This window comes from Rhinolophus ferrumequinum, chromosome 21, assembly GCF_004115265.2.
Source record: "Rhinolophus ferrumequinum isolate MPI-CBG mRhiFer1 chromosome 21, mRhiFer1_v1.p, whole genome shotgun sequence".
NCBI classification, from domain to species: Eukaryota; Metazoa; Chordata; class Mammalia; order Chiroptera; family Rhinolophidae; genus Rhinolophus; species Rhinolophus ferrumequinum.
Window position 1 is genome coordinate 35,863,537 of NC_046304.1, and position 414,037 is coordinate 36,277,573.

Below are 414,037 nucleotides of genomic sequence, written 5' to 3' on the forward strand. Positions count from 1 at the left end.
TGCCTTTGAGATTTGAACTTGTGAAAGTGTTTTGAAAGCTGTAAAGCCCTATACAGGGATCCTTTTATTATGAGTGAGAGTAGAGGCGGCAGAGGGAGTCCCGTGTATGCCAAACTGATGCGGAGCTATGTTTTACTCTGGTGTAGGAAATACAAGGGGTGCAAGAGACCTGCACTCGTGTAGGTTCCTGTAATTGCTAGTTGTCAAATCTGCACAGTTGCCTGAAAGGAAGGAACTCAGATGGAAATAATAGAAACCACAGTGATGGATATTTCTTTAACCATACAATCCAAGCAGAAGAACTGGGAGAAACACTGGAGAAGCCCGTGGGAGCTTTTCTGCTTCTCAAAGGGCCTTTTTGGCAAGTCTTCATAAACAAATGAAAGAAGTTCCTTTGTAGCCTTTAGGTGCTTGTTTCTAATCCAACCTGGGCCACTGATCCCATGCCTCCTAGTCTCCCATGTTTATGTTGCAGAAAGCGATTTCCCCCCAGAAACTGAGAATCTGGATTATGAAGACTGGACCAGGAAGGGATTTGTTCCAGAAATGGTCGCAGTGCTTCTGGCACTTCGTTGTTTTCTTTTTTTTTTTTTTTCATTTTGTGTCCTTTGTGCAGTGGCCTGCCTATGAGTCATATATTTGGGTGTTGAGGACAGAGAGTTAATTTGTGATTTTTCGCCCAATAACCAGAAGCCAGCAGACCCAGCCCGGGGGCTTGCATGAGTGGAAATGCTTCCATGTCCCATGATCCATTGTCCCACTTCGGGGGGCTGCTGGGACATCAGCCTTCTCTTATGAAGGAGAGGACGCAGGCAAGGGGGGAAATGAGGAGTCTAAATTTGTGATTTCTGGTTATTCCATGGCCCTAAGGATTAGAGGTTCGCTCTTCAGCCAGGCATGAAGGCTTATCGTGCCCTCCCTGGGGCCTGTTCACCCACAGACCACCTACGCACATGAGAGCCACACGGGGACTTGTCTTGGCCTCACGTACCTTTGAAAGAGCACAAAGGCTTTTCACCTTTTTTCTTTCCATCAAAATATTCGTGAGAGGAGTTTCTCAGGTGACGAAAAGAAGAGTTTGTTTGGGTTAAGAGGCACACCTTTGTTCTACATTCATCTTTTCTATAAATATGCCAAATGCCTGCTGTTTTTCTTATTTTATTTTTTTTTTTAAGGAATTACAACAATTAATCTAATTTAGGCTTAAAAGGAACTAGGAAAGTAAACCCAGTGCCTCATTTAGTCTACGAGTATTTACAAAACAGCCTTAGGTACTGAGACCCTCCTTCAAAATTAATCTGGAAACTGAGGGAAGTTTCCAGGGTTTGATTTCTACAAGCTGAATTCTGCACTACCCTTTTATATTCCATTTATCCCCCCTAAAGAACATGAAAATGAGTTAGTGTTTCAAAGATAAATATAGAAAGCTAAGATTGAAGAGGGATGAGTCGTTATGGTGCCTATTTTCTTCAGAGTAATGAGAGCCGCCTACCCCGCTCCACCCCGCCCCAGGGATGTCCTTTGGTGACTATTCCCATCCTGGCCTGAGTGGAAGACTTTCTAGGAGAAGATGCTAACTGCCTGTTGAGCAGAGCAGGTCACCCAGTAGAGCGCCTCCTCCTGGTGGAAACGATGTCCAACCGTAAAGGCAGCGGAGAATGCAAGAAAATCCATTTATTACCCTGAATAATAGGTTGTTTCGATTCAGTAATTAACAAGTAAAAAAGAAGCCAAGACTTGTGGAGCACTTACTGAGTGCTAGACTTGGCTCCAGACACTGGAATGTTTAATCCTCACCAAGCTTGATGAGGCAGGTGTTATTATTTTCATCACTTCCATTTAACTGATGCCAGAAGGGAGCAGGGATGTTGAGTAACTTGTGTAAGGTCACGGAGGTGGTGTGTGGCATCACCAGCATGTGACTCAGGCCTGATGGCATTAGAGCCCACGTGCTTACCCTCCACCCACACATGCTGGCCCTGAGAACTTGGGCTCTCCTGATTTCTGTGTGGGCAAGTCAACCGTGGCCTTCATGGACATCAGTTTTCCCCTCTCTAAAACTAAGGGGTTGGGGGACTGGACAAGAGAGCCCTCCGTGTAGACTGGGCTCACTAGATGAGGAAAAAAACATCGGGTAACAGCCCCTAAGATGTGTGGCCCAAAGAGCATCTCATCAGGGTTCATTCCTCCATGGAAGCCTCACTTCCAGCCAGGAAGCAGAACTGGGTGGGAAGAAGCACCATTTCCTCAGTTTCAAGTGGGAGTTTTAAATCTCTGAGGCCCCACAGATGGGCATGACCCCCAGGTCAGTAGGCACTAGCCCTCTAGAAAGGGATCCCCACGGACTTTGACAGAGGGCTGGTCAGATGTTGAGGGCAGGACAGTGGGCAAGCCCCGGCCTCAGGAACCATATCAAAGGCCAGTTGACTCCTAGTTCCCTTTGCTGAGTTCTAGTTCCCTTGTCTGAGTAACCCAGCTGGTGACCTTGAGCAAATTCCCTGGTGCTCTGCGCCTCAGTAGCCTCTGGAAGGTAGAGATAATAGCACCTACTCCATAAGTGATGATACAAATAAATCTCATAAAATAGTGCCTGGAACAGAGTCAGCATTTAGTAAACGTGAACCACCACCACCACCACGGCCATCGTCATCGTCGCAGAGGACAGAAGTAAACAGACCAGGGCCTCTGTAAGTAAGCGTTGCTACGGCGTCATTTTGTTAGTTTTGTTTCCTCCTTCCCAGTTGTCATGCAGGGTCTCAGTTCCTGCTCCCCGCACAAGAACACAGGATATGGGAGGCCCAAAAGGAACACCAACTCAGCCATAGATAGGGGAGTCACATACCACTATGTTCTCGCTGGCTGCTGGGTTGGAGACACAGGAAGTAGGAGCCGCAATCCGCCATCCGCTTCTCTGCCTGCCTGCCTGCCTGCCTCCCTGCCTGCCTGCCTGCCTGCCTGCCTACCAACCAATCAACCCCACTTGCATAGCTACGGCAGTTATATTAGTGGCTAATGGCTAACCGGTAACAGCTGATGGCCACAGCAGATGGCCATCTGATTACAGCTGATGGCCATCTAATAACTGAGCCAGCACCTTTCCACGTGAGGCCGAGAGACTGGAAACTGCTCTCTGGGACTCTGTCCCCACACCGGTGAAGAAGGCTGAGTGCTTGTCTCTGGAGGCAAAAGGAAGAGTGAGTCTAGTTGAAAAGATTTTGCTTAGTCCATGGAAGGCTTGGGGGAAAAGAGCCTCAAGGAACAAGAGGAGTGTCAGCAGCTCTGGAGAAAGAAGAGGGTGGGCCCAGGGGCAGGCTGCCTTCTTGGCCTTGAGGAGGGGCTCTTGGATTTACTGTACTGTTCCTTGACAGAGGGGAGTCAAAGTAGGGGGCCCTCGACCCACCTCATATGAGTTTATGAGACCAGCCATATTTGTGAATTCAAAATGGCATCTAAACTGAAGGGACTGGAGGGCGGATCAATGGAGGAGAAATCATATCTGTTCTTTTTTGAGGATTTCCAGACTTTTCTCAGCGGGATGGTGGTGCCAGAATCAAACAACTTTGAAGAGGAAAGACTGAAGCTGGAAGGGAAGGTTCTAACCCAAGACTGGGACTGTATGATGAAATGTTATTGGCCTATATCATGTTTCTGTTTTCAGTGCCTTTACCTTTGTTGGACACTGTGGAAATGATTTAGCTATCTCTAGGCACTAAATGCAAAAATGTTTTATGAACATCAGAAAAACTGTCCCCCAAAGAATGTCTCTTTCGTTTTGGCCATTCAAGTAAGGATTCTCTCTTCCCTTCCCACTTCCCTTCTCTCCAGCCCCCTCGTGGCCAATGAAGTAAGCAGTTGTCCTCCATTCAAGAAGATAAACAGCACGCAGGCAAGGCCTTGGTGTTCTCTAAAACCTTACGGAGACTGCTTCCAAATCCTCATGTGGGAAGGTCACTGGAGTGGTGGAAAGGGGATGAGAAGGTGCCAGCGATGAGGACATTTTCAAGCTCTTGGGGTGTGTAAATGAACAGAGGATAAGCTCACAGTTTCATGAGCCAACAGTGTGTATCTGAAGTTGTCACTGTGCATCTCTTTGAGGCTCTCTGCAGGTGTGGGGGGGGCCTCTGTTTAATTTACAGTCTGCTTCCATATTAAACTGTGGTCACGTCATTCTGCACCTCCCCATGATACACAGGGAACAATAGCAGATGGAAATCGAAGACCTGGGTTTGGGGATTGTCTCGACTACTGTTCTTACTACTGTGTGGCTTTGGGCAAGTCACTTAATGGTGCCTGCCTGGCATACTATAGGTGCTTAATGAGTATGGATCAAATGAACAAACAAGTAAACCACATGTCTGAGCCTCAGTTTCCTCATCTGGGAAACGGGGAATGATGCCTCCCCACCAGGCTGTGATCATGTGGGTAAAACTGTTTCTTAGACGTGTTTCTCAAACACGCTTGTGTTTCACCTGAGTCACCTGGGGAGCTGCTCAATGCAGATTCTGACTCAGGAGGTCTAGGGTAGGTGGGCCTGAGTTCTGCATTTCCAACTAACCACCAAGGGATGCTTAGCTGTGCCGCAGTTTGAATCGCTAGGTCCAAGACACTAAAGTCCTTGAAATTATTAACATCATCTCTTTCGTCGATGGGGTCGGGATAGACTCCAAGGACCAATTGTCCCAGTGTTCTGCAATTTTGGGTTTCCTGGGACACAGACTCTCAGTGCTAGAACTGGGAAAGTCCCAGGCCAACTAGACAAGTTGATCACCCTATCAGGATAATGGAAAAGAAAGGGATGCTTTGGTCTGAACTCAAAACAAAACATAAAACAAACAACAACAAAACACAACAGGTGAAGCTGTTTGCTGAGGAGAGGAGTATATTCCCACCTTAGATTAATTAGTTCCCCCACCGCTTTATTTCACAGAGGCCCAGAGACATTGGGTGACTTAGCTCATATCACACAGCTCTTCAGGGTCAGCGCTGGGGCTACAGCTCCCACCTTCTGACTCCCTGCATAACTGGACTCTTTCTCCACCAGCCTACATTGCCTTCTCTAACACATTCCTCTTATTTTTGGCAAACACAGCATGTTTATTTATAAACTGGCTTGTTTAGAGCCTGAAATTTGGCATAGCTGATTTTGGCTGTGAGGAGTTCATATTTTTTCTCTCTTTGTTTTGGTTTGCTTAACCATGTTTTGTGAGCAAAAAACGCAAAGTAATGAAAACACAATGAGGCTGCTAAAATGGTTCAAATGCAAAGCTTCCAGAAATGTGGCAGCATTAATTTGTACAGATTTATTTTGTAACTTTAGATAGTAGATTAGAAACCCATGAAGTTTACTTCTAGGGATTTACAAACCCCAAATCAATAAATAGGTGGGTCTCTTTCCAGGCTGTTTCTCCTGGAGGTGGGACAGGAGGTTGGGAAAACACCCCTGCTGGGCAGATTAATGGAGGCTGTTCCTGTGCTCCTCTGTGAAGGTCCTTACAGAAGGTGTCAGTCATCTAGATTAAGGTATATGTGGTGATTTGCGGAATGTCACTCAAAGTCCTTTGCACTTTTTTTTGCACACAGCAGAAGTCGTAAAAGAATGTTACCTTTTATTATTAACTCTGAGAATCCAGGCAGAGAATTCACACTAAATCCATGAGTATATTGCATGTAGGACAGCTAGGATGCCCTCAATCCCCATACTACTTCTAATTGTGCTGTAAATTCAGGTAGGTTTTTGTTGGGGAGTGGAGAAGAAGTGAGGATGGAGAGAGAGAGAGAGATAAAATGGTTGCATTTTATCTGTGACTCTACCTGGTGTCTCTTCTCAAGGCCAGGGAGCCTGGGTGCAGCTGCTGATTTGTTACTTGTTTCAGGGCCTGGAGAAGAGTCTTAGCCCTGCCCACAACCAGATGAGTGATCAGCTCAAGCGGTGAACACCATGCTTTTCAAATAGTGTGGTTGGCTGGCAGCCTTTGCCACTGTCTTAATTTAACAAATTGAGCTACAGGCTGAGCACAGCTGTAGCTTCATCCAACGTTTTTAGCAATAAAATGCACATGTGTACATGCATGTGTATTCATATATGTATATGCCTATATATATATATACACACACACAGGAATACATTACACAGGGGATCCCTGGTGAAACACATTGAATTTTAAAAATTGCTTTCATAGGTCCACTGAGAGCCTCTAATAGTGACAAAAGGACATTTTCAACCTCAGGCTGTAGGCTGAGACCTGAAGAAGTGGTTTCCAGAGTCAGGGGCCTGCTGGGCCAAGCAGGTAATAATTGATTTATGGCGGGAGGGAGGTAGCCAGTCAGTCAAGCTTGGAAACCCCATCTGCTACCTGGGGCATTCCTAGGTGCTGGGGTTGAGGGCTGGTCTCATATGCACTCACAGTCTAGAATCATAATCCCCTGGGACCTTACTGGACATGTCCGAAAATCTAGGAGTGACTAAAGAAGAATGAGGTTGTGCTCACAGCCTGATCCAGGGCCCCTCTCACCCTCAGCCTCCTCATTTCCTTTCTTATTCCCATGTTCCGTTGGCTCTCTAAAGAGTCCTGGTGTAAAACTGAGCCTCCCTGAGACCTACCTATTTCTGGGTAAAAGGCAGACAGCTCCCCAGAGCCCTCTTGCACAGGGTTAGAGCTTCCTGTCCCAGTGGGATCCCTGTGAGCTGCCCAGAGCCACCACGGAGGGAAAGGAACAGTCAACCACCTGCTTTCCTTGGAGACTGTATATGCTTGTGGGGTTGACGGGCCTGGAAGTCTATACCCTCTCTGTGGGTGCACAGTACCTGAGATGCTTCTTTGCCTTCCTGGACTGTCAGCCATATGCGGAGGGCTGACCATGAGACCCCGATGTCTCTTTCTCGTCACTCTCCCCAGCTACTGGGCTAACATGCTGTAAACCTTAGAGTAAAACTCTAGGGTCTGTCTAAGAAACACAAGAGTTCCTAAGGATCGATGGGACCCAGCATTAACTCTGTGAGTGCCTGGCTCTGTTTCTTGGGAGCACCGGGCTACATGTTTTGGCTTGAGGAATCCGAGGCTGTTAATGTCTAGAAGCCTCTCTTAGTGACACATCTTTAGTCCTTTCTGCTGTAAACAAACCAGGCTACCTGTTGCCAGACCTCTCCACTGCCCTCCCCACTGTCATCCCAGGGGTCAGCCAGGCTTCTTGACTAGGCCAGCAGAGGCACCGCGGAGTCTTTCCCCACCTGCAACGGTTAAGGCAGAGGCCGAAGTGCGTCACCGCCCCTTTCTTCACTCCCGGTATTCCTTCCGTTTGGGAATCCAGCATGGCTGGCGGAGCTCCCCCTGGGAAGAAGCGCGTTGGGTTTGGGAGTAGGACAACTAGTGGTGTGCATTGCATTGGCCACAACAAAAGCTGCCCCACTGGCCATTTTAGACACATAAAGTTCATAGATGCTTTGCTGGTCAGGCAAGAACAAAAATTGCCCTCCTGCTGGCCAGGAGCGCTGGGAGCCCAGATCACTTCAGTGCCTGGCTGCGCTTCTCTCGTTAAGAGAGCTGTTACACACCTTCCTGTCCCTCCGAAGCTTGAAAAGAAGCCTGTTCTCTCTGCTGCATTGTATTTTTTCTTCCTCAATTCTGACCCTCCCCACAGCTCTTCCTTGTCGGGTTTATAAAATATATCTATAGATAGCCGAGGTCCAGCACGTTTCTTACTCTGATTACTACTGGTGTCCTCATCGAGGATAAACCAGGGAGCATCTGGAAAAGCACCCGTGGAGTGTTTACATGTGTCTGGTTACTTGTGGACTCCCTACCTCCACTTCAGCAGGCTGTACATTTAGACTAACTTCTTTCTTTTGCAGGGTCCTGATGATATGCATAAAAGGGCATGACTAAGGAAAGACTGTGATTTAATATTTATTGACTGCTGATACGTTTTACTTTGACTGAGGATGAGTTATGGATTTTCATTTTAAATCCTCTTCAGAGGCAGCCCTGACTCCTCTCTGAGACAGAATTCCCTTAAAACGAGGTTTAAGTTTGAGAGCCTAAACTCTCTGTCCCAAAAACTTCCAGCAGAACTGGGAGATGGAAGCAGCTTTCCAGGTCAAGGTTTTACGTAGAAAGTCCCTCCTTCCCATGTCAATAGTCCTCTGTTCCAACCGACAGCTTCTCAGCAGATTCCGACTGAAGTTCCCTGCTGGGTATGTCTCAATAAACCACCCTGTTCCTCTCTAATAGCTATCAAAGTCCAGTTCGGAAGAGGAAAAATCATGATCAGGGAAACTCTGCCCTTGGAGGTACTTACTGGCACTGACAGGAGGTCAGTGAATACTCGTGCAATGGATACCAAACGTGCCGTTGGAATAAAGAGCGCCGCGTGGCTCGCCAGGCTGAGTCTGGGCACAGCCAGGGTAAAGCCCGTGACGCGGGCTGCACACACGTTGAAGCAGAAGTACTGGTTCTCAGCAGAAAGGGCAAGTTGAGGGAGCAAAGCCTAAAGATGCAATTTTCCTCACAAGTTCTTTTCTCTCCTGTCCTTTGGCTTTCCTCGGATGATAGAATGCCGTTCGGTGGCTTGACGAAGGGCTGAGAGCGGCTGTACTAGTTTAACAGACGGCGAGAACTCCTCCAGATTTCCAGAGCCCAGAAGCGGGGGCTGAATGTGCCGAATCCATAGTCATGAGGACCAGCTCTTGAGTCTATGGACCCTGGAATGTGGCAGCCCCGATCGAGAGTTCGCTTCTCTTGTGTCCTATGCAGGCATCTGGCCATCTTCAGGTGGGAGGGGCCTCTGGGGCCGCTACAGGGTAGACCATTGAAAGCCCCTTGCATGAAAACAGGATGAAATCAGGTCATGGTTCCTTAAAAACTCAGTGTGGTCGCTTTTCTGCCCCCTGCTTCAATATCTGGGGTGTGATGGCCAAACTGTAGGTCTAGCACCACAAACCACTGTCCCATCTTCCCAACCAGGATATGTTCAGAGGAGAATAAGAAAAATCGCTTCTCTGCTTTGTTTGACTCGTTTTTATTGGGGCCTCTGGGGTCTTCCATCCTACCCTTCCAAGACGCTCTCAGCACTGCTCGGCCTCCACGAAGCCCTCCTTCTCATGGCCTGAGGGCTCCACCTCCGTGTAGGTGGAATGGTTGGGGTGGTTGCGGAACTTAATGGTCGGCCAGTGATGAGGTCTCCGCTGTGGGGGCACAGACCAGAGTCAGCAGGCATGACCTCACCCACCGGGGACCACCACCCCAGGGACAGTGCAGAGCAGTAAGAGTCTTTTCAAGGGCAGTGGGGGCCTATAGAAAGCCGAGTGAAGTTCAGGGACCCTCTCTCCAGAGGGCTCCCTGCTGTGATCCCTCAGCCACTGGGAAACTTGCTGAGGTGTGTGGGCTATAGGACACAAGGTGAAAGCTTTAGCAACATACGGAGTAGAGCCCTGAGACTATGGCAAGTGTGGAAGTGGGTGAGATACAGAATGATCTGGGAGGTTCTAGAAATGCCAAGGTAACACTCCAGACAGTACAGGTACGACATCAGAGTCAGTTGGGGAACTTATGAAAATGCAGATTCCTGGGCCTGCCTAGATCTGCCCCCTCAGCATCCCTGTGGCTGGGGGTCTGTAGTTCCTCAGATGATATTAAGTAGGCTCAGACTTAAGAATGACTGGTTAGGACTCACGAGAAACATGGGGTACCTAAACAAAGAGGAGGGAACCACTTGGACCTCTGGGCAATGTCAGTGGGCTCCTGAACCCTGTGGAGGAGACTGTGGTCACAGAGGTGCCACCACTGTGCCATGTGGAGAGACGATGAGAAGCGGAGGGCTGGGGTAAGGGCTGATGAGCTCTGGGGCCCAGAGGGAAGGGGACTGGGCCTCACTTCCCATGCTGCACCTTGGGCTGGCTCTTCCGAATTCTGAGATATGTAAAACTGTAGCATCCTCCATGAAAGTTCCCAGAGAGAGCAACTTTTATTATTATTATTATTATTATTATTATTATTATTATTATTGTTTGTCGATTCTAATTAAAAAAACCCACACAGCAGCCAAAGTGGCCGACACCTCAGCTCCGTGATGGCTTTGAATAAGCACCGGGCCTGAAATTTGGCCATGAGAGACCATAAATCATTAGCGACTGGCTGGTTGCACAGTCACTAAATGGGCATGTGTGGCACCTTTGGTCTTCTTTCTTCCCCCCTGGGGCCTCTTCTGATTTCACAAGTGGGAGAGCAAAAGCAGACAGGACAGGAGGGCTGGAGGAGTTCTGAGGGGCAGAACCCTGGAAGCTGGGGACTAAAAGGGCCTTCGCCAAATTGAGATGTGCCAAGATGGGATCGAGGAAGGTTCCTTAAGTGGGAAGTGGAGCCAGGCAGGTGGCAGGTAAGGAAGGAGATGGGGGAGGCAGGTACTGAACAGCTGGGACAACGCTGATACAGAAGAAGGCGGCAGGGCTGGGCCCACATTCTACACTGACCTCGATGAAGAAGAGAGCAGCATTGGAGGTGGGGTGGCCGCTGATGTAGATCCCTGCCAGGATGATGGCCATCACGAGGACGACTGCCAGCACGATGCCCACAGTGGTGCCCAGGTGCACAGGGGGGCCCTTTGTCTTAGGGGGCAGGTTGTTCTGAAGGCCTGTGGAGAGACCGTTAGGGCAGGGCAGCTGCAGTGGAGCAGAGAAGGGGGGACCATGGAGTCCTGGGTTCTGAGAAAGTCCCAGAGGTGAAAGCCAACAGAACCTTCGGGCCTATTTACCAAATACATGAAAAGGTGGGGCTGCAGTGGGTGGAATCACGAGCATGGTTCAGGTGGTTTTCCAAAATCGTTTAAAGCTGTGCAAATGTCTAATAAGAATCATAAAAGAAGTCCTCTCTGCTACTCATGCCACATAAGCACTCTTAAAGAAATTCACAATGGGTATGTGATGGTAGAATTTGGGAACTGGAATCTGGCTGCCTGGGTTCCAATGCAGGCTCTGGCACTTACTAGCTGTGTGAACTTGCAAATTATTTCACCTCTTTGTGCCTCAGTTATCACATCTGTAAAACAAGGATAATAATAACCACCTGCTGGGGTTAAAATGAGAGAATTCATATCAAGTACCAAGGACCATGGCTGGTATCTTGGATGACCTCAGGGAATGTCAGGTATTATGATAGCAAAATGACCATATTTTTATCTGTCACTGTCCACTGTCAGACTGTGACCTCTTGGAGGGCGTAGACAGTGTCATTTATTTCTGTGTCCTCAGCTTTTAGAAAAAATGGCCAACCCATTGTAGGAGTTCAGTAAAAGAAATGAGCTAGGTCCTCTGAGGGCTAATATAGCAGCAGGCACTCTCTGAGAACATCCCAAGCATTTGAAATAGATTCCAAGGAGGAGACTGAGTATTTCCATAGACTATCCAGCTGGAAGCTCATCCAGTCTCACCCTTCCTGTACGGCTGAGGTAATGGAAATACAGAGAGGTCAAGTGATTTGCCCAAGGACACAGTCAGGGCCAGCCACTAAGAGGCCTAACTTCCTGATACTACCTGGGGCGGCTATTTGCTTCTTCTTCCTACCCTAAAGGGATGTGGAGATAATACAATAGAGACAGATGAGCCTATAAACAACAGGAATGTCTAACCTTATTTACATAGCTAGTGGACGGGATGGGAGTCAACAGGGGATGTGGCAGGCATCCAAAATCATTGCCCTCCCCAACCCCACTTTTCTGCAAGCAGAGGAAACCCAGGAGAGGAATTACCCCTGGGCACGCCAGTGCAGGGTTAGTGCCTCTATCTGCTAATAGGTGGGAGCGTTGAGGTGACAGGCCCCCAAGCTGGCCTCCCCTGACCTGGCGATCAGCCAGCCCACAGCTTACAGTGACCCTGATGACATGATGGTCAGGGCTTGTGGTGATGAGTACCTGGTACAGAGCGAGGGGAACGTGGCCCGGTTGCCCCACACCCCCACATCCCCACCTGGCTCCCACACCGACTCACACACACTCACACCCGCTACCCACAGAGGTGTAACGGCTCCATCTCCCACAGGAGACCAGATTAAACTGTGCTGCGTTAATAGCCCCTCCTGTCCTGCTGGAACCCCAGACCTCCCAGGCCCTGGAGTTGGAAGGCATTTCTATTTCCCCCTTACAGTGGTTGCAGCAAGGGCCTGAGCCAGCTTTGGGAGAAGGGCAGGGAGGTGGGGCCACTTCAAACCATCAGAGAGGAAATTACTCTCCCAGGTAATCCAGGGGCAGGGGACCTCACCTTCTGGCACCCTATAAAAATTGTGGCAGACAACTTTTGTGTACTCTCTGCCAACCCAGGTTGGGAATCAAAGGAAGGTTAATGTGAGAGAAGCTGCTCTCCAGCCCTCACCCTTGCCCATGGGGGCAAGGGGCCGAGGGCCACAGGCCCCCACACCGCCATGCCTACCCATGCAGCCCTTCCATCCTCCTCTCACTCCTTTTAGGCTGGTGAATATTTAAGAGCAAAGAGGCCTGGAGAAGAAGTACAAGAGGTTCCTGACTGAGAAGGGACATGTCTAGATGTAGACACATAGGGGGCCGCTGCCCAGAAGTCCCCTGCCTTCCCACCCAGCAGACCTCTCTGCGAAGCTCAGGCTGCTGTTTTTCTCCCCACCCCCACTAGGAACAAAAGCAAAGAGGCAAAGTGACTGCTGCACCCTCTTTGGGGGTGGGTCCAAAAGGCAACGGGTCTGATGAAGAGGGGGCAAGCAGCCCTGTACTCACCATCTTCTCCTGCGTAGGGATTCAACTTGGTGTCATCTTCCAAAAGAAAGGAGGGAAGGCACAAGATTAGTGGAATTGTTATGGTCTTTGTCACTCTAGGTCTGGGTGGGACTTTAGGGAGGTTTAGTCCAACCCTTCATTTCAGAGGCAAGAAAACTGAAGCACAGAGAGGGGAGGTGACTTGCTCAAAGTCACACAGCAATGTAATGCTAGAAGGCCCTGAACAAGCCAACTTTTCCTAGTCTCATGTTCATTAGTTCAACAAATACTTACTGACTATCAACTATGAGTTGACCAGTGGGAGCAGGTGCTGAGGATTGACATGGTTTGTGCCCTCAGGGAGTTAACAGGTGGCGGGGGTGGGCGGTGGAGGGACAATTAAAGTCCAACACAATGACGTTCTGACTGGCGGGTCTCACCAGACAAAGGGAGCATGAAGGAGGGGTGAACCATGGGGCTGAGAAGAGGTTTCAGACAGAGGAAAGAGCCCACATGGGTAAAGGCTCAGAGTCAGGAAGAACTTGGCCAGTTGAGAAATTAAAAGCAGTTCCGTATAGCTGGAGGGTGAAGAGGATGAGGGGGCTGGGGGAATGGCTGCTAGGAAACCAAGGTGAGGATTTGTCATTCTCTCCTAAGGGGCAATGGGAAACTGAGGAAGGATTGGAGGAGGGGGTGAATATGTCACAAGATCAGATTTGCCTGGAGACCACCCGCAGGGTATAACGTGGGGGACAGGTTTCCACAAGAACACTCTCTCTCCACCTCAAGGGGTGTTCTGCAGCTTCCTAAATAAGTTCCAGTGATTGATCCTTCCTGTGGTTCTTCCCGCAGTCATGTGGGGGAAAGGAAAGCATGAGTTCCGAGTCAGGAGAATGTTCTAGATGACCGAAGGTGACTGCTTTAAGCACCAAAACTTTAAACAAATTGAACCAGTCCACAGGTTAGGGCCAGCAACATGCATCTCGTTCCTCATCCCCCTCTAGCACCTTCACCCTCCACATCACCTTAAAGGGTTTATTGGCTCCCCTCTATTCACAGGTGTTCAAGGTCCTTGTAATCTGTCCCTAATCTTTCCTCCTGTCACTCGCCACAACTCAAGAGCTCAGGAGTGGCTGTAACAAGCTGCCAAGGCCTTGGCTTGCATGTCTCTGAGATACCTGCATATTCTGTTCCTCCTGCAGGGAATACCCTTCTTCCACTTCACTATTCCTCTTTCAGAAGTGTCAGCCCTGAACTGCCCTCTGCAGTAGGGGTTAGGGCTGGGATTAGGGTGAGACAAGTAAAGCAGGGTCTGATTCTGTCTTTACTTAAATTTTGATACTTTATTCATCATGGAATTTTTAGCATTAATTTTGATTTTTACACATATTGCATTAAAATATTATTTATCCTGATTATTGCCTGTTTTTTTTTTGTTTTTGCTTTTGTTTTTCTTTTGGTGCCTCCTGAAATTTTATATCTGTGTTGAGTGCCTCACTTACCTCACCCCAGTCCTGGTCCTGTCACTTCCCGGAGGACACATGGTACCAAATGCAACTGTACTGTCCCATTGCTTTTGGTACCTGTTTCTGCTGCATGTCAGGTCCCATTGTTTCCCTAGACTGTTATCTCCTCAACACCCAGCCTCGTTACACTGCCTGGGCCTGGACGTGGCATCCTGCTCTGCTATTCATTTCCAGAAATTCTTGAAATACCAAAAAATCACACTAGACAATGGAAGAATAAACTATAAAAAAATTTTTAAATGGCTCCCTATAGGGGAAAGAGGGAACAGGGTAGAGGAGAGAAAACTAGAAACTGAACTTCTTTGGATACGCTGCTTTTGTAGATTTGAATTTGGAACCATGTAAATCATCATTTAACTATAACGTAATTATAAAGAAATCAAAAAGCACCCCTAAATTTGAAAGCAAAACAAAACAGGGAGTTATAGACATAATAGAAAGCTATGCTTTTTTCAGGAATATTTAAACACACCTCCGAGCCTGTTTTGCTACTGCAAGTTGAAAACAATGAATTGGTTCATCAAAAATGACCCTAAACATCACTGGAAAAAATTAACTTGATTCAAATCAACTTATTTCGAATCTAGACCATTGAAAATCCACTGTAGCCCAGACAACATCTACCCCTGGCAGATGAAAGGACACGGTGCCACCTACAGACAGTCCCTCCTACAAAGCGACTGCAGGTGACCACTCTGTGCCCACAACAGCTTTCCTCCCACTCACCAAGGGCTGGTTCCCAGCTGCCATCTTGTTGGGGGGTCCATGGAATGCAAATTGGCTCCCTAAGTAATGGATTGTGGTAGAGGCCCGTGAAAACTCACATAGTGAAGAAATAAGTGTGATGTTTGTTGAATGAGTGGTCATTTTTCTGTATTGTTAGTTGTCACCTTTTGCTGCTGTCAACGTGTTCTGTTCAGCTGCTCATCTGATGAGCCCTTCTATTGCGGTTTTTCCGGGGGAGGGCCTATCTCTCCTTGTAATAAAATGCATGGGCTTTGTGGCAGCTGCTTGCCACTCAGAGGTCACTCTGGTTCACTTAATTGGGTGGTATTCGATTGCAAGTGAACAACCCTTAAAATCCAGCCCCCATGCCTCCTGCTTCCTGGGCCTCCCTGCTCCTCTGCCCGGCTGGTGCCAGAGGGGTCTGCACACCCACCAGCAGCCTGCTGCCACTGACTACTCTGTCCTGCTCAGGGGGTCCCTCTGGCTGCACTTCTGTATGCCTTTCACTCACAGCATCTCCCGGGACCTGAGATAGACGTCCCTCACCTGCCTCCGCTAGCCTCCCTATGCAGTCTATAATCACACAGGGTTAACTCAGGGGTGACTTAAACCACCAAGATGCCCTGAGAAGTGGGGGTGAGGCAAGTCATCATCAAAACGCTTTTTTCTTATAAACATAACTTGATCATCTTTGCCGTCTCTTCCAGGACTGGAAAGACATAGAGCCATAATCATCCTCACTCTAATTAACGTTTTCTGTTTGGGATGATTACATACAGAAATGAGACACATTTCTGGCTGGCAGGATACACACACATAGTAAAACTGGTCAATAGACTGTATGTACTGCCTCTGTGTGGGGACAGCCCACCCCGGCAGTAACCGGGGAGAGATGGACTGTCAGGGGCTGACTAAGTCAGGATTTGAACCCGGTCCCCAGATGTCATATGCTGGGCTCTGCACACCCAGCACAGCCACCTTCTGGGCTCTGACACTCGGTGGCTCACTAAACCCCTGAGCACTGGGTTCTGAGCATGCCCTCGATAAGCACATAGAGTTAACTCAGGGGTGACTGGCCAAGTGGTTCTTCATTGTAAGTGGAATTTCCTTTCATTGGAAGGTTACCCTGGACTGGATTATTAACTCCCTGGAGGGCAAGGTCTCCTCCTGCTCCTTTTTCATTTAATTTATTTAATCCTCCACAGCACCAGCAGGAGCTCCGCTCTCAATACCCAGGCTTTAACCAGCTCCTTGCTATTCCTGGGCAACTTTAGAGTAACGGGAACCATCTGAAGCTGCCTTGCTTGTTCACTTTTGCTATTTTTCCCTGTTCCCTGAATCCATGAAGACCCTTTTCAGCACCAAGAAGACGGGCAAGATAACTGCTTTTGGAGCCAGATGAAACCTAACTCCACCTCTTCCTGGCTGTGTGACCTTGGGCAAGTCATTAACCTCTCTGAGCCTTAGTGTCTCCTCTATAAAATGGGGATAAAAGAGCATCAACATACAGGATTGTTAGGAGAACTAAGTGAGTATTAATGCACACATGTTAGCACCCTCCCTGACACATGGTCAGTGCCCCCCAAACGTTAGCTGTTTCTGTCATTTGTTCATGTTCTTCTATGACTCCCCTATGGCCTGACCCATGGGTTCCTGCTCTAGGTCTCCTTCTCTATGCTGCATTTAGAAAGGCAGGGCCTCCATGGAAAGGACATTCTACAACTTGTCCCTCAGGTGACCCTGAGTTACCTACCTTGCCCCTACGACCCCATTTCCATATCTACAAAATGGGACGGCGGCTGAATAAGGCTTTACAATATTAACTTCTTTCTTTGCTCCTTTCCTCCTTTCTGTTTGTCCCCGTCAAGCAGGTATTTGACTCATGGGAGGTGGTAAGAGCCCATAAGTCTCTCAGTCTTAGCCTAGATTCAAAGTATTGACCCAAAGCCTCAGGATGGCAGAAAAGCCCCCGGGGACAGCCAGGCCTGAAAAGGCAGGGATGGATCAGCAGCAACCAGGATGGTCACAGCTGCCCCACTCAGACCCTCTGCCACACAAGGTCCCAGGGGCAGGGAGCCCAGGCCCAGAAGGGCTGCGGTGGGATTCCTCATACTCCAGCTGAGTGAGGGCTGAGAGCCAGGATTGAAGTATAGGAAAATGAGGCAATCCTTCTCTCACCTCTGAGTGTGTGGACTGACAGGGAGAAGGCCTCACAGGTTCGGTGAGGAGCGCCAGGAAGTTTAGCTAAAAGAGTACATAAAACACCGGGCCCTGGGTTGGACGATACGTTTTCCCCCCGCCACAGTGAATTAATTCCATCCCACAGCCCTGACGTGGGCCAGTAGAGCGGTTAGAGCCTGGGCGTGGAGTCCACTCATTCTAAACTTGGTTCTGCTCTCACCAGCAAGGGATCTCCGCTCTCTGAGCCTCAGGTCCCTCACCTGTGAAAGGACGGGGCGATTCTTATTGCCCGAGGTAATCCCCGTCAGAGACAGTGATGCTCCAGGGCGACAAACCCTTCTCCCTGGCGTCTCTGCCCTTCTCCTCCCCACCCGTACCTTCTGTGGTGAGGCTGTCCATGGACAGGGAGGAGGAGGTGGTGCTGAGGTCTCCATCAAAGGGGCCGCAGGAGCTGTTGGGGGAGGACGAGTCGTGATCCTCATCCTGGAAATCCTCACAGGTCCTGCCCTCTGCCTGGAAGAGAGACGAAGGGCTGTCCTGGACAGAGCCTCACCGGCGGCCATGCCACACCAATGAAGACGGTGGGGGCACTTCCATCCCTCAGCGGCCAGAAACTTTACGATTCCACTGCATGGTCAAAGCATGGTAGTCTACCCAAAGCTGGGCCCTACATGCCGATAAGCCTTCCGTTTTATCCTGAAAGTAAGCATCTTGTTTTACAGGGCAATTTATCTGTCTGCTGCTTCGAATCCTTCCTCAAGGAAGGACCGGAGATGCCAATTTTAAATAAATACAGCAAATCTGTGCATTCACCAACAGCCAACATCAGAAGTGGGCTGCTGGACAAGATTTTTTTTTAAGGCCAGAAAAAGACAGCTCACCCAGCCTTCCTAATAAAACAGATGGTGATGAGTACCTGGCAGTGGGGTCTGGGGGTTTACATTTAAATGCTGGCCCTGGCACCTTCACCGTCTCACCAGTTGTGAGATGCAGGCCAAGTCACTAAACCTCTCTGAGCCTCACTTTCCTGCTCTGATCAGTGGGAACACTGGCCCCCGGCTCCTGGGGTCACATTAAGATGAAATCAGAGCAAGTGGAGGGCGGCGTGCAATGAAGTGATGGGCACACACAATGTGCTTGCATTGCAAGAAGAGATGGAAAGAAAAAGAACGCACAGACGAATGGGTCTGCCTGTGTTAATGTAAGGTGTGCGAATAGGACTCTCCCCACCAGAATCAAAGTGTGGGCCATTCTGGAAAAGTCCAGCAGTGAGAAGGAACCTTTATGGGATTCTAAATGGGAGGAGCCTGGAACAACCCTCCTCAATCCCAGAAACTGCCTCCCTCAAAAGCCTCAAGGCTGGAGCCGCAGCAGTCATTTCACCAGGGCAGAGCCTCCCAGAGGCTCCAAGTCCCAGGTGGAGAGAAGAACTTCACCAAGAGCTAAGGACACTACAAGAGGAGCTCCCAGGCAAGGGGCCTGCTCACAGCCCTACAGCACCCACAGCCTGGCTCACTTAAGCCTCTCACCTCCTGGACACAGCCGTAGGCCAGCCACTCCTGGCGGTAGCGGTCAATGCCACTGGAGCATCTGCAGGGGGAACCAAAAGTCAGAGGTGTGGGGAGGATTGACAGAGAAGCCCTCCCTTTCATTTCTCCCTATAGCGCTCCCATGGTAGTGAGGAGGGGGCTAGCCTCCCAGTGCTGGTCAAGCTCCCCAAGACCACTGGGCAGCTGTGGGATCAGGAGTGAGACCCTCCAGGCTTCTCTATTCCTTCTCCAGCAGGAGGGCAAGATGTTTATGGAGTGCCCACCTTCTTTCTGACCCAGCTCCCAAGAATCAAGGCCACGTCTGCCTGGACAGGTGTGTGTATGGGGCTAGATGGACAGCATGACCTCTAATGACCTTTCAGGTCCCCTTGACTCTGAGCAGCCGTGAAATTGCTAAGAATTCAAAGAAGTCACACACACACACACACGCACACGCGCACATGCGTTCTCATCTGGGGAAGTCTTGTTCATTCACTGAGACCCCTCTTTTATGGAAGGGCCTGAAGTTGGCGAGGAGAGGCTGGGAGAAGACGGGCATCAGCAGGCTTAGCCAACATCTTCCTGTGTGACCATTAAAGGGCAAAAATGAGGGTCCTGCCACAGGCTGGGAGAGATTGACAACTGGCTGACCAGGGTCCCCTGAGAGGACACCATGCAGCTCCGCTGGGCTGAAAGACGCCAAGCGCTTCCCTAGGGAAGGAGTGGGGGGCATGACGATGAACCAGAGAGTGTTCTCCATGGTATCACACTGATATTTTCCATCGTCACTCTCTGGTGCCAGGGGAATCCACCAAGCTCTACGCAAGTGTAGGGACATCTATCTGTATGGAAAGGATAACATCATGCGCCACCCGTGCTGAGAAAGAATTCATAGCTAGTTAACTTTCTGTCTCAGCAACTGCCTGCCCACCTGCCCGAGTCCTGGGAGGCTGAGGGCTGAGGCTTTCCAGGCACTGTCAGCCTTTCCTTCCGAAGCTGCCTCTGAGCTGGTCCTCCTGCAGCAGGCCCGGCTGAACTGAGCCAGCCACACTCCCCTCTCAGGTCCTTCATGCCCACTACTGCGGAGGATGGGAACTAAAGTTTCTTTTAGGCCACAGTGATTCTTTCAAGGACTGAGCCTTTGATGTAGGTCTAAGAGCATCACATTCTAAGCCCTGAGACAACCAACCCAGATTCAGAGAAGAAGGGCATGAGAAATGGCCATTTATGGGGTGCCTCCTGTTGCCCCAGCCATTTGCTGCCCCTGCACCACCTCATGGGACCCTCACAATGGCACAGGAAGGCAAGGATTATGTCCCTCATTTCCTGAGCCAAATCCTGGAGCTAAGGTCACCCTTAGACGCCAAAATGGGCCATGGGGGGACGGGAGGCAATGTGGGATGAAAGAAAGACACCTGCCATGGTAAGTGAAATTGTCTAAATCAGATCTGGGTCCAGGGCAGGGAGGGGAAGCCCTGGGAGGCTGCAGAGAGCAGAGTGGGTGGGAGGGAAAGGGTAGTAGAGCTCCCACATGGTGAGTGCCAGTAGCTGTTGGTTGGAGAGGCCATGATGGCCAGCCCCAATGCACCAGCCCTGCCTTCTGGCATTTTAGGGACCTGGAGTCAGCTCTTAGTTGGAGCTGAGGCTCCAGAGAACTGGCAAAGAGGAGCGCACATTGGGGTGAGCCAAGGTCCATGGGTATCTGTGGACTGGAGGTTTCCAGAACCACGTCAGCCTTGCACGCTCTCATGAAGCATCTCTGTCCTGCAGCTGACATAACCACAGCATAGGCAGTGTCTACACCCAATGCCCTGCCCTCCCTCAACCTGACCAACCTCATTCAACTGTCATGGTCTCTGGGGCTGGGCATATGCGTTAAATGGGGCTGTGTCAGTGCGAGGGTTTGCTTCCATCTGACCCATTTTGCAGTTCTCATGGCTCAGCTCTTATTAGACGCTGAGTCATATGGTGGCAGCCAGCCTCAGGATTCCAGGGCTCATCTGAGGTCATCTGGATTCTCTCCCCACACTGAGATGGTGGCTCTCAAACTTGAAAGAGCACAAGATGGACCATGCTGTAGGCACTACTCCAGGAAGAAACCACTTGGGGTCTAACCTGTGTATTCTCTCTCAGGCTCTGTGCCTTTCATGGGAAGGTCCCTGAAAACTTTGCAAAAATGCTGTTTGGTATTTGAGTAGTTAAAACAACAGCGTGTTCCTCACCCACGTCTCTCCAAACCATATAACTCCAATCTATTTGACAGGGAAAACAAACTGAGGCCAGAAGAGAGTGAATAAGAGCTGTGGGAGGAACACCTGGGAGGCCTGATGAGGGCCCCCATGTCCTCCCAGCTCAGAGCTGTGTCCTGTGTGTGAGGCGACCATCCATACACGCAGTGGCTTCTATTTCTACAGCAAGATTTTGGAAAGGAGCAAAGGAAACCCTGACAGATGCATGACAGCTGCAAGGAACTCAGGGACTCGATAAAGTTGCAATTTTCAAGAGTTCGCAGGGCTTCCCACTCACACGAGAGCTCTTATCCCCAAAGAAATTCCTCTTTTTTTCCTCCTGCCATTTACTTATCTTGGGCAGGAGAACAGAGCTCAACTTCTGAGTCTAATTTGTGAGGAAATGATCTCAGAACAAGGAGTGGAAGATGAGCTGGATTTAAGAAATGTATCCCTTAACCTGCATCTCATCCAGAATTTTCTGTGCTCCTAAAACTAAGCAAACACAGCTTTGTAACTTGCCTAACTGTCCACAGAGGCCTAACATTTCCACACCTCTAGTTTTCAGGAAACCCTGTTGCAGCCTGAAAAAGATCTTGAGGTGGTGTCCTGGGGTCATGGAGCTCTCCCCCAACAGCAATGTGTCTTTGGATCACCCCGTCTGAGGAGCCGGCAGATTTCACGCGTGTGTGCTGTTGAAATGCAGCCTCCTGGGCTTCCTGATGCAGGGGCCGGGGCGCGTCCCAGGGATCTGCATGTTCACGTGATCCTAGCTGATTTTAGAATGCCTGCAACTGTGGACCACTCTGAGAAGCCCTGCCCTCGGATGAACCAACCCTTCCCAGGTATGAGGAGGGAGCTGCAGTAGCTGGAATCTCTGAACGGTCTTTCAAGAGCTTCGTGTGAGCACAAGAACCCTGCCATACAGTCACCTTGATCAGCCAAAACCCTAAGGAGAAACTCACTTCTGTGATGTTCTTGTCCTATGGCCAGAGTGGACCGGCCAGACATGCCCTCGTGTTGGCATGAGGCCTGAGGAAAGGAGTGGAGCTGTGCTACCCTCTGCCCCTCCTCCACACTCTGCTGGCAGGAACCCGAGGGTCAGTGTGGGCACAAACCTCTGGAGGACATGGCACCAGCTGCAGTTGAAGGTCAGGTCCGAGGACATGCAGGTGTCACAGCTCTGATGCTGCAGGCAGGCTGCAAGAGAGAAGGCAATGACCGCTCCGCACCAGGCCCCTCACAGGCCTCCAAAAGGGCACCTTTCCTGAATGCAGGGTCCTTACAGAACTGTGGGGTCTGACTCTCAGGGACCTAGACGTCATCAACACCACCGTCACTTGAGTCCAGCCCTGATTCCTCCGTCTCTCCCTTCCTTCCTTCTTTCTGTCACCTTCTTTCTGTCACCAGGCTGTCAGGCCCTGAGCTGGTGGGGATTCAGCGTTTAGACCTGGTTCCTGCCTTCTTGGGCCTTATAGTTATCTGGGGAGATGGACATCAAACAAATAATCACAAGAAGATAACCATGTAATTATTATTTTGATGAGGTTTATGAAGGAGGCTGCCCTAAGCGTGTACAAAGGGGTCTCTCCTAGTCTGGGAAGTGTGGAAAGGATTTTTTAAATTGAGACACATTGATGTAAGTTTCAGGTGTACAACGTATCTATTTGATACATTTATATTGCAATATGATTGCCATTGCAGTAACACCTCTATCATGTCCCATAACCATCATTTCTTCTTGTGGTGGGAACAATTAAGATCTAGTCTCTTAGCAAGTGTAATATTTATAATACAGTTTTGTGTCTATAATCACTGAAAAGAATTTTTTAAGATGTTCCCGGTTTGATCCCCATCCAGAGCTGGCGGGGAGAACTCACTTCCCGCCTCTGACTCAGTCCAGGTGGAGGGATTGTCTCAGTGCCCGCTCCTGGCCTCTCTTCACCTCCTCACTCGCCTCCTCACAGGGACATCTGAGTTTGTGAGGGTAAAACAAGCGTATGTAATTCCATTCCTTCTTCCTCTCCTCTGGGAAATGGGCCACCCCTGGGGGTGTGCTGGCACCTCTGCTCATCCAGGCTCAAAGCTTACGTGGGAAGTTACTTAACCTCTCGGTGCTTCAGTTCCTCATTTATAAAAGAAGGATCGTGATGCTATCGCTTGGTAGAGTGTGAGGATGACATGAGATACAGACTAGAGGGTTTAGAATAGTGCCGGCCCCATGGTGAGCCCAGTGAATGCTACCTGCTGTTAGTGACTGTGGTCTTATTCATTTCTGTCAATATCCCTATCAGGCACTCATTTACTCATTCATCCAGCCCGTCATTCTTCCAGCAAATATTTATTGAGTGCCTGACAGGAACCAGGCACTGTCCCAGGTGCTGGTGATACAACAACGTACAAGAAAAGACAGCCCACGGTCTAGTGGAGGAGACAGGCAACATGTACACAGACAAATAGATCTATCTGGGGTTTCCGGTGCTGAGAAGGGCTGTGAGAGAGTCGAGGAGAACAGGGAGCTGCAATGACCATGGGGGGTGTGTTCTATCTCGAGAGGTTGTGGAAGGCCTCTGAGGGGACGACTCTTGGGCAAAGACCAAGAGAAGGGAGGAAACGAACCGGCAGCTCTCCTGGGGGAGAAGTCCAAGCGGACGGCCCTATCTATGCAGAGGCCCGGGAGGAGCACCCCCCAGGCGTGTTCCCAGCAGCAGCCAGCGCACTGACAGGCTGGGCAGACTGGAGAGGCGGAAGGTGGTAGAAATGACGATGAGGGACATGTGGGACCCCCCGGGCAGGGCAGAGTCAGTGGGCAGAGAAGTCAGTGGCAGCAGGCTGCTGGTGGGTGTGCAGACCCCTCTGGCACCAGCCGGGCAGAGGAGCAGGGAGGCCCAGGAAGCAGGAGGCATGGGGGCTGGATTTTAAGGGTTGTTCACTTGCAATCGAATACCACCCAATTAAGTGAACCAGAGTGACCTCTGAGTGGCAAGCAGCTGCCACAAAGCCCATGCATTTTATTACAAGGAGAGATAGGCCCTCCCCCGGAAAAACCGCAATAGAAGGGCTCATCAGATGAGCAGCTGAACAGAACACGTTGACAGCAGCAAAAGGTGACAACTAACAATACAGAAAAATGACCACTCATTCAACAAACATCACACTCATTTCTTCACTATGTGAGTTTTCAGGGGCCTCTACCACAATCCATTACTTAGGGAGCCAATTTGCATTCCATGGACCCCCCCCCAACAAGATGGCAGCTGGGAACCAGCCCTTGGTGAGTGGGAGGAAAGCTGTTGTGGGCACAGCGTGGTCACCTGCAGTCTGTAGGAGGGACTGTCTGTAGGTGGCCCCGTGTCCTTTCGCCTGCCAGGGCTTTACAGGCCCTGGAAGGGTGAATAGAAGACCACAGGCAGGAAATAAGCAGAGATCGGCCTGGCCTGAGAAAGAGCTCTGGCTATTTTGTCCCCTTGTATATCCAGAAGGCCGAGAGCAGTGCCTGGCATGTGGTAGGCAGTTTACATGTTTCTAGAATCGATATATAGACGCTATTGTTACCCCATTTTACAGAGGAGGGGACTGAAGCTTGGAGAGAGTCATGGAGCTAAGAGGGGTAGGTCTGGTTGTGAACTGAGATCTGTCTGAGCCGAGAGCTTCAGCTCTTAGCCTCTGTGGGGTACCCCTACCCCAGTACCCACCCACACCCCACACCACCTTTTCGTGAGCCTCTTCTAGAAGAGGGACCCGCCACAGAGTGCAATGGCTTGGAGATGGCTCACACCTCTGGAAGAATCTTGACTAAGTCCTCTCTGACCCAAAGGTAAGGGAGAGAACCTGGGCTGGGGGACGCAGAGTTTTCTGAGGGCAAAGCTAACCGGCCTCCCAGGGCCTTCAGTCATAATGTTGGTAGCACTGTCCCCTGCCCACTAGCGCACCCACATGGGAGCCCATGGCCTGGTCATTCTTCGTGACACTGGAGGCCCCTTAAATGGCTCCAGTTAAGCTGAGAACAAATCCTGGGAGCCTTGTGGGGTGTTCATAAAACCCACTGACCTTTATTTCTCTTCTGCATTTCAGGTGTCCTGCGTGCTAGTAAATGTTCACAAAATTTCCTGGAGGTGTGGGAAGTGGCTTACATGTACAAACAGTGGCCCAGAAAGCATTCCCAGGACGGCTCACTTTTTCCGCCCGGGGAAGTTAGCCCTGTCCTTGGATGTCCTTGTTCCCACATGAAGTTTTATTCAAGTCCTAGGACTTGAGGTTTCCTCCCACCAGTCCCTGAGGAACCGCTGGTTCTCAGGCCCCAGGCCTCTCTGGACTAGAGGGAGGGTGGCTGGGGTGGGGGTGGGGCTGTGACCCTACACCGTGTTCCAGCCCTGTGACCCCATGGTGTCTGGGTCCTTCCTCTTTTCCAAGGAAGGACACATGCTGAGCCCCGACTGAGACAGCAGCGGAGCATTGGAGAAGAAACCTCCTCCTCTTCTTTCTGCACTCCCTGCTCCGTGAGCCCCCTGGGAAGAGGAAAGGAGGGAGAGAGGCAAGGGAGAGGCCGTGGCTTCAGAAGCCGGAGGGACCGTGAGACAGGAGAGGAAATTAAAACGTTCTTTAAAAATGTAAGAATGGGAGCGTGGTGCTTCTTCCCCTCACTCTCCCCAGGGGTTCCGACCAGATCCTGGAGAACGTCCAACCCTGATCCTGCGGGATCCACAGCAGCAACTGGGGCCATGGCTGTGGGGGGCCTTCAACTATAGGTGAGGGGGCACCAAGGGGAGAGAGGGCCGAGGCCCCCTGGTGCTGGGAGAACTGCTGGTGAAATCCTTCTATGGCCTTCTGCCTGGACTCCAGCGTCACCTCTCCTCTCAGGACAATAAAATGATAAACTTACGGATCAATTCAGTTCCCGGATTATTTTTCCTGGGTGCTCAGTTTAAGTTCTCAGAGGTACATCTTTCCTGGGTTTCAATTATGTGTTAATAACAATAGGTGTATCTGTCAAGCACAAACCACACCCCAGGCCTGAGATGTGCCAGTTAGTGTCAGAGCCGCCATTTACGTCCTCAACTCTCCCTACTGTGGTTCTAACCCTGACCAAGGGTGTTGGTGTCAGGCCCATGTGACAGACGAGAAATGAAGGTCCTAAGATGTTAGGTGGCTGTACCCACACAGGGGTCAGTGGAAGGCACTCTGTTTGACTCCAGAGCTCTTTCCAGCACTGCAGAATGCCTCCTCCTGTCCTTGGGAACCACCCCTACTTACTTGGCAATGGGGTGAACTCCACGGCCGACGTGCTGGTGACTGTGCTGGGATCCAGCTCCACACGGTGGTATTCAAAGATGGCCCTTCGCCGAGATTCTGAAACAGAGGCAGAGCCTGTTGTTAGGAGCATCTCATGGGCTGTACCTGGGAGCCTGACAGATGGGCAAGAAAGAGGTTGTAGCAAGTGGAACTGAGGGCAAAAAAAGACACCCATCAACCTAGGATAATGACGTTGGTGCTGCAAGGACACAAGAGGACAGGAGGTGACCTTGAGAAGAGAGCTTTGTGGTCAGGACATAGGAGAGCCCACACTCCTGTATGCCTCTGTGGCTTCACAGCTACTGCTCCCTTGACCCATAATGCATTTCCACCCCTTCTCTCCCTGTCCAGCTCATCCTTCTAGAACCAGCTCAGGGGCCACTTCCTCTGAGCAGGCCCTCTTGACCATTCCCTTCTCTTCCCCACTCAGGCCAGGTGCCCTCCTCCCACTGCACTCACCACCTCGTGTGGACATTAGGTTTTATTTGAAGGGCGGGAGCATTAGACTGTGAACGTCTGGTCCTGAACCTGACCTACAGTGAACACCTGTACATGTCTGCGGATGGACAGGCTGAACTAGAAGAAATTCTCCCCTCCCGGATGGAGGCCAGGGTGAGGTTCAGGGCCTGGATCCAGGCTTATGTCCTGCCTCGGTCCCTGCAGAAACTTCTTACAGGATCTCAGAGCCAGGAGACCCGAGTTCTGATTTGAGTTCTGCTCCTGACGTGCTGGATAAGCTTAGGGCCCGGTTTCTTGTCTGTGAGGTGGAAAGACAGAAACACCTGCCACAACACCTTTGGGAGGAAAAAACCTGGAAATGAAGATGAAAAGACTTTTCCTAAAATGGCAATCAGAGATGCTGATATTTCACATCACATCCCCATTCCCACCCAAGAACTATGACTTGGGCGGGTTTCCTCTGTCTCTGAAAGGCAGGCAGCCAGCCACTAAGCTTTGTGAATGAGTTCTCCATGAGGGGAAGAGGCCGCTTAGTGTTTGGTCACCCCAGCACCCCTTCTTCCTTCTGGACTGCTTCTCTAATTCCCTTTGGGGGAACTGCCCTCAGCCCCTTCCTACATGTGGTCTGCAGGAACTGCCATCTTCCTCCATGACCCTGTGTCTGGCAACATTGTGATCGGTCCAGGGCTGGCCATCTGAAGGAAGCCGGACCAATCAGAGACCTTTCCTGGAACTTTTCAACTGTAACCAAGAGACCCTTTGCCCTCTAGTAATGAAGCTGAGAAGATGCAAGCTAGGAATGGCCACAGTTCCAGTCTCATGCGGAAGGCCAAAGAATGAAGCCACTTCATGGAGAGAAGCAGGTCATACTGGTGACATTCCAGGCTCTGGAGTTCCAGGACCTGCCCTGGTCCCTGTCTTACCAGTTGTCACCTCTTCCTCTGGCTCTGTGGGCTACTTCAATATCCCCAATGTACCCCCTTTTCCCAGCTAGTTTGAGTTGGGTTTGTGTCACCAGAAGCCCAGAGTAGGTGAGGATATAATTTTCTCAGTCAGCTGAAGGTGGTTTGGAGGAAAGTTTCCCAAGGTGGCAGAAGAACTCAGTAGGGGCATCCATCAAAGAGAGGGCACCCTGTGCAGCTGATGGGTGTCCCATCCCTCTGCTCCCCTGCCAATATAAAGAATATGGGGGAGTGTCCACTGCTTCAAAAATATCTGGCTCATCTACGTTTCTTTCGTTTACTTATTCCCCAATCTGGAATTGTTTCCTCCCACTCAAACCATGACTGACCCCCCCAGCCGGTCTGCCACCCAAGTGTGCTCTCTCCCCAGCACACCACACTGCCCCACTGAAGAATAACGGGGAACACCTCAGCCCCTGAAATACCTGAAACCACAGACACATCCTTGAATGTGTATTCATGCAAAGAAAAGGAAACTGCTTTGGCACTGATGCCAGCAAAGCTCTCCTGGAACTAAACAAGAATCTGCAGCCCCACCTCAGAGGCGTGCGCCTAAAATGCGGGCACTACTTACCTCCATGTCACCAGGAAGATCTGTCTGTTACCCACGGGTTAAGGTCTGCTCTGGGCAGAGTGGGAAGGGGAAAGAATGTGGAGAGACCGACAGGAACATGCAGGAAGAGAAGCTCTACATCGGGAGAGACCACACAGGGAGGGGAGGGTTAGGCTCTGTCCTTACCACTTGTGTCCCTTTGGACAAGGGACTTAAGCTCAGTGGGACTCATCCAAAAATGAAACTAGTTATATTATACTTATGGGGTTATTCTGAGAATTAAAGTATGTAACTGATGTACAGCAAGTACCTGGCCCAGAGAAGCCACTTAAAATATGTGAGTTCCTCTATCTTCTCACCACCCCCTCCTTCTGTGTGTTTGGTTTTCTTGTGGCTGAGACTAGAGCATATTCAGCCTCTCCCAACCCCTCAAACTCTACCCTCGCTAAAGAATATGAGAAAAAAGGATGGTTCATTTTTTCCCTCCCTCCTCCCACCCCCCATAGCATAGTTTTTGTCAGGGAGTGATTCTTAAGTGGGTTCCTCAGCTCCTCAGGAACTCCTGAGAGGCTGCGGATGGAGTGAGGACACCCAAGAGGCAGCCTGGCCACAGGGCTGTGCCAGCAGTCTGGACATCCTGGTCCCCCAGCTTCACAACTCCCAGACTCAGGTGCTACCCCCCACTGCCCACTGTGGGCCTCTCCCTTTCCCCCTGTTGGCTGCCAGGGTCCAGGCTGCTCGCTTCTCTTCCCGTGAGTGCTGCCCCCTACCCTTGTTTTCCTGGTCCAGATTGGATGATGTTTCTTGCTTTTTCACCCCTCCCCCCGCCCAGAGTGAACTAACAGGAGAAGTGGGGGAAGGTCAATGCCAAGGTGGTGAACGGGCCTGGTGGAACTTCCCACACCACCTTTGTGGGCTCTTCAGAGAGTACTTTTATCTCAGAGTCCCTCCCCCACCCCCAACCTACTGGCTGCCATGCAGAGGGGCAGGAGGAGGCCTTTGGACTTGGCCTTCCAGGGAGGATGAGCACTCCAGCCCCAAGGCACCCTCCGTCCACCCCTGAATTGGAGCTAGACAGTTTGTAATGAAATCCAGGCCTCCTCCTGCTTTTTCTCTGCTCTTCCTTCTTTCTCGGGCAGATCAAGGGACTTTCTGCTTCTAAGGAAAACAGCTGGAAAGGGTGGGGTCCAGGCAGTCCTGAAGGGTGCCCAGCAGGAGATCACCACCCCTGTGTGGGCTTTATGAGTGAAGAGATGGGCCACAGGCTTCAGAGATTCAGACATATCAGGTTGAGAGCTGCGATAAGTTGTTTTGCCCTTCATTTCACAAGTGGGAAACTGAGGCCCAGGCAGATTAACCCATGAACTGATGAAACTTTGCGTAAGACTTTATAATTTACCAGGCCTATCCACAGCCTTAAAGGGAAAAGAACTATTTAATGAAAAAGCTCATATAAAAGCTCAGCACCACCACACACCATATTCATTCACTTGTTCAACACACAGATATGGCACCTGCTCTGTCCAGGGGCTGTGCTAAGCCCCGAGCCCTCAGTGACATGCAGGACAGAGGTGGCCGTGCCCCCACAGGGCTCACATCATTGGAGGGTACCTGGATCTGACTCCTCCCACTTGCTCTCATAACTTTCTGAGGCGTCCAGACAGACATCACTGTTCTCCCCATTTCACAAAGGAGGACAGTGAGATCAAAGAGGGAACTCATTTGCCCAAAGCCACACAGCTTTTTGTTTTTTCCCCAGAGGCCAGACTTAAAACTCAAGCCTGATGTCAGTGCAGTTCCAGAAATTCAGCAAAGCCATGTGTGTAGAAAAACGTTTAACCACTGGCTCTTGGCGTGGGGAGGGGTAGGAGCAGGGAGGGACCCTCACTTGTAGCATTGGCTGATTTTTGTGGCAAAATGACTGATTTCAAGCTCCCAATTGGGAGTCACTGAGCACAGAACTGGGAAGAAAACTGGCCAATTTGCTCTTCTGAATCTATACAAGTGTCTCCAGCACACCTCTGCTTACAGTTTCTTTAGTTGTATTTCTAAAAGACTCCAAGGGAAATATTTACAATTAAAAAAAATATCACCAAACCAATGTCCCAAAGATCTAGTAATGGTGTGTTGATTTTTCTCCTAAACAAGTCTGAGAGAGAAGAGGCCCAGGAGGCAAACCTCCTACATATCAGGCAGTAACCGCCAGATGTTCACAGGATTACCAGGGTCCTAGGTAGGAGAGGACTCTCCACCAAAAGCAGAAGGAGCGAGGTTCACAGAGCCCTGTGTAGCCATGTACACACACACACACACACACACACACACACACACACACACACACACACATTTTTTTCACAACTTTTTTTTAATACAAGAAAGTCCCCTTACAAAGCAGGAGTGGGGTCTGAAATTGGGGTGAGGAAAGGCATCTTTCTGTAATTCATCTGCCCAGAGGAGGCACCAATTTTTAATTTTCACAAAGGCCCAGGCTGATTTGTGTGGAAGGGCCCTCCCTGTGTGACACTAACTGCTATGTGAAGGTGGCCTGGGCTTTGATTGAGGCTGGGGGATGCAGGACATCTAAGCAGAGGATGGGGCAGGTCCAGGCAGCCTCTCACAGCTCCATCCCATCCATTACCTGCAGGAACCATCTCTCCTTCTGAAAATCATCCCTTTTAGCACCGATATGTAATAGGATAAAAAATAAACGTGAAACGCCAGGTCTTCCAAGGTACATGTGGCCAGCGGGTCTATGTAAACCTTTCTTCCTTTATCTGCCCCATCCTTCAGGGCTCAGCTCAAAGGATATGCCCTCCTTGAAGACTTCCCCCACCCTTGGGCGCAGTTAGTGGCCCCTCCTGAGCTCCGCTGCCCCCTGTGCAATGTCTGGTGTCACCTGTTACACTGCTCCATCAGTATTTACTTTGCTGGCCACCCGCGCCACCAGACTGCAAGCTCCCCAAGGGCACAGACTGCAACTTAATTGTCTCTGTCTCCCACCTCTAGCACAAGCCCTGCACATAACAGGGCCTCAAGAAATGCCTGTGAATGAATGAATGGGTTCATTCATGAAATAGTCATGAAAACCTCAGCACTATTATAACTTCAGCCCACAGCCCAAAGGAAGAACACACTTCCTCCCCTGCCCACCACAGATTATGGCCTTTCTTCAAAGGGCCACCCCTAGTGGGCCAGAGAAAGCCAGATATGCTGCTTCTTAAGTTAGAGCTGAAAGTAGGAGAGCTGGATTGCAGGACTTCTCCACCTACGAGAAGGTAGGGGACAGTGGCCCTTGGTCAGAAGGAAAGTGAAACAGGAGGGTCAAAGAGTCAGGGTTGGGGCACAAATGGAGACATAAATTTGTCAAAGGGGCCAGTTTCAGGGACAGAGACACACAAGCAGCAGCCTGGGAAAGCGGGGCTCCCAGCAAACCTTACACCAGAATCTAGGGACAGGTCTCTCCACTGGCTGGGCTCAGCAGAGTGGGGGGTGTGCCTCAAGTGAGGGTGCAACCAGAGGTGGTCAGATGTCCTCCAAAACCCACCACAGCCCTACCAGCAGGGCAGGGGGTTGAGGGGGGGTGTGCAGAAACACATCTCTGATTAAAAATATTTGCTCACTTCAACAGCCAACTTGTGCTTGTTTGAGTGTATGGCTTTGGTAATATTTTTATTTCTCTATAAACAGAACCTTTAATATCCCTGCCTGAGTTATTTGTTTTTGGATTATCTTGCCCGCATCTGGGGTTCGCCCAAGGACGATGACGTCTGTCTGCGTGACCAGCGAATACCTTCTGGAACAAAGACAGAGGCCACGCCAAACCCACATTTTTGGCAGTTGGACACGTTCTGTTTTATCTCTGCTTCTACTCATCGAAGATTCGGAAATACTAAGGTCCATACATAGAAAGCCTTGCCGCCCAATCAGGAAATGTTAGTGGTTCAAAAGAGAGGTTTACACACCCTGTTTTGTTTCAACACAGACACCAATGGGGGAGAGCTGGATTGGTCAGAAGAAATCAGACTGATAGGTCCTGCTACAAACTTCCCTCCAAAATGAGTGGATCTAACATTAAAAAATATAAAATCGTGGCTCAGGAAAAAGTGTTCATTTACTCATTCTTGTATTCCTTTGCTCAACTTGGTTATTCATTCAATAATTATGAATGGAGCCTCAGCAGGGGACCCCAGAAGTAAACACAATGAGGGTCCTCACTCCAGGAAGATTCTCCCTCAGCATTAAAGCAAAGTAGAAAAGGGGCCGAGAGAGGAGAGGAGGCAAGAAATGACAAGACTTGGGGAACAGAGTAGAGAGAAAAACAGAAGAGAAAAGTGAAAAGAGGGGAGGAAGGGCTCCCAGATGGATAAAAACTCCATTGGAGAGCACTGTAAAGGACCCTTTATCCAGAGTGGCCAGAAGGCAAAACGGGCCAGATGTGGTGATGACATGTCTCCACCCACCACTCCCTCCCTTGGCTAGTCCTTCTCACTCTTCTGTAGCCAGTTCCGGGGCCTCCCACCCAGCAACCCATCACAGAGGTACAGCACAGGCCTCTGACACATTTCTGGACTCACATCTGCCTTTGAAAGGAAAGGAAAGTTCTGGTAAAGGAGATGGCCCAAGTGTTAGGGCCGTCTGAGGCCATCCTGGGGCTAGCCAAGGGGCAGTCTTTAATAACGAAGGCTTATTAACTGATTCCACAAACTCAGAATCTGTCCATTTTGACATCGGCTACACTAAAGTTGCTTTTATACTGTCCATGAAAGAAAGCGTTTCTTAAACAAGTGAATAGAGGAAATTATATTGACTTCTGGGGGCCTCTCCAGCCAAATAAAAAGTGTATAAGCTATTCTGTGTGTTTTGTGTGCCTCTGCAAAAAGATGCTGCCAATTGCTCATGAATCTTTTCTCTGCATCGAAACACACTCTGCAGACCCCTGCTCCAAAACCTGTATAATAGTTTATATAAGGAAGTAATGGTAAGAAAAATTGTCCTCCTCTCAAACCCAGGAGTGAGACTATGCAGAATTCCCTCTGCCCTCAGGCTTGGCGGGGAGGCATGTGTTTGGAGGCTGGGAAAGGAGAGTCCCGCAACAGGGTTCAGTGGCAGGGGGATTCTTGAATAGTGGGGAACAAAACTCGACCTCATAGTACCCCAGGCAGGAAGGAGCCCCGCTTGGGGACAAGGGCAGTGACGCCACTCATTCTGTAGGACCAACTGGGCTTGGACAACAGGAATATCCATGGTGATAGGTTTGCAGACGAGAGCACTCTCCCTGGACTTGTCTCATTTCAGCTCTGGTCATTTGGGATTTACTGTTTGTTATTTGCAGCTCAACCTAATCCAAACGAGTTCCCTATTTCCTGGGTTGAATATCAGACCCAGAGGAACCTGACCTCTTAGCCACATAAAAGCCATCACTCCCCAAAGCATTTAACACCCAATGAAGGCCATGGGGACTGTCCCAGAAAAATGCAGGCATGTGAATATGCTCCATCTAGGGCACCTCAATTTTCTTCCCAAAGTCTATGCCTGGACCCCCAAGCTAAAAATCTTGACAAAAAGAGATAACAAATACCAAACCACTCAACCCCAAACCTAAGTGGTGTCAGGCCCAGTTCCCACTTGGGGTCAGCAGAGAGCAGGTGACAGGGGATCTTTGGCAGCACACACTCCTGGGCTGTTACCATGGCACTGGGCTAAGTCTGGGGCCACAGTGAGCCCCTAGGGAGCTCACAGCTAACTGGGGAGAAAGTGGATAAGCAGGGCAGAGTGAAGAGATCAATATTAAAGGTATCAACAAAGTGCTACGGGGGTGGAGGAGGAAACCATCAAGTCTGCTGCATGGAAGAGGTGACATGTGAGCTGCATGGAGGAGGCGACATCTGAGCTTTGCCAACTGGCAAAAGGGTTGGTTGGCCTGGGGGATATTTTAGACAGGGACTGTGTCACAGACATACGGATAGTCCTTGGCATGTTTGGGGAACACAGAACACACAGACCAGAGCTTCCTGGACAGAGTGGTGCGTGACAGGAGGGTTTGGAGGTGAGCCTATAAAGTCAGGCTGTGTGCAGCTGCCCAGGGCCTTGAATGCCACTCTAAGGATTGTAATTTGATGCTACAGGCAACAAAGAGCCAGACAGAGAACATCATGATCAGATCTGTCTGGCAGTGACAAGAAGCAATGGAGGACAGATAGAAGGGAGAGTGGAGGCTGGGAGCTGCTGGGCAGTGACTGAGGGTCAGGCCCAGGCTTTCACCTGGCTGGTGGACATGATACCTTGGCAAACAGCCCCTGGAGTCCCCGAAGCAGCAGCTCCCACAACAGACCCCTTGCGCCTCATCCGGGTCTCTCAGAACAGGCGCGGCTGTCCTGCTGTTTTTTCAGGTGCACTGTACTTCCTCCCCCACCCCTTACCCAGTCTCCCCACATCTCCCTGGCTGGCTCTAAAACAGCTTTTTATTCCAGAAGCACAGAGGAGCCTCAGATGCAGACACTCCCAGGGGATCTGACTTCCTCTAATTCACCCTTATTCAACAGCTGGATCCAACACACATTTCCTGAGGCTCTGCTGTGCACAAAGCCCTCTGAGGGAGGCACAGATGAAACAGACCAGATCCTGCCCCAGTGCTTCAGTGATACATGGGGAGGTTGGAGCGTGCATCACTGTCCTTCCTGCAAAACAGGAAGTGTGTGCAGATAAGGCTGTGGGTGTTTGGGGGGACTGAGGAGGAAAGGATTCACCCCTCTGGATGCAATGGAAGTGGGTCCGGTTTAGAAAGTCTCCATGGTGGACCAGGGAGTTTAAAAACCCCAGAACATCTGGTTTTCAGTTCTCCCTTTCATTGCTATGTGACACAAGCAAGTCACTCCACCTCTCTGAACCTTTGTGTCCTCATTTAGAAAGTGACAAACATACAGTAGTCTTCCCTTATCTGCAGGGAATATGTTCTAAGACCCTCTGGTGGATGCCTGAAACTGTGGACAGTGCTGAACCCTATATACATACCTATGATGAAGTTTAATTTATAAATTAGGCAGAGTAAGAGATTAACAATAACTAATAAAATAGAACAATTATAACAATATCCTGTAATAAAAGTTATATGAATGTGGTCTCTCTCAAAATATCTTATTGTCCTGTCCTCCCCCTTCTTCTTGTGATGATGTGAGATGATAAAAGGCCTACATGATGAGATGAGGGGAGGTGAATGATATAGGCAGTGTGATGTAGCGTTATGCTATTATAGACCTTCTGATGAGACAGTCAATAAGTGACTAACGGGCAGGGAGCATATACAGCATGGATATGCTGGACAAAGGGTTGATTCACGTTCTGGGCAGAATGAAACAGAAGGGCAGAAGATTTCATTATGCTACTCAGAATGATGTGCAATTTAAAACATGAATTGTTTATTTCCGGATTTTTCCATTTAATATTTTTGGACTATGGTTGACCATGAGTAACTGAAACCACAGAAAGTGAAACCACGGATAAGAGGGGACTACTGAACATTCACTTACAATGTTGGGAGGATGATCCAATAAGATACTCTAAAGCTCAGTGCCTGAGGACAGGATTATAATCAGTGTGGTAAGTAGTCTCTAAAATGGCCCCTGTTAACAAATGGAAACTTTTCTTTAATTAAAAAAAAAAAATCAATACTAAAGGAGATCCAAGATGGTGGAGTAGATAAACACTGTGCCTCTTCCTCCCGTGAACACATAAAAATTACATCTAAGTTATAGAACACTCAGTCCAGAGAACCATCTGAAATCTGGCTGAACAGAAGTTTTATAACTAAGGATATAAAGAAGATGCCATGTTGAGACTGGTAGGAGGGGCAGAGACACAAACTGGGCTGGTCCCAAACCTCCATATAGTGGTTAAAAATAGGAAGGGATACCTCAGCCTCGAAGGTTCCCCTCAGAGGAGTGAAGGACCCCAGCCCCACTCCAGGAAGAGGAGCCCCCACAACATCTGGCTGGGAAAACAGTGGGGATTCCAACCATCTGTGTGGGACAGAAGGCTGCGGGAAACCCAGACATCCTCTTAAATGGCCCACGCATAGACTCACTCACTCAGAAGCACTCACTTTGGGCTCCAGTGGAGAAATGGTGACTTGGGGGGCGTCAGAGGCATACGGGGAACAGATTGAAGTGTGTGGCTTCAAGGCCAGGGCTGGAGGACAGTTGCTATTTTCCCTGTGTGGGGTCCTTCTCCCATGCAGCCAGGCAGGTGGCAGGCATCTTTAATATGTTGAGCCCGCCCCCTACACTTCTGGCCAAATCTGAATCTGATTGGTCTGATGAGCTCCAGGGCTCTGCCCTACAGACTCACTGGGATCCCACCCCACCCAGTGGCTGCAAGCAGCAAGCCCCATCCACACTGCACTCTTTCTTGGAAAACTATTGGAGTCCATGGGCCCCAGGAGGAAGACGACTGGCTCTGGTGAGCTCTGAGACTTTTTCCGAGTAGCTCCAGGCTCAGCACTGACACCAAACCAGAATCTACATTAAGCTGGTGACCATAATTCTTCCCACTCTAGTGACTCTTTGAGACCCTGCCTCACCCAACTTGAATACTGCATGAAGCTTTGTCAGCAGCTGAACTTTAAGGGAGCTGGCATATGGCAGCAGCCCTTGGAGTGTCCTGGCTTTTTGCAGAGCTACCCCAGGCCCAGTACTGGTGGCAGCCATCCTCGGTTCACAGCATGGCCTCTCCCATGTACCTATTAACTTACAAGGGAGCTCCCTTAAGATTGTCAGCTGATTTCTCAACAGAAATTTTGCAAGCCAGAAGGGATTGGAAGGAAATATTCAAAGTGATGTAAAATGAGGACTTACAACCAAGACTCCTGTACTTAGCAAAGCTATCATTTAAAATCAAAGGACAGATAAAGAGCTTCCCAGAAAAGAAAAAGCTAAAGGAGTTCATTAAAAGGAATGTTAAAGGGAATTCTTTAAGATGGAAAAAAAATATATCAAAATTATGAATAATAAAATGGCAATAGACATATCTATCAACAATTACTTTCAATGTAAATGGATTAAACGCTCCACTCAAAAGACATAGGAGGGCTGAATGGATAAGAAAACAAAACCCTTTCATATGCTGCCTACAAGAGACTCACTTCAGATTGAAAGACACCCAGACAGAAAGTAAAAAGATGGAAAAAGACATTTCATGAAAATGAAAAAAATGAAAAGAAAAAACAAAAGGCTGGGGTAGCCATACTTATTATACCAGACAAAATAGACTTTAAAACAAAGGCTATAACAAGAGACAAAGAAGGACCCAATTCTACTTCTGGGTATTTATCTAAAGAAACTCAAAACGCTACTTCAAGGGGTATATGCACCCATATGTTCATTGCAGCATTGTTTAAAATGGCCAATATGTGGAGGTAGCCTGGGTGTCTGTCGATGAAAGAATGGATAATGAAGAGGTGGTACATATATACAATGGGATGTTGCCTGGCCATGGAAGAGAATGGGTTCTTGCCCTCTGTGGCGGTATGGATGGGCCTAGAGGATATTGTGCTAAGGGGAGTATGTCAGACAGAGAAAGACAGATGCAGTGTGATTGCGCTTATATGTAGAATCTAAAGAACAAAATAAATGAACAAACAAATCAGAAATAAACTCATAGATACAGAGAACATTTTGATGGTTGCCAGATGGGAGGGGGTTTGGGGATGTGGGTCAAAAAAGGGGAAGGGATTAAGAAGTACAAATTGGTTGTTACACAGTAATCACAGCCAGCCAGGGAGATGTGGGGAGACTGGGTAAGGGGTAGGGGAGGAAGTACAGTGCACCTGAAAAAACAGCAGGGCAGCGGCACCTGTTCTGAGAGACCCGGAGAAGGTGCAAGGGGTCTGTTGTGGGAGCTGCTGCTTCGGGGACTCCAGGGGCTATTTGCCAAGGTATCATGTCCACCAGCCAAGTGAAAGCCTGGGCCTGACCCTCAGTCACTGCCCAGCCTCCACTCTCCCTTCTATCTGCCCCCCATTGCTTCTTGTCACTGCCAGAGAGATCTGATCATGATGTTCTCTGTCTGGCTCTTTGCTGTCTGCAGCATCAAGTCAAAATTCTTAGAGTGGGGATGTAGGGTATAGCACAAGGAACATAGTCAATAATATTGTGATAACTGTGTGTGGTGTCAGATGGGTACTAGGTTTGTTGGGGTGATAGATGGGAGGGGGTGGAAGGGCAGAGTGAAAAAGGTGAAGGCATTAAGAAGTATAAACTGGTAGTTACAAAATCATCTTGGGAATGTAAAGTACAGCATAGGGACTATAGTCAATAATATGGCAATACCTATGTATAGTGCCAGGTGGATACTAGACTAGTCACAGGGATCACTTCTTAAATTATATAAATGTCTAACCACTATGCTGTACCCCTGAAATTAACATAAAATAATATTGAATGTCAACTATAATTGAAAATTTAAAAGGGGGGGAAGGTGGAGAGCAATAAGTGGTCCAAATTTCCAGGTATAAAACAAATAAGTCATGGGAATGTGATGTACAGCATGGGGAATAGAGTCAATAATATTGTGGAGTCAGATGGTTGCTGGACTTATCATGGTGGTCACTTCTTTAGGTCTATAAATGTTGAACAATTATGGTGTGTCCCTGAAGCTCATATAATATTGTATGTTAGCTATATGTATATATATATATTTTTTTAATTAAAATTTATTGGGGTGACAATTGTTAGTAAAGTTACATAGATTTCAGGTGTACATTTCTGTAATACATCATCTATATATCACATTGTGTGTTCACCACCCAGAGTCAGTTCTCTTTCTATCACCATATATTGATGTTAGCTATATTTTTAATAAAAATCTTAAAAATAATAAAAGATTTCCATCTTGCTAGTCACACGCTGTATAACCCTGTCCTGAATGTGGGTTGGACCCCGTGACTTGCTTCCAACCAGTAGAATGGAAGTGACAGGATGGCACTTCTAAGATTAGGTTACGAAAAGACTCTGGCCTCCCTCTTACTCACACTCCACTGCTGTCTTCCTTGCCTGCTCTAATGGAAGCCAGCTGCCAGGTTGGGAGCTGTGCTATGGGGAGGTCCACAAGGCAGGAACTGGGTGGGGAGCTGAATCCTACCACCAGTGTTGTGAAAGCTCTCGGAGGTGGATCTCACCCACCCCCCCCCCGCCACCACACACATACACACCATCAGTTGTTGGGATAACTAATCCTGGCAAACACCTTGAGGGCAGCCTGTGAAAGACCCTGAATCAGAGGAACCAACTAAGTCGTGTGTTTTGCTTTCTGATCCACAGATCAGGAAGAGATGATGTGTTCGTTGTTTCAAGCTAGTAAGTTTCAGTGTAATTTGCTATGCAGAAGTAGCTGACTAATACAGTCAGGGTGATTCTGAGGTTATTCAGCAACCAGCTCAGCACAGACGTTAACCAACCAGGTAGAGCAGAAGCTGACAGCAGCAATGGAACAGGGTCTTGAGGTCCTTGCCGAGCCACTTGCTAGAGCACTGGGAATTTGGGAAGGGTGTCCAGGGAGGGGGCAGGTGAAGTGGTGGGAATTTATCTTATGGAAATACTCACACGGAGGCATAAAAGTACCTGCTTGCAAGCATAGCCACTGCAGCATTATTTGTTGTAGCAAAAGATTGGAAACAACTGAGAAGTCTGTGCCCAGGGGACTGGTTAAACGAAGGCCATCTGTACAATGGGCTGGCGTGCAGCCAAAACGGAACAAGGTATGTGCTGTATGGAATGGTGGGCAGGGTATAGTTTGTTCCGGAGCAGAAGAGTGGCATCGTATGCCATCCTGTGTGTTAAATAGACTACAGATACTTACCTGATGGCTTGTAACTCTAGAAATAACCTGGCATCCCTAGGTGCCTCAGAAAGGGGAAGTGGGAGAGTGGGGGTCAGGGATGGGAGAGAAACCCAATATTTCTGTCTCCTGGAGCGCCTGTGGTGCTCCTTCTACCACCTGATAGGGAGATAATTATGGCTGTGCCTGGGAGGACTCACAAACCCTAATTTAGCATCTGGAAATGTTCTAAATGGAGGGGTTGCTGAGTGGAAGGGCCCTGGCCCTCTTTTCCCTCAACAGCTGGTGCAGTGCCTCCCACTGGAGATTTCATTGGGAAAAAACGGTTCCTCTCCTTTAAGGGAGAAAGGTTGGAACTCCTATGCCCCTTTCTTCCCGCTCAACCCTCCACCATCCGCGCCGCCCCCGCCACTGCCATCCCACCACCAGCCTGGGTCAGTCTGAGATGAGTCCAACCCAACCAGGTCTCTATGGGATCCCCGGGGACTCACCTGGTATATCCGGGGATGAGTTGAGAATCATGAAGGCATCTGACAGGCCGGCTTTGACAGGGTGCTGGGAAGAACTGATTTCCAGGATGGACATAGGGATCTGCAGCAGGGGAGAAGAGGCTCCATCTTCGCCCTACACACTCTTGTACCAGCTTAGACTTCCCCTCTGAGCTCCAGACCCATCTGTGCTCAGTCGCCTCTTGGAGGATGTGAAGACATCTCACACCCAAGGGCCCCATCCAAATTTCAAGTCCTCCCCACACCACCTCCAAGCACATTTCCTATTCTTTACTCCATCTTTGTGAATGGTAACCTCCATGCACACCAGATACCTAGGAGTCAACCACGGCCCCTCCCTTTTCTTCGTTTCCCCCTCCTCCATCTGATACATCGCTAAATCCTATTAATTAGCTGGCTAACTGGCTATCAAATCTATCCAGTTCTCACCCATCACCCTCCCAGACACACACCAGACTCCTAGCTGGTATCACCTCTCTCCTAAATCTTCTCCCAGCGTTCCCTCTGAGCCTCCAACAATCTATTTTCTACTGTGAAGCCAGAATGACCTTGGTCAAAGACAAATCTGGTGTTTCCCTGCTGTGTCTTGCCCCTCTTACTCTCTCCCCTCCGGCCATGTTGCCTTCTTTCAGCGTTTTGTACCAGCCACGCTCTGTCCTGTCACAGGACCTTTGCACATGCTTTTCTTTCTCCTGGAACCTACTGTACTCTCCTCTTTGTTTCCTTAACTCCTATGCATCCTGCAGATTTTGATTCTTTTCCTTAGGGAAGCCTTCCCTGACCCCTGCTGATGTAAAGAGCCCCACAGAAGGCTCTCCTGGCACCAGGCACCTTGACTTAGGAGGACTTGTCACAGTGGCAATTCTACATTTGTCCCTGCAATGATTGTCTCTCTCCTCAACAAGCCTTAAGCTCTACAAGGGCAAGGCCCACAGCCATCTCATTAACTGCTGTATCCCCAGCACCAAGCCCTACGCCTGACACATTGCAGGTTCTCTACAAATATTTGCTGAATGAAGAAAAGGCTCCACAAGACCCAGCCATCTCTGCAGCAGGGCTCACTCACCTCTTTGTAGCCGAATACAATGCGGCCGTCTCGGTGCAGAGCTGCCTGGAAGGTGAAGCTGCCTCTGTCTTCCCATCCTTGCAGGTAGACGTGGTCCCACTGAACCACAAAGACTGTCCCTGTGGAGAAGAGCAGAGACCTGGCTGGATGGAAAGGTAGTTCAGGGAGTAGCGCATTGCAGAAATGGTGGCCAAAGAGGATCGGTCACAGGTCGGGTCCCTCAGGGATGATGGAGGCAGTTTGCAGATTTTACTGGAGGCAGGAGCTGGGCAACCCACAAATATCAACCTGACTTCCAAGTTGGAGAGGAACCAGAAGAGCCTACTTCAGCCCGCAGATACAGTGCTTGATCATCTGTCACCCCAAGCATGCCCCTTCCTTCTTGCCTAGCCTGACACTTGAGATGAAAATGAAAAGGAGGAGAAATAGGAGAAATGCTTGTTCTCCTGCGGTAGGAGGGTGGGTGCTCAAGGGACAACCTGGTGAGAGTAAGAAACAGTAAAGGTCTCTAGTATTTATTTCACCTCTACTAAGAGCCAAGCACTTTCATGTTGTTATCTCTTCGGATCCTGCTGAGTAGCAGGCATCTTGTCGCCATCTCACAGATAAGGAAAGCTGGGGTGGCTGCCTTGCTGTGTGACTGTGGGCAAGTCCCTTGCCCTCTCTGGGCCTTGGGCGCCTCTGAAGGGGCTGGATCAGGGGTGCCCCGGTGCTGGGTGACAAACTCTGAGAGCTGGTCTCACCATTGTCAAAGTAAGCAACTGTTGAATTGTCGGAGTAGCCAGGGTTGAAGTTGGCCATCAGAGGGGCCACATACTGAGTAGCTGTGAGCATCCGATGGATCACGTCACCAGTGAAGATGAAGCCTGGGATGGGGAGAAGGGCAGACGAATCACCAGAGAGGGCCCAGAGCAGTTGCTTCCTTGAGTTTTCCCCCCAAGGGCAGGAAGGGGTAGTGCAGACATAGCTAGAAGCAAGCCTCGGGTCTCTGCCCCCATCCCCAACTGCTGGGCTCAGGTCAGGCGTACATGGAGCAAAAGAGTCCCCGACCAGAGAAGGCTCTCCCTGACTCTCAGGTGGGCACAAATTCCCACCTCTCCCTCCCCCTGGGGAAGTACACAGGAATCAAAGATGGGTTCCTAATATCAACAGGGAGCCTGGTCCCGGGAACAAAGCTCTCAATGCAGTCTCCCTTTCCTTCTCATTCATAGACTCAAAAACAAAGGGACCACACGAACTGCCCACACTGGCCTGAGCTGGCCCAGAGGGACACACACACACACACACACACGAACCAGTCAGCTAATATGAAGGAGGTGTTTCGTCACACTCACTGATCTCCCTCCTGAAAGTGGACTACCAAGAGCCAGATGTGGGTCCCTCCCCAGTCCATCCACACAAGCCTATCTCTAACCCTATCTCCACTGAACCGCCTCAGGTAGCTCCCCGAAGTTCTGGCTGAGATCTCCAAACCCTCCCCCAAACCCATGGACACAGCCTTACCTCCAGTTGCTATGGTGATCTGTCGCAGAGGATGCCCGTAGAAAGGGAAATCAAAGGACAAGACCACTCTCTGCAGGGGACGGGAGAGAGTCAGTACGGGACAAGCTGCAGGCCAGGGGGCTGGGCACCAACATTGCCCCATGCTTGTCGGAACAGGGTGAGGGGCAGGCATATCCAAGGCTGACAGGACTACTGGCAGAGGTGGGCACCCCAACTCTAGCCAAGCCACCCGTGATTCCCTGGAAGGCACCTCCCAGATCACAGATCTTAGGCCACAGCCATGCGCACTGACCAGGTGGTGTGGGCTGGCCCCCAGCCTCCCAGCCCAGGGTAGTGCTGCCAGGAACTGGGGCACTCACCGAAGCCTGCCGGTGGGTGTTAGACAGGATTCTGTGGACCTTCACTTGGCTCTGGTTGGCCTCGGCCACATCCACCCAGAGCTCCCGGCTGCGGGGCTCGCTGGGGCCGTACAGACGTGACACATAGTAGCTGTGGTTGTCCTCCTGTCGCCACAGAAGACAGAGGCATGAGGCATGAGGCATGCCAAGAACCACCCTCTGTACCTCCCCCTACACCCAGGCTTCTAGATACAAGAAGTCATGGCTCTCCCAGGGACCTGGGCCTGTGGCCCAGAAGGCTGGCTTAGGCCTGGGAGCCCCTGGGTTTCCCTTGGCTGCAGACAGCTCAGCACCTCACCCCAGTCATGCCCCTACAGCTCTGGCCCAGCCTAATCCACACTTGCTATACCCCTGCTCAGCCCTGCCATTTCCAGACAGGCCAGGAGGCTTTTCCTGCAGACCCTGTGTCCCCGTGGAGCATGCCCAAGGCAGAGCTTGGCTTGGGGTACCAGAGAGAAACAGACAGGGAAGCCCCAAACAGAGCCCTTGTCTTCGGGGAGCTCCCAGACTGAGAGGGAGACATAGTTCCTGCTCTGGGGAGTACCCTATTTAAGGAAAAAGAAAAAACTTAGGAGCTTAGAAGCTTCCAGTCTAAAGATGGAGGCAGACCCTTGATCTTGGGGAGTTGCTAGTCTGATGCAGGAGGTGGGACTTATGCAAGCAGAATGCACAGATGCAGACCTTCAAGCAGAGATGATACAGGGCCCATATACAGTCACTAGAGGGTTGAGAAAGGGGGGAGAAGCAGCAAAGATTCCTTCAAGATATATTTCTAACCTCTACTATGTGCCCAATGGGGATAAAATAAAGAACAAGCCAGAACACAGCAGGCTGGGTGTTAATTCTGTGAAACCTCTCCTGCACAGGAGCATTTAGGGCCAGGATATAAAGAAGGCCAGAAAATGGTTGGCAGAAAGGGTAGAAGAGCCAGGAGAGGAGGCGATGTCATAGCATCTCAGCCCGTCCAGGGGGCGCCAGCTGTAGGAGGAATGGAGCAAAGTGGGCAGGTTCACTTGGCCGCTGCTGCCGAGACAGTGCTGCTGACCCGTGAGGAGCGCTGGGCGTCGTAGGTCATCAATCAAGCTGTCCAGCAGCCGAGGCTGCAGACACAGCAGAGCAGACCATGTTCTCCCTGCCAACCTGCCAGCTGCCCAGCCAGCCCTTGCCCTGGGCCCAGCATGAGCGGGGACAAGATGCCTGCTCTCCCCACCTGCCAGGAGGCAGACTCTGTTCTTCTGACAAGTGACACAGTCTGAGAATCTGGGCAGAGCTGGGAGAAGATGAGCAGAAGAAACATGTTGGACGGGAGTAGAGTGCATACCGCTCCTCCTGCCTGGTTTCACGTCCATCACACAGAGCTAACACACGTCCAAGACCACATCGTTTGGCTCACAAAGACCTGGGGCTCCCACTGCCCTCGTGACAAAGCCCAAACAGCCTGGCATGCGAGGTCCCCTCCTCACGAGCCAGTTCTCCCTTCTCCAGTTTCACTTCTCTTGCCTTCTCTATGTCCCCTGTGCATGCTTGTGTCTCCACCCACCACACCAGATGTCTCAGGCCCCCCGTGGTCACTCACACCTTTGCACATGCTGACCCTCCCGCCTGGAATGACTTTCCTTGTCTTCTCCCGTTGGCGGATTCCTACTCCTCCAATGCTCAGCTGAAACTTCACCTTCTTTTTGATCTTTTCCCCCTACTTGCCCGTGGAGGACCTCCACCCCTTGCAATGGCCCCCACCCTCCATGGGAGCCCTCAAGGGGTGTGTGTACCATTTGTGAAACTTACATGAGCCCACCCTTGCTGGATTTCTGGTTTTACTCAGGAAGCTACCTGAGGGGGCCATGCCGATGCTACCCCACCAGTGGTGAAGGCAAGTGCCCACAACAAGGATGCTGTCTGCCATTGCTGCCACCGTCACCCACCCTGGGGTCCCAGAAGGTGCCCAGAGGAGGAAACACTGCTCCCCACTCTGCTCGTGGAACGAAAGCAGCTGTGCTGATGTCCAGAGTTTACAGCCTCCATCAAGGAAGCAGCCCCTTCTGCTTCTGCCTCTCACCAGACTCCCCAGGGGATCAGATGCCATGTCATTTCCTCCTGGGTCTCCATCTCTCCTATAAGTTCCCCACAGGTAAGGTCAGCCTTTATCTATGGTGTTTAAGCCAGAGTATGTGCTTAGTTGGAGAATTCGTTCATGAATGAATGCTCTTGCAGAGTCTGAAAGCCTAGTTTTTGAAGGCCTGCCCATCCTTTGTCTGATTGCTACCCCCATGCATCCTGCTGTTACCAAACACAGCAGTACAGCAACTAACAGGGAACAGGAGCTGTTGGGGACGGTGGGAGTCAACTGAATACAGCTCCCCCCCTAGGAACCTGAGCAGGCCTGTGTTTAAAATAGCTGCTTGCAAAAACAAAAATAATAAATAAAAATAAAAATAAAATGGCTGCTTGCAGGCTGGGAGAAAGGTCAGGTTTCCATCACCTGCTTCTTGGGACTCACCTGGTGAGAGTGTTCTCCAAACCCTCACGCATTGGAAATGAGGGCCCTGGACAGAAGCCATGCTCCACAGTTATGAAACCCAAACATGCTGACATGTCTCTTGCTGCCTCACCAAGACTCAAAGGGTGGGGTGAGTGGGGACGCGTATCACCAGCCCGTTGCTCTGAGTCCTCTGCTTCCCATAAAAGAAACCAGACCACCGGCCCAGCCAGAGCTGCTCCCCTGAGGAAGGCGGGCTGGGTGCCTCCTCCCAGCATTGGGGGATCCGTGGGCAGAATCATCTCACTCTTGGAGTTCCCTAGAAACGCTCCCGTGGCACCTCTTAACTGACAAAAAGTCTTCAGCTATGCTGACTCAGGATAATCCGAAACTAAAGGAGGTGCTGCTGTAACTCCTAGGCAGAGATTCTCTCCAGTGAGTCAGCAGATCCCTAGGAGAGCGGGGGCCTTGGCACATGTGGACCCCTGCTCAGGCCAGGTGAGCGAGGCCGAGGCTCTGCTTCAGGCCTTAAAAGTGCCAAGTGCAGCCCGCCTGCCAGGGGAACTGCCTGAGGGGGTAACACCATGAAGAATCTACCACAAGTCCCAAACAAGCCCCAACAGACCACCTCTCCTGGGTGCAAGGTGACTTTGGTTATCCCCAAGACAGCAAGGCCAGGAGCTATATCTATTAGAGCCCTGGCCTGAAGAGGCTCCGTGGTGATGAGTGAGGCCAAACTGCAGCCTGGAGAGGAAGGGACAACTTGGAGCTGGGGCCACTCCTGGGCAGAGCCAAGAACAAAGTCTGTAAGAGTTGGGGGGAGAGGCCCGGGAGAATGGGAGGAAAGAGAAGGACAGCCGGCATTGGCAGAGCTGTGACATTTGCACTAGGCCTTTCAAATGCATCACTATAGGACAACCCTGGGAGGTGAGGACTAAAATTAGACCCATTTTATAAGTGAGGAAACTGAGGCCCACATCTGAAACCAGGTCAGTCTCACTCAAAGACAGTGACTTTTCCTCTGTCCACTGTTTCCCAGGTCTTTAAGTAACTGCCCCACTGGAGGGCAACTTGGGCCACTTATCAGTCATTGGTTAAAATCAGAAGAACCAGCGTGGGTCCTTTATGGAGCACAGAGCTCAGGGACCGGGTCACATTCATCTCCTCAGCCCTAGCACCCACCTAGCGCAGGGCTTGGCGCCTGGCATATGGAAGGTGTTAGGGATCTGCTTGCTGAATTAGTTCAATCACAAGGATGCTTCAGCTGATAGAGCCAGAGGCTATGCTGAGAATGTGCAGTGTCACTCCAGCAAGGACAGTACCCACCCCCATCAGTGATGGCAAGTGACACAAAAGCCAGTTGCAAAGGACTTAACTGCCTCTTCTGGGAATCCAAGTCCAAGGCAAGCATTCCCATGGCTGGGACACCCTGCACACAGGAAGTTATTTCCTGATTTCTCAAGCTTTTCTCTGAGAAAGTGAAGCTAACAAGAGAAATACTTTCAGGGCAAGGAAGACAAACCTGGCTCCACCCAGCTTAAACACGGACGGAGTGTATTATTAGATCAAGTGGCTGGAAGCCGCTCAGCAAGTGTGGAACATGAGTGACTCTGAGGTCATCAGGGCATAGTCCTAAGTGTGACTTGCAGTCCATAGAAAGGAGAAGGAAAACCTTGCATGCACCTGGCTTCAAAAAATATATACTGGGTAAACAAAAATGAGAGAAGAATTGAGGTGTACCTCGAGCGACAGAAAGCAGTCCTGGTTCCCAAGAGCTTTCCAGGTCCCTGGGGTCATGCTGTCCTTGGTTGCCAGCCTTTGGATCCCATAATAGGTCTCTGTGCCCTCACTATAAATCCTTCCCCTGAGACAGCTCAAATGGCTCCTTGGGACCAAAGGATCCTAGCTAGGGCAGTCTTGCTCATGAGGTACCCCAGAAGAGAGAAGTGAGAAACCAAATTTCTAGGAGAACTTTTCTGTGGCAATACACAGGCCACCATGTGGTTTTTTTTTTTTACAAAGTCAATCCCTGCTGGCTTCTTGACTGACCACCAGGAAAAGAATCATACGGCTTGGAATTCTCCAAACTTGGGGTTGTTTCCCATCCAGTACTGCGGGTCCCTGACCATGCTGCCATTGGCACCAGCAGTTTTGATTGTAGAAGTCCACCCATGACAGAGACTGATAAATGCCTTCCAATGACCATTCTCCCCTTCTTTCTTTAGTAGCAGAATCCCCCAATTTTAGTTAAGCACATCACCACCCAGCTAGACTATGTTTCCCAGCCCTCCTTTCAGCTGGGTGAGGCTACACGACTACGTCTGCCCAATGGAAGACGAGCAAAATGATTGCCCTCGGTAGGAATGAGCAGCCCTCACCTTTCTTAGTTTCCATTGGCTGGGATGCAGATGGGATGCTGGGAGCTGACACAGCTATCTTGGACCACAACATGGAAGGCACATGCTATAGGAGGAACCTGGGTCCCCGGTGCCATGGAGACACTACATCAACCCCTGCCTAGTTATGCTCACGCTATTACATATGAGAGAAGAATAAACTTCTCTCAGGTCTAACTGCCTCATCAGCCGGGCATTTGTTACAATAGCTGACTCTGTATCCTAATTAATACAAGGTCCTAAGCGGCCGCCTCAGGCCAGTCAGTCTGAGGGCTTTTTCACAATAATCCATATAGATATATCTTATCTCTGAAAAAGGATTTAGAGGCCGTGCTTGCCTGTCAACTTCTCTGAGAAATTCACTCAGTTCTCAGCCTGTCACTGCATCTGACCTGCTATTTGTGGAACAGTCACATTACCCCAGAGGGCAGTCCTCCAGGCACTGTGCACTGGAGGCTAGGAGCTGTGATGGGGTGTCATGACATTACAGAGGGTCAGAAAATGTAGCACAAGCCAGACCACTTGGCAAATCCACCAAAGGGAACCATATTTCCTCGAAATGCATGCAAGAAACCCTACTCAATAAACCCCATTCATTTGGGGAGGCAGCATGATGTAGATTTCAAATATTTTTGGCCATGAAATCCTTTCTTCCAATTAATCTCCATGGAAGCTCAACATGTAAATCACATCAAAGTAAGGCCACTCTGGGGGAAGGAAAGAGAAGGGTCTAGAGCCCAGCCTGCTGTGCTACTTCCTTCTCCACGCCTTCCGTCTCACAGCAGTCCGGGAAGCATCTGTGGGAAACCTTAGGGTTCCCGTGGAGTGCAATCTGAAAACCATCGCTCTAGGATCAAGTGCACGGGCTGTAGCATTAGATAGACCCAAGTTCAAAACCTGGCTCCACTACATCAGAGTTGGTGCCAAGCATCACTCTCCTCTCTGAGTGTCCGTTCCATCAATAACCTTTTTCTCAGGGTTTGTGAAAGGATTAGACAAAACATATCAATGGAAAGCTCTTAGCTGAGTGCTGGGTCCACAGTAGGTGTTTGATAAGTGCGAGCTATGATGCTGATTTTGTTGGACCTTTCCAGGAAAAGGTCTTAATTGTGGAGGCTGCCTGCTCAAAGCCATCCCCAGCTCCATCCTAAACGTCTGCTATTACAATGTCTCTTCTGCCTCAATTATTCATGCCTGGAGCCTGCCAGCACTTCATTTCTGACAGCGGGGTAGCATTTACCTTGGCTGAGCTCAAGACGTTTCTGGACAGGAACTCCGGCTAAGCTGTCACCATCGGCCCATCACCTGCCAGCTAACTGGCAGGTGGAAATGCCAGGGCAGGCAACCAAGGGCACCCTGTAGGGCCTGCTGGAAAGGCCTAGCTGGCCAGGCATGTCAGGATGGCGCTCCAGGCAGCTGGGTCCAACCCAGGAGTGCTGACGGGATTCCTGGGGTGGGAGCATCCCATCCCCTGCCTCCACCATTCCATGAGGCCTTACAGGACCAATAGGAATGTTTTCTACATCCTGGCTACTCAAAGTGTACCCCAGGAGCATCTGCGACACCTGGGAGCCTGTGAGAAGTGCAGAACCCTGGGCCTAACCCCAAACCTTCTGGATCAAAATTGCATGTGAACAAGCTCTCTAGGGGATTCTCTTGCACAGTGAACTTGGTAAAGTGCTGGTCTAAAAGCACCCTTTGTCTGGACCAACATGTCACTCAGTTTTGTCCACGAGGACACAGTGGTTAAACGCTCAGACTCCAAAGACAGAAAGACCTAAGTTCTCGTGCTGGCTTTGCCACTCACTAGCTGTGTGACCTTGGGTAAGCACTTTATCTCTCTGTTCCAAGGTAGTATTAGAAATACCTGCCTCCTGGGGTAGTTGGGCGAGTTAAATGCAAGGCCACAGAATGAGGCCTACACTCAGGAAGGGCTCCTTTAACGTTACCTGTTGTTATTATTACTTTCTTTGCGCATGTGTCCACACAATAACCTCCATCTGCCCTCTGGAAGGATTCGAGCATCAGATTGAAACAAACCCACACTGAATACTTGTCATCACAGAGGTACAGAAAGCAGGTCTCACCCCGGAAAGGGAGGAACCCAGGCTAGACAAAGGGGTACTTGCATGGGCACCGAGGGTTTGGGGTAAAGAGGTATCAGGGTGGATGAGGCTGACCTAAGAAGGCCCTGGAAGTGGGGGTTGGACCAGGCTTGGAAACAGAGTGTGTAGACTGGCTTTCTGGACAAAGCATTTCTCCATGCCCCCAACACTTCATGGAAATGGAAGAATCATTTTGTCCTGGCATTGATTCAACATGTGGGCTTTTGGAGGCACATCAGCCAATCAGAGCTTTTGATAGCGTCAATATACATCATATAACCACAGAGAATCAGGACAAGGAAAAGCGAAAACAAAAGCAGGCCTCCCGCATCCTTTACCTGGTCCCATTTGGCTTATTTCTTTCTAGTCTTTTTCATACGTATATAATTTCCCATGATTATTATTCTGCTGGTCATGCGGGTATGAGAGCTGCGTTGGTCACGTTTCATGATATCTAAAGCAGTGTTTGATGTTGAACATGTCTTGTAACCATCATTTGTTATGGCTTCGTGGCTCTCTACTCAGAAGAAAACCCGCAATTTTCTTAACTATTTCCCTAATTTTGGGCCTTTAGGTAGCTTCCAATTTTTATGCTCTCACAAATAGTGCTGTGATGAATTTATGGATGCATTTTCATATCCTGGATTATTTCTCCTGCTTCAAAGCCTTTGGCATAAAGCAGTACTTCTCACACTTTAATGTGGACACAAACCACTTGGGAATCAGATTCTGATTCTGCAGGTCTGAGGGGCCTGACCTGTGCCTTTCTAACACTCCCAGTACGGCCAGTACTGCTGGTTTCCCACCAAACTCTGAGGAGCAGTGAGGCTAGGAAGAGTCACACCTAAGGCTTCAAGGCCAGGAAATCCTTTTTTGTGGCTGGAATCCTATTTTTGTACTTCCAGGTACGATCTGGGGGTGGGGGGAACACCCATCCCTTTTTTCTCAGACCTTTCTGAGAAACCACTTTCTGTCAACCAATTAGCTTGACTGATTTTTATAACAACTCTGTGAGGCATTCTCAGTTCCACCTTACAGAGGAGGAAATTGAGGTTTAGAGTGCTGATGTGGCAAGGATATAAACAGTCTACCATACCTGGGGCCATAGTAGGGTGGCCAGCTGTCCTGGTCTGCCTCGTACTGGGATTTCCCAGGATGCTGAACATTTAATGCTAAAACTAGGACCACCCTGCAAACACTGAGATGGTTGGTCACCCTAGACCAGACCTAATTCAGAGGCAGCTAATGTTTATCATTCCTACTCTGCGCCAGGCCCTTCCTTTATATAGATTCCTATGGAAGACCTTTGCAGGGACACTTAGACAATAGCATCCCCATTTAATAATGAAGAAATGGGCTCAGAGGGATTAAGAAATTTGCCAAGACAAAAAGACAAACAACCCAATTTTAAAAATGGGCAATGGAAAAAAAGAAAACAAACAAAAAAAGTGGGCAATGGAAAAAATGGGCAACGGACTTAGACAGTTCTCCAAAGAAGATATACAAATGGTCAAGAAGCACATGAAAAGACGCTCAACATAAGTCGTTAGGGAAATGCTAAGCAAAACCACAATGAGATACCATTTCATACCCACTAGGATGCTATAATTTAACAAAAAAATGGAAAATAACCAGTGCTAGCAAGGAGGTGGAGAATGTGGAACCCTCACACACTGCTGATGGGGATGTAAGATGATTCTGCTGCTGTGGAAAACAGTTTGGCGGTTCTCAGAAAGTGAAACATAGATTACCATACGGCCAGCAATTCCACTCCTAGGTATGTATCCCAAATAGCTGAAAACAGGTATTCAAACAAATACATGTACACGTGTTCATAGCAGCATTAGTCACAATAGCTAAAAGGTGGAAACAACCCAAATGTCTATCAAATAATAGACATTTGTTTATCCAACAAATAATTGGATAAACAAATTACGGTATATCTATACAACGGAATATTATTCAGCCATAAAATGAATGAGCATCAAAAACATTATGCTAGGGGCCAGCCTGGTGGCTCAGGTGGTTGGAGCTCCGTGCTCCTAACTCCGAAGGCTGCCGGTTCAAATCCCACATGGGCCAGTGGGCTCTCAACCACAAGGTTGCCAGTTCGATTCCTTGATCCCGCAAGGGATGGTGGGCTCTGCCCCCTGCAACTAAGATTGAACACGGCCTCTTGAGCTGAGCTGTCGCTGAGCTCCCGGATGGCTCAGTTGGTTGGAGCGCGTCCTCTCAACCACAAGGTTGCTGGTTCGACTCCTGCAAGGGATGGTGGACTGTGTCCCCTGCAACTAGCAACGGCAACTGGACCTGGAGCTGAGCTGTGCCCTCCACAACTAAGACTGAAAGGACAACTTGAAGCTGAACGGCATCCTCCACAACTAAGATTGAAAGTCAACAACTTGACTTGGAAAAAAGTCCTGGAAGTACACACTGCTCCCCAATAAAGTCCTGTTCCCCTTCCCCAATAAAATCTTAAAAGAAACAACAACAACATTATGCTAGGTGAAAAAAATCAGATACAAAAGGTCACATATTGTATGATTTCATTTACATATGAAACATTTAGAATAGGTGAAATAAGAACATAGAAACAGAACACAGATTGGTCGCCGCCAGGGGCTGAAGAGAGGAAAATGGGGAGGAATTGCATAAGTATTTCCTTTTGGGGTGATGAAAATGTTTTGGAACTAGACAGAGATCATGGTTGCACAACATGGTGTCTTAAATACACTTCACTTTAAAATGGTTAATTTTATGTCGTGTGACCCTCACCTCAACAAGAAGGAAGGAAGGAAGGAAGGAAGGAAGGAAGGAAGGGAGGGAGGGAGGGAGGGAGGGAGGGAGGGAGGGAGGGAGGGAGGAAGGAAGGAAAGAAGGGAGAGGGAGGGAGGTAAAGAAGAAGGGAGGAAGGGAAGAAGGGAGGAAGGGAGGAAGGGAGGAAGAGAGAAAGAAAGAAACCTGCCCAAGGGAAAGGGTCAACAAGATGGACCTATGTGGGAGATGGACTTATGAGCGCTGAGCACCCAGCAGAGGCAGGAACTGAGAACCCATCAGGTCCCTTTAATTTTGCTCTTAAATCTCAACCCTGTGAGATCACTATTTACCACCCCATTTGGGAAATTTGAAGCTAGCGGGGGCCTGAGGAAACTTGCCATGTCAGGTGCATTAACTGAGGGGTTAGGTGTCTAGCCCAAGGTCATGCAGCTGGTGTATGCCAGGGCCAAGTTCAGGGGTCAGGACCACCAGACTCTTTCCACAGCGCTGGAGACTCGACATCTGGACTCCACCTCCTACCTCCTTTCTTCTCACAAAATCTCTCATCCTCTCTCTCGTCAAAATTTGACTCACAACTTGCCTCTCCCTCCACCCACTCACACTCTACGCCCAGAAGTCTCCCCGTGCGGCCTCCTCACCTCATCCCTTCCCTGGAGGGCACTGGCGTGGTGGGGTTCTTCGATGCTCAGTGCTTGCTCTTCGTGTGTCTGTGCTATGAGTCTATCCGTACTGTCTCCCATAGGCCCTTAGATTTGGGGAGGGGGCCTTCTGGAGGTCTCCTTTTGGGAACTACCTCCTTTGAGAGGTTGTAGAAACAAGGCAGGAATTGTACTCACTTGTTCCTCTCACTGCTCCACCATCTGGGATGACACGGGGTCTGCCCCAGTGCAGGTCCCTCTGCATTCCTGGGCCTGCCACGGTGGTGAACGAGGAGAGGACTTCATGCAAGCAGGGCCGGGGAAGACGGGGATGGCAAAGTGAACCTATTCTATTACAGGGGAACCTCCAAATCTGAATGTCCTTAAACTTGGCTCCTCCCAACCCCTAGCTCCAGATCTGAACCACAGAACCAAGAAAACCTTGGACTAGGATCTGGAAATTCCCAGGCTGGAAGAGAGCCTTTGTCCAAGGCCTCCCGCTTCCAGCCGGTCAGAGAAGAAAACTAGCACATCCCAGGGCCTCTGACTTAGCATTATGGTTTCTCCCAACCCACATCCCACTCCCTCCACAAAAATTCCCAGGGTTCCAAGGCCTTGGGGTTGGTCTTGGTGGGAAACCTCTGGAAAGCTTGAGTTCAGACAAGAGTCCTATTCCTACTGGGATGTGCTTTTAGAGTGGGCATAAGAATCAACCCCAAGGAGCTCACTCCGGCCAGGGGCCTTGGAGCTGCCAGCTCACCCCGGGAGTGCAGACTCGATGCTTCAAGGTCTCAGAGCAAGCGAGTCTGAGCTGGAAGAAGCACTGAGGTGAGGAGCTAAGCAGGGGTGCTGGGATGAAGGGGCTGGGCAGGGGGGCTGAGTTTAGAGAGCTGGGCCACATGGACTGAGCCCAGAAAGGGAGCCTTGGCCAAAAGGGTGTGCTGAGGAACAATGAAGGAAGAGATGAGGGGGCACTGGGGTGGATATGAGGGAGACAAAGAGAATGAAAGCCCACCTGCCAGGCTCTTGGCCCTTGAAATGGCCCCAGAGCACAGGCACGGACCAGGCTGTAATATGGAAATGTTCCCCTATTGAGACCCAAGAAAGCTTGTGAAAACAGACTGATTTAAACTTGCTGACATGTCTCCTTCCTGCCACTTCCCTCTTGCTCAGCTCTTTGTCACCAGGCTATTGTCTAGGTGGGGTTTCCTTCAGCCAAAGAGAACACAGCTCTCAGAAATGCTTGACCAGATAAGAAGCAGGTTTCTCTGGGTCCCTTCGCTGGGCTCCTACAGGGATGAAGGCCACCCACCATCCAGGTCGCGGTGGGCACTTAGCTCGGGGTGAGTGGGGGTGGTACTGAGGTCTGGCTATACTGAAGGGGGGCATCAGCAGTGTCCCCCACTGACCAGTGCTCCCTGCTGACACCTGCTCAGTGCAAGGTCTAACAGGTTCAAGGTAAGGTAGGGAAGGGGGCACAGGCCCTTCTGAGAATTCAGACACGAGACCATGTGGGTTACAGGTGTGCACACACGTATGTAAACACTGACATTCTCTTAGCTGTGGGGAACCCAAAAGTCAGACTTGGTGTCACGCAGCTCCTGACCCCCCCCCCCCCCCCCCCCCCCCCCCCCCCCCCGCACACAAGAACGCAGGATATGGTGCGGCCAAAAAGAAACAACAATGGAGCTATGGATAGGGGGTTCAGCCCACTATATCGTCGATGGCGACTGGTTGAGACACAAAGCAAACATCTGCCAGTACCCCAACGAGGGGTCTCCCTGCACCCCAGTCTCACTGGCGGCGGGGCAAGACATAGGAAGTAGGATCCACACAATCCGCAATCCGCCATCCGTGCTTGCTAACCGCACTTGCTAGCCGCAATCCACTGTCCGCTTCTCTGCCAGCCAACAAACTAACCCCTCAGCGTAGCCACGGCAGTTATATCAGTGGCTAATGGCTAACTGGTAACAGCTGATGGCCACCCAGCCACAGCGGATGGCCATCTGATTACAGCTGATGGCCACCTAATCACCGAGCCAGCACCTTTCCACGTGAGGCCAAGAGCATAGTTACTGCTCTCTGGGACTGTCCCCACAATTGGGGTCCTTAGAGGCCAGTGAATGCAATGACCCACCCCAGGCGCAACCTCTTCTCTTCAACAACCCTCTTCTGAGGGCTCTGGGGATGAAAAATCCTTACTTCCTTTGTTCCTTCAAAGAGGAGCTCCCACTGTGTGCCAGGCTCTGGCCACAGAGTAATAAAACAGTCTCGGGTCTCATGACACTTGGGTTCCAGTGGGAGGACAGGAAATATAAACAAAATAAATAGAGAATTCAGTGCAGGAAGGAATAAGTGCTATGGAGAAAAATTGTCTATTTTTCTCTACCCCAGTCGCAGCCCTGCAGCTATTAGAAAACAGCCACATCTAGAGCCTTCTCTGTATCAGGCTAACTACTCCAAACTCCTTGAACCATTCTGAACCACTCTGGTTTCCAGATAACCATCTGAAAAGGAGGCACAAGTCCCACAGCTGTGGTCAGGCTGAGAAATACCCCGCAGGATCCCCAGAGCCCCAGCCCTGGTCCCAGTGTTTCCATGGATTTCCATGGGTTTCCATTAACACAGCCCGCTTTGCCTCCTCCGTTCTTGGCAGCCACTTCTCACTCCTGACTCATCCCCAGCCCACAGGCAGTGAGAAACCCTAAGTCTTTTCCTTCTGAACTGCTGCTAAGACACTTCTCTCCCACCTTAGTTTAAACCTAAATGTCAGGATTTATACCGTGTTTTCCTGAAAATAAGACTGGGTCTTACATTCAGGTTTGCTCCAAAAGACGCATCAGGGCTTATGTTCAGGGGATGTCATCCTGAAAAATCATGCTAGGGCTTATTTTCCGGTTAGGTCTTATTTTTGGGGAAACATCGTATTTATCCCGGTAGTTTTATCTGATGGGAAGGCAACTAGGTAGTATTCAGCCCGAAGAGGAGGTCTTCTACTTCCCGACCTGGCATCTGAACTCACTTCCAGCTGAGGCAGAAGTCTGATCTGGAAGTCTGAGCCTCCTATCTTCCGGGCAGACCTGGCACAGCCCCTCACATAATCAGAGGGGCCCCTCCTGCTGGGGTGGCTTTGCTCCTCCAGGTGGACTCAATGTGTGGCTACTGAGGGAGCCACCAAGCCCCCGGGATGGTGAAAGCCTTGTGGTCAAATACAAGTGCCTGAGAAAGCCCCATGCGCCGGTGATCAACCTAGTAACTGATCTGAAATTGGTTTGAAGTGCTACACGTCAGAAGTTCCAACACCTGTGGGAGATGACCATCAGAATCACACGGGGGCTTTTACAGGAACAAAGGCCCAGGCTCCCTCTCCAATGCCTCTGAACCAGCCGGTCCAGGGTGGAGCCCAAGCATTTGTGTTGTTTTTTAACGCTGGGGTGATTGAATCCATGCTGGCTCTTAATGATCCCATTGCCCTTTCTGAACGCCCACGGACAATTGCTTCCAGAAGTCCACGTCTCTGTGGCCTTTTCTGCAAGGTCCTCTCTGCACAGACCGGGACGTGTCTGTCTGGCCCAAAGCAAGTATCAGTTCTTTAACCGATGGCTCGACACAGCTGGGAAGGGAAGGTAGGGAAGGAGATAGTGAGCCTCCAGGTGTCCCCTTACTCAGGGGACCTCTCCTGCCCTGGCCTTCCACTTCATCATCCCACCATAGCTCCTTGGTTGTGTGGGATGAAGAAGACAGAGCAGCATGGGAAGCGAGTGGGGCTGCGTGAGTGTGAGGTCAGGTCTACCTCAGGGCCAGGATTAGGGTGAGGCAAGCAAAGCACGGACCTCAGGTGCAACATCTAAGGTGACACCTACAAACTCAGTCATCAAGATGGAGAATATTTTAATGCCATATTGTTAAAAATCAAAATTAATGCAAAAAAAATTCCATGATGAACAAAATATCAAAACTTTAAATAAAGACAGGATCAGTAATGGTGCCAAGCCATGTCAGAGCCTGAGGTAAAAGGAAAAGTCAGATGCCGAAAGGAAGAGAGTTCAGAGCATTTCTTACCCTGCTTCCTCCCTATCAGGCTGCAGGCTGGCACTGGTCATCTCCCACCCCTATTGCTACAGTTCTTGTCCAGCAGTCCCTCCTGCAGAGGCAGTCACAGCTCTTACGGGTTTGGATAACCACCCTCCCTGCCAGCTCAACTGTAGCAGTCTTGCTGTACCTTGCTGTTACTATTCCTAAACTGCGTCACCATCTCTTATTGTCTTCTTTCGCCCTGCCCACTCCTGTGCAGGTGCCCCTGCATTAAACAATCCCCCACTAAAAGAAGAAAAGTGAGAAAAAGAAAAAGAGAGAAAGAGAGAGAGAAAAAAAAAAAAGAAAGGAAGGAAGGGAAGGAGGGAGGGAGGAGTGCTACAGAGAGTAGGAAAAAATACTTAAATTTTTAAAATATCTTTCGAGAGAAGATATTACGTCTATGACACAAGAACAGGAGACTTTTTTAAGAAAAGAAATAATCAGAAAATAATAGCGAGCTCTTGGAAATTAAAAGTGTGACAGTAGGAGAAAAAAATCTGTAACATTAAGAAAGTAAGATTGTTCCTTTCTGCGCTCTCCACCCCCCACTCACATCTGCCTTTCCTCCCTACACTTCTTTTCCTTCCTTTCTTCTTTTTGTACTTCTGTTCCTGATTCTGCTGCTTCTTATTCTTTTCATTCTTATCTTCTGATTCTTCCTTTCAATAAACAGCAACAAACATGATAAACATAAATAAATACATAAGATTGAGGAAATCTCCCAGAAAGTGGAACAATAACGAGCAAACTAAAAAATAAACAACAAAAAATGCAAAAGGGACGTATGGACAACAGAAGAGAGAAGAAAGTTCGAGGATTACTCCCAGAGATGGACATCAAATCAAGGGGAATTGTACAAAGAAGACAATATGGTAGGGAGAAGATTATCAAAGAAATAAAAGAGGAAGACTTTCCAGAACTGACTAATATACATCTGTAGGTTGAAACAGTCCATCAAAAGCCCGGTGTGGTGAGAGAAGAGCCAGAGCAAGGCCCTCATTCTCGGGGGTAACAGGGAACACCCCAAAAGCTCCCAGAGGTAGAGAGGGTGGGGACAGGTATACACAAAGATGGGGCATACAAATGACATCAAACCTCTCAAAAGTGACATCGGAAGCCAGAAGACAATGGTGAGGTGCCCACAAACTTCTGAAGGAAAGTTATTTTTAACCTAGAATTCTATATTCAACCAAACCATTAATCAAGTGTGAGGATAGAATAAAGTCATTTTCAGACACGCAAGCTCTCAAAAGCATTTTTTCTCCTGTGTAACCACTCCTCAGGAAGTTAAACAAGCAAGGAGGAGAAGTAGGAAAGAGAAGACGTAGGGTCAAGCGAACAGGACACCCAAAACAGGGGTTCGATGATGAAGGAGAGGGAGGTCTCAGGGTGATTGTGGGGCAGGCATGCAAGCAGCCAGTTCAGGTTGGAGCAGGACAAAAACAGACAGATTTCCAGGGGAAGGAAAAAAAGAACTGACAGGTTTGACTACACCAAAAATTCTAGTATTTGAGGCTGTTAAACACAAAATTCAACTGAGTAAATTTTAAAGATCTAATTGGCTCTACTGAACAATTCATGAATCAGGCAGCATCCCATCTAGCAGATAGCAGGAAGTTTCTAGCAAAGAGTAGATTCTTTGTGGCAAAGTCACCTACTGTCAGGGGATGACAGGGGTCTATCAGGCAGATGACCTCACTAGTGCGGACCAGGTAATTCCAGATTGACTGCTTTAAGATTCCACTCCTGGGAGAAGTTGAAACTGTAATTAAGTTAGGTATTAAGTCTTGGATTTTGTGCCATGGGCTTAGCACAAGTGACTCCATTTTGGGTCTGTTGTCTCTTTTTTAAACAAGGCCAATAGGGGTGTAAGAATATATAGCTGTATTAAGTACAGAAAACTAAGCAAGTGTGTAGAAGGGCAAGGATCCAAGAAGAATAAAAATTATATAAGAAAGTAAACAACATTATCACCCTGCTTGGATTCGTGGTGAACAACATTTACATGATTATAATGATACAAAATAGAGCGCATGGATTTAACAACCATATTGAGAAAGGAAGTGGATGCTCAGGGGAGTATATAAAAGCAAATCTTCATCTTCAAAACAGGCAGTCAACAGAGAGTGTCTAAATGGCTTAAGCAAGAGGCAGCCGTATAAGCAAATTAGAAACGTGGAGGTAACTACCAGGGGAAACACCTGGAGCAGCCCTCCCAGCAAGGGCGGGCAGGTCCAGAGGGGCTCCGCTGGGTGGGAGTGCTGTGCTTTGTTTTCTGATTTTTGCATTATTTGACCTGTATGGCCTTCTGCACGCACTTCTTTGAGTTTTTAAAAAATCACTATTAAAACATAAAATAAAGAAACACTCTACGCCGAGAAGCACATCCTCCTGTTCCTACTTCTTCTTTCATAGTTTTTCTGCATCCTGAGGATGCCCCCTCTTTACTCAACCACAGGCACATACACACAGGGCCACAGGCACACTCGCATTCACATGGTCACACTCACACACACACACACCACACACACACACCACACTCATCACAGACACAAGCAGCCCATGGTGACAGACACACAGGCAAACGTGCATGATACACCAAGACCCTCAGACACATGTGCAAACACACTCTTGCTGACACGCACACGTGATTGTAGATTCACTCACACACACGCAAAGGCCTGCATCAGCCTCCCTGAGAGCAGGCTGGAGAGCAGGGCCAGACACTGCAAGGACAGCACTTCCTCCCGGCCTTGATCCCCCTGACCTCCCTGCACCCACCCCCCCCAGAACTGCCCCAGGCAGATGAGGGTCTCTCCTGGGGCTTCACCCTAATAGCTGCCTCTGCTCAGAGTGCCCTGCCATGAAGCTGAGCAGCCTGAGCCTCTGCAGCCAGGAACCCTTTGGGGCCACAAGGTCTGTAGATAGCACAGAAATGGGGTGGGGTGGGGGGGCCAGAGCTGGCAGCTGGATGTCGCTAAGAATGCCGCCTTCATTCAGCTTTTGGTGGAGGCCCTAAGCAGTGGGAGAGTCCAGTGTCAGGAACGATGTGGACACGCTGTGCATCCTTGAGCAAATCACTTTACCTCTCTGGGTCTACGACGAGGTGGGCAGCCTAAGAAGCTCTGAGATGACAAGATTTTATGACTCAGGCTAGGCCCTGCTTCCAACCCTTCCAGATCTCTCTCTCCACACTGACCTCCAGGGCCAACCCCAAAAGATATGCATAACATGCATGTCTGACAAGTGTCCTTGGGGCACCTGGGGAGCCCCCGCCAGGCCCTTCCCTCCCCATCCACATCCCTCCAGCACTCACCACCACTCTGGTCCTGTTATCTGGCAGTGAGTCAATGGCCAGGGTGCCCCCACCCAGGTCCTGGCTCAGCTGGGTCCTGTCCGGCTCCAACACCTGCCCAGGGCTCTCTCGGGCTCTCCGATTCCAGCTCTGCATTGTCCCCTTGGCGGCCCATCCAGAGCCTCGGCCTGCATCCTGACCTGGGAGAAGGGGACAGAAAGCTGAGTCCTGGGAGTCCAGAGTGAAGGTCCGGGAGGGAGACCAGCCCAGTTACTCTGCAGAGTCCTGACCCCGTGCCATCATTGCCTTTGGGGACACTTACTGCCAAGGCAGGAGACACCCAACATCCACTGAGAGACGTGTACCCAGCTCCACTCCATGCGCTTTGCACATATAACCGTTCAGTCCTCACCCCCGCCCTCCGCCGTAGATACGATGCTCTCACAGTGAAATGTATTTCACAGATAGGAATCGGCAGCTCAGAGAGGTTAACGAAAGTCACATGGCGGATTAGGGATGGAGATAAGTTTCAAACCCAGGAAGATCTGCCTCCCAAGCGGTGATTATTCTCAAGCTCCGCTGCACACTGGAATTATCCAGGGAGGTTTAAAAATTCCTGATGTCTGGATCCCACCCCAAAGACTCTGATGTAATTGGTCCGTGGTGTTGAATGAGCATTAGGGGACTTAAATGATCCACAGGGGACTTTTAAGAAGCCCTGGACCTAACACTGCAGACAAGGGTGAGAACCATTGCTCTGGAACCTTCCAAACCAGTTCCTTATCTCTTTGCCAGAAATGGCACATAATCTCACCCTCCAGCTGACTCCGGGGACTAGAAGCCAGAGAACAGAGTTCTTTTTAGTTCAGGGCTTCTCAATCTTGGTACTATTGACGTTTTGGATTGGATAATTCTTTGCTGCGGGGGGCTGTTCCTTGGCATCATAACATGTCAAGCAGCATCCCTGGTCTCTATGTACTAGATGCAGCCTCCTCCAGGTTGTGACAGTCAAAGATGTCTCCATAGTGGGAGGGGCACTGTTTAATCCTATCACTACCTTCCAACATCTTGGGCAAGTCACTTCCCCCATAAAACAAACAGCCTGGACACCGTCAAGGACGGCAAATAGGTTTCATCCCCAAAACCACCTCCAATCAGTTAGTGACAGCCAGGAGCACTCTATTGAGAAGAATTCTGAGGCTCCATTTGTGTTTAGCAGGAAAGATTATGATGATCAATTAGCAATGTCTGCACGGGCACAAGAGGGGAAAGTGCCAGATTAGCAGCTATTCCTAGACTCGATGTTCTCTCCAGTTCTCCCTAGGCCATTAAATGGATTCTGAATGACACAGAAACCATGCTTTTCCATTTCAGAAAGATCTGTGCCCCCAAAGATGTGTCTTATATTGTTACTCCAATTGTCACACCTACTATGGTCGGGTATATGGGACACAGACCACCAGATAGGTGGATCTGATATTCTCCGTGATCACCAATTTCAGGCCCACCCTGGGTCAGATGCCTTTCTCGGCCTCTACCTGTCCCCACCCACTCCCTAGAGTTCCTGGATGTAGCCCTCTTTCCTAGAGCATCCACTGGTGTTCTAACTATGTGCCTGTCTCCCTGGTACCCACCCTGAACTCCCCCACCTTCTGCAAATGTGTATCCTCGGTGCCTAGCAAACAGTAGATGCTCAATCACTGCATAGTCAAGGGCACAATATTGGAAGTAACTTGGGAGCCAGCAAGCACAGAGGTTGAGACAACGTTTGGCCAGGACCAGGCCTGGGGCTGGGGCCAGGACTCTGCTGTGGGGCTCTGGTTTGTCATTAGACATTTTATCCAATTAAGTCATTCTTGGCAGCTGGTGCCTGCTGGACCTTTGCCGGCCCCTTGTCACTTCTCTGCCCCTAATAGCAACCAGATGCTCTGGAGAAGATGGGGAGAGGGGTGGTCTCCAGACCCCTTTCCCAAGATGCCCACTGGCTGAGATGGACTGAGCCCAGTGCCGGGAAGACAGCCTGCCTTCGGCCCAGACTCCAAGCCAGCGATGCCTTGCCCTTCTTGGGTGAGGCCCATAGCTGCCTCTGAAGACAGAACTGTTTGTGCCAGGCTGCTCTGCCTGGCTCCCCAGGTCCTTCTGCAAGAAGCCCTCGGACCTGGGCAGGAGCCAGGATAGGAAAGGAGTGTGTGCAGAGCAAGTGGAGGAGTCGGCCAGCCTGGAAAGGGATGCTGGGATCTGCAGGCATCACAATCCTGCAACTGAGACAGGAGGGTACATGGATGGTGGGGACCCGAGGCCTGGGGAGAGGGCAGAGGTTGGAGGTGCCCAGCCAGAGGTGGGGTTAGGGAAGAGACACCTGCAGCCACAAGCTGTGTGACCTTAGACTTATCAGTTGACCTCTCTAAGTCTCAGTTTCCTCATCACTAAAATGGGGACGTCAGTCATGCCTATTGCACAGCCTGCCATTAGTATCAAATAAGAAACAGAAATGAGAAGGCTTTACAAGTAGAGGGTTCAAGGCCAGGGTCCGAGGCAGAGTCCCTGAAGACAGCAGGGAAAAGGATAGACGGGAGCCTGCCCTACACTGGCCGAGCCCTGAATCTTGCCCTCCCAACCCACACCACTCTGTCTCCCTGCCACCCTCCCCCTCCCAGCTGGCTAGGACGGGACATCATCCCCTCAGCCAGTGGAAGGAGCCAACACAGCTGTTTGCTCACGTGTGTGTGTGCAGGGACCCACGTGCCTGTGTGTGCGCGCGCACACACGCACATACAGACTTGCCTGGACGCCCTGGCCTTCCTCCCTGGTGCTCATGCACGTGTTACACACCTACCAAACCCTTGGCCCCTCCCTGCTCTACCTTCTGCTTTGCTTTGGAGAGCCTCTGCATGTGAGTGAGGGCAAGAAGCTTCCAGAGCACACTCTATTTATGTATTCATCCATTCATTCACCCATGGCCCCAAGTAGCATACGGTCTAGTGGGATGTCACAGTAGTAATAGTAAAAATGAAAATGATAGCCAACTATTAGAGAATGCTTGCCCTGTGCCAGCACTACTCCGAGTGCTTTAAACACATTAACTCATTTAATCCCCACAATAACTCCATGACATAGGTGCCAGTTTTAGATCTATTTTACAAATTGGGAAACTGAGGCACAAAGGTGTTAAGGGATCTCTCAAGGTCACACAACAAGTCCATGGCAGGATATACCCTCAGGTAGGCTGACTCCAAGGTCTGCTCAGCCCCAGAAAGTGCAGCAACCCTAGGCTGTTCCCTAAGATGCAGGGACAGCCCCAGGGAAGGACTGGCATGTGGGCTGGGCTCTCAGAGGATCCTGCACAGACTGACCCTGGGAGCTGCCCTGGGAGGCTGTGTTCCCTGTCATGCAAGCGGGTAGACCAGTGGTAGTGCCCAATCCCCCTCGCATGCCACTGCCCTGCTCCAGGATAAGAAGCAATGGGCTGATTTCAGGAAGTCAGGTCGTGTCACCCCAATGCCTGGTCCAAGCCACCCTCATCCTACCCATTACCCAAGCTTGCCATGCCAGCCCCACGACCACTACTCAGTCAAGTAGCTACTTCAGCCTCCACCCTTAATACCCCTCAGCTCGTCTCCCGTGCCCACTAGCATCTTAGAGGACAAACTTGATTCCATCTCTCCCAAGTGTCCCACTTGCCACAGCCCTCCAGCTGAAGGCCTAGCTCCTCCACCCAGCAGTCAAGATCCCTGCTCTCTCCTCCATTCCCCCTTAAATCCCTGTCTCCAGGACCCAGCCCTCTCTCTCTGGCCACGGGGTTTCACACAGGCAGTTTCTCAGCCAGGATCACTCTGCTCCACAAATAAACCCTTCTCCTGATGAGCTCTCATCATCCTTCAAGTCTCACGAGGTGTCACTTCTTCCTAGCGTGTCCCCTGACATCTCTCCCCCTTGTTCCAAATGCTACATGTGCCACCCCAGCCCTGATCCCAACATACCGCTATTGGCTATGCATCGGTAGGCTCCAGGTGCCTGACGCAGAGCAAACTCTCAGTAGGCACATATGGATGATGGAAGAAAAGAAGGGAAGGAGGGAGGAAAGAAGAGAGGAAGGGAGGGAGGGAGGGAGGAGCTTTAAATGCCCTGAGAACCTGAGAAGACCCTTCCCTTGGAGCACAGCCCCACTGGAAACCCTCCCTGCAAATTCACAGCAATAAAAGAGCACAGGTTTGGAATCTGACAAGCATGAGATTGAAGCCTGAATCAGCTACCTATTGACTGTGATGTTGGACAACCTGCATGATTTCTCTAAGCCTCAGTGTCCTCATCTGTAAAATGGGGATGATAAAACCTACACTTGGTCGTCATTTTGAGTCTTTAACAAAATAATGTATACAAAGCACCCAGCAGGGTCCAGCCTTCCCTGGGTTTCACACGAGGACCGACTTTCTGAGGGGCTTGGGAAAGGCTCCAGACCCTGAGACGAAGTCCTGCCTCCTAGTTACTAAGCCGTCAAGGGCACCCTCTCCCCTCCTGCTGGCAGGCAGGTTCTCACTGAGGACCCTCATCTGGAGAAAGGGAGGGAGGCATGAGGAATTGGCATGAAGGGACCACCAAATAGTTCCGAAGGAAAGAGGAGAGGAAATTGAGAAAAAGAGTTTGGCTCCCTGTGACTTTCTCTCAAAGGGAGAGTCTGAGGCCTGTGACTACCTCTGATTCACCCATTCAACACACATTTATTGAGACTCTGCTGTGTGCTGGGTGCCACATTGGCTGCTGGGTGACAACAGTGAACAGGCAGACACAATCCCTGTGCCCGTGAAGATTCTATTTGGAAAAGACATATACAAAATGAATAATATAGCAAATAAGACAATATGAGGTGGTGACAAGTGCTATGAAAAAAAAAAGATGGACAAAAGGGTTGGAGTTGTTGCTACTCTGGACAGAGCTACCAGGGTGGGCTTCTCTGAGGAGGTGGCCCTTGAGCTGACTGAAACCAAGATGAGGAGAAGCCAGTTACCTGAAGGTCCAAGGGGAGGCAACCTGAGTGTGTTGAGGGATGGACCTGGGGAGAGTGAGGGCGGGGGGTGGAGTGGGGAAAGGCTGTCTCTGATGGCTGCTTTAAAAAGTTCGGATTTGTCTCGGTTTGCTTGGAAGTCCCCGGTGAGCAAGGATGAGGCTGGAAGCAGAATCATGGCTACAAGGGGCCCTAGACAATCTGGTCCAAAACCCGTTTTATAGAAGGGTAAACCATAGCTCATAAAGAAGTGGGAAAAAAAAGAGGACATTGCCAACCTCACCAGGGATTGGTGAGGGGCCTGGTCTCCTGACTCCCAGGCGAGGACGCCACCTCTCGCTGCCTCTTCCTTCTCTGTCTGTTTTAGACATGCCTGGTTCTACCTGGGACAGACTCTCGGTGCCCCCTGTTCCCACTGTGCACCCGAAGGCCACCTTCCTGTCTGTCAGCCTCTCCTAGTCTCCCCCCACACCTAACTATATCTTTGGGTCACTCATCTGCTCCATTTTAATGATGGATGAAGTTTCAAGGCTCCACCAAGCATGTCCATCCATCAAGAGGGAGAGGAGACGTATAGATGTAGATGTGAACCAAACCAACCCCATTTAAGTTTTACACTGTGACCTTTGACCAACTTCACTGTCCTTAGCAAGCATATCAAAGCTCTCTAGTTCATGATTATCTGCGAACCTTAAAATGTAGCCATAAATATATTATTTTTGTTAGTAGCAGCCAGAATGGCATGACAACCAAGATAAATATTAAACTGGTGACAGTGTTGATTACAAGCTATTGTCTATCACAAGACCACCAGGAAGTATGGCTACTGGCGCTACAGCATTCTTTATCCCTCTGGCCTGTCCGTCATTAGTACCCGAATTATACTATAAAAAAAAGTACTGTAACAAAGGTCGGTTAGCAGAGAATAATTTGCACAAAACTGCTGGACTGTCTGTCTGGTCAAGCTCAATCTTCCCATAAGTAAATGACTGTATAATAAATTCTGTTATATTCAAAGGAGTTGTCTGCGTCGTCTTTCAGTCTGAAGATACTTTTCTCATTCCGGTGGCCAGTACACCTTTGCCCTACCATCGGACAGGGGATCTCAGCTCCCTCCTGCGCTGCCCTTCATCCCAGCCCAGAGGACTCAGAGCCTTGGGGCTGAATGGCAGCACCCCTTCCTGCTCAGCTCCCAGCTGCCCTTTGCGAGTCACCAGGGCTCCACCACAGAGCTGAGCTGGGCTGTCTATCCTTAGTGGCCCTCCTCCAGAATGTCTCACCCCTTTATCAGTCCTGCCCTGAAGATACATCCCTACCTCCTGATAGTCCCCCCAGGTAATTCAGCCTGGCCTTGTGAAAAAAGCACTGAACTGACAGTCAACAGCTGCCCCTTCTGGTTTCCTAACGCTTCCTTAGGTCTAACCAGTCTCTCCTGCTGCAGAGAAAGTCTGTTTCTCCTCACTGAATCTCTGTGAAAACCAAGGCAACAGTGCGTCCTCTACTTCCAGATGTGATTCAAGTCTCTGCCTGCCCTGCTTTTCCTGGCCAAACCAGGCGTCTACTCCCTCAACCCAACTCTGAAGAGGCAACCCTCTGCCAGGCCGGGATCTGGCCACCATCCCCCAGTGCACCCCTGTTACCCCCTAACTCCCCTTCCCCAACCCTCTCCGTGGTTCTCCCAATTCAGTTGGGGTGTGGAGCCTTCCTCGTCAACCCAGTCACATCCTGAATTCAGAAGATCCCAGCAGGTTGGGGCTGCAAAGGACCTCAAATATTGACCTGTCCAACCTCTTCCCTTTGATACTGATTTGTGTGTGTGTGTGTGAAATATTAATTACCCATACATCATAACAAATCTGAAAAAGAAAGACAATCATTTAAAAAGAGAGAGACAGAGACAGAGAGAGATCTTTCATAATCCCACGACCAAGAATCAAAGATTTTGCCCACAGTCTCACTTTAGAAGTGAGGCAATAGGCCCAGAGAAAGAAAATAACTTGCTCAAGGTCACACAGCAAGTGAGATGCTGGGACTAGAAGACAAGTCTCTGGCCACTCTCTGTGTGGTCTCCCTGAAGACTGGTGGTTCTGCCCCAGCAGGCTCTTGCCACATCAGCTTCCACTGCTCTCTGCCTACATTGCCGCTATCAGCACCCCGCCCCACCCCACTTCTCAGCAGGGACCCAGGCCTGTCTCAGTTACATACAGGGACCACTGGGGTCAAGAACGTTGTCACTGATTCTATCTCACCCCTGGGACACAGCAGCCCACCCCTTGACACCCCGTCCACTGCTCTGACCCATCTGAGGGACACCTATGCCAATGAGGCATGAGTTCTATCTTCCCAATTCTCTCTGTCCCAACCCCAGAGAAGGTCTGGGTTATGAGGAGAAAGGAGGAGAATATAAAGTCACCTGTTGAAAAATGGTTCTTTTATAAAATGAGAGACTCAAAGTAGATCTCAGAAAGGACTTCCAGGTGGGAGAGATGGTTGTGGAAAACTGGTGTAGGGGAACAGCGTGCAGATATGAGTCCTACCCACCCCAACCCCACCTCTCCCTCCACTACAGGAGCCTCCATCTGGAACAAGAACAGCTAAAGGCCAAAGGCCACAGGGGAGAACTGGGCAGGAGTGACCAGAGGACCTTGGAGGCTGGGGGATAGGGGTGCAGCAAGTCACTTCTTCCTGGGCCCAGGACCGCTCTGCAGGCACCAAACAGGGAGAGGAAGGTGTCAGGCCAGGCTGCCACTGCCCTTGCTCTGGGAAAGATCTGGATCTCCACCATCCCCCTGGCTGCTCCCACCCAGTCCCCAAATCTGGCTCAGACCCAGCCTGAGTCAGCTTGGAGGTGGGGGCAGGGAAGAGAAAGAGGAGGCGAAGCTGAGGCAGAAGGCGTCCCAGGCTCCCCATCTCACCAGAATCAGTCTCGCTTCATGTGACCAGGGGTCCCTATGACTCTCCCACTGTCCCCTATGGGACCAGAGACCACTACCTTGTGGAGCTCCCTCTACTGGGGTCCCTCCAATGTCCTTCCAGGAGGACAGTGTCTGATGCGTCCACCCTCACACATCCATGTGTTTAGGAAAGTGTGGTACCTGTCCACCTGCCACAGCCCACAAGCGTCCTGGCCTCCCGCGGACAATACCACCCCCCTACGGTATCACCAGCCTGTCGGTACCACGCCTACGCCTGCCTGCCTACCCCTTCCCCGGACCCCGGCCCACCCGGCCAACTCTTACCTTCTCCGGGCTGGGGGCTCAGCGCCCGGGCAGCCTCCCTGAGCACCAGCACCAGGAGCCAGAGCTCGCCCCGCATGGTGGGCGCCAGGATCCGCCCCCCGCCGCTGCTCCCGGGCCTTGGCGAGGGAGGGGCCCGGGCTAGGCGGCGCGGTCCTCGGGCTGACAGACCGAGGGGTGGGCTGCGAGGCGGCGGCGGAGAGCCGGGCCAGGCTGGGAGGCGCGAGCGGCGAGCGCGCGAGCGGGCGGGGAGCGAGCAGAGCGGCGGTGGCCAGGAGCGGAGCCCCGGAGGGGGCGGGGCGGGGGGCGCGGCGCCTCCAGAGCTCTCCCCAGTCTTCCCTGGGCCCTCCCCGCCCTTCCCGAGAGCTCCCGCAGCAGCTCCCTAGGCGCGGACCGAGGGGGTCTGAGCGGGGTGGAGTCGGGGTACAGGGCGGGAGACCCCCTTGGACTAAAAGAACTCCGGAAGAGCATCAGCTGCCCCCCAACACCGCACCTTAGTTCCTACCTCCCTTCCCCTCCTCTTCCTCCCCCCGGGGAAAGCTGCCGAGAGAAAAGCCGGGCGGGGACGGGGGGTGGGCAGACCCAAGGAAGGGACCGGGGCTCCTTCGTCGGGCCATGGCCTCCTGCCATCTCCCTCCTCCCAGTTCCACCAGGCTTCCCGACTTTCTGGGCTGTTCCTCAGTTCTGTGGGTTTGTGATGCCCATCCCCACTCCAGGCATTTCCCCTTGCAGAAGAGACCCCCAGGTCCTCTCCCCAACAAGATGCCTAAATTCTACCCCTCCCCTGGCTCCTTTCCGCTTTATCCCGCCATCCCCCATTTCCAGCACCATCTTGCCCCCCACAGCTGACTTGGGGGTGGAGGGGGCCTGGCTGACCCCTGCTTTGAAATAGCCTGGACCTCTCCCCACCCCCAGATGGTAACCGAGGCCACCCTCCTTTCTGGGGACCCCAGGCTTGCTCAGGGCCTGACCCAATCTTCAAAGCCAGACCCAGAGCAAGAAGAAGGCTCACCCCACCTGCCACCACCGTGTTAACAGGCTCTGGGGATAGATCTTTTTTTTTTTTCCTTCTTCCAGAACAGAATAAAAATACCCGCAATTTAGAAGATTTAATAGACGGCAGGGAATCAGGTCAGGACTCAGAGGTGCCTTTTCCCGCCCCTGACCTACTTCATGCAATAGCAAGGAGCTGGAGCGCTGGAGGGGGTTCGAGTGAGAGGTGGGGACACACTGGCTTCTACAGGTCTGAGGCCTAGGGACTGGAAAATCCCGGAGAAGGTTAGGGACGCTGAGTGCCACTGGGGGGATTCCCCAGGAGGAGGGACACGCGTGGGGACAGGAGAAGGAAGAGTATGAGCTGGAAGAGGCTGGTTCCCTGGCCAGAGAATGAAGCCAGAGAATGAAGCAAGAACTAAAGACTCTCTAACCTCTCAGAATCCCAGGTCCTCCCTCCTCGGGACCCTGGGTCCCAGAAACGACCTGCTCCAGTCCTAAACCCTCTAGTCCCTTAAGACGGGATAAGGCAAGGCCTGTCTGTAAAGTCTTCTTGTCTAATTTAAATCCCGATTTTGCCAACTCTCAAACAGGATCAAACAGGCTACCTTTCCAGCTGCGGCTTCTTGCTGCTCTCTAGTGGCCACATCACGAGCCGCAACGCATGTGTTTTGCTGCTTCCCGCGGAGTAGGATGTAGCTCGTTTTCCCCGACCTGCCCTGGCGCTCTCCACTCCTTCTGACTCTGGCCCAGCGGGTTCTCGCCCCTACCTTCCGGGAGGTCGAGGTGAGGGGCCCCCAGGACCGAATTGCAGCTCTGGCCCAGGTTTCTTTGTACACGCCCCGGTTCCGAGTGCCTCGCAGTCTGTCTTACAAGGTCTCCTACAAGGGCTCACGCTTAAACAGCAACTTGGAAATGATTAGAAGCAAATGTCGTGTAAATGTTTTTTAAATGTAAACTTCTAGAACTTGAGCGCACATCAGAATCACCTGGAGGGCTGGTTAATAGATTTCTGGGCGCCAGCCCTACGTTTCTAATTCAGTAGTTCTGTGATGAGGCCGAGAACCTGCGTTTCTAACACGTCCCAGGTGATGGTGCTGGTCTTGGGACCGTATTTTGAGAGCCGCTGCTCTAAAATTCTCGCTTCTTGCACTCTTACCGTTTCTCGTCTGCGTAAAGGAGGTAACGAAGGAAACGTCAATATAAAAATGGGGAAGAAAAGTAAAAATCTTGAAAGAAAATTGTTTCTTGAGACACTGGAATTGAGATCCTCAAAAGGAAGGGGAAAGAAAATTGTTTCTTGAGACACTGGAATTGAGATCCTCAAAAGGAAGGGGAAAGAAAATTGTTTCTTGAGACACTGGAATTGAGATCCTCAAAAGGAAGGGGGCACCCGGATTTGAACCGGGGACCTCTTGATCTGCAGTCAAATGCTCTACCACTGAGCTATACCCCCTCTGCCGGTGGCCGAGGCTCAGGTAGCTTCTTAGCGCTGCTTCTGCGCAGGCGCCGTAAAGAGCTCACGAAGAGGAGTCCGAGGTTTATGATAAAGAAAAAGAATACAAATCTCGAGTAATTACTCATCTGAATGCAGGGTTTGTTTCCTGAAACTCTGAGCTAAAGATTTCTACTGATGGTGTAAGAAAAATGCAATTTGGGATGTGGGAAGGGAGTCCCTCGAAATCTTTCGAAATCCCTCACTTCGGGGCGTTCCTTCGGGCAGGGGTCACCTTCTCCTGCCCTGCCAGAGGCCTCTTACTGCTACTCGGCGTCCTTCTCTCCCTCCCACATGGTCACGCGGGTTTCTCTGGGCCTTCCTTCCCCAGCTCAAACCCCTTCCTAATAACAGTCGTCGGGTCACTGGGCAGGCCGACCTGGTAGTGAGTCAGCCTCCGCCCTACCATTTGGGGAATGGGCGGTCTGTACGGTCTAGAGGTCCTCGCACTCACCCCTACTGCATTCCATCCTTAGACACACACGCTCACGCACGCACGCGCACACACACACACACACACACACACACGCTGAGCGCGTGAGTTGGCAGGGCCGGGCCTCCATCCTCACCGTCTGCAAAAGATTGGCTGTGCCCGAGGTCGCGTCCTGTCACCTAAAAGGAAATTTTGGGAAGTGGACCACAGGACTTTAAAAGGCCAAGAAAGGATTGGCATACAGAGGGGGCACCCGGATTTGAACCGGGGACCTCTTGATCTGCAGTCAAATGCTCTACCACTGAGCTATACCCCCACCTGCTTTCACCCTGCTCGTTAGGATCAATTTCTATGGAATAAGGAAATGGTATTTTCATTATGTTTAGGATTGTATTAGGACAACCTAATGAAAAAAAACCTCAGAATCCAAGCAGAGATGACTAGAATTCCTGAGTTCTTTCTCCACAATCACGCCTCAGGGAAAACACAGTGTTAAAGAATACTGGGCCCTCTATATCTGTGTCCAGACTCTTGCTGAGATGTCCACTGCCTGACTTGAGAAGCAGAGCGACCCACTGACCCCAAGACCATCCCATGTATTCTGGGGTAATAGCACCGCTCCCTGTATACAGGGAAGCCTGCGTTTCTATCCTCTCTCCAGCTCTATGTAGCTAGGACTCCTGGGCTTTCCCAACCCCTAAGGGCCGCTATTCAAGCAGGCAGAAATAAGGGGAGTACTTTTCAATGGCATTTATTATACCTTTATAAAAATCCTAATACAGTGTGAAAAAATCATTACAAAAAAAAACAGACAAAATAAGCAGACGCTGAACGAACCTGGGACACTTGGCAGAAGTGGGATTCACACTGGAAGGACACTGGGAGTGAAGGGTACACGATGGGGTGGCTTACGGCTCAAAAGCTGGGGTCAGAGCCAGCATCTCAGAGGGAATGGGAAGACAAGGGAGGAGTGGAACTGCATTCGGTGCCAAGGACTGTCCCTGTCTGTGATGTCCTGTCCCACTCCTTCTCCCCTCCCAGCTTTTGAGTCTGCCCTCCTTCCTCTGAGCCCACCCCCTTCATCTTTCTATAATCTTCTTTGCCTAAAGATGGCTGATGAGCCAGAAAGCTGGGGTTGGGGTGAAGGGGTGGGGTCTAGGAAATACAGCAGTCTCTTACTCTGCTCCCCTCCATTTTTCCTACAGAGAACTTGAGAGCTGAGGGGAGGAGGCTCCACTTCCTAATCGCCCAACACATCCAAGAGCTTCTCTGGTGTCTCCAAGAAGGACACCTGCTTCCATGGAATGAAGGGCAGCTTTTCCTGCTGTTCTGTCTACAGCAGTTCAGGGTGTGCAGTCTAGCTGCTTTGTCAGGGGTTGGGTGGACAGTGGCAATGTCATTTGTCCATAGCTACCCCTGCTCCCATCCAAGAATCATAGAAAAGTAATAAATAACCACTTGGGTTTTCCACCCACATAGTCCATACAAAACCCCAAAGTTTCTGGTTGGCCTCAGGCTGGGACATTAGTTGGCAGTGGTCCGAGATTGCATCCACTGGAGCCCAGCAGGCAGTCTGCAGGGAGGGAGGAAGAGGGCAAGGATTAGCATCTCCCATGAGGATGATGACCTTCAAGACCCAGCCCCTGCCCAAAGCCAACTGAGGGGATGACCAAAGTTATATCCAATCTTTCAACCTACAAATATAAACAGTCGGAGTACCTACTATGCTTCAGATACTGCACTAGGGGCTGAGGTTACTGGTGAAAAAACAGACACACACTCTGGGGCTTACATCCAGCAGAGGAGATGGATATTAAACAAATAATTCCATAACTACATATGTGAGGAAGGTTAGGAAGGCAATGTACAGAAGCCTCTGGATGTCTGGGAGATGGGGGTAGGGGGACATCTTTAAGGAAGGGGCCTGGAGCCCCATCTTAGCAGTATCTCTGGGCAAAGCTCCAATGCTCCCTTCCTACCCACTCCATCACTGGAGGCAGTGCCAGGGTGACGTCAAAGGCCTGGGAAGAGACTCTGTAAGCAAGTTCCCCCATTAGACTGTGAGTAATGCCACAGCAAGGGGCAGGAGACGGGTGTCCTTGTCACGTCTCTATCACCTGGTACAGTGCATGGCACATGGGGAGTACTTAGGAAATCTGGTTGAACTGAACTGTGTGGGTTGGCGGAGAGGGGTCTTCCTGATCCAGGGGTTGGCAAGACACTAGCAGAAATGTGTGGTTCCTTGAGCGTATCTGCCTAAAGTCTCCCCTTCTTCACCAGCCATCCAGGTCCTCAGCCTGCTGCGATTCCACTATGAGAGGGAAGAGGAAAGGGAGTTCTCCAAACCTGATGTGAGGCCCTTTCCATGTGACCGTGACCTAACTCCTTCACATTCTTCAGGTGATTACTTAGCAGCTTTCTCAGCAGTGCCCCCCTGGATAGCTTATCTGAAATTGTAACATTCCCTGCACATACTTCCAGTCTCCTTGCCTACTTGACTTTTCCCCTGAGCACTTAGCACTTTTTAACTTACCATATATTTTTCTATTTTTATTATTTGTTGTCGGTTGCCTCCCACTGGAAAGTAAGCTCTATGAGGGCAGGCATTTTTGTCTGTTTTGTTCACTGCTGTTTCTCCAGTGCCTAGAACAGTGCCTGGGACAGTAGGTGCTTAATAAATGTTGAATGAACCGTATCATTTACAATCTACAGAAACTCTGGGAGGGAGTAGGTATAATCACCCTCCTCCTTACAGATCAGAAAATTCAAGGTCAGAAAGAGTCAGTGATTTCTGCCTGGAAGGCTTGCCTACCTGGTCTTCCCATGGCTGTCTCCAATTCATTCAGCTGTCAGCTCAAAAGCCACCTCCTAGTAGAGGCTGTCCCTGACCACGAGAGCTAAACCAGACCCATCCCCGCCCCTCTATCACTGTTAGCCCGTGTCACTTTCTTCATAGCACTTATCAGTACCTAAAATGTTTGTGATGAGGTAGATTGTCACCTCTCTTCCCCCTTAGAACGAGCCTCTGGAGAGCAGGGACTTTCCTGCTCACCGCTTACCCACAGCATCTCAGCTGTGAGTATGTGCTCAACTGACTTGGCTACCTGTGAACCAGATTCTGACGGGAGCGATAGGAGAAGGTTCTGACGGTCAGTCGTTCATTGGTTTGGCCAGGCCCTGGAAGTTCAGAGGGAGCAGCCACTAACCCTTCCCCGGTGAGGGCACAGCAGCCCTGTATGTGCCACGGGTGGTCTTTGATGGCACTAAGGGTGAGGAATTGAGAGATCTCCACGGTGGTCATGGAGTCCTTCATGTCCTGCTTGTTGGCAAAGATCAGGACGGAAGCATCTCGCAGCGCCTGTGGACAGAGGAAGCCAGCCCGAGTCAGCCTGCCAGGGCCCAGCTCCCCTCCCAGTGCCCCAAGTGCCACCTGACTCCCATGCTGTCCTGGCAAGAGAGTCTCACCCAGGTGGGGTGGGGATGCGGGCCCTCCCCCAGCACTAGCAGCCCCAGCAAAGCACACCAACAGCTTGTGGAGCCTCCTAATTGGCTCCTATCATCCTTACGGCAGTCCCAGGAGGGAGGAATTTCATGATCCTCCCCAATTTATACTTGGGGAAGCTGAGGATTAGAGAGGCAAAATGATCTGTCTGGGGTCCCGCAGTGAGTGTGAAGTGGGATCAGGACCCGAACCAGCAATTTTGGCTTCTGTTATCAACTGTACTGAGGGCATTATTGTCCTTCATCTGGGACAAACTAGCCCTGACCAAGCTGCTGAGCTAGGGGCTCCTAGAGAGTGGGGCATCAGGAATGAAGCTCAGAGAGGCTAAGTGAGTAAGCTGAGGTCACAGAGCTAGTATCCTGGGCTCTCTCCCAACTGCAGGGGGCTTACCTCATGGGCCAGCATCTTATACAGCTCCTCCCGAGTGGTCAGCAGCCGATCTCGATCCGTGCTGTCAATCACAAGGATGATGAACTGGCCAGCAGAGGGAACTGTGAGTGGTGGGTGGCCTTTCTCTTCGGTGAAGGTGCCTCCTGTACAACTGTGCTTCCCCCCTGGCCTCTGCACTACCCTGAAGTGAGCCCCACAGCAAACAAACTGTCCAGTCTCAAGATCTCATTGCCCTAGTCCCATTTTCATTCCTTTTTCCGTCCAGACACAGAGTGTACACAACGTTCGATTGCATGCCACTTCATTGAGGCCTCATTACAGCCCTGTAAAACTAGAACTACAGCTTACCCTTGAACAACTCAGGGCTTAGGGGCACAATTGAAAATCCACATATAACTTTTGACTCCCCAAAAACTTCAGTCCTCCCTTGGTATCCATGGGGGGGGGTTGATTCCAGGACCCCATGATTACCAAAATTCATAGATGCTCAAGTCCCTTATATAAAATGGCATAGAACAATGCATGCAGCTGACCGTCCGCATTCACAGACTCCCAATTGTGGATCAAAAAAACTGCTTTTAATTCCCCAGTTGGTTGAGTCATGGATGCAAAACCCAGGGAAACAGAGGGCTGACTGTATATTTATTGAAAAAACCCACGTATGAGTGGACCCATGCAATTCAAACCTATGTTGTTCAAGGGTTAACTGTATTATTTTCCCCATTTACAAATCAGGAGACTGAAGTTCCGCAAGGTGACATATCTTGCCCTCAGCCTCATGGCTGGTGAGTGGCAGTGCTAGAATTTGAACTCGTCTCTGTCTCATTCCAGGAATGAAACCACTGAATTCTACTGCTGTCAGAGTGAGAAAGTAAGGAGACAAAGGGTCCACCCCATTCAATGCCTCAAACAGAAAGCTGCCAGCACAGACAAAGCTGCTAGGGAATATTCCAAAAATGTTAACAGGCGCTGTGCTGCATTCAGTACCTGACACACATGTATGAGCTATTTTTTTATTATTTAATTTTCACAGCAACACAGGGAGGTCACTATTATGATCTCCGTCTCACAAGTGGGGGAACCCAGGCTGAGAGAGGTTAGGGCTGGCTACCCTCATACAGCCCCTCCAGCTCCCATGCCCCCCTCACCTCAGTGTTGGAGTAGTACGTGTTCCAGGTGGAGCGCAGAGCCTCCTGTCCGCCTATGTCCCACATGAGGAAGTGGGTCTTTCGCAGAACAATCTCCTCCACATTGCTACCGATGGTGGGACATGTATGGACCACCTCATTCATCAAGCTGGGGAGGGAGGAGAGAGCAGGAAGAACTCAGCCCAGCCCACTCCCAGTGCTGCTCCCAGCACTCTGCTCCCGAATCAGGCTGAATCTAGTTCAGAACAACTCAACCCTGGTTAATTGAGCCTCTGCTGGGCATAGGGAATGCAGACAGGCGTGAGACCAAGTCTTGTCCCGGCTTGGACCCCAGATAGCGGAGACTTAATAGAGCCGTCTGCCCACTCTGTAATATACAGTTGAATCACCTGGGAGTTTTGTTAAAATGCAGTTCTGATCCAGGGGGTCTGGGCTGGGGCCCAGCCTTTTGCGCTTCTAACAAGCTTCCAGATGATTCCAATGCTGCTGGTCTGTGGACCACACTTTGAATAGCAAGGAGTTAGAAAAACGAGACACAAGGGAGGCCATCAGGATGGTGATATTTACAGTGACATAGAAAACACAATTTTATAGGTAAGGAATGCCTCTGGAAGGGATGGGAAGTAAAACTGGGAATTAGGGATGAGACAGAAATTTACTTTTCACTGTATACTCTTGTACTGTTTGGATTTTTCTTTTCTTCTAATTTTTAAAAACCATTTACATATATCACTTTTTCAGAGGAAAATTTGTCCTAAGTAAATACTCTGGAGGCTCCAGAACCAGACAGATGCCATCCAGAGAGAGAATTTCAGGAAAAGTTCCAAAGGGTACTCAGCACAAGTGCCAAACTCTGCCAGATCAGGCGCTACAGAACCCAGCTGGACCCAAAGCTGGCATCCTCCTTTAAGTTTGCAGAAGGGGGAGAAAGTTAAGACGCAAAGATGGGGTGCAGGAGTTAGCAAGGGTGGGGGGGACCTGCCGCTAGGAGGAGCGAAGAGCAGGGAGGTGGGAAGAACCTGCCTGCCTACGAGGCAGGTTCAGACAACGTCAAGTCTGCAGCCGCGTTTGGCAGGGGCCGGGGTTGCCCATACCAAGCAGGATACGAATACCAGGCCGGGGGCCGCTGAACTGAGGGGGTCACTAAACCAGGAAGGTCCCAGCAGCATTCCCCACACCTCCCCTCCTGGCTACAGGAAGTTCCAAATCCCGTCCCCCGCCCACCCCGGAGTCACTTACAACTGGTAAAGAATGGTGGTCTTTCCTGCGTTGTCCAGTCCCACGATGATAACTTTGTGCTCTGGAGGCGTCCGGGGTAAGGGCAGAGTCAGGGACAAACGCGATGGCCAAGGTACTGTGTGACCCTCCAGGCCTCCCAGGAAGGAGACAAGTGTCCCCAGCAGGCTGGGGGACCTTCTCCTCGGTGCCGCTTCTGCTCCCCTGCCGCCACCCCCCACCTCCAGTAAAGGACAGGTTTCTTCCCCACCGAGCCCCGGACACCTGCTCCCCTCCCGACAGTGGAGATGGGGGATGAGCCCCACCTCGCTCGATCTACATTTCCAGAAAAGTGATTGTCCGAAGGGTCCGGGGAGCTCTGGGTTTGCCAAAAGAGAAGGAGTCTGGGGAAAGCACCGAGCCCGAAATCACAACCGCAGGAAACCCGCGGCGGCGTTTACCCAAGGAAGGAGGCTCGTCCAGCCCTGCACCCTGGGGACGCTCGGAAGCCCGCAACCCGCGAGGAGCCCGTGGGGAGCGGGCAGGGGAGACTACGCAGCCGGCGAGGAACGCCCACGCCCGACCCTCCGAACCCGAGGTCCCCCAGCGCATCCGCTCCGGCGACCCCAGATCCGGGGAGCCCCAGGTGGGAGCCGGGTCAAAGCGGTCGCTTGGATGCACTGTGCGTCCCTTACCCTCTTTCCCGAAGATGCCCATCAATTTGGCGATCAGTTGTCCCATGGCGTGTCCCGGGCCAGGCAGGGGCAGGACTCGATGGCCTTCGGGGCCGAGGTCGAGCCCGGATGCTTCGAGCCCCGCCCCCTAGGGAGGGCCGAGACAGCTTTGCCTATGAGGTCACGGAAGCCCCACGAGTCTTCTGCAGGGCCTAGGAATCCCCTGGGACGCTGGCCCCTCGCAGACGCTGTGGACGTACGTCACGGTGACTACAAACTACCTGTCCAGAACTCTGGAGGTACAAGGAAAATGGGTTTCAGACCACATCCTCCCAGTCGCCCTGAGAAAACTCCAGAGTTTTCTGGGTGGACTGCTCTCCCACTGCAAATCAAGAAGATTCAGTACAGTGACCCGCCACTGGATCCCTGCTTTCCCTTCTCCAAGTGCCATGTCTGGGGCACGAGACTGAAGCAAAATGCTGGGTCACCCACCTTCTGCACCTACCAACTGTGTGGGGTAGACAAGGCACACTGATCCTCTCTCTCTCTCTCTGAGCTGGGGAAATATTCCAATTCTCAACAGATCTCTAGTTGTTCACTAGTGTGGGTCTTGTTAGGCCCACTCGAAGTGAGTTTCCTTGGGAAAGGGCAGGGTCTCCCTCCTTTTTCCGGTACCTTGGTGACCGGCAACTCTAGGAATAAATTGGTGCTACTTCTATGACTCACTGACAAACCCACTGCTCAGGCACAGCTCCCTGGTTCCCAAGGGTAGGCATTTGAAGACAGGGATGGAGCAAAAAGAGATCTCTACAGAGGGATCCCAGATACTAAGACCCAGCAGAGGAGAACCTGGGCCAAAAGACAGCCAGGCTGGGAGAGGAAGGGGGAGCCATTTGGTCTTGTTTGTGAATTTCCTTCTTTACTTAAACTGGGAAAAACCAGAAAACAAAAAGAGAAGTGGGGAAGGCAAACCAAGCTCAGACTGTGGGGGAGATTAGAAACACCAGTCATCCATCACACAGGAAAATCAGCTCCTTTCTCTCCACTGTCACTGCCCTCCTACAGCCCATAAGAGAACAACCCTCTAACTGGTCTCCCTGCCTCTGCCTCCCCCTTAGCAGGCCATCCTCCTAACAGCCCTATTAAGCTTCCTAAAGCACAGCTCAGAGTCTATCCCTCCACAGCTCATAAACCTTCAATGGTTCCCTACTGCCCACTGGGTTCAGATCAGTCTCACCTGATATGCAAGAGCCTCCAGGAATAGCCCCCATCTGCCCTTGCAGCTTCTCTCCCATGTTTGCATCCACTTGTCCTTGCTCACCCATGCACAGTTTTTTCCAACTGTGCGTTTGCTTCTGTGTTTCCTTCACCTGAACGCCTTTCCCCTTCTCAGAAAGGAAGATTCCTGAGACCCGTTAGCTGCCTGCTATAAAAGCTCTGGTCTGGTTCTCCAGCCATATGGGACTTCTCTCCACAGAGATTGCAAACGGGCATGTCTATGTCATCCAATCGCCTGTGAGTCCTAGAGGGCAGGGTTCATGTCTTGCTCACCTGTGTACTCCCGCCACGCCCCACCTGGTCCAGTGCGTGGCACACAGTAGGAATGTATTGTTATTGGACTGAAGTACAGTGAGTTAAGCTAACAGCCTGAAAAATGGTGTTTGGAGTATTAAAAAAAAAAGACGTGTGAGCACAAGTTAAGGAGGATTGAGAGAGCCTGCGAAGTTTGTGAAGAGAAGAGGGAAAACAGTTTACTAAATACAGAATTTTCATCCCACCCAGCTTGGTACCCAGAGTTAGAAGGAAGGGGAGTTGGCTAGCAGAGCCCATCTGGCTGATTCCGTTTCAGCCCTAGGAAAGGAGCTGGGGCTGCAGCTGGGTGCAATAGAATGGGGGCACAGAATGGTGCTGGGGGAAGCAGCAGTGTGTGAAGTATTTTCACCATCTGTTTCCTGGCTGGGGAAACGGTACCCTACCCCCTCTACCACTACCACCAATTGCAGAATTGAAAGTGACAGTCTGCTAGCTGGAGCACATTCAGTAAACAGACAAGAGCTGCCTTCACTAAGGCCCAGAGCCTGAATCTTAAGGGCATTTCATTCATTTATTCATTCATTTGACAAATGTGAACCGGGAGTTAGGAAACATGCCAAGTAGACAAAACAGACCCAGTCCAGGTTTATGGAGCTTACGACCGTCTCGTGGGGAGCCAAACACACATACCAAAACCAACACAACAAAACAAAACAAAACAAAACAACCCCCTGAGAGACAGTAGGTGGGAAGGCCTGATTTAGCTAGTCAGGGAAGGAGATGAGGGGTTCCAGGTAGGGGTGTCTCCAGTACCTCAGTTCCTGAGCTGCTGAGGCAGCTGTGGTAGTAGCACCAGGCTCTGTGGGCCTAGTCCCAGCTGACTTCGTGGTTGTGACATCCTTACATGTTGACAACCACCAAAGTGCTAACCCTGTAGGTTGAGGGCTTGTGGTTACCAAGAGACAAGAATATGTCTCCCTGCATCTCTCAATATCTCCAAGCCACCCAGAAATGCCCCTGCCTGCAAGTTCTGGGCAAGTCCAATTTCAGGCAGAAGGCACGTGGGGAGGAGACAAAACATTCAGACACCTGCTTCCTTCTCCCCAAGCCCCCTCCCCTCATAGAAGCTGCAGCATCCTGGGGCAGGGGAAGTAGCATAAAACCTGAGCGTCACAGAACTTGAAACCCAGGAATGTGAGTTCATGTCCTTGCTCACTGGTAGTGTAACGTTCTATGGACAAGTTGCTTAACTCTCTGAGCTTTATGTGTAAACTAGAGTTAATTATCCCTGCCCTTGATTCAAAATATCAGGTTCCACTCCAGATGGAGCTCTCTGCTCAGCTCCAGGCCAAGCACCTAGCTGTCTTCTGCTCTTCTCCCCTTGGATGATCTCCCATAGGCACCATAAACCCACCTTGTCCAAAGCTAGACGTTGTTTCTGCCTCTAACCTGGTTTCTTCACCTGCTTCCTCTCTGTGAACCACAGGAACCCCAGACACCTCCCTCTCTCTCACTGGCCACCTCCAATTGCTCTCCAAGAGCTCTTGATTCTAATTGCTAGGTGTCTCTGGCAACTATTGCCTCCTTTCCTGTTCTATTGCTGAAGTCTATTGCAAACCCTCCTCATTTCTCACCTGGAATATTGTAGATTTCCAGGCTAGGCCCTGCAACCTATGCTCCAAACTGCAACCAAAGCAATCATGCCATCGCTGCTTACAATCCTTCAATTTCTGCACACCAGCTTCGGGACCAAGTCCAAACTCCTTAACATGACTCAAGCCCCACTGTGACCTGCTCCTGCCAACCCTCTCGGACCACCGCCTTGAGAGCATGCTTTACTCATGAAGTCCAAGGACATGTCCTGCATGTCACCTGCTTTCTCTGCCCTGATCACTTCCCCCACTTCTCGGCTTCTAGTCTCTACTCAAGCCTCATCTCCTCCAGGAAACCTCTCCTGGCCTCCCCAGGTTAAGGGAGTGACTCCTCTTCCAGGCTCCCCCATGACCCAGGGCTTCTGGCATCAAAGAGCTCATTGTGCTGTCCTGAACTGCCATTTTGACTTGTGCCTGGTACATAGTAGGTGCTCAGTAAATGTTTAACAAATACAGAAGAAATGAAGGATTGATTGCATTGCAAGGCAATGCGAGTGTTACACTGGGAGACGGAGACTGGACTCCAGTTCCAGCAGTGTCTGCTAGCTAGCTTTGCTACCAATTCCCCAGGAACCTTGGGCCAGTGATTTGACCTGTTGGCCTGCCCAGTTCCTCTTTTCTTGGGTCTGCTAAGCCTTCATCTGGGGCACCTGCATGTCTGTTGCCCTTTGTACGCAAACACACATTTTGCACAGGAGCACTCAGGTGAAGGACCCAGGAGCTCTAGCCCTTTAGGTCACCACCCCCAGGTCCCAAAACAAGAACCAGGAGTAAAAGTTGGTAGGTGCTACATGAGGCAGGATACAGGTGACAGCAGCAGTAACAACTGTCAGAAGTTCACATCCTGCCAGCTGATGACGGTAAAAACTGGCAGTCACCTGCTGACTTTCTTCCTCACTCTTGATCTTTCTCTCAGGATAGGGCTGGGTGAGTCTCTGATTTTCTCTGCTCCCCCCTGCAAGTAGACCTCCTCCCCACCCCCATGCCTAGTTAGTAGGGTCTGGGAGGATGGTAGTTGTGGTGGCATCTGTGGAGAAAGCTGGAAGCTCAGCCCCTCCCTTCCCTGAGGTATTGGGGAGCAGCTGAGGCCACAGGAGCAGAAAAACAAGCACAAGCCTTTAAGATATTGTGCCAGTGGGTCTGGAGCTCACCCACCGAACGACACCCTATTTCCCGGCCTCAGTTTCCCATTTTTCCTGGCTCTACTTATGGGGAGATGGGTTAGGCATGGTGTTTGGGGATGAGTGGGGACTGAGATGGCCACGCAGCTCCTGTCAGGCTTGAATGTAACGCATCAGAGCCACACAACAAAGCACCATCTCTCTTGTTGAGTAAACTCTCAGGGCACAGCTTACTTCTGTGCGCACCCCTCCAACCCCCCTGCATGGCGGCAGTTCTCACATGGCTAGGTCAGCTACTGTGTGGCGGGAACAAAGAAGCAGGCTCAGGAGGCGCCGCAAAGGACAGGGTGGCGGTTTTATATGTGGCAACATACTTCTAGGGGATTACAGACAGACAGACAGATGGGGGCACAGGACACCAGACAGGGACGGGGCAAAGGGTGGGCAGTGGTCTCTTCTAACCAGTAAGTGGAAGGTGCACCCCACCCCCAGGTGGGGGGTGAGACAACATTGGCACAGGAGGTGGTGAGACAGGCATGAGGTGCCCATCCCTGAGGTGGGCATCCAGGCAAGGCCCAGTCGTCATTGGCACAATCGGCTCTCTCTGGCCCAGCTGAGACGCTGGGGAGGGGCAGGGCTGCTGGCCTATGGAGATGCTGGGCAGAGGACACTCCAGAGCAGACGGGGTACGAAGGCTTCCAGAGGGAGTGAAGTGGACGTGGGTAAAGGACAGGATCACAAGAGGCAAATATAGAGCAGCAGCAGCAGCCAAACCAACCCCCCAGGGAGATCCGTGGTCCCGAGGAAACCCCTGGGGTAGTGATCATTTCTTGGGCACCCACCCACAGGGCCTCTCTGTGAGTGGGGCCTCAGGGTGAGTGAATGAGCAGTTTTTGGTTTCAAAATGAGGCGGACCAGAGCGTTCCATGGGCTCCACACCCAGGTGACACAGGGACAGGGGGCTCAGACACAGAGAGCCCCTCCTTGGATGGCAGCAGGCAAAGGATGTTGTAGGCAAAGCTCATTCCTGGAGCAGGCAAAGGCTGGGGCATGGAGGTGGTGGGGTGGGTAGCAGCCGTCTCGGGTTAGGTCCCAGGCAGGCAGATGGCCCTACATCTGAGGCCTGACAGTTTCTATCCAGACCCCTCCCCAAGGGGCTTCCATCCTGTAGCTTTCTCCTACCAGACAATGCTGCCAGAAAGCTGGGGGGAGGGCCGGGCATGGTGAGGGACCCTGGATCTGGGGTTTGGGGGAAGAGAATCCTCACGGGAAAGTCTGTGGTCTCCCTCTCCAGGAAAAGCCCCCTACCATTCCCAAATACTCCAGGTTGGAAAAAGGGCCACCCCCGTTAGGACCCTTCATTAGAGCCCCAAGTAGAAAGAGTTAAGGAAGTGCACCTTTTCTCTGGGAGCCCCCTTAGGTGGGGGAATGGGGACACTGCAGAAAGGTGGGCATCCCCCATCCATCCACAGCAGGTAGATAAAAACCTACAGCTGGGGCTTAAGGACTCCCAGGCACTGGGATGCTGCCACCCAAGAAACCCCAAACATTGAGCAAAGGCATCTGAAAGGAGGGAGACAGCGCCCCCTGGAGGCAAGATACATCCCCGGAGGTGAGCCCGCTGTCCCTCCCCTCCCTGGGGCTCAGAGCCCTTCCTCCCCACTGTGTGGCCCCTGCCTCTCAGCGGATGTAAACACCCCGCCCCCAGCTCTCCAGCTCGTTCTTGTTACGCCCCAGCACTGGACCCCCGCCCTCCGCGCAGTAGCGGGCCTTATTCCGGCCGCGGTTCCGGTTGTCAGTCACCTCCTCTTCATAGTCTTCTTCCTCATCCTCCCAGGATCCCTGACGGGCTGGTGGGGTGCTGCCCCCAGCAGGGTCTCCAAGCCCTGGCCCCTCTGAGGGATCGGTCTCCATGTCCACACACGAGTCTCCCGGCTCCGTGTAGGCAGAGTTTCGGTTGCCAGAGGCGTCGGCATCAAATGTGTCTTGACGGGACAGTGCCCGTACGGTGCCCACCCGGCCAGGTGGGTGGCTGCTGGGGTAAAGGCCTGGCGGCTGACCCAGCTCCCCGGGGTACTCGTGCACGCTGGCGTGCTCCCCGGTAGCCCGTTCCAGCGACTGGTCCCCAGCAGCAAGGTAGGGTCCCTGGTTAGCAGACAGACGGCACACACCATGCAGATCAAGCAGGGGTGAGAGAAACACAACAAAGCAAGGCAGATTAGTGAGGGCACCAGGACACCAGCCCAACTGAGGGAGGAGGGGACTGGCTCTAGGGGATGGCTCTAGAGCCCAGCCAGACCTGGGACATTAGCTCCTCTGTTGGGGGGGGGGGGCACCCAACCTTCCTAAGGCGTGAGGAGGCGTGAACTCTCCTGGTAACCATGGTACAGAACCCAAGAACAATTAGTCTTCACTTCAACACACGTCATTAATGCTGTCTTAGGGTAAGTCATCATTAACAGCTCATTAGAATTGCTACTCATTAGTGACTGATTAAGTTAGTCGTTGCCTGTTTTCCAAACATATTAAGGGGATTTCAGCTCAAGCTCACTAAGCCCAGCTCCTTCAGCACAAACCAGACCCTACCCAGAGACCTCCAGAACCCCATACTTCCGCCTGCCCCAATCAGATGGATTCCTCCCCAGTCCCCAACAGAGACTCAAAGCAGCAGCCTAGAGAAGGACGATGGGTCTCCATCTCCCACAGGAGACGATGAGGTGGCCCAATGTCCTCGGCACCAAATGCCACAAGAGGGTGACCTGGTGGCCATTGCCACCACGGAGGCTGCCATGTGGGTGCAAAGAGGCCTGGGTCTTAGTCCCGCCCCTGCCTTTTTAAGTTGTGTGACCCTAAGCAAATGGCTCCCCTCTCTGTGGCCCAGTTTCTCTCTGGTGGTGTGATGGGGATTAGAGCAGCAGTTTCCAAACTGTTCTCTGGAGGTCTGGGCTGGGTGGGGGGAAGGTGAGGAGGGCACAGCCGTGCTTTATGGGTCCCCATGGAGGTGAAATGGAGGCCAAGCCACTCGCTCTCTCCGAGCAGAGCAAGGATGTTATCTACGTGAGCTCCCATATAAGATTCAGTGAACAAATGTGATCTGTTGCTGAAAACAAATTTGAAAAGCAACAGTTTAGAATGGGGTTCTTTCTAACTCTACTCTAGAAGCAAATACTTAATGATGTGACCTCAGAGATAGGCCATGGCTCCCATGGTGGGGCACCCACAGGAGGCCCTTTCCGAGAATCTGTTTCACTGGGAGAATAGAATGTCCAATCAATCACAGAAAATGCTACATTCTGGGTCCCTTCGGAGGGGCCTTCTGGGGTTAGGGGTTTAGGGGAGGGGGCAGTCTCTCTGGGTTTAATGGTCCCTGCTCTGTGGGATTCTGGGTCTGAGGCCCCTGCTGTGACCACTAAAATGCCATGACCACTGTTGGGTCTAAAATGGGTATGGAGTCCAGCGAAAGAATTGGTCTACCTTATGTTTTCTTCCTAGTCACTTGTCTTATAAGGCCCCTAATCAGGCTTCATCCCTAAAAGCCCCCAAAGCAGCAGATGTAGTCCTAAGGGACCAGGCCCAGGAAACACCAGCCAGCCCCAGAAACCACAGACACCAGAAACTGCCACTCACCACATTTTTTTATAAAATAAAGCTCTTGCCTTCCTTCCCCACATTCCCTGCGCTCCAGTTCCGGGCCCTGGCAGGAAGGGAGATGCGGGGCATCTACATGGTGTACTCCTGCTGCTGGGGCACCTCCCTGGCCTGCTGCGTGGCCTCCAGCCCGCCCCAGAAGCTGAGATTTCTCCTGAGTGAGGTGAGCACCTGTACCTGGAGGTTGGACACAGGGGCAGGGCTGGCAGCCAGGGCTGCACTAGCCATGGTGCGGTTGAGCAGCGGATTGGGAGGCGTGCTGCTGGGCGGGTGTGTGGCCTTCCAATAGGCTTCCAAGTACTCTGCCAAGTGCTCGCAGGCATCCTCCAATTGGTTCTCGTCCAGGATGATGTCAAACATTTCCTGTGGAGGCGGGGTTAGGGGTGGGGCTGGGATGAGCCAGGCATGACCAAGGGGGTGAGGGTGTGGCCTGGGCACGTGGGCAGAGAGTCAAGGGGTTGGAGGACAAAGTTAAAAAGAGACCTCTGGATGTCCAGGAAGAGGAAAACACTCATGTATGCATCGGCAGAACTGTAAGAGGTCTTGGCACCCACATAATGCAACTCCCTCATTTCAGATTTAAGGCTTCCTCCCCACAGAGAGGTGGTGCTTCTGGGGCTTGAAGGCAGTCTCTGACTGCCTGTCCAGCACTCTGTCCCCTCAGACCAGTCTGCCCCTGTGGACCCGGCCCAGGAGCTGCTGGTCACTCTGTCTCCCACGCAGGCCAGAGGAAGCCAGAACCCAAATCTTCCACCCGTCCTACCCTGGGTCTGAGTACTCACGGGGGGACACTGCGCCAGCTTCTCTGAGGCTGCTATTTGGACATTGAGGTGTTTGGATTGAGACTTCCCTCGAGACTTGATGAGCCTCTGAAGTACCTGGTTTGGGGAGAGAAGAAAAGCTAGAGAAACCCCGTAATGCAGCAAGTCAGAAAGGCAGCTCCTGGTTGGAGCCAGGGTGGAGAGCCAGTGTCGGGGCTGGGGGACATTCAATGACTCTCAGCCCTGGCCACCTCCTTAGAAATCACCTCTGCAGCTCTGGAAGGTGATTTCTAAAGCTCGGGACATCATACACAACACTCAGGCTTTCTCGGGACTCATGCCAGCCTGTCCTGGGAAGTTCTCCTAGCCGTGGCTATATGAAGGGCAGTGCTTCTCGTCCCAGCCCCTCTCAGCTTCTTTCCAGGCTTCATTCTCAGGGCCAACTTCCCCTGCATGATAATAACAGCACCCATGCTATATGGGGCACTTGCTATGTACTGGCACTATTCGGTGCTTTATACACGATCAATTCACTTAGTCCTGACAATAATCCCATTAGGTAACTACTATTATTATTCTCACTCAATAATAGTAGCTAAAACAAAGCCACAACCTTCACTAAGTGATCAAAGCTAACATCAGCAACAACGCAACAAACCCACATCATGTGCCCACATGCAATGCACTCAGGACACATCACTTTGGTGACATTCCTACCCAAACGGCAAAAACCTAAATCTCATCATGAAGAAAACATCAGACAAACCAACACTAAGGAACAGTTTACAAAACAAGTGATCTGTACTTTTTCAAAAATGTCAGTATCATGAAAATCCAAGAAAGGTTGAAGAATTGTTCTAGCTTAAAGAAAACTAAAGAGCTACAACAACTAAATGCAACACATGATCCTGGATTGAGGGGGAAACTCCACACAGGGCATTATTGGCACTACTGGGGAGAAGTGAAGATGGACTGTATTTTAGATAACATTTCTTGAATTTGACAATTATGCTGTGGTTAAGTTAACAACCTTGTTCTTAAGAAATACATATTGAAGTATTTAGGGACAAAGGCATACAATATCCACAACTTACATTCAAATGCTTATGTATATAATACATACATACATAAAGATAGAGAAAGATAGGGCGGCCGGTTGGCCCAGTGGTTAGAGCGCAGTGCTCATAACACCAATGTTGCTGGTTCGATTCCCACATGGACCAGTGAGCTGCGCCCTCCAAAACTAGATTGAAAACAACAACATGACCTGGAACTGAGCTGCACCCTCCACAACCAGATTGCAAAAAAACAAAACAAAACAAAAAAAACCCAACGACTTGACATGGAGCTCATGGGTCCTGGAAAAACACAGTTTCCCAATATTCCCCAATGTGAAAAAAAGTTAGAGAAAGATAAAGTAAATGTGGCAAAATGCAAAATTAGTGAATCTGAAAAAAATGGAATTGTATACTTGAAATGGCTAAGTGAATGATGTGTGAATCATATCTCAATAAAGCTTCTAAAAAAATAGTGAATCTGAGTGAAAGGTATTCAAAGAATGAGAAGTCTTTTACTATTCTTGCAACTCTTCTGTAAATGTAAAATTACTTTAAACTAAATATCTTTTTTTTAAAAAGTAGAATAGATATAGTGTTAGCAGGTACCAGCCACTTTGCATGGGTATTCCATTTATTTAACCTTCACAACCACCGTTTGAGGATCCCTATTTTGCAAATGAGAAACCTGAAGCATGGAGACGTTAGGTGACCTGCCAAAGGAGCACAGGGCTGGTACGTGGCAGCACTGGGCATAAACCCAGGCAGTCTGAACTCTGAGTGTCCACCCTTAACCCAGTCAGTGCTCTTCCATCTGTTACTTTCTACTTCACAAAGTATTTTTGCATCCATTATCTCATTTGATCCTTTCAATCACCCTGAGGAAGTACTTAGATCTTATCATGCCCTTTATGCTCATTAGAAATTTAGGACTCAGAAAGGTTAAGGTTAAGTAACTGAGTGCTCAGCTCATAGGGTGCTACATGGATGATAACAATTGCCACCCCTAGTTGCCATCATGAAATCAAACAGAGCTCTGGGCTCTTTACACTATTCCCTTGAATCCTCTCACCAATAACACAGGAAGGGATTATAATCCCCATTCTATAGGTGAAGAAATAGAGGTTCAGCCAGAGCCTCAAAATAACAGCCAGAAAACCAACAACAAAATCTAATTAATTAAGAAGCCAACCAGAGCTAGGATTGAACCCCATGCTGTCTTCTAACTTCAAATCCTTCACCTACACTTGCCCTCCATGTTCCTCAAACTCCCACTAATATCTAGGAGGGAAAAAAAATGGGGCTGCAATATGACAAAGAAGTAAATCAGCCTTCCTTCCGATTTCATCTCTATCAAGGTCCAAATGAGGACAGTGCGGCAAAAAGGGCTGAAATCCAAAGACAGCAAAGACCTCCCAACTGTCAAGTAGCCGAGCGACACTGGGACAACAAGCACAGAATTCTTTCAGTTTTCAGGACCAAAGATGGAAGGTCAACCAGAGTGGAGACAGGGGACTGGCCTGCACGACCCCCATATATGATTCTCTATATAATATTGTAGAGCTAATACATGATGGGGTACATTATGTCAGACCCTTTGCTAAGTGCTAACTATTCACGTTAGGTTGAATCTTCGCCATATCTGTATGATGGAGTTTTACAGAGAAGGAAAGTCAAGCTGGGGAGACTGTCACACATTAGTAAGAAGTAGCTGGGATTTAAACAGTCAGCCTGACTCCTGAGAGCTCCTGTCCCCACTAGGGTCTGACTCCTGCACGCACCTTGGGAGAAGTGATCTTGATGTAAACAATGATGGGGGCCAGTGAGGTCTTGGAGAGCTGGGCCGGGTGGTTGATGGTGTCGGCGTCCAGAGCAACCAACTGAAGGGTCCGGGCCAGCTCGAAGATTCGCTCAATCTCGCTCTGAACCTCAGCTGGGGGACATGGAGTCATGGGGAAGGGGGAAATGTGAGGGAGCCCCCCAGGAGGCAGTAAGTGGAGAGCACACTTCCGGAGATGCCCCCCACCCACTTCCCCTCCCGCATCTGGCTCCAGAGACGGGGGCTGAGGGGTGAGCTCACCCAGGCTGGAGCGTGTGTTGGAGCGCTCGATGATGATGTGTTTGCTGGGGTTGTTGAGGACCGAGCGCTTAGCCAGGGAAATGTCCGCCGTCACACGCGTGATGGAGATCCTGGGGCACGGGACAAAGGGAGTCAGGTGTCGGGGGGGGGCTAGAATTCCCTGCCCACTCCCCAGGCTCCAGGACTGCCTCCTATCCCTCAGTCCCAGAGTCCCCGGATGATCACGTGAGCCAGCCTGCCCATCCTCAGCAGCAGAGGACCACGGTGGGAGGGGGTAGCTAGCTCCCAGGATCTTACCTGCCATCAAACCGATGCTTCAAGAAGTCAAATAAAGCTTTCTGCATCATGTCTGTAACCTGAGGACGGGGGTTGGGGTGGGAGGGAGGAGAAACAGGTGTTCAAAAGCCAGTCAGGAAGGCTGAGCTGCTGGTTATTTGCACCTCACATTCCATTTTCTTAAATTCCTGAGATGAATGGGCCCCTGAGAAGGGGGAGGGGAATTGCTTCTGAGTCTGAGGGGACGCCAATAGGATCTCTGATTCCAAAGGTCCTGCTAGGTATGACCTCTGGGAAGACTCTTCTGGGGGAGTTTTGGGAGGGACTGGACTCTTCCGAGTGGGTCTCCCTGAGGTTGGGACCCTCTGGGAAATTTCTCTGAAGGGGAGTATCCCCTGGGAACCTGGGCCCTTCCCAGAGATCTCTCTGGCATCTGAACCTTTCTTTGGAGTCTCGCTGGAGGTCTGGGCCCCTCTGGGTGCACTGCCCACTCGGGGTTCCTACCTCATAGCCCTTGAGCGACGGTCCCACCAGGATGATGGGCCTCATGGAAGGCACCACGTCATAGGGGGGCACATGTTCTGTCTGGAGGGGAAGGGGGAGGGGAAACCCCCGAGTGGAGATGGCGTTAGCACCTCTCCCCCAGCCTCCAGGCACCCCCATGCATCCTTTCCTCTCCCTGGTCCCAGAGCCCAGATGTGGGGATCAGGGTGGGGGTGGGGAGGGATGGCCAGGGAGAACCAGATGGCGGATATGGGAATGGGTGTTAGAAGATCTCCCTAGCTCACCCCAGGGTGGGGGGAGGGGGGACACAGAAAGCTGTGATACTCACCGACTTCTGCTTCTGTTTGGCTGGGTCCAGAGATTGCCAAGAGGCGGGAGGGGGAGGAAAGAAGGGAAGGTACCCAGGCAGGGGCAGAGGGCAAGGAAGGAGCCAGGACAAGAGAGGGAGGAAAAGCAGGCAGACGAGGAGAGATAACAGGGCATGCGTGTTAGTGACAGACAGAGCTAGAGAGGTGGGGTGGGACCCCCATGCCAAAGGGGAGCCAGAGATGACCCTGGATCAGGGCTGGGAGTGGGACTGACAATCAGTCTAGTGGACTTGGGAATATTCAGACATAACAAGACCCCCTTTCTGGGTCTTGGAAAAGAGCTGCGAAGGGTGACAGCTCTTACTTTGGTGCCCATCTCTTGCCCCCAGTATAGGCCCATTTTAAGGGTCCCTTAACTGTCCTTCTCTGCAGCCAGTAGACCCCCACATGGAGTCCTAGCCCCACCCTGGTCCCAGGGAGTTTGAAAAGGGCAAAGAAGGGTCACCATTTCACTCTCCCCTTCACATGCAGGGGTGGGGGGCAAACACGGAATATCCCACTGGTAGTGAGGGGAAACGTCAGGTTTCATTAGCACCAGACCCTGATGCTGGGGGTTCGGGAGGGGACCTTACAAGGAAAGGGGTGCTTCGATTGCAAGAACCATCCCTTCCTGCGCAGTGGACCAGGGTGGGATGATGTGTGGAGACGGATGTGCCTGTCCTCTGTGCCATCCTACCCCTCCCTTCTCCTCAGCAGGAAGCTTTGATCTCCACACAATCATGCTGGTACATCTGAATCCATTCCAGCTTCCCCCCTCGCCCCCCCCCACACCCTGCAAAAGAGCTGGGCCCTGACCCCCTCCCCTCTTGTAAGAGCCCAGCAAGAATTACCTTCTTGAAGAAGGGGATGCGTTTGCCATGGGGTGGCGGGGTGGTGACACTGCTAACACTAGTCTTGGCAGAGCCACTGTGCTCCCCAAGCTCTGCCTCCTCATCTTCTAACTCTATGGGGTCTAGTTCAAATGCTAAGTTAGTCATTTCATTACCTGGACCGGAGAGTCAGAAGAGAGGGAGGGAGGCGAGGTGGGGAGGAGTGAGATGGACATGGAGACACAAACAGAGAACGCAGAGATGGGATGGGGAAAAAAGAAAGAAGAAGAGGTGAATGGAACAGGGCTGGGAGAAATGAACGGGGTGTAGGGGGAGGGCAGTCAGGCAGAGAGATGGAGCTACCAAAGAAATGGGAAAGGAGAGACATGAGAGGATGGGCGCTGACCGGCCCAGCATGTGGGGTACCCTACTCTTCATGGAAAGTAGACCACTAGATGTGTTTGGAGGACTGAGGTTGGGGTACCCACTGCTATAGGGAAAGGAGGGGAAAGGCAGTGGGGAGACCACCCCACCCTGGAGCCCCCCCACTCCCTGGGGAGGCGGCAGCTCTTACCACTGGCAGGGGGCGTGGGGCGGCGGGTGCCAGTCACCACGTCTCCCAGACTGGAGCTGGAGTTGTCACCTGATTTGCTGTGTGGGCAGAGAGGCAAACGGAGCTCTGAGCAAAGGGGTGGGTGTGAAGGTGGAGGAATCTTGTTCTCTCACATGCTGCCCTGCCCCCAAGATGCTCCAGCCCCTCTGCTGATGCCACAGGCAGCTCTGTGCCCTCAGGACAATGGGTCAATCCTTGAAATCTAGTCCTGGCTGCAGGGCCTCTCAGGGGTTGGCAGTGCCCCGCCCCCAGCCAGACACCTGGAGCTGAGGCGGTTCTGGCGCAGCTTCTGTTCCTGCAGCAGACGCAGACTGTCCAGTTTGACAGGGCTGGGGATGAAGCCGACCTCACAGCCCTCCTTCACCAGTCGCCCAATCCACCAGTCATTATTGTATTTCTGCAAACAACAACAGCAAGTGGGGTGGGAGAGACCAAGAGGGAGATTGGATATGCAAGCCAGCAGCCACCCTCCAGGGGAAACCACCCCTGGACTTGCCTACCCTGCCCAGGGTGTGGCAAACGCAGAGAACCCGGCCCCTGGTTCCAGCCTCTGAGTATAGCCCCCAGTTCTCAGGACAAATCCAGGACCAGCATCCTCTTGGGCCATGGACCACCCCGCCTCCAGCACATCCCTTTTCTGAGAGTCCTTCCTCCCCATGTGTCCGCCCAGCCCTGGAATGGCAGAGAAGTAAATGCTGACATCTACATGTACCTGGCAAACTGCCAGTCCACTTACAGGCCTCATCACAAACCTGCCCAACAACCATGTGACCTAGGCATTACTACCCCATTTAACCAATGAAAAATTAGAGGCTCAGAGAGGTGGAGACATTTGTCTAAAGTCACACAGCAGACTCAGCCCAGCTTGGCTCAGAAGTCTTTTTCCACTATAGATCTGGCTGCCCCTCTCCTGGCACCCACTACCCTGCCCTCCCTCCAGATGCCAGGTGTTCTCTCCACCTCTTTGATGTGCAGGAAATCCTTGGGCTCGAAGGTGATGGCCACTCCATGCACAGGCACCTCATCCCCTGGAGAAGGGTTGTAGCCGACATTTGTCCGCACAGCAAATGCCACTGGCTTGGTCTAGAGGAGGGGCACAGGGAGGAAAACAACCAGAGGGTTAAACCATAATACAATGCACAACTGCCTGACTGGGGTGGTGATTATGTGGAGATTTGTTTTGTAAACTGTTCATTAAAAGGTACATTGAATGGTTTACATTTTTTTGTGTGTATGTATGTTAAATTTCACAATAAAAAAAAGAAAGCAAAAACTAGAATTCAGCTCTCACAGAGTGGAGGGGAACACTGGGGAATATGTATTAGTGGTGGGGGAACCCAGAATGACACCCAGAAGGAATAATAGTAATAACAATAATGATGATAGCAGCTACCGTTTAGTGTGCCAGATACTACATTACATGTTTCACGTGTATTATCTCATTTATTCATCACAAAAATTCTATGAAGTTAAGTATTATTCTCTTCATTTTAATGAATGAGGAGAGTAAAGTTCAGAAAGGTTAAGTGACTTGCCTAAGATCATGCAGCTATAAGAGTGAGCCCAGGAAGTTTGACTCCAGAAAGAAGTGTGAATTTTTAACACTTCTCAAGCACCTATTATGTGTGGAAACAGTATTAGACACTTACTATACTGTATAAGGAGGTCGGTATTATAGCCCACATTTTACAGATGAAAGACAGAGGCACATCGAGGCCCAGCGTATACCAGCTAGGAAGTAGCTGAGCCAAGACTTGACCCTGGGTATGTCCAGGCTGTCTCCAAGGCCTGAGGGTGGTGAAAATATGCCAGCACAGCCCCTCCCTTCTTTCTCACCTTGGCTTTCTCGAGCTGGGCTAATGCCTGGCGCTCTGCCTCCTTCCTTAAGGCTTCCCGGTCCTCTTCCAGAGACACATCAGAGTCCGATGGACGGCTGGTGTAGGACTCCGCTGAACCCTGAAAACAGACAGGGCCAGCTCAGGCTACTGCTGCCTCCGCAGCTCCTGGGCCTCGGAAGGCATAGAAGTGCCATCACGGATGCCTCAAGCCCCAGCCACCCAGCATGATGTCACAAGGGCTAGAAGAAGGTGGTACTAGATGTAAGGAATCGGGGACTGAGGGAAGAGTGTGGCCCTAGGAAGGGTGACAGCAGCAAGCCAGGGGTTAAGGCAGGTCCAAGGACAGCTGCTTGGGGCCCAGGGAGGGGCAGGAACCTGATAGGGGCAAAGCACAGGAGAGGAGTGCCAGGGGACGAGTCTCCACTCTCTGCTCCTCCTTCCCTCTCCTGCCCCCAGCACTGTCTGAGACAGACTCAGCAGAAGCCCAGTGGGTCCTTTCAGGGACTATAGCCGCCAGCATAGACCTGAGCTTTCTGCACTCTTGGCAGTGGGCAGCATGGGGCCACCAAAAATACTGCTATCTTCTGCTCAAGGTTGAAGGAAGATAGAATCCTACGTCCCCTGCCAGAATCAGGGGAGTCCCAACCTTCAGGCTCTCATAAGATACAAAAAGAGAGTCTAAGATTCCTGGGGCGGTTCAGGAAGAAGAGGCAAGTTAAGAGCAGGACAGGGGGCAGGCCTTTCCCCAGGATTAGGCCTGCAGATGCTAGGGTTAAGGCTGGCTCAGAAGTCTGGCCGTGCCAGGAAGCTGGCCTTAACTACACTGACCATCCCAGAGCACAACTCCTTCAGAGATGCAGGCACGTGTGTTAAGATACACATAGCCTGTCCAGACCCACAGTGTGAATGAACATGCTTACTCATGGATGTGCTTGGAGGTGCAACTTCCAGTGTGTGTAAGAGGGTATGTTCTACGATACGTGCTCGGTATGTGTGACTGAATGCAGACAGGTACACATGAGTGCATACGGGGGGGTGCCCTAGGTGTCAGTGTCCCTGAGGCTGTGTAGCACGCAAGGGCAGGAGCCAAGAAATGTGGATTTGTGTCATTGTGCAGCAGTGCTGTTGCTACAAGGTGGGAGGTGATGTGGGGGAAAGAACAGTAGAGACATGGGGGTTCTTTCCTGAGGGCATGAAAGTGTCGCTTGACCAGAAATGCCCATTAGCTCGGTACAGAGGGGATCCAGGAAAAGAAGACAACGTCTCACCTTTCCTAGAGGGCCCTGGTCATTAGCTAGTGCGGTCGCCCATCCTTTTCCCAGCCAAATCATACAAATGGGAGACTTATGAAGGAAAAGGTTAGAGGTGGGGGCTGAGGTCGCTAACAGAAGCTGGAAAAGAGACAAAGATGCAAATGAAGGAGAGTGAAAACCAGCTAACCTACCACTTTTCACCCCTCCTGACGGGAGCACCCAGAGTCAGGGAGACAGATGTGCAGAAAGCCAGAGAAACAGACCCAGAGATAGAGTGGCCGAGACGCACTTACTGACCCAACACACACATGCACACATGCATGCACACATACATACATACAAACACACATGCATGCACAGACCTGTCAGGAATGGCGGGAGGCAGGGAAATAGTGAGAAGGCCGAGACAGGCTGGAGTGAAGGCCCACCCACCAGCTTTCCTGAGGGGCTGCTCCCACCTAGCCCGTCCACATCCCCAGCTTACCACCACAAGGGTCCGGCTGGGCACCTCCATCCCGGGGCCCTCAGTGCCTGGCCCTGCTGGCCTAGGAGGTGGCCCAAACTGCCTGTTCCCCCAGGGGGCTCAGGTTTCAAGCAGAGTTGCTACATGTGCAAACTGCTAGGGTATATTTAGCTCAGAGATGTGGCAAGGACTGCCCCCCCACTCCCCGCCACCTACTGGGGGTGGTCAGAGCTAGGGAGCTAAGACAAGGAAGGATTGGAGGCAGGGGTCTGACACCCTGGGTTGCCAAACACTGAGGAAACCAAGGCCTTTTTCTGTCAACAGGGGTTACACTGAGTGCAGTGTCATTCTTCCTAGCCGCTAGCTCCGGCCCTGGCCCAGTAATGCAACAGGAGGGATGAGGGAGTGACTGAAGAAAGGACTTTCTTTTTGTGTACTTAGGAGATGTTGGGACGAAGGGCCCCTTTTCTGACCCAAGTCAGGCAGGCCTGGACTCACACGTGCCAAGTGCTCTGGAGACAGAGGAATCAAAAAGAAGAGCCTCACTCCAATCTGTGGTGGATCTGCCTGGCACCACCCTCTTTCTTCTGGCCCAAGGGGGGCTTGACCTCCACAGGGCTCCTCCTCCCTGCTGTTCTCTGCCCTCAGATGCCCTGCCAATTTCCTCTTCAACTACTCCTTTTCCTTGTCTGATCCCAAGCCCTCCTTGCCTTTTTTGGGTACCAGGCTTTGTTGAGATGCTCTGTAGTCATAGCAACCACATGCCTCTCTCACTGCCTCTCCCTGAGCCTGAGATGGCCTGGGGTTGAGAATTAGAACAGCAATGAAAATGGCATCTTCCTGACTGAGCACAGAAGACCCCAGAAAGCTATTCAGTGATACACACACCCCACCCTCCCACACCCCGCTTCAGTCTGGGGTGCTAAGCTAAAATCCTCTCTAAAATCAACTCCCTCCTGCCTCTACCCTGCCTCCCTCAACACACTTTCTCTCTGCATATTAAAGAACAGTCATATATGGATGTGAGGAGGGCATTTCCCTGACTGATACTTAACTAGAGCTCCAGGGACTCAAATGTCCTGGCTCCTCATTTCTTAGGACCTGCCTCTACTCTACACTGTCAGATTCTGGGGGAGGACAAGAAAGCAGACAGCCGGCAGGGGGAGTGGGTGACAGCCCGAAGCCAGCTAGAAGGAGGCAGGCCAGGCTGTCCCTGAATGAGATGACGCAGGCAGGCAGCAGGGGCTGGTGCCTGGTGCTGGGGGAGGGGCTGGGCGGGGGCTAAGGGAGTGGGTGCAGCTGACAGTCTATGTAGAAGAGGTCATGGAGTGTCAGGGTGATGGGTAGCTCCAGACAGGTGATAAATGACATGGGGGAGGGCGCCTGGAGAAAGCCTCAGACCCAGCTCACCAATGCTGGGCTCCACCAACCAACCACCTCCCTCCTCTCAGCCCAACCTCCCCATTACCTGGCGGACAAAGCTGTTGGATGTTGTATCTGAGGACGTGCTCCCATCCGACCTTTTGAACCGCCCTTTCCTCTTGCTGTATTTGCCCTGGAGAAGCCAGGAAGGGGAAAAAGTGGAATCAGAAAGGCCCTTTTCCAACCCTCATCCCATCAGGGCCAGAGTTACAGCCAAGCCTTGGGAGTATCATGCCCTGATCTGAACAGCGCCACCCATCTTCTTCCCGAAACGGTACAGCCCCGGGGGGAGGGAGGCCCCAGACCACAACCAGAGGGTCGGGGACAGTGAAAGAGAGCCCTAGGAAGCACACACAGAAACCCCCAAACCAAGCCGGAGAGGCTGGCAAGGGGAAGGCGCTGAATAGCTGGAGGCTCATTAGGCAGCAGAGCCAATTAAGATGCTGGGCGGCTGCAGTGGCCTCAGGGGAAGGGAGAGGCTGCCTGCAGTGCTGGGGGGTGGGGCAGAGAGGGCTGGGGAAGGTTCCCATCCGTCTCCCCCTCAGCTGGAGCAGACGGGGGCGGAGTGTGCCTGTGGCCCCCAGAGAGAAGAGGATTTGCCAACTGCCAACAGGCCCCAGCCTGGCTTTTCTCATGCCCAACTCATGATTTCCTTTTTCGCAGAGTGGGAAGGGGAGTGACAGCTCTCGGCTCTTGGGAGACCCCAAACTAGATTTCCAGGGAGGGAGTGGGGGGGCTTGGAAAAGTATTTGGAATGTAAACATCTAACCCCAATCCCTACCCACTGCCATGGGGCAGATTTAGCTAGAGAGAGGGGGGTAGCTACCCTTGCCGGACTGTTTCTCAGCCCCTTCCTCACAATCACAGTGATCACACCTCTCCCCAAGGTGGCAAGAGGGATCAAGCATTCACTGATTCCAGCTGCCAGGACCTACATCCTGTTCCCATGGTACCCATGAGGCTGCATCAATCTAAACGCCCCTTGGCCCTGCCCCAAGAGGAGCCTAGGACATAGCCCCCACAGGTCCCTGGGGTAGGCTGGCTCAGTCTCACTGGCTAGGCTCCTGATTTGGCTGGAGTGGACACTGCCTGACCACACGTTCAGGTATTTCCAGGCCTCCTGTGAAGGGGGCTGCTTCTTTGCCCTTCCCAACTCACATACACATATTGGCCAGAGGCCAGTCCAGAGTAGAGGATGATGATTGAGGTTTCGGGCCCTCCAAGCCCCAGCCCACAGCCTGTACCCTAGAGTTTCTTTATCAAAAAAGGTCGATAAGCCACGACCAGACTAGGTACTCTGGTTCCTTGGATCTGAGTACAGTGCAGGAAAGAGGATGGATAGACGGGTGAGAAAGGCACCTAGGAAGGCCAGAATCCTCCCTCCCACCCCCCTCTTCAAATCAGACACATACCCAACCTCTAGGATTGAGGATCTCTATGAATTTAAGAGGATCCCCTAGTGAGCTCCTGACTCTCTCTCCCACCACCATCCCAGACTGGGAAAAGGGAGTGGCACCCAGAGGGACAAGGGACAGCTGAAAGGAAGGCCCCAGTCAGCTGCCTCCCAGGATCCAAGGGGCCTAGGGTGGAGAAGGGAGGTATTTTTAGGACTGACCTGACCCCCCCCATACACACACACACCCTTGAACCACATCATGGAGGTTACAGTTGCTCCAGGCTAACCACAGCAAGAAAAGTTAATGCTATCCTAGCCTTGGGGTGTTGACAGATTGGAGAAGGACATGTCCCAAAGAAAGCCCCTGGCACAACCACCCTAGACCCTCCTGGTAACTACATGGACACCCACCACACCCAAGAATTCCCGTTCCTGGGGGTAACCCATGGGCACAGGAGAAGCGTGAGTGGGGTTGGGACAGCAGACTTCCTCCCCCAGGTAACAGCTTCTCAGTGAGTTGGCATCCATCCAACTTTCCAAACTTTAGAGGCGTTTTTTTCCGGGGCTGGAGGGGTGAGGAGGGAGAGAGAACGTGGGTGTTGGAGAGGAGCTGGTCCAATATAGGGGTGTGGCTGAGGTGGCAGGAATGGAGGCTGGCCCCTTCCCCACCCTGGAGGGCCAGTGTCTGCGGCTCCAAAGGCCTGCTGGCGCCGCCCTCGGACTACCGCCTCGGCCATCTCCCAGTGCCACCCCCACTTCTCCCACCCCCGCCCTGCGCCCCTGAGCGTGCTCTGCGTAGCCCCCATTGAGCTCCCTCTCTAGCCTCCCTCAACCCTGGAATCCCCCCAGCTCTCAACCCACTGGAGCCGGTACCCCAACAGCAGGGACCCTGAACGCGGGCGACACGAGGAGGCGAGAATGACAGGCGGCCCAACCGCCCCCTCCCAGCTCCGCAAAACCGCAGCCCAACTCCGGGCCAAGCGCCCATCAATCATTAACCTGCAGGAACGAAGGGCGCACAGGCGTCCCTCTCTCCTCCGCGCCGGGCACATAACCCCTTCCTCCCCAGCGCCCCTCGAGCCGACCCCACAAGGTCCTCGGGAGCGGCCTCCTTCCCTCGGCCCGGCCACCACGCCTCACCTGTGGGCTGGGGTCGAAGACCTCCATGGGAATCTCCTGGGAAGGTGGGTAAGGGCCCCGGGACATGCTGGTCTTCTGGACCATGGAGAGGAGCCTCCCCTCCGGCCACTGGCCCGGCCCAGCCGGGCGCTCTCAGCACAAAAGAGAGGCCGTCGGAACCGAGAGCGGCACAGCGCAGCCAGCACCCGATCCAGCCACCTGGCCCGGCCTGCGGTTGCCCTCTTCCAGCCTTGCCTCCCTCCTCCCGCTCTCTCCACTGCCGCCGCCGCCTCCTCCGCCCCTGAAGCCTCAGCATCTCCCCCCGCCCGCTCCGCTCCCCCAACCCCTCCTCCCTCCCTCCCTCAGCCCGCCCCGGCCCCGCCCCTCGCAGCCCCTCCGCCGGCTCCGCGCAGACAATGGGAGGGCGGCGGGAGGGAGGCCCGCCCCTCCTGGCTCTGGAGTCCGGCTCGCTCTGTCTTCCGACTGGCCTGGGGTGAAGGCAGCCCACTCTGCGGGGACGGGCGTGGGGAGTGGAAACTTGCCTTGGGGCTGGGGAGGGGGGGCGGCTATCAGGAGATGCCAAGCGCTAATGGAGGTGCAGCGCAGATTAGCAAGGCTGGCACCACGTCCCCCTTACCACTCTTCCTAGTGGGTCTCCCCCTTCCTCTCCACCTTGGGCTACCTGAACTTCCCTGACCCGGTGATCCTGGTTCCCGGCTTTAACTCCTTTCTCCCTTGTGTGGGCCCAGGCCTCCCTAAACCAAACAAAAAGGCCCCTTCCCCTCCAACGCGGCCGGAGTTTGAAGCTGGGGTGGGGAGGGTGTCCAAAGGGAGTCCCAACAGAAACAGCAACAAGAAATCTCAAAGATCTAGGAGTCCTTCTTCCCTAGTCGTTAGTATCCCCAGGCCTTTCCAAAAGCCAGGAATGGGGCTGGGTGAGGTCCATGTACCTTGGAAGAGAGAAGAAAGAGGAAGAAGAAATATGGAGCTAAGAGAGGAGACTGCCTAAAATCAAATCTAATGACCTTTGACCTGGAATTGCTCCCCCTTCATCCTTGAGATAGGGACAAATATCCAGGGCATGGACCCCACCCACCATGATCTGCGGAGAGAAGAGTAGGAGATCCTAGTAAGAGACCCTGGTGCCAATTTGGCTCAGGCTCTTTATGGTGGTGTGGACCTGGACAAATCACTACACCTTGTTTGTAAAATGGGTCTTTGTCACCTGGGATTATTGGGAGGATGAGGGAGAATGAAATTAAATGATGGGTTGCTGGGGGCTTTGGCAATGTTGTAAGGTGCTGTGCAGGGGTGGGTCATGATGGAACGACCTGTTACCTCCCTACTCTCCGCCTTCCCCTTCTCCACAAAGAGGAGAGATGAGAAGTAGAATGCAGATTTGCCCAGGTTCAGTGACCCTAATACATATGAGGCCTACCTGCTGTGTTCTGCTAGGGACTAGAATACACTGAATCCTCCTCTTCACCCTCTACAACAAGTGGATGGCCATCCCAAGTCGTTTGTCTAATCACATTACTTTAAAGGGAAAGTGCGGATAACGCCTGTTAGCATTGTTCAAGAACAGATCCAACCCTGAGCAGGTTTTCCATCTGCCCCTTGGGCACTGGAGAACCTGGCATGACAGAGGAGGTATGGGTTTTGCAGTCAGAAAGACCTGGATTTTTTATTTCTACTACCTCACTTAGCTGTAAAATGAGGATGACACTAATTGTGTAAGTGGTATAAATTTCACTCCCCTTTCTCTTTTTGACCTTCTGAGCTCTATTTAGCAGCCAGGAATATTCAGATGATAGAGATGGGGTGATTAGCTGGAGCCAACCAAGCAAGGATTTAGAGCCAGAACGCAGAATATTCTCCTTGGGTTTTTGCATTGGGTATTCCAGATCAGGGAGAAAGAACTGTGGGTTGTCCTGTCGTTCGAATTTTTAACTTTCATAACTATGCATCCACTCAGCCAATATACTATTTCTCAAGTGTTTACTATGTGCAAAGGTCCAAGCCTGCTGTAGTACACTGAGCCTTTAAAAGACTGGTTCCCGTCATCAAGGAGCTTGTTGTCTTAATGCCTTCCTTTACAAGTAGCAAACATAAATTCATGTGATTTTCACAACTGGATGACGGAAATATTAGGATTAGGAGGAAACTGAGGCACTAAGAGATTAAGAACCAAAGTGGTGCAAAAACAAAGCAATGTATTTGATGATGTATTCTGCACTCCGGGGGCTCCCAATCTACTGAGAGCGTTAATAAAAGGTTGCTTTTGTCTGATATCTGCCCTCATTATTCTCTTTCTTCATTCACTAATTTTTTCCCGCTAATAAAACAACCTTCCAGAGAATCCAGGACACCTGCAGGGAGTAGGCCACTACAGCAAAAGCCCCTCAGCCCGCCTGCGCAAGCCAGCTGACTTCCGGCTTCCACTACCCACATGATTAGGCATCCATGCTGCGCGTGCCTAGTAGGAAGTCGGACTGTACCACTTTGCCTTAACAAAAGGATACATTTTTCTATGTTTTTAAGTTTAAAAACGATTCCCGATACCAGGCTTCTATTATCCGGGTCTTTACACAGGATATAAGTAAGTTTAGGGTGGCAGAAGATGAAAGGACCAGAGGGGAATACGGGCGAAAGCGGAGCCGGGGATGGGCTCTCCCCTCTACAGATAATGGGAGGAGCCCGGCCAAAAGGAGTTCTTTCCTTTCCCTGCTGCGGCCGCAGCCATGAGGTGAGGGCCCGCGATTCCCTGCTTTGGGTTGATCCGGGCTGCTGGGGGACGGAAGGGCCCGGTACCGTGGCTTCGGTACCGTGGCCCCGGGTGGGAGCGATGAGGTGGAGGCAGTCCTGAAGCGGCCGGTCCCGGAGCTCGGGGTAGAAGGGAGCACACTAGGCCCGGGCCTCTGGAGGATGGGGGTGAGGGGAGCGTCCTGAGAACTCTAGGCCGCAGGAAGGACCGGTCCCGCGCCGCACCTGTGTCGGGGCGACCCACGTGGACAGAAGGGTAGCGGCGGGAACTAGGCTGTGGCCCCTTAGTCGCAGGGCGTACCTGGATCTCAGCCGATGTCTGCTTCCATGTGACATAGGCCCCAGGCCTCCATCTGCCCAGAGTGAGGCTATCCCTAGCACCCCTGTAGACTGCTCATAAGCAAACTCTAACGCTAGCCGAACGTAATTTATTATTACGATAAGACGAAGAAAACGAGACCAGGAAGCAAAGGACTAGACTAGCAAACCAGGTCTGCTGGCCTCGGGTTCTTCATGCTAAACACTTGTTTCTAGAGCTGAACACCAGAATGAGGATAGCACGCCCCCACCCCCAATTTTTTCCATTGTCCTCATTTTCCAGAGGAGAAAGATCTTGATATTTGATATAAGAAAGATTAATCTGGGGTGGGTGGTACAATGAGTGGCAAAAGTCTTAATGGAGGGAAATGTGTTTGCCCTTAGCACTAAGTGCATATACACATCCACTTTCCGGTGTGTTATGTTAGATGCTTATTCTTGCCGAGAAATGGCTTCCAGGTTCTGATCGTGTTTTGTTTGTGACAGTATGCTCAGGCTTCAGAAGAGGCTTGCCTCCAGTGTCCTCCGCTGTGGCAAAAAGAAGGTCTGGTTGGACCCCAATGAAACCAATGAAATCGCCAACGCCAACTCCCGTGAGTTCTTGGGGTCTATATCCATTCTTCACCCTACCCCTTCCTCAGCCTTCATGAGATTAAAGAGAACACAATTGTGTTGACTCTAACAAACCTAGGGAAAGCTCATAGTTTGGAGGTCTCATAAAATGGAGGAGTCGCACAAATAATGGAGATGCCAGAGGTTTTCTTCTGCCATTTGCCAGAATGACAGGATGGAAGTTAATGGAAGCATCCAATGTTATAGTAATGATTATTGCTAGAGTGGCGATTCTGTTTTATAGCAATGTGAAGGATAAGAAGAGACGGGGACTGGGGAGTAGAGGTGGCCAAGAAAATGATGCGGGAAGACCTGGCCTTAGCCTTCAGTAGAGCCTGTTGGCATATTCAAGGCAGTTAAACAAACAGATGTCGGTCCTGTAGGTAACATCGACATCCCCACGTTACTTTCATGTACTACTGCCACAGGAAGAAAGTAGTCAATGACATTAGGTAAAGATGGTGCGGCGGACTTTATTCAGGACCATTGCAATGGGATTTTCCAGTGGGGGAGAGAGATTGTGCAGGGTTCTTAACTAAAACTAGAATTTACATGGAAGTGCACAGACAGATAGGCCTAGGAGAAGGTTCAAGAGCCTGGCGAAAGTTTGGTTAAGCAAAGACTCTTTGTAAATATCAGGGGAAATCATAACCTATTTGGGTTTGTGGCATTGTGATAGGTGCTCAAAAAAATCCTAATCTTGTTTTAGACCAGTGGCTCATAGGTGCGACAGATAGGATCTAAAGGATTAGGCTGTATCTGGACACAATTTTGATTGCACATCCCCAAATACATATATATATATATATAGAGAGAGAGAGAGAGAGAGTATACTATAAAACATCTAAAGGGTAGGGAAAAAAATTGAATGAGAAATAAAACAGTTCGGAATTGCCACCATTTTTGAGATCACCGCGCGAGGGTTGTGAGCCACGCCTTTGGCCTGTCCTAGTTGGATTCTGGGTTGTGACTGGTGTTCTTGGGGCTAGGCCCCAGGCCCCAACTGACTGACCAGGTGCATTGTGTTTTTCCAGGCCAGCAGATTCGGAAGCTGATCAAAGATGGGCTGATCATCCGGAAGCCTGTGACTGTCCATTCCCGAGCTCGATGCCGAAAAAACACTTTGGCCCGTAGGAAGGGCAGGCATATGGGCATAGGTGAGTGCATTCTTGCCCTTTCTCTAAGACTTAAGAAATAATAGATGGTTAAGTCTAGACTGAGATACATTCAGAATACTTTTCTCCCATTCTGTTTCATCTTGAACCCTTTTCTTACTCTGAATTGGATGGGTTTTCTCTCCATGTGCAAATCAGAAAGTTGGCACTAGTGTTGAAGTTGAAAGCATTGGTAGAGGTCACATTTATTGAGCACCTACATTATGCCAAGGATTCTGCTACGTACTTGAAAATGTTATCCAATAAATCCTAAAAGCACGTTCTAAGGTCAGGATGATTTAGGGAGATGATGGTCTCACCACCTTTAAAGCCCCTTCCAGCTTACCGTACTGCCTTGGCGCGTGCCTTCTCATATCCACATTCAGTGCAAGGTGAATGGAGAAGAATTGCCTTGTTTGTGCTTCCTTAAACTTTGAGTAAATGAAAGAAATTTAATATTTGGGATCATCACCTGTAAAAAACTGACTTGTGACCTGGATGCACTATAGTAGACCTAACTCCTCTTCCCCTCAGGTAAGCGAAAGGGTACTGCCAATGCTCGAATGCCTGAGAAGGTAACCTGGATGAGAAGGATGAGAATTCTTCGCCGACTGCTCAGAAGATACCGTGAATCTAAGAAGATTGACCGCCACATGTAAGCACTCCCTCCTCTTGAGCCCACCAAGACCTGTTTGCTGCGTTGATGGCTTGTTCTTTGCATAGACACAAGCCGTCTCATTGGCCTTGGCAAGGGAGCCGTATGTGTTAAGGAAGCCTTTTTAAGAAAGGTCTTCCATCTGTACTACTTTCTTTTTCCTCATACACAGTGTATGAATTTATCTGCCAGATGAGCTCTTCTGTCTAGAAATTGCACAGGAAGTCTTGGTTTGGGGGAAAGTAGTTACTACAGCAATGGAAGAGAGGAAAGGAAACCCACACATTTAGGGACCTTGTGGAAGGGCCAACCTCTAATCCCATTGCTGACCAGAACCTCTGCTTCTTATACCCTGCAGGTATCACAGCCTGTACCTGAAAGTGAAGGGTAACGTGTTCAAAAACAAGCGGATTCTCATGGAACACATCCACAAGCTGAAGGCAGACAAGGCTCGCAAGAAGCTTCTTGCGTAAGTTTCTTATGGAATTGGCCTCTGTCATGGGGCAGGCTCTTTGACCTTTAAAAGGAAGGGTTTTTCTGAGACATTTAAAATATGCTAATACCTAATCTTGACCTGCATGCAGTCTGCGTTAGAGGTATATGCTCTTCTGTCCTGTATACACCCCCACACCGTCTACCATCATTGTCGGGGTAGGGACTGTAGATTAGTTGAAGCAGGAGCTCTTGGTGGCCCCTGGAACTCACTCCTCAAGCTGACTAGGCTCAGAGGGAGAGGACTGGGCAGGTGCTTCCATCTCCCAGCAGCTCATCTATTCTCAAGCTGATCCATCTTTTCTCTTCCATTACTCAGTGACCAGGCTGAGGCCCGTAGGTCTAAGACCAAGGAAGCACGCAAGCGCCGTGAAGAGCGACTCCAGGCCAAGAAGGAGGAAATCATCAAGACTCTGTCCAAGGAAGAAGAGACCAAGAAATAAAGCGCCATCTCTTTTACCTGTACATAGTGGCCTGTACTTAAACTCAGCTTTTCTAACCATTGTCCAGTATATGGATCAGTCATTCAATAAAATAGCTTTCATCTGCCAACCTCTCTGTTGCTTCCAAAGTTTCTGACTGTTGGGTGGGTCTTTGCTGTGTAGAGGGCCAGGACTGACCACACCGAGGACAGATGCAGGCCCTTTCCAGGGTGCCTGTTTCATTTCATTCTTGGCTCCTGGCCTCTGGTCAGGCTCATGACCCCTTGGTCCATGGAAGAGATGGTTTCTTTATCTTGTTTTAGTGGGGCGTGGGCGTTACATTGAAAGGAGGAGGGAATGGCTTCTACCCAAGCCTCTAACATACTGCTTCAGAACTGCCTTTGACAGTAAAGCGTGTCACCTTAAAGGGGTCTCAAGTGTTGTTTGGGAACCAGTAGTTGTGATATCAGTTGTCACGTTTTAAAAACAACAAAACAGTATTTACACTTCTCAGCTGGGTGCTGAGGTCCAGGGCTGGTATCTATCTCCCTACAACTCCAGGACAGTAGGGATTTCAACTACCACCAGTCAAGAAGCTGACACCTGGACTTCAGTCGCTAACTACTACCTAAGCGCTCTAAACTACTGAGGTACAACTGAAGCTGTCATTTAGAGCATCCCAATTTCTAAACTTGCTTTCCTGTCCTACCAGGTTTTAAGGTTCATATCTATCGCATAGGGTACAAAGGAAAGGCTTTTCTCAAATTGAAATACATGAATATAATATACGAAAACGCCATTGTGAGTTGCTTAAGGAATTCATATCCCCTTTTGCAAATAGGAAGTATGTTTTGTTTTGCCACTTGTAATAACTGCCAATACATTTTACAATAAATTTACCTGCTCTGTGAGCTTAGTACATTGGCATTGATTCTAGTCTTCACAACATTGTAAAGTAGGGTTATTAACCATGTCCATTCTGCAGAAGGAAAACAGGTGAAGGGATGTGTTGAATTCACACAATTTGAACTAATGTTGCATTGTTGGGGTGAAAAATGGATTCAAGATATTTAGGAAGCAAAATGGACTTGAGACATTGAGGGGGCTGAGGAAGTCTGGCTTGGTCCCCAGGCCTCGAGCTTTGGAGGATAGTGATGAGAAGCAACCAATTGAGGTGGGAAAGTGGCTAGAAGAGTTGAGTTTCGGATAAATTGAGTGGGTGGCAGTTTGAAGGCGAGGTGTCCGAGTAGAAGGGGTCAGTCCTCCATTTAAATACAGGAGTGTCAACTCAGGTGAGAGGTCTGGGTTGGGGGGAAAGTTGGCTAGAAGGAGCCACTATATTGGGCACAGCTAGGACTGGTGTGCCCATACGCGTTATCTCCCTGCCCTCCTCCCTTCTTGGGAATTCTTGTTTTGGGGGAAGCAATGCAAAGACCAATTGGGGGCCTTCAGGGGACATAGTGGGCAGATGTCCCGTCTGCATTTGTGTGGGAAAGGCAGGGCTAAAGTCTTGGCAGTAGCAGACCCCTCTCCAGCTCTGCCTCATTTGTCCTCGTCTAGTCTGGACAGAGGGGCAGGTGGGCGGCCCAAGGCAAGGAAACCCAGACTCAAGAATCTCTAGAGGACCTTCACCACACATGTGCATCAGAGCCTGGGACAAGAGGTCACTGATCTGTGGGCTGGCTCCCTGTTGCCGCTGTAGCAGCCTGTGTGCATTTAATCCTTTAGCTCTTGCTCGAATCCTTTGCCCATCCCAAGTGGGGAAGCTGTGGCCTAGAAGAGGGAAAAGGGCCTTGGCCAAGTTCCCAGCTTGAAGCATGGGACACCTCTTTCCCAGGCCTGGACCGGCGAAGGAAGGGCATTGAAGACCGCTCTACCTCCACACCCTCCAGGCAGTAGAGCCAAGAGAGGAAGAAAAATGAGGTAAAACCATGGGACCAGCGTGGGACTCCCGAGCCTGCAGCACAGGTTTCCACTCTGGACCAGAAGATGGCGCTGTTCTCTCACAGGTTGCTGCAAGTGTAGGAAACTGCCTCACTTTTTGGGTTTTGTTGTTGTGGGTGGGGTGGGGTGGGGTGGGGTGGAAGGGAAGGGAAGGGAAGAATTATGGGTTGTAAGAGCCTATCTCTTGGGAAGCTTAGGGTTTAGTCACTTCTTTCTGAAGCTCACTCCAGGCCTGGAGGTTACCTCTTTCCACCATGGGCTTCCAACACCTTCTCAGAGCAGTGCCTGGGAAGGACCCTCAGCAAGCAGATCCCCTAAAGTAATTGCTAGGTCTCTTCCATGTCCTGGAACCTTATGAAATTCTGATGAAAAGATATCCATTCTCTCAAGAGCATACAACTGGTCCCATTACGTAATTTTGCATACCTTTTAAAGGGGTTCGTGGCCCCCAGGTAAAGACTCCCTGAGCAAGTCCTGGAGGAGGAAACAGGCCCGGAGGGGCCAACGACTCCCCAGAATCTCTGCATTGCAGGAACACTAGCACCTGCTTTTGACTCCTCCAGACATGGAAGGGTTGACTCATAGTGGGCAGAGCTACTGCACACAGTGGGTGCTGCAGGGCCATAAGCTGGAGCAGTTTACAGAGTCCCTGGCTTCCCCGGGAACTCACTCTCCTGGCGGGGGGCATCCTGCAAGTACAGGGAGGGCTGAGACTGGAAGTACAATGCTGCCTGCCAGTACTCCTCAGCAGGTGCTCCCAGCCTATCCCAAGCATTGCAGCGGGTGTGGGCCTCTGGAAGGGAGGGTACGGGGGCGAGGGGGGAGTGAGGTGGGGAGGAGGCGGGTGAAGAAGGTTGAAGGGGCCACAGGGAGTAGCTGGCGCTAGCAGGATGGATGAAATTGCACAGAGGGGCTTACTCTGTGTCCCCCCTCCTCCACCTCTGGTATCCATCTCTGCCCTTAGGCCTCCTGTCTCTGGCTCCCAAACTTCCCCTCTTCTTGCACCCCTAAACCTAGATAACCTTCATCCCCACACAGTTAATCTCAGGCTGAGGTGGAGGATGGAAGGATACGTGTGGGTCAGACAACAGGGCCAAATGCTGGGTTGGCACCACCAGCAGGTTCCTGGGCATCCTCTGCCCCAGGCCAATGGTATTGCTGGTTCAGCCACCCCCAGAGTAAGCACAGAGGAGAGCAGAGGCTACGGTGGGGGCACCAGCTGTTCCCAGCCCCCAGGCTGTGAGCATGCTGTCAGTGGTTCAGCCACCCGAAAAAGCTGCTGTGCTCAGCAGTGCAGCAAATGGGCTAGGGAGGGGGTGGAGGGGTCCAGGCCAGCTGCCGGCTGGTGGCAGACCCAAGTGGGGTGTGCAGAAGGCTTAGCTGAAAGGCTTGATGGGGGTGGGGTCTTGATCCCTGGAGCCCCTGATTCAGCATCTCAGGCTGTCTCTGTTTCCATCTTGTTGGTTTAAGGCACTGAGGGACCCAGAGTCCAGTGGGGGAAGAGCAGAACTGGGAGGCAAGAGATGATTTCTGAGACTGGCTTGACAATTATTTTGCTGGGTGCCCTTGGGTAAGTTACTAATCCATCTAGGTCTCAGTTTGACCTTGGGTAAGCCACCTAATATCTCTGGGCCTCAGTTTCTTCATCTGTGAAAAGGGACACTACCACTTTCCTCACTGGATCATTGGGAGGATTAAATAAATTAAGTTCCTGGCTTGGTTCCTGGGGCGCAGTAGGTGCCTATTTATATGAGTTTACCTTTTTTTAAGTCTTTGAACTAGGTTTGTGACCCCTTTTTTCACTTCTACCACCAGAGTCCTAGGAAGAGGGGGTGGGAGGGTCATCCTCCTCCTTCTCCCCCACCAGCTCTAGGGTCTTCTCTCAGCGTCTGGTCCCACCTAGCTTACCTTGCTTTGGTGGTGGGGGGGCTGGAAAGCAGAAGCGGTGAGTGCCTATCGAGGGAGGGACAGGTCCCCACCCCCTGCATTATCGCAGCACCGCGTTGCCCTGGCACCCCCGCAGCCCGCCTCTCGCTCTCTCCCGGCTCCCCTCTGCCTATAAATAGCACAGGACGTGCTCGCAGTGACGCTGACGTGGCGCGGCGGGCGGAGGGGAAGGAGGCAGCTCTACTGGAGCAGGTGGGCGGCGGGCACCGCTGCGGGAGGGGAGCCGCCGCCCGCCTGCTTCGTGCCAGGCTCCCGATGGGAGTGATTGAGTCATCTCAGGGACCCACTGCCCGCTCCCGTCCTCGCCGCCAGCGTTGCTGCCTCGGGCTTGGGGGAGCTGCGGGAACGAGGCTGATCTCGGGTGGGTATTGAGTCCCCCAGGCCCTCGGCACGGTGGGCCTGGGAGGGCACTGCTGGGGGGGCAGGAACCGTTCTGACGCACGGAGGTGTGTGCCCGCTCCCTGCGCGCCTCAGGTGCGCTAGGAACCTGAAAATGATCGTAGGCCCACCGTCTCTGCCTCCAGCGTCCCGCGACCCTCTCTCCCCAGCCCCTTCTCTCAAACACCTCCCCAGGCTGCTCAGTGGGAGGGAGTGAAGAGGCGTGGGGACCCCTGCAATGTCAGCCCCAACACCCCTCTCCTCAGAGACAAACAAATTCTTCCACCTTCATGTTTGTCCCCTCAGTCCCCTCATCCTCCACCCCCATTATTTGCCCCTTTCCTTCCTCTATCCCAGGCAGATACACGGAGCAGACACCTTGGGACAAGAAACATTTAATTAGGAGTCTGGGGGCTCAGCAATGCCCCAGCAGACCCATCATGCAGCCTCATGTACAGTGGGCATAGGGCCCGCCCCTGGGATATTGCTGAGGGGGCCTCATGGCAGCAAACAGGGCAGTGTGGCTTGAACCCCCCTTTGCAGGGGAGAAGTGGGGCAGGGGCCAGTGGGTAGGAGGATGTGTCCCTCGCACTGCATGGGAGGGCGTGACTGTGCCCAGGATGGGGGTTGGCATCAGCTGGCACGATCAAGGGCACAAGAGGAGGCTCTGAGCTGGGGGTGGAGAGGGAGGTTGGCACCAGAATAAAACAACCTGCAAGGAAGGGCTCCTCTTTGCGTGTGCCCACCCTATCCCCAGGGCACCTGCTCCCTTCCTTTCCTGGTGTCCAAACAGAATGATCCACCTTCCTCATCTTTCACTCCCTCTTCCTCCCAGGGTGCTTTGTCCAGGACAAGGATGCACATACAGCCAGAAAAGGGACCCCGGCAACCGCAACCCAGCAATCCTGTTGCCCGCAGCGCCCAGAGAGCGGGGTGAGGAAGGGCCATTTAGAGGTCAGTCTGAGGGCCGGGCTCCTGGGGCTAGCCTGTTGAGGATCCCGGAGCTGGTTGGTCCTGCTGCTGGGGGCTTTTAGAGTCCTGACAGTGAAATGGGGGCTGTTTGGACCAAGCATGGGTCAGTTTTTTGTTCTCAGTTGGGTTTCTGTGTTCCGGTTGTTCTTGGATGTCCTTTTCCAGTGGACAAGGGTAGGGTGAAGCTGCTCTATGGTGACTGTTCTACTAGAAGGGACAGTCTCTGATTTGCCACACTCCACGGACCTCAGCCCTCCCCTCCTCTGCCTGCCCAGATTTCAAGTAATGGGAGAGATTCCTGCAGAACTTTCCTGAGAATTAATGGAGTGACAGAGGCAGTGAGACCAGGAGGTGGACTCGGGACCGTGCCATAGCTGAGTCTCCTCCCAACCCAGGACAGATAGCTGAGGGTCAGGGAAGGAACCTTCCCAAGGCCCCACTTCCAAAGGGACAGCCGCATGGTCACACACACAGACCCAAGCAGAGGCTCTGAGGGGAAAGGCAGGTGTCAGTCATGCAAAGCCGGTGTGGGCACTGGGAGGCTCTGGAAGAAGCCGCAAAGAAGTTCCCCAGGAATGCCCCCCAGGGCTAGACTCAGCACAGCAACTGCTCTGGGGGTGCCTGGGTACAGGGTAGACCTAATGAGCTTCCCCATTCCCTCTCACTTTCTCCTCCACCCCCAAGTCCCAGAGCACCTCCTCAGGACCCAAGAAATAACACCTTCCTCAGACCAGAAGGCTCCCAAGCCACGGTGAGTGGCCCCTAGGAGAGAGGCAGAGGGAGAAAAAGTGTGGGCAGATGCCTGCTCCCCGACCCAGGGCGAGAAGCAAGGGCCAGGCATGTGCAGGGGTGGCATCTGGGTTCTCTTGGCTCCTCTCAGATCTCGGTCAGGGCGTCGGCTGGCACCAGGCCCCGCTTCTTGCCGCTGCTGACGCGGATGAAGCCGTCAGCATCCTTGCTCCTGCCCACGCCCACACAGATCTGAGACAGAGAGACATGGAACTGAGGCCTGGCGCTACCTGCAGCCCTGGCCCTGAGTCCTGCCAGTGGTTCCCCGGGGGCCCACTCCAGGGAATGATGCCACCAGCATCAGATGTAGTTCAAGACCTCAGCTGGGGTGCTGGGAGCAGATCCCATGAGGGGCCAGAGCACAGCAGCCAGACCAGGACATCAGCAGACACCGAGCAGCACTTCGGGGCTGACCTTTGAGAATAGCTGATTTATTGTGGTCCCATTCCCATTTCACAGAGCAAGTAACAGAGGGAAAAGGACTTGCCAAGCTTACACGACTAGCCAAAGGCCGAGCCAGCGTTCAAACTCAAGCCTTTAGACTCCTAATCCAGTGCTCCTCCTCTCCCCAGGCTGTCTCTAATGTCGTTCAGCCCCATGCCTGTGCTGGCCACCAGCCCCAAATCCCACCCTGCAGTCCCTTCACTTCTAACCTGCCTTCCCTCCCACTGCCACGCTGCGAGCATCCTCCTCCAGGACACTCGCCGGCCCTGCTGCCTCTCCCCCGTGCCCCTCTCCAGCCGCTGCAAGGCCCAGGCACTCACCTGGTTCTCCTTGAGGCTCATGTAGCCCTGTTCCTTGTTCCCGGAGAAGGGTTGGCAGCAGCGCCAAACATTCTCACCTGGCCTCACCCGCTGCACAAAATTGGCTGGGAAGAAGCCAACCCGGTCACCAATCTTGCCCTGGGGATGAGGCTGGCATGAGCACCAGTGCCACCCCACCCCCCACTGCTTTCTCTAGACACAATGCCCACTCAGAGCCAAGGCCAGATCCTGGGCTCTCTGTGTTCGAGCCCCCAGTCAGGTGGCTTCTGGGTTGGGAAGGGTACGAGGTGGGAAGAGGGACATGGCTGAGGCGGGGCTTGGTGGAGTGACAGCGAGAGCAAGGCTTGAGGGTTGGTCCTAGGCTTGGCGTGGGCCAGTGACTGAAGAAGGGGCGGTCTTAGGGGCCTGGAGAGAAGGGGAGGCAGTGGCCATGCAGAGCAGAGGCTGGTGAGGTGCCCAGCAGGTCCCTCTGCACCCCTGCTGCCCCCCTTTTCCAGTCACCTTCCACCAGTCCTCGTTGGAGTCATCCACCAGCATGATGCGATCTCCAGGCCTGGGAGGAGAGAGCTGGGCAGCAAACAGAGCAGAAGGGACCTGCCCTCCCACATCCCAACAGTCCTGGGCCCCCCTCATCTAGGGGAGGATTCTTGCCCCCCTCAAAAGGAGGACCACAGCTACAGCAGACACTCTCCAGGACAGAGCCAGGGCAGTGGGCAGGAGCCATGCCATCAACACCAACCCTTATTGGATTCTGGGCAGCTCCGCTCCTCTGGGCCCAGCAGCCTCAACCATGCCAGAAGAAGGTTCCCGAAGGACTTCTCATGTTCCAAGGGAACACAGAGACCTAAAGTGGGAGCCAGGCAGCTGCCCAGTGGGGCTGGGCACAAAGAACTTACTGCAAAGCCAGGTCATTGTTCTCCTGGGGCAGAAACTTGTAGAGTGCAACATAGGAATACATGGGTCCCACGTCCTTCCGCAAGGGAGGTTTAGGGGGCTGTGGAAGAGCTCTGGATCAGTGATGGGAGGGCGACACCCTCCTCACTCCACCCACCATCCACCTGTCCTGACCTTGCTACCTGGGGGCTAACAGGTGGGACACAGTTCTCCTGGGCCACGGATAGGGCCTCTCCTATCTGCTGTGCTTACACACCCCTGGAGGGACTGGTCCAGGGATGGAGAAGGGGGGATACTCCGCTGCTTGCTGTACCCTGGAACTGCCCACCCTGGAAGGGAGCAGGAGTGGGAGCAATAGGCATTGGGTCAGTGGTGGGAGGGGTAATACCCCTGCCTCCTGCGCCCACTCACCTTGGCATTGCCATCCCTGTAGACTGAATATAAATGATGGAACAGTGATACTCCCCTCACCCTGCTCTCACCCACCTATGGATCAGTGACAAGAAGTAACATGCCCTTCCCACCTGGCCTGCCAGGGCTTGGTGCCAGCATCACCTCACCTGCTGTCCAGGGCTCTTCTCTGGTACTGACCCTTCACTCTCGGCCAGGGCTGTGAATACTGGAGATACCAGGGTGGGGCCAGGATGTGAGGCAGCAAGAAGCATCTGCACTGCATTCCCTTCCCACCCCTGGTCCCTACCCCCACTCACCACTGTCTCCAGGGCCATCCTCTGAACTGCGGATGCTGCTTTCCCCATCCTCAGTCAGCTCATCCCGCTCGCTCTGGGGACAGAGAGAGGAGAGGGTTCATCCCCTGGGCCTTCATCCTCGAAGACCCCTGCCCCTGAGGTTCCCCTTTGTTTCCACCATACCAGGCTCCGTGTGGGGGACTCAGAGGTGCTGCTGAAGCTGGAGCGGTTCATCAGTGCCAAGGAGGTGCCATAACGAAGGGTCTCGTAGATGGGGTCCACCTTCCCGCTGGCCCCTGATGAGGATCCACCCTTAAGGCCAGGCACCCAGCTGCCAGCCTCACTCTGCCCTGAAGCCCTGTATCTAGGCTCTGTCTGCCCCACCAGCTCCAGCTACGCATGCCCGAGGCTGAACTCCCTGCCTCCCCTCCCCTGTCCCGCCCAAGTCTCCCTCATGGCAGGGAGAGCTCCATGCCCTCCCATGGAGTCCATGCAGAAACCCAGGGCATCCTTGACTCCCCACTCTCTTCACTGCCCATATGACTTCATCACCTAGTCCTACCTCCCAAATGTTTCCAGAATCTCCCAACTTCTATCTCCACTGCTACCAGCCTAGGCTAAGCTACCAAACTGTCCCTTGGAAACTGTCATGACCTCCCAACTGTTCTCCCTGCATCCACTCCTGCCCCTCCAATCCACACAGCTGCCAGAACGCTCTTGTAAAAACACAAAAATTGCCCTTAGAATAAAGTCCAAAGAATAATTCTAAAATGGACCCCAAGGCCCTTCACACCCTCGCACTCTCAACCCAGCCATGTTGTCCTTTCTTTAACTGCCCTTCCTTCCTCAGGTCACCCTCTGCCTTCCCCAGATCCTCAGTGGACTAACTTGCCATCCTTTACGTCTCCGGGATGCCTTCCTGGTCTCTTTGGGTGAGGACAGTGCCTGCTTTCTCATATCTTTATTCCCTATCCTCCTTTCAGGCCTTCATCTGAATGGCGATTAATTGATGATTGGTGTGATTATCCATTTCATGTCTAGCTCCCTTACAGACCATGAACTCCACTTTCTTCGGTGCTGTGCCCCTGTGTCTGGCACTTAGTAGGTGCTCAATAAAATGTTTGTTGAAGGAGGAATGAATGAATGAATCCTACATTCAGGACAGGAGCATCCAGAGAAGGGAAGTGGTAGCGGTGCCAAGAACTGGAAATGACAGTGTGACTAGGTGCCCATCTAAGGAATGTATGGGTTCCTCATTGTACCACAGTGAGATCAGGGGCAACGGGGGAGGGGAACACTCACCAGTGGGTGGGGAGTCTCTGCTTGTGGCACAGGCTGGTGGTGGCTCATGCACCAGGAGGGGGGAGCTGAAGTTGCGGCGGAAGGAGGAGGACTGTGGCAAGAGGGGCCAGAGAGAGGGCATGGGGATGTCACAGCCCGCTGAGTACTTGGCCTTCCCCAAGCCCCAGGACCACTTCACATGAGGAACCAGCCTTAAGGGTACTCACTCCCCCACATGCCAGTCCTGGGAGCCCTCAGCCAGCCGTCTCTGCATGGTTCCCTACTCACCGTCTTGACTGGACATTGCTGGTGGGAGATCTCCTCAGAGCACCAGAGGTGGACGCTGACTTTGCACGTCTTACACCGCAAGCCCTGCTTGGAGTTTCCTGGGAAGAATTTGGGTTCGGCAAGAGGGGTTGATCAAGAGAGAATACATCCATGGACAAGAAGCAAAGGAGGCAGCTAAGGGGGTGGGAAGAGAGCAGGGGTTTACATGCCCTCGTGTCAGCCTCAGGGCCTAACACTTAGCCCCTCAGACGGTCAGGGTGTAAACTGGCACTGAAGCCTGACTTGTTAGTAAACACAGCAACACTGCGCAACCGCCCACCCCCAAGACTCATTTGTCCACCCAGGGTGAGAGCACAGTTAGGACTGGGGACCCTGAACACCAAGAGCCCAGGTAGGTCCACGGGCCCCTCCCCACACCCACCCTGGCCTGTCCCTTGCCCGCCTCAGGCACCTACCCACAATGAGCTGGTGGCAAAGCTCACAGGGACTGGCTCTCTTGAAGACATGTTCCTGGAAGCTGTGCAGCCTCACTGGTTTGAGTGATGCCAAGGGGCGCGGGACTGGGCAGGGGGAGGGTGCTGGGGTGGGCAGGCCTCTATCTGTGGATGCCAGGGGTGGGGAGGGAGGGGGCAGCGGGGTTGGGGGTGTCAGCAGCACCTCAGTGGGGCACTTGAGCTCAGAGCCTGAGCGAAGGAAGAAGTTCTCCACACTCTTACTTCGGAGGATGGTCTTGAGGGAAAGTGAGCGCTTGAACCTCTGGAGCTGAGAGAAGAAGAGGGGCTGTGAGTGGAAGCCTGAGAGGGGGCCGGCTCTCCTCCAGGACATCTCTTTGGTCAATAGCAGCCTGAAGGCTGAGGGCCAGAGGTGAGATAAAGTACTAAGAGAGAGGCTGCCAAGTTCCAGAAGGTGGGTCACAATCCCAGATAACCCCCATGGCAGGCAAGCCCCATGAGCAAAGGAGTTCCGGCTGGACAGGCATTACAATTAGGAGTCGTGGGGGCTGAGGCAAACCGGACAGCCGGGGAGCAGCTACTGGTCTCCTCTAGCCAACTGAGGCTAGTCCGTATGCCCAGCCCACTGTTACCTGATTTTCCTATTTTTCAAAAGAAATCTAGAATTGTATGTGCAATTTGATAGACATAAACTCAAAAGGTTTTTTATTTCCGTCTTTCTTTGCCGAAATGGTAGTATACTATTTTTCCTGCACCTTGTTTTTTTCACTAACAGCAAATCTTGCAAATCATTCCATACCAGTACATAAAGAGTTCCATCATTCTTTTTTATGGCTACACAGGCGTTCATTGTAGGGGTGTACCATTTACTCAAGTTAAAAAACTACTTCGGGGGCTAAACAAAACACACCAGGTCCCAAGTTTTCCACCTGTGTTCTTGAACAGAGTCACAGTAGGGTCTGCTCATCCAGGTTCCTCATCCTCAAAGCTGATTTTTCCTCCAAAACACCTTTCCAGCCCAATCCCCCACAATCACCGCATCACCTGCACAGCTCTACCCTAGTTCAGGTCCAGCACCCCCAGTCCGGTCCAAGACCACACACCCTTGCCACCACCTTGCTCATTCCCACCTACTCTCCATACAGCTGCCAGGGAGGTGATCCCTGACCCTGCTAAAAACTTTTCATGGCTCCTCAGGACCCAGCCAATGCCTTTGCCCCAGTCACGTGACTCTGCGGCTTGGCCAAACCTCCCTTTCTACCCCATGCCTTCTGCCTGCAGCCGACATGAGGACTTGAACTTATTCATATTTCATGCCTCTGAGCTTTTGACTTATTTGTCCTCTTCTCTGCCTTATCCAATTAATACCCTCTTTATCCTTCAGGGTTTCCAGTGACTCTTTCTCTTCCTGGAAGCTGTCTCTTCTGTAGGAATTCCATTTAGTGGAATTCTCTGCAAAAAACTCCCTCCTCTGCACCCAGTACCGACTTCCATTATAGCTCCAGTCACGTTTATGTTGTCATTCACTTCTCACTCTCCCAGAAGACTGTGAGCCCCTTGAGGACAGGGATAGTTTCTTCAAATCCCCACACGGGGCCTCAACATATAGTAGGTGCTCAGTCAATATTTGTTGAATAAATGATGAGCAAATGACTGGAATCCTGAATGAAGCTCACGTTTTGGATTCTGCAGTGAGGCCAGAATTATTTCCGCTGCTCATCCAAACATATCCTTCTTGAATCTGCCCAGGGTGAGGCCTGGAAAACTCTCCACCCAGATCCTCGTCCCTCTCCTCCTGTTGAGAGCCCTCTTACCCTTGGCCACTCCTCTCCATCAGTGATAGAAAAGGGGGGCCAGAGTCTGGCTTCAGGAAGGGAGACTTGGCCAGTGTTTCCAGCTGGCACACCGAGCAGACTATGTGTCACGACTGCCAGCCTGGTAACTGTGCCAAGAGGATGGAAGTGGTGGCCGCTCCAGCTATAGGGGAGGCCAGTAGGCAGCAAGATGGAGGGGGGGAGCAGACAGGGAGATGTTTGGGCACAAGGCACCCCAGTGTGCCAGCTGGGAAGTCAGAGCCCTGGGGTGTCTGGCACGCTGAGTTGCCCAGCTCCTTCCAAATGCAGCTTCCTGGACAGCACTGTGGGCTTCTTTGTGCGTCTGAGAAGCAGGGCCCCACTCTCAGAGGCCTGTGCTTTGGGGCAGAGGTGGAGGGCTAGAGGGACAATTAATTAGAACACAAATGTGTTCTATGGGCCGAATGTGGCTCTGGGGGCTCAGACAGGCCCAGAGGTGGGTGAATCACCCACTGTTCTGCCCAGGGGCCATGGACATAGAGTGCATGAGGTCTCTGGAGGGTGCGAGCAAAACTAAACCTGCTGTCTGACGGCACGTCACTTTACTTTCTCTCTGTGAGCCTCAGTTTCCCCACATCCATGAGGAAGGAGGCGGGGTGGGGGGGGTGCTGCCAGTGGCTCAGTTGGTTAGAGCGCAGCACTCATAACACCAAGGTCGCCGGTTTGATTCCCACATGGGCCAGTGAGCTGCGCCCTCCACAACTAGATTGAAAACAACCACTTGACTTGGAGCTGATGGGTCCTGGAAAAACACACTGTTCCCCAATATTCCCCAATAAAAATAAATAAATAAACAAACACATAAATAAATAAAGAGGAAGGAGGCAGGTCTACATGCTCTCTAAGCAATGCAAGGCTCTGGGTCCAAAAAGCAAAAACATAAACTTATAGAGATGAGGGGCTGTCATTGTCAGAGGACTGGAAGTGAGCTAGCACTTTATATGCAGCATCTCATGAATCCTGGTACTACCCTCTGAGGTGATGACAATTCTCATCTCACTTTTCAGATGAGGAACGGAGGCTCGTAGGGGTTAAGTCACGTAACGAGTCACGTCACGAGTCCTCAGCTGGTACATAGCAGAGCCAGGACTTGGACCAGTGGCTTTTGCTATTGAGCCTGTTACCAGGCGCATCCTGCTGCTCTGGACCTTACCTTGGCCCTCATCTCTGCCCCTCAATTGCGCCATAGACTTGTCCACCACGTCAATCATGAAATTTAGGATTAGAAGGGATTTGAAAGACTGGCCACGCAGAACAGTCTCCACTCTATCACTGCATGTCCCCTCTGAATAGTGTCTGACTCTGTTGGCCACCTCTGTGACGGGAGGCACACCCTCTTTTGGGACAGCCATTCCATCTTTGGGCAGCTGCGATTGCTGGCAAGTGCTTCCCTATATAGAGCTGAAACCTGCCTCCTGGTAATTTTTGCCTATCAGCCCTTGTTCAAACCTCCCTTGGCTCCAGAAAGGGCTACTCCATGTTACACACATCAGTTCTTCAAACACTTGAAGACATCAATCATGTTCCCTCTCCCAAGGCCATTATTTCCATAGTAATCCTCATAGGATGAGATTTCAAGACTATGCTTCAGCCTGTGCCCTTTCCTGGTGGCTCCCTGGCTTCAGTGCCAAGAGCCACCTCTGCAGGGTTCCAGAGGCCTCTGGAACAGAATGTTCCCCAGCAACATGGCAGCCCCTGCTCTGCTTGTGACGTCCTAGCTGGGCTGTTGGCCCCAGATGTGGTGGCTGGCAGATGTCAAGGGCTGTGTCTGGAGGAAAGGAAGGGGGCACCTCTGCCAAATGTTTTGATGCTGTACAGAGATCTAGGTTGGCTACCCAAACCTCCTTTTGGCTCAGCTTGGCCAGGTATTCCCACTCCTGGGACTCCTAGTTCCCAGAGAGGACCTTTCCCCATCTCCCCACCAGCTATCTTTCTGGCGTCCCCACTGTCCCAGGACCCGTTCCCTGGCCTGGGCAGAAGTTGCCATGTACCCTGGTGAGCTGGCCCACCTGTATCCTACTCAGGGATGTACCAAGAGCTTCTCTGGCTTAGAGCCTGAACCACCAGAACCGCCAGGCCTATTCTTCTGAATCCCTTCCCAGAGGCAGGGCTGGCCTGCCCACCTCCCCACACCCTAGATGGTCCCTTCTTTCCTTGATTCCCCACAGCACCTCCTCACTTCCTGCCAGCTCCTGAAAGGGCACTAAGCAGCTGGTGGTGGGTGGTGGTGGACTTGGCACAAGCTGATTCAGATGGCAGAGCTGGCATGGCAGGGTCTTCCCAAGGATAACACCCAAGGGGGCATGGCAGGCCCTGTGTGGTACTGTGGGATGGGGACCCAACAACGGTGATGTCGATACTATGAAGGTCCCTGAGTAGCTTGGGTGCAGGGGGGAGACCCAACCTTAGGACAAGCAGGAGGCTGGACTTGAGCTGGCAAGAAATGCCTAGTGGGCCCCAAACACTGATATATAAGCCTGGAATGCTGGCTTCACTGCCTGATGGGCACCAGCTTCCTCTGTTGTACCTGCTTCAAGTTGAGTTGGATGGGCAGCAAGCAATCCTCTCCCTTCCATCTCTCCCACTCCTACAGTCTGGAGACAGAGGTTTCTTTGAGACAGACTGGGGGTGGGAGGGTAAAAGGAGGCTGGCAAGGTCCCTGAATTATTCTCTCTCTGCCCTCCTGATCCCCAGCCCAGCCCGTGTGGTTTTTACTGAGTTCTTCACAAAGGGGAAGTATAGGGGAAGGGGGCAAAGGTACAGGGCTCCAACTGGTCTGGCACAGACGGTCCAGGTCAGAGGTGCACTGCCCCTCCTCCCCTGCTCCTGGGATCTCTATGGTCAGACCCAGAGCTGATGGCATTGGAGGGTCCTTGGGCTGGAAGGAGGGTGGTACAGACCTGCCAGGTCCAGACCTCCCCCTCCCAACAAAGCTGAGCTTGCAGCCTGCTGATTGCTGAGGCAGCAGGCAGCACTGCCCAGGCTCCCACCTGCTTTCACTCCTGCCTACTTGTGGAGAGCTCTTAAGGAAGAGGCATGGCTGACAGGCCTTGGTGTGGGAAGCATGGCAGGGCCTGGGAGGCCCCCAAGCCCCTGGGAAGCAAGCATGGGGATTATGTACGTGTGTACAGGGTGATTAGAAGGCAATTGAGAAGGTCAGGGGCCTTGGAACTCAGGATAGGGCTCAGCTCCTGGGATCCTCTGCCTGATAGAAGCTGTCACAGATATTCCAAGCAATATCCTTCCACCCCAGCTCCTCATTCCTTTCCCAACAGACACTTAACTCTCCGAGGGGAAGTTAATTCTGTGTTCTGAGAGCCCAGAGTCTCCTTCTTAGAAGGGGGCAGGAGAAGGTCAAGTGTTTATCTGAAGATTTGGACATGGAGACCCACTGAGTCTCTCTGGCTTAGGGATGGGGAGCTTCCTGGGATGCCTCAGCCAGACTCCACCCTGGCCCTATTCATCTCCCCCTGGTCACTCCCTTGATGACTTTGACCTTGAATTAACCTCATATCCTGGGGGGGTGATCAAGACAGAATGAGAAGGAAGATGGGCACTGGAGAGAGCTATAGATGAGCTAGTGATACCAGGGAGAGCCAAAGTATCACTATCCATTTCTGGTCCTAATTGCCCCGTCCTCACATGGATAGCAGAAGCAGAGTGGGAACAAAACACCAGGTGGAACGGAGAGGGAAGTAGGTCTTGGCCTGAAGTCTAGGGAGGGGGAGCCTGGAGCCTGGAGTCTCCCTTCCTGAAGCCTAAACACAGTCGCTTCTTTCCCCATCCCCAGACCCGTTCAGGTTGCTTCTGCAGAACTTCTTGCCGGGCAGTCGGGAACACCTAGAACTGGAGGAGGGAGCGGACAGATTGGGTGGGTGGGTGGGTGGGGCGTTGAATGCAAGCAGCGCTCTTCCCCTCCCCCTTTTCAGTGCCAGGAGTCTGGGCTCTCCGCCTGACTTCAGTGGGGAATAATTTATTCGTTGTGACTCCCGCAGGAGTAACATCCATACATAATTAGGGTTAATTATGACATTCATTAATTACGATTTCTCTTTTTGCTTTTACCCGCCCAACTCCACCCCACCCCCGTCCCGCTTCCGGGGTGGGGAGTGGGGGATGCTTGTCTTTCTGCTCTGGAGCCGCAACAACAGTCCTCCGGTCCCCGCCCGCGATGGCCCGCGCTGCCGCAGCCCTTAGCGTGGACTCGAAAGCTGCGCACCCCCGGGCCGCGGCCTCACGTCCCCGAGCCTAACCCGGTTGGGAGGGGGGAATGCAGGACTGCAGCGGGTCAGAGAGAGACGTCCAGAGAGACTCGGAGATAAACACATAGAGACGCCGACAGAACCCGGGAAATACACAGGGAGATACCAAGACAGAGACAAACAGGTTGTAGAGACATTTGCAGAGAGAGACAGACACAGAAGAGAGAGAGGAGGAGAGAGAGAGAGAGAGAGAGAGAGAGAGAGAGAGAGAGAGAGAGAGAGAGAGAAGAGAGAGAGAGAGAGAGAGAGAGAGAGAGAGAGAGAGAGAGAGAGAGAGAGAGAGAGAAAGAGAGAGAGAGAGAGAGAGAGGCTGAGCTACATCCAGAGACCTGGCGGACACAGGAGGGGAGCGCCTCGCACGCACACCGGCGCGTACACCGGCCCACACCCGCTACACACGGCTACACACTCCTTCCGCCTTTGCTGCGCCGATTCCCTCCAACAAAGCCGAGTTACAACCTCCCTGGAGGGTCGCGGTAGCGAATCGGCTCATCACGCGCGTAAGGGCGTGTTGTGCTTGTGTGATGGGGGATCCTAGTGGCCCCTCGTCGCGAACCCATCGGAGCCTTAAGGATCACACCGGCCCGCTACTGTGACCCCAGGGCACCCGAACCCACAGTGGAAACTGCGTTGGAGGGCGCCCGGGCCGGGGGCGCACCGGACAGGGGTCCAGGCCTCGCGCCTCCCGAGTTACCTTGGTTTCCTGGAGGGCAGAGACGGTCCCCGGGGGTGTGTGGGTGGCCGCGTCATCTGGTTCATTCTCCTTCTCGCTCATTTCGGTCATGGTTGGGGGAAAGGGGATGAGAGGGTACCGAGACCCGACGGCAGGCCCGCTGGGGGTGGGATGCGGGTGGCGGGCGTCTCTCTGGGACCCTGAAGCCCTTCTCCGAAGACTGCCCCCAATGAACCCCAGGAGAAACCCCGCCCAAGCAAAGCAACCCCTCTCTCCCGGGCGCGAGCGGAGAAAGTTCCCGGGTTGGCAGGTGAGGGAAGGAAATTACACGGAGCAGCGGGAGTGGGACGACCCCAGGAGTGAGTACCGAGGGTCTGCAGAGGATGCTGCTCTGAGCCAGGGCAGGAGGGAAGTGGGGATGCGGGGATGAGCCGAGGAAGGGAGCGACGGAGCTGTCCGTGTCCGGCGGGCACCGCCGTCCGCTGCGCCCGCCCCCCATTCCCCTCCCTCCCCCGCGGGTCCCAGCCCCGCACCCGGCAGCCCCCTCCGCCCAGTCCTCGCCTCCCAACTTTGATTTAGGAGGTCGCCTGGTCCCTCCCCCTTCGCTCAGCCGTCGCTATGCAAATCAGCTCCTCAGCTATTGGCTGCCGCCGCGGCCAGGAGGACGAACTGGGCGGAGCCTGGAAGCCTTGACAAGATGGGGAGGGGCTTGGAGGGTGCTGAAGTGGAGGGGGCAGTTTTACACTGAAAAATTCGGAGTGGGGGCATGACAAGGTTGAGGGAAGGCTCAGGAGATCATGTTAGAGTCTGGATGGGACTTGGGGGAATAGAAATAGGTTGGATCTGCAGAATAGCTGAGAATGAGATGGAAGTTAGGACTTGATAACAAAGTGGAGGAAGAATGGGAACCCTCTGTCCCATTACCTGGTTCTCTCTCTGCTCTTGAGATACTCTCTCCAAATATACACACCCCTGGCCTATAAGGTAGGGGTTTCCTCAAGGAGAGAAGGGACAACTTAACAGCATGTGTCAAAGGCCAGGCCTGGCAATTTTTTTGTGGATGTAAAGCAGGTCAACTGTGTCACTTTCCAGTCTTGCTGTCTGGACTGCAGCAGAGAAGGAGCCTCAGCCTAAAGACCCCTAAACTTCTCCAAGACACAGCCCCATCCTATAGATCCTACCATAAATGGGAGTTAGATCAGTGGGTAGGGAAATTGGGGGGGGGAGTGCGTTCTTACCCTCCAAGATGTGCTCTGTCCCCTTGGCCCGAAGGCACCTCTTCTAATGCTTGTTGTTTACCTGCCATTTCCCCAAGTCCCCTTCCCTCACCTCCTGCCCTCTCCGGCCCTGATCAAAAGGTCTAGCTTCATCTCTTGGCCTGTCCAATGAAAGGGAAGTAAGTTGGAAATTGACAGAATCCTTTCTTAAGTGTGGGTGGAGAAATTTTTGGGTCTGTCTCCCTCTTCCTCATCTGCTGTGGGTGATGAGATGGGTGGGTGGGTGGTACTCAAGAGGGTCCTGCTTTTATGCTAGCCCTGGAGGAGGGACTGAACCCTGTGTCCCCCCCTCCTGCCCACGCACACAACCATTCATGCAATCTCTGTCTTCCCAAGGATGAGCTCACCATTGGAGCTCTGCTCAGGTTACTGTGTCCAGGAATAGAGATTTGTTTGCCAGTGGCAGAAGTAGGACAAGGGCAGACGTGAGGGTTTGTGTTTGTGGGGGCTTGGTTCCCTCCCCCTCTACATCTACCCTCTGCAGCTGCAGACTCTCTGAGTGCTAGCTTTCCTGAAAGGAGCTGTAGAAGAACCTGGCCTCAGCCCTCAAACCAGTCTCCCCAAAGGCCCATTCATTACCAGCCTTCTCCCAATCCCCTCTGAGGGCTGCCCTCCTACCGCTTGCCGAGTCCAGGTCACCCCAACATCCCTTCCCTGGGCAACTGAGTTGTAAGGGATGCTTGGAGCACCCTGAGATAGGGTCATCAGGCCCTCCACCTATCCTGGATTGGAGCAAACAGGGATTTCTGCATTTGGAGACCTCCTGGGGGAGGTACCCTGTCTTCCCCCCAAACAACAGAAGCTCTGCGTTCCTTAGAGTCCAGTACCTATATAGTCACTAATTAACTGTGTGATCTTGGGTAGGTAACTAAACCTTTTAGAGCCTTGATTTCTTCATCAACAAAATGGACATAGTGTTACCTCACTGTTAGGAGAATGAATGTGGTAATGCAGTATGCCACTTAGCCCAGGGAAGACAGGCAGGGAAAATTAATGTTCTGCTTTCCCTCCTTTCTTCTAGGAGATTTGTCCCTTTCCAGTGCTTTTCCTGAGGCAGAGATAAGAAACAGGCTTCCTTCCCTCACTTTCTTGGGCTGTTTGGAGCCGGTTATTTCATGGGGGAGTCAACCCAGGAAGATTCTGATGAGACATGGGGAAGAATTCTCAGGTATTGGTGACCAGGAAAGCCAGGGAAGTGGATGGCCCCGGGCCCATCTGGTCTCGGTACCAGAAGCCTGAGTGAACCCATCCTCTGCACACCCTCGGGACTCACTTCTCTAATGTGGAGGAGGCAGGGGGCTGGGTGCCGTGACCTCTGGATGTCCTTTCTGGCTGTTTCCGAGCGGTCTTTCATGAACTAAGTCTGAGTCATTGTCTCAGTGCCAACAACTCCTACTGCAGTGGCTCAGGGACAGGGCAGGAGCAGCCGGGCTGGCTTCTCCTGGAGGGGGAGGAACGTTGTCTCATCTCAGATTCAGAGTGCAGAAATGAGGGATGGGCAGAGAAGGGGGCAAGGCATTGCAGGAGGGTAAGTGGCAGTCACATTCTCAGAAGGGCTCCCTAGACCGGAAGTCAAACTAGAACTACTGGGGTGCCTCTTACTAGGAGAGCTAAGTGAATGAGAGTGGGCGCGGGGCCCTCAGGAACCCGGGGACAGAGGGATGGACCAGATAACTTCCAATCTGCATGCAGCACAATGTCCAGAACATGAAGGGAGCCTGGGCCTCATCCCAGTCTGCGACCTTGGGCAGAGAGCTTCTAGCTCTGGAGGGACTTTGGTTTCCTTCTTTTGAGATTGGCAGAATAGACTAGATTAGGTTGAAATGGGGAGTTGGATTAAAACGTGGCAATAATTATATGTCTCTTAGTATTCTTTTGAGGATTAAATGAGTTAATATATGTAAGGCAATGGACAGAGGAAATACACAATAGATGATGATGATGATGGATTCTTAACCTTGGTCTTGTAGGTGAGCTTCAGGAGGTTTGTGAAATTTTGGAGGATAAGCATTTTCTGGAGGAGAGTCCAGAGTTTTCATTGGCTCCTCAGAGAATCTATGATCCCCCAAATTAAGAACCTCTGGCCTGAATGTCCCCCAGGGCCCCTCCAGTGAGTGGCTGAGATTCTCTGATGTGAGGGATTGCTTCTCCTTCCATAAGGACTAACCCAATTTCTCCTACAAACACCTTCAGCTGAAGCCCTTCCTGCTGTGGCCTCTGCCCCCATGGGTTGCCAAAGAACGTCCAAGCTGAAAACATGAGCGGCTGGCTTTTCCCTCCAGCTTTGCAATTGGCTCTCCTAGGGTGGGGGAGTCCGTCATGGTTAAGGCCAAGTCTGAGTTTTCATCTCCCAGCTGGTGAGAGGAAGAGGGTCCAGGCTCAGTGGGGCTGGGAATGCAGAAAACACCGCGAGGCCTGGCCCTGCCCAGTCTCCGCCATCTCCCCCTGCCAGCCCACCCCAGGGCCCGAGGGGCAGATACCGCTCTAATGAGCTAAGCCCCATGGCAGGCATCTGTAATTACGACTTTATGGAAATATAGAAGGCTCTTACGCAAGTGCCTGACACACTTCCCGGTTGTGGCATCTGGGACAGCCAGGTCCTCAGGGGCTGGAGGAGGGCCCTTCCACCCCCGGCTGCCACCAACCCCTGGAGCTCGGGACACTGGCATAGAGCCGCCCTCCCACTGCCTGTGGCACTGTCCCTAACACTCCCTGGGTGAGCTGTTACTGCTGTCTGTGCCCCAGGCTCCCTGGAGGGGAACAACAGGGGTTCCAGTGCACGCAATCCTACCCCTGTCCCCTGAGGCGCCCGACTGTCCAGGAGACCTGTTCTCATGTGAGGGGGAAAATGAAATTGGGAATGTTGTCCTCTCCTCCATGAAGAAACCCTCTATTGCCCCTTCTGTTTCTTTTCTCTTTGAGGCTGGGGACATAGGGCTAATAGCAGTCTTGTGTGTGTGGGGGGGTCATAGCCCTTGGGGGCCCCTCCCCAAGCCTAGCGCGTTTACCCACTCCTCCACATCCCCTGTCTCTGATTGTGTCCTGAAGCCATTGCTTTCTTTCACCAGTCCATTCCCCCTACCCACCCACAAAGCATGTTTCCACGGTAATAGCAATGTCATCACTTTGGGGTGAGCAAGGGGGTGGAATCCAGTGGACTGGGAGAGCTGTTAGGGTTAGAATTTTGAAGAAATGAGCACTGAGGAGCCCCAAAGTATTAAAGGAGGATCTTTTTCTGGAGAGGAGGCCTGGGCACAGACTGGGGTGGAGGCTGTTGCTCAGAGCTGGTAGAAAAGAGAGAGGATGAAGTCTGGAAGCAAATGGATCTGGAGGTTAGAAGTGAGGGTGACTTGGTAGGTAGACCTCATTCTCCAGCTTCCAGGTTGGAATGTTGCCTGGAGATTCATTTTAAATTCCACACTAAATTTATCAGGCAGAATGGGGCATAGTACAGTGATTTAAGAACAGGGACTGTGACCCAGATGGTCTGGGTTCAAACCCTGGCTCTGTCTCCTCTTAGCTGTGTGACTTTGAGATAGCTACTTGACCTCTCTGAGCCCCAGTGTCCTCATCTGTACAATGGGGGATAATATATTAGAAAAAAAAAGCATCTTCCTCAGAAGGTAGACTGTTTGAAAAGCACTCTGAAGACATGCAGAGCACTGAAGAACTGTGTTTGATAAACAGACCCTCTACTTACAAGTGCTATAGAAATAAACCTGTACTTTTAAGTGCTAAATAAATAAACCTATGATGTACTAGGCACTGGAGATTCATAGAAAAAAAGACACACACATTTATGAGGGCTCGATTATTATCTCATTCGGTTTTCACTCTAGCTTTATGGGGTAAAGGCTCTCATCATCCTCTTTTTATAATTGCAGCATGAGGCTCAGAAAGGTTGCTACTTTTTTTCCAGAATGTCAAGTCGTTGTTTTTCAAAATCTAGGTGTGTGTGGGGGGTGCAGCTCAGCTCCAAGTCAAGTCATTGTTTTCAATCTAGTTGTGGAGGGCGCAGTTCACTGGCCCATGTGGGAATCGAACCGGCAACCTTGTTAAGAGCTCACGGCTCTAACCAACTGAGCCATCCGGCCACTCCAAAAACCATATACTCTTAACCCTAACACTAGTGCACCTCTCTTAGTTCCTTCCCTCAAGGGGTTTCCACTGTGATGGAAAGAAAACATTAGACAAAGTACACAAAGAATAAACTACATATCGGATGACTGCTATAAAGGAATTTGGTGAAGGGCAGAGACTGGACATAGAGACATAAGCAGTAATTGGCTGGGCTGCAGGAAGGGTTAAGTAGCAGGCAGTAAGTTTGAAGCGTGAACAGAGAGGGGGCCTTTCAAAGGTGAGACTTACTGGTGGTTGAGACGGACTCTCAGGAATAAAAGAGACTGCGTGCTTAAAGCCTGGCCTATGCATTGACTGACTCTAGGGGTCGCTGTTTAGTGTGGTGCCCTGTGGAGTTGTACGCCCCGAGTCCTCAGAGACATTTTGCTCGGAGAAAGAATCGTTTCCTGAGGTGGGGGTATTTGTGTACAAAGACACACAGATCATACAGGGATTTACCATTTGGTATTGTCAGATTTCTGTGTATACGCACGTGTGCATGGACAATGTCTGAAAAATCATCTCTCATCCGTTCCTTTTTAAAATAGTTTTACCTGAACTCAGGGCCCAGGCCTTCCTTTTGACCACCAATGCAGGGGTAGCAGGGAGTGCCTGAGCCCTATATAGGCAGGATTCCACCCACACACTAGTGTGCAGGAGAGAGGGAGAGAGAGAGAGAACCAGAGCAAGCATGGTACATAGTAGGCATTCTATAACATTTTGTCAAATAAATGGATGAATGAATGAATGAATGAATGACACTTCTCCTTTCAGCCTCCCTTTCTTTGAGGGAAGGGTAGACCTCAGTCTCCTGTTCTCCAGGTTGGAATGTTGCCTGGGGATAGAAAACAAATCAAAACATTTTGGTAAGAGGAGAAGAAGGTCACGGAATTGTTATTTCTCAGCAATTTTTACAGATAAAAAGTTACTTCCTTGGCTTAAGGAACCTGAAAGGGTATTATTAGGATGGGTTATGTCATGGCCTAGAAAATAATAGATGATAGAGCATTTTGGGTGGGAAAAACCCATTTAAAAATATTGCACCCAAAACATTGCCCCTGAAATTATCTGTGTATGGGGAAGTTTCTGGGACAGTCATGCCTGTACCCCCCCAAGAGGGGGCTCTGGTGGGGACACTGGGGTCATTGGTAGTGTCCCCCGCAACCCCAAGAGGAGCTCCTGGGGGATAAAACCCTGGAAAAAGATGCAGCGTCACAGAATTTCCATTAATCCTCACTGCCACACTGGGTGGGAGGGAAGCCTTGCTCCCATTTTGCAGATGAGGAAAGCGGATTCAGAAAGGTAAAGAGACAGAGTCTGGGCCATGCCCCTGCCTCGTGTGCCTGAGACTCCTCTGATAGTGCGGGGCCTGGAAAGAAGTTTCTTAAGGCCTCTCTAAGCCTGAGGATGGGCTGTTCAGACCCTGTGCTGGGCTGGCCCAGGGGGGCACATAGAAAGAGTGGGGTGGGAGGAGGGGCATGGCCAGGCTCCACATGCCTTAATCTGGGCTTTTTTCCTTGGAAACAGAGCCATGAAAAGCCAGGAGCAGACCCAGGAACATCTGGATGGGGACGGACGTGCAGAGACTCTGAGATGGGTGGAAGGTAGGTGGGAGCAGCAGCCAGTAGGGGAGAGATGGGATTCAGGGGGAGAAGGGGTAGGATACAGACAGCTTTGGAGGCGGAGGGTGGGTGATTGGATGCTGGAGTTGGAGTTCCATTCCCAGGACCAGCTCCTGGGGTATCCTTGAAGGGGGCCCACACCAGCCTCCACCTTTTCTACCTCCACCTGCTCCCTTCTCTCCTCTGCCCCACTGCCACTCCCACACTCTTCTCCCCCTTGTGGATGAATAAAGGGGTTCTATGGAAAGTAACCTCACAGGATGATCTGATCATAAATTCCTAACTGGGCAAGTCATAGTGGGTATGCCCCAGCATACAACTTCTTTACTAAAAGACTTATCTTTGACTTAAGCAAGTCCTGTCCATTGCTTCTGTGCATATAGGTTTAAACAACCTTTGAAATGGCCCCTTTCAGACTCCTCCTTTTTATACTACCTGACCACCCTTTCAGATCCCTCCTTCTAAAGCATGCAAGAGGTAATCTGATCCTGTCTTGCTTTTTCCCACCTTCAGGTTATCTTCCTTAGTTCCCTCCTTAATCTCAAATGCACAAAAGAAACTGCAAACTGTTATTTATCTCAGTCTGTTGAGATCTGGCTTCCAGGGGTGTCCCCTGTTTGGCTCAGATTCATTTTTATAAAAATTCTCCACAGTTTTGGACGTTCTTACGTCAATACCTCTGGCCAGGACCCCTCCTATTCCCCTTCCCCCTGGCCTTCCTGGGATCCTGCTGTGTCCAACCTGGGAGGGCTCCATGGGGCCTCGGGCCTTGAATCCAGCTTTGGGCAATGGGTGGGTTCTCAAAGTCTAAGGGAATCTTACCACGGGATATATTGGGCATGTGGGCTTCTTTGGCTGCTACTGGCAGGAATGTTTCCATCCCCTTTTCTCCCTTCTTCCATTTTGTCTAATTTTATGGGAGGCGGAAGCAGGACCAAGGGCCAAGTACCTAGAGATGGGGGTGCCCTGCCTGGTGTGTGAGGGTGTACCCTTTCCTGCAGGCAGGCCCCTCAGAATCACAAAGCCTGGATAGCTAGGGTCACACGAGGTCAGGCCATGTGTTTAGAGCCCTGTCTGTCTGCTCTCTGCAAGGCCCTCATCTGTTTATACCAAACACAGTAGTCGGGAGTGGATGGAGGGGGCTGGGGCTATCTGTGTACAGTGACAACAGGGGCTGAGCATGGGGAAAGAAGCCGTCCCCCAGGCAGACTGTATTTGTCCATAAACACAGTCTGCCCCAAACCCCGAGGCAGAGGAGGATCAAAGAAACCAGCTCCACTGGAGCTCCTCTCCTTCTGCCCTGGGAGGGGCCCCCCAGGCACACCCTCCTCCTCCCCACAAGTGGGCTCTCCCTCCCAGCACCACCCCCTGAGTTGTTTCCACAGCAAGCTGAGCTATGTTCTGTAAACTCCAGTCCCCTCTCCGGGCAGCCGCTAGTGAAAGGACAGGTGTCCTGCCATACTTCACCTGTGTGTAAGGGTGGGGGGAGGGGAAGAAGGGTAGACAGCAGGGAGCAAAGACCCTTTGTAGGTCCATGTGATGCTGCGTGTCTGCTTGTTCTGTCCCCTGGCGCAGTCAGGCTCCTCCCATGGGGTCCAGACCCACAGGTCTCCACTATTCCACATGGTTTGTGGATCTGGGGCCAATCTTGAAAGCTGAGGGTACCCTGCATTGTCCCAGGGCCTCTTGGAGAATGCTGGGGGAGGGGATGTCCATCCCTGTGTCTTTGTTTTGCTGCACCACTGTCTCCCTATCAAGCTGATGATTGCTGGGTAGCCCTGGGGACAGCATTTCTTGATTCCCCACACTTGGTCTGCCTAAGAGGTCCTGAGTTTCCTACAGCCCTGGGTGCTCAGCCAATCAGAGTCCCCAGGCCTCACCCCACCCCACAGTGGGCTTGCTTCTGTGTATAAAGGCTGAGGCCCCGGGTGGATGGCCCAGTGGGTCCAGCCCAACCCAGTGCTGAACTTTCTGTCACACAGCTGGTCCTGCTCCCTTTCCAAGATGCTGTTTTGGCACAATCAGCCAGAGCACCTATGGCCCAGTCCTGGGGAACTGTACCCCGGGCCTACAAGCAGCTTGCTCAGGTAAGGGCCAGATCCCCTTCCCTCCGCCCCCGAGGAAGGCCCTGGTCTGAGTTGTGGTGGGCATGGTAGGGTTGTCTGTTTCAAGCTGAGGGGGATGGGCTTCCTGCTCTCGGGTTCCTTTGGGGGGTTGGGAAGTGGTCAGTGCACCTGGAGTTTAGTGGGCCCTGGGACCTCTCCAAACACCTTGAGCACTACCTGCTCAAGATACTTTTGTTGGGCATTGACTTGGTATCAGGCAAGCCCTGAAGTTGCAAACAAGGACTTGATGGCAGATGTTTGTAGATGTTTGGTCGTAGTATCTAAGATGTGCTCCTTAAGGGAAGTCTCTCAGAGGCCAGAGGGGCCAAATGGGGTCCCCGTAGGCCCTGGCTGCTGTCGGGGTGCCTGCTACAGGAGACTGGAGGCTCCCTGGTGGGAGAACTTGGCAGAGTGGTCAAAGCCCCACAGGGGATGGGCTGGACAGGGCAGCAAGCCACAGTGCCCTCCTCTCTCTGGCAGGGAGTCCCTGCCCTTGCCCTACCTGAAGCAGGAGGAGCTGCCCAACATCCCCAGTGAGGAGCCTCCCTGCCCCGCATTGCAGTACGTGCTCTGTGCAGCCACCTCACCGGCTGTGAAGCAACAGGAGGAGGCCCTCACCTACCTAAACCAGGGTATGCGGGGCCTGGGAAGGAGAGGGGTTAGTGGGGCAGCAAACTCTGGAGGCTGGGGTGGCAGGCACCATCACCATCTTTGCCCTCAGTGTGGGGCTCACACATCCCCTTCATCTCTCCCAGGCCAGTCCTATGAGGTGCAGATGCTCTGCAACTCCAAGCTGGGTGATGCCACCCAGTGGCCCCGGCTGCTGAAGGTAAGTGCCTCCCCTTCCAGGACTGGCGAAGGCTAGGTACGACTGTCCCTCTGGGCAGGAAGCCAAAGTCATCACTGTGATGCCATTGTCAAGGAGAAACTTCACAATTCTACCTTTTAATTTGACCTTCACAGTGGTGAGCAGGAATTGTTGAGGCAACAGACACAGAGAGGTTAAGTATTTTCTCAAGGGCACAGAGCCAGGATTTAGAAGTTTACATAGTGTTATTCACACACGATTCCTTTTCTCAAAAAGATTAAAAAAAAAAAATTCAGCTCCCATTCATTGCCAGAAACTATTTCCTGAGACAGGGATTCAGCAGTATAGAGAGAGATATAGTGCAGTCTCCTTCCTCAGGGGGCTTCCATTCTACTGAGTGAGACAAACATAATTACACAAATCATATGCAATTGCAAGTTGACTTACAAATTGCAAATAAGTGCTGCAAAGGAAAGAAACAGGTAGAGTGACAGAGTGGGAATGGATTAACTCCCCTGTTCTACAGATGAGGAAACTGAGGCTCAGGGTCTGTAAGTTACTTCTCCAGTTTCACGGCTTGTGAGTGGCAGGTGGGCATCTGGACAGAACTGGAGGTGGGAAGCCAGGTGGGCAGAGGATGGGATGGTTAAGTACCTCAGGTGTGGGAACTGGTTCCCAAATGCCCAGGCACCCTCTGCCCGATGAGCCACGCCCTCCTATGCCCACAGAGTGTGGTGCGCGTGGTGTTCCATGACCGACGCCTGCAGTACACGGAGCAGCAGCAGCTGGATGGGTGGAGGTGGAGCCGGCCTGGGGACCGCATCCTGGACATCGGTGAGTGGGGAGCGACCAGGGACCCTTTAGAGCTGCCGTCTGGTTTGGAAGCCCTTATGGATGGGGAGGCCTGAGCCTTGCTCCCTGTTTGCCACCCTATGCCTGCAGATGTACCACTGTCTGTGGGGGTGATAGAACCCCAAGTGCTGCCCTCACAACTCAATACAGTGGAGTTTCATTGGGACCCGACCAAAAGGACCTCCCTCTTCCTGCAGGTGAGTCAGCCTCTGGGACTGGGATGAGGCTGGAGGTCCGATGAGGGTGGCAGCACCCTAAGTGGGAAAAGAAGGTGAGTGAGGGGACAGTAAGAATGAGTCACTTCCAGAAAGTACCTTGAGGGAAAATGTATGGATAAATGTTCATCAAATCTCACCATAGGGAAGGACTTGTTAAACTTGAGAGCAATGGAAGAAACTATAAAGCACAGGACAGAATTTAGCTTCATAGAAAGTAATGGTCTGCAATACTTAGGCAAAATTAAAAGAAGACACCAAGTGAGAAAAATAGTTGCTACATATAGTGTTTTATATCCTTAAGATATAAAAAGTTCTGATCTATCAATAAGAGAAAAACAGATGAAAACCAAATAGAAAAATAGGCAAAGGATATAAGTAGACAATATATGTAAGAATATAAATTGCCGATAAATATAGACAGTTCAACCTCATAAAATGCTAATAAAAAATTCATACATATCACTGGCAAAGACTTTAAAACACTACTATTGGTAATACATCTCTTTGGAGAAACAGACACCTTCATATTCTGAGAGTACAGATTGGTGCACGTATTCTATAGGGAGTATGGCCCTTGGGCAAAATTTATTAAATTTCATGGTCGTATTTTTTTACCCAGTAGTTCTACTTCAAGGAACTTATCCTATAAAGGATTAAGTGATTAAAATGTCCATTGGAAGAGGGTTGACTTTTAAATAAGTTTTAGTACAGGCTTACAATGAAAATTATGTGGCCATCAAAATGATGCCTCAGAAATATTTCATGACAAGAGAAACTGCTTTCCTATAAGGACAGAATAGGCAGAATATAAACTTGTATTTAAAGTTTGATTTCTATTTTGTAAAAATAAAAGTGTGTGTTTTGTGTGTGTGTGTATACAATTGTTTCCCTTTTTCTTGTCCAGAGAAAAGATAGGAAGAGACAATAATTGAATGTTAACAGTGCTCTCTGAGGGGTGGAGTGATGGCAGATGCCTATATTCTTCTCCACATTTTTTCAGTGTTCTCCACATTTTATACATTTCTGTAGAGATGTATATTTTTTACAAATAGATTTCCCTCTATAATCAAACAATATTGTCAAAAGTCACCTATAAGTCCCTTTTGTGAGTGCCCACTCGAGTCTAAGCTCCTACTCTACGAGTCAGGCAGATGTGGCCCAATTTCAGTTCCACCACTTCCTCGCGTGGATCTTGCCCATTCATCTCATCACATAATCTCTGTGAACCTTAGTTCCCCCAACTATAAAGTTAGATCCTTTAAGTATTCGTCACAGGATTGTGGGAGGTCTGAATTTGGCAGTGAACAGAGGGGAAGACCTCGCTTACCCTTGGAATCCCGCTGCCAGGTAGAACACAGAGGCTGCATGCCATGTGGGGTGCAGGCCAGGAAGGCTTCCTGGAGTAGGTTGCTAGATTTTGCAAATAAAATACAAGATACTCAGTTAAATTTAAATTTTAGACAAAGATTTTTTTAGTGTATTTTGTGCAATATTTGGGACATACTGATACTAAAAAAATTATTTGTTAGCTGGCAACCCTACCCTGGAATGGGATGTCTTGGCTCAGATGTGAGCAAGGAGAGCTTTCCAGGTAGAGGATTCTGCGGAGAACTCTGCAGCTGTGCTGGGGTCATAGGCTGGCTAGATGGGTCAGTGGGTTCATTGATGGGTGAGAGAGCAGCTACGCAGAAAGGCTTGACTTGACTCTTTAAGCTGCTCGAATGCCAGGGTCAGGAACTTTGCTTCTCATCCCATAAGCTTTGGGAACCACTGAAGGATTTTGAACAAGGGAAAGGATGTAATAAAGTTACACTTTAAGACTAGACCCTGCTTGGGGATGAAAAGTGGCTGACAGGTGACAGGCAGATAACGAGTTTTAGGTGAAGTCCCTAAAATGTGGGTGGGACCTGGAGTCACCATGCTTTCTTTCCTTTGTTTCTTCTCCACCTCAGGTTCACTGCATCAGCACTGAGTTCACTCCTCGGAAAAAAGGTGGAGAGAAAGGCGTCCCCTTCCGCCTCCAGATTGACACTTTCAAGCCCAGTGACAAAGAGCTTCCACCTGAACACCTGCATTCAGCTGGCTGCCTCATCAAGGTGTTCAAGGTACAGGCAGCACCAGGGCCCTTTCCCCTTCCTCTCAGGGCTGCCAACCTGTCTTGCTGGCTGTGTGGATTCTGGCCCTGCTTTACTGTGGTTCTGTTTCTGGGCCTCTTTCCTTCTCTGTACACAGAGGGATGGGGCTTGATCTCTTTCTTAGAGCCCCTTCTGCAATGAGAAGTGGGCAGGTAAAGAGAGTGTCTCTGAGATTCCTCGTCTCCCTCCTGTAGCCCAAAGGAGCTGACCGGAAACTGAAAACTGACCGGGAGAAGATTGAGAGACAGCCCCTGCATGAGAGAGACAAGTACCAGACGGCCTGTGAGAGCACGGTCTTCGTGGAGGTGTGTGTGTGTTGGGGTGGTGGGGCCATGAGGGGAGGTTTGGAGAAAAGGTTCTTGTTATACACCTGGGGAAACTGAGGCCTCAAGGGCTGCGACTGCCCCCCAGTGTCTCCCGTAAGGACAAACTGCACGGCCTGTTGCTCACGACTTCCAGGAACTGACACCATCCAGGCTGCGTCTCCTGTGCCCGCCATTGCTGCCCCCTCACTCTGCTCCCTCTGCCTGGAGCACCTCCCTTCCTGCTGTGTTGCTGGCTGGCTTCTCCAGGAAGCCTGCCCCAACTCCCCCAGTCAGACTGGAAGGCTAGTTTACTCTCTTCCTTTCTGTGGATACTTGGTCAGCTTGTCAGGAACTTCTGACAAGGGCAGGGACCCAGTCTGGCCCAATGTTCTTAATAGACAGATGGAGGGAAATGAGAGAACAGCCACCACTGTCCTCAGACCTCCAGGCCCACCTTGCTGTTTGTTTGTCCAGTGTTCACCGTGGCCAGAGCCCAGTGCAGGGTCCTATCTGCCTCTCAGCCCTCTGGCTTTGACCTCCCCCCACTCCTGCAAGCTTCTGTCCCCGGAGAGGTAAGTGCGGATGAGCACCCTCTATCAGCCCTTTGGGGTGAGAGTGAAGAGAAGAGCTCCTCAGCCCAGGAATAGGGGGAGGGGCAGGGTTGAGGGATGCAGCTGTGCCCTGTGCCTCTGGAAACATGGGATGACAGCGGCAAGCTCTGCCTCCTAGAGCAGGCGTGGGGAAGGCAGGCAGGGTGGGAGACTGACTCTGCTCCCCCACAGGCTCTGCTACTCACCACCATTCCTCTTGGACACCTTGGGGGGCAGCCCAGCTGAGGTGAGTCTTTCCTTTCCAACCCATCACCCATTATCCCAAAGCCTCTGAGAGGCTTCATCTCATGCTCCAGAATAGAGTGGCCCTGCCCCCTGGTGGACAGATGTCATGTGGCCACAGATTGCAAAACTTCCCAGTTAGGATGGGCACTTTCCACCAGAAGAATGATCCTCCCTTCTCAGATTTGGGGCCCTTAAGGAGAATGTCATGCAGGGTGTCATGCGGGGTCTCTGGTCCCGCTCCCACATAAGAACGCAGGATATGGTGAGGCCAAAAAAGGAACACCCACAGAGCCACAGATAGGGGAGTCACACCACTATATTCTTGCTGGCGGCTGGGTTGGAGACACAGGAAGCAGGAGCCACACGACCCGCAACCTGCCGTCCACTCCTTTCTGCCAACCACTTGCTAGCTGCAATCCACCGTGCTAACTGCAATCCGTGCTTGCCAGCCACCATCTGCTTGCTAGTCCCCATTTGCTGCTAGCGTAGCTATGGCAGTTATATTAGTGGCCAATGGCTCACTGGTTACAGCTGACGGCCAACTAGCCACAGCTGATGGCCATCCAAACACAGTTGATGGCCATTTACTACCTGAGTACCTTTCCATGTGAGGGCGAGAGCCTGGAAAGTGCACTCCCTGGCTCTGTCCCCACAGGGAGACTGTGTTTCCCCCCACCCCTGATCTCAGTCCGTGGGTCCATGGTGTTATCTCAACTGCCCTCCTTATGCCTCAGGATCTGAACCCAGGAGCCTCCATCCTAGAGACGCAGCAGTGGTTGCATCGGCACCGGTTCTCCAGCTACTGCAGGATGTTGGCCAATTTCACTGGTGAGCCTGGGGTCTGGCAGGGACCAGACCTGTAGGGGGCTGAGGATAGGACACTTAAACAGGAAGCCTGTTTCTCTCCTGGCTTGCTGTGTGCCCTTCAACTAACTGTTATTTAGGACAAAGAATTGCCAGGCACAGTGCTTGCTAGGCTCTCGTCTCTTGTATTATCCCATATAATTTATACACTACCCCTTGATGGCAGGGCTCAGAGAGGTTACATAATTTGCCCAAGGATACACAGCTAGCAAGTGGGAGAGCTGGGATTTGAATCCAAGTCTCTCATGTCTGGACATACTAGGGCTCTTTCATAGAGTAATGTTGGACTGTGTCCCTTACCACCCTTGATCCCAGGCCTTTTCCTCCAATCTGGCCCTGTCTGACTTTGCAGGCACTGATCTGCTGAAGCTTACCCGCCAGGACCTTATCCAGATCTGCGGAGCTGCTGATGGGATCCGCCTTTTCAATACTCTTAGAGCCAGGTGCTGGGCACTGCCAACCAGGGTCCCTTCCTAAAGGAGCGGCACCAACTCAGCTAGCAGGGGTGTTTCATAGAATGTTCAAGCTGGGAGTCACCTTAAAGACCACTTATTCCACTCCCTCATTTTACAGAGGAAGAAACTCAGGCCCAAGAAAGACACTGACTTGTCTGAGGTCACAGAACAAGGCTGGCAGGGCTGGGCTAAAAAGTTGGGTTCCTGTGACCTCTTTTGTGTCCATCCCTTTTGCATCACTCAATTTCTGGGGACAGAGGTGGATTTTTCTCACCTTCTCTCCCCACCGGGCATTTATTAAATGCCTAAGAAATGCTTCTCCCAGGTCTCCTTAGACACCTGGCAGAAGGCTGGGTCTCTCCCAGGGAAAGGGGCTCAAAGTGGGAGCGGTTACTTCAGCTATGCAGGGCTGATACATAGACTGTTTTCTTGGCCCAGGCCCATCCGTCACCGGCTGACTTTATATGTGGCTCAGGAGGCCTCTAGGCAAGAGAACGAGGTTCCTAAGAACCCTGACTCAGGTGAGATTCTGGCCTCTCTTCAGAAGCCATTCAGGCGTAGCTGCATGGAACCTCTTCTGGCCTGGGGGTGGGATGCTCCGCTATCCCTGGGACTCAGGATGCCCTCCTCAGCATTCCTGCCTTCCATGACCAGATCACTCCTCTCCCTGGGTTTATTCCTCCATGTTCTACAACCTAAATCCCATCTGATTGTCATTCTATTAGTAGGTGGGATTAGAACATTGTAATCTTATTACTGTACTTGGGCTAGTCATTCATATGTGGATCTCCCATCTCCTCTTTGCACTGAGGGCTCCCCTCAGTCTGAGGCATTCCCAAAGGTGAGAAAGAGGTGAAGACTAAGTGGATTTATAAGCCTTTTTCCTTCTTTACTCCCCCTCCCCCATCTCCTTCCTGAGGCTGTCACCAAGTCCTGGTATCTGGGGCTCCCTCTGGACCCCCCCCCACCCCCGCCGCACTGATCCCCGCCCCTCTGCTGCCCACACCCCAGGCTTTTATCAAGAGATCTCTCTGGATGAACTCAGTGCCCTAGAGCTGATGGGGAAACTGGCAGAGCTCTTGGCCCTCCCAGCCAATCAGATCCACCACCTCTTCCACCAGGGCCCTGGGGGCATCCTCATTCTCCTCAGCGATCAGGTAAAGGGGCAGCGGTCCCAGTAAGGCCCTCCCTACTTGTTTCCCTCTCCCTGCCCTGGTTCTGTTTGGCTGTAAGAATAGATCTGTCTTAGTGACCCCTTCTCCCTTGCAGGTGGTTCAGAATCTTAAGGACGAATCCCACTTCGTGGCTGTGGTGAAGAAAGGTAGGGGTTTTACAGGGAGATGGCAGCTTCGTTTGTGTCAGAGGGGCAGAGATTCATATAGCTAAAACACAGCTATTTACTGCTCAGGAAAAATGTGACTGGATAAGCGCATTCTCATGCAGGAAAAGATGCCCCCGTTTCTGTTAGGGGGTTTATGACACAGGAAGGTAAGGCCTCCTCACTTCAGCCCCACCTAACCTGCAACATACTCAGTAGGGCAGGTGCTTGCTGACCAGTCAGCAGCTCGTGGTTCTGGTTATTAGGATGCCTGCCCCGTCCCTCCTGCTACAGTACAGAGGGGAAGCTTCCGGAAAAGGTGGATTTGAAGTGGGGTTGGCAGATGGTGCTGCCCGCTGCTCAGAGGTTTGGGGGCAGTGCAGCAGTGATGGCTGGGGGGCAGCTTCATCCCAGTGGTGCCCCTTTTACTGCTTTCAGTGCAGAATCCAGATGGCTACTACCTGGTTCTGACCTAGGCCCAGGGGTGCCCGGCTGCAAGGAGGCGGAGACTGCTGCGTGTGGTTCACCAGAAGCCCTGCTCAAGTCCTCAATGCTTCACCAGACTCCAAATGACGAGCCAAACTGTCATGTGTCCTTCCCCTGGAGGCAAGCAGCCCCCAGGCTCACATTTCTTTCTGCTCAGCAGCAATGGTTGTTAGAACCCGGGACACAGCCTCCCAAGCAGAGCTGAGCTGGCCAAGCCTGTGAGGCAAAAAAACCTGGCAATATGCTTAAGGAGCTTTTGCCCCAAGCAGTGTTGCTGAACAGAGTGCATTAATTCGTGTTTAAAATTTTACTTACCCCTTCCTTTTTGTTAATTAAAGTTAATTTTAAAAGGAATACTTAATGCTTGTTCAATTTTCTTGTTATTATGGTCCTCTTGAGAAATGTCCTCTGCTTCAACTACAGACTAGGGCGAAGGATGGAGTCTGGGACAGAAGAAATAAATGAACTGGCTGGATTTTTTTTCAGTTAGTTCAGGCAAAAAGTATCCACTAAAGCCTCCAAAAGACCATTCAACTATCAAATCAATGTGCTTATTTAAAGATTTGGGAAATACTATAGCTATTTTTGAACACTGAGGCTATGGGGTTTTAAAAATGTAGTTGAATTTATTAATCTTTTAATTTTTAGGTCTTAAATCTTTTTATTCAGGTCATAAATATAAATAAACGTTTGTCAAAGTTTAAAGTTTAATTTTTCATTTCACCTTTAGGCTTGTAATCTACCTGATTGTTTCGTGTATCTCTTTTTCTTTGTAGAAAACCAATTTTACATTAAGTGCTTTTAAAAAAGATAAGTGATATTGGGCCGTATCTTTTTTTACCTCATGCAGGATGACTGGATTTCAAGTGGGGCCTATGACTCTACAGGGCTCCCCAAGGGTATTTCATGGCAGGCGAGACACCCTGAGATTGAAGTTTAGGGTGCAGATTTGGATCCACTGCTCATCTCCACTAAAAGAATAGGGACCCCATTGTGTTAACCTTTGTGTATCTTTCAACCTAGGAGCCTGGAGCACAGACTAGACACTGAAATATTTGCTAAAATGAAGGGAATAAAAGCAGGTAATGTGTGAATGTTTACAGGGTGCCATTATTACCTTTTAATCTTCACAACTCTAGAGTAAGTACTGGTACCCCCACACTTTAACAATGAAGAACTGAGACAGGGTCATTCCGTGGAAGCCAGGCAGTCTGACCTGGGAATGTGTGTTTCACCATTACACTAGTCGCTCCCTCACTCCTTCCCAGTGGAGTTGAGAGCAATGCCCTGCAGAGATGAGGGACTTGGGCTGAATTGTTACTATCAAATTAAGAAAAAGGTTTTTCGAAGCTGCTTTATATTATGTCTTCCATTTTTCTCAGAGACAAGTGGAGTTCAGGGTATTAAATAAAGGCTACTGAAAAAGTATTAAATAAAGGCTATCAAATAATAAATACAGGTTATTAGTTAAAGGATATTAAAAAATGTAAGAATAACAAAAAGAAGCCCCTTCCTTCAGCCTCAGGAGCCTCCGCAGTTCTAGGGTTCAAGGAAGTTAAGAGTAACAGCTCTGAGTCAGGCTAATTCTGCAGCAAAATGAAAAGTCTTCACAGCTTATTTCCTTTAATTACATCATAAAACAAAATTAGAATATACAGGAAACAATAATAGTTACATAACAATTTATATATTTATATATAAAAACAGTTTGTTTTTTTTTAGTCCAAAGATTTTAAAGCAAAAGGAATCCTCTACTGCCACCTTGGATTTTATTTATTTTAAATAACCCTCCCGCCCCTCCCACCCCCCAAATCTCAAGCGCCAACAAACTGGGTGGAAACAGTCACTTGGACAGCTAATGGAACCTGGTGTTAAGTCGCCATGTAGGGAACTGTGTTGGCCCCAGGGACTGACTGGCTAAGCGTTGGGTAGGCCTGGTGGAGACAGTACGTAGCAGCTGCCACACACTGAAACACTCCAGGGTGGGCCAAAAGGCTGGGGAAGGCTTAGGCCAAACAGGAGTTTGGGATCAGATCCTGCCAGTTAACCATCCTCTGCATTTTGCCCCCTCAGGGACTAGGATGGGGGCGGGGTACAGGGATGAGAGAGTCTGGTTTGAAGATAAAAATTTCTCCCACAGCACCATTCACCCATCCATCTCTGTCCCCAAGCAGAGTCTGATGGGCAGGGGTAGTGCTCACAGTTCTCTGAGCTCTGCACAGGCCGTGTGTTCTCAGGTCTGTGCTCTCAGGGTCACTGGAAGGTGGGCAAAGGTGAGGAGCTGAGCAGTTGGAAATGCCCAAGGCAGGTGACTTGGAAATGATTCCTGGGAGGAAAAAGGAGGTGGCCAGAGTGGGAGGCATTTGAAAACTGAGTCATAAAAGGAATGGAGAAAGGCAAAATTAAGAAGTAACCCTCAGTACTGGGCAGCCAGAGCCTCAGGGGCCGGCTCCGAGAGCTGCAGCATGGTGAGAAAAACAAGTAATTTCTGATGAGCCCCACCCCACAGATCTTGTAGAGGTTAGTGTGTAATTTGGGGGTAGGATAAGGAAGGGAGTAAGAGAAGGAATCTTAGGCTCATCTCTTCCTGCACTTATTAGAAATTAACAGTCATCAGAGAAGCACAGATAAGAAATTATTCTTAAGGGAAGGAGAAAACTGTTGTAAACCCAGGAGAGTAGCAGCAAAGGTTTCACTTATTATAGATCTATTATATAGCACTAGTAAAGAAAATCATTCAAGTCTTTAGGGGGAAAAAGGTAAAGTAATTAATCAAACCATGCCAGTTAGACTCCTTTTCGAGTTAGGGTTTTCTAAGACTTTAGGTTCTCATTCACTAGTGCCGTAAAAAAAAGAAAACCAAAATAGAATGACTTCAGGCGCCAAGAAGGGTTAGGCTAAAGTAAGAAACACATACATGTGTGTGAGCAGCAGTGGGGTACAGATTTGAATTAATAAGAAACAGTAGTAAGAGACAATGACAAGCAAAACTTAGTGGGACCAAGTTTTCTTCCTCCACTTTAATAAAAAAAGACATTGCTTCAAAGATTTCCCTGGATTCTTGGGGGGTATGGCAGAAGAGAAAAGGTTGAGTCTGGACACCTCTCTTCCCATCTCTTCTTGGGGTGGGGATTCACATTTATTGCCTACCTGCTCTTGCCCCGGTGAAAACCACGCCCAGAAGCAGCTGGGAAGCACTGGTGGCTCTTTCAGTGGTGCCAATCCCCATCTGGATGACTCTGGTTAGGTGTGTGGAAAGCAGAAGCCCTCCTTGCCAGTAAGAAGGGCATGGGGTTCATTAGATGGAAAGTAAATCTACTCACACGTGAAGCAGCTGTTTCTATATATTCAGGACAGATGCCTGTACCTGAAGCAAATTACCCCAGTTCCAGAACTGAATCTCACCTACCGTTTCCCCACCCCAACCCTTCAAAACAAGACACTGAAAAACACAGAAAATAGACAGGATCACTGACAGAGTTTTGGTTGCTCACAGTTCTTTTTCCTAAAGGGCAGTGAACCACCTTGGCTCAGGAAGCACTGACTCAATACCTAGGAACCAAACTCTACCAAGGGTTTACTCAAAAAACACACGAAGCAGAGATGGAAGAAGTGCATTAAGGAATTTCTCTTAATATCCCACATGTGAGCTTGTCCAACAAATTTTTTTCTGCTGAAAATTAAGTGTACCTCTCTTGGGCTCCAAAGATTCACTCAGACTCAGCTGAGAAGTTCTTAATGTTCCTAAGGACTAAAGGCTTCAGAAATGCACAACTACGTTCCTAATAAAAATGGACAAAATAGGTAGACTTGCCTTGAGGGGGGAGCTGCAGAAGCCCTTCATGCAGAAAACTCACTTGTCTCAAATGGTAGTTTCTGGCAGGTAGAAAGTTTGTCCCAAATGAGAAGGCAAGGTTAGAGCAGCATGTTCTTTGCTAGAGAACCAAGATGTTAAGTTAGGGCATCTGGATATAGCAAATACAGCCAAATTTTATTCCCAAATTACCTGGGTTAGTTATACACTATCAACATGATCTTTAATAGCTTTCTGTATCTTTCAATGTTTCACTTAAAATTTATGATAGAAATAAAGGTGAAGAGAGGCTGAGATTCCATATTTCCCCACACTTTCCTACTGCTTTAGGGTTCTTTGGTCCTAGATCATTGTAAGGGGGAGGGTTCTGCCTCAAGACCTCCAACTAAACATCCTACACCTTTTCTCAAACAATACATGGCTAATTCACATTGCCTGGGTCTGAGGTGGTTAAAGATCCTAGAACTGGTGGGTAGACAGAGAAGGCAATCTTTTTATGAAATGTTCCAGACGCTCAAAGTATACCACTGGAAGAGTCTGTCAGCCAGGACACACAATAGGGATAGAAACCTAACCTTAAATCGAGCATACGAGGGAAAAGGCAGAATGGACCACTTTCCTCTCTCCCTGGTGGTGGCTGTCATGAACAGTCTGTGACTTTCAACACAATAAATATGAAATGGCCAAGGGTCTGCAACCAATTGGCAAGTGTTCCTCCTCTCCAAAACAACACGGTCCCTAAGGATATGCTCCCACAGGCAGACAGGAACCATCCTCTTCTTTCCAGTGACACCATCACACTTCCCAACAACTTCAAACAAGAAAGGTTCACTGCATACTTTGTTTCGCACCCCCTGCTGCATTAATGGGCTATTAAACCAGTAACAATGCATTTTACAAGACAATTAGAAGAAATACAAGAGCTTGACAGTTGTAGCACTATAGCTATATTGAACTGATTAGTTTGGAAAACCCAAAATAAAGCATCATAAAAATATTTACCAGGTTCCCCTCTAAAATGTGTGATATCAGGACTACATAAAATTCCTGACTTGTATGTCTGCTAAATCAACTTAATGAATGTAAAAATTTACAAAAACCATTTAAGAAATATTTTTACATCCACTAAAAAGCAGAATAGAAGAAAACCCTTTTTACATAAAGTACAATGTGCTTTCATATTCCAAATATTGGAAAAAAGGATGCTAGATCCTCTTACTGCTCATATCCAAGTTTGATTTCAAATTCAGTAAGCAAACATCAAAGACCACCCAGTAAAAAATGGCCTGAGCCATGTGACACTCACTGAATTCAAGGCTGCCAGGACAGCGCCTAGATCAGGACAAGGACTGAAAAAGGGAGCTGGACTGGAGACATCTGAGAAAGAATCAGCAGCATCCTGAGAGTGAGATGGAGGCTTTACACTCACAGTGAGGTGGGTGTAGGAAGGAAATGGGAAAAGTCAATTAAAAATAAAAAGCTAGAATCACCTTGATGGAGCCAATGAAGAGAATGTAAGATATCGATGTAGCAAATAATGCTGGAAAATGTAAGGGGAAAAGGTTGCTTGGAAAAGAGATGAGCTGGATGTTTAATAACCCTCCAGAGACACTGGAATAATGCCTCCTGGCTATCTGCAGGTTTATGGCAATAGCTTTGAGGGTATATCCTTACTTCTCCCAAATCTCTTCTCACCGTTCACACTGCATTTTTTCACTACAGAAGGCATATTGTGGAGGGGATCTGGAGTCAGACAAATGGAACAACAAGCTTTTCCTAAGGAGAGTTCTCCTACACCTGTGAAGCCTCACTGAATTTTCAAGTGTCCCTGATGCTAAAGCAGGAAGCATTATGTTCCGATGACAGGACTCTTTCCACCTGACCAAAACTTACCATGTTCTGGGTTCTCAAAGTCCTGGTACATTTCATCACCTGGTGTAGGTTGCAGATTGGCATAAAAAATATATTTCCTTCCAAGCTTGATGGGCCTGAAGTTTTCTTGAGGAAGGAACAAAGCTCCTGCCTGACCATATACCAGCCAGTGCCGCACACTCCAGGGCCTTTTTTCTCTCTCCACTCTGTTCTCTGCCCAGACGGGGATTGCCCGGGCAAGTGCACATGGACCTGCACATGAGTACACTCTTTGAGTAGAGAAACACGATTTTCAAGACGTTCAAGTGCTGGTGAGCAGGGTCTTCTAAACTTACATATTTTTTCAAGTAAGTAAGTACCTTAATAGCCTCAACTGTTGGGCAATTCAAATCTATACTCACTAATCAATCAGGGTTTTATGGTCAATTTGTTCAGGCACTATTATCCGTTAGAGCAGATGGTCCCTAAGTATTTCTTTTTAGTTTTGTTTGAATGAGTGACCTGGAGATCTGAATATCATGAACTACATCTTGAAGTGTATGTGCACATGTGTATTTATACTTGTGGGGTATAGCCAGGAGAGTGAGTCTCATTTTAAAAAAGTATATTCTTTACATTGTAATTTGAAAAGAGGGTAAGGGGCAGGAGAAATAAAAAATGTAACTAACTTGAGCTTTTAAAAGGGCATGACAAAACAGGATTTAACATAAATATAACATGCTAAATACTGGTGGGTCGTACACATTTCTAGGACACTTTCACGTGACTGCTTGTAAAGAAATAAATCACACTTAATTCTTACACCTGCTGGTTGAATCAGCACTTGAAGCATTAAAACAAGCCTTTTAACAGCCTAGATCATGCAGAAGGTGATCTAAGACCATGGTGAACTGTACATTAATGCTCTAAAAGACAAAAAAAAATAAATAAATAAAAAAAATCACAGTTTCTAACCTCAGGATTTCGAAATCTACTTCTTGAACTTTAGAAACTCATTTCACTCATCCTGCATGATTTTTTGGCAGGGGTGGGGGTGAGATGGGGGAGAGGAAACTTCTTCGACTCTGAGTAATGGGTACTGAATACCCTGCCCTCAGCACTGATGACCAGGCTGGACAGCGACCTGAACCCCTTACCTCCTCGAAAGTTCTTTCTGCTGCTCCTTCCTTCACCGGGCTACACTTGTATTTCATTCATGGGAAGTCTAAAGCACAAGACAGATATGGCTGACAGGTCTGAGAAGGTTCTGGTCCTTTGAGGCTCCGATATTAGATATGATACCATCAACATTGGCATACAGTTGACCAGCTGTTACAGGGTCATTCTTGTATCCCTGACAGGCTAAAATGGGGGAGGGGGAAGTGAAATTGATTGGCTAGACAGTATAGCTCCTCTAGCAGCACTCTTGCTAAAACAAACCACCTCACAGACACAAATCATAGATGCCACTGATCACGCCTGTATTTCAGTGAACATACAACATGTCTGAGCTTGGGTGGTGGGGGCTTTCAGGCTCAGTTTTGGGACCTGCCTTTTCACTCTTTACTAATAATAATGCATTTCTCTTTTCTTATTAAGTCAGTGGCGTTTGACGGAAGAAAAAACTGTGCAGGGGGAATACCGGGCATACTATGTGTATTATCATAAGACAGAACGGAAACCAAAAGGCAAAGTTTACTTTCCTCAAAATAGTTTTAGCTCAATTTCTTCTCAAAACTGGCAAAGATTCAGGCAGGGTCCCCTAATGGTAAAATTTAGAATTAAAAAAATATTTATTGATAATGTCTTTTTTAAAAATGTTTGGTAACCCCAACTAATCATCCAAAATGCAAACTGTAAACACAACAACAGCAAAAGAGTAACAATTGAGTGTGAGTAAGCAGACTATGAATAGGTGACAGACTGAACAAGAATGCAGGAGGGAGCAACAGTGAACGAAAGACAGGTGCACAAGTGTGCTACAGACAGTGACAATTTGAGTGAATAAGTAATCACATCTGGACCACAGCGATTTCAATGCAATCATTTAGGAAACCTCTGGGCCAAATACTAAAACAGGATGCGGAATGGACAAGCCTTCTTTGTGAGCATGCTCAGCACGTTGGCATGGGAACGAGGACACACAAGAGGCTCTGCAGTCATCTCACAATGGATGGCTACCACTTATAGGATGCAAAGAAATTTTCTTTCTGGTCCCTGGATACAACATATATTGTTTTTCTATGCTTTCCTTGACCCTGAAGGACTGCAGTTGCTGTTCCAAAATTGTCAAAGAAACCCCTTAATAAAATAAAGAAACCGTAGTAGCAGTAACACTGGGTTTGCTGGAATGCCCCCTTCCCTCTACCTTGCCTGGGATTTTCTTCTGGGCATGTCCAACAGGAATGGTTAAGTTTTACCAATCCACTTGATACAGCCAGCACGAACTTCAGTCCCCTGGTCACAGAGCTAGAGTGGGTGAGGGTGGGTGTACGTTGGTATGTAAGTGTGGCTCTGGGGATCTGGGTGCTGCCCTCACTTTGTAACCCTTGCCCAGAACACTGGGGTCGCTTCCACTGGAGACTCCACGGTAACTCTAGAAGTGTCATTAAATACTCAGTTCGCCAAGGTTGACCACCTCCACTGTCTGTCATAGGATGATGCAGCATCTGCAGAAGCGCTGTCTGCTGCCCCCTACTGATGGGGGTGGAGTGACAGGTGCGAAGTAGGCGTGGACTTTAATATTGGGCAAATGGGTCTGAAACAAGACAGAAACATTACTAAGAGAGAGGGCTTAAACAGAAAGAGCAAGGCTGCTTTTCAGAAAAAAACACTGAGGGGCTGAGAGGCCATGAAAGCAGGGCAGAGGCTGAGCACCAACAGCCAGGATGTATCATCCCACCTTGCTCTAAACAACCAAATCAGCTCACATAATTTTGGTACCTGCTTCTAGAGTAATAAAACTGGGGAAAAACTTCATACCAATCTCTTAACCTGTCCCAAAGGGGATTCCTACTTTGATTCCCACACTTGGAAGAAACTATATAAGGTTAAAATAGTATTTTTTTTCCAAGTCATTGTGGACAATGTTTCTTCTGATGTTTAAAAAAATCTCATTATCCTCTTTTAACAACATGTCTTTAGTTTTTACCACATAAATAGTTTCTGAATTCCTACTATGTTCAAGGCACTGTGCTAGTTACACAAGAGGGGTACAAAGACGATCAAGACGGAAATCCTGCTCTTAGGGAACTGTAGTCTAGATATGCACATAAATAGCTAAATTAAAGTGGAAAAGTGCTAAGTGACTTGAAGAACAGATAAAGACTCTTGAAGATTCAGAGATGGAAGAGATGGATTCCTGACAGCCAGGAACCCTAGTAGAAGTAGGCCATAGAAAAGGCTCTGGTTGATCTGTGGCTCTTTTTTGGTGTAGAAGAAATACAGCTGCAAGGATCACCCCCCCTCCCCACCCCCCAATTGCAGTTATAGTCTCAGTCCTCTAAGTCTGATGGGAGAGGAGGAACATAGGCCAACTGGAAATCAAGGTGAGGTTTGCTGTTCCTTTACATGCTCAAATGCCATATGGCCAACATGGATTTTTTAGAGGTTGGTTGTAAGGGCCTAACTAAGCACAGTGCCTTCCCCACAGCAGGTGTGAAGCAGATGTTCCAATAAATGTCTGTTGAGCTGAATAATCTAATAGATTCATCCAGCCTTTTATAATATTCTTGCTGGCAACCTGTTTTCCAGACCTTTGGCTATACATGGGTCTCTATTTTGGAGAAAGGGACAAAAAAAAAAAGGAGAAAAAAACTACACGATCCATTTTTGTCTTAAAAAACCACCCCAGCAAAAGGGCTTAATGTGAAAGGAAATACAAATTAAATTCTTAAATCCTATTTAACTAAGTATTTTCTTTATATTATTCCTTTCTTTCCTTTAAAACCAAAATCTGGCATACACTTTTGACTCTGGGCATGTTATTAAGCTCTGGACATTCATTACTGGAGAAACTCTGCTGGGAGGAGACCTACTTTTCTTCCCTTCAGTGGGTATTTTCCTACTAAATTTCCATCTGGAACAAATGGAAACATAGGTTAAAAACTACCTACTTTTAGGTTTGCTCTCCATTTTTTTTTTAAATCTCTTTGCTAAATGTCCAAGTAAATATAAAAATCACAGGAATCTAAATCTGAAAAAAAAGAAGGAAAGGGTGCTGAGAACACTAGAGCCGGAGAGTGATGCAGCCATCTTTACCCTGAGTCTCTTGATTCCTGCCCGTGTGATTTGCTGGCAGTCATAGAGTTCTATCCGCTCAAGGCTGTGACAACTCTTCAAGTGCTCCAGGGATGCATCTGTGATTAGTGGGCAGTTGTCCAGTTCAATCACCTCCAGCTGGTCATGAGCACAGGCCCCATTCCCCAGGTGACGAATTCCATCGTCTGTGATCAGCTCACAGTGAGACAGACTCTGCAACCAAACAGAGCAAGGAAGGACACTGAAATGTCTTATGGCATTCTTTAGCCAGAGGCCTGTGTGCCACTGGAAAGGAGGCTTTGCTGGTTTGATTTTGATATATATATATATATGTGGAATCATCACTAGATACCTGTGGTAAGATGAAAAAAGCAAACTAGAGTTGCTGGGGTTCTGCTTTTGACAATCAATAATTGACATTTCTGTGATTCTAAATATATGTATTTTGTGAATTCATGTAATTACTGTGAAATAGTTCATAAACAAAGTAAGATATTTACCCCCTGCCCCAACACACAAATTAACACTTTTCTTCTTTACAGGGACAGTGAGGCTCAAGTTTTTCCTGTACAAAAATTTCTAGAATTTGCACTAAATACTGAATACCTGGGACAGGGGTATGCCCAATTAATTAACTGAAGTTGATTCTTAAAGCTGTCAAGTGTGGTTATCTCTTCACAGAAATCGCTTTATCAATTTTCCTTAAATCCCTGGTTCCTACATGTGAAACTCAGAATCTCTTGACCCGATTTTGGATAATAATGTGCCACAAAACACACCACTAATGAGCCTACACAACAGAACAGTCAACCAGAATGCTTTCCCATTAACGTTACTAGGAGCAGCAGCAGAGAACTCCCCTCGTAAAGCCTTGACTGGGTCTGTTATAGGAACACTTGGTCCCAAGGTGAAGCAAACTGTATTTTGGGCCACCTCATCCCTCAGACCTATGGAAATTTGAACATCATTCACGAAGGAGTGCAATGCATGTGGGAGGGGGGACGCATACTGCCCATGTCAGTTTTCAGTCTCCAAGTTGTTGATTCAGAAACGTTTCATTTTTCCAGTTCCTATTTCAGTTTTCCCCTACACTCATGTCTTCCCTTGGTCCTTGGTAAGTTGGCAATTTGGAGAAATATGCTTTCCCCAAATGTCAGCAAGACACCAAGAGGAAAATAAGAGCTGGGTTTTGAGTAAATCCAATAAACACACAAGACTTCCAGAGTCAAACTCACCAATACTTGAAGTCGAGGACAATGTATAGAAAGCTGGATCAATGTGCTATCTGTTATCTGAAAGAAACATGTAAGCTTATTTTAGGTATAATTCCAAAAAAACTCATGGGCCATACCCCATTCTTGACTACACTTTTATTTTAGACTGACATTCTGTTATCAATGATAAAATAACAGAATCTTGAGGTTGAAATCCCATTGGCTACCTGGACCTGCTCTTTGAGAACCTATCCAGGCTAGGCTTGAATACATCTAGTCACCTCTAGTCTTTATCTTTGAACAGGTCTGTTGAAAACGGTTTTGTTTCTGAAATGAAATGAAAATCGGTCCACTCGCAACTTTTTCCCACTGGACAATTTTATTCTACATCCTTAGAACCATAGCAGAAAAGAACCAGAGACACTGCTCCATGAAAAAAAATTAATGCAGGAACATCCTCAAAGTTTTAGATATTTGGCCTATAATTTAGAAGCTACGTCACAACTCAGGCTTGGTAAGTTGGGTGCCAGTTGTCTTCCCAAAGGTGGCAGAAAGGGGCTGCTGGAATCTGCGTTAACTATGAACATTCAGGAAGGAAGAACTCCTAAGGGAAGAACAGTCTTTTATAGTTATCTTAGGACAAAAAGTAAATCAGTGCTTCCTTTCCAATTCTCATCTCTGAGATTACTGCTATTATTATATATCATTACAATACACATAGCCTCACAGGGATTAAGAAATGGCAAGGGGGTGGGAGTTGGGGTAGGCAGGTACGTGCACATCACTTAGGACTAACTGGGAAGGACACACAGGACACTCAGGCATGTGTAAGAGGTAAATGGACGTGAACAAGTTTTAGTTTAGTAAGAACAAATAGCTGCTAAGTCGTGTCCGGAGAACAAGTAATATAGAAAAAAATGACCTCAATAGTTACCCAAATATCTTCTTCATTTTTACCATTAAAAAAATTCATTGCTCAATCTTCTTTTTAAGACCTCCCTTCAAAGTTTCTCCCTAATCAACTAATAATCTCAAAGCTCTTAAAATTGGTAACAAAAGCAATTGTTGATAAGGAGGTATCCGGTTAGTTTGCCTGCCATTAAAAGGGCAGTGCTATATATCTATATCTATATCTATATCTATATCTATATCTCAGTGTGATGGGCTTTAATCATTTACTAGTATCAAAACCCTATAGGTCTAAAGAAATATCTTATCATCTTTATGGCCTGAATGTTTGGACCTTCTTTCTTTCCAATGGCAACTTCACTGATGGCATGTATTCTTCTAGTTTCTTAACACATACATGAGCACCTCTGCCTGGTATGCCTGGAGGACACCTCAATAAATGAAGAGTCAGCAGTGCTGCCAGGCAGCATACTACCCTAGGGTAAGGAAGTGAATGTTCTCAAATGCATGGTATGTAAGTTTCTATCATACTATATTGTACTGTATTCCTGAGTAAAAATCCACAAGTTTACCTGAACACACTCTTCCAGGTCCATCTTTTCAAGCTCGTGGCAATTCTATAAAATACAAAAACAAACATTTAAAACAGGACAAATTTAAGGCCAGAAAACTAAGTACTGTATTAAATATACTGATGAAATCTTAAGAGTTACAGAGTTGGTGTCATTCTAATGTCACTTTGTCTTATTCTATTAATTACAAATTTTAAAGGCTTCGATCACAGTGAAATTTCTCTATTATGCCACAGTTAAAGTATCTAACATCTTACAAGTCCAAGAGAATACATTTGCTGAACAGTAATACTGTGCTAATAAAGAGATCCTTTCAACCGTAAATAATTGAACAAAATGATTTATTTGGAAGAGTGAAAGGTAAGCCTTATGTCCTCATTTAGTTATGTCATGTGCTGCCCACCCCCCCGTCCAATTAGTATTCCATCGATCAGCCTGAAAGCAAATGTCCTTCCCCATGTCCTATTACATTGGTCAAAGGCTGTGTAATTTTAAATAATATCATTATACAGAGATTTATAAACCATTTCAAGTACTAAAATCTTCTGGAGAATACAGAAAATCTCCTAAAATGCCTCCAATTAAAATCAGGCTTATATGTTTCTTTCAACATTACTCTCACCAATCAGTCACATACAAATAACCAAGCAAGTTTCTTTCATGAAGCACTAGGAAGTCCCTGCTTAGTTTATCATATGAAAATGTGGAAAATGAAGTTTCATGGGGGAGCATTATGTTATCCAATGCAGGTCTGACTTCTAGAGCAGTTTGTATTCTACAGGCCTGTGGCTGAGGCACAAGAATGCCCAGGAACACCAGCCATGGAGAAGTTCCCCACGTCCCACACCTTCAATTCTGGTGCCATTCCACATCTCCCTCCTTGCTCATTCTTCTGAAAGAAAAATCCCAAACAAAACCTACAGAACTTGGAGAAAATACTTACCCGGGCCAAGGTGGTAAAGCCTACATCTGTTAGTTGAGAACACCTTGCCACTTCTAATATTCTGTTAAAAAAAACAAAGGGAAAGTCATGTCCTTGGTCCTGCAAAGTGAGTTTATTAAAAAACAGCAAGAATTTACGAAAACAACCTCCTATTCCCTAAGAACTATATAATATAGTGACATTAATAGCTAAGCAAGTCTGTATACAGATCTTGCCATTCATTTTCATGGAGTCAGCATAAAGTGGTCCTGTAAATACCACATTTCAGGGTGATGCAATCAGAAGAATATAATAGAAGCTTGTAGTTAATGCCAAAATGCATGAGAAACGCATTTAAAAGGCTTCTTGATGGCATACTGCTTACCCCCAGAGGGCAGCCTGCTCCTAGAAAACAAAGGAAATGGAGATAAATACTCTGTTTCAGTCAATCTGTTGCTCAAGTAAATTATTCTCTTTTCCTATGTTACATGTAGGTTCACTGAGATTTAAATAGCTTTTAAAAATGCTATGAAGGGACTGGTTAATTACAGGCCTATTCCAAATATGAAATTTCATACTTATGAAAAAATCCCCTTAAGCTTCCTGCCTCCTCCCACTGGCTCTCAGGGAGGCCCAGTGGAGAGGGAAGCTGAACTGGCAGTCATTCTCCTATTCAGAACTGCTAAATACCAACCTAAATACTAACCACAGGACGAGGGAATCAAAAGTAGCTCTTTTCTGTGAAAAGTTTGGTGGCATCTACACGACGGTACTAAAGAATATTTATATGTTTGGTTACAAATTACTTACAGAAGTTGAAAAAAAAAGTAACACTAAAGTATAAAAACTCATTATCAACTGACAATCAATTAAAAATGAGTATGTAATGAAAAAGCATGATCTGACTGAACCCACCTTGAATATCACATTTGAGAGCCTTTCCATTCTTAACAGTAAGATAAACTATAAAGGAGGGTGGAGCCGAACACCCCTCTCTTTAAAACAAAAAGGGAACAGGTAATATTTTTAGAAAGAAATCTGGCTACCTCCTTAGCACCTGAATAGGATTCTACTCTAGGCTTCTGCTATTACTAATTTGACCAAAAAGTCTATGTTTTATTAAGGAATTTGGATATTATTGGCAAATTTTCTTTCACTAATCATGGTCTGTGGCCAGGTAATTACCAAAAAAAAAAGTTTTAATAAAGTTTTACGGGTTTAAATGATTATTATATGTAAGACAAGTGGTTTCATGGGTTCTGGAGCCAGGGTGCCTGGGTTTGAATCCTCGCTCCTGCACTTACTAGCTGTGAGACTCTGAACAGGTTACTTGACCTCTGTGCTTCGGTTTTCTCATCTATAATATGGAGATAATAACAGTGCTTATGTGGTGTTATGATGATTAAATGAATTAATATTTGTGAATCATTTAAAACAATGGCTAACACATCTAACATATAATCAATACAGAATAAGTTTTATTTTGAAAAACAAAACAGGTATATGGGGATCAAAATAGTGTGTTGTGTGCTCTTACAGAATCAATATGGGTTTAATACCATGTACATGCCAAGACAGAATTCTTAATATTCAGCCAATCTTGTATTTTGGCAAAAAGGAGGACTCAGAGGGAATAAGGCTTGCTCTAAAAGACCATCAATTAGCACAAAGGAGGTTTTCCTGTGGGGCTGTTTTTTTCTTTTTAAATACTGCCTGCTGTCTACCTGGCATCGTTACTACAATATAAGTGACTACAGGGTGGACCTTTAAAAACTTTCTTCAGAAAGGAATTACAGATGATTCCTTGACTTGTAATGGGGTTATGTCCCAATAAACCCATCCTGAGTTGAAAATATCAAGTTGAAAATGCATTTAATTACCTAACCTACCAAACACCACAGCTTAGCTTAGCCTACCTTAAATGTGCTCAGAACACTTACATTAGCCCACAGTTGGGCAAAATCATTTAATATAAGCCTATTTTATAATAAAATGTGGAATATCTTATGTAACTTATTATGCATTTTGTTTTTGCACCACTGTAAAGTCAAAGAATCGTTAAGTGGAACCATCGTAAGCCAGGGACCATCTGTATATGAAAGGATGAGAGAAAATGTCTTTCTTTTCTCAAGTAATAAAATGATTTTTTTCTAGTATGGATAGCAAGAAGTAGTAAATGCGGACTATTATCCCTTAGTTCAGGACAATTACATGTAATCAAAAGAAGTACGAAGCTAGTAGGTGGGCATTTAAAAGGGTAGTGGTCTTGTAGCATCTACCTTAAAAATTTCAAGATTCCAAGGAATAAATATAGGCGAAGAAGGCCTCTGTTCCTTTCCCCTGATTTGTTGAGCTAAACAAGAAACGTTTACCTAAGCCGCGGGCAGTTCTGACCTAGAGCATTCAGGATGGCATCTGTGATGTTGGAGCAGCCGGAGGCACAGAGGGACTGTAACTTATGGCACCCTCTGCATATAGTAATGAGACCGTCATCTGTGATTTGCTAAAAAAACAAAAGCAAAAAAACCCGCCATAGATATTAGTAACTTAGCAGACGAAAAAGAGAAAACTGCTACCTCTGTGAAAATAAATAACACAAAGAAATAAAAGAAAATTTAATATAAATCAGGTAGCAGACCTAAAAGAAAATGAACACACTTTGTTTCTTCCTTCCAGTTCCTTTTGATGTAGTTTGCAAGAGAAATCTGTGCTCATTTCTGGGGTAAAGGGAAGTAACTATAATGGGATTCTTTTAACCTAATGGGAGTGGGAATAGCACGGGGTGCATCATGGTGTAGATTCAGTTAAATGATTATAAAATCTAGAAAACAGATTAAGAAAAGCAGTATTTTAATAGTATAAACATAATTACAAGTTCAAAATTGATATTAAGTTACTGAAAAAAATGAAACAACCTGTGGATGATGGTTGCAATCTCATATCAACCAGATACATTTATTTCTGTATTTTTGTTTTCTAATAATATTCTAATTTATGGAGATAAACAGTTGTGTCCAACTCAAATATAATTTTGTATGTTTTAAATTATTTTAAAATGAAAAAGAATACACAAAGATGTTACATTTTTAAAAAGTCATGTACAGACATCTCAACATGCTGGATCCAATTAGATACGACCAGTTCTTCAATTTGTCCTGTGAGATTCACTAATTTTGTGTAAGCTTCAGAAAAGCTCCCCTGTCATCTCTGTTTAATCAGTCCTTGGGTTGCAAGGACAACTGAAAAAAATAAAATAAAATAAAACTTCAAATATTCACTGCTTAAATCAGTATGTCCTCAGTATTATACAACAGAAACAAAATACAGATAAAAAAAATGGATGCTAAGGCAGATGCAAGATTTGTTATGAAGACAAATTAATGAGGTACACACACATGTGGGAGAACCTACAAAAGTGCCATGGAAGTGTGATGCATCATTATTACTGAACAAAGGTAACTGAAATGTCAAGGGGGAAGCAGCAATCAGTAAACATGCATGTTTTGCAGGTCAATGGAATTTGTGTCACACAATACTGAGGAAGTAGTATTGGAGGGCTGTGCTGTCTTTTCCTTTTTAATGTTTTAAAGTATGTAAGGAATTACTGAGAAAGAAAAAAGTCATATTATCAACATAGACAAAAGTCATTTTATCAATATTTCAAATGTTAAAAAGAGTCCAATTTACTGAATTTTTATGTTTTCATATTAGTCAAGAAAGAGAATGGACCAAGAATGTACTTCGGTCACTTCAATAGCTTTGGGCAGGAACATGAAGTCTCACGAATGTTAAGAATAATTTTATCACATTGTATGGAAGGAACGATGGAAGATTGGCTTATGCCCTGATATTTGGGTGAAGGGAAACAGTAAAATAAACATAAGATAGAACTGGTTCTTTATGCGTAACAACTGTGATTTCTGCCTGTTGGAAGGGTAAAGGAAATGAAATTAAAATGGCAAATGGTAGGTATATATCACTTATATGTATGTGTGAGTGTGTATGTAACACATACATATACATACAGAATGTGTATGAATATGTATATACATAAAATCTGAAGATGCCCTAGCACAGTTTTTTCCTATCACTGTAAAATGATGGTTTCATGTTTGCAACAGTTGTATAAGCTCTTTCTCTCAGGCCAAATATTTAAGTTTCATGAATGAAATTAGGCACATTCTGGTAGTGAGCAACTATGGCAATCATAATGAAAAGGAAAGGGTGGTCAGAATTTTTAAAAAGTCATTCCTTTAACTCAGTCTCCAGAAGCCCCTAAGCAGATCATTGTCAGCAAGAACTAACTAGACCTTAGGGCTGTAAGGGTGAGTTGCTTAAACTGCACAAAATATGCAAAATATGCAATTTAATATGTAATACTTAAAAGCCCTTTAAGTATCACCTTTAAACTAAACAACCACTCCATTCTCAAGTTTCAGGTGATTAAATAAGGAAAACCCTCATCAACTTTTTTTTTATTGCTGAGAGGTTCTACAAAGCAACACACCCATGGAATTTTCAAGGCAAGAGAGTAAAGCTAAAGATACACTGTCAGGATTCCGAATAGTTTCAGCAAATTCTCTAAATAAAGTTCAGGGGTTTGGGATAGACACAAAAAAAGCTGATAGTCTAAACAATCCAAATGTAAACTATAAATACTACTTGAAAATTAAATTTAAAGGATACATTTTGCTCATCATCTGTTTAGATGAGTGGTTCCGAATAGTTATGGCCCACTGATAGATTTTAATCGATGTGATTGCAATTAATTTACCAAAAATATTTTAAAAACTGAAGTTTGTGAATAATTCTAAAAAGTAGACTTTTCTTAAGTACAAAAGAAAGGGGTGGAGTTATAGTAAGCCTATTTAGAATTCTGAATAAGCTACCCTCTTATCTATGTCAAAACCCCTGGGAGTGAGTACGGTCAAACAAGAATCATCTGTGTGCCTACTGTGTCCCCAGGGTAAAAGTGGAAACACCACTGGTCTTGATGACTTAAACTCTTACAGTAATAATACGGAAATGAATTACTAATACAAAAGAGCAGTGGGAAGGACTGCTTACTAAGCAAGTCTGCAAGTTCAAAGTCACCAGTTCAGGACAGTGTGCACCTATGTACTTGAGAGCTTCATCTTCTAGCTAGAAAGATTAAAAAGAGAGAGAAAAAATGATTATTGACATTGTTTCAAAGGACAAAGCTTTAAGAGTATACACATTCAGTAATACACTCTGAATATAGCCAACCAAGTTTCAAAGGAACAATGAACTATGATCACATAAAAGCGTAATTCATATGATCAGTATGTTTTGTTTTTTATCAGTTCTTACCACATCAAATTCTTATCACCAAATCAAGGAAAAGATAAAATAACATTGCCTAATGTTTATGGATTTTTCTCCTCATTAATATGCCTCACAGCATTCTGCTGGGTGTCTATGAAGCTAAAATAATTTTTACATTTCTACACTCCCTGTATTTTTGGGAGCAGGAGCTGAGAAAGGAATCCACAGTGTATCTGCTGCTGGAAGATCAGTGCCATGAGTACAGTGCTGAGAACAGATGGCAAGTAATTGATTATGATGCATTCCAATCAATATTTTTCAGGATCCCACAAATAACCAAAAGCTCAAGCTGTTGTTTTAAGGTATTCATACTTCCAAAGCTGTTTCAAACAATGGAACATTGTTTGAGGGCATTTTTAGTGGAATCCAAGGCATGGTTTTAGTAACCATTAAAAAAATAAGGGAATAAGTGCCTAGCCCTACTTTGTCAGTCACTTCTAAATCCACTCTTGATCATTTCCTTCCTTCCAGATGCTATTATGCCAAGTCCTCTTTTTTTCACTGTACAACAGAGAGTAATATTTTTAATGACGAAATATGTTGGGATTTGTAATGTGACTGGCAGGAAATAGCATCAACACTATAAAATGTAGGCTGCTACATATTAGGCCCATTTAAGAAAGGCTTCTCGTGATTTAAAAACTAGTGAAAATTGCCAAGACTGCCTTCCTTACCTATCTAGTTCTAGGTCTCATGCAGTAACAACATGGCGAAGTTTTCTTTTCAGATTAAATTGTATGAAACTCTTCTTGCCTAGGGTACATGCTCAGTATGATTTTGTCTTCCCAGCCTGCTTCCCCTCAAAAATATCTTTGGTGAGATGTTAATTCTTTTTTATTTTTTTTTAACTCTAAGGAAAACACTTTAATTCTTGGTAAGCATGTGTCTTTGGTCAGTAATGCAAAACAACTACATATCCCATAAGCCAATACCTGGGGCTGCCTACAAAGTCCACGGTTCCTCTATCCTTCACAAGCACTACGTGGAGTATTACCTGTGTGCAGCCTTTTAGGAATAAAGCCTTAAGTCCCCCACAGCCTCTCACTAGTGCTTGGATGCCATCCTTGGTTACTTGGTCACACCAGGAAATGTTCAATTGCTCCAACAGTGGACATCCCTCACTTAGGATAAAACAAAATGAAACAAACATAAGACTAAATCAAACTCTAAAGGCACCAAAGTTTGCTTTATTGGCTATTTAGTCAAGAAGTGGAAACAGCCCCATATGCTCCCACAAGAATATACACATTCACTTAATGTAAATTTAGAACGCAGGCAATTGCACAACAAAAAAATAGCAGATTTATCAATGTTTGTGGTGCTCATATGGCACTATATCACTGGGAGGGCTAGCTCAAATCCAGATTAACTAACAAAGCACAATATTGTTTTTCAGATATATCAGATTTTTTATGGAGGTTTATACTTTTCAGAGTATATTCTCTTTGCACTTATCACATATTTAAAAGTTCCCTAGATAGGAACCGGAAATTATTCAAGTTGACCAAGTAATTAATGAAGAGTTGAGTCAAACCCAGGTTCTCTACCAAATAATTCTATTATCAAAGTGTGAACGAGGACATTTAAACTTTTATTTAAAAATTACAGAGGATCTGTAAAATCTCCTCATCTGGGAAGTATCTAGAGTACTATTTCCATAGGCTGAATTTAAGATACACTGCATTTGATCTCTGGCTTCTATCAAATATTAGCTTCATCTTTAATCTTTGATTTCAGATTTGAACATGAAAGAATTCCAAGCTCTATGTCATTCTTTGGAAAATATTGATTAACTGTTTTATAAAACAAAGCCTGGGAATCTTGGTTCAAGTTCATTCTTCAACATGAGTAGTGTGACTTCAGGCAAGTCACTTTAGGAAGCCTGCCCCAACCTCTCTTAACCAAAGATTGCCATAGACTCGTCTATGCTCTCCCCACAGTGATGCACTGATTTCTATCATAGCACTTATCACACTGTAATATGATGACATGTGTTTAGTGCGTTTTTTTTCTCCCACTGGACTCTGAGCAACTTAAGGGTAGCAACAATATCTTATTCAGTTACATCCCGTGGTTGAATCACCTTACCTGGCATTCAAAAATGTTTTAGATTTTCTTATCTGTAAAGTGTCTGTCCTACGTACCGCACAAGGTTTTCAAATGAATGAGATCATTTATGGGAGTATTTTATAAACTATAAATGTTGTTATACATCCTATTTATTATTTCATGCAGCAAACAGCCTTAATTACATATGTACTCAATATTCTTAAGGAAGGTCTAGAAGGAGCCATATTTTTAGATTACTTATACTCAACTAAATCTACATTCCTTCTTTTAATAGCTTAAATCTTAACTATTCATAAATACAACCAATACATGGGATCATAATCATTTATAAAAGGCTGATAAAAAAGTAAAATTACAAAGAGAATGGGCATTTCACCTTCCTTTTAAGATACATCTTCTGTAATATACTTTAAAAAATATATTAACATTAAAACAATGAAAACTTATTGAGTATTTATTACATGCCAGGAACCCTGTTATGCAATTTATACACTTGTATATATTAGGTTGAAACACATGAAGCTATTATTTTATGAGACAAAAACTGTTGGAATATTAGTAACTTTATAAGGTTCAGCCTGATATTATCAAATAATAATAATATTTAATCCTAGTAACAATCCTATGAAATGATAAAGAAGACCTCACAAGGGTTGTATTTGTTCAAGGCTAGTTAATAACCTGACTCCAGAGCACTGCTTTAATCACTAAGCTATAATGATATGTCTTTTCTGCTCATTCAGGTAGAAATCTAATTATTCACATATACATTGTAGTACTCTGATCTGAAATCTTAGTTACCTCTAGTCATTTCAACTGAATGTGCCCTATAATTTGGGCGAGTGGTAGAACAAAAGATCTATTCTGAACCATAGTACATATCCATAAAACAGTTTCCTTTAATTCTAACTTTATTTCAGTTATTTAAAAAAAATAAGTATTTGTTCCATTTATTGGATAATCTCATTACAAGAAATTTACCTCAGAGCTTTTAGAGACATGTTTGTTATTGATGTACAGGAAGCCAAGTCAAGGTGCCTGAGTTTGGAACAGAACTTGCTAAGGCTAGTACATGTACTGAAAAATGGAAAAAGGAGAAAATAATAAATAAACAAATAAGAACACATTCTTAGTATATTATACACGATTCTCATTAAACACATGTGTATATATAAGAACTGTGAAATTTCCATAAACCAAATAAAAGCAGTTATAAATCCTGGGACCTTTCACGTTGAGGAAAAGGCTGGTGCCATTTACAAAGGATAAAAAAGGCTGTACTGTGTATGAGAATTTGCATGAGAGGAAGATGGTGCTTTATTCACATTTGGAAATGTTAAAAGCTATTAACGGCACACTGCATATGTGCTGATATCTACATACATCTTGCAAATCCAGGAACACCAGATAGCTAACTAGTACCTGTTAGCAAGTGGTGCAACATGAAGACTGAAAGCTCTTTCGCTTAAGTCTCTGCTCAAGATAACCTTTTGCATGGCAGTAATATAATAATTGGATTTTTGCAAGGTGTACAGAGGATGGACCAGTACTGGCCTGAAACAGGCTAAGTTATGTAACATTACTACCTACTTCCCTTTATGAATTTCTTAAAGACTGGAATTTCTTTTTCCATAGTGGTTCTCAGTTTAAATTTTTTCTTTTACCTTATTATGGAACATTTTAAATATACACAAGAGTGAATAATAGAGAACACACACGTATCATCATTATGCTTCAACATTTATCAATATGCTACTATTTCTATCTCATTCATTTCCCTCCCTTTCTCATTCTAGTATTTTAAAGCAAATCCCAGACATATTATTTCACCTGTTAAGTATTTTAGGACTTTTTTGTGTGTGACATAGTTCTAATAGATAAGGACTTTAATTTCTTAATATCTGATACCCAGTCTGTATTTAACTTTATTTAACTGTATTTAACTGTATTTAACTCTCATAAATACCTTTGATATGTTGATTTGGTCAAATTAGGATCCAAATAAGAACCATACATTCTAGTTGGCTGATATGTTTCTCAGGTCTTTGGGGGGACCTATGTTTCTATTTCTTCTTGGGAGATGCCTAGGAGTAGAATTGCTAGGTCCTACACTAGGTTTATGTCTGATTTTTAAAGAAACTGTCAAACTGCTTTTCAAAGTGGCTGTACCATTTTACATTCCCACCAGCAACCATGAAGGTTCCAGTTTCTTCACATCTTTGCCAACACTTGGCATTGATCTCTCTTTTTGATTATAACCATTTTAGTGGGTACAAAGTATAATTTTCTATTGTGATTTTATTTTGCAATTCTGTAATAAACGTACAGCATTGGCTAGAATCTCCAATAGAATGTTGAATAGAAATGCCTTGCTCCTGACCTTAGGGCATAAAGCATTCAGTTTTTCATCTTTAAGTATGATGGTCAGCAGTAGGTTTTCCATAGACGCCTTTGATCATATTGAGGGAACTCCTTTCTATTCCTAGTTTGTTGAAAATGATCACAAATGGGTACTGGATTTTGTCATGTGTTTTCTTCTATCTAATGATGTATTAGTTATCTATTGTTGCATAACAAATCACCCCAAAACTGAGCAGCTTAAAACAACAAATATTTATTATCTCACAATTTTTGTGGGTCAGAAATATAGACACAGGCAACTTAGCACAGGTCCCTCTGACTCAGGGTCTCTCACAAGGCTGCAGTCAAAGTACTGGCTACAGTTGCAATCATCTCAAAGGTTAACTGGGTACAGATTCCCTTCCAAGCTCATTTAGGTGGCTCTTGGCAGATCTTAGAAGATCCAATTCCAAGTTCACTCATTAGGTTTTTGGTAGGTTTCAGGTCCTCATTGGCTGTTAGCCAGAGAATTAGTTCCTTGCCACATGGGCTCTTCACAGAGTTACTCAAAACAGGGCAGCTTGTTTCCTCCCCAAGCCCCCAAGTAAGAGCCGTGAGAAAAAGTAGAGCAAGATAGAAGTCAGTCTTTTTTGTAACCTAATCTGCAAAGTGACATCCAATCTCCTTTGCAGAATTCTATTGTTAGAAATGAGTACTTAGGACCAGTCCATGCTCAAGGGGAAAAGATTACACAAGGGTGCGAATACCAGGAGGCAGGGATTACTTGGGGGCCATTTTAGAGGCTGCCTGCCACACTGAGATGATCATGTGGCTTTTGTCCTTTAGTCCAGAGGGACAGTAAATCTTACCAGTTGCCTACTTTTATACAGCCCACAAGTCAAGAATGGTTTTTACATTTTTAAATAGTTGAAAGAAAATCAAAAGAAGATACTATTTTGTGATACGTGAAAATTCTATGAAATTCAAATCTCAGTACCCAGAAATAAAGTTTTACTGGAGCACAGCCATGCTCATTTGTTTATGTACTGTCTATGGCTGCTTTTGTAAAACACTGGCAGGGCTGAATACAGAGGGTGCCAAAAAAATGTACACACATTTTAAGAAATGAAAAAACTATTAAAATTACGCTGATGGTAAGTAACCACTTTGAGCACCTCTTGTAATTGCATAAGTCAAATGTAACTTGTATTCATCTTTTGTTATCGGTATACATCAAGTATTGCAATTCCCCCTCTCAACTCCAGTTCAAGCTGTTGTTTCTCAGTCTAGTTGTGTAGGACACAGCTCCCTGGCCCCTGCTGGTATTATGAGCCTTAGCCCCCCACCCCCCAGCAGTTGGTCGTGTTGTTGGTAGGCCGCTCACAGCAGCTCTCGCCGGCTGCTGGCCGCTCATGGCAGCACACAGCAGCCCACAGTAGCTCATGCTGGCTGTTGGCCATTCAAGCTGGCCACCAGCTGCTCACGGTGGCCTGCAACAGCACCCCACCGCAGCACTCAGCTGCTCAGGCAGCTCACACTAACCTCTGGCTGCTCACGACAGCCCAGCTCCAGGGAGAGCTGCTGTTCACAATCTTAGCTGTAGAGGGCGCAGCTCACTGGCCCATGTGGGAATTGAACTGGCGACCTTGGCATTAGGAGCACAGTGCTCCAACCACCTGAGCCATCAGGCCAGCCAGAATATTACAATTTTAATACAGTTTTTTCTTTTCTTAAAATGTGTATACATTTTTTTTTGGTACCCTCTGTAGTTGTGACAGGGACTGTATGGTCAACAATGCCTGTATTTATTTATCTGGTCCCATACAAAAAAAAGTTTGCTGAACCCTGCTTTATTCTACTATTATGAGATACTACATTAATTAATTTTCAGATGTTAAACCACACTTGTATTTCTGGGATCAATCCCACTTGGTTATGATCCAAAATCCTTTTATGTTTCTGGATTCAGTTTGCTACAATTTTGTTAGGTATTTTTGCATCTCTGTTCCTGAGGGATACTGATCAGATTTCTTTTTGTTATGATGTCGTTGTTTGCTGGCTTTGGTTTCAGAAATACTCGCTTGACAGAATGAGTTATGAAGTATTTCCTCTTTTATTTTATGAATGAGTTTGAAGATTGGGGTTATTTCTTCTTTAAATATTTGATGAAACTCACCAGTAAAGTCATCTGGGCCTGTGCTTTTCTTTGTGGGATAATTTTGAAGTGAATTCTGAATTTACTTGTTATAAATCTATAAACTCACTGAATTTTACTTGTTATAAATCTATTCAGATTGTCTACTTTTTTCTTGAGTTAAATTTGGTAATTTGTGCCTTCCCAGGAATCTGTCCATTTCATCTGGGTTGTATAATTTCTTAGTATAAAGTTATTTATTACATTCCCTGATAATCTTTTTTAGTCTGTCTTTTAAGTATTTTGTCCTCACCTTCATTCCTCCTTTTGATAATTTGTGTTCTCTCTTAGTTTTGCAGTCTAGGTTTGTCAATTTTGTTTATTTTCCCCCAAAAGAACCAGCTTTTGGTTTCATTGATTTTATTACTTTGTTTCCTATTCACTGATCTCCAGTCTATATTATTTCCTTCTGCTTGCTTTGGGCTTAGTTTGCTCTTCTTTTTCTAATTTCTTAATGTTGAAGGTTGTTCTTGACTCAAGCTTTTCTTTCCTCTTTCCTGATATAGGAATTCAGAGCTATATCACTGCTTTAGCTGTATCCCATAAATTCTGATAGTTTTCCATTTTCATTCAGTTCAAAATATATTTTTCTTAAGTGGTGAAAAAAGTTTATTAGAAGAGATAGTACACTCCAAAGAATTAGGAGCAGGCCAAGCACAAAGAAAAGAGGCTCGAGGCTCAAGGCTCAAAGCTCAAGGCCCAAGGTCCAAGGCTCATTATTAGGAGAAAAAGTACACTCCAAAGAGTTTGGAACGGCCCCGAGCAAAGCATGGATCAAGAGGCCTCAAAACAGTTTTTTGTTTTTTTTTTTAAATTTCTTGTGATTTTTGTCTTTAACTAATGGGTTATTTAGAATTGTGTTGCTCAATTTCCAAATAGTTGAGGTTTTCCCAGATTTTGTTCTGTTGTGAATTTCTAGTTTAATTCTCTAGTTCTGGTCAGGAAACATATTTTGTATAATTTTAATCTTCTTAAATTATTAAGGCTTGTTTAGTGGCCCAATATATGTTCCATCCTGCAGGATGTTCCAGTCTGTCAGTAAAGAATGTTTATTCTGTAATCACTGGGTGGAGCGTTCTATTTACACAGTATGCATTTTTCCATCTGTTTGCTTTCAACCTATTTATGTCTTTGAATCTAAAGCATGTCTCTTGTAGACAGCAGATAGCTGGGCCCTGCTTTTTAATCCATACTGACAATTTGTCCTTTGGGTGAAGTGTTCAGTCTGTCCGCATCTAATAGAATTATTGATATGGTTAGATTTTGTCTCCCTTTTTGCTATCTTCTTCTATGTGTTTCATGTTTTGTTTGTTTGTTTCTCCTTTACTGTTTTCTTGTGTTAAGTGTACCATTTCAACCCCTTTGATTTACTACTTTTTTGAGTTATTTTCTTAGAGTTTGCTAAGATTACAATATGTATCTTAATTTACCACAATCTATTTCAGAATAGCCGAATTCTCACAAAACATAGGCATTTTGCTCCAATATATCACCATTCCCTCCTCCTTCCTTTGTGATATTATTTTCATATGTTCAAATATATTTCATATATTACTTCTATATATGCTATACACCTAACAATACAGTGTTATAATTACTGCTTTACATAATCTTATTATCATCTAAAGAATTTAAGAGAAGAGATGAGAAAATCAGTCTTAGATTTACCCACATATTTACCATCTCTGGTGCTCTTCATTTACCCAGTTCTATGGAGCTGATCAGAGTTACCACTTGGTATTTACTTCTTTTCATCCTGAAGGCCGTTAGTATTTCTTGCAAGGCACATTTGCTAGCAACAAATTCTCTCTGTTTTTATCCGGGAATATCATTATTTTGCCTTCATTTTAAAAGGATAGTTTTGTTAGATATAAAATTCGTTTTTTTCTTTTCAGCACACTGAATATGTCACATGGCTCTGGCTTCCATTGTTTCTGATTAGGCCATCCATTAATCATATACTCCTTTCTCGTACATGAGTTATTTTCCTCTTGCTGCTTTCAAATTCTTCTGTTTGTTTTCAGTTTTCACACTTTGGTCAGTCTTTTATGATTAAATATGTTAGCAGTAGGTTTTTTTATATACCGTCCTGAGCCACATAATGATGTTTCAGTCAATGATGGACCATGTATTCAATGGTGGCCCTATAAGATTACAATGGTGCTGAAAAATTCTTATCGCTTAGTGATGTTGTAGCCGTTTTAACATCATAGCACAAAGCATTACTCATTTGTTTGTGGTGATGCTGGTATAAACTAACCTACTGTGCTGCCAGTCATATAAAAGTATATATAGCACATATAATTACAGTAGTAGGCTGTACCATGTAGGTTTGTGTCAGTACACTATGTGATGTTTGCATGATGAAATCACCTAATGACACATTTCTCAGAATGTAACCCTGTCCTTAAGCAGCTCATGACTGGATACAATTTATCAGGTTGAGGATGTTACCTTCTCCTAGTTTGTTTAGAGATGTTTATCATTAATGGGTGTTTCATTTTGTAAAATGCTTTTTCTGGACTTTTTGAGATGATCATATAAATGTTTTTTGATCTGTTACTAAGTTGGAATTTAATAACAGTGACTGATTTTGCATGCAAAAACAACCTTACACTTCTGGGATGAATTCAAATTGGTTACGATTCATTACCCTTCTCCTATACTGATGGATTCAACTTCATAATATTTTGTCCATGAGGCATATTGGTCTGTAGTTTCCTTTTCTTTTTTTTTTAAAAGTTTTATTGGGGAAGGGGAACAGGACTTTATTGGGGAACACTGTGTACTTCCAGGCCTTTTTTCCAAGTCAAGTTGTTGTCCTTTCAGTCTTAGTTGTGGAGGGTGCAGCTCAGCTCCAGGTCCAGTTGCCGTTTCTAGTTGCCGTTTCTAATTGCAGGGGGCACAGCCCACCATCCCTTGCGGGAGTCGAACTGGCAACCTTGTGGTTGAGAGCCCGCTGGCCCATGTGGGAATTGAACCGGCAGCCTTCGGAGTTAGGAGCACGGAGCTCCAACCACCTGAGCCACCGGGCCGGCCCCTGTAGTTTCCTTTTCTTGTTATTTTTGTCTGATTTGTGGTATCAGGGTAATGATGGCCTCATAAAATCACTTAAAAAGTTTTACCTCCTTCTTTATTATTTTTAAAATATTTTATAACATTATTCTTTCTGAAATGTTCAATAGAATTCGATACTGAAGCTATCTGAGCCTGCAGGGTTTTTTCTGTTTGTTTTTAGTGTTTATTTTTTGGGGGGAGGGAGGAAGGTTTTTAATCATCCAATTTTTAAAGATAAAGGCTGCTCAGATTTCTCATTTTTTCTTGTCATTTTTGGCAATTTGTATCTTTCAAGGAATTTATCTATTTCATCTAAGTTATCAAACTTATTGGCATAAAATTACTCATAATATTATTTTCCTTTTAACTAATATGTGTAGAATCTGTAGTTATATTTCTTTCTACAATCTTGGTGTTGGCAATTTGTGTCTTCTTTCTTGACTGATCTAAAGAGCGGTTAATCAAACTTACTGATTTAATTTCAAAGAACCAGCTTCTAATTTCATGGATTTTCTCTACTCTATGCCTATTTGTTATTTCATTGATTTCCACCATTAAATTTTTAATTTCCTTCCTTTTACTTATTATAGGCTTACTTTTATTTTTCTAGTTTTCTAAGGTGGACGATTAGATCTTTGATTTTAAGCCTTTCTTTTCTAATACCTTTATCCTCCATTTTTCACTTCATGCCACTTCACTTTTATGAAAGTCCTACATTAGTACCTGTTTTTGCTAACTGAAAGAAATCTGAAGAGACTTTTGTTTTTATGAAAAGTGAAAAGCAAAAACAGTGTTCAGTATTTGTTTTTGCAGCAAGCAGTTATAGAGACAGCTAGCACCCCAAGCAGCAAGAGTGGTACCGCCAAGCTTCTTCCTCAGGAACTACATTCAGCATCTCAGCATCAAGCTACCATAGCTTTGAACTGTTTATCTGTGAGCATATGTGCCTTATCTTAATTTATTTCGTGCATCTGTTACCAAGATGTGTCCAAAGGTAATTGCTTCTATGGTTTATGCCATTTTGGCTTATAAAGGGTTGCATAGGAACACTCTTTTGGATAGCAGGGGAAACCTGTATAAGCATTTAAAGCTATACATTTTGCTGTAAGCACTGCCTTTGGTGAATTTTACAAGTTTCAAATGTTGTTTTCATTATCACACAGCAAAACATATTTTCTAGTTTTCTTTGTAATTTATTCTTTGATTCACAGGTTATTCAAGAAGGGTGATATTTAACTTTCAAACCTATCCAGATATGTGTTATAGATTTCTACTTTAATACTGTTGAGGCTATAGAATACTCACTATGATTTCAATCCATCTAAATTTATTGAAATTTGTTTTATGACCCATTACTTGCTATATCTTATTGAACAGTCCAAGTATACTTGAAAAGAATGTTCATTCTGGTGCTTTTTGGTATAGTATTCTATAAATATCAATTAGGACAAGTTCACTGATAGTGTTGCTCAAGCATTCCATAACTTTATTGCTTTTGGTTTACTTGTTTTACCATTTACTGAAAAAGAATGGTATTATTAAATATCTTTTCCATCTACTCTCTTTCCTGAAGTTTACATCATCTTGATATAATAACCACTCCAACTTTCCTGTAACTAGTGTTCGTAATAGTCTGTCTTTTCCCATCCTTTTAATTTCCATATTATTTTTACATTTTCTTTAAAATTCTTGAGATCTGTTACTTGCTATTTGTAAATTCTTTATAATCTCTGCCTTTTCTGGGTCTGTTTCTATTGACTAGTTTTTCTTTCTGGTTCTTATTCTGGTATCATTTTATCATTTCCTGTTTCTTTGCATGTATTATAATTTTTGACTGAATGCTAGAAATTCTGTATGTTAAATGTCTATATTTTATTGTCTTTCTTTAAAAAAATGTTGAGTTTTGATAGGGCAGGCAGTTAAGTTAGTTGTAAATCAATCTGATCCTAAATTTTTCTTTTAATCTTTAATAGGGTGGGTCTAATTTAGCTCTACTACCAAGGTGTGACTTTTCTGAGGTTTTTGTTAAATGTCCCAAGGTATTCAATGAACTTTCTCCATTTTGGATAGTTAGAACTTCTCCCAGCCTTATTTTAGCTCTGGCAATTCTTCAGCTTACAGTTTCCCAATAATTGTTCTTTCTTTATCAGATGTTCTTTGCTCAGCTTTTGGGAGTCTCAATATGTGTATATGTAGTTTACTATTCAGCCAAATCTATGTAGATTTCTGCAGGCAGGGTAATCCTAGGGTTCACCTTGTATGTTTCTCAGTCCTGTGCTGGAGGTTGTCTAACATATCAAGCTGGTTGTTTTCTACAGTTTTACAGTTTTGTACAGTTTTATAGTTGTTTACAGCAGGAGGGCAGTTACTATCATTCATGGTCAGAAGCGAAAGTCTCCATCTTTGATTCTTAAAGTTTCTACCTTTTTTCTTTTACACTGTTTAAAATATTGCTTTTTCTAAAATCATTAGAACCAACAAAAATCTGAACACACTGACCAAGAGTTATTTGATGATTTTAAGATATTAAATTTTTTTTATAGGAGTTATAAAGTTAATGCGCCTTTGTAAAAAGCTTTTATCTCTCAGAAATGCATATTTTAGAAATGTATATTTACAGATTATATAATATGATGTCTAGGATGTTTATCAAAAGAAGATAAATGACACAAGACTAGCCATAAAAACAGTAATTTCTAAAATATCAGTTTGAAGCTGGGCAATGGGTTCACTATATAATTTTGTCTACCTTGGCATATGTTTAAAATTTTTCCTAAGAAGTCAAAAGTAGGTAGAGATAATTTCTCTCAGAGTGGTTATAGCTCCAACTTCATATGGCTGGGTTCATGTGTTTTATTTTGCTTCAGTTGTTAGAGACTGTTTTGACTTCTTTTTTATTTAATTCATGTTTTAATTATGTAAAACATTTACACAGCTATTAAAGTAAAACTATAAAACAATATTTCAGAGGTCTTCCTTTCATCCCTGTCTCTTCATGTTTTCTCTCCCCCACAAGTAACCATTTTTATTAGTTTTGATCATTCTTAATCTCTGACATATTAAGTATTCAAAGGAAAAAACAAATAGGTAATTTATCTAAAGTAAATGTAGAGGGTTACTTGGTATAAAGTCATAGTTGGAGGAGGGATTAGTTAATTGTCTCTTGAATTAAAGATTTCTAAGTCAATCCATAGGAATAATATTTGTTAGTACAATCAATAACCATAGTCTTTGTCTTTCAAACACTTTTATATATCAAAAGTTAACAATGTTGTGACCTCAAAGAAAGGAATAAAATAAACAACGTGTACCCTGTGCCTGGAGTGTTTCCTACTTTCCTTCATTCAAGCAATTCTAAAAATACCACCTATTTTGTGAGGACTTTTTGAACAGGAAGATTCAATGAATAACCCTGGCCCCTCCCTGTGTAACCACGTTTCTTTAGTAGCTTCACTGTACCTCACAATAGGCAACAATTTCCCTACATAATATTTAAATGCCATTTGATACATGTTATTACCAATAGATATCTTTGGGCTGAATGGTTTTTATCTTTAATGTGTCTGTGACAGTAAACTCTCAAGGATGAAGGACTATGTTTTATTTCGTTTATATTGTGACTGACACAGATACAGTATATTCAGAGTCATTTAATAAATGCTCTCAATATTGATTATCACAAATTGTTTAGTCCCATGTTTAAGAGTTTCATCTTTTTATAGAATTATCTGTTTACTGTATTATTTGAATGATAGCTATTAGTATCTTCTTGAAATATAAGTAGTTCTATTAATTCATATCAATAGTGTACCTATAGCATATTCACTGAATACAATTTTTAAGTTTCACTTAAAATATCAAGATAGGATTTGGGCCAGATTTCAAAACAAACTTTTTATTCTGTTTCTACTTTAGAAACAGAAAACACTTTCTCCTTTTAAAATATCTTTCCTCTATAAAACCAAAATGAAATTTGCTAAATATATTTCACAGCATGCATTTAAAGCTAGTATAAGTAGGGCACAATGGGTTATGACTTACCCTTCCAAAACATAAACTACTTACGCGTCTGTAGTCTTTGTACATCCATTTAGATTTAGTACTTCAATGTTCCTACAGTTTTGTGCAAAGGTCCTTTATTGGAAAGAAACAAAGTAAAAGGTCTGAAATGAAATGCAAACAATTCTAGGCATTAAAAAAAATAAAAGAAGATATTGTTATTATTGGTAATATTGGATGTTGGTACAAAAGTGATTCACAATTACAAATAAATTAATTTTCAACCATAAACTTTTAAACATTGATCTTTTTGTCAACCAAGGTTAAAATTACTTAACTTTGAGTAAACAAACCAATCAACAAACAAAATTTAGGCAAAGCTCCAAAAGAACCAGTTATAATATGGGGAGTCTGGCTTTTCTGGAGGGGGCACTTGTTCTTGTTTTATTCTTAAAACCATACACTACTGGATATTTTTGTGTTATAAGCAATGTATGTGTATTTGGGTTCAGAATAGCTTAAAGAAAGCTCTAACTTTCTTTATAAATAGCTTAAAACCATTTTAGCCTTTTCTGGGGGAGATGGTGATTCCTTTACTTCAGTCAAGAAGATCAGTTTAAAAAAAAGATCAGTTAATCAGTAGTTCTGTGGTTACCTTAATGCATTGTCTCCTACCCCAAGACACCCGCGAAGGCTTAACTTTCGTAAAAAGCCCCCACATCTTTTTGAAATATTCTCCACTACCCGGCCCTGTAAAAAAAGATAGGTCAAAAAAAGATAAGCCACCATTGTTTTTGAAAAGAATCCATCCTCATTTTTAATAATTTATAAACAAAAAGGCTTCTACTCATCTTTAAGACTTAGTTAATGCAATAGGAAAATTTCACCTTACTGTGAGAAAGCTTTCCTGATTAACCCATCTACTTGAAACATGCCTAAACCCTATATTGTTATTTATTTTGTTAAATCCGTAAGATATTCTATATTTGAGAAAGAGGTACTCTGTAGTTCTCTTATGTCACTATATTAAGGTAAGGCTGCCCTCCTGGTTAAACTGCAGCTACTGAAGGATATTAACTCCTTTTACTATTTCTGTGTCCTTTTCAAAGTGTTTATAGATAGTACTCTAAATACAGCAGAGAATCAATGAAAACTTAATGAAAGCTTGCTGAATAATTTTGAGGACCATGTTACTTTAAACATTTAAATCCATGAAGATTAGAGAATTGTGAAAAACATAAATAAAAACCCAGCTTAATGTCAGTTGGTATTATTTTAAAAGAACTTTTAGTAGATAATGGAAAGTTCATGTGAGGCTATTAAAAAACTTCTTACATGGTTCCTCAAGACAATTAAGTTGCACAGGAATTAAAGAATTTTTAAAAAATCTAATGTAAGTCTTATTTAATCCTTGTAACACAATGAGGAATCTATTATTTCCACTGTCCTGATGAGAAAACCAAGGGCCACAGAGCTCGAATTCTGGTTAAAATTACTAAAGCGTAAACCATTATGCCTCTCCATTTTAGAAATAATAGCAATACTAAGAGAGAGAATATGGGGGAGAAGTGAGAAGGGGGGAAAAAAAATCTCTCTCCAGCAAAAACAATTCAATAAATGACTCTGACTTTATTCTTTTGTCATTTTCCACAAAAGCTATCTGTAGGCTTCCCTACAGAACCAAACAAAATGCTCATCTTAAGAATTTATGCAAATACCATATCCCAACAAGTTAAAATGATGTATTCTTCAATAAGTAAATATAAAATGACTTCCTTACAATAAGCAAACATAGTTTCACATTTCCACCACAAAACTAAAGTTTTTTTAGTTCTAGTAACACAAATAATTTAGTATTATTTCAGTAAAATAATTCTGCTCATTCTCAAAAACTGAATAAGCTCTTGGGAACACTGCAGGCTCCTATGAAGTTCATATGCACTAAAATTAATAGTTTATCTCTCTAGGGAAAGAAGATGTGTACGGTGGGGGCTAATCTGTTCCATGCTGTAATTACATTCTAACAAGAGAAATGGGGCCACACACCACATAATTGTACCTCAATATCCCTCTGGAAATCAAACAGGTCAATTCGTTGCCAGTTACTGCCATCCAGAGCCAGAACATTCCAGGCCTATTTTTAAAGAAAAAGAGACAGAATGAGCAGGAGCTGAAACAAAGGGTAAAAGTCAGCAATATTTAAATTCACAATCCAATCCATTAACAACTGAAATTGACCAAAACATTTCTCAGCACCCCCACCATTAACTCCCCAAAAGTTTGCCTTATTTCTTATTCAAACTTTATTCTCGAGGGTGGCCAGTTAGCTCAGTTGGTTAAAGCGTGGTGCTAGTAACACCAAGGTTGCCGGTTTGATCCCCGCACGGGCCACTGTGAGCTGCACCCTCCTTAAAAAAAACAAAACAAAAAAACACTTTATTCTCCAATTAGATTATCTCATAAATGAGTGGGTACAGAAACTAACAGCTACAAAACATCTTAACTTAGGGGCTTGAGGAAAGGACAGCTTGTGATAAGCATCACAGCCAGAAACTGTTTTCTAACTGGGAAGATTCTACTTCTAATCCCAAAATGAGAGTTCAGCTGATGAAAAGCAAGTCTGTTACTCTATCTCTCAACTAGAATCAAGATGAGGGTGAAACCAAAGAAAAGAGGACAGTACTCAGAGTATTGCTATGGTCAATATATATTCGCTCTCCATAGTATAGGTTGGTAGGACTTGAAACTACGATATGGTAATGTGGGACTTAGACAACAATGTCACTTCTCCGTATAAATGATAGAGCCTTAATGCTTTCCTCATTACTCACTTTCTCACTCGGGGATGTTTTTCAATTCATCTTTCCCTCTAGCTTGATTCAGTGGTAATTTTACAACAGTGTAAGTTAAAGACTTCTCTTACATTTCTTCAGTAAGCTAAAAGGAGGCAAGAAAGTTTCTACGTGTTTCAACTTTTCAGGATTAGGTGAAAAATGACCCCAGTAAGAGTTAATTGTTGTGGATCATTCTGTAGTTGAATCGGAAAGCCTTTTAAAGTTTTCCCTATTAAATTTGAAGTGTAAACAAGTCTTAACATTGTTGAGTTATAAACTTTGAATATTATTTCTTATTCTAACAATCAAAACCCAGATTTGATACTGAAATTCTAAAAAAAGGAAATTGTGGATACACTTATTGGCCCCAGGGTAACTGTCACACAATCAACAAGAAGTGTCAAGAATATGAAAGTAAACAAAGTTATTAGTCTAGAAATCTTTAAGGTTTTTCTCAGGAGTTCAGTATGTTACTTTTCTTTTTGTAGCTTCATGTTTTTCCAATGCTTTAATGGCTAGCCATGGGAGACTATAGATAAAACTTTTAAAGTTCATGTGTTTGCTAGCTTCTCGGGCTAAATATACCTCTGATTTGGTTTGATATTTCTCATTTCCTTATACTACTTTTTCAAGCAAGCAGGAAACATGCCAAACTGAGACTAAAATTAGGAATGACAGGTTCCTCTCCAGTGTTTTTTTCTTTTTTTAAACAAATTAATTAAATACTTCAGGTACAGAGAACAATAAGATAACTACTGATTTACCATCCCGATTTAATGAAAATTGGCACTGTGCTTTCCTTTCTTTTAAATTAAAACCTATTAAGAAGGAAGAGAAACCTGCAAATGAAAACAACAATTAAAACTCACTCAAATCAACATTCCTAAGATGAGACTGCAACTAAACAGGTTTAGACATTGGCCTGAGTATTTTGTTTCTCAATGATGACCTCAGTTTCATATGGGGACAGAAAGGAAGCTCCACTCATTTGTACAAGGCATGGCTACAGCAACTACTCAAGTACCAGGGACAGAAACATCATTTAATAGAAATCATCAAAATACTACTGATTGTTTCCAAGATAGCTGATGCACAGATTTAATATGGCTTTTAGGATGCAGAAATTACATGAAAGTTAGCAAGACACAGTGAATTTTTCTATGGCAAGTTTCATGGCTTTTTTTTTTTGTATGTTTGTGGTTTTTTTTTGCAGAGTGGTGTTGGTAACTTGAAGGAAAACTGGGACCATCTGCAAAGATAAATGCAATACTCTATGATATAACCATATTACATATCCAGCACCTAGAATTGTGCCTAGTACACAGCAGGTTCTCAATAATAAACAGTTGTTAAATGAATAAGCAAAAAGCCATTGTCCTGTTTATAAAAAGATAATTATAAGCACTCATTCATTTTATTCAGTTATTTATTATATATCTTAAAGCAATTTTTCCACACGAGAGATACTATTCTTTATATTAATAACAGCCAATAAGATTATGATGTTTCACTGTTTTGTCACAACAATATCAACTGACGAAAATGGATAATTAAGTATAATGTAGAAACTGAGAATGGAATCTGGTTTGCTTCTACAATTTTTAAAAATTAAATTCTAGCTACTGTTTTTTGAGGAAGGCCTACGGGGAAGGTAACACGAGAATTAGAACCTCAAGAGCTTTCTGTGCATATGTATAAAATGAACTAAAAAAAACAATGAAACACTATTTTATTACGATTCTGAGTAAAGCTTTACCTTTTAATTTGCATGTTTAATGCGTTTCCTTCTAAATGTTTCCTGTTTGTATTATACAAATACTCAAGAGTTCCAAAAAATTAGAGACAGTACATATAGAACTGTAGAATTTCGCCATGGGTAAAACAACATCCTTTGAAACATAACGTACAACTAACATCTCGAGTAAATGGTTCACCTACTACAGAAACTAATATCATCAATATTAGGAAGGGGTGCCCCTCTAATCATGTCAACCATTCTTACCCTGGAGACCTGAGCACAGCGACACAAGGTAACAACATCCAGAAAAGAAAATATCCTAAAAAGAGACAGAGACAAACTATTATATGATAAAGTAGAGCAATTTATAAAGATAATACTGCCCATACAAAACATAGAGGGAGAAAGTAACCTTTTACTTGATAATATACGTATAAGTACCTTACAAGTTCAATTACTTACATCAAGGGATGATAAAATATTTCTAACTGATTCAATTTTTTTTAAAGTAAAAAAACAATTGTCACACTTCTGGTTATCAAAAGAAATAGGCTGAGAGAGGAATATCTTTATAAAGAATTTTACATTTATAAAGAAGAAAAAGATAAAACAATATTGTAACACCCAAAAAATAGCAACTATAAAATGTTAAGTCTGTATATATATTTAATTCTAATTTAGGAAATTATAATACTCATTTAACACATCAATGTCAGAAAACACTGCCTAGAATTTTTCTCAGTCTTGCAGAGGTTAAATATTTATTTTAAAGCACTGTTATTTGAAATAATTTATTTGCTTAAAGTCTGATAACTCTCTCCACTATATGCCACTTCTAAAAATAGGTCAGAGCATCCTGGGAATAAAGTGAATCAGTCACTTCTGCTTAAAGCCCTCCTTACTTATTCATGAGTACCCTTAAAGATCATTTTGATCTGAGTAACAAGCTAAGCCCTTCTGCAAGTGGCAAAATATACAACATAATATATATTTTAAAAGATTCAGATTCAAGTAAAAGCTTCTGAGTTAGTTTAAAAGAACAAATTTTTATTGTTTAGTGAATAGAGCCTGTCAGTCACATTTTAGAACTTGAAATAACTGAGTTAAAAATTACGTCAGACAGAAAGTTATGTGCATTTAATAAATAATACTTTGTTTTTTAAACTTTTTTTTTTTATTTAGATAAAATACATATAGCATAACATTTACCATTTTAACCATTTCTAAGTGTACAGTTCAGTGGCATTAAGTACATTCACACTGTCGTGCAACCATCACCATCATCCACCTCCAGAAGTTTTTCACCTTCCCAAACTGAAACTCTGTACCCATTAAACAAACAACTCATTACCGTTTCTCTAACTCCTGGCAACCACCACTCCACTCTCTTTCTTTATGAATTTGACTGCTCTAGGTACTTCATGAGAGAAATCATATGGCATTTGGCCTTTTGTGATTGGCTTATTTCACGTAGCATAGTGTCTTTAAAAGGCTCATCTATGTTGTACCATGTAATTCCCTTCCTTTTTAATGCTGAATAATATTCCATTGTATGTGTATACCACATTTTGTACATCTGTCACAGATGAAAGGTTGGATGCCTTTCGTGTTCCCTTGAGGTGGACCTGCTACCCCTCTCATGACTCTCTTTATAGAATACATCTATCTTCTTCAATGCTGACTACCAACTCCACTCCCAAATAAATATACATACCCCCAATCTTGGTACCTCAATTCCTAAAACAATAAGTTTACCTAATGCAACAAAACATTTTTTTATTGCTGATATGCCAAATCATCATGAATCCCTGAGCAATTTGTATAAATATAATATTACACATGGGGGGAGGGGCACAGGTGAGAAACTTTACAGGTTAACAGTCCTAGTTAGACTTTAGTATCCTTTCAACAGAGAGGTTCTCCACAAAGGAAAGCACAATAGATAGACATGAAACATTAGGCTGGAGGTCAAATGCAGACTTAGGAGACTCTCTGTAGCACACATCCCAATAATCATAGTTCCCTTCTTAGAAAGTACTGACTGGGGTTCTAAATGTCAAGATCCCCATGAGTTAGCTTTTCACCTAGATGTTGACATTAGAGTACATTAAAAAAAGAGAAGATGAATACAGTCGCTGTACTCCTTTATTCAAGTAGTAAGAGCTTGGTCTTCCCAGTCTTGATTGATTTGGCTCAGTAGTAAGGTAGATGTGGTAAGCTTCAGTGCTTAAATCCCTTCTACCACTCCACAAGCAGTCTGTCTAAATGGCTGCTATTATTTAGTAACCTTTGACTTCTATGTATTCTATGTAGTTGACAATGGAGATAATTATCTGGAAAACCCCAAATATAAGAATTGGTGAGATAGGATGCCAGGATTTTGGCTAGTGTGATTTTTTTTTTTTGGGGGGGACTCACAATTGAGTATTTATTCTTCCAAAGGCAGTAACATTAACTTAAATTAAAAAAAAAAATCCCTATACTTATAAATATGCATTTGTAGGATAAATCAAGGGGAAATGGTATTGGTATGTCTACATAATAGGACAGGATAATAAACTACAGTACACTTAGCAGCTCTCTGCTTTTCATCGCCTTCAGGCTAGGTATCTTAGGCTGTGTTGTTTACAGTGGTCCCTTTCTCCACACTTTAACCTTTTACATAATTCCGAGGACACCTAAGTACATAATCAGAATGGTTAAGATCAAAGAGATAAGAAAACAGATGCAATGAAGGGTCTGCTATTATTAAAGGATCCTGCTTGACCGCTTCAATAAAAGTCTACCACGATCTCAACATTGTTGAAAAACTGACCTAGCTTTAGGCTGCTCAGGCTTAAGCAAAATAGGCTTCTCCTTCCTCACTCTTGATGAGGAAAACAAGAAAGCAAAAAGACCCTGGCCAGGTTTCTGAGACATCATGTGGAAGAAGACAGGATCTAATTATACATAAATCTTATTGCTACACAAAAAAAGAAAGTAAAAACCCAAACCCTTAATACTAAATCCTTGGAGGAGCACATGGGGCTGGCTGTTAAAATTAGTAATGAAAGTAGATTTTAGGGATACGGTTACCTATGCAATGTTTTATAAAATAAAACCCCAACTCCCTTTGTCTTCGCAGTCATATGATAAACATCCCAAACCTTCTTGAACCAATACCTCTTTTAATAGTTTTTTATTTAAAAAGTTAAAAAGCATAGAGTGGTCCTGGAGAGAAAAGAACAAAATGGGTAATTCCATTCATATCACAGGGATATCTATGGTACAACTTTCTTGGAGAGCAAATTTAACAGTGACCATTAAAAATATACATACTGTATCCTGTAGAAGCAAAAGTATGAGTAAAGATGTTTTTCAGAATGTTCATGGCAGCATTATTAATTGAAATATGGAAAAGTTAGAAATAACCTTAATATACATCAATAAAAAAAAGCTTAAATAATGGTACATTCATCCAATGGACTATTGTACTTAGTAGCCATTAAAAATAATGAGGTAGAGCTACATGAACTGATCTTAAAAAGATGTCAATGATTATTAAATGACAGAAACAGAAACAAGAATAGTATTTATATGTTTTCATTTTTGAAAAATATAAAATATGTATACATGAACATGCATGTAAGTATTGTACATGTCTGCTACCTCTGGAGGGGAGTACAGGCTTTTTTGGAGGGGGCTGTTAAAAGAGTAGGGATAAGAAAACCATTTGTTTATTACTTTATATATTTTTTAAAAGTGTTGGGTTCATGAGTAATATATATTTTATTTGTTAAAAAACATTTTAAAGATACTAGATAAAGTTCTTTGGCCACATAAGGGTTTAAGCCTGCTTTGAATTTATAGGGTACTTGTCTACGTTCTAGAAGAAACTATACCACGTTTTCAAAATTGTATACTTCTTATTCTTCACAAGAGACCATCAGTTTTCAGGACTTATTCCTTAAAACTATATGCTAGTGTCTTTATTTCAAACTACAGATGCAGATTTACTAGGCCTCTGTTTTAAGGAAGAAGATTTCAGGTATAATTATGACATTAGTTAGTATCCACGATCTGTGGAGAACTCTGCTAAAAGCAATGTATGTTACCTGTAGCTATCATGGAGTTATTTGAGCTTTGATTCTTTAGACAAGAATAAGCTATAGACTAAGTTCTAAGAGTTCTCTGTACACACTTGGTTATTAGTGTGAACACAAAGATGACATCTTCCGTTATTACTAAGTGAACCAAGGCTGGCAGAAACAATGTCTGTAAACCTTACATTAGGGTTGTACTTTGATTCCCCCTACCTTTTGAGGAGGAAAGTGCTGTTAAACCAGCTGCACACACCTGGTCATAAAGAATAGAAAAATAAGTTTTCTATGTGTTTTTGAAATAATCCTATTGTCACAAATATGGAGAGGTCACATCAGACAATTGGTCTTGTTATCCACTACTTCCAGTTAGGTATTATTTTGACCAAGATTATATTCAGCAGAAATTATGCAAACCTGATCTATTCATATCTGGTAATCCCACGTGGCACATGAAATCACTTAGTTCCTTAGGTGTACAAGTAACTAATACTTGCAATACCTGCAATCTGTGACCTGGACTGGAGCCTGAATCAGGAAGAAAAACCATTTTCTCCCCTTTTACTATTATACAAAGGACACTAATGATACGATTGGTTAAAATAGGGATACGGTCTTTATTAGATAATAGTACTGTATCAATGTTCATTTCCTCATTTTGATTACTGTACAGTGGTTATGTACGAGAATATCTTTGTTTTTAGAAAATACACACTGAAGTCTTGAGGGGTAAAAAGCATCACATATGCAACTTACCTCAAATGGTTCAGGAAAAAAAACGACAGAAATGATAATGCAAGTGGGGTAAAGGTTAACATTTTGGGAACCCAAGTAAAAGGTACATGGGAATTTTCTAAACTATTCTTGCAATCTTTTCGGTAAATCTGAAATTACGTAAAAATAAAGTTAGAAAATAAAAAGTAAAAAGTATGTTAAAAATCTCAAAGGAGTGGGGGGAAATAAAAATACAAATAAGAGCCACTGGCTTAACAGCAGCCACACACATCTAAATGGGTCACACTGTATTCTGCAAGCTAAATCTTACATCCAAGTCTTGAACCATAATACAACTAACACGCAGAAAACAACATGAGCTTCAGGAAACAAAGTGATCATTAAAAAGTAATTTTAGATAGTTTTCATAAAATTGAGCCTGATTTCTTAAGATTATTTTCTAAACAATGTTTTCTTCTAGGATAAAGTTATCAGCCATATTCCTCTGTCCTCAGGACAGCCCCGATCTAGAGAGAGACATGACTTTAGGGCTATTATACTAGCTTCACAATATCAAGCTGAGCCTGGAGGGAGCTCCTGGTGTTAGAATGTTTAATGGTAGAAAGACAAAAAGGACTTGAAAAAAAATAGTATCCTCACATAGCCAGGTAGCTCTTAATCTGAAAACACAAACCACTCTGTGTGTACACATATATACAGGACAAACACTGAGGCAGTGTGTCTAATATGTATCTTACTAATAGTCTATCACTGCCATATCAAGGCAGCATAGAGCTGCTTGCTACTGGCTAAGAAAATTTGGGGCCAAACAAGGCCTGAAGTCTCCCCCTGACAGAGCTAAAATGAAACACCCAATTTACTCCTCAGAGTATTTTTAATTTTTGTTCCTCCAGGCAATAGAATATTAAGCTTGGCAACATTAAAACAGCAAACGGAAATTATAGAGAAACAAGCTATGATAGACAGGCAGCATCCCATTTTCTAATGGACTGTATGTGCAAAGTTTGTAAATTCTCCAAGATAAACAATACTACAAATGATGGTAAGCTTGTCAGGCAAATCTTAGGGGGAAAAATCCTAAACTACAATACTGTATATTATGAAAAGAAAACAAACAAAAACCAAAAACACTTGAGTCTCAAATCTTGTAGTATAATCTGAATCAAAGACCCTTTGCTTCTGTCCAAAGAGGAAACAATAATCTCTCAGATGTCCTTCTCACTCACTCCCCTTCTCTGTCTAGTTAGTCACTACTTACCCCTGAAGTACGTCTCACTTCCTTGGAAGCATCTTCTAATCTCTCCAAAGTTGGTTTTTAAGTCCTACATGTGAGTTTGCTGTAATAGTCTAGGCAAACCTCCCTTATATCTCTATATTGATTATTTTGATGTCTGTTTTCTTTTACCACTCAGTGAGCTTCTTGAGGACAGTGATTCTTGCTTATTTCCATATCCAACATAATACCTTGTACGTCACAGGTCCCTAGCAAATGTTCTGCTCCTATATTAAGGCTTAAGGGGATTCCAACTCTATGACATTCTGGAAAAGGCAAAACTATGATGACAAAAAGATTAGTGGTGGCCAGGGGTGAGAGGGAAAAGAGATAAATAGGCAGAACACAGAGGATTTTTAGGGCAGTAAAAACACTCTGCATGGTATTGTAATGATGGATATATGTCATTATACATTTGTCCAAACCCACAGACTATCTACAACATCAGAGGTGAACCCTAACACAAATATGGATTTTGGATGATTATGTGTCAATTAATGTAGGTTCAACCTTCGTTATTAAAAAAAAAAAAAAAAAAAAAGCAAGCCCCATTCTGGTGAGTGATGCTGATAATGGTGAAGGATATGCATCATGATGCAAGAGGCATATGGGAAATTTCTGTACCTTGCTCTCTACTTTGTTATAAACCTAAAACTGTCCTACAAAAATAAAGTCTTTAAAAAAATAAAGTCTTTAAAAAATAAAGTTGAAGGAATACAAAGTACAGCAATGAGGTCTGTGCTAACTCTTAAACCTTGATTTTAGCATCTGGCTGCTAATACAAAATAAAATATACATTTTTTAATTTTCTCACCAAAGAAAATATATAGATTAATTGCAACAGTAAACACAAGTGAAAATGTATCATGCATATGTTATACCAAAAAAATAAATATTTATAACAGTTATAATAAACTATTTTTGTTAAAAATCAGTATAAAACAAATCGTGCTGACTTACTTTTCTTGGTATTTAATAAAATATATCACTTGAACCCTTCTCCCACCCCTGAGAAAAAGTTTTAAAGGAATATAATTTAATTATTTTAATACCTCGTGGCTTTCATAAAGAACAACCGTCATCCTATACAGTGAAACCCTCAAGGATGACTAAAACCTGTTTATCTTTTCACTAAAGAAACAGCCCTGTACTATAATGATTTTTAATGTTTATATTTATCAGTTTTTATATATTCTCCCTTATGGTCGGATTGACACATCTTAAAACTCAGTGGGCCCTCTATCAGCATTACTCTCTGATCCCATTTTATTTACTACAACTCATAATCAAATTTGTACGAAATGTGGCTAAAGAAAATTAAAAAAAAGAGTAAATAGGGCCTAAGAAATGACTGGCAGGCACCCTCTGAGTAAAATGCACATTTGATCTTTCTGCTTACTTTCTGTTTTATTGCTTTGTTCTGGGTAACTGAAAAGGCCAGAAAACTAAATGTTAGATAAGAGTAAGATTTTCTGTTCTTTGACTTAGGAACATCTGCTAACTTGCACCTCAAAGCTGAGAGATGATCACTTTTGGGAGTCTTAGAACCTGATCACATCATTTTATGGTCTATAGGTGAAAAATAGAACTAATAGTAATAAACGTCACATTTTTATAGCACTTACTATGTATGTGGCAGGCACTCTTCTAAGCACTTTACATTTATCAACCCTTTTGATCCTTATGATAACCCAAAGAGGCCGGTACTGAAATCCTAAATTTCCAGTTAGGAAATGACAGAATCCAGGGAGTTAGATTCCAGAGTCCATGTTCTTATTAACCATTATGTCTTTAAAAAGGAAACACATACACACCATCTATCCTGAATTCGTAGTAATTAAACTGAATGAAAAGCTACTAGAAATCACCAACGTTGTAAGCTTCCTCAAATCAAATATGCAATCGTATGTGTGCAGAGAAGAGTTAACACAGCAGGCCTATCCTTAGAAAAGCCTGCTCGTAATATTGGTCCTTGGATGGCATCTAAGAACTTGGATTTTGGTAGAGTTCCCACTACTTGCTCAATGAGCCTCCTTGGTAGACATTTTTACTTATGTTGTCACAACTTGTTGCTGAAGGAATTAAGTGCATTCTGTGTGAGTCCACTGGGAAAGGACTCTTGAAAGCTTACTCCTGGTTTCTTATTTTGCCCCATGCACCTTGTCCCTTTACTAACTTTGCTTTGTATCCTTTCCCTGTAATAAATCACAGCCATGAGTATGACAATATGCCGAGTCCTGTGAATCCTCCCAGTAAATTACCAAACCTAGGGGTGGTCCTGGGGACCCTCAACACAGCATGATTATCTATTATAGACCAAAAAAAAAAAAGAAAAAATTCCCAGCCAACTCATTCTTTCCATGCAAGTTCACAAAGTTCATCTCCTACCAAGTCACACATATATATTACGTGACAATTAAGTCCCAACACCTCCAACAGTTGAAAAAACAATGAAAAAATTTTAGATTCTTATAAGTAATAATAATCCTCATTCTGAAACTGTACTTTGTTTTATAGCTAAAAGGGCATGTGTGGGCTCAAGCAATCTTATCCCTCATGTCATTTTTAGTTATTAATATCATCCACAGAAGAAATCTTTGAGAAACAAGTCACTTTACAGCAGCTCTTAGAACACACTAAGACTCTTTGTCTTACAAACACTGACATTCATTTTTCCAGAGGTACTCCTAAGTAAATGCATGCGGCTCTGCTCTGAAACAGACTGCTGTCAACCCTCCTAACTGAATTTCACATTATGCAAACAGTAGAGTCCAGCTTGCTACTGCATTAGTAATAAACTGTTTCAGAAGGGAAGAGAATCAGTAAGTTAAAGCTAAAAGGAAACAAGAACACTTGCTTAATTCACGGGTAACTTGGCTGTGGCCTTGCATTTACAAGGAAATAGTATGGTCCTAACAACACAATTGCTCTCCTTGTAGGTTAATAATATATGTTGAATTGAATGATGTAACATGTAACTTAAAATCTAACCACACCAAATGTTGTATATTTATTCAAGTGCATTTTAACAGAACACTTACATAAGTCTCAACATCTCTCCCCACAAGATATTTATCAATAATAAAGAAAAATAATTTCACAGTGGAGAAACAGACACTATCTTAACTAAATGGTCAAAGCTAACATCACCAGTAATAAGCATATGGACGTTATGTGCCTCCCATTACGATACATGGAGAAGGACACAACACAATTTCTGTAGTGTGCATGCCAAAATACATAACCTAAATTTAATCACAAGGAAGCATCAGACAAAGCCAGATTGAAGGAGATTCTGTAAAATAACTGACCAGTACTCTTCAAAATTATCAAGATTATGAAAGACAGAAAAACTAAGGGACTGTCCCAGATTAAATGAAACAAAGCAGGCACAACAATTTAATGAGACATGTAATCCTGGACTGAATCCTGAGCCAGAAAAAAGATGTTACTGGGACAATTGAGGAATCTGAATAAGGTCTGTAGATTAGTTACTAGTACTGTATCGATGTTAATTTCCTGATTTTGATAACTATATTGTTTAATTATATAAAATATTAATTCTTGGGGAAGGGTATTCTCAAAACTCTTTGTATTATTGTTGCAACTTTGGTAAAGTATGACATTATTCCAAAATGAAGAGTTAAAATAAGAACATCTAAAAGATACAGAAAAGCCTAATGAAAAGTAATCTTTTCTTCTATTCCTATCTTCCAATTACCCAGTTTCCCTTCCCAGGGGCACCTATTGTTTCTAGTCATCTGCTATTTACTTTAAACAAAATTTAAACTTTTTAAGGAAATAACACATTCAATGAATTTCAGTAAATTATAAATGCTCCAGATTGAATTTATTAATATTTATACTGATCTACTGTCATATGTTTAGTGTAATGTCAAAGATATCAAGAAGCATCTTTTCTATTTGTCTTTAATGGTTTAAACAAAATCTATGTTTTATACACTTAAATGCACATTCATAAGTAGTATGTTTCATGGTGTCAAATCATTTCCTTCTTTCCCAGGATATCAATTTTACTGTCTCCAATTTAGGAAGGGATTTGTTCCCATCGGTAAGTATAGAATCGATTGCTTGGAACTCAAGCTCATTTCCTCACAAAAGTCGTATCATATGTGCTAGTTAGGTTCCCTACTTACCTTAGAAAGCAGCCAATTTAAACGACAATGTACACAAGGGTCAGTTCCAACAGAACACATATAAATTAGAACCAAATTCTCATTTATAAAAATGCTGCTATGAAAAAAATATCTCCAGTGTTCCAACTTGAGAAGTCAGCAAATACTATCCTTCAATCTCCCCCTTTTTCCAACCTCTCAACTCATGACTACTCTTTTCCACACCCTAGAAAAAGAGCCAGATACTCCTAACTTTTCTTCCCACTAGCACACCCTCGCATGGTAGTAAGCTAAGTGGCAAAGGTAGTGCTAGCATGGAGTTATATAACTCTTCACTGTAATCGATGCTGATGAGTGAGGAGAGCAGGCAGAGTTAAGGAGAGAAGATTTATATACGTGTGTATATATGGTAAATTGTAGTACTGTTCCCATATATTCACATATGCTCTCTTATATAATTCCCCACCCCATCAGTGTTAGGCTTGGATATGTGATTTGCTTTAGGCAATGAAATTTAAGTGAACATGATATATGCCACATCTAAGCAGAAGCTTTAAAATCACTTAGGTGATCTGACCTGGGTCTCCTGTGCACCTGCCCTCAGCCTCAGATACAGGCTGCTCTTTTAGTCTTCTAGGGATGAGAAGCTAAGTGCAATAGACCCAAAGTCGACCCAGTAAGACAGAAACAGCCAACCTCATATAATGGTAAGAAAAAAAGCCTCTGAGATTCAGGAGTTTTTGTGGTAGCAAAATCTGGTTGATACAGGAATTCCTCTTCATCCAATATCCCTCACAATACTATCTTTCTGGCAACGACAGACTTTATAGCTTATGGACAGCTATTAGAGTAAGGTCAGAAACAGTGACTAAATCAAAACCACAGTGAGATATCACCTCACATCTGTTAGAATGGCTACTATCAAAAAGATAAGAAATGACAAGTGCTGGCAAGGATGTAGAGAAAAGCGAACCCTTGTGTACTGGTGGTGGGAATGTAAATTGGTGCAGCCACTATGAAAAACAGGATGAAGGTTCCTCAAAAAATTAAAAAGAGAACTACTATATAATCCAGCAATTCTACTTCTGGGTATTTATCTGAAGGAAACAAAAACACTAACTCAAAAAGATATCTGCACCGCCATGTTTCTTGCAGCATTATTTACAATAGTCAAGATGTGGATGCAACCTAGGAGTATGTATCCCTCAATGGATGAATGAATAAAGAAAATGTGATATAAATACAATGTAATATTCAGCCATAAAAAAGATGGAAACCTTGCCTTTTGAGACAATATGGATGGACCTTGAGGGCTTTATGCTATTTGAGACAAGTCAGACAGATCAAGACAAATCCTGTATGATCTCACTTGTATGTGGAATCTAAACAACAACAACAAACAAAACAAAAAAACAAACTCATAGATACAGAGAACAGATTGGCGGTTGTGGCGTGGGGTGGGGGTGCAGGGTGGGCAAAATGGGTGAAGGTGGTCAAAAGGCACAAACTTCCAGTTATAAAATAAATAAGTCACAGGGATGTAACATACGACATGATACAGGAACTGTAGACATGGTGACTATAGTTAATAATACTGTATTGTATATTTGCCAGTTGTTAGGAGAGTAGATCTTAAAAGTTCTCATCACAAGAAAAAAAATTTGTAACTATGTAATGATGGATATTAACTAGATTTGTTGTGATCATTTCGCATTATACACTAATATTGAATCATGTACACCTGAAACTAAAGTTATATATCGATTATATCTCAAAAAGAAAAGAAAAGAGACAGTGACTAAAGCTAGAAAGGAGCGAGGCAGGCAATGCTGCAGCCTGAAGAATTACAGAGAATGTTTTCTATGTTACCCTCATCTCTTGCCTGGATTTCTTTCATAGCCTTCTTATTGCTCTCTACTCCTATCTCTCAATCTGGTTGGCACGTAGTACCGAGACCAAGCCTTTAAAAATATAAACCCAGTAAAATATAAATCAGATCATGTTACTCCCGTGCCAGCACATAAGGAGTCTTGTAGGCCATAGTAAGGAATTCGGGTTTCATGGAAAAAATGCAAACATAACAGTGTGGCCAGTTACCAAAAAGTCAAATCATTTCCCTAAATCTTATTGAGTCTTAAACTACAGTAGTACAAAATAATACTTCATATTCAAAATAATGGCATGATAAAAAAACTAAAGTATGTCTTAGTATACTCAATTTATAATAAAAACATAACCTACTTAAAAAATATTTCTCTTTAGAGATGGCTAAAATTTTGCTGAAATTTGAGGGATATTCAAGATATTACTCAATACATACAGGATACATTCTCCAATGGCTCTAGGTAGTCTAGGACTGTTTTTTCTACTATAGTAAACTAGCATGTACATATGCATTGCTTCTATGGAAAAATCCAGTCCAAGTTCAGTTCAATTATTTTTTTCTTAGTATCTCCAATGTGTAATTTACTACATAAAGGTTTATAGGATATAGTCCCTGCTTACAAGGATCTTGCAATATAGTGGAGGACTCAGACATACAAACACTTAGTAATGCCAGGAATATTCGTCTTTACCAACACTTAGGGCAGAGATTATGTTCCACCCTGAAGCAGAGATTGGGCTGGTTTATGGCTAGACTGCAGAAGCAGCTAAGAGCAAAAAGTAGGTGCCTCTGAGCACAGTAACTTTTTAACTTCTAACATTTGCAAAATAAAATGTACCTTTCTCAGTCATGATATTCCACATAAGTGAACAAAGAATGGTGTGATTAGGTGCCCAAATAATGAGCACTGAAAATAGCTCCTCTGATGCCTGTGTCTTCCTAGGTGATTCCTAAGTCAGACGTATGTAAAGCAGGAGCTGTAAGTTTCATGTTATGGGTAACCCCCAATGTAGTTTTTACACATTAAAAATAAGAATGGTAAAATCACAAGCGTAATAAGGAAAAGAATTTCAAATAACTTTTGTCTTTTTATCTTTAAAATACAGGGTTGCTAACTCTTCTATACAGCACCTCAGTATATGCAATATAATGTTGCAAATATAAGCAGGGGGAAGGAATGGGTTAGAATCACTCTTCAAAAAAATCAATATCATACCAAAATAAAATACAATCCCTATTTCTTATTATATACAAGAATAGGGTAAAGGGAAACCGAGTAAATAAAATCATATATATAGGTACAAACTGGGCAGGAGAAATTTGTTACTAAACATTCAAAATCTTGATTCATATCTAGAAAATATGAAATAAGATTGTTTAACAAAAGAATCAATAAATTTACAAATTCAGATAATCCAGATTCTATAATATATAAAAATTAGCAATAAGTCTACAAGTTTTTAAATAGATAAATATGATATACACACACACAAAAACATAAAATTAGCACTTAGACTTACCGTAATAAGAGTTCTTTGGGAAGTTTTTTATTGATTACAGCTTCATCACTATTTGAGAACATCTGCAAAAACAAAATCATTATGTCAAATATTACTTAACATTTCATTATGTTCAATTCAACAGTTTAGAGGTAATCTTCTCAGGAGAGAGGTGAGTAAGTATAGTGGGTATTATAAGTCGGTCATATTTTCAGAGACTCTTTAGACTGAAAAACAATTTTGAGACATCTAATTTGTTCCCTTTCTTTAGAGAAAACAAACTAATAGCAGTCAGAAGTATGACACTATGTGTCTGGTACTGTTTTAAGTGTTTTTCATGTATTAATGTATTGAATCTTCGTATTACCCCAATCTTAATATTACATATAAGGAAACTCAATTACAAAAGGTTTACCTGCTTAAAATCACATCACTACAGAATGACCATTTGAAAATGACATTAAGGTAAGGTGATTCCCCAAATCTAACTCACATTTACTTGTTCAAGGAGATACTCAGAAACCTGAATAGGGAACATTCTCTTCAGAGTTGTATGTATCATGCAGAAAAGCGATACTCCATAACTACCACAATACGCATTCTTGATGTGATTATTTAACAAATTAATCAAAATTCAACAAAGACCCATGGGCTGCTGTGTGCTGTCATGGGCTACGATGTGCTGCCATGAGTGGCCGGCGGCCAGCGTGAGTGGCCGGCAGCCATCATGAGCGGCCAGCAGCCGAGAGCTGCCATGAGCTGCTGTGAGCGGCCAACCGACAACTGGGGACCGACTGCCTCAGCTGGGGGGGAGTGCAAGGCTCATAATACCAGCATGGGCCAGGGAGCTGTGTCCTACACAACTAGACTGAGAAACGACGGCTTGAACCAGAGTGGGCTGGGGAGGCAAAAGAAGGGGGGGGGGAAATTCAACAAAGCCACCATTTCCTCCACAAAGGGTACCATGACGGTGAGCTTCTCTAGCAAGCTACATTAAAATAAATAAATAAAACCCAAATACCTATATCCAATAAAAAGCACAATTAAAACAGCAAATATATATGTCATTGATGCTGAAATATGTTCAGTCCCTGCCATTAAGTAATACAGAGCTGCAATGAACTTGACTTCATGCAGTGAACATTTACTGAACACACTGTAGGTTCACCAGGTACTTTTCTAGGCGACGAATACAAAGAAGACATTAAGTTATCTCTGTACTTAAGAAGTTCTTGCTCTACGATGAAGAACACACAAATAAGCAAATATTTTACTAATCATTAGAGAAAAAATGACAAGAGGTATATGAGAGCAAAGGATGAAACAACTAATTCTGCTCACAGGTGATATCTAAACCGGATCTTACGGGAAGGCCAGTTAACTAAGGAAAACGGGGAGATAAGATGTATAAAAGCTTGGAGTCACACATACAAGTAGGTCCTGGCACTTCATAATTCAAAGTATAAGAAGCAATGGAGGGAAACTTGAAGGGGTAGGGAAGTAGTGGACAGAATGTACTTCCCCATCAATCTCAGACATCTAAAGAGTAATTATAATCAGCATTTTCTAATAACTATAGAAACCTACCTTCCAGCTAAATGGAAAGCACTGTGAGGGACCATGCCTTTCATGTTTGCCATCATATTTCCAGGATTGAGCATAGGGCCTGATACATGGTAGGAACTCAGTAAATCTAATGAATGAACTGTTAAGTGGATGGTGGGGTTACGTCATGAAGGAAACTTGACCACCAGACTAGAAATTTGAAAAAATCCTGTGGAGAAGAGAAACCTAAAGAAATTAAACTCTAGACTGGTAGCAAGGAGATAAGCGTAAGAATATACTGAAATTACAGTTCAAGGAAAAGATGACACAAGTCTTTGCAAGATTACAGGGGCCGTGGAAATGAAAAAAAAAAAAGAAACTGGAGAAAAGAAGGATTTCTAAAAAAACAAAAGGACTTGGTGATAGAAGCTGAAACTACCAAGTTTCAGTGCAGCAAACAGTATCTAATAATAAAAGTAATGCTACTACCTGACAGTTACATGTTTTAGGAAATTATCTGACATCAAAGAATAATCTGCTTTCCTACAATATCTGCCCATTGGTGGAAGCTATTAAAAAAATCATATTCCTCTTCTATAAGGCAGTCTTTCAAAATGAAACCGTCACATTTCTTTTTAAACAAGCTTAACTTCTCAAATGACAAGGTTTCTAAGATGCTACACCATTATAATCATTCTTTGCTGGGTACACTTATAGGAAAGAATGAAGGAGTTATGTATTTAAAAAGCTGAATGATCAAGGATGGATGACATAAATAATGTCTTACAAAAATAGCTAAAGTATCAAAAATTGAGACCTTGCTGAGTTAGATGGCACACAACATATATCGTTAGCTTGAGATCTTTGCAAAAAAAAACCCACGAAGCTTGTTAAGTACAAAATAGTATCGTGTTTCCCGCAAAACAAGACTGGGTCTTATATTAATTTTTGTTCCAAAAGACGCATTAGGGCGTATTTTTTAGAGGATGTCTTATTTTTTCATGTACAACAATCTACATTTATTCAAATATAGTCATGTCATCTTCTTCTGGAACATTGTCATAATGTACTAAATGCATCCGTTTTAGTTCATTTAGATCTTAACTGGGGCTTATTTTCAGGATAGGTCTTATTTTCAGGGAAACATGGTATCACGAAACACCCAATCTACTAGACTATATCAAACTCAAATCCACTAAAAGTAAAAAATAATCATTTTTATATTAGAAATCCTAAGCTCCTTATCTTGTATACTCACAGTATTATTAAATGCTAGAAAAAAACTAAGCTACTAAGCAACTTGGCTCACTTGAATACACATAGTAATAAAATTAATTAAAAATATAGACCTGCTATATATTGTTCACATGACTTTTACAACTCTAGATATAAAAAGGAACAACTCACACCCAGCAACTGACTTTTCCCCTTGCTTCAGTCTATCTAGGCTGAATGCTGTTGTCTCTGTGGGAACATGAAGGTAGGTATGTGAAAAGAAAAAGGAATATATAGAATGTTGAGAGGATTTGGGCAGCACCAGGTGTACAGGACATCTGTCCAGATTTCTATTTCCCTCATCTTCCTTCTGCACATACATATCGTACTCCAAGCTTGCAAAGGAGGATAAGTGGTTCACAAACTGTGGTTACCTGACCAGCTGTATCAGCATCAAGCAGGACCTTGTTAAAAATGCAAATTCTTGGGCTGTACCCCAGACCTATAGAATCAGGAACTGGGGTTGTGGAAGGGATGGAGGGAAAGAGGGACAATCTGTATTTTAGCAAGCACTCCAGGTGTTACTGATGCTTCCTAAAGTTTGAGAACCATTGGGCCAGATAAAGAAGATCGAGAATCTCAGGACCCAAGAAATTACAGTTCTAATAGATAATCAGAATATTTTATTATTTGAAATGGCACAGCAATGTGGCTTAAAAATAATCCTAGAGGTAGGCACAAAATAATTTTAGATGCTTTCTAGGAAACCCAAATGGCTTCTGCTCCAGTTTACGGTATTGTTTGTAAAATAAATGTTTCACAAAAACAATGTTTTAGATACTTTAATATTTCAGCTGAATCCAAACTCTAGGTTTCTCATGCAAAATACAAAGGATGTAAAAACCAACTAGATGGAGGCTATACTGAATTACAACAAATTTATAAAGGATTTAAGCTATAATCACTTTTCAAACATTTGATATTCTTAAGTAATCTGGTTTTATATTAACATGGGGATGTATCATTATGTATTTTTATAATCTATCCACAATTACAAGGATGTGATCAAGGGAAAAAACATGGGAGCAACTAGATTGTCCTTTCTCTATTATTTGTTTCAAGGTAGGACATCAACACCTAAAAAGGCAAACAGAGAGAGCAATAACACTGTCTTCTAGGGATAGGACATTCTTGAATTAAAAAAATAAAAATTCACTTAAGTAAGGATTTGGTTTGTCATACATTAGCATTTATCATTGTTTGTTTGTATAACACTGTAATTGTTTTTCTGTAATTACATAGCTGAAAAATATAACTTTGAAAACACTTGTTACAAATTGTAATTACATCACCTAATAGAGTTCCTAAATTGTCAGAATCGTTTTTTGCTATTAATTTAGCCTTCTGATCAATGTTTAAATCTTACTTTGGCACATTTTGGGGATGAGTTTACTAACATAATGAATTTAAATGCTTAGCACACAAACAAGGCCCAGGGAACCAATTCAAGAAGCTTTAAACCCAGGATCTGGGTGGGAAACGGCAGATAGTTTGAACAAAGGAAATAAGAAGGAAATACTTACTCAATAGTGACCCCTGCTGATAACTTAATTAATCTAAGAGCATAGTTACCAACTCCAAAAAAAAAAAAAAAAAAAAAAGGTAAAAGATCTGACCTGTATTATTCAAGCTTTATAGAATAACAAAATTTAATGAGTATTTTAGCAGAGAATACTAGTTACCCCCAATATGCGTTCTCCTCTTACAGAGTAACAGAATTCCCCATTTTTAACTAGCACATGGCTGCGTGGAAAGCCATGTGCTATCTAGCCATGTGCTTATTTATCTAGCCCTTGCAGCTAGATAAGGCCAAATTACTAAGTTCTGGCCAATCGGGAAAAAAAGTGATGTGTGCAATTTCGGGAGTGTCCCTAAAGAGTGTGCCCCTTCTTTATTCCTCCCTCAATTCTGCCGCTTGAAATGTGGTTGGGATGACTGAACCTCCATCTTGTATCATGCAGTTGAAGACCAGCCACAGTTTTAAAGATAAGCAGAAAACTAGAAAACACTGGCAGATGGCTGCAGAGACAACACGGCTCTGGATTTCATGAGATAAAAAGAAACTATCGTATTTAAGCCACTTTTAATTTCACTCTCTGATACGTGCAGCTAAATTTATGAATAGAGTTTTGGATTGTAAAAGGGATCTTTTGTTTTACTAGATGAAGAGTTCTGGAGGCTGGTTGCCCAACATTGTTGAGTGTACTTACTGTATGCGTAAAAATTCCGAAGATGGCAAATTTTATATGTATTTTTCCACAATTAAAAAAAAATTTAAGGTTTTTTTCCCCACATTTTAACAATTCTAAATTTAAGAAACATCTTAAAATTAAAATCAAAAGCTTTTTGTGGTTAAAGTAATGGTACGTTTTATAATTCACAGCAACTTACATATAGTAAATTATAGCCAATAGGAGGAAAATAGAAATAGAACAGAACTTAAGAATCACTAGGCTTCTCCTCAAACAGGCTCTGTGCTTTTTTGCTCGTTTTTTTCTCTAAGGTACTCATGCAACCAAACTTGCCTAATCTGTCAACAGAAATAGATTAATGTCCACTGGACATGAAGCTTTTCCCAATCTCCCTAACTGGCTGTGATTGGTCCTTCTGTGGAAACCCCAAAGCACCCCAGAGCTCAGAACACCAGTTCTGAGCTGGTGTGGTGTCCCTTACATAAGACTTTAAGCTGAGAGGAAAGGGGCCTTGTCTAGTTAGTTCACCACAATATGGTCAGCAAGCAACACGGTGCCTAGAAACTGCGTTGAACCAATGATGCTGTTTATACCATAGGGATCTGGAAATACCTTTTTTTTTTTTGCCTGTAGTGTAACATATCTATGTAATTATTTTATTGATGGCAAGACACTCACAAATTTTTTGACAATATTAAGTACTTATTTCAACATGTTGCAGTACTCTTTTGATTGTACATTCCCAACTGGTTTCCATGGTTTTATCACTTTGTATCTATCTCTATAGCAGAGTGCATAAACAAACAAGGAAATCTGATAAATTGAATGTTACCCTAAATTTAGTAAATATAAGATACAAATGACATCAGCATAGTAATAGATTGAATACCATTACAATACATAATTAAAATACATGAAGAAACAAAGTTTGGAGACTCAGTGTAGGGCCTATTTATTTCAAGGATAATGAGCTACATTAAATTTATTTTAAAAAGTAATAATTGCTAAATTTTCAGCATCATGGAATTTCACCTGCATACAGCATTTTAAAACAGCTTCATTATGGTATAATTCACATACCATGAAATTTACTGGCTTTAAGTGTACACTTCAGTAACTTTTAGCAAATTTATAAAGCTGTGCGACCATCACAATTTACTTTTTTGATGAATTTCTATCACCCCCAAAATATCCCTCATGCCCATTTGCAAATCAACCCCTGTGATGATCTCCAACCTCAAGCAACCACTAATCTGCTTTCTGTCTCTGTAGATTTTCCTTTTCTGGACATTTTTAAAAATGGAAACATAAGGGGCCAGCCCGGTGACTCAGGCAGTTGGAGCTCCATGCTCCCAACTCCGAAGGCTGCAGGTTCGATTCCCACATGGGCCAGTGGGCTCTCAACCACAAGGTTGCCAGTTCAAGTCCTCAAGTCCCGCAAGGGATGGTTGGCAGCGCCCCCTGCAACTAAGATTGAACACGGCACCTTGAGCTGAGCTGCTGCTGAGCTCCCGGATGGCTCAGTTGGTTGGAGTGCATCCTCTCAACCACAAGGTTGCTGGTTCGACTCCCACAGGGGATGGTGGGCTGCGCCCCCTGCAACTAGCAACGGCAACTGGACCTGGAGCTGAGCTGTGCCCTCCACAACTAAGACTGAAAGGACAACAACTTGACTTGGAAAAAGTCCTGGAAGTCCACACTGTTCCTCAATAAGTCCTGTTCCCCAATAAAAATAAAAAAAAAAACAAAATATGTCATTTTTTGCATTTGGCTTCCTTAATACTGCATGATGTTTCTGAAGCTCATCCATGTTGTAGTATGCACCAGTAGTAGTTCATTTTTTTTTTTTTTTAAAGATTTTATTGGGGAAGGGGAACAGGACTTTCTTGGGGAACAGTGTGTACTTCCAGGACTTTTTTCCAAGTCAAGTTGTTGTCCTTTCAATCTTAGTTGTGGAGGGTGCCGTTCACCTTCAAGTTGTTGTCTTTTCAGTCTTAGTTGTGAAGGACGCAGCTCAGCTCCAGGTCCAGTTGCCGTTGCTAGTTGTAGGGGGCGCAGCCCACCATCCCCTGCGGGAGTCGAACCGGCAACCTTGTGGTTGAGAGCCTGTGATCCAACCAACTGAGCCATCCGGGAGCTCAGCGCCAGCTCAGCTCAAGGTGCCGTGTTCAATCTTAGTTGCAGGGGGCGCAGCCCACCATCCCTTGCGGGACTTGAGGGAATGAACTGGCAACCTTGTGGTTGAGAGCCCACTGGCCATGTGGGAATCGAACCAGCAGCCTTCAGAGTTAGGAACATGGAGCTCTAACCGCCTGAGCCACCAGGCCGGCCCCTAGTTCATTTCTTTTTATTGTCGAATAGTATTCCTGTGTATGGAATGCCGTATTTTGTTTAATCATTCCTAGCTGACAGACACTGGATTTCTATACTCTTTTTACTATTATGTGTAACGCTGCTATGATAATTCTCATACAAGTGTTTTGATTGAAATAAGTTTTCAAATCTCATGAACAGAATTTAATGTGGAGAATTACTGGGTTACATCGTGTGGTAAGTTTAAAGAAACCCCTCAGTCGTTGTCCAAGTGGCTGCACCATTACACATTCCCATCACCAATATACGAGTTCAGTCTGTCTATATTTTTACCATCACTTGTTATTATTGTCCGTCTTTATAGTTTTAGCCCATCTAATGGGGTGGTATATAACCGTGATTTCAATTTGCATTTTCCTAATTACTAATGCTATTGAGCATTTTTTTGTGTGTTTATCAGCCATTCAAATGCCTTCTTTGATGAAATGTGTATTCAAATCACTTGCCCATTTATTTGGTTGTCTTCTTACTATTGAGATTTAAGGGCTCTATATATGTACAGGTCCTTTACTGTATGATTTGCAAATATTTTCTCCCATTCTGTGTGTTGTGTCTGCTATTTCTCGATGGTGTCTTCTGAAGCACAAATGTTTTTAATTTTGATAAAGTCCAATTTATTTTAATGGATCATGCTTTTGATGTGTTCGTATATGAACTCTGCCTAGACAAAGGTCATAAAAATTATCTACTATGTTTTGTTCTAGAAGTTTTCTAGTTATAGTTCTTACATTTAGGTCTGTGATCCATTTTGAGTTAATTTTTGTACATGGTGTGATGTGAGGACCCAAGTTCATCTTTTTCCAGGTAGATACCAAATTGTTTTAACACCATTTGTTTAAAAGACTATTGTTTTCCCATTGAATTGCCTTTATTAAAACCTTTATTGAAAATCAACTGACCACAAATGTAAGCATTATTTTTGGATTCTCAATACTGTTCCATTAACTTATGTATCTACCTTTATGCCAATAACTCACTGTCTTGATTACCACAGCTTTATAGTAAATTTTGAAATCAGGAAGTGTAAGTCCTATTATTTGATTCTCCTTTTCCAAATCGTTTTGAAAATTCTGGGACCTTTGCATTTCCACATATATTTTAGAACCAGTTTGCCAATTTCTGCAAAAGAGCCTGCTGGGCTTTTGACAGAGAACGCACTGATTCTATAGATGGATTGGGAGAAAAATGTCACCTTAATAATACTGAGTCTTCCAAATCATGAAGTTGGAATGTCTGTTCATTTATTTAGGTCTTCTTTAATTTCTCTCAGCAATGTTTTGTAATTTTCAGTGTGTAAGTCTTTGCTCACATTTATTCCCAAGTATTTTATTCTTTTTAATGCTATTATGAATTGAACTGTATTCTAATTTCACTCTAGGATTGTTCAATGCTAGTATGTAGTACATCTTCTATTAGTTACATTTAATGTATTTGTAGCTTTGAATTAAAAGTGTGTCTCTTTTATATAGCATAAAGTTAAATCTTGTTTTTTAAAAACTGCAGTTTGATAATATATGTCTTTTAAGTATATAACCCATTCACATTTAATGCAATTATTGATTTAGTTGGCCGTGTCTCCCATTTTGCTAATTCTTTGCTGTCTCATATGTCTTTTGTTTCTGTTCCTCTTTTACTGTCTTCTTGTGTTTTAAATATATATTTGCTAGTGTACCATTGTAATCCCTTTTTTTAAAAAGTGTAAAATTTCTTTCTTAGTGAATTTTCCACCTATTTTTAATTATACTCATCCTAGTGAATGGGAAGTGCTATTTCATTGTTTTTTATTTACGCTGCCCTAATGACTAATGATGTTGAACATATTTTCATGTTTGTCTGTCATTTGTATATCTTCTTTAAGGAAGTATCTATTCAAGTCCTTTGCCCTTTTTAAAACTGGGTTGTTTTGTTGTAGCTAATTTGTAATAGCTCTTTTTATTTCTGGATACATTTTTTAGGATGTCTCTTCATTTTCTTGTGGGTGTCATTTCATGTGTAAATATAGAACTTTTAATTGACAATTTTTCTTTCTCCATTTAGAATGTTATACACCTGCTTTCTGGTTTCCATCTGGCTTCTGATGAAAAGTCAGCTGTTAATTACACTTCTGTTCCCTTTACATCATGAATTATTTTTGTCTTGCTTTCCAGATTTTTCTTTGATTGGATTTAAACAGTTCATCAAAAATATGTCCAGGTGTAGCTCTCTTTGTGCTAATCCCACTTGGAGATCATTGAGATTTTCGATGTGTAAATAAATGTTTTTATTAAATTTGGGAAAATTTCACATATTTCTTCAAAATTTTTTTTGACTTTCTCTCCCACATCCTTCTGAGACTCTTATTACATGTATGTTGGTACAGTTATGTCCCACAGATCTCTGAGGTTCTGTTCATGTTGTTTCATTCTTTTCTTTAAACCGGATCATTTCTATAACCCTGTCTTCAAGCTCACCGATTCTCTGTGTGATCTTCAATTTGTTACTGAGTCCCTCTAGTGACTTTTCCAGTTATTCTATTTTTCAACTCCAGAATTTCCATTTGGTTCTTTTTTATAATTTCACTTTATTGACATCTTCTATTTGATGAGTCACTGTCCTCATACTTGCCTTTAATTATTTAAACCTGATTTCCCTTAGTCTTTGATATGTTTATATTAGCTGCTTTGAAAGTGATAATTGGCCTCTTTTAGCTGCATATGACAAAGTGTGTTGAGAAATATGCTACAGAGAAAACTGTACAGTTTGCAAAGAATTTGGATGAAATATAGAGGGCCTACAACTCGCTAGATTAGAAAATAAATCTATTCCTCATCTTTTGTCTCTCAAGCCAATGAGATTCTCAAAATGAGAACTACCCTCAGGGAAAATATCAGATCTAGGGTGTGGCTGTAAATTCCTTTTAAGACCTCTGAAATTTTAAAAACCATACCCAGTTAACTCTTTCAACTACATAAAAAGGCCTCTAATTAACGGAATTATGCCACAGCAGCCTGACACAACCAGAGAGGTCTTAAAATGAGTTATAAAGATGTAGCTTTTTGGGACATGGAATAACACAAATCAAATTCATAGAAAATGCCAGAAATATGAAATGAATTACCAGCAATATTAAAGGGACACAGACTATTCAAAATGAAAAGAGGCCTTTGGGCTCCCAACTTTCAATAGGAAGGAAGTATGCTGAGAAAGCTACTCAGCTTCACAAGATATTTCTTACGTAAAAGGAGAGAACTCTCAGAACATAGTGTTAAAAGCTCAGAACGTGGTAGAATCACAAAGAACAATGGATATGGGAACCATTCCCAGGAAGCAGAACTGGGCACCAATCAAGGCACATTTCCTGTTCCTGGAGCAGGCGACCCTGGCAAACTGTGCCCAGCTAGATTCCAGAATTGATATGGACGAATAACTGCTATGTGTCTCCTATTACTCCCCCTTTTTAAGGTAACGTCTACTGCCATTATTCTATCCCTGTGACAACAGTATATGCTCAGTGTTTGGAGCAGATAATTTTTCTTTTTCAATTCATAGGTCTCTGGATCAAGAGGACCCTCATCCATCTCTGAATCTGATACAGATAAATTATAGGTCTTCACCTTTATTTGTTTCTGTATAAGACTTTGGAGGTCTTGGAAGGGTACGGTATTTTGCATGTGTTAAGAATGTAAATCATCTGAGCCAGAGGGGAGACCATAGTAGAACCTTATAATAATGGCCCCCAAAGAATCTTATTTCCTTGTGGCAATGAATGCCCTTTGCAATGGGATTTTGCTGCATCTCCCTTCCAAAGGTAGACCGTTTTCCCATCCTTTGCATCTGAGTTAACATCGTGACTTGATCTGACCAAAAAATTGTGGTGGAAGTAATACTGTATGATTTCTAAAGTTAAGCCTTAAGAGACACTAAAGCTTTGCCCTCTTGCAACACTCCTGCCGCCATGTAAGAAAATTCAAGCTAAACTTCTGTACTGATGAGAGACCATGTAGAAAAAGAGTATTAGCTGACAGTGACACCAAAGTCTCAGACTGTAAGTGAGATCATCCTAGACACGCAAGCCCCAGTCAAGCCACCAAATAATCAGAGCCTCATGAGTGACCTTTTCCAGCGATCAGCAGAACTGACAGACTGAATAACTGTTTTAAGCCACCAAGTTTTAGGGTGGCTGTTAACAGCAAAAGCTACAAAAACAGGTTCTATATTTTAAAAGTTTATGACTCATGATCTAAGTTTCAGATTTGAATAAAACTTAAGACATACAAAGATAGCCCAACATAGGTCAAATCTTTCAGTGGGAGGAAAATTTTAGGGAGATTAAGGATGAATTTTCATAAAGAAATCCAGAGTTGAAGCTGCAGGAGATTTTTTTTTTAGAACTATTTTTTCCCCGTAAGTAATTTTTACTGAGTATGCCATTCCTTCACTCAGCCAACACCAGATGTTTTTCTGATTGGCTGGTTTTCCTGCCAGAATTTAAGAGGAAAAACATTTTTGTCTGGCTAAATAAACATAAAACAAAATGAGTCTATAATTCCTCCACCCAACATCTTGCCCTTAGTAGAAATATAACTGCTTTTTAGAAGAAAACTACTGCCAGTGCATTACCATCTCGTGACTAAATTTATCCTAAGAAAGAAATCCCCAGATAACATCACCAAGGAAGGGATACATTTAGAAAACAGACACATTACTTAATAGGTCAAACTTTCTGCTTTGGACACATCCTAACATCTGACTCAATATTCCGAGCTTTCTTTTATCCTGACTTTTGTTTACTTAACCAAAATCTATATCCACTACCAATTCATTGCTCTCAGTCTAAAATAAGTATACACTTTTATTATGTCCTCTGTTGTGTGTCGCTGTCACTTACTAAGTGTTAACTACATCCCCAGCAACATTCTAGGGCCCTGAGGACTACATGAACTTTGATGAACCACTAGATATGATTGGAATCTATTTTGGGTGTCGCTCAATCCTGGAAACTATGAATGAAAAGAGGGTTATGTAATAAATCTGACAAGCTCAGTCACTGAAAGTAACTTCACAGGATGATCTAATCATAAATTCCTAACTGGGCAGGTCATGGTGGACAGCCACACCCCAGGCCTAGAACTTCTTTAGTCAAAGGTTTATCTTTGTCTTAAGTAAGCTTTGCCCATTGTCCTTGTGCACCCAGGTTAACACATTTGTAAAATGCCAGAATCATCCTCTTTTCAGACACCTCAAGAGGCATATGATCTTGTTCCAATTCACTGTAAATGTTACTTGTTCAATTACCTTGTACCCACTAATGTAAAAGAAGCATCTCTATTTTACTTTTTATCCAATCGTAGGGATTTCCCCGCCTCCTTAATCTGCCACCAATGGATTCCATATAATCTTCCTGACTTCCCTCCTTTGATTCCAAACTACAAAAGAATTTAGAACTGCCATTTCCCAGAGCATTTTGAGATCTTGTTTCCAGGCATGTCCTCAGTTTGGCTCAAATAAACTCATCAAATTTTCTACAGGTTTGGGCATTCTTGCATTGAAAGAAACTTCCATGCCCTACTGAAAATTTATTTTGCAGTGAAAAGAAAGAGTTGAAATTCAAAGTAGCAGTGTAATCCCATGTCCTTCCCTCTCCCCCCACTGCCCCCAGCCCCAGCCCGCTGTATACACACTAAAGAACTAAGGGTGTAGCTGCAGGCTGCTAGTGGGCTTCGACTCGGGAGGAGCAAGCATTTAACTGAAACTCAGGTTCCAAAATGCCACAGGGACGGGAAAACAAGGCAGAGGAGGGCTTGATTTCCTCACGTACAAATTCTAGTCAATGTGCCAGAAACTGAAACCTGGCAGAATCTGGGGAATTTTCCAAGACATATGTCAGATAGTAATTTTAAAATTCACTCACAAACACACATTCTAAATCATCTTACTGCTATGGAAATATTTCCAAAGCAATAGTATTTTAATGTAATCATACTACTTATTTGTAGAAAAAGCATTCCCACTTTGGATAATATAAGTAACAAATAAAGTACCCAGTAATACCTTAGATATCCTAACTGTATGTCAGAAAATATATTTCAGATTTAAAAGGAACCAAAAGAAACAATATGCTAGATTAGAACAAAGATTCTTTAAAGTGGAAGGGAAGAAAGAACTTTGTTCGTCATTAAGCAACAGTGATACCAAGTTAATGGCCTACGGAATCTATTAGACTCAGGCCACAATATGAACAAGACAGTGGTGCTATTATAAATAAGCTAGTTAAACAAAGGATGCATGACATAGCTGGATATTTGGCTGGTGTTAATTAATTGATAAATATCTGGAAAGAGGTCTCTACAGTATGCCATACAACAACTGAATTTTTACATAAAAAGTCAATCATGACAAAAGGACTTGGGAAAACAGCAAGGTCCTCCCTTTCCCTATACTCTGTTGAATCTTCTAGGGGCTTCTTCTGATATTTGCCTCTTTTTTCTAAATATGCTCACTCATTAAATTTAGATATCATCTACTGACATTCTGCCATGGAATGCTCCAGCTTGGTCCGAAGCTGGCCACCAGGCATGCCAGCCCTGGGGCCTCCTTGAAGGGGACCAACTGCAGGCCAAGTTTAGCTTCACCCTTCACCCTCACTCTCCATATCCTATGTAATTTTGTCACAATCTTTGTTTAAATCAAGATTCGGTGTGAATATAGGATCAGACAGATACAACTCAATGTTGAGCCAAGTAGAACAACAGGGCCATGCATTCCTCCCTACAAACTAATGACTATCTCATTTTTTTCTACTTTCTATGTATTTTTAACTTTTCCTCAAATGCTCCAACATCTGTCACATGTCTATCAATATCTTCCATATGTTCAAACATATCAGGTACTGTTTTCTTCTTGGAGCCATATAGTCCCAGAACCCTTTGTTCTTTCTTCAGCTTCTCTTTGTTAGGGAATTTTCTAGACTGGCTACACAGCTGTCATCCTGGGCTCTCCCCATTACCAATTCTATGACTGAATTCTGCTTTTTGGACCTGATTCTTCTCCCTTGCTACTTGAGGGCACATCCTCTAACAACTTATATATACAAAAAAAAAAAGGCTTGTGAGAACTGAAATTTTGGAATCACTCAGATGTCTAAAAGCATCTTTATTCTAGTCTCACATCTGACTGATAATTTGGCTGGAAATGTAATCATACATTAGAAATCCTTTCCACTGAAGACCTCTAAAGACATGGCCTGATACACTTCTATCTTCCTATGCTGTTGCTCTGATAATATAATGCCATTCTGATTGGTCCTTTGACTGTAACCTCTAGTTCCTTTTTCCAGAAGCTTTTAGTATAGTCTCTGTATCCCCAGTTTACTGAAATTATAGGATCAAACCTCTTGGTCTAAGTCTTTACTATTCTTTCAGCTCTTTCCATTTATAAATCTATGATTCAATTTGGGAAATGCTTTGGAAATTTTCATTTCTATTTTCTCTGTTCTCTCATTTCTGAATTCCTATTAATCAAATACTGGACCTCCTGGTCTATCTGCAAGTTTTAAAATTATTTTTCTCCTACTTTCCTCATTTAATCCTTTTGTTCTAATTACTAGGAAATTGCTTCAACTTTACTTCAATCTTTTCACTAAGTTTTTTTGGGGGTGTTATCGTAGTTTTTATTTCTAATTTGTTTAAATTTGTTGTATTTTTTATTTTCTAATTTGTTATTTCTTATTTGTTGAAAGATTTTCAAAATAGCATCCTGTTCTTTCAAAGATGCAACACTGCACGTCTTAGAACTACCCCTTCTTCTCCTCCACCCCGTCCATCCACAGGTATTTTTTTCTCTGCTCTGTCTCTTTTCAGTGTTTGTTTGGTCTCTCATTCTGAAGGCTTTCCTCAACTACCCAGTTATCCTTGGCTGTCCATTCCTCTTCATGGTATTAGGAAGCTAAATGGAAACTAACTGTGATTTCAAAGACCCAAAAGTCTATATGCAGATTTTCGTTTAATTCCTTGGCTCCATACCCCCATCCTCTTCATGAATGTGATGTTCCTGAATACAGATCCTCAGCTTCCACTTCCTTGAAGGAAAAAAAATCCCGTTTCCTAAGGGAGAAGCAGTAGTGTGCACACAACTCCATATAAGACTTTCAACCATTACCTACTTTTCATCTCAAGCCTCATCCTTCTTTTCAGAGACTAATTGCTAACAGTGTTGAGTCTTTGGGGAGGTTTTGTTGGGTCAACTTGCTTGCCTGTCCCTGCAGATAACCCAGGGTGTACCTTCCCCCATTTGGCTAAATCACTTAACACTTCTAAAAAACAGTTGAAATTATTCATGAAAGGTGGTTTCTTCTTTCACTCATTTTTGCCCCTATGGTCTTATGCCTCCAATTTTTACTCCTTTATTATAATTTGAGCTATTTGAAAAGGAAATGAAATAGAAACATTGAGTTGAACTCCCATGTTTAACCACAATTCTCATGCACTAGTTTTAGATGTCTTGAATAAAATCATTAAGTATATTTACTAAAATGTGAGGAGACCACAAAACTCAGCAAGATAAATAATACCTTGGATAACACAGTAAGAATTCAACATGATTTGGAAAGGATAGTATTAAGAGGAAACTAAACAAGAATAAGCTTAAAAATCTCATTTAGATTAAGCAATTACCAGTTACATAAACACAAAACAGGAAACGTGGTTTCATGGAAAAAAACTTACAGAGTTTTAGTTTATTATGTGTCAGTTATAGGACTTGCTACAACATTTTAAAAGAAAAAAAATACACTATATCTTAGAATACAGAATACATTAATGGGAAGCAAAAGACCAGACTAAGGGAGAAAACTACCCTACTATATATTTTGCGTGGTTATCAACAACTCTAATATCAAATTTGAGAAAGAAAACTGACTAAATACCATGTAGAAGATGGATCCCAGGATACTAAGAAGTTCTAAAACTAAATCTTGGCAAAAATGGTAAAGATAAAAGGAATATTTAAAGTCTTGAATGAAAAGATATTACCGTTGCTATTGACTATCTGAACAATTGCTCTTTAGAATCAAGTAGTTCTATATTATTCCAGATAGCCACCTAGAAGAATGAAGACAATTTGTATTAAGACAGATATGGCTTAAATAACTTTGTAAAGCTGTAAGCTCTCCCCATTACTGGTCAGCCAGCCTTCCCAGTATCAGATATATCATACAATAGATTCTTCCATTGAAAAGAAGCTTGAACTAGATGACATTAAGTTTGGTACCACTAAAAGAAACAACAGAAACAAAGAAGCCAAGAGACAAGGTCATTATATAATGATAAATGGGTCAATTCATCAAGATACTATAGCAATTGTAAATATATATGCACCCAACATTGGAGCACCTAAATCTATAAAGCAAATACAGAGCCAAAGCAGAAATAAACAGCAATACAATAGCAGGAAATTTTAAAACCCTACTCTCAACAATGGATAGAACTTTCAAACAGAGAACCAATAAGGAAACAAAAGATCTGAACAACACTATAGAGCAAATGTACCTAACAGACATATATAGAACATTCTATTTGACAACAGCAGAATACACATTCTCCGGGACAGAACATGTTATATCACAGAACAAATCTCAACAAATTCAGTAAAAAAGAAATTATATCAAATTATCTTTCCTGATTACAATGGTATTCTCAATATGTGTCTTCCATCACTATCAAGCAATTCTCCAATTTTTAGTAGACACTGACTGGGTGTCCTACCAATTTAACTTAATTTTGACATCATCTACCAGGAGACAATGTCAAATCCCACAGGTTAATGGTTCAATCCCACAAGACTGCCTCCCACTTCAGACGCCAATTGCAAGCCCGGGTTGTTACCTATGTTTCTGACCAACTGGCTATAAATTGGCGTGTCCCGTGACTCACTCCTCAGGTTCAATTAATTTGCTAGAGCAGCTCACAAAACTCAGAGAAACATTAACTTACATTTGCCAGTTTATTATAATACAGATGAACAGTCAGATGAAGAAGTACATAGGGTGAGATCTGGAAGGGTCATGAGCATAAGAGCCTCTGTTCCCATAAGAACCAGGGTATGCCACCCCCCTTGCATGTAGATGCCACCAACACAAAATATCTCTGAACCTGAATCTTGTCCTTTGGGTTTTTATGGAGGCTCCATTACATAGGTATGACTGATTGAGTCATTGGGCACTGGTGACTTGGTTCATTTAAACTTGGTGACCTGAAACCAGGAGAGCTGCGTCTCTTAGAAGTTGACAACCAAAGTAGTATTACCCATGGAAATGACTGTCTACATACTAGTGCCATCCGAAGACATCCTATACCCATGAGCTGTCTCTTTTCTGGGCCTAAAAACAAATGCTATTCCAGAACGTTTAAACCAAACAAGTCTACTATCTACACGAACTGGCCTATACTATGGCCAATGCTCCAAAATTTACAGCTCAAACCACAGCTTCCTGCCAATCGTCCTTGAACTAGTCCCATCCCATTAAAACACTTTGAAAAATGGTCTTCATCAGTACTATAAAATCATTAAGAAGTTAAATAGCATTAACCTGTTAAGTTAAAAACTGAGAATTTTAACCCCTCCTTAATGGTATGCCACAAGTCGAGACATCAACGTGACTAATTACAATCTTATTTATTATAATCCTCACACAATTCATCACAATTCAGTTAAAAGCCTCAAAGCACTACTCTAACCCAGAACCTATAACAATTAAAATATTACAACATCCTATTCCTTGAGAAACAAAACAAAAATCTATTCTTTCATTACTCCTATGATAATGGGTTTACTCATCACTGTTTTCATTATATTCTCAAGATTTTATTTCCTTCAACATATCAACTAATTAGTAATCACCTAATTGCCATCCAGCAGTGATGGCTTCACAATTATAAAGGCCAGACCTGAATGCTAATTATTAATGTCACTTACTTGTTAGGCCTTTTACCACACTCATTTACACCCACCACACAACTACTGATAAATTTAGGTATGGCCATTCCTCTATGAGCAGGACGTATTTTTACAATTCAGCCATAAAACAAAAGCCTCCCTCGCCCACTTTCTACCACAAGGAACCCCCTTGCCCTGAATTCCTAATCAGCCTACTCATTCAACCAATAGCACTAGCTGTGCAACTAACAGCAGCTGTGCAACTAACAGCAGCTGTGCAACTAACAGCCAACATCACGGCTGGACACCTTTTAATAACCTAATCAGAGGGGCTACAATTGGCTTTGTTAAATATTAGCACAACTACAGCTTTTATCACGTTAATTATCTTTATTCTTCTAACAATTCTAGAATTTGCAGTTGCTTTAATCCAAGCCTAAGTATTCACTCTCCTCCCCAGAGGTAAATGGGAAAGGGAATGGGAGGTGGGACTGAAAATGCCAACCCTCTAGTTATGGTCGGTTACCATTTCACCTTTATGGCTCTGAACTGAGGACAGGACCTGGGGAGTGGGGGAAATGACAGAAGGTGCTCAAAGGGTACAAGCAACGTCCAGTTACAAGTTCTGCAGATCTAATGTACAGCATAGTGACTACTGTATACTTGAAAGTTGCTAAGAGAGTAGATCTTACCGTGTTTCCCCGAAAATAAGACCTAGCCGGACAATCAGCTCTAACGTGTCTTTTGGAGCAAAAATTAATATAAGACCCGGTCTTGTTTTACTATAATTTTACTATAATAAAATTATAATTTTACTAATAAGTAAAATTATAATGTAATTTAATTTTACATTAAATTATATTTAGTAAATATAATTTTACTATAAGACCCGGTCTTAATATAATGTAACGTAATGTAATGTAATATAATACCAAGTCTTATATTAATTTTTGCTCCAAAAGACGCGTTAGAGCTGATTGTCTGGCTAGGTCTTATTTTCGGGGAAATAGGGTAAGTGTTCTACACACACACATACAACACACACACACACAAAACCCCAAACTTATTAATCAACTATGTGAGGTAAGATGTGTCAACTAACCTTACTGTGGTAATCATTTCCCAAAATATGCATATATCAAATCATTAGACAATATTGTTTGTCTAATATATTGTCTCAATAAAGTTGGAAACAAAAAAATAAAAAACCAAAAAGGGAACCAATAGAAATAAAGAAATGTAATTAACATAAGGATTACAGAATGTACTAAAATAGGTTTTCTGAAACATAAAAAAAGATTCAGGGGGCGGCTGGATGGCTTAGTTTGTTGGAGCGCATGCTTTCAACAACAAGGTTGCCGGAGCGACTCCCACATGGGATGGTGGGCTGCGCCCCCCGCAACTAGATTGAGAACAGCGACTGGACTTGGAGCTGAGCTGTACACCCTCCACAACTAAGACTGAAGGACAACAATTCTACTTGGAGCTGATGGGTCCTGGGAAAAACACTCTGTTCCCCAATCAGGTCCTGGAAATACACACAGTTCCCCTTCCTCAATAAAATCTTAAAAAAAAACACAAACAAACAAACAAAAAGATTCAGAACTAAAATCATTGCAGACTGAGAAAAAATCAGGCCAGTGTCATTAGTGGGTATATAAAGAAATTAGGACTTAAACTAGAACACAGGTTTGATAACTGTTCTTTGGCCTTATGTTAGATCCTATCTCCTCAAACAAGTGGTGATCCAAAATGAAAAAAATCAAGACAATGAGATTTTTCATAAATCTACATGCATTCCATTTTAAAACACAGATTATATCCTTCAGATTTAGTGTAAATTAATCTGTATTTTAGTTCAAAATACCAATTGTATACCATGTATTTTTTAAAATAATGTTGGCAACTTTTACAGTTAGCTCTCTCTTCCTACCCCCCACCCCCAATTTTAGCCCTTAATCCAAGGCTTTTGTAGATTTCCTAGAACATATAAAGTTCTATATTTAGACAGTTCTATAAAGAATTTGGTCATGAATGACTTTATGAGGTTGTCTGCCATCAGCTATTTAAAAAAAATGAGCAAAAAGATGTTTATAGATGTTTTTAAAAAACCAACATTGATAGGCATGAGCCTGTTGATACACAAGCATAATTTTAAAATTCAGCTATCTTTTCTCGGGGACTATTCTCTTACTAGGACGATGATTCTCTAATCTCTTACTTGGCTGATGAAATTCTGGAACTAGGTGAGGGAAGGAGACTAGGTGGTTCCACTATTCAGTGTGGCATCTTAGCCCCATCTTTCTCTGGGCTTGGCGTCCTAGGTCCTGAACTCTCAAATTCAACTTCTCCAAGGAATAATCTCCTAACCTCTATAGGGCTGATGGCAGAGTGAAGATATATTGGGCTGCTCAAGTGAAGAGGGTGAGTACTGGGGGGAGGAAAGGAGGCAGATAGGGGTCTATCTCCCATTACAGACTCTCTCTCTCTCTCTCTCTCTCTCTCTCTCTCTCTTTCACAGACACACACACACACACACACACACACACACATGTTCTCAGCCTCTATCTGTGGTATATGGTACCTCCATGCTCTGAGCTTTTCAGGCAGGGGGCCTGCAGACAATTTATGATCTGCTTGTTGTCAGTATTCTCCTTTATAGGCTTTTGGGTTTGACCTTCCTCTCCTCTGCTGTCACTTACTACTTCTGCTTTCCATCTTCCCATACAAGTATGATTACAAATGTCTCATAGTTTCAAAGATGGAGTTTATATTTGTTTTTATTTGATTTTCAAAGGAGTCTGGAAATAATTTTTTGCTAAATAATACTTAAATAATACTTTGCTGTCTTAAAACCAGAAAGGGATGATTTTAGTAATCTTTTATGTCAAATAACCTTGAGCCAACAACTGTTCAAGGGCTAAATGTTTATGTTTGATAATTAAATCCTAAAGGATAGCACAACTGAAATCAAGAATCAAACACTGGACTAAATTAGACTACTTGTTTTTCAAACAGAGCCTATACTTTCTTATCTCTATGGTTTTACATTTTCTACCTAGAAATCTATCCATTTTTAATGCTCTGCTCCAATTTTGTACCTCCATGAAAGCTTCTCTGATCCTCTGTTAGAGGGGAATGCCTCTTTCCCACTTCAGGTTTTCATGAGGAAGAAATTTCTCTAAACACACTCCTGGCATCTCTGTACTTCTTTACTGATAGACATAGACATAGAATGACTTACCTGACTAGTTAATCTTAGATGAAGAGCAAACTTGGCCCATCTCTGTGTTTCTACCTTTTCCAGGTGTGGAGCAAGCATTCTCCTCTGCTTCAATGCCAAGACTCTCCCCTGCACAGAGAAGCCTGATCCAGTATAGCACTATGTGCAACAAGGTGTGTCTACCTAAAGGCACAATTTGGCTTACACACTAAAGACTATCCTCCAACCTGGTCTCTGTTAGTAATAAAGTGATACCGTTTCCCTGAAAATAAGCCCTAGCCGGACAATCAGCTCTAATGTGTCTTTTAGAGCAAAAATTAATATACGTAAAACCCGGTATTATATTACCCGGTCTTATAGTAAAATAAGACTGGATCTTATATTAATTTTTGCTCCAAAAGACGCATTAGAGCTGACTATCAGGCTAGGTCTTATTTTTGGGGAAACACGGTAGGTATTGAAGAAAATCTCTGCACAATCATTAGCTGACTACTAAGCTAATGGAACAGAGATTTCAGTGGCCACACAAGACAACAATACAGACTTTAGAGAATTACTTCAGAAAAGACACTAAACAAACAGTGTTACAACAAGCAGCATTAATAAACCTGGAGGGAAGAGAATATAATTTCTAGAGTTGCCACATTTTAATATTCAAAGTGCCCAGTTTTCAACAAAAAATTACAACGTATGCAAAGATATAATTTGCAATAGTATATAAGTATCTAGTATTCAAAATAAAGAACTCTTATGACTCAACAATAAAAGTACAAATAACCTAATTTAAAAATGTGGAATTTGAATAGACATTTCTCCAAAGAAGATATACAAATGGTCAAAAAGTACAGGATAAGATGGTCATCTTTAGTCATTAAGGAAAAAACAAAGCAAAACAACAATGAAATGAAATACCACCTCACACCCACTAGGATACTGTAATTTCAAAAAAGGAAAACAACAGTTGGCAAGGTTATGGAGAAATATGAATCACTGCACATTGCTGGTGGGAATGTAAAATGGTGCGGCTGCTGTGGAAAAAAATTTGGCAGTTCCTCAAAATGTTAAACATAAAATTACCACATGACCCAGCACTTCCAAAAACATAAAATTACATGACCCCGCACTTCCACTCCTACGTACATACCCAAAATACGTGAAATGGGTTTTAAACACATACTTGCTTATAACAATATTCACAGCAACACTATTTACAATAGCCAAAAGGTGGAAATCACCCAAATATCTGTTAACAACTGAATGGGTAAACAAAGTATGGTATATCCATACAATGGATTATTCAGTCATAAAAAGGAATTAAGTATTGATATATGCTACAACATGGATGAACCTTGAAAACATTATTCTAAGTAAAGCCAGTCACAAAAGACCACATACTGCATGATTCCATTCATATGAAAGTCCAGAAAAGAGAAATCTACAGAGACAGAAAGCAGATCAGTGGTTGCTTAGAATAAGGAGGTGATGGCAATAGAGTACAAGTTTCTTTCTGAAGTTTAGAAAATGTTCCAGAATTGACTGTGGTGATGGTTTACACATATCTGTGTATATACTAAAAGTCACTGAATTTTACACTATAAAAGAGAGAATAATAGGAATTATATCGCAATAAAAATATAATTTTAAAATGTGTATTCAAAGGGCTCTTGAAGAAGAAAGACCAAAATAAATTTACAGTAGACTTATCCTCGTAACAATAGAGTTCAGAAGACAACAGAGGAATGAGTATCTCTGGAATGCTAAGGGAAAATAACTGCAACAGAGAATTTTGTATCCAGTTACCCCAGATGACCCCAGCAAACAGGAGAAAAATAGATGATTCCGTGTATAGTGATTAGATGAATTCACCACCCACAGGTCCACAGCAAAAGAACTTTTTAAAAGGATCTACGGCTCAGTTGGTTAGAGTGTGAGTTCTGAACAACAGGGTCGCTGCTTGGATTCCCACATGGGCCAGTGAGCTGCATGACTAGATTGATTGAAGACTACAAGCTGCTGCTGAGCTTCTGGAGGGTCAACCGGATGGCTCAGTTGGTTAGAGCGCGAGCTCTCAACAACAAGGTTGCCAGTTCAATTCCCACATGGGATGGTGGGCTGCGCCCTTGCAACTAAAGATTGAAAACAATGATTGGACTTGGGGCTGAGCTGTGCCCTCTACAACTAGATTGAAGGACAACAACTTGGAGCTGATGGGCCGTGGAGAAACACACTGTTCCCCAATATTCCCCAATAAAAAAAATTTTTTTAAAAGACTCAAAGTGAATATTCTAAAAAAAGGATCTACTACTTTCAGAAAAAGAAAAGTGAACCAGATTCTTCCACCTCTGCTTACAGGAGTGACAGACCAGATTATTCCCATAAACCCTCCAACCAAGAACCACTAAAGAATTGGGTGAAATATTAAAAATAATGACAATAGCAGACTTTTTTAAAGCATGGAAGAGCAAAAAACAGCATAAGGAACTACCAACCAGCCCAAAATCTAGACTATGAGAAGCCAGTCCAGTACTCAAGACTAAAACAACTTTTACATCAATATTAGGTAAAATTTTATTCAAAGACAAAATCATTAAGAGGTATTTCTATAGATACAGAAACAATTCACCAAAAAATTTAACATTTTTGATTCAAGTTTGTATATAACAACAGAGCTTCAAAGTATATGAAGCAAAAACTGCACTACATGTACATCAAATTTCTTTTATAGTTAAGTAATTTTTTAAAATTGTATAATTCTAACACTAGTAAATATGACCTTACTTGCAAATATCTTATACCTTGAAACCTAATGTAGATGATATGATGCTTAATATTACATTATTTGTATAATTTGGAAGACAATTTATGGTTTTTTCCTTTTCTTTAGTTTTCACTGTTTCAACAAGCCTGTGCTGGATAAATAAAACTGGAGATACAAAAAATAAAAAAACTGCACTATGAAAATAAATAAATTTAGACATGGCTGGAGAATTTGAATATTCTTCTCAAAGAAACCACAAAACAAAATAGGCAAAAAGTTAAAGATCTAGAGGATTTGAATAACATATATAACAAGCTTGATCTAACAGATGTATGTAATGAACAGAGTCAAACAATAACTTGAACTTACTGAATGCACACTGTGCACACAGCACCCTTGTAAGCACTTTTTAACATGTATCATTTAACTCTTACAACAACCCTGGAAAGAAGGATTCTGTTGTCATCTCCATTTCATAATTTTAAAAACTGAGGTACAGAGCGTAAATGCATCCCAAGGCCACACATCTTTAAATAGCAACCTCAGCCAAAATGTGAACTGATTTTCTAAGTCACAAATACAAGGTCCACATTCCCCACTCCTTGCAAAAATCACTAGGTTTTTTCCCACTCCACTCTTTTTTTTCCCCCTCTACTTAAAGGTCCTGAGGCCTTCCTCTTCTGTTGAGCCATTGCAATTTCATACTGTGATGACCGTGATTTTGAAATGTTAAGAAAATGGGATATTTTGGTCTCCAGCTTCTGACTGGTAAGCTCTCTCTTCTTCCTTCCTGCAATGCAGTCTCATTCACCCCCTTATTATTTATTTTTAAGATTTTTATTAAAACATAGCTAAATACAATATATTAGTTTCAGGTGTACACCATAGTTATTCAACATTTATAGACCTAAAGAGGCTTCAATTCCTTGCTCTCTCTCAACTTCTGGAACCCCAATCAGAATGTTAATACACTCGATGTTGTCCCAGAGGGCCCTTAAACTATCCTCATTTTTGGGGGGTTAGAAGGGGGCAGGAATCTTTTTCCTATTTGCTGTTCTGATTGGGTGTTTTCTGCTACCTTATCTTTTAAATTGCTAATTCAATCCTCTGCTTCATCTAATCTACTGTTGATTCCCTTTAATGTATTCTTCCTTTCAGTTATTATATTATTTCTAACTTGTTCTTTTTCATGTTTCCTATCTCTTTGTTGGAAGTTCTCCCTTAGATCACTAAGCATCCTCAAAACCAGTGTTTTGAACTCCACGTCTGGTAGATTGCTTGTTTCCATTTTGTTTAGTTCTTTTTCTGGAGATTTGTTCTGTTATTTTGTTTGTTTTTATTTGGGGCATGTTTCTCTCCCCCCCCTTTTTTTAAATCTCATATTTAGAATTATCCCAAGTTTCTCTTTCTCTCTCTTTTTTAACTGGGGAATGCTGGGGAACAGTGTGTTTCTCCAGGGCCCATCGGTTCCAAGTCGTTGTTCTTCAATCTAGTTGTGGAGGGCGCAGCTCAGCTCCAAGTTGAGTCGCTGTTTTCAATCTTTAGTTGCAGGGGGCGCAGCCCACCGTCCCATATGGGAATTGAACTGCAACTTCATTGTTGAGAGCTCGTGCTCTAACCAACTGAGCCATCCGGCTGCCCCTCCGGAAGCTCAGTGGCAGTTGGTTGTCATCCATCTAGTTGTGGAGGGCACAGATCACTGGCCCATGTGGGAACTGATCCAGCAACCCTGTTTCTCAGAACTCGCACTCTAACCAACTAAGCCATCCAGCCGTCCCTGTCTCGCCATTTTATCTGCCTCCCTGTGTTTGTTTCTATGTATTAGGGAAGGCTGCTGTGCTTCCCAGTCTTAATAGAATGACCTTATATAGTAAGTGTCCTGTGGGGCACAGTGGTGCAGTCTCCTTGGTCACCAGAACCAGGTGCTCCAGGTCTGTCCCTTATGTGGGTTGTGTGTACCCTCCTGTTATAGTTGATCCTTGATTGCTGTTTGCACGTCAATGGGAGGGACTGATCCTTGGGCTGATTGGTTGTGAGGTCTGGCTATAACTACAGTGGAGGAGCTGTGGTGCAAGGGCTGACCCTACAGAGCAAGATTCGCTTTAGCAGGGCTCAGGTGCCTGCCCAATCTGCCCTTAGGGTGTGTCAATCTTGGGAGCGGACAGGTGATGCTCCGGCTCAGTCTGAAGCTGGCCACTGGGCATGCCAGCCCCTGGGCCTCCTTGGAGGCAACCTACCATAGGCCAAGTTCAGCCACAGGCTGTGACCTGCTCAGGGCTACCTGGAATAAGCTACAAAGCCATCTGCAGATGGCTGTTGCCCACCCTGGGCTTAGAGGTGCCTCAAAGAGGCTAAGCCACGAACCAAGGCTGGCTGTCACTAGTGCAGGGCTCAGGGCTGCTCAGCCAGAGGTACAGGACATACCAAAGCCAGATGCTGCTTGTTTAGGTTTTGTGAACCTTTGAGAGATTTTAGGAAAGTCCACAGCATAAGCCAAGACAGAGTATTTGTACAGAAAAACCACTGAAAGCAGCTTAGATGTGCCCAAAAGTTGGGTGGGGCAGGGAATCACCAGGGTGGGGTGGACAATCGATCAATCGGCATTAACCAGGTTGATGGAGACTCAGATACAGCAGCCACCTGTGTCTGCATACAGGGAGTGGGGAGGGGTCAACAAAGACACAGTGGCTTCCATCAGCTCCTCCATCTGGGAGAAAGCTGCCCCTCCAGCCCTCACCCTGATGCCAGACAAGTTAGTTCCTCTTCGTATGTCCCTGGAACTTTCTGCACTGCTGTCCCAGTGCTGGAGTGCAGAGCAAATGAGTCCATCAGAGAGTAAGTGTGTGCACGTGCCCTTTAAGAGGAGCGCCTGGGATTGCAGCTGCCCTTCTCTCACTCAGCCACAGTCTCCACTGGTTTTCATAGCCAGAAGTTATGGGGACTTCTCTCCCTGGCACTGGAACCCTGGGCTGGCAAGCCTGGTTTGGGGTTGGGACCTCTCAATCCTGGTGTGGGGACGAATCTCCATAGCTGAGATATCCCTCCAAAATTTTTAATGATCACACACAGGTGCAGGAACAGCGTGTTCCAAGTCTCCACCCCTCCACCAGTTTGGAGGTGGCTTCCTCTGCATGTCCTTAGTTCAGCTAGTCTTAAGGCGATTCTCAGTGACGGCTGTTCTGCAGTTTATTGTAATTTTGATGTGGTCATGAGAGGAGGGAAGCAGAGCATTTACCTACTCCAACATATTGACCAATGAATGCAGTCTCATTTTAAAATTTTGTATCTGTGATCATTTTTTTCATATCAAACACATGCATTCAATAAACAAAAAAAATCCTACTGTGTTCTAACAGAATATTTACAAAAACTGATGACGTATTTAGAAACAAAGTAAAATGTAAAATTTATGATCATATAAGCCACTAATATGCACGTATCATATATAATACAATAAAATCGGAAATGAACAAAATAGTCCCCTAAGATCAATATACCTGAAAATTTTTAACACAAACAGGAAATAGCAGAGCTGAGATATGAACCCAGGCAGTCTGGTTCTATAGTTGGGCTTCAAACACTAAACACTAAAGTCCTATTTTGTTATGTTCCAAGTCAGTGTTACCCAAAGTGTGGTACTCACTTAGGCATCACCCTTATATTTCCTAGATGCAAATTCATGGGCCCAGGTGATTTACCAGCTTTCCAGGTGATTATTATGAAACTTGAAGTTTGAAAACCACCTCTCTTAATAAACCAGTTCTTAATCCTGGAAAAAGCTTTGGTTTGGGCTCCTTATAATGTGAGATAACGAACATCTCCTTGTTTAGGCCACAAAAAAAGGGTTTCTAATACTTGCAGCTCAGAGCTGTATCCAAATGTATCCAACTGGATACAAATGAATACACAAAAATCAACACACAGACTTTACAGCTTTCTAATGATAGTAAATCCTATCAGCTCTACTTTCAAAATATATCCAGAATCCAATTACTGCTCACACCTCCACCACAATCAACTTCATACAAGATACCACGATTACTTTTCTGGATTACCGCAAGAGCCTTAAATACCAGTTATATCCTACTTCTCCACAAAGCAAGAGTGATTCTTTCAAAATATGAATTATACCATGTTCTTCTGCTCAAATATTCCCGTGGCTTGGTCAGAATAAAATTCAGAGCTTAAAATGGCCAACAAGGCTATGCATGATATGCCCTGCTCGCCAATCTACCCCGCCCTTCCCCACTCTTACTCATAAACTCTCTGACCTCCTCCCTACCAGTTACCCAACCTCAATATGATCTGGCTGTAGTGACCTACTGGTTCACTATTTCTAGAACACACCTTCATTTCTGCATTCCTTTGTCTGCAGTGTTCTTTCCTTGCTCCATTTCTTTAAGTCTGCTCAAATGTTAATTATCAGTAAGTTCTTCCTTAACCATTCTATGTAAAATATGAACCATGCGTAGCTCCCTTCCTTTTTTCCGTCCTTCATTTTTGTCTGTAGCATCAGACATGTTATGTATTTAACTTTTTAAAATGTTTCATTGTCAATCTCCCTTCACTAAATTTTAAATTCCATTAGGGCATGATTTTGTGTTTTGACCACTTTTATACCCTCAGTATCTATAACAATATCATGCACTTATAAAGTGCTCAACAAATATCTGCTGACTGAATTATTAGAAAATGTAACCAAAAAAAGTCCATTTGTAATAACATTATAAAGTATGTAGAAATAAAACTAACAGAAACTCTGTAAGACCATAAAGGAAGAACTCTATAAAAATCTGCTGATAAAAGCTAAATAAGTATGTATCACGTTCATGAACAGAAAGGAAAATATTATAAAGGCATCAATTCCCCCAAATTATTGTATAAAGCTAATTAATTAAAATTGTGGTACTGGCAATAAAAAATAGATGGAAGAAACAACGTGTCAAAAACAGACCTTGGGCTTCCATCCATTAGTTTTATGATAGAAATGGCATTTCAAAATCAGTGGGGAGAAGATGAACTAAATCGTGTTAGGACAACTGGCTATTACTATCGTGTCAGTAATGGGGGAAGTTTAGTTAGAACTGCATGTTGTAAGTTAAACTCCAGGTAGATTAAAAACTTAGATGTACAAAAATTTAATGTAAAAACAACTATAAAAATATCGTAATAAAATATGGAAGAATATTTACAATCTTGGGATTAGGAGACACTTTTTAAAATAAACACAAAAGGGAAACAAAGTTAACACTCAATGGGTTAGTACCCAATATAAAGAATGCTTGGGGGGGGGGCGGGTGCATTTGAGATCTTGCTCCTACACATGTGTCATCAGTTTGGCTCAAATGAAAAAGAATGCCTAAAGAGAATTAAAAAACAAAAAAGACAACCCAATTCTTAAAATTTGACATGAGATTAAACAGGCAATTTATGGAAGAAATACAAGTGATCAATAAAACATAAAGACTAAAACAGGATGACACCCAACTTCAGTAGTAATGAGGAAATACAAAATAAAACACAATTTTTCATCTACCATTGAAAAAATTTTCAGTTGGGAAACATCACATGTTGGTGAAGATGTGGAGAAACAAGTTCATTCATATACTACTGGCCAAAACATAAATTAGGAAGGCAATCTGGCAGTATCTAATAAATCTAAAAAACACATATTCCCTACGACCCAGAAATCACTCTTCTTGTTATTTACCAGAAGGCATATACTGGAACATTGCCAAGGAGAAAACCTAAAGGTCCATTTAATAGCTAGCTATACAAACTAGAATATTCATATAATGGAATACTATGTAGCTGTTAAAATATTTATCTAACATATCTCTAGGACATATTATAAAGTTTCAGAATGACAGGCACAGTATGATGCTAATTACGTAAACACACATAAAAGAAGTGCTATATAAAAAGTATAGAAAAACACTTGCAACAATAGTCATCAAGTTTAAAACCGGTACTTATCTCTTTAGGTAGAGAGGGGTAGAGTGGAGAGGGTCAAGATAGGGGGCAGTACAAGGAGGAATTTTTATTATACTTAAAATGTTTTAATTTTTGTAACAAAATTTCATGTATTACTTATGTAAACACATAATTTTTAAAAAGAGAAAAAAAGCGGGCCAGCCCGGTGGCTCAGGCGGTTAGAGCTCCATGCTCCTAACTGCGAAGGCTGCCAGTTCGATTCCCACATGGGCCAGTGGGCTCTCAACCACAAGGTTGCCAGTTCAACTCCTCGAGTCCTGCAAGGGATGGTGGGCTGCGCCCCCTGCAACTAAGATTGAACATGGCACCTTGAGATGAGCTGCCTCTCAGATGGCTCAGTTGGTTGGAGCCCGCGGGCTGCTCTCAACCACAAGGTTGCAAGTTCGATTCCTCGAATCCCGCAAGGGATGGTGGGCTCCGCCCCCTGCAACTAAGATTGAACACGGCACCTTGAGCTGAGCTGCCGCTGAGCTCCTGGATGGCTCAGTTGGTTGGAGTGCATCCTCTCAACCACAAGGTTGCTCGTTCGACTCCCACAGGGGATGGTGGGCTGTGCCCCCTGCAACTAGAAAGCAACTGGACCTGGAGCTGAGCTGCACCCTCCACAACTAAGACTGAAAGGACAACAACTTGAGGCTGAACGGCACCCTCCACAACTAAGATTGAAAGGACAACAACTTGACTTGAAAAAAAGTCCTGGAAGTACACACTGTTCCCCAATAAAGTCCTGTTCCCCTTCCCCAATAAAATTTAAAAATAAACAAATAAATAAAGAGTCTATACTCTTAAAAAGAGAAAAAAGCAAGGTACTAAACCATATGTCCAGTATTTTGTTCATAAAATACTCGTGTGAACATAATCATATACAACAATACTAATAAATACATAATTTATAAGAATATTTAATAAACATTTAACAATGGTTACCTCTGGAGAATGGGAAGATGGAGGAATTACTTTTCACTTGAAACTCACTTTAAGGTGAATAGAAAATTATAGTTTAACTTTTCTCCAAAAACAAATGCTAAAGCAACAATTTAACTTAACCTCCACTTCCAGCCACAATTTAGACCATCAGCCTATTCTTATAACTGTCCTGTTTTTGTAAAGTAGAAATGGGCAGAAGAAAGGCATATCACTGAAACTAAACTGAGGGACCGGGCTACTATAGGATAGCTGAAGAGGTTGATGCTGTTTCCTTTGGCTAAAATAATGGTTAGCACTTCACAGAGATTGCACACCATTTAATCAGCCAGGGTCCACCTTACCCATAGTAAATAAAAGCTAAAAGTTTACTAAACTAGTTTTTGCTTGAGTTTTACTTAGACTTCAATCTGATCATTTCCTTTTTTAAGAGCACCACTGGCATTAAGCGTTATGTATCAACTACCTACACATACTGTTTGGGTGTATAGACCTTCAACCTGAATGTGTATCCAGGACTAATTCCACAGAAGAAAAACATTCTTTCCAATGAAAATAATGTGGAGCATATAAAGAGGGTGCCAAATACATACATACATATATATGTGTATGTGTGTGTGTGTGTGTGTACACACACACACACACACACACACACATTTTAAGAAAGGAAAAAACTATATTAAAATTATGCTGATGGTAACCACTTTGGGCACCTCTTGTATTCCAGAAGTCAAACGTGACTTGTATTCATCTTCTGTTATCGGTATATATTGAGTATTACAATTTTAACACAGCTTTTTCCTTTCTTAAAATGTGTATACATTTACCCGCTGTATATTTTCCCCCGCCTGATGCTGCATTGAATTCTGTGGTTTATCATTCTTATGTTACTTCATCTCTGAAGTAATACAATACTGGGAATATTGACTAAACCACGGCCACCTGACAACATGTGAAGCATAGAATAAAACTGGATACTGGTAGGTAGTATTATCAAGACTAAAAAGGTAATGTAATGAGTTAACTACACATTTCATTTGAATATATGTTTGATAGTGGTTAGTGGGGTCAGAAAGATCTTGGCCATAACTCCAGAACACCTTGTATTTTATGGATGGGATCATTTTTAATGCAAATTTCACATTACTGAAATTTATCATGTAAATATTCTAGAAGATAATATTGTTTCTTGATATTCTTTCTGATATTAAAACCTATTTTGACTCTACTAAATCTTTTATCTAGGAATATCTATGTTTATTCATTATCTATATCTATCGTTTCTTCCCAACGATACTACAAACTCCCCAAGACAGAGACAATCCTTTGGAGCAGCTTTGCACCTCTAACACCTGTCAATATCTGGCACATAATTGGTGCTAAACAAATTTTGAACAGAACTGAACTCCTACCAATATCATGCCTTGGTTTTCTATTCTGAGATTTTCTGAACCCCGGATAAGATCAGATAAGCTTTGCTGATCTCTGAGACATATACTTGTTCTTGGGAGCCGTACAGTGTGGTGCGGTTTCATTAGTGAAACTGAATATGTATGATCATGTAAAATGTACAAATTGTGAAATATATTTTAGGTGCTGTAAATTGGATTCTGCACTTTGTTTCTAGGGCTAAAACATCTAGGATAGGATAGAAACCTGAGAGAAGTGCTGATTTTATGTCTAATTCGTGTGAATTATACATTTGTAAAAATTTATGTAAATTATTTCCCCACAGAACTCAGGTTGTGAATATGTTACCTTAGTACCCCTTACCCCAGTGTTTAACAGAAATTTACATGACTATCTCTTAAGGAAACTTCTAGAAAACTTGCAAAACCAGATCTACTCCCATTCAGTGAATGTCAGTGGTTTCCAGAGATCAGTATTGTGCAAAAACTTTACTAGTAATTTTGATAGCCATTCAGGTTATTACTTATCTCTACTATGCAATTCAGTTGCCATAAATGAAATTTAATTTCTTATTCCTCCTTAATAATGTACATTTAACTCAATATTAAAAAGTAAGAGTTTGGGATTTAATCTTTTTTCTTTTAATTGAGGTATAATTGACATACATCATAAAGTTTAATCTTTAACATTAATCCGGTTTGTATTAAGATAGAGAAATACTGTATTTCCCTGAAAATAAGACCTAGCCGGGCAATCAGCTCTAATGAGTCTTTTGGAGCAAAAGTTAAAATAAGACCAGGTCTTATATTAATTTTTGCTCCAAAAGACGCATTACAGCTGATTGCCCGGCTGGTCTTATTTTCGGGAAAACACAGTAGATATTGGAAATCTTATGTTAGAGCTGTAAAGACAGGTAAACAGTTTTCCCCAGGGCTCAGTGTGAGTTCATAGTAGTGCCAACATTAGGTCCCTTGAGATCTTGATTCTTACATGAAGGACAAACTTTTGTGTCTGAACCAGAGACTGATGAGCTCAGATGAAATTTATGTCACATAGGGCCTATAATCCACCTTTAGAAGCATTTAATCTAAATATAGTAATTCTTTCTTAAAGAATGTGTTCTCCTCAGTAAAACCACATTTTGTTGTGGTATAGATATAGATTTAGGAAGCTTCTTTGGTACAACTCCAGTCAGCTGTAACCAAGAATACAATATTAAGTCCCTCATCTTCCTGAAGTAATCATTCATGATAATATGTTAGAAAAAATCCCAGTATTAAATGTTTTACTTTATCCAAGAATTTCAAAATATATCAGGTTTCTTTCCTACAAATTGGTTGGAAAAATATGTTATGTGATTTTTTTCAACATGAGCTTCTTTACATGAAGAACATGAAAACAATTTTCAGAGCTGTAAGGATGTGTGTCGAAAAAGGGTATTAGCAATGCAATGCTCTTTTTAAAAAATAAACTCATCTCTACTTGTCTGTGTTGTCACACCATAGCTTAATTTTCTATAAATTAGAGAAGGGAGAACAGCCACTTTCTGCGTAATGGCTGACTGATCTATTATTTTAAATGTCAACTTACAATTTGGTGCCAGATTCTCATCTTCAGAGACATTTATCCACATTTGCCTAACAATGAATACAATAATGGCTGCAGTATAAACTCCACATTGAAACACTGCTAATTTATTACTGTAAATTATTACTAGCAAATTATTACTAGATTGATTAAAATTCATAGGTGTTCCTGTTTAATAAACCCAGTATGTGAAACTAAATCAGATGAATAAAGAGATAATTACATTCTTTTCCTTTATAACAGAAATTTTCCTTTAAATAGAAAATTCCTGTAAGGCATTTAAAATAATGATTTACAAAACGTTTACTTAAAAACATTTCTACTCCACAAAGTAATATAATAATCGTCATTATTTATTGAGTGCTTACTGTGTGGTAGACTCCTCAAAGTAATATAATAATAAGCGTCATTTATTGAGCCCTTATTGTATGGTAGACAATTTGCTAAATGCTACACAAACATTACAGAATTTACTCCTCACAATCCAGTGCAGTAGCTTTTATACCATTTTTAGATATTGAATATTTGAGGGGATCAAGTATATGGGGGCAAACAGAGATCTGACTTTTGGTGGTGAATACACAATGCAATCAATATACAGATGATGTATTATAGAGTTGTACACTTGAAACTTGTATCATCTTATAAACCAATGTCACCCCAATAAATTTAATAACATTTAAAAAAATTTGACTCAGAAAGATTAAATAACTTGTCCAAGATCACACAGATGGTAAATGGCAAAGCCAGAGTTCAAACTGACCTCAAAGCTAACGCTCTTAAATAAGTTCTATATATATATGTGTGCGTGTATGTATATATATATATATATGTGTGTGTGTGTGTAATATACATACATATATACATATATTTCATAAATCCTAAAAAATTGAATCACAGCACACCATAAACTTCAGGATATCACATAACCGTTACATCCATTCCTTACTCCCTTGATAAAGGTATTCATCTGGACACATATACCACAGTTTTTTCTTCTAGTGTTCATTTCTGTTTTTATCAGAATTCAGGGCAAAAGCAAATAGGAATTCAAAGCAGAATATAGGTTAAGATTACAAACATTAACTGTTTTGTCTTTACTAACAGTTGTAAGCAGAGAAATATAAGAACACTGGCACTAAATTGAGTATCTAATCTCTAACCTACAGCAAATTTATTTACAGAGAATCATAGAATTTCCATGCTAGAAAGAATGTTAGAGTTGAGACAATGGAGGTCCAGAGAGGTAACTTACTCAAGGTCATAGAGATACCAATACACATATACATACGTGTGTGGATAAAAAATATATATACGGAAGTACTAACTTCATAATTCAGAACTGATTTTCCTTTGTAAAACCTTTAAGACATAGTCTTAACACTTTCATTCACTCCTTATTCAAATTAATTTCAAAATTAGAACATTAAAATATATAAATGATCTGGTTCAAAAAAAAATCACCTATTACATTGTTTTGTATACCTGAAACTAATAAAAATAAAAAATAATGTTAAAAAATTTTTTTAAAAAAGTAAAATGACAAAAAAACGGATGACATATTCTAATAGTGAACTCTGGAAAATCTTGCAGCTAATATAGTTAACAATAAATTGTTAATTTGCAGGGAACTGCAAATCACTTCTTTTTCTTCTCCCCACCCACCTCCAAAAAGGAAAAAAAAGAAAACAAAAAACAAAACAAAACTGGCTCTTTGTTGGTAAATGAAATTAAGGATATATAACAGTGACTTGGCAATGACCTTCCCTGGGCCTAAACTGTCAACCAAAAGTGACATACGCATAATCACAGATACTTACACTCAAAAACCTGTTCTAATCTAGAAATTTTACTGTTTTATTTTTGCCTGTCCCTTTTACCACATAAATTCCTTCACTCAGCAGACAGTAAAGCAAACTCTCAAAGCACTCAGCACAGTTATACCTATGGCTTCTTATTATTGCAAATTATAAGGAAAACTGAGAATGCCTTTCCATTTTTTTTAACTTTTAAAGGATTATGAAATTATATCTGCCTGCATCTTGCAACTGATCAGAAAATCATATTCACTAACAAATACTGTAATAGTTGGCATGTTTGACTATATAAAATTGGACAGGTATTCGATGTATTGCCAACCTTCTCATTTCCGTGTTGTTAGATATGATTTGTCTTTGCACCAAAGTAATGCATAAGATCAACTTACTACTTACTATCACTGTTCTGTTTCCCTTTTTTAGTTTTTACTAGAAATTCCTGGGATCAAGGACAAAAATGAGAGAAGACAGTGACAATATCTGTTTCACAATTGACTAAATCCCTGTCTACCACGATTTAATAGGTGACTTTAACCTCATAGCAATTTAAGAGACTAAGCAAAAATGGATTAATTACATTTCTACCTAATTACAACTGCCAGATATGAGGTTTATTAAAGCCAACAGAATATTATAAAATCAAACTGGAGAAAATATGATTAGGGAATAAAGAGTTTACTTACCTACAACTCACATGCCTGCTAAATAGTTATTTGATATGTGCTGAAAATAACTACCTAGCAAAGCCATTCTTTTAACAGAAACAGTCTTCAAAAGCTAATGCAAATTTGTTTTGGGTTTATTACATTTAAATACATATCTCTGTTTTTTAAAGTTATATAATTAAGATGAAGCACAAATACTGTTGCATAGTTCAATACCACCACCTATTGTTAGTTGTTATTAAGTTAACATTTTTTATCAAATGGGTCCAAGTGCATTAGGACATAAAACTGTAAAACCACAGTTGAAAACATTCATTTTTCTAAGTCAATTTTTGGGTGGGGATCTAAGAATTCACTGAGTATGAAAGATCAAGTAGGAAAACAGTGTAAAGACAACTAACTATACACAAGTAGCTAAATTTGGTCAGTTTAAGGGCATTCTTTCTTCTTCCTCCTTCCCTTGGATTTTCCTGGTGTAACGGAATATTTTATTTTGAACACCTAAAAATACCCTTCCAAAACCGCAATAGTAGTTAGATTACTTAAAATTTCAATTCAGCTTCCAACCTGTCACCAGTTGGGAAACAGTAATCTAAGGGCTAGGAATGGAATCTTTGGCCTGTAAAAAAAAAGTGCTTATTAATATGTAAGAAAAATGAGACCAAGATTTGAAAAGAGACAACTCTGGGTATAAAAATAGAAGGATTTTAAAAATTAAGATTAAAAAGCAGCACCAACACTAACAGCTTAAAACTGACAAATGACCTAAAACATAAGAAGACTTTAAACGTGTGAATACTTCTAACAGAAATACTGATTTAATGAATGAAAATTTTCAATGTAGAAATAGATTACATCGAAGAATGTAGGACTTAAATATCAATACTTCTTGTAAAGCTAAAAATTTTTAACACTTTAATGAAAAACATAACTTTTAATGCATAATGGTTTATCTTATGTAGACTGTAGAAAAATACAAACATAAAAAAAAGAAAAATACAAACATGTTGATTACAATGAATGACTACAAGTATATGATATAATAATAATATATCGTGCTTCAAAAGGTAAAAAGGACCCATGATTATACAGCAAAGAAATATCAATAACACTATTCAAAAAGGACAGACTGGGCCTCAAAAGCCTAGACCTATAATTTGGATTTTCTATATTAGATTGCTTTCAAACCAATCTCTAAAGTTTAAAAAAAAAATAATTCCTTAGTTTTACTAGTACTCTATCTCATTGCAAGGCCTTTCATATAGAGTGAAACAGATGACTCTCACCCACTAGAAAAAAATATGTAACATTTTCACATGTACCAGTTTGGAAAATATGGTTATTTATTATGCAGAGTATTCTTTAGATTGGAAGATAAAACCTTAAGCAGGGAAAGGAAATGCACAGCGTTAAAGTACTGTGCAACTCGGCCCACATAACAAAATACTGGAGAGGCTGCTTCAGAAGGAATGGCCAAAGAAACATGGTCCACTGCTCTTATTCAAAAATTACAAATTCATAGGATTCTGGAACAAAGAGAAACTTCATAACACAATCTAACTCCCTTGTTTTGCAAAAGAGGGAAATGACCAAACCAGAGAAATGATCAAAGTTATAGCTAGTTGGTGGCAAAAATCAACTCATATCCAGTTCTCTTAACTCCCAATACTCTATCTTCTTTCTGCCATACCACATTTTGATTCTTCTTATTTTGGACAAACTGAATTATAAAATGAAGCAGGCTGTAATATTACAGATTTATCAGAGCAGCAGTGAGGTATAATGAAAAATAACAAACAATAGTTCAAAATATCCAAATTAAAGCTTATGATTTCCTGTGTGAACCTTAACATCTCCAGGGACTGTGTTTCCCTGAAAATAAGACCTAGCTCTAATGCGTCTTTTGCAGCAAACATTAATATAAGACCCGGTATTACATTATATTATATCATACCCAGTATTATATCATATCATATCATACCATATCATATCATATTATATAAGACCCAGTCTTATGTTATAGTAAAGTAAGACCGGGTCTTAGCTTAATTTGTACTACAAAAGATGCATTAGAGCTGACTGTCCGGCTAGGTCTTATTTTTGGGGAAACACAGTACTGATTAAACTGTAAAATGGTATCTGAATGCCAGTTAATGTTATCACTATAAATTTTTTAATGTTACAGACTTTTTAATAAACCCAAATAAGATAGAATTTTTCTTCCAATAATAACTATATTCTCATAAAGGAGTTATTAAGAACATGACGAAGTAGAGACGTTAAACTGAAAAAAATCTAAATTTGGTTCCAAGGTCTAGCCTTCCAGGTGTGCTTACAATCATAAAATTATCAGTTTTTTAAAAAGCAGTCTGAACATTTTAAGATTTTTTTAATTGATATAAATGTTTTAGATATTAAAAGCCTGCTATATCTTATCTACATCTTCCATCCACTAAAAGTAAATATTTAAAATGTTTTCAATGAATTAGGAATAAGTTTATTACTTCATAAGAGATCAGTTTATTGTTTTACTACTTGTAAATTAGGAAAGTTAAAGCGGTAAATGATTTTAAGAAATACTCAGATAAATGAAACTCATTAACACATATCATTTCCAGCCCTTCTCATTTTATTTTAGCGTGGAACACTTCACATCATAATAAGAATAGCTTTTGGTTTATAAACACTTTAACCATGAACACTGTACAAGGAGGGGTTTTTTTTCCTCTCTTATTCTTTTTTTTTTAAATCTCAGACACATTTAGAAAGCTTTAACTGCCAGTTATACATCAATCAAAGTAAATAGATATGCTTAATAAAGCAATAAATTTTCTTATTATTTTAGTACCACTACAGATAAACTACAAATTAAAATATAAGATAAATTGTAAAAACCTGATATAACTACAATTTTAAAGCACACACTACAAAAGAATTCTTTCTGACAATTACACAACCTAAAAGTGAATAGCAAAGTGATAAAGGCTATTCCCCCACTCAAATCTTCAGTATTTCAGTGCTTTTAAGATTCCTGTTAACTGCTCAATGTCTGTTCAATAATGTTAATGACAGTCCCAACTTTTGCAGTAGTACTGAATATGAGAACACCAAAATTAAGTTTAGTGGATCTTTCTATATTAGGGCAACATAAAGTTCTATTAAACACCAAATCTTATCTACTATACTTTCTTCCCATGATTAAGTTAAAATGAAAACTCTAAGGAGACAATTCCTTAATTATTTTCTCCACTCCTCGCCTGCAACAGTAATATCGTAGCTCTGAATATAAACTTCTCTCATATACTTCCTATCTTGATATTTGTGGATAAATTATTTTCCCCATAAGCATAAAAAGAAATCAAGGAATAGACTAAACTGAAAACCTTTAGGTAACAATTTCACCCTCTGCACCTAGTTGGCAAGTTTCCTTAAAGTTTTGTCCCACCATCTTACAATTTCATCCTTCAAATGGAAATGAGGAAAAACACCAAGTGACATGTACACTGAGCTGTGAGTGATCCCAGGTCAGCCTGATTCTCTGCCAGAGAAGGCCAGGTAACATGTACTCTTCTTGTTGAAGAAGTTTCTTTCTCCCTCCTAATCCCCTCGATAAGCCTTCTTGTATATTACTATACCACTGCAATTCATCTGTAGTTACAATACTTCACTTCCCAAAAAAATCACTTCCAAAGACGTTTTCAGACATTTCCTTATTTCCTCATCCAGTTTTCAACTCCATGACTATAAACCTTTCTAGCCAGAGGAGGAAAAGTTCTTTGAGACAAAAAGACTTGCATGGATTTTCTGAAGTCTCAGACCTTCGTCCCAACCTCAAAGCCTGTACACTCTAAGAGTTCCCAGAAACAATGAGCTACAAAAGTACAGACTAAACGGGAAAGAAGAGGAAGTAGCAGAACAATACCCCAACCAAACACAGCACCGAGAACCCGTGGTCGTCTCTCTCATCCCAGCCTACCACCCCCCTTCCCTAGTATAATCAAGGTCTCTCAAACCCTAACAAATGGTCCCCTGGCCCATAATTTCCCCCTCGCTTCACGAAAAAGGTGGCAGAGAGAAAAGCAGCAAGTTCCGGTCGATCGGAGCTGTGATGCTTTTTCTGCCGGGTGAAGGAAGGGAGGCAAGCCAAGGGTTGTGTAAAGAATGGAAAGCTGAGTGATACTGGGGGGAGGGGGGAATTAGGGCGCCAGAGCTAATCCCCTGCCAGAGCCTGCGGGGTGGAAGAGGCAGGAGGCGACTAGACGGTAGGACTAGGAAGCTGTACTGGGCTTTCGGGTCCCGAGGAAGGGGAAACAAGTCTGGCAGCCCAAGCGGTCGGTGGGTGACGGCGCTAGGCAAGGGAGGTGGCTCCATGCAGAGCGAATGGCGGGGGGGGGAGGGCACGAGAGCGGGAATCGCCTTCCTCACGCCTCCCTAGCCCCCCCAAGCTCACACCTCAAACCTGCTCTTGGTCACTCCGTTCACGTCCCTCCTCATGGGGCCGGCGGGTGCGGCCGGGGCCGGGCGCTGCGGGCGAGCGGAGTGCAAAGACGAGAGGCCCCGGGCAGGCCCGGGAGTTACCGGACCTGGAAGCGGCAGGGAAGCGGCGGGCAGTGGCCGTCAGGGGGGGAGGGGAGACCTCTCGACTCGGACTGGGCCTCCTCCACCTCCCGCGGCGCGGGCGGCAGCGACGACTGCTCGTCGCTAGCTCTTCTCTCTCCTCAGCCTCAACTTCAACCCAAAACAAAAACACTCCCCACCTGCCAGCAACGCCGCTCCTCATTGGGCAGAGCCGCCCGGGCCTCGGAACGGCGTGGGGAGGGGGGAGGAGGAGCGCACGGCGGCGGCGGCGCGGGACCACCCCTCCCCCCACTCCCGGGCTCAGCCGGCGACGGTCCGCCCGAGAGCAGCCGGAGAGTGGCCGCGGCGCGAGCCCGCTCTCGCCTCTCAGGCAGGCAAGCCCACCGCGAGCAGGAGAGGCAGGGAAGTGCCTATGTGTCTGTGTGTATTTGTGTATGGGAGGGGCTGTGGGGCGGGTGCGAGTGCGCGCGTGCTCGCGGACCTGGGAGAGAGAGGAAAGCAGGACGACTGCACGCAGCACCGGAGCCCCGTTTTCCCCTCCGCGGGCATGTAGCACGCACCAACCCACCAAGCATTTGAGCATTCTGTCTATTCCTCCCAGCCCAAGTCTTGTCACTTCTTCCCCCGGTAGCTTGTGCTGCCACACACGTCCTTACCAGCCACCCAACTCCCTTCCCCTGTCACTCACTGTCGCCTTGAACCCAAAGTGCAGCAGGCGGTCCCTGCTCGGAGCCATTTTCCTCCTCTCTCTGGATGTCTCTAGATTGGGGCAGTGCTGCTGTTCCTGCCGCCGCCGCCGCCGCCGCCGCCGCCACCACCGCCACCGCTGTTGCTGCTCCCGCCGCCGCCGCCTCCCCCGCCCCCGTGGATTGCATTACCGGGTGTTGCAGGGAGGCTTGTGGGGCTGCTGCGGGGCTTGGGTCTCCCTGTGCATGGATCAGGAGGGCAGGGGGGTAACTGCGCTGCCCTCTGCTCCGGGGATATTCAGCGAGGTCGTACCTCGCCCCTTGGGGTCAGGGGGTGCAGTGTTAGAGCTGGGCGACTGTTCCTTTAGCTGGGGGAGGGGCGTGCTTTGGTGGAAGTGGGGGCGGGCGAAGTTGAAGGGCCTTTGGCTTCCCCCGCCCCTCCGCCGCCCGACCGCCGCTGGCGCCCAATGGGCGCTAGCGCCTGCCTTTCCTCCAATCAGAGTTCTGGTTGGTGAGAACCTGATCTTGACGCCACTTTGGCGGGAGAAATAAGCGTGTCTAGACGAGTAGGCGGGGGCTCTTGCCTAAAGGAAACGACATTCATCTGACTCTTGGCTGTTATAGAAGCTAGCTTGCGTCATCATATTATCATACTTTAGCAACTCCAGTCCTCAAGGCCTCAAAGTTTATGATCGAATTTCCATGAATTAAGGAGCAAGTGTACCCGTAAAACGGCGACAAACCATAGAATCATGTTCCAAAGATAAATTAGAAACTATCATAAATCCAGCAGTCCTGGCCGGACACTGCTACTAATTGTATTCCAAAACAGATATTAGTTTGTCTTTATACCTCTTAATTCGCAGTTTTTTTTTTTTTTTTAAGATTTTGGTTGGGGAAGGGGAACAGGACTTTATTGGGGAACAGTGTGTACTTCCAGGCCTTTTTTCCAAGTCACATTGCCGTCCCTTCAGTCCCAGTTGCAGAGGGCGCAGCTCAGCTACAGGTCCAGTTGCCGTCGCCAGCTGTTAATTCGCAGTTTTAGTGGCTGGCTTGTTTTGAATTTAACTGGAAAGCTTACTGGCTTATTACCCAACTCTTCAAGCATTTTGTTGTTGTTTTTTAACTTTTTCGTTATCCTAGAAAGGGCTTCCTAAGCAAGGAACCTAAGGTTCAGAAATTCATTCTCAGGCCCACAAACCCAGGTCTAGCGATTATATTCTCTTTCTCTCCCAAATACATTTACTTTTATACATGGCTTCACTTCAGCCATATAAAAACAGCCTTTTAGTTACCTCTCATCTAAGAGCGGTATTCTCTCAGCAAGTACTGATCAATTTGGTGACTAAGGCCTACAAAAGACAGTAAAACTAGCTCAAGCAGATAAATGAAAATGTTCACTTCTGTTTCCCTATTTCAATTATCTTCTCCAGTTAACCTATTTCAAGTAATACTCAAGGAAGACTTTTTTTGATTGACCAGACTTTTTAAAAGGTTAATAAATGAAAATTGTTCAAAGGCTAAAAATTTATTACACACAGGCAGATTACTTTTTATCAAAGAAATTTATTTGCATGTAAATAAACAGGTTCTTTTGTAATGTTTCGGGAAAAAATCCCAGATTTTTGTCTACTTTCAAAAAAATGAAAAACCCCAAAGTATTTACAGAACGGCCATACGCACAGAAAATCAAATTTGAAAGATTTTAGAAAAGACCCTCCCCAGCTGCTCCTGATGTACATTTTTAAAACTCAAAATGTAAAGCCCAGCTTTTACAGCTGAGTATGTTTCCCAACCTAGCATCTGAGATGTTAAGTACTTCCTACCCCTCAAAAAACTCAAGCTTGGAAATAAGGAGGTAGGAGGATTGACAAAGGGGAAAAAACAAAAAGATTGCCCAGGGATTGTAAATAATGTTTCCTATACTGGCATCTACTTTAAGTAACTTGACTGGATACTGTATGACTCACTGGCTTCTGAAAAGGTGGTTTTTGTTTTCTGAGAATTCATGATATTGCTGCACTAAATGTTTAGACCTAGGCCTTAAGGAAAATCTTTCCAAGAGTCACCAACTTCAAGCCTGATTTTGGCAATGATTTCCGACTTCATTTCCCCCCCACCCCCAAAATGTTTTAAAATACACTGATTTTGAACCTGAAATCTTCATGTACATCAGAGCAGGTTTTGACCAAGAACCCCTAACATGAAGCCAAAAGACAAAAGAATCAGGTCAAACAAAGACTACATAAGACACTAGCAGCAGAAGACAGGTAGAAGTTGACTTCATGTCCTTGCCGTCTTTTGAAACAGGAGAATGAGTACACCTAGACAGGAGGGAGGTGTCCCAGGCTTGGTTTATTCTGCCTCTTCTCCTCCACCCTGTGGAGAAATGCAGTGCTCCCTGGTTCTCAGGCAGGGTGAAGCAGTTTAGCCCCGGCTCCCTGTTAAGCAAGTTCAGATGCTGGGTCAGTGTGTGGGGTGTGCCCATCGACAATTCAGGGGCTTATCCTTCATCCAGATCCTAACTCGGGATCCTTTGATCTGGGATGAAGACAGAAAGAGAGAAAAAGCTTCCCAGTTTACTCATTTTGGTATTTGTTGGCTCTGCTTGGGGGAGCTGAGCCCCTGATACTATGCAGTACATTCCCCATAAGATTTTCCCCACCCAGAACAAACTTAAAAACCACGTAACTTTGTTTTATTTCTGCAGAAACCAATGGGATAGGATTGAAAACTAGGTGAGAAACTTGTGAGAAATCCAACCTGGTTGTATGTCTGAGAGGCTGCTACTGTATCAGCATCACAAGATAAAGCATTCTGGTATCACCTTGCCCATGTCCTCCTTAGTGTCACCCAAGACATTTGACTCTGATACGGTAACCGATAACTTTTCTTGCTCCACTTTGCAATGTTTCGTTTCCTACTTCTTATTACCTTAGGACACAAAAGTGGCAGAGTTGTTGAGAGCTGATGACCAGAAAAGGGAGAACACTGGAGGAAATCAGAGACAGGAAAGAAAGCCAAAGCTGATTTTCCAACTCTATGCTAACTTCAACCTGCAGAAAAAGCTGAATATAGAAATCTTCTTCTTCAGTATCTGATGAAGTCACTCCATGTATTACACACATACACAAATGAATCACCTGGCTTTTCTTTTTGTTTTAATCCAGAAGAGTTGTGCTCGGGACCGTGCCCCGTCCTACTGATACAGATCCTGAATGGAATAATCAGGAATGGCACAGTGCAGGTGTCAAATTCAAAGTAAGGCCGCAGAATTTTGAGAGGACCCTCCAAATACTGAGAACTTGTGTTGCACTCAAATGGTCTCCTGGATTTTTATATTTATGAGAAGGGCTTCTTATTGATGTCCCCCAGAATCCAGACTCAGACCTATTACTCCAAAAAGGTCCAATTGTGTTGCTACATAGTAGCAAGGGTTTATCTTCATGCCCACCTAGCATTCCAGGCCCCCATTACTTCAAGTGAGCTTGAAATTGTTTTAAGTGAACTATGGCTGCAAATTTTTTTATTGTTTTATTTAAGGGAGCATGAGTGATTAAAGACTGGACTCTTCCTTGTGAAGAGAAAGGAGTCCAGCTGTCAGGAATGGCATCAGTTATCCTATAAACAAAATGCTGGGGTGTGGACTTTTGGCACATTGTGGAGATAGGAGAACTATTAATTCTGTAATGGTTTTCATGCCACTGGGTCAGGGAGGCTGTCCTACATTAAACCTTACTGCATCTGAAAACATGTTTCCATCCCAAAAAGCCAGCCCAGCTTTTTTTTTTTTTCACTTTTTTTTTTTTTAAGAGGAAAAAGAGACTACAAATCAATACCTCCACAGGGAGGTAACTCCTAATATTCCTATGATGCCTGAACCCTGTGAAAAACCTCCTAAAACAGAAATACCATTTGGGTTTTTCACCTTAACTCTAAAGGTGGGCTCTGACTAATCTGCTTGGGCTTGATGCTACAGTACCAGCTCAAGCTGCAAGCTCCCTACAACCAAATAAGCCTTGCTCTTCTACCTCCCATCATTTTGAACCCTGAACCTCATAGAATTAGAAAGAAATACTGCATAAAACCAGATAAAGGGTTAAAATATTACAAATAAATAGCTAAAATTATCTTCCCTCCCCCAAACACTCCTCAGAAACAGACACTGAACATTACTTAAGTGTCCAAAATGACCAAAGTCCTTCATTTGCCCCTGCCTCACATGGACAACTACCCAAAGGTGAACAACCTTCATGCAAATGCATCAAGGAATGTATTGCTTTTTCACTTTCTGCCCAGCCCTTCAAATACATGCACTAAAATGAGTTTAAAACATGGCCTAAAAATGGAAAAAGGGAGAAAAAATATATATGAATATTTCCCACAAAACTGTTTCCCACCCTTCCCTCTCCCGATGCCCCTCCCGCCCCCTCCCGCTTTCATAAGCAAATATTTTAACCTTTTTTTTTTCCTGGCAAAGGAACAAGCGATTCTTGGTAACTAGAATCAAACCCTATGGTTTCTTTTGTAGGGTCTGGCTATGCCTTTCTAAATTGACCCAGCTCAGTATCAAAGACATGCCATTTAACATTCTTAAACATAAAATCAGACCTGTCCATCTCACCCCTGTGGTGGTCTGCCTATAAACTGATTAGTTTTTCTCCGGCCATGTTTTTTGTCTTAAAATGTAAGGTTCCTAATTGCCAATCAGGGCTACATCCATAAGATCATCATCTTCCTCCCCAATCATAAAGTCAGGGCTGAGCCTCGAGGGCCTGTCTGTAGATAAGATTGTGTTACTTGTCATAGACAAGGATTGGTCTGAAGAGATAGGTGATTTAGACCAACTCTCCGGCTTGATGCTATGAGATTTTTTCTTGTCTCGGTCTTTGTCCCGGTCCCGATCTTTATCTTTTACTTTCTTCTTTTCCTTTTTGTGCTTCTTATGCTTCTCTGTGCTGTATTCTGGAAGTGGTCGGATGCCATCATCTGAGCTGGGACTGTTCTGATAAGATTTCTCTGCTATGGAGGAGCCTGACTCACTTTCACTGTCCAGATTCTGGGGGGTATATGCTGGTGACTTGCTATGGCTGGGAGAGCCACGCTCATGCTTTGGAGTGGAACCACTGATGAGTGGAGAGCCATAGTTTTTGGAAGAGGCCATCTGAGGCCTAAGCCCTTCTCCACTACTTTCCCCAGGCTTCTGCAAAGTCACTTTGGCTTTAATGCTGGGGGATCCCCCATCATGCTTGCTGATGATAATTTTTGCCACACCCGTACTTCCCACATTTTTTGACTCTGAAGTCTTCTTAGACGAATCCACTGAGCCCCCCGAGGTGGAAACCTTTGATTTGTCTTTATCACTTTTCTCACGCTTGCCCTGGAACTCTCCTCCTGACATATTATGTTTGGAGGACATAGAATGGCTAGAAGAATTTGTGCTCATCCCCATCTGGCCGTCCATTGGGTCTTCACCCCCAGGGCCACTGGTGACAACCCCATGCTTCAATTTATCTATGACAGCTGTTAAGGACGGCTTCTTATTTCTGCTGGGAGATTTCCCTTTGGAACTCCCATGCTGGTTCTGAGAGGATGACATGGAAGAGCCACTTGAGGAAAAGGATGAGGAAGATGCTGTACAAGAATTAGATGATGGGGGAGTTTTCTGAGACAATGAGCCTGAGGATCCTAACCCTGAAGATGACTTCATGCCAGTACTTGAACTAGTTCCAGACATATGAGAACCACCAGAACCTGAACTGATAGGGGACTTGGCTTTAGAGGATGGGGGCGTCCCAGGAACAGGCTTCATAGGAGACGCAAGCTTATCAGAGCCTCCAGGTGGCCTTGAATGAGAAGGGGATATGTTTGGTTTACTTAAAGAAGGATTCATAAGTGATGATGGCTTCCCTTGAGGTTTCATCTTGGTGCTGCTGGAGCCACTGCTCAGTCCATGCTTGGTAATGGGAGAGGAGCCTGGCTTCCCCCCAGACTGGGATGAATTTTTGGACTGGCTAGATCCAGAAGACCCCTGGTTAGAATATATACTGCTACTTAACTTGGAACTTGATGAACCTTCTGATTTACTGCTTTTCATCTTGCCTGAGTTGGAAGCAGAAGACAAGGAAGAAGAAGAAGAATGGCTATGGTGGCTTTTACTGCCTGAGGAAGACACAGAACCACTGCTGGTGTACTGACTGTGAGAAGAGGGCTTGCCCACCATCACGGTTCCCTTAGGAATCTGAATAGTGATTTTGGGAATGGGTGGTGTGGCAACACCTGGGGGAGTCTGAGATCTTCCTGAACTGCCTGGAGATTTGGATCCACCTGTACTGGTAGGTGGGGTGAAAGGTCGGTTAGAAGAACTGTGAGATGGAGACTTTCCCTCAGTGTCTGCCTTCTTCCGCTTTGGAGGCTTATCTTTGCTCTTGCCATCATTAGACGCGGTCCGACTGCGCTTCCCTGGTTTGCTATCTAACCCTGGCCCGGACAGACTGCTATTACTGGTGCCATTGCCTTCCTTTACTCTCTTCTGAGTCTTGTCTTTCCCTAAGTCCCCAGTGGTCAATAAAGGACTCTGGCTACCACTGTGATGCTCCATAAGATCTACAGAACCCAAAGCCTTACCAGCCACTGCGATAATACTGAAATCAACCGTGTCAGCTTGGCTATTGCCTTTAAACTTAGTCTCCCCATTATCACCTCCAAGCATTGGCACCCCCAAAGTATTTAGTGCCTGAGATGCAAATCCTTTGAAATCATCATTATCTCCACTTTGGCTGCTTTCATCAAAATATTCTTCTCCAAAACCACTTTGGCTCTGGCTATTCAACAAATCAGGATTGAAATCTACTCCATCAGGAAAAAAATGATTGGTAGGAGACTCACTACTGGGGCTTCCAGCAGCATCTGCAATAAGGTCAGCGGGATCAGTGTATGGATTTTCATTATTATTGGTTTGAAAGACATCAGGGTCAAAGAGGGCACTCTGAGAATGCCCAGAGCTTGAAGAATCTCGAACAGGGGTGCCAATGGGTGGGCAATCGTCATTAGTGCTGGGAAGCTTAGAGGCTTCTTCTGCAATGTCTGAAAGGATATCAGTTACATCTGGGCCAATGCTGTCTGAACTGGATAGTCGGACCATCCTTTGAATACTGGGTTGGGGGTGAGGTACTGGTTGTGGGTAAGTTGTTGGGGGAGTGCTACACTGGCTTGGAGCTGGAGTGATGTGTGGCGTATCCAGCGTGTCAGCTGTCATGTTGACATCAAAGATCGGGTTCTGTGAGTCAACATCCATTGAAAAGAGCTCCCTCTGAAAGTCATCTTCAGTCTGGTGCTTGGGTTTGTCAGGTAGTAATCTAGATGACTTCTTCTTCTTTGTCTTGTTGCTTCCCGAGCACATTTCCATCCGGGGTGAGCCGGAAGAGGAGTTCTGCCTTTCTAAAGGGCTGCATCCATAAAGGGCTGAGAAATCCTGGGCAGGATTATCTTTAAGAAGGTTCATGAGCATCGGGTGGTTCTTGGTGTTGCCGGCCATCGAAGAGACAGGTGGCGGCGTGTGATGAGGAGGGGTCGGACTCGAGCCAATGGTAGACCCCCCGTTCCCTGTGATTTGCAACAAACTGGTAAGAATTGGGTTCTGAGACACCTTGCTGAAGTCCTCCCCATGGCCCACCGACTCATGCCGATCTTTGATGCTCATGCTCATATTAAACAAGGTGGTAATGGGACCCCCCGGAAAGGTGTTGGTTGGTGTAGTGGTACCACTCATTGGGTTGTTGCCTGTGGTCATGCCATACCCTGGGCTGCTAGCCGGGGGCAGGTTCTTTTTCACCATGTCTTCAACTGTCTCTGCAATGAGGGACAGTGCTGGGGTGTCGGCCTGAATGGTTTCAGCCTTCCTCCGAATAGCCCTCATCGTCACAGGGATGGACATACATCTGTAAAATGAGATGGAAAAACAAAGTTAACATTGCACTAGCTACTGAATAAAACCAATTTTCATTAGGGAAAACAGGCTTTAATTTTGCCTGAGATTTAGATATGCCATCAGAGGTTTGCATTAAGCAGTTTTCAGGTAAGGCAAATAACCCAAAGGCAGAAGCAGTTCTATGAAATGCCAGAGCTTTGGGTAAATTCATTCTAAAAAGAATCTAGACCGGTAAGCAATCATCAACCTCTTTTGAAGCACCACCAAAAACTATAAACAAGAATCCAAATAATTAGATATTATAATGAATTAAAAGAAAACTCTAAGACAATGCACTCCGTTTGGAGCTTCACATGTGATTAATGGGATATATGATTTCTCTTAATTAATGAACCACTACAAAAATCTCTTGATTCATCAAGTTCTAAACCTTAATGGCTTAGATCACCCCAAAACTATACTGTGAAAAGTGCTACTGCTGGTATGAAATCTTGTTTATTTTACAGCAAAACTTCTAATCTTACAGATAAATTTATATTTATAAACATATGTTTGAAAACATTTTGCTCTAGAACATCTCATTAATCCTAAACAGCCAGTTAGTAATAGTTTAGATTTTTGAAAATCATGTGGTTTCTGTCCAACTACTCTGCCATCTTACCTCAAAAGCTGCCATAGACAGTATGTAAATGAACAGACATGGCTGTGTTCCAAAAAAATTTATTTACAAAACAGGCCACTAGTACCTGTTTAAGAAAAAATCTCAAAATTACATATTAAGGTACCTGGGAAGCTGACTGCCTTACGTATCTTCCCCTATACTGCCACTGACATATTACATATGTTAAAAAGTGACAGTAGGGGATAAATGAAAAAAGATCTACATCTCATTTCAGCTCTCGCCCTTCTAAAAAGAATCCTAATGCCGGGCCAGAAGTTACCTACCTTACTTCCTATTACTCACATAATGATATTTGAAAACACCAAAGCTCGTATTGCTTTTGAATCCAAAAGCAGAGAAAGGTGAATTTAAAGCAGTAACTGAATGCTTTCCTCCTAAATTTCCAATTCACTCTAATACTGAAAACAACATTCCTTATACATTTCTTACTAGGACTCTGATGGAAAAGGGCCAGTGCTACCTTTGAACAACTTTGGCAATGAAGTCATCTGTGCAGATGAGTGCATCTGATATCCCCTTGTAGAGTTTACAGCTCACATGTGTTGAGTCCTGCACATCCATTACCACTGAAAGACAAAATATATAGGACGTATTTGAGATAGATTCAGCTTCTGACTTTTCAAAAAGAGATAAAGGTACCAAACTGCTGCCCTGAGAGAGGTGCTAGTCACCTATACAACTCACCACACACCAGGGAGTCATTCACAGGATGCTGAAAAGATACACTGAAACGGGACTCTGAGAGGGGACACACTTCAAATTGGAGGAGCCCAGGAGAATCTGAAAGGCCAAGAAAACATCATGAAATAATCAACCAAATATAAGACTTGAGACAAGTAAATAATAATCCCTAAGTATAAAGAAGGAAATTCTTTTTCTCCTTTGGAAACTAAATCCCACACGTTTTTTTTATGCACAAAACCTACTACGTATGTCATCCACAGGTCATAGAAGGAATTTGCCAGTTTGTTATACTCTAAAACAAAGAAGTAACTAAACTTCAATTTTCTAAAATGAAGGCATTTAATCCCTAAATTGTTAAAGACCTTGACACACATAAACACCCTGCCTTGAAAATTAATTCTGAATATAACTGTGGCCAAGAGGAATTTCTCATTCTGTGTGATAAGCAGACATCCAGAACCACTGCCATAAACCCTGCTTTCTATCAGTGTTTGCAGCTGTTAGCTGTGCTGCCCATGATCTGGTAAGCAGGGATGTACGGGCTACAATATACAATGATACTTTTATGCCAAATACACATAGATCTGTCATCATAGGTTCCTAAGCCAAATATTCTGGCAGCCCAGAGACAAGGATCACAAATTTTCTTGGCAAAAAGCATCTCTGTAGGACTGACTTCATAACTACCTTACAAAAACTCAATTTTAGATGCCCTGAAGCTATTTGGAGAATTCTCCTAGGATTCAAAAACATGAAATAGAAGGGCCATAAGTACACTTGCATATGCTCTGTGTCATTACTCTCTTACAATTTCTCTTTCCAGAGCAATTCTTAGCCCCATAAAAGATACCTCCTGATTCACCTTCCCTGTTTCTTCTTACCTACCATTTGCACTAATATATTTCTATCACTGAAGTGCTTTACAACTAAGGTAAAAAGTTAACTATGGTTAACTAGTGCAGCCAAAATTCACATTAAGGCTTCTAATAGCAAACTGTATTTGAGAAACATTAGCATTCTAGAATCCTGGGAGAAAAAAGGGCACAAATCTCAACTCCTTTTAAACGATATGATTAGGTTTTCCCAAGAATGGGAAGAGGAAATATAATCAGGACTAAAAGCTGAGAAGCACTGTCCTAACAACCTAAAATTTAGATATCAAGAAGTCCTCTCTTCCTACAGCATCCCAACTTCTACTTTATATTGTGCTGCAAGGTTCAGGCTCTTAGGTACCAACTATTATCACTGCATACAGAAAAAGTGTAAGTCTATTGCAAAACCAGAATAACAGTGGTTTCCAAATGCCAATTTATAGATTGGTTCCATCATATTATTTGTGGAGCTTAAACTAGATTCCCAACTCCTCCCACTGAAGTGCTAATTCAGTTCATTTGGGTGTGGAAACCAAATATCTGTATTATTAAAAGCTCCATAGGTGACATGAAGGGCCACCAAATTAGAGAACCGCTAGAGTAATCTGTTTCCATTTAGCAGTAAGTATATCAAAAGGAAAGGCAGGTACCTTCTTTCAGAATAGTTCTTTTGACACAGCTTCCAATTAGGGTGTTATACGCCACTTGGTGTCTGATGAGATTTAGGATGAGAGGAACGCGGCCAGGGTGCTGAAAGGTGACTTTGCTCACAAGGGTTCCTTGCAGACTCCTTCCATCTGGGAGAGGGGCATCCTTGTTGAGGAAATAACAGTGCTGCTGACCTGGAAGAGCCTGGGCACAAAGAAACAAGGAAACGAATGCTATTTAACCATTGTACTCCAACCACAAACTAGCCTGGAAAAAACCTACTCCTCAAAACTCAGCAGCAATTTCTTGGTGAATAATAAAACTCCACTGTGAATTCTCCAGTCCCCTAATGTTATAAATGCCAATTATTCACTTGGTTGAAAAGACCATATTTTTGGCAAATGTTCTGCTAGTGGTTTCCTACCCTAGTTAACATAAAAATTACCCCAGAAACCTGTGTAAAAGAGGTTCCTGAATAGTAAGTGCAAAATCTGTATTTGTAGTAAAACATCCTATATAATTATAATGCACCCACAGTTTGGGAACTACTACTTTAGACTATCATCAAACATTCAAATTTAAGTGAAGATGAGATTTTGGAACCTTCCTTAATATATTCATTCCAGCACTTTCTTCCCTGTATGTACTTGAAGGAACTTTCCAGATTATAAACACATGGCACTTGCAAAAATTAAACAGTAAAAATGCTTAACACCTACTTAATAAGCTTATAAAAGTTCAGAGAACCATCAAGAGACTTTCATGTGAAATTTCAACAATGCAGTGTATGTTGTTTCCTGATTCAGAAGCTCATGCTGTCTTTCTTCAGTATGTTTTAGAGATTTCTGAAATTTCTGGCCTGAGTAAATTAGGATATGATCCCGCAGTTCAAAAGAATGTTATCTGACTTTAGTAATCCCATAAGCAAATATTCTGATCTTGGGTCCAAACATAACCTACAACAGTCCATAGGGTATTACTTACAGCATAAAATCGCATGTTGTGATTCAAAGGTATGGGGTCAGGGTCCTTTGACAGCTCAAACTGAGTGATCAGTTCATAGAGGGGTACATAAGTTGGTTGAGTTTCAAACAATGGAATTCCTGGAAAAACAAGGATCAATATAATGATCACAGTAAGATCAGAACATTGATAGCTCAGTTTTCCCTTCATGACTTCTATTTCATTTGTCCATTTATACAAGAAGTACTTAGTACAAAGCAATATGACATCTATACCCATCAGTATCTTTTCTTTTTTTTAATTTTTCAAGTGCGAATACCACCTAGGGGTAATGGAGAGCAGTCTTTCTGTTTTAAAATTCCCAAGTTCTCCAACTAAAATTATTTAAATGAAAGTACCAGCCTACCCCACTCCTCCTCCTCCTCCTCTGGAAACTATAGGAAGAAAATCCATCAGTATCTTTTTGAGACCTGCAAGACCTAAGGATATCTAAGATATTCTGAATTTGAACTTTGTTATTCACATTTATAACAAGTATTAGCTTCTAATACTTAAAACTCACCTGTGCAGTTCTGAAGTTTCTGAACAAATGCTCTAGATACTGGGATTGGCTGGGGAAATTTCAAGAAGAAACAGGCAGGAAGATCAACACTGTTGGCACTGGTGATTGAGGAGAAGGAAGGAGTCCTTCAAACAAAAGGGGGAACGTTAGATTTTGACCTGATATGAAAATGAAAAATCTAAACACCCATTCTTAGACATGTCTGTATCATATAAACACATAACTGACAAGGCCTATCAAAACTCACTCTGTACTCCTTCCCCCAATTCTGAAACATCTTTTTTGTTAACCCTAAAGTGTTTAATCAAACTCCTATCCTGAGGCATATTCTCTAGTTATTACTCCAACATAATTCCAAATCAATGTAAGTCCCATAAGAAAAAAATGGAGCAATCATTAAACCAGAGGAACTGTCACAGTTCTCTTCTTTTTCTCTCAGGATAGAGAATGTGTTCTATGAGCAGACTTCAGAAAGGAACATTAAAATAGACATTGAAAAAAAATTAAATAGATGAAACAAAAAGCCAATCTCTAGAAAGTCAAGTGAGGGAAAGCCAAATGAAAGTAATACTTGTTTCATACTGGGCTTTAAGTTGAAAAAATGGACTTCATTACCCTAGAATTATATTTAACTTACCATTTGTTGTCAACCGGATGTGACCCCATAATTAATGGTGCAATTGGGAGTTTATACATAATAGCTGTTCCTTCAATTGTCACTGATGCGTTCATGCCCAAAGATCGAGGAACTGAGAAAAGCAAAGAAAAAGGGTATTCTCCAAAGTAACACAAATTAAAAGGATCTTAACATTAAAAAAAAAAAAAAAAAAAAAAGGCTAACTTCTGAATAATTTGTTAGTCCTATTTTGTTTGTCAGATATTGTAATACCTAGGTAACTTAGAATTGCTAAAAGTTACCTTTCTAACCAACCAATATACCTCTCTGTCAGTAGATAAAATAAAGAAACAACACAGTCGAAGGGAAAAAAAATTTTAAAGGCTTATTATTGATATTTACTTATTTTCTCCAACTTCGGAATACATTTAAATAGAAGTATGATTATAGGATAGTCAAAGACTGAAGTTACAAGGGGACCAAATGAGGTATTAGGCCATTTCTCATTTTATTTTAGGGTATTAAAGTACAAATAGAAAATAACATCCACTATTGTAATTCTTTAGTAAGTCAGATAATTTCTTCACCTTTAAAGTAATGACTAAAGGGGATTATTTCAAGTCAGATGGTTTATATCTTTTCATTCACTCATTTACTTATTCAAAAGCACTTATTAAGCTTTTATATTATGTACGTGTGTGTACATATACATATTTGTGTGTGTGTGTGTGTGTGTGTGTGTGTGTGTGTATTTGCCCCTGATACACTATCAGGTACAAACTTTGGTAGGGATGGTGAACTTATTAGAGAGTAGCAAACCAGAAAGTATAGGCAGGCGCAGGCATTCAAATTTTAAAAAACATTTTTTAAACACTGAGCTAAACCTTCAGTTGCTTTACAGTTAGTCTTACCATTATTCTCATGCAAAATGATGGGAGATGTAGTCTTATCGTCCAGCAGGTCAGAAGGAGAGGCATAGTACTTCAAGTTCATTAAATGACCTATGAAAAATAAAAATTTATCACTACATCTTTATCAGGTAAATTACAAATAAAGAAAAACATTCCCATTCCTGTAAATCTATATACAAGAGCAGTTTTACAGATATGAAAACTCTTGCTCCAAAGCAGCTTATGAATATGACAGAAGCATAAGTATTGATTCCAATGGCAACAATTTACTTCACAATTAAAAAAAAAACTTAGGAAGGACAGGTGTTAACACCTTAGAAATCATTAAAAATACAGAAATGACTGGTAATTTTCTCCCTCTGCTCCTAAACCCAAGGTGAAATTTTAAGTAATGATCCCTCAACTAAAATGAGATATTTTTCTAACTAAGCAAAATAGGATCACATACCCCCACTTCTTGGAGTGAGATAGCCAACACTTCCATGAAGAATCTTATCCAAGGGACCAGCATTGGTTGCTTTCCTGTAAGACACATGATATATGTTTGCTTGTATTTAAGCCCTGAAAGTATTAGTGCAACTCTCAAAAGACTTATAATAACTATCCTAATGATTCTGTCCTGTAATTGGGCATATAACAATTGTATTTCACCTTCAAAGTGAAAAGAATATTTCTGAATATACTGTAGTGTATGTAATATGGTGAACAAAAATTACAGCTAGACTATTATTTATTAGATGGGAGGCGAGGTTTGACAAGTCTTCAGATAAAACCTATGGAATACCAACCAACAACTTATGAATACTGACATTCAGAAAATGGAATGCATACAAAAACTCACAGATACAAACAACAGAGGGTAAGAGGGGAGGGAGAGTGGCAAAAGAGGAGGAAAAAAAATGGAATGCAATCATCATTTGGGAAGTGAAAGGAGATGGACAAGATGTATGATATAGGTAAAATATAGATAACAATACATATCTATAACATAGATATATAAAAATAGGACCCTGGTAACCCCCTATATGAAAAACTTTGAGAACAAGGTACCTAGAAGGGTCATATAGAATTGACACTTTAGTCAGTCTTACCAATACATAACTGCCATTTTAGATAGATCCTGTTCTAAGGATTGGAGAGCCAAGTACATTTTAGTCTTCAGTTTGCTAGAGTAGATGAAGAGAACAAGAGTTAAATAGTTAAAATGCACATGCACACACACACACATTGATATAGAAATACAAGAGGGCAAGTCTATATTGGAGGCAACTAAAATATTCATTAAAAAAAAAAAAAAACCTTTAAAATGTTTAAAAAATCCAGTGATTTATCAAAGCTAATTTTTATCTCTATTTAAAAGAGCCAAGCATGTTAACAGAATCCCAAGTAGCATGAGAATAAAAATGACAAGACAGTTCCACAACTGACTTCTTTCAGCCGAGAAATCACTATGTTGAAGATATCTCAAAGATTATAGTCTCTTATAATCTTTGCATTATAATCCATTAATGCAGATGTTGTTTGCTTAAAATACCTTTAAAAGACAGTTGGAAGCTGAGCTATATATTGTCAATATGAGTAGAATCACAAATGAGATAGGGCAGAAGACGTGGAAAATTTCTGAGCACAAAATGGTTTCCAGATTTATACTGATTTTCCCAACAAAAGCAAAAAATAAAAATACTTACTTATCCCCTGGAAGGTTATAAAGATTAACGAGACCCTTAAGGTGCTTAGAAAATTCATCAAAATTTTTTTCCCTATAAGGAGTTCAGAGAAGAGGGGAGAAAGACAATAAAACATATAATTACTACTCAAGCTTAACAGCAAAGTACCAAAAATAACGGCTGTAAAAAACTAATTTTAATAATTTGCTTTACTCTTTTTCCCCCAGTTCAAGTTTTCTAGACTCAATCAAAAGTAGCAAAAAAAAAAAAGAAGTGTTTTCCTTTCTCTACCTATTTTTCTGGAGAAGGTGCTAAAAAGCAGTGTAAAAGTCAAAAAGACCTGATAATTGATATAGTGATTCACTCCTAAGTAATGAGACTTGGTTTAAATAAATCATTTCTTTCTCTTTACATGCAACCAAGATGACCAGATATCGTTGAGGGGAAGAAAAACTTGATTGGAAAGGAAATGGAAGCAAATAAATTGAGAAGATGGAACACTTGTGTGTATATGGCAACATAAGAGTGGAGAGGGAAAATGAACACTGGGAGAGATGCGAGACCTAGAAAAAGGGATGGGTCCTGTGGAGGCAAACCATATATTCCTAAATGTTCCTATGACTAAATCTACCCCAGGAAAAAGAAACTAATACTACCATGACCCCTGGATTCCTAGAACCCAATATTCAGGCTTGTATTCTTAGTCAAATGGGCTTTTTGTGGCCAGGCTTAGGAATCCAACACAACAATTCTCTCTCTCTCTCTTTTCAAACATAAAAAAAAAAAAAGTCTCTTGAAAGCTAAATTGCCCTGACAATGTCAGATACTCGATCAGGCATTTATTGAACATTTACTGCTGGAAGTGCCATGAAGATAGTAAAAAGAAAGAAGAGCAGCAGCAAAACATACTCCCTACCTTAAAATTACTATTTATACAAAGAGACTAAAAATATCAATTATAAAGGCTAACATTCCTTCTGAGGTTCCTACTTCCAAACAGGCTCACAAATTATCTTTAGAACACCACTAGCTCATAAATTGGTACAGTCTCTACTCCAGATTAGAACCAGAAATATTGATTTGATGGACTAAGCCAATGTCCATCCTTCTGGACAAATGTGGTAATATACCTTTGCTGGACTTAGTGATTCAATGAACTCATGAAACATTTTTTATGTTGCTTTGCAATTTTTTTAAAGCTCGTTCAAATTGGGTGCATTTGGCTATAAGCACATTAAACTGATCATTGAGAAAGCTAAGTGTAAAACTTAGTTCCTCAATATTACCACCCTTTCTAAGACATCTCCATGTGGTATCTGAGAACATCATTATATTTAAAACATAAAATTGATGTAATGACTTTCTCAAATTCCCAGAAAGTTAATTCTGGTTTTAAATTTAAGCAGGGAAATTTCTACTCACTCAAAGAAAAAAGATAAGCCAGTAGAAAAAGCCATCGACTGCCAAAAGAGATCCTTCAAACTTTGCGCTTTACTATGATGGGAGTTTATCACACATATACCTTAAATATAAAACTAGTTTTCTCAAAATTAAAGTGAAAAAAGTCCTTTTTCATGGTATAGACAATTTTCTGAAGCTTTCTCTGATTCAATAATTAGGTTCTATTTATTTTTGTTGCACATAGAATTCCAAAAGGTACATCAGTAGTTCTCAACCAGGAGTGATTTTGCCCTGCAGGGGACATTTGAGATATCTGGAGATAGTTTTGATTGTCACAAGTCAGGAGATACTACTAGCAACTAATGGGGAGAGACCAGAGCTGCTGTTAAACATCCTACAATGCTTAGGGCAGCCCCCTAGAGCAAAGAATTTTCCAATCCAAATTGTCAATACTGCCAAGGTTAAGAAACCCTGAGCTAGACTGAGTAGGGTAAGAAATCAAGCTAAGTCAATTCTGAAAGTGAACAAGTACAGACTGTGAAAAATCTTGACCCAAGAAAATAAATTTGTTCCTCAGGAGAGTAACTTCTGACTGGCCTCAAAACCTAGCTTTAAAGAACAGCACTGTCAGACAATATCAGGAATATAAATATCATATGCTTACCTTAGCTGCTGTACAAGCTCTGGACAGCTCTGAAATTAAAGAAATTATGTTAAAACTTTAAACTACTTTAAGACCTTAGAAGACATCAAGAATGTTTCTCTTGTATTGACAGCATGTGCTTTATAATAAAAATACTGAAACTATAGAAGGTCCTTATATTCAGATATCAAAAAGTATTTTCTTCCTACTTGGTAAACCATGGGGTTGGGGCAGGAAATTAAAAATCAAAATATACGAAATCATGTATAAAGGAATCAACTTTCAGTAGTTTGTTTAAAATATAAAGATCTCTCCTTAATGCCATCCTTGGAATCCATATCCAACTGTCGGTTACACACATTTTATATTCATCTCTTTTACAGGATTTTTAAGAGACAGCAGCTATCTACAAGATTATCTGGCCTTCTTACGTAGTTATAAGTTCTTTGAGGAAAGAAACTTTTAAGTTATTTATCTCTGTATCCCCAGCACCTATTGTTCAATTGCGGCTCACATTTACTGAATGGAAAGGGTTCCTCTGGTGTTTCCACTTATCAAAGCCCTTGGATGATGTTGGAGATGGACCCATGATATTCTAAATTCCATTCTATAGCTATTGATGTTGTAGCCCATCACATCACCTCTACAGTGGCTCATGAAAAACCTAAACCCGAGCGATTTCAAACCCAACATTCATGTTAAAAGTAATATCCTTAAGTAAACCCCACAGATTCCAGTGAAATATGGACAACACATACCACAGGATTCTCCCCATGGTGAGCCACTTTTACATCACAAAGCTGTCCTGCAGGATCTAACTGCACTTCCACATAGAACATATCTGACGTGATGTAACATTCAGTGCCACTGGCACTGAGGTGAGAGCCCAGTCTAGCAGGAACAAATCAAAACAAAAATTAATAGAAGACACATAAATAAAGCCACCCAAAGTCAATACTAAGTTAAACATTTCTGCATACAAATAGACTACTTACCCATTCTGTCTTGCTATAGACTCCAAACGGTCAGTCATTGCTGGTAAAGATGTTACTATGAAAGAGTGAAAAAAGGAAATCACAAAGGATGCTCCAAATAAATTGTATTCTTCAAAGATAGAAACATCCTGAGGAGTATATCCATCCTCTCAAAGCTAGAAATACATTCAATAGTTTGAATGCCTATAATTTTGGCAAAGTTCATTGGTAAGGCGTAGCTGTGGCCTAGGCAGTAATAAGAGTCAAAAAAAAGATCTATTTGAAAAAATTATTGGACCTATCTCCTCCCCCTTTTTCATTACTCATTTGGGATAGTTATCTTTCACTTAAGACAGTTATCTACTAATGCTTGAATAAGAATGATTAACATCAAAACCGACATAAAAACAAACACTCAATGTTCATAGTGGTATTACTGGCAATAGCCAAAAGATGGAAACAACCCAAATGTCCATCAATGGATGAATAAACAAAATGTGGTATGTACATACAATAAAATATTATTCCGCTTTCTTAAAAAGGAAATTCTGATACATGCTACAAAATGGATGAACCTTGAAGACATTATGCTAAGTGAAATAAGCCAGTCACAAAAGGTCAAATACTATGATTCCATTTATATGAGACACCTAGAGTAGTCAAATTCTTAGAGACAGAAAGTAGAATGGTTGTTGCCAGGAGTTGGGGAGAGGGGGAAAAGGAGAAGTTATTGTATAATGGGTACAGTTTCACTCTGGGAAGATGAAAGAATTCTGGAGATGGATGGTGATGATGGTAGCACAACGTGAAGGTACTGAATACCACTGAACTGTACATTTAAAAATTGTTAAAATGAAAAAAACAAATTGTTAAAATGGTAAATTTTATGTTATGTATATTTTACCACAAATATACGTATTTACATATATTCAGCTGAATCAGGTTCATTTGTGGTGGATCAGAGTAAAATCTGTTTTTACTTTCATTTTCCCCCAAAAATAGAAGAGGTAATTATAAGCATGAATAATGAAGCTCGTGATTTAAATTTTATGCTTGCTTTCCTGAAAACATTATCCATAAACATAGTAAAAACCCATTAGTATTAAAATGTCCATCTTCTTATTGAGAATTAAAGAAAACATATAAAGGGGGGAAAAAGAACTTTCCCCTGCTTTTTTTTTTTTTTAATTTAATTTATTGGGGTGACAATTGTTAGTAAAATTACATAGATTTCAGGTGTACAATTCTGTATTACTTCATTTATAAATCCCATTGTGTGTTCACCACCCGGAGTCAGTTCTCCTTCCATCACCATATATTTGATCCCCCTTACCCTCATCTCCCACCCCCCCCACCCCCCCTTACCCTCTGGTAACCACTAAACTATTGTCTGTGTCTATGAGTTCTTGTTTCTCATTTGTCTTGTTCTTTTGTTGTTTTTGGTTTATATACCACATGTCAGTGAAATCATATGGTTCTCTGCTTTTTCTTCCCCTGCTATCTTATAGTTACCTTTCATCAATTATCTTTTGCATCTCTACCTGTCTCTAAAATAGGATCAAAAACAAATGTTTCAAAAGTTCAGTCAGAGCTCAATTCCATAATGAAAGCAAGAGCAACAGCTAGCACAGGAAGTTGACTTATCTCAATTTATATTTCTAGTGTAAGTATAAAATAGTCCGTCTTAAACTGGGTGTTTTAAGAAATCAGCATATTTCAAAGATGTTTACAAACCTTTGAGAGCTTTCTGCAATGTTTCCAAACAGCTGACCAAATGTTGGTGGCCTCCAGAACTCATCACAACCCTCTTCTCCTGTATTAAGTGGGAAAACATTTGAGGGAAAAATTAACCAAACCAACAGTGTTTCAAATAAAGATATACATAATCCAATATTATTTCAGAATAGTCTACAGACTACATGCTATAGTCTACATTCTCTACTTGTACATTCTCTATATACTCAAGATAGTCTATAGACTCTTAACTGTTACCCTGTCCATCCAGCTAAAGGAGGAAAAGTTCATATAGTACATGAATACATCTATATCCATATACATGAAGACAGAGAAAGTTATTCACAGATCTAAAATAATATCGCCTTCAGGGAAAACTAAGGAAGAATCAACCTGTAATAAGTGAGATCAGTCTCCTGTGGAGGTAACTACATCCTAAGATTTACTCAGTTAAATGGGGTGGCTCACAAGAGCCATTGGCAATTCCCAAATCTAACCACCCATTGGCAATTCCCAAATCTAACCACGTGATTTGCATGGAATCTAAGAAATACAACCAGACTGCAGTCAGATTAGATTGACTCTAAGAAACAGAATATGTAGCCCAGAAAAGAGACTCCCAAAGAGTAAAAGCTTGGGCATAGTTTTTCTAACCCTATCCAGGGAAGAACTTTTTTCTCTGCACAACATTTTAGTCCCCAGAAATGTGAACAGTTTTATGACACAGGATAGTTTTTCAGGCTGTCCCATGCCCTAAATCCATCTCTCTTTGCTCTAATTCCACCCTCACAAAACAAACATCTGATTAATCAATAATCTGGCTTCCTTTCTACCTTGAATAGACAAGGGGGTGCTCTGGACAATGGATACCAGTATTTTGTTAATTGGAAAGATAAACCCTGTGTTGTAAATCGATAAAATTGGCATTATGATTTACATGTTAATCTACTGAGATTTTGTTAGTATATCAGTTGTTGAAAACTCTTCAAAGTCTTCATATACCAATAAAATTCGGTTTTTGAATCTCCAAAAGTGAGAGACAATGGATGTTATGGTGACCAAAGACAGACACTGGTACCTCAAGAAAGGGTCTAAGTAGCCACCTGAAATTCCTTCACCTCATGATTTCTCTCTGACAATATCATTTATAGAACATATTTCAAACTAGAATATGGCTGCCTTGTGCTATAAAAATGACAACCTCTAAATTCCCAGACTGGAAAAATTGCCATTCTTCTATTTAAGATTTTAATTCCTTTTATGTACACAATCCTAAGCCAGAAGATACATACGAGTATACATTTGTAGAATTTACAGTTACAGAAATCTTTTAGCAACATGACACTTTGATATCCATTATCTGATTTGATCCTTACAACAGAATTGCAGTAGGTCCTCGAATAACTTCGCTTCATGAGAAAACATGTTGATGAGAAAACAAAAATCGATTCCTGGCCAGAGCCATTGTCTGTGTGGAGTTTGTATATTCTCCTCATGTCTATGTAGGTTTTCTCTGGGCACTCCAGTTTTCTCCCATGTCCCAAAGATATGCATGTTAGGTTAATTGCCATGTCTAAATTGTCCCAGTATGAGTAAATATGAGTATGAGTGTGTGTGTGAGTACACCCTGCGATAGAATGGCATTCTGTCCAGGGTGGGTTCCCACATTTTGCCCTGAGCTTCCAGGATAGGCTCTGGCCACCCAAGACCCTGAACTGGGAATAGGCAGGATGGAACATAATTATCTTACTTGCTTTTATTAATATTTCTTAAATGTATGTATGCTCACATTTATTTCAATGTTTAATATTAGAAGTGTTTTGGGTCTTTATTTAGAAATTTGGTGATGTTTTTGTGCCCAGAAATATACCATAGGAACTTAACTTTTGTGTATATCAATTAGCTTATGGTAATATTGATTTCGTTATACATCGTTTCGCTTAAAGTTGCAGTTTCTAAGAACCTATCAACGTTAAGTAAGGACTTAATGTATGTGGAAAAGCAAACTGGTATTGTGTGCCTTTACTTTCCAGATAAGAAAACTGAAACTCAGAGATAGTAAATAATTTGTCCAAGGGAACATAAGTAGTAAGCACTGACGTCAAGCCTAAAATACAGGTATTTTGACAGCAAATTCAGTTATTTTGCTAGTGCTATACTGATATGATCATTTAAACACTAATAAACCTACTAAACTGAACTTACTCTGAACCCAAAGTAAGATTTGGTGAGGAGGAGGGGGTACTTCCATTGAAGTAGAGCATATATACAGAAAAGCGTATTAATCTTAAATGAAGAGATCCATGATTATCACAAAGTAAACACACCCATATAACCATTGCCCAGGTAAGTAGAAGTCAAGTTTTCCTGTATCACTTGACCACCAGTGGAATCATATGGATGAACGTTTAACATCCAGCCATGCTCAACCCCGTCGTCCACTTAACTAAGAGCTCACCATACTGTTGAATGACTCAGGAAGGAGCAGTACTGTGGAAAAAGGCTGACAGAGTGAAAAGGTGAAACTAATTCAGAATGAACTGCAAACTCTACTCCCAGCATAGACGCAATGTAAATACTATTACATTAGTAACAAGGAGCTTGACAAGAAGTGAACAATAAATGTCTCTATACCAGTCTATCATGTGTGTCTCTTATTGGTGTATTTCTTAGCACCTTTGCCTACAGTACACCAGTGCACTATAACTCATGATTAACACAATTTTATAAATATATCTCCTTAAGTAGACTCTTAAAACACCTGGGTAGGGGTGGCTATCAACTTTATGATAAATAAAATTAAAGACACACTATAACAACTAGTTTGGAAAAGTCTACACAGGAAGCTGAGCTTATTAAATAATTATCTAAGCACACACCACAATCCTCACTCACCATGACTTGACGCACAAGCTTAAAGGTTTCACTCCAAGGTCTATTTTGGTTAAATTTTGCATGGAGCCGTTCCAAGAGAGAACTCATCTTACTCAGCTTTTCCGATTCTACAATATGAATCAGAAGACATCGTTAGAAACTCTTTCAAGAACTTCCAGTTTTTCTTGCAAATGAAATCCCCATACATGATCCTGGTAAGAACTTAGTTAAAATATTTTTCAGTATCATTTACTTGGAAACATACAAAGAATTTATTTTTAATGACAAGAAGACACACAAATTATGAGTCTAATCTAATAAATACCATAGACTGGAACTGCTTTCTATTCAAACTTTGAATGGGAACCAAAAAAACACACAAACAAACAACAACAAAAAACCTCATCTCTAATCATGTTTCAGGATCAAGACTACAATTTAGTGGCAAAATCATTTCATGATATGCATGAAATCCCTTGCGTGATACATATAGAGTATATATTTGAACATGGCCTTACTATGGTTAATTGATTTTCAATGTGAAAATACAGACTTTCTTAATTTTTTACATAATTTTAAGAGATCAATTTCTAAGTATTATCAAGAAAACATGCTTTGTCATTCAGATTTCTCCTATTTGAATTCAAACTAAATCTATATGGACAGGGAAGAGGTAAATGTCTAAAGGATGAGTTTCCAGCAGAGGTAAGAGAAAAGTAGAAAAAACTGGCTCCTGAACTGTGTGAACGAAACTCCTATGCCTTTAAACCCTCCTCTAATTCTTCTACTGCTTAGAATGAGCAAGGACCTGTAATACCGTGTTTCCCTGAAAATTAGACTGGGTCTTGTATTAATTTTTGCTCCAAAAGACGCATTAGGGCTTATGTTCAGGGGATGTCATCCTGAAAAATCATGCTAGGGCTTATTTTCCGGTTAGGTCTTATTTTCAGGGAAACATGGTAGAGACCACTGGCAATGCAAAAACACACAATATCCCTGAAATGACATGTGTGAAGGGGTCTGGATAAGTTTATGTGGAAATAACCTCAAACAAAGCAAAATGGGATATGCTCTTAAAAACAGACGCACATTATTAATTGAAATTCAAAGGAGAAAAAGTTAGTTGCAGGGATGTTACAGAAAAGGTGTCATTGAAAGACCAACAGAATATCAGAAATCAGAGTTGAGGCAGTGACACCTTCTAAATCAAAATTCAAACTCCTTCCTCCAATTTCCTCATCCAAAAAACTGGTTTTTGAGCTGTTGCAGCCAGTTTACAGTTCTGGACACATTTCTGGCTATTCCCACTTTCAAGACTCATTCACTCAAGCACTATTTTACGTGCTGGGGATACAGCAGTGAGCAAACTAGACAAGATTCCTGCCTCATTGAGTTTCCATTTTACACTGTCATTCCTCTGCACCCAAAGAGTAAACCTTCTTCCTCTCCTTCAAAACACATTCCCCATTCTTTTCTTGAGAAGCCTGATACATATCTTTATATGAATGCTCAAATCAAACTTTTTTTTGAGCAACTACTTATGTGCCAGCGACTATACAATGAATGATGAGTAAGGCAAAGTCCCTATTCTATAATACGAAGCTCAGAGTAAAGTGGAGAAGACAAGTGAAAAATACAGTGAACTGTATTACTACAACTATGTCCAAAATGCTAAAGAAGCATTTAAACTGGAGTGTAGAACTTTAGAAAATTAAGTAAGATTCCATAGAAAAGTTGTTTTCCAGCAGTTCTGAGTTAGCCCAGCCATTGAAAGAATGAAGTTCAACGCCTTTTTAAAAAAATATACAATAGCACAAGATCTGAACACTGACATTCTAGGGAACTGTTGGCTTTTAATATCATAAGGACCTAATCATTTCATTCATGCCAAAACATCCTCCAGTACTTGAACGAATAGCTCTTATTATTATGTCATTTATTCAGATGTCTCTTCTGGAACAGAGGTGTAAGCAGGTATTAGATTCACTCGCCTGGTCTCCCATAACTTTAGGATAAAAATGTCCTGAGGCCCAAATGATTGCCCCTATCTCAACAGGAAACCTTCACAGAAGTTGGGAGCCCCCATCACCCCAAAGTCGGAGCTTTGGATCACCAGGGAAGGCACAGTCAGAATCTGAAACTCACACAAATCCCGCCTTCGGGACTCGGCGCCGTCGGGAGAGTGGCCCCGGCGAAGGCATCGGACCCCCAGCTCCTCTCACAGATTGGCTTCCCCAGCTGTGTCCCGCCCCCTGCTTTCCCCTTCAGTCACTCACCCTCGGTTTCCCCCTGAGCCTTCATCCTGACGGGGAAGGCCTGAGTCCTACACAAGAGGATAAGCCCTTCCCCACCAATACCGGCGGAATCAAGTTGGTTCGGGCTCCCGGGACGCGGGGCACCAGCAGTCCCCACTCTTCCCGGGAAGGTTCAGTCTGAAGTCCCTGGCGGCAAGAAGAGAAGGGTGCTCGCGGCCGCCGCCATCTTCCTCAACGGAACTTCCCAAAGATCGCGAGATTAACCGTGATCCTGCGAGAGAGGAAAAGGGCTGGGCACCAAACTATCGCGAAAAATGGTTAATGCGGTACTTCTCGCGAGATTCTCCCAACATAGCTTTCTCGTGGCTTTAGGTTATCTTAGGTTTACTGCGGTAGGTATGGTACTTTCCCGTTGGTTGTGATCGGTTCCTCTTATGAAACCGGCATTTCATTTTGGCATTTAAGCAGTTCGCAAATTAAAATCCCCGGCTCTCTTTACTGAAAGACTAAGTTTTCGAAGAATATTGGTATTAGAGATGTTTTATTAAAGATAATACGCTTTCTTGGGATACTAGATGGAATAATTATGCCATAAAAAAGATATTGGCCCTTTGTAACACGACGTTCCACCCCAGTCCAGTACACTTAATTCCCATTTCCTTTTTTTTTTTTTTTAATTTCAGAAGTATTTTTTGAGCAATTACAGTATTTTTGAAGATCTAGGAGATTTTGGATTAAGGTAAACTTGTTTTCAACCTTATAGCATAAGATGTTATTAATTATACTTAGGGTCCCAAAGGTGTTCATAATTGATTGTGTCCTTTTTTGTAATCGTAGTGAAAACAAGCAGTTTAGTTTGTATTCTGCACCACAAGTCACAATGTGTAATCATATTTCTTGTATCAATAAGTCCTCATAAAGAGAAATTTGGAGTGATGCCGAGAAGTTCATGGCCACTGGAACTGAAGAACCAGGCTAAAATACAATAGTGCTAACACTGGGTAAAAGTTCTTAACATAGTTAAGGTTACTTTTTTTTTTTAAGTTCTTTTTCCATACAAATCCTTGAAAATAACTGGTGAAAAGTTTGATTTTTACCTAGTTTGTGGCAAATATATTAAGAATGGATTTCTACTAGCCACATCTCAGACTTTACCTATCCTATTTCTCTGAAAATAAGACCTAGCCGAACAAACAGCTCTAATGTGTCTTTTGGAGCAAAAATTAATATAAGACCTGGTATTATATCATATTATGTTTATCATATCATATATCATATCATATTATATTATAAAGACCTGATCTTATAGTAAAATAAGACTGGGTCTTATATTAATTTTTGCTCTAAAAGACGCATTAGAGCTGATTGTCCGATGGTCTGGCTAGGTCTTATTTTGGGGGAAACACGGTACATTTCAAAAATGTTAAGCAAACGTTCTCCTAAAGCCATGCCAGCAGATAACTACAGTTCAGGTGAGCAGGCACAGCAGCGTAAATTTATTGAGAATAAATCTGGAAATGTCTGGAAACATGTTTGTCACCACAAAGTTATATATAACCATGCTCCTTGAAAGTAGAATTCAGATGTATTGCTTGTCTATTCCTCTTACCCCATTCCTTTGAGTCACTACACAGTTTCTTGGGGCAGGAATTTCCCCTCATTTTTAGGACCCCATTATCTAGCACTGTACCTAGGCTTAGTTAGGCAAATCTTTTACTGGGCTTGCAAAGCCTTGCTAGACCCAGCTCTGCTCCCCTTGCCAATTCCCCCAGCCACATTCGCCTTCTTTTATGTGCAGAAAATTCCTACACTCCTCTCCTTAACTGCTAGGAGGGCCTCCTCTGCTGTCTTCACCTCACTAAGACCCTCTTATTCAGATTTCAATTTAAATGTCTCTTCCTCTAGAGCAGAGAAGCAAGCCTTTTCTAACCCCTGACTTAATCAGGTCCCCTGTTATATTATCTCTTTAATAATACTTAAACCATCAAAATTAATTAAGTCCATAATTTGTTCAATGCCTGTCTTCCCTCCTGGACTGTCAACTCCAGGAAGGCTTGCACTGGGTCTGTTTCTTTCACTGCTATCTACTGACATTGCCAAGCCCAGCTCCTGACACAAGTCAGAGACTCAATACATATTGTTGGGATAAATAGAGAGGGTCTCCAGATAAAATAACAAAACACTTAAATTTGAATTTCAGAAAATCAACAAATATTTTTTAGTATAAAAGTATGTTCCAAAATTATTATATAATGTAAATCTAATAACCTTAAAATTGATGAAGTACAGAGAGCATTTATCGAAGTGAGAATTTTCAAAGATAATTCATATTTAAAATTCCGTTTCCTTTTCTGTTGTCAAAGTGCTCTTCATTCAACAAGCATCTATGGAGTCCTAATACTTGTGTATTAGGAACTAGTAATATAAACATGAAAAAGCAGCCCCAACCCTTATTTGACTCATTTGATTTAGAGTTCTGAAAATCTGATTGGTTACTATATTCATGGGTACTCAAAAGAATTTTTGTTAATTTATTATTATGCCCAAAGTATTAACGTTAGATACACAGCTATACTTCCTCATGGAAACTCTCTGTACAGATAAACAATAATGTCTGTATTAAGTGTAGCTAGAAAATTTTAAACCTTATAAAGCTTGAAAATAGAGTAAACTTGACCAAATTTTGGTCACAGAATAGAAGTTATCATTTCTCATCTGAAATGACATGTAAAATTTGTACTCAAGTAAAAGATACCATTCAATACAAAAAAGCATAAAAGGTGCACATAGGAACAATCTTCCTACGTGGCAAGAAGAAGACAATGCGTACATTTTAAATGACTAAGCTTTGAGGGAGACTAAACTCTTTAAACCTAAAATCTAAACTAACAAATTGGTCTGTGTGGGGATAAGAAGTTACTGTAACTTTAAATATTTTCTCTTGTGTACAGGCTAAAGAGAAGCTTTCTGACCTGCTGTGGGAATTTACAGGGAAAGTGTAATCATCACCTGACTGATCATCTTGAGGTTCATACAGTTGCCCTGACTCCCTGCCCTGACAGGTCATGCAAATAAAGCAAATCAAGCAGTTTTGGAATTTCTCAGTTCAAAGTTTTCTGTAGAGTGAAGCAACACTTACACAAAAGCACTATTCTCACCAGTTGTTGGGCCAATCAGTGTGTGTAGTTTAGAGTAGATTTTGTATTTTAAAATTTAAACAGAATCTGAGATTTCCTAGAATAGATTTTTTCCCAGCTGTATTGAGATATAATTACATTAGAGCAGAATTTTATCCACCAAAAGGAGAAAGTTTAGTGCAATAGAGTATTAGCCTAGGTTTAAAGAAAGAGAGCTGTCCCTGTTTCTGGCACTAACTAGTCTTGGTGTAAACAAGCTCCAATTCCTTCTGAGTCTGTTTCATCCATTAGTAGATGCATATAACACCCATCCTGGCCACCTCACCAGGTTATTTCCTTGTTCAGCTGATATTTATTGACAGACTTAAACGAGTCTTGTAGAAAATTAAAAAGTGCTACAGAAATATAAGAGATTATAAAAATTCAGAAAAAGCTTAATTTATTCATTAGGGATCTCTAGTCTGCTTCAATAGGCAACAGATAATTAATCTTTATAACTATAAATAATGCTGTTTAATTTGGATGATTTTCTTTTTCAAGATTTTATTTGACACATGACCATGATTCCTTCCACTTTTCCATTTTACTATGAATGTGGGTGTATCTGGGTCAAAACCTTCATCTCAATTAAAAGTTAGAAAAAAAATCAGAGTAGTTTTGCTGAACTCAGACCAATATTTAATAAGGTGGGCCAGTCACATCTAATTGGCCTATTTAGTCTCATGCCAGCTGCCATCATGTCAGACACTTGGGGGAACCTTTACATCCAGGCCCTCTTGCAGCAATGTTGGGGAGATACCACACCTGAGTTTCAGTACTTAATTCTATCCTCTATTTTTTTTCTTTTTTCTTGATAGCATTAATTTTGCTATTTCCATAGATAATTAAAAAGTTGATATGAAAAGCTTGGTCTTTTTCATTTGTATTCAAGATTTATGGACTTAAACGTTCAAGTAAAAACTTTTTATTAGTACCCATGTAACCAAAGCAACAGGAACATTTTCAGGGAATGATTTTGAAAGTGGATTCTTCTACCTTCATTCAGAATGTTTTCTGACTCCTAATTTACTGGTTGATCTTCCCATCTTTGCATATACAAATCCTATTTACTCTTTCTGGCCCAACTGAAATGCCCTTTTATAAAGCTTTCTCTTAACACTCCCAACCTCATTTTGAACATCCTCAGTGCTCTGTATCATTTCTGTGACATTTATTACCTTGTATCTTGTGGTATGAATATATTATCATTATCCTATTTGAGTGCCCTGGGTGGGTAATACAACACAGAGAAGGGCCTTAAAATCTCACATATACATGTGTTGAAGAAAAGAATGAAGCGTGGACAAGTCACTTAACTTCTCTGTGCCTTAGTTTCCTCTCACAACCCTATTTTGTAGGATTGTTGTGATGGGATGAGTTAATGTATGCGAAGGAGTTCTGAAAAGTAAAAAATGAGGGGCAGTGTAAGATACTATTTTTTCAAGGTTATTAGTATTATGTTTTTCTTGTTCATAATTATAATGTGTGACAATAAAAGGCTAAATAATTCCAGAAGAGCTGTACGTGATCCCAAGAGGTGATGAACTTTCAGGTTCTTAGATTGTTAAGCAGACAGGAAAGAATGCCACACAAGCTTAAGAGCTTGTGCTTTTGTGTCAGACAGGAATTTGAATCTCTTCTTTGGCACTTGCTGGACTAGCTTTGTTACCCTGGGTAAGTTATTTAACTTCTCTGAGTCTGGGTTTCCTTATCTGTAAAACAGGGATGAGGATATCCTGTTTGGGCCATAGTACGTACGAGAATTACAGATAATGCACGTATTGTACTCTATATAAATGATAAGCATTGTTAATACTTAGGGAATTAGGTTGAAATGTCCTTACATTCGCCCTTTGTTCTGTTGACAATATTTTCATCCCGGTAGTTATAAAGTATGCAAAAATTAGTTTCCGCCAAAGCCTGAAAATATTTGTTCAATGAATTATCAATAAAGTTTTGAATTAAAAGAACCTTCTTGCTCCGTTTCAATCAAGCTTTGATCAAATTGAGTGAGGAGCATATCGCGAGAATATGACGGATCGTGTTTTGTGCTCAGGACCTGTTCTCGCGTTGTTTGATAAAGCAGTGAGAGGTGGAAAGGAAGCGCGAAATACCGCGAGCTTAGTGGATTCTCGCGAGAGTTTTTGGGATTGTCCCCTCCCCCCTCCCTCAAGTACCGTTTCGGTTTAACCTAGTGTGTGACTGGGAGTCTGTGAGGGAGCGAGTGAGTGTGTGAGGTATTGAGGTGAGGCGGAGGCAAGAAAAGGGGCTCCCTCAGAAGCGAGGGACAAAGGGGGCGTGGGGCCGCGGGACCCCAGCGACCGGAAGCCGCCCCGAGCCGGGCTACCGGGTAGGGGAAGGGCCCGCGCAGTCCTTACAGGGCCCCAGAGCCGGAGTCGGCCCCACAGCCCCGGGCCGTCGGCTTCCTACTTCCTCGACCTTCCCGGCCTCCGGGCTTGAGGACTGGCTCGGCGGGGGGAGGAGGGCAAACAGACTCGAGCAGCTGCCCGTTGTCTCGCAACTCCACTGCTGAGGAACTCTCATTTCTTCCCTGGCTTCTTCACCCCCTACCTCATGTAGGAGGGTGCTGAGAAGTCGGGAGGGAGGAGGAGCCTGTGCTACCGTCCTTTCCCTCCCCACCCCCTTCTAGGGGCGCTTTGGTAGGCGTGGGGTTGGGGTTGGGGGGGAGGGTGGGGGTTACTTTTTGGAGTGCTGGGGAACTTTTTCCCCTTTTTGAGGCCAGGGGAAAGGGAATGCCCAATCCAGAGAGACATGGGGGCAAGAAGGACGGGAGTGGAGGAGCTTCTGGAACTTTGCAGCCGTCGTCGGGAGGTGGCAGCTCCAACAGCAGAGAGCGTCATCGCTTGGTGTCGAAGCACAAGCGGCACAAGTCCAAGCACTCCAAAGACATGGGATTGGTGACCTCCGAAGCAGCACCTGTGGGAACAGTTATCAAACCTTTGGTGGAGTATGATGACATCAGCTCCGATTCCGATACCTTCTCGGACGATATGGCCTTCAAACTAGACAGGAGGGAGAATGATGAGCGTCGAGGAACTGATCGGAGTGACCGCCTGCACAAACATCGTCACCACCAGCACAGACGTTCCCGGGACTTACTAAAAACCAAACAGACAGAAAAAGAAAAAAACCAGGAAGTTTCCAGCAAGTCGGGATCGATGAAGGACCGGATATCAGGCAGTTCAAAGCGTTCAAATGAGGAGAACGAGGACTATGGGAAGGCACAGATCTCCAAAAGCAGTAGCAACAAGGAATCCAGGTCATCCAAACTCCACAAGGAGAAAGCCCGGAAAGAACGTGAGTTGAAGTCTGGGCACAAAGACCGGAGTAAAAGTCATCGGAAAAGGGAAACACCCAAAAGTTACAAAACGGTGGACAGCCCAAAACGGAGATCCAGGAGCCCCCACAGGAAATGGTCTGACAGCCCCAAGCAAGATGACAGCCCCTCGGGAGCTTCTTATGGCCAAGATTATGACCTTAGTCCCCCAAGATCTCATACCTCCAGCAATTACGACTCCTACAAGAAAAGTCCTGGAAGTACCTCAAGAAGGCAGTCAATTAGCCCACCTTACAAGGAGCCTTCTGCCTACCAGTCCAGTACCCGGTCACCCAGTCCCTACAGTAGACGACAGAGGTCTGTGAGTCCCTATAGCCGGAGACGGTCGTCCAGCTATGAAAGGAGTGGCTCTTACAGTGGGAGATCACCTAGTCCCTATGGTCGAAGGCGGTCCAGCAGTCCTTTCACAAGCAAACGGTCTCTGAGTCGGAGTCCACTCCCCAGGTGAGCTATTTGTGTAACAGTCCTTTCTTAGGGTGGGTTATGAGGCATTGGCAATTAGTCATGTTTTGTTTAAGTCCCCTAGTCATTCAAGTTAAGTGAATTGGTCTCCTCAACCCAGAATTCGAAAAGTGGAGAGTTAACATGCTTAAAACTCCTAAGGTAGGTACTTAGAGATCTTTAGCTGTAAGCTCCTGTGTGAGAAAAATCACAGGCTTCTGGGTATTGAATGCATAGAGTTGATACTGGTTTCCAGAGTTTATCTACCTATTTCTGTTGCTTTGTCATAAATATTTTTAGATCACGTTGTTATAAGTGCTTTAGACCTCATTGAACCTGATTGAAGACATTAAAAAATTGCAAATTTTTATTTGTATTATCTTGAGACTATTTGCCTAAGTCGTTACCAATTTGTGCTCTCCACTGAGTCTACAAACCTGTTAAGTTTATTTCCTAATTGATGTTTTGATGACTTAACAAAAGACTCCTGTCTTTTCACTGATATTTCTAGTGGAAATTCAGCTGATTAGTCCTTTTTCCTTTTGATGGTGGAGCCTGGCAGAAAATTGACCTACCCTGTGACCACTGGCAATTTTCAAAATCTAAAAAAAATGGTAATAGTGCCTTTACTGTGTTGTTTTTGCAAGAAAGGCATGTTAGTTTGAAATTTAATTGTTGGAATCTACAGAAAACTGTTCTTGTTCCTAGATGATGAGCTGTACCTCCCTCTTTGTGGACTCATCCTTGTCCACAAAAGCAGAACATGGGCTTTGGAGTTGTACCTGAGTGGAATCCTGTGCTTTAATATCTTCATGCCTGAGTTTTTACCTGTGTAAAATGGGAATTACAAGTACTTCTAGAGTTGTGAGGATTAAATTAGTAATATGAAGTGCATAGCACAGTGCCTGGTACCTGGAGCTAGTCAGTAAATTCTATTTATGAGTAAGGGAAATGTTGAATACTAGTAGAGAGATTATTCTGATTTGAAAAATACCATGCATATCTTTTGTATGTCAATGTGAGTAATTTTTGCTGACTTAAAGTTGTAATTATTCATAAAGTAGTTTGAATTGATCAAACTGCAGAGTTCCTAGCTCTCAGGGTCTGAAGTTCCTTAGTCTTTTCCCCTCCATTTTATTACAATTTTTCAAACACAGAACAGTTGAAAGAATTGTAGTGAGGACGCATACATGTACATACATTCTATAATATATGTCATATATTTTGTTTATCCATTTCTCCATCAATCCATCTTTTGTTTTGATTCCTCTGAAAGTCAGTATATTTTACTATAAACACTTTAGCGTGTGTACCATTAGTTAGAGTTTTTTAAGGAACCCTAAGAAATGTTCTCAGAATATTTGTTTTCCTGGGGGAGTAGCTTAAGGCTGTTCTGAGAATTTTTATTGTGGGGTTTGGGAATACAGAAGTGTATTGAGGCCAAAACGCTAAAATGAGTTTCAGTAAGAACTGCAGCTTTGTAGAGATTCCTTTTGGATTCATGTCTCAAGTTCTCTCTTCGTCTACTCACTTAATTGGAACCAGTGAAGAAATGGTAAAAAATAAGTCGAAAAAGTATTGGAGATACTCTATGATAGTATAGGACACAAATATGCAGACTACATAATATAATCCTGGAGTCACATGCACACTTTTAGTTGGTTTATAGAGAGCACCATATGTTTGTATGTGTGCATTACATATTTTTCCTCATTTGTTGGAATTCAAACAGCAAATACAAAAATTTCTTAGGGTAGAAGAACATACAGATCCCTTCTATGGTATTCTCTGTGTTTTTTCCTTGGGAGATAGACAAAATTAAACAAGCAACATCTTTTTAATAGACTGAAAATGCTTTGGCAGAAATGCAAGATCTTCACATTCACCAAATTACTAATGATTTATAGTAGTAATTTCATTTCAAATGGGTGGAACCTAACTTAATTCAGGGGGAAAATACATTTGTTTTTGAAGACAAATTTTTTATTGTTGCCTGCATTTACCTATTTGTTGTCCCCCACCGCACACACACCCACACACACCCACACACACCCACACACCCACACACCCACACCTTTTTTCCCTTGAAGAGTGGATCTGTACCTCACAGCATTTGTATCATAAAAATGTCATGAGTACATGACCATCCAAATGTCCTATTAACAGTAGGCTTCTGTTCAGAAATTCAAGCGTTTTTAGCAGAGTTCCTTAGGAAGATTTAGTCATGCTGAAAGATTAAAGAAACAATGGTTTGTAGAGTGTGGTCTCTAACATTACTTAGTAGTGTTTGGGATTTTAGAAGTTTTTCCTAGGCTAGTGATGTTAGTTTTATCCTAGCTATAATTCAATCAGGGAAAACCTTGTTTCAGCCAGGTATTTACAAGAGAAGTGTTAGTTTTCTTAAGGGTAAGTGGGTATTTTTGGTAAATCTATCTAGCTACTTTCAATAGTTTATATTCTCATGTTTATATATAGTATGTGTTATTATTGTTTTGAGCACTTTGATTCCAGTACTGACTATATTTTAACTAACTTTTTGGAGAAAACTTCCAAAAAGCAGTATAGGTATAAGAAAACCATGGCTGTTTCCCCTACACATATATGCTATTTGTTTTGAAATCTTTTGATTGATGTCTGTCTCACAGATGATTAAATATAAAGGGAGATATTAGAGATCTGGAATGGAAGCAATTTTTTGTAGACTACTGGGCAAATTTGTTTTGTCCAATCATATTTTTAGTGCTAATTTTTCCCCCTCACCTTGAAGCCTAAGCGCATCAGGCTTTATTAAAAAGCAAAAAGAATTAATGAGAGTTGGGTTTCAATATAGAATAATCTGCGACATAGATTCTAAGATTTTATTTCCCAATCCTTCCTTAATGAAGAAAATAAATTGAACATTCGGTAATACCTGGCTTTACAAATTCCTAAAAAGTTGATTGGAAATCATTTTATATTTGAAAGTACCAGAAGCCATTATAGTTTTGAGAATTTGTAATAAGTTATTTTGGTAAGATCGTTTCTCTTGTTCATCTATTTTGTAAGTCCTAACTGCTGTATCTTGGGGGTTTGTGTATTATAGGCACAACTTAATTATAAACTGAGGATACAAGAAACAAAATCTTTTCTTGGGATCTGTCAAGTAAATAGCAATGTAGTTTAAAAATTCAGATTTTGATTAGGCATGCTAGTTACTTTTAATTTCCTGACTGGTATAACCCAACTTTATTATAAAGTCTGACTTTGTTTTATCGTGTTTTCAGTTTATCAGAGATTTAAACCGAAATTCTAAAAGTAAACATTGTGAATATGGGTATTTTCCAACATGGGGAAAAATAGCGATCTATCTTCCTTCAGTTGAATAATTTTTAGTATTATATGCTTGAAATATGTTGTCATGCAGGGTTTAGTTCTAATCTATTTTTTAAATAAACTTTATTTTTTAGAATAGTTTTAGATTTACAGAAAAATTGTGAAGATAGTTCAGTACAATGAGTTCTTATGTGTCCTGGCACCCAGTTTCCCTATTATTAACGTCTTACATTAGTATGTATGGTACATTTGTTACAATTAATGAACCAGTATTGATTTATTGTTATTGTTATTATTAGATACCTAATCTATTTTTAAGATTACTAAATTACTCAAAGTGGGTTTTTTAAGTTATATTTCTCCATACTTCAGCTGATCTATTTTCCTGTATATTGCTATAGCCTATCCATTTTAAACTGCCTTTTTCTTTTTCCATTAGGAAATCCATGAAGTCTAGAAGTAGAAGCCCTGCATATTCAAGACACTCATCTTCTCATAGTAAAAAGAAGAGGTCCGGGTCACGCAGTCGACATTCCAGTATCTCACCTGTCAGGCTTCCATTGAACTCCAGCTTGGGAGCTGAACTTAGTAGGAAAAAGAAGGAAAGAGCAGCGGCTGCTGCTGCAGCAAAAATGGATGGAAAGGAATCCAAGGGTTCACCTATATTTTTGCCTAAAAAAGAGAACAGTTCATTAGAGGCTAAAGATTCAGGGTTGGAGTCTAAAAAGTTACCCAGAGGTGTAAAATTGGAAAAATCTGCCCCAGATACTGAACTGTTGAATGTAACACATCTAAACACAGAGGCCAAAAATTCTTTAGATACAGGGAAAGTAAAGTTGGATGAGAACTCTGAGAAGCATCCTGTTCTTAAAGATTTGAAAGCACAGGGAACAAGAGACTCTAAACCCATAGCATTGAAGGAGGAGATTGTTACTCCAAAAGAGACAGAGACATCAGAAAAGGAGACCCCTCCACCTCTCCCCACAGTTACTTCTCCACCTCCTTTACCAACTACTACCCCTCCACCTCAGACGCCCCCTTTGCCACCTTTGCCTCCACTACCAGCTGTTCCACAGCAACCACCTCTGCCTCCTCCCCAACCAGCGTTTAGTCAGGTTCCTGCTTCTAGTACTTCAACTTTGCCCCCTTCTACTCACCCAAGGACATCTAGTCTGTTCTCTCAGGCAAATTCTCAGCCCCCTGTACAGGTTTCTGTGAAGACTCAAGTATCTGTAACAGCTGCTATTCCACACCTAAAAACGTCAACATTGCCTCCTCTGCCCCTCCCACCCTTACTACTTGGAGACGATGACATGGATAGGTAAGTCCCATAATTAACTGAGAAAACTTAACTCTCTTGATCTAAGTGTAATGCAGTTTTTGTTTTCAAATTTTGTCAAAACTGCTCTAATGCATGGCTATTTAGAATACTTTTATGAATAGGAAATGCCTTTGATGTTTGATTTACAGTGGAAGAGTCCATATTTATGACACTATTACTTAGGAAGAGGGAAAGTCTGGTGACCCTTTTTCTCATAAGTTTATTTATTGATAAGTCTAATTTTGACTAAAAAAATCAATAGGGTTTTTCTCCCTGAATTTTTATGTTGAAAATTTTAAAAGCTGTAGAATAATTTAAAAAATGATACAGTTAATACCTTTATACTCTTCACGTAGATTCTCTTCACCTAAAAATTAACTTTTTGCCACATTTGCTCTAACTATAGATATTTGGCACTTCACTTCTGAATGCTTCCGCATGTCTCTCCTAACATTAAGACATTTGCTATATAGTCATAATACCATCATCACCCTAAAAAACTTAACCATTGATTTAATAACGTAATATCAATAACATAATATCAATAATGATACTATTGAATATCCTCAGTGGTCCCCAAAATGTCTTTTATAGCTGTTTGTTTTTTTTCCTTATCCAGGAGAAAAATAAACCAGGCTTATTTCAAAAAATACTGTTCAAAAAAAAAAATACAATTATACTGTAAGAAGCAAAAGAACAACATATAGAATCTTTGCTAATTGGAATGTAAATTCACAGTGGGGTGATGGGAAAAGTTCTAATTGTAATGAGTCCTCTGAGTATTGAGAACTGAAATGATTGTGAAGCAGGAATGTGATTTTATGGAAGGCATTAGGAAACATTTATTTAATTTCTTGACAGTACTATCTAGGCAAGTACCACCAAATAAACATGATTTAGCAGTGATATACACTATGACCGCATTTGTGTTACTGTTTTTTCTCTTGAGGTCCTGCCTTCTTGTTCTCTAGGATATAAGTTTCATTTATTGCAATGAATTTTCGTTGTAAGCACAAAAATAAGTACCACTGATCTTGCATCCTAGACCAATTCCCAGCCCTCCATTACTTTCCAAGTAACAGGTATTTCAAACAGTGACACACTTCAGACCTTAAGGTCTGTATTTTTCTAGACTACTCCCTGTGCCTTTTAAAAAGGTTCAAGTGCAATAAGTGGGGGGTGGAGGGAAAGACTATTTAAAAGAATGGCTTCCTTACTATTTAAAATGGTAAATCTGATTTTAAAGGAAAATTCTACATGCTTTTTCTAATATTAATACATAGGTATTTATGAATTCTGCCACATACTGAAAACTACAAAGGAATAGAACAGAACCTGAAATTTATGTAGAAAAATTTATTTGAGGTACACAGTGTACTTAGAGATACAAGCCATGTGTTTTCATACTTGCGGGGAAACACGGTACATATAACAAAAACAAAAAAAAATTTTGAATTTAAAATTAATATATAGTGAAAAGGAGGAGATTTCATAGTTTTTATTGGAAAAGGAAATAGTTAAGCATTATCCAAAGGGACCTTAGGCCATTATCCACTCACAAGAACCTCATTTAAATATTACTTTATATAGTGGCTAGAACAATAGTGTGGCTAAGAATCTTCATTTTAAAATGTTTACTTAGCTAACCAAATAACTATTGAACCTACTGACTTACCATGTGTCGGTTTAGAGTGCAGATTTTCAGAGATGGAATGATTTTGATAGATCGGATTTCTATCTTTCAGATTGGGGATGAAGGGTAAAGTAAGACCATTCAGTGCTTATTTGAGTACGTGTGGTTATCTTTAAGAATGCGTATGAGAGAGAATGAAGTGAGCAAAACTATTTTTGTTATATATCAATTCTGTTCTGAAAGTATATTTTATTTTATAGTCCAATGTAATTATTTTTAAATGTATGATTATCATCAGCTGTTTTACACATGTAATACTTATAAGTAAATTATTAAAGGTAGAAAAATGGAAATGAAGATTTCCACTATTGATTTTATTTTTTCACTATATATTCATTTTAAATTCAAAATGTTTTTTTGTTTTTGTCATATGTACCGTGTTTCCCCGAAAGTAAGACCGGGTTTTATATTCATTTTTGCTCCAAAGACGCTTTAGGGCTTATGTTCAGGGACTGTCATCCTGAAAAATCATGCTAGGGCTTATTTTCTAGTTAGGTCTTATTTTTGGGGAAACACAGTATACACACACACACACACAAACAAACACACACACACACTACTTTTTTTGGTGCCACTCTGTCCATTTACCAGCTGCACCTATCTTCCACATGAAAAATAATTGTCACGTAAGAAAACTTCAGGAAGAAATCTAAAAGTCGCATATAGAACTCACATTCCTCTCTATCTTATGTGAAATTGCAGCAGCTTAAATATTGAGGATGTGATTTATTCATCCTTTTTATTGTCTGCTGTGTTTTAAACGTAGAACTTAGAATGAAATTAGTAAATATTGGTTATTTGAATGAGTAAGTAAAACTGCTAAAGGAGTCAAAGTCAGGGCTTGTGTGAAATGATAATGGGCATGTATAATAGTTAAGAAATCAGTTGGCACATGGATAATGTAAAGCTTGTATGAGAGGATTTGTCTTCTTTTAGTTAAAATCCTTTTGGGAAAAGAACGAAACTTTTCTTTCAAATGTATAGATTGAGCAGGAGTGTATTCACCCAGGTAGTAAATGCAGGAGTGAATTTAACTAATGGTATTGCAAAAGCCTTTATGATTCATGGTCTATAATTTTTGGTTTCAAGGAGCAAAGGCTGCCAAACATCCACCTCAATATAATACATTCTTCATGAATATAGCTGTTCATGAGATCTACTTTTAGAGGTCACCCTTATACTCTTCTTTAAAATTTCAGTTAACCAACTGCACAGGGTTTTTAAAATCTCTTTCTCTTTGATAGCTTGGTTCGTTTGGAGTTTATCAGACTTCTGTAGAATCTACACTATACTCTTTGTGTGTGTGTTTGTGTGTACGTATGTGTTTCTGTCTACACTATTCTTAAAGGCTGTTGATTTAAAGTATTGAGCTCTTATAGAAAGGAAAGGATCTATGTGATCATTCAAATTTGATTTATGATTTTGCTAATAGAATGCTTGGATCCCATTTTTAAGATATTCAACTCAAATTTTTAATTGAAGTTTGTAAAAATAAATCACTTTTTAAACAACCTGCTTTAAGGGGAAGAGGATAAATGATCATATTTAAAATATGCTGTTGAATTTTTTAAATTATGAAGAAATTTTCTTTTTAAATAATTCATATGTAAATTCATATACTTTCTTTTTTAACAACAAAGACTTCTTATTAGTTTACATTGTACCTACAGGTTAAATCCCATCATAATAAATTTCAAGAGACTATCTAGATATTAAAATTTGGGCAGTTCTGGAGCTTGGCAGTTTTTAAAAAAAATTATTATACATGAACATTATGTAACCTACTCACCATCCGTGAATTGTCTACAAGTATAAATGGGGAACCAGAAAGTACTGATATAAAGGTAGATCAGCACTTCCTGTTACTGCATCTTTAAGTAATGACTTAGATTTTCAGTGTCTGCTTCCCTGTTAAACCCTCTCAGCATCCATGTCCTCCACACTGTATAGAGCTGTATTTTACTGAGTACCCTCTACTGAAGGCTAATGACCATAATGTTGTTAAGCATTGCAATGTTACGGGCCATCATTATTCCAAGATTTTTGGTACATTGGAATTTGTTGAAATAAGATTCGACCTCTATTCAACTTGTGCACCCTGAATTGGTAGGATGTACATATCCTATTAAACACTCTTTCTGGAAATAAGCGTGCTAATAATATGATTTTTTTCAGAAGCAGTGTACATTTTCACAGTAGCAAATTATATTTGAATCCATAAAATGAACCTTGGAAAAAAACAAAACCTAAATATAAAAAACATAGACTGAACTTAACATGAAATGATGGTGAGAGAATTCAGATACTTTGATTCTAGTGAAGCAAAATCAAGAAATAATGTACTTTTTAATCATGAGGAATTGAAATTTATAAAGAATATTCTGATATTAGTAGTTGAGAAATGAGGAATTTTCTTCATCTGAATGTCTTAAAAAATTGGGGAAATTTAAAAAAAATCTATATTGTATCCTGCACTCAAGAGTTTTCTGGTAATGATAGCCTGTTTTCCCAGGGTAGAAAAATTATAGTGCAAATTATAATAATGTTGTATGTTCATCTATGTTAATAATTTAACAAAGTTTCAGATGATCATTTTGTACTCCATCAAGACATGGTACAAACTAATTTGGATTCTATTTTGATTTATAAGGATTATAATGATGAAAGTTGGTGGAAAAGTGGTAGCTTTTGAGATTGTTTCACACATAGGGCAGCAGTATGCTTCAAAAAGATACATTACAAGGGATAGATTTGTTCTTTAGGGTTCTGTGGAAGTATTCATGAAAGAATATGTTTCATCATCTAGGATCTGCTTTTTAAGCCTTCTGTCCCCTGTCGCTATCAACTGCATGTACCAGAAATTAGTATGTTAAACTGAACCAACTTGATAGGAGTAACTATCCATAGGGCTTGTTTTCCCAAGTATTGTTTGGTGTAGCAAAAATTATAAGCCTACCCAGGCATATTGTAAAGCTGTTCAAAAGTAAAAGTAACTCAGAGCAAGTTTTGTGAATGGAAACTTAGTGCTCTAGTCACAATCTGCTTTAAAAAGAAAAAAAATTTTTTTTTATAACCACTTGTCAGAGGAAGCTCCCACTGTGGTTAAGATTCTCAGGTGCTTTTCAACCTTCTGATACTGTGATGGAATACAAAAGGCTTACCATCTAGCATGGTTTTATTTGTAGGCATGAATTCATATGCCACACTATCTTTTCTGAGGACATGCATGGCACAAAATCCTTCCTTTACTCATAAATAAATTTAGGTAGTTTAAAAATTGGATCTGAAAACTGACTTTTCTAATCTGTTTCAGAAAAGCCATCCTTTCTGTTTTCCCACTGACTGCTATAAGTTTTGATTATCATGAGAGAGCTGCTTTTAATGATTCTGAAATGGTTACCAGCTGCTTTTAATGATTCTGAAATGGTTGCTTGTACTCTTTCTCCTTAGAGTTTTAGTTAGAAGGTTATATCTCCATATTGGCTGATCAGGTGTGATTGCCTTTTGCTTCCAAACCAACAGAATAAATCAGTGTATTTTTCACTGATTTTGATTTTCAGCTTAGTTGTTTTTCTTAGAAAACACTAAAATACTACTTCCTTTTTCTAGATTCTCTCTACATCTTTAGTAATATAGTACTGTTACATTGTTGAGCTTTCATTCCTTATTTAAATCTCTGTTGGTTAAAATATAGAGTAGGTTTGGTGATTCCTTGAGTTGCAGTAGTACTTTGTGAATTTAAGATGTTTACTTCCTGTATTTTATTTCAGCTTGGTAAAAATCCAAATAGAATCTTAGGAAGGATATTAAAGGAAGAGTTTGTTAAAGTTAGACTTACAAGTAATGTTCCAAAATTTTCATTGTTTCCTTAGTATAGATTTATTTTTGTAAAATCCAATTATGTTTAACTTTGATAAACTCCATTTTCTTACCTTATATATTGCAGGATTTTTTCCCTTAAAAGTAAAATCTTTGTAATCTGTTAATAGCCAGACGTCATGATTTTTTAAAATTTTATTGCATATCCTTTAAATGTGATCTTTTTCTTCTCTTCCTCTCTATTGCTTAGTCCAAAAGAAACTCTACCTTCAAAACCTGTAAAGAAAGAGAAGGAACAAAGGACACGTCACTTGCTCACGGACCTCCCTCTTCCTCCAGAGCTCCCTGGTGGGGATCCATCTCCCCCAGACTCTCCAGAACCAAAGGCAATCACACCACCTCAGCAACCATATAAAAAAAGACCAAAGTGAGTTTTTGGAGGGACCTATCCTTAATTACAGCTTTTATTACAGTAAGGAACCTTTGGGCCTAAATCTCACACTTTTTCTTACAACCCACACCAGTAAGATCATAGAAGATTGGGCCTAATGTATATCTTATTATATTTGAATGGATAAAAACCTACGGAGGAGACCCGTTCATCAGCATCCACTGATACCTATCTGTGTTTTTTAGAAAAGCAATAATTTCCCAAATCCAAATATACCACAAACATTGATCCCGTTGTATCTTTTGAGTTCATATATTTGGTGTATTGAAGACAAAAAAAACCCAAAACCCTTTCATTCAGGGTGTGTGAATTATGTATACATTAATGAAAAATTAATAGATGTGGGTTGTTCCCCCCTCCCCTTAGTCACTTAAACTGCCATGCCATAAATGTAGTAGAATCTGGGTTTGATCTACTGGTGTTAGCATTCCTCTCTTAATAAAAATAGTTACTATTTATTGAGTATGTATTATTGCCAAAACTTTATATTTTATTTTCATAATAACCTTATGATGTAGGGATTATTTTTCCAGTGTATAGTTGAGAAAGCCAATAGTCAAGAGAAGTCAGAAAATAGCGCCAAATGTATTATTTGGTCTTAGTCTTTCTGATGTAAAAAAATCTGTGTTTTAGCCATTGTAAGAGACTGTTTAAACTGTTTATTTCATATCACTTAATTTCTGCCTTTTTAATAAAGAAATTCATAAAAGATTCAGGAGGCAAAGATAACATCATAAAATAATTGTTTTCTTTGAATAGACTTAATATTTTTAAATAACTTTGTTTTTATTTTTGTTTTCCCTTTTTTAGAATTTGTTGTCCTCGTTATGGAGAAAGAAGACAAACAGAAAGTGACTGGGGGAAACGCTGTGTGGACAAGTTTGACATTATTGGGATTATTGGAGAGGGAACCTATGGTCAAGTATATAAAGCCAAGGACAAAGACACGGGTAAATACAGCCACCATATACTAGATGTAAGAAGGTTAAAAAGTTAGCAGAACTAATGTTTTAAGTGGATTTAGCAAAAGTAAATTTTGAGTTCTAATTTGGTCCACAAAAGTTACTAAGTAGATTAAAATTTTCCAAAAGAATAGTATAATTATTACTGTTTAAAAACCTTCTGCTTTTTTGTTGTTTATTATAAATGTTTTATGATAAGCTTGCTTAGAATTTAAGAGAGAGTAAAAATGAAATGTGTAAGTTGCTCTTTGTTTGGTAAGGAGTTAGTCCTTGAAGATAAAGTAGTTGAATTAGTATATTTTAATAACCAAAATTTTTAGGCCTAACTGAATGTGGAATTTGAAAATTCAAATCTTAAAAAAAAATTAAAGATAAGAAAGGGAACTTAGGGATTTATTTTTTAAGATATAAAAGTATCTGGCATAAAGCATTAAAGTAGGCATTAAGCCTGTCTTTCACAGCAAGGACCATATATTGGCTGGTTCATGATGGTGGCCAAAAATGCTAATTGATAATGTAACATTTTGAATTGATTGTGACAGGAGAGCTAGTCGCCCTGAAGAAGGTGAGACTAGACAATGAAAAAGAGGGCTTCCCAATCACAGCCATTCGTGAGATCAAAATCCTTCGTCAGCTAATCCACCAAAGTGTTGTTAACATGAAGGAAATTGTTACAGATAAACAAGATGCACTGGATTTCAAGAAAGACAAAGGTACAAGCAAAGAACTATGTTGCTACAGGGTAGACTGGTACATCTTATTTTCCTTTCTTAGCTTGTTTTCCTGTTTGCATTTTTTTTTTTTAACTTCTATTTATTTTTAAGTGTGTTTTTCCAGGACCCATCAACTCCAAATCAAGTAGTGTTTCAATCTAGTTGTGGAGGGCACGGCTCACAGTGGCCCATGTGGGGATTGAACCAGCAACCTTGTTGTTAAGAGCACCGTGCTCTAACCAAATGAGCTAACAGGACGTCCCTGCCTGTTTGAATTTTTTAACAGTTTGTACTAAAGTCCAGCTTCCTTCTTGAATCTATGCCAGAGTTAAGACACTAGTAGTAGATTGCTCTTATGTTGAGCAGTGCTTATTTTATAAAATGTCCATTCTTCATCAGTGTACTCTTATACTTTTAAAAATCATTATTAAGCATTAAAATTAGAGTCTGCTGTAGCACCTAATAAGGTCAGAACATAAACAATTATAAGATCCTCTTCCAACCAACATTTTAAAGTTTTTGTTTTTTTTACAAATTACAATAAAAATAAATGGAAACTAAAACCCAGATTTATCAGTTACTCCCATTTTGTAAATTTCTTTTTAATTATACTTTCAAACAATATATTAGTTTCAGATGTAAAACAGGGATTTAGACATTCATATACCTTACGAAGTGACTACCTCACCATACATAGTTACTATGATATCACTGACCAAATTCCCTATGCTGTATATTGTATCCCCGTGACTAATTTTATAACTGACAGCTGATACTTCTTAATCCTCTTCACCTTTTTTTGCCCATCTCCTCACCCCTCTCTTATCTGGCAACCGTCAGTAATCTGTATTTGTGGGTTTGTTTCTTACTCTCATTTTTACATCGTCCCTTCTGATTATGTTCATTGCATCCAATATTTTTAGATAGTTTTGCATTTATACAGTTTAGAATTCAAAACAGGTATTTCTAAAACAATCCTCTTCAGGTACATAGTGGTTTGTTTTCCTGGGTGTGTAACTTTTGTCTCTATTTGGAGGGTAAAATTGTTCATTTTTTTCCGTACTTATGTTTGAAGTAGTCTACATATGACATTTAACCTACTTTTATTGAAGCCAATCTGAAGGTTTAGATATGGGCAACTGTGAAGAGATGGCACCTGTGAATATAATCTGGGATGTTAAGAGAGAATATAATGGTGGAAGGGTATTAAGAATATACAAACTTCCAGTTATACAATAAGTCAGGGGAATGTAATGTACAACATGGGGTATATAGTCAATGATATCATATTAACTCTGTACAGTGACAGATGGTTACTAGACTTCCTGTGGTGCTCACTTCATAAAGTATATAAAAGTTGAATTACTATGTTGTACACCTAAGACTAATATAATATTGTATATCAACTATAGTTAAAAATAAGTTTTACAGAAAGAGAGAATACGATTGAAGTACATAAAATTAGGAGGGTAATTGATAAAGTTAAGCTGGACTTATTTACAGAGCCCCAAAGATATTAGCAGTAGAGGAGTAGCATCTCTTGAGTTTGATAAAGTAGTTTTAAAGCAAAAAAAAAAAGAAATTCTGCTTATGTAACAGTATTCAGATAAATTTATGAAAGTTAGAGCTGCATAGAACTAATACTAGGTTTATTTCTGGGTGTGTCTTAAATTTTTCTGATTATAAACATAATACAATGTGTAGTAGTTTCTGTAAGCATGCATAAGAAAATGTTGATTGCTTCTGGAGAGAGACTTCATCCATGCCATTCCGTACTGCTTAAATAATTTACCATGTACTGTTTAAATTCTTTTTAAAAAGAATTAACCTATTTTTTTAAAAAATAATGAATGGATGGATAGATGTTCTGTGTGTCCATTGTGGAAAAACTGAAAATGTAAAAGAATAAGAAAAAGAAAATGGCAATCACTTCTCTTTCACTCTATCCTAGAAAGCATCCATAGAAACCCACTATAGTATTAGCATTTTGGCATATTTCTTTCTAGTACTTTTTATTATATATATTTATTTCAACGTAACTAAGATCAAAGTATATTTAATGTTTACAACTTGTCATAAGCAATTCCCCATGTCTTTTAACATGTTTTAATGACTGTACATAAAAGTAGATGAATCCAAATTTGCTTCACCAGTCCCTGTTGAGCAATTAGTTGCCAGTTAAAAGTATATATATATATATATATAATAGCACCGCATTAAGCATCTTTGGGCATTAATCTTTGCATTTATTATAGATTTATTTCTTAATATAGTTTCTTAGAAGTAGAATTATTTTGTCAAAGGGGTTTTCATATTTAATGTTAGATTGCTTTTAAGAGAGTAGTAATTTATGTCCCACCAGTGAGTGCCCATTTCACTTTATCCTCCCTAGCATTCAGTATATATTTTTTAAAAATTATCATATTGATAAGTGAAGTATGATGTTTTGGATTGCATTTCTTGTATTACGTCTGAGTTTTTTTCCATGTTTATCAATTTTATTTGCTCTTTTTTGAGTTGTCTTTTTGTGTCCTTTGTCTACTTACCTTTGCAATTTTAGTATTTTTCTTATTAATTTGTATGAAATTATAGCTGTATCTCTCTAAGATATTCCCTTAATGCCGTGGTTCTTAACTTTTTTGGAGTCATGGACCTCTTTAAACATGGATCATTTTTCAAAGAAATACCTTTAAAATGTTGCATACCGTTTCAGAGAGTTTGAAAAGTCCTTGAAGCCTACCACCCAGATTAAGAATCCTTGCCTTCATGCTACTATGAGACAGACTTTTAGACTAGTTCGATGTCTAACTAGGTCTAGTGTTTCTTATGTTATGTTATGTTTGTCTCTATCATGCACCCTGTCGAAAATGGAATGATAGTGTGGATTTCAAATCTTTTACAGTTTTCTTAGTGTACTTCCCCTTTTATCTACTTCTAAATTTAGGGAGTTTAATTGGATGATTCACCTTTCAATTCTTAAAATACTATAAATTTCACTAATAACTTATACTGAATAGATCGTACTGCCCTGGCATATTAACGTGAGTCCTATTTACTAAGGTAAAGACTTCTACAGAAGTAGTCACAGACAGTATGTAAAAAATGCCCATGGTTGTGTGCTACAAGTAACTTTATTTACAACAGACAAGCAGACTGGATTTTTGGCCCAAGGTCTGTAATTTGCCAACTGACTTAGATCATAAAAGACTAATAATACAACCTGATCAGCGCAGTTGTCCGCCTCAAGACAAATAGTCCAAAGAGCACTGGACTAGGAGTCAGAAGATTAATTCAAATAGTAGTTCTGTTATTTATTATTAGAAAGGGCAAGTTATTCAACTACTCTAAGTTTCAGTTTCTTCATCTGTAAAATTAAGCTGTGGTTCCAGAGTCTTATGGTCATCTCCAAAATTATATTAAAATTTGAGGCATTGTCATTTAATACTCCTTTTTCTTGTTTTTAATTTTTTTTCTTTCATCTTGCATAGGTGCCTTTTACCTTGTATTTGAGTATATGGACCATGACTTAATGGGACTGTTAGAATCTGGTTTGGTGCACTTTTCTGAGGACCATATCAAGTCATTCATGAAACAGCTAATGGAAGGATTGGATTACTGTCACAAAAAGAATTTCCTGCATCGAGATATTAAGTGTTCTAACATTTTGCTGAACAACAGGTAATTTAGTCAAATCAAATGAGGATAAGCATTTTCTTCCTCTCTTCTGACTCTCTTAGTTTCAGCTAGTTAATTGGGGTTATAGGTAAACTCAATAATGCCGTTTTTTGCATTTGCATACATCTGATGTTTATACCTTAGGAATAACTTATCATAGGGGTACCCTGATCAGCAGAGTGCAGACTTATTGTTAATAAGGAATTAACAGAGGTAGAATTGTAAAGGTTTTTTTAATTGCAAACATTTTAGGGAATCACACCTTATAGGAATATTCAGGGAGCTTTTTGCCATAGTTAGTAAATAATATTGTGGTCCTAGGCAAATTGAGACAGACGTTGAGATCTTAGTGAAATTCTCCCTTGTTTAGTGGGGAGAAATGTGCCTGCTCTTTTAGGTGCTTTTGAGACTTTCTCAGTTACCGAATTTCATAGTAAACACAGGTGTAGCAGGTGATTGACCTTTCTGCCCAGCACCAGGTCTTAATAATGTAGACAAACATGAGTTTGGTGATGACAGTGTTAATTCTTCAGACGTTTTTATCACCTATGGTTCTTTCTCTCTGACTATTTGCCTAAACTGCACTGGTGATATCAGATGTATTATGCACACTAGTCTTTGGTAATAGCCCTGTCTATTGAGGAATAAAAAGTAAGTCTGGTAGCATTGAAATCAGGCCGGTGTTTACTTGTTTAGGAAATTGGGCTGTTTACAGCCATCTTTGATTCACCCTTGTTGTAAATATTTCTGTTCAATTATGTTTGATAAACATTATCTAGATAGGAATATGGAATGATTATGATATATTTTTTATCTTTGTGAATTGTGGTGACCAACCATCCAGGTTTGCCTAGGACTGTCTTAGTTTTAGCACTAAAAGTTCCACATGGCATGGTTGGCCACTGGAGAGCTCAGAGTTTAGTAGGGTAGCTAAACAAATAAATTGCTCAATTCAGTGAACATTTATTAAGCCCATTTTTTTCTTAGAATTTGGGAGCACCTGGGAAGATGCAGTCTTGAGGAATGAATAGGAATTTACCAGAAAGACTGACAACTGAGGGTTAAGTTTCGAGGCAAAAGATATTGCATAGAGAAAAGCACATAAATGTGAAAATAATATGTCTGGAAAACTGTAAATAGTCATTATTGCTAGGGCAAGAATGGTGAAGCCAGACAGTTACAAGGAGCCAATTTAAGGATTTTGTATATGTCACTAACTTAAACTTTATATGTGGCAGCCATTAAAGGGTATTGGCTTGGTTAATTCTTTGTTTTTAAATTAAAAATTAGTTCATTTTAAATTTAAAAATATATAAAATGTATATATTTGTACTTAAATATCTTTATAAGACTGAACATGATGTTAAGAGATTATTCCTTTCTGTTGCTATGTCTTTGACCCACAATTAAAGCTGGGCGTGGTTAATCTACATCCATAGTAATAAGACTTCTAGAATTTAATGATGGCTATCATTAACTCCTGGACTATAGTATTTATATACATTTAATACAGCTTTCTGGACTATAGCTTTCTGGATTATAGTATTAATAAACATTTTTCTGGTCCTTTTGCTCCTCTGTGGGGGATGTCTCAGGCCTGGAAGTAACTGCATTCCTGCTTGGTGTCCTATCTGGTGGGTCAAGCCTCTTTCTGTCCCTGACTTCCCATATTCAGGGAGATAAGCAGGATGTAGGAGTCTCATGATCTAGTCTGATCCATCCAGCCTCTGCTCTTGCCCATTTAGTTCTGTCTGCACAGAGACTTCTGGGTGAGATGGCCTAGAGAGAATGGTAAGAAGTCCTGAGCTATCCAAGGAAGAGAAAGCAGATGATGAGAGGGAGAGGAGAGTAGAGTTGGGCTCCATGATGTTCATTATATCTTAATTATACAAATATAAATGAGATCAAATCATTTTAGGTAGAGGAGACACAATTAGTCTGTTCCAGAAAAGTCACTAAATGGTCACTATATGGGGTATAGACTGGAGGCAAGGAGACCTATTAAGATTAAGAACACTGTAATTAATAGGTGCTTGAACTAGCCAAGACATTGCTGATAGAGATGGACAGGATGGATTTAGTAGATCAATAAACTTGGATGACGAAGTGAATGGTAGGGAATGAAAGAAAGTGCTTTAAGATACCTCACAGATTTCTGATGAGAAACTTGCTAGGTGGGTGGCACTATGGTCAATATAAGGATTATAGAAAGAAGAGCAGGATGGGTGGGGTGAAGAGTAAATCCCTTTTGGATATGTCTTGCATATCCAGTGATACCTAATAGGCATATGGTCACATGGGAGTTCCAAACTAGCAGTATGGATTCTGGAGTTATCAAGCATAGAAAAGATGTCAAGATGGAATTCAAAGAGATGGGCAGAGAAAGTAGAAGAAAATAAATCATAAATGCAAAATAGGCAAGTTTAAGAAGTGAGTGATCATAGATGTAAGATGATGCAGACAGAGTATAAGATCTAATAAGAGAATATGAAAATTAAAAGGTCAGTGGTGACAGTGTGGGCTAAGTGGGTGGATAGCACAGTAGGAAGGTGATGGTAGGTGTGTCTTTAATTTTTTTTTTTAATTTTTCTGTTTTTATTTTTTATTTAAGGATGCAGAGGTTTGAGCATATTTAAATGCTATGGGAAAAGAAAATCAATAGAGAGGGAGACATTGAAGATTCAGGAAAGAACCAAAATAATTTAAAGGAGCAATGTTCTAGAGATAGGATCAAGGCCACACAGGAGGCAATAGCCACACTTGTAGGTGTTGATTGTCCTTGAACAAGAAGAATTTGACACACTTGTTCTGTAATTGAAGGAAAAGAAGGAAGGGAGGTTATAGATGCAAAAAATTTACAGGTGAAAGGATGTTAAGTAACTCTCACCTGATGACTTCTGCTTTCAATGAAGGTCATTTACTGAGAGTGAGAGGGGGAGGGGATGGATTACGAAATTTGCTAGGTGCTGGTGATGTTTAAGTCTAGCCGAATTTTCCATAACTGTATATATCTGTTGCCATTTTAACTTTGAGTCTTACTGTATGCCTTGAATCTTGGATCACCTCAGGCTCTCAGAGTAAGAGAGATGCCAAGAAATTTGAGAAATGCTTTTTGTCTCTACAGGGCTCAAGTCAGCTACTTTACTTTTTGTCTTTCTCAGAATTTGCTTATAAATTGAACTTTAAAATGTAATGATATTTGAGGAAAGTAGGGTAAGATTCCCATAATCTTCACTAGGAATGGTAAGGATTGATTTCATGTAAAATTTTGTTGTTACAGGCATACCTCAGAGATATTGCGAGTTTGGTTCCAGACCACCGCAATAAAGCAAATAGCACAATAAAGCAAGACACAAATTTGGTTCCCCAGTGCACATAAAAGTTATGTTGACATTATACTGTAGTCTATTGAGTGCAACAGCATTAAAAAAAAAATGATGTACATACCTTAATTTAAAAATATTTTGTTGCTAAAAAATGCTAACCATTATCTGAGCCTTCAGTGAGTCCTAATTTTTTTTGCTTTTGGGGGATCTTGCCTCCATGCTGATAAAAGCGCAATAAAGCAAAGCGTAATAAAACAAGTTATACCTGTAGTAGTTACCTTGTTTTACTATTGTATCCCATTGCTAATATTTTGAGGAGCACCTCCTAGCATAACCTCTTTTTTTCTATCTTATTTTTCTGCCTGATCTGAGCTATCACGCACCTGAGATATCCCCAATTCCTTAAAAAAGAGTGAGCTGGCGTTTCACTCCCCAAGAGATGTAAATACAAGATGTAAACGTAAATAAATAGGCTACATAAGAATTTAGATAAATATGATTAATCCAAAATTGTTAAAAAATGGTTTTTAAATAGTTTCCCAACATTTTGTGTTGCAGTTTATTAAAATATTACTTGACAGCACTGTCAGAGACAGAATACTTAGAGTGAAACATGGGTGTGATCCCTTGGAGGGAGTGGTTCTTGAAGTATGGTTCTCAGACCAGCAGCTGTGGCATCACCTGTGGCTTGTTAGAAATTCAGATTTATGGGCTGTGACCTTAGTGATTCAGCACCTCTGGGAATGGGGTCCAGGAAATGTTTAACAAGCTTTCCAGGTGATTTTTATTTCATATTAAAGTTTGAGACCCCTCTAAGGCCATAGTTATATATCCTGGTGTAAGAAATGATGGCAGTGGGTTAGTAGAAGGGGCCTCATTCATCATAATAATTGTTTGCTCAGATCAAAGCTATGTTCTCTATTTGAAAAAAGTCTGTTAATATAGTCACATTGTTGTTTACTTTTTTTAAAAAATCAAAATTTGCATAACAAAAATTGAGATAATATAATTAATAATTAATACATATACAATTAACATTTTACTATATTTGCTTCCTTTTTATTTTTCTGCTTGAGTTAAAGTAAATTACAGGCATCATTACATTTGACCCTAAATACTCCAACAAAAGTAATTGTTACCTACTATCTTCTATCACTCAGTCCATATGTTACATTTTTTCAGTTGTCAAAATGTCTTTTGTATATACCTAGTTTGTTCAAACCAGAATCAGTCAAGGATTATGAATTGGATTTGTTCATAGGCCTCTTAAATCTTTTTTTTTTATTTTTAAATTTTAATTTAATTTTTAAATTAAATTTATTGGTGTGACAATGGTTAGTAAAATTACATAGGTTTCAAGTGAACAGTTCTATAAAACATCATCTATATATCACATTGTAAATCTCTCTTAATCTAGAACAGCTCCTTTCTTCCCCAGCAATAAGTATTTAGTCTTTCAGGTTCTAGCTACTGCTGTTTGCTAAGAAATGAAATAAATATTTAGTTGAGTCAAATACAAAAATACAGTAGTTGTCAAAAAAAACCCAAAAAACCCTAAGGCTTTGTAAATTGGAGTAGTCAAAAGAGGCTTACTCTGGGAGAGTGATCATTAATAGAACTAAGAGAACAGAGGTTAAAATTCATTTTTGCAGTTCCTTTAACTCATAAATTAGCACTTTTTAGGTATAATTTGGAGGTTGCCGCTGTTACTTATGAAAATAATTATTTTTGTTTTACAGTGGGCAAATCAAACTAGCAGATTTTGGACTTGCTCGACTCTATAACTCTGAAGAGAGGTGAGGCATTCATCAAAATTATATGTGGGAAATAGGAAAGAATCCTTTTTTATTCTTGGAAACCCTAGTGTCCTATAAGATGTAATAACTGTCAGAGTTCCCTGATTTTATAAATGTGTTACCACCTAGATTGTAGACAGTAAATTCTGTCTAAATTCCTGAATCAGGCTTAGATTGAAATAAATCAACCCAAATTGGAATGGAAGTTATTTCTTCATTTCCTACTTCTGTCCAGTTTACTTTTGAACTATTAGGTTGCTGTGGAGGTGTTTTGATAATGCCATCTTTAATTGGTAGATATTTCTGTTTGTATTTAAGTGTACAAGTATTTTGCATCAGAAGCCATTTATGGGTATGTCATGATTATTTTTTATATTTTAGTCGCCCTTATACAAACAAAGTCATTACTCTGTGGTACCGACCTCCAGAACTTCTGCTAGGAGAGGAGCGTTACACACCAGCCATTGATGTTTGGAGCTGTGGGTAAGGCTTCCTTAATTTCTTTTGTTTGTAACTCACATATTGTTGAACTTGTACACTGTTTTCTCTGTACATTGACCTTTTGTAGCTTTTCTTTAAGTTCAAAAGGATGGGGATAAACTTTTAGGCAAATTTCAGAGAAATCTGAATATTTCTTAATATCAGAGATACTTTTTTAATGTTTCGTCAATTGTCTTTTTTCTCTTTTAACATAGTTTAAATTGGAATCCAAATACGTTCAAATAAGGTCCATAGATTGCAGTTGATTATCTCAAGTCTTTTAATTATGTATTATCCCTCCATCTCTCTTGGGTCCCCTTATAATTTCCTTAGAAGAAACAGTGTCATTTGTCCTATAGAGTTTCCCACAGTCTGGATTTTGCTAATTGCACCCTCGTGATGTTTTTTTAGCATGCTTCTCTATCCCTTTTATTTCCTGTAAATTGTAGGTGAATTCAGGTTTGATTTCCAATCGCCCACTGACTCTGAAACTATTTTACAGGTGGTTTTGAGTACTTCTGACAGATTATATAGTCAATAATACATCAAAGTTGGGTGTGGGAGGCAGTGAAAGCCTCTGCTCAGAGTACAGGAAATAACTGGGTACATTATCTGTAAAGAATTTAAAAACAATAAAATAATTCACTAAATTAGTGTGCTTTTTATTATCACCTTATACAGGCAATTCTAAACAATGTCTGATAAAATACTTATCCCTATCAGGGCAGATTTACACATACACACACCACTTTACATAATATTTAATTCTCTTTGAAATGTTATCAGCTATTAATGATCCACATCCATTAATTCATTTGTGGTGGTTTTGTGATGGTGACATTCTAATTATATCGTTCCTTCCTGGAATAAAAATAGCTTACCTATTTGGCTCACTGTAGGTGCAAGTGATATAGAAAAAGTAGGGATAAAGGTTTAATTCTTTCATGTTATTTACCAGTTTTCAAGATAATGAGGTGGTTTCCTAACATCCTCCAAAGAGGACCAAAGAGAGGGGTTTTGGGGTTTGTTTTTTAGTTTCATTATGAACTCCTGGATATATTTGATATGTTTTAATCTATTATGATGAATTCCTGTTCAAACTTTCCAGTCTTTGGCCAGTAGAAGTTTATTCAGGTTAATTCTTTTTTTTTTTTTTTAATTTATTGGGGTGACAATTGTTAGTAAAATTACATAGATTTCAGGTGTGCAATTCTGTATCACATCACAGGTTAATTCTTGAGTCCTTTTGATAAAACCGTAGTAGTCTTGGATTGCCTTCCTTGTTTTCTGGTTCCAGGCTTATCCTGTTCATTATCTGCCCCAGAACTGGTATCAGCCATTTCTCTAAGGACTCTTAATTCCTTTTAGTGGAAAATGATATTTACAATTTTTGTTTGTTAGGAGCATAGACATTTTCAGTGGGCCATGTTCATTAATTGTTTCTTAATGCTGTATGATATATGTGTAATACACTGTCCTTGGGCTCCGTGCTTTAGAATTCTGACATACGTACTTGCCAGTGGAGTATATCATTTCCGCCCACCCCATTCTTTTCCTCTATTAATGTCATTCTTTAAAAGGAGCACTGTGGGGGTTTTATTTCAAAATTCAAAAGAGTGGGGGAAAAGAGCATAATTTCTGTGGTAGCCTACCCAACTCAAATAAAGCTTTAGTTAAATTTTACTGACTCTAGCTGGGTGTGTTTGTGTTCTGGACTATTTGCTTTTCAACAATGTTAGCATTTAAAGTGTCACAAGCAGGCTCTCAAGTTAATGCCCCATTAAGATATACAGGGAAAGTTCATATAGCTCTGTTGGTACTATTAACTCAGTCTCTGCAACCTGCCACCTTAGTGCAGTAGCAAAGTGTTGATTACATAACAATGTCTTCCCCACCAGCACACTGAAATCTAAAAAAAGAACCACACACACAATTGGAAATTAAAATTATAGAAAAGTAGGTTTTCTTTAAAGACCAGTGACTCATTGAATTGAGATTTTATTTGACTTCTGATGTGAACTTACTACTTTGGTGATCCATGGTAGTCTCTGAAGATATTTTTGTAAGAAGTTCTTTTCAGAGAATTGCTGGAGCACTTCAGTTTGGAGCACTTCAGTTTGAAAATCAGGGAAGAAGCTAGAAAGACTATTATAACAAATTATACCTAGAGTATGAAAGCCCAACTTTTTTTTTTTTTTCTTTTTTTTTGGTCTCTTATTTTACCAGTTGTGACAGCATCGTATTTGGAATTTGATTTGGCAGTTAATATTGGAAACAATTAAATTTTATTTTTACTTTTTTCTAATCTCTGGAGAAGATTTGAGAGAATGTTAGAAGAATTTGTCGTTTGAGATTAACAAATGTTAATAGAAAGGTGCTAATAATAACTAAGAGCTAGGTCTGTTTTGCTTTCTCAAATTTAATCAAGCAAAATAATTTCAAAGTGAAACTATATAAACATTGGTTTTGTGCATATTTGTGAATAAATTTCATTTGAAAGCACAGGCTAGAGAAGAGATCCTTTGTCCATTTTTTTAAGTTTATTTTGAAATAATTTCAAATGTACAGAAAAATTACTAGAATAGTACGAAGAACTTTAGTATAGCCTTTATCTAGATTCACTATTTTAACCTTTTGAGATATTGAATATGTATTTAAAGTGTACATATTGTATTCACCAGTGAAAACCATCACCACTACCAAGATTCTATCATCTCCAAAAGTTTCCGTGTGCTCCTTTGTATTCTTTCTTCTGTCCACACCATCCCATTCTCAGGCAGTCACTATTCTGCTTTCTATCACTATTGATTAGGGTTTCCAGGTGCGAATTCCCGCCTGTTCTCAGGAATTTTTTTTCGCTTTCCCATTCTTGAATCCCAAGATATAAACTGTTTTCTGTTCTCCACGATGAATCGTTTCCACAAAGTGTCAGCCGATACTACCAACCACCTGGGTTCAAGGAGCCAATTTTCCCAATTTCCCAACCAACTTTTCTCAGGATTCAGGAACTAGAAAGCAGAAAAAAATTCCTGAGAACGGGCCGGAATTCCCGCCTGGAAACCCTACTATTGATTGATTTCCATTTCTAGAATTTTATATAAATGTTATCATACAGTATATGCTTTTTTCCCTCTTGCATCTTTTACTCAGCATAATTATTTTGAGATTCATTCACGGTAGAGTTACTCATTTTTAACATCTTGCCACATTTGCTTTTATATTCATATATGTATATTTGTGTGTATATATATCATACAACATACAATTTATACATAGAGTAAAATGTGTGTTTATAAATATACTACGTATTTTTTTCCAAAACTAGTTGAAAGTAGTTGTATATATCATGCTCCTTTCCCTCTTAATATTTAATGTACATTTCTTTTTTTTTTTTAAGATTTTTTTTATTGGGGAAGGGGAACAGGACTTTTTGGGGAGGGGAACAGTGTGTACTTCCAGGACTTTTTTCCAAGTCAAGTTGTTGTCCTTTCAGTCTTAGTTGTGGAGGGTGCTGTTCAGCTCCAAGTTGTTGTCCTTTTCAGTCTTAGTTGTGGAGGGCGCAGCTGTATTCCAGGTCCAGTTGCTGTTGCTAGTTGCAGTGGGCACAGCCCACCATCCCTTGCGGGAGTTGAACTGGCAACCTTGTGGTTGAGAGGACGCACTCCAACCAACTGAGCTATCCGGGGTCTCTGCGGCAGCTCAGCTCAAGGTGCCATGTTCAATCTTAGTTGCAGGGGGCAGAGCCCACCTTTCCTTGCGGGACTCGAGGAATTGAACTGGCAACCTTGTGGTTGAGAGCCCACTTGCCCATGTGGGAATCGAACCGGCAGCCTTCGGAGTTAGGAGCATGGAGCTCTAACTGCCTGAGCCACCGGGCCGACCCCTAATGTACATTTCTTAAGAACAAAGATATTTTCTTAAATAAGCACAGTACAATTATCAAATTCAGGAAATTTAACATTGATACACTATTTTTATTTAATAGTGTATCATATTCTTATTTTGTCAGTACCCTAATAATGTCCTGGAAATAATACCTCACCTGATAAAGGATTCAATCCAGTATCATGTATTATATTTAGTTGCCATGCTTTAACCTGAAACAGTTCCTTAGTCTTTCTTTGTCCTTCATGGCATTTTCATTTTTGAAAAATACAGACCAATTACTAAATAGGTTCAGGTTATGAATTTTTGTCTGGAATACTTCATAAGTGTTCTTTTCAAGGTATCACATTTGTACTTAACATCAACCCCGTTTGCCTCTTATTGGTGATGTTAATTTTGGTCACTTGGTTGAGGTGTTGTCTTTTTCCTCTTACTAAATAATTACTAGTTTCCCTTTTGTAATTAAGTAATTTGTGGAGAGAAATTTGGAAACTATGTAAATACGTCAATATAGTTTTGAAAGGCCTTTTCAAAATGGTAAAGGTATTTAAGCATAGTGTATCTGAAAATCCTATTGAAACTGATCTTGGCTGATGACAATAAACTTTTTTTTTTTTTTACAAATACGGTGCCAAGAGGGCTATAGTATAGTGCACATTCTACAGAGCAGATAAATGAGAAAGCTAATATTCTCTTTATAGGAACTACTGAGCGTCCTTGTAAAATTGAAGTGTGGGTTTTTTAGTCTTTTGTTATTTCCTTAATTTACAATGGAATTGATGGAAAAGGTCTTTTGACTCCCTTTTTCTGCTTATATATAGACTCTCCTTTATATGTGGCAAAAGTTTGATGTACTGGCAAATTTAAACCCTTTATACTGTCTATTTTCACTGCAAGAAACATTTTTGTGAAACTCAAACACTGCAGTTTTGGGCTAATTTACAACATGGTATATATCAGATGCAGCCTGATAATACTATAAAAGTTTATTGAGACACACTTGAAATAGGCTCTAGGGATTTCTCTTCTGACCTCTCAATTTTACTCTTTCTAGATGCATCCTTGGGGAACTGTTCACAAAGAAGCCTATTTTTCAAGCCAATCTGGAACTGGCTCAGCTAGAACTGATCAGGTACAGCTGTGCATGTGCTCTGAGTGCCCAGGTGTGATAGGTAATCTCATCCCCTAATTTCTAACACTTCTCAGTCATTCTACTAAATGATTTTATGCTCCTTATGTCCAAGTAAGTTTCTTTTCATTCAATCAGGTTTACCATATATTTTGTCATGGGCTATATATAGGTTTAACGAAGTTCTGTTCTACCTACTTTTTAGGTCTTTGCATATTTTTTATTCATAAAAAAATCATGCCATTTTCAGGGTAGCTATATCATTCTTAGGTTAGATCGAAATCAAATGTATTCAGCAAACATTTATTGAGCCTGTTTTGTAACAAATTCCTTTCTCTGTTAAACTTTAGGGTTCAGAAATAAGATAGGTCCCTGCCTTCAAAGAGCTCAGAGTTTAGTAAGTAGTACAGTGTGTAAACAGATAATTATAAAATAGGACCTATAATGGAGGACTTTAGGAAGGTCTGGGGTTAGGGTGGAATTGGGGTTTTTGTTGTTACAGGTTTTTTTGTTTTTTCAGTAAGATTAAAGGAAAGCATATAGAGGCTAATGTAGACTTTTTAAAAAATGGTGTGTAACTCTTTACTTGTTATATAGTAAACTCAATTTTCTATCAAAATTTTCAGTCTTAGGCTTTCTTCTGCCAATTTTTCCTATAGGGACATTATAGGACCAGCTCAGCCCTTTGATATTAACACTAACTGAACAGAACAAAATCGGTAACAAAAACCTCTGTGGAAGATTAAAAATATGTGGTGAGGGAGGACACAAATTCCATTTGGATGCATCTTTGAGCTCACTGAGTAGGCACCATGAGCAAAGCTCACCCTCTCAAGTTGAAAAAAATTTATGGACAAGAACTTGTTGAAATTACTTGGTGGCAGACATGTCCACGGAATATTGCGGGGATTTGATCCTTTTATGAATATTGTGATAGATAAATGTGTGGTGATGGCAGCTAGTAGGCAACTGAACAATATTGGAATGGTGGTAATTCAAGGAAATAGTATCATTATGTTAGAAGCCTTGGAATGAGTATAAAGAAAAGAAAGGCTTTGTTCACCAGAGAAATCAACTGCTTCCACATGTCCCCTCACCACAGCTCCTGTTGTATTTACTACAATATAAAATTCGGGTCATGTACATTTTCATGTTGAACTTTTTTGTTAAATAAACTTTTATAATAGTCAAAAATATATATGTTTTACAAAACCATGTATGTGGATCATTTTGGACTATTGTGCCGGTATTTTCTCTTCGCTAACTTGTAACCAGTTCTTTCTGCCCTACTCTTTCTGTCCTTGAAGCAGTGAAGTCAGATTTTTACCTTTCTTCATGCCCTCTAGTTTAATAAGCCAAGATTCCCCAGACCTCAGGAGGTAATCATTTCTGCTTCTAGAGTCTCCAGAATTCAGGATGCTGACTCACTTACTTCCTTGTTCTTGCTTTTTGCTTTGTTTTCAGTCGACTCTGTGGTAGCCCTTGTCCAGCTGTGTGGCCTGATGTTATCAAGCTGCCATACTTCAATACCATGAAACCGAAGAAGCAGTATAGAAGGCGTCTACGAGAAGAATTCTCTTTGTGAGTTTGGCAAAAACATACATCTGTTTTCTGTGTTTGGCTTGTGTTTGGACTTCACTTTTTCCTGGCCTAGGGAATTAGTGTTATCCCAATTATGTCAGTGCACCATAGGAAAACATTTTATTTTTGAACAGTGTATGAGTATTGTCACAGCCTTTTGCAGTTTTCTCTTTTGAAGGCTTTAGATGATAGAAAACCATTTTATTTTGATCAGTATGTAAATTTCCTCATAGTGCTTTTGATCTTCCCAAGACAAAAAGAGAACATTACTGCTGGCTTCATGTTTTCTACCTGCATTATTACACTTCATAAACTCTGTGTAGAATCAAATCTGCTTGCTTATTTAGCCAGCTTTCAACCCCTTCTCCACAGTTCTACGTGGAGCTGGAAATTCAGAAACCTTTGACATAAGGTTACAGGTTTAAGAACTATGGAATCATTGTGATTTTGTTCTTTCTCTTCTTTCCACAGCATTCCTTCAGCAGCACTTGATTTACTGGACCACATGCTGACACTAGATCCTAGCAAACGTTGTACAGCTGAGCAGACCCTACAGAGTGACTTCCTTAAAGATGTCGACCTCAGCAAAATGGATCCTCCAGAGTAAGTGCTGGTAGCCATGTAGTGACCCTAAACCTCCCCTACGCCTAGGAGATGAGAAATTCAAAATAATACATTTTTTAAAGGAACTACAAATGGCCAAGTCCCAAATGGCGAGGCATCCTTGAGTAGTAGTAGTATGGTTGATAAGAGGTTTTATTTATGTTTTTTTAAAACAAGGAATAGATTTAGATACGTTTATTCTAATTTGAGTCAGCAATCTTCTTTTGTCCCTGGATCTCCAGCATATTGCCCTATAGAGCCTCTTTAAAGGTGTGCCTTCTAGTTTTTGCTCTTAACTCTTCTGTCTTCCTGAATCCCCTGTGTCTATAGTGACCATGTATATCCCACACTTGCAAGGACAGTCCTAATTTTAAGTAGTTCCCATCACTGTCAGGTCACATATCCTGAATTTTGATATAGAAAATACAGTCTTTGAATGTGTCTTGTCTTTTATCAGAATCTTACGAATTTCCTATATTCTGTAGGATCCTCAGAGGTGTTACACTCACATCTCACATTCTAGCAAGTAAAGTCTTTTACCTTTGAATTTATCACTGACAACATTTTAGCTTTCATGTCAGTTTTTAGGCGTTTCTTTCTTACAGAAAGACTATGTATGTAGCTTAAAGAAATGGATAGGATATCAGTACACGAGCTGGTAGTAACTACAAATCTGATCGTTCCAAAGAAATTCACCGCACTAGAATTTTGATATATTCCATGTGGCTTGAAATACATAAGCTTTTTACTGAAATTTGGGAGCTCTTGTTACAGAGAGATTTTGGCTATGGTAATCTTTATTGTAGTAAGATTTGACCTTCTGGGACTGTTTGTATTATTATGGGGAAATCTGGAAGTATACTGAAAGATTCGAATAAACTTCACAAATGAAAATGTCCAGTCATGGAAATTCAGTGGGCAGAAAGAAGAAAGAACCAGTTTTTTGGTCTTCACAGATCAAATAACACATAAGTTGATTTTACACAGGTGATTTAATCCTGATATACTTGTGTTCCAAGATTTGAATCACCACTTTGGACTTTTTGTAGATACTAACAAGCCAGTCATCTCTGCTGTTTATTCCCAACTGAAACTTGACCAATAAAATTCTCCTTTATTCTTGTTATACCAAGCAAGAATAGTTATAAGACTTAACTGTTCGTCTGGAGTATGGGCATTTATATAGCAGGTGTTTCTCTGATGTTAGTAAGATCCTCATTTCTCACTATAGAAATCTTTCAAGCTTTTGGACTTTTATTTCCTAAGACTATATATGCCGTGATTCCTTTTACATTGGTACTGTTTACTTATTAACCTCTCAGGTTATTTTTATGTTTTCCTTATCCTTTCCATTTCCCACTGCTCTTTGCCTTCCCATTTTAATCTTGTTCCTCTGTTCACTCACTACCACATTACCACATACAATTTCCCTTTTATTTTGTCTTTTTTCAGCCTCCCCCACTGGCAGGATTGCCATGAATTATGGAGTAAGAAACGGCGACGGCAGCGACAAAGTGGTATTGTGGTAGAAGAACCACCTCCGTCCAAAGCCTCTCGAAAAGAAACTACCTCAGGGACAAGTGCTGAGCCTGTGAAGAACAGCAGCCCAGCAGCACCTCAGTCTGCTCCTGGCAAAGTGGAGCCTGGGGCTGGGGATGCGATAGGTCAGTGCTGGGATGGGTCCTTCGTGCTTTTATTTAAGCACATTCTGGCAGGTTTTGAAAATCAAGTGCAAGGATGTCTGTCTGTCTCTTTCTCGCCACTAAAGTATTAATAAAAAAGTTATATTCTCATTATAGGGAAAATGAGATAAACCAAGTTTTATACATGTGGTGTAAAAAGTCTACAGTAGATTATTTTCCTTTCCTGAAATAAGGAACACTATATCTCAATTAGATCTGTGGCGTAAATCAGTAAATTAGGTAAGGCAAATTTAATTTAAGGTTAATTTACCCATGGTTCTCTAACACACATACTTTGGAACCCTGTATATGTTAGCTTTGATAAGAACTTCTTAGAATCCAGTCATGTTAAATTACAATTGCTAAATGTAGTTAGTTCCATAGACTGTTATCTGATCTAAATATATTCAAAGTGTATAATGATGAACTGTGATAACAAAGTAGTTCCCCTGTGGTTCCACTAGATTTTCTGAACGACACTTTCTCTTCCCTGTCCACCTACAACAGTGGTTTTCAGTGCTGGCAGCACATTAGAATCATCTTGAAAGCTTTAAAAATAAACACTCCTGAACCATTCCCAGATCTCTAGGAATGGGACCTGAGGCATCTGACTTTCAAAATCTCTAATAATTCTTACATACATTAAGTGTTGAAAATCACTGACCTTGAAAAATAAAGGTAAACTGAAATCACTTTTACTCAAAATACAGGGATGTTTCAGTTAGTCCTTGTATTGTGAAGTGAATATATAAAAAATAACAAACTGCGTCATGACAATTTGAGGCATGAAAAATGAGACATTCAAAATGAAACTTTATGCGCTGGATATTATTGCCAGTTGAAGAAGGCAAAGGTTCTTGCCCTGCCTCATCCTCTTACATTGGCTTTATTCTCTCTCTCCACAGGCCTCGGTGACATTACACAGCAATTGAATCAAAGTGAATTGGCAGTGTTATTGAACCTGCTGCAGAGCCAAACCGACCTGAGCATCCCTCAAATGGTGCAGCTGCTTAATATCCACTCCAACCCTGAGATACAGCAGCAGCTGGAGGCCCTGAACCAATCCATCAGTGCCCTAACGGAAGCCACTTCCCAGCAGCAGGACTCAGAGCCCATGGGTCCAGAGGAGTCTTTGAAGGAGGCACCCCCTGCTTCAGTGGTCCAGCCTTCAGCAGAACAGACAACCCCTGAAGCTTCAAGCACACCAGCTGACATGCAGAATATGTTGGCAGTTCTCTTAAATCAGCTGATGAAAACCCAGGAGCCAGCAGGCAGCCTGGAGGAAAACAACAGTGACAAGAACAGTGGGCCACAGGGGCCCCGAAGAACTCCCACAATGCCACAGGAGGAGGCAGCAGGTAAACAGACCGGTCATGAATCTCATTGAGCTCAGGTGCTGTTGATCCTCTTAAAAATCTCTTTAACATTTTCTTTTTCACATCAATGGCCTCGGTTTCAGTTTTTCTGTAACCTAGTCTACAGGAGAACATACCACCAAGTGATGTTTTCTTGCCCGGCTTCTTTTATTTAAGTCTCAGAGCTTCTCAAAGCACCTTTCATATACTGCTTGTTTTTCCATTTCCTAGGAGGTAGGTAAGTAAAGTCCTTGTGTTCTCACCCGTGGAAACTACAACCGTAGCTAGTGATGCATCTTGAACCACTGTGTGTATGGTGGCCAACTAGTACTAGTACTTGAAAATCTACCTTCCAAACAAACCATCATCAGATTGTACAAAGTCAGTTGTTCTCTAGTGTGGTGGATGTTGGATACCAGAGTCTTGCCTAAAAGATATAGTCAAGAAAACCCTAATAAAGTGTTATTGTTAATCTCCTGAAGAATAATTTGGGAATATTTCCAAGTAGGTAATTAAAACCACACAGTTTCTTTCCAAAAACTAATAGCATGTAAAAATGATTGCTTTAAGATCTGTGTTCCTGAAAGAGACAGTTGAATGGATTTTAGATTAGGAAGTGAGCATTATTTAAAGAAAAAAATCTGAAAAAAGGAAATATGTTATACCTTGATCTCACATGACCACAGCATGCACAGTCTGATTCAGTCTGTTTGCAAAATCTTTACTTGCCTAAAAGTGTTTTGAACTCCTTGGAAATTTTCACTGTCCATGAAGACCCCATGAGTTGGAGAATGAGAAGAGGTACAAGGGTTGACGAGGTACACTAACCTTCGACTTTAGGGTCCTGCATTCACATTTCTTATGGGATGGTGCAGAATATGCCTTATTTCCACTGGCGTAAGAGTCAAATATATAAGCTATTTTTTCATATGTAAAGCTTTTTAAAACTGGAAGATAACATAAATAAAATTAACCCCCTTACTTTACAGATAGGGAAACCGTAATCCAGGTTTTTAAATTAGCCTGCTTATGGTCCCCCTGCTGGAACCATATTTATTGAGAGACAGAACTAGAACTCATGTACTCTCTTAATGTGTTTTCTTTTTAATGTTTCTTGATTTACTTTGCTATTCTGTTATGTATTCCAATAGTTTTTAAGAGACTCCAGGACATGGAATAACAGAGAAAGCTAATCTAAAATTAAAGCAGGCCTCTTTGTCTCATCTCATACTCTAATACCCTCCTCCCCGCAAAAACAAAAAATTTCAGCTATAATCAAAATATCTAAAAGAAGTGGTTCAAATTAAATAGCACTAATTGAGTCAACAAGCTATCAGCCAAATGGAGAAATTGAACTAAAATTCAGGCCTGGCCTATGGCCAAAAATTGCTGGATTTACTTTTCAGAGAAGGGTAAAAATGCCACTCCAAATTATTAAGTCACTCTGGATTATACAGTTGGTATCTCCTATGTGTCTCTCCTGTTCTTGCTGCTTTCTCCCCTGCTGCCTCGTTCAGCCAGTTTACTGTTCATTAGCACTTCCACCAGAGGGCAGACTCAATAAGCCAGAGAAGGTGGAAATCTGTCGCTTTGGCTACTGTTTAACTACACTATACTTGTTGAGAAAGGGTTACAGTTGAAATCTAAGTCAAATGAAGTTTTTAAGTTATTTGTACATTTCATTAATACCTCCCTGCATTAGTACAAACTGTTAAGGATCAGCAATATTGTTAACAATTTAAATCTTATAACAGTATGAGTTTTTTAATGTGATTTTATTTTTAATTCCTTTAAGAAGTTTTATTGACCTTTAATAGTTCTTTACAATTCATCTACTTTTGCTACTTTGAAATAGTTTTCATCCTCTCATACATGTGAAAGAATTTGAGTTCAAGAATTAGTTCTATTGAAACAACTAGGCTATTTACATAAAAGGCAAAGTTTAAATGTTAAAAGTACTACACCTGGAAGAATATAAGTTTAGCTTTGCCCACGTTTGCAGTTGGGTGTTTTTAAAGTTGTTTGCTCTCAGTATTAAAAAAAAAAAATCCTGGTGTTCCATTTTATGTCTTGTCCAAAAATACTTAAAAATAACTGGTACTGTGATGTTTTTATGTAGTGAGATATGTAGTATTGACAGCAAAAAGCTCCAAAATCTAGATGTTTGTAGTCCAATTAGTTCTCCTTTTTCAGGATGTCTACTTTTCAAGTTGTACGTTCTCCATAGCTAATTTTCTGTCATTAAATTTATTTTTTTCTACCACCTACTCAGCCAGCCAATCTGTCAACAAGTTGCTTGGGTGGGTACTGTATATAGGGTGACCAACTTGTCCCTGTACAGTCCTGGTTTTAAAACTTAAAAGTTTGGCAATGTGGGAACCCTCTCAGTCCCGGGCCAATTGGGACTGTTGGTCACCCTACTTGTATGTTACATATAGCACCTGCTTTCATTCTTCCACTGCACAACTTTATAGTTTTGTTGTGTTTTCAGAGTACTTTCATCTGCATGTTAAGGGAATGCATACTTACTTTATTGATTATCTTTGAAAAATATAATTGTGGTAAATATGCTACCAAAATATCTAATTATAACTAAATAGTTTTTAACTATCTTTGGCTTGTATGAGTAATGAATGACTTTATATTACTAGCTCAGATAATAAAGAATTGACTATATGGACATTGAAAAATATACTTCCATAGGGAACAAAAAAACTCAATCATTTGGAAAGATATCCCAAAACATTAAACCTTTTCTTTCAGCAGGGTGACTCCCAGCTCTCCAAAGGCACTGTTCTGACTGACTGTACTTGGTTTTATGTGTTCTCAAACTCAACGCCATTTTAACTATCTACTTGCCTGTCTTGGCAGGAGTTCATTATCAAACAATGATTACCTTGCTTATGCAAATTTAGCCATCAGTGGGGAGAAGAGTCTGGGGTGTGGTTGGAAAAAGACAAAGATCTGTGGAAAGACAGAGGGTAGTATTAGTTCAATACATTTCTGAATACCCAGTTCTTGTCACTGTCTCCAAGATAAACAGATATTTATTAACAGCCTATTCTGCATGACATTGCTATAGTAATTTTTCTCATAGCATGGACAAAATGTGGGAGGTTGAAAAACAATAGAAAATTATTATAAAAGATTACTTTAGTCTTTATGATTACTGTAACAGAGCTGAATGACAGTATGACGGTTAATATTCTTCAGAATGTGGTTATGGGGAGAGGGGACTGAAGTTTGGAGAAGCAAGTGTGTGCATATACGTGATGGTAATGAAAGTTTTTACTTTATTTCATCTTTCTGTATATTATTTAAGTTCTATTTCAGGTGTTAATCTTACTTATATCATCAAACATTCTGTAAAATGTGTTAGCTAAGTCTATGCAAGGTCTCCTGTTGTACAGCAAGATTATGTCCTAGAAATGTGACCACAGCATGTATATTGTTCCCTCTCATCTTCCTTCTTTCTACTTTATTTTCACTAATGTTTTGATCCAACAGCGAAAAGGGGCGGGGAGGCTGCCAACAACCTACATATTAGAACAGTTCCTTAAGGAAGGAAATGGAGGAAATCTCAGACAAAAATCAGGACAATTATTTGAAACATGATCTTTTTACACCAGCTGTTAGATCTAGAATGCAACTGTTTTGCTTTGAATCACTTGATTTTATTTATAAATTGCAATTTCCTGATCCCAAGATTTTATTCTTTATATATATTTGGTTACTTGTATTGATACATGTTGGGCAGTGTGTATGTATGTATGCGTGTGTGTGTGTTTGTGTTTATAATCACATGTGATTTTTAAGATGGTGTTTAAAAGAAGTAACCCTTCCACAGCATGTCCTCCTCACATTCTTCCACCAGAGAAGAGGCCCCCTGAACCCCCCGGACCTCCACCGCCGCCACCTCCACCCCCTCTGGTTGAAGGCGATCTTTCCAGCGCCCCCCAGGAGTTGAACCCAGCCGTGACAGCCGCCTTGCTGCAACTTTTATCCCAGCCTGAAGCAGAGCCTCCTGGCCACCTGCCACATGAGCACCAGGCCTTGAGACCAATGGAATACTCCACCCGACCCCATCCCAACAGGACTTACGGAAACACTGATGGGCCTGAAACAGGGTTCAGTGCCACTGACACTGATGAACGCAACTCTGGTCCAGCCTTGACAGAATCCTTGGCCCAGACCCTGGTGAAGAACAGGACCTTCTCAGGCTCTGTGAGCCACCTTGGGGAGTCCAGCAGTTACCAGGGTACAGGTTCAGTCCAGTTTCCAGGGGACCAGGACCTCCGTTTTGCTAGGGTTCCTGTAGCATTACACTCAGTGGTCGGGCAACCATTCCTGAAGGCTGAGGGAAGCAGCAACTCTGTGGCACATGCAGAGACCAAACTGCAAAACTATGGGGAGCTGGGGCCAGGAACCACTGGGGCCAGCAGCTCAGGAGCAGGCCTTAACTGGGGGGCCCCAGCTCAATCTTCTGCTTATGGAAAACTCTATCGGGGGCCTACAAGAGTCCCGCCAAGAGGGGGAAGAGGGAGAGGAGTTCCTTACTAACCCAGAGACTTCAGTGTCCTGAAAGATTCCTTCCCTATCCATCTTCCATCCAGTTCTCTCAACCTTTAATGAATTCATTTGCCAGGGCGAGGTAATCATCTGCATTTGGCTACTTCAGAGCTGTCCATTGTATTCCTTGCTCACTTGCTACTAGCAGGCGACTTACAAAATAATGATGTTGGAATCAGTTCCCCCTGGATGGGTTATAGCCAGAATATTTACTTCAACTCTACCTATTAGATATAAGTAGAGAACATGGAGAGGTCATTAAATTGAAAAGTAAATGTTTTATTAGTTTATTGCCTGCACTTCTCAGCAGAAGAAGAGAACAATTTCAATTTTGAGATGGTTCAGGAGAGGCTCTCGTTAGGTTTTTTAAGTTTGGGGTTATTTTTTATTTTATTTTTATTTTTAATTTCTTTTTTTGTTTTTTTTGTTTTTTTTTAAGAGAATAGTGTTCACAAAATTTGAGCTGCTCTAAGGCTTTTGCTGTAAGGAAAAAAGAGTGACTGGCTGATTTAAATAAATGTTCCTTCCTCTCTACCATCTCATATTTTTGCTTTCAAGTAAACTTTTTTTCCCCATTGAGCATCTTGAACATATCTTTTTTCCAAATAAATTACTCATCCTTAAAGTTTGCTCTGTTTTGACAAAAGACATGCCCCCTCTCCCTGCACATGAAGCAGGTTGTAGAAAGTGGCATTCTTAGGAAGTAGGTAGGCTTTACCCCATCTTTTTTCCTTGAGTTTTTCTTTCTGTCTCTTTGAGGCATTTGTTTGGAAAAAAAAAAAATCGTTGAGATGCCCAAGAACCTGGGATAATTCTTTACTTTTTTTGAAATAAAAGAAAGGAAATTCAAACTCCTATATTGTTCTCTGTTAACTCTTCGATTCTAAAATATTTTTTTTGTTTTTTTGAAACCATGTTCTGATGGTGAAGTTGATTTATAAATGCAGACAGCCTAGGACATTGCTGCTGAGCTGGGGTTAGAGATGATGCCTCCTTATCTAGAGGGCTAGTAAGAGCAGTTAGCATACTGTTTACACATATATTTTTATGTCAAAAAAAAAATCTTTGAACAGAGCATTGTAATATGTCAAAGGGGAAAAAAATTCTGAAAATACATGGAAATGTAACTTAGTTTAGGGTGGATATTTTTCTGAAGATATATCAATACCTGAGACGTTTTTAAAAAATTTTAAAAGAGCAGACCATGGGGAAAGAACAGTATTGACATATACCCATCTCAGCAGGTATATCCTGCCAGTTCTTTTAGGGATTTTCCTCCAGAGAGATTCGTTTTGGTTTTGGTTTTGGTTTTGGTACAAAGGGTTAAATTAAGATATCATGGCAAGAATTTTGCCTTAGTATAAACAGGAAATGGAAAAGGGAAATGCTTTCAGGGTGGGATAACTTGGGAGGCTTCTCGTTCTGGTTTACATTTCTATGTGAGTACCAGCATATAATGTGTTTTAAAAATACACACATTTATAGAAATTATCTGCACAGACCTAGACATTTGTGAAACGTAGGTTAGCTCCCTTTTTTACAAAGAAAAGGCAAACATGCTTCAGCATCTTGGAGAATAGTTTTCAGAATTCACGTTTCATGTTTCAATGCCAAGTTCTTATATTAAAAACTACTTGTAAGAGAAAGATGCACTAATAAAAAACTTTAAAGAAATGAAAGAAGAACCCTCTTCAGATATTTACATAAAGACTATTTTCCCCCCACTGAAATAGGTAGATATCCGGTGTGTGTATTTCTTTATTATTCTCTGGGTTTTGGTCTGGCCTTGCCCTCAGGGCCAAACATTGATTAGAAAGAACCTTCTAGCCATTTTGGCATTGATGGCTTTTTATACCAGTGTGTCCGATTAGATTTGCTAGGCTCACTGACATAGTATTGGTAAATTGCATTAAAGTTCATTTGAACCTTTTGTCTGTTGACTTCTTAGTCCTCAGACACGGGCCTTTGTATTTTAGAATACTTGAATTTGAGGCACTGGGCCCCGCTCTCCTGTTTTTGATTAAAGAACTTAAGCCTGGGATATTTTCAAAAGTATCTTCAGTGAAAAAAATTGGTTTCCCATCAAATATGAATAAAAAAAAAATCTATTTTAATTATATTTTGGTTATCGACAGTCATCAATAATGTTTTTCCCTTCCTCTTTCCACCCCTTATTTTTAATTATGCCAAATATTCTAAATAATATACTTAAGTCTCCATTCACCCATCCCTGCTATTAGGGAAGGGGGTGAGTGAGAGAGAGAGAGAGAGAGTGGGTGGGTGTGTGTGTGGGTGTGTGTGTGTGTGTATGATCCCATCTCACTCCCCTGACCCCCATTTTGGGAGTCTAATCTTTAAAATGAAAAAGAAAAAAAGTTTGGTAATTTTGACTTTCTAAAAGCAGAGGTAAAAAGAAACTCACTTAAATATCCTGGAATCTATGTGGAGGAAGAACAGGTATTTGTTAATTTTTCAGCTATGTTATCTATAAATGTGATGGAAGTAAAGGTTTGGCAGAAGTTCAACTTGACTATTAGAAAATTACATATTAATTATATTCAAAAGTGGGTTGTTTTGTACCATGGAAGATATTTAGTCCATTAAATACATTATTTTGAACAGATGAGAAATCTGATTCTGTTCATGAATGAGAGGCAAAACTGGTTTGACCATGATCATTTTTGTGGTTTTAAAAATAAATTTACCTGACCCAGTTTCTTTAGGTTTTTCCCCAAGTGTCCATAGGAATGATAAGGATTTGGAAATGACATCAGATCTATAAGTTTAAAAGCAGGACCGTTAGTACAAATTTGTAAGTAGAACTTCTGTTAGCTTATGCCGTAGACATCATCCAACCACTTTGTGTGTGTGTGTGTGTGTATATATATATATATATATAACATGCATAAATAGTTATAATTCTAAAATGGTTACCAGCAGGTTTTGAGAGAGAGCACTATATCAGAAAAGTGTCAGTTGCCACCTCATTCTCCCTGATTTTGGTTCCTGACACTGTATTCCTTTCTCTCTCTTGTTTTGGCCCACCGTCGGGTGTACCTTGTCTATGTACAGATATTTTGTAATATATTAAATTTTTTTCTTTCAGTTTATAAAAATGGAAAGTGGAGATTGGAAAATTAAATATTTCCTGTTACTATACCACTTTTGCTCCATTGCATTTACTTCTTAATATGCATCCTTTGAGCAGATCTAACTAGGTATAAAGGGCAATTTTTTTCCTCCACTTTATCTTAGGGGTTCTTTGTCTCAGAATTGCTGTAGATTCATAAACTACCAAAAAAAAGTTCTCAGGGTTTGAAGAGGTACTTCAAAACACTAGACTAGGAACTAGAGAATAAAAAAAGTTGGCGTAAACCGTAAGATGGTTTTAAAAGTAGAAAACAGTTACACTAATAATGATGGTGCCAGATCATCAAAAGAGTTGAGCTTTATGTACCCCAACTCCTGAAAGGAGAGGTAAGTGGGTTTGAGCTCAACTGTTGTCAAGGGCAGTTGGTAAGAGGCTGTTTAGAACAAAGAATAGTCTTTTAAACCAGAAATACCACCACTACCCCTAACCAGTTCATATGTTATCACGAGTAGGGGCAGCATAGGAACTAAGTTCCTAGCTCTGTTGAGATTTCATGATGCATTGCCAATCCAGGAAGTGAGTCAAAGCTGTTTAAAGCTAAAATTCCTATTATCTCCAAAATCTTTACTATCTCCACCTGAGGAGATAATTGCTTTCCAGTCTCTTTCATGGTTTAGGACACTGAGAGCTAATTTTTGTCTTGTAGTATGTGCTGCAGTCCAGCTAGTTATGATATAAGTAGGCAGCAGGTATAAAACCCATCAGGAGACAGGAAGAAGGGAGATAGGTATCAGGAAATTATGAGAGGGGTAAACAGTCATAAAAGGCTAAGGGGTACACCAGAACAAGGAAGTTAGGAAGAAGTTGAATTCAAAAACATGGTGATGAGGGTTGCCAGCTTGTTTTTGAATCCTCCAAGTTTAAGTATGATGTTCCCTTGCCTGTTTACCCAGATGGAGACTGGAGAGCTCAAGATTGTTCAAATCCCTGGAATCCTGTGTTCCTGGTTAACCTCCAGAAAAAAGGAATTCGTTTTTGGTCTTTATATATGGCAAGTTCATGACTAAGAGTGTGAACGTCAACCTACTAGAGAATATTGTTTCCACTTCCTGGCAGTGGCTATCTTTTCAATTTGGGGCCTAAAGTCTGAGGACCTAACTACCCTGGACTTTTTTCTCTAATACACCCAAGGCGATTTCTAACTAGGAACCATGCTATGCTGTTCAGTACCCACATTTCTTAGGCACTATCTTTTCCCAGACAGGCGTCCTTAACTACTAACTGTATGGTAGGTAAGGTTAATGCCTCAAGGAAGTTAACAGTTAATGTTCTTGGTGCTGACCTGGGATTTCCATGGTTATTCGATTGTCCCATAGCATGACTGTTTTTTAGGTATTGAGTTACTTCTCTTCACAACTTGCTCACCTGAAGGGCTAGGTGGAATGGAAGTGAGTAAGTAGTCAACCATTCCAAGGGAGAGGTGGAACTGCTAGTTCTGGTTATCCTGAGAGGCAAGGTGAGCATTCCTGGACACTGGTTAATCTTACTGTCCAGGTGTGGCATGTCTCAGAGATTTAGGAATACTCTCAATTGAGAGTTGACTGCAAAGTCAGAGTTGAACAACTTTGGGGGAAGTATGACACCTGAAGGAATTACTGGTGGTACTCTACCATTCCTCACCACGTGCAGCTGTCTCCATCTCCTGTCCACCCACTTCTTTTCATTTACTATTTTTCTCTCTCCTCCCCACTCACTACCCAACTTGCATGCTTCAGGCCTTACCAGAAGTATTGATTACCTAACTCCCCCAGGGTGTTCAGAGTTATTGCTGCTTCACAATTTTGAAGGGTAGTGAGAGGCAATTCTGAAGATGAATGTCTACTCCAGAGCCTGAACTTCCGGGGTGAGAGGTGAAGGAGAAAGCAAAAAAGAAACAAACGAAAAAAACCCATGCTTGCTTATTGCTGATAGCTGAGAAAGGAGCTTTTAATTTCTGTTGTGTGGGGTACAAGAGATTTTTATTTTTACCAGCCTAGGAAAGACGGAATGTCAACCTTCACTTCATCCTCTTCCCTCATATCCTGAGACTGCTGCTTTTGCTGATGACATTTCTAAGCTCAGTTGCAGATGGTGTCTGTGGGAAGTAAAGCTTGGTGAGAAGAGGGCTCTGCTACCCATGAGGAAGCAAATGAAGGTTGCCTTGATGCCCTGGTAATTAATCACTAGGGTGCCGAAACGCTTTGGCCACTGGATTGTCTCATATCTCTCTGTCAAAAATTAGTAGTCCAAGGTTGAGAGAGAAAGGCTGATAGAAATTTTTAATATTCTCTGGATGGGTAGTTGTTAGTGAAGCTTTCTGAATATGCAGCCCTCAGCCACAGCATACGTCTCTGGAATAAGAGGGTATAGCCATGGAGTAAATTCACTTAGATACAGGTTCCCTAGGACCTGTATCTAAATAGATGGATTTGCGGATGTTTTATTCTGCCATGGTTGTAAGCTGAAGATAGGTAATGTTGATAGTTCTAAAGGAATGAAGGACATTTTATCCAAGAGAAAGCATCCCTGAGGGAGGTAGCATGGAAAGACCTTAAAAAGGCTACAATGTAGCAGACATAGCTGAGTGAACAAAGCCTGGGTCTTGGAGGAAGGTATCTTTTGTTTAAGGAACCTGGTGGGATGTCTCAGAACTACCACACTGCCTAATGAGGGACCCCTTTGGTGAGGATCAGCTTGCAGACAACCCCCCCACCAAGACTAGTGCAGTTTTTAATGCTTTTGGCCCAGAAGAAGAGGCTGAATTCAAAGAGAAAATTTAGGAGCCTGATCCCTCTTTATAAATTCAGGACCTTCTGAGTTTGGCCTGTACCAGTATTTGTTTGCAAGAGATCTCATAATGAGAAGGAGATAGAAAGAAGGGAGAACTAGAACGTCTGGTAGCTGAACTGTAGAAAGAGACTTAGGATATAATTGCTTATAAAGAAGAGATGGGAATATGGGGTGGAAGGAAAAATTATGGTTGGGCTAGTGAAAGTTAAGGGATAATGCCTTAAAGGTTCAAAATTCATTTCAGGGAGGCTCCATCAAAGCACCATTGAGGAAAGAGTTACCCTTGATTATGGTAGTGTTACCTTTATGGTTGGAGGTTGGGCCTAGAGCCCTTAGTCTGGGGCACGTTACAAAGACTTTCACTAGGGAAGCTAGATTATATTAAGGAAATAATTTATATAGGGACATTTAGCTTAGCACTGCTATCTACGTAGTTCAAGAGGGTAATTCAAGAATAAGGGAATGATATGGATACATCACATTACAAAGTTATTTGTATTTTTGGAGTTTTAAAACTCTCCTGCAAGTGGTTTTATGTATTTCAGGTCACCCTGGAAACTAGTATTGTTCCACTCCCCTTCGTTTTAGATCCAAATGAAGACAGTACATAAAAGAGCAAACTAACCAGAATGTTAGAGCTACAAAAGGACATTAGTTTGTCTAGTTCAGTGCCATCTTTAGCCAGTGGGCGGGTCGCGGTGGGGTGGGGAGGACAGGCCCAGAAAGAAGAAACCTAAGGTGTTGGGAGAGAACAGGAACTAACATTGTCAGGAAAGTACTATATGTCAGGCACTGTGCTAAGTAAGTGCTTTGCTCTTATTACCTTGATTCTTAAGCACCTCAGGCTAAGGGAAAGATTAAAAGGCAAATTCATCTTATCATCCTAAGCAATAATGTAGGAGATAAAGGGGAGTGGCCAGTCACTTTTTCCTGTCTAACCACGCAGGGCTAAACTATAGGAAGTGAAGAGTCAGTGTTTTGAGAGTAAGGTTAATCTAAGAAAGTATTCCCTAAATAATAGAGACTCATGAATAACTTCTCTATTCCTAGAAACCGTCCAAAAATATAATGGTCAGAGGTAGGCTAGAGGCAGGGCTGGTAGGAAACAAGATTACTATTACTATTGGGGTTGATTTGCATTCCAGAAATTCAGGTCATGACCTGAGAATATAGGATTAGTCTTAGAAATAGGGAACAAAACAGGTCTTCTCATCCTAAGGAGTCTTCAAAGAAAATAGTGTTTATATACTATGAATCAAGGAGATAAACAGATTCCTTCAGTGGCCATGTTTTGTGTGTGTGTGTGTGTGTTTTTTTTCCCAATACACTTTGAAGTCATGAAACAACTTGTAATTTTGGAAAGACTTGGTGCCAAGTTCAGTATTGGTAGAGGCAGGTGGCAGCCTGAAAATTGACATTGAGAATAAGATTGTATTCCTTGTAGTTGTTTGCTGTAATATCCCAAGAGTTATCATCCCATGAGGGCTGCTTCAGTGGGGAGTAGGAATGCTATTAGCTGAGTCATGTCCTGAGTACAGAGCAACTTCTGGGGGGAAATTAGGAGAGGGTCCCACCTTTTGGAAGCTTCCGGGTCTAGTGAGAGATGAGTCTCATACTTGTGTGGGAAATCACTGGGGAATTGGTATTTATAAGTCAGGTTACAAAATAAAATAGTAACCTAGTACAAGGGGAACCAAAGCAGAAAAATAATTAGAAAAAAAGTGGAGTGAACCAGAAAAGAGTCTTTGAAGGTAGTGAAGATAGGGAACATGGAACAGAAAAGAGGAAGGTGATTAACGAGAGAAAACTTATGGAAGAAGGTTTATGTGTGTTTTGTAAAGAAGGCTGTGAATGGATTATAGTCAGGGTGGTACAGAAAAGGAGTGTTAGGAAATGAGGTGGGAAGAGCAATCTTGTTGCCCAAATGAGGAATGTAAATTTGATTTGGTAAGCAGCAACAGCAGAGCGTGATGAGATGAATGTGATGTTGGAGACTTTTGCAGCTGTATGGGTGAAGGAAGCAGGAAAGCTTGCCTAGGATATTTTTGTTCTGGTTCAGATGTGAAGTCCTGAGGGCCTGCACTCGAGTAAGACAGGGGAATGAGGAGAAAGGAAGTGGATGGGCTTGGTGATTGTTTGGATGAGAAGGGAGGGATAAAAGATAGCCTGAAGATGATGAGCCCAGGACATATTCTTGCCATTGATGGTGCTGAGAGCTTGGAAAGGGCTACTTTGTTTCTAAGAAGTAGGGAGTGTTTGCTTTGTTAACCACTTAATGGGATATGTCTGTGTTCCCTATTGCATGTCTAGGAGGGAGCAGTGCCCCTGACAAATAGAGCAGTGTGTGGTGTGTGCTTAGGTGATCGATCACCTGTACCATAACCTTTGCAGGTTGGAAAACCAGGTAAAAGAGAGTTTATTGCTGGGGTGTGCCCACAGACTTCAAGAATGCTATCCCACTTCACATCTGGGAAAGGAAACACGGATTTTTTGCCAGTTTCTTCCCCTTTAATGCTTTGAAATGGGATATGACTAGCCTGTGGCAGCATGTGCCTGTGGAGGCACAATTCTCTGGCTTGATTCTTGGAAGGCCTTTTTCTGTCCCTCCCTGGGGGTCATTTGTATCTCTGGTTCCTGCTCCCAGAGCCATAAAGTGGGAGCCCCCATTTATTAATTGGGTTGGGACTGGGGAGGGGGTCGGCAGGGGACTCTTTAGTGTGGCAGGCGGGGGTCTTCCCGAATGAGCCCATTAGCCAGCCCCAATGGCAGCTGAAACGGGGCCGCCGCCAAGTCCTCTCCGTTTCAAAAACCCTCCATCGCCTGCAGCGGATGAGAACAAGGCCTGAGGGAGCCCTTAGCTTCTGATTGCAGCTGTGAGGAAGGACAAAACAATTTATAGGAAGCCAAGTAGCTCCTGTCTCACTGTCTTCCTTTGCGACTTTGGGGAGGGGGAACATTGGGAGGTGGTGTCCCCTCCCCCCAAAGCTTCTTACAAGGCACACAGACCTAAAACAGGAGAGAACAGGAGTGAGTGTGTGCATTGATAGGACATTTATGTCAATGCTCTGGATGTCCTTGCTTGCTTATTCCATCCACACACAGTTGTATTGGATAAGCCGCCACTACTTCTGTGGGGCTCTCTAGGGCAAAGCCAAGTATGTGCTCAGACTCTGAAACAGTCTAGGGTGTGTGTTTGGGGGGCACACTTACTATACTCTTTCGTGCCCCATACACCTGCCCTGTCTCATATCTGCTTTATCAAGATTTAGAGTTAGAGTTGGATCACCTTCTTAATAGCTTTTCTTCCTAATGGAAGGAGTTGGGCACTTAAAGGAGGTGCCCTCCTACTGGGACTCACATTTTTTGTCCCTTAGTTGAGCCAGCATGAGAAAGGCAGGCATCTACAGGGGAGCTTCTTCCTTCAGTGGCCCAGAGAGAAGGTGTGAAGGGCGGGAATGTCTCACTTCCTGATGGAAAGACACTTATAGAATCATAGATGGACAGAACTAGAAAGGGACCCTAGAGATCACCTAATTCAACTTCTCAGAACAGGAAACTGAGGCTTAGTGAAGGGAAGTGCCTTGCCCACAGTCTCATAGTGAGGCAAGATTAGAATCCAAGAGGCCAGAATCTTAACCTACATGAACCCCCAGACTCCTGACCCCAAGCTTCCTTAGAAAAGTAAGGTAGGGCTGTCAGATTTTGAGGGAGGAGGGACAGATTGAGGAGGAAAGGTAGATATGAAAAACATTAGTAGAAAAAGTGAGAAGCAATACATATTTTTACCACAAATACTAATTTTTCAGTGACATGCAAATTGTACAGGTATAATCTTTATTTAGAGTCAAGAGTTCTGATTCATACTGGGAAGCAAGTAACAGCCATGGCCAACAATCCTGATGCCCTCAGAGTTACCCCAAAGTTCAAGGAGCACTTTGCCACCATTTCTGGGGATTGAACAGCCAGAAAAAAGTCTCAGAGGCAATGTGAGAAATTTACCCTAAATCTCAACTCAGGCTTCTTTGTGTTACAATACAGTTATATTAAGAAGCCAAATCAGAAGGAAGGGAGAAGCAAAGTACATCTCACCTGCTGGAAAACTAAGGGGAGTGTCTGAATAAGTGAGAAAGGATTATAGAACTCTGAGTCAAATGTGATATATTCTTTGAGGTTACAGGGAAATTAGGGATGAAAGAGCTCTACCCCTCTCCCTTTTTTCTTTTTTCTTTTTTCTTTTTTCCATTTTTTTTAGTATTGAGTTGCTGGCTTTCTCCTTTGATGAGGCAGAAGGAAGGTGGTGGGGTGCTCCATAGTGACCTAAACCCTAAATAGCGTGCTCAGGGCACTGACAGGCATGGCAGGTTCTGAAGTCATCTTACTCTGGTGTGGAGACTCCCTTCCCATCTTTGGACCTCCCCCAGACGGGGAGGGACCTTGGAAGTCCCTCCAGTACTTATTGTATATGATCCTGGGAGCCACTGATGAGCTGAGAGGGGAATGCTGAAGAGTCCTTAAGCTGAAAGCAGAATTTTGGAGAAAGAAAGGCACCACTGGGCTGCTTACAGATAGTTACAGGTCTAGGTCAGAGGGGCAGAGGCTCTGTGAAATGAACACTGTCTGCCAACAACAAAGAAACAGATCCTAGTTGATAGCATAGGGGGGAATGTGAAGTTGGTGCAAATGCATCCCTACATAGAGAATGTATGACAGACCTACTTGCTCAAATTCCATCAAGTCTGCTGTCCTGCAAACCTCTTTTCTGTTTCACAGGACATTTTTTTTTTTTTTTTTTTTGCCTCCGAGTCATTCTTTAAGAAGCTGTTTTGGACAAGAGGGCCTCAAATACCAGCTGATATTCTGATCTAAAACTAAATGACCTCCTCCATTCACCTTGCATTACCTTTGCTTTAACCTTGAACCTTCATTCCCTTTATAGTTCTGGGTTGCATAGCTTCTGTTTCTATTGAATTCATAATCTCTTAAGTATCGTTTTTACTTTATTGGACTGGGAGCTGGTTCCTTGGAGGTAGAAGAGTTATAACTCTGGGAGCATATTTAAGGTTCAGGAATGCTTCTGGGCTCATGAATTCAGACTGGAGGGAATTGGAAGAATAGTGACCAGCATCATCACTGGTACCTACCAAGGCCATGCTCCTGGGTGAAAGACGGAAGACGCTGTTTGGTGTCTAGTCCCTTATCTGATGTCTAATGTAACCTGTCATTTTCCTTTTACAGATGGCAACAGCAGGAGGAGGGATGGCCCCTGAGGAATTCGGTGATGTCCATCAGTCACCTGATATCCGGAGCCCTGAGAAATTCAGTGTCTTTCACAGACTCAAGCCAGGTAGGGACCTAACGTCAATCAGAGGCCACAGGCCTGCTTTTATAATGAACACACACACACACACACACACACACACACACACACACACACACACCCTACCCCACCCCCCCGCCTCAGGGAAGTTTCTTATTCCCAAAGATCTCCAGAGGAGTTTCCTTAGCTTTTTATTTCACCCTATTATGGTGTCCTACCTTCTTATTAACAACTTCTCCCTCCTGGCTAGAGTGGGTAACCCCGTTTATATTCCCTGACAGTCATTTCATTCCTGTTCTTTCCTCTTGGCCAGCTGTGCTAATACATATTCCTCTGTGGTGGGATGCTGAGGTCAGTTACTCTCAGCCTCTCCCCTACAACACCTGCCTCTCTTACCCACCATCTCTTACACACACAGCCCGGCCTTCTTCTTTCCCAAGAAGCTATTTTCTCTCCCTTTATTCTAAGTCAGGATAGGTAGTGCGGTCTCTTCTCATGATCTCTCATACGCTTCTATACCTTCTTTCCAGGCTTCCTGGGTGACCCACCTGTCCAAATACGGTGTGAGACAGCAGAAGTAGAGGCCTACAAGGCTGCTTCTCTCCATCCTCAATGCCCAGAACCAGGCAGGTCACCAGCCTCCAGTGCCCACCCCACCCTTCTGGCTGCTAGGTAGGTGTGCTCCTACCCACCAACCCCAAGCAGGGTCATATTTCCCTCTGGGAATATTTCTGTCTGTTGTTAAATATCTTCAACAAGGAGAAGGTTGTAGTGACTCAGTTCTCTGCCTTGGTGACTTCCAGCCCTAATCTTTAACAAGACCTTCCTGATGTTAAATCTCTATCCCCTTTTCTGTAGTTCAGAACCATTTCCCCCATTTAGTGAGTGTGGGAAGAAGTGACCCAGAAACAGATGGTATATGACCCTGGAGGGGAAAGGTCTAATGACAGGCAGCCCTTTGCTTGGGCTGGAAGTCTGAAGCCCCATATGTGCATTCTGCCCAGGGCCTGGCATCCTCGGACAGTACCTGAATCTTTTGAGGGAAAGGTATTTTATCTGGTATCCATTCCTGACGACAAGGATCTCAGAATCTGGAGTCTGTCCCTGTTTGTCCCCACAACCCACCACTAGGTGATACTCTGTCTTATGCTCATGTGGCATCTCTTGTCTGGCTCCTGTAGAGAGTTGGCAGGAATGCCACAGCTTCTCCTGCCATTGGAGGTGACCTCAGCTTACCCTTTTGACCTCAGGCCTTCTCTCTCAGCAGTGCCTCTTCTCACCCCTGCAATCCAGACAGCACAAGCAGCAGGTTTAAATAAATGCCAGCTCTGGTTAAAGTTCTCCTTCCCCTGACAGGCACATATCTTGAGCTGGGGTTAGGATGGATGAAGGGAGGGATAGGGCAGGTGTTAAAAAGCAGGAAATGTCCCTGGAAGCGGTTAAAGTAGTAAGTATGCATGGAGTACCTTGATGGCACAGAGAGCACATTTATAACCCCGCCCACCTGTCTGTCAACATGGCTGGCTGATCCCTCAAAGCTGCTGGGCCACTTGGGCAGCTGCAGTCTTGGTTTCTGCCACACGAGGGTGCTGCTGACCAATTAAAACTCCTGTCCCTTAGCAGATAGAGTTTGGGCAACGGGGGCACCCTTTCCCCAAGACAAAGGTCAGAAAGACCCCAAGAGAGCCTTACACTGTGCCTAAGAAGCCAAAAGAATAATTAGTACCACTTGTTTTTCCATAAAAATGGCCTGAGACCCTGAACACTTTGCCTGAGTGGCCTGAGATCTCAGTATGTTCGCAGCTGAACTTGGGAAGCCGCCTGGCTCTAGTCACCCAACACATTGCACAGGTGCTTATCTCCCTCAGGGCGTAGCAGCCTCCTTCTGTCCATCCCACTTTTTAGTCCAAAGACTGGGGGTACCTGTGGTTTTTCAGAGGAAAAAATCTCTTGCAGTGTTTTAAGAGAAGTATCTTTGTCAGTGAGAGAGTGCTGGAGAGAGAACGGAGAAGACAAAGAGTGGGAAAGTTCAGCTTTCTACCCCCCCCATCACCTCCCCCAGGACAAACCTGCAGAGCTCAAGATGGTTTCGTGGATGTTTGCAGTCTGAGTGGCTGGAGGACACCCCAGGACACCCCAGGGCTCGGCCAAAAAAAGTCTCAGAAAGCAGGAGGTGGGGGGGCCGCTTTGGCCAATGAGCCTCATGCTGACCCCGTACAGTGTGATGGCTCCGCCAGGGATTCAAGGGGCCTTCCAGGGATGAGGTACCACACAATTGATCCTCAGTCTCCGTGAAGCCCTTCCAGGCTGCACAGGCTAAGGGATGACAGAGGTGCTCCTCCTCCCTCCTACCCCGTGCCCGAGGGCCCCTCCCCAGGAGGACAGCTTGATTAAACAGTCGGTGCTGCTGGAATTACTGCACAGCTGGCGCTACCCCCAGCACCCTGAGCAGAGCAGCAGCGCAGATTAAAATCTCCAATTAGCGTTAAAGTGAAGTGAGGAGGTACTGAGGCTGCCAAGGAGGCCAGGCGGGGGTTCTGGGTCGGCCACGCACCCCCACTCCTCCCTGGATTCTGAGTGCCACCCTTCGTCACCCCATTCCCAGCTCCCCTCCCAACAGCTCTCAGTGCCCATTAGTTTTGCATTGCTTGGGGTCACAGGGCTTTACGAGGGGCAGAAGGGGGGCAGATGTCTTACCTGACAAAATGCTCGGGACATCGTAAGTGTGGAGAAGAATGAGAGTTATGAGTGCTCATCAAGGGAAATACCCCACTCACAGCCTGCCAGGAAGCCAGGTCGAGGTGAATTCACACTATTGCTGTTTCTTTTTGCCTAGAGAAAGGGCAAGCAGAACAGGTCCTTCCAGACCCTCTTGCCTATAGGTGCTGGGGGAATGTGGTGCCTGCACAAATGTCCATCCTTGTATTTTTTATCCTATCTGACCCATCTGCTCCCCCCCCAAATTATGGCTCCTTCCTTCCTCCCTCCCTTAGTTCTTTTCTCAGCTTTCCTGTGGGCAGAGGTAGGCACAGTCTGGCTCGGGAGCATTGCCATGCCCTGCCACCTGGGTCCCAGCCGGCTCTTCTTTATCTTCTTTGCAGTGTGGGGAAGAGCAAGAATATGCCAAGAATGGAGGCTCCAGACTCTTCTAACCCCTGAATACCCCCCCACCAATGGGCCTTCTACCATTTATACTTCTGCCCTTCACCCACCAAGTCCAGAAGGAGGGCAGCACAGCTAGCCATGCCCTTTGACTCCCCTCTGCCCCTTTAAGGGAAATGGAGGTGGGTATACAGCTGACTGAACCTACTCACACCTCCAGAAATTAGACACCAGGGCACAGTGCCACCCTCCCAGGCTGGCACATGCTACCCTGGCAGAGGTTCAAATAGCATGCCCCCTCCACAGACAAACCCCCACCCCCCTATGTCTTCCTCTACTCTCTCCCTCTTTCTTCTCCTCTCTCTCTCTCTCTCTCTCTCTCTCTCTCTCTCTCTCTCTCTTTTTTTTCTCAGCTCAAAGCACAGCTGAGCCTTTAAGGGGAGGGGGATCAAGCTGGGGCAGGGGGGTGGAGAGCTCCAATAGCACGTTTTCACCTGCCATTTAATTGGATGTATTTTTAATTAATGGGACCTCAGGGACCAACATGAGACAATCTGATCTCTGAATAGGGACAGGGGAGGGATTGGGTAAGGGAGGAGGATTGGGCCACTGGGTGCGGTTACCAGGAACCCAGGCCCATCAATCACTGGCCACTTTGCGTTCTGGCATGGAGAATGGTGAGGTGGAGGAGGAGGGGAGGCACTGAGGAGAGGTGCCAGGATTTCCCCCCAACTGCCAGGACCTCCAAAAAGCATAGAGCTGCACCGGTTGACTCAGGTCTGGGGCCCAAAATTGCAGCCAGGATATTCGGTAAGGCCGTTTTCTTGCTCTCAGGGTTTTGTCCAGTTGGGCTTGTCCCAGTGAGTGCTGTAAAATTGTGAAAGGAAGGTGGGGAAGAGCTTTGAAGAGAGAGGACGAGAGCTAGGGACCATAGAGCCAGAGACTGTGGTGAGAGGAAGGAGAAAGGTAGGGTTCAGAGGTATTTCTGCACATTTAGACATAAAATAAGTGCCATGGAGATTACATGCAAAACAGCATGCAAATGAGGCCTAGTGCTTTTAGGGTATGACTCAGAACCTTACTGTTGCAAGGAAGAAAACTTGGAGCTCATCTTGCCAAACCTTCATTTTACAGATGTGGAAATGGAGACCCAGAGAGGGGAAATCAGTTGAATCCTGTCCTGGTATTGCTTTGTGTACCAGGACTTGAAGAGTTCCTGAGAACACAGAGAAAGGTAGGAAGGTAGGATGTGGAGAGGAAAGTCAACGGAAGAGGGTCAGCAGGATATTCTCTATTGCCTGGTGTTTCCTGTCTCTGGCCCCTGAGTCTGGGAAGCAACTCAGAGGAGTCAGGCGGGTGCATTACTGGGGGAACATTTCCCTGTTCCAGGGGTCATCCATTCCCTTACTTCCAAACAGAGAGCTCCCTCACTGCCCCCCCGCAACACTCCTGTGGGATTTTACCATATTCTATAAGGTCCACAGGGAAGGAAATGCACCAACTACCCCAGTTCCTTAACCTAGAAATAAATCCCCCAATGGTGAGTAAATATTGAGATTTTTTTTTTTTAGATTTTTATCACAAGTTTCCCTGTTGCAGTATAAGCTGCTAGAGAAAATTAAGCAGAAAAATGTAGCGAGGAGTAGCCTTATACTTCTTATCCACATCTAAGCTGAGCAGAGACAGAAATAAAACTCAAGGCTCTGAAAGCTGAGTCAGAAATGCCCCTGTATTCATGTGTGCCATGGCCCCAGAGCTCTTAGGCCCCATCTGGCTGTGAGGTATTGGTGCACACTGGAGAGAAGGGCATGTTTCCAGCTGTCCCCATCCCCACCCCGCTGCTTCCTTCACTGTTCAGACACTAGGGTAAAGGAGAAAAGGGACTTTTCCACCAGGTCGCCAAAAGTGCCATTTCCTGGCACCGTCTTCCTTCCTCAGAAAATCCAGCATTCTTTGTTCTGTGCTTCATGAGACTAAGTTGGGGTCAGGGCAAGGATGGGCACACAGCTTCCCCCATTCCCAGAATGGTCCTCTCCTCTATCTCAGTACCCCATTTTATACCCCAAGGAGATGCCCTGGGGAAGAGCAAGATGTGCTTCTCTAAGTGACCCCAGCCTCACCCTGCTCTGTCCTTAGACTCTCAGGGTCATCTCCTTGGCTATCTGATTCTCTGCCTTCTCTACTGCCAACAAGATGATAAGGGGCCCCTTACATCCCCCAGAATAGCCTGGAAAGAACCCATCTAGCTCCCCCACTGCTTCTGAGGGCCTGCAGGGGTGGCGGTCGGGGAGGAGAACAGTGCCAGGGAGTTGAACTTCCCTGTGCCAAGGAAGATTCTCTTGTCAGGGGAGATCAGGGAGAAGCCTGAAAGTGGGGAGGAGATAGAACGGGAAACTTTGGGAACTGAGAGGCCTGTATCCCACCTGTGGGGCTGGCTGCCTAACATAGGGCAGGGCATTCATATTGAATATTTTCTGGGGCATTTATTAGATGGCTTCTATTTACAGAGCTGCTATTTCTCCTCTCAAACAGAGCAATAGAGAAGAGCATGCAGTGAAGAAGGAAGGGAGAGGATGTCAGGCTTTTAAAGGCCCTCTTTCTCACTCCTGTCTACCCCTACTCCAACACTGGAGGCATATTGGAGGGGCTAAAAGGCCCTTAAAGCATTCAGTCTCGATTGTCGCTGTAAAGAATATGGCCTCCCTTCCCCCGAGCCCCACCAGCCCTGCCTTATATTCCCAAGGTTTAGCCAAGGATGCCAGATCTATAGCCTTGGCTTGAGAGTCAGAGCCTGGAGCCTGCTGTGGAGTTCAGAAGAAACCCCTAGGCTTTGCAGGGAAAGAGGGAGGGATAGACTTGAAGTAAGTGGAATGCAGAGGTAGCAGTACCCAGAATCCCCTGCACTTTGGAGAAAAGGGAATCATTGAGGAGCCCAGTATTGGCCCAGGGTTTAGCTTTTACTCTGGTAGGACCACTTTCCTCCTCCTCCCTCAGTGTGTCCCACTGGATAGAGAGAGAGCTGGATATCTGAACCTCCCACTTTGACACCATGAAGTCTGTCGTGCAGATCCCCTCTCTAGCTCCTAAAGCCGTGAAGGAGGGGAAGGAACATCTCAGAGGTGGCAGTGTCCTGATGTCCAGAGCTCCCAGGGAGAGAGGCCAAGGAGAAGAAACAACGACCAGAGAGGGAGCCAGGAGGAGATAGATGCCTGCTCCTGAAACAACCTCCTTACCCCATCCTCTCCTACTCCCCCCTCACATGCGGACTAGGCTGTGTGCCCAAGTGTGCCAGCTCTCCTGGCTGGCGATCCTGCTCTGCCGTGCAGGCAGCCAGCTCTCTGCTCCAGCACAGAGCACATGCTGGGGTCTCTTGCCCTCCTTTGCTTGCTCAACTCAATGTGTCTGTGTTGCAGATTCCTAGAGATAAAGGAGGGGGCTCTGGCCCTGCGAGTAGGAAGATGGTGGGCTCTGGGGCCCTTGGGTACATATCAGCCGAGCAGGAGGAGGGGGGTAGGGAGAAGGCTGCTGGCAGCTCAGCTGAGCTCAAGGTTCTGGTGACTCATAGCAATGGGGGCGGCTCATGGAAACAACAGAGGGGAAGGGGGCCCAGGCCTGTTAGAGCTCTCTTTTGCCTGTTTTTCCCCCACTCTGAGCTCTGTGGATGAAGGTCTCTCATCTGGATTGTGGGGCAAGGAGAGGCCCTCGCTATGAAAGGAGAGGGAAATGGGAAAGAGAGCGGGGGAGGCTAAGCCTTCCAGTGAGAGGCTTCTCAGAGAGGAAAGGCTAGGGGAGGCCAGTTATCCTTGCCCTTAGTGACCCCTGGCTGCACAGAGGCAGCTCCGAGGTCCTGGGCACCTGCGAGAAGAAGGACTTCTCCCTGCCCTCAGTTGCTTGCTCAGAGCTCTGGTACCCAGCTGGTACCACATGACTTAGGAATTTTTTTTTTGAGCACTATATTATAAGACTAGAACCTGGAAGGATTACCACTTGGTTTTTTACTCTCTTCTCTGGAAACAGGCGTCACAGATCTTCAAAAGTGCTGATTCCCTCTTCTCTTACAGGCCAGGTTGGCAACATGCATCTTCTCCATCCTTTTTGAATCAGAAGGATGATAGGATAGTTTATTTGAGATCACACCAGCAGAAAAGGGCCGGAAGGTGGACCAGGAGAACCACCCATGCTTTTGACCACAGTCCCAGGGGCCTCCTTTCATCAAAGGAAATAGAGATGTTGGGTACCAGTGTATCCAGATACATAATAGTAAATACCCTCCCTTTAAACAGAGAAGGATGGGCACAGAGGAGGGGAGTTCTCTGACAATCTCAGCATTCGTTTGCCTATTTCTATTCCTTTCTTTGCTGGTGTGTCTGCTCTCCCGCTGGGGCGAGGGGCCTTCTGCTGTGATGCTCCTAGAGATTCAGAGACGGTTTTGGTTGGAGAAAGCGGCAGACCAGCCGCTCTTCGTGTAGGAACATGGGAGCAGCTCCACTCCCCCAGCACTCCCTGACAGCTTCAGGAGCCCAGGGACCCCTCTGGGATACCCATAAGAGAATCCACTGCTGAACTGAACTAACAATCACCTGTCTCTAGCACACAAGTGGTGCTGTGAGGGGAGCCTGGGTGCACCAGGTGGGGTGAGACACAGAGTGAATGAGGGCGCGAGTGAGAGAGAGAGGAATCACTCCTCAATACCACATGTTTCTCTTTCTCAAACCTTTCCTTGGCCTCCCTTTTCTTTCACCTCCCTTCATCCAATTCCACTCCTGGCCGCCTACTTCATGCCTTCTAATCTGAGAAGACATGGTAAGTAATTGTCTGTTCCCCATATTTTTCTCTCTCTTGCTCTCCCTTTCTCCCAAGGCCCAGCCAAGAGTTATTCCATTTGAACTCTTTCAACCGGTGAATGGCCCCAGGATCTGAACCCAGAAGCCCTAGCCTTTGCCACCCCCTGACTCTGAGAAAGCCACTCTGACTCAGACTGACTCATCAGTCCCCATCCTCTCCGCAAGTATAACCAGGCCAAGACTGGTATGTCCCCTGGCACCAAAGGCCCTGACCTGAAGCAGAGGGCAACCCTAGGCGTGCAGTGGGCCCCGGCCCTAAATGTGTATATGCCTGTGCATTGGGCACACTGGTTTATTAGTGTTATTTCAGCATTGTGATGCAGAGAGAGTAAGTGTAACAGCTGCTCCTTGCTTGCAGTGTTTATTGTTACCTAGAGACAACCTCCTGGCTTTTTCCCAGCTCCCCCTCTCCCCCCCCAGCCCAGCCCCCTCCCTGCCAACAGTCCTACTCTCCCCACACTGATGGGAAATTTATAGCTTGCCCATACCATGCCTTTAACCCTCTCCTATCCATAGGGTAGGTGGTGAGGGACGCCAAAGTGAGCAGTGGGCATGCTTGGGCCCCAGCAGGGTAGAACAGTGTATGGAGGAGGGAAGGGAGAGGGAGGGAGGGACAAGACTTCCCATCCCCAATCCACGTGTCCAGACTCAGGCTCCAGTTGCCCTCATGGCTCTTACGTTGAGAGAAAAGGCTTTGGACCTAACCGTGGGATCCCAACATCCTCCTCACAAGATTATTCACTTCCCCGCGCATGTCTAAGGCCCCCAGTTGGGCTACCTGGTCCTGAGCAAGTCCAGTGATGTAGTATTGAGACAGGAGGAGTAAATATCCAGTGACAGAACCCCCAGCCCCCTCCTTTCTATAGAGATGTCATATCAAGACAAACGAGTCTCTGGCGTGAGGGACGCTGGCCAGACCTCCACAGCTAGATAGATGTCAAACATGAAGCTGCTGCTAAGCCCAGTGGGAAGAGTTGCCCACCTTAACTTCACCCTGAGCCTGGCACTCAGGAAGGTCCCGAGAGAGTCCCAAGCCATCCTCCAAGCTGGTCTCCTTGGTCTGGTTAGGTACTCCTTTCTGCCTCTCTTCCTGGTCCATTTTCTCCTACTAATCTTTTGGTTTGATCTACCTTGGGGCAGATCCAAGAGACCAAAGGGACTGAAGTGTCCTAGTCATGGCCTTAACTGACCTGGGGAAGGAGAAGCCCCTCCATCCCTTCCTTACCTAGGTAAGACCTTCCATGAAGGGGCACCATGTCATATATTCACCATCCCCAATAAAAACGAGATTGGAAAAGGGATCAGATTTTAGCAGAAAGGATAGAGGTTAGACATATGGAAAAACTTACTCACGGGATGTACGACTTCAGAATGGGCCTACTTCTCTTCTGCCAGGAAGTTTTCTTCTGCCAGGATGGATTTAAGTCAGTGCCTACCCAAGGGGCATTGGAAGAACAGGTTTACTTTTCTGGGGCCCCTTCAGATGTGGGCCTCAGAGCAGTTTTCACGCAGTGCACCCCTCCTCAGCACTTCTAAATGTAGTATGTATGGTGGTCAGATCACAAGTTTTGGAGGCAGACAGCCTTGGGTTCCAGTACCCGCACTGCCACTTATCAGCTGTGCTACCTTAGTCACTTAACCTCTTTGAGCCCTAGTTTCTTTGTCTGAAATGCAAATGAACAACCTCTTAGAGTCGTGGAGAGAATTTAGTGAAGTGATGTGTATAAAGCACCTAGGACAGTGCCAGATAGATACTCAGTAGGTGTTCCATCAACAGTGGTTGAGGCAATAGAGTCTATTACTTTTATGGTGTCAGCATGGCTGACATGGCTTCAAAGACTCCTTGAGTCCCCTGAAATGATAGGCCAAATATGTGGATATGCTGGGGAGAATGTCCATAGTTTTCTTTATGGTGTGGAGCCGGAGGTGGCAGTCTCCTGGAAAAGAAATGGTCCCAATCCCTTGAGTCAGACTCCCCAAGAAGTCAGTTTCCCCATTCCCGTGCCTCTCCGCCAGGAGCACTTCCGGCAGTGTTCTGCCTGGAAGCACAGCTTCATCTAGGGTGTTGCTGGGAGAGACAGCCAGTAGGATAGCATACCTGGCGTTCACTGGGCACCTTGCTGTTTAAGTACATTAGCTCTTTTGATGTCCAGAACATCCCAGTAAAGGGAAGAGAACTACCATTTACTGAGTGCCTGCTACGTGCCAAGCATTGTGCTGAGTGTAGTTTTTTTTAAGTATGTTTAAAGTCAAATTTCATCACCTAGATATGCCATGATTTATAAGGCTCATCCCCTATTTTTAATCCTTTAGATACTTTTACTGTTCTAAGTAATACCACAACAAACATTCTAACACATAAAACTTCATGCATTTTTATAGTGAATTCCAAGAAGTGAAATTATTTGGGTGAAGAGATACAAACATTACCCCCTCCCCATGGGTATGATCATTTTATTGATGTACCCTAATGAGAAGAATATTTTTTAATCTTCCCCTCTGGAATTCTGCAGTGGAAACACAAGGGTAGCCTCTTCTCCGTCTTATACCCAGCAGAGACATTAATAATCTATCATAGCTTTTTTTTTTAATTGAGGTAATTGTAGATTCACATGCAGGCGTAAGAAATAATACAGACTTCCCTTGTACATTTTGCCTCCTTTCACCTAATAGTAACATCTGGCCAAACTACAGTGTAATATCACAACCAGAATATTGACATTAATACAATCCACCAGTCTGATTCAGATTTCCCCAGTTTTACTTGTTCGTGTGTGTGTGTGTGCAGTTATGTTCTATGCAATTTTATTACCGGTGTAAATGTATATCTACCACTACAGTCAAGATACGGAACAGTTCCAGCACCACAAGGATTCCTTATGTTGCCCTTTTATAATCACGCCCACCTCACCCTCTCCTTAACTTAACCCTTGGCAACCACTCATCTATCCTCCACTTCTAAAATTTCATCGTTTCAAAAACGGAGTCATACGCTATGCAACTTTTTAGGATTAGCTTTGTTTTTTCACTCCCCATAATTCCCTGGAGATCCATCCAAGTTTTTGTACGTATCAATAGCTTGGGCCTTTTATTTATTCCATGGTATGGGTTGTAACCACAATTTGGTTTGCCATTCACCTGTTAAAGAACTCTGTAGTCTCACTAGGAATTAATGAAGCAGCTCATTTTACTTGGTGCACTGAGTGTTTTATATTCACAATTATTTATGCTTCTTACCCTTTTGTCTGTACCATTTCAAAGATGAGGAAAATTGAGGCTCTCAGTAAATGATTTTCCCATGATCACATGCTGTTAAATGGCAAAGAAGAGCCTGGAACCCAAGACAGTGGGGCTCTTTCACTGCACCAGGCTTTCTCAGACCTTGATTAAGTTTGCTGGGGAAGGAATGTGTTGGAAGAGAGATACTGGAGCAACCTGGGCCAGTTCAGGTCCTCACTGCTAACTTGGTTCATAGGTTAGAAGAGTAGCAGTGTCATGGAGCAGGGGCAGTATGGCATGTGCCCTTGAAATTGTTTCCCCTTTGCCAGGGAAGAACAAGGCTGAAGTGGATGGAGCCCACCAGCAACCTGCCCACAGACCTGGGACCTGAAATGGGAAGAGGAGGATCCAGCCTTTGATTGTCTGTCAATGAGTGGGCAAGGTCCTCCTTGGAAATGGGAAGTTGAATGTGTCTTTGACAAGGTCTAAGGAAATTGAGGCCCATGACAGCGAGTGAGCTCTCTATTCTGGAGGTGTAAGGGACATATGGCACCTTTTATTGTTTTTGGTGTTGGTGAGGGGAACTACAGTTCATTCACACACATACCTTGGGCAGGCTCAGTGTCTGGAACATGGGCCCAGCAGAGTGGAAGCAAAAATGCCAGTCCAGCATTTAGTCCCGCCTTCACCACTGCTCTTTCCCTCCAACTAAGTCAGAAGGAACTGGAGAAATTATTCGATCTGTCCCTCAGCCTCTGCGCACTGGTTGAAGCTGACAGGTGGAAACCTAGAGTTGGCCCAGACATGACGGATAGAGATGCCAGCTTGTAGGATAGAATGTTTGGCTCCTCTTCTGGGAGGTGTGTCTGGCCAAAGGCTGCCTCCTCCTTCGGGAACCGGCTCTTTTCTAGTTGACGTTACCATTGCTCCCTTGGCCTCTTTCAGTGACTGTGGACTCATAACAATTTCCCATCTACCTATGGCTCCAGAGCCAGGCTGACTCTACGTATCACTCTTCTCCATCTCTCATGGCCCATGAAAAATGGTACATCTTCTCCCAATGGTACCCAGCCTCCCTACCCAGTAATTCCAGCCATGGGGGCTGAACACCGAGGCCTTCAGGATTTATGGGAACTCCACTGCATTGTTGAAACAACCAGAGCTAGCCATTCTGTATCTGTCTTTTGGTTGGAAGTTCTTAGACACAAGGGAGACCATTCTTTACCACCTCTTATCCCCACTGAAATTTCCTGACTGTCAGAGGTCCTGAATGTGTCTAGGAGACAGCTATGTTCTCTTGGAGCCAAGATGGCTCCTAACCAGGAAATCTCAGGACCCCTGCTTACTCCCTTTCCTTGGTCCTACTCCAGGTCCCCTCCTCTCCTGCCACCACTCCCTTTCCGTTCTCTCTCTCTCTCTCTCTCTCTCTCTCTCTCTCTCTCTCTCTTCCTCCTCTCTCTCTCAGCAAGTTTTTTATGTGATTACAGGCACTGCATGGTAATTAGTGCTAAACTCATTTGCACAACTACAGTTAATTGGCTACAACAATTAATTAATGTGTTGGAAATTTGGCACTGGAAAAAAAAAGTTTGTCATCAAAAAAAGGGCAAAAAATTGTTGAGTGAGGTACCCATAAAAATCGAGGGCAGGCTTCAAAAGCCCAGCTGGGCCTCAAACTTCAGGCCGGCCTCAGATGCCTTCCCACTCTCAACTTCAACACATTTTCCTCCTTCCTCTTTCATTTTTTTCCTCTTTCTTTTTTTCCCTCTATTTCTCTTCTCTCTCTCTCTCTTTTTTTTTTTTTTTACAACTTAAGCAAACTCATTTCCCTGATAAAATATAGCATGACTAATGGCTAGAGCATGTAAAAATCATTGGGAAAATGTCCTTGGAAGACGAATGCATTTTCAGCAGAATAATTAACTTAATTAACAAATTCACATGCATATTCATCAGGCTATTAATGTCTTCTCGGCTCAGCTTGATGAACATTGCGGTAATAACCATCTCATTTACATACTGCATTCTACTGCGATCCAAAACAGACAACATACAGGCGTATACACACACAGACACACACATACACAACACACAACACACATACACGCTTGCACAAAAGCAACATGCCTGGGCTGCTTTAACTTCTGGGTTGGCTGGGGGGTTGTCAGGGGATGGGTGGGAACCCTGACTGGGTGGTGTGATCTTTAGAGGGTCATGAATGAGGTGAGGTGGGGATACCCACATGTGGATGTCTGAGAGAACTTTCATTCATTCATTCATTCATTCATTCATTCTCTCTCTCTCTCTCTCTCCCCTTGTTTCCTTTTCTCTGTGTCATTTTCTCTCTTCTTCTCTCGCTCCCCCCCACCCAGTCTCTCTAGGGAAAAACTTGGTATCCGTGCCAACTTTTTCCCCCTCCCCTCCTCCCTCTCTCTCTCCTCCTTCCCCTTTCCCAACTGCTGCCAGCCGGCATCAGCACCGAATTGCCATCTCCTTGAGCTCTCTGTGGAGCAATCTCAGAGAGCAGTAAGGTGTGACGCGGGGCTCTGCCGGCTTCGCAGCACCGCCTGCGGAAAGAGCGCAGGATGGTGGAGGAAGATTAAGAGAAATCGCGAGCAGGGCCCGGCTGCCATTGGTGTGTGCAAACGCCGAGGAGGAAGGGAGAGGGAGAGCGAGGATGGGGGGCAGAAGTGGGGGGGGGGGACCAGCAGCTGTCGGCCTAATTCTTCTAACACTCTGCTTGTGGTCATATTAGAAAAACAGATTATGCCCCTCGGTGCCACTCACTTATACTTGACATACGTTAATGTTCTATATCTCCATTTTCTGGTCTTGATGACAGTGGACTTCAGGTCGAGGGGGGTGGGGGACTAGGTGGCCAAGGGGCACAAAAGACCCTACCCCCTCATTCTTTCCTGACCTCCAACCCCAGTCTGTACTGGCCCTTTTAGAAAGCAAGCCTGAGCCCAGAGTTTACATCTGATGCCACCATTTGGCCCTGGTTTTTGTAGCTCCTTAGGAGGTGCAGAGGTCAGTAGACACCTGGAAGCCCTTCCGCGAAAGGTCACTGCCCCTTAGAGTCTGAAATGGTCACATTACGGCAAAGTGAGACCAGCTTTGTGGGAACCCTCCCCCCCTTACCTTTCTATGGGCCCTCCCCATCAAATGAGAAGTTGGGGGTCAGAGAAAGGGGTCTATGATAATCAGTACTCCCTGAGGGGGCTACAAAGAAGCCATAAGCAAAATAGGGCCAGGATTGTTTCAGGGTTGCTATGGAAACCAGGTTCCCTCCTCCTGGCAGAAAGGGAGGAGTGCCTCAGGCCTTCTACCAATCCTGAAGGCTGGAAAGGCGGAGTTTGCTAAGGCCCAGGGAATAGGGCTGGTCTTGAACAAACCATTCCCAGCATCCCTGCCTGCTAGTCCACAGCCCTTTGACCCCCCACCTTCCCTACCCTCTCACCCTAATATTCAGTCAAAGGAGGCTTTTCCTCTCAGTGCCTTGTCCTCTATGGAGACCTGTTGCTTAGCAACCACTAGTGCCTTGCTAATAACTTCCAGGGACTGAGAGATACAATATCTGTCTCTATATTCAGTTCCCCTCCCCTGTCTATTTATATCTAATAACTGAAGGCCTGTCTTGGGTTCTCTTGGCACCTGTTTTAGAGTGCTTTTAGAGGGATTAAGTTGCAGCCTGAGGAAATAAAGTTATACCCGAGGAAGGACTTCCAAACATGGAAGAGTGGGAGAAAAGACTGGAGTAGGTAGGGAAGCTGTGGAATCATATTCTCTTAAGTGTAGGTAGAGAGGGAAAAAAGTATTCAGAACTTGGAATGTGGGGAGAGGATGTCCACAGGGATTCCTAGTGTCCTTTCCAGGACAAGAGTGACCCTAACAGCTGCTTCCTAGGCTGGCATTTTCCACTCCCCACACCCTGCCCTGCTCCTCCTTCCTGTGGTCCTCTCATATTTCTCTATGTGGGAGGCCCATCCCTCTGGGGATGTCCAGTTTCCTAGTGCCTAGAGGTTGCTGTTCAGTAAGGGGCTATGTCAGTGTGTCCAACAAGGCCTGGGTATCTCCCCCAATCTGTCAGTCATGGGGGAGCTGTTTGAGCTCTCTCCTAGAAAGTCCCAGACCTGACCTGGCAGTGGGGACTGCACAATATCACCAAAAGTGAGGAGCAAGGAAGGCCTAAGTGTAGCCTAGCGTCTGCATGTAGAGTCAGGAGTCTGGGAGTCCTCTCCTATTCTCCTGTGATCCAAGTTATTCACTTAATCTTTTAAACCCCTTGTTACTTCATCTGTAGATCAAGAATAATAATGTTTACCTCCTTGGCCTTAGCAGGATCAGTTAAAGTTATATGTGAAAGGAAACACTCTGAAAACTGTCAAATTTCACTAAAATATTATTTTAAGGTCTGGAAAAGGTCTAACTGCTGGGGAGAGGGAGGCATTATGAATCCAGCCCAGTCCTGGGCTTAGGAATGCCGGTAGTTTTTTGGCCAGAGGGCTATGATTCTTTGCCCTCTGGTCGGTGGGGTGGGGAGCTATAAATCAAAATTAAACACACAGCTGTCTAGGGAGAGTAGTATGCCGTGTCCCTATCATCTTCCCACCTCCAGTCCCAACCTCTGACCTCTCGTCTTCAATGGCCAAGACAGAAGCCCTGCCAGTACCCCACTCTGACTCTTGACCCTTCTGGGTCAGCACCTTCACTGTGGTCGTGCTAGCTCACAGACTGTAAAATTTCACCCTCCATTCCCCCCTTCTCGGCACCTCCTCCAACCCGAGCCTTCTGTGAGAGACAGATGGGGTGTCTGCGATGAAAAAGGCTCTGGGCTCTACGCCGCCTCGGGTGGGCAGCCCCCCTCCCCATCTCCCCACTACTCTCCCTCTCCCCACCTAAGACACTCAGATTGACCCTGGGCAGCTTTGGGAGCTGTTGAGGAATCCAGGTCTCTTCCCTTCTCAGACTCAGCCCCAGAGGCGGAGCCAAAAGGGCATCTTTCTCTGAGACCTAGACCCAGCCCCTCAAGACCAATACAAAGGAGGAAGTAGATTGGGGAATGGTAGGGCTCCATGTGAAGGGACTAATGTGGAAAGGCAGGACGAGGCCCAGAGTCCCTCACTGAGGACTGGATGGCTGGGGTTTGGGGCCTGAGTTGACAGAGGAAGCTGAGCCTACGCAGCTCCTTTGTTCCAGAAATCTGGGGTCCCTAGAGGAAGGCTTAGCTTGGGGAGGGGGGAGGGAGCTAACATTACAGAGCACCAACTGTGAGCCAGGCACGATGCCAGAGCCTTTCCATACCTGTAGTCAAAACTAGCAGGTGAGGAGTCAGGACGAATAGATGTCTCATGAGCTCTCAGCATCTCTCGGCACAGTTGACCACCTCCTTCTTTGATTCTATGTCATTGCCAATTCTCCTACCGCTCTGGCTGCTCTTTCTCTGTCTCCTTTGCAAGCTCATCCTCACTCCTTAGACTCAGCCAAGTCCCTCGATCATGTACGTTCATGGTACTATATATCCTGTCAGAGCACTTAGCACAGTTATTTCACCCTTATTTGTGTCGTCATTTGAATAATGACCCTGTTTCCTCCCGCAGACGGGAAGCTGTACGAGGACTACGATCAGGTCTGCGTGCTCACCCATGTGCTACCTGAGCCCTGCGCAGTGCCCAGCACAAAGCAGCTGTTGGTAAATACTGTTGAATGAATGACTAAATGACAAAATGACATCTCTCTGGCCTAAACTCAGCTTCTTAGTCACTCCCTCACCCAGAGCTGACTTACCCCAACGTGTGGACCAGGGGACAGGATGCCTGAGAGATCAGGCCACCTCATTCTCCCTGGAAAAAGCCATCAGGACAGGACTAGCTCAAGTTCCAGGATATGGGGCCTCTGCCCTGCCAGAGCCTGGCCCGCCTGTCTGCTCTCCAGCTCCTCCAGGGATTGAGAAAATTCAGAGTCCCAACAACTTCTCCCCATATTGGGGCCTGAAATCACTCATGAGCCGGAAGGGAGGTGTTCCATCGGAGAAGGGTGTCCTCTTTTCTGCCTTAACTGAGACTGCAGAGACCATCTGCTGCCATCCCTCTGTTTGCTTCTGTCCTCTTCCCCTGGACTTCAGGGAAGGGGATGGTTTGAACAAGTGGGAGGGATAGATGGTAAGAGCAGTGAGAGCTTGTTCTTTGTCATGGCTGGTGATGAGCCTCAGCCAGGTGATGGAGCAGAAGAACACAGGATCCAGCAGCCTCAAGTCCTTTATGGCTGCACACTCTAGACTCTGGGAAGCAGGGAGTAGACAAAATAATCTCTGGGAGGTGGCCAGCCTTCAGCCACGGCTTCATCTGACCTTTTTGCTGCCCTTACCATCTGACCTCACACAATATTTCCAAGTCTGCAGGAAGATCAAGTTAGGCCAGGCCCGGCAGCCCCTTGCTCCCCCTGGCCACTCCCCATTCTAGCCAACCGCCCAGCCCAGAGCATCTCCCCGACCCAGCTCAGCACCAATACCCAGTCCCCTTCTCCTGAGAGTGCCCTCACGCCCAGGTATCTGGGGTCATGGAGCTGGAATCTGCTCTAGGCAGAGTTGCTCTCTCTGACCCTACCTGTTCTCGGGCCCCTAATGAAATAGGACAACTCAGGCTGTGGGCCAAGTCCGTGTGTCCTCATCAAAGGCAACATCTGTCTCCTCCAAGAACATAACCCTGGAGGGAGGGGAATAAGATGGGCACAGGGAAGAAACCTCAGTCTTGCCTCAGCTCTCACCTCAGGTTCCACTGCAGGCCCCGACTGAGGGTGAGAGCCGAGACAGCCACAGAGGCCTGCACTCACACATGCCCTGCACAGGCCTTCATGCCCCTGAGCCCCCGAATATGTGGGCCTCTCCTGGGCTCACCCAGCTACCTGGGCTGCTGCCGCTGCCAAGCTGGCCTTCTTTTATTCATGCGTTGTTTTATTGCTGGCAAATGCTGCTGCTTGCCGCTGTTGGAGGCGTTCCTGCCAAATCCATCCCAACATCTTGGCCTGGCATCAGGGCGGCATGCTAATGTGGAAATTTAAAGAGCTGCTCGGCTTTAAATCGGAATTTTAAATGAGCAGCAGTGCTCCAGAGGGACCCGGGCAAAATCGAACAGTATCTGATCCACCTTTCCTACTCCCACTCCCATAGCATCACCCCAGTTCCTCCCACCTCTCCCTTTCACTTGGACACTAGATGAGGGAGGAAGTGGTATGGGACACAGTAGGGGAACAGGGAGCTCCCAGAGCAGAGGAATTGATGCAAGATGGAATCATCTAGGTTCCCCCACTCAGGACCAAGAAGGGATCTGCTTGCTGTTATGAGAAAATGGAGGCAGGCACTCTACACGAGGGAGCAAGGCTGGGGATGGTGAAACTGATGTGCCTACCCCCACTTTCCCTTTTACCAGGAAACAAGAAGAGAAGGCCCAGAGGAGGGAAGAGAGAAGGTGGAATTCCATGAAGACACTCACGTGCAACATACAGTTCAGACTGGGATATGTGCACACAGCTGTGTATGCAGGTCAGGATGCTTGCTGAGGCTTGCTGTAGCACATGTTCACACAGCTCACACATCACCTCTGCATGGAGAGGAATTATTCACATATGCAGGGAAGTCATTCTTCCCATATCCAGGCCCCCATTCTTTTTTTTTTCCCCCCTTCTTCTGCTTCCCCACCATTCCGGTTCAAGCCATTGTTTCTCAGTCTAGTTGTGTAGGACACAGCTCCCTGGCCCCTGCTGGTATTAGGAGCCTTGCACTCCCCCCGGCTGAGGAAGTCGGTCGCCGGTTGTCGGTTGGCTGCTCGCAGCAGCTCACGGCAGCTCTCGCCGGCTGCCGGCCGCTCACGCTGTCCGCCGGCCACTCATGGCAGCACACAGTAGCCCGTGACAGCACCCAGCAGCCCGCGGCAGCTCACACCAACCTCCAGCTGCTCACTGTGACTTCAGGCTGCTCACTGCAGTCCAGCTCCCTCTGCCCCAGGGAGAGCTGTTATTCACAGTCTCAGCTATAGAGGGCACAGCTTACTGGCCCATGTGGGAATAGAACTAATGTGACCTCGGCGTTAGGAGCACGGCATTCCAACCACCTGAGCTACCAGGTGGCCCCAGGTCCCCATTCTAACCAGAGCAAGGTGTTTTCTGCAAGTTGCTAGCCTGAGCTATGCTCCACGTTTTTCTATGAATTGTAATGCAACAACATTCTCCAGCTCCTGGCAGCTAACTTGAGTCAGCTGTAGGGTGACAGAGCCCCATAGCAACTCTGGGGGCACCTGTGCTCCTGTCTTGGCTACAGTGTGGTATCTTCTCTGGTGACCATCAGATGACAGGGTCAGACCTCTCACCTGGGAGAGGTGCTGGGTATAGCCTCGGTTTCAGAGGGAAGACGGGCTAATGGGAGGTGAGAGAGGCAGAATCTGTGCCTCTCTGTGACCTTCTTTCCTCCTTACCTATCTCCGGGAATCAGGTGGCCCATCATTAGCAGAAATCATTATTTAGTGCCTTCCCTCAAGGAAACACTGTGCTTAGTTTAGCATAGTGCTTCACAGCCCCGTTGGGCTGGGTTGATGGCAGCCCCAAGAATCTGGATATGCCGTCCCCGTTGGAGGAACCACAGTAACTTGCGTGGTAACCTCAACCCTAATGAACATTAGACTGCCAGGCCATAGGATGCTCCCTGACCTTTTCCAGGATTCTCCCTCTCTCAGAGAAGGAGCCAGCTCCACCATGGGCTGGTGTGGCTGCCAGCCAAGAGGCTTGGGGCAGGCCTGGGGCATGCAGCTGGCACCTGCCCACGAGCTCCCCAAGGAGCACCCTCTTACCCAACTCCATAGCCCCATTTAGATGGCTCCTGGGCTGCAGGGAGACAGAGTTCATTCATCCCCATTCCCAGAGAAAACCTCGAGCTGGAAAGCCCATCTTCCTTGACACGATGACCTGCTCAAAGATACCCCATCCAGACTAGATATGCTAAAAACCCACTAGGTACTTTTCCCAGGGGGGAACCAAACAATTAATACAGTAGGGGTTGGGCTGGAGCGAGGAAAGGGGTTTGAGGCCTGGGCTGGAATTATGGGAGCAGTTGCTGAGGTCTGGAGATGGATGAGGAAGAAGAACTCAATGGGAGTGAGACAGGACAGTGGGAGGGGACATGAAGAAAAGGGGCTGAGTAAATCTGCCTCTGGTCTAATTAGCAACATGCAAATAACATGCAAATCACTCCTCTTTGTTTAGAGACCACAGGGCCTGTGCTTTTTGGAAGTAGGCTACAGAGGAACAACTAGGCAGTGTCTCTGAGACCCTCAGACATGGGACACTCAGGCTCAAGAGAGAGGCCAGAGTGCAACCATCTGGTTCTAGCTTATTCCCGGGATGGACTCACTCTCTGTGGGCCTCAATTTCCCTATGTGTGAGATGGCAGGACTGGACTGGATGGTCTCTAAGGCTTCTGTCCAGTACTGACAGTCTAAGGTTCTCTGATCTGGGGCCCAGCTGCCAGCACAGGGTAAGGGACTGATTCCATTCTGGGGTGGAAGCTTCTTGACTCTCTTGCCCCTCTGCTCACTTCAGCAGTTCTGTCATGATACCCCCCACATGCCCATCTACCTGCCATCTCTAACGTGAGCAATTTCCTGAAGGCAGTGTTCTCTCCGATTCTGTGCTTTTACCCACACTGTTTCCTCTGCTTGGAATGCCCTTTCTGCTTTAGCTCCTTACCTGGCTAACTCTTTCTCTAACTCCAAGAGCTGTGCCTACCTTACCCTTCCACCTTCTGGGCATCCCTATGCACTATTTACTTCTCTCATTTCCCACTAGACTGTGAACTCCTAAAGAGCAGGTGCTAGGTTTTGTTCAAGACGGAATCTCCAATGTAAATGCATTAGTTTCCCAAGGCTGCTGTAACAAATTGCTACAACCTTGGTGACATAAAACAATAAATTTATTCTCTCACATTTCTGGAGGCCAGTAGTTCAACATCAGTTTTACTGAGCCAAAACCAAGGTGTTGGCAGGACTGTGCTCTCTCTGGAGGCTCTAAGGGAGAATCTGTTCTTTCAGCTTCTAATGGCTGCTGCTGGCATTCCCTTGCTTGTGGCCACATCACTCCAGTTTCTGCCTCTGTCTTCACATTGCTTTCTACTCTTCTGTGTGTACAATCTCCCTCTGCCTCTCTTACAAGGACACTTGTAGTGGCATTTAGAGCCCAGCCAGATGGTCTAGGCAGAATAATCTCCCCATCTCAAGATTCTGAATCACATCTGCAAAGACCCTTTTTCCAGATGAGGTAACATTCATAGGTTCTGGGGATTAGGATGTGGACATACCTTTGGGAGCCGTTACCAGACTACAGAAATAAGCAAAGATATCTTTAAATTTGTTAAGCATCTATCATGTGCGAGATACCATACATGTATTTTTCTCACTGCGTTTAAGTCTCACAATAACCCTGAAAGATAGATAATAATGCCCCTACTGTACAGATGAGGAAACTGAAATGAGCTCAGGGAGATCAAGTCACCTGCTCAAGCTAACATAGCTGATAAGTGACAGAGCCAGGATTTGAAACGAGATTGGCTTGGCTTCAAAGCCAGCATGATTTTTGCTTCACCAAGAGCCTCCAAGCCTCTACCAGGTTCTGGCATAAATTTCTTACCTGAATGGATATGCAGAAAGAGAAAGATAGACGGACAAGAGAAGGACAGATGAGGCCCAGCCTTCCCAGTGATACTGACTCAGGCTTTCTTTTGCCAAAGCCCCCTTACCATCCCTCTAATCCTCCCCCACCACCCCTGACCCCTTGTTTCAGAAGCCTGGAATCTCCCTCAGTTTTCAGCCCCCTGCCAACTACTGCTGCCCAGAAGGGTGGCACAGTGCCTGGACTGCAAGCAGGAGATATCAAATCACAGACCCAGGGGGACCTCTGGAGGTCACCTCTTCAAGCCCTCTGCCCACATACAGGCATGCCTATCGGGACAGGGCAGACATGGTCAGGGTAGTGGGCAGCAGAAGGGAAAAGTAGCCGTCTCTTCCTTTAGCTTCCCTTTCACCTCACTTCTTATACAATTTGTATTGGGACATCCTCACTCAGGTCTAACCTTCCAGACATCACGTCGTAATGACAGCTGGCCAGGGTCAGAAGTCCTGTGACCCAGTCTTAAATTGTCCAAAACATAAAAGGAGATTTTCACTGAATACTTCACTTCTGTGGGCCTCTAATTCTTCATCTTTAAAATGGGATTGATAACGATGATAATGATAATACCCACCTCACAGGGCTACTGGGATAGTAACACAATCCAGGAAAGAAGCGTCTAACCCATGGAGCAAGGCAGGTGCTGCAGGAATAGTTTGTAACAGTCCCTTAGCCCTCCAGTCGAAGCCTCTTTATCCTGGGTAACACAGGGCTTTGCTCACCTCAGCCAGTCTGGTCCGCCTGGCGCGCTAGACTGTGAACTCCTCTTGGCAGGACTTCGTTCATTTTTTGATCACTGCCCGTTTGCCTCCCCATTGTCTAGCCCGTGCTTGGGCACGTAGGCTCGAGCTACATTTGATAAATAAACAAGTGAAGGTATGAGTCGGACCCCAAGTCCCGAGAGGCACAGAGCCTGACTCCCACCATCAACTCTTGTGGGCACGACCCTCTCCCCTGGAGGCCAGGAGGCGGCGGCAGCGAGGAATGGAGGAGCTGCAGCTTTAAGATTCCTCTCGGGCGTCCCTGTTGCCAAGGCGCGGTTGCCAGGGGCCTGGGCGGAGATGCGTCCGGCCTCCGCGCGCAGGCTCCGTGCTTCCGCCGCTGCCGCCGCCGCCGCCGCCGTAGCCGGGCCGCGTCGGGCCAGGCTCCTCCGAACCGTCTGGCGGACTTGGCACCGGCCCCGAATCCTCAGCGCCCCCGCGGTGCGTGGCAGGCTGCGGCTTCATTATCCTGATTGATTCCTCCTGCTCCCCGACACCGCGGGGGCCCCGGCCAAGGAAGGGGGGCGGAGACGGCATCTGCGGGCCCCTTCCCGGGCCCTCGCCCCCAGCCGCTCCTCGGGCTGCGGGCCCTTCCGTGCCCTGCTGCAGCTGGCTGGGCAGGGCGGGAGGGAGGGCCAGCCCGTCCTTTGCCCCCCTGGCGGGCGGGGTGGGCGCCAAGGAGGAGCGGAGCTGTGTGGGGCCCGGTGCTCCCGACCATGGTGTCAAGCCCTGGGCCAAGAGTGCCGCAGGTTTCTATCTCGGGCCTTTCCTCAGCAAAGGTTTGGCGCCTTCCCCAGGAGGAAATGGAGGGGGTTTGGGGTGGGGAGGGAGCAAGAGCGATGGACTGAAAACTTTGGGAGAATGAGCCTTGGCCAAAAAGGAACGGTGACATCTTCGAGGAGCACTGATCACGTGGGCCAAGGCACGGTGGTACACGTCTTAACACATGGCCCCCAGATTGAGTTAAGTACAGTTCTCAGGAAAAGCAGGGACAGGGTCTGCTCAAACAAAACAGGACACCTCAAGGATCTGAGCTTAAAGGAAGGCCAGGGGCCTCTGTGAGTTAGAGAACCCGCCCCCAAATCTAGCAGGAGGTGGTCTGGCCACAAAATTGTGACCTCCCCACCCACCCCCGAAAACCAAGTACTGAGGTGATTCTTCGGTGAGAAGAGCATCTGGGGGCCAGGCCTGGGATTGGAGGGTCTTCCTAGTACTACCCCTTGGTTTGTGAACTGGGCAAATCATTTTACCTTTCTTAGCCTTGGTTTATTCATCTGTAAAATAGGGTTAAGACCTCCCCAACAGTTGCCAATGGCCAAATGGGATAATATGTTGATGGCATATTACCTAAGTTATCTGGCAAGAAGGAGAAGGCGGTGAGGAGCAGGCTCCATCCCTGCTACTGTGTTGGGTAGATCTCTTCTTGAAAGAGGTAAGTCTCCTCCATATGCTTAAATCCCTTTAATTAGAAGCTGACCTGGAACCTTCCAGCCTGTGCTGTTTCCTTGTCAGGGTAGAGGGGCAACACTGCTCTCCACCTCACTGGCATGGCTTAGATTTAATTTCTAAATTCACATCAGGCCTACATTCACACCAGTCCTATCCCTCTCTCTCTGTGGGACTTCTCTACAAGTCCTGTCAGTCTCCCTCTAGTGCCTCAGTCCTATCCTGTTTAAGGGCCAGACCTGGGCAATGTCTCATATCGGCTTGGCCCTTATGGCTAACTCCAATCTTGAGCTGCCCTCAGCTCTGGGAAAGAGGAAGCTGATGGAGAATTTGAGGCCAGTTTTTCCAGACCTGTGGCAGTCGTGTTTGTGACTATGAGCTAGGCCACTCCGTCAGTTCAGTGTCTGTATCTGGGTCTCTTTCCTCAGCTGTGAGTTCGTTAATGTAGTCTTCCAACCCGTATTTCCTAGGTGACCACACTGGGGCAGCACGGTGCACCCAGCAGGTGGGCATGTGGGAATAACACAGTAGGTAGGAAGAACTGTAATCTGAAGCCACTGAGCTGGGGAAAAACGGACAGACACATGTCAGCCTCTTCAGTACAAGGGTATTTGCTTGAATCAGGAGGACCTCCCGGTTCTAGCACATTCCACAGTCTTATGATGCTTTCCCCCTCTCCTGAACACAGCAGATTCTTGCCTGGACTCTTCAACCAGAGGCTAATTGCTTCCCTAGGGGAAAAGACAGATCCTAAAATTTGAATCTGGAGCTTTTGTTCATTCCATTTGATTAGAATTACCTATTTTTACAGCAATCAGGCATTACTTTTATATTCAAAGTAAAACACAACAAAAACATTCCCAGTTTGGGGAAGAAGATGTCAGGGAGGAATTTTTTTCCTCTGGTGACCGAAGGCAGCTCAGCACACGTATCTAGGCTGACCTGCCTTGTGTCGTGCTGCCCAGCGCCCTGGATCTGTGTTGCCCTGTGGGTGGCTTCCTCAGTTTCCCCACTGTCCTGGCTGCACATCCACCCCTGCTGGTCTGCTTCATTCTCAGTGCCTATAGACCTGGGCTCCACTTCCTGTTAACAAACTGCCTGGGACCCTCGCTCTGGCGTCTCAAGGCAAAAGAGGGAGCCACAGCCGCCTAGTGGCTGCCAGGGAGGCTGGCAGGAAGGGGCATCTCCATGGGGCGTCTCCTGGGAAACAGAGCTCCCCAGAGAAGGGACATTTGGAAATAAAATTCTTGCCACTCTGTGTTTGTATGTGTGTTGGGGGTGGGAGAGGGAGTTAAGAAACCTCCCCAGCCCCCTCTGCTCTTCTCTCCAGGGAAAGCCTCTTTCAGCAGTTCTTCTCACTCCTTCCCCAAACTCCAGCGCTCCTCCAGAAGCAGTGTAGACTGCTGGGGCTGGGCAAGGGGCCGGGGAAAATGTTCTTTCAGATTCATGATACAGGTGGAGTAGAGCAGTGGACTGAGCCAGAGGGCTATGTCCTTGGCTGCCTGGCCTCACCTTCCTGGTCAATATACCCACTTTCTTAGTTCTGGGTTCCTCCTCTGTAATATGAGGATATTGGATGAGATTTCCCCATCATTCCTAGTTCACAAGTTGGGGCTCTTCTACAAGGCCCAAGAATGCAGTTGGGGCATTTTAGGCCATTTGGAACAGATGCCTGATAGAAGCTAGTGATTCCTTGTGTGGCCTTGACTGGTCACTTCACCAGCCTCTGCCCTTCACCTGCATATTCATTCAGGTATTTGTGGTTGCTTATTGAGAGTGAGATCTACACTGAGAAGGGTCCAGAGACTGCCCAGATTTCCATGAAAGAGGCATCTCAGCACCTCTCACATGCTGTCCTGTGCCAGAGGCTAGCTACATGCTACATTCCTTCTGTGATGACCCCCCTTCCAATGGAGCTGGAGGGCCCTGGAAACTTCTCTTACCATAGTGACCAAAGCCAACCTAAGGGAGAAGCCACTGTACCTCCTGGGGAATAGAGATGGGGCTCCTCCCCTCTCTCATACCCACCTGATTCCCTTTGCCTTCCCTTGCTCTTGAGGGACCAAGTCCCCACTCACAGCCCAATCCACCTTTCCCTTGTAAAATCTGGGGTGCAAGTGGCTCTCCCCCAGCTGGAGTGTGCCCTGACCTCATCTCCTAGAGTGTCCCTTCTTCAAGAGACTCCACCTTCTGGACAGCATGGGGATTGCTGAGAGAGCGCTCCCTGTAGTAGACAACCCCCCACAACTTTGGAGGAGATACAGGAGCTCCAGGAAGGAAGAGGGCAAAGGGTTCTGCAGAAACCCAGGAGGCCCAGGCCTCCTTCAGGTGTTCTTTTAGGAGGTGACATTGGCCCTCATGGCCTGATCTCACCTTGTGGCTTCTCATCCCTAGGTCTGCTCAGGGAGGGATCAGGGAATTGGAGGCAGGAGAGAAGAAGGTAAAAGGGGGGGGGGGGGTGACTGTCACCTTTCTCAAGCACCTACTGTGTGCCAGGCTATGGGCTCTATCCCAGTTTTACTTGGATTATTTCATGCAGATCTCACCCCAGCCCTGTGCCAGTCTGACTATCCTGCTCTGACAGAGTAGGAAACTGAGACTCAGAGGAGTTATGTAACATGCCCAAGGTCACACAGCTTGTCAGGAGTGGAGCCAAGATCCCAGCCCAGGTCTGTCTGTCTCCAGTGGGTTCTCTCTGCTGCCAGAAAGTCCTCCTCCTGGAAAAGCAGGTCTGGGGTTGGGGTTTTCAGTCAGAACTCATCAGGATCCCCAGAGGCAAATCTATTGTCATCTGCGCCCCTCCTCCTCACCCATCTGCCAGGCACGTAGCAGGTGAGCCCCCCACCACCGCCCCTGCTCCAGCCCCAGGTGCTATCTCTGCTTTGCCTGGCTCCCCGCCTCTCCCTGGTGCCCCCAAGGTGGCTCTGAGGTCACCCCACACCCAAATGCCTTCCATTCTGCATTTCCAGATCACAGAATGCATAGGAAAAAGCAGAAAGAGGAGGTCACTTGAAGGTTGGAAGCAGGGGCTCTGGTCTTGGGCAGAAAATTGGGGGTGCTGGTTATCTCCTTCGATTCAAATGAACCCGTTCCCTAACTCCCACCCCTCACCCCCAGAGACAACCAGAGCCTTGCTTAGTTAATGAAATACAAAAGAAGGAATCGAGGTGGGGGTGGCTGGAGAGCGCTGGAAAGCAAGGGAGAGAGGAAAAGTTGGGTCTCTTCCAAAGAGTTAATGTTCCACAGGATGATCGATTAGGTGTCAGATGTAATTTCAAACCAATACAAGATGAATGGCATAATTTTCCCTCTCTCATTTTAGACAGAATTAAGAATCCATTAGCTAACACAAATTTTTGGCAAGTTTAATAGGAGCTCAAATCTACATTCAGAGGAAACGCTCCCCAAAGCCTGTTTCAAGCGTTCACTCCTAAGGCCCCTGGCCTCCAATGTCCTCCTGACCCTCACAAGCCCTCTGTTGTCTGTCCCCACATGCAGCCCCTCTCCCTTCCCCTGGTCCACCGACATGCCCCTCCCCAACCCAGCCCAAGATTAACTGGCCTGACCCCTCTCACAAAGGCCGGGCCTGCCCACCATTGTCTTCCAGTGGCAATGGGTGGGGGGAAGGGGCGGAGGGGCTGGCAGTGGGCCCAGGAAAGGGAGGAGGTTGCTGCATTGGCCCCAGGCTCCAGACAGACCCTAGGGAGAGGGGTGAATTGGGGCTTTGGGGCTGTTTGAGTCTCAGCTACTCCTCAGTTTTACCCCCAGAAAAGTTCTTGTTCTTATCCTAGACAAAGCATTACCTAATTCATAAGGGGGACCCAAACCTCATAATTTACCTCTTATATATATTAATTCACACAGTAAACCTGAGAGATGGGAGAACAGCTATCAGTCCATTTTACAGAGGCTCTGGGGGGTTGATTGGAGTCAGCTGGGTCCAAAGGTAGACCTTGGCTCTGCTACTTGCTCGCTTCCTAGGGCCCTAAGGCATTTATTTACCTCTGGGCCTCAATTTCTTCATCTGTAAAATGGAAAGAATGTGAGTACCAACTCATATGATTATCCTAAGGGGCAAATAAAAAAGCTCTTGATAAAGGAGAACCTTCTTCATGACTGTCCATCCAGACAGAGGTGCCAAATGTCCACTCCGCGCCAGCCTTGTAAATCAGTGCCAGCCCCTACCTTCCTAGCTCACAGTCTGTGAGTGAGACAAATATGTAGACTGAGCCCTGCTCTGTAAGGAAGAGAAGCTGGGATAATAATTATGGCGCTTACCCTTACTGGGCACTCTGTACGAAGTGTGGAAGCAAATTTCCTTACATATGGTAGCTCATTTACTCCTCACACTCTTATCAGATAGATACTATTCTTATCACCCCACTTTCCACATCAGGAAACTGAGGCACAGACAGGTGAAGTAACTTGACTAAAGTCATCCAGATAGGAAGTGGCAAAGCTAACATTCCAGCACAGGCAACCTGAGCCTATGGCTGTTAACCCGATGCCAAGCGGAGTTAAAGGCTGGGGTGACGGAGCGTCAGGATGGGGTCTGGGAAGCCTTCGCCAAAGACGCGCTCAAATTAGGTCTTAACTGAGTAGGAGACTATCAGGTGGGCAAGGAGAGAAAACATTCTAGGCAGGGAGAACAGCATGTGCAAAGGCACCAAAAGAAGCCTCAGCTTAGGGCATGATGAGTGATGCACTGTGCCAACGAAAACCTGGGGTTCATGTGGAGGATGGCAGGAAACAAGGTTGGATGGGCAGGCCAGGTGCTTCATTTTGACAATCTTGCTCTAAAACTTGGAAAGTCTAACTGCTACAACCTTACTTGCTGTGCTCAGGAGTTGACTTTTTCATGTTGTCATACTAATAGATAGAGCTATTACTTTGTTTATTACAATACCCACTCAAAGCAGATGCCATTATGCCATTTTTCAGATGGGTAAACTGAGATTCCAGGATATTAAGGAACTTGCCTAAAAGATAAAGCTAGAAAGTGACAGAGCTGAGCATCAAACCCTTGTCTGACCTCAGAGCCCAAACTCTTAATCATGATGCTTGCTGTGTCCAGGTAGGCAGTGGGGGAATTTGGGAGGAATTTTGAGCAGGGAGTGATGGGTTTGGATTGAATTTTAGGAAAAGAATTCTGACAGAGTGTGGAGGTTGGGTTGGAGCAGAATGAGACTAGGGGCAGGGAAGGCAATAAGGAAACCATTGCTCTGGTCCAGATTGAAAGTTTTAGATGGAGAATGATAGGGGAAAAGGCCCTCCCTCATCCATAGGGATGAAAGAAAGGGCCTCCTGGAGCCCAAGTAATAATGGTCATAATAATACTAGTAAGAGCCTACCCTGTGCCAGGAACTTCCCATAAGCCATCTCCAACTTGTGCAATGCTCTAGGGCAGATACTGTTAGCCCCATTTTCCAGATGAGAAGGCTAAGGCTCAGAGAAGTTGACCGACTTCTCTGAACCACACAGCTGTGATAGTAGAGCTGGGACTGGCCTGAAGCCCTAGTCTTTCACCTCTCTGCCGGAGGGGGTTGAACCACACATCAGAGGTCAGCTCTTCCCTCTTGACAAGACTTAGGATTCCCTGGCGTACATATTATTGAGCTGGCCTTCTGTTTGGGCCCCAAAAGTGGCCTTGAGCGGAGGGAGACGGAAAAGGGCATGAGGAGGAGTGGAGGAGGAGAGAAGTTGGAGAGGGATGAGCTCTGGAGAGCTGACAGTCATTTCTCATGTCACTTAGACCATTCAAGGATACATACCGGGCAAGGCATACAAGGAGAAGAGTGCATTTAATCCTCTTAGCCCTTAAATGGGGAAGAGGCCTCATACCGTTACTTCATTTCCTAAGGTGGGAAGTTCTTTCTGCTATCTAACTCCCATCCCTCCTAATGGAGTCACAAACAACCCCAGTTGCCAGTTTCAAGGAAGAGCCCCTGCCCCTGCATCCCACCAGGAGGACCTCTCTGTCCCCTTCCTCATGGGGTGGGGAGTCAGGAGGTGGGGGAGTATTCCACCTATTTGCCTTCACGTCACTGCGTGCACAGAGGTGGGCTAGGGGCGGCTAGGTCCCCAGAGTATTCCACTGAAAGTAGGAAATGATCAGGTCCCTTGGCCCAGCCCCTCCTCAGCAGAGAGGGTGAGGAATAGCAGTGGTGGGGGGGAGGAAGAGGAGTGGGGGTGATCTGCCAGGGCCACAACCTGAAAAACAGATCCAGGGCTCCCGCCTTGAAGGGAGGAGGATCTCTGAGTTTAAGTAAAATTTCTTGGCATCATAGCTGACAGTATATAAAGGAACCCGTATCCCTGCCTGGGCTAAAAATTGCAGGAGCAGAGAACTCCTGGGTAAGCTCAGGGTCACCCTAAGGGAGAGAACTTGGGGAGGGGACTGGAGAGAATACTTAAGAGAAAATGGCTTTGAATGAATGAACTCAGACTTTGGAAGCAAAGGAGCTCAAGTTAGAATCTGAGCCCTCCTGCTGCAAGGGCAGGAGTACCGAGGGCAAGTTTGTCCTTTTAGTCAAAGTATTTTCATTGATACCTTACTCTGTGCCAGGCACTGGATATTTCAGACAAAGATCTTTGCCATCAAGGAATTTATATTCTAGCTGGGGAAACGGACATAACACATCAGTAAATTATGTTTATGGGAGAAGGTAGTAAGTGCTATGGGGGGAAAGTTCATGCAAAGGTAATCTAGATTGGGGGTGCTGGTTGCCATTTTAAGTAAGGGTTAGGGTAGGCCTCATTTGGAAGGGCAGCATTTGAGCTAAGACCTGCAGGGGTGAAGAAGTTGGCAGTGTGGATTTCAGGGAGCAGCCAGGCCGTAAGGCAGGCCTGGGCCATGGGCCATGGGCCGAGGGGGCCAGTGGGCTGGAGGGCTGGAGGGAGAGCAGTAGCAGGTGAGGTCTGAGAGAGAATGGAGGGAGGTGTAGACTGTCCTGGGCCCCGTAAGCCTTTGTGCAGACTTTGGTTTTCTGTGGGAGTAAAATGGGGAGCCCTGGCCAAATTTCAGCAGAGGGAAAACATGATCAGACAAATATTTCAAAGGCTCCTATATAGAGACTAGACTGGCGTGGAGGGAGGGGATTAGGAGAAAGTCAAGAGAAGAGCAGGGAGATCAGATAGTTGCTGAATCTAATGAGTCTCAATTTTCTCACCTGTCAAGTGGGAATAAAAATGTGTCCCAGGAGGTATTCTATAAAATGATTTGTGGATATATCCCCAGACTTTAGCAGATGAGGTTCAGTGAAGTCTTGTTGAAAAAAGAATAAATGACTGTCATTCTATGCCCTCCTTACATACATAGCTCCTACTTCAAACCCTGAAACAGCTCCTTAGAAGGTTTTAGAAACCAAAAAACCTGGATTCTCATCCCGATTAGCCATTCTTCTTCATCTAGAAAATAGGGATAATCATACCTACTCCCCAAGATAATTGTAAAGATTAAATAAAATAACGTGTCAAACCCGCACTGCCCGATTGGAAGCTACTAGCCACATGTGGCTATTTAAATTTAGATTAATTAAAATTAAATAAAATTTAAAATTCATTTCCTCAGTCACATTTAGCCACATTTCAAATGCTTAATAACCTCATCGTGGTGAGTGACACCATACTGAACCAAACAGAACTAGAACGTTTCCATCACTGCAGAAAGTTCTATCTGACAGTGCTGGTCTAAGGCTCTCAGCTCAGGGCCTGGCCCAAGCTGTATGCACAGTAAGTGGACACCACCATTCTTGGAGGACTCAGGCCGTGAGACTGATTATTCTTCCAGTAGCCTGCAAAAGACCACCCATTTGATGTCCTCCACGTTTGAGTCCAAAAGCTAACAGTGGGGAAGAGTCAGGGACTGATCAGGACAGAAGGAAAGAAGGAGGAGGGACAAGTTTGCAGGTTAGGGAGTTGGTGTTAAGGATTGCCCAGGGGGTGGAGGTGAGTAGAACATGTGTCTAGCACAGGAAGGAAAAAAAAAAAAAAGACAGACAGAGAAGTCCAGACACGCAAGAGCTGGACCCCAGGATGGGTCTTCATTGCCTGCCCCTAGAGAATGGATGCCACTTTTGAGATCCTTGATTTCAATACCTTTATTGTCGAGTCTGTTCATTCATTTATTCATTCAACACTTGTTTATTGAACACCTACTATGTACCTGGTCCTGTCCTAGGTGCTGGGAGCGCTACTATAAATAAAGCCCCACCCACAGGGAGCTTGTGGGTGGGGTAAGTAGACAATGAACATAATAAATATGTAACATAGCATGTTAGATGGTGGTGCGTACTAAAGAGAAAAAGCAAAGAAAGAGAGGAAAGGCGAGATGCAGTTTGGGATGGGGTAGCCAGGAGAAACTTCTCAGATAGAAGGTGATGTTTCCTTTTGCTTGCCTAGGGACTCGGGGGATTGAGAGAAATGAGAGTGACTGCTAATGGGTATCGGTTTCTTTGTGGGGGTGGTAAAAATGTTCAAAACTGATTGTGGTAACTGTCACATAGGTTTATGAATATACTAAAAAAATTTTCAATTGAAAACTTTAAATGAGTGAATTGTATCTTAATAAAGCTGTTATTTAAAAAAACATTATTCTGGCTCTTGCACCAAAAATAGACTGAAGGGACCAAGGGCAGAACCTGTGGTCCTCTAAGAGAGAGGGGGTGGCAGCTTGGACCAGGATAGTAGCAGAGGGTGATGAGAAGTGCTCGGTTCTGGATTCATTTTGAAGGCAGAGCAGATTTGCTTTTGAATCAGGTGGAGGGCGTAAAAGAGCATTGTCAAGGATAACTCCAGAGTTTTGGGCTTAGGAAACCAGAGGAGTTGAGGAATTGGAGCCCTGGAAAGGGAGAGGAGCTGGCAGGAGGGCACCCGGTCACCAAAGGCACCACTGGGACTCTGACAGGAGGCAATATTATTAGTTAAGTTCTAACATGTTGGCTTTTTAATTTGAATTCTAACCCTATTATATTGCAGAAACTCTCACACCATGGATTTCCTCAGCCTGTCTTCAGGGAGCTGCAAAAACTGATTGGGATAGACCTGACTCATTTAAGGTGCTGGGAGAGCATTTGTTCCTTCTCTTTCCCCTTCCTTCCTGACCTCCCACCTGAGATAGCTCTGAACCAGGAGCCCAGGAGAGAATGAGGAGGGGGAATACTGCAGACCTTAGGCCAGAAGGAGTGCTGGCTGGAGTGTGGGCATGGCTGCCTGCTATCTGAGGAGAGAAGTGAGGAGAGCAAGCAGAGGGGGACGTGCTAAGCCCCTGAGCCTGAACTGTGGGCAGCTTGGGTCCTGTGCCTCTACCTTCTCTGGGGGCAGGAGGGCTGGTGCCTACACATTTGGGGTTGGCAGGGGATGATCTCTGAGCCAGTTATCCCCAAACCAGTGGGAGATTCGAGGAAGTCTTTAATTACCGCCTCAAAGTGGATGCTAGGTTAATGCGATGATTCGAAAGGTATGTTTTTCAATTACATTTAACGGAAAGATTTATAGTCAAGTAAAATATAATTAGGAGGCTGCCGGCAGACAGGCCTCCTGAGAGGAAGAAAGAGATGAGACAGACCCCTAATGGGGCAGGTTGGAGCCCAGGCTACAGGACCCACTTACCCTTTCCCTCCCCCGCCCAACCCCCACCCTTTCAAAGATGTCAAAATACTCATCAATTCAGCCATTCAATCACATTGACTAAATACCTACTCCACGCTGGGACCAGAGTTTACTATGGGAACAGAACAAATACTGTGGTCCCTTGCCCTCAGAGAGCTTACAGACCAGCAGGAGAGACAGATGTAAAACAAGTCAACAGTTATGTAAAGCACCTCAAAGGAAAAAACAGAAGTTGAATTAGAGAATAACTGGGAGTCTGCTTTTGATAAAGGCCATCAGGAGAGGTTTCTTGTGGGGATAAGGGGACAAAGTGAGACTTAAATAACGAAAAGGAGCCCTCCAAGAAAAGAGTGGGGTGGGGTGAGCCGACTGGTTGGGCCAAGAACACAGGCCACTCCCGAGGGTGGGAAGGTGATCTCGGTGTTTGCAGAGTGGAAAGAAAGGCCAATGAGGCTGGGACATGGAGAGAGAAGGAAAGGCAGAAAATGACACTGGGGAGGGAGGCAGGGACCAGATCCAGCCAGTAAGGATTTTGGATTTTATTCTCTGTGCTAAAAAAGCCGCTGAAGAGTTTTAAGCCAGAAAGTGAAAGGCCCAGCTGAAGGACGGAGATCTGGATGCCCACTACAAGAGGGTACCCTCTTACCACCCCAGTCTGTGGCTTCCCAGATTCTCCTTGAGCTTTTTTCCATGTCTAACTTTCATTCCTCCTGCTGCATTTGGCAGCGCATGCCTCTCGAGTTTGGAGAGAGAATTCTGTCATTCTTAGCTCCCTTTAACTACCTAAATTCCTGAAATTCTACACTACATTCATACTAGCATCCACTTAGCACCCACTATGTGTCAGATACTGTGCTGGAAGCATTGGCTGCATTGTTTCATCTAATCCTGCTGACCACTCTTTCCATAGTATTAATATACTAATAGTGACAACTAATAACAACTCACTTGAGCTAAGCCCTGTACTTGAATTGTCATATTTAAATTTCACTGAGAAATAATCTGCCCAAGGTCACACAGCCAGTCAGTATTGAGATTGGGATGGGAAATCTAGGATTTCCCCAGTACGTCAGACTCTCTCATTGGGTGTTGGAAGGGCAGAGCCATTTGAATGCCTTTTCCCTCTCTCTCAATCTTTCCTAGATGAAGCACTGAGGCAGCATTATCCTCCCAGAATTCCCTGGGTGCCAAGGGCAGGCGCTCCTGATGACAGGGCCTGCTTACTTGTTGGGGAGGGAACAGTTGTCATAGGAGCTACCAGACCCTTAGAGTGGTTGCCTGGTATTAGAGAAGGGAAGTGCCCACGCATGAAATTATGGGTCCTGCTCTGTGACACAAAGTGTTGATTCTTGCCTCACCCATCTGCTTAGAGTATGGCTTAAGTGTTTGTGTATTTGTGTGTGCATTTGTGCAGGAAGTGGTGTGCAAAGGGCCAGGTGATTTGTGTGCAAGCCAGAATAGGCCTGCCTCCTATGCATTTCCCCCAGGATATGTTATTTGGTTGTCTAGGTCCTCACAAAGGCAAGTAACTTGTTCATTTCTTCATGCATGTGCCTGTGAGTTCCGTTCACGCAGGATGGAAAGGGCCTGGCCCCAGAGTTGAGTTCTGAGCTCAGCTCCCCACCTCTCCTAGCCTGTCACTAACTCCCTGCATCCCCCACCACCTCGCCCCATGCTGGGCAGAATGCCCTCAGCCTGTGCCGGCTGGCACACATGCCACATGGTGCCTGGCGCGTCTGGGCAAGGATGACGCCCCCAGGCCCGGCTGGGATATGAAGCCACCCGCTGCCTCCCCCACCTCCAGAACGGAGCGTCCCCATCCCTTCCCCTTTCTCAGCCAGGGACACAGAGAGCAGGCGGGGACACTGCACAGACAGATACAACACAGATGCAGCCAGAGACGCCCACAAGCTGTGCCCCAGAGAGACACAGACACAGGCATTCACACAGGCTTGAGTACATTCACATACACACACACACACACACACACACGCCCAAAGAAACTCGTGGGCAGTCACCACTTGCACAGATCCCAGCAGAAGTAGACCCACCAGTTTCCTACACAGCCGGCAAGGCAAACCCACCAGTGTCTCTGTCCGTGGTGCTGAAATCAGACTGTCCGTCCCTGGGTCCCCCTTAGAGAAGGTCGTGACCTGGGATAGGTGATGGACCAGAAGGAAAGAATGGAGGAGAAAGAAGGGTGGGGGGAACCCACCAGTAAAAGAGGGAGATAGATGATAGACAGATAGGAGAGGATATCAAGGGAACTAAGAAATGCCTGAACACTAGGCCTGGGAGAGGGAGGTGAAGCTGGAAAGTGATCTTAGCCCCCCCATCCCTGCCGAAGTGCAGGCTCAGGCTTAAGGATTTGTCCATTTTTGCCCTTCAGGGTCAAAAATGAGAAGAGTTTGGGAAGATTTCCATGGCAGGTTAGGGACCCCTGATGTGTGGTTTCTGTTGGCCTCCAGTTGTCCCTTGCAGGATGCCTCCTTGCCCTGGAGGACCTTAAAATAGTAGGGGTAAGAGACAGACACCATAAAAGCCCTGTAATGACCCTGCAAATAGCTTCCCACCTGCTTTCTTATTCCAATGTGTGTTGGACAAGTGGACAACAATGTGGGTCTGGATTTGTTCTGGGGATTGCATGGATTTATCAACTGCTTAATGCTTATCCACAAGGTTGGATTATGGATTCCTAGGTCCCTCTCTTGAGATAAAAACTTCCTTCAGATGCATTGCCTAGTAGGGAGTAGGGACGGCTCTCCCACCATCAGCCCCTTAGTTGTGAAATTTATGGAACGTGAGTACTTCCCACTTTCCTAATGGAGGGAGGGCTCAAGGACCAAAGGGCATGTGGATGAAAGGGAAAATGAGGAAGTGAAAAAGAGGAGGGGGAGGAGAAAGAACTGTGAAGATGGATGAAAGAAAGAAGGGAAGAGGAAAGAGTTTGGAGAAAGAGGAAGGAGAAGAGTGGAGTTGCAGATGTCAAGAGTGAAAAGGGGCATGAGTGACCCAGACAGGCTCCAGTGTCCAGGGAAAGGGCAGGAGCAGTACATCAGGTGGAGCAAATCGCTTTCCTTGAGCTTCCCGGGGGCCCAGATTAGTCCAGCTTGGTCCTACAGCTGTTCACAATAACATCTTCCACCCAGAGCTTCAGGCAGACAAACCTCATGCGCCAGGCCTATGGATGTGAGGGGCAGCTGCCCTAGAAAAGAAGGTGGGGTCAGATGCAGCCAAGTCTGCCTGTGTGGTTTCCTCGTGGGTGTGATGGGAAGAGTGGGTGCCTTCCTGCATGTGGGCAGTGGCAGGAAGAGAAAGCCACATATGTGGGAGTTCAGTGGTGAGTGGATATGGGGTTGAGTGAGGGTGGGGTACAGGTGGCGGAAGAAGAGAGGCGGAAGGAGAGGAGAAAGTGGAAAAGAAAGGATACTGGATCTCTTAAAAAGAAATCGGACCTCCTAATTATTGTCTCCTTTTTTCCTACCAAAACAGAAGCCAGGCCTAGGATACCAGCTGGATATGTGCCCCAGTGTCCATGACTGTAGTAGCAGTATGAGAGTCTCAGCCTCATAGGGTGGTCACGATAGTTATTACCTTATGTAAAATGCTTAAGTCAGGTACTGATACATAATAAGCTCCAAATATATGTTACCTTACATGTCGTTGTTGTTGTATCTTGGTCTTGCACTGGGATCAGTTGGGAAATCCTTCTTCATGTTTAACTAGACGACCTTTTCTGGAGTACAGAGGCAGAACCCCATGGTGAGGAAAGTGACAGGGTCTAGGAGCAGGATACCCACCAGGAGCTGTCAAGGATGTTTTCCTGGATTCCTAAAAAAGCTGGACCCTGGACCTACATCAGGGCCTCCCTGCCCAGATGGAGTCTCAGCGCTCCAGCCTGTGCGGGTGTGGACATGTGGGGCATTTCTCCTAGACTGCTCTTCCAACCCCACCCCACCCCTTTTCCACCTACTCTCTGTTCCTTCCTTCTCTTCCTTCTTCTCAGGAATCTAGTTGGGAGGAAAGGAATTCCCTCACTACTTAGAGGGGTGGGATTACCCCACCCTGCACAGTCATAACGGATAGTCTCAGTCTGGAGGTCAAGGAAGCATGTGGGGGCTGGCGCAGGAGGGGCGAGAAATGGCAGGGCAGCCCCCATGTCCTCCCATTCCCCCAGCTCCTGTCTCATCACTGTCACCATTCAATCATAGCAGATGGGCTGCAGCTGTGAGCGCCAGCCCGGCACACAGGCTGGTCCGTGCCACTTGGGAGAGAAGGAAGAGAAAGGGAGGGAGGGAAGGAGGAGGGATGAAGGGAGGAGGGAGAGAGGAAAGGGAAGAAGGGGAGGAGGAAAAGGAAGAGAGTGGAGGAAGAGAGATATAGCTTAAAGAGAAAGGAGACTTGGTATATTTTATGCCTCTCTCTTCCCAGCAGGAGAGCAGAGGCCAGGGCTGGGCTCACAAGCTGGGCAGTGCCAGGCGAGATGGGCATATGCCCTTGATTACTACCAGGACCGCAGGCCAAACCTCCACAGCCGCCATGGCCTCATAAATCAGTTTTTAAGTAGCAACCACATGGACATTTCCCAGCTGAGAGGTCTGGCCTCTGTCGGCCCAGCTAGGGCAGCCCTGGTACTGGGGCAGGTGCCAGGCCAGGGACTGGAAAAGAGAGAGGTGGTCATCAAAGTTTGGTGGGAAATGGGGCTGGGGCTTGTTCAGGCCAAACCTGGGGCGTGGGCTCCTTCCCATAGGGAGTAGGTGAGAAGGTGACAAGTGGCTGGCAGTGGGTCCAGAGCCCCCTGTTGGGGCTCCTAGGCCTTGTCCTGAGTTCCCCCGGGAAGCTGCTTACATTACAATGGGGGGGGGCGGTGTGTGGGAACTCCCTCCCGCAGGGCCCCCTCCCATCAAGAACAGTCGGTGTGAGCCTGAGAGCAGGTGTGGCCTGTGCACTTGGGCATCTGCCTGTGCTCCCAGCTCCTAGTGGGTAGGAAGGTGTCTCCCCAAGACGTAGCCCAGGCCCAGCACAGACCAAGCATCCAGGAAAATTGCTTGAATGAATAAGTGATGGAGTGTGAAGGCGGCCGTTCTGTGCGGTCCCTGGAAGGGGAGGATTTATATGAGTGTGTATGATCAGAGAGTGTGTGTGAGTGTCTATGTGGGAGATTGCCTGTGGCTGTTCTGGGGAGATCTATTCTGACAGACAGCCCTCCACACCCTCCTTTTTAGGGTCTCTGCCTTACACAGCCCTCCTCCGGGCCCTGATTCTCCCCTTTGGAGGACCTATCAGTAGGACAGCAGCTCCCGAATTCTACCCCCAGGCCGATCCCATGCTTAGCGCCCCCTCCTCCCTGCTCTGCCAGCCAGCGTTGGTGGCTGCGGGCGGGGGAATGGGGGGCGGGTGGGTGGTGCGGGAGTCCTGCTCCTGGAACGGCGGACGGAGCGGGCGGGGCGGGGGCGCCCAGTCTTCTTGCGCCCAGTGTCTCCTCCCTGGGCGAACAGATGTCTCGGAATTTTAGATGTGCTTTCCGCCCCTCCTCGCAATAACCCCCCCCCCCACCAAGCTGGCACTGGCTGTGGTGTGGCGCCCTCCCCCAGCCGCATCTCGGATAGCGGGACCTGCTGATGGATCTGCGAACGCGCCTGGGCCAAGAGGCGGGGGAGGCCCGCCGGGTCGCTGCGGCGGCTGGGCCGAGCCCCGGAGGCTTCCGGTGCAGAGAGAACCGGGTCGGTGCCGCCCTGGCTTCTTGCCTTCTTCTCTCGCTCCTTCCCTTCTTCCGAATCCCCTCAGCCTCGTCTCTCTTCCGTCTCTGTTCGCGATCTCCGGTCTCCGTCCCTTTCGGGCTCTGCCCCACCCCACAACCCATCCCGCCCACCGCGTCTGTGCAAACCCTCCACACACACTTCGCCACAGAAAGTCCTCCTGCCAACTTCGGCAGCGTTCTTCCCTCCGGAGACCCCTTTCCCTGCATTCCTTGGCCACCCCACCCCCAACTGGCCTGCCCTCTGTAGAAACCCCGAGTTCTTCCGGAAAACCTGGAGGGAGGGCAGGAGGGGAGTGGGGATCGAGATTAGGGAGGCCGGGGATATCGGGTCGACCCCGTTGAGAGACACCCAAATCTTCTAATCATGGCTAATTAATGAACAATCCAATTCCGTGGACCCCCAGCTCGGGGAAGGGGGCTGAGGGCAGGAGTGGGACTTGGCAGGGCTTGGCAGCAGGGGTGGTGCCAGGCGCTCGCCTCTACCCCACCCCCACCCGCCAGCATTCCGAGGTAACAGGCATTTGTTACCCAGCGCGTGCCAGGAGCGATTGGCAGGTTGGAGCAGGCACAGTCATTCGGCACACAGATGTCCCTGCGTTCACTCTTCTGATATGAATTCTGTCAGCTCCGAATCTGAGGGAGATGAGCAGACAGCCCCACAGACAGAGTTACAGACAGACGCAGACACAGACAGAGCCATTGTCTGGAGGACACAGAACTCCACAGATATTTATTTTGCTTTCCTGGAAAAATAATGTAATGAAAGAAAAAGAAGACAGGCTGCCACTAATTTAGGGGGGACATGTCTGAACCCCTGAGAATGGCCCTCACTCCTTCCATCCTCTTCTCATTGCCTGTCTAGACTTTTACAGCCTACCCCTAAGACCCCAAAACATCATCCCTGAGCTTCAAATTTGAGTCGTTGCAACCAGAACCACGGAAGTCTGGGAGGTCTGCTCCCTCACGCAGGACCCAGAATTCCTGCGAGTTCTCGCATACCCCCAAGGTGCAGTTTCCAGCGTTCTAGAATCTCTGAAATTCGAAATTCCAGAACTCCCGCTCCTGGGCAAATTGTGCACAATCCTTGTATCACCCTCTCCATTGGAGAGGAAAGTGGGTGCTGTCCAGTGCCCTAGAATGGAGAACCCCAAACGCCTGGTCCTACCCGCTACCCCCAAGCCTTGGCAACCAGCCAAAAAACGCAGCCTGCCCTTTGAATTAGGAATGTGAAAAGGTCAAGCCACCTGAGTCCTGACCCTTTCTGGAACTCCCTCCCAGCTCCAGTTCCCATCCTGACCCGCCACACCTGACCTGGCCGTCCTGCCTCTGCCCGCCCCAGCGGCTTTGGAAGCAAGCTGGTTGGTCACTGGGCATCTGTGAGCAGGCTGGGCATGAAGAGCCGCTGGGGGTTGGTTCTCCCTGGGCAGCCCTGCTGGTAGAAGGAGAGGCGGGCAAAGGGGGCAAAGAAACTCGCTAATGTCGGAGGAGAGGGGCACAGAGGGGTTTGCATTGTGGGTTGAGTTTTTTCATGTTTCTTTCTTTTTTTTAAGAAAAAGCCCCCATCCTGTGTCATCATTTTTATGGGATCTGCAATTCTGGCAAAAATCTGTCTTTAATTTAGCTGTCCATATAAAAATCCTCACTGTATAATAATGAACAGATGCCATGGAATTTAAGCTGGAGCCTCGGCTCCTCCCCGCCTTCCCCCCGCGCCTGGCACCGGGCACCGGGCACCGGCTGAGTGGCACAGACTGGCACCAAAGCGCGAGCGAAGGGTGGGCAGGGGGCGACCTGGGCTCGGCGCCAGGGCGCTGGGGTGGTGAAGGGGTGTCCAGGCGCTGGATTTGGCCAGGCAGGAGCTGTTTCGTGGCGGCACCAAGGGAGAAATGTCTGGGAGATTTTTTCTTTTTCTACAAAATGATCAGTAGTTAAGGATTTGGGTTTGGTTTTGCTTAGGGACTTTGTGGTTCTTCTCATATTTTTTTAAAAGCACCACCCTCCCCCCAATATAAACCAAAATGTTTTCAATGTTTTAATTGAGTTGTTTTTAACTCTCCCCCTGCGCGGCGCCCCGGCCCTGGCTTCGGAGCAAAGACAAGCGCGAGTTCGCTGCAAGCGGGATCTGTTCCCCATTTGGCGGGCCCGCAGCCTCCGCAAAACCCAGGCGCTGTGCCTCCGGGGGCTCCCAGACAGCTCCCGTGGGGCCAAAGTACCCTGTTGCCCTCCAGGTGTGAGGCCCCATGTGGCATCTGATTGGGGAGACAGGGAGATGGAGGCAAGAGAGAAAACCCCACTTGCCCCACACCTATTCTCTGTTTTCCCAAGGGGAAAGAAACACCTATTCGACTCCAGTGTCCCCTGCTGCCTCCGCCTGCGGTCAAGAAAGCAGGCAACGGCTCGGGATTGAGGGGCTGGTTTTGAGCCCCCCACCCCCATCCCTTGCCTTTAATGCGACTCTGGCGAGAACAGATGTCCCAAGCCGGGCGGACTGCCCAGACCCCGCCCAGCTGTGCCCTTGGCGAAGACTTGGCTGAGGGTAGGAACTGGCACGCGGGTCCCCAAAGGGACTTGGGGGCTCCCTCCGCCCTGGCGGGACCCGACCTCGCAGCCTTGGCCTCCTGGCCAGCGCAGCCGGGGGCGGGAGGGAGGCGGAAGCGCCCCGGAAAGACCCGTTCCTAGTGCAATTAATTCCGAAAAGAGGAATGAAACGCAGACAGAGGTGGAGCGAGGCTGAGAGCTCAATTCGAATAACCGAACACCAGGCACACACTCCGCGTAAGGAACCAGCAGCCCCAGTCTGCGGGGTGAGACAGCGTGCGCTCCTGCGCCGGAGCGGGCAGGCGAGTTGGCAGCGCGAGAGCCACACCCGGGCGTACATCTGGGAAACTTCTCCACCCAACGCAGTGTCCAGCTCCCTCGGCACAGCCAGCGTCTAGCGGGGCCCCTCACCCTCTCCCCTCTGCCCCAGCTTCCGCTTCCCACACTGAGGAGGAGCCGAGGCCCCCAGCCCCTGGCATTCTTCCGGCACCGCTGCAAATCCCTCACCCTCCTTCTTGTGAGCACAGCCTTGGTGTGGGGCCTTTCTGCGCTGGCACTTCCGGGAGGTCCCAGTGCTTTAGGATGGGGAAAGTTTCAGAGAGAGAACAGCCTGAGAGAGGTGTCTGTGCCCTTATCATTTCTCACCAGGAAAACTGTCCAAAATTTGTAAAGATGTGGGACAGAAGCCGCTTCAGGATTTGGAAGAGGAGCCGGTTTTCAAGGTTTCTCACAGCCCAAATCAATTCCCCTCTAGGCCTGTGGCCAGTGCCTGGGTGCCCCAGCCCTGAAGAAAGAAAAGTGACCGTGTCCTGGGCTGTGAACTGGGAAGCCTTTTATGACAGCCAAGGCCTTTCTGCCCCCTCCCACATTTCGAAAAAAGAAGCTTTCTCCTTTGAGCACAGAAGAGCAGGTCAAGTGCGGAGTCCTGGGCTGACCCCCTATTGTCACAAAGGGGACCGAGAGTGGAAGTGGAGGCTGAGACGGACCCGGCCTGGCCTGCACTGTCCTTTCTTTCCTTGAGAACTAAACTGTGGACTCCATCCCTATCCTTCAGTTTCAGTGTCCCTTCAAATCAACAGATTCCTCCAAGGAGCTGGCAACTTCGGGTTACAGATTCCGGGGAAGAGGAGGAAACAACGGTCACCCAAGAGGGAAAGAAATCTCTGGCCACTGCACTCACAGCCTGTGGACTTTCCCATAAAGGGGAAAAGAGGAGCAACACAACCTATTGGAGTCCAGGGAGTGTCAGGGCTTCCCTGCTGCTGACTCCGACGGGCTCAGTTTTCCTGGATGCTGCTCAGTGGTTTATTGGGCTGTCCCTCTGGGTGATGAAATCAGAGATGGGAGTTCATTGGAGATTCACTAGGGGTCAGGTGCTTACCATCCAGATCACGGCTGGAATGGGGTTCAACGGAGATGGGAGAAGTAGCAAAGGCTTTTCCTTCCTTTCCCTCTGATGGACCAATGGCCTGGACTCAGACATCTCTTTTTCCTTGTCATTTCCAAACACTGGCCTTTGATGGGGGTGGGAAAAGCAAGTGAAAGAAGCCCTCCTGATTGATCCAGGCTCCAGCCACGGGGTTCGGCAGCCCACAGGTTGGAGCAGAGCCGCTGGTGTGTCCTTGGCGATCCCCACAGCTCAGGCTGGGGCAAGAAGGGTGTCCTCTCTGCGACTTCTCCCCCTTGCACTCTCCCTCCCACCACTCGGGCCTTGTTGTGCCTTCTCCTTCCCCTATTCCCCCACACCTCCTTCTGTTCCAGGAGCTTCTCCCTGTGTGTGAGTGCAAACGGGAGAGCAAGAGAGAGTGAAAAGACCTGTGAGGGGGAGTTTGGGGCCTCATGTCCATGCACATCTTCTTCTCCTGCTCATCTCGACAGGGAAGTTGAGCGTCGGGAAGGAAGATGATGGGAGGATAGAGCACAGTCAGAGTGCAGGAAGTGTGGGAGAAGGGTCAGGAATTGGGGGAAAGGCAGCTCCTGTGGACAGATTCACAAAAAGCCAACGCACACCGGATTCCCGACCCAAAAGGGGCCCAGGGGCCCGCCTGAGGCAACCACAGATGCAGTGGCTCAAGAGTCATCAATGTCCTTCAAAAGGGGCTAGAATCCGGCTTTAAAAGCAGAATTGAGCCACATGGAGCAGCCTGAAGAGCAAATCTTAGATTAGGAGTCTGTGGTCTGCCCAGGCGAGACACGTGGAGGGGTCTTTTGCTTCCAGCCCTAAGCCACCTGGATGCCGCCCAGCCCTGGACTTCAGAGCAGGTTCTGGAAAACCGGCTGAGTGTGAGAGAAGCCCAATTAACCTTGCTCCCAGGGCAGGTTAAGACTCAGGCCTCGAGAAGTGTGACGAGTTGCTTTTCTTTCCAGGTACCCCTGCCAGGCCTTGCCCCATGCCATGAGCAGACTAGACTCCTTCAAATTTTGGTCTGGGATGTGCTCCTTGCTCCGTACTCCACGCAAGAAGTGGGGGAGAAGGAAGGTGGGTCAACCCCTTTCTCCCAAGAATAGGGGTGATTAAGAGGTCTACCAGACCCCTTTACATCACCGACAGGGGCGAATTCCAGGGATGAAGGACCCAGTTCTTATTCTCTCTAGAGAGGCGATCTTAAGAGAATTCCAAAGAAGGCAGTGAATTTTTGAAAGAACTCCAGTGAAATTCTCCGGAAAATGCGGGAGAATTCCGCCCAGAATTCCGGCGGGGCATTGAGAAGAACCTCACGCTGTGCGGCTCTCCCCGGGGCCAGACACGCGCGGAATCCCTCTGTGGCGGGAAAGCATGCGGCTACACGAGTCAGCAGCTAGCATCGGACAGCTCCCGGCTCCGTCACCTCTCCGCCTGCAAACGTCCTCAGGTGGAGAAGGGAGGGCGTAGTCTCTACGGGAGACTGAGGGGGTTTGGAGGTGGTCATCTAGGAGGCCCGCCAAGCTGAAGGTCAGACAGTGTAATCAGATCCAATCATTTGCATGTAGGATTTCCTTCTTCAACTACCTTTCCTTTTCCCACGTATTGTCAGGGCGCTCTCATTTTGGGATTTGGGATCCAACCTTTAAAAGCACGCCTGACCTTAAGCCCCAAACCCAACACTACAACCCCATTTCAGCCCGAAAACGCTCGACAGTGTTTTTAAAACACACACAAACACACAGTAATTTAAGTAAGCAGCATTAGACACAACCTAGCATCTTAAGCGCGTTCAGGCTTTGGGATGGGGGTCTTTAGGACTTGACTCCCTCTCCAAATATTCCAGGAGTCTAGTGGGCACTGCTGTGTGTGTGTGTGGGGGGAAATCTTTCAGGGAAGTCAATTCAGAGATGCCTCTGGCCCTGAGGCTCCGACAAAGCGGATGGTGAGGCTATCTTGTTTGAGATGGGGAAGCGGCTTGGGCAGGACAGGCTCCTCCACAGGGCGCCTTTTCTCCGCCTCCCGAGGTGGAGGGTTTCCCTCAGTGCGGAGCTTCACCTGGCAGGAAGGAAGCTGTCCTAGTGTGGACCAGGGGCGTTCCCACTGCCCTGGCAGGGGAAGCTCGTGGTTGGGTGGGTGCCTGGGCTCAGGCATCCTAATAGAGCTCTGGGGTGTTCCTTTAACCTCAGCAACACCCCATTCAAATTTCAATGTTCCTGAGGCTAAAACCCGGCCCATTCCTGAGTCCACTGAAGCATGAATTTAAGACTGAAAAGACTTCCTCCATTAATGTTTCATCCTCATGACCTTATAAGTCTTTTATTTAAAAATGTCCTTGCTGGCTCAGATGGTTGTCTCCTTAGCTCTGCTCACTTGGTTTTTGCAACAGTGTGCAAAGGATTGTAAAATGACCAGCTGCTGCCAACTTGGTCATTTTTCATTGATGAAAAGGTATTTTGTTTTCAATGGAGGTGCATGTGCCTGTTTGGGAACTGAAAGAGTGTAAGGAGATTAGTGCAATGCTTTCTGCTGGGGGCGTGTGTGTATGTGTAAGGTCTGGGAGGGGCAGTGAATGTAGCTGTTTTGGTGCCCAGTGGGTGGCTGTGAAGGAGGTTATAGGGTGGGAATCCCACCCAGGAATGTCCAGGGTCCCTCTACCTGGCCTCTGCACAACCACTTAACTCTGCCTCCATCACCCGGAGCCCCAGCTCAATCCCCCGAATGAAATGAGGCCACCCTGAGAAATCGGGTCCGGCTTTGCATCTCATTTACATAAATATTTATTAATAGTCATTAAACTGAACAGAAACACGCAATGCACTTCGGGTGTCCGACGGGAGTTTCATCTTCGCTAGAAGAGGAAGGTAAAATTGCGTGTGAGTGTGTGAGTGTGTCGCCTGTGGGTTTGCATTTTTGCATCGTGTGTCTGGATGCCTGATCTTCTGCCTCCGGCGGGGAGAGGTTCTTCTTTTGCCCTCTCCCTGCCCACCTGCCAGCCTGAGTCAAGAGGACAACTCTGACAAAAACCCCTTCTCCAAGCCACCGGAAATCGCCGGGTGTCCTGTGCCTGCCGGGGCACAGTCGGGCGAAGGAGGGGCTGCCCCAGATCTCGGTCTCCACCCTCACCACGGGAAGGGGTAGAGGTGCGTGTGGGGAGGGGGCCTGCGAGTTCTCCTCCTTCTGCCCCTGGACGCCCGCTCCCGGCCTGCGTGTGCGTGCGGTGTGCAGTGCGTGTGTGTCTCTCATGCAAGCCCTCCCTCCCCAAACCGACCCCCCCAACAGTTTGCCATTCCATACAAATTTGGAAACAGGTTTTTAAAAAACAGCATGACGCACAACGGGGATGGGGCGGGTGGGGGCAGTGGCACTGGGGCCCCAAATTTCCGAGTCACTGATTGTAAGAACCTGGGGAGGAGAAGGGGGCGACGCTGGCCCCCACTTCACCAAAGTGCACAAATCCGCGCTTGGGCGGCGCGGCCCGCGGGCCGAGAGGGGCATCCCGGGGCCGGGCCGGGCCGCTAGGCTCAGTCAGAACCTCCTTGCATAGATATCTGTCTTTTTATTATTGGTAGTAGTAATTTTATTTATTTATGTATTTATTTTGCCTTTTATTGCTTCTAAAAGTTCTTACTGCGTTTTCTCTCCGATCCGGACTCTGCGTTCAGCCTCCGTCGCCTATTTGCTTTTTTTTTTTTTTTTTTGTATGTTTGTTTGCTTAAAAAAGGGGAAAACGGATTCTAGTTACAAATTGTCTTGGCTTCTCTCTTTCCTCTCAATCCACATTCCCTCCCGCCAAAATTAAAATCACAAAACGCTGAGACTAAAGGTTGGGGGTGAGGGCGTTCCAGGTCCAGGCTGGGGCACCCTGACTTCTGCCCTCTGCAGGAAGAGGGGACGCCTGGCTCCTTTCTGCCTCAGCAGCTCGGTGTTTGATTTAAAAGAAATAATAATAATAATAATAATAATAATAATAATAATAATAATAATAATAATGGGAAAACTATCCCACAGCTCAGCTGCCCCCTTACCAACGCCTCTGGGCCTGCAGGGGAGAGGGGCCTGCAGAGGAAACCTAAGTGTAGGGATTAGGAATTGGGGTGGGGGTCTCTAGGGAATGCCCGAAGAGGGGTCCCTGGAGAAGTACTCCCTGGGAAAGAGGAGGAAGGAACCCCTTGGGGAGAGAGAAGGCGAGTCCCCTGGGGGAAGAGAGGCCCCTGGGACGGGCCACCCACAGGTAAAAGGACCGCGCTGCCCAGAAGAGCGGCGGGACCGGCGGCCCGCACCCCGCGCCCTGCGCCAGGGTAGGTTGGGGTGTCCCTGCGCTCGGAGGGCAGGAAATAGGGGTGCGGGCAAAGGCAAAAGAAAAAGAAAGGGGCGGGCGCGAGGTCTCAGTTATGGAAAAACGCGTTGAGCTCCTCGTACATGGGGCCCCGGTCGTGGTGAAGGTGCATATCGTAAGACAAGAGATTCTCGGAGTGGACGCCCCCGCGCACCGCGGACGAGCCGAAGACCAGCCCGTGGCCCGTGGGCCGCGAGCCGGGCAGCGCTGAGTAGTGCATAGAGTAATGGTAGCTCTTCTCGTGGTCGGGCGACGAGTCCTGCTTGAGCGAGAAGTTGCCATTGAGACAGAGCGGGGGGCTAAGCGGGCCCTCGTACTCGGAGCTGTTGTAGTCCGGGCTGGCGCCGCCGCCGCCCGCCGCTGCATACAGCGTCTCGTAGGCGGCACAGTAGCCGTGGGTCCGCAGGGCGTGCGCCGCGCCGCCGCCCAGGCCGCCCGCCGCCTGGCACTGTGCGCCCGCCAGGCGCGAGCACGGATACGGGTAGGGGTGCATGGCGAACGGGCCTCCGGAGCCGTGGAAGCGGCCCGTGCCGTCCGCGCCCTGCTCGGTGAGGAAGTTGCGCGAGTTGAGCTGCAGGCAGCCGGCCACCAGGTTGGTGGTGGGCTGCGACAGACCCTTGCACAGCGTCTGCACGTAGGACACCAGGTCGGGCCGTTTGCCCGAGCGCAGGATCTCCGACAGGGCCCAGATGTAGTTCTTGGCCAGGCGCAGCGTCTCGATCTTGGACAGCTTCTGCGTCTTGGAGTAGCAGGGCACCACCTTGCGCAGGTTGTCCAGCGCCGCGTTCAGGTCGTGCATGCGGTTCCGCTCCCGCGCGTTCGCCTTCTGCCGCCGCAGCTTGGAGCGCTCCAGGCGCGCCTTGGTCATCTTGCGCTTCTTGGGCCCGCGCTTCTTGGGCCGCTCGCCCTCGGCCTCGTCCAGCCCTTCTTCCTCCTCCTCCTCCTCTTCCTCCTCGCCCCCCAGCTCGCCTTCCTCCTTGACCTCAGCCAGCGCGGCCTCCGTCACCTCGTCTGCTCGGAGAGGGATTGGCTTGGCGGCCCGGGCGGGCCCTGGAGCCCCCGGTCCCGGCGGAGGCGGAGGCGGCGGCGGCGCGTCGCCCTTGTCGCTCCTCGGTTCGTCGTCGTCGCCGTCGCCCCAGCTGGCGAACTTGGGCACGTCCGAGAGGAGACCGGGCTCGCTGAACAGGCGGGTCAGCATGGTGCCTGAGGGCGCCCGGCGGGCGGGAAGGGGAGACACAGCACAGAGTGAGGGGCGCGCTGGGGTCATGCCGCCTCCCCCAGCCCACCTCCACCCCCAGTCCCGTGCGGGTTCCTGCCTAAGGGGCCCTGGATGCCCACCTCCTCCGCCTGCCCCGCCCAGACCCCCCAGCCCCAGCCGGCCCGCGGGGCCGCCCGGATCTCGGCCCAGGCCCTTTCCCGGGCGCTGGGCCTGAACGAGGGCTCGCTCCCGGCCTTTGGCTTTTCTCCGGGTCAGGACAGGGGCCGAGCATGGGCTTCAGTGAACAGATATCTTCGCCGGGGGAGGTGGCGCGCTCGCCCTGAAAGCCTCTCCTCTCCCGGCGGTGGAAGAAGGCTGGGCGGCCGCCGGTGGGGACAGCTGCCCCGCTTGGCGGCTCTGGCGGCCCCGGCCCCTCGGCCCCGCTCCCCACCTCTCCCGTGGCTCTCACCCCCACGCTCCCTAATCCAATTTGCAACTTGGCCGCGCGCCGCCCTCAGCTCGGCCCCCACCCCCGCAGCCCCAGTTCCAGAGGCGGGAGGATCGTCTCCTCTCGCCTTGTGTCCCCAGCTCCCGGAACCGGCTCCGGGCGGCGAGGGCTGAGGAACCCGGGCGTGGGGAGGAGACTGAGAGAAGCGAGCCCCATCCGTCTCCTGTGCGGTCAGGGACCCCCTTCCCCGCTTCAAACTGCCTCCCTCCCACACTGCTCTTCAGATCTCGTTGTATTTCGGGATTGATGGGGGAAAATACAAATTTGTTTGTTTGCTTCTCTCTTTTTTTGATGATGGGGAAAGGTCGCAGGCTCCTCCAGGACAACCATGGGGAGGTCCCATCTCAGCTTCTTCACGGCCCCCCCAGGAATCTGCTCCCCCCCCAGCCCATCGCAGGCAGAGACGCCTCCCTCCGCAGCCCCCCGAGCTGCAGCTCCTAGGGGAGAGGAAACCCGGGGCGCCTCCGATGCCCACCCATGAGGGGGCATTTCCCAGGAAGGGGGTATTTGGGGGCCCTCCTGTCGGCCGAAGCAGCCGCCCTCCCCACCCCCCCAGCCGGCGGGTCAAATCTAGCTCCCTTTCGGACAACTTACCTCGGAGAGGAGTCAAGGGGAGAGGGGAGGGGAGGGGGGAGGGGGGCAAGAGAGAGAGGGGGGAGAAGAGGAATCTTCTCGCTTATTTCATTGTTCCCCCATCTTCAGGGAGCGGGGGCAGCGGCTCCTCAAGGCGGCGGGCGCCGGCGTCTTCAGAGCGCCATGCGAACCGCGGAGCGAGTGTGGCATCTCTACCAGGCGGGGTACCAGCCTCTATGCCAGGCCATATGGGCTTGGCACGTCACGGGCAGCAGCTATCACATGAGAGACGGTGATTGGCATGCGTCTGCATTGGGGGAGAGCCGGCTCCCCCGGGACCCGCCGCCATCTGTCACTCTCTACTCCAAAAAAAAAAAAAATTAAATAAATAAAGGAAATAAATAAATATCTCCGCCGCCCTCCCCTCCCCGCCCAACGCAGGGAAAGCAGGGATTGAGAGGGAAGTGGGAGGAGTTGCCCCCCTTGGATATAGAGCTCCCCACAGGGGAACAAGGGGGTAGCAAGGCTAGAAATTGGGGTTTTGTGGTGGCCCCAAATTCTATGCTCCCTCCAGGGTCCTATTCTGTCCATGTTTTCCCTTGCAGACCCCCAAAGGTGGGTCAGGGACCAGACCCCTGGGGTCTGGAAAAGGGACCTCTATGCTTGCCCCCACCCTCCAGGAGGATCCCTGAGGCCACAAAGGGACCGCTGAGGCCCCCTCCCAGGGTAGGCATGGAGGGCATCCCTGGCCCAAGCCCCATAGGTAGATGTTGGCACCATGCCATCCCTCATCCCTGTCTGCCCCTCCCCCACCCACCCTCACGCACACACAGCATATGTGGCTGAACGAAATTCAAACCAAGGGAAAGACAGAGAAAAGGAAAGACTTGCCTGGATGTCTGTGTCTCTGTATGGGCGTGTGTGTCTGTGGGGGCATGTGCATATCTGTGGAGTCAGCCGATGGGAGATTTCCTTGCGTGTTTGGGGACCTATGAATGTTGAGGTGGGGGGTAGAGAGGAACCCCTGGGATGAGCCTCTGCACCCTCCATCTGGGGTGGGAGAGAGGGTCTCAGTATGGATTCCTAACCTCAAAACCTCTCAGCCCTCACCTGCCGACATCCTCTCCCCCTGCTAGACAAGTGACCATTCCACCAGCATCTCTCTCCCGGCCTCCTGGTTTGCTTAGTGGAGGGGATAAGGGGCTGGGAATTGCCTCAGGTTCCTGGAGGAGACCAAGCATTCTCCTCCCCTTGCAAAAAAAAAATACTGAAGCCAACTCCAGCAGTCCTGAGAGTGACCAAGGGGAGGTGGGTCAGACAGGTGTCCTGATAAAGAAGGTAGGAAGTTGCTGTTTTATCCTACAGCTCACCTTTCAGCCCTCTCACTGGGCCAGACACAGGTGCAAATGGCATAGGTTGAGGGAGGTAGCTTTAGACATACACAGACACACACAGCACAACACACACACATGCACACACACACACACACCTGTTCCTCATTCTGTGGCACAGAACATGGATACACACCCCTACTCAGATAGATACTGTGTGTGAGCAGGTAATCACAGCCAGGTGTAGGGAGACCCTTGCCCACATCCTGACTCAGGCATCTGTGTGTTTCAGACCCACATTTCCTGTCCCTCCCCACTCTCTGCAAAGACAACTTCAGTTATACCTTAAGCACACACACTTTGATGTCAACCATGTGCCAAGTACTGCAGTGGTGCAAAGACGGGGACTTCACCCTCAATCTGTACAGATACAGTTTACTCCCTCTAGGAACCCCCAGAGCGGGTCTTGGGCTGGTAAGACACTGAGCTGATGCTTGGTAGAGTGAATTCGGTTCTAAATAGAGGCACACATAATGGCTAAGGAAACCTTGGAGAAGCGGGGATGGAGCTGTCTGAGGCTCCTGGTGGGAAGCAGAAGGAGCCTCAGAACAGTCCCAAGTCCTCCTTTCACAGAGGCCCATAGAGGGGAACTGACTTGTCCAGGAACACACAAGTGGAGAGCAGAACCCAGGGACTTGACTCCCAGTCCAGTGCTCCTTCTACAGCCCCACAATCTGCTTCAGAAGTCTCCAAGCATGAGAAGCTGACAGTGGGTCCTGGGTCTGAGAAGGTAGACTCCTGCCTAGGGCAAATGATCTGGGGACTCCTGGTCATGGCAGAAAGAGAAGCCAAAGGATAGGCCTCAGGTGGGGCAGAGACTCAGGTATGCTGGGCAGGCCCCTGTTCAAATTTGGACACAGCCTTGAGGGCTTTACTGTCCCTATACTGAGAGTGGAGTCTTCAGTCCTGACATGTGGCCTTTCTTGAGCCCTCTCCCCCAGTTGTATGGCATTTTGGTTACCTGCACATGCTTTGGGCTCTGATTCCTGGCCAACCCCACTTACCAGCTTTAAAGAATGATGAATGCCTCCGGCAAGTTACGTAACATCTTCCAGTCTTGATTTCCCCATCTGTAAAATGGGGATAATTATTGCTACACTTCATAGAGCTGTTGTTAGTTCTACATGTAATGAGTTTAGCACAGGGCCAGCAATATAATGAGCCTTCAGAAAATGCCAGCTCTCATTATTTTTTTAATTAAAATTTATTGGGATGACAATGGTTAGTAAAATTACATAGGTTTCAAGTGTACCATTCTGTAATACATCATCTATATATCCCATTGTGTGTTCACCTCCCCGTCAGTTCTCCTTCCATCACCATATATGTGACTCTCTTTACCCTCTTCTACTACCCACCTCCTCCCAGCTCTCATTTTTATTACAGTACCTTGTAAACTGCAACATGCGCTACAATATTAATTTCATACACATACCCCCCACACCCACACACATTCAGAATGCTTTGTCAATATAGAAGCTGAAGTTTTGTTGAATCAGTGGGTGAATGAATGCTCCTTTGGGGGTATCCCCTCCTCTCCTTGGACACTGAGGGCTGGGTTAAGCCTCACAGGCCCCTATCAGCTCCAGGTCAGAGGCAGGAGGCAGAATCTTGCTCAGGACAGGGGAGCCCTTGAGAGGTCCTTGCATCCCTCCCCTGTCTCCTGTCAAGAATGACCTCAGCTCTGTGGGTCTGAGAAGCCCCGTTAAGCCCCCCAGATTAGGAGACCTGTGGGGTGGGAGTGGGGGGATACCAGGGAGTATGGGAACTTCATCTCTCCCAGTCTGTTTCCTGCCCCTGTCTTTTCTTCCTTTGGAAAAATGGAACAAGTTTTTCTCACTCGACACATTTCAACTTTTTTTTTTTAGAAGATACAATTAAAAAAAAACAGGGGAAAATTGGAACAGAGGGAGGTGTGGGATGGGCCCGCCTCGGATATCGGCTTCAAAGAGGCACAACACACACGTGTCCACACACACACAAACAAGCATGAACATACAAGGACATACATGCTCCTCTGTACACCCAGAGATGCAGAGATGCAGTGACAGAGAGACAGAAACAGCCAGAAATGGAAGGAAGAAGACGGAAGGAGAAGGACACCCAGAGATGCCATCTGTTACTCCCCCTGGCATTGGGGGAAGGGAGTTGGTGAGGGGCCTAGGCCCCTCTGAGTCTCTGAGCGGGAAAGGGGAGCAGTGGGCACCTCAGCCAGGCTTGGAAGACTCCCGTTTCTGCTGCCCACCCCCATGGAGGGAGCTGGGAGCTGAGGGTCTGAGGTTCCCATGGAGACATAGCCCCATCCCAAGGGAGGCCACAGTCTGGGCACCTAAAATGGCTGCCTCAGAGGGGTGGCAGCCATTTTGTGCAGGCTTAGGTCCTGCGGGGGGGCGGGGGGGGGGGGAGGGAGGTGAGGGGGGCAAGAGTGTGGAGCAGAGAGAGAGGGAGGGGAGAGGTCATTCCTGAGCAGTCTAGGGGAATCTTGCTCAGGGGACAGGATGCATGTTCTGTAAAACTGCTCTCATTACACTCCTTACTCCACCAAAATAAATACGTACACACATAAATCTGTAAAGGCTCCGCTCCATTCTGACGCCCAGAAGGACACCTAGCCAGCCGCCACCACCACCATGCCCCAAATAAGACTGGTGGGGGCAAATGTGCTGGAGGAGACTTGATTTCCCACCAAAGTGCCAAGCCATGGGGAGCAGGTGGATTAGAAGCCAGGTGTCCATTCCCTGGCCACAGCCATAAATCCATCTCCTGGGGCCTCCTGGGCTGAGGTGGGAAGGCAGGCGAAGAATGAGGGCGGGAGCGGGAACGTCAGAAGGGGCAGCCTGTTCTCACCCCCACCTCTGATTTGAGGGGAAAGGCAGGAATTTGGAGATCCTCTGAGGGCCTGGGCTCCTGGCATTAGCTGTGCTGGGGGAGGAGGAAGGGGAGGGGGCAGGCTGGCACTGCCCAGACGGTGCCTGTTCCATCAGTTGGGGATGCTTGAAGCTTCCTCCTGAAGCATAAGAGCACCTGCCACCCCCTTCCCCAGGCCCCTGTCCCACCTCAAGTCCTCAAGGACCTTGGGGGAGGGGGACCTGCCTCTTCCTCCTGGCTCTGGGGTGGGCACCTGCCCTGCTGCCCCCTCCCCCCCGCCCGCCGCAGTGTTCTGGGGAGCGGCGGGCACGCCAGATGGCGTGGCTGAGAATGCGGCGACGTTGCCGGGAGGTGAGGGCTGGCACGGGTGATATGCGGCTGCGTGCCTTGTGGTGCCACGGGGGAGGGGGAAGGGGAGAACCAGTGAGGTGTAGCCCCCTCCTCCGTGCTGACCTCCTGTCCTGACCTCCAGCACTACGAGGATTCTCCTCGAGTTCTTTTGCCTGTGCCCTGGGCTCCCACTCTGGGTCTAGGCCCCACCCAAAGATGGGTAGGCAAAAGCCCATGGAGCCAGCGGTGATGCTGAGAGCCCTCAGTCAGACGCTTGCTGCACCTTTGACCCTCTCCCCTTAACCCAGGACAAAGGCGATGGAGGAGACTGGCCAGTCCTCTCGCAAAGCTAGACCCCTCAGGATTGTTCCCTTGCTCCAAAAGTAGAGTGACCTTTGCCCCATAACCTGTGACTTATGGCTTCTGAGCCCCTTTTTTTCTGGTGAGCTCCTTCACTGATGGGTGCTGCTCCCTGAGCCTCCCTTTTGTCAAATAGTTCCTGGATGGACACCTCCTCCTGGGAGCCTTCCCTGACCTCCCCAGGCAGGGCAGCTTCAGTACTTACCACCCTCTGTTAGGAGGATTCATTTACCCATCTGTCTCCCTGACTTGACTGTGGTGCCTACTTGTTTTATATCTCAGTAGTCCAGTGCTTCACACAAGCTATATTGAGTTGGTGCTCAATAAATGCTTGTTGCCATTAACGCCTGCCTGGCTTAGAGGGTTTGAGGTACAGGAGTCTTTCTCCAGAGAATCTCCTAAAGCAGACAGGGTCCTGGGTCAAACCCAGACCCCTCCTCCTGTCTTTTGCACAAATTTCACTCTGGGGAGGTAAACTTAGATGGGGGGGTCACAGATTCCCCCCAAAGTGGCCCTTAGAGAGAGGGCTTGGGGCGTGGAAGTTGAGCCTGGGAATGCTTGACCCCCATTCCCTGGGCACCAAGCTCTGGTTCTGAGGCCACATGAGGCCCCACAGTGCCTCCCCCACCAGGGTGGTTCCTGCCCAGCTGGATAAGCCTGTTTGAGCCCCATACCTCTCAGCAGGCTCAGAAACCCTCTCCTTCCTGCCCCACCCATATCTAGCCTGCATGGGATAAATGAGCTCCCCGAGGGGAGGCGAGATGTGGTTCAAGTACACCTGACTGAGTCCCACTCCTGCTGCCTTTTCTTCTTTGCTGATGCTACTCCCCAAAGCCACTAATACCTCAGAACCCCTCTGTTTTATGGGCCTGGACCACTCTCTTCCTCTGGGAAATTCTGACTTCCCACCGACCTCAGCTCCTCTGGTCCCACACAGGATCGAGGCCCATCAATGACTCCCTGTCACCCTTAGGATAAGGCCATGCTCCTAAGGAACACTCTTGATCTGGCTGCTGCCCAGCTCTCATTTGACCCTTGTCTCTGTCTTGAACTCTGCTCCTCAGCTGCTCTAAAATGCTTCTGCTTTCACAAGCCTCGTGCCTATGAGCCTTTGCTCAGACTATCCCCTCTGCATGAGCTGCACCCTCTCCCTTTTTGTCACCTTTTAAGTATCACCTCCTCCAGGAAGTCTCTCTGGATTAGATGTCACTCCTTTGCACACCTCTGCAGAGGCACAGGCAATGACCTTTGACACATGAATCTCTTCCACCTGACAGCACATTCCTGGAAGGCAGGAACTGGACCCAGAGCTTGGCACACAGAATATCCTCAACAAGTGGTTGTGGCACCAAAGGCCTGTCCTGCCACTGTTGAACGAAGTGCCAGTTCTACCCCAGAAATGGAAGGCTGCTACCAGGGCAGGATACCCACCCACAGGAAGCCCCTCCTCCACTATCAGCCTCCTCTGCAATCCTGGCACTGATGTGAAAATCAGGCTTCCCTTCTGTAAAATGGGTCTGACTGCTAAGACTGTCGTTAAGTGTTAAAGGAGCTAACAGAGCTTTGTGACCCCCACCCCATCTAACTCCAACTCCGCAGACCATAATCTGTGCAAAAGACAGGCGGAGGGGTCTGTTAGCCTCAGTCCACAGCCCTGTCCAGTTATGTCTGATTTTGCGTCAAGCTCCTAACCAACTTTATTTTTTAAAAATCTTTGTTCCTGGAGCTCTGTTCATCACCACATCTTTGTTCTGCCTTTCTTGTCAGTTTTGCAAATGAGCATTCGGGATGTCCTGCCCCTGCCCCTGCCCCCTCCAAGGGTCCACACAGGAAGGCAGTGAGACTAAGGGAGTTCAAGGTGGCCAAAAGAGTGCCAGACTTAGCAGGGCCGCAACCTTGGTCAAATCACGTGACCCTCTGCTTCCTCATCTGTAAAATGGGAACAGTGCCACCTGCCCACCTGCTCATCTCCCTCAGCACTGATGGGAGGACTAAAAGGACGGTTGGTTATGAAGTGCACTCAGGTACATCCTGATGGATGGGGGCTGGTGGGCACCTGATAGGGCAGTGCAGAGCAGTGGGAAGAGCACAGGACAGGTGTGTGTCTTGGGCTCCTTTCTCTGGGTGGCTCTGCTGTGTACTTCCCACCTCCTTGGCATTTTCTGGTTTCCTTCCCTGGAAATCAGAGTTAGGGATTTGAGCTGGGCACTTCTGGAGGCCTGATACTGGACAGTTCTCTGATGCTTTACTTGAGCCTGGCACCGGTGTAGGGGGCACCTGGGACTGGCAATGGGCACAGATGACCCACAGCTGCAGTGTTGCTGGTGCTCATAGGAGGACAGCCCCAAACGGCCATGGGGGCAGTGCACATGGAGGGGACGGCCAGGGTAGGTCTCTGGTCACAATTTAACCGGAGACGTCTTGGCTCAGCCCCTGGGAGACTGGAGCCCAGGACAGTGTGAATGAGACTTAGCCATTACTCACCTGCTTCACTGTGCTGAGGGGTCAGGGAGGGCAGGGGAAGGAAAGGGAACAATCTAGTGGTGGGAGCATCAGGGACCAATGCTCCATCTTACAGATAAGGAAACCACAACATGGAGAAGGGAAGTGACTTGCCTGGTGTCACACCATAAGTAACATAGCTGGGACTGGAGATTAGGACCCCAATTTCCATTTGGGGGTCCTCCTGTCCCTGGGGTCTCAGAGCTCTCTGTAATAACATAACATATAATCCATAATAATGACATTGGTGAGCATTATCTGTGCCAGGCACTGGGCTTCACACGCATCATCTTACTTCATTCTCACCACCACCTTGGAGGTGGGATTACTATATCCTCCACTTAAGGCCAAGGTCACACAGCTAGTAAGTGGCAGACCCTGATTTGAACCAAGCTCTGACTCTGAGTCTGTTTTTAAATTAATTATTACAAACTGTGTGCCTTTTCCCAAACTCCCATGATCTCCACACCACCGAACCAGCACGTTCTGCAATAGTGAGGGAAGGAGCATACCCTGGGTAGGACTAGTGCCCAGGGGTTTGCCCTCTGTCCAGACCCCCAAGTCACAGGAGCCAGTGCCCTGGCCTGAATCTCTATGGTTCTACTGATCGATGGGTTGGGGAGGGGTAGTCACGTTAAACATGGGGTTTCTGCGCCTTTCATTCCTCTTCCCTCAGCTCCTTCAGAAGGTGCCCTCCTTGACCTTGCAGACTCTACCAGGAAGCCCTCCTGATGTCCCCTGAGGAAATGTGGCTTCCCCTCTGGCCCTTGACACCACATTGAGCCAGCTGAAACCTCAGCTTTAGCACTCGATCACTAGCGGCCTTTCACACGGTTCTGTTCTTCTGTCTGTAAAATGGGAATAAGGAGCCCTACCTCACAGAATCTTTGAAGGATACGAAGCAAAGCGCTGTCCTATGAAAAAAAACACCTGGCACCCAGTGGGCCTCTGCCACTCTCTCCTTCTCCTTGTCCTTCTCCTGGCTTTCTCCGGGTTCTCTCCTCACCATCCCCACCGCGCGCCTGGCACAGAGCCCGGTGCGCCCCAGCCGCCCTAGCCCCGCTGGCAGCCTGACTTCCTGCCGGCCTGGCTCCCCCGGCACGTGCCTGGCGCCCCTGGGGCCGCGCCACCCCCTGGCCCGCTTCCACTCGTGCCCTCTCGCCGCGAGCCTAACTTGGACCGCCGGTCGCCTCTTGGAAAGGGGTCCAGCAGACGGCTCGGAAGTGGGGTCAGGGGTGCCAGGGGCGTCCCGGAGGCAGCGGGAAGAGGACGCTGCGCCTTTAAGGTGCCACCGCCGCGTGGCAGGGAAACAGCTTGTGCCAGCCCCATTCCGCCCGGCTCCGCTCGCGACAAGAAACACAATGCATAACAATCAGACGCGCGCTTGGAGCCGTGCCACACGGCGGGGGCGGGGCGGGGCCGCGGGCAGGGCAGGGGCTCAGGGGTCGCGACCCCGGACCAGCGTCTAGTGGCCGCGGACTGGCCCAGGTCTGGCGCTCCCCGCGCGGCGGCTCTGCGCCCCGGCCAGGCGCCCCCCGCGCCGCGGAGCCCTCGCCCGGCTCACGCTTGTCTCCCCTCCCTCCCCGCCTTCGCGCTCCCTACAAAGTTCATTCCCACTAACTCTTTTCCAGGCCACTTCCCCCTCACATCTGACAATCCGGGGCCCCTCATTCTCCCAGTAATCACTCCACTGCACTAATTGCACATGCAAATATGCAAATGCGTATTAATTAATTACTATACTAATTAGTTCTGTGGTATTTGCGAGTAATAAATCATTGGATGGGAGCGAGGAAGCTGGAGACCTGGCCCATTTTCATTCTGCATAAAATTTTAATGGTCTCTCTGGCTGATCCGGGACGGCAGCGCGCGGAGAAGCTCTTAAAGGGCCAGTGGCAGCGGGAAGGGATATGGGCAGGGAGCGCGGGGAGACTCCAACGAGGTGGGCGCCCTGGGCGAGCTTGGAGATGCAGCCCCACACCCTGCAGAGGCAGTCTCCAGCGTGGTGTTGGCTTTTCACCTCCCTTCCGCGGCTAAGTGTCCTTCTGGGTGACTTCTAAGGAGAGAATCCAGGCGGGGAGGATGAGTCTGAGCTCGGTTTCTTTAAGAAAGGAAAGAGGGCAAGGAGCTATGAGAGGCCAATGCCAAGGCCTTTGGGGCCCCAGGGAGACAAAAATGAAGACTCCACGTCCGGGATGGCTGAGTAAACTGAGGCACTGGACAAGCCAAGCTTTGCTCTCACCCCTGCCTGTCTCTGGGGGAAGGAAGTTTCTAGGATGTCCTGGGTGCCCCAGTCTTGTCTCTCTCTGGTGGGGGGCACCAAGGCTGGGGGTGCCTCCAGCTTTCCCTTTCCACATGATCAAATCGCTGCCCCGCCCCTGTGGGCACCAGCTGGCACCCTGGCAGAGCAGTCCTGGGCTTGAGTGGGCCCCTGGGACCCTGCTTTATTTCCAGGAGGTAGTCAGGAACCTGGGCACAGGGAGGGGGCTGGCTGCTTTGCAGCAACATTGACTAGAAGAGGCAGAGGGTTGTGCCTCCTGATTTTGCCCAAACCAGAATGTAGAGGATGCCAGAGGTGAGAACACTGACGAAGTGGAGGCTGCAGGCCTGCTGTGAGCCAGGATCCCCAATATCAGGGTCTCCAGTCTGGTTCTGCTCACCCTCCAACCTTCTGCCATCATCAAGCCCCTGGATGGGGCATCCATACTCTAGTGGGGGCAGATAATAGTAACAGCAACTAACAGTACTATGAATTCTGGTGAACATTTATTTAGTTGGAGAACGACCCAATGCCATAGGTTACAGCCCCCATTTTAAGGATGGAGAAACAGGGACACAGGAAGGTTAAGTCCAAGGACAGTCTGCTGGGAGTAACGGAGTGGGGTGGGATTTGAACCGAGACAGCTCAGCTCTGGGATCTGGGTTTTTTCCTCTCTTTCCACCTCCATGTCCCCAGCACCTGCTGAGAGCCAGGCCCTGTGCTAAGAATTTTATGGACAGTGTTGCATTCAACCCTCACAACAACCCAGGAGGTAGCTTCTAGAGTTGGGGAACCCAATGCCCAAAGAGGTACACTAAGTTGCTGTTGGCACATGGGGAGGATATAGCAAGGCCAAACTCACATCCAGCGTGTGTGACAGCAGAATCCCGCAGGTTCTCTGATGTTTCCCTATCCTGCTGGGGGTGGGGCAGGAAAGGGTCATGGCATCCCCTGCTGGCTAGAGAACAAAAAAAGAAATGAACGGGATTTCAGTTAGACCGTGGGGAGAACTGAATTCTTAAGGTGTGGGGGCTCCAGGAGCTGGAGTGTGGTGGAAACTTTTCCTTCTTTCCCAAGAAGCAGGCTAGGGAAGAACATGGCTACCAGAGTCAGGAGGGGATAAGGGTGGATGGGAGAGAACAGAAGGGCCCAGAATGAGAAAGCCCAGCCAGAACCATATAACTCAGGAATCCTGGTTGGTTTTTTCCTTAAAAATCCGAGCACTCCTACCTGTCTTCACATTTCCCTTGGACATCTCCTAAGCACCCCTACCCCAAGATTTGCTACTTGGGGGAGTGGGGGTACCCAGGAGATCCAGTGTCTGCTCTTTCTAGCGGGGGAATACTACTAAGTGTCGCTTTGTAAGCACTTACAACGTATGTGCCACACACTTTATGTGCATCAACTTGTTTAATTTTCACAACAATTCTGTAATTATTTTCCCTATTTTATAGAGACACTGAGGAAGGAAGAGAGGTTGTTACTTGCCCAAGGTCACACAGCTTATTATAAGTGGGAGACCGGATTTAAACTTCTGCCTTTTCCTACTGAGCTCCTTGTGGCCAGAGCGGCATGGCTGGATGGACTCCTTGCCCAGTGGAGTCAGGGATCACAGTAGCAGCAGGCCTTTCTCCTTGGGTGCATTTGGAATTTGCAGATGCAAAGAGAACGAACATGCCACGTGCGTGCCATTCACACGGCCCCCACCCTGCATGGATTTTCATGGTGTCTTTCATATGCTAGTGGGAGCTAGGCAAAGGGAACGTTCAGGGGGCCCAAATCCCTCCTCTTCTTATCGGGGGAGAATGTGTGGGAGCAACTCCCCAGCATCCCTGCCCCCTCCCAGCCCACCCTTTAGAGAACAGCAGGGTCAGGGAGTTGGTTAGCATCTGTCAGGGGGACCACCTTGGTATGGGAATTGAGATTCCAGTGCTCTCAGGGACAAGCCCAGGGTCCCCTTACCTCCCAGGGGCTCAAGGGAACTTCTCTAGGGAATCTGGACACCCTCATCTGCCCAGAACTAAGGAAACCTCCGACACCTATCTTCTGAGCTGGGAGTCCTAGGTGGTTATAGGGCATTGGGAGGGATGGCCTTTGGGCTACAGCCCATTAGGAAAGAAAATCCATCCTCATCTCTCTACTCCACTGAACCTCAAAGAAGCTGGGTTCATCAGGGTTTCCCCCACACCCACCCACTTCCTGGGAGAATGGGGGCAAGTTGGGGAGTTGGGGGAAGGAGGCAGGACGGGCAGGCTGGCGGCTCTGAGCTTCTCCGTGCAGCCCTCAGGGCCGGGTGCCTGGGCAGGAGGAGGGGGCAGAGCAGCTGCTGGCGATTTATTAAGCAGTCACGGAAAAATTGGTTTATAAATTAACAGCTGTTTTAACTTTAGGGCCTCTTCTTCAGGGAATGGAAGCAGCCGACTGGACCGGGATTGGAGTGTGTGAGGCTGGTGGAGGGGGTGGGAGGCGGCGGGCTTCGGCAGCTGGCATTCTTCGGGGGCAGCCTCAGCTGGCACCTCGGGGGGCACCAGGCAGTGGCCAGAGCAGGGGGTCTCCAGGTGCCCGGGGCTGAGGCTGCTTCCGCTGTGGGCTGCGGGCTTCCAGTCGTTCTTCTCAACAACATCCCACCTGGGGGCGCCAGAGGGCACAGATACAGCTGTACTCATGTCTGCCACCAGAGGACAGCCTTGGCACATTGATTTCTGTTCCCCACCACCTCATCGCTCCAAACTAGGCTAGGTGAGAGAGAAACCTGGTCCAATGCTGAGTAAGAGAGAAGGTCGGTCCAGCAGTGCATACAAGCGAACTTCCACTCGCCCATCCTGAATGTATTAAAGGCAGCAGTAAAGAGGGAGAACTCTAATGTCAGGGTGTCTGCATTTGAACCCAGAGTCTGGGCAAAAAGTTCTGAGCCTCATTTACCTCATCTGTAAAATGGAATGATATTAATGAGCATTAAGTGAGTAATACATATAAAGGGCCTAGCCCAGTGCCCAGCACGGAGTAAATGCTCCATATATGTCACACGGTGTCAATTTCTATGACTTATGTATCCATCCACTGATTCATTCATTCCTCAACCCATCCTTTCTACAGCATGTAGTGCGTACTGTATTCTGGGCACTATGGCATGCAGGCGATAATGGGAAGACAGACGGTGGAAGGACAGGTCTCAAAATAATGTACTAAGACTTCTGATACACCCAGTGAGGGGGGAGGGGAGGTTGATTTGCACGGGGCAAAAGAGAATGTTTTGGGATGATAAAAATGTTCCATATCTGTATTGTGGTAGTGGTTATATGTTACAAAATTTTCAAAAACTCATAGAAATGTATATTTAAAATGTGTACATTTCATTATATGTAAGCTTTAACTGAATAAAGTTGATTTCTTAAAAAGCACCCAATGTGAATTTATTGAATGGACAAAAGGATAGATGATGGATGAATGAATGAATGTGTGAATGAATGTCTCAGATGATTGCCCCCTGTCCCGGTGCCACCATTGTCCCTGTTGAGAGTGCCCTTGCCCTCTCGGTGTCCACCGGCTTCCCAAGAGGAGGACCTTGGAATCCTCGCCACCGCCCCTGCCCCCACCAGCGGCAAAGAAAGGTGCCTCAGTGTGCCCAGCTAGCGTTCCCCGGCTTCTCTAAGGCTGCTTCCCGGAGGTCCCTGAGGCCTCCCTTCCAGCTGCCACATGCCAACCCGGCCAGCTTGGTTCAGCTTAGTGGTGCCAAGGTCACGGGTGTGATGCCTTACTACAGACCCGCCGTGCCAGCCAGCGGTGCAGCCGCCCAAACCCTGGCCGACTCTGCCACCTGCTGGCCCTTTTCGGAACTGCACCCCCTAGAGCTCCTGGGTAGCTGGAAGCTTTCTTGAAGACCTACCGGGAGCTCTGCACTGGGCTGGGACTTTATTGTGTGTGTGCTTGCAGTTGAGTCAGCTCCGGCTCCCGGCGACTCGATGAATGAGTGACGTCCACAATGTCCTGTCCTCAATAGCTCTGCTCAGCTCCTGTAGACTCATGCCTATGGCTTCTTTTATGGAGTCAATCCACGTCATATCTGTTCTTCCACTTCTCCTGTTGCCTTCTATTCATTTTATCTTATTGTATCGTCACAGCTACCATGTGAGGTGGGCTTTGAAACACGAGGAAACTGAGGCACGGAGAGGATAAGAAATTTGTCTAAGGTCACACAGTAAGTTACAGACCTAAGATTCTTCCCCAGTTCTGCCCAACTCCCCCATTTATGTTCTGTCCATGAGACTATCTTGCTTGGGGAAGGGAGGGAATATCCACTCTTCCCACCTCCCAGAAAGAGGACAAAGGCCTCACACCACCCTCCCAAATTCACCTTCCAGAGACAGTAAATGTTGTGCCTCCTGTATGCCAGGCACTGTGGCAGCAGCAGGCCAATGATGTAAAGAGAAATCGTGTATTCAAAATAGTGGGCTCAGACGTATGGTACATTAATAGACATGCTGCGATAAACTTGTTTTGTCAGTCCAAGCAGAAAAATCCATAGTTCAATGGGAGTTATGTCAAACAAGGTCTTTAATTTTTTTCCTTGGACCCAACCGCCTGTGCTTCTAACTCAAAATAATACCCGAAGAGTGGCATATTATTTTTATATCTCATTTGCATATGATTAATTCTAAGTCAAAGAAAATGGAGGTCACCCTGGCCTCTCGCTTCTCAGCCCCTCCAGGATTTGCCTGACCCTGGCTGCCTCCGCCAACCTCTGCTGGGCTCCCCCATCCTCACCAGCCCCTCCCCACTCCTTGCCCCTGCCCACACTTCCCCAGTTTCCAGAAGTCCTGTTCCTTTCCTCCTCTGTCACCCACGCAGCCCCCACCACCTGGCCGCCCACCTGAAAAACTTTTCCCCAAGTTCTTGAGAAGTTGCGTAGGATCCAGGAGAGAAAAATCAAAGTAATAAAACCTCATTTAATTCCTAACGGAGGGCAGAGCTGTGAGCTGCAATTATCTTAATGCTGAGCTATTTTTACTCTCTCTGCATCTCTGTCTTCTGCCTCTCTCCGTAGTCGTGACACTTTCTTTTTCCCTTTGTCTCTCCATCTCTCACATGTGTTTTCTCTCTTTTTGCTTTTTCCTACCTTCCCTCCTTTCTCTCTCACCTCCTGTCTCTGTCATCCTTCTTTCCCTTCTTTCTCCTTCCTGTCTGTCCCTTGTGCTTGTACCTCTGTAGCCAGTCTTGCCTGCTCTTGACCCTGAGTTTAGCAGCCAGAGCTGTTGATGCCAAAAAGGCTGGGGGAAGAGGGTAAACACCCTGTCCTCCAGCCCCAAACATTCTGTCTTCCAGGTCTGGCTGAGAGGAAAGAGTCTCCCTTCCCAGCTGCCCCAGACTGGGTCAGTGACATTTTTCCTGATTCAGAGCCTCCCAGAGCTCTAGTCCTTTTGGCATAAACAAGTCCTCCCTGTCAAATAAGACTGAGCCCCTGTGGTCCCCAGGGCCTTCTCAACTCTGATGGGCTCCAAGGTGCAACTGGTGGTGATGTCTCCTTGCCCCTGTGCTCTAATTACCCACCCAGCTGCCCTCTGTCCCCTTCATCCCACCCAGGACCTTCCCACCCTCCAGCACTGGAAGCCACAGGCCTCCCACTCTCATCCTGGCCCAGTGGCCACGCAGGTTACTGCCTGGGCCGTGTCTTTCACATGCCTCTTTTGAGTTTCAGAACTTCCTTATTTACCCTCCCAAGGCACTGCCAAACTGGGCTTTGCCACTCCCCACCACACCCCATCTGAAAGAAGGGTCTGGGCCAAGGCAGGGGCTGCCAGAGATGCCCACACCCCTGGACCAGCATCCTGGCATCCTGCTGTCTCCCAACAAGCACATAAGTCAACAAACACAGTGGGACTTGAGCCAGGCCTGGGGTTGGGGGGAGTGGAGCTAAGTAGCCAGGGCTTCCAGCTCCTAAGAGCAAAGCTCTGCCCCCCTGCCACCCTCTCCCTCACCCTCACCGAGTGGACAATGGCTCTGAGGCACAATATCATGCCTCTGAGCCCATTTCCACAAGACTCCTCTGGCCTCCTGCTCCCTCTCCACTCTGCCAAGGACCCAACATTCTGGGGCAGGGAGTGGAAAAGTTGCTGGAGGTGGGGGGGAGGGCTCCTGACTGATCCAGGCCTGAGTGAGACCAGGAGAGAACACGGCCAATACAAACAGAGCCCCAGGAAGACATACGCAATGTACAAGTCTACCTACATACGCACTCTGTCAGCGTTAAAGAGGCATTTAGACCCTCACCCACAGGCCTGCAGAGGGAAATGCCGCCCCTGCAAAGATACTCTTGGACCTGGGCAGGGACACAGGGACACTCCAATCCACAGGGCCAGTGCCTCCCCTTCCCCTCTCCAGAGACACACACACACACCTCTGCAGAAAGAAAGGCTCACACCTCAGAAATGAGTACACACCTCTACCCACAGCTCTGTTCTTGAATACACCAAACACACACATGATGGCACGTGTACCATAGACAGCCCCCAACACCCCCAACTCTGTTCCCTCTAGGCTGGCTCTCTCTCCCTCCCATTAGAGCTGGGGAGAAAAGGCAGGAGACACGTGAATGCAGGGTACATTGTGACAGGCACATATTCCCCCCAAACCCCTGAGTGTTCACAGGATCACAACCTCATGCCCCTCCACTGCACAGGTTAGAGCTGTGGGTGCAGCACCCCCACCCTCCTGCAAGCTGGCACACACCTGCCCATCACCTTGACAGCCTCTGCCAATCTCCCCCACACCCACACCCTCCCCCGCACGCACACACATCGTCCTCCCACACCCTGCCACTCACACTGCATCCTTGACACTCTGACACACTTACTCACAGATTCACACACACCCATACCACACCGACCCCCCCACACACACACTACCTAGTTAGATGCACCACAGGGCCCCTGGCATTCACTCACACACACTCCCTGCCATGATGACTGACACGTGTCCTCCCACGCACAATCCGCTCTTTTACACTCACTCGCTTTCTAGGACACCCCCATTCACAGCTTAACAAGCTGGTGGCACTCGCTTCACGACCTCACAGGCCTCCTGGTGAAAACTCCAAGCACCCAGGCCACGAAGGGGTTAAAGCTAGAGTCCCTTCTCCCGGCTGCCCCCTCCCCGCCTAGGCCTCCTCCCTCCTCCCCCCCATCCTCCCAGCGGGACTCCATCAATAATGCAGCTTCAAGTTCTGGGGAGACTGCAGGGGGCCCCAGCCTGTTCCCGGGGCCCTGGCTCACACTCCCGCCCTCCCCGGGCCCGGAGAGAACGCGCTCCTCCGTGTTCATTGGCTACTTTCTCCTGAGCCCTCCCAACAAGCCCCCGGGAGCCACTCCCAGGCGAGGGGACGGGCTGGGGACCCCAAGGCTGGGGCCAGAGGGGTGAGACCGGGAGAGAGGGAGAGAGGCAGAGACGGAGACAGACCCAGAGAGGAAGAGAGGGAGATCGAGGAAGAGCGGAGAGACAGAGGAGAGGCACTCTGAGAGCGAGGGAAGCAGGGGACAGGCAGAGACACCGAGATCAGAGAGCCGGGGAGCCCGCGGGTGGAGGCGCGAGCGGACCGAGGCGCAGACCCAGCGCGGCAGGCGAGCCTGGGGGCAGGTGGGGCAGGTGGGGCGGGCGGGGCGGGCGGCGACCCTCCTCCCGCGCGCTCCCCTCGCCGCGCGCGGTATTTTTATCCGTGAGCGCATAGCCTTCCTCCTCCTCCTCCTCCTTCTCGCCACTCACAGCCCGCTGTCGCCGCGGCGCCCCGAACAGCGCTGGCGAGCCGAGCCGGGAGCGCCTCCCCGGACCCTGAGTCGCGCGCCCCTAGCCCCATCGACTACCCTTCCCACCATGGACCCCAAAGACCGCAAGAAGATCCAGTTCTCCGTGCCTGCGCCCCCCAGCCAGCTGGATCCCCGCCAGGTGGAGATGGTAAGGGGGACGCGCCCCATCCCCGGCAGCACCCCCACACACTCCGGGACTCCCCTGCGCTCTGGGCGCTGCCGGGTCCGCGCTGGCCTGGGGGTTGGGGGCGATGGAGAGTCCCGGGCCGCCTTGGACCGGCGGGGCTTCTGGGAAGCGCGTGAAGTTCGTTGGAGACTCGTGCAACTTTTTCCCGGTGCCTCGGTCCTGGTCCCCGCGCGGGAGAATTCTGGGCGATGAGCTTCTGAGCATCCCGGCAGGCCATTACCGGTTGCCCGGGGAGGGGGGTCTCTCCTCTGGACCCTGCACAATGTCCTCCTTCCCTGGGCTATCACTGGGACCCATGAGCCCCGTCCCAGCCAGCACTGGTCGGATGTGAGAAACCTTGTCCCCTGACTTCTTATATGAAGCAGACCCCCAACTCCGCTGCCCCACGCTGCCCCACGGCCCTGCCCCTCTAGTCCCAACCTGTCTGCCTGGCCTGGAGTCGCCAGAACCTTGTTCTGACCTCTTTCTGCTGTCAGGACCTAAACAGAGCCTCAGCATGGGGGTGGGGGTGAGCAGGCATCTCAGAAGCCAGACCTCTTCACAGGAACAACTGAGGTCTCAGAAGGTGGGGAGGGAGAGGAAGCAGAGAGAGAGGAGAAGATGGCCACCCCTCACCCACCCACAGCCTAGCTGAGGTCACTTGTTGCTGAGTCTCAGTGGGATCCCAACAGAGCAGTGAGAGAAAGGCCAAGTCATTTGGGAGAAGACAGGGGGCCATGGGGGCGCAGGTTGGGTCCTAGGCCTCAGCAGCTTTTGGTCTGGAGGGCAGTACTGGAGCTTGCAGGGGGAGGTGGCAGTTTCAGCTTCATTCACCTGGTTCTCTTCGTGCATTTCCCTGGAGCTCAGAGGGGACCTAATTAACTGACACTTGGTCTGATTGCCAGGCTGGGGGGAGGCAGGTACTGGGAACGCTCGGTGTCCCCTCCACCCCATACCCTCACTGTTTAGCTTGGCTCATGTACCAAGGAGGGCAACTTTTCGTTTTTTTTATTAAGACTGGGTGAAGAGTTCCACAGCCTGAGAGAGAATGTCAGAGGGACCCAGGCCCCCCGAGACACCCCCAGGCCCCTGTGGGTCTGCGACTCAGGCCCACACTTGAGCCTCTGTGTGAGGTTGGAGGTGCCTGCAGGGCCCCAGCTCAGCCTCCCTCTGCAGCTGGATCCTGTTTCTTTGGAGCCCTTGAGCTGACCTTACGTGGGCAGGGCCACGTGGGTGCCATGGCCCGTAGGGCATCTTCCACAGCCAGCTTCAGTTCCCAAGGTCTCATGTCTTCAAAAATGAGGAGAGGAAGGGCCTTGATAGGGATGGTAGACAGGGATACCCCTTGTGGAGTAGCCATGGAGTGAGACACCCATGGGCTGGGTGTCAGTGACAGGTTTCTCTCTCATCCTTTCTCTGCCTTGGATGCTGTGTGGCCTTGAGCACTTTGCTGAAACTCTCTGAGCCTTCGGTTTTTAACCTGAGTAAAATAAGGGCGTTGGGTGAGCTGCAGAGTTCCTTTCAGCTCTGACAGTCTTTGATTCAAAGGTTCCCTGGGGACTCCAAAGCACTGTTTGTTCCCTGCTGCCTGGGGGTGAAGTGGGGTGGGTGTGGGTGTGGGCTGCTGGTATCTGTCCTGCCTCCCCCCACCCCACCTCTTTCTCCATCTCCTTAGATCCGGCGCAGGAGACCAACCCCTGCCATGCTGTTCCGGCTCTCTGAGCACTCCTCACCAGGTGGGCCCCTTCCCAGCCCCTGCTCAGCCCTGTCCCCACCCTAACCCTGATGCCTTCTTGGGGCCCTTGCCAAAGTCCCAAGAGTAGGAGATGGAGCAGAAGGGGGGGCGGGAGTGAGTAAGGTCTGGGAGCCCAATTCTGCTGGGTTCATTTATTGACGGGCACCTCCCAACACTAGGAAGGAAAGGGCACACTTTCCCTTTCCCCAGAGATTGACCCTTTGGGGAAAGTAATTCAGATTCTGTTTCTCTCTCCCTGCCTCCCTCTTCTCTCTTCCTCCTCCCTTGGTTCATTGGTGGCTTCCCTCAGAGGAAGAGGCCTCCCCCCACCAGGTGAGTTTCCAGGGCCGCTGGAAGGAGGGATGTGGTGAGGTGGCTGGGATTACTTCCCAGCTACAGGGTACCACCCAGGAGGACACATTAGCATATCAATCAGCACCTCTGGTGACAGAGCCTGGTGCCAGGGTGCCACCAACGATCCTCCTCTGCCCTTGTCTTTACTCCGCACTGGGGTGAGGCCTCTAGAGCCGAGGGTCCCGCCCTGAGCCAGGTCACAGCTTATGGAGGCCCTCCGGAAGCAGTGGGGTAGCCTCAGCCTGTTGCAGGACCAGAGGGGCAGCAGCACCCAGACCCACCAGCAGAGGCTAGACCAGTCTGCCCAGGTTGCTGTGTGTGGGATGGAATGGAGGGAGGTGGAAGAGAAGGGGCCTGTGGTAAGCCCACTTAACCTGGCACTTTCCCTGGCAGAGAGCCTCAGGAGAGGGGCACCACCTCAAATCGAAGAGACCTAACCCCTGTGCCTACACCCCCCCCTCGCTGAAAGGTACTATCCCCCCACCCATCAGTCTGGCTGTCCCCATGACCCCTGGAACTGGGCTGACATTGGGGGAGGGCGGTGAAGTGTTAAGTTTTTATCAGTGGGGAGGGATTGTCTTGTCTTCTAAACCCCACTTCAAGACCAATTAGGTCTTAATTTGACCCAGAGGCTGGGAAGGGTGGCTGTGGGGTTGAAAGAAAAGCGGTGGCTGGCCTACAATAACAAGCAGGCATCAACATAGCGAGACTCAGCTCTGCCCTTTGCAAGTGTGCACTGACCACCTCCCATTCCCCACTCCCAAAGGGCACCTTCTTCTCTGGGCTACACTCCTTGCTCCCTTCTCCCATGCCCATAACATTTGCACAGGTCTGCACACTGGGTGCTTCTCCTTCCTGCTTTTCCTTTCTATATTAAAAGGCGTATCTTTTCTATAGCATACACTTATTCAATACCTAGTGTGTGCCAGGGCTCACTGGTGGGCACTGGGCAAAATAAGGGGAAGGAGATTTGGTCCCTGCCCTCCTGGGGCCTTTGCCTCAAAGGGTCAGGGAGAGTTACAGAGGAGAGGATGCCTAAGCCTGGATTTGCAGGATGAATAGGAATTCAACTGGCAGGCAAGGGTATTCCAGGAAGAGGGGAGATGGGCCAAAGAGAGGAGGTATGAAGTCCCAGGGGTCTTTAGGGAAAGCCTGGAGACTTGGCTTGAAGTGGGGAGCTGTGGGAGATACACCTTAGGAAGAAGGTGGGGCAGACTGGGGTCTGGGGTGGGTCTCTTCCTTACTAAGCCACAGGATGCCTCCCCACCCCCACCTCAACTCCTGCCCTGCCAGCCCCCTCCTCCCACAGAGGGTGAGAGGGAGGGAGAGCGGAAGGGTGTGTTGAAAGCGCCCGGCTTACCCCCATGGGTTTAATGAGTTCTCAGCACCAGCTAAGGTTCAACAGGTGCACCTGTCAGCCCGCCTGCCAGAGCTGGGAGAAGAGAGGGGAGGCTGGGAGGAGAGGAAAGAGGGTAGGGACCCTTCGTCTTCCCCGGGGCACAGGAAAATGAAGGGACAGCAAGCAGGCGGTGGTTCAGCCCCTGGAAGGACTTCTCACCTGTAGGGATGTGGGGAAGGCCAACCCCTAAGGCAGACATGGGGGGAAGGTGGCATCTTCTCAGATGAGAATACGAAAACTCTCTCCTCCCACCCTGGACTGGGAGGGGGCTGCTGAATGGATGTGAGGAAGAACCATCCCCGGGCTCTTGCCTGTGAGAGTGGGGCAGGGGGCTGGGTGAAGAGGATAGGGCCAAGGCTCTCCGAGCACCCGCAGGGGCCAGAACCGTGCCCCAGCCCCCTGCCCCTTTGGGCTGTGCCTTAGGAGAGTCTAAGCGGGGAGACGCAGGGCAGTGGGGGGAGGTTGGGAGCTGTGCTGGGGACCTTTGAGCTTAAAAAGGGAGACTTGGGGTGGGGGTTCAGGGCTCCAGAGATGGAGACAAGAGAAAGGAGACAGCTAGGAGGGGGAGGGGGAGACCCCAGAGAACCCGGAGAGGCACGAGGCGCTGCGCACGCACGCGGGAGGCTCACGGGGCGCCAGCACAGGCACTGCACACACCTATTGTTGTCACTGAGGCTCACGAACCGAACTCTCCTCCCCCAGCTGGGGAAGAGGGTGGCTGCCACCTCCTCTCCTCCCTCAGCCCTCCCTCCAGCCCTCAGAGGACCCTTCTATACCTGGAGGACACGTTTTGTAGACTTCAACCCCTTTCTGGGCAAGGGAAAGCACCTGGCAGGGTAGGGTAGGGGGATAAAGCAAGGGCCTCTGGGGAGTGGGCCACACTGAGTCTTGGCTTGAAGGGGTCTCTCCAAGGCCAAGCTCTCACACTTGGCTGAAGGTGAAGATTCGCTGAGTCCCCAAGGCCAGGGCAGGGCGATTTATTGCGCTTTTATTGCCTGGGTAGTTTGCCCAGAGCCAGCGGGAGGCACCGGCTGGGAGCTTGGGGCAGGGCGGGGCAGCGGGCACACACAATGCTCCCTCTGTGCCTGTCCCCGACTTGGCAAGCGTGCGGTGCCCTGCTCACTGCACCGGAGGTTTCCAGCCTGGATCTACCCCTCTGCGCTTTCTGAGGGGAGGGGCTGCCTGCCGACCAAGAAGGAGCTAAGGCAGTCCCAGCCCCTGGCTCCTCAGCATCTTGTCCGTAGGCTGAGTTTACCAGTGCCTGGCTCTCTGCTGCCTCTGCCCCAGCCACTTCTCACGGTGTCCCCTCCACCTCTGCCATCCTCCCAGAATCTCCTAGCCCTGGCCCCTTCCTCCACTGCCAGGTCCTTTCCATCTTCTGGAAACCTCTCCAGCTGCCCACACGGTTCCCTTCCTAGGCCCTATCCCAGCAGGCTTTGGTGGTGTTGGGGGGGTGGGTGGGTGGTGTTTGCTGCTTTCTAGGTCACCACAGAGGGAGCTGGAAGCTTGGGGATGTGGGTCAAGATTGTGGGGGCCGCGTCTGAGCACACCACAGCCCCAGGCAGACTTCACTGGCTGCAGACTATTATGTCCTCAGGCTCAGAACTGTTCCTACCTCTTAGAGCCTGGGGCAGAGGCGTATGGAGTGGCCTTTATGATGGGGCAGTGCCAGAGGATGGCGACCAAGCCCCGCTTAGGGGTGGGCAGGATCAGGGTGAGCAGTGAGCCATAAGCCAGTTAGGCATTCTCCCAGACATTGAAAGGGACAAATTTCCCCGGCCCCGGCCCAGGGGCCCTGTACCTTCTGCCCAGGCTATAGCTGGTGGACACTATGTCCAGTACCAGGTCCTTGGAGAAGCAAGCTCCCCAGCCAGGGAATGTTAAGCTGCTGTTGTGCCCGCCCGATCTTGTCCAGCTTGGTGCCCTATGGCCTAGTGCCAGCCTCCGGGGGGCCAGCATCTTTGGACAGCTTAAGAGCCAAACATGATCAAGAGTCTACCCCCTGCTGCTTTAGTCCTGGTCTGGCCCCCAGCAGGCTGACCTGCAGCCTGCAGCTTTGAACTAGACCCGTAGGGGGTTAGCTCTGCCGCAGGCCAATGGAAGGAGGCTGGGGCCTCTCCAGCTCCAGGGACTGTTTTGGGACCTGGCTGACCCTGCCTTCCCGGGTGCCCCTGTGCCAGCTGTGCAGCGCATTGCTGAGTCTCACCTGCAGTCCATCAGCAACCTGAGCGAGAACCAGGCCTCAGAGGAGGAGGATGAGCTGGGCGAGCTGCGGGAACTGGGCTACCCGAGAGAGGAAGAAGAGGAGGAGGACGACGACGATGAGGAAGAAGAGGAAGAGGAGGACAGCCAGGCTGAAGTCCTGAAGGGCAGCAGGGGTTCTGGTAAGCTGAAGGGGCTGTGAAGCCTGAGCCCTACCACCAAGGGTCGGGGGGGTCCTCCGCGTGTGTCCTGGGACACCCCCGCCCAGTTCAGTTTCTCACACATGTCAACTGCAGTCGAGTCACAAGGGCCTCCCCATCCTCTCAGCCCACAGGATGCCCCACATGCAGCCTTACCTGACACCTGGGCTGCTCTCTTCCTTGACTCACTCCCTCTCCCAATCCGGTTTTTCTTAATAATTCTTCTCTTCCCTAAGAATCAGACAAGGCCACGTGAGGTTTGAAGCTGGACCCAAGAAAGAACTTCCCATCCATGGTGGTGAGGGGTGCAAGGAGATACAGGGATAGGGGATGACGCGTGTCCAATGCCCCCCATCGCCTGCATTTCTGAATGTAGGATGTGGTCTCTGCTGGGAGGCAGAGAGGGCTGGCTGATAAGTCCTCTCCCAGACCCTGTGGCTTTCTCCTCTCCTTTATTACTTAGGCTGGGGTGAGAGAGTGCCCTCTAGTGTCTAGACGGAGAATCCAGGACTCAAGAACCAATCTGGTCCTGCGCACCTCCAACCCCAGCTCAGACCTACCAGAAGTCCTGATAGCCAGAGGCCTCAAATTCAACAATCTACACAGAGGGTCCCAAGGCCCAGAGAATTTCTCGGCAGGAAGATCTCAGCCCCTCCCATGGCTATTTCTCCCATGCCTGGCCATGGAAGGCTGTGCCACATCTATCCCCCATCTAGTGCACATAAATTTTTTCGTCCCATTATTTACGGGGATGAAAAACAGTCGACCACCCCAGCTTGTCCAGCCTTTGCACCCAAACAAAATGGAATGGGCTTCCTCTCTGCATCTCTGGCAGTGGGAGCATCAGCCATGGGATCAAAAGCTCTAGCTGGAAGAGTTGAATCAACTCCCACTGAGACCTTCAGAACAGATGGAGAGGAGATAAAAGGAGACTGTACCCTCTGGAAAAGCAACAGGGCAGTGAGTCACATGATAACGCTGCCACCACTCCCAGAGTGGCTCCTGGGTGCCAGCGCTGGCCTGGGCAGTGTATTAAGTATTATCTTATCTAAGGCATTCTACACAATTTCCCTGTTACTGTCCTCTTCCGAAAGGTAATAACTGACTTATCTAAGTCATATGGCTAGTCATTGGCAGAGCTATCCTACCATGTTTTCCCGAAAATAAGACCTATCCCGAAAAGCAGCCCCAGTTAAGATCTCAGCCAGATGGATACATGTAGTACGTTATGACAATGTTCCAGAAGAAGATGACATGACTGTATTTGAATAAATGTAGATGGTTGTACATGAGAAAAATAAGACGTCCCCGGAAAATAAGCCCTAATGGAGCAAAAATAATATAAGACCCGGTCTTCTTTTTGGGGAAACACGGTAGTCCAGTGCTCTCTCCACTGTACCATAATGACCTCAGTAAACTTAGCCTCAGTCATCAGCGATCCTCAGCTCATGCTCCAGGACAGCCAGATGGACACTTAGAATCTGTGGCTTCATCCCTTGTTCCCCATCCCCAGCTGGGCAGAAGACAACTTGTGGCCAGGGTCTGGAGGGGCCCTGGGAGCGCCCGCCCCCTCTGGATGAGCCCCAGAAAGATGGAAGCTCTGAGGACCAAGTGAAAGATCCTGCACTAAGTGGTGAGGTTTGGAAGAGGGGTGCGGGGAGGTGGGGCTGGGATTTTGGTAGGCATGTACAGGCCCTGAGTCCCTCTGCTTGCCTTGCAGAGCTGGGGGAGGAGCCACAGCGCCCTGCCCACCCTGAGCCTGGCACATAGGCACCCAGCCCTGCATCTCCCAGAAGGAAATGGAGGGGGCATCACTGTTCCCCAGAAACCCACTTTGTCCTCACCCTATTTTCTACCCTTCCCCTCACCTGCTAGGGCTGCGGCTTCTGACTTCTAGAAGACTAAAACTGGTCTGTTTGCTTGTTTGCCCACCTTTGGCTGATGCCCAGAGTCCCTGGGCACTTACTGCCTGCCTGATGTCTACCCCTGCCAGTCATTCCCCTATTCACCCAGTGGGAGGCAGGATGTGAGAGAGCTTTATTGGAAAATCCAGTAACCAAGGGATAAATGTTCATCCGTCACCATTCTACTCCCCAGACCTCCTCCCTTGGGCACAGGAAAACCAAAGGGCAGGACCCTAAGATCTGGGAAAAGAGGATACAGAGAATCTGTAGGTGCCCTAAGTCCTTCTCCATCCCCTCTCTTCCTATGGTGGATTCCAAGTCACCACCCCTCTCACTGGCTTCTACTAGAGCCAAGGATTCAGGCATCCTTCTCCACAGCCTCAACATTTTGGAAATCTTCCCCTTATCACCCGTGCTCCTCAGCCTGGGTGCCTGGAAGATGGACTGGCCAAGGCTGCTTTGTTGCGTTTTGTTTGTGCTTTGATGCCAGGAATGCCGCCTAGTATTCGTTCTTGGGGGGGGGGGGCACGCAGTGGGGGAGCCAGGTTCTTGTCCTCCAGCTGCTCTGCCCCCTTCCTCTATTCCCTGACTCCAGACCTGAACCGCTTCCATGCTGTAATAAATCTTTGTAAATAACTGTGCTGAGACTCCTTTTTCAGGGGAAAGGAAAGGGAGGAGGAGGTAATAGGTATTTTTCCCCTCATGGGGAAGACCTGGTTACTGGTCATCCTAGGGTCAGGGTCTTGCCCTAGTAACCAGCCCTCTCGTCTAGGAGTCTTTCCTGCAGACAACCAGCGGGGGGCACTCTTAGGAAGGACCACAAAATTTCTATATCCTAGTAGAGATGGCTGAAAGAGACAGAGAGAGGAAAGGACAGGGGCTTCAAGAGCAATTGTGGATTCCTCCAAATCCCGTCCCCCCAGCACTGCCTCAGGAAGTTCCCTTTTATCCACTGTGCCAAGCCTACATGGCTCAATAACGACGATACCCCTGGGCTTCCCCATTCCCTAACTCTAGGAAGACCCTCTTGAAGTCTAACTTTAGCTGCAGCCCCCACTTCCGGCCCTTGTGGGTGGGGCTGGAGGACTTGGGGGAGGAGGCTGAGGCAAAGGGGCGGGGCTGCAGGCCTACGCACGTCCCGGTTCGCTCTTGAGGGCGGACTCAGAGGCGGAAGTGGCGCCGCCGCCAGATCCCCTTCCGCTCGGAGGCGCTGCGGGGGCCACGGAGCCGGACAGCTGCTGGGGCAGAAGAGCCCGGCCGGTGGTTGACATGGAGCAGGTGGGTCCAGCAGAAGTCACTAGGACCAGGTAGTGCCACCAGGGTCGTGTCTTGCTAGCGGATCCCGCCTCCCTACCCGGTGTCCGTTCTTGGTTCCGTCCGACACTTCTCACACCCCCCGCGTCCCAGGTTCCGCCCCCTTCGTCTGCTCGGCCTCGCTCCGCCCCGCGCGGGGTTCGGGGGTCTACGGCGCTGACCCTCCGCGGCCCGCCCACTCGAGAGGGCCCGGTTAGTGCGTCCCGGGTCGCCCTGCAAAACCCGCCTGTTCACTGCAATGGGAAAGGCGAGGGGTTGATGGTAGCTTGTATTAAGGGCAGGAGTCGGATATGGGGAGGGGTCAGGGTTCCCTAATGAAGAGGAAGATATCTACAGGTCCCTGTAAGTCTGCGTCCTACTGATATCCGGTCTCCCCCAACTTCCTTTGGAAATCTCAATGAATGACTTCCTAATTGACATAAAAAGGGCCTTTTAAAGTCTCTTTCTTGAGTTCTGATAGGTGCATCACCCCGCTGATACTCATTTCTAATTGACATAATTGACACGTGACCTTTTTTTTTTTTGGTTCCTCTGCGTCAGCATCTCCTTATTTTCTTCCTACTGCTCTGACTGAAGTACAGTTTCACATTCTCCTCTGCTCCAGCCCTTCTGTACACTGAATCTGCTTGGTCTCGTCCATTCCGGGGGCTTCAGCTTTACACCACCTAAATATCCGAACTACGCTCAGCTCTACAACGTCAGTGCAACCCCTCCCCGGAGTCCCAGACTTGGCCTTCTAGCTCCACTTCAACTGGAGCTTACTGTCTAAACTTGAAATGCTCTTTTCCCCTGCAGACTCATTCTTCCTCTGCCACCCACTCCAGTCAGAAACCTGGGCATTATCTTACATTTCCTCCTCTCCCTCAATTCTCATATCTAAGAGGAGACCTCGTCCACCTAACTTCCTGAACATGCTTCACACCTGGCCTCACACCGCCATCTCTTCGGTTACTATCCTTGTGGCGTTTCTCCCCAGGATGACTGCAGTGGCTTCCCAGCAACTTCCAGTCCTGGTTGCCTGCGACTCAGTCTCCAAACTGTAACTCTTGTGATCCTCTTAAGACACAGGTCTCATAGGGTCACTACTTTGTTTAAAACCCTTTGATGGCTTTCCATTGCCTACGGGGAAGGCTGAATTCCTAGCACAACTTGCAGAGCTCTCTATGATCTGAGCCTTCTGTGTGCACCCTAAGGTCCAATAATACAACATTGCTGGATGCGCTCGCCCACAGCTTGCTATTTTGTGTCTCTCTGTGCTTTGCACACACAGCACCTCTACCTAGAAAGCCCCTTTTATCCAATCTGCTGGGCTACCTTCTGCTTTTCCTTTAGTGCTCTGCTCAGGCAGCCTCTGGATCACCTTCTCCCCACACCCAAAGGCTAAATATTGCTCCTCTGTGTCCCTGTAGCACCCTCTCCATAAAAGCATAGTGGTTGAAAATTCAGACTCCTGACTCAGACTTCCTGGGTTCTCATACTGTTTTGTGACCTCGATGAAGTCGATGCCTCAGTTTCCTTATTTGTAAAATTGAGATAGTAATGTGCCTACCTCATAGAGTTATTGTGAGGATTAAATGAAATAATGTGGGTATAGGACTTAAGCCTGAGCACGAGTGCTCAATAAATGCATGTTAGCTATTGTTTATATGAGAACAATAGAGAGCAGTGGTTATGACTTTTAATTTCATAAGCTGCCTAAGGACAGTTGATGTGGCTTCTCATTCTGTCCCAGAGCCTGGCTCTTTCTCAGTAAGTAAAATGCTAGGGTGGAGGGCATTGAGGGCAGGATCTGGATTTATCGAATGAAGATTCGAGAGTGAAAAAGACCCAGACTGTGAGTCTGCTCAGGAAATGAATCTGGAAATGGATAAATTTACATGGCAAGCATTAATTCTAGAGAACTGCATGAAGCTCGGGGAACCCAAGGCAGAAAAAGGCCAAGAATGGCTTCCCAAAAGAGCCGACATTTAGTGAAAGGCCTTAGTGCAAGAGGATGAGTTTACCAGAGGGAGGTGGACACCGGGTGGGCTCAGAGAATGGAGAGCTGGGTCCTCTGAACATAGGTCTTGCGGGGGGAGGGAGCTGAGGTGGGCCGGAGAGCAGAGGCAGCCTCCTCCGCTGAGATTGGGGATTCCTTTCCTCCACTGGCTATGCGGAAGTACCCCCTTAGCTTAGGAGCCTGTGGGGACCATGCCCTGGGGTGATCTGAACCATGCCCTGGGTCCCCTGGGTAGGGTCAGCCTGTTTTCTGGGTCTGTGCTTTAGACCTGAGGCTGGGCCTTTGTTCTTGCTGTTTGCCTGCCTGGAATGCTCATCCTCCAGGCCTCCAGTGATAGATGGGACAGATACAGATTTTTCAAGGCCCCTGTCAGATGGCTCCTCCCTGTGGCTTTCCTAGCCTCACTCACTCCAGCCTGGGTAAGATGCTCGTTTCTCTGGGAGTCCATGGTCCTTTGTTCTTTCCTCCCTGAAAGCGCTGACCACAGCGTGGTACCGTTTATTTTTTTATCAGCTTCCCTTACCAGACTGGGAGCCCACTGAGTGTCCCCAGCCACTGTGGGCTCTCACACACCTAGATTTGTGCAGGTGAGAACTACAATCTTGTACATTTGACACGTATTTGTTCCAGTGAGTGGCAGAGGTTGTTGGCTCCCTTTTCAGATGAGGAAGCTGAGACTTGCAGCTAAGGTCAGAATCACTCAGCAGGGACTTAAGAACTGTCTCCCAACTCTAGGTCCATAGATGTCTCTCGAAACTGCCTCAGGGTCCTGGCCCCCAAAGGGACAGCTGCCACATCAGTGGAACAAGGGACAAGGAGGCCATCCCATCTGACCAGTATATCCCTCTGAACTTTTTCTGGCTGAGAAGTGACTGATCCTGGCTTTTGTCCCATCTGGGCTGGTGCTGGAGGAGTCTGAGCTGAACCACCCCCATCCCTGCTGGAGAATTTCCTTTGAGTGGGCTGATAAGACTGAGATTTCTCTGGAAGATGACTGGCCCTTTCCACACTGACCTTGAGAATTCGACCTCATTACTCTCAAGTTTTACCCAACAGCTCTGAGGGATGGGATGGGGCCTGAGTAGGCCAGGGTCGTAGAGTCAGCTGGGGGCATCCAGACATGTAATAGGGCCTGGCATGTGGAGGGGGAAGGAGGGCAGGAAGTGCTCAGTTTGTTAGGGTTTCCCAGTAAACTGGACTGGCAGAACCCCTCCTGGGCAGGAATGGGAGGGTACAATGATGAATATAGTTTCTGTTTTGGCTTGACTCTTCCCTTTCCACTTCCCCAGAAGGAAGGGAGAAATGGAACCTGGCTTTTGATTTGAGATCGCATTTGTCACTGCCGCCATGTCCGCCTCTTATTGAACTCCTACTTCTCCAGGGAACATCCCAAACTCTCTGTGGGTGGGGTGGAGTAGGGGCTAGTCAGCTAACTGTGCCAAGGTTGATGGCGTGCGCCGTTGAGCCTTGACTTACAGGAGTGCCTAATAAGTGCCATCCTGGGTCAGCTCCCTGAGGCCAGAGCCCATCCTTCCACCCAGCAGTACTGATGGGAGCTTCAGTTTGGGCAAAGTGCCATGCTGGATATGCCTGGACCAGAGGGCCCTACCTCTAACCCTACCCATGTCCCCTAATAGTGGGAATAGCTACTGTTAATTAGGCACAGGCATTTTGCATGTGTTATTTCTAATCCTTTTAATAGCTCTGTGAAGTGGGCACTATGCTATCCCCATTTTATAGATGAAGAGACTGAGGTTCAGAGATTGATTTGGTCAAAGGCACACAGCCTAATAAAGAACATCCTTGGGTCTTTGACTCCAGGTCTGTTGACCAACCCCAAATCCATGCGCTTTACCCTGTTCCAGGGTGGGCATTATGGACCCACAGACCAGTGAACTTACTAGATATGTACCATGACCAGACACTCATGGGCTCAAGGGAAGACGACTTTGAGGCTCAAGTCTGTGTGTAAGGGAAGTGCTGAGCCAAAGTCCTGAGACCTGGGGTTGGGGAAGCCTGGAGGGCAAGGGAGAACTTTGCCCAGGAAGTGACATTTGAACTGGTCTCTGCAGAGTCAAGAGTTCTCCCCCAGGGGGAGGAGGTCATTCTAGAATGAGGAAGTGGGGAGTGGACGCACAGAAGGGAGACCAGCAGGCCTTGGGTGTCCTTGTAGCAGCCAGTGGTTGGGAGAGTATTGGGGGAGGGGTATTACCCCTCAAAGCAAGAGATGAGTGCTGGGGTCTTGCCAAGTGAGCCGAGTCCCTCCTCCTTGACCTTTGCTAAGGAATTGAACCCACCTCCAGTCCTTTTCCTGCAAGTCTGGGCTCAGGAAGGGGAGGGGAGCAGCCTCCCTGCCTAAGGGTGTCCAGGAAACCAGTTCCTCTTGCCCACTGGTGGAAGGGGTGTCTGGGCTCTGGGCAGGGTGAGACATCAGCAGAGGGTGGAGTCCAGCTCCCGGAGAGGCAGTCTAGACCGGACAAGGCGTTTGTGTGTGCATGCGCACCTGTAAGGAAGGGTGCAAATAGTCCTTTAACACGTTTCCTGAGTGTCCGCTATAAGCCTGGTGCTATTCTGGGTGCTGGGCATGCAGCAGAGAGCAGAGCACTGGGAGTCCCTGCTCTCATGAAGTTGGCATTCCAGTGGGAGAAGACAGGCAGTAAACACGACTGCTAAACACATACTATGTCTGGGGTGACGAGTGCTGTGGGGAATAAGCAGGGTGAGTGGGTGAAGGGGGGGCGAAATAGGGAGTTCAGGGCAGGCCTCTGCACAGGGACACAGGCCAGAATGGAGGAAGGGAACAATGCAGAGACCTGGGGGAGGAGCTCCAGGGGGAGGACGGGAGGTGCAAGGTCCCTGGGGTAGGAGCGTGCTCGATGGGCCCAAGGAGCATTGTGGCTGCAGCAGAGGGTTCAAGGGGAAGAGGCCAGGGGAAGAGGGTGCTTGGGGGCCAGGGTAGATACTTTGGCCTTTACTCTGCATCAGGCAGAAGCCATTAGAGGGAGGTTTGGGGCGTTGGGGAGGTGCGGCCTGACTTTTCTCTGCTCACTCTGGCTGCTGTGTTGAGCATAGACTTGGGACAAGGATAACGGGTGGTCAGGAAGCTGCAGCAAGTAGGAGATGACAGTGGACAGGTGATGCAGTGGTCGTGGTGAGCAGGGGGCAGATGCTGGGTGGATTTTGAAGGAAGAGCCAACAGGATTTGTGGGTGGTTTGGATGTGGAAGGGAGGACACTGGGCTCTCCACAAGCCCTGGCTGGGTGGCTGTTAACTTCTTTGGGGTCTTTTGACACCTTGCTTCCTGTGTAGAAGAGGCTTTGGAGACAGCAGTCGCATTTGGGTTTAGTGGGTCCCAGTCCAGCATGGGGAGGAAGCCTCCGTGTCTCTGGGGTCAGCTCTGCCCCATCCTGGGTGGGAGACGGGGCAGGCCTCTCCAAGCTTCAGTCTCCTCCACCTATCCCATCGCTATAGTTCTTGGGGGTGGGGGTGGTGATGAGTAAAGGAGAGGGTGTCTGCAGGCTGCCACATGGGCCACTGCCAGCCAGATGTGTTTCTTCTGTGCTGGCCCGTCTGGATGGACCGCAGGCCCATTTGGTCTGCGCTCCTCCCTCCCTAAACCAGCTCCCTCTCAGGCTGGCCATCGGCAGGACAGGGCCAAGGCCAACCTGTTCCACACCCAGAGCCTCTGCCTCTGCCCATCTGTGGATTCACCATTAACCTGGGCATTAACAGGGCAGCTTGACCCAGAACAACACCAGCCCTGGCCTGAAGCCATCTCACGGAGGCAGTCATAGCTCAAGACTTGTGTCTTCCTCTAGAGAAGAGGCAGGGATGTCGTACTAGCTAATCCTCTGTGTCAGAGACTGTTCTAGGCCATTACTTTTAATAAGTCATTAATCCTTATAATACCTGTAGTAAGTGTTGTTATCCCCATTTCACAGAGAAGAAAACTGAGGCACAGAGAGGTTCCATGACTAGTAATGTGGGAATCCAGGATTTGAACCTTCTGGTTTGGAGTCCAGTTTTTTCTCGGCGTCACTGATTCCTCGTGAGTTGTGCTGAGTTAGGGACCCACTGGAAAGCCCCTTTGGCTGGGTGGAGCTAATGCTAGCACTTCTTGAGGATGCAGAGCGGGGGGAGGTATTGAGCGCCTGTGTCTACTGTCCCCTCGTCCCTGGGAGAGGGTTTGGAGAAGCCACACTGCCCAGAAATGTGGACTATTTCGGGATATAGATGAGATTTGTTCCCCTATCCTGAGTTCACAGAGCACAGCTCTGTGGAACAAACTGTTAACTGGTCCTTGTACCATGTGGCCCAGCCCTCCGGAGGAGGTTGGGAGGTGGGAAAGGGCAAGAAGACTCGGGTGGCAGAGGTGAATGTCTAACGCACTTACTCTGGTGCCCGCCACTATTCTATGCACTTCCTCTGCATTGTTATCTCCTCTGATGCCCCAGACAGCCCAGGATCAAGACAGGTATCCCCAGATTCCAGATGCAGCCTCTGAGGCTTGCACAGTAAGGGGCATTGTTCAAATTGCAGCCTTGCCTCGGCCAGGAAACACCAGCTGGGAGCTGCAGGCAGCTGGGGTGTTGAGCTGCAGAGAGATGGCTGGAGCTTCTAGCCTGGGGTGTGACTGAGGGCTGGCAAGGAACCCTTCTGTACCCCTGCCACTTAAGAACTGGAAATCGGAACCTGGCGGTGGGTGGTAAGGAGGGGAGACAGAAGCTTGGGACTGCAGTGGCGTCGGGCACTGGTGGGAAGGGGTAGTATTTGAGATCAGGTCTGGCACAAACCCCCCCCAGCCAGATCCTGTGCGGGGAGCCAGAACAGTGCCCCCCCACTTCCTGCCCCCACCCCCACCTGGGAATTCACCTTTGCCTAGAGCTGGAATATCTTGGACCTTTTTATGTATAGATGAGGGAACTTGGACTGAGGCTCAGAGAGCTTGCTCTAGGTCACCTGGCGGGTGAATTGTAGAGCTCAAATTTGAACCCAGGCCTTTTGGGGGGATTGTATTACACATCACTGTAGCGTATAAGCCCTCCCCCACACACACCCACACACTTAATTTCCCTCTCACCTGGATGGCCTTGCCAGCTCTCTGTTCCATTTCAACCACCACTCATCAAGCACCTGCCTACTTCCTCTTGACACTTACATAGATGCCAGCCCTAGAAGGTAGCAATTATCGTTGCCTTTTTTATTGTGGTAAAATACACATAGCATAACATTTACCATCTTAACCATCTTTTTTTTAACATAGGTGATAAGCTTTTTTTTTTTTTTTTCTTTTTTAATTGGGGAACAGTGTGTTTCTCCAGGGCCCATCATCTCCAAGTCGTCGTCCTTCAATCTTGTTGTGGAGGGCACAGCTCGCTGGCCCATGTGAGAATTGAACCGGCAACCCTGTTGTTCAGAGCTCACGCTCTAACCAACTGAGCCATCCGGCTGCCCCCCATCTTAACCATTTTTAAGTGTATGTCTGTGGCATTAAGTACAGCAGGTCCTCAAATGTTGTTTGGTTCAACATTGTTTCATTAGAACGTTGCCCGTTGCCGTAGGAACTTAACTCTTGTTTATATCAATTGGTTTCATTATGCATTGTCTCAAAGTCACAGAAACTATTGATGAGGTTAAGTGAGGACTTACTGTATATTATTGTTGCCTTTATTTAATGCAACTGAAGAAACTGAATCTCAGAATGCTTATATTTGCCACCGATCAGACAGCTAGTTAAGGGCAGACTGAGATTTGAGCCCTGATTTCAGAGTCCAGTTCTCTTTTCTGCCTGCTGTTGTCTGCCCTGAGTCCAGGACCCTACCCCAAAGCTCCTATTGCAATTGGGTGGTACTAGCATTTCCTGGTTAGTAAGACAAGTCCTGGGAGGGGGTGTGAGGGCCATGCCCACCCCTCCCCTTTGCTCCAGGAGCGTTCCGCTGTGCCAGAGACCTACTTGCCTATTCCTCTCCACCCTTCTTTCCTTTCCAACCTAGGGTGATAAAACCTCCAATTCCCTCCCTCCCACTCCCCCCAAGCCTTAGCAGTTCAGCTTCCGCAAACACACATCCAAGTCTGTAGCCGTCCTTTGTGGACTCCTTCACGCCACATGTGCCATTCCAGTCCTGACACCTCTGAAGGTGCACGGGAGGGGCCAGTGACAGCAGGTGGTGGGCTTGGCAGGGGAGTGCTGCTCTCAAGGGGCTGGGTGGCAGCCTCACAACACTCATTCCTGCCTCCCCCTTATCAGGAGGGTGGGCACTGTGCGGTGGAAGCCAAGTCTAGTTGTTCTGCTGGCACTGCCACCTTCCGCCCTCAAGGACCAGAGAACAAGTGCTTTGGGGACTGCTAAGCGCAGTTCCAAGCCAAGATGTTTTTCACCTCTTAGACTGGCAGGTGGTCTGAGGGAGCTCAAAGGCCTTTTGAAGCCATCTGAGTGAGTGCACCCAAGGATGTGCCCCAGGGGTGATCCCAGGGTTTGAGGAAAGGCTGACTAGTGGGGCTCTCTGTGGCCACTTTCTGTGGCAGGCTCCACGACAGTCCTCTTTTTATCTGTTTTATATATTGAGGTTCCAAGTAAGGTTTTATTTTATTTTTTTAAGTTTCTCTTAAAAGGGGTTTTTTTAAAAACCACTGACCTTTTTCCTTGGTGAAAAGGACTTGCCCAAAGTTACTCGGGATTAGTGGCTGTGCCAAGACTGGGCTCGTTTTACTCTACAAGCTCTGGCATATTTGGACTCTGAGCTGCTGTCATGGGGGAGGGTGATATAGAACCCCCCCCAACTCTTGGCCAGCCACCCCCAGCCCTGCTTCAGAGCCCCCATGCTTGGCTCCCGCATACCCTTGCGTCTGCAGCTCCCAGGCTCCGTGACACCTCTGCTCTCAGCCTCCATCTGTGTCTCTCGCTTCAACAGGGATGTCTGAGTATGTGTCAGTGCTATTGCCACTCTGAGTGCCTCTCACACCCAAGCTGCTGCCACCCAAATCCTGCCCCTAGGGAGGGAGGGAGAAAGCCAGGGGGAAAGACAGATGGACCCTGGAGCAGACTAGGAGTAAGGAAGCCATAGCGCCCTGCAGCAAGATAGGGGAGAGGGAGAGAGAGACGTGGTGAAGGCAGATAGAGAAGAGAAGGAGCTAAAGAGAAAACTGGAGAAAGGGAGAGAGACGCTGATCTGATGGGGGTGGAGAGGAAGACTCATAAAAGGGAGAGAGATGGGGAGGAAGACCCAGAGAGCCGGCGAAGTAACGATGGGCGCGGGAGAGGGGGTACAAAGACTCTTATAATGAAAAGCTAGAAAGGTAGTTTGTGAGACAGACAGGAAAGGGGAGAGATGGAGACAGGTCTGGCAGGAGATAAGAGGGCTGTTAGAGACAAGGAAATGTCACCTGTCCTGGAGCTGTGGCCCTGTCGCAGTGAGGGATGCCCTGATTGTGCCGTCTGGCACCAGGTCTGGCTGATAGATGCTGGCGGTCATTGCCGGTGGCCTGTCACATCCTTCTCTGACAGCCTCCTTCCGGAGCTGGGCCCAGCTTTCCTTCAATACCCTCCAGGTGAGCTTGTCCTGGGGGCCCCCAAGAGTGTGGTATTGGGGGTGGCCGTGAGCTGGTGCCTGTGCTGAGAGCCGTCAGCTCCTGTCCACTGGGACTTATGCAGAGGCAGAGGGATAGACCAGCTGGCTTGCTCAGAACCTCCTGCTGGCCACCAACTCGGGGCTTGTTTTGGACCTAGTAGATTGAGGGGGCTGTGGCAGGTAGTAGATACAGCAAAAGTTTAAAGGAAACAATGAATCAGGAGAGACACTGGTTAGATCTTGCCTTCTTATGGTCAGGGACAAACATCTATGGTTCCCTTTCCACTGGCCCTAAGTCTGGTCCCTGGTGCTGACCTGTGAGAAGACTCAGGGACACTCTTGATGGAGTCCCAGAAGTTCAGGCCCCACCACACTCAGTCAGCTCCTCTCTGGCTCTGGACCGAACCTTTTCTTCCCCCATCCAGGGCGCAGGGCCTCGTTGGTCCCTTGTCAGCCAGTTGATGGAGCGGAGACCTTAGGCCTGGGGGCTGTAGGGAAGCAGTGCCCCGGGACCCCTTTCGTCTCTAGGGTTCTTGAGAATTTCAGCCTTAGGGTTGCACAGGCAGTTAAGGGATAAGTAAGTCTGTTTACCTTTCTGAGCCTTGTCTATCTTATCTGTAGAATAGAAAGAACCATCCTGCCCTGTGTCGGCCTGAGTCGGCCTGAAACAGAGTCGGCTGTGGGTAGTGTTCTCTGGGCAGTGGAGCCTTGGGTAGTGGCTGGTTCTTGTTCTCTTTAGGGTCTGCCCTGGTCCTCTCCGCTGCGTAGCACGTTGCTGAGGGCCAGGGGAGCCTCTGGATCAACAGTCAATTATTCAGCACCTGTTAGGTGCCAGCCATTGTGCTAGGCACTAAGAGACGGCAGTGACCAAGTCAGGTAAAGACCCTGTACCCGTGGCATTTGCGGAACAACAAATAAGATCATTTCAGTGATGAGTTCACTGAAGAATGTATATGTATATATATGACACTGACTGGGAACGGGAGGGTGGGAGGCTCCGAGGAGGGCTTTGGAGCAGCCAGTTGAAAGGACAGGAAGAACATTCCACGCAGCAGCTTAGAGAGCCAGGTTCAAGGCCCCCAGGCCTGACTCGGCTGCCACTCTGCAGGATCTGAACGCAGGCCAGGCTGGCAGTGGTAGTGAGACGGGGGCAGGCCTCCTGCGAGGAGCTATAAGAGGAGCATGGTCGAGCCACACCCCGCAGGCCTAGACTGCAAAGGCACGTGAGGAGGGCTGTTATCCAAGGACCCATGGGAGCCTTTGGAGGGTTGTAAGCAGACAATGGCAGGATCTGATTTATGTTTTGAAAAGCTTTCTCTGGTTGTTGTGTGGAGAAACGGTTGTTGCAGGGTGAGAGAGGCAGCCTGGAGACACCCATTAGGGGAAAGTTGTAGTGTCCAGAGGAGCGCCCGCAGTGGTTGGGGCAGATGTAGGGGTTGGGGGACGGCGCTAGAGAGAAGGGACCAAGACGTCCTTCCTCCATACCCGCTGTCCCAGCGCTGACCACTGCTCTGGAGGTCCCTCCCAGTTGCCATGGACGAGGGGGTGGGAGGATAGGGCTGGCTGCTGGGAGGGAATGTGGCTTTGTGCTTGGAAAACAAAGAACAGAGCTTTGGGCCCTCTCCTCCCTGGGGGTGGGTGCAGGCCGAGGGAGGCTGTTGACAGGACCAGAGGCTGAACCACAGGGCTGGGTTTGGCCGGAGTAGGCTGTGCCCCCAGGCACTGGGGAGGACCCCAAGCCCTCCACAGGTGAAGTGTGGGGCCACGCGGCTTTGCAGGGGGTGGTGAGGAAGAAGGACCGGATGAGAGGGATGCTCAAACCTCTCTAGCCCGGAAGTCAGGCTGCTGAGGGGAATTTGAGCAGAGAGGGCCCTGGACTAGGGTTGGGACAGCAGGGTAGGGGGCCGCGGCAGATGTGTTTGGGAGCAAATGGGGTCCCGGGAGGCTGTGTGTGAAGGGATGACATGGTGAACTGGACCTCCAGGACCCTGACACCCCGCCTCCCCCCAGGTGTGCCTCTGAGGCCCTGCCCTCCCCACCTTGAGGTGGGGGCCCACCAGGATGAACAAACTGTCTGGGGATTTGGCCCGCGACTTGGAGCGTAGCCTGCCGGCTGTGGCCTCTCTTGGCTCATCGCTGTCCCACAGCCAGAGCCTCTCTTCGCACTTCTTCCTGCCACCTCCTGAGAAGCGCCAGACGATCTCTGATGTCCGCCGCACCTTCTGCCTCTTTGTCACCTTCGACCTGCTCTTCATCTCCCTGCTCTGGATCATTGAGCTGAACGTGAGTGGGGTTGAGGCTGGGGGCACAAGCCGTCTTGGTGGGGACGCCTGGGCCTTAGTAAAATGAAGAATGGGAAGAACAGCTGTTCTCACCTATCGGAGAAAGAAAATGAAGCTCAGAGGGGTTGAGTCACTTGTCTAAGGTCTCTCAGCAAGTATGTGAAGGAGGGAGGTTTGAACCCAGACCCTCTGGCTCCAGAGTTTGCTCTTGAGCTCTGCGCCATACTGCGCCCCTAGTGGACACTCTTGAGAAAGGAGGGGAGACCCCAACCAGCTCTGGTTGGGCTATTGAAACCTTTGTCTTCTTTCTGCCCTAAATTGCTCTCTGGCTTCATTCATTCATTCAGCAAACATTTTTTGAGCCCCTGCTGTGTCCCAGGCACTGGGCCAAAAGCAGAGCACAGTGAGGAGCAGACAGTAAAAACTCCCAGCTCTCCCTCCCCATGATGGAAACTCCTCCATTGCCCCCAGTTTGGCCTCTCCGGGTTTGGTGAGGTGCCACCTAGCAGCCTGGAGATGGAGCTGCCCTCAGTGCAGGGTCAGCACCCCTCTTCCCCCGTGCCGTGCTTGGCCAGCGGGCAGAGCAGGACCTGACTGCAGAGGCGGGAGTTGGGGGAGTAGGGCACCCCAGACTCGGCCCTATACCTGCTCCTCCTCTGTATTAGCTCTGACCTCTGCAAGGGAGCCTCTCTGAGCCTCCCCTCTTTATCCCCCTGCAAAGTGAGTCAGAGTTCTGGATGGCAGATGCTCTGCCTCCAGGTCTCAAGCTCAGGTGACAGGAAAATGATGACTTTGTTGGTAGAAATGAGGAGTTTGGAGAAGGGGCTGGTTTAGGGGTGAAGAGGATAAGTTTGATTCTGGGCATATTGAGCTGGAGGGCAAGGTAGGGCTCTGAGGGTGACTGTCCCTTGTGCACAGAGATGAGCTGGCACCTTCAGCGAGATAGAACCACAGCCACAGGGGACCTTAGGGACCATTTTACTGATGAAAAAGCTGAGGCCCAGCAAGGTTTGCGGCTGTTCAAAGAGCTTCTGAGGTCTCAGCATTCTTCCTTTTGAAGGTCCCATTCAACATCAAAGCAAGCACTGAAGCTACCCACATCCTTCATTCAATATATATCTTCTTTCCAGAAAAGAGCTGAAAATATTTTGATAACTTTACTTTTGAAATTATCTGGCTGTATTGGCTGTAATAGCTCAGCAGTCATCATGCATACTTGGCAATTCTTGCAAAGTGAGAAAACCGAACCTCCAAATTGTTTTCAAATGTCATGAAAAGTTTCAGAACGCTGGACTTAACAATTGGTAGAGTTACCATAATGTATCGCTTGGTGGACACTTAATTAAAATTTTATTAATTTTCAGTTTTGTAGTTTTACTTTTCGTATTTTGGAGCTTATATATTTTTAGTTCTCTAACAGACTGTGTGTTGCCCAGTGGACACAAGGACCCCAGCAGGGTTACAAGAGCCCCACTAGGTCTCGCCACCAGATACTGGCCAAGTGGGGGCCGGAACTCGGCTCTCCTGAGTCCTGATGCAGTCAGCACAGGCGGGTGCCCAGGTGGAAGGGAAGGAGAGTTCTCTGGACAGAGAAGGGCAGAGGACAGAGCTGTGAGGGGTAGAGACTCTTAGGGGTGGGAGGGGCTGTGGAGCCCAAGAGAGAGCCCTCTGTGGAGGAAAAGGAGGGCCTGGGTGGGGTGTGTTGGGGTGTCAGGCCAGGGCATGGGGGTGTTGGGCTCTGGGGGGCTCAGAATGGTCCTGAGGTAGAGGCACCCGGTGCGAATGTGCAGGGGGTTTCTCGTGTCGGGGTGGGGGTGGGGAGGCAGTCCATAGAGCATCAGAATCACAGGGGAGCTTTATAAAGATTCCAGATGCTCAGCTCACCCTGAGATTCAGACTCGGTGGTCTGAACATCTACATCTTTAACAAGCCCCCGTCACCCCCAATTCAGATCAGGGATTAGAAGCCCCAGTCTACGTGGTTGTGAAGGGTCTACCCCCTCAGGCTGCAGTTTGGCTTTTGGCACCTAAGCAGGCCCCCTCACTCCCTAGCCGAGGTCTCAGAGGTCTCACTGAAAACGTGTGGGTGGCTAGGGCAGGAACAGGGGCAAGGACAAGTCTGCCCTCTCCACACTGTCCTCTCCAGCAGGGTGATGGATTTTACCCATTAAGCACAAACCTAATCAATTGATTTGCCACCTGGGGCTCCGTCTGACACCACTGCCCACCCTGGCCCCCGTCACCCCAGATGGATGGTTGGCTAGAAAGATGTGCACTGCACTGGTGGGAGGGAGATGAAATTATGTGCAAGGCAGGCTCCCAGCACCCTGTCTGCCAGCCCTGCCTGCCTGCACGGCCCATCGCGTCCTCTGCACGGCCCCGAGGCCCTCCAAGCCTACCCCTTCCTGGGCGGTGCGCCCACCAGCTTTAGTGCCTGAGCCCAGCCCTGCCTTTCTGGGCTGCCTGGATCCTATTAGTGCTGGGTCCCAGGCCCCTAGCTGAGCTCCCTTGGTGCTTCGGGGACCTCCTTGGGTGGTGGCTTAGCATTTACTGCCTCTCCAGGTTTCACCTCCCCCTGCGCTTCCCCATTCTGGGAGGTGAGGGGCAGCCCGGGGATTGGTTCTGCCTGCAGAGCTGTTCGTATCTCTCTCTTTCAGACCAACACAGGTATCCGGAAGAACCTGGAACAGGAGATCATCCACTACAACTTTAAAACTTCCTTCTTTGACATCTTTGTGAGTGGCCTTAGGGTCCTGGGGGCAGGGAGGGACATGACCCTGGCTGGACTCTCTTCTTTCGGCAACGCACATTGTCACCTGATCAGGGAGACTTGGCTGCCGTCCTCAGGGAGCCTTCGGTCTGCAGAAAGCTTCTTAAATGAGGGCCCAGCTTCAGAGCCCCCACGGGAGGGGGAAGACAAGACCCTCCCTTCTGTGTGCAAGAAGGTCACATCCAAATCGTCTCCAGAGAAACACTGACTCAGCCTTTCTTTCCTGAGGCGTGCACACCCCTGTGGGGAGCCCTGTGGGGAGCAGGACTGGAGGGCGATGCCAGCCTTCAGCAGGGGTAAGGGACATGGACTTGGCCGTGATGGACTCTCTGCCCCTCCCCATCCCAGGTCTTGGCCTTCTTCCGCTTCTCAGGACTACTCTTGGGCTACGCGGTGCTGCGGCTCCGGCACTGGTGGGTGATTGCGGTAAGAGGCCACTTTCCCGGCAGCTCTGGGGCCCTGGTGAGGCTGGTGCAAGGGAGGGGGTGCAGACTCACTCGCCAGCCTCCGTTTTCCCTCTCCCCCCCCCCCCGCCCCCCGCAGGTCACCACGCTGGTGTCCAGTGCCTTCCTCATCGTCAAGGTCGTTCTTTCTCAGGTCAGGGGCTCGGGGTGTGGTGGGCCGGGTGGGCGTGGCCTGCGGGACGCACTTCTCCTAAGGGACAGGTTCTCTCATTTTGGGTGTCTGCCCTTGTTGTCAAGGTTGGGGTGAGGGGATATCCGGTCCTTTGATATTTCCAAGGAATTATCTTCACTGGCTTCTCCCACTTGCCCCCTGGCAGCCCCAAGAACAGAAAATTCTTCTTCCTCCAGCCTAACCTTAGTTGATCCTGCAGTAGAATCCATTCATCCATGCAGAGGCATGTGCCCTACAGGGTCCCCAAGCAGCCCGTACCAAGAGTGGCTTGTATGCCAGAGTTGGTAGCCCCAGGAGGGGCCTGTGCTCTGGGTTGGTTTGGGGTGACCCCCTGCATGGAGCTCAGCGTCCTCCCTCCACAGCTGCTCAGCAAAGGGGCATTCGGTTACCTGCTCCCCATCGTCTCCTTTGTCCTTGCCTGGTTGGAGACCTGGTTCCTTGACTTCAAAGTCCTACCCCAGGAAGCAGAGGAGGAGCGATGTGAGTGCTAGGGGTGGGGGCAGCGAGGGTCATCCCAGCCCCAGGAGAGGACAGTGTCAGCCCATGGAGCCACTTCCGAGCCATCTTGCCAACCCGAGCAGCTTCCAAGAGTTAGCCCGGGGCCGGGGAACCCCAGGTTGCTAAGGCCTAACGTCCTCGGTCTGGGACAATGGCTGCCCATGTCTGCTTTTTCAGGGTATCTTGCTGCCCAGGCCACTGTCGCCCGTGGACCCCTACTCTTCTCCGGAGCTCTGTCCGAGGGCCAGTTCTATTCACCCCCAGAATCCTTTGCAGGTGATGGGCTGGTGGGTGGGGGGACTGCCTTCAGGGGGGGGATTTATATGGAGTGGGCTGGGCTGGATCTGTTCTTTCTATTCCTTCTATCGGTTGGTTCCCTGGGGAAAGCCAGCCTCCCACACACACTTCCATCCGCCCCACATCCTGCATTTATACCCGAATCCTCATACCTCCCCACCTCTTCCCATTGTCATCGGTGCTTGTTCTCTGCAGGGTCTGACAATGAATCAGATGAAGAAGTTGTTGGGAAGAAAAGCTTCTCTGCCCAGGTATTTGGCTGCCCACCCCCACCCTGCCTTCAGAGTGGCCAGCACTGGCCTCAGCCAGGATGGGCAGGGACTTCCCAGCCGAGGGTAGACCCCAGCAGCCTGAATGCCGGTCAGTGCCCACCTGAGTGTTGACCACACTGTCTGTCAGGCCCACTGGTCTACCTCATGCCTGGGAACCAGTGGGGAGCAGCCACAGCCACAGCTCCTGGCCCCAGGAATCCTGCAGGGCCCAGGAGACCAGTCACACCCCACATGTGGCTGGGTCAGGCTTCCATGGGATGTGTGGAGTGTCTAGAGAAAGAACCAGCCACAAACAAGGTGACCCCAGGCTGACCCCATCCTGCCTCCCATTCCTGGCCAGGAGCGGGAGTACATCCGCCAGGGGAAGGAGGCCACGGCGGTGGTGGATCAGATTTTGGCCCAAGAGGAGAACTGGAAGTTTGAGAAGAATAATGTAAGAAACGTCTCCCACCTGACTCGCCCATATGTGTTGGGAGTTTTCGTTCCCTTTTCTGAGGCCTGAGAAATAAGCCCAAGGATTATCCAGGTTGGAACCGTATCCCTGCCCCAGGAGGTGGGGCTGGGCCCTGGGGTTGGCCACGTGGTAAGAGGTCAGGATGGATTGGATGTCTCTAGTGCCCCTCCCCCCTATTCCCCCCACCCTAAACACCCCCCTGCCCTCACCTCCCTGCTGCTCTGTGCTCACAGCTCAGCTTTGAAGGGGAAGCCAGGCTTCTGCCCTGTGTCTGGTGTTTTGTTTCATGATCAAAACAATTTTATCTGAAAAGATGGCAGAGGGCTTGGAAAACAGGGAAAACATCCCTGTCCCTTTCTCTGGCCAGTTCCTCTGGCAGCCCTTTTTGGCCTGGAGACACGGTTCTTCCTGGTTGCAGCCACAGCTGTGCTCCTGTCTTTTAACTTGATAGCAAAAGCCTTTCTCTCCTTATTGCCGGACATTTGTCAGAACCACTGTTTTTTAACAGCTACTCAAATATCCCCAGATTCCTGGAGTTTTCTGCCCTGAGCTGTTAAAAACCTGACTTACCTGTCACCCATTCCTGTGCCACCAGCCCCCCCCATGCCCTCTCCCAACCTCCACCCACCTTTTTGTCCCTCCCATAGGAATATGGGGATACTGTGTACACCATCGAGGTTCCCTTTCATGGCAAGACATTCATCCTGAAGGTGAGTGAGGGAAATGGGTGTTCTGGCATGTTCTGGAGCCTCCTGCTCAGTCTGGGACTCCAGGAAGGGGCCCAGGATCCTTCTGGCAGGTTTCTCCCCTCCAAGAGGGAAGGGCTGGTGTGCCTGAGCACAGCTGGCACCACCCAGCCCTCCGCCCGCCCTGCCCCAGACCTTCCTGGCCTGCCCCGCGGAGCTGGTGTACCAGGAAGTGATCCTGCAGCCCGAGAGGATGGTGCTGTGGAATAAGACAGTGACCGCCTGCCAGGTGAGCCGAGCCGGGGGCCTGGCCTGACCACTTCTCAGGGCAGAGGCGAGCGACATGCGGGGCAGGGCCATCATACCCCAGTAGGACCAGTTACCCCCAGGGGGTCCTGGGTCCTAGCATTGAACTGCTGTGTGCCTCAGCTTCCCCATCTGTAAAACGGGGACGATGGCAAGAGTGCTTCCTGGAGAGGGTCGGAAAATGAAAGGCGTGCTCACAGTGCCCAGCCCAGGGCCCGCGAGTGGGAATGGCTCCTAATAAAGGGACCTGAGCAGAGAGCAGGATGGCCTGGGGCTTTCCTGAAGTGCTGGGACCCTGTCCCTCGGGTTCTCCTGGTGTGCACTGCACCTCATGTCTCCCCTGACGCCCCACAGATCCTGCAGCGAGTGGAAGACAACACCCTCATCTCCTATGATGTATCCGCAGGGGCTGCGGGCGGTGTGGTCTCCCCCAGGTGCGTAGCCACCAAGCTCCTCCTCCCAGGCAGGCCTCCCGCCCCTGCATCTTGGGCTTGGCACCCCCTGACCTAACTCTCCCTCCCCCAGGGACTTTGTGAACGTCCGACGCATTGAGAGGCGCAGAGACCGATACCTGTCGTCAGGCATCGCTGCGACCCATTGCGCCAAGCCCCCTACACACAAATATGTCAGGTGAGCCCCGCTAGCCCCTCCCCCAGTGGCTGTGAGGACAGGGCAGGGTACACTATGTACAGCTGGGCACTTTCTCCTGCTGAGGCCGCCTTCCTATCCCCTGGCCCACTGGGCTTTACCCCTCCCGACTCCTAATCCCCCTAATCGGCTGCTCTGTTGGCTGGAGACTTGGGGAATAATGGCTGGAACCACGCCACTCATGCTGGACGGTGTAGACCAGGGACCAGGAATAGGGCTGGGAGCCATGAGGCTGCACTAGTTCGGGCAACCTGAGCAGTAGGCTCTGCATCCTGGAGCTGAACTTCCTTCCTGAGGAGACTCGAGTCCCCTTTCCTCATCTTCTCCCCTGCCTTTCTCCTGGAGAGCTCGGAGGTCTCGCCAAAGGAAGCAGAGTTTCACTTTTCCTGCTGCCTGTTCCAGGGCATCCTGCAGTTCTCTTTGTGTACCCGTGCTGCAGGTGGTCTCCTCCGGGTACCCCACTCACTCCTCCATCCTTCCTGGACTTCTGCAGAGAGCACTGTTCTTTGAGTATCGGACTGAGGTGCTGCTCTTGGCACCACCACAGTCCTGCTGGGTGATGATAGGCCAGCTTGTTTCCTGCTGGGGTGCCGAATTCCGTATTTTTGGAGTGGGCTTAACAGTGCTCAGTGGAGGGGTGGCTAGTTAGCTCCATTGGTTAGAGCGTGGTACTGATGACACCAAGGTTGCTGGTTCGATCCCTGCATGGGCCCCTGTGAGGTGCTCCCTCCTTTAAAAAAAAAAAAAAAAAAAAGCTGTGGACAAATTAAATGACCACAGGATGTGAACCATGCAGCTCAGGCCTTGACTGCCTCCTGAGAGGGCGCCCCCTCCTGGAGCCCACCAGCACTACACTGTCCACTGAGTTTAGCAGGGGTGAGAAGTGCCAGAGCAGCCCACCCCCTCACAGCTGGAGTTGACCTAGAATCACTGGACAGAGTAGATGAGGGCCGGGAAGGTGGTGAGCTCCCAGCTGGGAGTGCTCGGAGGGTGGTGAGCTGGAAGAGGGGTGTGCAAACATTGGCAGGCTGCGAGCATCACATGGTGGGTGGGGATGGAGGGCTGTGGCCTCTGCGACACCTGTCCTGGCCCCTGCTCAGGCAGGGTAGCAGTTGCTAGGTCAGCAGCTCCCTTCTCTCTTCCACCCCAGTCCAAGATGGGCTAAGAATAGGGTGGGGAGTCAGGGGCCTTGCCTGGTTCCAAGGTCCCCCCAATTGTACCTCTCTCCTTAGGGGAGAGAATGGTCCTGGGGGCTTCATCGTGCTCAAGTCGACCAGTAACCCCCACGTCTGCACTTTCATCTGGATCCTTAATACAGATCTCAAGGTGGGGGTGCTGGGGCTGCAGGGCAGGCTTGGTGGAGTGCAGGGGGCTGTGTGACCTTGGGAGCTCCCTGCCCTGCTCAGCGTCTCCCCTACTCCCTGCCTCCTTTCTTACTCACAAATTTGGGGCAGTGTCTGGATGGTCTTGCCCTGACTTACTGGAGGGCCTGTGCCTCCTGGTTCTTACCTCTGGCTCCTGAGGCCCCAAGGAGGGGTGGCTAGCTGCCAGCCCAGCCCTTTCCGGGTCTGTGTAGCTGGTGCCAAGACCTGGGCACAGCATGTTCTTCTTGCCAGGGTTGAGGGGGAGAGGGTGGCCCAGGCTGCATTCCAGAGCTGCACCTGCATTCTAGCCCCAGCACTCCCTGCTGGTGCCAGTTGAAGGGGGAGCCCCTGCTTAGGACAAGCCATCCTGGAACGCCTTCCCGCCTTCCCCAGGGCCGCCTGCCCAGGTATCTCATCCACCAGAGCCTTGCAGCCACCATGTTTGAATTTGCCTTTCACCTGCGGCAGCGAATCAGTGAGCTGGGAGCCCGGGCATAACCATGCCCTCTCACCACCCTGTGGGCCAGGGTCCTGTCACCACAGCCTCTGGAGCCGGAGAGAGAGGCCGTGGGGCTCTCACGAGCAGTGGGACCTGGCCTCAAGCAGTGGGAGAGAGAAATGTCCTCTCACGGCAGCCCCCTGGCCCCAAGCTGCCACCCTCCACCACACTTCGCTGTGCCTGGGAGCCACGGCCACAAGCAGGTTTTGGGGTGGAGAGCATCTGGACCCCGGGGCTCTGCCACTACGGCAGGTGGGTTGTGTCCTGCTGATGTTTACAGGCATGGCGTCCCTACCTCCTAGCGAAGGAGGTCCTCTGTCCCCTGCCAAGCTGGGGACAGCATCTGGATTGGGAGCCTCCGCCTTGCTGGGTGAGGGCCAGAGCTCTGGGCAGGATAGAGACCAGAGCAGCCTTGTCACCGGTGGTAAGGTACAGGAGCCCTTTCAGCGGCCTGCTCTCGTCAAGGTTTTTTAGGATTATTTAAAGGGTCTGGGACCTTTTTCCACATGTACTTGTGGGGGAGTGGGTGGCAGGTGGGGATGGTGGGTGCTGGCAGTGAACCTCTGCCTCTCCCAGGTTCTCTCCCTCCTCCCAGGGCCTCCTTGGGGACCTTTGTAATTTGAGCCAATTAAAAACATGAACTCAGAAGAAAAAACCACCCTCTCCAGCCTGGCCTCTTGAGGGAAGAGGAGGGCAGCACCATGCAGGTGGGGAAGGAGTGAGCCAGCCACCTATCACCATGGCCAGATACATGACACTCTCTCTCACGCTGGAGCCAGTGGGGACCCAGTTCCTGGAAACACCCCCCCACCCCACCCCAACACACACATACTTTCCTGAATGGGTCAACTGGGCAGATGACTGGTCAGAGAAAAATGTCCTACCCCCATAGCAGGCTTCCTGTGGGGGAAGGTCAGGTTAAGGCCTCCAGTCCAGGGTTTGGGGAGAGGTAGGAGAGACCCAGCTGCGCCCACAGCAGGCTCTGGCTGTTCCTGGGGTCCCAAAAGAGGTGGGGAGCCTGGAGGTGGGGCCTGGGCTTCCTGGTCGCTGGCCTGGCTGGCATCTCAGCCTTTTGAGCGCCACTCACCTACCCGTGCCCCGCCACACTCACTAGGGGCAGCACCGAGTTGTTCCAGGTGAGGGCCAGGGCTACTCTCTTCCCTTCACGTCTGCAGGTTTTCAAAGGAGTCGACTTGCTTAGAGCCAGGGGGGCCCATGTTGGGCCTGGCTGGTGTGTGACCCTGGGCAAATCTGCATCTCAGCTTCCATTTCCTACTTTGTAAAAATGAGACTGACTACGTCATAGAGCTATTATAAGATTGAAAGATACCAAGAATCAGGCATAGTGCCGCAGTGATCGAGGGTGCAGTTCTGCCCCCGGTGGGTGCTGTGGGTCTTACCGGCCGCTGGTGCTGTGCTGTCCCCACAAGGCCCTTAGCTCCTCTCCCTGCCCCTTCTGGTGCCCTTTCTGCGTTGTCCACTCAGCAATGCCCTTGTTCCTCCTCCCCCCGTGCCCACCACCCTGTGTGCCAGCTGGGCGCTGGGCTGTCCCAACAGCCATCCTCTGATCCTGCTCCTGAATCAGAGCCAGGCCCCTCCTTGGTGACACTTTGGAGCTGGCAGACCCCAGAGCTCTGGTCAGGCTGTTGTGACCAGAAAGTGGGGAAAATGAAGCCCAGAAAGGGGCAAGGACTGTCCCATGGTCACACCTGTTTATAGCTGACTTGGGCTAGAGCCAGATCTGCTGACTGCCACTCATTGGAGCCCCTGGATTGCCATCTCACCCCATTTCACCCCACTTGGGTGTTGGGAGTAGAGCTGGGGACCACTCCCACACCTACTCCCTCCACTCTGACTGTTCCAACCTGGGAGACCACTCTGACCACTGGCCATGGGGAAAGACGACACCTGGCAAAGGTCCGTGCTCAGACTCCCAGTGTGGAGTGAACGGCCAGTATCCCTGTCAGTGTGGTGGCGGTCGGGGACCAGGCCTTCGGATGCAGATGTCTGAGGACGTGGTTGCCCTGTTCGTTCCTGTTGAGGGGTTTGGTCCAGGGGTGTGCCCTTGAACCCAGTCAGAGGACA

The 414,037-nt window shown here is 46.1% G+C and overlaps 13 protein-coding genes, 3 non-coding genes and 1 pseudogene across 36 annotated transcripts; 7 read left to right on the forward strand and 10 right to left on the reverse strand.

Moving 5' to 3' along the window:
* Positions 1–7,888: 7,888 nt before the first annotated feature.
* Positions 7,889–70,124, reverse strand: PLXDC1 (plexin domain containing 1). The gene is made up of 14 exons (XM_033090983.1): positions 69,479–70,124; positions 61,259–61,437; positions 43,434–43,577; positions 43,075–43,144; positions 42,315–42,437; positions 41,572–41,690; positions 40,488–40,587; positions 26,155–26,250; positions 22,020–22,101; positions 18,674–18,734; positions 17,522–17,657; positions 12,733–12,768; positions 10,466–10,626; positions 7,889–9,181 (listed from the first exon to the last, which is right to left on the reverse strand). Exons 1-14 carry the CDS (start codon positions 69,552–69,554, stop codon positions 9,062–9,064), a joined length of 1,503 nt encoding a protein of 500 aa, XP_032946874.1. The 5' UTR covers positions 69,555–70,124; the 3' UTR covers positions 7,889–9,061.
* A 1,728-nt stretch (positions 70,125–71,852) lies between these two features.
* On the reverse strand, positions 71,853–71,924 carry TRNAC-GCA (transfer RNA cysteine (anticodon GCA)). The gene has a single exon. It is a non-coding gene; the product is annotated as a tRNA-Cys (tRNA).
* A 716-nt stretch (positions 71,925–72,640) lies between these two features.
* Positions 72,641–72,712, reverse strand: TRNAC-GCA (transfer RNA cysteine (anticodon GCA)). The gene has a single exon. It is a non-coding gene; the product is annotated as a tRNA-Cys (tRNA).
* Positions 72,713–73,161: 449 nt separating this feature from the next.
* Positions 73,162–83,833, reverse strand: ARL5C (ADP ribosylation factor like GTPase 5C). 3 transcript variants are annotated; one of them, XM_033089769.1, is made up of 7 exons: positions 81,672–83,833; positions 79,347–79,618; positions 78,676–78,736; positions 77,437–77,584; positions 76,289–76,372; positions 75,603–75,754; positions 73,162–73,969 (listed from the first exon to the last, which is right to left on the reverse strand). In XM_033089769.1, the coding sequence occupies exons 2-7, from the start codon at positions 79,390–79,392 to the stop codon at positions 73,921–73,923; spliced, it is 540 nt and encodes a 179-aa protein (XP_032945660.1). In that variant the 5' UTR covers positions 79,393–79,618; positions 81,672–83,833; the 3' UTR covers positions 73,162–73,920. The 3 variants fall into 3 exon arrangements, with proteins under 3 accessions (XP_032945660.1, XP_032945661.1, XP_032945662.1); XM_033089770.1 differs by lacking the exons at positions 79,347–79,618; positions 81,672–83,833 and adding an exon at positions 78,978–79,153; XM_033089771.1 differs by lacking the exons at positions 78,676–78,736; positions 79,347–79,618; positions 81,672–83,833 and adding an exon at positions 77,826–77,882.
* A 135-nt stretch (positions 83,834–83,968) lies between these two features.
* Positions 83,969–101,561, reverse strand: CACNB1 (calcium voltage-gated channel auxiliary subunit beta 1). 5 transcript variants are annotated; one of them, XM_033089765.1, is made up of 14 exons: positions 101,258–101,561; positions 98,768–98,854; positions 95,582–95,701; positions 94,706–94,828; positions 94,006–94,142; positions 93,707–93,783; positions 92,284–92,303; positions 91,956–92,036; positions 91,473–91,531; positions 91,176–91,285; positions 90,877–91,028; positions 88,062–88,157; positions 87,457–87,642; positions 83,969–85,776 (listed from the first exon to the last, which is right to left on the reverse strand). In XM_033089765.1, exons 1-14 carry the CDS (start codon positions 101,339–101,341, stop codon positions 85,312–85,314), a joined length of 1,797 nt encoding a protein of 598 aa, XP_032945656.1. In that variant the 5' UTR covers positions 101,342–101,561; the 3' UTR covers positions 83,969–85,311. The 5 variants fall into 5 exon arrangements, with proteins under 5 accessions (XP_032945656.1, XP_032945654.1, XP_032945655.1 ...); XM_033089763.1 differs by lacking the exon at positions 92,284–92,303 and adding an exon at positions 93,154–93,308; XM_033089764.1 differs by lacking the exons at positions 92,284–92,303; positions 98,768–98,854; positions 101,258–101,561 and adding exons at positions 93,154–93,308; positions 96,852–96,974; positions 97,321–97,386.
* A 2,360-nt stretch (positions 101,562–103,921) lies between these two features.
* RPL19 (ribosomal protein L19) lies at positions 103,922–107,786 on the forward strand. The gene is made up of 6 exons (XM_033089768.1): positions 103,922–103,982; positions 104,804–104,910; positions 105,964–106,086; positions 106,618–106,738; positions 107,097–107,207; positions 107,550–107,786. Exons 1-6 carry the CDS (start codon positions 103,978–103,980, stop codon positions 107,671–107,673), a joined length of 591 nt encoding a protein of 196 aa, XP_032945659.1. The 5' UTR covers positions 103,922–103,977; the 3' UTR covers positions 107,674–107,786.
* A 4,520-nt stretch (positions 107,787–112,306) lies between these two features.
* Positions 112,307–125,394, reverse strand: STAC2 (SH3 and cysteine rich domain 2). The gene is made up of 12 exons (XM_033091484.1): positions 125,206–125,394; positions 124,860–124,998; positions 118,054–118,360; positions 117,599–117,696; positions 117,332–117,422; positions 116,213–116,325; positions 116,051–116,123; positions 115,901–115,959; positions 115,343–115,440; positions 114,948–114,999; positions 114,447–114,584; positions 112,307–113,874 (listed from the first exon to the last, which is right to left on the reverse strand). The coding sequence occupies exons 2-12, from the start codon at positions 124,947–124,949 to the stop codon at positions 113,770–113,772; spliced, it is 1,224 nt and encodes a 407-aa protein (XP_032947375.1). The 5' UTR covers positions 124,950–124,998; positions 125,206–125,394; the 3' UTR covers positions 112,307–113,769.
* Positions 125,395–127,201: 1,807 nt separating this feature from the next.
* LOC117013770 (transcription factor CP2-like protein 1) lies at positions 127,202–142,899 on the forward strand. The gene is made up of 17 exons (XM_033091212.1): positions 127,202–127,283; positions 131,762–131,838; positions 133,839–133,943; positions 134,442–134,593; positions 134,717–134,790; positions 135,498–135,603; positions 135,712–135,818; positions 137,792–137,944; positions 138,169–138,279; positions 138,754–138,851; positions 139,062–139,116; positions 139,850–139,943; positions 140,332–140,422; positions 140,873–140,955; positions 141,446–141,591; positions 141,704–141,755; positions 142,191–142,899. Exons 1-17 carry the CDS (start codon positions 127,266–127,268, stop codon positions 142,226–142,228), a joined length of 1,560 nt encoding a protein of 519 aa, XP_032947103.1. The 5' UTR covers positions 127,202–127,265; the 3' UTR covers positions 142,229–142,899.
* Positions 142,900–143,831: 932 nt separating this feature from the next.
* Positions 143,832–148,116, reverse strand: LOC117013772 (uncharacterized). The gene is made up of 4 exons (XM_033091214.1): positions 147,946–148,116; positions 146,053–146,173; positions 145,389–145,508; positions 143,832–144,564 (listed from the first exon to the last, which is right to left on the reverse strand). The coding sequence occupies exons 1-4, from the start codon at positions 148,081–148,083 to the stop codon at positions 144,308–144,310; spliced, it is 636 nt and encodes a 211-aa protein (XP_032947105.1). The 5' UTR covers positions 148,084–148,116; the 3' UTR covers positions 143,832–144,307.
* A 2,402-nt stretch (positions 148,117–150,518) lies between these two features.
* On the reverse strand, positions 150,519–235,287 carry FBXL20 (F-box and leucine rich repeat protein 20). Its single transcript, XM_033091213.1, is given in 16 exon segments — positions 150,519–150,661; positions 152,164–152,376; positions 153,399–153,455; positions 154,859–154,903; positions 155,802–155,862; positions 158,153–158,283; positions 160,848–160,922; positions 162,121–162,247; positions 164,178–164,273; positions 174,853–174,921; positions 175,442–175,536; positions 176,846–176,920; positions 179,623–179,677; positions 192,987–193,048; positions 234,906–234,962; positions 234,964–235,287. Coding segments are annotated over 16 exon segments (1,455 nt in total). The 5' UTR covers positions 235,093–235,287; the 3' UTR covers positions 150,519–150,553.
* On the forward strand, positions 177,104–177,177 carry TRNAT-AGU (transfer RNA threonine (anticodon AGU)). Its single transcript has one exon. It is a non-coding gene; the product is annotated as a tRNA-Thr (tRNA).
* A 1,162-nt stretch (positions 235,288–236,449) lies between the features above and the next one.
* Positions 236,450–260,568, reverse strand: MED1 (mediator complex subunit 1). Of its 2 annotated transcripts, none has more exons than XM_033089944.1 (17): positions 260,341–260,568; positions 258,086–258,192; positions 255,191–255,269; positions 253,478–253,532; positions 253,241–253,373; positions 252,504–252,532; positions 250,460–250,531; positions 249,863–249,937; positions 249,220–249,293; positions 248,772–248,861; positions 247,882–247,993; positions 247,245–247,369; positions 246,704–246,822; positions 245,722–245,923; positions 244,200–244,295; positions 243,976–244,081; positions 236,450–242,843 (listed from the first exon to the last, which is right to left on the reverse strand). In XM_033089944.1, the coding sequence occupies exons 1-17, from the start codon at positions 260,363–260,365 to the stop codon at positions 239,600–239,602; spliced, it is 4,743 nt and encodes a 1,580-aa protein (XP_032945835.1). In that variant the 5' UTR covers positions 260,366–260,568; the 3' UTR covers positions 236,450–239,599. The 2 variants fall into 2 exon arrangements, with proteins under 2 accessions (XP_032945835.1, XP_032945836.1); XM_033089945.1 differs by having other exon boundaries at positions 239,342–242,843; positions 260,422–260,554.
* A 5,629-nt stretch (positions 260,569–266,197) lies between these two features.
* CDK12 (cyclin dependent kinase 12) lies at positions 266,198–337,489 on the forward strand. Of its 11 annotated transcripts, XM_033089329.1 has the most exons (21): positions 266,198–267,297; positions 271,046–271,927; positions 277,690–277,866; positions 278,701–278,840; positions 279,395–279,565; positions 283,054–283,243; positions 288,306–288,362; positions 288,744–288,845; positions 293,782–293,859; positions 295,321–295,437; positions 295,909–296,040; positions 297,493–297,704; positions 298,628–299,080; positions 302,925–303,335; positions 314,802–314,910; positions 315,414–315,555; positions 322,846–323,013; positions 323,970–324,058; positions 326,378–326,583; positions 331,649–331,740; positions 333,476–337,489. In XM_033089329.1, the coding sequence occupies exons 1-15, from the start codon at positions 266,249–266,251 to the stop codon at positions 314,831–314,833; spliced, it is 4,203 nt and encodes a 1,400-aa protein (XP_032945220.1). In that variant the 5' UTR covers positions 266,198–266,248; the 3' UTR covers positions 314,834–314,910; positions 315,414–315,555; positions 322,846–323,013; positions 323,970–324,058; positions 326,378–326,583; positions 331,649–331,740; positions 333,476–337,489. The 11 variants fall into 11 exon arrangements, with proteins under 11 accessions (XP_032945220.1, XP_032945219.1, XP_032945221.1 ...); XM_033089328.1 differs by lacking the exons at positions 322,846–323,013; positions 323,970–324,058; positions 326,378–326,583 and adding an exon at positions 319,120–319,219; XM_033089330.1 differs by lacking the exons at positions 322,846–323,013; positions 323,970–324,058; positions 326,378–326,583.
* On the forward strand, positions 294,669–295,308 carry LOC117012851 (small nuclear ribonucleoprotein G-like; annotated as a pseudogene).
* A 24,469-nt stretch (positions 337,490–361,958) lies between the features above and the next one.
* Positions 361,959–365,140, reverse strand: NEUROD2 (neuronal differentiation 2). Its single transcript, XM_033091884.1, has 2 exons — positions 364,915–365,140; positions 361,959–363,817 (listed from the first exon to the last, which is right to left on the reverse strand). Exon 2 carries the CDS (start codon positions 363,810–363,812, stop codon positions 362,664–362,666), a length of 1,149 nt encoding a protein of 382 aa, XP_032947775.1. The 5' UTR covers positions 363,813–363,817; positions 364,915–365,140; the 3' UTR covers positions 361,959–362,663.
* Positions 365,141–382,019: 16,879 nt separating this feature from the next.
* Positions 382,020–390,997, forward strand: PPP1R1B (protein phosphatase 1 regulatory inhibitor subunit 1B). Of its 2 annotated transcripts, none has more exons than XM_033089554.1 (8): positions 382,020–382,233; positions 382,362–382,548; positions 384,242–384,302; positions 384,612–384,634; positions 385,049–385,124; positions 388,235–388,438; positions 389,970–390,089; positions 390,177–390,997. In XM_033089554.1, exons 2-8 carry the CDS (start codon positions 382,468–382,470, stop codon positions 390,224–390,226), a joined length of 615 nt encoding a protein of 204 aa, XP_032945445.1. In that variant the 5' UTR covers positions 382,020–382,233; positions 382,362–382,467; the 3' UTR covers positions 390,227–390,997. The 2 variants fall into 2 exon arrangements, with proteins under 2 accessions (XP_032945445.1, XP_032945446.1); XM_033089555.1 differs by having other exon boundaries at positions 382,020–382,217.
* Positions 390,998–391,504: 507 nt separating this feature from the next.
* On the forward strand, positions 391,505–412,022 carry STARD3 (StAR related lipid transfer domain containing 3). 3 transcript variants are annotated; one of them, XM_033089550.1, is made up of 15 exons: positions 391,505–391,638; positions 403,252–403,524; positions 406,180–406,257; positions 406,641–406,718; positions 406,836–406,889; positions 407,291–407,408; positions 407,604–407,702; positions 407,919–407,974; positions 408,336–408,428; positions 409,097–409,159; positions 409,329–409,424; positions 409,796–409,875; positions 409,967–410,071; positions 411,322–411,415; positions 411,847–412,022. In XM_033089550.1, exons 2-15 carry the CDS (start codon positions 403,303–403,305, stop codon positions 411,949–411,951), a joined length of 1,341 nt encoding a protein of 446 aa, XP_032945441.1. In that variant the 5' UTR covers positions 391,505–391,638; positions 403,252–403,302; the 3' UTR covers positions 411,952–412,022. The 3 variants fall into 3 exon arrangements, with proteins under 3 accessions (XP_032945441.1, XP_032945443.1, XP_032945442.1); XM_033089552.1 differs by having other exon boundaries at positions 391,538–391,667; XM_033089551.1 differs by lacking the exon at positions 391,505–391,638 and adding an exon at positions 402,850–402,990.
* Positions 412,023–414,037: the final 2,015 nt, after the last annotated feature.

What these genes read in the sequence shown, in the direction of transcription:
- PLXDC1 (XM_033090983.1), bottom strand. Translation starts at nt 69,554, where the DNA reads ATGCGGGGCGAGCTCTGGCTCCTGGTGCTGGTGCTCAGGGAGGCTGCC. An exon ending in AGTTGCTTACTTTGACAATG is followed by an intron (nt 41,691 to 42,314) that starts GTGAGACCAGCT and finishes TCTTCTCCACAG; the next exon opens with GGACAGTCTTTGTGGTTCAG. An exon ending in GGAGTTCACCCCATTGCCAA is followed by an intron (nt 22,102 to 26,154) that starts GTAAGTAGGGGT and finishes TCTCTCTTGCAG; the next exon opens with CCTGCCTGCAGCATCAGAGC.
- ARL5C (XM_033089769.1), bottom strand. Translation starts at nt 79,392, where the DNA reads ATGGGACAACTGATCGCCAAATTGATGGGCATCTTCGGGAAAGAGG. An exon ending in ATAAGATGCTGGCCCATGAG is followed by an intron (nt 75,755 to 76,288) that starts GTAAGCCCCCTG and finishes CTCTGTCCACAG; the next exon opens with GCGCTGCGAGATGCTTCCGT. An exon ending in TGTGCCCTCACCGGGGAAGG is followed by an intron (nt 73,970 to 75,602) that starts GTTAGTGGCTGC and finishes CCCTCCCTGCAG; the next exon opens with ACTGCCTGCTGGGCTCCAGT.
- CACNB1 (XM_033089763.1), bottom strand. Translation starts at nt 101,341, where the DNA reads ATGGTCCAGAAGACCAGCATGTCCCGGGGCCCTTACCCACCTTCCCAG. An exon ending in TCTTCGACCCCAGCCCACAG is followed by an intron (nt 98,855 to 101,257) that starts GTGAGGCGTGGT and finishes TGGCTTCTCCAG; the next exon opens with GGCAAATACAGCAAGAGGAA. An exon ending in CCCCACGCCCCCTGCCAGTG is followed by an intron (nt 93,309 to 93,706) that starts GTAAGAGCTGCC and finishes TCTCCGGTCCAG; the next exon opens with GTAATGAAATGACTAACTTA.
- RPL19 (XM_033089768.1), top strand. An exon ending in AATCGCCAACGCCAACTCCC is followed by an intron (nt 104,911 to 105,963) that starts GTGAGTTCTTGG and finishes GTGTTTTTCCAG; the next exon opens with GCCAGCAGATTCGGAAGCTG. An exon ending in GGGCAGGCATATGGGCATAG is followed by an intron (nt 106,087 to 106,617) that starts GTGAGTGCATTC and finishes TCTTCCCCTCAG; the next exon opens with GTAAGCGAAAGGGTACTGCC.
- STAC2 (XM_033091484.1), bottom strand. Translation starts at nt 124,949, where the DNA reads ATGACCGAAATGAGCGAGAAGGAGAATGAACCAGATGACGCGGCCACC. An exon ending in AACAATGACCTGGCTTTGCA is followed by an intron (nt 115,000 to 115,342) that starts GTAAGTTCTTTG and finishes CTCTCCTCCCAG; the next exon opens with GCCTGGAGATCGCATCATGC. An exon ending in CCAACGAGGACTGGTGGAAG is followed by an intron (nt 114,585 to 114,947) that starts GTGACTGGAAAA and finishes CCTCATCCCCAG; the next exon opens with GGCAAGATTGGTGACCGGGT.
- LOC117013770 (XM_033091212.1), top strand. An exon ending in CCTACAAGCAGCTTGCTCAG is followed by an intron (nt 133,944 to 134,441) that starts GTAAGGGCCAGA and finishes TCTCTCTGGCAG; the next exon opens with GGAGTCCCTGCCCTTGCCCT. An exon ending in AGTGGCCCCGGCTGCTGAAG is followed by an intron (nt 134,791 to 135,497) that starts GTAAGTGCCTCC and finishes CTATGCCCACAG; the next exon opens with AGTGTGGTGCGCGTGGTGTT.
- LOC117013772 (XM_033091214.1), bottom strand. Translation starts at nt 148,083, where the DNA reads ATGGTCAGGCAGGAGCTTTGTTCCTTCCTCAAGAAAACTTCAGGCCCA. An exon ending in CTTTGAGAACCCAGAACATG is followed by an intron (nt 146,174 to 147,945) that starts GTAAGTTTTGGT and finishes TTGGTTCTCTAG; the next exon opens with CAAAGAACATGCTGCTCTAA. An exon ending in TCTGCAGCTCCCCCCTCAAG is followed by an intron (nt 145,509 to 146,052) that starts GCAAGTCTACCT and finishes CTTACTGGCAAG; the next exon opens with GAGGGCTTCTGCTTTCCACA.
- MED1 (XM_033089944.1), bottom strand. Translation starts at nt 260,365, where the DNA reads ATGAAGGCTCAGGGGGAAACCGAGG. An exon ending in TATAACCTTCCAGGGGATAA is followed by an intron (nt 249,938 to 250,459) that starts GTAAGTATTTTT and finishes CATCTACTCTAG; the next exon opens with CAAACTGAAGACTAAAATGT. An exon ending in ATTGCCAAAGTTGTTCAAAG is followed by an intron (nt 242,844 to 243,975) that starts GTAGCACTGGCC and finishes CTCATTTTACAG; the next exon opens with ATGTATGTCCATCCCTGTGA.
- CDK12 (XM_033089325.1), top strand. Translation starts at nt 266,249, where the DNA reads ATGCCCAATCCAGAGAGACATGGGGGCAAGAAGGACGGGAGTGGAGGA. An exon ending in AGTCGGAGTCCACTCCCCAG is followed by an intron (nt 267,298 to 271,045) that starts GTGAGCTATTTG and finishes TTTTTCCATTAG; the next exon opens with GAAATCCATGAAGTCTAGAA. An exon ending in GCTCAGCTAGAACTGATCAG is followed by an intron (nt 293,860 to 295,320) that starts GTACAGCTGTGC and finishes CTTTGTTTTCAG; the next exon opens with TCGACTCTGTGGTAGCCCTT.
- NEUROD2 (XM_033091884.1), bottom strand. Translation starts at nt 363,812, where the DNA reads ATGCTGACCCGCCTGTTCAGCGAGCCCGGTCTCCTCTCGGACGTGCCC.
- PPP1R1B (XM_033089554.1), top strand. Translation starts at nt 382,468, where the DNA reads ATGGACCCCAAAGACCGCAAGAAGATCCAGTTCTCCGTGCCTGCGCCC. An exon ending in ATCCCCGCCAGGTGGAGATG is followed by an intron (nt 382,549 to 384,241) that starts GTAAGGGGGACG and finishes CCATCTCCTTAG; the next exon opens with ATCCGGCGCAGGAGACCAAC. An exon ending in CTCTGAGCACTCCTCACCAG is followed by an intron (nt 384,303 to 384,611) that starts GTGGGCCCCTTC and finishes GGCTTCCCTCAG; the next exon opens with AGGAAGAGGCCTCCCCCCAC.
- STARD3 (XM_033089550.1), top strand. Translation starts at nt 403,303, where the DNA reads ATGAACAAACTGTCTGGGGATTTGGCCCGCGACTTGGAGCGTAGCCTG. An exon ending in ACCCCCAGAATCCTTTGCAG is followed by an intron (nt 407,703 to 407,918) that starts GTGATGGGCTGG and finishes TGTTCTCTGCAG; the next exon opens with GGTCTGACAATGAATCAGAT. An exon ending in AGACAGTGACCGCCTGCCAG is followed by an intron (nt 409,425 to 409,795) that starts GTGAGCCGAGCC and finishes GACGCCCCACAG; the next exon opens with ATCCTGCAGCGAGTGGAAGA.